Source organism: Narcine bancroftii, chromosome 14 (genome assembly GCF_036971445.1).
Source record: "Narcine bancroftii isolate sNarBan1 chromosome 14, sNarBan1.hap1, whole genome shotgun sequence".
Classification (NCBI taxonomy): Eukaryota; Metazoa; Chordata; class Chondrichthyes; order Torpediniformes; family Narcinidae; genus Narcine; species Narcine bancroftii.
In genome coordinates this window covers 10,791,379-11,368,094 of record NC_091482.1, presented here as the reverse complement: position 1 = coordinate 11,368,094, position 576,716 = coordinate 10,791,379, and the positions used below count along the sequence as shown (strand labels likewise).

At 42.1% G+C, this 576,716-nt stretch overlaps 8 protein-coding genes and 2 long non-coding RNA genes across 43 annotated transcripts in view; 5 read left to right on the top strand and 5 right to left on the bottom strand.

Annotated features, from left to right (window-relative positions):
• dusp14 (dual specificity phosphatase 14) overlaps positions 1–18,332 on the top strand; it is a 22,614-nt gene extending 4,282 nt beyond the window's left edge. The window contains exons 1-3 of one of the 5 annotated variants that reach the window (XM_069911495.1): positions 13,288–13,444; positions 15,236–15,400; positions 16,492–18,332. In XM_069911495.1, the coding sequence (XP_069767596.1) occupies positions 16,603–17,211 (609 nt within the window). In that variant the 5' untranslated portion in view covers positions 13,288–13,444; positions 15,236–15,400; positions 16,492–16,602 and the 3' untranslated portion in view covers positions 17,212–18,332. Of the gene's footprint in view, positions 1–12,455; positions 12,675–13,287; positions 13,445–15,235; positions 15,401–15,470; positions 15,704–16,491 lie in introns of those variants that run through there. The other 4 variants (XM_069911498.1, XM_069911497.1, XM_069911499.1 and 1 more) reach the window with 4 other exon arrangements.
• Positions 18,333–27,642: 9,310 nt separating this feature from the next.
• On the bottom strand, positions 27,643–126,612 carry synrg (synergin, gamma). Of its 10 annotated transcripts, XM_069910429.1 has the most exons (24): positions 126,542–126,588; positions 118,937–118,977; positions 117,215–117,269; positions 109,952–110,076; positions 108,669–108,799; positions 107,897–108,002; positions 103,951–104,062; positions 100,066–100,338; positions 99,523–99,762; positions 97,786–97,863; positions 96,487–96,683; positions 95,637–95,891; positions 93,003–93,142; positions 90,478–90,590; positions 87,633–87,695; positions 83,171–84,127; positions 56,498–57,124; positions 54,637–54,800; positions 53,129–53,182; positions 51,417–51,513; positions 45,387–45,535; positions 41,896–42,006; positions 41,319–41,351; positions 27,643–33,266 (listed from the first exon to the last, which is right to left on the bottom strand). In XM_069910429.1, exons 4-24 carry the CDS (start codon positions 110,072–110,074, stop codon positions 33,135–33,137), a joined length of 4,155 nt encoding a protein of 1,384 aa, XP_069766530.1. In that variant the 5' UTR covers positions 110,075–110,076; positions 117,215–117,269; positions 118,937–118,977; positions 126,542–126,588; the 3' UTR covers positions 27,643–33,134. The 10 variants fall into 10 exon arrangements, with proteins under 10 accessions (XP_069766530.1, XP_069766527.1, XP_069766528.1 ...); XM_069910426.1 differs by lacking the exon at positions 117,215–117,269 and having other exon boundaries at positions 126,542–126,611; XM_069910427.1 differs by lacking the exons at positions 41,319–41,351; positions 117,215–117,269 and having other exon boundaries at positions 126,542–126,611.
• A 2,974-nt stretch (positions 126,613–129,586) lies between these two features.
• ddx52 (DEAD (Asp-Glu-Ala-Asp) box polypeptide 52) lies at positions 129,587–158,217 on the bottom strand. Its single transcript, XM_069910360.1, has 15 exons — positions 158,113–158,217; positions 154,379–154,610; positions 152,066–152,205; positions 151,786–151,971; positions 149,753–149,896; positions 148,122–148,233; positions 147,730–147,802; positions 146,270–146,473; positions 144,062–144,152; positions 143,008–143,130; positions 139,381–139,531; positions 135,666–135,741; positions 133,699–133,770; positions 132,068–132,160; positions 129,587–130,576 (listed from the first exon to the last, which is right to left on the bottom strand). The coding sequence occupies exons 1-15, from the start codon at positions 158,197–158,199 to the stop codon at positions 130,528–130,530; spliced, it is 1,833 nt and encodes a 610-aa protein (XP_069766461.1). The 5' UTR covers positions 158,200–158,217; the 3' UTR covers positions 129,587–130,527.
• Positions 158,218–158,381: 164 nt separating this feature from the next.
• Positions 158,382–183,580, top strand: LOC138749227 (uncharacterized). The gene is made up of 3 exons (XR_011348496.1): positions 158,382–158,616; positions 164,125–164,214; positions 183,487–183,580. It is a non-coding gene; the product is annotated as an uncharacterized lncRNA (long non-coding RNA).
• Positions 183,581–219,481: 35,901 nt separating this feature from the next.
• hnf1ba (HNF1 homeobox Ba) lies at positions 219,482–303,889 on the bottom strand. Of its 4 annotated transcripts, none has more exons than XM_069912055.1 (10): positions 303,328–303,889; positions 300,655–300,854; positions 295,416–295,602; positions 293,127–293,356; positions 256,999–257,118; positions 255,679–255,839; positions 252,124–252,265; positions 248,073–248,267; positions 241,596–241,714; positions 219,482–221,320 (listed from the first exon to the last, which is right to left on the bottom strand). In XM_069912055.1, the coding sequence occupies exons 1-10, from the start codon at positions 303,666–303,668 to the stop codon at positions 221,300–221,302; spliced, it is 1,716 nt and encodes a 571-aa protein (XP_069768156.1). In that variant the 5' UTR covers positions 303,669–303,889; the 3' UTR covers positions 219,482–221,299. The 4 variants fall into 4 exon arrangements, with proteins under 4 accessions (XP_069768156.1, XP_069768155.1, XP_069768158.1 ...); XM_069912054.1 differs by having other exon boundaries at positions 295,416–295,683; positions 303,328–303,887; XM_069912057.1 differs by lacking the exon at positions 256,999–257,118 and having other exon boundaries at positions 303,328–303,887.
• Positions 303,890–320,794: 16,905 nt separating this feature from the next.
• heatr6 (HEAT repeat containing 6) lies at positions 320,795–473,674 on the bottom strand. Of its 9 annotated transcripts, none has more exons than XM_069911408.1 (21): positions 473,449–473,674; positions 446,812–446,919; positions 441,798–441,938; positions 439,890–440,005; positions 436,823–436,937; positions 434,191–434,292; positions 433,410–433,550; positions 430,022–430,320; positions 427,489–427,666; positions 425,896–426,102; positions 423,629–423,728; positions 421,594–421,949; positions 415,773–415,895; positions 414,358–414,444; positions 413,906–414,040; positions 407,687–407,809; positions 405,346–405,470; positions 404,441–404,537; positions 400,567–400,771; positions 376,324–376,465; positions 320,795–320,913 (listed from the first exon to the last, which is right to left on the bottom strand). In XM_069911408.1, exons 1-20 carry the CDS (start codon positions 473,635–473,637, stop codon positions 376,347–376,349), a joined length of 3,066 nt encoding a protein of 1,021 aa, XP_069767509.1. In that variant the 5' UTR covers positions 473,638–473,674; the 3' UTR covers positions 320,795–320,913; positions 376,324–376,346. The 9 variants fall into 9 exon arrangements, with proteins under 9 accessions (XP_069767509.1, XP_069767507.1, XP_069767508.1 ...); XM_069911406.1 differs by lacking the exon at positions 320,795–320,913 and adding an exon at positions 373,801–373,966; XM_069911407.1 differs by lacking the exon at positions 320,795–320,913 and adding an exon at positions 373,801–373,937.
• Positions 473,675–480,139: 6,465 nt separating this feature from the next.
• On the bottom strand, positions 480,140–484,802 carry dynll2a (dynein, light chain, LC8-type 2a). Of its 3 annotated transcripts, none has more exons than XM_069911410.1 (3): positions 484,718–484,802; positions 483,115–483,251; positions 480,140–482,234 (listed from the first exon to the last, which is right to left on the bottom strand). In XM_069911410.1, exons 2-3 carry the CDS (start codon positions 483,244–483,246, stop codon positions 482,097–482,099), a joined length of 270 nt encoding a protein of 89 aa, XP_069767511.1. In that variant the 5' UTR covers positions 483,247–483,251; positions 484,718–484,802; the 3' UTR covers positions 480,140–482,096. The 3 variants fall into 3 exon arrangements, with proteins under 3 accessions (XP_069767511.1, XP_069767513.1, XP_069767512.1); XM_069911412.1 differs by lacking the exon at positions 484,718–484,802 and adding an exon at positions 484,448–484,513; XM_069911411.1 differs by lacking the exon at positions 484,718–484,802 and adding an exon at positions 483,504–483,609.
• A 739-nt stretch (positions 484,803–485,541) lies between these two features.
• On the top strand, positions 485,542–497,238 carry LOC138749299 (uncharacterized). The gene is made up of 3 exons (XR_011348547.1): positions 485,542–486,684; positions 495,245–495,413; positions 496,782–497,238. It is a non-coding gene; the product is annotated as an uncharacterized lncRNA (long non-coding RNA).
• A 6,580-nt stretch (positions 497,239–503,818) lies between these two features.
• Positions 503,819–509,682, top strand: LOC138749180 (serine/arginine-rich splicing factor 1-like). Its single transcript, XM_069910218.1, is given in 6 exon segments — positions 503,819–504,246; positions 504,248–504,381; positions 505,910–506,009; positions 506,011–506,098; positions 506,179–506,351; positions 506,783–509,682. Coding segments are annotated over 6 exon segments (753 nt in total). The 5' UTR covers positions 503,819–504,183; the 3' UTR covers positions 506,978–509,682.
• LOC138749178 (vascular endothelial zinc finger 1-like) lies at positions 507,442–571,964 on the top strand. 8 transcript variants are annotated; one of them, XM_069910204.1, is made up of 8 exons: positions 511,384–511,464; positions 524,177–524,250; positions 557,157–557,827; positions 558,971–559,034; positions 560,688–560,859; positions 563,022–563,216; positions 569,134–569,374; positions 571,227–571,315. In XM_069910204.1, the coding sequence occupies exons 3-7, from the start codon at positions 557,307–557,309 to the stop codon at positions 569,349–569,351; spliced, it is 1,170 nt and encodes a 389-aa protein (XP_069766305.1). In that variant the 5' UTR covers positions 511,384–511,464; positions 524,177–524,250; positions 557,157–557,306; the 3' UTR covers positions 569,352–569,374; positions 571,227–571,315. The 8 variants fall into 8 exon arrangements, with proteins under 8 accessions (XP_069766302.1, XP_069766304.1, XP_069766305.1 ...); XM_069910202.1 differs by lacking the exon at positions 511,384–511,464 and adding an exon at positions 517,879–518,051; XM_069910201.1 differs by lacking the exons at positions 511,384–511,464; positions 524,177–524,250 and adding an exon at positions 507,442–507,531.
• The last annotated feature ends 4,752 nt before the right edge of the window (positions 571,965–576,716 follow it).

The following is a 576,716-nucleotide window of genomic DNA, read 5'->3' as shown; positions in this document are numbered from 1 at the left end:
ACTGGAAGTGAATAAGACCAAGGTTTAGACTCCCCTTTAACCCTTGGCTTTATCCTGGTCAGGATTAATCATTGCAGTGGTCTGTTGTGAGCAGTTGAACATTGGAACAACCCAAACCTTGGATTTATTCTTTATTCCAAATTCAAATCATTGAGTGGAACAAGGTGAGGGGGTGAGGGGGTGGGGGGGTGGGCCCTTTGATGCGGAATTTCAAATTTAAACCAGCTCTCGTCATGAGCGGGGATTAAATTTCCAGGGCAGCCGAGGATCTCTTGTCTCAGACTTGCAAATGTTTCATCCCAAGTGATTTAATTTCCTGTGGCATTGAATGAATTTGTTTTTAATTATGCCCTGAGCTCGTTATCGGTAAGGTTGAGATTCGGTGTCACTTCGACGCAATTGTGCTGTGAGCTGAATTGAGGCTAAACGTTTTAATCTGGCCCAGTAGCCCTGCTACCTAATCTTTTACCCCTTTTTGCTTCCTTTTGGAATTGCTGCAGGAATTCCTGGGGAAATTGAATTCTCTGGTTTCTTTCATCTGTCCAAGTCAAGAGCAATTTCCCAGATCAAGGTGATTCATAGTAATACAAAACAGGCCATTTGGCCCACTGATTCTATGCTGACCATCAACCATTCAGTTATATTAATCCTACATTAATCATTTTTAAAATTCTCACGCTGCCCTCAACGTATTTTTCCCCATTCTGAGTTTCTACCGCTCACTGACGTGCCAGGGGCAATTTTTGGTGGCCAACTATCGGAGGGAATCCAAGCAGTCAAAGGGAAATCATGCAAACTCCACGCAATCAGGATTGAACACTGTTTTCTGTGGCTGAGAGGTAGCAGCTCCATGTCACCCACGTCGGTCTTGTCCTGTTGTGTAATGGGCGGTGTTTGGGGCTGGATGGCGATGTCGCAGGCACCGATGACCATTTGACAGCTGATGGCAATGTTTAAATAATCGATGGACAGAGCCAGTCTCCGGAGTGATGGAAGCTCCAGGTTTTCCCATAGTGAATGCCCATTCCCCAGAAGAAGGGAGAGATGCAGGGATCTCAAACTGCATCTCTGAATCCAACTCATTTGAAGGGGGATGCAGGGCCCAGTATAAGTTCTGCTCGGCGAACCAGCATCATCGCCGTGGTTCTGTGCTGATGTGTTGACTTAAGTTATCTGCCCTGGACCTAAGATAGAGTGCCTCACTGCTCTACTGCTATGTAACCAATTCATTTTTTTTCAGACATCCAGCAGAGTACAGGCCGTTTCAACCCATGAACCCGTGCCGCCCAATTTACACCCTATTAATTTACGCCCCTGGTATGTTTCGAATGGTGGGAGGAAACTGGAACCCCCGGGGAAAACCCATGCAGACATGGGGAGAATGTACAAACTCTTTATAGAATCGAACCTCGATTCCCAATTGCTGGCGCTGTAAAGGTACTGCGCTAACCGCTGCGCCCAACTGTGGAACCAAACTCGGTGACTGAATAGTTTTTGGGAGAGCAGGAAGAAAAGCGAGGTTTGTTTTTATGACAGAAAGGAGAATACTGAAATCTCAGAATCAGGATTTATTATAATGAAATTTGGTGTTTTGCAACAGCATCATGATGCAAACATACATAAAGAAAAAATATTAGTTTACGAAAAGAAAGGCAGTGCCTTTGGTTCATTGATCAGTCAGGAATCTGATGGCACTGGGGAAGAAGCTGTCCTTGTGCCACTGAGTGCTCGTCTTTAGGCTCCTGTACCTTTTCCCCGATGGGAGCAGAGTGAAGAGGGCAAGGGAGGGGGGCAATTACCTTGTTGAATGCAGCATCCCGGGGCAGCCATGTTTCTTTGTGAGTGCTTGCCGTCTGCCGCAGGTGTAATGGACTGTTGTGGTAGCTAATGTCAGCGCACGATATAAGCACGTGCATTTGTGTGTTCCACTGGAGGAAGGGGGGGAAAAGGTGATAGTGGCGCACGGAGGTTCATGGCAGATAAGCCATCCGCAAACCCCCACCCCACTGAGAGATTGTGCCCCCACCCACTCCCGGCGGTTACCCTAATGCCTCCAGATTAGACTTGTTTGACACCGACCCTGCATTTGGAAATGGCCACCCTAACCCCATGTGCACATTCCTGTTGTAGGTAAAATCATACCTCACAGGCCAGAAATTTGACCAGTTTCATGTTAGTCTGAAGAAAAAAACCAGACAAATTAAAAAAGATCGCCACTTTTGTACTCAGTACCCTGCCTGATGCCAGATACTGTCCACCTAAGTTGGCACTTTTGAGAAGGTGGCTGAGGCAACTGAACCTGAGGGGGTGGGTGGAGGAGCCATAACCTGGAGGGATGGGGTAGGGGCTGAGGACACTCAACCTGGGAGTGAGGGGGATGCAAAGTTGACCCCAGTGAGGTGGGGGGGGGGTAGCGCTGTGGAGTCTCGACCTCTGGGGAGGGTGGAGAGGAGAAATTTCTGCCTTGGAGTGTGGTGTACCTATGGAGTGCTTGGCCAGCAGCTCGGTCAGTGGGCTCATCCAGTGGAAATTAAGGGAATTGTACTGGGAAATGGCAATGGTAGTCGATAAATGACTAATGAATGGCGGAGAAAGCCACGCGAACCGGATCAAGTTTTAACCCTCTTGTGCCCGTTCCACCTGGTGATTCTCGTCTCCACCCCATTTTCCATCTTAGCGCTGCGTTTCCCCTCGACCTATCTATCAGTGAGACTCCCAGGCTTCGGGCACACATTCCGAATTCCCGCCAGCCTCTGTGGGACAGTTTTCCAGCCTATGGCCGAGCTGTCCAGCTTTGGATTGTGGCCTCCTGTTGTGGTTTCTTGCCGGAGGAGAAGTCTTCCTCTTTCCTGTTGAGTTCATTTCATTTTGAACGTCACAAGTCGGGTGATTGGGGAAACGAGACAATTAGCAGAGTTCCAGATTTCACCAAGATACAATAATTAAATACTTGTTCCAATTAATTGGGAAAAATTGGACCGAAAGAATGTCCTGCATGCTGCAAGGCTCCTGCCTAACATTTTGCAAGTGTGCTGTTGTTTTAATGAGCTGAGAATAAACCTGTCTCTCTTTTTGTTTCACTAATTGATGCAGGGCACCCATGACCCTGATAATCCTCCCTCGGTACAAGCTGCCTGCGGGTTAGGCAGTAATAGATGAATTAGTCACCCAGCCCAATATGTTGCCCGGCAACAGGCATTGGCCTCCAGTGAGTGTGTAGGTGGTGAGCCACAGTTGTGTATTGGCACTCGTCCAGCACTCCCAAAGTTTAAAATCTGCTTTGAGCTGCCATGACAGTAATGCAGCAGGTGCCTTGTTGATTCGCACCAGACTGACATTCCCTCTGAGTGCTTGGTCCCCAGTGGTCCACCTTGTAAATGGATGAGACTCACATGGTTACCGACGTTTGGGCAGGTGAGTGGGTAGATTAGGGTTAGGTATGGGCCAAATGGGACTAGCTTGGTCGGCACGAACTGATCAGGCTGTGGTATAGAACTGATAGAAATGAAGGACCATGTGGTTAACACAATGTTAGTGCAAGCACCAGTGGCCCGGGTTCAAATCCAGCGCTGTCTGTAAGGAGTTTGTGCGTTCTTCCCCGAGGGTTTCTCCGGGCGCACCCACAGTCCAAAAACCTACAGGGCCAGTAGGTAAATTGGGTGGCACAGGGTTCATGGGCTGGAAGGGGCTTTTACCCTGATATACCTTAATAAGTAAAATAATTGGGCTGCAACTGACTTTGTAGCACCATTTGAAATGGAAGCAAAGTTCATGACAAGATCGAGATTCCATTGAAAAGTTGGTTTCTTTTCATTATTATCAACCAGGGTCACAGAAATCCACGTGTTCAAATTAAGGGTTTTTTTTTAAAGCCTAACAGCATGTAGTTCAGAGACGGTGTTGCCCATTAACCACTCCTGCAGTAATCAACGACCCTGCCTTGAGAGGAAATAAAGATGGATCATTCTTCCAGCCCTTCTGTTTGAACGCTTGTGTAATTGGCTGTTTGCTGCGCCCCACCATTGTTGAGAATGGAGATGGCCTTTCACCTGCTCCCTTTTGCTCTGTGGCAGCCTGTCTGAGTCTTGTTGAGAGGTTCGCGCCCAGAACATCCAACGGCTCTTATTCTCTCACCAAGTTCTTCCAGCGAGTGTTTGAATGAAATGGCGGTGCCCAGGATGAACAGCTGGTTGATGCTGCTTGCCCCGGGGCGATTCTCGGAAAGTGTCTCCCTAATCCCTGCCTAGTAAGAGTCTTTATCAGTACAGGTATTAAGTATATTAGTAAGACTTTATCTGTAAATTTGGGGGAGGCGTTTAATTTGATGGCGGCCTGGTTAGTGTAGAGGTTGGTGCCAGCTAGCGGAGTTCGAATTTAAATTTTGTAAGTTAGGGGAATTGCCTGATTAAAGTGAACTTTATAATTAAGGACTACAAAACAGATTTTTTTTTCCAAATTACTTTACATTTTGCACTGTCTTTTGTCTTTTAAACTGTTTATTAAACAGGAAATTGCATTTCTTTTAAAATGAAATAATTGTGTTGGAACCGAAAATGGATATTGGTTCAAAACAAAAAAAATTTCTTCTGAAATAACTGGAGTAAAACAACGACCAAAGGAAGAAGATAATGAGATGCCAAATGCTGCTGGAATCTGCATCCTGCAGTAAATCTGTTGCTTGTCAAGCAGGACATGAGGGGATTGAAGTAAATATTGTCAGTTTTAGGCAGTTGTAGCCTGTTCTCTGGAAAAGGGTAGCAAGAACAAATGGTGTTTGGGGGGGGGGGGGAGGGTGAGAGGATGTGGAAATGAGAAGATGGCAGCTGTAGAATATCTAGTGCAGGCACTGGGACAACCTGCTGCATCCAGAAGCCGGCCACTTGTCGCTGTGGGCCCATGCCTGTTTAAACGTTAACCATTGTCCAGGGTTCAGCACCAGAAGCTCGTTGGCCATCGTGGGCAGGGTATGAGAGCCCAGGTGGTAGTGAGTGGACACGGGCACTGCATCCTCATTAGGTGGGGAATGCAAATGGGCCGTCCAGGAAGGAACATGCTTGATTCGGAGAGCCCCCAACTCTGAGGTTGGGGGGGGGGGGTCCTGCTGGGCTGTGGATGGATCTCCTGCTCGGGGGAGTCCATGAGCTTGCACTGCAATGTCTGAGGTTGTCTCCACCTGACTAGTAAGGGTCAGTTGTTAGTAAGATGAGAACCCAAGATGGCCGCGCAGCAGTTGCTCACAGCAGCCTCTTTGGATCTGGTGCTGCTGGACTGTTTTTATTGTTTTGTGTTTTTATGTATCACTGTTGTCTCATTTTTTTTAAAACTGTGGATGGTTTTACAGGAACAAATAAAGACGACTTGAACTTGTAGCAGCCATTATGGCAGAGCCCTCACTGACAGAAGCCAAGGCTCTCGCCTCCTCTTCTGGCTTTTGAAACCAGGGGTTCAAAGGACCCCTCAGCTTGCCAGCACTTAGTTGGGGGACAGGGCTGAACCCTTGGCACTTCAATGGTGCACTGCCGTCTCTCCACAGAATCTGATTTCATTGCAGTTGTGATTTAGCAGGCCCTGTCAAAGTCCTGTTTCAAAAGGGTTCTTTCCAGGATTGTATTTGTTCTCGATTGAGCTGGACTGTAAAGTAACTCTGTGACATTTGGAGCTTTTGCAAAGACTTGCAAGGCACAGAAATGTGAATCAGAACGTCACAAATGTGTCAGGAAACTCATTGTTTTGTGGCAGCAAATATTTCTAAAAACCACATTTCAAAATAAATAAAATTGTGCATGAAAAAGACAAAGTGAGGTTCACTGATCAGTCAGGAATCTGATGGTGGAGGGGAAGAAGCTGTCCTTGGGCAGCTGAGTGCTCGTCTTCAGGCTCCTGACCCTTTATCCCGGATGGTAGCAGGTGGGGGGGGGTCTATAATAGAAAGGCAGCATCCACCACCAAGTGGCGCTGCTGTGCTCCTGTTCAGAGGACGTACTACCTGCCAATCAAGGTCAAAGACTCACCCATGCCATCAAAGTGACCCTTACAATTGGCCCAGGTGAATCACCTCAGTTCACCCCTGGTGAGCCCCTGCACTTGGCTTCGAACCATTGGCCACAGCAACCAACAGGGCCCACACTGACCCCCCAGAACTATAAAGGACCATGTCCCCATTTGTTCTGCCTCTTTGAATTCCTCGAGGCATGTAAATATCACCTTCTGTACTGGGTTGGGGTGAGTCTCGAGGATAGGTAGCAGAGACGTGTCCGTACCGGTCAAGGGGTGGGGGCACACATAATATCTTGATCTGATTGTTGAATGCTCTTGTAACTTCCCCAGTTTCTCCTCGTCATCTGAAAGTGTATATTTACCCACTGCGTATTGTGTATGTGCAGTTTACTTGACGTATCCACCCTGTTGTCTCAATTCCATCCCTGAAATAAACGTGCGCTTTGTACCCACACGAACCCGAACAACAGGGTCCTTGTAGATGTCCTCAATGGAGTGGAGAAGGGTGCCCGTGATGTCGCAGGCTGAGCTAACAACTCTGCCTCTGTATATTTCTGCCTTGCAAGTCGAGACCAATTTCCCAAGCAGTGACCTAGAAAGCTGCCTTGCATCAATGCTGTTCCAAACCAGTTTGTGCCAAACTCCCTCCCCACGACAGCACAGTTTATTGGCTGATGCCGAGAATGAGGATTAGAGCTTTAGAAATGCCCTGACATTTAAATACTCGTGTTGTGCCTGTCAATAATAGAATTTCAAAAGCAGGGCTCAATTTCAAAAGTTTGCACCTTTTATTATAGCACAGTTTTAACATGTGTTACTGGGGTTGAATTTCAACACCTGAATCTTTTTAAAGCTGGAATCTTTCAAACGATAAGTTCATTGCCATAGGGAAAAAAACAATTCTATTGGATAAAAAAAAGCTGGAATTGGAACCAGTGTATAAATATTGAAACGGCTGAATGAATTATTAATTTGTAATAACGAACATTGGTAACCAGTGTTTGTCTTGTTAGGTTCTACTTCTGACCTCATTCTGACCTTGTTATCTGTTTTGAGCAAAGCAACAAGAAAATTACAGCGAGTGCCTCAGCTTTAACTTTTTAAAATGTTGAATTTGATGGTTCTGTCAATATCATTAGACAGGTCTTTTTTTACTTTAAAAAAAAACACCTGTCTGCATTGCAAAGTGGATGGAATATTTGCAATTGTCAAAAAGTTGAGGGGTGGGCACGGTTAGCGCCAGTCATCGGGACCGGGGTTCCAGTCCCGCACTGTCTGTAGGGAGTTTGTACGTTGGGCACGGTTAGCGCCAGTCATCGGGACCGGGGTTCCAGTCCCGCACTGTCTGTAGGGAGTTTGTACGTTGGGCACGGTTAGCGCCAGTCATCGGGACCGGGGTTCCAGTCCCGCACTGTCTGTAGGGAGTTTGTACGTTGGGCACGGTTAGCGCCAGTCATCGGGACCGGGGTTCCAGTCCCGCACTGTCTGTAGGGAGTTTGTACGTTGGGCACGGTTAGCGCCAGTCATCGGGACCGGGGTTCCAGTCCCGCATTGTCTGTAGGGAGTTTGTACGTTGGGCACGGTTAGCGCCAGTCATCGGGACCGGGGTTCCAGTCCCGCACTGTCTGTAGGGAGTTTGTACGTTGGGCACGGTTAGCGCCAGTCATCGGGACCGGGGTTCCAGTCCCGCACTGTCTGTAGGGAGTTTGTACGTTGGGCACGGTTAGCGCCAGTCATCGGGACTGGGGTTCCAGTCCCGCATTGTCTGTAGGGAGTTTGTACGTTGGGCACGGTTAGCGCCAGTCATCGGGACCGGGGTTCCAGTCCCGCACTGTCTGTAGGGAGTTTGTACGTTGGGCACGGTTAGCGCCAGTCATCGGGACCGGGGTTCCAGTCCCGCACTGTCTGTAGGGAGTTTGTACGTTGGGGACGGTTAGAGCCAGTCATCGGGACCGGGGTTTCAGTCCCGCACTGTCTGTAGGGAGTTTGTACGTCGGGCACGGTTCGCGTCAGTCATCGGGACCGGGGTTCCAGTCCCGCACTGTCTGTAGGGAGTTTGTACGTTGGGCACGGTTAGCGCCAGACATCGGGACCGGGGTTCCAGTCCCGCATTGTCTGTAGGGAGTTTGTACGTTGGGCACGGTTAGCGCCAGTCATCGGGACCGGGGTTCCAGTCCCGCACTGTCTGTAGGGAGTTTGTACGTTGGGCACGGTTAGAGCCAGTCATCGGGACCGGGGTTCCAGTCCCGCACTGTCTGTAGGGAGTTTGTATGTTGGGCACGGTTCGCGCCAGTCATTGGGACCGGGGTTCCAGTCCTGCACTGTCTGTAGGGAGTTTGTACGTTGGGCACGGTTCGCGCCAGTCATTGGGACCGGGGTTCCAGTCCCACACTGTCTGTAGTTTGTACGTTTTCCCCATGTCTGTGTGGGTTTCCTTTAGGTGCTCTGATTTCCTCCCACCCTTTAAAATATACTGGGGGTTGTAAGTCAATTGGGTGTAAGTGGGCGGCCCGGGCTCATGAGCTGTAAGGGCCTGTTACCGTGCTGTATGTTTAAAAAAAAAAAAAATTTAAAATATGGTAGTAATGTTGAGAATATTTAGACAGCAATGTCAGAAAAATTTAATATAATTATTCACCTTGGGGTTGTTTACACTGCACACCTTAAGTTCCTGCGTGTGTTGGTCCTGGTGCTTTTATGTGGCATGCATCATCAGCTGGACGTTGGATTCATGAGGTGAGATATGCGGTGCGTCTTAGACTGCAGGCTTCCCCCGAAAAATTGGCAAGGGTCCTGCAGGATCGTGGAGCAGGAATTGACTAAAAATTCCTGCACTTTCCTTTTTTGACCTGGCCATGTAACAGCAAATTTTGTTGATTGTCCCTGCTTAAAACGTAAGTGTCTTTGAACTGGTGATTTTTTTTTTCCCAATGATTTTCCATTTCAGGACCAAGTCAAACCTTGTGAGGTTTCTAAATGCACTGGCAGAAGGTAGGTGGTGGGGGTGGGGGGGAATGAAGGAAAAACTGATGCACATGGATATTAATATGTTCAGAAAGTACAAACGAAGCAAGGATTGAAGCCATGGCAGAACTGAATCCTGAGTGAGATCTGTTTTCAAGCTTTGCTCTTTCCAACATTTCCACCCTTTTGAAATTGCTGCTGTTCTTTGACCAGCAGATACAGACTGTCCGCGGGTTACGAACGAGATCCATTCCCAAGTCTGCCTTAAGTCAAATTTGTAGGCAAGTCAGAACAGGTACATATGGTTCTTATTTGTCTTAGGTGCAGGTATTTTAATATCTGTGGCAAATTCATGTAGGCAATTTTTGTTTGCCCCAGTGTGGTAGGTAGGATGTGTAATGATGGGATGAATGATTAAGAAAGTAAGACTGGGAGCTGGAATCTAATCATGTTTTATCCCCATTTCCCTTTTGATTCATTGTATCATCGGCATATTCGTCAGAAGTGTTCTTCCTTTCACGAATCCATGCTGTCTCTTCCTCATCCTGGTGTCCTGTAATTACCCCCTTCATTATAGATCCCAGCACTTTTCCCACCAAAGAAGTTCAGCTCACGGGCCAGGAGTTCGAAGTTCCTTTTATTGCAGTGATACATTGAAACAACATACACACTCTATCCCTTGCCTGCTGTCTTCTCTCACCGCTATTTCTCTCGCTGTCTTCTAAGAGTCCATGGAAGTTGGAAGGAGATGGCAAGAGCCTCCTTTCTATAGCCACCCCTTTCAGAACTCTGGGAAGTGATCCATGAGATTTACAGTAAAATCTCTGGTATCCGGCACCCAAGAGGATTGGTAGATGCCAGAAAAGTGAATTTTCCAGATGCTTGAGATTGTGTGTTGTGATTGGCGAACTAATGACGAGGTGTGCCAATTCCTTATTTTATGCCTATTTATTTTCCTTTTTTTTTGGTGGTTGCATGGGGTTGTACTTTTAAAGCTCATTAACTTCTCAACTTGACACTGCTTCCTTCAGGTCCTCCTGTTTTCTTCACCTTGGCAGGGTTTAAAATTTTTAATTTAGACCCACAGCACGGTAACAGGCCTTTTCGGCCCACAAGCCCAATTACACCCAATTGACCTACACCCCCCCCGGTAAGTTTTGAACGGTGGGAGGAAATTGGAGCACCCGGAGGAAACCCGCGCAGACATGGGGAGAATGTACAAGATTCCTACAGACAGCCTAGCCCCCATTGCCGGCGCTGACCATGCCACTCAGCAAGCTTTGTTTCCCTCAGCAAAGACAAAAATTCCTTCCATTTAAAAAAAAAAAAAAATTTTTCTTTTTCTTCTTCTTCTTGCTACATTTGAGAGAAGGTATAAACAAACATAGATAACAGGAACAGGAGTAGGCCAAAAATGGCCCATCGAGCCTGCCCCGCCATTCAATAAGATCATGGCTGATCTAATTTATGACCTAATTCCTCTATCATGTAAAAATTTATCTAACCGAATTTTAAATATGTCTAATGAAGCAGCCTCAACCATTTCCCTGGATAGAGAATTCCAAACATTCACTACTCTCTGGGGAAAAACTATTTTTCCCTCATCTCCGTCCTAAATCTACTCCCCCGAATCTTGAGACTGTGTCCTTTCGTTTTAGTTTCCCCAGCCAGCTCAAAAACCCTTCCTACATCTATCCTATCTATACCCTTCATAATCCTATATGTTTCTATAAGATCTCCTCTCATTCTTCTGAACTCGAGCGAATACAATCCTAGATGATTTAATCTTTCATCATAAGTCAACCCCTTCATCCCAGGGATCAACCTAGTAAACCTCCTCTGGACTGTCTACAAAGCCAGTATATCCTTCCTCAAATATGGAGACCAGAACTGGACACAGTACTCCAGGTGCCGTCTCACCATTACCTTATACAGTTGCAACATTACCTCCCTACTCCTGAATTCAATTCCTCTAGCGACGAAGGCCAACATTCCATTTGCCTTCTTAATAACCTGCTGCACCCGCAACCTAACTTTTTGCGATTCATGCACAAGCCCTCCCAAGTCCCTCTGCACAACAGCATGCTGTAGTTTTTCACCCTTTAAATAATATTCAGCTCTTTTATTTTTCTTGCCAAAGTGGATAACCTCACACTTACTAACATTGTACTCCATCTGCCAGACCTTTGCCCACTCATCCAGCTTAACTATGTCCCTCGGCAGACTCTCCACATCCTCATTACAATTTGCTCTTCCACTCAATTTGGTGTCATCCGCAAACTTGGCTACACCACATTTTGTCCCCTCCTCCAAGTCATCAATGTAAATGATGAACAGTTGTGGGCCTAACACTGACCCCTGCGGCACCCCACTTACCACTCTCTGCCAACCTGAAAAACTCCCACTTATCCCGACTCTCTTCCTCCTGTCAGACAACCAATTTTCGATCCAGCCCAATATACTTCCCCGGACTCCACTTTCCTGTAACTTGCTGATAAGTCTCTTGTGCGGCACCTTATCAAACGCTTTCTAGAAATCCAAATACACATCAACCTGTTCCCCTCTATCCACCGCACCCATTATATCCTCAAAGAATCCTAACAAGTTTGTCAAACAAGATCTTCCCTTTCTGAAACCATGCTGCATCTGCCTGATTGAACCCTTATGTTCAAAAGTTTCACTATTTCATCTTTAATGACGGCTTCAAGCATTTTTCCAACTACAGACGTCAAGCTAGTTGGCCGATAATTTCCAGTCTTCTGCCTACATCCCTTCTTAAAAAGTGGCGTGACATTTGCTGTCTTCCAGTCTGCCGGGGCCTGCCCAGAATCCAAGGAATTTTGGTATAGGACCACCAATGCATCAACTATAACTTCTGCCATTTCCTTCAGAACCCTTGGATGCATATCATCAGGACCAGGTGATTTGTTTGGCTTTAGTCCCATTAGTTTCTCCATCACTACTTCCTTAGTAACAATTATTTTATCAAGGCCCTCCCCAACATTCGCATCCTTAACTCCGCACTTGGGCATGCTGGACATGTCTTCCACCGTGAAGACTGACACAAAATATTTGTTCAATGCCTTGGCCATTTCCTCATTTTTTTGCTACCAGTTTTCCTTTCTCATCCTCCAAGGGTCCAATGTTAACTCTGGCCACCCTCTTCCGTTTTATATTTATAACATTTTTTGCTTTCTGTTTTTATATTTTGTGCCAATTTACTTTCATAATCCTTTTTCCCATTTTTTATTACCCGCTTTTAACTCCTTGTTGTCTCTTAAAGTTATCCCAATCTTCCAGTTTCCCACTGCTTTTTGCAGCTTTGTACATCTGCGCTTTCAATTTTATATTCTCCTTTATTTCCTTTGTTAACCACGGTTAATTTTTCCCTCCCTTGCTGCCCTTTTTCAGCACCGGAATATATTTTTATTGAGCATTACAAAATATTTCTTTGAAAATTTTCCTCAACTGCTCATATCCTTGGTTTTACCTGGTTTGGAGTTCAGAATGTGTTATTGGAAATGTACAGTTGCACCCTTGCAATCCATTTGCCCCACCAGGTGCTGTAGGTTTCCATGAGGGGCGCTGGACAAAGTGGCGACTCCCCATCTGCCTCATGGGAGACAAGTTAAAAGAATGATGTCCCAAGTCAAACAAAACAGGCTCTGAATCTGCCAGGCTGGAGATCTTTCACTCAGAATGGCCCAAGTCAGGTACTGTCGCTGTGGGAACTACTCGCAATTCCCCTGACTGGGTCATTGAGGTCCTCTCAACATCTTTTCCCAGCTTTAACATAAGCCACTTGCAGCCTTCCTGGTGGGATAGTATGCGGATTCCAGTTTCTCCAACCAAGTGTCACTGCTGTTGGGGGTGGGAGTAGAATGTCTGTGGGCTGCAGGAGAGACTGTTGGGAGTGCATAGGGTGAAAAGATGAATGACAACTGTTGTTAGGGGCAGGAGAAGGGAATAAGATTCCTTGTGTGGGGTCTGAAGATTGGCATGGATCAGCCAAACTGAATGGCGGTGATGAAGGGTTGAGGAGGAAGAGCTCTGGTATGCGACCTGGAAGAGATTCTGGCTGAAGTTCAGGTTTCAACTCTGGCTTGGCAATGAGCTGCCAAGATCAATAGATACTTTGGCACGGGCACAGGGTGTAATGCACTGGGTAGCTAATGCCAGCAAAAGGTCAGAGTTCACTTGCCAGTAGAAACCTGTGCTTAATACTGTAGCGAACTGTGCAACAGTGCGAAATGAAGAACGAGAAAATTATCAGGTGTAGTCGAGTCAAAATTCAGTAAAAATCGTGTACTCAAACAGTCACGTGCAGGTTTCGAAAACCCCGCACGTTCCAAATGACATCACTCGGAACTCTTGAGCCGGTTCCAATGAGCTGCTCCAATACCCTGGCAGGAGGCTGAGAGAGGCATTGTGACCCCTGTGGTTGGGAACAACTGCTCTTCCGCCCAAGTCTCCAGGCTCCAAGGTAGGCCTCACCTCTTCCAGACTTACCAACTGTTTTAAAATTGGTTTCTTTGTTGTTTGAGTTCTAGTGTTCATGTTTATTTCTTCTCATAGACTTTTAGAAAACTTTTATACTGTTAGAAAGTTATTGTAAAAACGGGGTTTTCCTTAATCTGTTGGGAGAGATGTTTTCCTACGTTTCTTGCCTACGCCATCACGCCACGCACCTCCCATCCTTCACCCTTCTCCGTGGATTGTCACCTTGTGTGATCCCGAGATCGATGCCATCTGGAGCTCTGCTCCTGGTAGGGTCACCCATGGCAGTAAGGTCGAGGGTGAGGTCCCTGACAAAGAACAATCCAATCAAGTCCTTAATGGTGGAACAGGTGGACAAAGTTACTTCAAACTTGATGGCTGTGAAGGAGGATAAAAGCTGCAACAAATCCATCAGCTCCAATCGTCGAGGTTTTCATGCCATTGGGACTAGCTGGTTGATTTGGAAAGTGTCGTGACCTTCTTGGAGTGCGACAAATACAGTCTTCGCTCTGGTCAACAGATAAACTCGAGGGATAATCACAACCAACGTCCTTCACCCTTCATCTCAAAACCAGCTTGTTTTCTTTTTCCGGATTTTGACCCAAAACCTTAACTGTTTCTTCTCTCCAGATGCCACATGACCTGCGTGTTTTCAGCACTTAAAATTTCGGATCTAAAGCACGAATCCCTTCTTTCCAACCTCCCACGACAGTCAGCTAACTGTTCACATTATTCTGGTCAGAACCACATTCAAAATTTCCAATAAATAACCTGAGGCAAACAGAATATTTGGCCCATGTTGCCAGTGCCCCTACGCTGTCGGTCACTATTCTGACCCCTGGCTGCAAAGTTCTGAAAACGCTCCCATGATTTTCCATCGGAACTTGCTTTGTTGCTACTTTTTAATATTATGATTTATTGTAGAATTAATCTGGCTTGGTGGGCATGACATTTTGAATGAGATTCTTTGGCCACTGCTTCAAGTTTCCTTTTGAGCTTTTGTTTCATTACACTGGACAGCAAATTTTTTTCAAAAGGTTCATGAGGATTGTGATTGACAACTTCAAGCTGAACACCAAGATAATTTCAGATTTGCTGTTTGGTGTAGGAAAAACATTAAATCAACTTTTATGAATTCAGCATAATTGCCTATTTGACGCTGACACATTAAGTTAGTTCAACTGACCTAAAAATGTTCTGCCGCTGATGTTCATTTGTACTCACCATCTGATGCCTCTTGTGTCAGTGTCCAGCAATAGTTGGCCAGCATTGATGTTGCCCTGATACCGCCTGTTTTGGTGAAACCTTTCACCGTGTCCGTCACTGACTGCACCAAGATCAGTTGGGAAGATGTCCAAGTGCAAATGCAGAAACTGAATTTTCAGTGGCCTGTTGCATCTCCTAGTTTTGGAGGTTTGAAGCATGTTGTCAGTCAGCTGGGTGTGGTTTGATGCTCTGTAGTTGCCAAGAAAATCCTCAACCATACCTTTTAAATGCCTTCCATCCTCTGGCAACATTTGCATAGGACCCGCACTGAGTGCATGCCCCGCCACGTTGGGCCAACCAAAGCAGCTTGCTTTGTGGGCAATATTACAAGAAGACTTAAAATATGATCGGAAATCACAAATTAGGTAAGTTTTAACATGGTTTTTGTGATCAGCCCACAAATGTTCAGGAAGCTTCACAGTCATCATTTCTCCCTTTGAATTATGTTTGTTTCTGAAGGTGGATAAATGATCATTTCTGCATAATAACTTGCTGTACGATTTTGTTTAAGAGTGCAGCACTTTGAGTCCAAGAGGTTCAAGAAAGTAAATCCTCCCAACTGCTCTGAAGGACTGGTGAGGTCATAAATCCTCGGTGGTGATGTCTTGAGATAGAGGTCGAATACAGCAGAAACTGAATGGACTGTAAAATTTGTCTTGATTCAGAATTTCTCGAGGTGAGCCAAACGGGCTTGTTGGGAAAGATTCCAACTTGCCCGAAAATGTTATAGCGCCCATCCCCAGCTGAACTGTTGTGGCTTGGAGCTGGCAGAACCTGCCAAATACCTCAGACTTTGATCTGTGAGGAGCATTTGACAGCTCGTGGCGTGTATTCATTGGAATGAGGGGAGATGTCATAGAAACATTTTGAATAGACAAAGCAAATGTAGAAAAGCTTGTTTCCCAGAGTGAGAGAATCTAGGACGAGGGCAGAACTTGAGGAACAGAAATGCCGAGGGATTTTCTTCAGCCAATGGGTGGTAAATCTGTGGAAGTTGTGGAGGCCAGGTCATTTAATGTATTAAAAACAAAGGTTGACAGGTTCTTGATTAGCCAGGGCATCAAAGGTTATGGGGAGAAGGCCAGGCAGTGGGGCAATGGACCAGCTCATGATTAAATGTCAGGGCAGACTAGATGGGCTGAATGGTCTATTTTTGCTCCAATTCTTATGGTCTTCGATCAGCACTTGAAATTGGGAATTAACCGGCAATTTGCCTTTTCACCTGCCAGTGTGAACGCTTCATCCCGGTTATGGGGGAGTCCAAATTGACCCAGGAGTTAACAGCTGAGGGAGGTAGTATCACCCTTTTCTCCCCCCCTTCCCCCCTCCTTTTTCTCCCTCCAACACCCCCCACCCTTCCTCTCCTTCTCACCCCATCCCTCTTTCCCTCTCTCCACTTACTCTTTCCCCCTCTCCCCCTCCTCTCTGTTACCTTTGTACTCCCCCTGTTCTCTCCACCCCTTCACCCCTTCTCCCCATTCCCTCTGTACTCCCCCTCTCTTTCCCCCCCCCCCCCCCACTCCAACTCTTCCTAGTTTGGTCTCAATAAAGAGTCCTAACCTGAAATGTTAAACCATGGTGCTGCTGTGTTCCTCCAGCTTTGTTCTTTCAAGATTCCAGTATCTGTGGTGTTTCCTTCTCTTGGTGGGCCATTCAGCGGATTTTCAAAATCTGAAAATGGGGGAGGTGGCAGTCAAGGTAGTTTTACAGATGTCTCAGTTACTCCTGTTGGCTGGTTTGATAATGTCCTTGAAAACTGTTTTGCAGGTCCAGTAAAATGAGCAGGCGAGAAGGTGTGTGGCAGGAAGCGTGATTCCTGCAGTCAGATCCCAGGCTATCTGACATCCCGTTACAGACAACTGTTAAGGAAGCACTTCAATGAGTTCCCGCAGTCAAAGCTTTTTTCACCGCACCCCACCTGGCCCCTCTTCCAAACCCCGACTGGTGACTGGTGGGGTCCTGGGTGGGATTGCGCAGATCACCCCGTTCCTCTACCTCAGCAGCGGCAATGCAGCGGCCAACAGGAACCTGGTCCTGTCCAAGGGCATCACCTGCATCATCAACGCCACCATGGAGATCCCCAATGCCAACTGGCCTGAGGTTGAGTACGTCAAGGTGCCCGTGGCCGACCTCCCTCATGCCCCGCTCTCCCTGTACTTCGACAGCATCGCCGACAAGATCCACAGCATCAGCAAGAAGCACGGTTCGGCGCTGGTGCACTGCGTGGCCGGGGTGAGCAGGTCAGCCTCCCTCTGCATCGCCTACCTGATGAAGTTCCACAAGATCTCCCTGCTGGAGGCTCATAACTGGGTCAAATCCCGCCGCCCCATCATTCGGCCCAACGTGGGCTTCTGGAGGCAACTCATTGAATACGAGCGGAAACTCTTTGGTAAGAACAGTGTTAAAATGGTTCATTCCCCCTTTGGAGTAATTGCAGACATTTATGAAAAAGAAACCCGGAACCTTACCCCTTTTTGGGGCATTTAACACAAATTGAGGGACTAATCTTTACAAAGAAAAATCTCCCATAGGATCGTAAATCCGATGGAAAGTACTAACCTGTAGTTACTGCTGAATCTGTCCTAAATGGATTGAGCGCCCAATGTTCCTCACGTGGCCCTCAAATAAACCAATGATCTGGAAAGTTGTTAATCCTTCAAGATTAAACGGGCCTTGTATAACTTGATAGTGGAAATTATTTTTTAAATATTTCTAAAATTAATCCTCATTATTTTGATGTTTTTAATTGGTGTCCTTTTTAAAGGGCATGCAGGGAGATGTTAAACTCTGTGACGTTGGCTTGAAGTGGGCCTTGGAGTGGAGAGTTAGGCTTGATTTCTACAAACTTCAGCCTCCACTTCTCTTTCCCCCCCTCTCCCCCGCCCCTCCCCGCAGAGTTGCTGCTATGAACTTGGGAAGATCATAGCTCAAGTTCGTGTTGAGCAAGACATAAACTGTACATGTAAACGATCTGATTTGCACTGCTAAGTCATTGTGGCGTCCTGTGTGCTACCTTCCCTCTGACAAGGAACCTGTTGAAACGGGACCTAATGTGCGTTTTAACCCAAGCAGAGATGAGCTTTCCTGTTGAATAGCGCGTTGCAAGATCTCAGTGAAATGTTAAACAGCGCCGCTATTTTTTTTAACATTAAGGCACAAATTTACAGAGAAAAACTTGCTGGAGAGAATCAATCGGTTTGGGGAAAGACTGACTTTATTTAAATATTTTGTTCCAATTAAAACTATTTGCATTTGGCTTTGGTTTTGCGTTTCTCTTCTGGGGTTTACAGACTCTCGGTCTGCTCTCCACACCTTGCCCTCTTGTGCACTTTTTGTTCTGAACTGCAAGGAATTGTGTGGGCATTGTGAATCACTCAGACCAATCAAGGACTTGTCCTGTTTGGGGCACACAGTGTAAACAATATGTCAAGTGGACCTTTGCTTGAGTGTGTTTGTAAAGTTGACCAAAGGTCATCCAGGCAGTGCAAGAATGTTGTTAACCGAATCAAATTTATCTCTGGAACTGCTTGTAAATGGTTTTCTTTTAGGAAAATTGCAATGTATGAAGAGCTTTATCAACATAAAATAAAAGGTGTTTTTCTATAAAATTGTAGTCATTGGTTTGATTTGTTCTTTGTCCTCCCTTGCCTCATGTGCTGACTAACATTGACCCAATCCTGCCTCTCCACACTTTACAAATACAGCCACAGCGTTGAGAACTACTTTTTTCTCTGAGGAGGGGAAGATGCCAGCATCTGACCTTTGATGAGGGTCAGCTGTTCCACACCAGTTCCCGGGCTTATGGTAAAATCTCCAAGGCCCAAGACACTTGGAGAGCAGATTAGACACACAAACTCCAACCTCCCTTCTAATCATAAATGGACTGAGTGCCCCGTATTCTATTTTCCCACCTCTCCCTTCCTCTGATATTCCCCCCCCCCCCCCCTCTTTAGCCAAACCTCTCCTCACTGTCTATCTTTCCACAACTCCCCTCTGTTCCACCAGGTTCCCTTCCCTTCTGCCAATGGCCATTTTTCAATCTTGATATTCACCCACCTTGCTTCAACTAATCCTGGTCCCAAAGGTCCTCCAATTTGGTCTTCTTTTCAGAGCTTGATTCAAAAAGAAAATCATATTTTCAATGCATTGCCCATGTTTCTTATCGCCTTGTCCTGCCGCACCAGCATCACGCCGCTCCCCTAAATTTAATTTTTAAAACATTTAGACATACTCTGCAGTCTTTTCAGTCTACGAACCTGTGCCGCCCAATTGGCCAACAACCCCTAATACGTTTTAAAGGGTGGGAGGAAACTGGTTTTCAAGGTTATGAATTGTTCCATTGTCAGGCACAGTTGGGATTTGGTTTGCCCAGTGCAGAATCAACTGAATGATTGCCATTTAAAATGCATAATACTTGGTGTCAGTCTCTCAACTATTAGTTAAGGGACTCCTCTAATAATGTGAGACTCCTTTCATTTAATAGAATGGACAGTCCACAATAATTGAAATAGGATTAAGTAAAAACACAAATGCTGGAGGAACTCAGCCGGTCTCGCAGTGTCCAGAGGGAGTAAAGATATATCACTGACCTTTTGGGCCTGGCCCTTTCCTCAAGGGATGAGTAAAAAGCAGGGGGTCTGTGTTAAAAGGCTGGGGAAAGGGAGGGTAACAGATAAAAGGTATTAATTGGATGTGATAAGTGGAGAATTAATTGGGGAGGGAGGTTGTTTTTGGCTCTGTGAAAGGAGACAGAGGGAAAAGGAGGCATTGGGAAAAGTTGTGTGTGGGGTGGGGGGGGGATGACAGGAAATGGAGAAGCCAATGTTAATACCATCCAGTTGGAGGGTGGCCAGATGGAAGATTAGATGCTGATCCTCCAATTTGCAGGTGGTCTCAGTCTGGCAGTGTTACTGTGCTGTATGTCTAAATTTAAAATCTGAGGTCCAATTAAAAGTTAGTGGCTTGGGATCATAGTGTTTTCAGATTGGCAACTGTTTAAAATCCCCAAATTGGCGCAAGAAATGATGGGATTTCTCATCTGCCCATATTTGGGGATGGTCTACTTCAGCGACAGGAAAGCTACACTTGCCCTTCTTCAACCGCTCTGCTTCTCAAATTTAGACTACATTTTCTCATTTCTCCTCATGTCCCTTTACCGTCACCAAGTGCTGACCTTGGATCACTGATCCATTATTTTCTGGGACTGATGCTACCCCAGGGGGAAGCATGTTGCACTGGAACAAGGTCAGCGTTTATCACTGTCTTCTTCCAAACCTTCATCCAACACAATCTACTTGCAAGTGCGCAACAGGCCAAATGTTTACCAAGGGAGGCAGCTCCTCCTTTTCTCAGATGTAGATTCCATTCTAAGTGTTTGGGAGGATGTGGACCTTGCCTGACCTCTGCCTCCCCCAACAGGGTGACGTCAAGGCGCCTGCAATGAAATGCAGTTCTTTCTCACTGAGTGGCTTCCTTGAAAGGAATGCTTCACTTTGTTATATTCAAGTACAAAAAGCATGTTCCTGCAACTTCTCTCAGTCTGTCCCACACAAACACATCACAAACCTGTAAAGCATGAAGAGGTTTCACCTGGATGCTCGCTCCCGTGGATGATTGCTTCTCGATCCCCTTCGTCCAGGTCCAGGGTGATGCCCTTTTCATCCGCAAATGCACTGTAAGGATTGGAGGACTCGGGCACTTTTGTTACCCCAGTACAGTACTTAGTTATTTACACACAAGCTTGGCGGAAGGTCCATACCCTCCAGGAGTTAGGGATAGGTTAGATTTCCGAGCATACAATTGACAAAAGACAAAGGAGGAAAAACCCAACCCCAACCAACCAATTTTCCCCTGCAACCGCTGCAACCGTGCCTGCCTTTCCCGCATCGGACTTGTCAGTCACCAACGAGCCTGCAGCAAACGTGGACATACCCCTCCATAAATCTTCGTCCGCCAAGCCAAGCCAAAGAAGATGACCTCCGAGCATACATTGGTTTGTATACCCCGCCGCAATCGGATTGGCCAATCAAGAAACACCCTTCTCCCACGTGACAAGCATTACCCTATCAGCATTAAGATGCACACTATTCATCTGAAATGTGAACCAATCACCTAACCAGGTTCCCCTTTCCTCAGGCATTGTTCTTGGAAGTCACCTGATCTGAGCAAACTCCAGGCTGGTGGAAATTTACTAGAGCTGGGCAGGGGCTGCAACACAGGTTATGGGGCCCCTCACTCTGAATATTTATAACCCTCAGCATTGTTTTGCAAAGCAGTATGGCACACTGTTACCTTGTAAAACCTGTAGCATTGAACTCTGGCCCTGAGAAAGCGCAACAGCAGCTTTAGCACCTTGTCTCTGACCTGCCTGGGGCCCTCTCCTCCCTCAGCACCTTGTTCCTGTCCCTCCACATTCCTTTCCTCCCTCGGCACCTCGTGCCTGCATGAACCTATTTTCAGACCAACCTGGCAAATGCCCCCTTTTTAGGTCTGGCTGAATCAGCAAGAATTTAATTCATCTCAACGTCTACACATGAGAGCCAACTGTCCTTCCATTCTGGAATGTCATTTACAAGGAAATGGTTTTCAAACCTTCCCACATATTGTCCCCAGGTGCACCACAGCTTTACCTCGTGGGAAGTTCACCAATAAACTACAACACACTGCCACAAGGCCAAATTCATTTGCAACCAGAGCCAGTGCATGAAATCCTTCAAATTCTCACAAAAGGGCGTCATTTACTCATGAAGGAAACTCCCCTCAGTTTATTCCTTGTCCTTATGTAAAAACAACAAAGTTTTCATTCCTTGCAAGGCTTGAACATGCGCAGGCTGTGCAGGGGGCCACGCCCAATCGTTATCTCCTTGCCCACTCTAGGGTTCAGATCCACATTCAGCATCGGTAGAACAGTGCACAAAGCTCACCACAAAAACCAGGCCTGGGGTCACTGTGACCAGAAATTTGCCAAATATCTCCACCTTGGACATGAAATGTAGCACTTGATAAAAGTTAGCAAATTCCATGAATCTGCATCCTGCTATCCATTTGATTCATTTTACTGCAATCATTATGTTCCTAGCTATATAATTGAAATGCACCAATCTTTAGTGGTCTCCAAAACACACTGGTACAGTATACAGGTTCGGTACAGTCACCAACACACACTGGTACAGTATACAGGCTCAGAACAGTCCCCAACTCAGGTATAGTATACAGGTCAGATCAGTCCCCAACACCCACTGGTTCTGTAGCTGCCTTCTCCATCTTGGAACACCCTCTCGTCCACCTCCACCTGATTCCAGTCAATCTCACCCACCACTCACAAGGCATGCATGGAACTGGAAACAAATGGCTGGTCACAGAGTACTCACCTGGATATTCAGTAACTATTGTATTTCTTGCTTTGTTAAACGTTATCCGTGCTGACATGATTTCTGAATGTTATAACAAATCTGGAGCATATTACTCTTGCACCGAATTGGAAGACGACAGATGTACTGGCTTCATAGATGGTCAGGCTGCATGTCCATACGTGACCTGATGTTAAATTTAAAGGAGTCGATGAAAAATAACAAAGTGAAGATGGTCCAGTTTGTTATTTTATGGATGTATAAAAGAGGCAGAGAAGTACGTTAATACCCAAGAGGCATTCTCATTTTTAAATGCCGTTAACAATGAATATCAAACTGTGTACTTGCACAATCAGATGACAATAAACTTGACTACTGAACTCTAACATGGTCAAAGTGTGGGGGTGGGACTATCATGAAAGATTGGTTAAAGTGAGGCAATTTAAGGAGGGGATTGTTAGAATATGGATTAGGTTGGAATATGGAGACAAAGTTGATGAATAATTCATTCTTTTACATTCAGAATCTCAAGACCATTGTCGTGGCTGTGTCAGTGTAAATATCTGTCTTTTCATAGTTGGAAAGGAAAAGTTATAAATGAGAATTTGGGTTCAATTGGATTCAAACCTTGTTGCACCTGATGTCAATGGGACAGCACACATGCACTTGTATTTCATCCCCAAGTTCTTTTGAACAATTTCTATGATCTCAAGCAGTTTTCCCCAAGGTGAGGTTATTTAATCAGGCAGCTCTGGGCAAAGACATTTACTGGATTCAATGCCAGGTTCATTTATTTTAATCTGCTTTGTCTTCTCGAACATCAGATTCAACATTCGTACTTCTCTGATTTCCTGATGAGCCCGCAGGTGACAATTAGTATCACAGGTCAAATCTGAGCAGCCTTAGGAGGCTCCATGACTAAAACTGCTTCCAGTTCTGTCTGACTGGTTTCAGTGACCCATTCCCTTTTTTCTTGGCAGTTATATGTTAAACCACTGCACTGAACTCCTCCTTTTCCAAACCACTAAACTTACAGCACCTATTGTTCATTTTCCCTGTCAATTTGAATTATAAAAGCACACCTTAAGCAAATAACTCTTTCCTGCAAATGAGTCATGAGTGAAACTGGTAACTCTCCTCCCAAATGAATGAACCCCACATTGGCCAGCCCTGTAAGGTTCCACTCATCCTCCTCTGTATTTTCCATTGCAGACTGAGTTGACAATTAAGCTCTGAGCCTATTGTGAGTTTCTCATGCTCTTGGCAGTATAATGGCAGAGTGCACTTGTCATCTGCTGCACGCACGGAATAGTACTCAGAGGAAAGGGCGGTAACAAGAGGGGCATCTTCTTGCTTACAATCCATTCTCACAGCCTATGGCTTTTAGAATACAAATTGAATGGATGAACATGACTGGGAACAGAAGGTGGTGGAGCCAAAATTAGATGAACACCTTCCCTCTGTCTCGACAAAAACTGTGCGGAGTTTTTAATCTTCTCTCCCGGGCTGATTTCAATTAGAGTGCAAGGAACTGCGCATGCTGTATACCCTGCACAATGTGAAAGCTGTGCCCGGTGGTGTTCAGAAGATCTGCAGATGCTGGCGTCTGGTGCAGAATACAGAGCTCAGCGGGTCACGCGTCATCTGCGGGATCAACGTTTTGGGCCCGCGCCCTTCTTCGGGCCCGAAACGCTGCCTTTTACTTCCCGTGGACGCTGGGCGACCTTGCTGAGTTTCCCCAGCTCTTCAGCTTCCTGCAGCGGTTCACAACAGTGCTTTTAAACAAAGTACAAAGAATAAACCATGAATTATTCTGTCACTGAACAAAGAGGGAAATAGAGAGGAAATCTTTGTTTGCTGACAGACTGGGCCCAGAACCATAACATTTAATTTTAACACAAATAAGCATGACCAAAATGCACAGTTGTAAGACAATTTTGGAATCTTACATGAATTTACTAACAATACAAATTCATAACAGAACCATTAATGCTGTGAGAGAAACAGCTAGTCTTTTGCAACCTTGTGATGGCCCAATGCCCTTTCCACTGAGGTTAGATTAGGGACGATAAGCAATGTCCATTAGACTTGAAGTAAAGATCAGTGGTTTACTGGGGTAGGGGTGAGTGCATTTCCATGGTGGTCCTTTTGTCATTGTTCCTCAGGAACTGGTGTTATCTGTTGGGCCTTAGTCAATACAGTAAAATCCCTGGTATCTGGTGCCTTTGGGGGTTGGTAGATGTCGGAAGAAGTGTATTTTCTGGTTGCTTGAGACTTACTCTTACGATCCCCAACTAATACCCCTGCATTAACAATAAACAGTTTTAAAGACAAAAATATTACACTGGACTTGTACTGAAAAAAAAGTTCACTTGCATGAATATACAAGATAAAGGTTCCATTATTGTTACATTTAGAATGTAACATACATGAAATTTTTAAACTTTTGACAACTGTAAGGAAGACAAGAGACTTGCCAAATTATCCAGCACCTGGTGTTTCTCGGTGGTCTCCGCTTCAAGTACTGACCAGTCCTGTGCCTGCTTCCAAGATCAGACAATCTCAGGCGTATTCAGGCTAAATCTTTAAGCATTTTACATTATCTTCAGTCGTTCTTCAAAAACATTTAACCATTGCTGTATCTGCAGAATCCTAACATTATAGATAATTAACCCAGCTCCCAATTTAAGATTCAATTTCTTGCCATGTAATAAAAAGTGTCCTATTACACGAAATTGCTTTTCCCTGCTGTAAGACAGACAGATTCACCATTACCTGAAGCACCTCTTACAGTCAGAGAAAGGGAAGCAAAAGAAAGTTCCCCCCAAGGTCACCGAGTGTCCGTGGATTCATCTCCAACACTTCCACAGCCATCAGAATCCAGTCCAAACCATCCGCAGCCCAAGCTCCAGATCCGAACCTCTGATGCGATCGGGAACCCTTCAGCACCCTTGCCATCCTCTCGCATTGCGGTTCTGATACCTGGTTCCCCTTCAGGCAGTTTCAAGCCAGTCTGCAGCCTGGTGCAAGTCCCTTCACTGCAGTCTCCAGCTGCCCACAGCCTCTGTGCGTTTCTCGCCTCGAGCCACGTCAAGTTTGTCATCTAATTATACAATTACAACACGACAAAACAGTATTCTCCAGTCCTCGGTATTAAAACATGCAGACACACAACCCCAGACATAACTCACATAGACAAATAATACATATGCGGGACAAGACTTATATCTATAATAATAAGTAAATAAATATTGTTTTGTACATATTGAGAGTCTCAGGTGGTTAGTGTGACAGTTCCTTTGGTCGTTCACATTCTCACTGCCCGAGGGAAGAAGCTGTACCTCAGCCTGGTGGTGCTGGCTCTGATCCTCCTGTATCTTTTCCCTGATGGGAGCTGCTTCCCAGAGATACTCCTGCATCTCTTCCCAGGCGGCCTGAAAGAGCCCTTTGGGGCCATGGTCACCGTCCTGTAGGTCATCTCCTCGGCTTCTCCTTCCAAACAGGGTGTGGTCTCCCTGTTTTCTGGTGCCCTGCACAATTTTTAATGTAATATTTTATTCTTATTTATTTTAATTTAAAACATTTATTTATGAGCTTTTTTTTGCCGGTTGCTTGCATTCCAGATACAAGGGGTTTTACAACACCCAACCCCAACCAACCAATTTTCCCCTGCAACCGCGTCTGCCTGTCCCGCATCGGACTTGTCAGCCACCAACGAGCTTGCAGCTGACGTGGACATTTACCCCCTCCATAAATCTTCATCCGCGAAGCCAAGCCAAAGAATCCCAACATCTTGAACCAAATCCTATGCTTTTTAAATTTAAATTGGGGCTCCTAAAATCTTCTTAGTGAGCGAGTAGGGTGGCTGCCTGATACATAATAGGTTTGTCATGACTGATAGTCTTCTCAGATGAAAGGCAAGGCTTCTAAGGAACCCAGAAGAGTACGGCCCAGTTGGGATTCTACCTTTCTCCCCATGCTTATCTGCTGCTTCCCTGCTCGCCTTGTCCGACTGCTGGTGGAACAGAGATCATCAATCGTCTATATCTGTAAACTGTGGACATGTCACCTAAACAGACTTGGAAATCCCTATTCAATGGAGACCCAAAAATATTAATGCTCAGAAACTACTGAAATTCTATGTCAAATGGCTGAAAACAAAATCACCCAACATCTGGGATTAATTTGTTATGGAATATTTTGAAAACTTGTCCTAGAAAGGTTAACCTGGTTGAGGAACTGCATACCTGAATTAGGACAAGTCCCACCGTATATTCTCATCAGGTTTCTAAAGGTTTTTCCATTGTTTGTTAATAGTGAGTGGTCATATGTTGGCTGAATCAGGGCTCAGAAAAACTGCTTAGTGTTTTCAGGGATACGGCACAATACAGCCTTTGTGGTCCAGGCCATCCAAATACACCCATGTGACCAATGAACTGTACATCTTTGGATCATAGGTGGAAACCCACTCCGTCACGGGAAGAATGTGCAAACTCCTTACAGGACAGGGGTTTGTCCACACCCGGGTCACTGGAGCTTTAAATAGTGTGGTGCTAACCGCTGGTCTATCCATGCCTGCCCAGTACTCATGTGCTTTTGTAACCTCCTCCACAAGCAGCAATGGATAAAACCCAGTGCCACTGCATTTACACTCAGTTGTGCAGGGCACCAACCACGCATATGTGCTAAACAAAAAACACAATTTCAAAATATTAATCAAAATATTTACAAGTCTATCTTTGTTTTAACTGGCGCATTAATTATGAAGATCAAAATCCAGTTAGCATTCCAGCGGAGTCCCTGTATCATTAAATCACCAGTTTCCTCACTACTTGGAAAGCAGTGAAAGAATTCATTGTAACCCAGTCATATTGGGTTCTTATGTACTGTTTCTGTGTAATCAACTTGTCCCAAAGGGTTTGATTTCAATGTATTAGGTTTTAACTGTTTGTTTAAACTCTCACTCCAGATTAAAACACACGTTGTGAAATCATTCCCAACAACTGCTGTACAAGAGTCTTCATTTGTATCCCGAGGTATTTCACAGGTATTACACCAAATACTGAATTGCACTAGGACAAAGAGCTTGGTCAAATGAACAATTAAGCATGGTCTTAGGTGAGGCAGTACCCGGAAAGTCAATGGTTGAGCAAGTAAATCGCAATGGGATATTTGTAAGATCTGTCTGGAAACATGCAATATGAATATCCCAACGGGTCTGGTCTGCCCCCTAATTCAAATGTGCAAACCTTCATCGTGAATACTGGAGTACATTTCAAATGCCTGCTTTTTGGTTATACTCTACCTTGAGGAAACGTAATATATCTTTACCTCCTATGGATGCTGTGAGACCGGCTGAATTCCTCAGTGTCACAGTGTCTGCAAACTTTCATGTTTCACTCCATCTGCTTGGTAACATTGATAATTTCCAGTTGACTTAATAAAAAATAACTATCTTTAGACTATCGAAATGTTTAAAAAAAGACAAATGCTGTGTGTCTGCATTGAAACTTGATATAACTTTTCCCGTACCACAAATAGACAAATAAAATAATTAAAATCAGTCAGATTGGACATGAAGAGCAATTGTTTAATGCAATGTCAGAAATTTCAGATTGCCATTTAATTTCCATTAGACAGCAGGACAACCAAAATTTTTTGTTCATAGACAAAAGACCAAACATCAAACAGAAGCTGTGTCGAACACTTCAAATGCTTCAATGCAACTTCCACGGTGACACTGGACTCTAGGATTAAGTTCTGAAATTATTATATCTTATTAGTCTCTCCAAGTTGTTCCATCAACAATAGTTTAACTATCTTTTCCGACAGTAGACACACTAATCAGGGTTGACAGTAGACAGTAAAAATTATTTACACATTTCAATTAATTAGCATAGTGGTTTGTCTCTCTCTCTCTCTCTCTCCTCTCCCCCTCCCCTCCCACACACACATGCAAAAATGTTACAGGTATCATAATGTGACTGGCTGTAGCTGATCAAACTTAAGAGCTGTTTGACCAGGAAGTACAAAGAGGGTAGAAATATTTCCATCAAATCCAAATGTTAGAAATGAGAAAATACTGATCTTCAGTCCACGTTCCATAAAATATCTGAATTACAAAAGAGCAACTCTTACCAGTGGGTTCAGTTTACAAGCAAACCATCCCAACCTTTGTCACATGGTTCAAATTGAAGCCTTTTGAATGCATTATTCCCTCTTTGGGTTTGGTTCAAGGGAGCTGTTCATCCAGCTGATAAAAACTAAAGATATAAATGACATCAATTGTAAAAGGCTGAATTGGCGAGTAGGCGAGTGACCGCCTTGTTCAATAACATCGCCAAAGTCATCACATTCCGCCAGAGAGAATGCAAATGCGCATCACTACAAAACATTGTCACGTCAAATGGCTGGGGGTCCACTCAGCAAAGTAGAACCTTCTGTTCATCAGCTTGTGAGCCCACAAGGTTTGAGAGCAATTTCATACGCTACCACTTCCCAACTGGTGGAATGTGTAAACTGGTTACCAATTCAAGTAATAAAAAAAACACAAGTCCATCACACTGGATTTGACAATTATATTTTCTGCTTTGCATGTCCCACTTGTTTGCTGTTCCCACCTTTGGTACCAGATGCATAAATATCAAAAGTACAAGGACTCACGAAAAGTCTAATCAGGAAAAAGCGTAATCATACAGAATTTGACTGAAGTGCTACATGAGAACTTTCACATGAAAAGAAGGTAGAGTTGGGAAGGGAGGCCTCAAGTACCTCATTGGTGTAAAGGGATAGCTGCTTAGATGCAGAATCAATGTGGATTGCAAGATTTCGCGACGATTGGTTCTAGAATCATTGCATAAAATAACATTAACTGGACTGAAGGGCTTTGGAAAAAGGGATGCCAGGATAGCGTGGTGAAAAATGTTTTCCATGTTGACAGCTAGCTTGCATAAAGCACCTACAACATCTCCAGCTTTGGTCACTGACAAAATAAGCTTTGAAGAGTCTACAAAGAGCAACTTAGCTCGTGTTCAAGATGGATTTGAGAGATGATGATTAGTTGTCTAGACCTGCCGTTCTCAACACTTTTTCGGCTACAGCCCCCTTTGGACACTGCTCAAGCTTTGTGGGCCCCCTTCCCTGTGAAGCAGTCAAGTTTTTTTCCGTACTTCCCCATACGACTAAATTTAAAAAAAAAGGAATCAACAGGCATTTCAGCCCACAGACCCATGCCGCCCAATTTACACCCCATTAACCCTCAGAACGTTTCGAATGGTGAAAGGAAAGTGGAGCCCCCGGGGAAAACCCATGTAGACACGGGGAGAGTGTACCAACTCCTTACAGAGAGCGAGGGATTCAAACCCCAGTCCCAATCAATGGCACTGTAAAGGCGTTGCACTAACCGCTCCGCCAACTGTGCCGCCCACACCAACCGTACTGTTTATGTTACGTGAGGTGAAAAGAGAACAAGGCTTTTACTTCATTGTGCTGTGGTTCCCAGGGAGGTTGTAGGGACCCTGTTGAGAATAGATGGCCTAGACTAATAGTATAATGTAAACAGGTGATCATTTATTTAAGGCTAAATCAGTCTAAGAATGAGTTAAATAACATTCATCTAAACAGATGCTTCACGATGGATATAAAAATAAATTCTACAGATGAAGATGAATATATTCAAAGTCTGACAATGCAAACAGTTCTTAAGATCTATTCTTTGGTCCAAGATCATCCCTGATGCACCATTTTTGCACGAACTCTACCACAACATTCCCTCCACAATGCCATCATCTCCCCCTACATTCTACCACCCACCTACATACCAGGAGGAAGCTACAGTGGGCCATTTAACCTATCACTGGCATTAATTGCACATCCATTATTGCACTGCAAGAAAGATAAAGTAATGGAGTTCAAAATTGTAGTTTCCGCTTGAAAGTTGAAAATTGCCCTTGTGAACCATAATTTTTTTAAATAACTGATTTGGAAATCCGAGAGGTTTTATGGGACAGGCTCTTTCTGAGAAACTGAGATAGGCCCAGATAGATTACAATAGTATTTTCTGATCGTATAAAATCAAGAGTTACTTCTCTGTGTCTAATTTCAAAGTTACTGACATTTTGGAAAAGCAAATGAAATGGAAGAAATAAACAATAGAAATTTAGTTTCTGCATCCAAATCCTGCAGTAAAAAGTGAGCACTAATGTTTTAAACCCTGAATTTAAAAAAAAATTGAAAGTGGGGCTCAATCCATGGGGAATAAACAAGGATTTCTGACAAATTATTTGAAGCATAGTCTTTAATGCTCGAATGATAAGTCCACAACACCTGCTGCACGGGAATGGCTGCCGCACATTCCGGTACGATTCGCCAGGTTTCTACAGCAACTGGAGTGTAACCTTGGATACAGTAACCTAGGACACTGGAATTTTGGCAATGAAAAGGAATCCAATCTGATGTTAACTCCGGGACTGAGTCACTATAGAAAAAGGACACTGCCAATAGGAGATTTACACTTAATTCTTCATCTATTACTTTTTACACTATAAAAACAACAAAAAAAATGCTGTTGGCTCTTTCAACAACATCGATTGACAAATATTATCATCATCAAGAATTCTTCATTAAAATTGTAATTTAAAAGCCATTCCAAATTAAAATTCTTATTGATTAATATTTTATAAGGAATGTATGATCATGTCCATTTCATCTTTCAAAGGCCCTAACAGGAACAGGCTTAAAGCGGGGCGCACGATCACGACGGCAGCATTTTCGGTGATGGGCTCAACACTTTAATCACATTCCTAATTTTTTCCCCCCAACTTTGAATGGTTCACAGTTAAAAACAGGAAGACAAAAGGCAGTCAAATAAAACTAATTCAGGCAGAGTCGGTCAAAGCCATAACCACACGTTAGCATCACTCAAAAAACTTGTCAACGCTGGTAAAAAGGAATGTAGAAAGTGCATCAGCAGTTCATTTCTTCACAATTATAGCCTAATCACACAAAATACCCTTCACTAGGCATCAAAAAATTTGTCCGGTGCCTTTGCAGAACCAAACAAAGTTTGGATCATCCTTCAGATAGTTCACACAATTCAAATACTGCTCAGACTAACTTTTCTAATGGTTAAGGTTATTTTTGAAATACTTCACGTGTAATCTTTCACATCAAAGCCAAGGTTTACAGTTCACAAGGTCACAGCTGAATCTCTGAAACGTTAAAAGGACACAATCGTGGAGAGTATTTTTGTAATCGTCTCAGATCTGATTCATTGCCATTTCACTACATCCTATTCTGATAAATGTTCAAAGTGCTCCATTGCTGTTCTTCCAGCAACAATTCAAATATTTCTTGAAATAGCTTATTATGAAACAGAAAGTCTGCTGGATAAATTTAAACCAGAAGAGAATGCACAAGAAAAAAAAAATCCATTCCAAAAAAAAGCTCGGCAAAATCAAATACTGAAATAGATTACTCCAATTAAAATTCACATTTAAATCACCAAGTTTCAATTCACCAGAGGAAGTATCACGGGCCTCACGACTGCAAAACTTCCCATTTCAGTAATGGAGAGCATACCACTCAAGCCTCCTTTCCCCAAACCCATTTGCACAAATAAATTGCAGCCTGCTCACATCAGCTCAAAAACACACGAGCTGTGCAAGATCTGCATGGGTGGGAAGTGGGTGAGGGCCGAAGCGGTGGATGGAGGATGGGGAAGGAGGCAGACTATTATCGAGAGGCGTTATAATACGCTGAAATACAAATCCTTAGACCTGGCAATACGAAACCTGTAAAAATACAAATTGCACACCATTAAAGAACATGGAACTCGCCCCAAGAAATTGGGATGGTTTTTTATAGGACACTTTCAAACATTTAATTTATACAATTCAGACAAACTCACTAAAAGCAGAAACGGGTACTTCAATTTCTTTTTGAATATTTATAACTTCTTTCCGCAATATTTTCTAAATTAACAAAAAACTTTCTGAAGCACGCTTTGAGGAAATGCGACAAAAAAATGCCTTGACTGAGATAACTCGATACATTGAGGCTAATTTTACCTTGGGGTATGGTGTAAGAAGATCAATACTGATTCAGCTGGCTATTTCTATTTTCACTGAGGTCACATATGATAATGGTGCAGCAAACACGGGTGTGATGGTGCCCGTTTTACATAGTTTCCCCTGTAAAGACACTTTATGAGTGCTGGGGGCATAACACGCATGTATTTCTAATCTGAATCTGAGGCTAGATGGGGTGGTCCAAAATGGCTTTCGGTTGACACTCTGGAGGAGAAATTAAGTGCTCACAATCTCACTATGTATGATGAAGGTGTACTCAACAAACACACACACACACACACCAAAAAAAAGGTCAGAATCTTTCTCATAGCTTTCACATTTTTAAGATCATTTGTCCCCTTAGATTCCGTAAATCTTTTAAGTTTAATGTCCACTCTGCCGTGCACTGCCTGGGCTTCGGGGATAGTGATGTGGGGATCGAGACAAAAATTCTGATCCTAAAATTAGGATAATTCTACATCCATTGCTGTGCAGTCTTCTTCAACCATCATAATTCATGTCACCCAGAACCCAGGCAGAGAACTAAAGGACAGAAAGCAATATAATTATTCATTTGACTCAGATAGTTAAATAATTTAAAATAATGATTTTTAGTATTCTTTCCAATAATTAAAAAAAACCAATGAATTAACAGTTCATAATAAGACTCCCCATTTAAAAATATTAACATCTAAACTAAGGCTGAATGCAGCAGGAACCTTTGGATTTCAAGTAATGAGCAACAAGTAGGTTAAGAATGTCCCTGTTTCGGTTCAAAGTGCTGCTCTGTAAGTTTTGGAAGGAGACATTATGCAATCTTGCTTTGCAGACAGGAACTCATGTAAATAACTGATTAAATATACTTAAAAAAATAAAAGTTGCACATTGATCTTCTTTACAGGCTACCCTGTATTATCCACTGATTTGTGTAAAATGTCAATGAGGTGCAGGAAGCAGACAAGTTTAACAGCATCCAGTTCCTAAGGAAAATGTGTCAGAGCAGGTCTGGTAGGATGAGGCCTGGTGGCTTAGGCTCCACACAATTAATCCAGAAATTGGCACAGCTCGCATGATATTGGTGACCCCCATAAGATAACTTAAAGTTGTCACTCTCTGAATTAAAGGCCTAGAAAAGAATGATAAGAATATAGGTTAAACACAACCAGATTAAAACTGAAGTGATTGTTAACATACATTAATGTCCACATGCACATTTGGGATCAGAGGTAGTTACTGTATGTACATGTAGAAGGACTGGCATTAAAGCCACAGGGTTACTAACATATTTATGGCTCAAATTTCCCCATGTCCATTTATTGACAGTAGTTACAGTGCCAGCGACCTGGGTTCAAATCCCACCCTTCAAAATATACTGGGGGTTGTAGGCCAAACGGGTGTAATTGGGCAGCATGGGCCTAAAAGGCCTGTTACAGTGCTGTACGTCTAAATTTAAATTTAATTTAAATTGAAGTAAGGAGCTGGCAAAGCAACATTAAGTCAGTAAACTCAGGGTTGAATGTGATGTCAAGTACGTACACTGATCATCAATTCAACTTTGAACCGTGCATAGGCTATGCTATCTTTTCAGCATGTGATGTTGGCTTTACTTCACTGGGTTCGTATTGCGATCAAAATCTCATTTCCCAACTTCTCGTGGGCTTGAAAGAAGATGGACAAAAGCAGGAGAAGGGACTTGAAATAAGCACCAGAAATCAGGAGGGTACAATCTGCACGAGGATATTTATTTAACGTTGATCCTTATTTTATTAGGATTTGAAAAGGGAAGAGGGACATCATTTTCAGAAAGAGGATGGAACAAGCTGCCACAGGAGATGGCGGTGGGTACAATTGTAACGTTTAGAAGACATTTAGACAGGTACAGAGATAGGATAGGTGCAGAGGGATATGGATACGGGTCGAGTATGGAGAGGCAACTTGATCAGTGTGGACAAATGGGGCTGAAGGGCCTGTTGCCATGACCTCATGACTTATTGAAAGGTTACAGCTTTTTACTTGGGGAGATGGGGAAGAGGTGAGTAATTTGTTGTAAGTTGTAACTATACATAAATATATACAGTAAAATGTGTATGAAAAGTCAATGAAGAATGCATATTATGTATTATGAACTACTCACAAAATACGGGAATTTTGAAATCAAATTTTCTTGAGTTAAAAGTTATTCTTACAAGAATAAAAGTAGACTTGAAATCTATTTAAATGACATGCCAAATTCTCAGAGGTTATAGTGCTTGAATCAGCATGCCACATTTAAAACTAGTAGAAACCAAAAATAATCTGTAATTATTTTCTCTGATGCATTTATTTCTACTTGTAATTTGATTGGTCAGTTGATTAAGGATGACCATATTTGAACCATTATTAATTAGAATTTTTCCACAAGGTATTCCTTAAGCAATAGTTCCAGAATGTACACAATATTTGTCAGACTTCACTCAAAAATTTAGTGCCTAATTTACCACACAAGGCACTGGGTGGGGGGGGGGGGGGGGTGAATGTACTTGATCTATGAAGCCTCAGGCAACTAGAATTGTAGTCTAAACTGTTTTAGCATTAGGAAAGCTGTACCCTGAGAAGTTGAGAAGTGAAGCTTATTTAAGCTTACAGACTGAAAGAGTGAAACTCGAAAGTTGGCAGACATCGTGATTGAAGTAAAAACTCAAAGCTGGAGAGACTCAGAAGGTCAAACAGTGCACCTTATGTAGCAAAGATAAAGAGTACTAGTATATCTGGCCCTGGATTGTCTGAGATTTTCAAGTAATGCTCACCTTTTAAAGCAGCTGCCTCCTCCAACCAAAGCCCAATAAAAATGCGCATGGAAGAATGAATTATTCTGCACTGAAATTAGTTCCATGAACTCTATCTAACAAGAGCAGGGAACAAATGAGGCTTCAAAGATCAAATTTGAGTATTGGCAGAGTGTAAATGTAAACTATAGGTCAGAATTGCATTAAAATATGAAAGGATAAATAAATGATTTGAACTCCAGGTTAAAATTTGCAGTGGACAGAATTTGACAGATGTTAATGCTGCAAATTAATTTCATTAACCTCAGTGGGATGAAGGTATGGAATAATACATGTCACGTGCATCACACAGTCAACCTCTATTTGGCAGGCACAAATCCCTCACCTGATTCCTGTGCTTTTCTCATGAGCAAATACGATAGATTGATCAAAGCAGTTTATTTAAGGAAAAGTCAAGTAGAGAGCAGCATGTGAGGAGGGGTGTTAATGAAAAAGAGTTAAGAGTTAAAAAACCCGATCGAGTGATATTGTTGACAAAAATTACTCTGGGAGAACATCTGGCTAATGTAAATGGCATCTCATTTGGTAAAATGAGGGATTTAAATATGTCATAATGTGAATGCATTTAGCATATTAATTCAATTCTGAATCAACATTTGTTATGAATCCAGGTAAACAAAAGGAGAAATAGGATAGGGCCATGGTGTGGAATATCCCGTGCTAATTAACAATAAATTGTGCTAAAGTGCAGCTCAAAACAACAAGTTCATCAGGCATTCTTCATAAGGAAAAGTGAGGTGTAAATACATAGTCTGACAGTAGAATATACCCCAAATTAATTACTCATTCACACTTTCCTTGAAGCCTCATTCAGGGAGGCATGGTTGGTGTAGCGATTAGCGCCATGCACTTACAGTGCCAGCGATCGGGACTCTGTCTGTGAGGAGTTTGTACGTTCTCCCCGTGTCTGCTCTGGTCTCCTCCCACTGATTAAAATGTACTGGGAGTGTAAGTTAATTGGGTATAAATTGGGCAGCATGGACTTGTGGGCCGAAAAGGCATGTTACCGTGCTGTATGTCTAAATTTAAATTCAAAACAAGCTACAGAGAAGAAAAGTAAAACATGAAAGTCTGCAGACACTGTGGTTGAAGTCGAAACACAATGCTAGAGAAACTCAGCAGGTCAAACAGGGTACTTTATATAGCAAAGATAATAATATCCTGTTGAAGGGCTCAATCCCAAGTCGTTGGTTATGTGACTTTATTTTTGATGCATGAAGAACCCTGCTTGACTCGCTGAGTTTCTCCAGCATTGTGTTTTTACTACATAGAACGTAGATCGGTACAGCAAGGAAAACAGGCCCTTCGGCCCACATATCTATGTTGTACATGATGCCCAAATTAAGCTAAATCTCTGCTGTTTGCACATGATACATATGCCCCATTCCCCTGCATATTCATGTGTCAATCTTGAAGCCTGTTAAACATTATCACTGTATCTGCTTCCACCACTATTTCTGGTAGCCCATTCCAGGCGCCTAGCATTGTTGAATAAAAACCATGTTTCTGCACATCTCCCTAAACTAACCTCCCTTCCCAAAAGATTCTGACCGTCTACTCCACCTATGCCTCTCATAGTATGATCAACTTCTATCAGGTCTCTCCTGAGTCTCCAACATCAGGTTTATCTAATCTCTCCTCTTTGCACCCTCTAACCTAGGCAACATTCCTAGTAAATCTCTTCTGAACCTTTCCAAGTCTCCACACCCTTCCTGTAATGGGGAGTGCAGCCTAACCAAAGTCTTCTATAGTTGAAACACGACTTCTTTACTTTTACATTCAATGTCCTGTCCAAACATTCATCAAGCCTTCTTTACCAACCTGTCTACTTGTGTGGCCACTTTCAGCTATGGATCTGAACCTCCAAATTCCTCTGCATATCAATGCTTTTAAAAGTCTGGTCATTAACTGTATACATCATCCTTACGATCGACCTCTGGAAGTGCGAAACCTCACACTCACCCAGATTAAACTGCCATTTTTCTGTCTCTATCTGTAACTTTTATATTCTACTTTGCCCACAATTCCACCATATTTCAAATTTATTGTCAGACATGATATCACATCCAACCCAGAGATTCTTCTTCCTGCAGGCAAGGATTATTACCTGCTGGTTGTCAATCTACACATGTAAACAAAGTAATGCAAATAAACTGCAATGCAGAGAGGAAAAAAATATGAAGTGCAAAAGTCGGAGTCCCTGAATGAGTTTTTTGTTGAAAAGTCTGATGGTGGAGGGGTAGATGCTGTACCTGAACCTGGTGTTATGAATCTTGTGGCACCTGTACCTCTTTCCTGATGGTGGGTGGAGTGGATCCTTGATGATTACTGCTGCTCTCCAATGGCAGGGTTCCCTGTAGAAGGTCTTTGCATAACTTGTGAATTTACTAACCCATCTACTTTTTCTTCCAAGTCATTTAAATTTATCGCAAACAATAGGGATCCCAACACCGATCCAATGTGACCACCACTAATCATGGGCTTCCAGCCAGAATAACACACTTCTACTGTTTTTGTTAAACAGAACAACAGAGTCCTGAAAACGCTACTTCTTTCCGCAACAAGATGAAGAGTTCCTCAACACCTTCTTTCCGCAGCAAGATGAAGAGTTCCTCAACACCTTCTTTCCGCAGCAAGATGAAGAGTTCCTCAACACCTACTTTCCACTCAAGGTGAAGAGTTCCTCAACACCTTTCCGCAGCAAGATGAAGAGTTCCTAAGAGTTCCTCAACACCTTCTTTCCGCAGCAAGATGAAGAGTTCCTAAGAGTTCCTCAACACCTACTTTCCACTCAAGGTGAAGAGTTCCTCAACACCTTCTTTCCGCAGCAAGATGAAGAGTTCCTAAGAGTTCCTCAACACCTACTTTCCACTCAAGGTGAAGAGTTCCTCAACACCTTTCCGCAGCAAGATGAAGAGTTCCTAAGAGTTCCTCAACACCTTCTTTCCGCAGCAAGATGAAGAGTTCCTAAGAGTTCCTCAACACCTTCTTTCCGCAGCAAGATGAAGAGTTCCTCAACACCTACTTTCCACTCAAGATGAAGAGTTCCTCAACACCTTCTTTCCGCAGCAAGATGAAGAGTTCCTCAACACCACCTTTCCGCAGCAAGATGAAGAGTTCCTCAACACTGTCTTTCTGCAGCAAGATGAAGATAAAGAGTTCCTCAACACCTTCTTTCCACAGCAAGATGAAGAGTTCCTCAACACCTACTTTCCACTCAAGATGAAGAGTTCCTCAACACTTTCTTTCCGCAGCAAGATGAAGAGTTCCTCCACACCACCTTTCCGCAGCAAGATGAAGAGTTCCTCAACACCTTCTTTCCACAGCAAGATGAAGAGTTCCTCAACACCTACTTTCCACTCAAGATGAAGAGTTCAACACCTTCTTTCCGCAGCAAGATGAAGAGTTCCTCCACACCACCTTTCCGCAGCAAGATGAAGAGTTCCTCAACACCTTCTTTCCACAGCAAGATGAAGAGTTCCTCAACACCTACTTTCCACTCAAGATGAAGAGTTCAACACCTTCTTTCCGCAGCAAGATGAAGAGTTCCTCCACACCACCTTTCCGCAGCAAGATGAAGAGTTCCTCAACACCTTCTTTCCGCAGCAAGATGAAGAGTTCCTCAATACCTACTTCCCACTCAAGATGAAGATCTCAACACCTACTTCCCACTCAAGATGAAGAGTTCCTCAATACCTTCTTTCTGCAGCAAGATGAAGAGTTCAACACCTTTCCGCAGCAAGATGGAGTTCATCAACACCTACTTCCCACTCAAGATGAAGAGTTCCTTAACACCTACTTTCCATTTTGAAAATTCTCTTGAGGTTTCACAATTCTACACAGAAGAAATTACAACTAATTTTCTACATAATTATCTGCAATCATTCTTTAAATCCAATGCATTGTTCCATTTCCATTCGAAAGGTTAACTATGGATTCTTGCTGCAATCTGTTAATTAATACTTTGACAATTACAGTGTAATTTGAATTCAGGCGCATTGATGAACTCAAGGGCTATAATTTTAAGGCTTTTCAAGAGAAATATTCTACCATTCTGATATGTCTTTGTAGTTCCAGTATCTTAATATGCCGTGGAATGGTGTATCATCGCGCAAAATCCAACATGCCCTGTCCATTCTGTCCCCTCATTAAAGAACGCTTCTAACAACAGCTGTGTGCTTCTACATAACCGAGAAAACCTGCTTGTGTTCTCAGCTGGCCGTGCATTCTTCCATCTGAAATTTCACTAAATGGTCAGAAGCAAATATTTTTGCTGCACCACTCTCAAGTTGAAACAGCAGCGGTTTCCACCATGCACACATTGTGCTAATAAGTGGTCATTCTGCCTCGCCCTCAGGAAAAAGAATCTGATGTCATAAATTTGGACTTTGAATCTTGGACCTTCCTAGTCTGGATTGCCCATGGCTTGACGCATTCCCCTGTGGATTAGCAGGACAAAACTACTGACACCAACATTATAAATTAATAATATTGGTTGATAAGTGTTGTGAACACATCAATTAGTCTGTTGCTTGCACAGTAAGAAATACTGGCCTTCCTGGATGAGTAGCAAGCATTAAATTGAAGGCAACTGATGACGTTTGATGTGTGAATTAGTCATGAATTTGTCGTATAGACAAATCCAGTGTCGGCACCTCTGACACAAGTGACAGGAGTGGCCCCAGTACTCCAATCCATTGTGCATGCGCCAGCCGGCACTAGCGTGTGCGCGCAAGAAGAAACTTGGCTGCACATGGCATATGGACCACGGGACTCCGCATTAACATGGTAAGTGACCCCTTTCTGCCCCCCCCCCCGAGCGAGTTTTCGAGCGTCAGATTGCTCCCCTCCCGCAGGTACCATAATGCCCCCCCCCCCCCCCCCCCCCCACTAAGACTTGTTCTGGCACCGACCCTGGAGAAATGTGAAAAAAAATGGATGGCATTAACACCAATGGCTCTGGTTTCCGTTGAACTTTCCCCCATCTTCTTTCTCCTGTCTCTTTTCCTCCAACTCTATCTCTCTCTCTCTTTTCACAAAACCAAAATCAATTTTCACCGTTCCTCTTATCATATCCAATTAAACACCTTTTGTGAGTTGATCTGTACTCCCCCTCACATTCTTCCCCCACCCTTTAATTCAGCTGCTTCTCTATTTTCTCTTATACTTTGAGGAAATGCTAAGGTCCGAAATGTCTGTTCAGTCTCTGAGATGGAGAACTTCGGATAGAGAGTGATGAAGTACCTTCTTGACTGAGATAAGAGCGTCAGGCGTTACGGGGTCAGACAGGAAAACAGAGTTGAGACCACATATCAAAGATGACGGAATATACACAAGGGTCCATATGACTACATCTCCTCTTATTTCTTCTTCTTATCCACCAGGATTCACTGCTTAACTCCCAGGTCAGGCTGAATGTACCTGACAGCCCCTTGTCAACATCAACAAATGCATCACTGATTGATGAATGAAACTCCATCTTGAATCACAAGGATCAAATATTATTTTGATTCAGGTGATTGTGCATTTGCATGGCGAAAGGTAATCAGTCCTCTAAATTGTCTAATAAAGGGGTGGCATTGTTGGCGTGGCGGTTAGTGCCACGCTGTAATGGCGTCAGCGATGGGGACCAGGGTTTGAATTCTGCGCGGTCCGTAAGGAGTTTGCACGTACTCCCCCATGTCTGCATGGGTTTTCTCCAGGGGCTCCGGTTTCCTCCCACCGTTCAAAACATATCAGGAGTCTAGGTTAATTGGGTGTAAATTTGGCGGCATGGACTTCTGGGCCAAAATGGCCTGTTAATATTCTGTATGTCTAAATTTAAAAATGAATACAGTATAAAGCAGTTCTATTGTGACTAAAACAGACATTTATATGTTTAAACCTGTACATTTAGGTACAGAACTTGCATCGGAAGCAATGCCTTACTGCATCCAACAAATATGTTCTATCATTAAAATATATTGTATTTGTTAACTGCAAGAAATTTCATTGTTATTAGTAAAATGCATCATCTTTCATCAACATGCATGTTAAAACCACTCAGTTTTGATCCAGGCATCACCAAATTCCCCATGCAATCTAAAAAAGTACAATTGCAACACCATCAGGAAAAGAAACTCTTCAGCAGGTGAAAAGAGACGACAGATTTTAAACAATTTCAAATTAACTCAAGACCCAAAATGATCGTGCAAGGAATAAGATATCAAGGTTATCCCTGTAGCCAGTTCAAGAAGTCATTTTAATTTAGCCCAATTCCATAGCAACTTGTAGCCAGTTCAAGAAGTCATTTTAATTTAGCCCAATTCCATAGTAACTTGGAAGATGTAGATATAGCTTTTAGAAGGTCATACGTGTTTTGGGTGGTCCTCCACGTTTTCTTCGTTCTGGAACAAGTGAGATGTGAAGTCAGTGTACAGTTTAGTACTAATATGAGTGGAAATGATTTCTTTTTTAGAAAGTCAGCAAATAATCCTTTATTTATCCCCTCATACTGCTTCGTTTTATTATTTCACATTGGTTGAAAGGACTCAGTAGAGTAGTGTTCAGGTAAGAAATTTCATATGCTGGTTAGTGCCTCTTTGTAGGCAATCAAGCAACTTCTAAAAGTTTTAGGAATATGATTTAGTTCCCTCTGAGCCTTGTTACGCCCTTAGCCATCTGGTGGTGATGGACAGTGCATGACTGGGACAACTGAGGCGGTGATGCAAGGAGCTCCAATGCAGTCCAATAACGCTGTGTAACCAAGGCTCGAAAACCACAAAATACTTTGCAGCTTTTAATTTATTAGTGAAGGAAAAGATACACATCAATAGCTACAGACGGAGGTTTACTGGGCGAGACTGTTTATGCAAGTTACCGATCGCAATGTTAGTTCATTAAGTAAATAATTGCTACAACGTGAGAACACTTTATTAAGCTTGCATTTACCTTGCTTCTGGAGTCAACGTTAAGTAGACAAACTCCACAGGCTAACTCTTTTGCATTTTTTATTCCAGGACGCAGGATGCAGGAAGAGAAATCCAAAGAGTTTTCATCTGGCTGCAACGAATGCAAATGGATCAAGATTCAGTTAAATTGGATTTATTGGTTGGATCTTTCCATTACACAGACATAATGTTAAATGATGGATCCCGATGTCTCTTTCCTGTTATTTTGAATTTGAATTCTTTTAGATTATACTCTGAGATACTTTAAAGTGAGCACTTTCATCCAAGTACAGCGACAATCAGTTTTGTCTAATGCGTTAGAAAGTTTACAAGAGTGCTTCATCCAACACTGTACAGTCTCAGCCCTCACAAAAGACCAACATTTTCCAGATGTAAAAAAGTGCAAGTGATCTCCAAATTACTAGTTAAAAGATTGCTGAATAAACTAGGGGGTTGAACTACTGACAACAAAAGCTCCATTTTGATTACAATTGTCATAACAGTTGCAATAGTAACATAAAATCTATGAAGAGTGTGTGTGTGTGTTAGATCAATATATCAAAATATATTGTGTGTGCAGAGAGAGAGGAGGGGAGAAATACATTAGCAAGATTTCCCACAATCCCTTTCTTTGAGTGGAATGGGAAGCTACAACTTTGGTCAATCCAAGGCTGAAATTTAAGAACCGATGAAAAGCAGTAAAATAAAAGAACACCGCTCTCTCTCACTCAATCATTCAGTTCCTGCAAGCTTTATGGCTGGTCCAGAGCAGATATAACAATTATAGCTTTTGTCAAAGCACCTCAATTTGGTTACACTGGGAATCGATTCTTCCAAGTTAGGGTTCTTTTGAGGCATGAAAGAAAAATAGGTTATGGCTGTAGCGATCAGTTTTACTGCTTATATTGTCCAAGCGGTTTCATGACTGGACCTTTAAGCGGCATTTCAAAAAAGATGGGACACAAGTACTATAGATAGACAATCCTTGAGCTGGACATCTAAAATCCAGAAAGCTCCAAAAACTGGCAAGTGGGGAGGGGGAAGAGACGGCAGCGCAACTCGGGCGGGTGAGGTGGCATCTGGGGCAAATGGCTTTTGTTCTGAAATCCGGAAAGATTCGAAATTCGGAACACATTGTTCCAGATAAAGGATTGTGTACCTGTACTAACGAAGAAACTGGCCCACTGAACTTTAAAATAATTCAGGAGAAGGATTCTGGTTATAAAATCAAAGCCAGTGTGTAATGGAAGATCATTGGATCTGAGAATTCATCGCTGTTCAAGGAAAACAATTTCTTTTGCCAGTGCAGCTTTGTTTAAACCTTCATGCATGTGTTTTTAAATACAGTTACCCAGCAATGATAACAGCTTTCCAGCATCCACTTCAGTAACTAGAGTATATACTGTTTTAATAAGTTTGATTTGGTATTTAAGATTATTTTAAGGTATGTTTGTAACTGCACTTAATGTGAGGACAATATGGTGATTTTAAAAAAAAATTGTCTCATGGAAACAACAGAAGTAAAATCAGTTTTATTAAATTGCCACTTTCACATCAAGAATCACTGTAAAAATTTTCAAAATTACTGATGGAGATCTGCGAAGAATTCATAGCATATTACTGAAATTCAGTATGATTTGCATTAATCTCTTCTTTTGTCGTATAATAAATTTACATTAAACTTTAACAAGTGTGAAATATTTAGCCATCAAGGTACTCAAAATGCCATAACTGGGAATAAATTTTTTCATAAATTAATGTAATACATCCTTACCAATTTAACCCCGACACACACAAAATGAAACATTTCCTTACCTTCTGCGTCGTTCCACAGGAATGCAGTCACAGGAAGAAAACTCACATTTTTAATTCTCTCTTCAATGTACATTTGACAAATCTTATTTTAAAATCATTCAACATTTCTTTGACTATCTGCTGAAAGCTACTTGGGCTTCAGTTCATGGGGGGAAAATTACATCAGCTTCTGAGCTCAACAAGAAACCTGAATCTACATATACCATATAACCATGTAACCACTTACAGCACAGAACAGGCCAGTTCGGCCCTACTAGTCCAAGCCGTAACAAATCCCCACCCTCCTCGTCCCACTGACCAGCACCCAGTCCATACCCCTCCAGTCCTCTCCTCTCCATGTAAATATAACCATATAACCGCTTACATCACAGAACAGGCCAGTTCGGCCCTACTAGTCCAAGCCGTAACAAATCCCCACCCTCCTCGTCTCACTGACCAGCACCCGGTCCATACCCCTCCAGTCCTCTCCTCTCCATGTAAATATAACCATATAACCGCTTACATCACAGAACAGGCCAGTTCGGCCCTACTAGTCCATGCCGGAGCAAATCCCCACCCTCCTCGTCCCACTGACCAGCAACCAGTCCATACCCCTCCAGTCCTCTCCTCTCCATGTAAATATAACCATATAACCGCTTACAGCACAGAACAGGCCAGTTCGGCCCTACTAGTCCATGCCGGAGCAAATCCCCACCCTCCTCGTCCCACTGACCAGCACCCAGTCCATACCCCTCCAGTCCTCTCCTCTCCATGTAAATATAACCGCTTACAGCACAGAACAGGCCAGTTCGGCCCTACTAGTCCATGCCGTAGCAAATCCCCACCCTCCTAGTCCCACTGACCAGCACCCGGTCCATACCCCTCTAGTCCCCTCCTATCCATGTAACGATCCAGTCTTTCCTTAAATGTAACCAATGATCCCGCCTCGACCACGTCTGCCGGAAGCTCATTCCACATCCCCACCACCCTCTGCGTAAAGAAATTTCCCCTCATGTTCCCCTTATAATTTTCCCCCTTCAATCTTAAACCATGTCCTCTACAACACTTGAAAGTAACAAAGAAAGCTGTATCCGGTTGAATGAAGACTACGAATGGCAAAATGCTAACAAAACCTCCGGACTGTATAAGAATTTTTTTTTACTAGAATATGAAAATTGGTAAATGATCTCCAAGTTGAAATCAGCAATAAGTCATTGCTCACTAGCTTAATTCAACACTTAACTCAAGATAAGAGATGAAGTTCAAGGGATTAATTCCTTATTAAGATACACTTAACATACACCTTATTTCACTGCTCTTTATTAGACTGAAAACTAGAGTCTCAACAAAATCTTAAGGAATAAATGAAATATTGAGTCAACAAGGTGAATTTGCTGAGATAGGATCATACGATCCACTCTCCAAAGGTGAAACCATATACATATTATCTATTTAAAATACAACCAGCTTTATTAAATTTGCTAAGACCCAAGATGTAGCTCTCAGTCTGTAATAAAACAGCATGTTATATTATCCATAATTCTCCAAAAATAATGTTGTACAAAGCAATCTCCACTTTTTAACCCAGAGAAATGATCAATTGGAATATTAAAGCTGCAGTTTGGCATACAATGGAAGTTCAAAGATATTGTGTTGACTGGAAATAAAATTCATTTCAAAATAAAGTGGAAGCCTTACCGTTAGGGGGGTGAGAGACATGAATATCATTAAACTACTCCAAATCCTTTCTATTTCCTTTATCAGCAACTGGAGCTTCTCATTGCTCACTGCCGTGGCTTTGATTCCAAGCTCAACTCGTTTGGTTACTCTATACACTTCTATTACCCCTGTTAAAGAAAGCACGGCGCTCCATTAATGTATAAAATCTAAAACGGACAGGTGGACTGATAATTAGAAATTTAATATTGTTGACAGGTAATTTTTGTAAGACAATGCTAAATTTTACTATTTTTGAAATAATTAATTCATTTCTACTGACTCAGTTTATGTTAAAATAGCTTTGGGCATGGACAACGAGATCAACATGACAGTTTTTATTTAAAAAGAGCATGGAACCAGCAAGAGTCCAATTAATATTTATAACTCATATTACCTTTGGGAATAATATTGTACTTTGAAGTTCTTCTCAAAGCTCGAGAAAAATTGACCCATCAGGAAGAAATCTGGGGCTTTGGGACTGGTTTATTAGGACATCAATGGACAGAACTCATGCTGAATGCTAAGGAAGGTTCTTGCAGTAACCAGAAACCACACCTAATATGTTTCAGATTGATTCAGCAAATCCAGGCTACCTGGAAACGTGTCCAACATCAAGCAGCTGTGGAGCAATGAACGAGATGCTGAAGCATAATCCTACTTATACTCGATGAAGGGTGAAGACCTGAAACGTTAACTGACCATTTCTCCCCATGGATGCTGCTCCTGAATCTCATTGATTGTTTAAGATTGTTTAAGATTCCATCAACATCAGTCATTGTACTTCTTTATCAAATAACTATTGTCTTTCCTCCACAAGTTGGATTAATTTTGGAGCACGCTTCTTCTACACTAGTTAAGTGAACAACTAAGGTGAACGAAGATTCTATTACGGACATAAAATACATGAAGAGATTGCAACATAAAAAACATTGCCTTAGATGTTGATCGAAACTAAGTCAATTAAAGCTTTCAAAAATGTAAACATACATGTTAAATATCCCTAGGATCAAAAAAAAGAATGTGGAAAATCAATGTCCAAGAATGATTTAGAATAAACATACGGAAAAGGGTCCAACAGCCTTTAGTGAATTAAAATTATAAAAACTGAGAGAGAAAAACACAAGTTTCAGTTTAACAAAACACACTAGGTATTAGCAGCAGGAGTCAGACATCAGGACCCTCAAACCTGCCCCACATGGCTGATCTAAGCTGGCCTCAACTCCTCTTCTGTGCCAGTTACCCAAAACATTCAATTTCTTGATCTTTCAAATATTTAACTCTCATTAATTTATTTCTAATGTTTATATCACCCTTGGGGCAGAGAACTCTATAGAAGCATTGCCCTCTCAGAAATGTCTACAGAGATCGGATTAACATAACAGGCCTCGTTATTTTGCAGCCATGATACAGCGGCGGACCAGCGAGGGGCTCAGCAGCTGAGGTACCCACAAAGGCTGTGGGCGACTTGTGGTCGGGAGACCTGCACGCCCTGCTGGACTGGCTTATGGGAACCAGGTTATCAGAGCCGGGATTCGCGAGGGTGCTGAGGGCAAGAAGGCTCTCGGGTGCTGAAGACTTCCTGATGGTATCGGGGGTTTGGATATGGGCCTCAGGTTGCCGATAGATCGAACAGGAGTCTGTGTGGCTGCAGGAGCGCTGGAGGTGAATCCACGGTCACTCAGTGACTCTGAAGGGACTCTCTGTTGCTTCTTTATTCCTCATATTGTTAAGGGCACTGGGTGACATTAATAACGACTGTCTGTCTGCCTTATAGCAGGTAGAAGACAAGTTCACGCAATATTACATGTTCTGAACTATTAAATGACATAAAGCAATCTCAAATCTTGACGTCCACCTGTTTCTGACTCTCAAACTGAATGCAAGTCATCTCAAAATTAAATGAAAAATCAAAGTACAAATTATACAAAACATAACTCAAGAGAATTAAAAAAAGTGAAGTTGATGGTGAAAATAAAAAGTGGTGATAGTGGAAATCTGAAAATTCTGGAAAACTCAGGAAGAATCTGTAGAAAAAGATAGTTAAGACATTTCAGGTCGAAGACAAAGGAACAGTTGATGAAGGGTCTATGGAGTCATCGTAAAAAGTTCAGATTTATTGTCAGTGTACATACATGACAATTCTGAGATTCCTGCCGGCCAGGCAGAATTTCTACTTATTTGCTAATGTAAAACCTAGGTTATGTTATATAGTCCAGCCCACTGAAGCATAATTATCTGAACTTTATCATACACTGGTTTGTTGTTCAGTGTTGATTTGTTATCTCACACTTGGCTTTGGAATCAGGCTCTACCAAAGACATCCACTTATCCTGTGCACTTTGGTGCCATGAAACTGGGCACAAACTCCTGCCTTTCTAATTGCTGGTCATTGAATGCTCCCTCACAGAAATCCCCAGGCTAGATTGCTACTCTTTTGAACTTTAAATCAGCCAAAAGACTGGGGAGACAATGGCCAAGACCACATCCACCAAGAGATTGGAGGATTCAAGCGGTCTGTGGTCTGCTGCCAGTCTTCAGTAACATCTGCATAGAGTAGCCCAGCCAGGGTGCAATGATCACCACCGGCCTACTGACATGGGTGGGACTTTACTGCTCCAGGAGGGTGAGCACAGAGCAGGGGCTCACATCAGGATCCAAGTAGAGAACTATGCAATAGTGGGCACATCATGGAATTGCCACATTTCTGGTACAGCAGCACTGCCATGATCAAAGAATTTCACCGCTATTCACATTCCTGGAACACATTCTGAGTGTTAAATGAGATAATCAGTTCTAGTGGTTAACATGGGTTTAGAAATGTAGAAATATGTTATGCTAAAAGGATTATGGCAAAACTGTAGAAAAAAACACCTGGAGCAGTGCATTATAAATGAAAGTCACCTCATATTTTGTACCTTCACCAGCCATTTATTATAATCAACAGTCTGATTTAAAGTTCAAAAGAGTGACAATCTGTACTACTTTGCCATCAAGTAACAAATGTTGACTTAATTGCAGCAATTAGTTCTGGACTTGGAAAGTGCTCCAGTCAGTGGAAAAAGGCATTGGTGTAATTACCTGAAAATAATTTCAACCAGGTTAAAAAAAGAGAAAAGGTACAATTAAAAAAAAAAAAATCTAGTCATACTGCACGGTAACAGGGCCCTAATATGTCAATTACCCTGCGATTTAAAAAAATCCCTGTATGTTTTTTTTCTAATACAGGCAATGAATTAAAAATTAATCTATTTTATGCAAAATTATCTTCATAATATATTAATCCTGTTCAGAGTAATGTTATATTCCAGAAATTAATTATTTTCTTTTAATTATATTTTCTAAATGAAAACTAAGATCAAAGGGAGAATTATTCTGGTCTTTAAAATACAACAGCATTAATTTCAAATTAAGAACATAAGCAAGAAAGGACTAAATTCTTTTTGCTCCAAGAATCCGTTCCACCATTCAATAAAATCAAAGCCTTCAATCATTTTTCCGTTTAATCTCTTCCCTTTGTGCAAAATTATGCCACCCTGATGTCCAAAAATGAACGGGGATCATTTCTCCAGTTGTCATCAGACACATTTCACCAGCTCAGCATTTGGCACTTATCTGCATCTACTCTTTGTGTTCTACTTTTAACCATGTATTTGTCCACTTTTATTAACTAAAATTAACTGGATGGAGTTGCTTCACAGATTGCCCACATTGCAGAGAAAAAAAAAAGATTTCAATTAAGTTTTGTTTTATCTCTTTAGATCTCTAGGTAACTTAAATATATTAGAGCTCTACAACTGTGTGAAAAAGAGCAGCAAACATAAGCCTTACAGGTGGAGGCAGAAAAAAATTATAATAGGAAGCAAAGAAATAAATATTTGAGGCATCAAACAAATGCTCTCTCTCTTTGCTTTCGAAGAGAATAAATGGACTTGCAAAGATCAAAACCTTAAATGACTTTTATTCCCAAAAATTGCTGTGTAAAATGCAAAGAACCAATAAACCAACATTAAAATGTACATGCAAACTACAGTAGACTCCATCCAGTTTAACTGTTGGGAAAACTATTCTATCTTGGTTATCTTGAAGATCACTTGAAAGTAAACTAATTTCCTCACTGATTAACATATTTTAATAGCACATATTCTTGTTATTTCTTTCAACCACTGCAAGCTAAAATTCTATAATATTCTTATATTCTGCCTGGGCACTCTGTATGGGACACAAGTAACATCGCACCAATGTGGCAAGAATGACTCACCGAATATGTAGCAAGCTGTGATCAATGAGCCACATTGCCAACTCCTATCTGAACTTAGACAGCACCAACTGTGCACAACTATTGCACTACTTTTAATTTTATGACAATAAAGGAATTTTGAATGCTCAGTGTGAAACCTCAACATGCAGTCGAAGTTGAGAAATCCGGATGCCAGAAATTGGGACCTTTTTGAAGACTCTTAAACTTTTTAAATTTAGCAGGCTTTTGCGTGCGTGCGTGCGCGAGCATCTCAGATGTACAGTTGGCAACAAGCAGTGCAGCAGAAGAGATCAAATAAATTGGACTTTGTACTTTATATAAAAGGTTTTGTAAATACACTAAAAGTAAACATTGATTTGTCTAATATAATTGTGCTTTCGTCTGTATCTTTGGCTTGGCTTCGCGGACGAAGATTTATGGAGGGGTAAATGTCCACGTCAGCTGCAGGCTCGTTTGTGGCTGACAAGTCCGATGCGGGACAGGCAGACACGGTTGCAGCGGTTGCAGGGGAAAATTGGTGGGTTGGGGTTGGGTGTTGGGTTTTTCCTCCTTTGTCTTTTGTCAGTGAAGTGGGCTCTGCGGTCTTCTTCAAAGGAGGTTGCTGCCCGCCGAACTGTGAGGTGCCAAGATGCACGGTTTGAGGTGAGATCAGCCCACTGGCGGTGGTCAATGTGGCAGGCACCAAGAGATTTCTTTAGGCAGTCCTTGTACCTCTTTATACTGTATTTTTCTTTTACTATGTTCATTTTTAAACATAATTTTAAGCATTGCACGCTCTTTTTGGTAACGAAAGAAAAATCGCTTAATTTTTGTCATGTTGAGCCATCGAACTGCGACAATGCTATAATGTTCTTGAAAACTCCTCGTTTTGATAAATGAAGCGTTTTGTCTTTGCCAATGACTGAACAATCAAAAAATACCTGTTCCTCTCTTCAAAAAATATCTGTTCCTCTCTTCAAAAAATACCTGTTCCTCTCTTCTTCATTTCTCTTTTCATATTTCCATGAATCCGGAAACTCTAAAAATTTGGACCGGCCCAATCAGATTTTCGACTTCTACTGTACAAACTGTGGCCTCTGCGTACAGATGTAGAAATTGCATGTAGACTAATGTGTGCATAGACAGTAATGTTCTCAACAGTGAAACACTCTGCAGTGAAATAGCCAATAGGCAATCAATACAAAGATCTTCTGCACCAGGTATCACAAACCCAGCAAGATAAGGGAAGGCTTTCCATTGGCTATGTAACCGTTTCCCACAAACATTCATATATCTGTGGGGGAGAGTGGAGATAAATGAGAAAGGTAATAGCTAAGGAAGTTGACACTGAAGGCAGTGTGTGATTTGAGAAATGCTCCCACATGGAACTGAATGCTAAATTGTTAAAAACACATATTGAAGGTTCCTTTTATTGTCACATAATAATGGAGGGGGGTATAGAGAACAGCAGTGAAAGTAGGACGAATAGTTAACTTTAATCAACTGCCGGCTTAACATAACATGCCCCCCCAAAAAAAGGCCTGTCATCTGCTCAACCTCGATCACAAAGTAGAGTGTACGGAGTAGGATTTCTAATATGTACACTTGAAGACTTGGAACGATTTTAAAAAATGCTTAACATTTTATAAGACTGAAATATTGCTGTTACCTATCCTAGAGGGCAAAATATTCTCAGGACCTCACGAAACAATAAGTGACCCCAGAGTATTAATATCAAAATTAATTAATAACTGCTGCCATTTATTCCATACCCAAGAGATATTCCATGCCTTGGGTCGACTGAATGACTTCACTACACACAGCTGAACTACTAATTCCATTCAAAGTCTCACTGGCCTTGTTGATCACCTGAAACAGAAACGTTTGAAGAGCTTTTGTAAGACAGTTACAACAAAATATAAAAGGCATACTGAAACAAAACAATTAACAAATTCATATACCCCTTAATGAAAATTGAACAGTCTTTCAAATAGAAATAACTCAACTGTAATCAATAGATTCACAAATTGTTTGTCAGCTATTTGAAATTTTATTAATATCTTATCTTGAAGTTGATCTTTCAATAAATATGTATTTATATAGTGTGTTATAGGCTTTCTGTGTTCCAAGGTATTTCACAGAAATATATACCAGCGAGGAAAAGTACACATGTGATATCAAGCACAAATCTTGCTCTCTGTGTTTGGTAGTTCTAAAAGAGAACTGCTGATGTTCAGCCATTCGAGCGGAAAGAAGGCATGGGGTTATGTGCAATTTGAGAAATTTCAGCAAGACTGGGTGGGGAAAAGGCATCTCAGATTCTGAGCCAGTCAGAGCTACTGTAGCTTCCAGCAAAGTTATGATAGGCATTTTGGGGCAGGGGGGTGGAGGGGGGGGGGAATAGGGTGAGATCTCTGCACTATACTGCCAACTGTTACAAAGTTCGATATTCTGATCTTCTTGGGTCATCAAGGTTACGAAGGGCGAGCAAGATTGGCATTCTGCATGGAGCTCAGTTAAGCATTGCTCAGCAAGGTCCTGCCCAAAGGATGGATTTAGAGAACATAGAGCATTACAGTATAGTACTGGCCCATCAGCCCAGAATGTCATGCTTACCCATATATACCCACCCAAAAATAACCCCTCCCCATCTCATAGCCCTCTATTTTCCTTTTTTACTTTCATCCACGTGCTTACCAGGTTAGGCAAGAGAGATTGTAAGGAACACTTTAAAAAAGAGAGGAATGAAAAATTAGAAAATCCAGGATATTTCCAGCATTTAGGCATGTTTATCTGATGGCATGGACATCAATGGTTGGGCAAAGTGAATAGAGGATGGCACGTTTAGTGGTTAGCCCAATGCTATTACAGCACAAACAACCCGGGTTCAAATGTGGCGCTGTGTGTAAGGAGTTTGTATGTTCTCCAGGTGCTCCACTTTCCTCCCACCCGTCAAAAAAGGATACGGGGTTTGTAGGTTAATTGGTGTATTTGTGGGGCACAAGCTTTTGGCTGGAAGGGCTTGACACCATGCTGGGTGTCTGAATTTTTTTTAAAATGGCTCCAACTAAAGGAGTGCAGAGATCACAGAAGGACACGAGGATGGGGATGCGAAAATGAAAGGCTGAATGGGAACTTAATAACATTGACGAGAACTGCGAAATTAAAGCATTGTTGAACCAGAAAATAAGTCCTAATGCAAACTGGGACACAGGAAAACACAAACCTGGAGTAACTTCAAAAATTTAAGAACAGAAGAAAATGTCCTGGAAGTGGATAACTAAATGCAGTGCTAACATAAAAATGCATGAATGTTTCAACAGCAGAAGGATAAAAACACCATTGTGACCAAGAGTTATTACTTTAGAATGAAACTCATTTTTACATTGCACTAAATTACACCAGGCAGTGAACATGATAGTGAATGATCTTGCTCTGGCATACCACTTCGATACATTGGTAACTAAAATGTTGAAAGGTTTACCTGCAATGCACTTTCTAAGCATCTTTGCCATTCATAAGCATAGCGTTCATTTTCCTGAGACAGATACGATAGATAATTTTAGATGAAGCTAATTGATAATGGTGGTTTTTCGTCATACACATTGTACAACATGTACATAAACATTGAAATTCTTACTGCAGTCAAACCGGCACATTAAAAAATATATAATAGTAAATTAATCGAATTAAATTATAAGAGACGATAACTACACAAGATAGATAATATTCACAGTAATCCCAGTTCAAAAAAAAGTGACTTGTGATAGGTGCGTAATCTTTTTGTGCTGTCAGAGCAGTTTATGATTAGTGCACCAAGGTGAGGTTCAAGGATCAGATAGCTGTTGGAAATTCCTACACATTACATATTTAAACCCTTCACTTACTTGATTTCTTTCCACCCCTACCAGTATGAGGCTCCTTTTCCTCTGTTCATCTTTTCCACTCCACACACCGCTCCCCCCCCCCCCCACCCCGTTACCATCATCCTTCCCCACTTGCTCCCGTCTGCCCAAACTACCTAGATTTCCTCTCCTCTACTCACTTCTCTTACACCTGCCCCACCTGGCTCCCACGCAGCTCCATTTAATTTTTTTTTCATTATCTGTTTCCGATCATCACATATCAGCCTCAGTCTCAACTACTTCTCCAAGTTCCATATGACCATCACTCCACACCCCCTTCATCTGGCTCCACCTGTCACCTACCAGCCTCGACAGCACCCACCCCCCCCCCCCCCCCAATATACTGGCTACCTTCCCTCTACATCCTCCCTCCAGATGAAAGGTCTCAACCCAAAATGTCAACCACCCCTTTGCCTCTACAGATGCCAATTAACCTGCTGATTTCACCCAACAGTTCCTTATGCCTTGCAAAAAAAGTTTCCAAAGATTTCTTCATTTATTTTAAAAATGGTTCTGAAAGCAAACTAGTGAAATTTGCCAAAGAATTTGTATTTTTTTAAAAATTGCTTTATTTTGGGCTTCGGTTTGGGGATGCCCTAAATCATTTCACGGGCAATGTCATTATGTAATGCAAGATGTGCACAAAGCAAACTCCCACAAACATCAATGGTCAAACTATCTGCTTTGTGCTGATACCAACTGAGGCATAAATACCAGATAGGACACGAGGGTGGTTCGCTTGCTCAGAAGAATAGTGCCATGGTATCTGTTATGTGTGAATAAAAGAGCAGACATAACCTTGGCTAAATAAGGTACCGAATCTCTCATAACGTAGCCCTCTTTTAGCTCTTGCACTGAATCGCCAACTAGCTTTTCTCTCTGCTGAAGTATCTGGAATGGGTTTGAACCCAAAACCTGATTCAGAAAGGAGAATGCTAGGAAAGGAACCACATCAAAACATTCCTTTTGTCTTATAGAAGAAGAAAAAAAATGAAACTCTGAATATTTGTATTTAGTGCAAAGAGGAATTTCCAAAGCTCATCCATATCAGTTTTTAACCATTATTTCTTCAATATAGACTCTTTACCTCCACTTCTCCAGTTAGGTCCTTATATTTGTCTCTGATGACAGGCAGCGGTGCAGCTGGTTTCTCATTGAGTGTATTTGACCGGTCCCTGAAAGCTTGCTCTGAAAATGGTGGAGCACGGGTTACTTCTTTATCCCCCAGGCTTAGACTCCTTTTATGAGATCCTGCAGTTTTTAGGTAGAAAACAAGAATTTTGACAGAAAGTCACACTAATAAAAAGTATGTGCTGAACTGATAATCCGGCATGCTCGAGGCTTCAGTTATGCTGAACTAGCAGATTTTCTGGACTAGTGGATGTTTTCCTATTAATACCATAACACACTCATTTCATTCTTAAAAAATAGTTTGACACAGAAATCTGCAAAATGTTTCAGTAAACCTTTATGTTGAAAGGGTGTGTGAAATATAGGAACTTAGGAACAGAAATAGGCTATTCAGCCTATGAATCTGCAAGCACTTCATATCCTGGCTCCAAACCCTCCCCAGTGTTTCAGACCTCAACTTTGGCTCCTTCGCACCTCTGGATCTTGATCCCAGCCCTGCCCATTCTGATTGTCTACCCCATGTGCTCTGGAAGCCCAATGTACATTTTGGACAAAGAGTGGGTCAGATGCTGGACCATCAGCAGTTTTGAACAATTGGACACCGGATTATTGAAGTCTTGTTGTATGTGAAAATCTCTGACCACAGAAAAGAGTAGTTCTCACTCTAGAGGCTTTTGTCAATCGTGTGAGAAAATCCCCTCCATTCACAACAGCCTGCAATGCTTAGAATATGGTTTAACTATTAGACATGAAATGTAAAAATGTACCAGTTAATGTATTGAGAGTTTCGATTCAAACTGCTGGATTTCACTGTAGCTCAAGAATCTCTCTGAGATCTCAATCACTGATAGAACGTTTTTCTTCTGTCAATATTTTGCAATGACAGACTTTTTTTTACCCAACTCTCAAACAGCATAATTTTCTCTTTCATCTCAAAATGTTTTGAAGACAAAAATATCACATTATCACAGAAATGGATCTTACTTCAAATTCAAAATTTGTCACAGGCAATCTTAAAAGTTATGATTTCAGCAGGTAGGTGATAGATCGGAGATGGGGAGGGATTTCCTTCCATTAATGAGAATGCTTTCAGCTACCTGGGACTCTGAAAACCTTCCTGAAACAACCTCTCTCATCATTCTAAAAACCTCCTCAAAACCCACTCTTTGGCCAAGATGATGACTGAACACCATTTCTAACTGAACCTTCTTCAATAAAAATGAGGTACAGACCGGAGGACATGGGCCAAGGGTGAAAAGGGAAAGGTTTAAGGGGACTCTAGGAGGAACTTCTTCGCACAGAGAGTGGTGGGTGTGTGGAGCGAGCTGCCAGCTGAAGTGGTGAATGCGGGCTCAATTTTAACATTTAAAAAAATTTGGACAGGTCCATGAGGGCGAGGGGTATGAAGGAATATGGACTGGGGGCAGGTCAGTGGGACTAGATAGAAAAATAGTTCGGCACAGACTAGAAGGGCCAGTTTCTGTGCTGTAATGTTCTACGGTTCAATCTTGCGTTCACAAAGTTCCTTGGGACATCGCCTACATTTAAGATATTTGCTATTAATTTCAAAAGGAAACCCAATAGAGGAAATGTTCAACCACACTTTGTAGCAAGTTAGTCAGGGAGTCTATCAATTTGGACCTTGTAAGTTTAGGACAGATAATATTCTTGTTATTTTAAAATTTGAATAACCATTTTTCTAGCCATTCAAGATCAAAATGTTCTTTTCACCAAGGACACGTTTTCTCTGCAGCCACTTTTCAGATTAAGTAGTAATGAAATCAATTTAGAACTGGATACAGACCGTCATTACATACCTTGTACAGAAAGGTCAAATGTTTCCATTTCACTCTTGATCATCTCTTCACTAGATTTCATCTTGCTCTGGGAACTAGCCATTAGAAAATCAAATTTACTAATTTTGGGTTTTTCACTTTGAAATTCCCCAAATTCATCAAATGCTTCAGTTTTTGTTTCTTCAGAGACAACCCCATTAGTAACAGGATCGTCACTCTTTTGCCCAGCATTATCCACGGCTGATCCTTCCACATTGGGCACTGCACCCTCTCCCTCCCTGGATGAAGTAATTGCAAAGTCCCCAAAGTCATTACCACGTTGCTTTATCTCCTTGGTCTGCTCTGCAGTTTCTTTGAAATCTCCAAAGGCATCAAACTTGCTCTTGGAGCTTTCATCCTCGGCCGAAAATGTTGTTACCGTGGAGACAGTCGTCATAGTGATGTTCTCTGAGCTGCCGAAAGAAGTTTCTTTCCTCTGAAGCACAGAGGTGGAGGATGAGGATTTGCCCTCTGAATTAAAGAAAGGCGGCTGCTTCTTGGTCTGGCTGCCGGAGTCTTCTCTTTCAGACCAATCATAACTGGTTAAACTGCTCACTGCAGAGCCATTGCCGAAATTACCAAACGGGTCGAACTTAAAGTCATCCAGATCTGAAAGAAACAGTGAATTCTGATCACTGACCTCAAACTTTGAATTTTTTCCAAAAAAAAATGTCTATAATGTAGTAGAAAGGTATTTTAAAAATACAGTAAAACCCATGGTATCCGGCACCTATGAGGATTGGTAGATTGGCAAACTAACAGCGAGGCGCACTAGTTTTAAACTTCAGTATTTTTCACCTTTTATTTTCCGCAATTTTTTTTGCCGGTTTCTTAAATCCTGGGTAACTTAATTGTACAAAAGAATTGCAAAGACCTGAAACTGATCTGTGGCTGTTCTTCCCTGCTCTTTATCTGCAATTCAGCAGAATGATTTATTTATCAGTATTTTATATGATTTTCAGAAGTTCCAATTGATAACCGCTTCAGGAAATTAAAAGAACTTGTCAAAAACGATTAGCATTTTTTTTGCTGTTACTGAGGGACAGCTCCAACATTTATTTTCCCGCTAATATTCCAAGAAAAAAAAAACTTTTAAGAGTTCGAGTGATTTGCCTTATGTTGACAAATGTCTTTTCTTGTTTGGGCTCAGAGTCACTCATGTGGAAGGTAGTGGTTTTGCAACATAAACTGTCAAGTAGATTTGACAGTCACCTTCGGTTATGTAAAGCTGAAGAATAACGTGTTATCAATATTTTCTCACAAATCAAACGCAGTTTGTTAATTCTGAGGCATTTTGCACGTGCTCTAGATTGTGACAATGTTGTTACAGGCTCCCAGAGGCAACACATTTAATTTCCTCAATTTGTGACGGAATTCTGCATTTTAAGAGGTTAAACCCCTGGCTATTTTTAGACCGATTCAGTGAAAATGTACACAACTAGAATTTAAACAGCCCAATTAGGTGTCAGTGAATAGCAGAACTCCAGTATTGAAATCACAGAATGGCATGTGCCCATGACATCTGACATCACAAATTCTTGATCTGGACCAAGCTGAGGTCAAAGATAAGTCACCTTAGCCAGTGTTTCACTCCTCTTCAGCAGTTATAGTACCAATAGGATTTGCTTGCTTGTGGACTTGTCCTATTGCAACTGTAACCATTGATAACACCACCAACCTCATTGCTTATTTCTGATTAGGAAGTTATGAACAAGTTATGTCGAAATTAGAAAAAAAAATCCATGACATAATTGCCATTTACTAATCTTGGTCCAATAATGGTCAACATACACAGATCAAACGATGACACTGGAATATTTTGGTTTGAAGAAGATGAGTAATGTTTAATTTCCTACACTGGATTTCCGTTCCCTTTATTGCTGATAAAATCCAGAATGAAGTCTGCAGCAAATGCAGATGATCACCAACAGCGAAGGTCAGAATAAACGAGTAACGTGGAACCGAAAGAAAAACTCGCAGGCAATATTCATCACAAGATAAACATTAATTTTCTTTGAATACTGCAATTTCAGTTCATCACAATTTAAACTTCAACTGCGAGTCTCATTGTTAACTTTAGAAGCAAAACTCGTCATTTGATTTCATACAGTTATCACGAGGAATTATCTATTCAAGTATCAACAGTCTGTAAGAATGAATTCAAACACCAACATTCAGAGATGGAGATTGTCAATGTTTACTTGGATCAGTTATTCCTAGCATTTTTGTGTAAACGACTATCACATTGCCTGCAGATTTTCTTGGATCTAATTAAATTGTTACTCAGATTTAACGCCGTTCTATTGGAACAACGATTGTTGAACAAGCTATTAAAATAAGTACATTTCTTTTTATTGATTTGTTCTCAGCTGTGAATAAACTCTGAAGAGTACATTTATTATCCATAATAAATTTTCCATGCTGGGCCATTTCAGATAGCAAGAGCCAACTACATTTAGACTGCAGGGGGTTTCCTTCCCTGGCCATTAGTGAACCTGACAGGTTTTTATATCAATATGGTAGTTTTGCTATCACCATTAGTAATCAACAATTTATTTGATTATTTGAATTTAAATCCCGCTATCATCAGGGATTTGAATTGTGACCCTCATGTCAGTACTCAGACTGCTAGAGACTTGATCACAATACTACTGCTAAAGATTCCCATGATAGATCACACCTTGGTACAATAATTGACTCTTACCAACCTAATTTCAGCTTCCAATACTATTCCGAAAATAGTCAAGATGTTGGTTTTAAATTATTGATACAGGGAGCTCCGAATTAAAATCACAAAACAGTGCCGGTGGTTTTAATTCTTGTGTTCTTTGATATTCCAGATCCAACTTGACATTTTGCTCGACTCATAATAGGAAACCATTCAGTGATGGTACGTGGGATGCTTTTAAGTGAGAGCAGAGGAGAAAGGGAAACAAAGAAGCTTATGCTGGAGGTGTGGTTCACCCCACAGAGGGCTAAATGTCAAAGAATAGTACAATGGGTAGTCAGACTTACCACTATCCAGGACGGAAAACACTCAAATGATATCAATAATGGTCATCATATACAAAAAAAACTTTCTGGTTCAGGCTTATCTTTAGTAAGAAATCAAGTGATCTGTTAATTCTCAGGTGAGAAAGGTTTTGCTAGTTACTTCAATTTAAATTATTATTTTTAAAAATTTGGACATACAGCATGGTAACAGGCCCTTCCAGCCCACAAGCCCGTGCCACCCAATCACCTCCAACTCCTGTACACCTTGAAGGGTAGGAGAACAGCAGAGCATCGGGAGAAAACCCATGCAGGGACAGGGAGAACTCCTTAAAGACATCACCAGATTCAAATTCGGGACGCTGGCTCTGTATTAACATTGATCTAACCACTACTTAGCACTGAAACTCACAGCAAAAAAAAAGAGGAAAATGAGCTTGGATGGATTCCCCCTCTTGTCCATCTTGCAAAAAAAAATGCACAACCGAGGAGACTGCAGCTGGTGGAATCTGTAGCTAAATACAACCTGCTAGAGGAACCCAGCAGTTTGAGCAGCATCAGTGAGAGAAAAAGAGCAGTTGACATTTCAGCTGAAATCCTTTCTCGAGACAGGGGATGTGGAGAAGCTGGTGTAAACTTTAGAATTCAAGCTAGTCAGCCTAAAAGATTGAGTAGAAGTCTTTTAACATGGCATAACTAAGGGGGGGGGGGGGGGAAATAAAAAAACCCGTAATCCACTTAATGATATAGGTGGCTTAGTGTTTAGTGCAACGCCTTTACAGCGCCAGTAATCGGGACTGGACCCGAGTTCGAATCCCGCACTGCCTGTAAGGAGTTTGTACGTTCTTCCCGTGTCTGCGTGGGTTTCCTCCGGAGGGCTCAGGTTTCCTCCCATTCCTCCCATTGGGTGGAACAGACTCGTAGGGTCGAATTGACCTGTTACTGTGCTATTTACCTAAATTTTAATTTTAAAAAAAGTGCCTCCATCATCAATTTAAACATTTACAATAATTCAAGAGAACATTCTAATCTCCCTTGGGATATGTTCTATCAAAACAAAGAAGCCAATGAATTTGCTGGTTTTTGTACTCATCCACAGAACCAGATGCTGAAACCTGTCCAAAGCCACTTTAAACAAATCTCCGATTTTCCAGTTTCCAATGGACAGTTGCCTTTTAGCAGCACCTCCTTCCAAAGGTAGAGCTGAGATTAAAGCCCACACAGCAAAACAATCAATGAAAGGCAGGAAGCCATTCATTAATGTTTTTACTACAGCTGGTGTGAACATTTGTAATGTGGCTCAATTTATTTTAAACTAGGCAGATAAATACAATTTTTTTTCTTCCAAGATAAGTTTGGTGGGAAAGGAAATCTTTAACAGAAGAGATTTAAGAGGGACCTGATGGGCAAATGTTGCTCTCAGAGGATGCCGAGTTCATGACGGCTTTTTATTGGATCTCGTCTGGACTAATACAACTGTTGTGGTAGAAATAGGAACCCGAGTATGATGGAAGTCTGGAATATTAGAAAACAGTGACAATCTTAGCAGATCAGGGAGTATCCAGAAAGGGAAAAACAATTGTTAAATTCAGTGGAAGTCTGATGAAAGATATTTAACACGGAAGATTAGCTCTTTTTTCTCCACTGCCCTTCTCTTTTGTTTGTAACATCTGTTTTGATTAGGGCCTATAGAATTATTCACACAAATTTTGTTTTACAGATTTAAAGGTCTTAACATGAGGAATTGCTGTTGACAGACCCAGCTAGGCACAGAGGATAAAACTGACAGTGTTTGTTAATATCTCTATGTGCCTCCCACTATAATGGAAATATGATAGCTCATAGTTTATGGACATGATTTCTTACTTTAATTTCAATTTTCTGTGCAAATTTGTTTTATGAGAAAGTTGCTCTCATCAGTAGTCATAGTCCTTCCAGAAATAATGTTTTGGCATTTATCACGATGGTTTTTAATTTGTTGAGTATGTAAACTAAAACAATTGTGAATATCAGGTACGTTTCTTCTCACTTTTGTTACCAGAACTTCCTTTGATAGCTACAATAAATTATTTGTTAGCTATTAATACTTGATTACTTGAATTTGAAGTGTTAATTCTTTTTCTCTTTCTATGAATGTCACTTGACCTGGGATGTACGTCAATTGTATTTATGTTAAAATATGTGAAAGCCATGTTCTTGCAAATTTGTTGATGTGTTTCAATTTAATTATGTGACACTGTGGGGCAACCGGATTAAGCTAACAAAACGTCCAATTGTTCATGAAATCTAAGGCTGAGATCTGCTGCAAGCATAGTCCAAGGGCTCCATCTCTGACTTCCTGCAGTTCATTTACATACTTTAATTTTTCAGACTCTAATGCATTAGCTCACTGCTGTTATTTTAAGCCTAATGTTCTAATTCTGAAACAATATTTCCACATACAAGCTCATATAGACCAATGTCCAAATCATGCCTTTTTCCTTAGTTCTCCAACCTAATGACAGTCTCAGAATTTGGCTCTGTGCTATCTCATGCTAACTTCCAAACACAATTCCAATTCTACCCAAAAAGAGCTGAGCACTTGCTTCTAAATGTGCCTTCACAGCATATCCTCAGATTCTCACCAGGTTTTTGGGATTAGTTAAATCTACTGTACAACAACTATTTCCAGACTGCTCTCCTCCTCCCTCTATCTCATTGCTTCCAGTCTCCTGCTTCCAAAACAAGCCCAGGCTGCTCTCACACTCATGCAATGCAGAGCCGTTGATTTTTTTGGTCATTGCCCCCTTACATGTGTCTTCAACTTTACTACAAAACTTCAAATGCCATTGGCTCGATCATAAAATAGTAATGAGATGTAACAGAAGGTAGGCAAAGAACAAGAAGAGTATGGTACAGATGGAGCAAATCAGTAAGGCTGGAAAGGAGCCTTTTTAATGGCCACAAAAACACAAGAAGCAAGGTTTAAAGATCACACAGGGAAAGAAAGAAATGACGACAGAAGATTTCTATTTTTACTATAAACATTGAGAATGCACAATATTCAGGAGAAGTTACAACATATAGCCTTTCGATGCCAAAATACTTTGAGATTTATGTTTATTTTTCTACTCTTAATTTTAGTCAGTCAGTGCATTGCATGTCTATTTTGTTTGTTGCATCTTTTTATACATTTGCATTAGCTTTACAAAAAAGGGCACCTACTGCTTGCTCTGGGGACTCAAGTCAACATGACATTACACCACCAAATATTCAAAGATCACTGTTTATTTGCAAGATGCCACTTCAGAAAAAAGTCAGAAAATACTATATGCAGTTTTCATACATTAAGAGTGTAACAGCTGTTTAAAATACAGATCAGACTTTGCATGCAATACTTCTGCAAACAGAGCAAATTACAGAAAGAAAGGCTTAGTAAAGCAGATTCAGGTAGGTCTTCAGGTAAGCATTATGCATTTTTATACAAGAGATTGCACTTCATTACAAAAAGCAGCAAGATAAATTTATTAGAATGCAGTTGAATCCTGATAAAGACATGACCAACACTGCTGATCAGGGATATTGGCCAATATCCTTACACTGTATTGAGATCAGAAATTCAATGGATAGAGTTAATTGCGAGTCTATGTTTTCAGCAGGTATGTCTTTATTTAGACTCAATTGTACAGGATTAAGATGCCAATGAAGTTGAAGTGAAACAAAGTTATACAGATTATTTTTGGTTAGATACAGAAAGGTTAGACATGAAACCAAAGAAAATGAATCCAAGCCCATTTTCCACACAGATATGAGAATTATTCATGAATTAAGGATAGAATGGTCCAGAATATCTTGAATAATAGAAACTTACTTTAACAAAGGTTCTTATGATTGGAATAAATCCAAATTACTACTCAGGAATCAACATATCGTTGTCTCAGAATACTATTTTGATATTAACATGCTTTAAATCTTTGCTATTTGGTTTTAATGTAAAACATTCTTGTGATAAGTATGGAAAACAAAGTTCAAGATTGCTAAAGGTTCCTACAAGTAATATTTCTTAAAATCTCACCAATAATCTGTTCAGGCTCAATTTTGCAAGACAGCAAAGAATAGGGTATTATTTAGACTAAAACTCAGTCTATTCCAGCATGTTGTAGACGCTTGTGTGAGATCACAAGACTGCACTGCAGATTCAAAAAAATTAATCGCCTCTTAAATCAGAAACATCCCATCTGTGAAGATCAGTTATAAAATCGCAAAAGAAAGCTGCCAATTAATACAAGTTTTTCACACAGTAATTATAGCTTATCTGTTTCTCTTATATTTTTAACTCACTAGGGCCACCATTTGTTAAATTGTAAATACCTTATATCTGCTCTTTGCCAATAATTATTCTCTTGTATTTGTTGGCTGTTCTGAAATATTAATCTGGTCCACTAGGATATTATTATTTTTTTTAAAATGGCCTTTATAAAATTTACAAATTATTTACATTAGATAATACAAGGTGTAACTTTTAATTTAAAATCAAATGCTGTTCCTTTAATTCAATCAACTTGGTTCTGTAAGTTTGCTTGGTCCCCACAAGCCATACCTGATCAAAAACAATTGTGCAATTCAATTTTATACTAAATAAAGTGGTATTTAATCTAAAGTTTACACAGTCTAGGGGTTGGTACGATGATTGTAATGGGGCATACTTACACAGCATTTTCATAACATGTTGAAGTCAAGATACTTTGCCAACACGTCAGCAACTGCAGGTATCTATTATTCTTAGGCACACAAAGGTTGGACGCTAAATGGTCCCTTACTTTACAGGAAAGTTTTGATTCTTAAGGCTCATAATTGCTTCGTATAATGTCAATAAACATGGTGATTTATTTAGGACCACATAAAGCAACACTGGTCAGCTGCGATATCTCGGTTGTTCGACCATTTTGACATTGGGACCACACGTCCTTTTTTCAAAAACCAGCATTTTCACAGCTATGCTTGGATCTAGTGACACCTACTTATAAATAATTCACTTCAATTTCAACCTTAAGTGAAAAAGCCCTCAGTACAGTCTGGCAGATTCAAAATTCTCAAGTGTCAGGGAAAGATAAGAATAGAAAAACAATTATTTTTATTAGGGAACATGCAATCATTAATTGATTTAGGTTTAGAGGATTATCAGATTTCCTTTATCTATTTAGCTTTAGTCGTGGCTAAGAAATGTATAGCACTTACTTGGAAAGATAAAAATTTATTTAGATAAGTGGTATTTGGAGATGAAATTTTGTTTGACTATGAAAAGGACATCTTTTTCAATTCAGGATAGGGTGTCTTTTTATAAGTTAAAGTGGACTCTGTTTGCTAATTATATGCATTTAAGTTTGACTGACAAAAGGCAAAGGAGGAAAAACCCAACACCCAACCCCAACCAACCAATTTTCCCCTGCAACCGCTGCAACCGTGTCTGCCTGTCCCGCATCGGACTTGTCAGCCACAAACGAGCCTGCAGCTGACGTGGACTTTTTACCCCCTCCATAAATCTTCGTCCGCGAAGCCAAGCCAAAGAAATATATGTTTAAGCGTGATATTTTAGGATTGATAAAAAAATTTTTTGTTGTTAGAATTTTTTTTTAGGTTAAGTTTTATCTCTTTTTTTGTCAGTGGGTATTTTTTTTCCATATATAATGTTGTTAATTTTATTAACTCTTCACTCTTTATTTTGGGGGGGGAGGGCTGGACTAATTTTAAGTTAGATTACTAATATTGTGTATTGTGTTACAATTAACGGGGGGGGGGGTTATTTTGTGTAGTTTTCTGATGTAATATTGTAAACATACCATTTTAATTTTTCTTTAAATGTAATTCTCTATTGTATTCATGTTATAAAATTTTAAATAAAGTCTTCAAAAAAAAATAGAAAACAATTATATCCGATCCAAATCTATACTGTTTCCTACTTCTCTTTCACTTGTAATATAACAGTAGGAGGAAAAATAATGATCCCAACTTAGCCTTTGTTTTCCTGAATTCAGTTGGCCAGACTTCTCTGTGACCCAGTTGTTCCTTTAGCTAGACTCTTAAAATGTTGTTGTTCACAAGGACAGAACGACCATAGCAAGCATGCACAATATTATTTTTGCAGCTGAAGTTGACTTTGTGACATGAAGGGTTTATTCCTGCACTTTTTTGTGCCAATGGGAGAAAAATTACAAAATCATTTGTCTTGCTTTCTTGATAATTTTTAATATAAAAACTTAGTACAGTAAAACCCCAGTATCCAGCTCCTATGGGGATTAGTAGTTGCTCGATAAGTGAATTTGCTGGTTGCTTGAGATCGTGTGTTGCGCGGATTGGCGAACTGATTGCTAGGCTTTTGCATTTTTACCTCTTCATTTTCCACAATTTTTTTCCCCCAGGTTGCTTGAATTCCAGATAACAGGGACTTTACTGCACCAAGTGAAAAAATTAATGATTTTTTTTTTTGGAAAGTTTCTTTTAAGTATGTGTGTTATACCTGTGTGTCACCTTGATCTCCTGGATGCATCCATAAACTTCAAAGCATCTTTATTCTGACACAAGCTTAAAATTACTCAATTACTTTTTTGTCTACATCTGAAACTGATTTAGACTCATCTTTGATAGATTGGCTGGTAGCTACTGACTTCATTTTAAAGACTAAACCTTCAAGCTTCCTCATCACCAAGGCATTCACTTATATTTAAGAGTTTTTGTTCTGTATCAAGAACAATACAGCATTCATTTTAAGAAACACATTGCTATTATATACTGTATAAAGGAAAATGCCTCACTGTCAACTCCTGATAATTCAGCCATCTTTGAATTCTTCACTAATTTGAATTAAGCAAAATAAATAACAAGAAATTAGAATTTCAATATAATAAATGTACTTTCCACATAATTTAAGTTGATTGTACTGTCATAATGTTAATCTGTAACAATGATCCTATTTCTATGTTGTTAGCCTAATCTTTAATTATATTTACATGATATTCCATAATAAACGCATTTGCAGCTACATTCAAGGTCTAAACCTGATCAGAATTATACGTCTGTAATCCTGCCAGACACCAAGGGCCTGAAAATATGCAAGTCACATGGAGGCACATCAGTTAAATTTGGTTCAGGCTAAATAATACCACTTTAATCTGCAGTTTTCCCAATAATGCATTTTTTAATCTACAAATAATACTGTTTTTAATCTACAGATCTTCAAATAACATTACTTTTAATCTATTGTTCTCCAAAAAAAAATGACTGTTCTCTTAATTTCCTCTGAACACTTATCCTTCATCATCCAGGATACCCAGATCAGAGACAACACTAATAAATGTCCAGTTCGATGTTAAAACGTTAAAAAACAAAGTTTGGATTAATGTTTACACCTTTACTTCCCCACTCAATATTGTTCGTTAGCCATTGAACAAGAAAAATGACAATGAAAACACTTGCTATCTATGGGTGAACCATATGACATTTGTGTCCTCAGTGATCCCTCAGCGCGGACATTGGCGACTTCAGGGGTTTTTACGAGGCTCTAAAAGCCCCTCATCCCAGGTCCAAAGACCGCTGCGCAGCTCAGACAGCAAAGTCCTCCTCAGCGACAAGATCTCCATCCTCAACCGATGGTCAGAACACTTCCAATCTCTTTTCAGTGCCAACTGCTCAGTCCAAGAATCCGCCCTGCTCCAGCTCCCTCAACAGCCCCTAAGGCTAGAGCTGGACGAGGTCCTCACCCAGGAAGAGACATATAAGGCAATTGAACAACTGAAAAGTGGCAAAGCAGCAGGTAGGGATGGAATCCCCCCCAGAGCTCTGGAAGGCTGGTGGCAAAACTCTGCATGCCAAACTGCATGAGTTTTTCAAGCTCTGCTGGGACCAGGAAAGCTGCCTCAGGACCTTCATGTCATCATCACCCATGTTAAAATACAAAAGCTACTAAAAGTCGCCCAACAGCCCATATGGAAGTTAATTTATCATCAGCGGAGGCAAGATAAGTGGAAACACGATCAAAAGGACACATAATTAGGGTTCTGTGGGAAGTGTCAGCAATATAAATGAGGACAGTTTACCCAGCAGGGTTATCCTTTGTCACCGGGAATGACTACTTAAAATAACACAATTATATTGGCAGGGGAGTGTGATCTGTGGACCAGAGACATCCTTCAATTAGAAGTGGAAATCTACCATTAACTACCATTTACTATGAATTAGCCCCTGTGAACCTGCATGCTCAGTCAATAATACGGTGGACCCCTGCAGTTTGCACTGCTCCACTGACGAAGCTATCGCCACCGCCTTCATCTCGCCCTCACCCACCTGGAAAATAAAGACGTATGTTCGACTGCTGTTTATTGACTTTCATTTTGGCATTCAACACAATCATACCTCAGTACCTGATAGGGAAATTAAGCCTGCTGGATCTCAACACCTCCCTCGGCAATTGGATTCTCGACTTCCTGACGGGGAGACCTCAGGCTGTCCAGATCGGAAACAGTACCTCCAAGACTATCACACTGAGCATGCCCCCCCCCCCCCCCCAGGGCTGCGTGCTTAGTCCACTGCTGTTCACTCTGCTGACCCATGACTGTGCAGCCAAACACAGCTTGATCCACGTCATCAACTTCGCTGATGACACAACAGTGGTGGCCCTTATCAGCAAGAACTAGGAGGCAGTATACAGAGACGAAGTGGAGACACTAACGAACTGGTGCAGAGCCAACAACCTGTACCTGAACATTTAAAAAAAAGAGATGGTGGTCGAATTCAGGAGGGCCTGGGGAGATCACGCTCCCCTAACCATTGACACCTCCACTGTTGAGGCTGTCAAGAGTATCAAGTTTCTCAGAGCGTACCTTGCGGAGAATCGCACCTGGCAAGAGAATCTCACTTGGTCCCTTAACACCAGCTCCATAGCCAAGAAAGCCCAACAGCGCCTCTACTTCCTGCGAAGGCCGAGCAAAGTTCATCTCCCACCCTCCATCCTCACTACATTCAACAGAGGATGTATCGAGAGCATCCTGTGCAACTGTATCACTGGTTTGGAAGCTGTACCTCTTCTGACCACAAGACTCTGCAGAGGAGAGTGAAGTTGGTGGAAAAGATAATTGGGGGATGCCTTCCTACCATGAAGGACATCTACTACACTCGATGCAGGTGGAAAGCATTGTGAAAGACTCTACACATTTCATATGTAAACTGTTCTCCCTTCTGGCATTTGGCAGGAGGTACCCTAGCACTCGGGCCCTTACGTCCAGAGTGGGTAACAGCTTTTTCCCCCAAGCCGACAGGCTCCTGAACTCCCAGTGCAGATGTGGATAGTGTGCTGAGGACACATCTTAATTACCTTAATATTTTAAGGTGCATCTGCTTTCCTAACTTAAATCTACGTAAATATGCTCCGTGGTCCTGGAGATATGCTATCTCGTCCTACTGTGCAAGGATGATATGAACGATAAATAAAGATGACCTGATTTGAGTGGCTGATCTGATTGTTAACCGTAGCTCCATGATCCAGCCTGGAGCCACACAGAAGATGGTAGATGCTGTAATCTGAAACTATCCTCTGCTGGAGAAACTCAGTAAGTTGAGTGGCATCAGTGGTGTGTCCCACTGATGCTACGACCTGCTGAGTTTCTCCAGCAGAATGTGTTTTGCTCTATAATCCTGCCTGACCCCCCCACCATTTGCAATTTCCTTGTGGCATAAAAATCAATCTCAGCGTTGAATATACAGTACATGATGCCTCAGCATTCAAAGCCCTCTGGGAATCACAAATCTCAAAGAAAATTCTCCTGATTTTAATGTTCATCCTTTATCCAGAGATTATGCCCCTTTGTTCCAGGTTCACAGTTGAGGGGATTCCTCAAAGTACATAACCTGTCAAGCCCTCAGAATCGTATCTTTCAATAAGACCATATCTCATTCTTCCACTCTCTAGAGATTATATGTTTCTTTAACTCGCATGTCTCATTGGATGACCTCTTTGTTCAAGGAAAGAACTGAGTGATTCGTCTTTCCACTGCCTCCAAGGCAAATATATATTTTAAATGAGATCAAAACTACATGCAGTAATGAAATGTGGCCTCACCAAAGCCCAGTACATTTGCAGCCAGACGTCCTGGATTCCATTCCACGCCAGCATTTCAGACAACTCTGTACATAATTTAGTGCTTCTCGGTGAATAACTAAATTTCTCTGCTCTTTTGTTTCCTATCAAAGACGATAACTTTACATTTTGCCAAATTATACTCTATTTAGCTCATTTGCTTAACCCACCTATGTACCTTTCCTGATTAATGTATCCTCCTTGCTACTTACCATTCAGCGATGTAGATAAAACATTGCTACTCCTCTTTGTCAGTCAGGAAGGGAAAGAGATATGCCATATGTATAGCTCAGCATATAATCTCTCCAAGTTATTTTGCATTTACTTTCAGCAAAAATGTGGCTGCGGCACGTGGCTAGGTTCTCATCTGCAGATTAATAAAAGCAACTGGAGAAGGAGTCCTCGAAGAGCAAAATCAAATACTGTTAAAAAAAATAACGCAGCACCTCTAGTAACATAAATATGCACTCCAGCTTCAATAAAAATACTTCCCCTCCGAACAATGACATAAATTTTAATATTTCTCAAATAGTAAAGAATATTTTTGTTATCAACTCTCCTGTTGATTAAACTGCTATTCTAAAATGTTGGCATCTGTACCTGCCAGCCTGTGGTCTAACAGCATGCTTCTGTTCCAACTCTATAATCGACTGGATCCTGAGAAGCACAGAATAATGCATCCAAATTGACAGGTTCAAATATTAACAAGCAAAGAGAACAAGGTGATTAAATGACAGCCTTCAAATACAAAATGGTTTTAAGTGATATGACTCCTGTGAAATAATACTGCTCAGTACCTCAATATCTTACTTACACGGATACCTCAGGTTTGGCACCTCTGAACACCTGTACATGGGTTAAAAGTTTTAACACCACGTACAGCCAACAGCACTTTCTTCCCTACATATCTAAGTTGACATCTTCCATAATCAATTCTCTTTTATAGTAACTATCACATTACCACTAGGAATTACCACTGATATTTGGTAATGACAAATTTCTACAGATGTATGGAGGAAAGTGTGCTGACCAGCTGCACCACAGTCACCAGGTTCAGGAACAGCTGCTACCCCACCAGTATCATTCTCCTCAACAGCAAATTTTGCAAATATGCAAAACAGCTTATTTTTGCACTTTGTTTCTTTTTCTCTCCTCTCTGCATTGCGCCCTAGTTGTCTACATGAGTACAATGTGTAGTTTTTTATTGCACTACCAATAAGTGGTCATTCTGCCTGGCCCACAGGAAAAAGAATCTCAGGGATGTATTGATGTCATGTACATACTTTGACAATAAAGTTGAAATCTGAAAATCCATCAACCTGAATAACAGCTGCCTTTCATTTTCTGATACCTTGCACCTTTCTAGTTTTTAAACATAGTTTTCCACTCTGCCATTTCCTAAGACCTTTATTTATATGATGTGCATGCACAGCCCAATTCCAATCAACCTTGAGATGGTGGCGACAAGACATCACACTGTTGTGATACTGATTTACCTTCAAATTGCAATATCCTGAGATTCTTCTAGAAACTTCAGCTAGAGAAAACAGGCTTTCAACTTCTAACCTCCCAATCCCTCTCAGAATCTTATATTTCCAAGAGATAACTGGGGCATGCTTGTTTAACCCTATGAGAATAGGCCTACCTTACTCAATCTCTAATGGACACCTCAGAACCCTCTTTCAACATCAAATATTCCCAAAAACTCCATTCTCCCCACTATCAATCCCCTGCACAACAGAGGCAGTTTATAGTGGCCAATTAACCCATAAACCTGCACGTTTTTGAAATGTGGCAGAAACCCATGCAGTCTCAAGACGAATCTCCAAATTCCATGCAAAAAGCACAGTTTGGTCAGGATTGAACTGTGACGCAGCAGCTGTAATGCTGTCCTCCCTTTGATGGAATGTGAGGAGACCAAAATGGGAAATGGGTTCTTGATGTTCAGCGTGGACTTGTCGTCTAAAGGGCCCATTTCTAATCACTCTAATCTGACTCTGTCTTGGAAAAAGTTAAAAAAAAGGCCTCTATGAATTAATCAAAATAGAAAATTATAATTTAAAGAGATACATCTTAAAAGAAAGGAAGGGGAGTAATGCAATGTATTGGGTTTGTGTTTTGGCTTAAGCTATGGAAAGGACCAACAAAAATAAAACTCCTTCAACTTCATTATATATAAAAATGTGACTCTCTCAGGAAGATCAGAATGAAGGTAAAATGACAAGTATTTATTCCTTTCAACAACAGTACACTTTGATTGAGATGTATTACATCCCACTGCAATTTTTCATAAAGGCTTCTTCAAACGCACCTCTATTTCCCACTGGACCATCAGACTGAACATGCGTAGCGAGGAGCTGAGAATGCCACAATCTATGACACACATCATGCTGTTCTAGAAATGTGTCTGTTCACTACTGGATCAGAACGCTGGATTTATTTTTAAATGAACTTTGCTACACAAACTACACCAGTTTAAGATAGCGGGACTCTACCATTTTTCAGGGCTTTTAAGATGGCCCCACTAACACCAACCTGGGCCATTATGGCCATATTGTTTGAATGTGAAAAAATGTGGAAAAAGAGGCAAATATTATCTTGGAAAACATCTAAAAGATTGAAGCCAGCAGAGGAAGCATGAAGAATAATAAGTTTACATTGCTCAAAATACGAGGCCATACCCTCTTCATCATCTGTAAATCAAGGAAAAGCAGAAGTCTAACTGATGAATTTGTACAGCATATTTGCAAAATATAAATAAAAACTACACTTGCCAAAATCTTTACAGCAGCAAAGAATATTAATTGATTCCCCCCCCCCACCCCCAGAGATATCTTGGAGAGCTGTGAAAGTTTGCAGAAAGAGACGACACCAAGTCCAAAAAGTGAAAAAAATTTTCCTGATTGATCTAAAATTAACCACAATAAAGAAGTAATTTGAACTGGTAACTTAATCTTATGCATTTCAAGTCTGCTTTAAATTAAAAAAAAAACTTTTTTATTGCCCTTAGGAAAGGAAACCTGTTGACCCAACTTGGCCTGGTCTGCTGTGACTCCAGTTCCAATAGCTAACTTGTTTGCCTTTTAAAGTGACCTTGTACAATGAACCCCTGGCATTTGGATTGCAAGCAACTGGCAGGCACAAGCAACCAGCAAAATATTTGAGCAAAATAAATTTAAAAATTAAAATAAATAAGTATAAAATAATAGGTTAAAATAAACAAGTTTAAAATTGTAAAATGTTCTCTGAAGTAACACATAAACCTTTAGTGAAGATGGGAGCAAATATTCAGCCAGAGGAGGGCCTTAGTCGTGCTTTGCTCACTACAGCTGTTTGAATAAAGTTGTGTGAAACAGAAATGGCGTCGCCCAGGATGAAGAGCTGGTTGATCCTGCTCGCCATTGGGGTGACTCTCTTAAAGTCCCTTAGCTCTGCTTAGTAAGTCTCCCTGGTCAGAGGCTTTACCTGTAAACTTGGGGGAGAGGGGTTTAATTATCTATATTATTATATGTTCGCCTTTTGGGCATCTACATGGAGGGGGAGGATATTTTCAAAGAATGTGACTGAAAATAAAGCAAAATGCTTTAAGGTTTATATATTCATGCAAGCGGTTTATTCTGTGTAAGTATAGTATCGTGTTTTTGTCTTTTAAACTGTTTATTCTTAATGCAGGTGCACTAGTTAGGCATTGCAAGAGTAAGGCTCAAGCAACCGGAGAATACATTTATCAGGCATTTATCAAAACATCTATAGGTGCCAGGTGACAGGGATTTTACTGTTTGTCTTGTTTATTTCTGGGAAAATGAGATGGATTAAGAAAACTTGTCCTTTAGGGCAACACCAATAACTGACAAATGAATAAGCAACTGAATTTGAGGCAGATCTATAAGTTAAAGATATGGTTGCTTTACATCCCTGTTTTCTAAAGGATCATTCCAAATATGGTAATATTCAAGCCAATGCAACCTGGGTCCTAGATTGCATCCACAAGACAATTTTTGGGTGAAGGAGGGATCCTACTTAAATCTGTATTTCTGCTCTGCTTGGGACAAGGCTCCTGCAGTCTATGCTTTGATGAACCTGGCATCGCAATCATATGAAATAAATTAAATGGAACAGTTGGTCTTTTCTTCTTGTCATTTTCAACACAACAAATGAAGATAAAGATTACTATTTATAATCAATGATCATTCAATTCATAATGCCACTCCAAAAATGACAAAAATAAAGCTCATATTTTATTTTGGTCATTTTAATTACGACGAGTATATCTGTAGAATCAAATGGCATTAAACAATTCTTATTCCATGTGACCGACTTCTTGCTGATTGCAGGATTGTTTTTTTTTGCTGGAGTAAAAGAAGGCTTGATCTCTGGTTTTCCCAGATTTTGATAAATGATTGGCCAAATTGCAAATGCCAGAATCTGGAGTAAAAGAAAACCAATTGGTGGAGCGACTCAGCAGGTCGAGCATCATCCTCCTTTCTCCCCTGCCCAATAGATGCTGCTCGATTCATTGAGTTCCATCAGCAGTTCGTTTTAAGCTGCCACATTAACATCTCAAAATTTCTAATGTGGGCCCTTGGTTGAAAATTTCCCAAAGCAAATATTCCAAACTATTATTTCTTGCTATTTTTCCTATAAAAAGGTGAAAATGACCGCAGCAGGCTATACTGCAGGGGTGGGACTGCAGAACTCATGTAGTAGAAAATCTCCATTTCAACCAACTGCCAGAAGGGTACAACAGCTAATGTCTTATTTTGTGGCACAAATCTTCTGGAGTCGCTCTTGTGTTGGCAACGAGGACACAAAAGTCTGCAGGGAATTGTTATTTTCCATCTTGATTTTTAAATGTTGGCATTTTATAACTAGCTCTTCAATTACGTATTCTTCTCACCTGCTCTTTCCTAATAGCGATGACCTTCAACGTGCTGTTCCATAACTAAGGCTTTCCAAATTATAATAAGTACAGTTGCAGGTCTGTTGTTGACAAACATTGACTTGTAAGATTACACTTACATTTTGTGGATTCATCTCTGTCATTTATATATACAGGGGAGGGAGAAAGAAGGAGAGGGATGGGTGATGAAGGGAGTTCATGAAAGGAGGAGCAAATGGTGGGACTTTATTTTGGAATGTTCTTTTCAGAAGACTGTGGATATTGTCTGAGTATATTCAAAACTAGTTGATAGATTAATGAACTCAAACTGAATCAGAGTGTGTGGGGATCATCAGGATAATGTCTTCCACAAGGTTAACCAAGACATAGTGAATGTAAGAAGAGGCTCAAGGGGCAATTCCTGCTCCCAGATGCAAGAGTGCCTCCTCTGGTCAGCTGCTGGTAACTAGTGGTGTTCCACAGTGATCAGTGTTTGGTCTGCTACTTTACACGTCATACGCAAATGATTCTGATGATGGAATTTATGGCACTGTGGCCAAAACATTTAAAGCTGAGGTTGAGAGGTTCTTGATTAGGAATGGTGTCAAAGGTTGTGAGGAGAAAGCAGGAGAATGAGGTTGAGAGGATCTGTACATCAGTCAAGATTTGATTGGTGGAGTGGACTCGATTGGTGGAATGATCTAATTTTGCCCTATATCTTATGGTCTTAAGTGTTTAAATTTTCTTCCAAAAATTGTCCTGGTACAGCAAATATAATCAAATGAGCAAGCACACAATTGTCAGAATCAAAGACTGTAAATATTAGAAATCTGAAAAAAAAAAAGAAATTTAGGTACAGAGAGGTTTGTGCTTCAGGTTGATGACTTTCATCCAACATCCAAGTAGAAAAAACTAGAAATCAAAGATGTTTTAAATTTCAGGGAAGTGGAGGGTACAAAAGAAACATCTGCAGTAGGGTGTTAATTGCAGCTGTCTGTCTGGGAGTGATACAAATAGGAGATGGACGTGGACAGGGAGAGAGGTGGAAAAATTTCTGGAATTGAGATACAAAGCATTTGCTGATGCTACAAATCTAAAATAATAAAAAAACTTTCAGAATTTAAGCTGCAAAAAGCAATCTGCTGGAAAATCTTAGTGGGTTAAGTCAAATCAGTGAGAGGAAAAGAACGGACGTCATTTCATTCAACAAGACCCATTATGAAGGGATCCCATTTTTTTCCTCCCACTGATGCTTCTCGTTTTGCTGAGTTCTTCCAGTAGATTGTTTTTTTGTTGCCCTGGTTCCATCAACTGAGGTCTCTTGAGTGTCTCTTATTTCAGTGGCATCCATGGGAAGAAAATCAGTTATCATTAAAGTTTAAACACAATCCTGGAGAAACTCACATCACCAAGTACTTTATGTCACAAAGATAAAGATCCCTTTACCTCTCTATTTACAGATCTACTCCCCCCTCCCCCCTGTTTGCTGGTGTGCCCTCCCTCCCTTATCCACCTATTAACTCCCCTGCCTGTGAGACAGTGCTCCTCCCTTGCCCTTCCACCATTTTGTTTGGGCGCCTGCTTACATTTTTGTTCATACCTTGATGAAGGGCACAAGCCCGACACGTTGGTTATGTATCTCTATCTCTGCCACATAAAATACACTGTTTGACCTGCTGAGTTTCCCCAGGTCCAACTTACTTCAACTACAGTATCTGTTTCATTCCTATCATTAATTTGTTGACATTTGCTCAGAACTGGCAAGTTTGATACAAATTGGCTGGTTACCTGAAATAAATGAGCTCAGTGTTGCATTCTGAGAGTTGTAATATGTCTAGAATGAAGATGAAATGCTGTTTCTCAGGCTTTTGTTGATACTCTTGGCAAAAGTGTAATTGGTCAAAATGGGAATGGAATGGAGAATGGAAGTGAATCTTTGCAGATTGAATAGCGTTGTTTTGCAAAACAATCAGCCAATCTGAATTTAGCTTCTTACATGTGACCATTGATTCCAATAAACTTAATTGGAAATGTAGAACCTGTGGTTGAGTGTGTGTTGATGGAGGTGAACAGATGAATCAGGACGTTATTTTGAGAATGCTTTGCTGAGAATACTGAAAAGGGAGAGAAGAGAAAGATCTGTCTGGTTCTCGCTTCATACTGAAGATGGCTGACATTACACAGGAGATATAAAACCTGCCTTTTTTCTTCTGAATATCCTGTTTTCCAAACACTCTTTCCATTCAAGCAGTGTGAATGTTGAATCAGAGCTTCCATTGGCCTAGCACCTTAACTGCACCTCACTCCAATTTTGTCATTTCTGTCTTTGGCCTCTTACACAGTTGCAAAGGCTCACCTTAAGCTTGAGGAACCATGTTCCATCCTCTGATAGGGGATAATAGCTTTCCTGACTCAAAATTCAATTCAAGTTTATTGTCATGTAATTGCACAAGTACAACCTGATGAAAGAGCGTTCTCCGGTCTTCAGTGCAAAACACGCAGACACACAACCAGACATGGCATACATACATACATGCAGGACACACACAAATAAATAAATAAAAACGGTCTCACTCATATTTGAGTCTCAATGCTTCCTTAATTCATGTGTTTTGGTGCTGCCCCAACTTAGAAAAATTTTGGAAGGAATTTTTTTCAAATAATTTAAAATTTAACATTGGAACCTAGCCCTTTAATTGCTCATTTTGGAACATTCCGAGAACATGGACAAAGCTTAATTCAATACCGCATTTTATCTTTTATTTCAATGATGGCCAGATGTGCAATTTTGATTACATGGAAAGATAATACTCCACCTACACATGCACAATGGCAAAGGGATATCATTCTTGTTTAAAATTTAGAAAATATAAGTTATGCGGTTAAAAACTCAAATATTAAATTTCAAATGATACGGGGTTCGTTCTTGGACTACAACCATAATCTTAAGATTTAGTATAGATATGAAATCTTGCATTGTGTTGTCCCCCTCTAATATTGTGCTACTGGATTTACGAATGCTAATCTTCAACTTTGCTTAGGGGAAGGGGTCTTGAAATTGATTTCTTTTATTTATTCCTTTTTGTTAGGTACTATTTTATTATCTTGAGTGTGCTTTGGAACTTGTTTTTACAATTATTATTGTAACTTTTTTCTGATCTTGTAGCACATTTTATAATTGCATCGTTCAACTTTTATTGTAAAATATCAATAAAAATATTTTTAAAAGAGTCTTGGATGGTCAGTGAGAGCAGCTCTTTTGGTCATTCAGCAGTCTCACTGCCCGTGATAAGCTGTTCCCCAGCCTGGTGGTGCCAGCTCTGACACTCCTGTATTTCTTTCATGATGGGAGCAGCTGAAAGATGCTCTGTGCAGGGTGGATTTTGTACACGCTCTTCAGACAATGATCCTGGTAGATCACGTCAATGGCGGCGGGGGGGGGGGGGGGGGAGGAGAGAGATTCCAGTAATCCTCTCTGCCTCTCTTATGGTCTTGCGGATTGACCTCTGATCCATTTCTCTGCAGCAATCATCCCACGCTGTGATGTAGCCAACCAGGATCCTCTTGATAGAGGTTTTGCAGAAGGTTGACATGATGGTGGCCTTGCCCACTTCAGTATTCTCAGGAACTGCAGTGACTGTTGTTCCTCCTGACAAATGAGGAGATATTGTGTGTCCATAATAGGTCACTAGTTAAGTGAACTCCAAGAAATTGGTGCTCTCCACTCTCTCTACTACAGAGTTGTTGATGTGTAGTGGACGGTGGTTGTTCATGGTCCTCCTGAAGTACATGATCATTTTGTCCATGTTGAGACTGAGGTTGTTACTCTCGTACCATATCACAAGATTTTCCACCTCTTCTCTGTAGTGCGACTCATTGCTAATGAGGTCAACTACTGTTGTCTCATCTGCAAACTTGATGACATTGTTCGAACTGAGTTTGGCAATGCAATCATGGGTCAGTAGCGTGAACAGGAGCGGGCTGAGCACACAACCCTGAGGTGCTTGACCTTCTGCTACCAACCCAGACAGACTAGTCTTTACATTAGGAAGTCCAGGATCCAGTTACAGAGAGGGGTGTTGAGTCCCAGCAAGGACAGCTTCTCCACCAGCCTCTGGGGAATGATCACATTAAACACCAAGCTGGTCAATGAACAGCAGCCTGCCATATAAGGTCATTCTCCAGGTGGGTCAGGACTGAGTGAAGGGACAAGGCTATAGCAACAAATGGGTCCAACGTTTCGGGGTGCTTTGATGTGTTCCATCACCAGACACTCGAGGCATTTTATAACAGTGGAGATGATCAGTGGTGGTCTTTGAGACCTGTTATTGACACCCTCTTGGACACCGACTGGAATGATGGTGTCAAATAACCAACCTTTCCAGTTTGTATCAGAACTAGGCAATTCTGTCACCAATCTGTAACATTTAGCTTTTCCTACTCCTCAAATGCTACTTGCTTGCCCTGTTGGGCAATTCCAAGATTCTCTTTTAATTTTGATTTACAGCAATTGCAATATTTCAGATTCAGCATTATTTTATTTTCCTCTCTCCAATCTGCTCAATCAAGTCCTTCTATTTCCCCCAGACAGGTCAACTGTGATCAAGAAACGTGGCCATCCTCTCTCTCCCCGTGTCAGGTGGATCAGTGTCTTCTCTCCATCTTTCCCTTTGTTCTGTCTGGGAACCTGCTCTTTGTGAACTTTATAAATGATTTGGATGAAGAAGTGGAGGGGCATATCAGTGCATTTGTAGATGATACAAAAGTTGGAGGTGCTGTGGATAGAGTAGAAGGTTGTTTGTCGTAGATAACAACATGATACAGGCAGGTTGCAGAATTGGCAGAGAAGTGGCAGGTGGAGTTCAATCTAGATAAGTGTGGTGATGCACTTTGGAAGGCCCAACTTGAAGACAGAGTTCTTGGTTAATGGCCAGATTCATAACAGTGTGAAGGAACAAAGGGATCTTGGGGCCTAAGTCTACAGATCCTTCAAAGTTGCTGCACAAGTTGATAGGGTAAATAAGATGGCATATGGCCAGGGAATTGAGTTCAAGGGCCTCAAGATAATGTTGCAATTATAAAATTCTGATGAGACCACACTTAAGAGTAATGTTTTCAGTTCTGGTCACCTTTCTTATAATAAGGATGTGGAAGCTTTAGAGGGAACAGAGAACATTTTGCAAAATGTTGCCTGGATGAGAAAACATGTCTTATGAAGCAAGGTTGATCAAGCTCAGACTTTTCTCTTTGGAGTGATGAAGGATGAGAGGTGGCTTAGAGCTAATATAAGATGATGAGATGCATAAATAGGACAGCCAGCACCTTTTTCCCCAAGATGATAAAAGCAAATACCAGAGCACATCTATGTAAGTTGAGTGGAGGCAAGTTTAGGGGAAATGTCAGAGCACATTATTTCTTGAATAATTGCCTGGAATGCTTTGCTGGTGCTGGTGCTGGTGGTGGAAGTGCTGGGTACAATTGGGATATTTAAGACTCTCAGGTAAACACATGGATGTAAGTAAAATAGAGGATTATGGGCTGTGAGGTTGGGAGCATTAGATTGATATGGAATAGGTTTAATAGAAGTTGGTACCACATCATGGGCTGAAGGGTCCATACTGTGCTATACTGATCTATTTTCTGTTTGGAGGTATCACATTTTTATGAGAGCTTGTTCATGTCAGGATGACCAGAAATCAGGGGATGACCTGTACTTACAATTTTTAGATTTTCCCTCATTGTGATGAAAGATTAACTCATAGATGTTGCCTGACCTTTTGAGTATTTCCTTCACTTTCTGTTTTTAAGAGCATAATTTAAATACAATAAATTGAGAAGTTTATGAACAAATCTGATTGTTCAATCTCCAACATAGAAAACTGCACAATTTTTTTCCAAATAGTCAAGTGCACAGTACTGCACAAGCATAACACTGGCCAGAAAATATGCCAAATAAAAGCTTTTGTTAATGCATTGCATCACACAAAAGGGCGTGAATTTATCTCAACTTTAAACATTACTATAGAGATATTTTCCATTGTGTTTAACATGCCATGAGAAGCAACTGAACTATTTTTGTACTCTCATCAGAATTACAATTTTCAAAAGCTACTTGATAAACTTTCAAAAGAAATGCATTCCATTTCATATCTTAAACTGTTCTTTAAAAAAAAAACAGATTAAAAGTAGTTCTATTGATTGAAAAGTATTGAGGCTCTCCATTTAAACAGTACCCCAGGCTACAAGATCTTGGCTCTCAGCTTCTTTGGTTACTACATTAAACATTCGCTTTCAAATCCCAAATAACAAATTATTCAAAAGGTTGTGAAGCTTGATATAATAAAAGTAAATATTGCTATGGGATAAAGGCTGGTCCATGCAACAAAAATTGCTGAATACAATAAAACCCCTTTGTATCCAACACCTATGGGGATTGGGAGATGCCGAATAAATGTATTTTCTGGTCACTTGAGATTGCATGCTGTGTGATTAGCGAACCAATGGCAAGGCGTGCCAAGTTTAAACTTCTGCTTTTTTTTTGCCAGTTGCCTGAATTCTGGATAACAGGGGTTTTAACTATATTAGCAAAATAGTGTTAAAAATAAAGCAGAAACATTATCACGCTGCTATAATTGAATTGACATGACGGGTTCACACTCTACCTGCAGCTACAAAGCAGGTAAGTTATCACATTGAGGCACTTTTGGAGATGTCCGCAAGGTATAGAGGATTGACACAAATCTAAGAATTACGTGGCTCCCTCTTTAAAAATCAGCCTTTAGTGCCACATTTCTTCGAGACAGTAAGAGGCAGAAATTACAACACTGGGCTGCATTTGAACAAGTCCCAGGAGAGCCTAACAATAACTTTGAAGTGCTGGAACATCACTTCAATCCATCACCTCATGAGTGCATTTTAATAGAGGGATCATTTTTTTTTAAAAAAGGAAAAAGCATGCATTGGAGCAATTGCCCTCAGGTGGTTCCAAACTTATTATTTTTGAAGTACAGAAAAATGTGGTGGTGTGGGCTAATTTGTGAATATTTTCGTCCCACAGCTAATATCAACTGCCCAGGTGTTAGTATTCAAAACAGTTGTACTTGTGACACAATCAAAGGTTAAACAGTGAATACATAACACTGCAATCAGTTTTGCCAAATGTACCGACAGCAGGGTAGGACCTAAAAATCCACTTGATTACAGCCAAAGTTTCATTTCAGATCTCTGTAAAATACTGTAAGTTATACTTTAAATTCAGCGTCAACAACTTCAATGATTGCGACAGGTCAGCGTGCAAGTCTAACTTGTACTTTCACCATAGTTTGCGCACATTTTTAACGGTTAACGCGTTTGTAATTTGAAAATAAAACTGAAGAACTCTGAATGCATTGCACTTACTAATTTAGTATTTTGCCAACATAATTTCACCATGTTTTCACTTTGCAGCCTGAAAGATAACAATTGAGCTTTCCACAGGCATAAAAGGGCACTTCTCAGGCATCACCCTCTGCTGTTACAACAGGTCTGCACTTAACCGTGATTAATGCAATATTATTAGTCTCTGTTCAGTCTCATTTCTGGCTCGCTGTCTGACCCGCAAATATCCAATTGGGAAAGAGATAGACATCTTTAATATGTATTGCCATCACTGGGCACCCATTAAAACTTAGTCAGGTGTGTCAGTGCTGTATGGACAGATTGGTCAAGAAATATTTAATTTTTGGTACATTGTTTGTGCCATTCACCTAGTGAAATCGAGAGCAAACACTTAAAATATAAAATGTTTCTCTTTCATTGTTTCTAACACGATTTGTCTTTTGGAATGTCTCCAAAATCACCAATTTTGCTTTTTCTGAGGATTCATTTTTGTTCAGAGGACTATTTATTGGCGCATTTATCTCCTTTGTTTTACTATCAGTTAAAGAAACAATATCATTTTAACACTAGCATAGCAAACTCAAGTTATGGCGACACATTAGCCTCCCAAGTGAAGTCTAAAGCTCTTTACCCACGTTCAAGTTTGAAACTCGTGAAGTCCATAAATAAAAACAACATTACTTATCTTCAGTAATGGTGCCTCTTCACAATAACCAAAGGAATCATTGCAACCTTGTAAGAAAACTAGGCACCACATTAAGGCACCGTGTGCTTTTTGTACAAGACATTGCTGTTGAAAATGGTACTAAAAATGATATAGAAACATAAATTTGCAACGATAGTCCAGAAGGTGGTAAAATAATTTAGAATTCCCATCTAACCTGACTAATTGTCGCTCTCTTCGGGATTATAACGGATGACTGGAAATCATAGGTGTCGTGCAATGTTTATGCCTTTCCATTTCACATGCGTATTGAATCCTGTTAAACTCCAGATGGAAAAATGTAATCCAGTAACAATGTGGGCACAACAGTTCTTTGATGGCATAGAGTAAAAATAGTTACATGGAAACAGAGCTCGGTGATATTTCTAAATCAAGGGCATCAGTTGAAGTTTTCCACGATGGCTGACACCACTGAAGACCATGGTACTCAGTAACAATCCCCCCACAGCTATGATTATACAGAATGGACAGCTACACACGCATGTGGTAATTCATTGGTGCGGAATTATAGAAAGGTAACTGCAGTGTGCAAGTGATTTGGATGCATTTACCAGATCAATCGAACCATTTCCTCACCTGTAACAGGAGGTGGCTGACCAATGACAGGTGGCAAATCCAACGAGCTGTCTGACAATACATGCTTCAGATCACCACCCTCAGCTGACTTCATATCAAACTGAGCAGATAAGGCATCTTCTGAGTCCTCTTTACCAATACTGCTCCCACCAATTGAAGGAAGGTCCAAAGATTTCACAGAAGCAGAGTCGTCTTTTGCTTGTTTAAAAGCAGTAAGTTTATCCATGAAAGCCTTATCAGAGTTGCCAAATGCAAGGGGCAACTTGGTAACTGGAAAGTCATCATCATTCTTCCCTTGTGAAAGAGAGATACTGTCCTTTTGCTCCTCAAAGCCCATCACAGACCCTTCCTCAGGTAATTGTTTAAAGACATCATACTTGTCTACAGTGGAGGCAGGAGGCTGTTCTGCTAGGCCAAGTGAGGCATCAAAAGATGTTGTAAAGCCATCATTCTTCTCCTGCCTGAAAACACTGTACTTATCATTTGACTTTTGTCCAGCAGTGCCAAAAGCAATAAAATCTGCAAATTCATCCTGACCCCATTCCCCACCTGTTGTTGTACTGGGTGCAAAGCCAAAAAGACTGAAGTCTCCAAAATCATCAACTCCGCCAACAGTCCTGCTACCAGATGAGGAAAAAGTACTGGATGAAAGTGACGATGGCAATGATGATGCAACACACACAGATGATGTAATGGATGATGTCACAGAAACAGATGGAAATGATACAGATTTGTTCTCTCCAGAAGAACTGACAGAGTTAAAAAGGTCTGTGAGACTGAAAGTGTCTTTAGGTTGTGTTACAGGTTGCAGCTGTGGCAGAAATGGCGCAGAAGGAAAGGCTGTTGTGAATGTCTTTGCTTGCTCTGAAGAGTCTATTGGTGAAATGCTGTCTGCAGTTTTGAAGTCCGTGAATCCATCATCTTTCCCTGGTGACTTGAATTCTGCAAAGCCCTCCCCTGCAAATATAAATCTTTTCAGTGACAAAATATCAGAAGTTAAGAATGGAATTCTATGGTTTATTTTTCACAGCACACAACCACAAGCATTTCCAAATCAACTAAGACCAAACCACCAACCCATACCAAGCATGCAGTGCCAAGTAAAATCCTACGTAGAACATACCACCATTAAATTTCTCATTGTAGGGAAGAGGGATGATCACCGAACCAAATTTAAATACCCAAATGACCCAAATTAGGGCCATTATGTAAATCTGGAAAAAAGAAAGTGAGAATTTAACCCAGCTATGATGGGCAAGAATTTGGGTATTCCCATGGCACACAGAGCATTTTGCTTCTTTCTCTTCAGACCGTGCACAAAGGAAGGCACATTGTTTGACTGGCAAAAGTTGGTCTTTTCCTTGAAAAGATATTTAATTCCCCCCCCCCCCCCCAACCCCCTGGAAATGTTACAAGGACTCATTCAAACATCATTTTGGAGGGGATTAGAAAAGGAACATTCTAATCTAATTCACACAGCTCTATTTCAGAACAGCCATTAACTTCTTATGCCCAGAATTTCACTTTCTCTCCCATTTTTCTAACAATAAAACCAATAATTTGAGTTTACGTAGCAGCTTTTGATGTAATGATCCAAGGAATTTTGCATTAAATTAATCCTTCCACTGAATCATAAAGGGAAGAATGGAAACATTGACAGATATAGGAATGGAATTCCAGAATGTAGGGTCCTGGCAACTGAAGCAAATGGTTGAATAATAAGAGTAGGGGGATGTGCAAGAAGCAAGAAACACTGTACTGTTAACATCTTGGGAAAGTGGCAGAGACTGTGATGGGAAAGGCCACTGTGGGTATTATTGTACAAGGCATGAGAACTTTTAAAACAAAGCATTGAATTGAACAGGAATTATTATTGACTGTTGAAATGAAAACACAACTGTGGTGGCTAAAACCTCGCAAGCATTTGGTGGACAAAATTTGGATGACCTTGTTAATGTAAATTAAAATTTAGACTTTCAGTTCAAAATATGTCTTTAATGTTAGATGATATTTTTTTTCTTAAAAACCAATGTCTAAGGTAGCAACATTAAAAAGTGAAATAAAAATAAAAAAGCCTTGCCTCAACTTTCTTTCCAAAAGCCACAAATATTTAATATCAAATTTCAAATGAAATGATAAACTAATGAAAATACCAAAATCTAGGTACATTTCACTTTAGTGATTAAATGTTTAGCTTCTGTTTCAGATAAAAACAAGGTCATATTTCAGTTGTGGACCTTATAGGTGGGTACTATATTAATAGCTTCCCCCTCCATTCAAAAAGACATTTCTTTCATGGATTGCTGAATAGTGAATCTGAATTCCACCCCTCCCCCTAAATTAAAGGCACCTGCCAATTGAAGTCCTCTAGTGCCACCCTGACCAATATTCACTTATTTGGAATACAGCAAAGATTGAAGCTGTGATCTTCCTCAACTCTGCTTTAAATTTACTACAATACTGTTGAAGTATTGAGGTAGCTTTCAATGGCAAATTACTCCTTGATCATTTAAAATTGGGTTGAGGGAGAAATTTCTTTAAAAGTACAGGTTGAACTGCTATTATCCAGCGCTCTGTGGTCCGGCACGTTTTGAATCTGCTGCCTTTAGTACAAACTTCTTACAGACAGTGCGGGACTTGAACCCCAATCCTGATCGCTGACGCTAGGGTTCAAGTTCCGCACTGTCTGTAAGGAGTTGGTATTAACGTCCCAATCGCAGGCGCTGTGAAGACGTTGTTTACATAGGGGATTCCCTTAGGGGTCAATTTCTGTTTTCCAGCACTTTCTGTGGTCTGGCAATGGTCAGGTTCCGACGTCACTGGATTAAAGAGGTTCAACCTGTACTGGATCTTTCAATTTGCATTTTTTGTTAATACAGTGTGAACTTATTAGTGCCACCAGTAATTAATTCTTTTGGCCCACACCATACCAACTAGTTTAATTTTAAAAAAAAGAAAAGTAGCTATATCACAATGTGGCAATAGTCAAGTTGCACACATATCACAATTTATTTCAGATTCATTAATTGTCCAACTCTTCCTTGCAAAAAATAGTCGCTTTATTCCCTCCATTTCAAATTTTCTTTTCTCAGAGGATAAATTGGTTCATGTGATTATAGAGAAGTAAACAACTATTTATATATGTTTCAATTTGTCCTCAAATTAATCCCTCCTTAATCCTCAAATGACAAAGGAAGACAAAGTAGCCTTGATACAAGCCTTTGATGCAGGGAAACAACAACTTTGCAAGATTAATGCCAATATCTTCAATTTCTTTCTGAATAGGAGGATTTTAGTTCTGAATCCGTTCCCCTCCCTCCCTAATTTTGTGGTTGATGCAGAGAATAAACTAAGAGAATAACATGACAGGGAACAATTGAACCATTGCTTGGTGTAGTGCTTTGGAAAACAGACATCATGCCCTATTTCCCTCATTTTCCTTTTAAAATAAAATAAAGTTGGCAAGAAGAAACCTTTCAGCAACAGACAAAATAAACATCCAACTAAAAATATTTCAAACACAAAGACAACTGCCCTAATCAACTAACATATATCCAACATTCTGCATTTTACCATTTCATTCAACATATTTTCACTTGTTTGTGACTCTGCATTGTTCAAAATCAACTTGATTCCTTCTGACCAGCTGAGCATTTCTTTGCTACCTGGTCAATGCATTGAAGACAAAGGTTTCTAGGATCATCCCCTCATTATAGGAAGGATGTGGAGGCTAAGGAGATGGTGTAGAGGAGATTTACCAGGATGTTGCCTGGATTGGAAAATGTCTTATGAGGCAAGGTTAGCAGAACTGGGACTTTTCTCTTTGGAGCGAAGAAGGATGAGAGGAGACTTAACAGAGGTCTACAAGAAAATCTTAGAGCCGGGCGGGGGGGGGGGGGGGGGGGGGGGGAAATACCAAACACAAGGGGACATCCCTACAAAGTGAAGAGAGGAAAGTTTAGGGGAAACAACAGAGGTAATTTTTTTTTTATATACATGGAGAGTGTGGGTGCCTGGAATGCCTTGCCAGGGTCTGTGGTAGAGACTGAAACATTAGGGGCATTTAAGATACACTTAGACAGGCTCATGAACGAAAAGAAAATAGAGGGCTACAAGGTAGGAAGGGTTTAGATTTTTTTTTGGTAGGAATATATAGGTCAGCACAACATTGAGGGCCCAAGGTCCTATACTGCGCTGTCGTGTCTTATGTTCTATGTCCTCTATCTCAGTTCAATGCCATTGTTGGTCACAATCTGGTCTGTGCTAAAAACAAACTTGATAAGGCATAAACTTGGGACTTGGGAAGAACTACTTCAGAAAGGAATTGTAGAGTGACAAGCAAGTCGACATACTTGTGGTACATAATTCACAATTTATACTCAGTTTACTCATTTGGACAAAAGGAATAGCTTCAGCTATTGCATGCAAATGCAGTTATACATAGTGCTCGATGCCCACTCACCCGAAGATTTACTCTCTGTGCTCTGACCAAGCTCCCGAAACACACTGTATTTATCACCAAAATCTAAAAGAGTTCAAACATTGTCAAAGAAAACGGCTCTACTTTGAAAACTGCAAAAACTTCACATTTCCCACAATTCTGAGGAAGGGTCACTGACCCATAACATTGACCGTTACTTTTTTCCTGCGGATGCTTACTGACTGGTTACGTTCTTCCAGCATTTATTTTTGTTTTAGCTTCCAGCTTTTGTAGCTTCATTTATTTATTTTCCCACTGCAATTACTCAATATTTACATAATAGGCCTGAATGTATTTTTCTGCCAAAATGAATATTTTCACAGCTTTCAGCAATATACTTCATTTGCTAGATGTCTGCCCACTCAATTAACCTATCTATATCCCTTTGTAGCCTCAATGTTCTTTTCACAATTGTTTTCCTGCCTTTTTTGTCCAGCAAATTTAGCAATTATACCAGATATGCCTTCTGTATCCTCTCATTCATTCCCTTTTCCACACCAAATTCTAATCACCCAACAAGTTTAAAAAAAAATCTTTTATTATAACTTTTGATGTAAAACCTTACCAATGCGTTTGGGAAATCTAAATACAGTAGTCCCCCATTATCCGCGGGGATATGTTCCAAGACCCCCAGCAGATGCGTGAAACTGCAGATAGTACTGAACCCCTACATATATACTATGTTAATTTGATAACCGAGATGGCTACTAAGTGACCGACAGGTGGGAAGCGGATACAGCATGGATACACTGGACAACGGAATGACAGCGCAAAATTTTATCACACTACTCAGAATGGGGCACAATTTGAAACTTATGAATTGTTTATTTCTGGAATTTTCCATTTAATATTTTCAGACTGCGGGTAACAGAAACCGCAGAAAACGTAACCGTGGATAAAGGGGCAGCCACTGTATAGTAAATCCACAACACATTACCTCCTTAAGGAGTGCCAATAAATTGGTCAAACATAATTTTACATTCCAAAATAAAAAGTGGGCTCTGGCTTGACATTTTCTAAGTGCTACCGACAAGATCCAAGGTTCCTTTAACAGTCAAATAGTTTTCTGCTTTCTATCTTGCTCTCTTTCTGAATAAGGGGGCTACATTCACCCTTTTCTAATCTGATACAAGAGGCTGCAGATACTGGAATCTGGATAAAATTAAAAAATCAATCTGCCGGAGGAACTCAGTGGGTCAAGCAGCATCAGTGAGTCTTGATCAGGTGCTCCATCCCAAAAGGTGGACAATTTTCTTCTCTCGCTGATACTACTCAATCTGATGAGTTCCTCCAGCAGACTCTAACCTCTTTCCTTTCCTAAATGTAGCTTAATATTCAGGTCCCAATCTGTGTCGCTCAATCTTGCTTATGGTCAACAGATCATAATTTCTTTCTATGGTTTGATTCATCTGCTTTCAAATGCTACATGCATTCACATACTTTTGTCTCTATTACTGTAAAATTGTAGCCTTCTATTACTGACTGACTATCCCTGTCTCACACAGAAAGCTTATTATTCCCCATATTAATATATTTCTCTCTCACCCTGTCTCCAATCTTTGGTGTTCTAATATAATCCCATGTCTCCTCTATTTAATTTAAAATCACCTCTAGACCCCAGGTTATGTGGCTCCCTGCAATACAAGATAGAGCAGCCAATTGGCCCATCGAGTCTGCTCTGCTCTCCCAGCATATTTAGGATGTAGAACAGCCACATGGTTCAGTCTCACTTTTCCCATTACTGGTGTCAGTTTCCCCCAAGCAGACTGGACTCTGAGCCACATGTTCTTCTCCCTAATCATATTTGCACTATTGCCAATTTGGCTGTGGCTAAAGTAGAACTGGAGACTAACATCCTAACGTGGGTGTTTATATGCCCATACGCAATTAGTTAACAGTGCATTAGTGAATAGCCACATATTTACAAAGGAAGTAGTACCTGAGGTCATGAAAAGGAGCTATAAACATTCAATTTCTTCCACGTCCATCATACACTTTAGCAAATGAACTGATTAAGAGGCAGAATGATCTGTAACACTGAGCAATGGATGATGAGCAGACAAGAGAAGCAAGTGGGGAAAATATGGGAGTGCTCATTCCAAAAAAACAATTGAAGTGTGAAGTGAATAGAATAACATGGAGACAGAAGGGGTTGCAAATGTTGGAATGTGAAGCAAAGAACCAACTGCTGGATAAATTCCTGATGCAAGATCTCAATTTAAATTTTAAAATTTAGACATACAGCACAGTAACAGGCCCTATCAGCCCATGAGGCCACGTCACCCAATTAACCCACAATCTCTGTGCGTTTTGAAGGGTGCGGAGCGCCCGGAGGAAACCCCGCAAACACGGGGAGAACATACAAACTCCAGACAGCGCTGGATACGAAAACAGGTCACTGACGCCATAACTGCACATTAACCACCCCACCGAAAACATCAACGATTCCTTTCCCTAAAATAGACATTGCCTGAACCGCCAAGTTCCTCCTGCAGTTTGATTTTTGTTGTTCAGTAATATCTTTGGCAAATTATACATGATGGAATAACAGCTAAGTAACCTTTAATTGGTATTTCCTAATAGATCAGATTGAAATGTGAGACTGGAAGTACTTTAAAAAGTTAGTCACTTTTATAATATAACCTCCTTTTGCTTTAAAAAAAATGACGTACATTACAATGCTCAAAATGCAAACAAGTGGACAAGTGCAAGCTACTTTACACATCTATATCTGCAGTACTTTGTGAGAAGGAAATTTATTACACTTTTTTCCTATGCTCCATTTTCGAATAAAATTATGCATCTCCCTTTAGGCAGTCTTTTGTACCTGTAAATGATGAATTTTCTGCAGATTTGTCTTCTGTCAAGTCTTTAAACACTGCATATTTATCCACCGATGATGAAGAGGTTCCTGAAATTGGCGTCAGTAAAGTGTGTGCACTATAAGAGAGAATTCATAAAACACTGTTCACAAATTGCTGGCTTCTCCCACACAGCCCATGTTTTTGAATATTTTAATATGAGATTTCACATCCAAAATATAGAGTACCTATGGATAGATGTTAAAATTCTCAAAGATACACTACACTTAAAATCACCAATGCCTGAAGAGGGCGCACAAAATCAGTGAACCGGTGTGGACTTGAAAGGCCAACGTGGCCTGTTTCCGCTCCGTCAATGGTTATATGGTTATGGTTAAATGTATGCCCGAAGGACTGTCACAACTGTCTTATTTTACTGCGGTCTGAGACACGGTAGATCGCTCCAGAAAACCCATGCAAGTTCGCTTAGAAATACCAAAGTGTAATTCTAAATCCATTATAAGGGATAATCAAGTATTTCAGCTTCGAATTATAGCAATAAGAAAACAGTAGAAATTGCTAATGCCGGAGAAAAGTATACCTTAAAGAATCCAGAGTAAAACATGAACATCTGCAGATGCATTTATCTTAAATTACCTGTTGTGCTTATAACTGACACAATCTTCTTTCTTTGGCTTGGCTTCGCGGACGAAGATTTATGGAGGGGGTAAAAAAAGTCCACGTCAGCTGCAGGCTCGTTTGTGGCTGACCAGTCCGATGCGGGACAGGCAGACACGATTGCAGCGGTTGCAAGGGAAAATTGGTTGGTTGGGGTTGGGTGTTGGGTTTTTCCTCCTTGGCCTTTTGTCAGTGAGGTGGGCTCTGCGGTCTTCTTCAAAGGAGGCTGCTGCCCGCCAAACTGTGAGGCGCCAAGATGCACGGTTTGAGGCGTTATCAGCCCACTGACACAATATAGTTCATTTAAATGGTTATTTTCTATTTCCTCACAAGTAATGGTCTTTAACTCTTTTTATGATCGTTACTTCACTGTTAGCACAGATGTGCACCATCCTACAAATGATTTATACACATCTGACAAACAGAAGGCAAATTCATCTCAAATTTGAATCAATTAATTTCCTATTAATCACAATTATTTTGAAATTTTATTCAATAATTGAGATTGATTCAAGATTCCTTTATTGTCTTGTACAAAGCATGTAAGATCACACGAAATTGCCTCCTGCCTATCAAAGAATGAAATCTGGTCAATTCCTCGATGGGGTGTGGGCATGGTTGACAGTTTGTACAGTTTCAGGCATCTGCTGAATCGTAAATTGTTCATTTGAACCACTAGTTTCCTTATGGGGGTGACTTTTCCACACTTTTGCATAACAGGGAGTTTAATATTTTTCTCCAAGAGGCAAAATATTTTCAAGTCAGGATGACACACAAGTTAGATGGGAACATTCAGGTTCAGCTTTCCTATGAATCACTGTTCTTCTACATGGTAGAGTTTACAGCTTTTGAACGTGCCCAAGGAGACATTCAAGCTGCTGTGTTTATTGTAGATACAGTAAAAAAAGGAGGGAAGAAACATTCAAGTTGAAGCAACAGGTACAAATCTGACAGGCTGCTGTTGTAAATGGTGTGAGTTTCTTGAGTGTCGCCAGAACTGCACTCATCCATGCATATAGGTAGCTTTCTATAACATTCCAATTGTGAATTATATTATTGTTTTTGAGGAATAACCGGAGTGACCAAATTCTAATTTGTTTTCTGCAGACACACCATCAATACAAGTGTTTCATTAACTTTTTGCTCAACAGCTTTCCTCAGCACTTTACTGATAGAGGTAAGCGACTGAATGGAGGCAGTTAGATACTCACTACCTTTGGCAATGTTAATTGTCAAACACGTGTCCAGAACGTATCCAGGAATTGTTCTGTATCATCAGAATTGCCAACAGAATTGAACTCTGCACAAAGAACCCCATTTTCATTTATAGGACGATCAATGAAAAATCTCCAGAAGGTTGGTTGACAAAGGACCATACTGCTAGAAGCTACTCTGAAATGTGGTGTTGAGATGATTGGCCTTCCACAACCATACCCTGATGGAGAGCTCCAGCCCAAAAAGTTGGTTATGTATCTTTTCTATATAAAATACCCTGTTTGACCTGCTGAGTTTCTCCCAGTCAGCACTTTTATGTATTCCACTAGATCCCAGTATCTGCAGACTTCCTTGTTTAACAAAAATTGTTATCAATCGTGATTGAACATTAAGAATATCCATTCAATTGGCTCAAAGCCACACCATGTAATTGCCAATCCTGTCTTTGTTTCTGGTGTGAAAGTATCAGTTGCCCTAATGCAAGAGGGCATGGTGTTTATTTTAAGAGTGAATATTATTATGAGCAAATAATGTTCTTTATGGTTCTCACTTCACCAATAGGCTGAGATTCCTGAAAATACAATTCCAACAAGACTTTTGGTATTATTTTTTTAAGCAGGAGAAATATATGTAGGATGCGCATGCCAATAATTCAAACCTGACTGCAGTTTGAGAGGTGGGTGCTTTTGATAAGGTTCCAGGGACTTCACTCTTGAATCCCTTAAATGAATCATCTGCTGCGTTAGGCTTAGGAGCCTCCTGAAAATCCTGGAAGTCATCATCATCCAATTTTCCAACCTGGTTAAACAAAAGGTTTTAATCTTGATATATTTAGTCCTAATGTTCAGCCACTACTAATATATGACATGACACCATACCTTGAACTTACACGGTCATAACAATCACACTGTGACTTTATGCCTCATGTGTGCTTCATCTAAACAAATGACTATAAGCACCTTTAAAAATGTTCTTTTGGAGCATCTCGATGAATCAGTAATTTGGTCTTCGCCATGTTTCATGTTTTTATTAGACTTTGAACCTATTTAAAATCACTCGAGGCCAGCACCCCATGATTGCCAACGTCATCATCCCGTCAATCGCATTCCTCCTTGCTTATTCTCCCGTTGCCCTGCAACTCATGTCCTCAACTTCCTCTTTGATTCTGCCACTTACATGAAATAAAGAACAATATGCATGGGATCAATGAGCCCATCAGCACATTTTTGGAATGTGGGAGGAAAATTACACACCCAGAGGAAATCTACAGTCAAGAGGGAATGGGTAAACTCCCATCTAGACAATGCCCAAGATCAGAATCAAATGTGGGTCCCTGGATATGCAAGGCAGCTACATGAAATGCTGCATTACCATGTTCACCCTGAATGCAGACACTAAAGAGTACAATAATGTTTTCCAAGGACATAACCTTACAGAGCACAAAAGTATCGTACCTGAATAGAAATCAATTTCTATTTCAGATTTCCAGCATCTGCAAAATTCTGCTTTTGAATCTTACAAAACACTCACACACACAATTCTTCTAACTGTGGGTCTCTACTTTGATAGAAACCCTAGAAGTTCTTATTAACCCTTTGGACTCTATGTCCCTCAGGAACTACCAACAAGCACATACACTCCATGTCCCTGTTTTTAGGGACTGGCTTTATGCCCAACCACCAACTGGTTCGTACTGGTGTTCGTACTGCAGATTACCCATGGACCCAGTCCGGAGTACATTTTATGAAAGATTAAAAATGGCTGGAGTCCAAAAGGTGAATACGAATACCTACAAACAATAGGTTTTTCTTAAAAAAATGAGAATCCAGCAACTATTAATCAACACTGAGTTAATTTCCTGTCATGACATTGGTATTATTATTTTCAGAGAATATTGACCATTAAAAAAAAATACCAAACAGTCCTGCAACTCAAAAAATAAAAAAACAAAGTTGCAACAAGTGAGATGCATTATAAAATATGGTGGGAAGAAGAAGAGAGCAAGATCACTGAAAATCATCAGATGCTGAATGTCATTTATTAATGGAAAGTGAAGGAAAATACTGTTGTGATCTGGATTACCAGGACATGCTTCTGCCAGGATGGTCATTCTGCCGCGCCCGCAGGGAAAAGATTCTCAGGGTCGTATGTGATGTCATGTTTGTACTCTGGCGATATATAAATCTGAAATCTGGATAGTCCTTCATTGGGATCTAACAACTTACTGCCTCCTGCTCTTTTTGTAAGTTGTGGTCTTAGACTAGGTTCTGGATGGTTGGTGTTGCTTTAAAAATGATATCCAATAGGAGGTCAAAAATGAGAGAGAGAACTTCCAACATGTCAATAATAAAAACATTGAATGGGAATTGGGATTGTTGAACCTGAAGCTACCAACCAGCTCTCAAAGACTCTACTTTAAAAAACGTCAGTTTGGAAATAGTGCAGGAGATAAAATCCTCATCACACACTCAGGCAATAGCTGAAAGGTGTTTCCTATCACATATTTCTCATTGACTCCAAGAAAGCAAGTTCATTTTTCAACTCTTACTTTTTAAAATTATCTTTGTAAATTTATTTTGAATAAACCAACCAACAATATTATTTAAATGATATTAAATCCTGTCACTTTCATGGTGCATTACATAGAACATAAAATACTACAGCACAGAACAGGCCCTTCGGCCCTCGATTTTGTGGCAACTTCCATATTCCAACCAAAGGAAAAACTAAACTCTTCCTCCCACGCAACCCTCGATTTTAATTTCATCATGTTCCTGTCTTAAATGGCCCTAATGTTTCAGCCTCCACCACCACCCTGGCAAGGTATCCCAGGCGCCCTCAATTCTCTGCATAAAAAAACTTACCCTTGAAGTCTCCCCTCAACTTTCCCCCCTTCAATTTGTGCAGATGTCCTGTGATGTTTATTTCTCCCACCCTGGGACAAAAGCGCTGGCTGTCCACTATGCCTCTCAGAATCTTGTACACCTCTATTAAGTCACCTCTCATCATTTTTCACTCCAAAGATAAAAGCCTTTGCTCTGCTAACCTTGCCTCATAAGAATTACAGAGGAAATTGTTTTATGAAAGAGAATACACGATGAAAGTATGGAGTGTAGAAATGTGCTGTTAACACTGTGATTACAGGTGGCATCAAATAAATCTCAGTACTATCTTTTGATTAAATTAATAATTTATCCTACTTCCATATCTTGCTCTCAAATCACAGAAGTACCGTGTTTTAGTTAATAATTTATTATACTCTGTGAACTTACTGTTTTAATAAATACATTACCTGACTGGAAGAAAAAGATGCCACAAAACTACTGGAAACTGGGACTGTGCTGCCACCTACTGGTGCAGCAAGATCCATTCCGACCACTGACTGGCCTGCTTGAACAGACAGACTTCCACTCGGACCAGATGGTACCGAGATTATGGGTTGCTGTGGAACTGAAGGAGGTAAATTCACTGGCAACGCACTTAATGTGGGAACAGGAGCAGTCGAAAGTTGGTTGAGATTTTCAAGATTCATTGCAGGAATGCCCCTCTGGGGAAAAAAAAATTGATCTAGTACAATGTCGAATCAAAATCACATTAACAGATGTTGTCCAACTTGTATGTTAGCTACTCAATAATCAACTCAGAAATATGTTTCCAATTATATTCACTTGCTTATTGAACTCAAAATCTAAGACATCAGTCAACTGTGAAGCCACAGCCAGCAATTTAAAATGAAAACTAGTTTATTATGCTTTGCTTTTGCATACTGTTGGTATAGTTTAAACACATCACAAATTGAGATTATAAAGGGTCTGGGAGGTGGGAGGAAATCCATAATCTTAACTTTAAATGTATTCAATGTAGTTCCTAACCACTCTCTATATATAACATATTCAAAAAATAGGTGCCAATGGTCATTTGGGAGATGCTGAAATTTCTTTTGAACTCATCAATCACAGTGCTAGCTCTATCCTTTCCAAAAATCCATCATCTCCTCGCATAGATTTGAAGATCAAAATACATTCAGCAATCAGACACTACTATTTACATCCATGCATTATGAAATAAAAAACAATCATTTAGAACATGATAAAATAATCTAGATTACTGAATTAAATATGGAAAATGAATAGCTGCAATACCTGTGACATGGCTATCATAGCCAATACAGTATAGAGTTCCTCTTTTGTCAGTTTGCCGGGCGTTGCACGATTAGCAAAAGCCCATATCTGACCCAGCATCTCTCTGGGTAATCCCGATGAGAGGAGAATAGGATAAAGTTTTGCTGTGTCAATTCCCACAGGGGTAAGGGTGACTTCAAGAACTTTTTTGTAGAGTTCTGTTGAAAAATTATTTTGTAGGTTCACAAGAATGTATTTTTATTTCATGACTTATTGTTCTGTCCCTCCATTCCCCCACCCCCCCGCCCTGAATTCAGGAGTTCCAGACAATACCCAGCACTCAACTGCAGCCACGTTACTGTGGCACATTAAAGAAAAAGCAAGGTTCAGGAGGAATTTATAAAAAGGAAAAGTCAGCAAAAGTTTGAAAACTTGAGTTGTTTTATTTAATTCGCTCACTTGAGTAAAATTATTTCCAAAAATACATTTGCAGTTCAATTGTTTAGATACGTACTAAACATAAATAGGGTCTAAATTCTTGAACTCCACCAGAAGGACTGTGGTATTTTAAGATAATGCATCATCTTCTCCATTCAAATTGCCATGAGAGATGCACATTGAATAGTGGCCTAAAACACACACAGAAATGCTGGAGGAACTCAGCTGTTCTCGCAGCGTCCTTAAAGATATATTACCAACGTTTCAGGTCTGAGCCCTTCCTCAAGGTAATAAGAACAGGAAGGCATCAGAATAAAGTGTAGATTGACAGGGAGCGGAGTCCTGACCAACAAAAGGTGTTAATTAGATGTGATAAGAGAAAAGGTGAGAATTGATTTTGGCTCTGTGAAAGGAGAGAGAAAAGGTGGGGGGGGGGAAGAGAGAGCGAGCGAGACAGGCCAAGTTGGGGGAAAGGCGACAGGGAGAAGAATTTTAGGGGGGGGGGGGTTTAAAATGGAAACTGGAGAAGTCGATGTTAATGCCATCGAGTTGATGGAGGTGCCCAGAGGGAAGATGAAGTGTTGATCCTCCAATTTGTGGGCGTTCACAGTCTGGCAGTGCGCGAGACCATGGACTGCAAGGGAATGGAACGGGCAATTGAAATGGGTGCCCACTGGAGATCCATGTTATTGCGGGGGACTGAGCCAAGGTGCTCAACAAAGTGACCTCCCAGTCTCCACCCAGTCTCTCGGATGTCAAGGAAACTACAATGGGAGCACTGATGGCCTTGCCAAAAATGGAATGAAAAATAGTATAATAACTGCGAAACTGCAACAACAATTTTTATCTGGGAGGTTTGATCAAACTCAATGTCTACAGTACCTGGGACAAGGCTGTCATTGAAAAGCCAAGGAGACAGCATAGGCTGAAGAGTTTCCTGTGAAGGGTGTACTCCTACACCTAAGCAAATGAAGTAAATTAATAGTTACAAAGTCAAATAAAATACACATTGCATGTTGTACAAGACACATTCCAGAAATGCTATATGCAAGTTACAATGTGACATCTCTTTTCAACATGCTGAATTCCACTTTAGAATCTCTGAAAAACATCCAAAGTGATTAGTAAAATATTAATAAAAGAGAAAATTAGATCTATAACTGAGTTTTTTCAATTCTCGGAAGAGTATAACATCTTTTGATTTATCAGTTATTTTCCCCATTAGTTGATAAATTGAAAGTGTCAGGACACAAAGGACTAGTTCAAGGCTTGTCCCCATTTTTCAAAACAATGTTATCACTCTTTGCATTTAGCCTTTGTGTATTTTACTTAAGAATGCCACTACCTCATGTACCCCTCTCCAGACTTTTTCATCTGAATTTCTCAATCGTCATGAACCAGGCACAAAATAGACTCTAACCAGACTCTTTTCGAAACCTCCATCTGTGGTGGCCAGCAGGAGGTGCAAGAGTCTGCACTTAGTCCTACAAAGGACTGCTGAGGAGGTGCAAAGTAAATTATGGGCAATAATCCACTTGCTTTCATACTGTGGCAAGGAGGCAATGAACACTCACAGCTTTAAAAAGTCATTATTCTATTTACAGAAAGGATGTTGATTACATTTGAAAGTATGATGAGCAAGATTACAACTCTCACGCACATTTTCTGGTGACACAAAATCGACAATATGTGACATGGTTTAGCCAGGGGTACACCACAATTTAACAAAGTTTTCACTAAGTAATGGCTAGTTTAGAGAAAAGTGAAAGCTCATGAGGGGACAGGATGAGCACCAGTTCAATCATCTTACTTTGTACACGAATAACTGCACACGAGGCAGAATGACCTTGTGCAGGGTGGAATGAATTTTGATGAGATTGCAAAAATGAAATAAAAATGATGATAAATATCTATAATTTAACTTGTATCAATTACTTAATCACAAACAAAATGAACAGATGGCGATTTATATTTAAAACCACAGACTATGGATAATGAAGCTTCCATCAGGCATGTTACAACATCTGTAAAATTATTCAGTTTTGTTTTAGTAAGAATTTCAAAAAGATTTGAGCCAGAAAACATCAATAAAACCACAGAAAATAAAATAACAATCTTTGATACAAATCTTACATTTTCTTCTCAAGAATTTTTTTTAATATAATGGGAGAATTGTTGGTGGCATTGGAGACCAGCATTTCAATATTAATGTTCAACAAATCCAGTCAAGAAAGTTGCATACAATTTAATATTATCTTGAGGATTGTACTAAGGTCTTGAAAAGCATTACAGCAAGATACTTTATCATCATCTATTTGACTGGTTAAATATGTACAAACTTGAAATACAATGCCTAATTCACAGAGTTCCAATAGCCGCACTGATCAGCAATATTATAGCAATATTATTGGAACAAAAGCAGTGTCCTTGAACAAAGTTCAATAAGTGCTGGAATAGATTTGAGCTGCAAAAACCTGTCAATCAAGCAAGTGAATCATGGCGGAACACAGTGACAGCATGTGATTAAAGGTATGGTAATTATTCTAAGGTCAACAAATTATAAAACTAACATCAAAAAGGATATACAATTCCTTTGAATTTGCAAATAAGTTTGCTCACCGCTGTCTTTGGCTGGCAACTCTGGCTCCGGATCCTTTGGCATGTCTGCTGCGAAGACACCACTGAGGCTTTCAGACTCGATACCCCAGTTACAGGCCTTGGCACTGGGCTGAAACTGAGTTGAGACTGAGGCTTTAGACCCAATGCGGGCCATGGGCTCAGACGTGTTAAATTTAATGTGCGCCTGTTTGGGCATGCTGAAATCACAGGAAGCAAACATTTTCTCTTCCAATGAAAGCCCTAAACAAACAGGAGGTGGAACAAGTGTTTCCCAGCTTAGTTTAATGAATTTTTAGTTATAATGAACTTTTAGACTTAAAAGATTAAGCCTTAATTAGTGAAGAAGCTGCCCCCAATTAAGAATGTATTTGATTTTATAAAAATCAAGCATTCTCCAAAATAATTCATCATGTTTGTTTTTATTTTGATGTAATAAATTTATAATATTTTGCAATCACATAATTTCGATATAAAAATTTGCTTGCTCTAAAAATTTTTAATTTGATTTTTTTTAAAGATTGGAATAAGTTCAGTACTTGTTACCTTTGCTGCTTTTTGTGGAATGCCCTGCCGAGGCATACAAGGCAGATGAAGCTTTGGGATGGACTGAAGTAACAGGCTGGGTCGGAGCTGCAGCCAGCTCAGACTGCAGCTCACTCTCTAACGTGGGGTGGAAGGGCTGGCGAGGCTGGAAACTGGTGGGAACCGCAGGAGCGGCAGAATCAGGCCCTTGAACAAAGTCACTGAACTCTTCGTCGTCAGAAAAAGCAGGGGACTGGGAAGGAGGGGCAGTTGATAGGGATGACTGGGGAATATCTGCAAAATGGATAAATCAAAATAAGGCAACACAAATTAAACTAAAAGAATTTAAAAAAAACAAGTACATGTAGGCAGATAAATATTACGGCTCCGAACAATTATTTCTAAGGACTACAATAGCCTTTTCAGAACATGCGAGCAACTCTCCTCCAACTTATAGACATTACTGTCATTTTTATTTGTTTTGCATGAAGGAAAATTGATAAGTGTGTGAAACTAATGGAAGGATTAGTAAAAATAAAGCACGAAAACCAGAATAAGCATTGCTGATGCAGACAGCCATTAGTGAGAAAATGCATTAGTCTACAAGTAACACTTCCAAAGACAGAGAACAAAGCAGCTTCAACAGCTGAGCTCATCACTTAAAGACTACACAATCACTAGGGTTAAAGAAGAGAAAGTTTGGAGCGATGACAAGGTGGATGCGCAGATCTCTTCCTTTCCCAACTCCCCGCTTCCAAGGGCCAGGGATTAATTGAGGTTTCCTGCTAAATGAGCAAGTCTATCATTCAGTTCACAGATACTTCACACTGTATTGGAATATCACTTTTCATTTACTGGATTTATGCTGACTGAAGCAGTTAGCAAATACGTTTTCTTACAGTGTTAGAAAAGGATCATAGTTACTAAATGAACACAGTATAAATCCTCTAAATCAGTTAAGTGCCAAACAGTTAGTTGCAAACAATTATTTCTTTCCATTGCACTAAAAGAGCAGCAAACAGCATGTAAGAGAAAGCTGAAGATTAGACATTATGACATCAAATTGTTGCCTGGACATCATTTTGTTTGGAATGGGTCAGGAATTTGGTTTGATTTTAATTTACAATTTGTTTAAATTCCTGATTTCTCTGCTGTCAATCAGCTTTTAAGAAATATTTTGTACATGAATGTATACAGTGGAAGATAATAGTCCAAATCAACAATGTGACCATGTTTTATTAAATAATTCCTGGTTTAAAAAAAAATACATTATGAATACAGTATCATTTTAAAGTAATCTGTCATCTCAAAATGTCCTGAATGCAGATTACTGAAATAAAAGTGCAAAACAATCTTCTTATCACAAACCAGAGGCTTTGATTACTTATCTAGATGCGTTCATATTCCACAAGAGCAATTGGAGCATCCAAACTCAGTTAATTAAATAAATTCTTGAATTTTAAAAAAACTAATATCAGTAATGGTCATCATGAACAAGCCAGACGGTTGCAAAATCCAAATAGTTCACTAATGCCATCAAAGTTTTACTCTATGCTGTCCTCTGGACAATGACCTTACCAAGCAACACCTAAATCCTGTGTATGAATTTTTTTTAAAAGTCATACAAGAAAAATAATACAAATGAAATGAGACATTTTTTCTAGTTGTCTCCTATTGATTTTCACCAAAACATGTTAAATATAAGAAAGCATCTTATTTCAAAGTAAAATTTAATTTTATGGAAATATAAAACATCCAACCATATCTATACCAGGTCAGGAATAATCTCAAAAGAAGAAAGTAGGTTGTAATTGGTATCAACTTTCCTCCCCGCCAGATGTCAAGTGGAACAGCTGAGATTGCAGAGAAACCGAGGAGTCTTTCTAAACTGGTTAGTATTCTTAACACAAGGGAAAAAATGCAAAAATAATATCCCCTGTGTCATTCTAAGGAACTCAGAGGGATGTTGTTAGATGCAGTCTTCTGATAAGTAGATTAGGTGCAGCCACAGCATAAAGAAGCATGTTAGCTTTCCACATTTGTTACAAACCATGTTACAGCACAAAAAAAATCTAAATGTACGTATTAATCCAAAATAGCAACACTGTTTTAACTGAACATCTCAAACAATTAATAACACCTTTTTTAAATGTATATAACATTGGCATCAAAGATAATAAGCACCTTGTGTATAGAAGGTTAAAACAAACAAGTCTGTTGCCTTAACTCAAGTCAAGTTTATATGTCCAAACCCCCAGTATCCAGCATCTATGGGGATTGGTAGATGCCAGATAAGTTAATTTTCTGCTTTCCTGTGATTGTGTGTTGAATGGATTAGTGAACTAACTGCTCATGGGAGCCAACTTTAAACTTTTGTATTTTTACCTATTTATTTTCCATGATTTTTTTGATCATTCCTTGAAGCTGCCAGTTGAGTGAATTCTGGATAACAAGAATTGTACTGGATATATAGTATTTCAAATCTGCATTACAGACTAACCTTTCCTCAGTATCATGAAACTGAATGGAAATGTTGCCACAGTGGCTGGTGGTACAGCACATTGGTATTCTTATGCACTGCATTGAACCAACTAATGTGCAACCACAATTCTACAACTTAATGCCTAATCGCAACCGTTTCAGAATAAATGTCCCTCTCCACTGCAAGTTTTCTCCTTTTCCTCCCTTCATGAAAGTGGTTCACACTGGGGTATTCATTCATGTGTTTTATCACTGATAAAAGGCAAAGGAGGAAAAACCCAACACCCAACCCCAACCAACAAATTTTCCCTTGCAACCACTGCAATCGTGTCTGCCTGTCCCTTATCGGACTTGTCAGCCACAAACGAGCCTGCAGCTGACGTGGACTTTTTACCCCCTCCATAAATCTTCGTCCGCGAAGCCAAGCCAAAGAAAAGATTATTCAAGTGTCCGAACCTAAGCAAGCAGTGGCCAGAAGTCACCTCACTCACTGATTCAGAGCTATCCTCATCTCCCAGGGGTACTGAAGAGCAAAATCACACCTTTGTTTCTCTTTTCTTCTATCATGTAGTAAGGAGCTTGTCTGGTCCCTTCAAAGCTGATGAAATCATCTTACACTTAACCAGAGATCAACCCTTGGTCCCTTCTGATCCCTTTTACTTCTACATCCATCAATTGAGCCATCAATACAGCTTCTCTTTGATAAGAGGCAGAACTCTCTCAACAGAGTCAATTCAGGGTTGATCCTAATAATAGCTTACAAAATACCATTAAAAAGATCATTGGATTTGGGTAACAGTGCAAAGATGTATGACGCACTATAAAAATATTTTAAGTCTCAAACTTATTGCCTAAACTATGGTAGAGTTTTCCCAATTCAAATCAAATTGAAGTTAGGTTTGCCAATACCACAAAGAAGTTTGGTTTGTCAATACTGTACCACACATAACATTTTAATTTGCTCTTCAAAGGCTGATATTTCTAATCAAATATTTCTCACTGCCTAAAGAACTCTAATGTTTAGCAAATTTGCAATGTTTTTTTTTCTTCTTCCTTTTCAAAACAGACGTCAATTATACCCCTCTCTCTCTCTCTCTCTCTTCACCTCAGATTTGGCATTTGCCTATTCCCTGTTGAGAACTCAATGTTCTGCATCCAGTGGATGCCTACTCAATCCAAAGCAGATTTAGTAAAGGGGTGGAGAGCTAAACAAAATGAAATACATTGGTACTCATATGGGAGAAAGTGGCTTTCACACAGCACTGGGTGAACATACCAGGATAGTTGACGGATAGTGTTTCAAATCCTATTGGTTTTCACTTTATCACAATAATAAATAATTGACAACAGCGTCTTCTTGTCAATTTTTAAGGATCAAATTACTTCAGCTATTTGCAAGCAACATTCATTTAAAATTGTACTGACCTGGTTTACTGGAATGTGAAGTAGGGCCAGGGTGCATCTTTGCATCCCTTGAGAACCCAGCAAGGTTTCCTTTAATTGCTTCCAACGCATCATCTCGGTTCTTTTCCCCCATCTGAAACCAGGATGAGACAAGTGAATTATTAAGTGGCTTAAACTTGGAAAAAGCATTTACAAAATAACAAGAACTATGTGACTGTATTTTAAAAAAAAGCAGTAATATAAAATTGTGCTTCACTCGTTTACAAATCCAGTGAAAATGAACAGATGACAAAGATTCCACAGGCGAGGATGGAAGAAGGAGCAATATCTACACCTGCTATAGAAACTGTAGAGAACGAACAAAGGTATAAGGGGTAGAGAACTGATACCAGTAGTATTTTTCTGCAGTTTGTAGTTATAAAGGTACCTACTTTAATCTGTGCCCCTGTGGGCAGGCAATAAACAGGGATCCAACGCAAATAAGAATAGAGTAAGAGTTGCTCTCATGCAACTCCCAGTAGCTGAATTGATAGGCTGAATCAGTATAATATGGCAGCATTTAGTAAAACAAAAACACGTTAATGATAAAAATCACCCCTCCATAAAGCTTACAAATTCTCAACATGGTCTCACCCAATGTGGAATTGTATAACTCCAATATTTCCTCCACAATTTATAAAGCTCGTTATCTAAAGAAAACAGTCTATGAATCCATTCATGCATGAATACATCATTCAACCATGACAGTTTGCACTCTACCTTAATCTATGGGTTTTTAAACACACAATTCCACTGTTTTTACAGAATGGGTAAAAACTTTCAACAACGTTCTTTAATTAGAGAAGTTGAAGGGAGAGGTTGGGAGATCTGCTATTCAGAGGCCATCAGCATCTACTGTCTTTGAAAAGCAAAGTGGACACAATTTGCACATTCAAGTACAGCAAGCATGAAATTACCATCCAAGGTGCCTTCCAGTAATAACGAAGATACAGTAAAACACCTGGTACCTGGAATTCAAGCAATTGGCAGCTTCATTCAACAGCAAAAAAATAAATTGAGGAAAATAAATGTTAAAAATTTAAATAAATAAAAATAAAATAATAGGTAAAATACGCAAGTTTAAAATTGTAAAAGTAAATGTTCTCTGAAGTAACACATAAACCTTTGGTGAAGATGGGAGCAAATATTCAGCCAGTGATGCCTTGGCCATGCTTTGCTCATAGCAACTGTTTGAATAAAGCTGTATGAAACAGCACCCAGGATGAAGAGCTGGTTAATGCTGCTCGCCGTTGGGGTGACTCTCTTAAAGTGTCTCCCTATCCCTGCTTGGTAAGAGTCACCCCAGTCATAGGTTTTATCTGTTAACTTGGGGGAGGGGTGTTTAATTTATCTATAATGTTATTGTTCATATTTTGGGCGGCTCCATGGAGGGGGAGAAACCTGCAGATGCAGCGATGGTTAAATGTTTTCAAAGAATGTAACTGAAAATCAAGTAAAATGCTTTAAGGCTTATATATCCATGCAAGTGAAGTTTGTTCGGTGTAAGTACAGTATTTTTGTCTTTTGTCTTTCAAACTGTTTATTCTTAATGTAGGTGTATTAAAACTAGAAAATGCACTTATCCAGCATCTACCAATCCCCATAAATGCCAGATACCAGGGGTTTTACTGTATCCCTTTAAGCTGTCTGTATTTCTAGGAAGAATACCCTTTAAACCAGCCAATAAACAAAGGGCCTGTCTATTTAGGCACATATATTTTTAACAAGCATTATCTGCTCAACAAACTCCTTAGCATCGTGCTAAGTTCATTTTCTAATAATGCCAAGCTTGGTGCAAAAAGTTAGTTGGGAATTGTCTGTGCAATGAACTGCTGTGCTCACTGAACTTTGCAGCATCTCCCCCCCCCACCCAGTCTCTTGTACTTTTCCTTTTGAAGTTCTGCGTGGCTTATTGGAACCTTTAACCCCCCTTCCCACCCCCCCACATTAATTAATGATTTGATGAGGAGGGGATAACATTTTGAATTGAGCTCAGTCCTGAGGGCATCCTAAATGCAACTAAACTCTTTCAACAAATCTTCATTATTGGGAACCTTGCTAATTAAAAAAAATTCTGCTAATTATCATCAGTTAAATCAAGTGTAATCACGTACAAAAGCAAGCACTTTCTTGAGTCCCATGGTGTAAAACAAACACTCCTGATTTTGAAGATCTCAACTGGTTCAATTCCTCAGTTTATTTTCTCCAAAACGTAACCATGCTAACAAGCCTTGAATGAAAGAATGGCTGTCCCATTAGAGACCCATTTGGAACACTGAACTAAATCATGTTGAACACTCATTCCACAGAATTTCAGAATAATATGTTAGAATTAATCTGAAGTAGATCTGGAAGGCACGTCTCTTTGTCTTCCACATTCTGGAGGATCATCCAGTTGAAGCAACTGGACACAAGTGGCAAAGTGGAGAAATCTAGCTCCCAAAATATCTCCCACAACCTTTGACAGAAAGCCAAATCAGACTGGGTCTTTGTTAAAGACATTCAGAAACATTTAAAAATTATTATTAACCATATTATAGTTAAAGTAAATATTTAAATAAAAAGCCATAAAAATGTTTATAAAACTTGTTAACTAACCTTCGACGAAGGGCTCAGGGCCGAAATGTTGATTATGTATATCTTTATCTTTGCTACATTACAAAAAAAAATGGCAGTGACACCAGAGCTCAGTGGTGCCACTGAGAGCGGGGAAAGGAGACACAGCGCTCCTCCACTGGGTTCTACTGCCCTGCCTAACTGCTGATGGCTCCCTGCAGGCCTTAAATGGCCGGTTAAAGGAGCTGACAGTGTTTTATTTTAAAATCCTGCAACCACAAGGTTGGGGCCCAAGATGCTGGTGATTATGTTTGGCAGCAACCTCAAGGGGTTGCAGACTTGAGGAAAGCAGAGGACTGGCGCAGGGCACCAGAAAATGGGGACACTGCTCCCCCGCACCCCCCCAATTTGAGGAGAACCAGAGGAGACCACCCTAAGGGAGCAGCGAGGGGCCATGCAGCTGAAGAACACAGAGGCATCAGGCTGTTCGTGACTGGAGGTGAGGAAACCACACAGGCTATGGGCTGTTGATGACTGCAGTCAAGGGACTCACACCAGGCTGTGGACTGCTGGAGACTGGCTGAAGGAGTACCATCCTGATCGTGTCACAGGTTTGGATCTACATCAGATTGTTGATGGTTTGGACTGCGAATGCTGCAGGAGCACTGGAGGCAAATCCATGGACACTCAAGTGATTCTGGGAGACTCTCTTTTGTTTCTCTTTCTCTGACTGTCAGGGGGACTGGGCAATTTCTGATGATGGTGAATCTTTGTCTGCCTTTCAGTAGACTAAAGGAAATTTCATGTAATACTGCATTTTCTGTTTTATTACATGACCATAAAAGAATCTTGAACGCTCAAGTTAACTGACCGTTGATGAAGGGCTTTAGGCCTGAAATGTTGGTTATATACCTTTATCTTTGCTACATAACACTGCATGACTTGCTGAGTTTCCCCAGCATTTTCGTGTAAACTACAATCACAGCGTCTGCAGGTTTTCTTTAACTTAACTAAAAGGGAAAACACTCAAATTTGTAAAAAACATTAAAGAAAAATAAATGACTTCCTCCACTGCCCTTCCAAATTTCCTTTTTAATAAAGCGATTTCCCCTATTGCATGGGAATTTGTCAAACCTGTAGGTAAATCTCAAACTTTTATGTTTCTTAATGTTGTGCATGCAAGACCAAGCAGCAATAATTCAGCTCATTAAGTGCAGATAACAGTCGCTCCAATAAGTTGAACAAGGAGCTCTGACAACAGCAAACAGTTTTGAGTCCCACCACAGGAAGTGTCTGAACTGAAACGTCCAAAAACTTTATTAAGCTAGAAGTAAAATGACCCAGACAGAACAAAACCACATTTATGAAATACCTTTGGCTTTACACTGCTCAGAAGACGAAGCTTCTGCTTTTGCTCTTCAAACTGTCGCCGTTTCCGTTCCTCTTCCATTATCTTTTGTTGCTGTTCAAACAGTTTTCTAGAGAAGCACAAGCAATTACAGCAAATAGCAACTTTAAATATCAGCAAGTAGCTGCTTCTTGTTTAAATATCTGTGAATAGCTGCTTCGCCATTTTTGTTCCAATTAACCTATTTATCATTCTTCACTGAATATACAGCTATCAAAAGTAAACCACAAATTACATTAATTGGCCTGCTTTGCAGTTGAATATTTGACCACAAAGTCAAACGTTTTAATATAAATTTCTCAGGAAATGTTCAAGAATTTCACTACACTGAATGGGCTTTATTTTGAGTACAGACTGGTTTCTGAGTTAATAGGAAATAAAAATTTTCAGGAAAAATATTGTCAGTACAAGTAATATACAGAAATGCACCAGGAAAGGGAAAGAAGACAAAGGGATGATAGCGTGGGTGGAAGTACAAATAATCAAATTTAAGAAACTATTTATGCATTGAAAGAAATTAAGACTTTTATAGTTTATGTTTGCTGGGTTTAGATGATGTCAGGAAGACTCCAAAAAGACATTTGCTGGCTTGTGACCTGACAATCATTTGTTCGATATTCGCCACCCGTAAAAATGGTTTCCACTATTTAATATATCTAAAACAAGAACTTTGTGCCCATTCATTTTTCAGGAAATGTAATTACGACAAATCGTTCCAAACAGAAAACATTCTTACTGTTGCTCTCCAGCAAGCTGTTTTCGCATGTCGGGCGTGTACTGCGGAGGAGAAGGACGCATTGCCACGTAATGGTGCTGAGGCATGTACGGCATTCCAGTCGGTGGCATTGAACCCATTGCCATTCCACCCTAAATGATGCAAAGATTGTAAGTAATTCAAACAGTACCTCCAAATGAACATAATAGAAATGCAAAGGGCAGTAATTCAATCCAAAGTGCTTGCCTTCCTGCTTAGCTCCATGTCTGGAACCTGCTAATCTTCTTTGGACCCACTAAGCCCTGTTTTGTCAGGCTGTATAATAAAAATGGTCTGATGGAAACATCACCATGGTAGCCCAATACACCCTTGAGTGATTTGTTAATAATTAAGCAAATATTGTACACATATGGGAAGGCAATTAATAGCCAAGTGTTCCCTTTAAATAAATATCAAATTTGCATGGTGCACATCAAGTGCATATTGAGTTGTATACCTAAAATGGATGGGGGGGGTGTGGGGGGGGGGGGGGGGAGAAAAAGTCACTGTATATGTGTGAAAAAGAAAAAGTGTGTATCATGGCTAATGTGATTTATGGTGTGAAAAATAAAAAATTTAAAAAAAAAGTGCATATTGAGTAATATGTATCAATAAATATTCTGTCTGTGGGCTTGGTTTAAACAGTATCTCACACAGTACGGGGTGGAATTTTGACGTCAATAAACCTTAATGGTCAGGTAATTTGATTTGTGAAGGGGAGAAATAGGTTGGGGCAAAAATCATTCGACCACACAACTTCTCAAAACCTTGCATGCAGCTTGCTGTTTAAGTTACTTCTTACTCTTTGGCTTGGCTTCGCGGACGAAGATTTATGGAGGGGGTAAATGTCCACGTCAGCTGCAGGCTCGTTTGTGGCTGACAAGTCCGACGCGGGACAGGCAGACACGGTTGCAGGGGAAAATTGGTGGGTTGGGGTTGGATTTTTCCTCCTTTGCCTTTTGTCAGTGAGGTGGGCTCTGCTTACTACCCCTTTGGTGTTGCACACTGTTTGAACTTAGACGATCATAATTTACCTTCCTTGTAAGGAAAAGTGGAAGCATGATCTGGGCACAGTATATTCCTGCTCATATTTCTAATGGTTGTTAGCAACTTCCACATCTTGCAGAGAAGACTGAAAATTCAGTCTGTGAAGGAAATGGTACAATGCCCAACCATTCAGAAGCTATTAACGGAGTCAAAATGTTCTTTTCTAAATGTCATATTGAAGAAGAACAATACAGATGAAGCTTTTACAACTGAATTACCTGCATAGACATTGATCCAGGAGGCATCTGTGAACCAAAGTTCATTCCCATCATGCCTTGCATGTTGGGTTGCATCACAGGTACCATGGGAAATCCCTGCTGTTGATGCTGCATTGGTGTCATGCCTATGTAGAAAAGTTTCAAAATTTAAAATTTTTGTTTAAACTTTGTACTCTTTCCTAAAACTGAAGAATACCACAGTAATTTAACAAATTCTATTTGAAATAAGCATACAGAAAATAATAAACAGGAGCAGGAGTAGGTCAATTGAAGCCTTGGGCTTGACAGTGCCACAGCATCATGGTTGATCCAGTCTAGGCCTCAACACCACCTTCCTGCTCGCCCTACACTAACCAACTTGCTTGTGAATGTAGGCATCTATCAGGATCTGCCTTTAATGTATTCAATAATTTTGCCTACATAGCTCACTGGAGGAGAGAATTCCAGAGATTTATGAACGAGAAAAGAAATTCCTGCTTCAAATGGGCAAACTTTATTTCTGATGCAATGGCCCGGTTTTAAACATTCTTATTTTAGGAATCATCCTCTCAGCATTGACCCTTGAAATCTTGTGTGCTTAAATAAAATCACCCATCATTTTATTCTTCAATAAGCATAGGCCTATTCTCCCTCCCCCCCTCCCCCATACTTCAACCCTTTAATTCCAGCAATCAACCCAGCGAACCTTCTCTGCACTGCATCCAGTGCAAATAGCTCCTTCTTTAACATAAAGTTGCTTCAAAACTTCCTTTATTTTATATTCCATATCCTTTACAATAAAGGGCTACGTTTCATGAGTTTCCTTATGACAGCACAGTTGGTGTAACAGTTAGTGTAATGACTTTGCAATTGGGACCAGACCTGGGTTCAAATCCTGCGCTGTCTGGAAGGAGTTTGCATGTTCTTCCTGTGTCTGCGGGAGTTTTTCCTGGGGGCTCCAGTTTCCTTCCACTGTTCAAAATGTACTGGGGGCATAGATCAATTAGGTGTAAAAATTGGGCAGCATGGATTTGTGGGCTGAAATGGCCTGTTTCCATGTTGTATGTCTAAATTAAAATTTAATTTAAAAAAAATTATCTATCACCTACTGCATTTTGCAAAAAAAACCCAAACCCAATTATATTGGAAACTTGTCATTTCAAATAATAATTCTCTTTTAATCTTCCTTCTGAAGAGGATAACCTCACATTTTCTCAAATTGTACAACACATGCCAACTTCTTAGCCACTCACTTCATCTACATCTATTTATTTGCATTCTCTTTGTGTTCTCCTCAGAACTTGCTTATTCATTAATCTTCATGGAATGTGGAAATTTGACTACATCATGCTGGATGCACTTATCTGAAATTAACATAGATTGCAAATTGTCGAAGCTCCTACATCGATTCCCAAGACTAATTGTCAACCTGAAAGTGACCTATTTATTGCAATTCTTCTTTCTGTTAAACAAGCATTGTGCAATAATGGAAGATAACATTAAGCACTACATGTACGGCCTATCTTAGATCTCGATGCTGAAATCTATGATGGTATACCATATATCGTAAGGTCACTATGACACAACTAGGTCTCTATGCTCATAAGATTTTCTGATTATTTATTCATATTTAATAGGAGTTGGATACTGTGCTTAGGGCCAGCTTTTATTGCTCAACCTTAACTCCCCTTGAGCAAGTGGTGGTGAGCTCCCTTTTAGATCCTTATTGTTGAGTTCCAAGATTTTGGACAATTGATTAAGGAATTGCAGATGGGGCAGTGTCTGCCTTCGAGGGTAATCAACACAGAAAATGACATGTTCATAAATATGCTTCAGCTTGCAAAAAAATTAATGCTCTATGCATCGTGTGTTTATACATGTTGGAGCTCATAAAATTGTTGTGTCCTCATGTATCCTGCTGTCTTTTGGTCCCATAAAAATGGCCTTCACAGAATGCTGAAGATTTTTTAAACCCCAACTTATCCTTGGACTAAAGGAAAAAGATATTGCTTTAATCATAATTTAAGCTTCTCAGATCAGTATCCTCAATAAAAAATTGCTCAACTGATTGAGGTTATAGGCAGAAGCAAAACGTACTGAGAATCAACAGTAAGCAGATGGAACGAATTACAAAGGACTTTGAAAATTTCAACCAACATGTCTGATTTTCCCCTAAAGTGCCAGCTGATGAAGTAGACAAAGACGATGTGGTCAAACAATAATCATGGCTTTTATTAGCAAAAACTCATGGCACAATAATGAAAGACAATAGATGAATATACAGTTATATCCAAGGGGAGTGTCCTGAACAGTAGAGTTAATGCACAGCCAATGTTAGTACAGCAAGGCTCGCCAGAGAGGAGACAGGCAGCTTGGCAGACATTCAACACAGTCTCCCCCAACCCCCCCCCCACGGCAGAAGAAGGGTTAAAATCAAAAGGACAGCTTCTAGGAAAGACTGAAGCAAGCGATACATGGATACCATGTTTGGCCTTGAGATACTCTAACAGCCAAAATACGCCAGTATCTAGCAAGCAATTGAAATGTAATTAGATGTTTTATGAATATGTCAGCCTATCAGGTTGTTTACGAATTCTGGTGCTTCGTCTCAAAACAGGTGGCTCCTTTGCAATCTTGGGAACTGGTACAGGTCCTGGGTCTGTAGTGTGGGAAGGACTGGCTTCTGGACCCGCTCTAGAATTGCCAGCATGAGGCAGTGGAGCCTCAGCATGGCCATCTGAAAGCTTACTAGGGGTCACAGGCTGGGGGGGGGGGGGGGGGGAGTCCAACCTCTCAGGCTCACTCTGAGTAGGGGTACGAGGAAGGGACGAACCAGGCGAGGCCAGATCTCTTAGGGGTACAGTGTCAGTGCTCCCGTCTGGGAATTTAACATGAGCGTAGTTGGGGTTAGTATGCAGTAGCTGAACTGGTTGGACTAGGGGGTCTGTTTTACGCGCCCGAGCGTGGCTCTGCAGCAGCATGGTTCCAGGCTCAGATAAACAGGCTGGCCAGTCCATCACAGTTCCTGATTTCCTAGGAAAGGCAAACTTACGTTCAAGAGGTGTTTGATTTGTTGCAGTACACAATAAAGGCTGAATAGAATGTAGTGCCTCAGGCAGCAGCTCCTGCCACCGGGTAACAGGGTAGCCATGCGTTTTTAAAGCAAGATTAACAGTCTTCCAGACTGTAGCATTAGCCCTTTCAACCTGCCCATTGCCCTGCGGGTTGTAGCTTGTGTAACAGCTGGTGGCAATTCCTTTTCACAGCAGAGCTCGCCGCAGTTCAGTGCTCATGAACGGTCAGCCTCTATTGGTATGAATGTAATTGGGAAAACCAAAAATGCTGAAAATTCTGTCAAGTGACTTAATGACAGACGCTGACGAGATGTCAGGGCAGGGTATCACAAAGGGAAACCTAGAATATTCATCAATTACAGTAAGGAAATATACATTTTTGTTGTTGGAAGGTAATGGCCCTTTAAAATCTAAGCTAATCCTCTCAAAAGGTCAGGTTGCCTTGAAGAGAGTGGCCTCTGGAGCTTTGAAGTATTGCGGTGTGCATTCTGCGCAAACAGGACAGCTTTTAGTCAGTTTCCTGACTTCTTCCAGAGAGCAAGGAAGGTTGTTAGCCCTTATGTAGTGGAAAAATCTCGTGACTCCTGGGTGGCGCAGTCTGCTATGGATCTCTTTTAACCCCTCCAGCCGAGCACCAGCAGCAGATTGTGACAATCCGTCAGAGGGATCATTTAACCTGCCCGGTCTGTACTGGATCTCGTAATTATAAGTTGAGAGTTCTATTCACCAGCGTGCCATCTTATCATTCTTGATTTTACTTTTGTGCTTAGAACTGAACATGTAGGCTACAGATTTCTGATCAGTGACAATTTTCTGCTGGCTAGAAAGTGTCTCCAGTAGTGAACAGCTTCAATAATAGCCTGGGCTTCTTTTTCAATGGCAGGATGTTTAAGTTCAGGTCCGCATAATGTGCGGGAGAAGAATGCCACAGGTCTGCCCTTTTGATTAAGGGTTCCTGCCAAAGCACAATCTGAGGCATCAGTTTCCACTTGGAATGGGACATCCTCGTCAATGGACGAGAGTGCAGCTTTGGCAATATCAGCTTTAATTCTCTCTCAAGTCTTCAAAGCCATTGAAGAGAGAGGAAAATATTTAGTGCCAAACAGAGGGAGTGCCTTCGTGGCGTAGTCCCTAACCCATTTGCAGTAGTAGGAAAAGAATCCCATACACCTTTTAAGGGCTTTTGCTGAGTTTGGGGGTGGTAACTTCTTAAGGGGGGGCCATTTTTTCCGGGTCGGAGCGAATTTCACCCTTGCGGACAATGTAGCCCAGAATGGGCAGCTCTGTCACGTTGAACACACATTTGCCCTCATTAAATGTAAGGTTGAATTCTTTAGCTGTTGCTAAAAATTTCTTTAAGTTGTTGTCGTGATCAGCCTGTGTTTTCCCACAGATAGTGACATTATCCAGAAAGGGAAATGTACCCTGTAACTCATACATCCTAACAATCTTATCCATTTCCCTCTGAAACACTGAGATACCATTAGTGACTCCAAAAGGTACCCTTTTAAACTGGTATAACCCCCCCCCCCATCAGCCTCAAAGGCTATATAGGGTTGTTCCTTTTTTTTTTAATGGGGATTTGGTGGTAAGTTGTTTTGAGGTCGATAGTAGAGTACACTTTGTATTGCGCTATCTGATTAATCATTTCATTGATGCGTGGTGGGGGTAGGCATCCAGGTTAGTGTAACGGTTGATTGTCTGGCTGTAGTCAATAGTTTCTTAGTGTGATTTTTCACAACTACCACCTGGGCTCGCCACGGACTCTTACTGGGTTCAATTACTCCCTCTTTAAGCAATCTCTGGGTCTCGGCTTTGATAAACTCACGATCCTCTTTACTGTAAGAACGGCTCTTAGTGGCAATCGGCCGACACTCGGGGGATAAATCACTGAAAAGGGAGGGAGCTTTGATCTTTAATGTGGACAGACCGCAGTAACCAACATGGGGGATGGTAAGTGTAGGTAGTGACCCACCGAAATTTAACACTACACTGTTCATCTGAGATTGAATATCTAACCCCAATACCACAGGGGCGCAGAGCTCCGGCATAATAAAGAGCCACACATCAGCCAGGTTTTATATTCTATGTGAGAAGTTCATTTTATTCAGTTTCTTTCATCCACCAATCAACTACCCCACTCCAAACCAATCACTAGCTTCCCAGCTAAAAATAGAAGAGAAACAATTAGCAAATTGCAATTGTAACAAATGATGACTGTTAACAAATAGATTATAACCTGTTATAACTCCTACTTATACCTGACAAATAATTTTACATAAGCTACATAAATATATAAACACCAAAATATATACAAGAAAATTCATTATAAAGAATTATGCATGGCGAGTATGTTAAAAACTTTCTTTAAAACAATAATCAAATAAACCAATTTGATTAAATGATCAAGAAAAAACATGAGCAGCGGAAATGTATGGACAGAATTCTATGATAGGTGGTGACAATTATCATGAGCGCCTCAAGTGCAGATAAAACAATGATAGGAGCATTTAAGCCGAGATAGGGTTATTGGAACTTAATACCAATGTGCCCAAGTAAAATTATCCAAGGATTTCTAAATACAGCCATCTTGGTACTGCAGATATAACCAGACATGAGAACGATGTCTCTTTGCTGACCTTTAGCTAACATTTGTCATCTCACTATATACAGGTAACCCTCAACTTGTGTTCTGACCAACTGGTCGTCTCTCGAAATGGACGTATATTCAGAAATTCACTGGATCCGTTTTATGGATAGCCACTAAGGCCAGCTCTCATGAAAAGTTGGGCTCCTCTGCCGTAAGTGCTATTTCCCATAGATAGGCCCCTACTTACATCCCAAAATTTTTTATCTTTATATATTTTGTTCTTTATTTTTTTCGATCATATGTACAGATGGCTCTAAGTCTCATAGGTTGCAAGTTGGGGAGTACCTGTACTGCAAAACTCCTGGTGTCTTGCACCTATGGGGATTGGCAGATGCTGGATATATTAATTTTCCAGTTGTTTAGCATTGCATGTTGCTTGGATTGGCAAACTAAAGGCAAGGCAAACTAATTTAAAACCTGTTTATTTTTAAACCTATTTATTTTCCACAAATTTTTTTTCTTGAATTCCAGCTAACATTTGTAGGCATGAAAATGACTAAATTGGGTGAGTGTCACAAGATGAAAAATTATATTCAAAAAGCCTCTTGGGGGAAAGGGAAAAATCCTGGTTTAAAAAAAAGACACATGGCCCAATGAAAATTTTTGACTATTTCCCACAACTTCAAAGGATGCCTCACAACTTTGGGTGCTTTGGGTTAGCGAACTTTATCAATATGTTCAAATTTATACTCGGGGTAAAGTTTTTCTCCCTTTTTCCCCTCAAAAATCGGCAGGGGGGGGGGAGGGGGTCGCATTATACACAAATATTTAGAGTGTTTTTTAAAAATTTATAATCTGCAAGGCTGGAAATCGGAAAATAAAAACAGAAAATATTAGAACTACTCAACACATCAGAAAGCATTTTGTGAAAATAGAAAAAAACTGTTAACATTTCAGGTCTGAGACCCTTTGTCAGAATTAGAAGAAAGAAAACAAATTAATTTTCTGTTGCAGGGCAGGCAGGGAGAAATGTGTAGATCAAAGGAAATTCCTCTGATAGGGAGGACCATATGAATGAATGCAGCTTTGAGAAGCACATTATGTTTATTTGTTCTTGTAAAGCTGCTGCACGTGCCACAGGCCAGGCTATTAAAAAAGAGAGAGAAAATCTGAGCCAATATCACAGATGAATGACTGGCATAAATGGCCAGTTCTGATTCAGACAGAGAGTGTGGCTTAAATTTGCAGAACTCCATATTGAGTTCAGAGGGACAGAAGGAAGATTAGTTGTTCCTCAGACTTATTTCTCAACCTTGCTTTGAGCTTTGCTGTAACAGTGCAGGAGGTCATAGACAGGCAGCTCAGAGTGGGATGAAAAATTAAAAAGAGGAAGCCCAGCATCGCCCTTGCAGACTGAACACAGGTGCTGAGAGGAGACCACAATATAAATATCAATAGGAAAAAAGTAGAGTTAAACTAAGAGATCAAAGGTAAGTGGATTTTAGTATAAATTTAGGGGAGTAAAGTGGAACCAGTCAGACAATCTGGACTTCAATGCAGGAGAAATAATATTAAGAGAGAAGATTAGTGCCGAAAACATTCACTGAGAGAAAACCTCACCTCAAAGTTATTGAGTTGCAGAGTAGGGCTGTGTGGCCTGATCCCCTCTTAGTTCCTATGTACATGATTTCAGACAATTAGAGAATAATGGTGGATAAATTGATTCTGATTGAAATTTTTCCAAAGTACATGGTATATTTTTAAAACATATTTTCTCCTCTTATACCAACAAAATCTTCAAAAAGGCTAGAAATGCAGAATAAGATACGCTTTTCGAGTTCCTTCAGCACTTGGTGTGAAGGAACTCTCCTCCATCTGCAAACTTCTTGTTCAACCTAACTTGTGCTTCAATAGCTCTTTAAGTGGAATGTTTCCTGGTTATGAACACTTTCTACAATATGTACATTACTATATAAACTTAATAACCAGGTTTAATAAGAAAAATCACCTTGGATGAGTTTCTTCACTAGAACACAAACCAAGTTCCGACAACTTCAAACTGACACTTACCACAAATGTCACCTGAATGGTTAAGTGTTTCTCGCATTTTTTGTTTTTATTTTAAAAATTCTTTACAGAAGAGCAGAGACAAGTAAGGAGTGCTTTAAAAAAAGACACAATAAAACAAATGTAAACTGCAAATGACTAAGTGAATATGTTAAAAATATTTATTTTCAAATCAGAGCATGAAATACCCAACAAGAAGCAATGACAGAAATAAGATAATTGTGATTAAGAGAAATTCAAGTAAATGTGTGTAAACTTATTAAGATGCAAAGAAAGTACAGGAAGAGAGAATATGGACATGACACAGCAAATGGCCTCCTTCTGTAGAGGTGTTTTGACAAGCATATCTCTCTAGTGAGAGATCTACGGCAATCCTATTAACTATTTAACCAGAAAATAAATCTGCTCCAATTCCACTTACGTAACAATGTTTTGCTGTATAATTTATAAAGAAATTCAAGATGTCATCTGCTGTTTCTTTAATGTAGAAACCACAAGCAACTGTGTAGGCAGAAGTATTAATGCTGCCATTTCAGCCTACACAAAATATATTAGCATTTTATTTTCTCTGTAGTTATATCTTTTACATTCAATGCAGAGGGATTTTTTACAATACATTCTGGGTTGAATACATTTTCCAGGAAGTTGTTTGCTAAGATTCAAAGTTAATTATTAGACCGTGTTAAACTATGAATAGCAGAGAATAAAAACAGACTTAGGGGAAACTTCACCTATCCATGGAAAATGTGTCCATGGGTAGGAATGTGAAAACTGCTGGGAAAAAGACGAAAGCTTCACCCTACCAAACTATAGCATCACTGAGATTTTGATTTCCTGAAAGGAAGGTAAGGTTCAAAATAACAGTGATGGAGGAAAGGTTAATTGCTTAGTTCATTTTAGTGATGAGTGTTAAGGGGTGAGGGCAAGTGGAAAGGAAGGGATCGTGACTGAATTCTTTCACACGTTACCAGAAACTTCGCAAATAGTTACTAATCACTGCAGCTTTTCACTTACTGTACAAAAGTATCTCTGGTACTCTACACACTTTTAAGAACATTGATATGCATTTCCCAATTTTAAAATATTTTATAGACCAAATCCAACTGCTGAAGAATAAATTATTCAGAGCTCATGAGTGCTTTAATAGAAACACACACAAAACAAGGGCATTGCAACAAATGGTTGAAAAATGATGGTAATACATGACACATAATGGGTCAGAAAATGTTACATGAATCAAAAGAAAAGCATCAAGATATGCATTGCCATACATACCTTGGGGAGGAATTAATCCCCCAGATACTGGAAACATGAAGCTGCAACCAAAGTGGAAAAAAATAATAAAATTAGCATAACAAATCTTAATACAAAAGGTGAAATACACTGCAACAATTGATTATTAAGTTTATAAATACTTCACAAAGGAAATTTGATAGGTGCTGGGAGAAGACAAGGGAGAAAATCGGTGGGGGTCCTGAAATTTAGAGGCCTGTGAGGAAAACTGCATGGTAAAGGCTATGCAGTTCAGGGTATAATCAGGTTGTGTTCCCCTTTTGGAAATGGAACCTTTCGCCTTGCCCATTTTAAGTGATCCTTCATGGACACAGTCATTTCAAGCGTCCCATTTCAAGGACAGATTTAACCTGATGGGCAAAAGATACAGAGGGAATGCCAGGATAAACTATTAATTTATGCAGCTTTGTAACTCGATTCCTATAGGTTGGAGTGGAAGCACAGTTAACCAGGGTTTTCAAAAGAAATTTGAGGGATGTAGAGGGCTACAGGGGAAGAGGATGGAAATGGGAATGATGGATTTAATGCTTAACATTGATGCAATGGGGCTAATGTCTTTCTCCTGCACTGCAGTCACCCCAAATCTGCACCGTCACCCCAAACATCATTACACATTTCTGAGTTCACCCAACAATCCCCACAATAATTGAGGAAATGGAGAATTAGAATTTTTTTTTAATGCAAATCATGCTGAGATTCCAGCTATTGCTATTTAATATAAGGCAAAATGCAACTTTAAAAAAAATTTTCAAGTAGCAGAAAGAATGATTTGCCCGGGCAAATCAATGAAAAACAATTTTGTGCATTTTAGGTACATAACATTAAACAGAATTTGATATCCTGAAATATAATTTGATTAACACATGAATCTGAACGCTTGCTCCAATATGTGAAGTGCTTCATAAGAACTTATTCACAGGTGCTGAACCTGTTCATTATCCATTTCCAATTGCCTCTGGACTAAAGCCACATGGGCAGATCTGGGGTCACAGAGACAAGACCAGATAAGGAAATTAAATTTCCTTCCCCAAAGCACATTAGCAAACCACATGGGTTTTTAACGATTATCTTCTAGTTTATTGTTAATGGGACTAACGCAAAATTCTAGCTCTTTTTAATTACTTGAATTTAAGTTGACCAACGCCTTGGCGGAATTGACACTCATTTCTGGATCAATGGTCCAGGTTGCTAATTGTTGGTCTTGTAACTTATCCATCACATTAAAATTGTGCATTTGTGTAGTACCGCAGCTGGTTACCAACATCAATATCCGCAGAAGTGTTGTTATATTGTCGCCAACATTTACCTTAACCTCTTGATATCAAGCAGCTCAACAAAGGCTATCAGCTTCCACGTCAAATTTGTCACAGACCATTGGAACACCCCTTAAATACTATCTGCAGCTCGCACTTATTAACTGTAACACAATGGCACCAAACCATGACCCTGCATATAGTCTCATTAAATGTGTACTGGGATTACAACACTGAGGTAAAAGAAAAGGCATCAATTTAAAATTGGACTCCCAGGACCAAAGCTGGCACTCAAAAGATTTCCAAATGACTGCAGGACTTAAACCTTGCATATTTAAATTGTGTAAATCACCAATATAGAGCTTCTCAAACCAACTACTGACAGAAAATCTTTAGCATTATTGAACTGAGTCAGTACATTTGTAACAAGAACACCAGGATTATCAGTGTTCACATTCAATGACAGAATCAAACTTGATTAAAAATGGTGGTTCTGGATGGGAAATACTGGAGGGAAATGCAATCAGGCAGGTTTTTCCACCGAGATCACATTTATTCAACAGTACATTATCATGAATCATAACCAGGCAATATGACACATGGGCAACAAAAAAAAATTACTAACAAGATTATTAATGCCCTGTAACTTGGAACAGCTTAGAGAGAATAAATAGGTTAGTCTCAGCAGAGTGGAAACACTCTGAATCCTAAATCAAAAGATAGTGAGCACAAGCTGTGAAGCACATTGGGAGATTGAGCTTCTGTGTGACCTCAATAATAAACATAATTATTCATTATTCCAGAAAGATTTCCTCAACGCTGTCAGGCCTCAAGAGTCACAAAGGAGGATTAGTTAGGAAAATAGTCGAGTAAGGGTTTCAATGTCTTTGTTCGGTTCGTCTAATGAAAATTTGATGTTGGTGTGGTTTTTTTGTTTTAAACACATTGCGGTGTCACCAATCTGAGGTTATATAGTCGACAGCCCCTCAACATGCTCTTGGCTATTTTTATGTGAAGAAATTTTATTCCACTACTGCCAAACTGCCTTCAACTCTTCAATAGTTCACGTTGGCAGCAGGTTCATATATGAAGCAGTAAGCAGTCTATGCAATCTTTCACTCATTCGACAATTTGACAACCACTTGCATAAAAGATTGCTACAAGATATTCAGAAAATGAATTAGAAGGCACTCAACCTTGTCCTACCATTTAGACATCACAGCTGATCTCACTTCAACCCTGCACCCCTGTGCTGAACAAATATTCATCTACCTCTGTCTTCAAAACATTCAAAGACTCTACTTCCACAATTTGAGGAAGAGTTCTAAACCCATGGTTCTCTGACAGATTTCACCTGTTGTGCCTCAAACCGTTAAATCTAGTTTCTTCCATAGGAGGAAACATTTTCTCCACATCCACCTTGTATGCCTCAATCCCATTATTTCTTCCTTTACACTCCATCCTCCTATGTGGTTTCAGTTTAAGGGTTTGTATTCAACTTATACAGGCGAGGTTTTATTTGTACTCTCCATCCAAGCAACTTCCTCGTCCTCATCCCCTGAACTTAGGTCATTCCTTTCTATAGAACAACAACCATAATTTGGTAGCAGAGGCACTCCTCCACGTTTTCCTGGCTTCCTGCCCTTCTTAAATGTTCAATATTTAATATTCAGGACCCAATCTAAATAATCCTGTGCCATATCTCTGCATTGGTTCTCAGATCATACAAATGTATTTATTTTTGTGCATGGGATTCATCTTTGTTGCCACAGGTTCATTTCTCTAACCTACTTAGCTGTACCAATTTGCTGTACCCAGGTATTCGCACAGAAATTACCACCTTTAAGGCTCTGCTTCTTAATTTGCTGCCTTGCTATTCATTCTGATTATGCATCACCTCTTGTTTTCCAGCCATTGTTATTGGTACTGGTAAAGGAGTCTAGTACAATAGAGACATTTGAAACATTTTTTGATAGAGGTGTGAGGTCTGGAAAAATTAGACTGCTTTGGAGTAAGTTTACATAGGTTGGAACAATGTTATGGCTGAAGGGCCTGTACTGTGCTGTAATGTTCCATGTATCACAATCCTTCCCATCTCACTCTTACCTACATTAAAGGTGGAAAGAATAACAGTGTGGATCCAGTGACTCTATTCTCCCACTCCTTAAACAAGAGCTTTCTCACTCAATTATGTATTAGACTACGCTACTAAATGATTAAAAGCCAGCAATTAAAAAGAGCTGAGGGAAATGCCTATGAGATCAGAGTGACAGATTAAATTATGAAGGAACCGTGGCTGGAACATACCAATTTTTGTGTTGGAAGTGTTGGTAAAACGTTTGAGAACATAACTACTGTGTGTCAGGTAAGTTGAATGTAGCAGGAAGATCTCCTTATTTGGCTGAATTCAGATATATCTCAGGATATTTGGTCTATGTATCGCACAAAGTCATTCATTTTATTCACCCACTACTTCCCAAGAGGCCAGAAAAACTTTTTGCCTTCAAGCATTTATTAAATTTCCTTTCCAAAGTTACAATCAAAATTTGCATCCACTAAGCTTTTAGACAGCATATCCTGGATCATATCAACTCTTTGCATTAAAAAAAATTTCCTCACATATCATTGGAATTTTTGACAGTCATTTTAAATCTGTATCCTTTGGTCGTTTATCCCACTCCTAACAGGAACAATTTATTTCTCCTTATCATGAGTCAAATCTCTTCTTAATCCTTGACATCAAAGAACCATTTCAGAGATTCTTAACTATCCTTATGGCTGAAATCCCCTGGCCCAGAAACCATTTTATTAAATCTATTCTGCACCCTTGTCAATGGTTTTCTAAAATGCATTGATCAGAATTGTGGCCTAACCAGAGTTTTTATAAATTTCATTGAAAGACAATACATGGAAAAGATAAAAGATGATAAAAGCTTCAATATAAAACTAAGGAGTTCAGATTAACAGAAGTAGCCTATCATTTGAACACTTCAATTCATGCAATTTATCACAAAATGCATCGAATATTTATTCTTATACATCGAGAGATACTTGGAATCTCCATCTAAAAGACTCCTCCAGCCATATGGCTACATCATTAATATTTTTTAAAAGATTTACATGTGGGAGATGCTCAGTTTTGGAGAAGCAATATTTATCCAATACCTTCAGTACTACATGACAAGTTCAATGTGAAATCAGTAATCCAATGCCCCTCAATTCAATCCGTTTTACTGTCTCTTCGATTAAAATTCTAGAAAAATTCATGAACTAAAATTCCTTGCAAATGTTAAAACTGAATGTAGTTATATAACCTCCCAATTCTCAACTGAGAGATCAGGCCAGAATATGAAGTCAGAATTTAATGTTATACATAAAATATTAATCAGTAAATGATTTGTTTTATATTATTCTGGAAACAGAATATGCTGCTCTTTCTTTGGCTGGTTAACCAGAAGGTTTCATTTTTCATAACTGTATTTTACTTTGTTAATAAGGCTTTCATTGCATTTTCAAACCATAAACAATTCTATACTAAATTTGCTGGAATATCAATTGATCTGTAGGCAAAATTATAAGCACTCTGTAAGCAAAAAGGAAAAAATGATCGATCGGAAGTTTCCAAAAAAATTACTGACATATCCCACTTCTTTATTCAGATCACATCATCCATATACAATTTAAAAACGGGAAGGCTTTCAGAATATAGCTATTTTACAATGCAACAATTATTTGTTCCTTCAAATGGATTATCAGAAAGCTGTTTTTAACAATTGATGGCGATGAACATTTAGCTTCTCATAAAATTAGTGCAATTTCAAGGTGATTCAAATTCATCAATTTTAACATTATGAAAAACTTCTTATAGGGCTCATAATATTTCTACTGTATTGTTATTTATCTGCTATCGGTGTCCTTAGTGTTGCATTGTTTTTAAAAAGGGTGGTAAAAAAACAGTGGTGGCACAATCCCGGGGATAGGCATGTGCTTGGGAAAGGAAGTTTTATAATTCCTCTTATATCCAAGTCCCCAAACTGGATGGAATGGGTTCCTTTCCTCAACACTGAAGTTTCTAATGTACCAACACAGATTTCACAAATTTGAACAACTGGACCCTAAGTGACAAAACATTACACCAAATTTTGTCAATTAAGAAAAATTGGGGGTAATTGCATTTGAGTAAATGACAAAGACATCTTTCAAAATGTTAGGCACTACCTTAAAGCAGAATTGGTGGCTCTTGCTTCCTACTTAATTTTCTGTTTATTCTTTCATTTGAGCCCTATTTCTCTTCACAGTTCAAGAGTGTATCAAGCTTCAACTTCCTTGGTGTCCACATTTCAGATGATCTCACCTGGCCCCTGAACTCCTAATCAAAAAGGCGCCAATAGCACCTTTATTTCCTGCGGAACATCAAGAAAGCTCACCTGTGTCCCAGGATACCATTGGATTGTTACTGCTGTACCACTGAGTGCCTACTCACCTATGGCAACTCAGTGTGGTATGGCAACTGTCTCACATTGGACCATAAAGCACCCCAGCTGGTGGGGAAAATTGCAGATTATCGGCACCCAATTGCCCACCATTGAGAAATGCTGACTTGGCAAGGCAAAAAGCATTATCATGGATGCATCTCACCCTACTATGGATTTGTTACTCTCCTTCCATCCGGTCTCGAACCAGCAGGCTCAGGAAGAGCTTCTTTCTTGAGCCTGTGGCCCTGCTGAACCTTAAATCACAGCACTGAGTGGAATTGCTGTCAGTACATTTACACTTGTTTGTTTGCTGGAGCGCTTGCTTTTATTCGCAGTTATGTGCAAATACCAAGTACTATTCTTTGTACTTCTGGTTCGACACTAATTGCACTTCATTGGCTTTGTATCTGTATTTGGCCCAATGACAATAAAGTTGAATCTAATCCAATTAACAGCCAACCAAATTGGTACACTTTGAGTTGCATACAAACCAGACCAAGTAAGTATTGCCTATTTCCATGAATATCACATGAATCAGTTGAATCTTTAACTACAATCAAGTAGTTATGAGGCAATTCCATATTTAATTACATCAACTTATCTTCTTCAACAACTATGTTGGGATTTACATTTATGCTGCTAAATCTAGTACTTTGGCTAATATTCTAGTAACTTAAACCACTTTGCTACTATCATCTGATAAGTGAGTGTATCCAAAATAAATGACCAAAAGAAGTATTGCAGGTTACAATTTCTCATTTCATTTTCTGTCCGGTGGATTTATTTCCGAGCAATGATCATGAGCCAGTAGAAATATCAAACATTCATTCATGTCAACTGTCTCCAAAAAAAATGGTGCAGCTAGACCTGCTGAGCATCAAATATATAGTTCAAGCTCTCCCTCTCTACACATAGACATATATATACGCACACATAAACACATACACACACATATAGACACACACAGACACACACATACACAGACAAACATAGACACGCGCGCATACAGACACGCGCGCATAGACACGCGCGCATACAGACACGCGCGCATACAGACACGCGCGCATACAGACACGCGCGCATACAGACACGCATAGACACACGCATATACAGACAGACGCATATACAGACACGCATAGACACACGCAGATACAGACACACGCAGATACAGACACACGCAGATACTGACACACGCAGATACTGACACACGCAGATACTGACACACGCAGATACTGACACACGCAGATACTGACACACGCAGATACAGACACACGCAGATACAGACACACGCAGATACAGACACACGCAGATACAGACACACACACACATGACACACACATATACAGACACATATTACGGACACACACGCATATACAGACGCACACACAGAGAGACTGGTTTGATGAAGGCTTCCACTGGGCGATCACTGGGAGGGAGAGGTACCGAGAAAGGGCGAGGTGACGATCCAAAGTTCGCCGCTGAATGAGAGGAGGCCGGATGAAAGATGCATGAGGGGCCGATTTTCCTCTGCCACATGAATTATTCAGTGGGCAGCTCATCAGATTTCCACTCGGTTTGAAAGGCGGGACTAAACCCCGGCACTTTCTCCCATTCTACCCCCCCCCCTTTATTTTTGAAAAGAGCCACGCGTTTCGCTTTAATTTCAGACTGGAGGGAAGGGAAGGGAAGGGCCGGCGCCTTCTTCCAGGAGCCGGCCGGTTGGGAGGGGAGGGGGAGAGTTGTCGGCGGCCCGGTCCGGCCCCCTCATTCATCCCCCCCCGGACTCGCCGCCAACAGGAGAGAGAGAGAGAGGTGGGGGGGGGGGGGGGGTCGCGGAGAACCGAAGTCCCACCACTCACCCACTGCCGCTGCCTCCTCCCGATCCTGGTCGTAACGCCATCTTGATCCAACGCTTTGTCAAGCAGGAACTACTTCCGGGTCCCACCTCCTTCCTCTCCCCCCCCCCCCCCCGGGGTCAGCGCCTGTCAATCACCAGCTCCTGGCCCGGGTGGCTGAGGCAGGTGATTTGGAACATGCCAAATCATCCTACGTTTTTGTAAATCCTTTCACGCAAAAGAAGCTCATTGCAACGTAAACATCACGTCATTTTAAATCGTGCATGGTTTGACTTTTCATGCTCTGAGATTAGTGGGGCAATAGATTCTCAGATTTAGGGCATCACATCCAACCCTGAGATTCTTTTGCTGCGGTTGAGGCAGAATTACCTCTTAGTGGTGTAGTGCAAAAATAAAACCCCTGGACATTACTTGTTTACACGTGTACGTTGAATAAACTGACTGCAAATCAGTAAAATGCAAATGAAAACTGTCTTAATTGCCTTGATTGTTTGTTGTTGAGGAGTCTGATAGTGGAGGGGCAGCAGCTGTTCTTGAACCTGGTGGTGCAAGTTTTATGGCACCTGCACCCCTTCCCTGATGGTAGCAGCGGGATCAGAGCATGTGCCTCTTTGATGATTGCCACTGCTCCCTGTCGATATTCTCCGCGGTGGCAAGGGTTTTGCCTGGGGTGCGTCCACCACACAAAAGTGCTGGAGAAACTCAGCAGGTCACCCAGCAGTTGTTGGAAGGAAAGGGTAACTACTAACATTTTGGGCCTGGCCCCTTCATCAAGGGATGAGCAAAAAAGCTGAATAAGAAGTTGAGAGGGGAAGGAGCGCAGGTCAGAAGTGGATATGGGTGGGAGGATAGAAGAGGAATAAAAAAGAATTGGGGGTTGGGGTGGCTCTGAATGGAGAGTGCAGGGACTGTGGAGCTGGAGGGACAGAGAGAGAGACACACACACAGACTGACTTGGAGAAACTAACAGAAACTGGAGAAGTCTGTGTTAATGCCATCAGGTTGGAAAGTGCCCAAACTGAATCTTAAATATTGTTTTCCAATTTATGGGTTTCCTCGGTTTGGCAGTGCATGAAACCTTGGATAGACTCATCAGTGTGGGAATAGTGGGCAGAATTAAAATGGTTGGCCACTTGGATGTCGCTGTAATTGCAGCAAACGGAGCAAAGGAGCTCAATTAAACAATCTCCCAGTCTGCATCCAGTCTCTCCAACAGAGAGAAGGCCGTAACAGGAGCACCGAATGCAGTAGATAACCCCTGTAGATTCGCAAGTGCAGTGTTGCTTCACTTGGAAGGATTGCTTGGGGCTCCAAATAGTGGTGGGCGCAAGTGTAGCATTTCCTGCAAGCACAAGGGTAGGTACTGAGTGGGTTATTGGTAGGAAGGGATGAGGAAGTTCCCAAAGGGAACTGTCTCTACCGGAAGTGGATAGGGGAAGTGGATCTGGCGTCCCTTTCCCTCTCCATTCAGAGCGCTAGCCCTTGCCCTCATCACAGCCTTTTACTATTCTATCCTCCACATCTTTAACCTCTTACGTATTAGCCAGTACTCTTCCACCTACCCCTTCCTCCCTCAATATTTTATTCAGACATCCACCAGCTTTTTGTTCATATCTTGATGAAGGGTTCAGGCCCGAAACTTTGGTGGCCCTTTACTTCCTATAGAAGCCAAGTTTCACCAACTCATTTGTGTATTTTATTACAATCAGAGGAACCCACATTAGGAGCACGGAGTGTCATAAATGACCCCTACAGATTCACAAGTGAAGTATTGTTTCACTCAGAAAGATTGTTTGGGACCCCGAATGGTGGAGAGGGAGGAGGTAGGAGTGCGAGTAAAGCACTTCTTGCAGTCATGCAGTAGGTGCCAATAAGGCGATGGGTGGGAAAGGATGAGCGGATGAGGGAGCAGTTCCTAGAGAATGTGGCGAAGATGCAGCTGGTAGTGGTATCCCGTTGTAAGAGTCAGAAATTGTGGAGAATTATACGTCGCATGGGAAGGCTGTTGGGGTGATAGTTAACGATGAGAGGAACCCTGCGTTTGTTGCATCTGGGGAGGGGGGCCAGAACTGACGTGTGTGGAGTGGGGGGGGGGGGGGGGGGAAACAAGAGAAGCAGGTGAGGCTGAGTTAATGAAACTGCATTTTCTGAAGGAGGATGGCATGGAATGGAAGGCCTCATCCCGGGAGCAGTTGTGACCAAGACTAAGAAATTGAAAGAAAGGAATAGAATCCACACAGGAGTGAAACACAAAAGTCTGTAGATGCTATGATTGCAGTGAAATCACACCAAAATGCTAGAGGAACCACAGCTGTCTTTCAGCATCTTAAGGAGACAGATAGATTGCTGAAGCTTTCAAGGAATAAGCAAAGACTAAGCAAAAAAAAATAAAAACAGGAAAACTCAGAATAGAGACAGTGCTGACTGAGGGAAGGAGTCCAGAGCAACAAAAGATCTTAATTAGATATGATAAGGGGAGAGGTGAGAATTGATTTTGTCTGTGTGAGACAGAGGGGAAAGGGGAGAGAGGCAGAGCTGGGGAAAGGTGACAGGGGAAGAAGTGGGGGCTGGGTGGAGGGCATTAACAAAAGCCAGAGAAGTTGATGTTAATGCCATCTGGTTCTGGGTTGGAAGGGGAGTAGTCAAGATAACTTAGAACTCAGACCATTTTGACCCTGACAACAGATTTTTTGCCAAGTTACATTACATCTACCAATGTTTCCAAGTAATGTTGGGAGGCAATAAAAGTAGAACGATGCTGAGGAGAAAGAATTCAGAAAACACTTACAATTTGACTGCTTATCATTTAAAACTTTTTGTTTGAAACAGTCCATGCTAATCTTGCACTTCAATTTATGCATTTTGATAATTAGGTTCAAAAAGTGACTGTTCACCTGTAACACAAACAGCTCGATTTTCTTCAGGATAAAAACTGACCATAATAAACCCGAGAATTAGCTAAAATAGTAAAAAATTTGAACATTTCTAAAAGTGGAATTCTGTTTAAATACTTGAACTGTTATAAAGTAATTGACTGATCAGTTGCAGTGCATTAATTATCCAGTCTATCCAGATGGAATAATTTATTTAACCAGAAGCAGAAAGATAATTTGAAATGCTGATGGAGACTTCAAACACTGAGATTGGTGACCTCAGGGAGTTTCAATCAACTAGTCTTTGGGAATTAGCAAGAGATAAGGGGTTGACCAGTTTTTTAAAAAAAATATACAAGATTTGTAACAAATCAATGAGAAAATGCAAATCTCCACATTGACAACAATGAAAACTATTTAGTCAGTAAAAACAAGGTAAAATCACCTCTACTTTCAGTTTTATGTCCGTGCTTTCACCATATTTGAAATATCTAAAATACATCATCCTACACTCTTTCAAACAATGAGTTAAATACAGTTTTAAAGCCAAATTTTGCTTCTTACATTAGTAATGGATTACTTTTCTTTTCTTTCTTTGGTTTGGCTTCGCGGACGGAGATTTATGGAGGATACTTAATTAGAAAATAACAATAAATCAACTTTTCAAACTTTACCAGAATTCAGTCATACGTTTTGCTGTAACGTTACCCATATTAGTAGATTTCCTTCCATACAACAAAATCTTGTTAGAATGAACTTAAATAAATTATGTATCAGAAAAATAGAATGTTAAGTTCACATCCTCTTTCCTGTAACAGTATGTAATATTGTGGCATGTTAATTGTAAAAAAATTTAAAGGTACACAGACATCACAATGATCTGATAGAAAACGGGTGAAACTGCACACAAGCGTATCCAAAATACTTCAAAATTTGCAAATCAATTCTTCTTTCAAAACATTCAGCATAAATGGATTTAGGACAGAATCAGCTATTTATAAACTGTTCTACTATGAACCACAGTCTCTGCAAAGGGCATGTAGCTATCGAATATTAAACATTTGCAGTGACACTTCCAATAACAGCCTGTGAAAGCTTGTTGAGAACGGATGCCTGTTACAATGTCTGGGTCTCTTTTTTCTTTTTGCTCTTCTGAATCATTTTTCTGAAAATAAAACAAAAATTAAATTTTCCAGTTCACTAATTGGGATCCTGAGACACAACAAGACATAACGCAACATTTCATTTTTCCATATAATTATTTACGATTACTTCAACAATTCTTCTGGGAATCAATTAATAAACTTGTTTCTACATTTTGTAATCAGAATTTGCATCTCAGCAATCACCTTCAAAACTAGCTACAAGGATTCATCTTGTTTCATTGAGGAAATGTTTTGAAACAAAATGCAGAGGTTTTAATGAAAGATCAACTTGGGTTCCCACTCTGCAGATGCTACTTGACCTGCTGAGTATCTCCAGGATTTTGCTTTATTTCAGAAATTCAGTGTTAATATTCAAAGGGCAGTGAGGTTCGAGCAATGTGTTTACAGAACCAGTAAGGAGCTTGTGTGTTGTCCTCGTGGGTTTTCTCCAGGTGCTCCTGTTTCCTCCCATGTCCCAAAGATGTATAGGCCTGGTAGATTAATTGGTTACATGGGTGTATTCGGGCAGCATGGGCTGTAACTGAGCTGTATCTCTAAATTAAATCAAGTTTTCAAATTACAATAACATTTTATTCTAAAATGTTTAAATGAAGAAATCAAATACGAGCAAGTTCAAAACCACTCTCATTCAATCTGTCATATTGGGTTATTTTTTAAAATTTTAAATACCATCAGGAATCTAACACTTCTATCCAACATGGATTAAAAAATGCAATAATTTTATCTTTTGAGACAAGAATTAAAAAATAAAGATGAGTTAATGTAATAAGCATTCAAGTGCTTCATTTTTAAATGAATTTTCAAACTAAGGTTTACATAAATATTAACTTGTGTATCATGGCCATCAAGTCTTCTAAACAGTTTAGGGCAGCATGAGTGGCATAACGATTAGCGCAGCATCTTTACAGTGTCAGTGATTGGGACAGGGTTTCAAATCCCGCGTTGTTTGTAAGGAGTTTGTACATTTTCCCTGTGTTTGCCCTGGGGGCTCTGGTTTCCTCCAACCGTTCAAAACGTATCGAGGGTGGAGATTGGGCAGCACGGACTCGTGGGCCAAAATGGACTGTTACCGTGCTGTATGTCTAAATTTAAAATGTATTTAAAATAAACATTGAATCTGGCTTCAGGCTCAGAGTATTACAAATTTTACTTCAGAACTGACTTAATTTGTTGGGTGGCTTCAAGATAATCAAACTGGAAACAAATGGGGCAGCATGGTTAGCATAGCGGTTCACGCAACGCTGTTACATGGCTAGTGACCAGGGTTCGAATACTGTGCTGTCTGTAAGGAGTTTGAATGTTCTCCCCGTGGCTGCACGAGTTTCCTCCAGGTGCCCTGGTTTCCTCCCACCGTTCACAATGTACCAGGTTGTAGGACAATTGGGTGCAAATGAGCGTCAGAGGTCCGAGGGCTGAAAGGGCCTGTAATTGTGCTGCATGTTTCAAATTTAAATTTAATTCAAAATATAGGAAATTTAAAATAACCTTACTTCTTTCTGGCAGCCATTTCTAGGAAGTATTTTGGCATGGTCTTGATGCTTGCTCGTTTGATTGGATTTTTCATCATCCTTTTCCTTTGTTTACTGCAACGAAGGTAAGGTGGCAACCATTATTGCAAAGTCACGCCGTTAATAGATTGTTTCTTAATCGACACAAAAACTGACAACAAATTAATAAAACAGGCTAAGTATCTGACAGGCAAATTGATGAAAAACTAAATCTATCTACAATTGGCAGCATCACCACAACATACATTCAAGCCCATTTGGACTTTGGTTTTGTACCAATGATATTGAAGACACTGGCTTCAGACACCCAACTTCTACCTTCCCTTTCTTTGCATTCATGTTCCAGTCAAATAATACCAAAACATTCCTAAAGCATTTATGTTCCGCAATATAAAAGTTAGCCATCTAGTAAACATATTATCCAAATTCTCCATGAAATTTGTTAGGACTGTTACTTGAAAATAAAAACAAGAACATACCAATTGTTTGAAGAAAATAAGAAAGTAGAACAAGAAAATAAATTAAAAGAATGCAAACATTAAAAAAAAACAGTAATCTCACAAATGATTGATGTGGCTTTTTCTCATTCTGGGAAATGGATACTCCAGTAAACATGAATGATAAAGCCTGAATAAAACTGGAGTGCATTTGAAGATCATTTGTTCATTCCACAAATTTAGAACTTCTATCTACGCAGAATTGAGCTTAACGTAGAATTCAAAAGAGCAAAGAGATGGGAGTTTTGGACTCAGCCGGTCCCATCATGGGCACCAGCTTTCCCTCTCAAGAAAGCAACATTTATCATCAAGGACCCTCACTACTATGTCCTCTTCTCACTGCTACAATCAGGAAGGAGGTACAGGAGCACCCAATGATACAGAAACAGCTTCTTCCCCTCCGCCCTCAGACACTACCTCACTTTCTCTTCTTTTTCACTATTTAAAAAAAATTAACAGCAGTTTTTCACTTGTAACGGTGCCGTAAAAACAACAAATTCCGTGATACCTTCATGACAATAAATTCTGATATCAAATTCCTTTCTATAAACTCAGCTTCATTAAAAAGTACCAGCCAATGCAAAGAACAGGAAAGTAGGAAAAATTGTTATTTTAAAAAAAAAATGCTGCTCCCATTATACAGATTGCTATTAAATAATGCAATTCTTCCAAGATGTCAAACAAGATATGTTACTTGAGATGCTATTTCTAATTTACAGTAAGAGTACTATATTTATGGGTAAACTGAAGTTTTTTCTCATTTCCAAAGAAATGCACATTGTTTGTAAATGTTAATGCCTTGAAGCAACGAGTTTAACAAAAATTACTAAATATGAACATAGAACATTTACAGCACAGGCCCTTCAGCCCACTATACTGTGCTGACCTATGGAAACCTACTCCACAACAATCTAATTTTGTCCCTACCTCACACCCATAACCTTCTATTTTTCTTACATCCTTGTGCCTGAGTCTTTTAACTGTCCTTGATGTGTCAGCCTCCACCACCATTTTGGAGGTGACAACCTTGCAAGTCTTCCCAATCACCCAGAGCTAATGATTTTTATGACAGAAACACCAAGCAATAGCGTTCCTCATCTTAGTTAATACATTTACCTTTGCATTTTATCTATTTGCATCATGTAATCCGGTACAGGGCAGCCAGCTCGTTTGACGACATTTGCTATACTGAATAAATACAAAAATAAATTAACAAAAAAAGCCAATTTCTGGGGGGAAAAATTCAATTACATTTTGCCTGACAGTTCTGCATTGAGGTCACCATAAAATTCCACACAAGTTGTAAGAAACACAAGGATGGTTTCAATAGAGAACATCTGTGAAGGGCCATCATTAATTTATACATTTTAAAATAAATGGCTTGTCATTGTTTACGCGCTTTGCATGACAAAAAACATTAAAAGCACATCGACTCAGTTTGCTATCTATGTTTTTTTCAGCTTCTCTTACAGATAGGTTTGTTCTGCCTCTCTGTGTAATCACAATATGTCATACAAACTCTTGTTACTGCACGAGCTCTTGACAAGGAGGGAAAGTGAACAGGCTATGTGTTGCATATTTTTGATAGGAGAACCAAAATTCACGATCCAAAATACTGTTCACTGTTGAATGCAGCCAATTTATGAATGTCTGCACATTCAGTACCGAGAAATGTAGTAGAACAGAACAAAGTGCCTTGATGATGGAGTTGTATAAAAATTATCCTCTCGCAAATGATATGCTAGAACAGTCAGAATGAAAAAGAAATAATCCCCTCATAGCACAGTTCATCCTCCAAGTTCTGGGAGTCCAAGAGGCAAATCATTTGCACTTTTCTTGCATAATATCAAAACATCAAGAGAATAGAACATGATAACAGCAGTTGACTCGCTTTACACCCCCACACAACAGTGGACAGACATGAACCGAGTCATTAGAAAACAATTCATGTAATTTTCTTTCTAAATGGCTGAAATACTGGCATAAGCCAATACATCTCAAGCTGCTGTCTGCAAACCACTGGCCAGTAAGTTTGTTATTGGTGGTCCACAGTGATGGAAAGAAAAATATAATTGATGTAAAAAAAAAAGGTAAAACAAGTTTGAGAATATGACCAAAAATGATTCCTACTAGAATAAAGGTTCCAGTGGTCTGGGAAGGAGCTTGAGCTTACCAGCTGTCCCCTTCCCTTGCACTGGTGGCCCATGGGTTTGTTAGAGGTGGTTTACTATAAGTAAAGGCATACACAAAATAGGATGCGGATGAAGAAAGATCGAGATCCTCTGGGCTAAACATTTCCATGTTGAGCCAAAATTATAGAACATTGCATCTGGAAAATATCTGGGTCCTATAACTGAGCATCACCAAGTGATGAGCATAAAGGAACATTTTAGTCCCTTTTATTCTGCAAAGCTGCAGTATTCCCATAGACATGACCTGTCTTAGGAAGCCAGCTTGCATGTTCATGCAGAACCAATAAAGCTGGTTCTGCGAGCCAAATATGCTCCACCGCTGAAGCTACCCCCTTTGGAGGATCTCAGGCGAGCAAGTCTGGACCACCCAATCTCCCTTTGATTTTTTTTTAATATATATGCACAGAGGTCAAAAGGCATATAAAACCCGGCTTTACAGCTCTGTGTAAAAGGGGCTTATATGTACTCCTTTCATGGAGGCTGGGTAGCTTTAAAACTACCCAAGTGCTGCACATGAGGAATAACAGCATAAACCTTTGCAATCATGTTTTATAACAAATGGTTGCAAAATTAAAGCATTTGTTTCTCCAAGGAAAAACAATTCACTGAAGCAAAATTGACATTATTTCTTCATTTGAAAAAAAGCTTATTTTTATTTTGGTCTGTTAAAATATGTAGCACATGCATCATGTGTGTAGCACTTCGTATTCTCTTTAATGAGAATAATATCCAAAAAGAATCTAATTCACTTTGCTTATTATCTTTCCTGTCCCATAAACACATTACCATAAAAATAGAGGTGCACATTTACTTTGTATACCCAGTAATAAGCTGGCTTTCTTCAGACAATTCAGACCACATAATTTTCTGAAAATTCATGTTCAGACTGACCTTCGCAAAAGTGGTTTATCATCTTCTGTGAAAAATGTTATAGCCTTTCCTTGACGACCAGCTCTTCCAGTACGTCCTAGTTACAATATATTTGTTACCAACACTTAATAGTGGTCTTTCATCAACAGTAGAATAATGTCAGAGCCAATGTAAAAAACAAAACTAAAGTACAAAACTATAAAGGCATAATACAGATTCACCCTGCTTTACCAAAGTAAGAGCGTTCCTATGAAATCTTTCGTAAGCCGAAATGACGCAAAGTGAAAACCCATTCACTACTATTGAAGGTTATTTTTGTAAAAGGGGAAACCCATTCAAATTTCTTTTCGATAGCAAATACTATCTTTTCGATAGTAAAAAGCGAATTTGCGTAAAGCGAGTATTCGTAAAGCGGGGTATACCTGTAAATGGTAATTTTGCATAGAGTAGAGAAAGACAGACTTTAAAATCCGTAGGATCAGAAAACAAATTAGAGGATTTGGTTCTCAAATTCTGAATTGCACTCCATTCAAACAGAGAAAAACATATTTGTATATAAGAAGCTGGAAGTGGAATGGGAGAAAAAAGTCCTGGAAAATGTGGAAAAAGACCACAAAATTGTTTACTTGTGCCAGTAATATTTTAAAATACATCAGGGAATGTAGACTACACTGCAGGGAACCCTTCACTGCACTGTAATGTAAGCAACCCCTTCTTTAATAAGGAGAGCTGATCTGTATATAATATTCCAGGTGCAGTCTAACCAGGACCCCATTTTGTTGGAGCAAATAGTCTATAAACTTGTACTCGAATCCTCTTTTAGTAAAGACTAATATATGGTTTGCCTCCCTAACTTCTTGATGTGGACAAGTCAGGAACACTTGCATCTCACTGATGAGAACCACCTTTCAATCTTTTGACAGCTATTTACCAGTTTTTACAAGCAATAATAAAATTAATAAATTTTACAAAAGGTCAATTCAAATAATTTTTCTTTAATGTTTTAAACAATACCTTTTTTAAAAAAAAGTTTAAATAAACACAAAGAACTTTTTAAAATCTTGAAGTGGTAAGTGAGTGAAAAGAAAAAGTTTGAAAACCATTGTGCTGGAGGCTTTAAAATAATTGCAGACATAATTAGGTGAATTGTTAGTCTTTCACCTTAGGTAGATAAGCCTAAAATTAGAGGGCACAGTTTGAGGTGAAAGGGAAGATTTAAAGGTACTTAGAGAAACTTTAAACACACACACACACACACACACACACACACACACACGGCGGTGTGTATATGGAATGAACTGCCAAAGCAAGTGTTAGAGGCAGATACAATTACAATATTTAAAAAAAAACATTTGGATATGTAAATGGATAGTATAGGTTTAGAGGAATAGGGATCAAATAGAGGCAAATGGGACCAGCTTAGGTGAACAACTTAATTGGTACGGATGAACTAGGCCAAAGCCCCTGTTTCCATCCTGTACAGCTCTATGACATGAGAAGTAACCAAAAGAAATAAAGTAAACCAAATACATTGCTATATTAGCACAACAAGAAAGGATACAGGTAAAAAAAATTGGTTCAAAGTCTTCATACAAAATAATTCACATGGATGCCTGGACCACAGTCAAATCCTTGGAAACATTGTACGTCATTATGGGGAGACAACGTTTATATAGGATGGATGAGTTCCAATGGGTCATATAGGTCAATGTAAAGCAATGACCCATGTGGACTGGACTTGCATATGTTCAGCTGAATATTCACATAGACAGTCAAACTCTAATAGAAAAATGACTGTTAGTAATATTGTGTAGGGAAGAAAGAACTGAAGAGTAAAATATCTGAGTGATTTCCCTTCCATCATTAACAGGGAGACTCTACAAGGGCTGAGAAAAATACCATTGCATGATCCAGAATATGTTTACCTCTCAAAAGGTGGGGAACATTCTCTCCTTCCAGCTGGAGGATATAATATAATTTTCCTACTGCATCAATTAATTGCTGCATCAGCAAATATGCCAGCTTGTTCCAATTAAAAATGCATGTGATTTCCAAAGACAATCAAGGCCATCCATGTTTTTAGTCAACATTTTTCCCCACAACTGAGACCAGAGGTCATTCACTCAAATGTTATTGGCAACACGGAGGTGCAGAAGGCATTAAAAATCAAAGTACTTAAACTGAGCGAATGAAAAGCTGACTAGGATAGCAGTACATCCACATGGGGAAATAGCAGCATTCTAAAGCCTTATATATACAATTTTTAAACACGAACTCATTTTTCAAACATCAAAATCAGATGATTGAAGCTAATCAAAGAAAGGGTAACCAGATTCCAAAATTGTAGATGAATTAGATGTATGATTTCTGAATTACAAAAGAAAATATATTTCCCCATCAATATTTTCCACTTTTGAGGGCATCAGGACAATTCCACAGTTGAACTTTTACTATTTTGAGCATACGGCTGAATAACCAACAATCACAAGGTGCAGCAGGTGACAACCTTGGCTGTTTTTTCTATTGCCCCCCCCCAGGATGCAGAGGCCACTTCCAAAATCTGAATGGCTTAACAGTAATCACTCAAAGGCAAAGTCCAACGCAGACGCATCATGCAAGCTGATTATTGTACATGTCATTGAAAACAAATTTGCCAGGTGTTGCATCCTTGGGTAATACTTTCATAGATTATTATTCAAGCAAAAGCATCTTTTCCAAACTTATGCCATAGGTCAATGCCCATTTTGTTTTAGACATATAGCATAGTCACAGGCCATTTCGGCCTAATTGTCTGAGCCGCCCAATTACACTCAATTAACCTACACCCTCGGTACATTTCGAACAGCGGGAGGAAACCAGAGACCGTGGGGAAAACCCATGCAGACGTGGAGAATGTACAAACTCCTTTAAGACAGAGTGGGATTCGAACCCCAGTCCCGATCGGCGCTGCGCTAGCCACTACGCCAACAGTGCCGTCCTACGCCAATGAGGTTCGAAGAAACAAAACTAAAAGTACATTTGAAAGCTAACTTTCAAGAATATTGGGACAGCACTGAATTGTTTTGGTGCACAAATTACCGGGAGGTAGCTCAAAAATAGAAACACCAAACTTGCAGAGATGTTCCCTGAGGGATCAAGCATGGAGGACCTTGTGATGACAGCACACCTGAGAGCAAATTACTCACATATTCCCTGGGTATGGTTGGCAATTTTCAAAATAGTGCCTTTTTGACCAAATTGACCAGATTAAATGCTTCACAAAATAAATCCAGCAGACAAGGGATGCTCAGCCCTTCTGAAAAGCTAGCAAAATGATGCTATTGCATACAACATATTGTGAATATCATGAGGTTTTGTTGGCTTATGACTTTAATCTCTTAATTATTGTTCAATGAAGGAAATTACAATCATACACTAGAGATTCAACAAGAAAGACCATAAAACGGCATCTCCTTTTTGCACAATAATGTGTGCAATAGGAGCGGGGGTTCTAATAGAATGATGTCAGATTTGTTGCAGCACAGACTTGTAGAATAATTTTTGTATTTCAGAAGAAGCTAACCATGAAAACAATCGAGTTTCTTCGGCACTCATGGGACTTAGTCAACATTTAGGAACTTAGTCAACATTTTGCAAGATGCATAATGCCCAAAATAACTTTTTGCTAATTAATATATTCCTTTTTCTTTAGAATAATTGCATTTTCACTGGGTACGATTGAAAAATTAATACGCACCGATTCTGTGGATGTATTCAATAGCACTGGTTGGGAAGTCATAATTGATGACTAAATTGACTCCTTTAAAATCAATACCTCGAGCCATGAGTGCAGTGCAAATGAGGACCCAAATTTTACCGGCTCTGAAGCTGCACACCACATTCTCTCTCTAATGGGAGAAAATAAAAGGCACGTAACTGCCATGAGCACACAGATCAAACAAAAAATCCATTTTACACAATACAGGTTGAGTACCCCTCACGCGAAGATCTGAAAACAGAAAAGATCCAAACCCCGTTTTTTTTTAAGCACTGACATGACAAGTGGAAAAAAGTTCAAAACCTGACTTGCCTATGTGGGGTTCTGAAGCTCTGTTAGTGTTAGTTGGATTACAAAAACAGAAAAAAATAAACAAAATCTTTGCTTCTGGCTGGGAAGATGCCAAACGGAGCTGGGACAATGTCTTTAGTATCGGCTGCAGCCAGAGTCGGCAACGGCAGTTCCATTCTCAACATCGGGTGCAGCGCCATCCATATCGAAGGACAGGAGCGGGGACCATAGTTGGGGACCGGTGGTCATCTTTTGTAAATAGAGATCAAGTTTTTTCTGGTAAATACTAAAGATTATTTTATGTGAATTTTCCACTTATGGTGTCATGTCGGCACTCAAAAAGCCTGCTGTCATTGCTACTGTGCTCCTGAGTTCCATTGTTCCAAAATCCAAATAACCTCTGCTTCCAAGCATTTCAGATAAGGGGTACCCGACCTATATTAAGTATACCACATGCCCATCATACATATACTGGCGACCCTTGCATTGCACTTGTTCGGGTTATGGAATATGTTCTGACAAAATCCACAAATCACTTTGCAAAAATATAACATACAGAATATTTGCAGGAAAAATAAATACTTTTTTTCACCTCGCATTTCTATGGTTTTACATAACAAAAAAAATTGTATTATTGCCTGTTTTCTAAGAATGCAATCCACCAATAATGGGGGTGGGGTGATAATCTGCATTATTATATCAAATATGCCATCACACATGAGATGTTCACTCCAATAGGTATTATTCCAGAGTGGATGAACATTGGTGTTATTCAAAAGACACACAATCTACAAGTTTGAAAATAGAAGGCTTGCCAAGTCATTCAATACTTGTCTCAGAATGCAACCCTTGTTATAGATACAGAAACAGGGCCTTTGACCCACTGTCTCACCTAATCACCAAGCCTTCAATTTTAGCTTTAATTCTACCCATTTCAGTTTCCCTATGATCTCATCAACACCTGCATCTTCTACCACTCAACTACATGCTCCAGGCAACTTGTGGAGACCAATCAACATACAAATCCACACATTTTTGAGATGTGCGAGGAATTTGTAGCACTCAAAGGAAATGTCCAGATTCACCTGAACGTAACTGTAGGTCAGAAGGAAGCTAGCTGCTAAAACTGCAAAGCAGCAGTAAATCAGGTGGCTGAGCTGCTCTGATCCATACCGATGGGTTATTGCACCATGGTAGGATATCCAAAACAACCCAGTCATTTTCTGATCCATAATACAGCCTCCAGGGAATTGAGATGAAGTGAAATCTTGCTGCTCTCTTCACTCACCTGTTCATTGTCTCAATTAATGTCTCTACTACTGTTTACAACTTAATGCTGGGAAATTTAAAAGAGAACTCTTAACAACGACAAATTATTTAAGTCCGCCACTGCCAAGCGTATCTAAGAATTGCAGACAAAATAGCTCACATTCTCATTGTGACAGACTGGATTTCTCTGGAGACCAGACATAGAATATCAAATGACTCATATATATTCTTTGATGAAGAATATTTATATAGTTGGAAGGTTAAAGAATAAAACGTTTATTCAAATTTTCAATTAATTCTTGAAACATACCTATAATCACAAAAAAATGCTGGCAATCTTAAAATTCAACGGAGGATAAATTCCTAATGCATTTGGTCAAGGGCTAGTTTCTGTTCTGTATAACTCTGACTCAATCCTATTTCCAAACACAGAAAAATCCAGGCAGCATCTTGCCCCTAGGGTTTTGTGCATTGGGATCTATATGGGCAAGTCTATTAAAGTCAAAGAACATGCTGACCATAGGTAATTCACAGATGGTGACTCAGTGCCTGAATATTTATGGTCTTGTTAATTATGTCCACTGCAGATCTGAAGCATGTTAGGTTCTTGCACAAGTGTGTTGCTCAATTAAACTGGCACAATGTTTTCCTATAAACAGTGCGGAGTAATATATACCAGCACTGGGTTAAGTGTGAAAGATTGGATTTATTATTATTATTTTTTTTAATCCAAAGACATTTTCAAATACTTGATCAGTGGTTCTCACGTCAGTTATCCTTTATCAACTATTTACCCAGATAAAGTGGTCGAGGCAGGTATGTTAACTTCCTTTAAGAAACACCTGGATATCTCTGTGGTTGGGAGATGATTGGAAGGGTTAGGTCTAATGTGGGCAAGGAGATGTGGGGGCTGGTAATCATGGTGGGGAGCTGGCTGATGGAGGACCTCAGTTTTCTTCAGGCTGACTTCCAGGCCAAACATTTTGGCAGTTTCCGCAAAGCAGGACGTCAAGCGCTGAAGAGCTGGCTCTGAATGGGCAACTAAAGCGGCATCGTCTGCAAAGAGTAGTTCACGCACATCTCCATCGGGCACACAAAACTCAAAACGGTCAACCAGTTTACCTATCTCGGCTGCACCATTTCATCAGATGCAAGGATCGACAATGAGATAGACAACAGACTCGCCAAGGCAAATAGCGCCTTTGGAAGACTACACAAAAGAGTCTGGAAAAACAACCAACTGAAAAACCTCACAAAGATAAGCGTATACAGAGCCGTTGTCATACCCACACTCCTGTTCGGCTCCGAATCATGGGTCCTCTACCGGCACCACCTACGGCTCCTAGAACGCTTCCACCAGCGTTGTCTCCGCTCCATCCTCAACATCCATTGGAGCGCTTACATCCCTAACGTCGAAGTACTCGAGATGGCAGAGGTCGACAGCATCGAGTCCACGCTGCTGAAGATCCAGCTGCGCTGGATGGGTCACGTCTCCAGAATGGAGGACCATCGCCTTCCCAAGATCGTGTTATATGGCGAGCTCTCCACTGGCCACCGTGACAGAGGTGCACCAAAGAAAAGGTACAAGGACTGCCTAAAGAAATCTCTTGGTGCCTGCCACATTGACCACCGCCAGTGGGCTGATATCGCCTCAAACCGTGCATCTTGGCGCCTCACAGTTTGGCGGGCAGCAACCTCCTTTGAAGAAGACCGCAGAGCCTACCTCACTGACAAAAGGCAAAGGAGGAAAAACCCAACACCCAACCCCAACCCACCAATTTTCCCCTGCAACCGCTGCAATCGTGTCTGCCTGTCCCGCATCGGACTTGTCAGCCACAAACGAGCCTGCAGCTGACGTGGACTTTTTACCCCCTCCATAAATCTTCGTCCGCGAAGCCAAGCTAAAGAATGTGGGCAAGTGGGACTAAAGCAGGAGGCCACATTGTTTGACATGGACAAGTGGGCCGTTTCCTTGGTTCAAGTAACTAATAATTTACTAAGTTTCGTTCCTATAAATAAATACCATATAAAAGGCACTGTTTATACCTGTTGTTGTGTTCTTTCTGCATGAATAACTTCCACATTAATGCCTTCGTAGATTAACTCGCGAAAGAGCTCCTTTGCTCTTTCAATGGACTGAACAAACACCAGCACCGGAGGTGAAAATCCCTTCAAGGAATTAAAGATGAACGTAATTCAGCAGATTCGCATATTAATACAATTGAAATACCGGTAATTCACACAACTACAATCTCAGTCTGTACACCCAAGATAGGGAAAGCTTACATAATGTGAAAATGCCGCATGTTCATTCAAATATATAAAATATTTACTGATAACATAAAGGAAGTTTAATGTGAATGCTCAAAAGTTTAAAGCTCAACATTAAATTGTTTGGCAATTCCATGCAAGGCTTTAAGTAATGGTTCATCTGAAGGGCAATACAAGACGAGGCAACCCAACACTGCCAGAAAATGAAACTGAAGGACAATCATCATTACCCACCCTCACTGTCCTCAAAAACTTCAACAGTAGGATCAGGAACATTTCCCCAACATGGCAATAATGGGATAGCTGGGTGATAGAAGGTTCGACATAATGTCCTAACTTCTCTACAACATTTCTTTGAAGCCCCGGAATGGGAGAAAAGGGCAAGAGGTTTCTTGAAGTTACTTGTAAAAAGTAAGACTACAATACTGAAAGATATCAAAGCTATTAAGTGGTGCCACATAGTGGAAAGCAGTGGAAATTACACAGTACACCATTTCTGGGAAACCCAAGGACCACAATTATGACTGAATTTCAATCAGAAACATTCACACACAAAAAACTCTTATGTTGATAAAACTTGCTGATAATATTAAAATATTCCATGTCAGCCTGGGATCAATATTTCAATGCCAGCTCTAATAAGTATGCTACAACCCAACGTAGCTATTGACCCATCACTATTACCATTGAAATAATTCAATCTTAACCAGCGGTCACTTTCTGACTACTAAAATGTGAACATTTCAACTCACAAGAAACATCTTCTAAACATGCATATTGAATAGCAATGGAGGTAATCATGGAGCTTAATGTATCACTCAGTCTGTACCTTTTTGATCAGGTCTCGCATTGCCAGCAATTTCCCATTTTCAGTACCAACAAAAAGCAATTCCTGCTTTACAGTCTCTACCGCAGAATTCCTAATGGGAAAAGAAAATTAACTAGAAAAGCATAAAGCAAAATGCAGCAGCAAGAAATCTTTAAAAAATGTTGCAAAAGTTCAGCTGATTTAGGAGCACTGGTTAGAGGAAAAAGTGAAGAACTGATGAAAAGGCTCGACCTGCAATCTCAACATTTACACAGGCACAATGTGACCATCTGCATCATTAATTTTGTTCACAATAATGTTCAAAACATTAAAAATTCTTACAACCCAAACAAAAAAAATCATTTTGCTAACAAAAGCAGTCCAAAGTTAAGACCACAGATTACATCCATTTGCAATATATGTGCAAACTGCGCTAATAGAACTGCAATAAAATGAAGGCTATGCATCGAGTTGAGTGCAACTTACAATGAGGATCTGTGCTCATCAAGTTAACCATTCAATACTAAAAAGGAGTGAATGGAACAAAACACAAAAATCTGCATTCCACCTGACTAAACTGAATTTTTAATCAAATTAAACCATACTTTATAATGAAAAAAAAATCATGATTGAATACATTCAAATGAAAAGAACTGTGTTCACCTTTCTATAATAAGGACTTGCAACTTTAACTAATGTAATGGTCAAATCATAAGGTTCACTCTACAAAACATAACAAATACCTCAAAAATTACCAATTAGTCCACAGTGCGCATTGAGATCTATCCCAGGCTTTCAAGGGAAAAAGGGAGGAGATTGATGGGGACCTAACAAATACTTTTAACTGTTCACCGGCCACAGGTGAAGTACCAAAATCACAGGACAGTCAATGTGAGACACTTATTGAAAAGCAACAGCGATAAGCCTGGCAATTATAATGCTTGCAAGTACATTACTAGAAAAAAGTCTAAGGATTCATCTGCAATTGGAAACATATGGATTAATAACAAATAATTATCATGGAATTGTAAGGGAGGGGCATGCTGTATGACCAATTTTTTTTTGAGGTGGCCCCAAAATGCGTGAAGACAGCGAAGTTACTAGTCAACGTGGACTTGAGAAAGGCCTTTGAGAAGGTCCCACATGGGAGACTAATCCAAGGTTACAGCCCACAGGATTCAGAGCAAATTTGATCCAGAATTGGGTTGGCAATAGGAGACAGGATGATGGTGGAGGAATGCTTTTGTGATTTGAAGACTGGGACCCATATCGTTTGTTATATATTAATAATTTGGAAAAGAACATAGAAGGTAGATAAGTAAATTTGCTGATGACAGAAAAATTGGTACTGATGTTGACAGTGAGAAGGATAGTCTTTGGCTACAGAATAATACCAAACAGTTGGTAAGGTCATAATAGCAATGCAAGATGGAATTTAAGAAAAATCAAAGAAAACTGTAGATGCTTTAGAAACAGGTCAGGCACCATTAATGGATAGAGAAATAGTGAATGCTCTGGGACTATCAGAATTAGAAAAGGGAGAAATAAAAATTAGCTTTCAGTAGGTGAAGTGAGAGAGAGAGAGAGAGAGATGTGTATAAAACAAAGGGAATATCTCTGATAGAGCAAGTGCAAATGGCTTAACGTGGTCAGTTAGCAAGAGTTCATCTGGGGTGCAATGTCTTTGACACGGAGGACACTCAGGTGGGTACATGATGGTTAAATAGCAGGAAACTATTCCCCAAAGCAGAGATATCTACAATTTGGTTTAGGGTAAGGATCTTAATAAATCCAGTCATATGAAGATATGAGAAATAACTTTTTTTTTAAATCCTGTGGATAGCCGGAAACTGGAATGCACTGCCCAAGTGAGCAGTGAAGGCAAATACTCTAACACAGTGGTTTTTAATTTTTTTTCTATCCTCTTACATACTGCTTTAAGTAATCCCTTACTAATCCTAGAGCACCTTTGGCATAGGGATTACTTGAGGTGGTATGTGAGTGGAAAGAATAAGTTTGAAAACCTCTGCTCTAACAACATTTAAGTACATAAATAAGCACTTGAATTGGCAATGCATAGAAGTCAATGGACTATGTGCTTGGAAATGGGATTAGTCTGGGTAAGTGCTTGGTGAAATGGAGGGCACATTTTCAGCTGCAGGACTCCGAAACTAGTTTGTGATTAGCGAGCATGACACAAATGACACAAAGCATTGTCCTTTTACTTACCTTACACCAACTGACACTGAAACCACATTGTCCAAGTTCAGCTTGCACCATTGCTCCACGTCTATTGCAAAGGTAGCGCTGAACATGGCTCGCCGCACATTGTGAGATGTACAGGCCAGATAGATGGTGGCCAACTGATCTCGGAATCCAGATTTGCCATCCTCAAATAATTTGTCTGATTCATCAACAACCAACCACTCCACTCTGAAATTCATAAGGGGATCATTTTATTAATCAGTACCGCCTTAGTTCACAATTTATTAAACTGCTCAAATACTAACTGATTTCAACATATTCAAAATATTACTCAAAGCCAGTTAAGCAACATTCTCCTTACAGTCCATCCCTGCGTTACAGGGACGGGACTGCATACCCAAAAAGCTGAGTATTGTTCCATAACACGTTTTGATGCTGTGGACCATCAGATATATTGGTTAAAATAAAAACCAAAATGTTGTTATTCTTAAAGGCACAGAGCAGCTTTCTATGATCTAATAGCCACTTTATGTTTTTTTTTCTGTAAGTGTATTGTAAACCAACATTTGATAAACTTTAAAAGAATTAATTGTCAATTGGTGGGAAGGCCACATCATACAACTACCCAAGGTTTCTCCCCAACTGTCAGGGAATTGGCTGATCAAATGGAAGGGAGTATTCACATCATGCAATTGTGCAGTTAAAAAAAAAAGTCACACTTGTTAACTTTGGAACATGTCTCTGCTGGTCCAATATTGTCAATTACTTTCTAATGAGCAAATAAATTATGTTGTACTTAACACATTCTACATTAACAAGTAACTCTAGAATTTTCTTTAAAAAACAAACTTTGCAACAATAAAATTGTTCCCAATAAATGCTTGCAACAGAGAGCTTCTAAAATCTCAACACCATTTACTGTATTGTTGTGCATTCTTCATTTGTTATATATGGGATATAGAAATTCTACATTTACCAGGTGCTTCTCTACTTACGATGGGGTGGCATTCCGACAAATCCATTGCAAGTGGAAAAACCTTAAGTCAAGCCATCGTAAGGAGAGGAACACCTGTACATTTAAAATATTCATCTGATTATCCAGAAACTTTATAAAAGATTTCCATCTCACTTTGGTGCACAAAATACACAATTGATATCATAAAGCAAATCAAGGTCAATGGAAGTTTAAAGAAAAGATCAGATCCAATGGTTTAAGTCTAAGTGCTCAAATTAATAGATGCTAAATCAAAAGCCTCACTTTTCACCTGTTTCCTCTTTAATTTTTGCACACAAAGGAATGGGTAGATGGAACAAGCTGCCAAGGAAGTGGTCGACACAGATACAATTACAATGTTTAGAAGTCCTTTGCACATACATGTCCATATGGAAGAAATGAAATGCTGGTAAGTGAGAAGAGCGTTGATAGTTTGTAATGCATCAACCATTCCTTCAAAGTGAAAAGCACTAAGTAAATAGTAGCAAACCTGCTGAGGTCCAGTGCTGGGGGCTCCTGCTTTAACAGATAAATTAGTCTGTTTGGAGTTGTCACCAAAATATCTGAGGAAGAAGAGCATTTGAATTAGAACCACTGTGCTTGCAACCAGTATTTAGAAACAAGGTTTCTTTCACACAAAAAAAGCCTGTTGATCAAGTCACCTGTTTCTACTTGCTACCAGTCTCATTCTTTCCTTTAAATAGTTTAAATGCAGACAATTCCGTGCCTACAAATGCTACATTATCCTTTTAATAGCCAGAATAAAGACTTGCACCGTTTGATCACCCTTCAAGGGTACGAATTAAAGCTGAACCTGATTTTTGGGTCAACGTTCCCCATTCAATTTAACATTTGAAGCTGGAAATATCCAACATTACTCACCAAATTTATTTGCTGTCTTGGGTCCAAACTTTTTGGCAGCCTCAGCTGCTTTGTTGATCATATGAATTCTGAAACCAATACCTTCAGAGAGTTTGACTAGCTCCCGATGAGTCTGAAAAGGGAGAAAGTAAGATTTTTGCACTCCAGCAATATTTGAAGGCATTGGGTATTTTTGTTTCTTCCTCATGAATGCACAGATTAGATTTCAGATCACGAGGAAATTTCCAAAAGCTAATTTGTTTTAAGTAGCTCTTTTAAAGGAATAAAATATTGCAGAAGATTTCACAGCAACAAAACTAAGACAAGACAGATTACCATAAATTAAAGAGGGTGACCAAAAGCATTGACAAAGATGTTGCCTTAAGAATTCATTTTAGAAGTGAAAAGTTGGAAATCATTAAGGTTCATGGACAGTGTTACAAGGGTCAAAGCCAAGCTTACTGAAAGGTGATCACCATTCATGGAGGTGTTAAAATCACCATTCATGGAGGGGTTAAAATAGGGTTGCACAAGAAGCCAATGTGTTTAAGAACACAGTTTTAGGGCTGGAGGGCAGTTAGACAGAAAGAGATGAAAGCACAGAAAAATTTGAACACGTATGAGAATTTTAAATTTGAGGAAATATCTTGGAAAAAACTTTTCGTAATACTGACGTGGTTCTGGCTATTAGGAGTGCAGAAGACAATGCAGCCAATTTTTAATTCAGTTCATGTAAAGTTCAATGTTATACATGTCACGTCATTGAGTTTGTTTCATTCACATCATTTCATGCCTGCCTAGGTTTGATGATGTGAACACCAGCACTTTGTCAAACCTCAACATGTCAAAATCATGCATCACTCAGGTAGCTAACTGTTGGTATCTGACAGATGTTTTCGTTGTAAAAAGGAAATTGGAACAACAATTCATGCAATTTGGACATGTGAGAAAGTGAAAAAATTTTGGGAAGATCTAAACCAGATATTAAATAAAATCACAAAAAGCAATATACCAAAAAACCCGAGATCTTCCTCCTAAGTAACATAAAAAACAAAGAATTTGGACTTGATTTGGTTGGTGCACAAAAAAGATTTGTTAGGATAGCCCTAGCTGTAGCAAAAAAATGTATTATGTCAGCCTGGAAATTAGAAGATAACTTGAGAATACAACAATGGTATATAGAAATTAATAAATGTATTCCACTAGAAAAAATAACATAATTTAAGAAATAATATTACAATATTTGAACAAATATGGGAGCCATACATGAAACACAATAGAGAAAACCTACCGGGGACATCTACCACCTAAAATGACAGAAGGAGAAGGAAATGAAAAGAAATGACTCAGTGGAACTTCTTGTTTATTTTTATTGAGTGACAACATTGTTTGACGGGTTTAATGTATCTTAGATTCTGAACTTTAAATGAATGGGAGGAGAGGTAGGGAGGGTGGGATGGGAAGAGGGGGGGGAAAAAACAACACTGTATATATTTGAAAAGAAAAATGTATGTATCTTGGTCAATGTGGTTTATAGTGTGAAAAATAAATTTTTTTTAAAAAAAGGTAGCTAACTGTTGTATACAAGTAATCACCGATAACTTTGGGTAGCCAATAGACTTGTCAGAAAGCTCTCTGGCACCAAAGCTTACCTGACTAGCAAGCTCTCGAGTGGGAGACAAGATCAATGCCCTGAAACCTTTGTTCATTGGCTGTTTTAGACATGTCAAGAGTGGAATGCAAAAACCCAATGTCTTCCCTGATCCAGTTGGGGCACAGGCCAGAATTTCACGATTCTGTAATGGGTACATAAAACAGTTACAAGTTAACATCAAGTATTTAAATCGTTGAGATTTAGTTATTGAAAAAGACTTTTTCAATTCAGTTATCCATTGGTCCTCAAATTAAAGGAGATGGTCTGGATATATTTTAATAGCATGAAAAAACTTTAAATTCAATGCTAAGAAAATGAACCCATCCAAAGCCTGCAGTAATAACATAATTTCTTCTTTTGCTTTAGGTCTGCAAACATAATGAAATTCTACCTGGCAACCATGTGTACTATTGATATCTGTTATTAGAATTAAAAATGAGCAAATGTTCCACTTTTCCTTGGGGAATGTGTGCCTGTGGCATAAAGCCCCTGTAACAGGTCATTTCCAAGTATTACTTCAGATGAAGTTGTATGGTTCGGACCAAACTAATGAATCAAATGCAGAAACTACAGTCTCTAATACAGGTGGGGCAAAGAACTTGGCAGGGTGGGTGGGTCCTTGACGCCGCGCCGACCTAAATATTCCTATCAAAAAAAAATCTAAACCCTTCCTACCTCATAACACTATTTTTCTTTTATGTGCCTGTCTGAGTCTCTTAAATGCCCCTAATGTTTCAGCCTCCACCACCACCCCTGGCAAGGCATTCCAGGAACACAACTCTATGTAAAAAAATCTTACCCCTGATGTACCCTTTGGAATCCTGGTAAATCTCCTCTGCACCCTCTCCATAGCTTCAATATCCTTATTCAATATAAATGAGGTGACCAGAACTGAACACAATACTGTGAGTGTGGTCTCACTAGAGATTTGTAGAGTTGAGACATGACCTCTCAACTCTTGAACTCAATCCCCCTATTAATGAAGCCCAGCATTCCCAAAGTCTTCTTAACTATCCTATCACAACTTCCAGCACAACTCTTAGAGAAGCTGGTAACTACAGGACATGAATATCAGCTGTACAGGTGCCTAACCTTTTATCTGGGAATCATCGTGACCAGACACCTGCTGTTGTTCGGAATCTTCCTGATTTCAGAATCATTTTGATTTCTGTCCCATTAAGCCCGCTCGAGTCGCACTGCCATCTCTCTCCCCTCACTCGCCCAAGTCATGCTGCCGTCTCTCTCCCCCTCGCCCACCCGAGTCACGCTGCTGTCTCTGACCCTGCCCCCGCTGTACCAGCTCCAGGAGAATGGCCCCCTTCTCAGTTCCCCTGTGCTGACACTGGTACAGCGGTTTCAGCTGCGTGGGGGATAATGGGTAGCGACGACAGCAATTGAGCTGCCACCAGGCCAACTCAAATGCTGGATGGGGGTCAGTATAGGCAATTTGGAGGCGCTTATAAAGTAGCGGAACGCAAGAGGATACACAGGAGTTGAGCAAGGGTCATGTTTGATGCCAAACTCCATCTTTGATGAGCAGATGCCATCTACTGAAAAAAAAGTGCTGGTTTTTGGAATTCTGGAAAAGGTTAGGCATTTGTATTAAAATAGTAAAGCATGAAAGTTTCCAGACACCATGACTGAAGCAAAAACACAAAGCTGGAGAAACTCAGCAGGTCACACAGCATACTTTATATAACAAAGATTAAGATACATGACCCATGTTTCGGCCCTGAGCCCTTCGTCAAGGAATGTAGGCAAGATGTATTAAGAGCGATCTTAATTTGTTTACATCAGGACTAGGAAAACAGTTGCCAAGTATGTTTAATCGAGAGATTGATAAAAAGAATCAAAGTGTATGAGGCAAGGGAGGAAAGTGACGCTGAGGTACAAGATCAGCCACAATCTTAGTGAATGGCACAGCAGGCATAAGGGGCCCAAAAGTCTGCTTGTGTTTCTATTCTTATCTGCCTGGTTTGTAACAAGATTCATCGTAGCTCATGTTTGCATATGGACTAACAAAATACTTGCATGTAGCATGATGGGTATGGCTTGCATCTGTATTGGAGTAGGCTGTTGGAACCCAGCTTCCTGCACATGTTGAATAACTTTTGGGTGGACCTTGTATTCTTGTTGGAGCTGCTCAAAGGTAGCAACTGGTTCAGGAATATCAGTGCCACTCACAGAAATGCGATGCTTCCACCGGAACTTGTTTATCTTAAAAAAAATTAAAACAAAGACAAACATTACCTCAGCATTTCCCCATGACGAACAAGTCGGCACATTCCTAGAAGTTGTCAAAAGAACAAACCCTTTCTCGACGCTGGTGTTCCAGTTTTTTGATATTTTTTTCTGTGTCATGATTTTTTTTGATCTGGTTTCCTCGAGGGGATATTAGCCATCCATCGTTCTTGGTAACGCGAAAAATGTCAGGTGCTGTTTTGGTCTCCACTTGTTGAGGGTGGATGGGAGGAGGGCAGAAAAGAGACAGAACAGGAACATTAGTGGCAACATTAGCAAATGTCCACAGCTCCACAGAATGTTATTGCTGAAACAAAATTAATCAAGGAAAACCCAAGATCAAACCCTCAACTCCCCATCAAAATAATCATCAATATCCAATGGTATTTCATTATTTTTTTTAATTTCTGCTTTGCTTTTCTCATGAGTGAGCAGTTCATTAGGCAAGTAACTCTAATATTACGGGCAATTCTACTTTTGATATAGCTGCCAGGAAATGCAGATAATTCAGTCATCTGCTATTTTATTTCACTGCAATCCAAAATAATTAAATATATTCCTGATAACAATACCATAGAGTGCAGAAGGCAGCCAATTGGGAAGTCATCTAGCCTACTGTGGGAGTCTTGATATGTTGATTCTTTTTAAACATTTGCCATATATAATCGCAGAACATAAAGCATCAGTGGGCCTAGGTTCTGGGACACAAATTAAATGACTGGCTTCATTGTATTTCAGATATTCGTATCATCACTGGCTAGAAAGCTTCAGACAGAATGAAAGGAGGCACAGCATTTCAGTTGTCCCAGAGCTCCAGGAACCACTTCACTCCTGACTTCCAGAGGTGCTAATGTGGAGTCTGCACATTCTGTGACAACATGGGTTTCTTCTGGGTGCTCTGGTTTGCTCCCACATTCCAAAGATGTGCTAGTTGGTAGGTTACTGGAACCTACATAAAATGAATTACAGAGAAGTAAACAGATTGCTCAGAATGGTGGCCCTGACTTGATAGGTCAAACAGTCTTCTTCTATATCATATGACAAATAAATAAAATGAATGTTTGCCCAGAATATCCTAGCATCTACATGTGAAACCACATTAGAGGCTTAATAGTCGATTGCTTTAAGCAAGGGTAGGTAGTGAGACCATAACTAAAAATTAAACATCAAGTAGACCCAAAAATAAAATTCAAAGCACATTTAAAAAGAATGTATAACCAATTTCATGAATTAAAATGGCAGAAGCTAAGCACGGGGTAATAAATCTATTGAAACATGGAGAAAGCTCAAACAACAGTAGAATGTAAATGGATCTTTGACACAGAATCAGAATTCAGGAGATCTTATAAAAATACAAAATTCTGACATCTTAACAGGTTCGATACAGGGGTTATTGTCTGAGGACGTGCAGTAAGATACTTCGGACTAAAGTTGGGAGAAACTTCACAAATTGGCTTCTGCAGCCTTGTGTGGCAATGGTAATTTGCAGAATATATTTAAAGAGCTTGAAAGGGTTCTGGACACTACAAATTAAGGTACGAAATGCAATGTTAACCAAGTGAAAGAACCTGCCGGGATCATACTGAACAGCACAGGAAGCTCGAGGGGATGAACAGGTCTACTGTCCCCCTTATTTTTCTAACTGAATCAGGACAGCCCTAAGTTCAATTCAAACATTCTGATCGTAAATGTAACAACAAAGACACAATACAACTCAAATATGTCTTCCTGGTTAGACAAAGGCCCTTCTGGCCCACAAGCCCATGCGTCGCAACCACACCCATTAACCTATAATCCCTGCACTTTTCTGAAAGGTGGGAGGAAACAGGAGTACCCGGAGGAAACCCACGCAGACATGGGGAGAATGTACAAACTCCAAACCGACACCGCCCGATTCAAACCCAGGTGGTTAGCACTGCAATAGTGTTGCACTAACCACTACGCACTAGGAAGGGATAGAACAAAGTCAGTCAACATTCTGTCCTTGAGCACCATCCTTCCTTCGACTCATGTTGTAACGTACGAGTACTTGTATATTCAAAAAGTGCACATTTGGTTCTGTGATGCAATGCCCCCATGAACTCAGTCAAATTACTGATGATGTCATGGTGCAGAATGTGAACATTCCTGCAAATAACCACGTGCCCACGTCAAACACATCCAACCGACAAAGACTTTTAGGCAAGGACCTGACATCATTATATTTTACTTTATGTGCATTATTGTACTTTTGGCATACTTAAATATACTCAATGCCCCAAAACAAAAATTCCCCATGCACCTTTTTCTGCAAGTGGTGAAAATTATTCATTCTGAAAAAAACTGCTCCCCTGATTTGTCATCCCTCTGAGATGACTCCCCTCCTTCAGCGAGCACAGCATACCTCTGGCTTCCTTTTTGCTCCTTTTCCTTTCTTTTGATTCATTGCTTGCAAGTTTTCTTTTTCCCTGGGATGTAGAGGTGCAGAGAGCGTCACAGTCTCCAGAAGAACCTTCTTCCTTTTCCCCACTTTTCAATGCATCTGCCACTGGCTTGTTACTTTTTGTCTGCTGGCTTTTAAAAAAGTCGAGGTCTGCTGAGTTTTCACCTAAGGTAGTATTGCTCGATTTTATTACCTGGTAATGTGAACACAGACACGTTTTACTCACGTTTATTGTCATCTGATTGCACTACAACCCAACGAAACAGCATTCTCCGGTCCTCACTGCAAAACACGCAGACACACAACCAGACATAACACACATTGAGACAAATGATACACATACAAGACAAGATTTTGTATGTACAAATAAATATTGTGTCATAAATATGAGAGTCTGAGATGGTTAATGTGAGAAGTTCCTTTGGTCGTTCAGCATTCTCATGACCAAAGACAATGAGATGAGAGGCTGGAAAGGGTCTTGGCCTGAAACGATCATCATCCTTTTGCCTCTGCAGATGCTGTTTGACCAACTGCATTTCCATGACAGCTCGTATTTGCTCAAGATTTATATAAGTATGCATAAAGAATTTTTGATTAAATTTTTCACTCCTGCAGAGTATTTCCATCAGTTTCAGATTACTTTTCATTTTCCAACATCCAGGCATTTTGCTTTTGAAAACATTAAAGATTCCAATATTGTCACATAATATTGCATTTAGAATTTTCTTTTGACTACCGTCAGGCAAACAGAGTCCCCACTTTGACCAGCACCCCTCACAGAAACCTACAGTACCTCGTGTTCCTGGGTGGTCTCCCCTCCAAGTACCGACCAGTCCTGTGCCTGCTTAGCTTCTGAGATCAGACAATCCCAGATGTATTCAGGCTATTAGGTGCTGTTTATGGGCACTAACTTCAATTACTCAGATAAGATGGCAAAGAAAAGCAGAAAACATTGAGAAGTGATTTGATGTAAAAATTCAGATGATGAAACTGAATGAACACAGTTGTTTTCCAAAGGCAGAATGGTTAAGAATCAATTGTTATTTATTTAAAGTGGCCAACTAAAAAACCAAGGCTGGACAGAAAAGAAAAAAAAATCATGTGGTATGAAGTCATCAGTTGAGCTCTCTACCTGAAAGCATATGAAATTAGATTCAATCACTTTAAGGATAAATACTTCATAGTCAAGAGCGTGGAGATGCAGCGTTCCCACGGGGTCCAGTCAACTGATGTCGGCTCCGCACAGGCTTTGACCGGCCCGTTGAGGGTGTCAACAGTGGTTTCATTTGAAATCTTGCGACCACGGGTCTGCACCCAAGGTGGCAGTGTCTATTAATCAGCAGCATCCACGAGGGGCCACAGACTCCAGAGAAGCGGAGGACTGGAGCAGTGCACCAGAGGACGGGGCGATCGATCCCCGCCTGAGGAGGAGAAGCTGAGGACACAACCCGTGGGGACGATGACCACAGTGAAGGGGCACTTCGGCTGAGGTGCTAGTGCGGGCGGCGGGCTGCTGGCAACACGCAGAAGCCGCGAGCTGCTGGAGGCCGCTGCCGGGAGACTCGCGCCGGGGCCGCTGACTGCAGGAGACCGGCTCAAACTGACCGGAGGGGTACCAGGTGGCAGAACCGGGATGCGAGGAGGTGCCAAGAACCGTGTCAGAGGTTCAGATCTGGAGCTCGTGTCGCCAATGGCTTGGACTGTGTGGCTGTAGAAGCGAATCTATGGGGGGGGGGGGGTCCTCTTTTGCTTCTCTCTCTCTCTCTCTGACTGCAACCTTGACTGTAAGAGGTGCTCAGACAATTCCTGCTGGTGGCAAATCTGTCGGCCTTGCAGCAGGCAAAAATAAATTTCATGAAATTATTACTGTAATAAACTGAATCTGATACAGGGAGTGGGAAGGCTGCTCGGAGAGCTAGCATGGCCACGATGGGTCTAATGGCCTCTCTCTGGGTGGTAACACATTGCAAAGCTTGGGGGAAACGGGCCACAGAGAGGCGCCGAGGCCATGGTTCGATCGAGCTTGATTGCCCTGGACGTCTGCAGGGCCCACGGTCCCCCCCCCCCCACCCCGGGCCGGGACCACCCCCACCCCACCCCGGGCCGGGACCACCCCCACCCCACCCCGGGCCGGGACCACCCCCCCCCACCCCGGGCCGGGACCACCCCCCCCCCCACCCCGGGCCGGGACCACCCCCCCCCCCACCCCGGGCCGGGACCACCCCCCCCCCCCACCCCGGGCCGGGACCACCCCCCCCCCTCCACCCCGGGCCGGGACCACACCCCCCCCTCCACCCCGGGCCGGGACCACCCCCCCACCTCCACCCCGGGCCGGGACCAACCCCCCCCCCCCACCCCGGGCCGGGACCACCCCCCCCCTCCACCCCGGGTCGGGACCACCCCCCCCCTCCACCCCGGGCCGGGACCACCCCCCCCCTCCACCCCGGGCCGGGACCACCCCCCCCCTCCACCCCGGGCCGGGACCACCCCCCCCTCCACCCCGGGCCGGGACCACCCCCCCCCTCCACCCCGGGCCGGGACCACCCCCCCCCCTCCACCCCGGGCCGGGACCACCCCCCCCCCTCCACCCCGGGCCGGGACCACCCCCCCCCCTCCACCCCGGGCCGGGACCACCCCCCCCTCCACCCCGGGCCGGGACCACCCCCCCCCCCCCCACCCCGGGCCGGGACCACCCCCCCCCTCCACCCCGGGCCGGGACCACCCCCCCCCCCTCCACCCCGGGCCGGGACCACCCCCCCCCCTCCACCCCGGGCCGGGACCACCCCCCCCCCCCACCCCGGGCCGGGACCACCACCCCCTCCACCCCGGGCCGGGACCACCCCCCCCCCCCTCCACCCCGGGCCGGGACCACCCCCCCCCTCCACCCCGGGCCGGGACCACCCCCCCCCCTCCACCCCGGGCCGGGACCACCCCCCCCCCTCCACCCCGGGCCGGGACCACCCCCCCCTCCACCCCGGGCCGGGACCACCCCCCCCCCTCCACCCCGGGCCGGGACCACCCCCCCCCTCCACCCCGGGCCGGGACCACCCCCCCCTCCACCCCGGGCCGGGACCACCCCCCCCCCCCCCACCCCGGGCCGGGACCACCCCCCCCCTCCACCCCGGGCCGGGACCACCCCCCCCCCTCCACCCCGGGCCGGGACCACCCCCCCCCTCCACCCCGGGCCGGGACCACCCCCCCCCCCCACCCCGGGCCGGGACCACCACCCCCTCCACCCCGGGCCGGGACCACCCCCCCCCTCCACCCCGGGCCGGGACCACCCCGGGCCGGGACCACCCCCCCCCCTCCACCCCGGGCCGGGACCACCCCCCCCCTCCACCCCGGGCCGGGACCACCCCCCCCCCTCCACCCCGGGCCGGGACCACCCCCCCCCTCCACCCCGGGCCGGGACCACCCCCCCCCCTCCACCCCGGGCCGGGACCACCCCCCCCCCTCCACCCCGGGCCGGGACCACCCCCCCCCTCCACCCCGGGCCGGGACCACCCCCCCCCTCCACCCCGGGCCGGGACCACCCCCCCCCTCCACCCCGGGCCGGGACCACCCCCCCCCCTCCACCCCGGGCCGGGACCACCCCCCCCCTCCACCCCGGGCCGGGACCACCCCCCCCCTCCACCCCGGGCCGGGACCACCGCAATGGCGAAGGCGACCACCTTCACCCACTCGCCGCCGCTCACCCCGAGTCTCTCGGCGTCGTGGCCGAAGCGCTTCCAGTTAAACGTGGCGCCGGCGCCCAGCGCTCGGAACAGGTCGAGCGCCTCCATCGCCACGCCGAAGGGAGCTGACGCAGGCCGGGCCGTCGATCGCCGAGCCCAGCGATTGATCGACGATCGGCAGCCGGCCCTCTCATACCTGGAATTAAAGGAACACTACACAAGATGTGGGGGGGGGGGGTCTTCTGGCTGAGATTATGGAGACTGACAATATATAACCCACCTTCCAGTTCGCAAATGTTACATCTGAAAATAATTTATGATTTCTTCTCCCATTTGAATCCGCATGATATAATTTGGGCTTGATATTCCAACTTAGAAGACATCCAGATAAGGCCTGGTCTAAGATGCCCTCACAAATACTCAAGTCTTGCCAACTGGTCCTAGGATCACAAAAGCTGCATGTGCTGGACTCTTGAGCAAACAAGGAATTAAGGGAGGAACTCTTTTCTTGCATACCAATATGTGGTAAGTCTGCCTCGCTTACAGGAAAAAGAATCTCAGGGTTGTATGTGAGGTCATGGATGTTCTCTGACAATTAATCTGAAACCAGAACTCTGCAGGTTGGACAGCATCCATGATAGAAATGGTTGGTCAACATTTCAGGTCAGAGCCCTTTTGTCGAGAAAATAAACATGTGAGTAACTTTGATCATTTTTACCTTAGACCAGTGGTTCTCAACCTTTTTTGTTCCACTCACGTACCACTGTAAGTAATCCCTAGGCCATCGGTGCTCTGTGATTAGTAAGGGATTGCTTAAGGTGTTATGTGAGTGGGAAGGGAAGGTTGAGAACCACTGCTCTCGACCCAATTGTTATTGCAATATTTTGCTTGAGAAAAATTGTCATTGGCCCATTTCCTTTGGAATTATGAAACCGTGCACATAACGAGTCAATTAGGTACATACCACCTTAAGCAATTCCTTACTAATCACAGAGCACCTATGGCATAGGGATTACTTAAAGTGGTTTGTGAGTGGAAAGAAAAAGGTTGAGAAATACTATCTTAGACCTTTAGACTCTAGAGATACAGAGAATGATATTGCTGGTTGACATGTCAGATTGTTGTGAAGCAGAAAACAAGAAAGGTCTAAAAACAAAACGTTGGAGAAACTCAGAAGGTCAAGCTGTCTACTTTATTGAGCAAAAATAAAGATAACCAACCTTTTGGTCTTAAGCCCTTCATCAAGGTATGACAAAATGTAGGCAGACACCCAAACAAAATTGTGGAGGAGGGGGTAAAGGGAGGAGCACGGACCCAAAAGCAGGAGATAAGAGAGGAAGGGCACACCATCAAACAGGAGGAGGGGGGGGGGATGGCTGAGAATTGAGAGGGAAAGGGTGGAGGGCTGGAAGAAAGAAGACAGATGAATAATGAAGAGAGGGGGAATGGGGAGGAGGCTAGCAGAAACTGGAGAAGTCAATGTTAATGCCATCTGGTTGGAGAGTGCCCAGATGGAAACTTAGGGGTTGCTCTGTCAATTTATGGGTGGTGGTCTTTTTTATCAGTACACAAGGCCACAGATGGGACATGTCAGCTGGGAATGGGGCGCAAAATTGAAATAGTTGGCCACTGGGAGATTCCTGTCCCTGATGTGCACAAAGTGAAGGTGTTCAGCGAAGCAACCTCCCAATTTGTGTCTAGTCTTTCTGATGGAGAGAAGGCCACAACAGGAGCACCGGATGGAGTAGATGTCTCCCACAGATTCACAAGTGAAGTGACTTAGTTTCCAAACCCAAGCAGGCACATCTGCTTGCAGGGTAACCAATGCTGCAGCTATCGTCAAGGTAGTGGAACTGCTTGGTAATCAGAAGTATATAGGAGTTGGAGTAAACACAATTTATTCCACCTAGCCATTTGCTAATGGAAGGTTTTTAAGCAAAGCTGATTCCGTGTAAATTTTGGGTTCAAAGTTGCGCATTGAAACAATCCACTTATGCTATTTCACTTCAGAGGATAAGTATTATCAATTGCTAGGACTTTTATCAATACCAAGCATTGGCTTATTGAAGAATTGAAACATTGGCTGCCTTATATTCAGGGATAATTTACATGAGCAGAAACATTAAACACATTCATTGCCTGGAATTACCGTATTTTCATTGCAATGACAATGTTGCAGATTCTCTGAACGTTTTTTGGAAAAAAGAACAAATGAAACAGGCAAATTCTGCCTTAAGACACCAGAGGGCAGTACCGATCTGCAATGACCTCCGAATTCTCCATAAAGCAGTTGTGGATCAAGATACTCTGTGGCCCTGCCTCTTGCTATTGCCTCGAACACTGACTGTTCCACCAGTCATGTCATGCTCCAAATGATGCAGGTGTTAATAAGCAGTCAAAAACCATGCCCCAGTTGGCCGCTTTGAAAAATGATGTGAAAATTATGCTGTTTTTATAATATTCATCACATCCTTCTAATCTGACAGTTTATTCATAAAGGTCAGACCTAATGTGTTTGCCAGCAAAGATTCATTTTATTTATTCACAGAATAAAGCCAGCATTTACTTTGCATCACCTTATGCCCCTGAACTGAGTGGTTTTTCAGGCCATTTTTGTGGACGCAGTGTCAACAATGACAGCTGAAGACACATCTGTACGAGGTGAGGGGTGGAAAGTTTAGAGGAGACGTCAGGTTTTTTTTCACACAGATAGTCGTGAGTGCCAGGGATGATGGTAGAAGCTAGTATAAAAGGGACATTTAAAAGACTCAGAGAGAGGGTTATTAGGCTTCTATCAGTCGGTACAACATTGTAGGCCAAAGGGCCTAGACTATGCAGTTATGTTCTATGTAAATATCACACAAATCGGGTAAGGAAGACAAATTCCTTTCCCTTGAATGACATCAATGAACAAGTGATTTAATAATCAGTTCTTTAAATCCATAATTTACTTATGTTTGGATGAATTTTAATTCCCTTTCTGCCTTTGCGAGATTTAGACATACCTCTGGATCATCAGTGAAGAACTCAGGACTGATTGCCACCATTGATCTATTGGCACACAGCTCAGCCAGATTTACTGGGGTGTCAGAGACTCATAAAGACTTCTACAGGCATTGTCATTTTGCAAGAAGATTGTGGTGAAAGCACCGTGATTGTAGTAAAAACACAAGAATGCTGGAGGAACTCAGCCGGTCTTGCAGCGCCAATAGGAGGTAAAGATATATTACCAACGTTTTGGCCCTGAGCCCTTCTTCAAAGTGTGAGTGAAAAGCAGGCAAGTGCCTGAATTAAAAGAAGGGGCCGGGGGAGGAATACAGACTAACAGACTAATGGTGTTAATTGGATATGGAGAGGAGGCCAGAGAGAGAGAGAGAGAGAGAGAGAGAGAGAGGAAAGATGAGAACAGATTGAGGGAGGAATGGAAGAAGGGCTCAAGCCTGAAACGACGGTTATATATCTTTACAATGCGAGACCTGTGGAGTTCCTCCAGAAATCCTGTGGTTTTACTACTAGTAGATTTTGTCAACTTGAATTCCATAATATCATCCATTAAAGTAAGTTATTCAGGATCATGAACCATTTTGGAGGTTTGCAGGAGGGAAAATTGTTAGGGGGTCTATGTGTACTGTACGCATGATAAGGGTTAGAATAAATTATACGTGTACTATGTGGGTGTAGTTTAAATGGATCATTTCTGTTAATGTACCTGCGCTTGCAGTTTCATCTGCACCTGGCTATTCACTGCTATGTGGGCTTAAAGCCTTTTCAACTCTGAGGAATCCCTGGCCTAAGACCATCCAAAGTGGAGAAGGAAGTCTCAGGATAGCAACATAAACTTTGAGTCCATGCAACAGAAGCCAATAAAAGCCCTGTGTTAATGATGGAGGGAGCACACCACCTCACAAACTACCCATACATTCCCAGCATATACATTGGACTTATCAGCCAGTTCTGATCCCACAAAGGTGGAGTGGAAACTGTGGGTGTCCTTGATCCTGAAAGATTGCCCGCAACAGAGAACTTGTTGCTCTAAACATGTGAGAGGATCAACAAATTTAATTTTTTTTAAATTTAGACAAACAGCAGGATAATAGGTCATTTCGGCCCACGAGTCTGTGCCGCCTAATTTACACCCAATGAACCTACACTCCCTGGTACGTTTCGAACAGTGGGAGGAAACAAAGCCCCTGGAGAAAAACCACGCAGACATGGGGAGAAGGAACAAACAGACAGCATGGGATTTGAATCCTGGTCCAGATCGCTGGCGCCGTACACCAACCATGCCACCTTAATTTTTTGACTTGTTGTCCATCACCATTCGGAGCCCCAAACAGTCCTTCCAACAGAAGCAATATTTCACTTGTGAATCTGTGGGGGTTACAGTATCTACTGCATCCAGTGCTCCCATTGTGGCCTCTTTATATCGGGGAGACTGGATGCAGACTGGGAGATTGCTTTGCTGAGCTCCTTATGTTCATATCAATGGCCAGGGATCTGGAATCTCGGGGAAAGTAGATGGGAATATGGGAAGAATATCAAATACTCAAGGCTGATTCGGAGTGCTGAGGGCTCTGTTTCCATGCGGGATGAGACTGGGTCGCGTTTTGATATGTTCATGGACAAATTTGATTTTTTTCCACATTAAGTGTAAGCAAAAGATAACAGTGCAGTCTTTTTACAATGTGTCACATTGTCATGTACATTTTGTTACTGTACATTGGCATGTTAGCCATTAATTATGCTGCATATCACCATTCCCGCCAAGTGCATCTGCTCCCAGGATGAGAAGCATTCAAGATCATCTGAGATGTCCTCATTGTTCAAAAATCATGGCTTCCTTTCTACCACCATCAACTCAGCCTTCACCTCATCTCAACAATTTCATGCTCACTGCTCTGGCCCTCTCTGCCCCTGGACAAAACAAGAACAGGATTCCCCTTGTCCTCACCTACCACCTCACCAGAGCCTAGCATCTAACATGTTATCGTCTGCAGTTTCTGTCACCTATAACATGATCCACCACCAGACAGATCTTCCCCTCTTTGCCTTCCATAGGGACTGCTCCCTCCGCGCCTCACTCGACCACTCACCCTTCCTACTAATCGCCCCCTTTGCACCTTCCCCTGTGACCGCAGGAAGGTCGTATTAAAGCAAGTTGTAGCTTAGAAATCTGAAATGCAAGCAGTTAGTGATTTTGCGATGACAAAATCAGACACTGTTTATTGTCAGGTAACAAAACAGAAATATAATATTCCATGGAATTTCCTTTAGCCTGCCATAAGGCTCACCATTAGCATTAGCCCCTGGCATCCCTTACAGTCCCCTCAGAGACACTGAGTGGTCATGGATTCGTCCCCCCCATGCTCTCCTGGTATCTGCAGCTGCACAAGACTCCAATTGAGATGCAACACTCTCAACCCAGGTTCAAATCCTCCACTGTTTACAAGGAGTTTGCACATTATCCCCGTGGCTGTGTGGGTTTCCTTCGGGTGCTCCAGTTTCCTCCCACTTTCCAAAGTTGTAATTGGAGTTTGTAATTTGATTAGTTGCAGCGGTGTATTTGGGCGATGTGAGCTCATGGGCAGGAAAGGCCTGTTACCACACTGTATCTTTAAATTAAATCATAAAATATAATATGGGGGCACTCATCTCAGTAACATAAATAAATGAAGCAAAGATTCTTGATATTTTTCAAAACATTGCCACACCTTTTATTATTTTGTAAACTAATAAGAGAAATCTTTGTAAATGTCCAGAATGAACAATACATTTTTTTCATGCATTTATTGCACAATCTGTAATAAACATGTCCTTAATCTATTATTAATTTCTCTCATTATCCATTCCTGTAATCACACTGATGTATGTTGCTTCTGAACTTTATATGATTTCAATGGTAATAAATTTTGGAGGTGGATCAAAACTGGTAACTGCCACAGTATTAACCTTTTCCACTGTGATATAACTTCAGGGCAACAGTTTTTAACATGTAATCATATTCTTGTCTCTATTTTTTTGGCTGATTGACAGCGGCGAAATTGGTAATGTCTGGCATAACACAGAGAAGAGCATTCTCACATGAATTGCTTCAGGAACCAATGGGACAAGACCCACTCTCTGGTATGTGGCAATGTTTATTTTGACTTCAAACAGATAGAAGTTTAAATCAAATATCATTAAACTTTAGCCCAATTTCTGCCATTCAGCTGCCCAATTTTGACTTTGTCAAATTGTCTCTGACACACTGTTGAAGCACGCTGGAATGTACAACACATTCAAAGTGAACACCTCACAGAGATTTGTCTATGAATGAACTGATAACCATTATTTGCCGTCAATCACTTAGAGTCCAGAAGTAATTGCAGAGTTCCAGTCCGTCAGCTCTGAATTCTTGCTGGTGATTTTTAAATACAACTTTTTTTTTAAAATCCTCTTTATGGAGAGAGAACAGAATTCCACTAATGGGGTTATCTTCCATGTTTCACCTGTTGCTTGCCTTGACCATGGGTGGTTTGACTTAAGGTAACAATCGCAAAGATTTTGGTATAAACTAGCTTATTAAGAAATGTACTTGATCAAATTAAAACAACAAAGCAGGACCGACAGCGTACTTTATAGCTCAAAGATAAAGATACATAACGAATGCTTTAGGCTTGAGCCCTTCATTGATGAAAGGCCCAAATCCAAAAAGTTGGTTCTGTATCTTTATCTTTGCTATATAAAGTACACCGTGTGACCTGCTGAGTTTCCCCAGCATTGTGTTTTTACTTCAATCACAGTGTCTGCAGACTTTCGTGATTTACTTCTTCTAGAGTAAATGACCAGACAACTATGTATCTGATATTTATCATCATAATTCCTTTGTCTCTTATAATTTAACTTTTTCATTGATAGGAATCTGATTTGGCCTCTTTACAAATCGTACAATTAAATCCCACTTTTAGTTCTTTCGCTATTTTTTTAAGATTTACAATGGGGATTGATCCCTGCCCCTCACCAATTCCCTCCTGCATCTAGACGCTTTCCAAGAACCGCACTGCTCCCCATCAGCACAAGGTTTCGGATCGGCCGTCCATCTCTTTGAACCATGTAAAGGGGAAAATAATGGAGCCACCACTTCTGAGGGGGATTATTTCACTTAGGCTATCATACTTAATATGCACATAATTGTCAATTAGCCTTGCCTAAGTGGACTTGTGACCTCTTCCCCACTGTGACGCCCAATCCATTCAACAGAGCCCTTGCTCTCACATCACAGTGTGGTTCTGATGTAAGTTCTATTATCTTTCACCAAAGAAACATCCACAGTTATTCACTCTTGCGTTTCCACATTCTGTTCTTTTGTTCCTGGTTTCTGTTCCCTGCACTGCTAACCTGGTCACCACTTTTTGACCTCATGTTTCTGATTCCCCCGAGGGTGTTGTTAGATCACTTTGCAAATGAAAGTATCTTTTGTTCTTTTCCCCCATTAAAAGTAGAGTCAGCAAAATCTGTTTTAAGTGGTGGAGAATTGTTTTTGCCTGAGCATGTCTCCTCCACGAATCAGGTGCATGCGCCTCAGTGGCAGCTTTCCTGTAAGGTGCTTGGCAGATTTTAAACAAGGGTGCTAAAATTTTGACTTAGAAATGTCCTTCCTCTGCTCCTGAAGCCTATATTTTTGATTATATGGCAGCTGTTGCTCAGTAGTATCTCTCTCTCACCCCCCTGAGTCATAGACGCCCTACAACAGTGTAAACACAAAATCTATAGCCGCTTTCCGGTGGAATAGCTAGGAAAATGCGGCTCTGGAGCCGGCTGTGGGTGTGTGCGAAGCGACATTCAGGTGGTAACCCTGAAGGCGCTGTTCTGGCACCTGAAAGGTCCGCAGCGGGTAGAGGCTCCATGGAGCAAACGCCGACTCCTGTCAACTGCGGCCATAGTCCTGCCCGCTTTCAGGTGCCTAGGGGGAGCGCTCAGAAGCGGAGAATACACCTACCCGAGGAGGGTTGGGTAAGTACTCCTCGGGTCAGGGTTCTCCGTTTTCAGGTGGCCTCCCAATAGCCGCATTTGGGTATTTTAGGCGGCTTTACGTTGGGGTATTCAGGCCACCTGAAAGCAGCTTATATGTACTGTACTCTGGTGGTTATGTTACAGGAATAGAATTTATGTACCCTGGGATCATGATCAGGAGACGTGACTTCAAATCCCGCCATGGCAGCGGAGGCATTACAATTCAGTTAAGCAAATCTGGAATGAACAGCTAGTAGTAAACTTAAGAGTCATGGAGCACAGAAACAGGCTCTTTGGCCCAACTCATCCACGGTGACCTGAGCTAGTTCCACTTTGCTGCGTCTGGTCCTTATCTCTCGAAGCTCTTCCCATTACCTGTCTGTGTCTTTTAACTAGTGTAACTGTGTTTGCCTCTACCACTTCAAAATGTGATGGCCATTGGCATACAAAGCCACCTGGCTTGCTGGAGCCCCTCAGGAAAGGAAATCTGCTGTCCTTTACTGATCCGGCCTGCGCTTGGCTCCACACTCATTGCTCCGTGAACCTGTCCAGCAGGCCACTCACTCATCAAGGAAGCACTCGATATTATTTTAAGTACAATTGGGGGTGGTTCGGTTTAGTATCTGATGTCCACTTCCTACAAACGAGCTGAAGGAGAACACTGTTGGAAGTACTGCCTTTTGATATTCTCAAGGCTTTATTTGGGAGAAAGAAAGGATTGAGTTGAGCATTGGACAATATTTACAAGCACCCAATAAATCATACTTTGATGAAGGGCTCAAGCCCGAAACGTCAGTGATGTATCTCTGCCTTTGCTACATAAAGAACACTGTTTGACCTGCGGAGTTCCTCCAGCATTTTGTGTTTTCACTTTTATTACAGTGTCCAATGAAAGTGTGCTTGTCATTGGGGTGGATGCTGTTCATGGGAGTATGCTGTGTGCAAATTGGCTGATGTGATTTATTTTACATTACAACAGCAAATGTGACACAGATCACTAAATGCTTCATAAAGTTATAGGGAGGGAGAAAAGATATGGAAGATTAGATTATTCTTTTTCGTATGGAGGCCTCTGTGCACTTTGATGGAAAGTGTGAATGTTTAAGGTGCTAATAAATAATATACAAATGTGCTGGAAAAACTCAGCAGGACAAACAGCATCTGTAGAACTAAAGAGTAACCGACGTTTCAAGTCCTTTGTCCTTTGTAAAAGCAAAAAAAAAGGCAAACTCCTGAATTAAAGGATGGGGGAAGTGGGGGTGGGTCAGGCAGCGGGGGGGGGGGGGGGGGGGTGGAGAAGCAAGGAGGGTTTAATGTGAAGGAAGAGCTTGTTTTTCCCTGTGTGGTTTTCAATTATTTTTAAGAGTTGTCGGATTTGCACACATCCAGAGAAGTGGAGGATATTCCAGCAGTCTCTGGACTTGTGCCATTGCAGATTGTGGCCAGGTATTGGAATGTCAGGAGTGAGCCACTTGCCACAGGATACTTAACACTCGGACTTACTCTTCTGGCAGAGTTGATCCAAATGATGGTTTTGATCAGTGGTGATTTTTAGGCAATGTTGATAGTGGTGTACTTTTTTAAAATTTTTTTTATTTTTCACACTATAAACCATATAAATCAAGATACATACATTTTCCTTTTTAAATATATACAGTGTCGTTTTCTCCCCCCACCCCCCCCCCACTTCCCTCCTCCCCTCCCTCCCTCCCTCGATAGTGGTGTACTTGAATGTCTCTCATTGAATGTCGTGGGGAAGTTGCAGGTAACTATTCTCCGGACTATACGGGTAGAATGTTGCTTATTAATGTTCCGGCTTTTGCAAAACATTGTCCACTTTATGCAGATTAAACATGATTAAAGATTTCTTAATTGTCATATAATAGTACAGAACATGTAATATTACATGAAACTTCCTTCTGTCTGTCGTAAGGCAGTCAAAGAGTTGCCATTAGTGACACCCACCTCCTCTCACAGTAAGAGAGAAAGAGAAGCAAAGGAGAGCCCCTTCAGAGACACTGAATGTCTGTAGACTTGCCTCCACAGGCCTCTGCAGCCGCACAGACTCCTGTTTAATCCATTGGAAACCTGAGCTCCAGATCCAAACCTCCGACACGATCAGGAAGCCTTCAGCACCCGAGGCCCTTCGAGAGCCCTTCTTGCCCTCAGCATCCCCTCAAAACCCGGCTCCGAAACCTGGTTCCAGTTTTCAGCTGCCCTGACCCGTGCTTGGCCACCGACCGCAAGTCGGCTGCAGCCTGTGTGGGTTCCTCAACCCCTCGTTGGTCTGTCGCTGTGGTCACCGTTCTGTAGGGTTGTCTCATTGGATGGACTGAATTCTTGTGAACCTCTCCGTGTCTGACTTTTGATGGAAGGAAGGACATTAATGAAGCAATAAATTGCACCGAGGAAAATGGTCTGAGGACATTCTTGCAATATCTTGGAGCTAAAATGATCAACCTCCAACAACTACAGACTTCATTCTCTGTGCAATAACTCCAGCCAATGACCAATTTTTCAAGGGCTCTTTGAAACCACACTTGGTCAAATGCTGTCCAGATTTTGAGACACCTTTGGAATTTAGTTCTGTTCATGGACTCCTGTGAATGTTTAATTACAGAGCATAGTCACAGGTGAGGATAGACTTCTGGACACAAAGCGAATCCACATATCTGGGGATTGGATGGGACTGGATCAACCATGGATCATGTTGAATGGCAGAATAGACGAGGTCTTCGTGGTCTTTTCTGTTTCCATTAATTGGGCTGTTTAGTCTGTTGCTCATGCTAATTGCTCATCTCCTTTTTTGATGGAAAAGTATCTGAACTTGACCAACAAAATCCTGATAATAATTTGACTTTAAATGGAGCAGAGTGCGGGGAGGGGTGAAGTGGGTAGTGCCTCCTGCAACAGTCCTGGACTCCCACATAGTTGTCAACAAAGGGATTCTGTTCTCCAGGCATTCCACTTTGGGGCAGGTGGGGCTCCAGTTTGAAATGCCTCATAAAAATAAATTGATTTCAAGGCAGCTGGAGATGAATTTTACAGGTATTAGCAAATTAAACAAAACATAACTTTGTTTAATGTTCTTAACCGCATAACCACTGGCATTCAGGTGCAGCTGCTGGTGGGGGGGGTTTGTGTATTGGGGGGAGGGGGCTAAGGGATTCCCACTTAATCAAACTACAACTCAACGATTCCTGAGTAAAACCACAATGCTGGAGAAACTCAGTAGGTCAAACTTTATAGAGCAAAGATAAAGAAACAGAACCAACGTTTCGGGCTTGAGCCCTTCATCAAGGTATGAGCAGGTACCCAAATAAAATGGTGGGGGAGAGGAGGGGCAGGGGGGAGGAGCACAGGCCCATAGGCAGGAGGTGGATAAGGGAGGGGGTAGGCCAGCAAATGGGGGTGGGGGGATGGCTCTGTAAATGGAGAGGGAAGGGGGTGGAGAGCGGGAGAAAAGAAGACAGAGGGATAGGAAAGAGAAGGAGAATGGGGAGTGGTCTAGCAGAAACCGGAGAAGTCAAAGCTAATGCCATCTGGCCAGAGAATGCCCAAACAGAAAGTTAGGTGTTGCTACTCAATGATTCCTGTTCTTCTGACCCAAGCAGCCATCGAGGAACTAAATGAAGCTTTTTAGCCTTTAACCTTGCTGATAACCTTTTCTGGGATTTATCTGATGAATAAAAATCAGTAAAGTTCCATTTGCCGTGACCGAATCGCTCGACAAAGAACACATAGCTGGGCCATTAAATAGTACACACATTTAAATGCAGGTGATGGGGAGAAGTAGCACTGCCATGTGCCGACTATGTTCTTCATTGGCTCTGGTACACAGTTGCAAGACAGATCACATCACACCATGGCCGAAAGTCCCTTCTAAATTGCTTGAAGGCAACAGATAGAGAGCAGATAGAACATTTTCTCTATTAGCTAAAGAATTTTAACTGTTCTTCTATGGAATAAAAACACAGCAAAAAATCTGTTACCTTCAATTTTCTCCTTCAACGAGGTGGTTCCTTTCCCCATAAGAAATAAGAGCAGGAGTCGGCCACCTGGCCCATTGAGCCTGCTCCACCATTCAATTAGATTGTGGCTGATCTGGCCGTGGACTCAACTCCACTCCCATGACCTTTAATTTCCCAATTACCATCAAAGTCTAAAAATCCGAATGCCAGAAATCTGGACCACCTGAAAATCTGGACTTTCCGAAAACTCTCAAACTCGTCAAACTTAGCCGGGATTTTATGTGTGTGGACGCGTAAGCGCCACAGCTGCACATCGGCAACAAGCGACCACGCAGTCGCCATTTTGAAATGAGCAGGCAAACTGTGACAATGCTATAATTCTCTTTAAAACTGCTCGTTTTGATCAGAATCAAAATTTATTGTCGCCCTCGGAGACAGATATCACAGGGTCCTCAGCCTTTTCAGGAATTCTAGTAGGCACTGTTTGGTTTTTCTTCTCAAAGCAGGCATAGAAGGTGTTCAGCTCATCGGGTAGCGAAGCTTTGCAGCCATCTGTAGTGTTCGCCCTCGCTTTTTAAGTTGTAATGGTCTACACTCCCTGCTATAATATCAGTCTCTGTCTCTACCTTCTTCCAGAATTGCTACTTTGCTTTGGAGATGGCCTTCTGCAGGTTGTATCTGGACTTCATGTAAAGATCAATAAAGTATACTGTATTTGTTAATGAATAAACAATCAAACTTTACCTGTTCATCTCTTCCTTATTCCTCCTTAAATCTGATTTTTAAAAGTACTGCCTGAGAATCTGTAAAATCCAAAAATCTGCATCGAGCCAATCCCGGAACAGTCCAGATTTTTGGACTTCTACTGGATTCAAAAATCTAACTCTCTATGTCATAAATACATTGAAATGAGGCAGCCACTGCTGCTTCATTTGAGAGAGAGGATCCCACAGGTTCTATGGGAGAGTCCGGGAGAACCAATTGCTCGTCATCTCTGTCAGAAATCTACTCCCTCGAATCTTGAGGCCATGTCCCCTAGTTCCGGTTTCACCTGCCAAACCTCCCTGCTTAATCTAATCACTTCCTTTCGTAAGTTATATGTTTTTAAAAGAACTGCTGCGTGGTCAATGTTCCCTCAAAGTTTTAAGTCGTCGGAGTGCGCAAAAATCTTAGGTTGTGCAACTTTTGTTCCTGTGACAAAAGTATGTGCGGACTGAATGCTTGTGCAAATGTAAACCTGAAACTGTCTCAAGATCGTTTTGGCCCAGCTGATCTCTCATGGCTGATAAAACTGTATTGGCATATGAAACAAGTATGATTGCATTCTATGAGGTAATAGACCAACTGGTTAACAGAGATTATTTTCAATAAGTGTAATTAATTAGTTACTACTTTATTGTAGGTAACTAATCTTTTGTGCGCTAGTTGCAGAATGCGTGTGCATGCGCGAACGCCCACAGGTTAGAGGGAACGGTGCATACGGTCCTTCTGATTTGTTTCTGCTTGAGGGAAGGGGTGGAATGAGAAGGAAAGGTGTTCCTTGGGTGGAATTGAATTCGATTGCTTACTGTTACAATGTACTGAGATTGAGTGAAAAGCTTTGTTTCCTGTGCTACCCAGTCAAGTCAATGGAGTGAAGTCCAGCAGAAAATAATAAAACAAGAGTGCTGGGTGTATTCAGTAAGTCAAAGATTCCTGTGTGTCGTGCTGCTAGCACAAATGCAAGGATACAGAAATGTACAGTTCAACAGTACTGAGGCATTATCTTTTACCAATGAGAGGTGAAAGTAAAAGTCTAATAACAGCAGGAAAGAGATTATCTTTGAATCTGAAGCTTTGTGATTTCAAACTCATGTACCTTCTGCCTGGCGTCCACAACATTGGCCATGTACTGGGAACTGATTTACCTCCGAGAGGACGCTATCTGTTGTTCATAGCGTGGCAGAATGGCGCCGTACAACATATTTCCCTCTTGCTCATTCCAAGCGACGTCACTCTGAGAATTGGATCTCTTTTCCGCCTGTTGTACCCAGTGTAAGAATCAGGGTTGAAAGTCAGTGGAAATATTGCCTTTCCCCAAGCTTCCGTCAGTAACCTGAGTTGCCCCCCGCCTCTGAGGAGGATTTCCATGGTCTTGGTGTGACAGCTCTGTTATTTTGGCCATCCTGTGTCTTCTCTGAATGTGGCTGCCCAGAAACCACACAGCTATTTGGTGGGTTGAAGGAAAATCAGTATCATTTCGACTGATGGTGTACTGTGTGCAATATGGAATTAGGAAGGGTAGGGATAGAATAAATGCAAGTAGATTCCACCTGCATTGAATTCGCCCATCGTTATTGAATGAAGATCTATTGGGACCAAAGGCCAACATGGCCTTTTTCTGCTCCGTAAATGGTTATATGGTTATATGGTTTTTCCACTGAGATACAAACCAGAGGACATGGGTTAAGGGTGAAAGGGGAACATTAGGGGGAACATCTTCACACAGAGAGTGGTGGGAGTGTGGATCGAGCTGCCAGCTGAAGTGGTGAAGTCAACCGGGCTCTAACTCTTGGTGGGGGTGGGGGGGTTGTATCAGAGCCTGACTGAGTTAATTCAGATTTGACTTGGTACCTGGTAGACTGCAACTGGCTCTACCACTGGAGGATGCCCCCCTTACCTTAGATATTCACTTGAACAAAGGCCCAGTGCGAATGGCTTACTGGGTACTGCAACCTTTTTGGAGGGTTTGCCATGTGAAAGGGGCAGACTAGGTGCAGGTCAGAGGGGCTAGGCAGAAAAATAGTTCAGCACGGACCTGATGGGCTTAAGGGCCTGTTGCTGTGCTGTAATGTTCTGTGGTTCTGAGTATTTTTTAGCTGATTTCCCCACTCAAAAGTCTTATTTGACAGGCTGCCGATTGGCCAGCCACTTCAATATTCCTTTTTATACACAAAGATTAAATCACCTCAATGAGTTGCATTAACTATTCATTACCTGTCAGCTGCAGCAGGAAAGAATCTCGATGCTTATGTACATTGTACAATGTATATGACAATGAACTCATCATTTCTCTCTTTGTTTGCATTTCTCTCTTTTGTATACGAATCTTTTCTTGAGTAAAGTTTTTTCTTTGCACAACCGACAAGTAGAAATTCAGCCTGTTGGAACACAGAAATGCAGAGCTGTGTTCCCCTGGAGAAAATGACCAACAACCTAAGGAAACAATAGGGTCTGGCAGCCCTATTTGAATTACATAGGGGTGCAGTTGTGCCTCGCCGTCTTGCCCTCCCAATTTGCCCTCCATTGGTGAGGGAGTGGAGTGGGACCATCCTATTCCAGCCAGGGGAAGATACAGAAAAAGGAAGGCAGCCTTTGTGACACGACAAACCCACAAATCCCTAAATACAAGTTTCATACCTTTGTTGTGAGTGTCTTGGTCATTGTGTGTAATTAGTTTGGGGTTAAATGTTGCTGAAGATCCAGCTGCGCTGGGTGGGTCACGTCTCCAGAATGGAGGACCATCGCCTTCCCAAGATCGTGTTATATGGCGAGCTCTCCACTGGCCACCGTGACAGAGTTGCACCAAAGAAGAGGTACAAGGACTGCCTAAAGAAATCTCTTGGTGCCTGCCCCATTGACCACCACCAGTGGGCTGATCTCGTGCATCTTGGCGCCTCACAGTTCGGCGGGCAGCAACCTCCTTTGAAGAAGACCGCAGAGCCCACCTCACTGACAAAAGGCAAAGGAGGAAACACCCAACCCCAACCCACCAATTTTCCCCTGCAACCGTGTCTGCCTGTCCCGCATCGGACTTGTCAGCCACAATCGAGCCTGCAGCTGACGTGGACTTTTACCCCCTCCATAAATCTTCGTCCGCGAAGCCAAGCCAAAGAAGAAGAAATGTTTAACGTTGGGGGGAGGGAAAAGGGATTAAAAAAAACACTCAAACTCCATGAGATGATTGCAAGGAATTAACAAAAACAAAATGTAATTAATGTGGACATCGTTGATCATGATATTGATTATATTGACAATTTTTGGTGTTTGTGTGGAAAAACTATAATATTCAAGAAAAAAAGTAGAAATTCATCCTGGCCCACAGGAAAAAAGAATCTCACGGTTGTGCAGTGTGTGATGTATGAATTCTAATGATAAATTTGAACTGTGACTTTTGACTCTTTAATTCACTGGATTAATTTATAGTGGCAAAGATTTTTTAAAAAGAAGCAATATTTTAAGATGCAGTAATAAGGACCCAAACGTTTCATGCCAGGATTCTTCCTACTTTCTGGCCCAATATTGGTTTGTCACATTAGGAAACTGCAAGCCCATCACAATTGGCAGTTTTAGGTAATTTAGATGCTCCAGTGATGCCCCGTTGGTCCTCCGACGGTTGCTACTTGATCCACTTCGGTTTTTTTTTTGGTCTTATTAAGTAACGTTGATTCGAGGGCGGGGTTAGATTAGTATTAGTTCTAGGTTTTTTTTCTCATTTTTCTGTTTTTTTTTTAGATATGGTTTAACCATATAACCATATAACCATTTACGGAGCGGAAACAGGCCATGTTGGCCTTTCGAGTCCGCACCGGTTCACTGATTTTGTGCGCCCTCTTCAGGCATTGGTCCCGGTAGATCTTCATTCAATAATGATGGGCGAATTCAATGCAGGTGGAATCTTATTGAAATTGAAAGGAAGATTGTTGTCCTGGCACCACACAACCAGATTCTTGATCTCCATCCTGCTTTCTGACTCATGGTCATCAATTTGGATCTCCGAAAATCTTATCGACTAAAACTTACCTTGATAAACAGTCAGCAGTCTCAACGGATTGCAGCTACTTGAGGATGGAAGTCCCAAAGTAAATTAAGACTCAAGAACATTACCTTCAAAGTTTAATTATGATCGTCCTAGATCATAACAATTATTTAGATATTATACCACATATGGGCAACTAAAGCGGCATCATCTGCCTGAAGAAAACTGAGGTCCTCCATCAGCCAGCTCCCCACCATGACTACCAGCCCCCCCACATCTCCATCGGGCACACAAAACTCAAAACGGTCAACCAGTTTACCTATCTCGGCTGCACCATTTCATCAGATGCAAGGATCGACAATGAGATAGACAACAGACTCGCCAAGGCAAATAGCGCCTTTGGAAGACTACACAAAAGAGTCTGGAAAAACAACCAACTGAAAAACCTCACAAAGATAAGCGTATACAGAGCCGTTGTCATACCCACACTCCTGTTCGGCTCCGAATCATGGGTCCTCTACCGGCACCACCTACGGCTCCTAGAACGCTTCCACCAGCGTTGTCTCCGCTCCATCCTCAACATCCATTGGAGCGCTCACACCCCTAACGTCGAGGTACTCGAGATGGCAGAGGTCGACAGCATCGAGTCCACGCTGCTGAAGATCCAGCTGCGCTGGATGGGTCACGTCTCCAGAATGGAGGACCATCGCCTTCCCAAGATCGTATTATATGGCGAGCTCTCCACTGGCCACCGTGACAGAGGTGCACCAAAGAAAAGGTACAAGGACTGCCTAAAGAAATCTCTTGGTGCCTGCCACATTGACCACCGCCAGTGGGCTGATAACGCCTCAAACCGTGCATCTTGGCGCCTCACAGTTTGGCGGGCAGCAGCCTCCTTTGAAGAAGACCGCAGAGCCCACCTCACTGACAAAAGGCAAAGGAGGAAAAACCCAACACCCAACCCCAACCAACCAATTTTCCCTTGCAACCGCTGCAATCGTGTCTGCCTGTCCCGCATCGGACTGGTCAGCCACAAACGAGCCTGCAGCTGACGTGGACTTTTTACCCCCTCCATAAATCTTCGTCCGCGAAGCCAAGCCAAAGAAAAAAAAAATACCACATATGACAAGTGTTGGTATAAATGTAACTCAAGTGGTTTATATTCAGAATTATTTTAACAAATAAAATGTCAAATTAACAATTATGGATGAAATTTGTTGTGAAGTGCATTTATATTAATTAGGATATGTCTATGTTATATTAGTAGAACATGTATATAGGATTATTATGTTAAACTTTATAAAAAATATTTTACAAAGAAATCTGCAAGGGCTGGTTTTAGTAAAATCAATGTTGCACAGGCACAGTTAATAGCAGTTTGGTCCGGACAACTCCATGAGAACAGAAATTAAAAAGAAGCCAATTAAAAATCAAGCACAAAAGAATTTAGAACCAATCTGGCACAAATATAAACTTGATGTATGTCCCTGCATATAAATATGACTGAGGGGTTCACTAGAGATTCTAGTGACCATGTCATTGAAGTTGGTGCACAAATAGAATGGGAACCGATTACATGAACTGAGGCACTTTATTTTCTGGACGAGTTACGTAACATATTTTAACATACCCTATAATTTTGGAAATAAATGCATTGCAAATGGCGCAGAGTGTTTATATTCTATCTTATGTTTCTTACGTTCAGATTTATTGTCAGTGTACATACAGAACAGGACATCACATAAAACCCTGAGATTGTTTTTCCTATGGGTCTACTTATTGAAAGTGCAAACTGAACTCAAGAAAAAGATAAATATACAAAAGAGAGAAATGTAAACAAAAAAGGTAATATAAACAAACTGATTGTGCAATGCAGAAATATCAGTAATAAATAATGTGCAAAGTTAGACTCTTTAAATGAGTCCCTGACTGAGTTTGTCATTGATGGTGGAGGGGGAGCAGCTGTTCCTGAACCTGGTGGTGTGAGCCTTGTGGCACCGGTACCTCTTTCCTGATGGCAGCAGCGAGAACAGAGCACTTACTGAGTGATGATTACTGCTGCTGCTGGTCTGAAATTGTTTCTCAGGTCAGAAACAGGCCCCTCTTCCCGCTGAGCCCATGCTGATCTTCAACCACCCATTTACTCTGTTCCCATTTATTATCCTCCCCACGTTCCCACCAACTCCCCCAGATTCTGCCACTCAGCTACAAATTAACGCCAATTCACGGTCGCCAATTAATTAACCGACTTGCAGGTTTTTGGGGATGTAGCCGGAAGCCCCTGGGGAAACCCACAAGGTCAAAGAGAGAATGTGCAAACTCCGTGACAGACAACAGCAAAGAGCAGGACCAAACCCGGGGGTCAGGAGCTGTGAAGGACACCGAGTTCCTCCAGGATTTACTGTATGCTTTCACTGTGAAAAAGACCCTCCAGTTTGTTCTGCTGTTAAGTGAAATTGGGGCACGCTTGTGACAGAACATCACATATTTGCCCTTTCTTATCTTATTTAATGTCCTTAAATAGCACAATTCCATTTATGTTCCATTTCAAGTTAAGAATGGAGCAAGAACCATTACCATACAGTTTCTGCCACTCACTGTGTCAAATACATTTTACTCCTGATTGTTTCAGATGATCCACCTCAGATCTGAACTCTTGAAACACCTAACAACTCAGATCTCCCATGTCCATCAAAAACATTAACAGAATACCCCTCAACTTTTAAATTCTATAACTCTTGTTGGCATAATGCCCTTTGTCATTTCAATCTTGGTGTGCAGGTGGTATTCTGGTGAACCAACGCAGCATTCCCTCCTTGCTCTTCAGTTAACATATCCAAGTTCACCAAGTAAAGGTCTGGATCATTAACCCAGAGACATGAGTTTGAATCCTGTGATGAGAGAAACTTAAATTTTGTTCAAAAAGTTCACATTAGTAATTGGTGATGTTTAAACAACTGGTTTGTATCTGGGTTTCTAGTTCCCTGTATGTGATGCCATTGTGGTTGACTGATGTTTTCTTCCTCAGTTTAGCGGGAATTAGGATTAGACAATGTATGGTCAGTGACATCCACGTTCTATGAATGAATATAAAAACCTCTGGATCTTCCCATTCTTACTTTCACCTGCAGATTCTTTGTTTACACATGTGTAATGGTATAGATTGTGTGTACTAATTGGCTCGGGCTGGCCCGCCCCCTGATGACACTCTCACCTGGACTCCTCCCCTGTGACCCAGGCCATAAAGGTCGGGCCATCTCTCCCTTCCCTGCACTTCCCTAGCTTGGATCCGGGCCAGCTCAAGTCTTCTGTACAATAAAGCCTATTGTTCCCCTCAGTCTTTGTCCTTGGGACAACTGGAAGTGCCCAACAATGTGTACGTTGAATCAAGTTTTTTTTTTGCACTGCCAATAAGTGGTGATTCTGCTTTGCCTGCAAGAAAAAAGAATCTCAGGGTTGTATATGATGTCACGTATGTATTCTGACAATAAATCCGCGACTGAAAGCGTTGGACAGGAAGTCAAATCAAGTCGTTTATTTAAATCGCAGAAGTTAAAATAAAATACCAGCAGTTCCATACAAACTTTAAATGGCCCGTTAAAGGAGCCAACAGAGTTTTATTTAACATTCTGCACCTCAGGTCAAGCCAAGTTTATTGTCATCTGATTAGACCAGTACAACCTGATGAAACAGCGCTCTCTGGTCCTCAGTCCAAAACCCGCAGACACACAACCAGACATAGCACACATACAGACAAATAATACATATGCTGGACAAGTATTACAGCTACAAAAATAAATAAATATTGTTTTGTATACTTGAGAGTCTCGGATGGTTAGTGCGACCATTTAGCATTCTCAGTGCTCGTGGGAAGAAGCTGTTTCTCAGCCTGGTGGAGTTGGATCTGATATTCCTGCATCTCTTTCCCGGCAGGAGCTGTTGAAAGATGATGTGTGCAGGGAGGGAGGGATCCTCATTGATTTTGCACGCCCTCTTCAAACAACGATCCAGGTAGTTCACGTCGATGTGGGGGAGGGAGACTCCAGTGATCCTCTCTGTCATTCTTATGGGCCTGTGGATTGACCTCCTATCCATTTCTCTGCAACAACCATATCAGACTGTAATGCAGCCTGCCAGGACACTCTTGATAGAGCTCGTGTAGAAGGTTGACATGATGGTGGCCGGTATCTTTGCCCGCTTCAGTCTTCTCAAACTGACAAGTGTTGAGATGCTGTGTGTCAACAATAGGTCACTAGCTAAGTGAACTCCAAGTAACTTGGTGCTCTGTACTCTTTCCACTCCTGGGGAAGGAGGGGTGGCCCAGCAGCACAGTTAGTTGAGCTGCTCCTTTAGCTCCAGTGGCCTGAGTTCGATCCTGGCCTTTGGTGAAGTCTGCCATGAAGTACTCCCTATGACCACATGGGCTTCCCCAGGGTGTTCCTGCTTCCCCCCACCCCCCCCAAATCCACAAAACGGTCAAGTCCTTTTGATGGTGTGATTCTCTGGGTTTGCTGAATCTTGGTGGTCAGTGGTGATATTTGCTTCTTTAATACTTTAGCGGCAACCTTGGTAGTTTTTGAAATTACTTCTTTCTTCATAACTGTCTTAATCTCATCAAAGCTGCAGTCTGTCTCATGTCACGGACTCAATGTGACCTAGAGCCGGATATTCAGAAAACTGTAAATTGGCCATAATCTATGTGGGAGGAAGGATCTGGGGGAGGCAGTGGGAATAAGGAGAAAAATGGGAAAAGTGTAAGTGGGTGCTTAAAGGTCAGCATGGTCAGAGGAACAGAGGGATCTTGGAATAATGGTTCATCATTCTTTGAAAGTGGATTCTCATGTAGATAGGGTGTTGAAGAAGGCATTTTTGGGTATGCTGGCCTTTATAAATCAAAGCATAGGATATAGGAGCTGGGAGGTGATGTTGAGACTGTTCAAGGTTTTGGTGAGGTCTAGTTTGGAATATTGTGTGTAGTTCTGGTCTCCAAATTATAGGAAGACTATCAATAAGGTAGAGAGGGTGCAGAGAAGATTTACAAAAATGTTGCCTGGTTTGCAGTATCTAGAATATGGAGAAAGATTGAGTAGACTGGGTCTTTATTCATTGGAGCGTAGAAGGTTGAGGGGAGATTTGATAGAGGTATATAAAATTATGAGGGGAATAGACAGAGTAGATGTTTATAGGCTCTTCCCCTTGAGGGTAGGGGAGATTGGAATGAGGGGTCATAAGTTAAGGGTTAGGGGGGCAAAAGTTTAGAAGTAACTTGACTCAAGAGTGGTGGCCAAGTCGAGAGGTAGTTGCGGCAGGGTCAATTTTGTCATTTAAGAGGAGGTTGGATGAGGGCATGGACATGAGGGGGTTGGAAGGTGTCAACAATAGGCAGAGAGCAGGTAGGTGGGACGAGTGGAGTTCACTTAAATCGATGCGGACTAGAGGGGCTGATATGGCCTGTTTCCGTTTTCTAATTGTTATATGGCCTCAGCAGGATGAATGGCTTGTTTCTGAATTGTGTCACTCTGTGACTGTGAGAACTTGGCTGCATCCAGTTCTACCCTGTCAGAATATTCTCACAGTAAGAAATTCAGGCACATCCCTCCTGTTCATAATTTGAAAGGCCACCAGCATCCAGTAAAAATCTGGGTTTGTTGAAAATCTGGATCACCACAACAAACTTGTGCTGTTTGCACAACCAAGGAACTGGTTGTGGACTTCAGAAGGGGGAAATTAGGAGAACATGAACCAGTCCTCATCGAGGGGTCAGCAGTGGAAAGGGTTAAAAACTTCAATTTACTGGGTGTCAACATCTCTGAAGTTCTATCCTGGGTCAGTCATGTCGACACAATCTCAAAGAAGGCTCACCAGCAACTTTACTTTGTTAGGAGTTTGGCACGTCACCAAAGACTCTTGTAAATTTCCACAGGTGCACCGTGGAGAGCATTCTGACTGGTTGCATCATTGTCTGGTAGGGGAGGTGCCAATGCACAGGACAGGACAGAGAGTTGTGAACTCGGCCAGCGCTGTCATGGGCACCGGTCTTCCCTCCGTTAAGGACATCTAAAAGAGGCCGAGTCTTAAGAGAGCAGCCTCTATCTTCAAGGACCCCCACCACCCAGGCCCTGCCCTCTTCTCACTGATACCATCAGAAAGGAGGTGCAGGAGCCCGAAGACGAGCACCCAGCGGCACAAAAACAGCCTCTTCCCCTCTGCCATCCGATTTCAGAATGGACAATGAACCACAGACATTTTCTCCTATTTTTTTATGTAATTTATAGCAATTTTGCACTGTTGCTACAAAGCAACAAATTTTGTGGCATGTTCACGACAATAAAATCTGATTCGGACTCTGAGTATCCAGTGGTAAAACATGAAAGTCTGCAGTCACCGTGATTGAAGTAGAAACACAACGCTGTAGAAACTCAGCAGGTCAAACAGTGGACTTTATTTAACAAAGATAAAGAAACATCACCAACGTTTAGTATAGTAAAGATAAAGATACATAGCCAATGTTTCGTATAGCAGCTATCTGAGTGTCCAGTGCTCTGGCACTCCTGTCACCCACAGCTCAAAGGTCAACATTTTTGTGGAGAGAGAAATGTCCAAACCCAAATCACAGCTGAGTAACCTCTAATCAAATAGGATGGTTGTAATTTGCTGGTGTAAGCAAGATCATCTGAATGGTAGCTGGCTGGCAACATAATGGTGTTGGTAACACACTGGAAACATTTCATGCACCAGACAGGTCCATTGTGACATTCAGTGTAAATTTGATTTATTGTCCATTGTTAAACAATTTCCCTCACATTCTTCTGAGTTCTCAATAACCATTTGTCATCGATGTAAAAGAAGAGCCAGCAAGTGAACTGGGGTTAATTACTTTAATCGCATGGTGGGGAGATCTGCTGGTGTTCATTTCATGTGGTTAGAAAAGGTGCAGAAAGTTTATAATCAATACAATAGTTTATCTTTGTTTCTGTACAAATACAGTAATGATAATGCATTAAAGGCATTTAACATTATTCTGTGATTATGTAGATTGCAAGGTGATAGATATTTAGCCAGCTCCTTCTTGTTAATGTTGAAGGCGCAAAATAAGACCAATTTTCAAACCAGAGAAAAAGCAAATTTCAACTTTTCTGAAGGTGATTTCCTACTGAGGATAGAACATGTTCCCACTCGCACCCATCCCCCAACCCAGCTTGGGGATCAGGAAACCAGTGAAGCACCAAAGTCTGCAGACACTGTGACTGTAGTAAAAACACACAAAAGTGCTGGAGAAACTCAACTGGTCATGCAGCGTCCATAGGAGGTAAAGATATATTACCAACGATTTGGGATGAGCCAAACAAAAAGGCATCGGAATAAAGACTGAGGAATGGGAGGGGGAGGAGACCAGACCAAGGTGTTAATTGGATATGATAAGAGGAGACATGAGAATTGATTTTGGCTGTGTGAAAGAAGACAGAGGGAACAGGCAGGAGAGAGAGAGAGAGAGAGCTGGGGTACAGGTGACAGGGGAAGGGGGTTGGAGACTTACGGAAACCAGAGAAGTTAATGTTAATGCCATCCAGTTGGAGGGTGCCCAAATGAAAGGTGAGGTGCTGTTCCTTTAATTTGCAGGTAGTCTCAGTCTGGCAATGCAGGAGACCATGGATAGACATGTCAGTAAGGGAATGGGATAGGGAATTGAAATGGGTGGCCACCGGGAGATCACCATGATTGCTGCGGAGAGAGCGGAGGTGCTCAACAAAGTGATCTCCCAGTCTGTGCCCAGTCTCTCCAATGTAGAGGAGACCACAGTGACAGCATCGATGCAGGAGATGATCAGATCCACATACAATGCCCAGGACGTATCGTTCATTAAGTAAATTAACAGAAAAGCATGGCTTACCTTGTAATGTTGTAGACCGAAGTCACCTCTACCTTTTGAGTACACAATCATTTACATCCACCTGAAAGAAGTGGTGGAGCTTCCACCACCCTGATGCGATCAACAGGTGCTCTAACTGTGCAGTACGGTGTGTCACCCTGGACATTTGTACTCAGGGCTGCGGATGGGGACTTGAAAGCAGATTTCAGAAGCAAAGATTTTACCAAATAAACTGTTCATTACTGTGTCTGAAATAATGATTGGAGCCGGCGGGTACAGCGAACCAAACAATGAATTTTACTAAGTATAAATCAAACACAGTAACATGGCGGGGAGAGATAGAGTCTGCAGCTCGGCATCTGTTCTTTTCACAGTACTCCACTCTATTGACCTCACAGTGCCTGCACATGCACAGTGCACCCTTGTAGGTACAGAGGCTGCACACCATTTCAGTGGGAGTAGGGCAGCTGATAGCAGAGGCTGTCTACATGTACCACAGAAAATAAAATTGCCCCAAAATATTTCCTTGCTCAACTTTCTGAGAAGGTTGGAAACAAGTATAAATGGGGCAGGATAACCCAGAACACCTTTCATAGACACATGAACTCCATTTTTGTAGCCTCTCGATCATTTTGATTGTATTTATATGCAGATTCTTTTTATCTCTTCAATACTTCCACTCACTTTGAACCCAGGGTAGGCAAATCCTTGTGTTAAATATATTTCATCTGAGATATCATATAATCTTCTGGGCATCTTTGCAATAATTCAAAACTTAAGTTGCATTTAATTGTCTTCCCTTAAACTTTGAATTATCAACAAAGCATGGCGTGAAACACCAAAGTCTGCAGACACCGCGCTTGAAGTAAAAAACACACGGAAGTGCTGGAAGAACACAGCTGGTCTCGCAGCGCCCATAGGAGGTAAAGGTATATGGTTTCAAGATACTTTTCATGTAATAAAACAGGTGTAATATTACACAAAATCGGCTTGAGTTTGCTGTAAGGCATCCAAAGATTTTCTATCAGCAGAAATTGCCCCTTACAGTTAGAGAAAGAGAAGCAAAAGAGAGTTCACCCCTTCCCCCCTGAGTCACTGAGTGCCCGTATAGTTACATCCAGTGCTCCTGCAGCCTCCACACACTCTCCTATCAGCAGCCCGAGCTCCAGATCTAAACCTCCAACACGCTCAGGAAGTCCTCAGCACCCTCTCGCATCCCGGAGTTCTGATACCTGGTATCTCCACAGCCAGTCTCGAGGTCATCTCCAGCAGCCCATCAGCCTGGTGGGCATCCTTTGACCGCAGCCACCAGCTATTCACAGCCTGGGTGGGTTCCTCACCTTGAGTCACCCTCAGCCTGCCACCTGTGTGTTCTTCAGCCACGGGACCCCTCGCTGGTCTGCCACCGTGGTCGCCATCCCATGGGTCATTTCCTCTGCTTCTCCTTCTCAAACAGGGCTTTTTCTCCCTGTTTGTTCACCCGGCACCAGTCCTCCGCTTCCCCAACCTCCCAGAAACTCCAATCAGTCAACTCCTTGGCTGCTAAAAGAACTGATTGTCAATGACCCAGGCAGTGTCCCCTCTCCCTCATCTTGATTCATAATTAACTACATATTACACTTTACATCCCTTGATACAGAGTTTTCCTTGTTATAACATAACACCAAACGCAATTCATTCTACAACTCCCTCCTAAAGGTGTATCCCCTGGTTCCATTATATCAACGAGCACTGAGTGGCAGGTGGAAACTATTTAAGGCTGGCCAGAAGCTTCCACCTGATATGTGCATAGCAGTTCATTAAGCTTTGACTGAATCACCTCAGAAAACTCCACATTACTGAATTAATGCGGAGGCGAGCTGGATAGAGCAGAGCATAATACAATCCTGGATATTATCGAAAAGCACCTTTCACAACCTCCAGAAAACGAGGAGTTCCATTTAAAAACCTTGGTGCCTTTGCAAGGGTTTTGTGGCTACATTATATTCAGCATGCCCGGGAAACCCTTTGCAGCATGGTTAGCGTTGCGGTTGGTGCAATGCCATTACTGCGCCAGCGAACCGGTTTCAAATCTGGCACTGTCTATAAGGAGTTTGCACGTTCTCCCTGTATCTGCATAGGTTTCCTCTGGATGTTCCTGTTTCCTCCCAGCGTTCAAAACTTACTGGGGGGGGGGGGGGTGGGTGTGGGGGATTGTAAGTCAATTGAGTGTAATTGAGCAGCACGGGCTTGTGAGCCGGAAGGGCCAGTTTCCATGCCATATGTCTAAATTTAAAATCTGTATGTCGAAATTTAACGATGTATCCGCGCTTCCTGCTTTGGCAAGTTTACACAAGCAGCCTCTCTTCTCAATTTAACCACATCTGAAAGAACAAGGCAGGAATGTGATGGTACATTTTGCCATGAGTGAATGAGGGTAACCCCAAATCACACAAGATGTTTAATGGGAAAATGTTCATTTGATGGGCTTTGCAGCAATCATAGTAAACACTCCCCCCACCCCCCTCACCCTTTTACTACTGGCTGACTGTGGCTGCACCCATTCCACTTGCAAATGCAGCAACTTGTCCACGTTTCTTTTAACCACACCCTCCTAAATCAGCAACTTCTCTCATCTGGAAGGGCAAGAGCAGCAGGTGCATGGGAACATCACCTCGTCGACCCACAGTCCACCCTGAGACTCCCTTCCTAAACAGGCCACAGCAGTTCAAGAACTATTAGGTTCTGAAGGGCAATTGGGGACTGGATATTAAACACTGACCTTGCCATCAACCCCTGCACCTCATGTACCAATAAAAAAATATCATAAATCTCCCACTGCCTCTTGAAAATAGCTCATTCCATTCCCGTCCAAATACCACAGGAGAACTTTACATCAAGGTTTTTTTTGAAAAAACTACCATTGCTGCAAGCTTTTGATTCATTTCATCTTCCATCCATGGCCTAATAAAGCTTTGTGATATATTTTAGCTGAACATAAAAGATCCCAAGTTGTGATAGGTGTGACGTAAATGCAAGTCCTTTCTCCTCAGGTTTGGAATGGAAACCTGATACAAGTGGAAACAGGGGAAAATAGAGGAATCTGTCGCCGATGGACTTCATTCAAAGCAGAGTTCTCAAAATGTTTTGCTTAGATAGATGTCATGAAATAATATTGCCAGATAAGCTGTAAATAGGAATGCTCATATTAATCACTTTATTTGCATGAATTACAGATTAAATTCTGTCTGAGCTCAGAGGGGAGCATGACTTGATATTGATGTGATAAAAGTAATGGGCCCATTTATCCAAGGTTGTCACAGCAACAGAAAAAAATAACCAGACTAATAAAGTCATGGTAATGAGCCCACAGCAAACTCATGACACAAAAAAGACTTTCAGTAATGTAGCACCCTTCCACATTGTTTGTAGGGCACCCTTAACCAAATTCCAACCTCTGAAGTGCTTTTGAAGTTTAATCAAAGTTCTAACATGCATTACATGACAACTAATGTACGTACACCAAATCTGGCAAATTTAGAGGAGGGTGAACCCTTGACAAATCTATGCTGGGAAGCCGTGGAGACCCGTTCACAAGAGGGATTGATTGATTTCCGGATATGAAGAGAATTAAAATATATGGGGACAGTGCAGGAAAACAGCAGGTAACCTCACCCCCATCTTGTTCCACGATCTCCACCTCCTCTCTGGTACTCGTGTAGTTACATTTCTCTCTAACTTTACCCCCCCCCCCCCACCACTTGCTCCCACTGGTTTTTCCCTCTTCCCATCTTTCCTGAATGTCCAATACCTCATCAATTATTGGCTCCCCTCTCAACTTCCTTCCCCCTTAATTTACGATATCACCTCCCTTTTTACTGGCATCTCAATATAAAATCCTGACCTGAAACGTTAACTGACCATTTCTCCCCATGGATGCCTGCCTGACCTGCTGAGTTCCTCCAGCATCTCATTGTCTGCTTGAAGGGCTGGACGGCCTCTTAATTCTCATGTTTTTTTATGCTCTTATTAAAAATAATGAGTGTAATAAAAATCTTAATTTTTAGAATAATGTGGATAAGATGAAGGAGATGATCGTGGACTTCAGGAGGAGTTGGAATAACTACTCTCCACTATACACCAAGAACTCTGTAGTAGATAGAGTGGAGAGCAAACACATTCCTTGGAGTCCACTTAACTAGTGACCTATCGTTGACACACAACATCTCCGCACTTGTCAGGAAGACGCAACAGCGACTGCACTTCCTGAGAAGACTGAAGCGGGCAAGGTTACTGGCCGCCATCATGTCATCCTCTTACAGGAGCTCTATTGAGAGCATCCTGGCCGGCTGCATCACAGTGTGGAATGGTTGCTGCAGAGAAATGGATCAGAGGTCAATTCACAGGACCATGAGAGTTGCAGAGAGGATCAGTCCTCTCCCCATTGACGTAATGTATTGGGATCATTGTTTGAAGAGGGTGCACAAAATCATTGAGGACCCCTTCCATCTTTCAGCTGCTACCATCGGGAAATGATACAGGAGTATCAGAGCCAGTACCATCAGGCTGAAGAACAGGCAGGGAGAATGCTGAACGGCCAAAGGAACTGCTCTTGATAACCATCCAAGGCTCTCGTATTCAAGAAGCAATATTTATTTGTATATATGACATACTTGTCCTGCATATGTACTGTTTGTCTATATGTGTGTTATATCTGGTTGTGTGTTTGCATGTTTTGCACCGAGGACCAGAGAACACTGTTTCGTTGGGTTGAACTTGTGCAATCAGATGACCATAAACTTGACTTGAATTAACGAAATTTATGTAGATATAACACAATTAGAATCCATAGTCTTCACCTTCCCATTATAAACTGTAGGCAAAGTACCACATTCTTCGTATGTCATGTGAAATTTGATGCATTTCATTCTGCATGTGTCCTGCTGGAAACATTGTTGACGGTGATTTGTAGCATGGTGATTGTATTGAGATGAGGTAACTTCATTGTTCTAGCCATCATCTAAACCAATGTATCATTTCTGAGGAAAAAGGAAAGCCCCTGGTGCAAGTGAGACCTGATCTTTCCAGATGCAAGCTGCTTCACTTCACCGTGTCCCAAAGTTAGGCTGTATATCCATTCAGACTACTCATGAACACCACTCCCCCCCCCCTCCTCCCACCGTATCTAAACTGCCCAGTATATTGCACCCCTCCCAGTCCTGGAATATGGCAGTAAGTTGGGGATTGCAAACTTGATCCAAGAGGGTTCTCTTGGGGAAGTTGCCATATAGCCTCTCCTGTGTAACAAAGGACAGGTAACCAAGGCAATTCATCAGACGCAAGTAAATCACTACAAAAAAAAATGTAGCTTACGGCTGAGTTCACAAGTTCAGAAATTGCTGAAACCAAAATCTTACTGTTTCTTTTTATATAAAAGCACTGACGCATCTCATGATCAACAGAATTATGAGAATGACCTGTGGTCGGCTAAGTTTTCTGATGCCTGGACACAAAAGGAACAGCGCTAAACAGGAATGTCCTCAGACGCTTTGATTATAGTGCAATACACAAGCCTGCTGGAGAAACGCAGCAGGTCATGCTACATCCTCAGGAAGTAAAGGGTAGCCTTCATCAAAGTATGTGCAAAAAGCAGGCAGGTGCCTGACAGACGAGTTACTGCAGCCACAGCGAGCAGTGCCTCCGAGCCACAGTGCAGCTTCCACTATGCCCAGGACTACTGGCACCTCCTCTCAAGAGCACTAGAGACGTAACGTGCAGGAGGCGAGAGCGGGCAAGACTGCAGAGCTGCAGCCAAACGTGGGACCTTTTCAGGAAGGGGGGAGCACGCCTTTAATTCCATGAGAACTTCCAGATGCTTCTGCCCTGAAGGTAACAGAAAAGGTTGTGATCAGGGTGATGGGGGCCTTGAGGGCAACCAACTTTATAGAACACCTCCATCGCCATTGTCGCAACCTCTTCTCCCTGCTACCTTCAGCAGAAAGTTGAGGATCCTGGACCAGCACCTTGAGGTTTAAGAACAGCAATCAGGCTCTTGAGCCTCCCCTTATTATACTCACCTGTACTGCACTGACAACAAAAGAACTCTTCTCTGTCGCAGTCACCTTGTATGATGTAAACTGTGAATATTTATTATTTATCAAGCTTTTGTACTTATTGTCTCTCTTTCAATCAAATTATCTATAATATTGTAATCATAAACTGCCTGGTATCCGGCACCTATGTGGAATTGATAGATGCCAGATAAGTGTACTTTCTGGTTGCTTGAGACATATTCTTACAATGCCTAATACACCTGCATAAGAATAGACAGTTCAAAAAAGAAAATACAGTTCTGTACTTACACTGAACAAATTTCACTTGCATGAATATATAAACCTTAAAGCATTTACTTTATTTTCAGTCACAGAGAAAGAGAGAGAGACAGACAGACAGACAGACTGAGCTAGAGGAATGGAGACAGGGGGGAGAAGATGGTGAGGGCGAAGGATAAAGGTAATTGGAGAGATCAGTGTTAATGCCATCTGGTTGGAGGGTGCCCAGATGGAAGATGAGGACTTATTCCTCCAATTTGCGGGTGGTCGCAGTCTGGCAGTGCACGAGACCATGGGCAGACATGTCAGGAAGGGAATGGGATGGGGAATTGAAATGAGTAGCCACTGGGAGATGCACGCTATTACAGCGGACAGAGCCAAGGTGCTCAAGGTCCATGATAGTTTTTACCCCACCCAGTCTTCCCCCTTTCTCTCCCTGCTCTTTATTCAGATGCCTGCCTGCTTTTTTGCTTATACTGTGAAGAAGGGTTCAGGCCCAAATCGTTGGTTACCTCCTACGGGCGCTGCGAGTCCTGCTGAGTTCCTGCAGTATTTCTGTGTGTTTTTAACTACAATCACAGTGTCTGCAGATTTTGGTGTTTCACTCTGTGATTTGTACGTTGTCTTAGCCTCTAGCACTTTCTTCCATTAGCCAAGTCACGTCAAGTCAAGTTGCACAAGTACAGCCCAACAAAACAGGCCCTCGGTGCAAAACACATGGACACACAACCAGACATACGACTAACAGGCAATACATATGCAGGACCAGTATTCATATACTGTAAATAAATAAATATTATTTTGTAAATACAAGAGCCTCAGATGGTTAGAGGGAAGAGTTTCTTTGGTCGTTCAGCATTCTCACTGCCCGTGAGAAGAATCTGATTTTCAGCCTGGTGTTACTGCTCTGACAATCCTCCTGATGGGAGGAGCTGAAAGATGCTGTGCGAGGGGTGGAAGGGGTCCTCAATGATTTTGCTCACCTTCTTCAGACAACGATCCCGGTAGATCATGTCAATGGTGAGGTGGGAGACTCCAGTGATCCTCTCTGCCACAGCTATGGTCCTGAGGATTGACCTCTGATTCATTTCTCTGTAGCAACAATACCACACTGTGTGTACCATACTAAAATAGGAGGTAGGAGTTCATCTAATGCAAACTGTCATTCAAATGTTTCTGCTTGCCTATATTCTGGATGATTCTATAGGCTTCAAGAAGAAAGTGCATTTCTGTTGAGGTGCACAATGAAATAACTCAATTTTCAAGAGGCCTCACATCCAAACTATCATTTATTTTTTAAAGCTTCTGTGCTTTGCACACCGCGAGCTAAAGTTCACGTTCCAGATTTCACACAATCAGTTCACACTGATTGGCCTGTTTTTAAAAAAATTCTTGTGCTAAGATAAAAAGCAGGCCAATCAAGTCCTCCAATCCGCACTGTGAGATAAGGTCAGACTCTGTACCTCACGCCCAATTGCCCGCTAACCACTGACATACTGGATTCTCTTTAGATTTTGTTCATTCCTTCATAGCAAGGGGACACCATTGGCAATGCCAGCATTTATTGTTGAACGACAACAACCTTGTGCTCAACGTCAGCAAAACCAAGGAGATGATTGTGGACTTCAGAAGGAAGTCAGGAGAGCACGACCCAGTGGAGAGAGTCAAGAACTTCAAATTTTCCTGGGTGTTAACATCTTTGAGGATTTGTCCTGGAGCCTCCATGTTGATGCAATCACAAAGAAGGCTCGCCAGAGGCTATACTTTGTGCGGTATCTGAGGAGATTCGGTATGTCCCTGAAAACTCTCAAAAACTTCTACAGGTGTACCGCGGAGAGCATTCTGGCTGGTTGCAACTCTCAGGACAAGAATAAACTCCAGAGAGTCGTTAACTCAGCCTGCGACATCACAGGCACCAGACTTCACTCCATAGAGGACATCTACAGGAGGCAGTAGCAGCCTCTATCTTCAAAGACCACCCCCCGCCCCCCACCCAGGCCATACCCTCTTCACTCTGCTACCATTGGGAAAAAGGTACAGGAGCCTTCGGTTCATCAATTATTCAGGAATCTGAGGGCAGCGGGGAAGAAGCTGTTTTTGCGCTGCTGAGTGCTCGTCTTTAGGCTCCTATACTGTTTCCCCGATGGTAGCAGAGTGGTGGGGGTGCTGGAGGATAGAGTCTGGTGCCCGTGATGTCGCAAGCCAAGTTAACCACCTTCTGGAGTTTTCCCTTGCCCTGGCCGTTGGCACCTCCGTACCAGACAGTGACGCAACTAGCCAGAATGCTCTGTCCAGACCCACCAAGGCGAGACCAGTTCAGGGTGGTAAATTCTCCTCAGAAGTCCACTAATGAAATAGATGGGTTTTAATAATAATCTTATCAATCTCTACTATTGTTAACAAGATTAGCTTTGTCTACAAAATTCCTGTTTTATTTACTTAAATTTCCCCAGCTGTCATGGTGAGGTTTGAACTCACAACCTAGATCAATGGTCCAGAACTCTGGCTACCAGCCCAGTAACTTAACTACATACTGCCATAAATCTCCTGCATTTCATTGTGAACTAACCTTGACACCATGTGGGGTGCTTCTCTTTGGGCACTCTCTGCCTTCCTCCAGTTTTAATAAATAAACTTAAAAAGCAGTCAAGTTAGAATCAGGCAGGACCTCTGAGGAACAGAAGTCACCCAAAGTTGCCACTCAATGCGAATTCACATCTCAGCAAGGCCGCATCAAATTGCCAGAACGTTTGCAGGCTGCTTAATGATGGGCCGGCATAATTAGTGTCGCAGTTAGCCTAACATTGTTGAAGCATCAGTGATCTGGGTTCGAATCCGGCGCTGTCTGTAAGAGGTTTGTACGCTCGCCCTGTGTCTGCGTGGGTTTTCTTCGGGTGCTCAGTTTCCTCCCACTGTTCAAAATGTACAGGGTTGTAGGTCAGTTGGGTGTAATTGGGCAGCACGGCTCGTGGGCCGAAAGGGCTATATTTTATCATTTAAATTAAGGTCCTCACAGCTGATTGGTCCCTGTCCTCACCACATCTGTGGACAAATCTTACTCAGAGGAATATCGGCAAATGAGCAGCTGTGTCCTAACTCACTTTTCTCACCTGGAAAAGGAGCATCATTACCAAACTGTACAGTCGTAATGAATCTCTGATCTCTGATTAAGGTGAGTAGCAGACACTGCTGTTCAAACTGATATCATGTTACTCACACAAAGCTAAGTGTTCACCCCTCACCCACTGAATTCTAGTGGTAGATATTCTTTATAGTGATAAATGGCAACAAATGCTTACATGCATATCTTGTCTACTTTTATACAAAATAAATACTTCTTCAGAATCAGTGAACTCCTCCCAACGCCTATCAGTGAAGCCAATCACTTTCTGCAGCTTATCTCCATTGTGTGTCAGCACATTTTGACATCATTTTGGCCTAATCTCCTCACTGAGTTCAAAGGCCCGTGCAAATTTGCCACAAGCTCTCTGGACAGCAAAGCTTTCTCTTTGGAGCTAATTCATCAGAAGGTTTGCTTCTGTTGTTGGAAGCTTACTTGCGGGTACCTGGACTGTTTACCACATAGTACAATGGCCGATACTTCGATGGTCATCTAGTCAGGGGCTGAGAGGTTGTAAATCTCTGCATTTTCATATGAAGCACAGGAATGGATCCAGAGGGAAGCATGCATACGCAGTCTGAGGATGATTTTATTACCAACAGTGTCAACTGGGGCATTTTGCTACAAAGTCAAAAACTCAGAAATCCCTTTCATCAGCCTGAAGTCTATATCTTATCTTCACCCTAAGCTTTTGGTCATCCAATTTAACATCTCCTTATTTGCCTTGATGTAAAATTCCAGGCAATAACATTTCTGTTGGGCATCTTGGGAAGGTTTATGACTTAAAGATGCTATAAAGGTGCTATATAATATGTTGTCAGAGCATCAGCCTTGGAACCATATTTTTTGATTGAGGATAGTCAGCTTATTTGACGACAATATGAAGACAGAGGACCACTGCAGAGGAGGGCGAAGGATGGGGTGAGCCTTTCCCCCATTATTGAAAAAGTCAAGCGAGATCTGCCTTATGTGGCCATCGCATTCGTGTACTTTATAATGAAATAACCCCAAATCATGACATCGTAAACCTTAGCAAAATTCTGAAGGTATGCGGTGGAAAGTGTGCTGACTGGCTGCATCACTGGTTCAGGGGCACCAATACCCCTGAGCAGAAAGCCCTGTGAAAGGTACTGGATACAGCCCAGGGCAAAACTCTCCCTGCCATTCAGAAAATCTATATGGAGAGCAGCAGCCATCATCAAGGATCCACACCACCCAGCACACGCTCTGTTCTCGCTGCTGCCATCAGGAAAGAGGTGTAGGTGCCACAAGACTCGCACCACCAGGTTCAGGAACAGCTGCTCCCCCTCCACCATCAGACTCCTCAACCACAAACTCAACCGGGGACTCATTTAAGGACCCTTTGCACATTATTTATTACTGAATATTTATTTACTGTGCAATAGCACAGTCAGTTTGTTTACAATTCTTTCTTTATTTACATTTCTCTCTTTTGTATACATATCTTTCTTGAGTACAGTTTTTTGCACTACCACTAAGTAGAAATTCTCTCTGGCCCACAGTCAAAAGAATCCTAGGGTTGTATGTTATCGTACTCTGACAATGGTTTTAAAAAGGTTCTCTCAGTGAAGTGTAAAAATTGGAACATAACTGGCCAGTGGCTGATAACGGTGTTACCTCTGAGAGACTTTGCTTGCTACCTGCTACAGACTGCACTTCATTTGTATGCCCTCACATGTCAACTTACATATCTGCAGTCATTGTTTGCTGTTATCTCTCATTGTGCAGGTTCTGACTACCCTGTCTGGGCATTTGTAAAGAATGTCGCTTTCTATTTTGCAGGCACCACCTTCACACATTCAGAGGAGATGCCAGCTTCTCCAAATATTTTTCCAACGCAACGATATTCACATCTCAGTCCATTCCGTCTGTCCCAGCTTTTTCCATCAGGATCACACCTGCTGGATGATGGAGCAGGAGTCAGTGGAGTGAAGGGGTGGTGGGGTGGCGGGGATTCATTTTGCCTGTATTGCAATGAAACACTGCAGGAATAACATGAGATTTTCCAATTCCCAGCTCACCCTGTCGGTTGCAAACTACACCTAAGTTGTTCATCATTTGTTCACAAGTAGGAACTTGACATCTAGTCTGCATTAATGTGATATTTACGAAGGTGGCTGATTAGACTAGTCTGACCTCGTGAGTTCTTTTTGCACCAGGTGACGGGCGTATAGGGATGCCTTCGCATTTTCGAGAATTTCCTTGCTTCCACCATTCTGGCCCCCTCGTACGAACAAGCACTGCTTCTTTGTGCAGGTGTGCTGAGCAGGGTGGCCCACTGCTTGCTGTTCCCAGACACTCAACTTGTGCAGCCAAACAGGGGCCTTGAGCAGGTTGTAGAGGCCCAAGTCGCGCACAGTGACTTTTTTTGTTCCAGAATTAAACTTTATTAACAATCGAACTAAATGTAGAGAAAAACAGTTCAAAGACTTTTCTCGTCTTAGTGTCATATTTATATATACATTCCCTCATTATCACATTAATCCTCGAGTTTCCTACATAACACTGCTGCCACTAATGAGGCCCCTTGTGGTTACTCCTCCTTCCAGTCTCAGCCCGGTAACAGAAGGACTCTAGAACAGTCATTCTCAATCTATTTTCCACAATCCCCCCCACCACTGCAGGACTCTACTCAAAGTTTACTTCCCTGTGAAGCAGTCAAGTTTTAGTTTCTTCGGTGCTTCTCTCCTACCAGCTACAGGGACATTCCCTTCCCGATGACTGGTCATACCTCAAAATGGACATATGTCAGGGAATTGCCCTACCTGTGATACTGAAGAGTAAAATGATTGATTTCCTTCCGTTCTCTATCTCTGAATCCTTCTCATTCTATCTATTGCTGAAGACCCTGAGCCCCCTGCTACTGGCTCCTAAAATCTATCTGACCATCAAAATATTGAGCAACAGAATCAGGACACAGCAGAGTGAGAATGAAATATCTCAACATGGTGGCTAGCTCTCCCGAGAGGTTGGACACCAGCCAACATGGCGGCCACCAGGCCAGTTCTCCCAAAAGGTTGGACACCAGCCAACATGGCGGTCATCATACATAGGCCTGATTTTCATTGTAATCGCATAAGTTTTATATTTTTCTTTATTTAAAAAAAAATTCAGTCATATGGTGGATGAGCGTAAGTCACATAGCAAATCGGGGAGTACCTGTACATAAAAAACATTTAAAAAACAGTTATCTTACGTAAGATGAAAAGAAAGCAAGGCTTTTACTGAAATAGACTTTGGCTCCCGTAGGGGATGGCTGCCCTGGACTGTGATCCTTCCCCACAAAGCCCTGGTGTTGGTTGTGCCAAGCCTCAGCACGAACTCTGCAGCCTGGAATGTGTCAGTCAGCAGCATTGCCTCAGTGGCTATACTTTGTAAGGGGTTTGAGGAGATTTGTTGTGTCACCAATGACTCCTGAAAATTCCTGCGGGTGTATCGTGGAAAGCATCCTGTCTGGTTCGGAGGTGCCAATGCACAGGACGGGACAAAACTCCAGAGGGTTGTTTACTCAATCTGCAACATCACAGGCATCAGTCTTCACTCCATCGAGGGCACCTTCAAGAGGTGGTGCCTTAAGAGAGCAGCCTCTATCCTCAAGGACCCCCACCACCCAGGTCATGCTACCATCGGGAAAAAGGTCCAGGAGCCTGAAGACAAGCACATGGACAGCCATGAGATTTCTGAACGGACAATGAACCGCAGACACTACTTCACTTTCTCCTATTTCCTTGCACTCTTTATTTATTTTTGGAATGTAATAAACTTAAAAAGCAGTCAAGTTAGAATCAGACAGGACCTCTGAGGAACAGAAGTCACCCAAAGTTGCCACTCAATGCGAATTCAAATCTCAGCAAGGCCGCATCAAATTGCCAGAACGTATTTGCCTTGCAATGCTCCTGCATAAACAATGGATTTTGTGACACGTTCATGACAATAATTGAGATTCTGATTCTGACATCTCACTGCATTGGGAGACAAGTGACAGTTCATGCAAATGAAGCTGTGCTCATGAGAGCACCCCTTCAGGGGCTGACATTCCCCTGTCCACCTCTTCTGCATTGAGCCAACAGTGGATTAGCACCTGCTAAATTAGCATCACTTTCATCTGGGAGTCAAAGACAGGTCACAGCCTCTTCCCATTGTTTCCTGGAGATTTGACTATTGAGTACAAGTGATGCAATGCTAGACAAACACCAAGAGCTACTTGCATAAGGCACACACACCTTTCCTGATACAGAGGTTAGGCACCTTGATCCTTCTCCAAGTTCTTGAAGGATGAAGCACATAAATGTATCAAACAAAACAAATTCAACATTGACAGTGTGATTGCCTGTCTTGTTTGGTTTGGAGGAGGGTTGGCTTCACCCAGGCTGCCTCACTGCAAGACTCTGCACGGGATTTGTACTGAACTTACCATCCTCTGGGGAACGAATAGATTGAAGCCAACTTGAATTTGCAGCTTCAGTCTGAATGGGACGCTGGTCCAACAAAGTTTAGGGCAGCCTGTCCACCGACATCGATATAAGAACGAACCTACCAGATAGTTTTGTTTTACAAAAATAAACTTTATTCACTGTGAAACTATGCACCACAGAAATCCATGCAAAGTAAATTGGGTGGCACGGACTCGTGGACCGAAATGGCCTGTTACCGTGTTGCAAGTCTAAATTAAAATTAAAAATTAAAGTAATGTTTTATGAAAGTAATTGGCAAATTGCCTTAGGTGATCAAAGCCATTGATTTCAGAGCAAAAGAGGGTCTGAGAAGATTGAATGAAAATTCTAATGCTGATCCAAAACTTTAGTGGGGAGTTTCACGGAGGATGGGACACCTTGTCTGTTAGCACCATATGGAAGGGACTTGAGTCTGATGACCCTTGAAAGAATGTTAAGGATGATGAGTTTCTGACCAGTGATGCTGATGGGCGCTGCAAGTGCTGTCTGCCTGCCAGTCCAAGAATAACTCTTAGTTGCTCATGTTTCCAGAACTCGTTGCCATGAAAACAAGGAAGTAAGGAACTTGTATGTCCACTGGTGTGACAAGTGTGAGGTGTTGCACTTTGGTAAGTCAACCAGGATGGGACTAAATGGCGAGTCCTACCCAGGTTTAACTTCGCAAACTAGAAGCAGCCATTCTCAACTTATTTTTTGGCTCTGCGCCCCCACCCCCAGGTCACTGCTCGAAGTTTGTGGGCCCCCTTCCCTGTGAAGTAGTCAAGTTTAGTTGGTTTCTTCTATACTTCTACCAACTTCATAAAAATACAAAAATACGTTACATGAGTTGAAAAGAATATCGGGCTTTTACTTAGAATTTAAAATTAAGTTTAGACATATAGCAGTCCATTTCAGTCCATGAGCCCGTGGCACCCAATTACACCTAATCAACCTATGTATGTTTTGAATGGTGGGAGGAAACAGGAGCACCTGGAGGAGATCCATGCAAACATGGGCAGAACATACTCCTTGCAGAATGCGCAGGTTTCAAACCCCGGTGCCAATCACTGGCGCTGTAACTGCGTTGCACTAACCACTACACTAACCGTGCAGCCCCTCAATGCTGTGGCCCCCATTGAGAATAGCTGAACTAGAAAGAGACTGAGGGGTGATAGTTCCTTGAAAATGGCAGCTCAGGTGGACAGGGTGATGTAGAAGGCATTTGGAACATTTGTCTTCATTGGATGGGGTATTAAGTACAAAAGTTAGGATTTCACGATCAGGCCATGACCAGTTCTGGCCACCCAGCTGTGGGGACAACATCCATAAGATGGAAGGGATGCAGAGAAGATCCATCAGGATGTTGACAGAGGGCTTGATTATAAGGAGAAGTTAGATAGGGTAGGTCTTTATTCCTGAAGCATAGTAGGCAGAGGGGTGACCTTGTAGAGGTTTATATAATCAAGAAGGGCATGTATAAAGTAAATTCTCAGTCGTTCCCAGGGTAGATGATTCTAGGCGACATTAAAGTTATTCCTTTCCTTTAAAATTCAGTCTGTGCTAAAGACAATAGTCCTCACAGATAAGACACTCCTAAACATTTTGATGTAAATTAGTGTGCTTTGAACTGAATATTTCATCTATGCACAAGGGAGCATCACCTTCAACTGAGCACAAGAAGTTCTCGTCCAATGTTACCCATTTTGAAAGCTGCAGGCAAAACTCTTGATTATTGTTATTCAAAAGCATCTTTTCCAAATATTTCTTCAAAATGGTGCACAAAAAGTCATTGGTAATTGTACCCTTTCGTAAAACGAAGTGCAAGGAACAAAATGATATGTCATTCAATAAAATTTCTGCGCCTAGAAACTCTGATGCAATGTGTCATCCTAAATTTTAACTCAAATCTTGAACTGGAGCCCATTTGAACTCAGGGGCCAACTTGTTCCTCATGGGCTACAGCTGACATTGTATTCATTGGAGAAGATGGCAGTACAGAAAGAGATCTCATGCTGGAGATATAGAGACTTCCTCCACATTGCCTCCTGCAGTACTGTACAGTGCATAGAGAACCCTCCTTAGCTATGGTGTGGAGGGTCATGTGATCACCCAAATGGAAGACATCCTATCTGTAAATCAAGATCAAGACGACCCACGCTGAGCACTCACCTTGTCAGGGAGTCCCCGGGTTACGAACAAGATCCATTCCTACGTCTGTCTTTAAGTCAAATTTGGAGATAGGTTGGAACAGGTACATACAGTACGCGTTAGTCAAATGCTTATCTTAATACTGTAAAAACAAAATTAAAGAAACAGTCATTAAAACAGTTTAGGTAGAAAAAAAAGCAAAAGATCTGATTAAAAGTTAACACTTACTCTTGTTCCATTGACATCTTGCGTACCAGAGGGGTATTCGTGTGGTACCTTGATGCTCATGCGTGAATTGGGGGGCACAATTTGTTCGTAAGTACGAGTTATCCATAAGTTTGAAACCTGAGGGTAATTGGCCTTTTCAAAAGAAAAAAATCACACATGTCGCCACTGGCTCCATTAATCACCTGCCCAGGCCAGCCCTACTAAGCAGCAGTGGGGTAGAAGCCGCTGGTTCTCTTTTCCCTGAGAAACGAACCTGAGCTCCACTCCAGGTTATGAACCAGAACCAACACGACAAAATCAATATCAGGGCATGTGCCAGTAATGAGTGTGGGCCTTTTGTACTGCACACTTCCCGTGTTTCCTCTTCTTAATTCATCTTATTGCTGTACCTGGGTGGTGGGTACTGTTGTTGCGTCTTTCTTCTATGCAATATTTTTAGCATGGTTTGTAGTCATTTAGCTACGCTGGGCAGGGCATGACTCTAGAATGGAGGATCATCACCTGCCCAAGATGGTGCTGCATGGCAAACTCTCTGCTGGACACCGTGACAAAGGGGGGGGGGCTCCGATAAAGAGGTACAAGGACTCTCTGGACCCTGTCCATCGCCAGTGGTCTGCTCTAGCCTCTGATCGCGTGGTCTGGAGACGCGCTATTCACCAGTCTGCCTCCTCCTTCGGGAATGCACACAGGGCTGGCCTTGAGGGCAAATGGAGAGGGAGGAAGAACCGTGTCACAGCAGCACCAAACCCAGAACGGGATTTCCCTGTCAGCCACTACGGCCGGGCACGTCTGTCCCACATTGGCCTCGCAGACACTGGCGAGTCTGCAGCTACGTGGGGAGCCCCCTTCCTAAATCTTCGTTCGCAAAGCCAAGCCATGACGTCCAATGTGACCTGCTGCATGTACCTTGTGTGAGTCTGATTCCCTCTGACAACTTTTCCTTGTGGGCAAATAAAGACTTTTGTTACATCTAATCTGTGGCCAGACTCATTGCTTCATTGAACTTGTTCCTTAGACAACAAATCCTCCCATCAAGCTGGCAAGGAATTCCCAGGAATCCCTTTCTGAATCTGCTAAGACCTGACTGTCCTCAGTTTAAACAAACATTTGGAGTCATGACAGACTGGATCTGACCACTGATTTCTTCTCTTGGATGAATATAGACAGGCCATAATTTGATATTAAGGGTTAATTTCTGACAGAAAAGAGGATGGTATATCTTTGGAATACTCTACTGCATGGTTGGCGTAGTGGTTAGTGCAACGCCTTTACAGTGCCAGTGATCAGGCCTGGGATTCGAATCCCGTACTGTCTGTAAGGAGTTTGTACATTCTCCCTGTATCTGAGTGGGTTTTCCCTGGGGGCTCTGGTTTCCTCCCTCCATTTGAAATGGAGGTTAATTGGGTGTAAATTTGATGACACGAAATGGCCTGTTATTGTACTGTATGTCTAAATTTAAGTTAAAAGTAGACAGGTTTTTTGGTGTCTGGGAAGATAATGGTTATGAGGAAAAGGCAGAACGATGGAGCAAGACCAACATTTGGTTATGGTTTGAAGGGCATCCGCTTCGGACAGAGATGCGGAGCGGGAGTGCAATGCTGCAGGAACTCATGGCACCTCATGGGCCGGCTCCAGGCACCTCTCTGTCGCCGTTTTTGGTGAGCTCCTGCACCTAAAAAAAGTAGCACTCCGCCCCCCCCCCCCCCTTCGCCTCCAAAGCGGAGGAAGTCGTTCAGCCAGTGGGTGATAAATCTGTTGAATTTGTTGCCACAGGCGGTTGTGGAGGCCGGGTCATTGGGTGCATTTAAGGCGAGATTGACAGGTTCTTGATTAGCCAGGGCATCAAAAGTTATGGGGGAGAAGGGCTGGGCAGTGGAGCTGAGTGGGAAAATGGATCAGCTCATGATTAAATAACAGAGCAGACTCGATGGGCTGAATGACATGTTTCTGCTGGTCTTACAACAGTGAAAATTTAAATCTTGCTAGAAGGGATAATTGAGATGATTGATCATATGTAATGAGTTCCTAAAGAGATAAAATAAGTAGGGAGAATGGAAGCTAATGTGGAGTAGAATCATGCAGGGGCAAGATGGGCAGAATGGCCTTGGTTGTGCTGTTAATTTCACCTTAGGTTGGGGATATCGTTCAAGAGATTTTGCTGCTGAACCACATCTGTTAAAACAAGCCTTGTGTGACTGAGTACAAGTTACATTTAGTAACTTTTTTTAAGCGTGGCCTCTTAGAGTTATTTGAACAATTTTTATTCATCACTGTTGGTGCATGAGGTGTTCAGATCAAAGTGGCTTCTCTGTGTGAGAGGCGGTTGAATAAGATTCCATGATAGTCATTCCAAATATTTATTGACCTGTATATAACCCCATTATTTTCAATGGGAGCCAATTTAAGTTGCTGTTTAAAAAGAAATAAATACATAGGAAAATAGTTTAACGGGCCAGTAAATGTCATGGCCAAAGGCAGCTATTTTATCTTTTAAAAAAGAGATGTGCTTTCCCTCCCCCACTTCTTGCAGGCTTTTCCTTCAGTTCTGAGGTCAGGTAGGTGAGTGATCTGCAGGTCTTCTCCTTGGCTGCCAAGTTCAAAAAACAAAACAATCATTTCCATGGGATTATGAAGTGTGGTGAACTAAGTGGTTTGGCAACACATGTGCCCATAGATGTCGAGGGCCCAATTAAAGAGATATTTCTGCATAAATCACGCATCTTCTTCATAAACCAGAGACATCACAGGCACCAGCCTATACTCCTTTGCGAATATCTTACAAGAGGTGGTGTCTTAAACTACTCAACTGCGGTTTATTAATGCAAAGTATGACACTCAGAAAACATTCCAGCTTAGGTAAATAAAGAACTTGGTAAAATAGGGGAAACAAACTCTCAAGGTTTTATTTATAAATGGAATAGGAGAATGTTAATAGCAAATAAGGAAACTTTTATTTTAAAACACATTGGTATTATGGAATAAAGTTGATAAGGAAACAGGAGGATCTGGTCAGATGTCCAGGAAAAAAAACCACGACTTCTAAAGATTTGGCCACAGCGGGGTATTAATAAAATTGTTTTGAGGCAGGTAAATTTATTACATTTAATAGAATGAAGGAAAAATTGAATATATCTGAAAATACTAGATTACGTTATTATCAACTTCATAAGTTTTTTTTACAAGAAACGCTTGGTCAAGATTTGAAATTGTCACTAGAAACAGGGGTAGAAACATTGTTATGTTGTGGGAATGTAAAGAAATTTATTTCGGTAATGTACAAATTAATACAAAAGAAAGCTAAGAAATTAGGAATTCACAAATCAAGGCAAAGATGGGAAGTAGATTTGAATATACAAATAGGTGAGAGAAAATGGACTGCCATATGTAAAGAAGTTATGAAAAGTATAATAAATGTGAGATACAGACTAGTTCAATACAATTTTATTCACCAGTTATATCTGACACCTCAAAAGATTAACAAATTGAATCAGATTGACTTGGATTTATGTTTTAGATATGAACAAGAAGTTGGTACTTTTCTGCCTTCTACTTGGCTATAGATGACACTTTCCTTATTCTAATATATCCTAATTTCAAAATTTCATCTTCCAATGTCCAATAAATTAAACTCTGTGGTTGTTACTTTATGTAATTTTAATTCATTGATGAACCAGATAAACATTTTGCATAGCTTTGCATTAAGACTTTCATAACAATGAATAACAAAGCATTTACTGTATGATAGAGATATAAAAAAAGGTTTTCAAGAAATACAAAAACTTTAAAGAGTTACACATGCAAATAAAAATTTCTCATACTCACGCTTCACATCTCATAGAATAATGAGCAAGCCATTAGACTGGGTGGATATTATGACATATTACATCATAGTCACTATGGTAACTCTACAAACAATAGTTCTCTTAAAGAGACAGGTACACAATGAATTAATAATCAAAATACAAGGTTTTAACCTTTACATTGGCAATGTCCTAAAGTTAGACCATTTTGGTTAAAAATAAGTGATTTTTTTTTTCGAACAAATAACCGAGATTAAATTCCCACAGGATCCATTGTTATTTTTATTAGGAGATGTTAAATTTAAATTAAAACAATATTTATCAAGCTAAATTTGTGCAAATTTCATTAGCTAGAGCTAGAAAGTGCATAGCCATATCTTGGAAATCAGATATAAATTTGGGAATGGAAAGATGGCATGCTGAGGTTCAGGGCTGTACCCTACTTGAGAAAATAACATATAATTTACAAGATAAATATTAGATATTTTTTAAAATATGGAGCCCGTATTTACATAGGGGGGTTTACATATTTAATTGAAGTTTTGATATTTTATTTCTTCTATATATACAATATTATGAAATATTATAGTAATAAAACTAAAATTCCTGTTGAAGAACTCTGGTCCCTTTCTTTTTTTCAGTAGAGGGTTAGTATGGGATTGGGGTGGGGAGAGGTCTGGGTAGATCTAGATTTCTATCTTTTTTTTCTTTTTTTTAATAACACATGTATTTGGATTTTAATCATATACTTTTAAAATGAACAAATTTTAAATCTATAAATAAAATATTTTAAAAAAGGGGGTGGTGTCTTAAGAAAGCAGCCTCTATCATCAAGGACCCTCAGATTAATTTCAGATTTATTGTCAGAGTACAGACACGACATCACATACAACCCTGAGATTCTTTTTCCTGTGGGCACGGCAGAATTGCCGCTTATTGCTAGTGCAAAAAAAACTATATAATGTATACGTATAAACGGATAGTGAAATGTAAACAAATTGACTGCAATAGAGGCAGAGAGAAAAAAATCAATAAAGTGCACCAGTAAGTCCTGAAGTGAGTCCCTGATTGAGTTTGTCATTGAGGAGTCTGATGGTGGAGGGGTAGCAGCTGTTCCTGAACCTGGTGGTGTGAGTGGAGGAGTCACGTGATGGAGTAGTGGCTGGACGGTGAACTCCAGCCCTCTCCAGAAAAGTCGGGAAAAACAAAGGAAAACACAAAGGCACAGAAATAAAAGTTACAGAAAAGTGAGTATAAAGGTGGAAAGAAGGTGGCGACAAAAAAAGAAAAATCGAAAGCAACGGTAAGAAGAGAGGAAGAGAAGACAAAGGAGGAAAAAAGTGAAGGCCTTACCTGTCCGAAGAGGCCCGCTGCGGAGAGAGAAACCCGCTCCCTCAGGTCGGTAAATAATGGACTACAAAAATGGCTCGCACAGCCGAGTAAAAGTGCGCAACCGCGCATGCGCGATACTTCGCGCATGCGCGATGCGAATGAAAAAAAACACACCGACGGGAGGGGGGACCAGCTGGGGAGTCGATCTCCACAGCCGGCAACGACAGCTGCAGAACACCTGCAGCAAGAAGAGACCACAGAAGACAATAGAAACAAGAAAGAAGAGGAGGAAAGGGCAACAAAGAAACAACAGATGGTCAACCCAGAGAAAGAAGAAGAGGAAGAGGAAGAGTACAGGGAAATAGAAGAAGAAAAGAAAGGCAAGGTAAAGGATATACTTTCTCTTATTAAAGGATACATGGAGTCATTTAAAGAATGGCAAACACAGGAATTTAAGGATTTAAGAAAAAGAATAAACAACACAGAAGAGAAAATAAATAAAATGGAGATGACCTTAACAGAAATGGGAAAGAAAATGGACAAGATGGAAGAGCGGGCAGTAGCAGCAGAAATGGAGGTAGAAGACTTAAAAAAGAAATTGGAGAAATCTAATAAAAAAACTAAAGAGACACAAGAACTACTAGCTCAAAAAATAGATACAATGGAAAACCATAACAGAAGAAATAACATAAAGATAGTGGGCCTTAAGGAAGATGAAGAAGGCAAGAATATGAGGGAGTTTATAAAAGAGTGGATCCCTAAGACCCTAGGATGTCCAGAACTACAGCAAGAAATGGAAATAGAAAGGGCACATAGAGTATTGGCCTCTAAACCACAACCACAACAAAAACCAAGATCTATTGTAGTAAAATTCCTAAGATATACTACAAGAGAAAAGGTACTGGAGAAGACAATGGAAAAAGTAAGAGAGGGCAACAAACCACTGGAGTATAAAGGGCAAAAAATCTTCATTTATCCAGATAAAAGTTTTGAACTCCTAAAGAAGAGAAAAGAGTTCAATACAGCAAAGGCGATTTTATGGAAGAAAGGGTATAAATTTATACTAAAGCATCCAGCGGTATTGAAAATATTTATTCCAGGACAACAAAACAGACTATTCTCGGATCCAGAAGAAGCACGAAAATTTGCAGAACAATTACAAAAATAGACAGAGGGAGGAAGACGGGTAATGAGAGTTAAAATGATCACGATTGATATGTATGTGGGTAAAAACAAAAATAGACTGAGGGATGAAGACGGGTAATGAGAGTAAAAATGATCACGATTGATATGTATGCGGGTAAAGAGGTATAAGAGTGAATAGGGACAATGAGCATACATGAATGTATCTGTACTTAGAGGAAAATATAGATAGTATAGACAAGAATTAATAAGGGAAGGTAATGGAATAGAGAGAATAAGGAGGGAATTAAAAGAGTGACCTTTGTGACATATGAAAAGTGAAATCTTTTCTGGGGGAGGCGGGGTGGGGGGAAATAACGGTCACTGCAAAATCAGTTGACGCTTGCGAGTGGATTCGCAAATCCAAATGGAGAGGGGAGATGTGGTTGTCCGACAAGGGATAAAGGACAACTCAGGAGGTGAAGGGGAGATTGGGGATAAATAAGATAGAAATAGGAGAATAAGGAAAATGTTGGATGTTGTAGGAATGTTGTCTTATAAAGAGTTGAAAATAAGAAAACAGAAATGGAAAAGGAGGAAAGGTAATGATAGAAAAACGGAAAGAGAAGATAAACAAAATATAAAAGGGCTACGCTGAACTATATGTCTTTAAATATTAATGGAATACATAACCAAATTAAAAGGAAGAAACTACTAAATTTAAATGAATAAATGTATTCCATTAGAAAAAATAACATATAGGTTAAGAAATAATATTGAAATATTCGAACAAGTATAGGAGCCTTACATTAAATACAATAGCGAAAACCTACCGGGGACAAACATTACCTAAGTTGATGGAAGGAGAAGGAAAGAAAAGAATGGACTCAGTAGAATTTCTGGTATAATTTTGTTGAATGACAACATTGTCTGACTGGCTTAATGCAACCTAGATTATATACCTAAAATGGATGAGGGGGGGGGGTGGGGGGGTGGTTTGGGAGGAAAGTGGGGGGGGAGAAAAAGTCACTGTATATGTGTGAAAAAGAAATAGTGTATATCATGGCTAATGTGATTTATGGTGTGAAAAATAAAAAATTTAAAAAAAAAACCTGGTGGTGTGAGTCTTGTGGCACCTATAACCACTTTCCAGATGGCAGCAGTGAGAACAGAGCGTGTACTAGGTTGTGATTGCTGCTACTCTCTGATGGCAGCGTTCCCTGTAGATGTTCTCGGTGGTGGGGTGGGTTTTACCTGTGATGAACTGGGCTGTGTCCACTACAGGTAATCCTCGACATACAACCTATACGAGTTACACCCACCTGCACATACAACCAAAAAAAATTTTTTAAACTACACATCTGCACATGTTCAACATAACGGTATATAGGGCCACCTCCACAGTCACCATTCTGTAGGCGCACTAGAATCATGGAAAGCAGGAGGAAAAACTTATCCCGTGCTGATAGATCTGCTAAGACACCGAGGAAAACTATAACTTTGAAGGTAAAAATGAAAATCATTAACCAACATGACGAAGGTAAAAAGGTCAATGATATAGCACGCAGTCTACAGTTGTCACATTCCATTGTATAGAGAGAATATGCGAGGCTGTCATCCGTATGACAGAAGCGGAGAATTTTAACTAAGCAACAGCGAGGGCCCCTTTCACGAAATGGAGAAGTAATTAATGGTGTGGTTGGAAGACCTCATTCAGAAACGCACACCACTGATGAAGGCTAGAAGTCCACTGAAGGAACGAGTGGGAGAGGACTACATTGGGAGCTAGTAGATTTAAAGGAAGGTACAGCTTGCATTAGGTATGAGTCTCAGGTAAAGCAGCAAGTGCTGATGAAGGAGCCGTCAAAAAGTTCATTGAAAGTCTGGATGAATTAATCAGTGATGGTGGTTATAAACCAGAGCAAACTTTCAATCTGGAAATTCAGTTGAAGAGACTTCTGATTAAAGTTCAAACATTGACAATCTTCATTAAAACTACTGTACAGCTACATATTTTGTATTAAAAGTATTGTATATATAATTGAGATTCTTTATTATTTACTAGAAGTTCTTATATTGCGTATTTTTATTAAAGGTACTATACTGTACATACATTAACATTCTTAACTCTTTTCCAAAAATTGCTTTAAGACATCGTTAAGCCACGTGCGGTGGGATGAATCCAACTTGCGTCCTATCCAAGTTACGACCAACCCTTTGGTCTCAATTACAATCGTAAGTCGGGGAGTAGCTGTAACTTTTGCAGGGCTTTATGCTACCATCAGGAGGGAAGTACAGGAGCCTGGAGTCAAGGACCCAGTGGCACAAGGACAGCTCCTTCCCTCCCCCCCCCCCCTACTGTCATCAGATTCCTGAATGGTCAATGAACCACAGACACTACTTCACATTGTCCTATTTTCGTGGACAATTTATTTATTTTTAAAATGTAATTTATATCAAAATTTTCACTGTGACGCTGCCACAAGGCAATGAATTTGGTGCCTCATTCATAACAATAGATTCTGATTTGAAATCAGTACACATGATGTAAATCATAATCTAAATGTCAATTTTTCCTTCCAGAGGATCCATTTCTGTTCCCATCAGAAAAAAACACCTGTCCACCTGACCCATCCCTGATGCCACCCGACTGGGTTTGGGTTGGGAATCCAACTTTATGCACCGAGACTTGGGTGAAAGCCAGCCAGGCTGACATTTTACACATACATGTATGTGCATGGAGGGTCAGAGAATATTGGGTGCAGTTAGTCAAGGGAGTCCGAGGGACACAAGGTGCAGTTTCTGCTCATCCAATGGTTGCTCCCCATGACCTCGATCAAGGGTCAGATCAACGAGATTACAAGTTCTTGGCTACCAGAATGGATTGGCCATGGTTAGTTTGGGTATTGGGGCCATATTTTAATTTATAACGGAGCAAAATTCAAGACGGAACAACAGGATTTCAATTGCATCAATGCACTGCCAAATCCACTGCATGTTCCAAGACGAGCAGGAGATTCAATCAGGGACCCAAACACAAAAGTCTGGAGAAGCAGTGATTGGGGTAAACGCACTGTGCCAGAGAAACTTAGCAGGTCACACAGTGTATTTTAGAAAGCAAAGATACGTAACTGATGTTTCTGGCCTAAGCCCTTGCTTCATGTAGGCAGGTGACTGAATAAAATGGAGGTGGGAGGATGGGGGGAGGAAGTGGGAGGAGGAAGTGGGGGACTGGGGAAACCAGGGAAGGGGTGGTTGTTGAAGCCTGGGGATGCCAATGGGTGAAGGCACTGGCATCACTGGAGGGTGCAGAGGGACTGGACCACACCGTGTGACACCATCAGAGGGGGTGACACCAAAATGACTGTCTATAAAATTCTTGTGCAGTGTTTCAGCAGAAATTTATTCTATTTTTTTACAAAAATACCCCTGTAGTTAGTTATAACAACAAAAACATTTTTTGTAAGCCCAGCTGATGTGTATCAATATACCTACAAGGCTAAAACTCGATGCTAATATATTGTAATAGCCTTGTAATGCGCTCCAGTCAGAGCCCCCATTCAGCGCTGCTGCCTCCCCCCTCACAGTGCCACCGCTGCCAACCTGGACATACAAGGAACACACACCTATTTCTTCTACGCTCCATACACTCAGTCCATTTGGGGGATGGGGGGGGGGTGACACCATAAATTACCACACCGAGTAATACCAACCCCAGTGACACCATTGGGTGGAGGACTGGACCATCTAATGTTGGACAAGAAGGCAGGTGGGGGACAGAATCAGTGGGAGAGTCTCCAATAATCCCCAGATTTGTGCCTGCATCTGTCCCTGCCAGAGTGATCAGTTTTAAGTTCCTGCTTCCACACCAGGATGGCAATTTTTTTTTCTGTCCTGACAGAATTGAGCTCAGCAGTGATGCCACCCCCCAGCAATGGTGAGAATAGTGGTTAGCGCAACGCTCTTACAGCACCAGTGACCGGGGTAAGAATCCAGCGCTGTCTGTACAGAGTTTGTCAGTGTGGGTTTCCTCCCACCCTCCAAAACATACCAGGGTTGTAGGTCAATTGGGTGTAATTGGGCAACACTGGCTTGTGGGCCAAAAGGGCCTGTTACCACGCTGTATATCTAAATTGTACTAAACAGGTGTGCCTATTAAGGAGCCAGGATAGACATTAAACAGCTTGCACATCAATAAAATGAGTCTTGTGACATTTACTACTTGAACATGTCTGGAATGGAATTAGACAGTAAAGCCGAACATGAAATGCACTCTCTCATCTGCATCATGCTCGGTTAGTGTGAAGAAGCATCGTGTCCTCAGCAAGTGCACAGAGGGTGAGATCACACTGCCTCATGGAGTCTGCCAGGGCTGTGACTTTTAGCTCATGAGTAGAGAACACAATGGTTCTTCACCCTGACCGATTAGAGTAACCTGCCTCCCCCACTCTCCCGGGGAGCCTAGTAGAGGTACAGAAGTGTCGTGTGATGGGCCTTTTAAGTGCCCGTACTGGCCGTTACGCCAGTGAAAGAACAATGGAATAATTCAGTAGCTTGCCCCAGAAGGCGTGGAAAGGGAGGCGGGCCATGATGTGAACCACCTCTACTAGCAAGATTACAGTGCATTCTTAACTGAGACGACAACCAGCAGAACAAATCAGAGCAGCTGGTTCACATTCCATTCATGTGAAATGTAAAATAACCAGTCATGAATGACGTGCAAGAATTACTGGACCTGCCTCATCTCCATTCAAAAGGCACCGACCAACTTCAAAACCACTCCGGGGGCAAGTGCCATTGCTTTATTTGGCATTTATTTTGGAAGGGGAGTTCAATGCTCACTCAGCTGGTTATCAAGGCTCAGTCAGATGGGGACTGGTTCATTCTCAACCCAAGAGAGCTCAGGACACTCAGTAGTTGAGGATAGAAATTAATAGGCTTTACATTTTAAGAGAATCAAGGGGTGTGCAGGAATGTGGCGCAAAGGAGAAATCAACCATAATTCAAGTTGAATGACAGAACAGACACAATGGGCCAATTGCCTTTCTCCTGCTTCTGTACATTATGTTTTTATGTTCCCTGAGTTTGCCATTTCAGTACAGCTCTGAGAGTCAGAGATTGTGGTTGGGTATTGTACCATATTCCTGAGGCCATTTCAAAAGATGTACCATTTAAAGCAAGAACATTTTCCTTCATCTGATTATTACCAAAATGGATTAGCTTACGTTGGACTTCTGTTTGTGGAAGTGTGCGTACTGGCTGCTGAGCTTGTCACTAATAGCTCCTTTTAAAATAAAATTAAATTGACTTGGGGTGACCAACAATCAGTCAAATGTAAGTTAAGGGAAAAACTTGGAGCATTGGGTTGTTGAATGTCTCCCAAGAGTAACTGGTTTTACCAAACCTATTTCAACATGGGAGTCACCTGGACAATTGATTCAACGTTTTGAGCTTGAATCCCACCGTAGCAGCCCAGTAAGTTATTAAACAAATCTACGAGCTCAATAAAAAGCGAACATTAGTAATGGTGAACCGCATTCTACAAAAACCCACCTGGTTCCGTAATGTCTTTGAGGGAGGGACGTTTGTCATCCACACCCAGTATGGCTAACGTGTTTGACTGTTGAATCCATCTTCAATTTGGGTCTCAGAAGGGAAGGCCAGGAAATGTTGGCACTGCCGACAATGTCCACAGTCTGTTGAGGAATAAGCTAAGAAGCAAAGAATATATTTATTTGGCAGCCTGACATTTTATCATGGAGTGAAACATGAAAGTCGGCAGATGCTGCGAATGTAGCAAAAACACAGAAATACGGGGGGAACTCACAGCATCTATAGGAGATACCGACAAAGAATAGCTCAGACCTAAAACGTTGGCAATATACATTTGCCTCCTCAGGACGTTGCGAGAGTGGCTGAGTTCCTCCAGCATTTCTGTGTTTTAACTAAGATGTTTTCACTTTTGCTTATGATGGATTACAATAGAGTGACAGGATATTATGAGCTCGTCAGAAATGGCAGTGTTGGCGGAGCAGCTGTGATGGCAGCGTCACCACTGATGAGGACCCATGGAGTGCGGGGAGTGGAGTCAGAGCGCTCCCAGGGGGTCCGACTGCCATCCACCTTTAAACGGCCTGAAAGTGGAGCCGACAATGGTTTTATTTGAAAATACTCCAACCGCGGGGTCTGCGCCCTAAATTGGGGGGGGGGGGCGCCTATGATCAACAGCAGCTGTGAGGGATTACGGACTCTAAGGGAGCAGAGGACTGGCGCAGGGCACCGGCAAGCGACGAGACCAACCCCTCCCCCCCAACCACCACCATTTGAGAGGAGACAACTCACAGGATGGTTGAAGAACACACAGTCAGCGGGGCTGTTGGCGACTCGAGGTGAGGAATCCATTCAGGCTGCTGGCAACTGCGGTTGAGGGATTCGCAACAGACTGCAGACGGCTGGAGAACGGCTCAAGATTGGCTGAAGGGGTGCCAGATATCGGAACTGGGTGCCAAGGAGATTCCTGACCATGTCGGGGGTTCAGATCTGGAGCTCGGGTTGTTGATGGTTTGGACTGGGTGAGGCTGTGGGAGTGCTGGAGGCAAATCCATGGACACACGATGACACTGAGGGGACTCTCTTTTGCTTCTCTTTCTAAGAGGCACTTCAGGCAATTTCTGCCAATGGCAAATCTGTCTCATTTTTTTTCCCCAGATGCCATCACACCAGATAACCATTGAGTCTGTGTCGGAGGGACATCCTTCCATCTCATCAGTATGGATCTTCTGGCAATAAGAAGAGCAAAGGCAACTCCATGGGATTGTAGCCCAGACAAATTTAACTCCGCTGATTTACTTAGGGCAAGAAAAGTATTAGGAGCCAACTTAATGTTAAGAACTAAAGATAAGGTATGAAAGATACTTACCTAATAATTGGAAAGTAAGGAACGTGACCAAAACATATGAAATAATGTACCTTCTTCAGTCTTACAAAGAACCCTGCCACCTGTCACAAGTAAAGGCAATGAACGTTTCAAGTACCTCAGTCACACCTGAAATGTTCATCCCCTCTTGTATACAGTGTCCTGGAGCCTCCACGTCGATGCAATCACAAAGAAGCCTCATTGACGGCTATACTTCGTAAGAAATTTGAGGAAACTCAAGGAATCATGGAAACTTCTACAGGTATAGCATGGAGAGCATTCTGACCAGTTGCACCACTGTTTGGTATGGAACTGCCAATGCTCAAAACAAGAATAAACTCCAGAGGGTTGCTAACTCGGCCTGCGACATCACGGGCACCAGACTCCACTCCATCGAGGACATCTACAAAAGGCAGTGTCGTAAGAAAGCAGCCTCTATCCTCAAGGACCCCCACCACCACCACCCAGGTCATACCCTCTTCACTTTTCTACCATCGGGAAAAAGAGCCTCAGCGGCGCAAGGACAGCCTCTTCCCCGCTGCCATCAGATTCCTGAATGAACAATGAACCACAGGCACTGCCGCATTTGTCCTTTTCTTTGTCTTGCACTATTTTTTATTGATTGAGCAAATGAGGTTTGGATAAATGTTTTCACTCTGATGCTGCCGGAAAACAATGAATTTCGTGACACGTTCATGACAATAAATTCTGATTCCATATAAAGAATGGAGTAGAAGTCACAAGCTGCCTTATAAACAAACTGAAAAGCTTGGCTCCAATTCCGAACTGAACTGGAATCGCCGGTGAGGGAGACGGGTACGCTAACTACTGTGGCAAACGTCCAGCCTAAAAGCAACATGAAAGCCATGATTAGCCAAGGAAGAATCTTTAATAAAGACTGAGGTGGGCAGTTCGACAACGCTGTTTATTTTAAGGAGGCTTAAATTATTTCCCAGTCCACATCTCTGCCCAAGTCAAATAGTTCAGAAAAATCCCATCGCTGAAGCTGGAATGAAGGTTCAAGGACGCTAACTGCAAAACAATATTTCTTTTATTTTTATGAGCATCTAGTTACTGAAGCAACTCTTTCAACTCTCTCGCTCTTGGGGTCAATTGATGTGATGCTGTGAAATGGAAGCTGAAGAATGAGCCAAGTTTGTTGACTCAGAGTCAGGTGTTTGAATTCCATTACTGGGCAGGGAATATAAATTCAATTAGCTCTGACTTGAATAAATGGCTTAGACTCAGTAATGGTGACATGAAGGTACATGACTCACCGACGGTGATGAGGAAGCGTACAGGAGGGAGATAGATCGGCTTGTTGAGTGGTGTCACAGCAACAAACTTGCGCTCAGTGTTAGCATAACCAAGAGGCTGATTGTGGACTTCAGGAGGGGGAAATCAGGAGAACACGTCCTCATTGGGTAGGGGTCAGCAATGGAGAGAGTCAAGAACTTCAAATTCCTGGGTGTCAACATCTCCGAGGATCTAACCTGGGGCCTCCACGTCAATGCAATCACAAAGAAGGCTCACCAGCGGCTATATTTTGTGATAATTTGATATGTCACCAAAGACTCTTGAAAATTTCTACAGGTGTAGTGTGGAGAGCATTCAGTCTGGCTGCATCACTGTCGGGTATGGAGGTGCCGATGCACAGGACAGGAAAAAAAACTCCAGAATTGTTAACTCGGCCAATGGCATCACGGGCACCAGTCTTCACTCCATCAAGGTCATCAGCAAGAGGCGGTGTCTTAAGAAAGATGCCTATATCCTCAAGGACCCCCACCATCTCTGCAACCCATGAATTCAGTCACTGGGTTTTACAAACACTTTTATAAAGTTTTTTCCTCTCTCCAGAACCCAAGACTTCAGTTCCTGAAGTTTGGCTCCTTTATTGTCAGAGTACATACAACCCTGAGATTCTTTATCCTGCAGGCGAGACAGAATGACCACTTATTGGTAGTTTCAAAAAACAACTATAACAACATACACATTGTGATAGTACAGATCTATCACCAATGTACATAGTGTATATAGTTACTGAATCTAGACTGTGCTTACAGCGATTGGCTGAGAGCTTAGCCACGCCTACTGTCTGGGCCTTAAAGGGTTGTGTCCCTAGCCAGGTCGGATCATTCCGGACTGGTCGGCCACCTGTGAAGAGCTCCTGTCTTTTGCTAATAAAAGCCTTGGTTTGGATCAACAAGTCTTTGGTTCTTTCGACGAGCTCTACACACATGGAAACATATAAAGAAATGTAAACAAACTGACTGTGTAATAAAGAGAATAATCAAAAATATCAATAAAGTGCACATGTAAGAGCTCTTAAACGAGTCCCTGATTGAGTTCGTTGTTGAGGAGTCTGATGGTGGAGGGGGAGCAGCTGTTCCTGAACCTGGTGGTGCGAGTCTTGCGGCACCTAGACTTCTTTCCTGATGGTAGCAGTGAGAACAGAGTGTGTGCTGGGTGCTGTGGATCCTTGATGATTACTGCTGCTCTCCGGCGGCAGCGTTCCCTGTAGATGTTCTTAGTGGTGGGGAGGGTTCTACCTACAATAGTGTCCACTATCTTTTAGAGGGCTTTACACTCAGGGGCATTGGTGTCCCCATACCAGCTGATCAGCACACTTTCCACCACACCTCTGTAGAAATTTGCCAGGGTTCACGATGTCACACCAAACCTCCGCAAACACCTGAGGAAGTAGTCACTGGTGTGCTCTCTTCACTGTGCCGTTAGTGTACAGGGTCCAGGAAAGATCCTCCGAGATAGTGACTTGCAAGAATTTAAACTTGCTCACCCTCTCCACCTCTGATCAGTGGGAAAAAACCGGAGTGCCCGGCACAGACACGGGGAGACCGTACAATCTCCTTACAGACAGCCCTGGATTCGAACCCCAGTCACTTGCTCTGCGCCAGCATTGCACTAGCCAGTAGGCTAACTGTATCGCCCACTACGGCTGCTATAAATTGGTGGAGCTTGCAGTGTGAAAACTGCCTGCCATATTTCCCACTTGACAACAGTGACACTGCCAAGGTACGTTATTCAGTAAAAAGCACATCGAGCCTTCCGGAAGTCACGGCAGCTCTGTGTTCTGCATGTAGCTTGAAAATCAATGTGCCATTTTTAGACATGTATTTAGATGAAGCTTTACAGCTTTAAGGAGGAAGTGATGTGTAAAATTTATGTTAAAAAAGCCAACACTGAACTGTATTGTTTGCACATCTGTTCTCTTGTTCGATGCCCTTCAGGTTCATGAGCCCCCCCCCCCCCCTTCTCCTGAAATTCTGTGATAGGATCAAACGCTCTGTGACAGGGAATGAATTTTCACGCTGTACTTCCTGTGTGTTTTCCAGTGGAATCTCACAAGGGGTCGAATTGGTCTCAGACAGCAAATCTTCAAGTCTTGATGACGTTTTACTCAAAATCTGAAGCAAACTTTGCAAGAGGTTTCACAAAAGTGTCAACCAACAGTATTTTAACTTGGTGGTCTCAAGGTGAGACATTTCCAGAGAAATGATGAGAGGTGTGTAAGGGTGCACCTTGATTCAATATTTGATTTTCAATATTTACTTTTTTGCCAAAGATGGAATTATCTCAGGAGCTGTGAAACACGGACTGCAGGAGGCTAATGTGGATTTTTACCTGAGTTCAATTCAGTCTGAAGTACAACCTGGTATCCAATTTCCTGATATCTTTCTTTCTGGAAAGAAATCCTATATGTGACACCAGTTCCAGACCATAGGATTGGCATTGATATAAATTCTGGCAGATGAGCATTTCCAAAGCCCTAAATACAGTAAAACCCCAATATCCAGAATTCATGCGATTGCCAGCCTCAAGCAACTGGCAAAAAAATTGCAGAAAATGAAAATTGTATATACTCGTGTAATTGTCAAATTTTTGGGACCAATTTCTCAGATCAAATTTGAGGGACAACTTTTACACGGATACTACTTTTGACCATGGTAAGTACTTGCATGATTCAAGGCGTCGGGAGCTCGGTTGGACTGGATCGGGTGGAAAGTCTGCGTTCGGGGTGTCAGGAGCTTGGATGGGTGAGTGGCCAGGGTGAGGATCCACGGTCTGGGCATCGGGAGCTCGGATGGGAGGGCAGCTGGGGTGAGGATCTGCAGGTCGGGGCATCAGGAGCTCGGATGGGAGGGTGGCTGGGCTGAGGATCTGCAGTTGGGGCATCGGGAGCTCGAAAGGGCAGGCAGCCGAGGCAAGGGTTTGCGGTCGGGGCGTTGGGAGCTCGGATGGGCGGGAGGTTGGGACAAAAATAGGGGGTCAACTTTTACACAGAATCAACTATTACACAGGCAATATACAGTGGGTAAAAAAGATGAAAGTTTAAAATTGGCGCACCTCACCATTAGATCATTAATCACACAACCCGCTAATCTCAAGCAATTGGAGAATTCACTTACCTGGCACCTACTTACTGTACAAATCCATAACTCCATGAAAATCATTGTTAAAAGGCCTTTATCTCCTCCTCTCTCCTTAAACTCAAAGACTTGGTCTCACATCCTCTACTCAGGTGCTTCTCTCTCCTGCACTTTCTTTTAGATTCACTGCCTCTGCTAACTCTCCCCCTGCTCTTCTCCCTTGGCGGCTAAAGAACAGGCCATTCGCAGCAGGGGGTCAGGGAGGGGGCTTATGACTTCCCTCCAATCCACAGAACATTTAAGTCAAAGCCTTGTTTTCTTTTCATCTCAACATAATTTTTTAAAAATATATATGTGGTTGGTAGAAGAGAAGTATGGAAGAAACCAAAACTTGACTGATTTGCAGAGAAGCCATAAACTTTGACCAGAGTGAAAATAAAGGTTGAGGGAGGCTGTTCTGGAGCCCCAGAATCAGATAGGCTTGAGAATTGGTCTCACCTTGAACAGAAAAAAATACTTCCACAGACAACAACTTTCATCAACATTGTTTACTCCCCAATGCTCACTTTGCACATTAAGTATAAATATGATTTTTAAAAGACTTGGATTTGCATTTTTACAAAAATAATACATTGAAACAAATCAATTCTAATGGCATTTTCCCTCTATTTAAAAAGGTCAGTTTCTCTCCAAACCCTGGGCAATAACAAAATTGCCAAATGTCGGCAGACAAAAATACACCCTTGACCAGACCAAATGCACTGCTGGGTCTCTCTGACCTGCTTTTATGTATATACAGAACTATAGAAAATGAGCTGGAACGCAATTACTAAAAGCTTACATTCTCATGAGGGAACAATTTTTGCATATTACAAAAAATTTTTAGTACAACATTTTCTTTTGAAAAATTCAGATATGACCATGAATTTCTCCAGCAAAAATGTAAATTAATACTGTTGCATATTGGACGATAGAAAAGTTACAAAGCGTTAAAATACATCAATTGTAAGATACAGTCATTTTAAAAATAATTATACACTTTTCTCTAAATATCCGGAAAGTTTAAGTAACACTGTTACGTCAGATGCAGTTAAGTCAAAAGGGAGAAGACAGCTGCAGAGAGAGATAAAGGAAATAAGAAGAAGAGGGAGAAGGAATGAGGGGGAGAATGGAGGGAAGAGCAGGACAGAAAATGTGAGAGATGAAACAGGAAATGGAGACAAGGGGGAAAAAAAAACGAGGAGAATAAAGTAAGGCAGAAGAGAAAGGTTGAGAGAGAACATCTTGCTGGTGCGAATTAAGTCCTGTCAATATTTGGTGCAATAACTGGGAACATTCAGTGATGGTCAGGATCAGGAAACCTGCTGCTACTTCTCCCTGAAGTAAAACCTGCCCTCCACTTTCTCAATCTGTGATTGTAGTCGCTTATTTACAATTTAAACAATTAATCCACAATTGAAGAAATGACATTTTATATAAACTTCTGGAATTCATTTTAATAAGCTGAATTCATATTGGGTCTTGTAAACCAAATCTAAAGGTTGTAAGAACAATAATGTTGTGAAACACAAACGTCCGCAGATGCTGTGATGGTAACAAAATCACAGAAATGCTGGATTAACGCAGCAGGGTCTCGCAGCGTCCACACGAGGTGAAGATACATAGCCAACATTCCGGGCCTTCTTCAAGGTTATGCCTCTTCACCTCCTGTGGATGCTGTGAGACCTGTGTTTTTAGAAGAATAACGTTAATTGTTTTTTTTTAAAAAAAGCATGAATTCTAAGTAATTTTTCTCACTGCAGAAAAGTGAAGTAAGGTAGAAAATACCAACATCAAGGTGTGCCAGTACAAAATCTGTTGAGGAATTTGGAGGGCATCTCGGAGCACAAATGACACGATAAGTGGTGGAATTTATATCAACAAAGCATACAGAAGAGCAAAACAGACCAGGTCATTTGGTTCCTGTTCACATGGGACTGAACCGTGCACAGAAGAGGTGTCATGTTCGCTGACTTAGAAATATTGATTGCATCACAAAAACACTTCATTGGCTGCGAAGCATTGTGGAACAACCCAAGGATGCTACAAAAAGGAAGGGTTCTTTCTCTTAACTACATTAGACCTGATGAGCTACAACATAATCTGAGGGGTGTCAATAGAGTAAATGGAAGAAGGCTTTCTCCACTGAGGTCGGGTGAGACGAAAATGAGAGGACGCAGATGAAGGGTGAAAGGTGAAATGTTTAAAGGGAACATGAGGAGGAACTTCTTCCCGCAGAGTGGCGAGAGCGTGGAATGAGCTGCCGGCAGAAGCTCAGATAGGTACATGGATGGGAGAGGTATGGAGGGCTATGATCAGGGTTCTGGTCATTGGGACGAGGCAGAATAAGAGTTCAGACTAGATGGGCTGAAAGGCCTGTTTCTGTGCTGTAGTGTTCTATGGTACTAAGATTAAATTCAACTTTTCAATCAAATGTTCAGTTGACTTGACTGTGAAGAGAACTCATTCTGCTCTCCTTCTGTAAGGAAGGTAATCTAGTTGGTTAACAAGTTATAGTTAACCTACCCAGATACTGGGAAGTGGAATCTCTTCAGTTCCAGTCTGAAGCTAATCTTTTCAGTCATATTATTTAAATAACTGCAGTCCGACATATCCATTATTTTAAGGGGTATACAATGCCACCAATCTTCATGAAAACTGGACATGTTATATGATATAAAACACTAGGTAAAATTGTAGAAAATCAAAACTTTTTTTATATTTAAAATAGAATCTGCCGTTTAACCTTGAGAGTAAATGAACTTTGAATCTGCATTGTCCAAAACGATGCTATGTCTGGGTACAGTGACTAGAACAGAATTTGACAATGGTGGGTAATTGGGCATTGGAAGCATGCTCCACGCATTATGAATAGTTGACAGACCTATATAATTACCTCCTTTTCCTGCCTGATAAGCGCCTCCCCCCACCCCCACCCCCCCACCCCCACCACCGAACCCAGAACCTCGTATTAAACTCAGCCATTTACAGTAAAGGGAATACATGTGCAAGTCAAAGCAAGCTACTAGAAGTCATCAATAACTTTATCTCTTATCATTCAAGAGTCAATCTAACTCGGCTCCTTGGTGGAATTGCTAACGCACTTGGATGTGTAATAAAGCTTTTGGTTAGTTTTGGGATTTGCAATGAAATGAGTTTAATTTAATGATAATCAAAGGACAGACAGATGGACAAGATGATTGTCAGGTGGAGGTCAAGGACTAGCATTGGCTGGAATAATGGGCAGAAGAATCACCCTTGAAACAAAGATGGATATCAAGCAATAATGACACATTGGGCTGGACCATTGATCACCCTGGACAACAATTTTTTTCAAAAGGTTTGCTTCCTGAAAAAAAATTAGGGATTTAATTTTTTAAAATTTTATTTATTTAGATATACAGCGCGGTAGCAGGCCATTTTGGCTCATGAGTCCGTCCTGCCCAATTTACCCCCAATTAACCTACACCCATGGTACGTTTTTGAACGGTGGTTTTGAATGTTTATGCTAGACAACACAAAGATAATTTCAGATTTGCTGTATCAGGTAGGAAGTTGGAGAAACATTAAATTAACTTTAATTGGATTTAGCATGTTTAATGATACTGACACATTGCATTAGTTTAACTGACCTAAAAATGCTTTGCCGTTGATTTTCATTTATACTCAGCATCTGATGCCTCTTGTGTCAGTGCTGGCTGATGTTGGGAGTGAAAACAGGAGTATTATTAAAGAAATAAAGTGTTCAAGAACAACACAAGAGATAGGAGCGCTGCAAACAGATGGCTGGATTCCCTCCCAAGTTTACCAGCCACTGGCGAATGGAAAGCCATCGGACAACCTGGCTGAGTACTACATATCGCACGGGAATGAACTGGCTTCCAGGTGAGGAAGGCCTTGCTTTTCAGATCATCCTGAACAATTTCTTTCTCACCAAAATTCACACATGTTATGAATGGAAACGCCCTCCCTTTATGATGAATGCTATCTGGAATAAATCAAGCCCTCAGGGCTTCTGGGTTAAGCTTACAAACTCTGTTGAGTGCTTTGAACTGCAAATCTTCAACAATATTTCATCTGTCAAGGATGTCCTTTTCAACACTGATCAAATGTGTTCCTCTTTCAGTGAAATAATTGCTCCCATAATGAGAAGTTGAACCGTGATCCTGGAACATCAGCCTGCTTTTTCACAACTTCAGGAAGTTGTACATTGTACTTCAGCTTGTACATTGGAATTCCACTGAGTCGATCCTGCATTCCTTGATGCAAATGTCGGTGATCTTAAAAACCTCATTTAATCAGAATAATCAAGATTCCTGGCTTCCAATCTTTGCTTTTAACTGTGATCCATCTTCATTAACGTTCAGTTTGAGTTAACTGTACAAGTGTTTTACAAACTTCCAGTAACAGATAAATGGATGTTTCTATGCAGAGATTTTCTTTTTGAGTTTGAAAATGAGAAATCTAGTTCTTTAGAATTCTTTCATTACTTTTGTTCTTACATTAGACTGGTGCAAACCATAGTATGGTCTGAAACAGGATGTCTCTGGTCAGTGGGAATATATTGTCCTAACAGGAATTTCAAGCCATAGTTTGTGTCACCTTGTTCTCTGCCAGAGGAAGCTGGGCTTGCTGTGCTCCATGGAATCATACCGTCTGCTGACTTGCTCAGTGAGTTTTTTCTGGGTCTCTGCAGACACCAGAGAGATGCTGTGAGAACCATTTTGTTTCTCGAATGTTGCTTTCTCTGATCAGCGGACTGGAAGGGGTGTGTAGCATCACCAGGCTTGGAGAGGGCACTAAGGAGAACAAAAGAACAGAAAAAAAATGAGTCACGCCCCCTAAAACAAATAGTAATTATTAATCAGAATATAACATCAGCGTGTCCTGGAATTATTCATCGTTTCAGAAGTATTACAACACAGAGGAAGGCTTTTTTTTCCGTCCAATGGAGCTCAACTCTTTCCCTATAACCTTGTAAATTAATCTCTTTCATGTCTAAGAAAGGCCATCCAATTCCCATTGGTAGACACTGATTTATTCTGTTCTGCCATCCTTCCAGGTCACAACCATTCTCCAAGTGCACTTAAGATTTATTTTCTCACCATCACTAACACATTTTCTCCACAACTTTAAATCTTGAACCACCTGCCAATGGGAGCAGCTTCCCCTCGATTAAACCGACCTGAGCCTGTTGCAATCTTGTACTTTTCCAGCCAATCTCTCAACCAACTTTGTTCCAAGATAACAATGCCAGCTTCTCCACTCCAACTCTCCAGCTTCAATCCCTGTGCAAGGAACCCCCTTTCCTCTCTGTCTCAGGATCTAAACCGTAACCAGAGTTGGATGCAATACTGCAGCTACTGCCTACCGAGTGCTTTCCACAGGTTTAAAGTACCTTCCTTTTGTGCTCTGTGCTCCGATTGGATGTAATTGTGGGCAGCATGGGCTCCAAAGGGGCTGTTATTTTGCTATATACCTAAATTTAAAGTTCAGAGCACGGAAACTTGGTGTTGAATCCCACAGCAACAGGTCAGGAATTTAAATCGAGTCAGGGAGCATCAGTGAAAAAGATCCTATATATTTTATTAATCACCATTCAATATGATGGGGTGGAACCGTCCCCACCAATCACTGCCCAGCCCATAACTAAATACTTCACCTGAAGGCAGCGAGGATTTTCACTGGGTAACATAAAAGGCTCTTGTTGGTGAAAATATCCACAGTTCCAGTGACACCATCCAGTGTCAGTCTCTTTCCAAATGCTAGCATGTCCTTCCAATCGGATTTTCTCCTTCCAGCGAAACCCACAACTCTACCTCCTCCTCTTTGCTTCCAGGAATCACAGGACAAAGATGAAATCACAGAGTGGGGCACCACAGCTTGCGTAACAGTCAGCGCAATGCTGTTACAGTGCCAACAACCGGGGTTCGAAGCAGGCGCTGTCTGTACAGTGTTTGCACATTCTCCCTGTGTCTGCGTGGGTTTTTTTTTCCTCATGATGGGTGCACAAGCTGTTCTATCAACTCCAGCAAGAAACAGCAGATAAGCAGAACTGATCCTAGATTGAGGAGTGGGTTCTCATTGTCTGAGTGAATATTTGTAGAAGATTAAGTTGGAATCATTCCTTTCTTTTTCAAAGTGAAGAGTGTTATTAGAAAAGCTCAGTTTACTTCACATGTTGAAGTTTACAACTTGTATTCAGCACTTCGCTCACTTCTGGCCTTCAAGTTTAACCCTTTTGCTCCTGCTCTTACTTGGGCCCTCTTTACTAACTGGTCCCAGTCACAAAATATTCAAACAACAGCAATAGATGGGGCTGCTCAGTTAGCGTGGCAGTTAATACAATGCTGATACAGTGTCAGGGATCGGGGCTCGAAGTCTGAGTTTGTACGTTCCCTCAGCGTCTGGGTGCTCTGCTTTCCACCCACCCTTCAGTGTATGGGGACTTTAGGTCAATCGGGTGTAATCAGGCTTGTGGGCTGAGAGGGCCTGTTACCATGGTCTGACTGGGGAAAAAAAGCATCTCCAGGTTTGTTGATGAAATAAAGTATGATGGGAAAGTAATCTTAGAGGAGGAAACAAAGGGATAAGGACAGGGTCAGTGGGCACAACAGCAGCAGATATGTTCTAATTTGGCCAAAACAAGACGATTCGCTTTGCAAGGGTGAATTGAAAAGTGGGCTCCTCCCTTAGACAGTGGTAAATCAGCACATTCTGGGGCATCTCAGTGATGAGAGACGAGTTTTCTTTCTTATGAGTAGAAAAGGCTTTGAGGGGAAGGAGGGGCTTCTGTGTGAGATATGCAAAAGTTTGAAGGACAGAGGTGGTTCAAGGTCAGGGGCAAGCAAATGAGAGGAGAAAATTGAGGGAGAATAGTTTTATCCAGAGGGTGCACAACATTACCTGCATGGATGGTGGAGGCAGGGATTCTCACAATGTGGAAGATACATTTAGATTGGTGCGTGAAAGGCCTTGACATAGAAACCTGTGGACCTGGTGCTGGAACTGGGAATACAGATACACAATTCCCTGAAAGTGGCAGGCAGGGTTGTAAAGAAAACTTTTGGCATCTTGGCCTTCATAAATCAAAGCACTGAGTACAGGAGTTGGGACATTAAGTTGTACAAGACATTGATGAGGCCAAATTTGGAGTAATGTGTGCAGTTCTAGTTGCCTACCTACAGGAAGGAGAACAGTAAAATTGAAAGAGCGCAGAGAAGATTTACTAGGATGTTGCCAGGTCTTCAGGAGTTGAGTTACAGAGAAAGATTAAATAGGTTAGGACTTTATTCTTTGTAAAGAAGAAGAATGAGGGGAGATTTGATAGAGGTTTACAAACTTATGAGGGGAATAGACAGAGTAAATGCGAGTAGGCTCTTTCCACTTAGATTGGGAGAGATGAATTTGAGAGGACCTGGCTTCAGGGTGAAAGGGGAAGGTTTAGAGGAAATATTAGGGGAAATCTTTTTCCACTCAGAGAGTGGTGGGAGTGTGGAACGAGCTGCCATCTGACATAAATGCGGGCTCAAGTTTTAAGAATAAATTGAATAGATACATGGATGGGATAGGTCTGGAGGGTTATAGACTAGGTGCAGGTCAATGGGGCTAGCGGAATAATATTTTAGCACAAACTAGAAGGGCTGAATGGCTTTTTTCTGTATTCTATGGTTCTAAGATAAATGGATTACTTGATGACTGACACAGATGGGCTGAAGAGCATTCCTGTCCAGGGTGACCGTGGCTCTGCAATGCCAGTGCAATGTGACAATGAGCAGTGATATTGATTGAGGGAGAGAGGTAAATATTGACCAGGGCACTGAGAATAATCCCCTTGCCCTTCTTTGAAATTGTGACACAGAATCTTTTACGTTTCACACATGGTGGGGGGTGGGGGGGGGGGTTGAATGAGAGCTTGTATTAGCATCATAGCGGAAAAAAATTGGAGAATATAGCACTGATGAGTTGGCCTGGAATTTTGTGTTAATGTTACTGGAAAGAAATTTAAATCCATGACTTCTTGACTCATAGGTAAAAGTGCCACTATTAACCAGACAGACAAATGCGAGCCCCAAGTTCATTGAATTATTTCTGAACTGAGTCTGTACCCTTTTCCTGTTCCACGAATTAACCAATGCTCCACAACAAAATTCATGGGCACATTCCTAAAGGGCTGACCCCAGGCATCTGTTGCCAGTCCAAAGATGCATTTGGGGCTGCATGGCAGCAGTTCACTTCAGACATAGCTGGCTGCAACAAGCCCCTTTTAAGGTGCGTTATACCAGAAGCCATCAGCAATTGTTAGACTTCAGAGAAATCCACAACGCTGTCACAGCTCCAGCGATCAAATCCCACACTGTCTGTAAGGAGCTTGTACATTCTCCCCAAGTCTGCGTGGATTTTCCCCGGGGATCCTGGTTTGCTCACATCGTTCAAAAAAAAACGTACTTGGGGTTAATTGAGGGTAATTGTGTGGTACAGGCTTGTGGGCCAAAAAACCTGTGATAATGGTACATATGTAAATTTAGAAAGTCTAAAATGAGAGTAGAGTGGGTTCTGAGAGAGGCCTGAGACCACTGTTAGAGGTGAGGGAGAAGAAAGTGCATTGCCATTGTAATTTTCCACACCTGAAAGTGTCACAGCCCCAGCTCTACCAATGCACTTCATTATTCACTGTCGAGAATCTATGGGGCTTCTTCAGATTCAAATTTATTGTCAGAGTACATGCATGACATCACATACAACCCGGAGATTCTTACATCTATGCTTTGGACATACTTATGAAATGAAATACTACTTTTCGTCAATGTAAAAGCAGATATTTTTCCTTGATTATACAGCACTTGAATTGCCCCGAAATTTCAACTGGTTGGACAAACCCTGCAATAGCATAGACCATGAGCCGGACCTGTACCTTAGTGCCTCACTTCATCCAATAGAATGTAAAGTCAGTTCACCTGCATCTCTACTGATATTTGTTCTTCAACTGGAATAGTCTACGCTACAGTGATTCTGAACGGGAGCCCTACAGTCGCTGTTTTTCACCTCAGGTAATATAAATATATATTTTATTAAAAATATTTTTCATATAGTTGGTAGAAGTATGGAAGAAACCAAAATGACTGCTTTACAGCAACGGGGGGTGGGGGGGGGGGGCATAAACATTGACCAGAGTCCCAAGGGGGTCATAGCCAAAGCCGAAAAAAACTTGAGAATGGCTGGTCTACAATATACTCATATCTTTCATTTTAATCTTTCTTTTCCAACTCTTATCCAACTCCCAACTAAGTGATTGTAGAAAACTATTTAATATTTCAAAACCTTCAGCATGGAGAAATCTTTTAAATTTGGCCTGTGTATTCTTCCACCAATAACCTTCAGCTTGCTAGCGCCAGTTACCAATTCGTCAAACATTGTGAAGAATTTCTCACTGCTTATCTGATCAAAACATCTTCATAAATTTGGAAAAGAAATGAGAGAGCAGTGTGGAAAGTCAAGCCTCTTTGTTCGCAAGGTCATCAAGTCTTTGTTCCAGCACCCTTTATAAATAACTGAGCAAGTCCAATGCTGACCATCACACCATCAGGGAAACAGAGTTGTCTTCAGGGAGACTGAATCCAAAGTACAAAATGAAAGCTCTTGAAAGAAACCCTGTCTTTCCCCCACCTCCTCCACCTCACTCTCTACTCCCAAAATAGTCTTTAAATAAGATAGACCATAATTTCTTTGCATTGCAGCAGAATCAAGGCATGATTAATGATAACCTCCTTTAATTATCGACTTCATGACAACAAGTTGGTGTGTGGTGTCCTGTATGAGGGAGTGCTAAAGATATGATGTGGTTCTTCTTCTTTCAACAGGGAAGGGTGGTGCCAAAGATAGCTTTTAGGGACCGGACTAATTTATTGGAAGAGCAAACATAATAACCCAAAGATAAGAAGACGCCAGGGGATGTCATTAAGTCCAGACCCCTGCGACACAGGCATTGGCAATACAAACATTACTGATCCTTTAAAGTGGCACAATAGTCCTCAAACTAAAGTAATCCTATGAATGCCCTATCAGTTGTCTTACCTGGGTAAATTTGTCCTATCTGGCAATAAGTGATTGGAAACATTGAAGGGAAAAGATTTATTGGAGGGTATTTGCATGCGTACCTGAGATGACTCCAGAATTATTTATTCCAAATGCCAATGCAATAAACAACCAGTTCAGCAGCTTGACACTTATCACTGTTCACACCCATGGGCGAAGAGAGCCTGATTGCCACCCCACACAGAGTGAGAATGTGACTTCCCCTGAGGGTATAGCAGCACTGAGTATAGCCTCCAAATTCTCTCTGCATTTGTGTCTTTAGAATAGTGGAGGAGAGTGTCCAAAGTCAACATAACCTTCGCAGAGTGAGAGATTTCCAAAAATCAGCGTTTCAGATTTAATGTACGTTCAGTGTATGATGTTCCCTGTAAAATATCAGGACTTCCTGTTCCCCAATTATGTATATAATTTCCTTCCTCAAAAACCCTGGAAATCCTCTCAGGCTGAGTATAGAAGGAATGATTTTTCCTGATGTATAAACACATGCAGTTTCCTTACACACCAAATTTGCCACTCTTATAACATTCCTCTAATGCAGTAGTTTTCAAACTTTTTCTTTCCATTCACATACCACTTTAAGTAATCCCTATGGCATCAGTGCTCTGTGATTAGTAAGGGATTGCTTAAGGTGGTGTGTGAGTGGGAAGGGAGGTTGAGAACCACTGCTCTCGACCCAATTGTGACTGAAATATTTTGCTTGAGAAAAATTGTCATTGGCCTATTTCCTTTGACGTTATGAAACTGGGCACAAGTCAATTAGGGACGATTAAAACGGTGGTTTTCAAACGTTTTCTTTCCACTCACCACCTAAGTAATCCCTTATTAATCAGAGAGCACCTATGGCATAGGGATTAGTTAAAGTGGTGTGTGAGTGGAAAGAAAAAGGTTGAAAACCACTGTTTTAATCATCCCTAATTGACTCGTTATGTGCAGGGTTTCATAACTCCAAAGAAAATGGGCCAATGACCATTTTTCTCAAACAAAATATTTCATTAACAATTGGGTCTCGAGCAGTGACTCTCAACCTTCCCTTCCCACTGACATCCCACCTCAAGCAATCCCTTACTAATCACAGAGCACTGATGGCACAGGGATTACTTAAAGTGGGATGTGAGTGGAAAAAAAAATGTTTGAAATCCACTGCTCTAATGTGAACATTGTTGTTGGTTGTTGTGCATTAGGCTCATTGTTTGTATTACGTGATCTATCTAAGGTTCTGTTGGGAATTGGCGTGGACATGATGTGCCAAATGGTCTCCTTCTTTGGCGCAGTAAGAATCTAAAGCAAGCATTTCTACGACCTCCTTTCTCAGCATCTTCTCTATTTGTTGTTTGTGATTTCTCAGCAACGTACACAGGGTGTGCTGTTTGCTTTCACTATCTGCCTTTCTTCTGTAACATTCTGTGAAATGAAGATTCATATCACAGCACTCAAGATACATGGACTCATGACCCGATGAACATCAACAGCGATGTGTCGCTCTACAGAGAAGAGATGGAAAATCTCATGAAAAGGTATGGGAATGACAACCTGAGTCCAGTGGCGGATTACCCATTAGGCTGAGTAGGCTGAAGCCCAGGAGCCCAGAAGGTAAGGGGGCCCGACCATGATTTGATTGGCCCAATAGGCCAACAAAGTGCTGGCATCCACTTGGAGGGTATGAAGTACAACCAATGAAAGTAGATGTTGGGGAGGGGGTGCGGGAGTGGCAACATCATGCAGCCGATGACGCGAATAGAGATTGATAGCAACTGTTGCTTTGAGAATAAAGGCTATAGTCACGGTAGCCGTGGAGACCATTACCCATTCACAGCTCGGGCCAGGAGCAAGTTGTAATTGAGCCATGCCTTTATCCTGAAGCGGGTGCCTCCACTGTGGATGGGGATGGTGGCGGTCTCCACAGACCATCGGGAGCCATGTGCTGCCCCGCTCTGTGTTTACTGCATCTGCAGAATACTGGGTGATTCTGACTGGGGCTCAACAGCCCGGTTGGAGGCCTAACTTACAGCCGCAATTTCTCTGCATTTCTGGCCACTGCTTGTGCCCGGATGCTGCGGATTGGAGCGCAGAGGAGGTGCATTACAATGGGGGAGAGGGTGCAGGGACTGGCCTGCCCTGCCACCAAATTGATTCCATCAGAACCTGGTGGCCAACTACCTCTAGAGCAGAGAACCAAGCTGGCTCAGCAGCAGAGGGACAAGCGACATTTTGGGTCAAAACCAGGGCATCAGAATTCTCCGCCTCCTCCTCCTCCTCCTCCACAATGAATGGTGGGGGCCATGGGGCAAGGTCAGAGGGAGGTCTTACTAAAGCACAGCCCAGGGCCAGGGTGGCAGTTAATCTCAGTTAATGTCTCAACATGGACAAGACAAAGGAGATGATTGTGGACTTCAGGAGGACCAGAGATGACCATCTCCATTACACATTAATAGCTTGGCTGTGGAGAGAGTAGAGAGCAAGTTCCTCGGAGTCCACTTAAGAACTGATTTATCTTGGACACATAGCATCCCCTCACTTGTCAGGAAGGCACAAGAGTAACTTTTAATTTTAGCTTTTTTTAGTTAGAGTGGACCAAATAGGTTCCTACTACATCTTTAACACCCGATTCTCACCAGGGTCTGAAGGACACTGCCAAATTGTCAAAAAGTAAGGCCAAAAGGTACACAGCTCAGCGCGGACATTGGCGACTTCAGGGGTTTCTACGAGGCTCTAAAGGCTGTGTACGGCCCCTCACCCCAAGTCCAAAGCCCGCTGCGCAGCTCAGACGGCAAAGTCCTCCTCAGCGACAAGATCTCCATCCTCAACCGATGGTCAGAACACTTCCAATCTCTTTTCAGTACCAACCGCTCAGTCCAAGATTCCGCCCTGCTCCAGCTTCCTCAACAGCCCCTAAGGCTAGAGCTGGATGAGGTTCCCACCCTGGATGAGACATATAAGGCAATCGAACAACTGAAAAGTGGCAAAGCAGCAGGTATGGATGGAATCCCCCCAGAAGTCTGGAAGGCTGGCGGCAAAACTCTGCATGCCAAACTGCATGAGTTTTTCAAGCTTTGTTGGGACCAAGGTAAACTGCCTCAGGATCTTTGTGATGCCACCATCATCACCCTGTACAAAAACAAAGGCGAGAAATCAGACTGCTCAAACTACAGGGGAATCACGTTGCTCTCCATTGCAGGCAAAATCTTCGCTAGGATTCTACTAAATAGAATAATACCTAGTGTCGCCGAGAATATTCTCCCAGAATCACAGTGCGGCTTTCGCGCAAACAGAGGAACCACTGACATGGTCTTTGCCCTCAGACAGCTTCAAGAAAAGTGCAGAGAACAAAACAAAGGACTCTACATCACCGTTGTTGACCTCACCAAAGCCTTCGACACCGTGAGCAGGAAAGGGCTTTGGCAAATACTAGAGCGCATCGGATGTCCCCCAAAGTTCCTCAACATGATTATCCAACTGCACGAAAACCAACAAGGTCGGGTCAGATACAGCAATGAGCTCTCTGAACCCTTCTCCATTAACAATGGCGTGAAGCAAGGCTGTGTTCTCGCACCAACCCTCTTTTCAATCTTCTTCAGCATGATGCTGAACCAAGCCATGAAAGACCCCAACAATGAAGACGCTGTTTACATCCGGTACCGCACGGATGGCAGTCTCTTCAATCTGAGGCGCCTGCAAGCTCACACCAAGACACAAGAGAAACTTGTCCGTGAACTACTCTTTGCAGATGATGCCGCTTTAGTTGCCCATTCAGAGCCAGCTCTTCAGCGCTTGACGTCCTGCTTTGCGGAAACTGCCAAAATGTTTGGCCTGGAAGTCAGCCTGAAGAAAACTGAGGTCCTCCATCAGCCAGCTCCCCACCATGACTACCAGCCCCCCCACATCTCCATCGGGCACACAAAACTCAAAACGGTCAACCAGTTTACCTATCTCGGCTGCACCATTTCATCAGATGCAAGGATCGACAATGAGATAGACAACAGACTCGCCAAGGCAAATAGCGCCTTTGGAAGACTACACAAAAGAGTCTGGAAAAACAACCAACTGAAAAACCTCACAAAGATAAGCGTATACAGAGCCGTTGTCATACCCACACTCCTGTTCGGCTCCGAATCATGGGTCCTCTACCGGCACCACCTACGGCTCCTAGAACGCTTCCACCAGCGTTGTCTCCGCTCCATCCTCAACATCCATTGGAGCGCTCACACCCCTAACGTCGAGGTACTCGAGATGGCAGAGGTCGACAGCATCGAGTCCACGCTGCTGAAGATCCAGCTGCGCTGGATGGGTCACGTCTCCAGAATGGAGGACCATCGCCTTCCCAAGATCGTATTATATGGCGAGCTCTCCACTGGCCACCGTGACAGAGGTGCACCAAAGAAAAGGTACAAGGACTGCCTAAAGAAATCTCTTGGTGCCTGCCACATTGACCACCGCCAGTGGGCTGATAACGCCTCAAACCGTGCATCTTGGCGCCTCACAGTTTGGCGGGCAGCAGCCTCCTTTGAAGAAGACCGCAGAGCCCACCTCACTGACAAAAGGCAAAGGAGGAAAAACCCAACACCCAACCCCAACCAACCAATTTTCCCTTGCAACCGCTGCAATCGTGTCTGCCTGTCCCGCATCGGACTGGTCAGCCACAAACGAGCCTGCAGCTGACGTGGACTTTTTACCCCCTCCATAAATCTTCGTCCGCGAAGCCAAGCCAAAGAAAAAAAAAAAAAAAAGAAGGCCAAAAGATACATGATGTCTAAATCTTCCTGACAAAGCCTCCTGGTGCAAGCCTTTCAAGTCCGCAGCTGCACTTTGCATCCGGTCAGGGGGCAGTGCCTGACCCCAAAGCACCATGCCCCAGTGCTTTGGTGCAACGTGCCTCTACCCACTGAACTCTCTCCTATGAAGAGGCTTCTTCGAGATGGGAACTCAGACAAGCCTGCCTGAGCTTGTTGCACCTCCAATCACTGCCATATCAGCTCCATTCAGGAGTTGAGGGGAAAGAAGATGGGATTTAATGCACTATTTAGTGCATTAAAAACTTGGCTGAATGGTGCATCAACTACAACCTCAGCAAAGCCAAGGAGCTGGTTGTTGACTTCAGGAAGGGAAAACCAGGGGATTACGATCCAGTGATTATTAGGAGAATCAGAGGTGTGGACCCAACACACTTATAGCATCGTGAAGAGAGCACATCAAGATTCTCGTGAATCACTTTCCTATTTTGCGTCTGAATTGTAATGGATTAAGATGCAACTTATTGGAAAACCTCTCAGAAACACAGCCACAGAATATAAATCCTATAATGGAGACATTTTATTCTTTAAAAGGTCCATGTCACAAACATACCAGTGGGAACAGCTAGAGTCTGTTGCAATCCTTGTCATTTTCCCACTGTCATGAACCAATTTCACAATTTCAATAATCTTCCCTGATCATTTATTCTACTTTCCCATTATTCTCCGAGTGAGAAGAAATGCTTTTCTTTCCTGTTTACTCAATTCTTTCAAATTCCCATCCCTTTCCATGGGCCTTGTACTCATATCCAAAGCTTCAATATAGTAGTAGATGGAAAAGCAAGGTTGGATCCTTCTGAAACACCACAGCACAGTGCAGGCCCTTCGGCCCTTGATATATCCCCCCCAAAAAATACTAACCCCACCTTTCTCATAGCCCTCTACTTTTTCCTCATCCTTGTGTCTATCGAAGAGTTTCAGCCTCCATTACCACCCCTGGCAAGGTATTCCAGGCACCTCTCTGTTAAAAAAAACAACCCTGATGTCTCCCCTAAACTTATCTCCCCGAACTTTGTCTACATGTCCTCTGGTGTTTGCCAATCCCGCCGTGGGAAACAGGTTGCCCACTCTACCTATGCCTCCCACAATCTTGTAGACCTCTATCAAGTCTCTCATCCTTCTACGCTCCAAAGAGCAACAAGATTAAGAAATTACGTTGACTTATGCGTCATCTCATGCACAAAGCACTGCATTAGTTCCAGTTAGCTATCCTTCAAAGGAGGGTGACTATAATTCCTGATAGAACGGCTGGTAATTATCAGGAGGTATTTTCAGCCAACAGGTAGCATCAGGCAATATTTTGATAAGGGACATTTCCTGCACTGGGAAGGCTGGCTCAAACAAGCTGGTTCATCCAAGGCTATCGGAGTGTGAAAGCAATATTAATCAAGTCAGTTTAAGCTGAACTGTTAGCCGGCTGGTTGATAGTGATTTTGAAAGCAAATGTCACTTGCTGAGGAGTATTGCTCTGCTTGACAGCACAACTGATTGAGATTTGTGTATCAGAATCCCAACTCACATTAAAATTTCTATTTGATGTTCATTAACCCTTAGTCATCTTACGGCAATAAAAATAAATTAGTTATTTAATTAGATTCAAGTGTCTGTGTAGTGATTAGGTGATAAATTGATATTCTTAACAGAAAAGACAGTATCAGTGTACTTCAGACAAAAACATGCAATTAGATCCAATTCATTTACCTGCGGTAAGTCACAGTATTTCATCTTCCCAGCTATTTTCAATGGTGAAGGATTAGCTAGATGGAAGTCTTATAATGCTTGAAGTACGACGACGACACCATTTACAAGTTCGCTGACGATGCATGGTGGTGGGTTGTGTAAAAATGGGCAGTGAGTCAGCATTCAGGAGGGAGATTAAAAACTTGGCTGAATGGTGCATCAACTACAACCTCAGCAAAGCCAAGGAGCTGGTTGTTGACTTCAAGAAGGGAAAACCAGGGGATTACGATCCAGTGATTATTAGGAGAATCAGAGGTGAAGGATCTTTCCTGGACCCAACATACTTATAGCATCGTGAAGAGAGCACATAAACCCCTCGACTTCCTCAAGCATTTGCAGAGATTTGGTATGACACTGGGAACCCTGGCAAATTTCTGCAGCTGCGTGGAGGATAGTGTGCTGACCAGCTACATCATGGTCTGGTATGGGGATATTACACAGATCAATTAACAATTTACCACATTACCAATATCCCGGAGCGTAAAGTCCTCCAAAAGGTAGTGGATACAGCCCAAGACATTAAAGGCAAAACCCTCCCCACCATCAACATCTACATGTTCCCTGTAGATAACACTGCTGTTAGAGAGCAGCAGCAATCATCAAGGATCCACACCACCCAGGACGCGCTCTGTTCTCGTTGCTACCATCAGGCAAGAGGTACAGATGGCACAAGACTCGCACCACCAGGTTCAGGAACAGCTGCTATCCCTCCACCATCAGACTCCTCAACAACAAACTCAATCAGGGATCATTTAAGGACTCTTTTGCCCTTTATTGAGTTTTTTTCCCCTCTCTGTATTGCACAGTTTGTTTACATTTCCTTATTTCTTTACATGTGTATTTCTCGCATTATCAATTCTGTCTCGTCCACAGGAAAAAGGAATCTCAGGGTTGTATGTGATTTCAGGTATGCATTCTGATAATAAATCTGAAATCTGAATCTGTGTAATGTAGGCATCTAGAAATGTTTTGACTTGCTTGTAACAGTGTTAACACACCAGACAAACTCGCTTGGGAGGCATGGTTAACATCGCGGTTAGCGCAATGCCAGCGTTACATTGCCAGCGACCCGGAATCGAATTCAGCGCTGTCTGTAAGGAGCCTGAATGATCCCCCTCTATCTGCACAGGTTTTCTCTGAGTGATCTGGTTTCCTCCACCCTTGAAAACGTACAGGGTGGTCGGTTAATTTGGGTATTTGGGCAACATGGGCTCGTGGGACGGAAGGGCCCGTTACCGTGCTGTATGTTTAATTTTTTTTTAATTAAATTTAAAAAAAATATAGCACTTTTGGGCAAATTGTAGATGATCTTTGTCTTTGCCCATTCTTTGTCAGGGGACTTCAGGTTATGTCCTTGCGGATTGGCACATTGAAAACTCAGTGCCTTGCAGCAAGGAAATGCTGACGGTGCTGGAAACTAGGGGCTCTTCGTGATGGGATTCAGCTGAGGCGGCCACATGGACCACATCTGGGCCTAAGCTTTAAAGAGTCACAGCTGTTGTATCCAGTGCAGCTCCACATATTTGAATAGGCTTTTATTGAAGAAGAAAACCTGTATGAGTTTTCTGTAAGAAATTACGGGATGGAAAACCAATAACTGAACGTAATATTTATCCTAGAAACACACAGAAATGCTGGAGGAACTCAGCTGGTCTCGCAGCGTCCGTAGTAGGTAATGATATATTACTGACATTTTGGGTTTGAGGCCTTTGCCAAGGTTTATGCAAGGACAGGAAGGCGTCTGATAAAGACTGAAGAGAGGAGTCCAGACTCACAAAAGGTGGATATAATAAGAGGAGAGGTGAAAGGAGACAGAAGGAAAAGGGAAGAGAGAGAGAGAGAGAGAGAAAGAGAGAGAGAGAGAGAGGGAGGGTAGGGGGGGTGGGAGAAAGGCGACAGGGGAAGAAGATGGGGGGGTGTTGTTTAATGGAATCTGGAGAAGTTAATGTTGATGCCATCCGGTTGGAGGGTGCCCAGATGGAAGATGAGGTGTTGTTCCCAAGTCTGGCAGTGTATGACATACAGTCAGGTCAGCAAGGGAATGGGACAGACATGGCAACAAGGGAATATTTCTAAGTTTGTCCCCAACGCAACACTTGGTGTGACTGAGTTGTGAAAAAGATTCAAAAGTGTTCTAGGTTGAGGGAGTGGACAGAGACATAAAGATGCAGAATAGAGTGCGTAAATGCAAGCTTCTCCACTGGTATTTTTGGTTAGACTGGGGAAATGTTGGCATGCTTAGGAATGAGGTGTCCTTGCTCACAAGTTGATTGAATATGCAAATTCAGCAGCCAGTAAAGAAGGCCAATGGAATGACTGGCTTTTGATGCAAGAGATTTTACCATTGCATGTGCGCTGTCGAGACCACACCTGCAGGATGATGTACAGTTTTGATGCGTACTTTCAAAAGGACGCATCTGCCAAAAGAGGCTTCTGTTACATAGCCAAGGCATACAATATAGGTGTGGTGATATGTTTCCTCCATTGTATATAGTTATTGTGGCTGGCCCACCCACTAATACCCTATGACTCCTCTCCCGTGGTCTTGGGCTATAAAGGTCGAGCCACCTCTCCCTTCCCTCCATTCCTAGACCTGGATCCGGGCCAGCAAGGTTCTTGTGTACATTAAAGCCTATCATTCCCTTAGCCAAGTCTTGGTGGTTACTGATAGTGGCCTACAATAGGTTAACCAGGAAAGCCTGCAGATGTTGTGATTGTAGTGTGGTACTGAAAGGGGAGAAGCAACTCAGCAGGTCACACAGCATCTGTAGGAAGTGAAGGGTAACCACCGTTTCGGACTGAGCGCCAATGCCTGAGTAAAAAGGTGGGGGGTGGGGGAGAGGAGAGGAGAGAGGAAGGGGCAGAGGAGGAGCACCGGCTAATAGATGGATATGGGTGGGAGGGTGGAAGAGACATAAAGCTGAGGTGATGTGGGAAGGGGTAGATCTCTGAATGGAGAGGGAAGGCCCCTCCCCCATCTCCCTCTTTCCCTATCTCCCCACCCCTCCATTCAGAGAGCTATCCCCTCCCCATCATCTCAACTTTTTTCTCATCTACCCTATAACCTGTCAGCCTGTCCTCCTTCCCCATCTCTCTCCCTTTTTATTTGGTTTTTGCTCGTACAATATAGGACCAGTAGAGAGGTGCAGAGTAGATATAGGGGGATGTTGACTGAACTTGGGCATTGCGGTTATGATGTTTGACTAGGGTTTTTTTTTCCTTTGGAACAAGGGAAGTCAAAGGGAGACTTATTTGAGGAATATAAAATTAGGAAGGGTCTGGCTAGAGTAAACAGTGCGGATTTAGTTCCTTTCATATAGAGATTGGAGACCTGGTTGCATAAATTTAAAGTCTTAGCTCACAGGATTAGAGGAGAAATGAGGAAAGTGTATTTTTTTTTGTTCACCAAGAAGGAGGCAGGTATCTGGCTTGTTGAGAGTTTTTTTTTACACAGACGCAGAGCATTTAAACACTCCTTGGACATGCATTTGAGGAGCTGTGACCTGTCGATGGGTTAGGGTCAGTGCAAAACATAGGTGACTGAATGGCCGCTGTAGGTTACATTTCTATGATTTTATATGAAGCATTCACCCCTTGATAGCAATTCCACCTTAGCAGTATGAACTGGTGCCACATAAACTAACAATCCACAGCTGATTGTTGCAGGACTGTCAGGATACGTTACTTCAGTAAGTTGTCCCTGGCTTTGTCCAAGGCTATTTGATTAAATGTTTTTTTTATATATATTGCAAATAACTTGGAGACAGTTTGGACTGGGATGTTTCATTCGGCAAAGCTACCTCGTGGCCAGAGATTGAAACTGATCTTAATTGTCGACTTAAAGGAAAATTGAATAGGGAATGTTGTCAAGGTTTACAACCAAATCACCATCTGGCCCCAGCCAGGTTCATCATCTGGGCCCTACCTGTCACATTCACTGTCTGGGCCTAGCCCAGTTCACTGTCTGGGTCATTTCAGACCAGGTTCACCATCTGGGCCTGACCCATCAGGTTCACCATCTGGGTTGGACCAGACCATGTTGACCATTTGGGCTGAACTTAGTCAGGTACACTGTCTCAGCTGGACACCGCTAAAGATCGACCCTCCTGAAAATTCAGTTCACCTTCACCTCAGAGACTGGAAGCACAGCATCACTGGGAGCTGTGGGAACTCGTGAGAGTTCTTACTTAGAAGTGAGCACAGAAATTATTGAGCTCAACTGCAAGGGATTCAACACAAATGATGTTACTGTCTTGTTTAATCTAATGGTGTTCAAACCCTGCCATAGCTGGCGGGAGTCTGTCTGAGACTCCAACTTGTCTGGAATTGTCTCTGCGCTGGTGACGGCCTTCTGGAGGCTGTACCTGGACATTCTGCATGCCTCTAAATCTCCAGTCCTAAACGCCACAGGTATTTTCTCTACAATTCATAAACACAAGACTATTCATAAGGAGACCAATTATGTGCCAAGGGTCCATAGCAAACCAGCTCAATATTATTCCCAATGTAATCTCCCTCCTAATCGTAGCTAAGATTATTGCTTCCATAAATGAGGGTTCAGAAAGGCAACTGACTGAGTATCTTCTGAACTACAGAGGATGATGGGAAGAGTAACCACCAATACAGATAGCTTGCTGTGCCTGCCACCAATTGCAGGAGTAATAGAGTGAGATGGGAGTAATTTCCAAGTGAGGTAATAAAACTTCTATTAACAGCTTGCATCAGGTTAATGACTTTGAGTGGTTAGTCAATAACACCTCGAGTTATTTTATATATACAGGTATTTTGATAAACTCTCTTTCTGAGTTTTCTATCTACAATCGTGTTGTCCTCCAAAATCCCTGCACTGCTCCTGTGGCCATCAGCTCATCTCAACCAGAGGAGCCTGTGCCTTCATTCCTCTGCCCCTAGGTTTGGAATTCTCTTTCTTCCCACCCCCTCCATACCCCTCCCTATCCCACTCTCTTTCTGTTCCCTTCTCTCACTCTCTAACCCCCCCCCCTCTCTCTCCCCTCCTTAAATGTGAACGTTAAAATTCTCCTTTCCGATCTCGTCTCTCCAATTACCTCCCGCATGCTGCTGTTAAAGTTTGCCTGAAAGAAGTCCCTGTGAACTATCTTGGGACATATTGGAAATTGCCAGATAAATGCAAATTATTGTTAATCTTTATGACTCAAGATTAATGGGGAAGAAAGAAATGATACACAATCCAATCCTATTGCTTTCACTGAGATGCCCAAGTTATAGGATTGCTTTTAACTCCTTCCACAACAATCTGATAGGAGACAAAATCCACTTTAAACTGCATTAAATTTTCTCCACATCTAGCTGAAGGCACCATAAAAACAAATATCCATCCAATACAACATTCTGCTTATAAGAAGCAGTGTATTAATATATGTACCGGTGACTCAGACAGCAGAAAGGATGCAATAAAGTTAAATCATGTGGAAAGAGATTTCTCTCAGAGCAACTAGCAAGTTTCACATCCCAGTCCACCTTGAATTAAGCCGCACCCAAGTGTCATAAAACACAGAGCTACCTTGTTTGTTGCAAGTATCGCTCTGAGTGCGGTCGGTAGCTGTCAGTGCTGTAATTTATGATGGCTTTTGCAATCTTGTATTAATTTGCTTTTCCTGTTAACTAACGTGATGCTCGACCTGTAGCTTTGTGCCTCGATTGTTCACCCCACTCTTGCCTCTTCGCTCCTGCGGAAATTTATAATTTCTCCAATTTTGTCTGTGGGAGACGCAGCACAAATTGGGCCGGTTGGCCCAGCCACTCCATGATGCTCCACTCAAGTTCTTCTTTCCTTCCTTCCTTGTCTAAAATTTAGCTCCATCTGGCGTCATGTTCATTGCAACCATCACGGGACAAAGGGCCTGTTCCTGTGCTGTAATATAGACCCGCAGGCCCTCAGCCCAACTTGCCCTCGCTGTCCAAAATGTTCCACCCGCACCAGATCTGCCTGCCTGTGTTTGGATCATATCCCTCTAAACCCATCCTATCATTTCTCCACAGTGTGGTACGGTTGCTGCAGAGAAATGGATTAGAGGTCAATCCACACATAAGAGTGGCAGAGAGGATCACTGGCATCTCCCCCCCACCCCCACCCCTAATTAGCGTAATCTATCAGGATTGTTGCCTGAAGCAGGCGCGCAAAATCATTGAGGACTCCTACCACCCCGCACACAGTATCTTTCACCTGCTCACGTCAGGGAAGAGATGCAGGAGTATCGGAGATAGCACCACCAGGCTGAGGAATAGCTTCTTCCCACAGGCAGTAAGAATGTTGAATGACCAAAGGAGCTGTTCACCCTAACCAGCCGAGACTCTCACATTCACAAAACAATATTTATTTATATATATATGTATAAAGAGAGAGAGAGAGGAATATTTCTCCTCTATATGTATTTCTTGAATGTACGTGTGCTATGTGTGGTTGTGTGTCTGCATGTTTTCCATCGAGGACCAGAGAGAATTGTTTAATTGGGTTATACTTGTACAATCAGATGACAATAAACTTGACTTGACTATCCATTAATCCATCCAATAGTACCTGCCTCAATTACCTCCTCAGCAGCCCATTCCATACACACACCACCCACTGTGTAAAAACATTGGTCCTCAGGTTCTTGTTAAATCTTGCCCCCACCCCTTCACCTTGAACCTATCCCCTACTCTGGGCATAAGGCGGTTCACCCAATGTTCTATGCTCAACTCTATTGGCATCACCTTCCATTCCTCCCTCCCTCACTTGCCGTATGCCCGATTCAGCCCCCTCCCCTTCCGTTCCTCCTTCACCTTCCTCTCCCTGGCTCCGTACTTGCTTGTGAACAATCTAGAAAGTTTTCCTGATCCAAAATAAGATCACTGGCACTGAAACACTTTGCATTTCTATTATACCCTTTGTAACCTCAGAACGTCCAAAAGCACTCTCCACCAATGAAATACTTTGGAAATGTAGTAAACTATAGACTAAATAAAACAGCCTATTTGCACACTGCAAAAGCCACAAAAAGCAGCCTAGTAATTATTCAATAGTATATTTTTGAGTTGTTGGGGAGAAGGATCGGGTAAAGATGTCTATGCTTTTATTCAACGTCATGTCACAGGATCCTTTATATCAACAGATGGGGCCTTGTAACTGGGCAGTCTACAACTTGGATGACGTGTCAATGTTTGGATATGATACAAACTTTAATGAAATAAACAAATGTAGAACAATTTCAGGGATGCTGCAAGAACCAGGAGGTCCATTATTTTATTTCTGGATGGTCCCTGCTTTTGACAGCCAGTGCTGAGGCTCACTCATTGATGCCAGAAGTGAACTTGATTGAACGCTTGCTCATTTTCAACGACAACACCAACTTTCCCTCCAACACAGTAGAATTTCCCAGGAGCATCACCACAGTAAACTCTAACATGAAGCCACATAACGGGAGTGACACGGTGACCTCGTTGGTGGAGCTTGTGTCCAACAGATCCAACAATGTCATTGGGGAATTTGAATGTTCTCCTGGTCACCAAATGGATTTTCCTTTGGGGATTACAGTTTCCATCCCGAAAGGCATGTTGGATGGAAGGCAATTGCCTTGTGTAGTTTCCCCCATTATGTGGCGGTGAGTGGTAGAATCTAGTGGGGAGTTGGTGGGTACAATGGGTTACATTAATAAAGCTTGAGGGGAAATGAGATTGCTCTGTGAGATAACTCGGCGGGCTGAAATAGCCAATGCTAATGTCGTAAGGATTTGTAGAAAGGTGGATTTTTGGAGAACCTTCCCTGAGGAGAAAGGGGTGGAGAGGCAGAGAGGTTCAGGGTGACAATTCCAAAGCTTAGGACTCGACTGTTCACGATGGAACAACACACTGGAGTTGTGCATACAAGTGTGAGAAGAGAGGGGTGAAGCTGGAGGAAAGGATTCGCTATTTCAGCACCAGTGATCTGGGTTCGAATCTGGCGCTGTCTGCAAGGAGTTTATATGTTCCCCCCCGAGGCTTTCCTCCAGGTCCTCCGGTTTCCTCCCACCCTTCAAAACATACGGGGATTATGGATTAATAGATACAGTGGAAACCTCAATAAATCTGAAGTGTTGGGTATAGGATTGCAATAGGACACAGAGCAGGGGCAATCAGGAGGGGTCAAGAGCCTGACAACAGCAGGAAAGAAACTGCCCTTGAATTGAGGTTTGTATTTTTTGTATCTTCTGATCAATAGAAATGAGAGGAAAGAATGTAAATTGCGTCCTCCAGTGTAAAGAAATAAAACTGATTGGAAAATTGACCCAATGCCAATAGATGTATTGATCTGTTGACAAATCAGATCTTCACTCACGTCATTCACAGTTGATAGTATATCCGCCAGACACCGACTCGCCCCAGGCTCTGGCTGCTGAAGGCCAGCTGTATGTAGCCACTCTGAGGACCTACTGTAGTTGCTGCATTCACTTACCTGCTTGCTGGAGGACATGCTTGCTAGCGCGCTGATGCTTCCTGAATCCGCGACAACCATAGCTGACGGGAACCGTGCGGTGTGGGAATACTGGGGAGGATCTGGCTTATGTGTGTACACTGAAAGAAAGGCAAAACAAAGCATCTGTTGGGCAGACAATTCCCTTATGAGCCTTAATGTTCAAACCTCTGGGACCTTCACCATCCAATAGAGAACTCAGGGAAGGCCCAGATATTCTTCTATGACATACAATATTCCCATGTCATTCAATGAAATGTTTCAAATTAAATTTTATACATCCATCCAAGAGATAGTATTGATTGGGAAAATTTGACACAGGCCAGTGTTATCAGGGTTGCAGACAAAGGCAAGTATAGAAATGACACCAGTGAGTCAGCAAACTTATGCAATTGCTCTCCATATCTAAAGAGCTAAATTAATAAATGTTCTTTGCAAAGGAAGTTGGCAATGCAGCCGGTGTTATACTCTTCAACAGATATAGGATTTCCTGTTGCACATTTGGTGCACCTGAACATCATAACATTGGCTCAAAACAAATCACCTATTCTTTCAATAGCTTCAGAGGGAGAACAAGCCAATGGCCTTGTTTGAAGAGGAAATTAGGGTTGCTGGTTGGAGTCACGGATCCATTTGGCCTCATTAACTATCACTTGCACCTCCTGTAAAGCAGCTTTTAGACTAAGAATTTACAGATTTGCAGGAAAAATGTGAAAGTTCTGGAGAGGGCGCAGAGGAGATACACCAGGACGTTGCCTGGATTGGAGAATGAGGCAAGGTTAACTGAGCTGGGGCTTTTCTCTTTGGAGTGAAGAAGGATCCGTGGTGACTTAGTAGAGGTCCACAAGATTGTGAGAGGCGTAGAGAGCCAGCGCCATTTTTTCCCAGGTCAGGAGTAGCAAACACCAGAGGACATCTATTTAAGGTGAGGGGAAGAAAATTTAGGGCAGATATCAGGGTGTCTGGAATGCATTGCCTGGGATGGTGGTGGATGCTGGTGCAATACGGACATTTAAGAGAGTCATAGACAGGTCCATGGATGTGAGAAAAATAGAGGGTTATGTAGGGAAGGTTTCCTTTGTTGAGTAGGTTAATAGGTCAGCATGTATAAAAACAGTAAAGGTGTATTACTTAAAATTTCTTTTAGTCTAAGGGTATGGAGGGTTATGGGCGGAGTGCAGGTCAGTGAGACTAGGGGAGTGTAAGAGCTTTGGCACGGACTCGAAGGGCCGTAATGGCCTGTTTCCATGCTCTAATTGTTATATGGTATAAGGGACCCGCACTGTGTTGTGTGTTCTATATTTGAGCTGCATGTCCACATTCACAGGCGGCAACCATCACGTGGCCCTCCCCACAGAGTAAACCAACCACCAAATAATGTTGTTAAGTAGGAAACTCTGCAGACGCTGTGATTGTAGATGTCATGCAACATCTATGGATGCTACATGGCCTGCTGAGTTTCTCCCAACTCCTTTATATATTGCAATCAACTAATGGTGCCAAGGAGGTGACTGAGTGTCACTGAGCAACCCCACAGTCAGGGCAGCAAGTTAATAACAGGCTCGTCCACTGGATTCATTTCATATCATTCCTTCTCCGACCTCAATATCCCAAAATGTTCCCTTACTGCTGGGAGAGACACAGGGTCAAAGAGCTGATAATATATCTTATAAATCCCACTAATATTTTATATAGGGTTGGGGACTGGTGGACGTTGCCTGTTTCCCATCCCATTCCAGGTGCAAGTTGAAAACTGATGAGTCCCACTGCTGTGAAGGCACTTCAGGCAACTGGACGCAGATTACAGCATTACCAAAATCAACGGTCAATGGAAATGCCCTCTTTTAGAGTGGGCCATAACATTACATACCAACACTAGTGCAAAACACATTAAGCTCAAGGAGTACAACTAGTCTTGGGGGTGTGGGTATGGGGGTGCAGAGCTGACTGGATGACACCAAAATGGCAGTCTATAAAATTTTTATGCAGTGTTTCGGCCAGAAATTTATTCTTGCAAAAATATCCCCAGTGTTAGTTTTAACAACAAAAACGTTTTTCGTAAGCCCAGCTGACATGTATCAATATACCTTCAAGACTAAAACTCTCTGGTAATGTACTTTTTGAACCTTTTAATGCACTCCAGTCAGAGCTGTCATTATTACCCAATTACAACGATGCTTCGAATCACGTGGTTTCGTCAGCATGCGCTGTTGTTTTCATTGCTGCTGGTGTTTTTATAGTTGCTGCTTTTGTTGGGGAGGGGAGTGATGCCATGAGTTACCACACAGGGTAATAGCAAACCAAGTGACACCACTGTCTTGAGGTGTGAATAATCGGTGACTTTTCTTTAAACTGTCGGAGTCAATTGTTCTTGCTTGAAGGGTTACATCCGTTGCTTGTGTCTAGTCATATTCTTATGTGCATCAGTATGCCCCTTATTAATAATTCTGGTGAGAAAGATGCACCAGATAGGTGCAAGTCAATATTATTTGTGAAGTACTGGGCCTGACCTAGTTGAGAGCTGTGTGAAACCCCACCCTTGGTCCAGGCCACAGTCACAGCCACAGTTAAAGGTCAAGTCTTCTCTTTCCTGTGTCTGGCTTTGTGAAGAAAATCACAAAAAGGTGACTGATTGGAATCCCTTTGATTATATCCTTCTCCACAAATAATGTCACACCTGCAGAGAATTTCTCTGGTTTTATTGGAGAAGACATGTTTGGAAAACTTCCCATTTCTGGCGGTTGAGGACCATTGCTCCTGGCACATAGCAATGAAGCAACATAAGAACTTTCACATACGCCACCCACCTGCGGCCGAGCCCATTCAGAGAACAAAGCTTGTGAAAATGTCCGGAAGGTGCGGAGGAACTCCACCTTCCCCAACGTCTCACTGTGGCCTTTTCAGTTCCAAAGGAAACTGTCTGATTTACCCTTGAGGGGAGTTATGGGGAAGCACAAAGTCTGATTCTTTAAATTCTTTTTAATGTCCCCCCCCAACTATCTGGCCATTTTCCAAGCATTGACCGACCCGTCTCTCTCTCTCTCTCTCTCTCTCTCTCTCCAATAACCTGGAGTGACTGTGTGGCCCTCGGCACCTATTGAAGAATTCCATTCTCAAAGGTGAATGCTCGCACACATTATAAAACCTAGAGGCAATGGTACAGATGTATTTCTTGGCAGTGGGCTGGTTGGTGTGATTCACCACAGGCTGTATGATGGTAGTGAGGGTGATGGGACACAGTTGGTCTCAGGCCGGAGCAACATTCAGCTCTTCTTTATACCCATCCAGTGGTTAATATTGGATCAAAATGTTGGGCGTTGACCACAATGCCCCTGAAACAAAGGGACCTGGGGGCCCTTGTGCAAGATAGACTGAAGGCAAACTTACAGGTTGAGACGGTGGTGAAGATGGCAAATGCAAATCTGACGTTCATTCCAAGAGAAATAGAATATAAGAACAGGGATGTGGTGTTGAGGCTTTTTAAGGCCCTGGTGAATCCTCACTTGGTGTATTGTGGGCAGTTTAGGGCTCCTCATTTAAGAATAAATGTGCTGACATTGGAGAGGGTTGAATGGAGGTTCTCTACGATGATTCTGGGAATGAAAGGATCATCGTATGAAGAGCGTTTGACAGCTCTTGGCCCGTACTCATTGGAATTTAGGAGAATGAGGGGGATCTCACTGAAACATTTTCAATGTTGAAAGGCATGGACAGAGTAGATATGGAAAGGTGGGAGAGTCTAGGACAAGAGGGGACAACTTTACTTAGAACAGAGATGCAGGGAATTTCTTCAGCCAGAGGGTGGTAAATCTATGGAATTTGTTGCCACAGGTGATTGGGTGTATTTAAATCAGAGATTGATAGGTTCTTGATTAGCCAGGGCATCAAAAGTGATGGGGGGGGGAGAAGAGCCAGACAGTGAGGCTGAGTGGGAAAATGGATCAGCTCATGATTAAATGGCGGGGCAGACTCGATGGGCAGAATAGCCTATTTCTGCTCCTGTGTCTCATGGTCTGACAATTATACCCTAATCTCTCACAGGCAGAATGGGCACTTTTGAAAATAACCAGTCTTGCTAATGCCTGTTCCAATGGCAACCCAGCGAGATCTGATATTTTCCCAAGAAAGGAGCAGATATGGGGTGCACAATTTTTTGAGTAAATGATTGGCAGCCATTGGTTCAAAGTGTTGAGTCAAGGTTTTGCAATAATGTGATAGCAGCTTTTAACAAGCCCTGCTTATAAACAAGTTGTTATCTCTGGCACTTATCATTATATTGGATGTAGGTGCAGCAAACAGGCTGTTATTTTCCACCCAATGCAAGAAAATCAATCACGTGCTCTGAGAAGGCAGCAATTGATCCTCTTGCACCGCTGAGTAGTGATAATAGGAAATACTAGGACGTTGACCTGCTGATAATAAAGGAATGTATGGCAAAATGTCTTAGAATTAGAGTAGCACATGGCCTGGATGGGATTTCTAACAAGTGGGGTTCTTTGTCCCTCCAAGTTACAGATAGGGAGCACCGATCGAATATTATTCCAGTGAGGGTGGGGGTGGGGGGGGTAGAAGGAATTTTATTTTGACATACAGAAAGCTGTGAGAGAGGTTCCACGTCCCCCTACTTCAGAGCTGCCCACAGGCCTCCACAAACACCTACATCGACACCATTGATGCAATGCAAAGCACTGACAGTAATTCGCCATTGGCATTTATGAGGGACAGATGGAGAGGTGATCGTCTGATGCAACACTTTAAAACAAACGCAAACTTGCTCTTCAGCATTTTAAGTCTATTATTATTGAAGAATGTCTTATTGTGATTACAAAATTGTTTTAGATGCCCAGAATTATTGGTGCTCTAAGGGTTAATAGTTATTCACAGGGATGTCTTTCAAAATTATAAAATTAATTTTCTTTTTAAACTTGCTTCATCGATCCAACAATACCTGTTGTGAAATAAAAGTCCTACATGGTTCTCAGTGAGGAGGAGGTATTCTGGGCTTCCGCGACCTTGTTTAACTCTTTTTTTTGGCTGGTGGATGAGAAATCAGGAAGATTACTCAGTGCATCTAGATAGAAGGATATTTGACACCTTTGATTTTGTTCTATCAAAATATCCATCTTTCACCATGTGGATAAGTACTGCGTTTCATATTATTGCAGGTAGTAACAAATAGGAGCCTGAACTATTAACTATTCTGACGTCACCACCCACCAAGCTACTTCTCTCTCCGACCCAGACCTGACGGAGGGGCTTTGACCGGGGACATTAACCCCTGCTTCCCTTCCCTCAGATGCAGTGTGACCTGCTGAGAATTTCCAGCAGGTTCTGTTATGTATATTTTAGCCTGAACTAAAAATCTGAGTGAGGAGCTTGTCTCCCTCCCTGCCGGTCAGCTAAGAAGGTTGGAATTAAAAAAGCTCAGGTATCAATATTATTGAGCAGGAAAGAATCATTGCAAAAACAGCCTGGTTCACAAACATCCTCTCAGGAAGGAAATATGCTGTTGTGAGCGATGTGTGAATCTAGGCCCAGCAATGTGATTGGCTATTAACCGCTTCCACAAAAAAAAGGAGTGGATAGCACCATGCTATTACAGCACCAGCGACCCAGGTGCAAATCTGGCGCTGGCTGTAAGGAATTCATACGTTTCGCCTTATCTGCGTGGGTTTTCAACGGGCACCCTGGTTTCCTCCCATGTATGGGATTGTAGGTTAATTGGGTGTAATGGAAGAAAGTTTCAATTTTTTAAAAGGGCAGCGTGGTTAGCCAACGGTTAGCACAATGTTGTTACTGCACCAGGTTCAAATCTGGCACCTATGTATGTTCTCCCCGTGTTGGCGTGGGTTTCCTCCGGGTGTTCTGGTTTCCTCCCACCCTTCAAAATGTACGGGGGTTGTAGGTTAATTGGCCGGCAAGGTCTAGTGGGTTGTGTGTCTACATTTAAAATCTAAATTCAGCAGTAATTAGGGATGGGTAATGAATGCTGGCCTTGCCCATCACATGGCCACCCCATGAACAAATACCTTAATTCATATCCTAAAATACCAGCCAGCTTCACGTTTATGCTCAAACATACCCCTTCCCAACCAACACGATCATTGCCAGACCAATTCCTCCCTCGTCATCTCAGTGAATCTGGGGAAATCTGAGCTCTCACTAATACTGGAGATAAGTGCTAATGTTATAGATTCTGCTAAATATGGCTTATCACTGCAGAATTATTGTGAGCTTTAATTTCTCTGTAGATAAAGGAAATCTAGGACCTGGGCTTGCAAGACAGAGAAGGGGGAAAAAAATATATTTTAAAGATTAAGATAGAGAATCCTTCAGCTTTTTCAGTGAGAGGGACACTAGGCAGTTCTCATGCTGCTCCCATTACATTGCAGAGCACCAGCCCATTCTGTTCAGCCCCATCCTCCACCACTCCCTCACCAAACCGGGACAAGGCCTTACTGTGAGAGTTCTGCAGTTGGGTCACGGTGGCCATGAAGGGTTGCTGCGACATGTGACTCTGTGACTGCTGCATGATTGGCTGCTGGTGTGGACTGTGGAGCTGCTGTGAGAATTGGACGGGCTGCAGAGCTGCCAGGCTCCCAGCCGTGACACTGTTAATGACAGGAACACTCTGCCCTTGTGACGTGCTTATACCTGCAAGTATCAAAGCAAGAGAACAAGGTCAGTATCCAGGGCGACCAAAAATACCTTTGCTACATATCACCTCTGCTTAGTTTAAACAATTCCAGTACAGGTCTATTAATCCGACACCCTTGGGTCTGTGGAGGTGCCGGAATAGCAGATTTCCAGATATTGTAATATCTCAAAAACATCTTTTATTTCATTTTTTTTGCAATACACAGTTGTTTAAAAAAACTTCCACTGAACCCAAAGAGCTGAAACAGAGGGGAAATAATCAGCATTCCGGACCCCGAATACACGCAACCATATTCTGGATCCCTGGTGTCCCTGACCCCCACACCCCCCACCCCCCCTTCGTGTTCCTGACTCCTGGTGTTCCTGACCTTTGGTGTCCCTGACCCCCCCATCCCCCCAGTGTCAGTGTCCCTGACCCCCACACCCCCCACCCCCCCTTCGTGTTCCTGACTCCTGGTGTTCCTGTCCTTTGGTGTCCCTGACCCCCCCATCCCCCCAGTGTCAGTGTCCCTGAGCCCTGGTGTCCCTGACCCCCACACCCCCCACCCCCCCTTCGTGTTCCTGACTCCTGGTGTTCCTGACCTTTGGTGTCCCTGACCCCCCCATCCCCCCAGTGTCAGTGTCCCTGAGCCCTGGTGTCCCTGACCCCCACACCCCCCACCCCCCCTTCGTGTTCCTGACTCCTGGTGTTCCTGACCTTTGGTGTCCCTGACCCCCCCATCCCCCCAGTGTCAGTGTCCCTGAGCCCTGGTGTCCCTGACCCCCACACCCCCCATCCCCCCCTTCGTGTTCCTGACTCCTGGTGTTCCTGTCCTTTGGTGTCCCTGACCCCCCCATCCCCCCAGTGTCAGTGTCCCTGAGCACTGGTGTCCCTGACCCCCACACCCCCCACCCCCCCTTCGTGTTCCTGACTCCTGGTGTTCCTGACCTTTGGTGTCCCTGACCCCCCCATCCCCCCAGTGTCAGTGTCCCTGAGCCCTGGTGTCCCTGACCCCCACACCCCCCACCCCCCCTTCGTGTTCCTGACTCCTGGTGTTCCTGACCTTTGGTGTCCCTGACCCCCCCATCCCCCCAGTGTCAGTGTCCCTGAGCCCTGGTGTCCCTGACCCCCACACCCCCCATCCCCCCCTTCGTGTTCCTGACTCCTGGTGTTCCTGTCCTTTGGTGTCCCTGACCCCCCCCCCCCCCACCATCCCCCCAGTGTCAATGTCCCTGGTGTTCCTGACCTTTGGTGTCCCTGACCCCCCCATCCCCCCAGTGTCAGTGTCCCTGAGCCCTGGTGTCCCTGACCCCCACACCCCCCACCCCCCCTTCGTGTTCCTGACTCCTGGTGTTCCTGACCTTTGGTGTCCCTGACCCCCCCATCCCCCCAGTGTCAGTGTCCCTGAGCCCTGGTGTCCCTGACCCCCACACCCCCCACCCCCCCTTCGTGTTCCTGACTCCTGGTGTTCCTGACCTTTGGTGTCCCTGACCCCCCCATCCCCCCAGTGTCAGTGTCCCTGAGCCCTAGTGTCCCTGACCCCCACACCCCCCATCCCCCCCTTCGTGTTCCTGACTCCTGGTGTTCCTGTCCTTTGGTGTCCCTGACCCCCCCATCCCCCCAGTGTCAGTGTCCCTGAGCCCTGGTGTCCCTGACCCCCACACCCCCCACCCCCCCTTCGTGTTCCTGACTCCTGGTGTTCCTGACCTTTGGTGTCCCTGACCCCCCCATCCCCCCAGTGTCAGTGTCCCTGAGCCCTGGTGTCCCTGACCCCCACACCCCCCACCCCCCCTTCGTGTTCCTGACTCCTGGTGTTCCTGACCTTTGGTGTCCCTGACCCCCCCATCCCCCCAGTGTCAGTGTCCCTGAGCCCTGGTGTCCCTGACCCCCACACCCCCCATCCCCCCCTTCGTGTTCCTGACTCCTGGTGTTCCTGTCCTTTGGTGTCCCTGACCCCCCCCCCCCACCATCCCCCCAGTGTCAATGTCCCTGGTGTTCCTGACCTTTGGTGTCCCTGACCCCCCCATCCCCCCAGTGTCAGTGTCCCTGAGCCCTGGTGTCCCTGACCCCCACACCCCCCACCCCCCCTTCGTGTTCCTGACTCCTGGTGTTCCTGACCTTTGGTGTCCCTGACCCCCCCATCCCCCCAGTGTCAGTGTCCCTGAGCCCTGGTGTCCCTGACCCCCACACCCCCCACCCCCCCTTCGTGTTCCTGACTCCTGGTGTTCCTGACCTTTGGTGTCCCTGACCCCCCCATCCCCCCAGTGTCAGTGTCCCTGAGCCCTGGTGTCCCTGACCCCCACACCCCCCACCCCCCCCTTCGTGTTCCTGACTCCTGGTGTTCCTGTCCTTTGGTGTCCCTGACCCCCCCCCCCCCCACCATCCCCCCAGTGTCAATGTCCCTGGTGTTCCTGACCTTTGGTGTCCCTGACCCCCCCATCCCCCCAGTGTCAGTGTCCCTGAGCCCTGGTGTCCCTGACCCCCACACCCCCCACCCCCCCTTCGTGTTCCTGACTCCTGGTGTTCCTGACCTTTGGTGTCCCTGACCCCCCCATCCCCCCAGTGTCAGTGTCCCTGAGCCCTGGTGTCCCTGACCCCCACACCCCCCACCCCCCCTTCGTGTTCCTGACTCCTGGTGTTCCTGACCTTTGGTGTCCCTGACCCCCCCATCCCCCCAGTGTCAGTGTCCCTGAGCCCTGGTGTCCCTGACCCCCACACCCCCCACCCCCCCCTTCGTGTTCCTGACTCCTGGTGTTCCTGTCCTTTGGTGTCCCTGACCCCCCCCCCCCCCCACCATCCCCCCAGTGTCAATGTCCCTGGTGTTCCTGACCTTTGGTGTCCCTGACCCCCCCATCCCCCCAGTGTCAGTGTCCCTGAGCCCTGGTGTCCCTGACCCCCACACCCCCCACCCCCCCTTCGTGTTCCTGACTCCTGGTGTTCCTGACCTTTGGTGTCCCTGACCCCCCCATCCCCCCAGTGTCAGTGTCCCTGAGCCCTGGTGTCCCTGACCCCCACACCCCCCACCCCCCCCTTCGTGTTCCTGACTCCTGGTGTTCCTGTCCTTTGGTGTCCCTGACCCCCCCCCCCCCACCATCCCCCCAGTGTCAATGTCCCTGGTGTTCCTGACCTTTGGTGTCCCTGACCCCCCCATCCCCCCAGTGTCAGTGTCCCTGAGCCCTGGTGTCCCTGACCCCCACACCCCCCACCCCCCCTTCGTGTTCCTGACTCCTGGTGTTCCTGTCCTTTGGTTTCCCTGACCCCCCCCCCCCCCACCATCCCCCCAGTGTCAATGTCCCTGGTGTTCCTGACCCTGGTGTTCTGACACTTGGATCTGATGACACATCCCACACACATCTTCTGCCCGATTGAGTGAGCCTGGCCCAAACCATCAGGCTCGCTGAAACATTCGATGTTCAGGTATTAGAATTTAACTGGATTAAACACCTAAAGGGAAAGTTTAGGTGGACATTTACATCCAAAATTTGGTAAATATCACCTTGAAGTGATAATAAACAAGCTGAGATATCAGTGGAGCCACTTTCAAAGGAACAGCTGTGGTTCAGATGCTTCAGAATGCACTCCAGTAACGAGTATGAAACTCCAGGCTTGCCTTCAGGTTTTTTTTGTAGTGAATCACTCATTATGTGTAGAAAATCCTTCTTTTATCCATCCTGATATCATGTTTGGCTATTTTGAATCTGTGCCCCTAAATTCTGAAGAGGGGAAGGTGAGCCAGCCTTTAGAGAGAGCCATCGGGTACACTGCTAATCCCTCATGAATGATTAGAGGCACGTGTCGACCTGAGTCTGCGGAACGTCACAAAGCCCAATAATGCAAAGCACAAAACGTCATTCGGGAAGAAGGCCTACTTACTTTGTGCGATCGCCATGACTCCAGAGAGCGGGTTGATGATGAGGTTCTGTGTTTGTTGGTGATTGTGATGTGGCGGCTGTGACAGGCTATGGATGTTTGTCAGCGTGCTGACCGGAGGCAGGGGCCCACCCGCGGCAGTGATCTGCAATAGAGAGGCATGTCAGGTACGTGGCAACAGGACCACTCCACTCTCAAGTGGACAACCAGCTTCCAAAAGGACCACCCCCTTCCAAAAGGACCACTTTCTCTCAAAAGGACTACCCCCTCCTAAAAGGACCATCCCCTCCTAAAAGGACCACCCCAATCCCAGCAGGTCCACTCTACTCCGAGGTCCAGCCCATTCCCAACAGGACCACAAGCTACCAAAAGAACCACCTCATTCCCAAAATTACCACCACTCTCCCTGAAGGACCAGCCCGCTGCTGAACCATTATTCTGCCTACTCCCATTGACCAACCCCCGCCCTGTCCATACCCCTCTCATCCATGCAGCAATCAAATCTTTTCTTAAATGTCAGAATTGATCCCGCATACACCACTTCAGCTGGCAGCACGTTCCACAGTGAGATGAAGTTCCCTCCCCCCCCAATGCTCCCTTCAAATCTTTCACCCTTAACCCATGTCCTCTTGTTCTTGTCTCACCCAACTTCAGTCTACCTCAAAGGACCCGACCTGAAAGGCCAACTGTCCATTTTCTTGTGCATTCATCTTCCTTTTGGTCCTGACATTGGTGATTTACTCTTGTGGCCAATGAATACATACTGAGAAAGTCTCCAGTGCTCTCATTTATAAAGCATTCACGTCTCCTCCCAGAAGGAAGTCACACTTCCAATGAAAATTTCCAGACATCCATCGGTGATTCAGATGAATGTGCATGGAAAGTGCACAGAAACCCCTTGTTGTGTGGTTGGATGGAATATTCCCCAAATCACGCCTGGGAAGCTTGTTTAAACTTCCCTAACCCTCCTTTGCAAAATATATTTGAGGTCAGGTACATTGTGGCATCTCTGAGGGTACATTGGGTATAAACCCAGCATGAGAAATAGTCATCCCAAACCCTGCCACAAAAGGGAGCCTTGAAGATTGCTCGACTCCTGCCTTCAGGAGGAGAGTGAGGAGAATGGAACAAGTTCATCCAAACTGGCATTTCCCAGCCGGGAGTCAGCCTCTCGCTATTCCGCTGAACCAGGTAGTAAGTTGGCTCCAAAATTGAAAGGCAAGTAAGGAGAAGTGAATGAGGTTAATCGGCAAGAAGGGCTTAGAGGGGAAGTTGAGTGAGCATAAAGGAACCAGTCTGAGAGTAAGTAGGCTGTATTAGGATTTCGGGCAGAATATAATTATCACTTCCCATTTGCCAAGACCCTTTGTCTACCTACTAACTCCATTTCAGAAGCTACAGCTGAATCTAGTACCTGACCAGCTCAGCTATTTCAGAGTCAATTGCTTTGGTGTTCCCAGGCTGTGACAGGGTTCCAGTCTTGAGAAACCAAACTGCATGAAAAATCAGAAGTGGCTCAGGCAAACAGCAGTGGTAGGAGTGTGAGCAATGCAGGATAAGTGCAGAAAGAGGAAATCAGAAGAATACAAGCCAGTATTTCATCGGAAAGGGGAAGAACTTCAAATTCCTGGGTGTCAACATCTCTGAAGATCTGTCCTGGGGCCTTCTTGATGATGCAATCATGAAGGAGGCTCGCCAGCGGCTACACTTTGAGAGGAGATTGAGAGATTCGGCACGCCACTAAAGACTCTTGCAGGTGCCCAGTGAAGAAAATTCTGGCTGGTGGCATCACTGTCTGGTATATGGAGGTGCCAATCCAGGAAGAGGCTATGGAGAGTTCCAAGCTTTGCCAGAGCCATTGTGGGCATCGGTCACCACTCCATCGAGGGCATCTACAAGAGGCGGTGGGTGAAGAAAGCAGCCTCTATGCTCAAGGATCCTCACCACCCAGCTACCATCAGGAAGGAAGGACAGAAGCCTGAAGACAAGCAAACAACGGCACAAAAATACCTTCTTCCCCTCTGCCATCTGATTTCTGAAATGGACAATGAACCGCAGACACGGCCTCACTTTTTCTCTTTAGCACGAATTTATTTTTCTTTAAGAAAATGTCATTTATAGCGGTGCTTGCACCTGTAATGCTGCCACAAAACAATGAACCTTTCGACTTGTTCATAAACTCTGACTGAAGTTGGCCTCAGTGAGCAGAGGAGCCTGCTCTTGCTCCTGGCTCTGCGTGAATAGACCCAGCCCTGGATTGTCACGGCACAGGGAGGGGTGGGTGCAGCAAGGGAGAGAAGGTCTGTAGAAATGCCCCATTCCCACCCAGCTTTAGGAGAATGTAGCCTCACAGGAGCCAGCAAACCCTTTCCCATCCATCCCTCCCATCTCCCAAATGTGCATGGAGTGTCCATAATTCAAACCCAGTTTAAAGTCTAACCCAGGAAAGAATTGTACAGGCCAGACCAGGTAGTAGATTTCCTTCCCTGTAAGGTATTAGTGAGCCCCCTTTGTGTTTTATCCTTTAACAGGTTTCCTGGTCACTCTTACTGATTCTTTCCTTTTAATTCTCAATTTATGCAATAACTTGAGTTTAAAAGCCTTAACTGCAGGAATGGGGTTTGAGCTTTTAACATTCAACTTCTCCAGGTACATCCACTATCACGGCCACAATGCCACTGTTTTCTCAAAGAGAGAAGGGTGAAAATAAATAAAACCTCTTCAGAGTTTATTGTCCTGTCACATCTAATAAGTCCAAAGTAAAAACAAAAATGCTGGAGGAATTCAGCAGGTCACGCAGCGCCCATACGAGGTAAAGATTCGTAACCAAAGTTTCAGGCCTGAGCCCTTCCTCAAAGTATGTTTTCATTTACACACAAGTAGATACTCCGTCCAGAGTCTGTACTTGTTCCTGTACACACACAGCATCCTGTGTCTATATGTGTAAATGTACACACTCTGACCTGTGTCTATACGTGTAAATGTACACTCAAGTACACACTCCATCCTGTGTCTATACCTGTAAATGTACAAACGAGTACACACTCTGTCCTGTTCCTGTACGTGTAAATGTACACACAAGTACACAGGCTCAGGCCCGAAATGCCGGTTATATATCGTTAACTCCTATGAACGCTGCTGGACCTGCTGACTTCCTCCAGCATTTCTGTCTGTGTTCGTGATTCCCTCAATTATTCCAAAGTTGTAGGAACTGATGTAAAAAAAAGACTGGATGGATTAATTGACCTTATTATCGACCTGCATGTTTCTGGTGGTTGTGCCCAGAATGGAACTTATAATGTATTCAATCGATAAGCTAAAGTAGTTTGTCTGTTTTATTGGTCGATCTTTGGATTTGCACCTTTAATGCTTTGTGGGCAAGGGTTACAGCTAAACCTTTCAATCCTGACTTGCTTTGGATTCCAGGCCTGCTTTTCCGACAGTGCTCCCATTGTTTCATTGGAACCTTCCACCATTTAAAAACAAGACCCATTTGTTTTCCCTTCCCCAACCCTTATCTTATCAGCTTTGCAGTTACAAAGGGGCAGGTGTACTCACCATCTTGGCATCAGGTGACAGCAAACTGTGGCCTGGGTCCAGGTTCGCTGGCGAGACCTGCTGTAGGACTGTTTGGCTCGTCACCATGGCACTGTTGCCATGGTGGCTGATCGCTGTGGAAGAGGGGATTTCGCTGGTACCTTGCTGGCCATACCGCACTCCTGCCGCAAAAGAAAACCAATTAAATCAATCAGCCTGCAGAAATGAACCAAACAGCATTTCAGTCTCTGAAGTGATGAGGCCCAACTGAGAGCAAACAAAAGATATATAGAATCAGATAAATGCCGGACATGGGTGGTGGGGGCAAAGGTGAGAGGTCCTTGGTGTGTTGGAGCACGACAGTCTCCCCCATCTTGTGAGAGGACAAAATGACCAACAGTATAGGGCACAAATAACATCAGACCATTCCACGTTGAATAGAAAAAAAAGGACCAAAACAATTATCCAAAGCAAAATTAAGGGCTTCAATCCTTTCTAGCATAAAACCATTCGCCTTTGGCTTTTAAGCTGCACTGGACAATGAGACACGACTCAACGAGATCAAAGAAAGAAAGCGCTGGAGGTATCTTGTGGCAAAGGACCAACTTGGCTCTGCTTTCCAATACCGTGCTGTCCCCACCCCTGTAACTATGACCACGTCAGTCAGACGTTACAGGAGGGAGCCTGACTGGTGAGTCGGATCTACTGAAGACGCATTAAGCACCTTGGTTGATTAACAGCAGTGGGAGAAAAGCTTGTGGACCTCTCCCATTCAGTTTAGGTTATCCTGGAAGCTAATGGCTTGAGAGGAGGGTGGATCGCCACAATCAAGCAACAAGAAGTACAGAAGCTCCCTGTGTGTAACTCCTCCAATAAACTCCAGCTGTGCCTTACGTCTCCCTTCTTTTGCCAATCAGTTCGCAAACTCCCCTGGCTCGTTTTCCCATACAGTGCAATGCGGGCCAAGCAACAGCATCGGACCAAAAAAAAAGGTATCTGCTGCGTCACGTTAAACTGGACGGCAGAGCGACACAAACTAATTTTCAATGGACCTTGCGTAGAATGTTACCTACAAACAGAATACTGCCAATTTAGCAAATTGCTTTAAGCCTTGCATTCCCGAACAAGCGGGAGGGAGCATTAGGATTGCTTTTTAATGGATTTAAGCAAGAAGAGTCAGTTCCCCTTGACTCTGGGAGAAGGGGTGGGATTGAGAGTCTCCCCAGTGGGCTGATTACTGTGCTCGACTCTCAAGGTTTCCCCCAGCTTGCCTCAGTCGGGTGAATTTCACTAGTGAGGCACAAGATCTTGAGAAGATAAAAACACTACTGCCCGGCTCACCCTGACTGAGTAGCACCTCCTGCCAGCTGGCCATGTTGGGGCACTGATGGTTGTGGAGATGTTCATAGCCAAGAGCACCTTGACTTCCTTCATGAAGGAAGGTACGGGGCAGCGAGTGGCCTACGAGGGAAGAAAAGGAAGGAAAGGGGGGGGTGAAAAAGAAAGTCAAACAAAATGGAGAAATAAATGTACCAAAAACATGGATAGGCAACAACAAAATGCATTTTGGTAGCACATTCCATGTTCAGGAATTAAAGAACATGTATTAGTACAGAACCTCCCACTTCGCTAAGACAGGCCAATATAAAGCAGTCACACAGCAAGATCCTACAAAGAGCATTGCAACTAATGACTAGACAACTTGTTTTAGATTTCAGTAGATAAATATTGAGCAGACCAGGGGAAATATAACAGCTCCTATTCAAAAGAGGACAAAGGACTCTTACTCTAGAGAGAAGACCGTTCCTCATTTTAATGTGCGTATGGCCCAGTCAGGGCGAAACCAGAATGTCCATTGACAGTTTGGTATTCACGCCTGCAGGTAAAACTTGAACCCACAATGTATTGGCTTAACTCATCAAGGATCTCTTCACCCAACACGGCCCTGACTTAAACAATACGCCATGGATAAGGGCAAACTGTAAACGGAGAACATAAAGAAGTGCTGGAGAAACTCAGCAGGTCCTGCAGCATCCACAACAGGCAAAGATATATATATATACAGTAACGCCCCTGGTATTCGGCACCTATGGGGATTGGTAGATGCCAGATAAGCGTATTTTCCAGTTGTTTGAGACCAACTCTGACAATGGCTAACTAAAACTTATCTGCTGCCTCATGATCTGCTGCTCTCCAGACATCTAATACAGTTAAACCCCTGGTACCCAGCATCTATGGGGATCAGTAGATGCCATAGGTGAATTTTCCAGTTACTTGAGATGGTGTGTTGCATGGATTGGTGAACTAATGACAAGACGCGCCACTATTCTGCAATTTTTTTTGCCGGATGCTTGAGGATGCTGGTGGCTTGAATTCTAGACAACAGGGATTTTGCTGTAACTGAGTTTTGGGCCTGGGCTCTTCATCAAATGTACAAGAAAAAAGCAGTCAGGCACCTCAATAAAAGGAGGGGGAGAAAGGAAGAAGGGGCAGGGGGAGGAACACAGGCCAAAAAGCAAGAGGCCAAAGACAATTTATGTAACTTTTGTTATTTCTGAATCATTAATCTTTTCCCTTCAGCAGAACCTTTCAACAACAAAGAAAGCAAGGTTAGTTTCAGCTGGAAATATGCCTGCATGAGCAGCTTAATCATGTCAAGGACAGCCATTGTCCCATGCCAGCACTGAATTTTCCTGTGTAAGAGCTGCCACTCCGTTTAAAAGTCACCAGCTTCCTTCATGTTTCTCACCCTGTGACACTCGTTTGCAGTGTGAGCAACCCCTCGGTTCAGAGAGTTGGACCCCCGAGTTGGAGAGGGTGAAAGGAAATGTACCAGAACGTTGCCGGGATTAGAGGGCATAATTTATAGGGAGACGTTGGGCAGGCTGGCTCTTTATTCCCTGGAGGTTGAGGACTGTGATGTTTCTTTTATTGTAATAAAATAACTTGGGTTCTTTTAAAACAACTATATTTATTAGCTAGGACACACACAGACAAGACCTCGTGGAGGCATCCATCTTGGATTTTCCCCAAGATGCAACAGCTCATCTCCCGACTCCCCCTAGTGGTCGGGATTAGCACTAGCCCTTGCACTTGCACTCTCTCAGTCCATCCCCTTTCCGTGAGATGTTTAATCTAACAACATGGCACACTAGTAGGGGTCCCGACAGAGTGCTAATGCAAGTACATAGAAGTTTATAAAATCATGGATAAAGTGAAAGATGACAGATTTTTTTTCCCCAGGATAGATGATACTAGAGTTGGAGGTGAGAGATTTAAGAGGGCAACTTTATCACTCCAAGGGAGATCTGCATCTGGAATGAACTCAAGTCAAATTTATTATTATCTGATTACACAATGCCACCCAATGAGACAGCGTTCTCCAGTCTTCGGAGCAAAAAGAAAATGCAGACACACAGCCAGACATGACACACATACAGACAAACAATACATAACAGGACAAGTATTCACAGATACCAATCAATAAATAAATATTGCTTCATGAATGAGAGAGTCCTGAATGGTCGTTCAGCTTTCTCACTGCCCGTGGGAAGTGGCAGAGAAAATTGTTGAGGCAGGTGCGATTTTGATATTCAAAAGACATTTAGAATGAAAAGGATTTGAAATGATATGGACTGAATGCAGGTTACTGGGACTAGCCCAAATGGGCTGAAGGGCCTGTGTGACTCTAAAAGTGATTAATTGTTGTCACTCAGTGTGTGAGTTTTCCAAGAATAGAGCTTGCACTGAGTGAGCTGGCCCTGACCAAAACCAGCTTCTACTTCAGACAGGGTACAAAGCAGTACATCGGGGATTTTTGACACAAAATAGATGGACAAGAGTGAGAGGTCAGCGCCTTTTCCCCAGGGCAAACACCACAGGTCATCCACACAAAGTAAAGGGAGGAAGGTTTAGGGTACTTTTTTTTTACACAGAGAGGTCTGAGTGGTTGGAATGCATTGTCGGGGAAGAAGTGGAGGCTGCAACATTAGGGGCATTTAACGGACTCTTAGACAAGCACAGGATGAAAGAAAAACAGAGGGTTATGAGGTAGGGAGAGTTTAGTTTTTTTTGGTAGGTTATGTATGGGCTGGCACAGCATTGTGGGCTGAAGGGCCTATACTATGGTGTAATGTTCTATGTTTTCCTTTTAACCAAAAATATACTTAATTCACAATAAATTATTTAGAAAAGGAAACCTGTTCAGAAACTGTTCCCACCTTTACCTTCATATCCATCCATATCACTCTGCCTTGTAACATTCGATTCCATTTGCACCATTGCCACCACTGTGGCACCTTGTCACTTCTCTCCCCTCCATTGTTTGAGGGACTTCCCCTCCGGTCTCAGCCCCTCAATGCCCGGTAATGGGAGGACTCTAGACTGTAGTCCCTCTCCATAGCACCAAGCCTCAGTGCACCCCTCAGCACGGACAGCCTGGAATGTGCCAGTCGGCAGCGTTTCCGCACCGACAACTTAGTTTGCTGAAAGACCATCAGGTTTCAGGCAGACCAAAGTGCATCTTTCACTGAGCTGCATTCAGCAGTTCTGGATGTCTACCTGTGTGTGTGTGTGTGTGTGTGTGTGTGTGTGTGTGTGTGTGTGTGTGTGTGTGTGTGTGTGTGTGTGTGTGTGTGTGTGTGTGTGTGTGTGTGTGTGTGTGTGTGTGTGTCAGCAGTGGTGTGGAACTCCACCCCTGCTGGGCCAGGAGTTTGGGAAAAGCATTGAAGGTGTGTGCAGTCGTTCTGCTTTAGTTGCAGAAGTCGAATCAACAATTATAAAGGGTGTGGAGGACCTATTGTAAAAAGTGGTCACGCTGATGAAATGGCATGGGCGTAGCGGTTAGTGCAGTGCCTTTACAACAATCCCGCGCTGTCTGTGAGGAGTTTGTACGTTCTTCCCGTGTCTGCGTGAGTTTTCCCCGGGGGGCTCCGGTTTCCTCCCACCTTTCAAAACATACCGGGGCGGTGGAAGTTAATTGGGCATAAATTGGGCAGCACAGACCCATGGGCCAAATGGCCTTGTTATGATGCTATTTGTCTAAATTTAAATATTAGCTGGTCCAGGCCCGAAAGAAAGAGAATGGTGACTGGCGGGCAAGAACTGCACACAGCATCAGGAAGAACTTCCAAGCAGTCTCTGAATTTTTTTTAAAACACGCTCTTGTGAAGGCAAATAGTACCTCATGGTTCAATCACATCTAAATGTCAACACCTTCGACAGGGCTGAACTCCCTATGGAGTGTTTGCCTGGACTGCTGTTCTCGAGAGTGGAAACAGACAGAAACTCCAGAATGCTGCCCCAGTTTTTTTCTTGTGAGAAACAGAGATGTCTGTAAGTAATTTGTACATTCTCTCCATGTCTGCGTGGATTCTTCCCACCCTTCAGAACGTACAGAGCACGTAGGTTAATTGGGGTATTTGGGCGGCACGGGCTCGTGGGCCAGAAGGGCCTGTTACTGTGTTTAATTCTTTTTTAAAAATGTTACGCTCTTGGGACTTTTTTTTAGTGTAGATCAATATTAGGGTGGTTTACATGCTTTTAATTTTATAAACTCAACAATACAGCAGATGAAAGAAATGTTTTCATTATGTCACTAGATATAACAAACAAAGCAATTCCTCAATCTCATTAAACTCAAATCCAGGAAGATAAAACATGGGGAGAACAGAGCAAGTGTTTGGCCTCGTGATGTCTCCGGCCAACCGCATGTGGCGGAAACTTTTGGCAAGCCTATGGTTTTCGCTGGTGTGCCAGGTAGTACTGCTCCAGTGGCTCAGACCTTCCGATGCTACCTTTGCAGAGTTTGCATGCTTTGCCTGCGACCGCGGGTGTCTCCTCAGAATGGTCTGGTTTCGTCACACAGCCCGCAGCCTTGCAGGTGGGACAGTTAAGACTCGATGGGCTGAAAAGCCTTCTTCTGCTCCTGTGTCTTATGGGCCTATATTTCCTCTTACTCTGTTGGGGAGTGGCAGCAGGATCAAAAAGAATGAAGTTGGACAGATTCCATGGAAATTAGTGAGGGGATGCAATTGATGGGCTTGCTCTGGACTGGATTCACGCAAAGGCCTCCTTTCATATCATAACACACGAGAAATTATTTAAAATAGCATCAGAAGAGACCAAAATAATAGTGAAGGGTAAAAGCCTATGGAAGATTTCAACAAGATGTTCCTCCCTGTCTCTAAAGGCAATGAATTAATTTGAACAAACTATAACTGCCTCAGAATCCCAGCTTGAAGAACTCCTTGGAAGAGGTTGAGAGGACTGCATCTCAGCCTTATACCAACCAAATACAACCACCGACCTTCAAGAAATTTTTTTTTTCTTTTTAATTTAGACACACGGCCCTTCTGGCCCCATGAACCGTGGCACCTGATTAACCTGCAAACCCTGTACGTTCTTGACTAATCAATACTAGAAATGGTGCAAAGCTATTGGGTGCATTTTTAATGATATGTCAATGGCTAAATTTAATTTTAATGAAGCTACTGAGAAGATTTCCTACTTTTTCTTGTGGAGGACGCTTTCCTTTCCTGTATTGGAATGGTTTGCCTTGTAAATATCAGCAAGATCATAAACCACTTAATTGGCTCTGTTGCTCAACAGCTCCACAATGGTCCCAAGGCCAATAAAAATGCTTTATTTTATAACTCCAGCCTCCAATAAAACTGTCAAAAGAGGTAAAGCCCATTACAGCTCTGGCCATTAACAGTATCTGGAGCTCTTTGAAACATCTTTTTTAACCCAAGTGCCCTTTATATTCACAAAGTCTCCTCCAAGTTTAAGTCGCATGTGTGCTGGCATTTTGCTCTCGATTCCCAAACTACAGGTGATTTCTAGCCAATCCTCTGCATCCCAAGCATTCATTAGCCTTTGCTCAACCTACACATCACCCCTGGCCTTGGTTTGCATCTCCATGCCTTTTTTTTTTAAATTAAATATCCTTCAGTTGAAAAACAAATGGAGCAGGGACGATCCAGTGATACGGTATCAGGGTCTTGATGAAGTTCTGAGCTGCAGTAACAAGCAACTTAGATAAATGCAGATATACAGCACGGTAACAGGCCATTTCGGCCCACGAGCCCGTACACCCCATTAACCGGCAACCCCCAGTACGTTTCGAACAGTGGGAAGAAACCGGAATGCCCCCCCCGCCAGGTAAAACCCATGCAGACACGTGGAGAATGTACAAATTCCTTGCAGACAGCGTGGGATTCAATCTCTGACGCCGTAAAGCCGTCGCACTAACCGCTACGCCAACCACGGCCCCCTTTTGGCACAACATCAAAATTAAACAATTTTAACCATTGTGATCCTTTCTTGATAACTTGTTGTGAATTAACTATTCCTTAAAAATGTAACTGCAGAATCATTTTTCACCCTTTTCCTTGAAACAAGGAAAAGAAGTGGCAGACCAAGGAATATTACATCAATGAGATCGTTGCAAAATTACATAAACTAACTTCAACTCCAAGAGTAAGTGAAAGCTTAATTTCCATTCAGAAAGTCTGAGGAGTTTTATTAAAATACAATGAACAAGACGGCATGGTCGGCGTAGCGGTCAGCGCAACGCCTTTACGGCGCCAGCAACCAGGACAGGGGTTCAAATCCTGCGCTGTCTGTAAGGAGTTTGTATGTTCTCTCTGTGTCTGCGTGGGTTTTCCCCAGGGGCTCCAATTTCCTCCCATTGTTCAAAAAAGTACCGGGGGTGTAGGTTAATTGGGTTGTAAATTGGGCAACACGGGCTCATGGGCCAAAATGGCCTGTAAGCCTAAAACTTTAAAGCATTTCCCTTGCTTCCAACTCTCAAATCATGCAAAGACATCATTGTGAGCTCAAATCTGAATCCAGCTGGATTTGACTCAACATCTACATCTCCACACCAATGGACCAGTTGCAAAGGGATGACCAAACCAACCCTTTGGACTCAAGAGGCATCCACACGGATCTCACCAGTGACTCAGCCTGACAGGATACAGCTGAGGCCTCATCTCCAAAATAACCTCATTCTTTTAGAACAGTGATCCTCAACCCTTTCTTTTTCCCCCCCACTCACATACAACTTTAAGAAACCCCTTACTAACCACAGTGGCATCCTTTTGGCTACTAAGGGAATACTTACAATGGTATGTGAGTGAATAACAAAGGTCAAGAATGGTTTGGGGTTTACGTTAGTTAATTATATCATTTTTTTCCTCTTTTTATTTCCTTTTTTTCAATTTATCTATGAATAATCGTTTGTTCGGGTGCCCTGCCATTCGACGTGGGCGATCATGTCTCTCCATCCATCGTGGTCTCTGACCCTCCAAATTGCAGTTGTTACCTCCCTTGTTTCTAACCACGATGTTAATCCATCTCTCACTTTCATTCTCTGTCAATCTCGGCTTCTTTTTCCTTCCAGCTTTCCCGTTGTAAGTAAGAATCATACTGTTGCAAAAGAAATTTTCTTTTTCTCTGACACGTTGCGCTTGTCTGCTCTTTTGCAGTTTGTATTAGTTTCAGGCATCACTCCTTTATGTATGTATGTACTATTTTATAAAATTCAATAAAAATAATGAAAAAGAAAGAGTACCACTGTCTTAGAGGAAGAGAAGAATGAACCTGGACCAGTGGAAGGGGGCTGAAAGGAGAGCCATCTGAAGGCAGTGATCCTAATTTAGTTGCAGTGAGAATATTCATAGAGAAGACTCAAAGTTCTCAATGAATTGGATCTAATGTTTCAAGGGAAAATAGACCAGAATCAGTGACCAAAGGATAAATCAGTGCTGGAGCAAACAGTCCCTATGGTAGAAAAGGGACATTGGTTGAAAATGCCATTAAAATTTTGAGGAAGATAAAAGCCTATGGAAAAAGAAGTATCGGCAGGTAAAATCAGGAATAATCCTTTCTAACTCCCCGAGGTGAAAGAAGAAACCAAAAGGTCCTTGAGACCAAAAACATTACATGTCAGCAGAGAAAAATGATGCAAAATATTTCTTAATGAAGACTCCTGTCCTCCTCGGAGAGGGTGATGAAATAAACATAGATAAATAACAAGGAAGAACATGAAATATTGGATATAATAATTGGCAGGAAATATTAAAATGTAAATGTGGAAATTTGCCAAGCCCAGATAAAATGCACTGTTGGCTCTTGAGGAAAATTAGGGATTGGGGGGGGGGGGGCAGCGGAGGGAAGGTGGAGTCAAGATTGGAAATGCTCCACCTTCTGCTCCAGCCCTTGGTAAGTTAACGACAAACAGTGCAACCTCAGAACACTTCTGTCCCTTCCCTTCCATAGAATTGTTTGTGGTGGATTCGCCGTGATGTGCCTCTGACGGGGTTAAATGAAAAGAAAATGAACACAATGCCTTTCGATTGATGCTGTACTGTAATTTATTAATCCAAATTCATCCCTTTTCCTGAGGTTTTTGCCTGCCTTTGGATGGAGACCAATTCCCAGTCATTTTTTGACAGTGAGTTTCTTGACTTAAATGACAAGGGTTTAATGGGTTAAGTCAATATGTGTTAAACCTGGTGGAGCTGACAGGCTGCCAAGCACAGTTTCGAACATCCTTGACCCTGGAGAGCATGGTGCTTGTCTGGCCTGTCTCTGGTTCCCCAGGTTGGTTCAGTCACCACATTGGAAATGAATAATAGAATTTCAGTTCTGATCCTTGAGCATCAGTACAAGTAACAATGTGGATATTTGTTAATAAACTAGTGTCCAAAATTCAATTGGAGCCTTAGTCCCCTCGCTTTAATGATGAAAACCTCTGGCTTTATAGGTCTCTGCAGTGGCATCCTCTATGATTAGTATTTAAATTCAAATTTTATTTAGAACATGATGGGAACCAAATTCTGCCCATTTAAACCCATGCCACTCAATTACACCCAAATTAACCTCCAACTTCACACATTTTGGAGGGTGGAAAGAAACTGGAGCACCTGGAAAAAAAACCCATGGACACAGGGTGGACGTACAAACTCCTTATGGACCATGCCGGATTTCATGTAACAGCGTCGCACAAACTGCTACACGAACCGAGGACATCAAATCATATTACAGTAAAGCCCCGATTCTAGCAGCCTTGAGCAATGGGCAAACAAAATCACAGAAAATACTAAAGTTTAAAATTGGCTGTTAGTTCGCCAAGCAAGCAACACACAATCTCAAGCAACCGGAAAATTCACTTATCCAGCATCTACCAATCTCTACTGGATTTTACTGTACATATGATTTCATTTTTTTTAAGATTAAACCATTCTCTCTAGTGAACAATTGTGGAATTCATGAAATGTCAGGTGACTCTTCATCCTAATTTCCTTCCCCAAACCCTCTTGGGCCAGATGAACCAGAAATACAAAAATGTAACGAGAATACGGCAACCAATGAGAAGCTTGCTTTGGCTCTTTCACATGTCTGAGAAAGAAGGTTTGAATCCAAATCATATGATCCAAAAATATGAGCTGATACCTTTATGTCACACTGTGTTTTTACCTGGGGACTGAATGCCCACCTGACAGAAAGTTAAAGCTGCCACAATGCATTTGGAAGAAGAACCGGTAGCTGTCTGGGACAATTTTTAATCATGAGCTATTTGGAACAACCTTAAACCTATTGGTTTTTCAACATATGGAAATGTCAGTGCAGGAATGATGCCGACCGGCACATTCCATGCTGCAGGAGTACTCGTGCTAAGGAACACACAGGGGCTTGGTGCAGCCAACGCGAGGGCACTCTGGGGAAGGACCACAGTCTCGAGCCTTCCCATTTCCGGGCATTGAAGGGCTGAGAACAAGGGGAAGTCCCTCGAATAACGAGAGTGGAGGGGGGGGGAAATGGGAGAAGTGACAAGGTGCCCCAAGGGTAGTAACAGTGTCATTAGAAATGAATGAAACATTGATGGGAATGCATAGATATGATTGTCACTGGATGTAAAAAGACTGAACAGTTTTTCTTTTTGTAAATAATTGAGCAAAATCAATTGGGGGGGGGGCAAGCTTATGGTGAAAGTGGCTAGGATGTACCTTCCTTAACCACTCATGATCACATGGTGAAGCTAAGAGCACGAGACGTGGGAGCAGGCCCCTCAAGCGCGCTTTACCATTCCGTTGCTGATCCAAACTTTGGCCCCACGTTCCAACCTGTTCCCTGTAATCCTTGGCTCTAGTCCAAAACTCAACCAACGACATCCTTGAATATCTCCGTCCCAGGACAGTCTCAAAGATTCCAACTCTCCCAGGGAAGAAATTCCTTCTTATCCTGACACAGCACCTTTGAAACCCACAATCTCTTGTCAGCTGGAAAGACAAGGGCCGCAATTAAGCTTTTTAAAAAGATTTACACATACAGGCTACAGCATGGTAACAGGTCTTTTTGGCCTCTGAACCTGTGTCACCCAAATGCACCCAATTAATCTAATACTCCTGTACATTATTTTTGAAGGGAGGGAGGAAACCGGAGAGTCCAGAGGAAGCCCACGCAGACACAGGGACAACGTACAAACTCCTTACAGACAGCGCCAGATTCGAACCTGGGTCGCTGGTGCTGAAATAGCGTTGCACTAACCACTATACTAACCTGGGAACATCTGGAACTTGTCTTCCACGCCACACCATCCTGACTTGGAAATGTACCACTGTTCCTTCAGATCCCTGGTCAAAATCCCAGAATTCTCTCTGCATTGGGGAATACCCTCTCCTCGAGGACTGCCACGGACCACCCCCACCTTCCCAAGGGTAATTTGGGATAGGCAATTAAATGCAACCTTTGGAATAAACTGAAAGCCACTAATACTGCTACAATAGCCCTGGATTCCAGACAGGAACCTGATCAACTTGTACTGAGCCCTGTGGAGTCTATCTGCAGGGGCCAAGTTAATTACTAAAAAGGTCCTTGGGCTTGACGCAGGCACGTGTTGGCCAGGTTTTAATACTCAGAGGATCTCTTGAGGAATTGGACTGTCCCAGCATTTGCTCTATGAATCTTCCAGTCACCTTCTAAACTTCCTCGAACACTGGGAATGTTCTTGTAACAGAACAGGCCTGAGTAACCTGCTTCTCTTCCAATGAATGGATAAGATCCTGAGGGGACTTGATAGGGTGGGTTTTTAAAATTTATTCAGTACAGTAACAGGCCCTTTCAGCCTATGAGCCCAAGCTGCCCAATTACACCCAATTGACCGACAACCAACCCCCCCCCCACCCTGTTCTTTATTGAAGGGTGAAGGGGAAACTCATGCAGACACGGGGAGAATGTACAAACAGGCAGTGTTGGATTCGAACCCGGGTTGCTGGTGCTATAACAGTGCTGGGCTGATCGCTATGTGCTATCCTTGGATACTGACAAACTAGATCAAGAGGAGACAAAGACCTCATTGATCACAGACAGATTTGAGAGACTGTGATCTCCTCCTGCTCCAAGTTTGTATTTAATTTAAAGCCGCTATTGGTTGAATAAAATATTTTCATCCAGACTAAATGTCCTTTAACGCAGTGACAAAACAGGAGCCACAACTATTAGAAAACTACTGCTGAATTTTCTGCTCTCTTGATGACACAGAAGTTTGTTAGATTTTGTGGTTAAGTGTCAACTCTGCCAGGTTGTGGGATAAGGAATGCTGTTTAATTCAGTTGTATCGTAAAACCTCCGCTCTCCAGCACTCTGGGGATTAGTAGATGCAGCAAAAAAAATGAATTTTCCGGGTGCTTGAGGTTGTGTGTCACGTGGATTAGCAAACTAATGGCAAAGCACGCCAATTTTTAACCCATTTTTTTTCCTTGATTTTTTTGCCAGTTGCTTGAGGCTGACGGTTGCTTGAATTCCAGATAATAGGGGTTTTCTGTTTAAGTTATCCTTTGAAATGCATTGGACCAGATCAACCTATTGAGTCACTTTAAAATATATATACTGACATAAAAATGTATTCCCTCTGCAATCATTTAGAATGTGTGCCAAGGTTAACCACACACTGAGACAGGGAGCAAACAGCACTGAATGATCATAGATGTGATCCCAGGAAATCGAGCAGATTAATGAATAGCCACAAACCAATAACCCTCCCAGCAAGAAGTGTCTGCTAATTCAGCCGTTTCTCCCACTTTACTTGGAGGGGCCATTTGGGTTTGGGGTGGGTGGCCGGTGAGAGACCACTGGGTGCAGGTCGTCATGGAAGATCTGATTACGTCAAGGCCATTCTGGGTGCTGAGTCGGTGAGCATGTGATGCTGACCGCAGGGGGTGCAGGTCTGAGCCTGGGAAAGTCACAGATAACAGGTGTCAGTGAAACCAATGGAGATAAATTTGTTTTCATGGCATTAGTTCCTCCATTCTCTCAACTGCCTGTCGTGACCTACTGAAATCCCCCAGCATTGCAGCATAACACTGGAATTCTTTATACGCCCAGTGGGTCTCACTGCCATTGTAAACATTATTTCAAAAGGCAAAATTAGTCACACGGTAGGGATGCGGTCCACAAGTGCCCAGGTGTGCTCCATGTTTCCAACAATAAAGCACTTGTAATGGTTAAGACACTCAAGGCTGGAGAAACACAGCAGGTTATGCAGCATCCATAGAAAGTGAAAAAGCAATCAAGGTTTCGGACCTAAGCCCTTCCTCAGGAATGTGGAAAAACAGGTAGATGTCTGAATGAAAGTTTCTGGAGGCAGTACACTTCCTTGGAATGATTGGAGACAAGCCCATCACATACGCCTATCATGTCTCAGAGGCACAGAGAGAGCTTACACACAGTCGATGGGACCTCACTGTGGTGATATGTAATTACACCACGAGGTCACCAGGGGTCATCCCAGTGACCTTGTATATAAAGCAGTCCAGATTTACAGTCTAGCCTTCCAGGTTTGTCTTGCAGAGAGACAAGACCTCTCTCTTAGTGTACATATTAGTTTATTAAAACTGTCTTATACTCCACTGCTGTTGTGGTTATTGTCAGTACAATCACCTTGATCCAAGGTTTCTTTTAACATCATGTAACAAAATTTCCTTTATTCTGCCATGAGCCCCTAACAATAAGAGGAGAAGCAAACAGGAGTCCCTTCAGAGTTACTGAGTGTCCGTGGAATCACCTCCAGCGCTCCCACAGCCTCTGCGGCTTCAGTTCAAACCATCCGCCAAGAGCCAAGCCTTCGACAAAACCAAGAAGGCTTCAGCACCCGAGGCTCTTCGCGAGCCCTTCTTTCCCTCAGCACCTTCTCGGATCCTGGTTCCCCAGGAGCCACTTTCCACCAGCCTGCGTGGGTCCCCTGACCGCAAGTCACCATTGGCCCACAGCCTGGCACGATGGCATAGGAACATAGGAAGTAGGAACAGGAGCAGGCCAAAAATGGCCCATCGAGCCTGCTCCGCATTCAATAAGATCATGGCTGATCTAATTTATGACCTAACTCCACCTACCTGCCTTCTCCCCATATCCCCTAAATCCTCTATCATGTAAAAATGTATCTAACCGAATTTTAAATATGTCTAATGAAGCAGCCTCAACCACTTCCCTGGATAGAGAATTCCAAACATTCACTACACTCTGGGAAAAACTATTTTTCCTCATCTCTGTCCTAAATCTACTCCCCCGAATCTTGAGACTGTGTCGTCTCGTTTTAGTTTCCCCGGCCAGCTCAAAAAACCTTCCTACATCTATCCTATCCAAACCCTTCATAATCCTATATGTTCTATAAGATCTCCTCTCATTCTTCTGAACTCGAGCAGGCATTGTCTCTGCTGTACAAGGAGCACCTTCCTTGGGAACAGTGGCGCCCCAACATAGGGGATTGGGGGAGGGCGTAAGATTGAGCAAAGGGATGCCACTCATGAGCAGACGGATGTCTTCACTAAACTGCAAGGGGAAAATTTGGAGCAGATGACTGCTGTCAATGGACACAGGTACAACCCATAAGCCAAGAGCCAAGGGATTCCATGCACGATGGAAGGTAAAAACATCATGAGTTGGGACCGGAGAAGGAGTCACCCAGTACTAAGGAGTAACAGGATGCAGGTGTGACCTTGTACGCTCAAGATAAGTGTGGCAATAACAAGATGATGTGCAGCAGACTAACAGAGAAGGGTAGCAACAGCTTATTCATTGGACAGTGTAATGGTATGATAATTTACTAAGTGCGTGTCCTGAGGTATAAAAAAAACACCACTTGCTGATATCGGGAGAATGCGCCTTCTCCAACTAACACTGTTAGTTGCAAGTGTTACAATCCGGTAATAAAGAACGTTGATTTCGACTCAGTCTGGTGTCTGATTCACTCATTCTCGAATCTATTTTATAACGAGCAACCAGCTTTTCCCCATGAACAACAACGGGGCGCATGTGAGCAGCTGCTCCCCAACAGCACCGGATACATGGCGCGAACTCCTGACTATTCTTCCAGATCAACAGCATGCATAGCCCCACTCACACTTCTCCTCATCACAAACAGAGATGGCTCTTTAGTCCAGTATTCCCTACCTGCTGTCTGCCAACCTGTCCAAATTATTTTGTTGTGCCCCACTCTCAGGAAGCTCCATCAATACTAAACTGCAAATCAAAAGTGTTCAATCTCTAAGCCAGCGCTTTTGCCTGCAGAATTGAGATACCTGCAGAAAGATGTCCCTTGTCCATGGGCCAGAATTTTTTTTTTAATTTTTATTTTTCACACTATGAACCATATTAACCAAAATTCACACAAACATTTCCCTCTTGAATATACAGTGTCATTTTCTCCCCTTTATCCCACCCTTCCTTCCCTCCCTCCTTCCCACCCCCCTCCCTACCCACTAAACATTCAACATATACAATACAATAAACCCATTAAACAATGTCATCACACAATGAAAATAAACAAGAAAATTGTGTCATCTACTTTTACACACTGGGTCAGTTCATTTCGTCGTCTTCTCCTTCTGTCATTTTAGGGGTGGAGGTCCGCGGTAGGCCCTCTCTGCTGTGTTCCATGTATGGTTCCCAAATTTGTTCGAATACTGTGACGTTATTTCTTCCAATGGAATACATTTATTCATTTCTATGTACCATTGCTCTCTTCTGATTTCCAGGTTGACATTATACATTTTTTTGCGACAGCTAAGGCTATCATAATAAATCTTTTTTGTGCTTCATCCAAGTTGAGGCCTAATTCTTCTTATATTACTTAGAAGAAAGATCTCTGGATTTTTTTGGTATGTTGCTTTTTGTGATTTTATTTAATACCTGGTTTAGATCTTCCCAAAACTTTTCCACTTTCTCACATGTCCAAATTGCACGTACTGTTGTTCCCATTTCCTTCTTACAGCGAAAACATCTGTCCGATACTGTTGGGTCCCATTTATTTAACTTTTGGGGCGTGATATATAGCCTATGTAACCAATTATATTGTATCATACATAACCTCGTGTTTATTGTATTTCTCATAGTTCCGGTGCATAGCTTTTCCCATGTTTCATTCTTTATCTTTAGATCTTGTTCCCACTTTTGATTGGGTTTATAGCTTATTTCATCGTTCTCTTTCTCTTGCAGCTTGATGTACATGTTTGTTATAAATCTTTTAATTATCATTGTGTCTGTAATCACATATTCAAAGCTGCTTTCTTCTGGTATCCTCAGCCTGCTTCCCAATCTGTCCTTCAAGTAGGTTTTCAGTTGGTGGTATGCAAACATTGTACCATGAGTTATACCATATTTGTACTTCATTTGTTCAAAAGATTATAAATTATTTCCCAAAAAACAATTTTCTATTCTTTTGATCCCTTTTCTCTCCCATTCTCTAAAGGTTATCTATTGTGAAAGGGATTAGTTGATTTTGCGTCAATAATAATTTTGGTAGTTGGTAATTTGTTTTTTTCCTTTCTACGGGCCAGAATTCTTTAAGCAAAGCATTGCTGGCTCATCGGGAAATATAGAGGCCATTATTCATTTTCTAAGTTCGGAATTATTTTCAAAGTTTAGATTCTTTGTCAGAGTACATACATGGCATCAGATGCAGCCCTGAAATTCTTTATCTTGCGAGCAAGGCAGAATTTTCCACTTATTAGTAATGCAAAAAAAAACTGTACTCAAGAAGAAACGTATACACGTACACAAATAAAGGAATATAAACACTCTGGTTGTGCAATAGAGAGAGAAAAAATCAATAAAGTGCAAAAGTAAGAGTGTTGAAATGAGTCTCTAATTGTTTGCGATTGGTGGAGGGGTAGCAGCTGTTCCTGAACCTCGTGGTACAAGGCTTGTGGCACCAATACCTCTTCCATTCATTGAGGTATTATTGTCAGCGCAAGTGGCCCTGCAAAGCAGCACGTGAACGAATCTGGCCTTCCTCAGCTAGATACTGTGTAGAGCGGTCACCGCTCTTCTTGTAGAATGTCCAATAAGTCCAGACCTTAAAGATCCAAGCCTAAAAGGATATTGCTCCTCGGACTGGTCCATATACAATGTGGTGTGTCTGGAACATGCTTCCGACAGGAGTGCGACTCGCTTTCTGTCCTCAGGATCATCACTGTCCCCGACCGGCCTAGCATGCCGACCCCAAACTTCCAGTGGTGAAGCCATGCCACTACAATCTCTCCATAACAAACTACAACACCCACCTCTGCTCGGTCAGGTCTCCCAACATCAATCACGTGACTCTTTCTAAAGTGGTGACAACCAGGATGTTGTACGGTGCATGGAGTCTTACAGCACTTAATGTGCTCCAAGTCCCTCAAAGACGGATCCCTGACACATTTTGTCTGGAGATCTGAACTCCAATTTGAGTTGAAAAATGTGGTCTCTTCTCTTTGGCTTGGCTTCGCGGACGAAGATTTATGGAGGGGGTAAATGTCCACGTCAGCTGCAGGCTCGTTTGTGGCTGACAAGTCCGATGCGGGACAGGCAGACACGGTTGCAGGGGAAAATTGGTGGGTTGGGGTTGGGTGTTGGGTTTTTCCTCCTTTGCCTTTTGTCAGTGAGGTGGGCTCTGCGGTCTTCTTCAAAGGAGGTTGAACTGTGAGGCGCCAAGATGCACGGTTTGAGGCGTTATCAGCCCACTGGCGGTGGTCAATGGGGCAGGCACCAAGAGATTTCTTTAGGCAGTCCTTGTACCTTTTCTTTGGTGCACCTCTCTCACGGTGGCCAGTGGAGAGCTCGCCATATAACACGATCTTACATTGATATAATTTACATCGCTGTGCAGTCTGCCCACAAGAACTTGATCCAATTTCTAATTTGAGATAATTCCACCCAAAAAATTATTGCTAATTTCATCTACATGGTATCCTTTTTAGAGCTGTTTATTTCACTGGTGGTAAATGAAACTTGCCTGTGACCAATTTCTGATGGTAATATTCTCAATGAAAGAACTTGTCTTACAGCAGCCATTTTAATCTGCAGTGAAGATCACGTTGGATTATTGTTCGAATCTAAAATTACCAATTGTTCACACATTGTCTGTGATCACTCCAGTACCAGTTAAATACTGAAACGATAGCAGTTTAAAAGAGTTGATCAATATCAGGCAATGCAGAGGAAGCACGTATCCAAATGCAGGACACAGTCAATGAAGCCATGATAAATGGTACCCATGGGCATTGAAAGGGAAGTGTTTGCAGGCCCCTGGAAAGAGGCCAGGGTGAACAGGACTAATGGGAATGTACTTCCAAAGAGCTGGCAGAGTTAAGGATGGACTGAGTGGCCTCTCTGTTTTGCTCATAGATGTATGCTTGTGCTTTATTAAAGAGCCCTGCGCAAACAAACAGTAATTTAGATGTTTGTTTTCAACAACTTGAATGGGTATCACTTTATTCCCAGTGTGTCAGAATCTCATGTATGTACTCTGAGATTAAATTTGAATTGGAGCTTAAGCAACCATTTTAATGGAAGCCACAAGGATCAGGATGGACTAAAAGGTAGAAGGATTTGTATTTCTATTGAAACACCAAATGACTGCAGTCAGGAAAGAAGCCATTCAGCCCATTGAGTTCATGTTTGACTAATGGTGCACCTCAGGGATCTGTGTTGGGACCATTGTTGTTGGATGTCTGTATCAATGATGTGGTAAATTGGATCAGCGTTTGCTGATAACACAAAGATACGAAGTTTTGTGGCCAGCGAGAAAGATTTTCAAAGCTTGCAGAGGGATCTGGACCAACTGGAAGAATGGGCCAAAAAATGGCAGATGGTGTTTAATGCAGACAAGTGTAAGGTGATGTATTTTGGAAGGGCAAACCAAGGTAGGTCATACACAGTAAATGGTCGGGCACTGAGGGGTGCGGAGGAGCAGAGAGATCTGGGAGTGCAGATACACTGTTCCCTAAAGCTGGTGTCGCAGGTGGACAGGGTTGTCGAGACAGCTTTTGGCATCTTAGCCTTTATAAATCATAGTATTGGGTATAGGAGATGGGATATTATGTTGAAGTTGTTTGAGACATTTATCTTTATGCAACATTCCATATTTATCTTTTATCTGTTCAAATGTCAATAAAGTATTGCCCAGAAAGCAGGCTCCTATCCTTTTAATTCCTTTTCTTGACCATTCCTTGAAAAAAGGAATTAATTGATTTTGTTCCAGCAACATATTTGGTATTTAGTCATTTATCATCTTTTGTTCTAGATGTATTTTACTCCATATTTTTAATATATTATGTAAGATGGTAAATTGTTATGTTGCACCAGTTTCTCATTCCACTTATTTTCCTGTTGTTTTGAAATGTGGTCCCTGTCAGAAACATCAGCCAATTTGCATATGTCAAGCTTCCACAAGCAGCAGTTTGTCTGCTGTGTAGTTTGGGGCACTTGTGTCCTACCTTCGCTGACTTTCTTGTCTTAAATTAACTCCCTCAGTGAGAATTGTAAATTTTTTAAAATTATTTTATACAGCACGGGAACAGGCCCTTTGGGTCCACGAGCCCGTGCCGCCAAAATACTTCAATTAAACTACAATCCCCATATAGCAGGGGATTTTTAATTCAGACAAGCAGCGCAATAACAGGCCATTTTGGACTATGGGTCTGTGCCACCTGGCATACACTCGTGGGCCGAAGTGGCCTGTTGCCGTGCTGTATGTCTAAATTAAAAATGGAAAGGTTGGCCACCCCCGCCATGGTTTTTGGCGGGTGGGAAGAAACCAAAGTGTCCAGAGGAAATCCACGCAGACACAGGGAGAACATAAAAGCTCCTTACCGACAGCACTGGATTCGAACCCAGGTCGCTGGTGTTGCAATAGCATTGCACTAACTGTATGTAACACAATTAGAAAAATGCAAATATAAATAATATAGACACAGGGATCAACTATGAGGTAGTTGGCATTCATCTTGTTGTAAATGCTGCCAACAAACGCCTTTTAATGTACAGATGGCATCAAGTTGTCTCTTGTGGCCTATTGTTTACATCTCTGTTAAACTAGTCTATTCAAATTTATGATCAACAGGTGTAGATACCAAACAAAAGCTGGAAATGACCAACTGAAATTCAAATTTTACATATCTTATAATTTCCTAGGGAAATCATTCCATGGCATAAAGGAGGTTCACTCAGAATTTTAAAAAAACCTTCATGCCATTATCAGTGCTTGATTAAAAGCTGTGGAGTCTTATCGTGCAGGGCATTGGATACTGGGCCCTGGAGTATCATCTCTGTACGTAACAAAACTAGGGAGAACAATTGCAAGCTGTTTTTCTTTGTCAGTAACTAGGGCCAGTTGAAGCAAATGTCTTGACTGCTTCAATTGGACCAGGAGGACCAGGAATGACCACCCTCCAACTCTGTCATGGAGAGAGTGGAGAACACCAAGTCTCTTAGAACTCACTTCAACTCGTGACCTATTGTGGACTCTCAACATCTCCTCACTTGTCAGGAAGGCACAACAGCCTCTGCACTTCCTGAGAAAATTGAAGCGGGCAAGGCTATCAGCCACCATCACATCAACCTTCTACAGGAACTCTATCAAAAGCATCCTGGCCGGCTGCATCACAATTGGTTGCAGAGAAATGAACTGAGGTCAATCCACAGGACCATAAAAGTGGCAAAGAGGATCACTAGAGTCTCCCTCTTTCCCCCCTCTCCCCACCACGAGGTAATTTACTGGATTCGTTGTTTGAAGAGGGCTGCGGAAAATCATTGAGACCCCTTCCTCCCTGCTCACGGCATCTTTCAGCTAGTCCCATCGGGGAAGAGATATAGGAGGATCAGAGCCAGCACCATCAGGCTGAGGAACAGCTTCTTCCCATGAGCAGTGAGAATGCTGAACGACCAAAGGAACCGCTCACACTGACCATCCAAAATTCCCATTTATTTATTTGAATACTTATCCTGCATATGTATTGTTTGTCTGTATGTATGTTATGTAGACATACAGAACAGGTAACAGGCGATTTCGTCCCATGAGTCCGTGCCGTCCAATTTACACTCAATTAACCTACACCCCCAGTACGTTTCAAATGGTGGGAGGAAACCAGGGCCCCCAGGGAAACCCAACACAGACACGGGGAGAACATACAAACTTATTACGGACGGCGTGAGATTACAACCCCGGTCTTAATTGCTGGCACTGTTAAGGCATTGCGCTAACCGCCACACCAACCATGTATGTTTTACACTGAAGACCGTAGGTTGACCAGGTTGTACTTGTACAATCAGATGACAATAAACCTGATGGACTTGACTTGATTCTTGTTCATTCCCTCATAAATATAGGTATTGCTGGTCAAGACATCATCTTTTAAATGCCTTTGAACTGAGTGGCCCGCTAAACCATTTGAGAGTGAGGTTAGTGGTGAACCAGGCCTGCCGTCATATGTAGCAATGATTCCCAACCAATCTGAATGGAAGGCCCATGTATTCTGTCCCCATCTTCCTCACAAATTCTTAATGACGTCCCTTTGGGCCTATGCCAGAGATTCTTTGAGACCCCACAATTGTGATAAGTAAAGAATTAAATAAATGTTTATTTGCGGACTTTATAACTAAGAAACTTCATTATAAAAACCTCACAGACTCCCAGATTACTATTGGTCCCAGTATCCATCAAAATAAGTGGTGGGAACAGTCACACACCTCTGACTGGCAACATCAGGTATGGAGACAGAGGGGAGGTTTATCAGCCCCACACAAAAATTCAGTCTCAACCAGAGCCCTCCACCTTTCCCTGAACCCCAAGTCCTCCAGCCGCTGCAGTTACACCTCATTTCCACCCACCACACTCCCCTTGAATTAAATCACCTGATTGGAAGCATTCAGAAAGAGAAAAATAGCTAACATTTCATGTCAAAGACCATTCATCAGAACTGGGAAAGAGAGAAGATGTCACTTTTATCTGGACCAAGATTGATTGTGGTGCTTTGTCAGTTGAATAATCCACCCATAATGATTACTTGGGCTCAGATAAGAACTAATAACCAACGAACCAAAGGCTTGTTGCTAGCCAGTGGTTCGCAACCTTTTTCTTTCCACTCACATACCATTTTAAGTTATCCCTATGCCATTGGTGCTCAGTGATTAGAAAGCGGTTGTTTAAGGTGGTATGTGAGTGGGAAGGGAAGGTTGAGAGTCATTCCTCTTGACCCAAATGTTACTGAAATATTTTGTTTGAGAAAAATTTCTTTGGAGTTATGAAACCGTGCACATAACAAGTCAATTAAGGACAATTAAAACACTGGTTTTCAAACTTGTTCTTCCTACTCACACACCACCTTAAGCAATCCCTGACTAATCACAGAGCACCGATGGCATAGGGTTTACTTAAAGTGGCATGTCGGTGGAAAGTAAAAGGTTGAGAACCACTGTTGTAAGCCAAGGACCTTTATTCTACTCACGAGTTATCTTCTAAACAGAAAGAAAAATCACTTCTAATTCCTTAAGTCCCTCAGCATATTCCAAAGCATTTCACAGCTAACATAGTGCTTTTTACAAAGTCTCACACTTGGAAACGTGGACTTGCTGATTTTCATACCGCGCACAGCTCCTCAGCAGAGCAGATAATCTCCTTTTGTTACATCGAGTGAGGAATAAGTATTGGTCAGGAATCTGAGGAAACAAAACTCCCATTCTTGTTCTTTGAAATAATGCCACAGAACCTTTGACCACACATCAGACTTCTGATGGCACATCACTGCAGGAAAGTTTCCTTGAAATTGCTCTTGGAGGAAGGATCCATTTTGGGAGAAAGGACATTCTGCAATGGACTGAGAAATCATACAGAGTGAAACACAAAATGGCGGCACAGTTGGCATAGTGGTTAGCGCAATACTGTGATTAGTGCCAGTGATCAGGACCAGGGTTCGAATCTCACACTGCCCGTAAGGAGTTTGCAAGTTCTCACTGCGTCTTTGTGGGTTTTCCCCAGGGGCTCCGGTTTCCTCTCGCCATTCGAAACATACCGGGGTTTGTAGGTTAATGGAGTGTAAATTGGGCAGCACAGACTTGTGGGCGGAAATGGCCTGTTACCGTGCTGTATGTCTAAATTTTTTTTTTAAATTAAAGTCTGCGGCTGTGGTGATTGCAGTAAAAAAAAACCAGAAATGCTGGAGGAATTCAGCAGATCCCGCAGCGTCCATCAGAGGTAAAGATGTATAACTGACATTTCAGGCCTGAGGCCTTCTTCAAGCGATGAGTAAAAAGCAGGGCAGGCATCTGAACTAAAAGAAATGGCAGGGGGAGGACCACAGACCAACAGACAAAAGGTGTTAATTGGATATGAAGGGGAGTCCAGGAGAGAGGAAATATGATTGCTGCTCCTCTCTGATGGCACCGTTCCCTGTAGATGTTCTCGATGGTGGGGAAGGTTTTGCCTGTGATGTCCTGGGCTGCATCCACTACCTTTTGCAGAGTTTTACGCTCGGGGTCCCCATACCAGACCATGATGCAGCCGGCCAGCACACTTTCCACTCTGCATCTGTAGAAATCTCCAAGGGTTTCCAGTGCCCTACCAAACCTCTGCAAACTCCTGAGGCACTGGCACTTTCTTCATGGCGCCATTAGCGTGTTGGGGTCAGGAAAGATCCTCTGAGATAGTGGCTACACTACTCTGGATTGTGGTGACACGTACATTGACAAATGCTCGAGCAGAAAGCAAGGGCAAAGATGTAAACCAGAGGAAACTACAAGGAGTGGCCACCACCCAACCCCCACCCCTTATCCTCCGAGGTCTTAAATAACAAAGGCAACCTGGTGTCAACTTTTGAACCCAAAGGCTGACCTTTGAGCAACATGTTTGGTCTTGTTAAGCAAGCAGATAGTGTGATTTGAAGAATTTAGCTGAGCATAAAATTAATGCAAATTTCTGCTCGGGCATGTCTTATCAATTCAAGTCAGGGTCCATTAATTAAAGAAATATCTTAGCAAATAGCAGCAACAATGCGTCCATCCACCAACAGCTTTGTTTAAAGTTAAAAGGGATCTGAAGGATCACTTTTTCCAGAGGCTGGTGGGCATCTGCAGGGGAATCTCCAGAGACAGGTACAGTGGTGATATATGAAGGATATTGAGACTGGTACTTGATTTGGAAAAGTTTGGAGGGTCTTGGGCCAACTGCTGGCAAATAGGTTGAGACATACATACAGTACAGTAGTAGACCCCAGTGTGCTGCCCAATTGACCTACAAACCCCGCTATGTTTTTGAAGGGTGGGAGGAAACGGAAACCCACTCAGAATCGAGAGAACGTGCAAATCCTTACAGTGTCAGATTCGAACCCCGGTCCCGACTGCAGGCGCCGGAACAACTTTGCGTTAGCCACTATGCTGACTGTGACGAGCTCAGATAGACAATCTGATCAGCACTGACAAGTTGGGCCAGAGGGCCTTGTTTGTGTGTTCTTAAAACATAAAAGACCCTAGGACATAATTTTGTTTTTAGATAAATGCTTCTCAATATCATTTGGGACCAGGAGAGATTAATATGGAGAAGGCAATGGTTTTATAATTCGCTGTGACGTTTAGCATGCATGCTTGGTTGAACTGATGCCTGTATTCCTTGAAAACAATTAATAACAGAGTAATGACGGGGCTAAAATACAGCCTTATACAAAGAGACTTAAATTCACAGGTCAGCATATCTGTGTCTGCTGAACAGCAACCTGCAGCAGGGCACTGCAGTGCTAGAGAAACTCAGCAGGTCATGCAGTCTCCATCGGAAGAAACAGGCAGTTGACGTTTCGGGCCTGAGCCCTTCATCAGGAGTGTCAGATGCCAGGCAGGCAGCTGAACAAAAAGGTGGAAGGGGGAGAAGCACCGGCTTAATAGGTGGCTACCTGGTACTCCTGATGCTCAGGCCTGAAACGTTAACTGCCTTTCACTTCCTGTCGCTGCAGCTGTGCGCAAAGTAACAGGTTAAAGCTAACAGACACCAACCAACTTTCCAAAGCAACCATGAGGCAAAGATCCAATATTCCTAACAAAATACTGAGCAGTATCACTGTCACAGCATTTATACGTCGCTATTCAAGTCAAGTTTATTGTCATCTGATTGCACAAGTACAACTGACAAAACAGCGTTCTCTGGTCCTCGGTGCAAAACATGCAGACACACAACCAGATCTAACACACATACAGACACACAATATCGATACAGGGCAAATATTCATATATACAAATAAGTAAATAAATTTTGCTTCATAAATATGCAAGTCTCAGATAGTTAGTGTGAGCAGTTCCTTTGATCAGGAAGAATCTGTACCTCAGCCTGATGTGATGAATACACTTCAGGTTTTTTTAAAAACTGTTCTTACCAAATAGCTCAATTGAAAGAAGAATCAAAATGTACCAACTGTCAAATGGCCAAATATTGTGGGAAAAGTTCATTGGTGCCAAGAAATACAAGAGGTTGTGCCAACTTCAGGAACGGAGTAACAGGGAAAGGTTATTTATTCCCTGGAACGCAGAAGAATGAGGGGAGATTTGATCGAGGTTTTTAAAATTATGAGGGGGGAGTAAATGTAGGTAGGCTTTTTCCACTGAGGAGATACAAACCAGAGGGCATGGGTTAAGACTGAACGCGGTAAAGTTTAGGGGGAACATCTTCACACAGAGAGTGGTGGGAGTGTGGAACAAGCATCCAGCTGAATTTTAACATTTAAGAGGAATTTGGACAGGTACATGGATGGGAGAGGGATGGAGGGCTATGGACTGGGTGCAGGTCAGTGGGACTAGGCAAAAAAAATGGTTCGGCTCAGACGAGAGGGGCTGAGGTGGTCTGTTTCTGTCCTATAGTTCTATGGTTCTATGCATAATCACGGGTGATGCATCCTCAAAACGTATCAGGAGTCTGGGTTAATTGGGTGTAAATTGGGCAACATGGACTTGTGGGCCGAGAGGGCCTGATACCGTGCTGTATGTCTAAAATTTTTTTTAAATTTCAAGTCCATTCAATAACCAGGAATTATCAATCTCCCATTTCCATGACTCAGTGTTGAGTCATTCAGCCTCCCTGTATAGACAAAGATCTGAGCAGAAAGAGTACAAACATCTCAGACAGAAAAGCTCCCCACTATAAATCAATACGATTTTAATCTTGACAAAGGCACCGGGATAACATCCGTTGGAAAAGTTGCTGTAACAACCGATTGCGTTGAAGTTAACAAAATGGAAACTTGGACAAGGAGTCCAGCCTCTGTGATGACACAAGAGACTGCAGATGCAGGAATCTGGAGCAAAAATCAAACTGCCCAATGGGTCGAGCAGCGTCCGCTCAGACAGATGCTGCTTGGACTGCTGAGTTACACCAACATTTAGATTTGATACATTCTATATGATGTCATCTGCATTGCACTGTTATCCAGTGTGAATATTTTATAATTTTTTTAAAATTTAGACTTGCAGCCAAAATACAGGCCCTTCGGGCCCACGAGCCCGTGCCACCCAATTAACCTACAACCACGTACGTTTTGAAGGGTGGGAGGAAACTGGAGCACCTAAGGGAAACCTACGCAGACACGGGGAGAACACACAAACTCCAAACAGACAGCAGTGCATTCAAACCCAGGTCGCTGGCACAGTAATAGCATTGGCCTAACTGCTAAGCTAACTGTGCCTCCCAGAAATCCCTACCACAATATTATGGGGCAAGAAAGGATCTTGCCCAGTAATATCCTTTCCTGATGTGCAAAACAACAAACTTTAACAATGTGCCATTAGAACAGCTCCTGTTAACTTTCTCAATTGATCTGCAGGTCACCTCAGTGAAACAGCCCATGAAATTCATTTGCTCATCCAGATCTTTTCCTAATTAGTTCTAACTTCCTTTTTTTGCTGTCTTACAGACGCTCCATCAATAATCACAAATGGCTGAAGTTGTGAAACTGATAGGCTTTTATTAACTATAGACAGGAACAGACTGATCAAGGCAGAGGGGAATGGGGAGCATGCAAAGGGCTGTGGGTAGGATCGGTTTAGGGAGGTGTGTCCAGCCGGCAGCAGCCAAACATAGCATAACAGTGGTTTACCACACTGACGTGGATGACAATTTGATATTTCCATATTATAGTGGAAAATAATTGACAAAAAATTAGTCCATGTCGCTTTCATGCAAACTGTAAATTTACAGTGTAAATGATTGTAGGGCAAGACATTGGTTATGTGTGTTGTGCTCATTTGGAAAAGTATAACTTAGACGCACTCCATTAATGTGTGTCCAACACTCAGTTAAAAGAAAGCTCGAGTTTTAAAACATGAATAAGACACTTGCCACAATAGCATGTACCATAGAACACAGCATTTGCCAAGAGCATATTATGAAGGAACAAATACATTGGAATTTGAAAGGTAAACTCAATGGCTACATGCTCACTGTCAACCCCAGAGAACTCCCCTCTGTAACCCTGACCACACACTTTTCAGGCCAGTGACCAGGGTCAGCAAGACTCATTAGTACCACTCAGAAAATGTATATTGTGCAAATTGGAGCGACTTTATTTGTATACAGTATTTCTTTCATATAAAGCTAGATCTATTTGTTTGTATAAAGCACAGACATTAGTTAAGGTAGTCAATTTGCATAGACCAAGCTCCCACAAACAACAATTTGATGGTAATTCAATTGTGATATTGATTGAAGGATAAATTATGGCCATGACATTAAGGACAATCCTGCTCTACTTTAAAGCAATAATGCTGAGCTATTTCCAACCCACAATCCAATTTCTTTTTTAAATTCTCATGATATAGTATAGTAGAAGACACTCCCAGAGCACGAAACCCATGCCGTCAAATGACACCCAATTCACCCACCAAACCCATACATTTGTGGAGTCCAAATCTCCAACTTGAATGGATTCATGAGGAATAAAACCAGCAGAGGAAGAAAAGCAGTAAAATTCCCTGGGCATCTGGTACCTAAGGGGATGGGTAGATGCCAGAAAAGCGCGTTTTCCGGTTGTTTGAGACTGGTTGTTGCGTGAGACTGGTTGCTGTGTGAACGATGAGGAACGCCAATTTTAAACTTCTACATTTTTTTATCCGTTTATCTTCCGTGATTTTTTTTTAAACCATTTGCTTGCAGTGGCTTGAATTCTGGTTAACAGGGATTTTACTGTATAATGGATTAAATGATTTCCTGAGCAAGATGGTCAACTGTCCAACTCTGTGCATGATTGAGATAACCCTGTGCAAGATTTTCAATTAAAAAGAATGATGACCGATAATAAATTCAAAGACTGGCCTCCCAATAAAAATCTATTGGAAAATCCACTTCAAGGTTTATTGCAGTTATAGAACTTCGCCTAAAAAGCCCAACGATGCCTGTCCAGCATAACATCAGCAGGAAGTCTCCCTCTCAATCTGTGGCCTTCAATGCAAGATTGGTTTGGAGAAAAGTGGAATGTTGTTTAACTGCGACAAAAAAAACATTAGCAGGAACTCCTCTGAAACAACCAGTTATTTAGTGAATCCTTGACAGCTTAAAACAATGCATCTAGTGAACAAGTCTGGCTCACTCTTTAAAATGGTGCTTTGAAACTCCTACCAGCCTGCGTGATAGGGTAATTTGTGTCTCTATTGTGTTTAAAATCCCTGGGCTGTAACTGGAATCATGTTGTTATCTGCACTGACTTTTGAATGTCTCCATCCAGTGTTCAATGTCTTCAACAAATGATCTCACAGGGGAAAATGAGCCATTTAAAAACTAAATGCTTTTATGCATTACTGAAATACTTTACAAACCAAGAACTGTGCAAAAGTGTAACTGTCACAATGTCAATGTAAAAAAATTATACCAAAAAATGCCATTTCAGGCTTTGCTGAAACAGTAGTACTCTTTAGTTGCCCATTCAGAGCCAGCTCTTCAGCGCTTGACGTCCTGCTTTGCGGAAACTGCCAAAATGTTTGGCCTGGAAGTCAGCCTGAAGAAAACTGAGGTCCTCCATCAGCCAGCTCCCCCCCCCCCCACCATGACTACCAGCCCCCCCACATCTCCATCGGGCACACAAAACTCAAAACGGTCAACCAGTTTACCTATCTCGGCTGCACCATTTCATCAGATGCAAGGATCGACAATGAGATAGACAACAGACTCGCCAAGGCAAATAGCGCCTTTGGAAGACTACACAAAAGAGTCTGGAAAAACAACCAACTGAAAAACCTCACAAAGATAAGCGTATACAGAGCCGTTGTCATACCCACACTCCTGTTCGGCTCCGAATCATGGGTCCTCTACCGGCACCACCTACGGCTCCTAGAACGCTTCCACCAGCGTTGTCTCCGCTCCATCCTCAACATCCATTGGAGCGCTCACACCCCTAACGTCGAGGTACTCGAGATGGCAGAGGTCGACAGCATCGAGTCCACGCTGCTGAAGATCCAGCTGCGCTGGATGGGTCACGTCTCCAGAATGGAGGACCATCGCCTTCCCAAGATCGTATTATATGGCGAGCTCTCCACTGGCCACCGTGACAGAGGTGCACCAAAGAAAAGGTACAAGGACTGCCTAAAGAAATCTCTTGGTGCCTGCCACATTGACCACCGCCAGTGGGCTGATAACGCCTCAAACCGTGCATCTTGGCGCCTCACAGTTTGGCGGGCAGCAGCCTCCTTTGAAGAAGACCGCAGAGCCCACCTCACTGACAAAAGGCAAAGGAGGAAAAACCCAACACCCAACCCCAACCAACCAATTTTCCCTTGCAACCGCTGCAATCGTGTCTGCCTGTCCCGCATCGGACTGGTCAGCCACAAACGAGCCTGCAGCTGACGTGGACTTTTTACCCCCTCCATAAATCTTCGTCCGCGAAGCCAAGCCAAAGAAAGAAGAAGTACTGCTGCTGGTACTGAACAGCGCTCTCCCTCAGGGTCCAACCGCCCAGCTTGACAGCAGTTGGTTCCATACAGCCTTTAAACAGCCAGTTAAAGGAGCCAATGGTGGTTTATTTTAAAATCCTACCACCGCGGAGTCTGACCCATGGTGGAGACGTCCATGATCGGCAGCGGCCAAGAGGGTTGCAGACTCTGAGGGAGTGAAGGACTGGAGCAGGGGAGAACTCACAGTTGTAATTCTGCCTCGTCCTCAGGGAAAAAAAAAATCTCAGGATTATATGTCAAGTGAAGTCACCTTTATTTATCGTTCATACCATGCCCGCACGGTAAAGATGAGATAGCATTTCTCTACGACTACAGAGCAGATTTACATAAATATAATTAGAATAGAAGTTAAACACATTAAAATATTAAGACATACAGTGAGAGTCCACGGTACCCTATCCCCAAATGTTCTGGGAGTTCAGAAGTGTGCTGGCTTGGGGGAAAAAGCTCTTGCCCAATCTGGACATAGGGGCCCTGGAGCTATGTTTCCACCTACCAGATGGCAGAATGGAGAACAGTTTACGTGAGGGGTGTGTGGAGTCCTTCACAGTGTTTATTGCCTTTCGTCTACATTGAGTGTTGTAAATGTCCTTCAGGGTAGGAAGAGAGCCCCAAATTATCTTTTCTACTGATTTCACTATCCTTTGCAGGGTCTTGCGGTCCGAGGTGGTACAGCTTCCAAACCAGGCGGTGATGCAGTTGCACAGGATGCTCTCAATACATCCTTGGTGGATTATAGTCAGGATAGAGGGTGGAAGATGAACTTTCCTCAGCCTTTCAGGAAGTAGAGGCGCTGCTGGGCTTTCTTGATCTTGTGTTAAGGGACCATATGAGGTTCTCCGCCAAGTGCACTCCAAGGAACTTGATACTCTTGACGTTCTTAATGATAGAGCCATCAATGGTCAGCGAAGCCTGGTCCCCCTGGGTCATCCTGAAGCAATAACCATCCGTTCTTTTTTTAATGTTCAGATACAGGTTGTTGTCAGTGCACCAGTGATTGCACTTCATCTCTGTACGATGACTCGTCATTCTTACTGATCAGACCCTCCACGGTTGTGTTGTCAGTGAATTTGACGATATGGTTTGAGCTGCGTTTAGCTGCACAGTTCTGGGAGAGCAGAATGAACAGCAGTGGACTCAGCCCACAGCCCGGGAAGGGGCCTGTGCTGAGTACGATGGTCTTGGAGATGCTGTTACCGATCCAGACTGCCCAAGGTCTCCTCTGACAGGGTCAAGACTCCAATTGCAGAGGGAGGTGAGGTGGTCTTTCTTGTTGCAACCTTGTTTTTTTGCCTCGAAGTGAGCATAGAAGTTGTTCAGTGTGTCTGGAAGGAAGGCATCACCAACCAGCACATGAAGATGGTGTGGTTTTCTGGTGGTGGTGGTGTCATGCATGTAGTCTGACAATAAATCTGAAATCTGAGTGGTTGAGCCCAAGTTTCTGGGGATGGGATCTGCATGCGCTTTCGATAAACCATGGCTTTTACAAGACAAGGAGCTGCAAACTCACCAGAATGACCTGACACCAAATTCCTGGACCATTCACAATGAAATTAAAGAGCAGAGAGGGTGAAATAATGAAACGAGGACTCTGACCGCCTGGTGCCTTCATTTCCTTAGGTTTTAAATCCGCTCACCACGACTCCAGCACCGATTTCCTCTCATTGCATTGGAATATTCTTGCTTAAGTCAAGGACTTCGTCCAGGAACCAACCAGATCTTTTTTGCTGCAATTTATTGGTACGAATTGATTTAAAAAGTCTAAGGTAATGATGCTCTCATGTAAAGTTGGAGCAGTTACCTCCCATTTTCTGAAGCAGTTTTTAAATTTATTTTCACAGTAGCAGGCTCTTCTGGCCCAAGTGCCCGTACCCCCCTCCCCCCATTGTACCCAATTACCTGACAACCTTTTTGAAGGGCGGGTGGAAACCGAAGCACCCAGAGGAACCCCACACGGACATGGGGAGCGTGCAAACTCCTGACAGGCAGCGCCCAGGTCGCTCTCCGCTACACTGGCCGTGTCAATGGAACATTTGACCAGAGAACTATCCAGGACTAGGCTACTCTGCGAATGGTTCCCCTGCACACTTTGGGAACTTGCATTCGGGTGCGGGCTCTCATCCTTTTCTGGTGTGGAAACCGGGGCAAGGCTTGACACATTATTTCCAGCACAGGAAGATGGTGTGGTTTTCTGGTGGTGGTGGTATCATGCATGTAGTCTGACAATAAATCTGAGCGGTTGAGCCCAAGTTTCTGGGGATGGGATCTGCATGCACTTTAGATAAACCATGGCTTTTACAAGACAAGGAGCTGCAAAACGGGGCAAGGCTTGACACATTATTTCAGGCCAGAAGGGATGCAGCGAGCGTTCACCATCTGCAGGCAGGGTCACTGTGCGTTCTACTTCTGCACCAGGGGCAGACTCACAGTTTCCAACACACTGCCCCGTGCAAGTGAAATGATCCAAAACGCACTGCTAATTGCAAAAGGAGAACTTCTCTTCTAAATGTTAACTGGATGCAGTTTATAGATTTTGATGGAGAAGTGGCTTTAAAGCACAAGGATACCCTGTACCTGGGGGTGGGAGGTTAAAAAGACCAGACTTCATTGACCTGTCCTGCATTGTTCATTTCCTGAACTAATTTCCGAATCAATATCGGCACCAGTCGCCGGCAAATCCTCGCCTCCAACACGCCTGACCTTTCGGGACCCCTCTGCCGGTCACCCCTCTCCGTCCTCCCCGGCTGGCGAAGGAGAGACCCGCAGCCCCATCAGAGACGGGTCGGTCCCTGCTGGCTGGGTCCAGGGCGAGGGGCGTCAAGGAAGGCGACCCCCCCCCCTCCCCTTGCCGGAGAAAGATAGATGAACACGGGTCCGTAATATAGAGATTAAACCAAGACACAAAGGGTCGAGCCCACAGTGGAAGGATGGGCGAGATCAAAGCTCATTCAGAAAGCCTGCTTGCTTTTCAATTAAAGCGAGTATATAATGGGCACAACAGCGGCCACCTGCTGTTACATTATTTCAGCCCAGGTACGACACTGGAAACGAGCTGACTTCGCTCACAATGTGCATCCAAGGGCGCCTTGTAAAACCAGCGGCTCCCACACCCAAGCCTCGTATCTCGCCGCCCGGCTGGTCGAGCTGCCTGGCCCCCTTCATCCGTGGACGGCGACCTCACGTTGACCTGCCTGCAACCCCGCTGCCTTTGTTTTGGCTGCCTTTAGTGTGTAATTGCAGGTACCGGCAACAATGGGAATTGTTCTCCAATCTCTCCGGCATCACAATGCCCCTTTTTTCCACCATTCTAGTCTGCTCTTCCAGCTTTCCTCCCTCTCATTCCTCCTAAGGTACCTTCTCGTGTGCTCTTCCAGCTTTCCTCCCTCTCATTCCTCCTAAGGTACCTTCTCGTGTGCTCTTCCAGCTTTCCTCCCTCTCATTCCACCTAAGGTACCTTCTCGTGTGCTCTTCCAGCTTTCCTCCCTCTCATTCCACCTAAGGTACCTTCTCGTGTGCTCTTCCAGCTTTCCTCCCTCTCATTCCTCCTAAGGTACCTTCTAGTGTGCTCTTCCAGCTTTCCTCCCTCTCATTCCTCCTAAGGTACCTTCTCGTGTGCTCTTCCAGCTTTCCTCCCTCTCATTCCTCCTAAGGTACCTTCTCGTGTGTTCTTCCAGCTTTCCTCCCTCTCATTCCTCCTAAGGTACCTTCTCGTGTGCTCTTCCAGCTTTCCTCCCTCTCATTCCTCCTAAGGTACCTTCTCGTGTGCTCTTCCAGCTTTTGTCCCTCTCAGCCCGGTTCTCTCGTTCCTCCTAAGGTACCTTCTAATGTGCTCTTCCAGCTTTCGTCCCTCTCATTCCTCCTAAGGTACCTGCAGACATTCTGCTCCAAAGGTCTGATCTCTGGGCATTGGACCCACTCTATCCCCAACCCTGCCCACGGGTTGGCTCAAGCTCTTGGCTCCAGCATCTGCAGCCCACGATATTGGGCCAACCCGGGCAAACCTACTCCGCAAATTTTCCCCGACCTCACGCCCATAACCCTGGCATCCAAGGTTCTTTTTATCATCAACATTGGGAGAAGGAGACACCCAGTGTCCGTGGATTCGCCTCCAGCCTCCCGCAGCCACACACCCTTCAGTGCCAACCATCGGCAACCTGAACTCCAGATTCAAACCTCAGGAAGCCCTCAGCGCCCGAGGTGGTTTGGGAGCCCTTCCTGCCCCAGCATCCATGTGCCTATCTAAGCGTCTTGAGTGAAGGCTTTGGTCTGGAGGCCTCCAACTGTATCGAAAGGTTTTCGACTCAATCCCATTGGGGAGGACAATCCAGATCATGGATAAAATCTCTCTTGAGCAAGACTGGCCACGGTCTCTCTTCCCTGCAACTTGTAACATAAAACCAGGATTCTATCCCCGGAGGACTCCTGGTCTCCCCGTCACCTCCCTTCCCACAGCTGCTCCGCTCCAGGTACCATAATCCTCACATCATGGGAAGAGGGAGGAGCCTCCTCTGTGAGCCGAGTGGCTTAGCCGACGACTGAGTAGCTGGGGCAGGGTGATGGAGGGGAAAGGGATGATGAGGTGTTGCCGCAACCTTGGCAGGTTAGCACATCAGGGCCACGTGCCAGTGACTCCTGGAAAGGCAGAGAGACTCACCCCAGCAAAAGCGTAACAGTTTATAGAATCGCCAGCCAAAACGGTCATGTTTCCCCTTAGAGACTCCATGGTAGTAATCTCAACCCCAAGGGCAATGAAATCATTTGCAGCATCATCCAACACCTACCTTGGTGGAAGAAATCAACCTGCCCATTTGGCTCAAGCCTTGACACCATCAGAACTATTCAACTGTACCAATGATACAGTATGATTTACACACTCATCGCAGGAGCATACCTCATTTCAAACCCCTCGCCCTGATTCTTCGAAGGTCGACTGTGAGCAACTTCCCCTCTTTGACTGTTCAATTTATACCTCAGTTCTAGGAAGTGTTGATGACGCTGGGGAGTTCAGTAGAAGCAAGCAGGGAAGACCTGTCATTGTTGAAGTCCTTTCAGTATAATTAAAGAATGAATCTAGCAATGCAAGTCGGGGAAACACTAAAGTCTGTCGACACTGTGACTGAAGTAAAAACACCAAAATGTTGGAGGAATTCAGCAGGTCTTACAGTGTCTTTAAGAGGTAAAGATATAGAACCAATGTTCTGGGCCTGAGGCCTTCTTCAAGGTATGAGCATAAGGTAGACAGGAGAGGAATGAAAAGACTGGGGGGGGGGGGTGGGGAGGGAGGGGGGGTGGGGAGGGAGGGGGGGTGGGGAGGGAGAAGGGCGGGGAGAGGAACACAAACCAACAGGCAAAAGGCCATAATTGGAGGACAGGTGAGAATTGATCAAGGGGAGCTGGAAGAGACAGAGGGAACGAAAGATAAAAAGCAAGAGAAAAAGAGTGCAAGAGGAAAGGAGACATAGAGATAAAGAAAAAGAGATGAACTGGGGGTGGAACCAGAGAAGTTGATGTCAATATTATCAGGTTGAAGGGAGCCTAGATGGAAATATGAGGTGTTCCTCCTCCAACAGGCAACCTCAGTTCAGCACAAAGCCATGGATATTCATGACAGCATGGGAATGGGGCGGAGAATTGAAATGGGTTAACCGAGCAAAGGAAGAATGGTATGAATTTGAGCCTTGCCACCAGGTGCCACAACATTCACATCCAATCCATTTTGCACTTTGAGAAACATAGTACATGTCATTTCTAGGTCTCTCCATTCTGTTTGGTGCGGCCTCACATTCATAATGAAACCGGTTTTCTAATCACCGGCTAATGTTCATGGAACTTTGCTGTATACAAATCAGCATCTGTATTTCCCTCAGATATGTCCACAATTCAAAACGTTGTCATCAGCTATCGCCACTTTGGTTGTGAGGTTCTGAGCTATCCGCTCAGAACACCTGGAACCAACAAAGGTCACCAACATCACACCACAGCTTCTTTGCCCAACTAGCGTTAACACCCAGGATCAGAGTTACATCGATGGCTTCAGAGTTAACATTGCCTTTAGCCTTCATAAGACTATAGGAGCAGAAGCAGGCTTGTTGAGCCTGCCCCGCCATTCCACCATGAGCTGATCCATTCTCCCACTCAGCCCCACTCTCCTGCCTTCTCCCCGTAACCCTTGATACCTCGACTATTTGGATACCTATCAATCTCAGCCTTAAACACAGCTAATGACCATGGTAGCAAATTTCAGAGGTCCGCCACTCTCCAGCTAATGGTTCCAGGGTCAGTGAGATGACAGTCATCTGATCACCAAGAATAAGTCAAACTTTTTCATTTTAATCCTACCATTCTCTTTGAAACTCCATGTAAGAATGAGGAAATTGCTAGGAGAAAGATCACAAGGCATAGGAGCAGAAATAGGCTATTCAGCCCATCGAGTCTGCCCTGACATTTAATCATGAACTGATCCATTTTCCCACTCAGCCCCAGTGCCCGGCCTTCTCCCCATAACCTTTGATGCCTTGGCTAATCAAATGCCTATCAATCTCCAATTTAAATACACCCAATGACCTGGCCTTCACCACCACCTGTTGCAACAAATTCCACAGATTTACCACCCTCTGGATGAAGATCTGTGTCTTCAGAAACTTATTCTATAAACTTTCGGCTCGTTTCCTTAACTGAGAATTGGTACGTGTACAAATTCAACCTTCCATTGCAGGATTAATGTCTGTTGATCTCCATTTTCACAAAAAAAGTGATGGGAAAATAACAGAAATCCATCTGAGAATTCCATGAGTACAGTTTGATGAAGAATAGGTTTTGACAAAAGCTGAGGAATGCCAATGCAGAGAATTAATGGTGAGATTTAAAGATAGATTTTCAGTCTGTAACTGCCATCAAACCAAACATGGATCAACGCACACGATTTTAATTTGCAAGTCCTAACATTTAAAAACAAGGAGCCAAACCTGCTTATTTTGTCCAGCTTTCTAGTGATCATTTTACCCTAACTTCCCAGAGAAGAATTCTACTAGGAATATTGGTTTTAAATCCTGCTCAAGTACTCCCAAGTGGCTTCGACAGAAATCGATCCAGCATTGCCCATCTCAATTGGCTTTAAGTTCAGCTCAAATTGCCCGAGCTGCATCCCTCTGGCAACTGAGCTGGTTAAATTCCATGTTTAAGAACGTTCCACATTTACCAAACACATTGGAATAGAACAGAGGGCAATGGCTTACCGTGCTTACTTGAGGGAGAAGAGTTTGGTGGGTGGTGTGGAGAACTATGGGACAGCAATGGGTTCATGCTGTGAGTCTGAACACTGTACGCATCCATGGCTAGTTTCTGGCGGAAAGCTTCTTCCTTCCTTCGGTTGGCAAACCAGTTATACACTCTGACTTCTGTAACCAGATTTGATCCCAGTCCGTGTGCTTTCGAAGGAGACACGCCACGTTGTATGCATTCGGCTCTGTGGTGAGAAGTGACAGTCGTGCTCTAAATATTGTGACAATGCAATCTTAGCATTAAAAGTAATTACGTCATTTAATGTTGTTTATTCCACATCATTCCTATAAAATTGTAATCGATTATACTGGTTGGAAATTTTGCATAAATGTGGATTGAACCATAACAAGGAAATGCCAATATTAATATTTTTTTGATACTAAATTTACTCCATCCAGAAGATATTTCTAAGAGCTGACTGACACCTGTATAAAATTTTACTTAAATGTGGATGAAACCATAACAAGGATTAATAATTTTTGATACTAGACTTCTACTCTCTCTGAAAAAAAATTGCAAGAGCTGTCTTTGCAATAAGGATATAATTTAAATCTATAATATGAAACAAAGGGAGATGAATATGTTGACATTTTAACGCTGTTTGCATTTTGCTGCCCTGTAGTCTGTTCGAAGAAGTTGGCCATGATTTTCTGCTTCTACTCTCCCAGCTTCAGGTTGCCCATCTACTACACTGAAATGGATGGCCAACGGAAGGCTGGGAATCCGGGGGAAACCCAGTCTCACTCTCCACTGATGAAACAGGCTGAGAAGTGTGACTGAACTGACAGTGCCACAAGAGAGAGGTGGCCTAAATGCACACAGACACACACGAGAAGGACCTGTGCAGGGCAATGCCTCCTGATCTTCCCTCTCCATTCAGAGAGCTACCCCCATCTCCCATCACTTCTCAGCATTTTTTTTCTTCTCCCCTCCCACATGTATCCACCTACAACCTCCAACTTTAATAAAGTAAAGTACTTTATTACCCTGTACCCCTTCCCCCCTCCTCTCCCCCCTCACCTTTTGACTCAGGTGCCTACCTGCCTTTTGCTCGTACCTTGACAAAGGAAAGCAGCAGCTAACTGCTGCACCCCTCCAACTAACCTCCCCCAAACTCTCTCACCCCATGGTTGCAATCATACATAGACCCTCTTGGCTTGATCCTGCGGGCACCCAGTTAAACAGGCTTAGGGTTGGTCAGATGGGAGATGCAGAAGTACAGCACAGTTAGTGCAATGTTATTACAGCGCCAGCGACCCGGGTTTGAATCCGGGCGCTGTCTGTAAGGAGTTTGCATGTCCTCCCCGTGTCTGTGTGGGTTTCCTCCGGGTGCTCCAGTTTCCTCCCACTCTCCAAAAATATACAAGCTTTGTAAATTCCTTGGAGGGAACATAAGAAACACTCAAGTTTTAATTTGATTTAGATATTCAGCACGGTAACAGGCTTGTGGGCCAGAAGGCCCTGTTACCATGCTGTATGTCTAAATCAAACATCGGAAGTAAAGGGCAACCAACATTTCAGGCCTGGGCCCCTCGTCAGCACCAGATGCAATACACAATACAGATAACACAAGCAATAGACTGAATTCGATATGAATCTTGGGTTTCATTGCACACACTAATGCGAATCAGGGGTTTAGACTTTGCTCTTTTGATTTTGACGTTGATGCTCTCCAATCGGATGGCATTAACATTGCCTTCTCCAGTTTCTGCTGGACCACTCCCCATTCTCCCCCTCTTCCCCATCCCTCCAGCTCTCCTCCCCTTCCCGCTCCACTCACAGAGCTATCCCTCCCCACCACCCCTCGTCCTCCCTTGTGCCCATCCTCCCTTACCCACCTCCTGCCTGTGGCCCTGCCCCTCCCCTTCACAACATTTTGTTCAGGCACCTGCCTCCGTTTTGCCCACACCCTGATGAAGGGCTCAAGCCCGAAATGTTGGTTATGCATCTTTATCTTTACTGTATGAAGTCCACTGCTTGGTCTACTGAGTTTCTCCAGCATTGTGTTTTGATTTAGAATGCAAGAATTAAGAGCAGGACCCACCTGTCGAGCCTGCTCTGCCATTTAATGTGATCGCAGCTGATCTGATGATAGACTCATCTCCACCTGTCTTTTCCCCAGATCCCTTAATTCCCTTACAATGTAGAAATCTATCCAACCTTCAATGCTTCAGCATTGGGATAAGTATTTATCTACCAAGGAGCACTGTTCATCCATGTTTCTCAGTCTTATTGCTGCCTACCTGTTGCATTCCTCCACTAATGCCTCGCGCTCCTCCTTGCTGGGATTCTTCTGTCTCTCATAAGCCTGGTACAATATTTGCTGGGATGCTGGTCCCCATTTAAACCTGTTGCGACGCATCTTCTTGTTGGCAGGTTCAGTGCCCACCTCCTCAGACTGTCCCGAGGCCTGGTCCTGTTGACTGAACTCTGGAAAGAGAAACAGCAGCTGATCTGGCCTGCTTTTGTCTGTCATATTGTTTCCAGTATTCTGGATAGTCTGGTTGAATTCTGAAAGAGAAAGGGTAGACTTGACCCAGCCTATACATAACAAAAAGATTGGATTTATATATTCTTCAAAAGAAAATTATGACAAGTTCTCAAAAGTAGTTACAATTATCAACACAAGATACAGAATTAAAATGCAATCTGATAACATGGCATTGCTTTATGTTGCTTCGAGGTTGTTACTGGATATCACATTCTCTTTTTTTTAAAAAATAATTCAGTGTTACATCTGCTGGAAACAAATACAGGAACATTTCAGTCCAGCAAACCTGAAATGCAAACAAGAAAATGATGGGTAAAACTCAGCAGGTCAGGCAGCCTATCCACGGAGGGGGAAGGGGGCAGAGGGGACATAGGAAACACTCAAGTTTTTATTTGATTTAGATATACAGCATGGTAACAGGCCCTTTCGGCCCTTGAGTCCATGCTGCCAAATTACACCCAATTGACCAACACCCCCGGTACATTTTGAAAGGAGGGAGGAAACCGGAGCACCCGGGGAAAACCCACACAGACACGGGGAGAACGTACAAACTCCTCGCGGACAGCACGGGATTCGAACCCTGGTCCTGATTGCTGTACAACTAACCGTGCGTCCCCAATGAACTCCTGAGAATTTTCTTTTTTTTTAAATTCTGAGTTGATAGGCTAATGAGCTGAAAGAAAAAGATTTCTTAAAATAGAAATTATAGCACTGAAACTGCGTTAATAGCTTACGTTGATCAATTCCTCTCTCCTGCCCCTTATCATATCCAATTAACATCTTTTGTCTGTTCTCCTCGCGCCCCCCCCCCCCATTACCCCCTTTTCACCAGCCTTTTTAATATAAGCCCCTGCCTACTTATTGCTCGTACCTCAAAAAGGGACTCAGGCCTGAAATGTCAGGAACATAAACCTCATATGGACACAGCAAGTTCTGAGTTCTGCCAGAATTTCTGTGCTTTTACTACATCTCAGCATCTGCAGACTTTGGTGTTTTACACTAATGGCTTGCACAACACATCTCCTTCACTATCTAATTGCCTCATTTCTAATTCCATTCCCTCCTCCCTTACTCATTGTCCCATCTACCCCTTAAAAGCCATCAATGTCATTGTCTCAACTACTTCAGGTGATAGTTTTCCACTTTCTAACCTCTGAGTCAGTCAGATTCTCTTGAATTCATTGGTACGTCTCATGAGTGATGAGCACGTCCAGGTCCATTAACCTGAACTCGCCAACAGATGGAAACATTTAATCTACTTCTATGTCTATAAGGATGGAATTGCATGGTATCCAGCAGGAATCAATGGTGCTGTCACAGGAAGTCATCTGCAGTAAAATATTAATGAAGTGATCATTTGTAAGTGATAATTCTCTTTGTTGGGGTTTTCTTTTGAGTAACGCAACGATTAAGGAATGAAGCTTCAAAGTGAATAAGGACTTTCCTGTTTATTTCATTTAAACAAGTTATTAAAACATGAGACAGAAAGGAGTTTCCTTGGAGAACAGTTAAGGGGTGTGATCATTGCAGGAGGAGATCAAACTGTGTCATAGCAAAACCTGGGAGAGGACTTTATTTGATCCTGTATGTACATTGTGGGAATGTTACCCTGGAGCCCAAAGGTGTAAAATACTGGAATATTTTCCTGGGACATTTCTCAAATCTAGTTACAAAAGTCGTCCCATTTGGCAGATAGCTAGTTCCACTTCAGATTCCTTTTAAAGGTCTCTTGTATCTTCCAAAGTGGAATGCATTTCTATGCTGAATGGGTTAAAGTCCATCCAGTTTCCTTGCACTGTCAGATCATTATGAATATAGATCCTGGTAATGGTACCTAATGTCAAATCTATTTTATGGTAAAACAAGGGAAATGATGCATCCTCATTTATTGACCCTACAGGATCAATCAGAGTGGACGACATGGAATAAGGGAAAAGGAACGGAGCATCAGGTAACACATAAATCAGTGCCAAGAACTGCCTGTCAATGTGGTGAATTTGCCTTGATGACTAAATGGTCCCAGAGATTATGAGAAAGAATTATAATTGAAAATTTGATATGGATGTTCTTAGACAAAAGGTCAATCTCGTCAAATGATTAATATGGTAGAATGATTAATATAATCTAATTTGTCTTTGTTGATCTATTGTCGATGTTCAATCGCGAGATTGCCATAATCCTAAAGATTGGAAGTGTTATTCCCAAAGCAGTTGTCTCTTTGGATGGAAGTTTATCCCGAAGTCACGGAAAAGATGGAAGAAACATTTCAAAATGTCATCTCCATTTCAATATGCAGTTCACCTCGCAACTATGTGACTTTAGACCATTTTGATCACATACTTTACAGGCGAGAGTGGTAGCAGGCTGAAAGGAGCACATTGCATCTTTATTCATATCGTAACCAGCTTCCATTAAATAGAAATCTAATATTGAGATGTTTTTCTCATTGATTTTTGGTTGCTCTTTTTTTTTAAATCATCTACATTTTTAATGTTAACCAAGAAATGCTATGCAGCAGAGTATTTAAAGTATATGGATACCAATTAAAGAAAATAACCTTTGACCTGATATTTGTTTATTCTTGTAAAGGTTTGTTCACTTGCTTTAAAGTGAACTCAGATTATTGGTGATCATACTACACATTGTATCACAACAGTTCATCTATTTAATGCAATTACAGATTATTTATTGTTTTGCGATTCCTTTTCACCTATGACTGAGATGAACACAGTGAAGTCTCACTGTGCCTCTGCTCTGCTCTGTATCCCATTAAAGTATGCACATCCCTGACCATGGGTACGGATGCTGTGTGACCTGCTTAGTTATGTATTGCATTGTTATGTACATTTACATGGGGAAATGTGGAGTGGGTGAGATATCATTAGCCAGTAATGGTAAACTAATGAAGTGAATACTGTTCATTTAATCAAATAAATTATTCCAGAATTGATCAAAATTGTCTCTGCTGTTAGTAATATTATTTGAAATGGTCTTTGCTATCAGTAACATTCCCTGTGTTATTATGGGAAAGCTGAAATATGAAAAGTCCATGGCTCAGAAGAGTTTGCAAGACAATTACAGATGGGAAGGACCAGTTTGGTCTCACCATTGCAATTTGGCTCCTAAATGATTCAAGATTTCTTCCTTTATGACTCAATCTAGGCTCAATTCCTGATTCACTCGCACTCTGCATGGCTCAAATCTCCCAGAACACTTAGATATCAGACAACAGTGGCTTGTTATAAAACTAGTGTCTCATTATCCAGGCAGGAAAACACTGGATGTGCAATGCATAAATCCGCTGGAGAAAAGTTACGCAGCATCCAAAGAAAGTAGCGCTTCGTCAGATATACCAAAACCAGGCAGATGTCTGAATAAAAGGGTGGGAAGGAGGGGGCAGGGGAAGAAACCCAGTCTGTGTTTCTGGAGCTAGCATCGAAGAGTGTGGTGAAAGGACAGGCGTTACTGGAATCTGGCAGATGGTTCAATAAGAGACTTTTTCCCTGTCATGCCTTACATTTTCCTCCATTTCAATGATACACATAAGCCAACCATTTGAAAGGCCAAACCCCTTCCCCCTCCCCCCCCCCATCAAGTTTGCCAGCATCTGCCAAAACTACCACTGGGAATTTCCCAAAAAACAACCAGAACCAGAGATCACAAGAATATTTGTATGAAACAAAGAAATTGTTTCTGGAGGAAACTTTGATGTAATGTTGCTTATCTGGAGATTTGAACTGAAAAGTCTGGGCTGGCACTCCAGCCTCAAGCTGAGAGTGGGTGGCTTTGCCTAATGCTGAATCAATCCCTACTCAATCCCTCAGCTAAAATGTGAGTTCCGACAAATGTGAGAGATGTAAAATATTCCTCAACACATAACGGGGGAGCTTTGCTAATTGTTTTCACCAATATCTAACAGCATAAAACAGGGCCTCCACTTCCTCAGGAGTTTGGTGAGGTTCGATAGGACATCAGAAAGCCTGGCAATTTAAAAAAAATTTAGACATACAGCACGGTAATAGGCCCTTTCGGTCCCCGAGTCTGTGCCACCCAATTACACCCAATTGACCTACGCCCCCTGGTACGTTTCGAATAGTGGGATAAAACCAGGGCCCATGGAGAAAAGCCCACACAACAGACAGCGAGGGATTTGAACCCTGATCCCGATCACCGGTGCTGTAACAGTGTTGCGCTAACCGCCTCGCCAACCGTTCCACCCCTACAGATGTGTGGTGGAAAATGTGCTGACCAATACCCCTGAGCATAAAGCCCTCCAAAATATAATGGGCACAGCCCAGGAGATCACAAGCAAAGCCCTCCCCACCATCAAGAACATCTACAGGGAGAGCAGCAGCAATCATCAAGGATCCACACCACCCAACACATGCTCTCTGTTCTCGCTGCTACCATCAGGTGCCACAAGACGCATACCCCCAGGTTCAGGAACAGCTGCTCTCCCTCCACTATCAGACTCCTCAACCACAAACTCAATCAGGGACTCATTTAAGGGCTCTTGTCCACTTTATTGATTCTTTATTCTCTGGTATTGCAGTTTGTTTACCTGTTTACAGCTCTTTATTTGTTACATTTGTAGAACTTTTTTGGAGACTGACAGGAATTGGGTAGCACAGCCGAAATGACCTGTTAACAGTGCTGTATGGGCATCTCAATGTCTAAAGAAAAATTTCAGGGCTGTATGTGATATTGTGCATGTATGTACTGTGACAATAAATCCGAAATGTGAAAGTGAGTTGGTCTTTAGCAGGAGCTGTGGCCGAAAACATGAGAGCCACAGATGCTGCCTGACCTGCTGAGTTTCTCCAGCATGTTTGTGTCTTGATTGGCCCCTTGTATCACTGCAGAGGAACTTCATTGCATGCAATGTTTTGGGGGCGGCAAAGGAAAAAGTGAGGTCTCAATTCTGAAATATACGAGTGGGAGTCCTGCAATTAGAGGGCGAGTAAATCCACCTTTCAGGTGTTGTCACTTACGTCTCTGGATCTCCTGCTGTTTCCTGATGTACCAGGTGTACAGGGCAGCGCGCTTCTGGTTCTTCATCGGCGTGCCCTTGTTCAGATGCTGCGAGAGGTGCGACTGATTCAGGCCTGTAACGTCCACCACCTCTCGTTGGGGAATATTATGCTGTTGCATGTAACCTTTGATCATCTTCGCCGCTCGCCACGGGTCTTCCCTGCGGAGGATCCAACCAACAATCACATCTCCAACTCACCAGCTCTCCGGCAGCAGGAGAAATTTTGAGCACTGGGGGGGGGGGGGACACACCACGCTCTGGCTTGTAAATGCCCCCGATGCAAAACGCCCTTCCACTAATAACGGGGGAGGGGGGGGGGCTTCTGCCTTAGTGGCCAAGCAATTGGTCTACCTTTGAGAGAAACAAACTTCTTTAAACTGTGCCTAATGCTTGAATCGACCGATTACTGATATTGCACGTTAGACTAAGATTATGGGACTGTACAGAGGGGAAATAGCTGATGGATTTTTCATGTTAAAAATGTGCTGTCCCACATTTTCGCCCCATTAGTCCGTGGTGCTGAAGGAGGCGGGATAAACTCCGTTACTACTCCTGAAGCAAATGTCCTGAACGCTGAGAAGGAATCCAGACCAGTTATTTTCCACCGGTTGTTCTGCCCTATTGTAGGCGGCCGCGGCTTAAGCGTCTACACACGGCAAGATTGGACCCAGTGCGGTGTTAGTGTGTCCAGGTAGACCGTTTATTTTGTAGATGTCCCCTTGCAAGGGGAATAATGGTTAATGTTAGCCCCCCCCCCCCCACCTCTGCCCCTCGCCTGGTGTTAAAATGGGGAGCAGCTTCCTCGCTTTCTTTCGACCTTCTCCCCCATTGTTGGGGGGGGGGGGGAGAGGAAAATAAACGAGTATGTTCTGTATGTGATCTGCAGATCAGCTGAAAGTTTATTGGGGCTTCTGCGCGTTTTCACACGGGAAAGGCGCGCGTCTTTTCCCCGCGGTCCTGAGATTTATTGGGGACACATTGTCATTTTAAATTTCCTTTTCGTTAAACTGCGGAGAACAACATTTAAAAAGAAAAGCGATGGGCTAAAGTGGGGTGAAAATCGTCTTGCTCGTTAATCGAGTACACAGTGCTTTGGAACTCAAAGCGCTTAAAAGAACCCCAAAAGTAATAGCTGTACGCCAAAAAGAATTGGGTTCGGGTCGAAGTGCGGTTGTCAGGCCCGTCCGTTTAGATAGGGCATGTAAATTAACAGCGAGGAATTAAAAGCGGTTGTTGGGAACCCGATTGAGCGGACGGCGCCTTCCTGGTCACCACTCGAGAACTCGGAATCGGCCCTGACAACCATGTGGTTTTTTAATCCGGGTTTACACCGGGGAGGGGAAATTTTTTAAAAATATATGTTTAAAGCTGATAGATCCTGACCACTTTCCGATCATATTTTGTCCGCTCTCATGGACTGCAAACCCAAACAAGATAATACGCGCGTCTGTGTTCCCCTCTCTTTACAACGCGCCTTGCCAATGAGTAACCAGGTTAATCAACGTGTCTTCCACTTTTCGCTACATTCGGGGTTGATGATTTATACTAAATTAATAGCGCTGGGCAGAAACGTCAGCCGCACGTGTCCCACAATCTTGGGCCATATTTATATTTACAAACTGCTACCAGACGATGAAAAGCCTCTCGCCCAAAATCGAAACCCGAACTCGACGTGACTAACGCGCATTTTATCCCTGACAGCGCGTGAAAACGGAGGGCATTTTAAAAATAAACCAAAATCACAAGTACAACGTCCGAAATTCTGGCGACAAATCGTGGATTTTTGTTTTCACTCTCTCGAGTTCGGTTAACAGATCGGGTTTTAACGAAAGCCGGTTGACAGACCCACCCTGAACTCGCCTACAGTAACCTCTCTCACCGCTTAAGCCGAGGTTCCCTCTCCCCGTGGAAGGAAAGTATTTTTTAAAAAACATCTATAGTGTTAATTAATCCAAATCAAGCGAATTGGCGCTCGAGTTTTAAGTTAGAGCAGACACCACTGTTAGAAGGTGATAAGGTAATGGTCTCAACAGCGATTCTAATAACCGGGGATCCAGTTCCACTGCTCCGCTTTTAGACCTAGTTTTCTACAAGAATTCGTTTCTCTCATTTGCTACATCTTACCGGCACCATAAACCTTTTCACACCAGTGGAGTAAATCGCAGCCCCTTCAATAATTATTTTATGGCCAAGGAATTGGTTTATTAATTGTGCTCTAAAAGGCTGAGGGGGGGTTGACACGAGAGAGAACCGGCACATTTAAAATAGGGTTGCAGAATGATCTCCAGGACCAGTGTTAGGCCGCGTGAAAGTAGCGAGTTTGCAGCTTGAAACTGTCGGGATTAACGTGCAAAACGACACCAAACTCGTTCCTGAACCTGTCCTTCGATATTTACAATTAAACGGTTGTTGAAAACTTCGCAAGGTTTCTCGTTAATATTCACCCAACTCCTTCCTTTATACTGATATCCCCCCCCAAAAAAAAAAAATCCCCAAACGGTTTGGATCATTAGGAAGACGCTGGAGAAACCAGCGTCCTGGGTGTCTGGTTTTGGTTGAAATGAAAGCATCAGGCAGTGAGTTTGTATGAAGTCGGGCTCTTTAAAGAGTGAAGCGGCTCTGCCTGGGTTACCTCAGCATTCGATCCACCTCGGCTCTCTGCTCCGCCGCCTCCTCCGTGTTGAGAGACTCCAGTTCCTTCAGGATCGGCGGTGTGTCGTAATCCTCGCCGTCTTCCGAGCCCTCGTCGCCAGATAACTTGCCCTTGGCGTGGCCGTTGGTCAGCGGGTGGAACACCGCCTTGGTCTCGGCGTTCATTTTCAAGGGAGACCCCGGCAAGTTCTCCAGCTTCACCTCGAAACTTGGCGACGGTTCCAAATCCTCCAAGGCTCGAATCAACGCATCTTTGGATACCCCGGAGCTGAGCAGGGCGTTCAAAAGCTCCTGCTGGAGGGATGTCAATTTCGACACCATCTTTTCAATAAATCAGGCTTTGGGAAAGAAAATATATACGTACAGAGACCAGCCGGATCCTTTGTGACCCCTTGTTCCGCGTACATCAAAAAAAGTCTTTTTGAGCAAGAGCAGCAAACAATCCAGAGAAGCCGCTTCCTAAAGGCGCTTTTTACACTAAACTGCCATGATCATTCTTTGGGAAGGGAATATAAGAATATGCAAATCGACGGGAAGTCTTTGGGGGGGGGGGGGTCTTAGCCAATATGCAAATAGAGCGAGTGCGTTGGAGGAGCTGGGACAATGTCAGGCCGGCTCGTCGTGTTTACATTGGAGACTGGCTCATTTTATTGGCCGCTATTTATCGATTAGTACCTACAAAACTCTGAACTTTGGACCGGCGGAGGACAAAGTCCAGAGTCCGCCAGCCGAACGGATCCACTGCGAGCCTTTTGCGCGTTTTAAAAACAAAATTAAAGAGGGTCTGTTCTGCAGTGTCCAGTTTTACTCCATCAATATTGAAAGAGGAGTGATGGGTGGGTGGGTGGGGTGGGGGAATATTACACGCTGAGCTGTACAGAGAGGAATCAGGTCTTCTACTAAAGCAGGTCAGCAAGAGAGGGGGAAATCAAGCATTAATTTTAAAGGAAATTAACTGTTGTTTGTCAAGCTGGGCAGAATGTCTCAATTACAGGGGGGGGGGGGGCTATGAACCAAATAGATTGAGCTCCTGTTATTAGTGTTGAAAATAAGAGGATTGGGGCTGGGAATGAAGGAGGAATTAATTATTCAGAAGATATTAGTAATATTCGGGAATGGCGGGTTTCGTTTGTTATTTTGAACGGTCTTGGTTAATAAATAGAAATTGTAATTCCTCGTGTCAGAATTAAATAACCATTAGAAACTTTAAAAAGTCAGACCTGGCTAATGAATCGTATTTGTGATTCCTCCTTTCGGAATATTGATCCGTGAAGCCCATCTCGGGGACGTTTCACAAATTCTGTGCCAAATACATGGAGCTGAATTGAAGATCCGATGGGAGACAAAGAAAAGGGGGGGGGGGGGGGCGTCCAATTTTCTCTACTGCACCGTCTCAGAATGCGAGAGAGACTGGGACCGGCCGGAGCAATGGGTTCCGTTCAAAGCGAAGGAAATAATCCGTGAACTCGCACACTTTCTGGGTGAAATCGCTATTTGAAGTCCACTTGATGATTGGCAAATCCTACCTACAAAGACGAACCCAGTTGCTAAGACATCTATTTTATCTTGAATTTTTAACCTAGAAAACTAAATTAAATTACGAATAGGGCAATCAAAGGTTTAAATCATAGTTTTGGAGTAAAATGCATTTGACCTGAACTTCGATCTGTCCTTTGTTCCTGTTGTTTGGAGTCATAATTCGAACGGATTCCTGACACCCCCTCGGGAGGAATCTCAGAGCCCGGTGGGCCGCAGCAGGTTCGACTGAGACTTGACTGCGGTTTTATTGCCGCTGTTGGCTCTCTCTCTCTCTCTCTTCAGATCGTCGGCTGGGAACTCGTTTGGAGAGGAAAGGCTCCCTTGGAGAGGAAAGGCTCCCTTAGAAGACCACATTGTGTCTGCCTTTTTTGCATTAATGTTCCAGAGAGAACAACTCCTGACCAAAGAGAGGGGGACCAAACAAAAAAATTCCTTACAAGATAGGTGCCCCTGGCATTTTTCACCAACAAGAGATTTAATTCCTCGGTATTAAAGGCGCGCAACTTTAATCCCAGTGTATGTATCACCGGGTTCTTTAAAAGTGAAGGGTTACATTTCAGTTCAGTGCCGGAGACTCGCTCACCTGAAAACGTACATAGATAGATAGGCCGTTGTGGGCTTTTTTATTTATCAATGATTCTGCGCCTATAAATTATTAGTAAATCATGATCCAGCGAGTTAAAATACATCCTTATCTGAGGTTATAAAAACAAAACAGTCGATGCTTTACACATGGATGAATTTTTGAACACCTATTGGGACACAGACCGTGCAAGGAAACCGATACGGGGATTCTCTCGGTCTCTCCAAACCGAACGTGCAGCCCTGAATAGAACAGTGCAGTTATTAAGGAGTCCTGTTTGTTCGCAGTTAATGTCTCTCTCTCTCCCTCTGTTAACTCCTCTCTTTTCCCTGCTAATAATTTCAGTGCAAAACACAAGGTTCAATGAAAATGAGCGCTGAAATCCAGCTTTGATTCGGCATGATTGCTGTCAAATTCTTGCAAGATTGAGCCATCGCCGTTCCTTTGGATTTTAGAACACACCATATTTTGTTCATTTAATTTTGGGGGATCTGGAATTTAACATTTGCATTACAGGGACTGAGTTGATTGGAGGCCCGGCGGCATTTAAAATAGAGCATTCATATAAAATGCTGGTCATCCAATGGTTTAGGAGTTTCTATTCAAGAAAATCCCCTGATCTACAAAAAGGAATAAAACAAGCAACGAAATCAGCAGGGGGTCAGCCCCCTCTTGGCAGATCAATCAATATTTTTGTGTGCACCGTCCAATTCTGCGCGGGAGGGACTCAGCCTTTGATGGTCCCTCGGTGGAACTGTTGTGCAAAGAATTGGGGATCGTCCTGCCCAGACGAAAAAGAGGAACGATCTTGTCAACAAAGCCACAAGCCTTTCCCAAAGGGGGGGGGGGTCGTTTGATTGGAGGTCAAGCGGGTTAAAATTGAAATGCATGGTCGATGTCGAGTTGAGAAATCCTATTTATCTCCACGTGTTCAACCCACCAAGTTTAAATCCCACCAAACGTGCTAAGAACGTGCCTGTGTCCTCAAGAGCACAGGGGTAGAGAGTGCCTCCATACATTGAGGTTGAACCCGGAAGTGTGTTCTTGTTTCGGGTCCAATTTTCCCGCGCCTCAATACAAGGGCCAAATAAATTCAAGAGTCGGTCAATGGCGTTCCCTGGCCCTTTAGAAGTGGTGCAAGTCGTGGGTTCACCTTGCCGGATTAATAGTTCAACTGCAAGTCCTTAAAATAATCCTCAATCTTGGGCTCAAACCAGGCAACTTTCTAGGAAAGGATGGCCTCTATAAATAGTTCAGGTTTATTTTTCATTTTCTTTGGTTTTCCCCAGTTAGAAGCAGAATAAATCGCGACTTGCCAAAACCTTCTGGACTCTTTCCACCGATCAATTTTGCAGGGAGTTTGCCAAGAGGACAGGCGGTTTAAAGTGACCTGCCGGTCAACCACTTTTCCACAGAACTAGCTTATTTGATAATTCGGCCGAAGAAAGTGGAGAATTTGACTTTTAACGAAGTTTTGAACCTCCCCCCTCCCCTGCCCGCTCTTGCAGCCTATGTAATCAATCTCCAGAGAGGGGAGAGCTTGAATAGAATCCATTGTCACGGCAGAAGTTATCACCCTCGACAATCTTGTAACTTTCCAAGATAGCCCCACAATGTGTGCAGAAGAACCTGGGCAATTCCTGCCGTTCACCTCAACGATACCAATTGCCCTTCCAAATCCAAAATATCTGCATTTTCGTATCCGGGTGCACCGTGACGGAAGTTTATCAACTTTTTCCAAAGCCCAGATCCAGAGCAAGTTCCACGTTTTCTTTTTAAAAAACCCAATTCCCATAGAATTCGTCGGTCCATCTTAATTCATCAGGTGGTGCTTGGGCAAAGGACGAGTCACATTCGTTTATGAAGAGGTAGAATGGCTTAAAACACTTTTATGTCGGTGTCATAATGAAATAGTTGTTAAATGCAGGAGGAGTTCTTTGATTAGTTTTGTCAATAGACGTGGAATTTCAGTGTTGAGACATTTTAGCGACTGATCAAACGCGTCGCTCCCGCTAAAGGATTTTCCCTGCCCTGCTAACATTTCAGGGATGAAGACGAGCCCCCATCAAACCAGGGGGTGGGGGGGGAGCAGGAACCGAAATAATTCGTACAGCTGTGGTAGAAAAATTAGAGTTGAACAGCGGACCATTACAACAAGTCCTATAGATTATTGAAAAGGACCGCTTCATTTAAAAACTTTCCTAGTTGGACGTGGCATTTATAATACCACTAGGTTTAAAACTGGAGTAAAATTTGCAATGTGTTGCTCGAAAGAAACGGTTCCAAATGTCCTGAAGCATCGACAGGTTATATTAAACCTGACTCCACCACTGTTATCTGCGGCAGTTCATGAAGCTCATCGTCGCCACTTACACAAAGAGAGGGAAATTAGATGGAGAATTTCCAATGGTTAAGTGCCCACGACTGATCAGGAACATTGTTACAGTTTTTCCTCAAACGAGATATTTTTCGCTGATTTCATATGGGTTTTCAGATTTCTACTGAAAATAACCAAAATACTGCTTTTTAAATGTCCTTTTTTTTAAAAAAAAACTGAGTATTGTAGCACATATGAAAAGGCTTAATCGTAAAACCCTAAATGAAATCAAGAGGGCAATTGTATTGAGAATCTAAATATCCCGAGTCTCTGATAGAATGAGCATCGGGTTGTTGTCAATAACCCTGTTAAAATGGGGAGTGACTTTGCTTGTTTCGGCGCAATACCCAAGTTAATGCTCTCAGGCCAGAAGGAGGGCGGCTGCAGACGTGTCGGGAGCGATTCCGAATGGAGCTGTGCTTCTGTTCACGGGCTTATCGCTCCCCGTATCCAAAAGGCATCGTCCCACTCTACTCCCCCAGCTGCGAATGGTGTTACTCGGCGCTACGTTCTCCTGCGATGGAATGGGGTCCACATCCTTTCTCCACCTTCCCTCGCAGGGCCCGCTAATACCCTCTCCCCTGCAACTATAGAGGAGGCACGCTGGTCCTTTCACTCTCTCCCTGACTCCCTTTTCCTTTTGGTGCTGGCCTATTGACATTGTTAACCAAGTGGATGGTGACTCAGACCTTCCAAAAAAAAGGTAGAAAGTGTAGCGCCGAGATACACTGCAGGCTCCACATTGGGTTTCAATAATTGGGCACACCGTTTTCTGGCGTGCAAGTGGCAGGTAATATTTTTTAAACGCCTAACCCAGATCTACTTCAGTCACTTGGTTCGCCTAAAGCTAATACACGTCCCAGATGGGGAGAATGGAATCACGGAGCCTTTGGCTTCTATGTCTTGGTGATCCAAGTACTTCTCATGCTGTGAGTATCTGCCTCTCACAACATTGGAGATGGGTGGAGAGGTGATAAAGTAAGTTTATAGGTCAATCCATGGCCGAATTTGAGCCTAAAGATACTTTCCAGTATTGCTTAGCTGAGATCTAATGTAGGCCAACAAACATCAGGTGAATAATATGAGGAAGTGGGACAATAAAATTGAAGACAAAGATTCTTTGGTCAGCAAAGAAATTGTAAGCAAAAATTTTCCACTTCTCCAGACAAAAAAATATGAATAATTTCAATACCAGATGCAGTTTTATAATCATGTAATTATGGTTCAATTCTTTGAGGATATTGGAAATGGTCAATGACACAAATCATTACCTCCACCCCTCTCACAGAGACCGTTCTGCTTCCAAGTCCTGGCAAAAATGCTAATGCTGACCTTTCTGCATCAAGCAATAAACACAGAAATTGCTTCATACATTCAACTGGATACAGCTGGATCACAGAAAGTGTCTAAAATAAACTGAAAGTTAATAACCGAGTGGCTTAAATCAGGGTTGCATTCATCAAGGAAAGCTGGTTATTCAGTGAACTAAGATTGATGCCTCTTTGTGTAGTTCTTTTGTTCCATGTGAGATGTGTTCGAAGGCAATCCAACAGCAATGTGTGGTGTACTCAACTCTGCAGGTTAACCTTTCCACAACGTTCATCCAAATTGGAATGTTCACCTTATGACGATCAGCAGGTAGAACAAGTGATGTGTTCATCCAAAACAGGTCCAATGGAGATAGTTTGGGAGCTCTGGTGAAACTTGAAGACTGATCATTTCATTATCTCTTGACTAACAATGGAAATTTAAAGACAATTAGTTTTGATCTTCCCAGTTAGAAAGCCCCCATATACGAGCCACAATTCTGAATGATGTGGACCAAGTCGGGTGGGGTGTGAGAAAAAGTTAAGTAGATTAGGTCTGCTCTCAGAAAGGGAAGACTCAAGGGAGATGCATAAAATTGTGTGGACAGCCTGAATAGGAAGGCCATATATTCTTCAGCAAGAAAGTGTGGATTGAAGTAAAAACACAATGCTGGAGAAACTCAGCAGATCAAACTGTGTACTTTATATGGCAAAGATACATAACCATTGTTTTAGACTTGAGCCCTTCGTCAAGGTATGAACAAAATGTTTTCAAAAAAAGTCGTTAGATGATGAAACAATGAGGAAAAATGTTTCCTCACACAGTAGGGTCCAGAACTCACTTTCTGGAAGGGTAGAACAAACCCTGATCAAAATTTTAAGGGGTTTGGGTATGTTCTTAAAGAGTTATGTCTTGCAGGGCCACAGACATGGAAGGTGGAATCAGACTGTGTGGCTGTTGTCTGAAGGGAAGGCTGCCAAGTACACAATCCAAGTTACAGAATCCACTCTGAGTGATGGATTCACACTTGATGGGGCAGGACTACAGTCTGGGGTTCAGCCACAGTTGCACACCCCATGGCAGTTTTCCCACCTGCAGCCATCAGGTTCTTGAACGAATCCCTCCCCCTCCCCAATGCTGCCCTTACTTTGTCTCACTGGTCTTTCTTTTCCCTGTCATCCCCTTCTGTGTAAATTGTGTTCTTTGAATGGCTGTATGAATGCCAGAGATAACCTGTTGGCCGGCTCGTGAAGTAGTCCTCACAGTGTATTCTGTGACAAATAAACAAAATGCAAACACTAAGGTCTTATTTAACGTGAAAGAGGAACAATGAATAACGAATTGGAGGAGAATGTATTAAATTAATAGGGTGATTGAGGCAGAGAAATTTGTGCAAACCTATTTACTCTATATAGTAACAAATAAAGTATATTTTTGGATTTCTAGGCTGATGTGTTGGGCTGAAAGGCCTCCTTTTGCTCATTACTTTCCCATCGTGCACATAATCTGACCCAATAATGACTCTGCGTCAGATCACTGCCCACAAACTCGGGTCACCGCTGTCAAATTCCTGGAAGAGGCGATGGTCGGGAGACGCCGCTGGGAGATAGAATCAAGGTGGAAACGTGTCGAGCCAGCCTCCCTTACAGTACTGGGGTGGGGGTGGTGGGGGGTTGGTGGGGGTGGTGGGGGGTTGGGGGGGGGGGGTTGGTGGAGGTAACCCTGCGGCAGCCACGGGAGCGACCGAAAGAATTCTTCAACAGCCTCACATCACACCCAAGGTCAGATCCGGATAAACACGCGGATTTAATCCTTTCACCCAATGGCACCTCAAAAAAAAAAGTAATTATTCATCAAACAATGGGAACCTCCAAATAATTAGGTTATGTATCCATCATTTTAAACTGATTGATTTTGCTGCTTATAAATTGGTTATCAGATCAAGTGCTGATGTGAAGGAGTGGTGTAATGTAATTAGAGGAAGGGACGCTGACAGGCGGAACCACATCATCGGCCCCTGGTTTACTTTTAACTACAAGAACGGGAGGGAGGAGAGAGGCGGGAGGGGGAGGAGGGGAGAGGGGAGAGGGGGGAGGGGAGAGGGGGAGGGAGAGGAGGGGGAGGGGGAGGGAGAGGGGGGTGGTGAAAAAGGAGAGATTGAGCAAAAACTGGGGCAAACCCAAACAACTCGCGGTCCGATGAAACCAATCACCACTCCCAAAGTGATCGAAGGTCCTTGAAAGGATATTGTGAAAAGTTTAGAATAAGATTTTACCCGCACTGACAATCAGAAACAAACACACAAAATGCCTGAGACATCGCGCAGTTTAGGCAGTGGAAAGAGTTCTGGTGAAGGGGACGACCCCCTGCCTAGGAGGGGACGCCCTGCCTAGGAGGGGACCCCCTGCCTAGGAGGGGACCCCCTGCCTAGGAGGGGACCCCCTGCCTAGGAGGGGACCCCCTGCCCGCAGATGCTGCCTTGAGTTGCTGAGTGTTTCCAGCATTTTTTTTTTAAATATTTTGTGTGAGCAAAAAGATGCTGCAAGATCAAGTCTTATGAGGCAAGGTTATCAGAGCTGGGACTTTTCTCTTTGGACGGAGAAGGATGAGAGGAGACAATAGAGGTCTACAAGATTATGAGAGGCATAAGCCCCTTTCACTCTTGCATCCCAGTAAATTGGCCATTTAGTGTCCTGGGATTGGAATGGGGGTTTGGTCTTGTGCATGAGACCACTCCTAACGGGACACTGAATGCTTTCACACTTGCAAGGGTTTATCTCCAGCATGAGATGACGTCTTCTGACACTGGCATTGAACAGGTTTTGCTTTCACACTTGCCATTTTAAAGGCTGATTGACATTCAATTCCTGGGATCACTGAAAGGGAGTTTAGAAATGTACAAAGATGAAAGAAAACAGAGGGTAATGGGATAGGGAGGGTCTAGTATATTTTTAAGGGATATATTGGTCAGCACAACATTGAAGGGCCTGTACTATGGAATCATCCCTTCTATGGGTTTATGGGTAGAAAGAGTCAATGTTTTGCATCAGGGCCCTTTATGAAGACTTGGTTCCGTTCAAAATATTGACTGACCCCTTGAGTCAATCCCACTTCTCCTGGTTCACTCAAGATTCCAGAACTCCAGGCTTTTTATTTAAAAAAATTATTCTCTCAAGAACAGCTAGAAACTAAACTGAAAACACAACGCTGGAGAAACTCAGCTGGTCAAACAGTGGACTTTACAGAGCAGAGACAAAGATACACAACCAACGTTTCTGGCCCTACATTAGGGTGTGGTTAAGGTCATACCTTGATGAAAGGTACGAGCCCATGCCACCCAAATATTCTATGGTTTGAAGGGTGGGAGGAAACAGGAGCACTCAGGAAAATATACACAGATTATGGCGAGAACGTACAAACTCCTTACTGACAGTGCAGGATTCAAACCAGGGTCACTGGCACTGTAATAACATTGTGCTAACGAGACCATCCTTTTTCAAGTAGAAAAAGGACTAGATGCAGAATAAGGTTTTGTCTGATACACCTTGGTTCTGTGGAAGCATTAGCCTTCAGCCAATGCCCGCAATGGGCTGTCAATTTAAACTTTCAAAGGAGAGATATCACACATTGTGGCTGTTCCCTTTCCTTGCCAATGACAAACCTGGTCAATGCTGGCTGGTTAGTGATGATCTGCTGTAGAAAACCACATCAATTTGGAATGGAAACTTAATGAGATAGCACCCTTCCCTTGATCACCACGTTCTGCCCTCAACTTATTTCCTGACATTTTGGTCAGAAACCAATTGCTTTTCATCCCTTTAATGCATTTGGATTCTGCCCCAGAACCAGGTCAAAGGGAAAGGAGCTGACTGACTCATTGAACCTCCATTTCTCTCTGATAATGGATGGGAGATCATACAATCACCTGTGCTGAGAAATACAATAACTGTTGTGTAGATTGAACTAACAATAAATAGTTTCACCCTAATCATGAATGAAATGCAATGTTCTCCATGGTTGAGAACGTCCATTTCATTAGACACGCTAATATTTCCACCAGGATCCAAACAATGTTTAACAAATGTCAAGCTCGGTATCAAACAATGTCACGAGGGAAGCATAGGGTCACAGAACCACCAGTCCATGCCAATCAACATGGCATTTTCAGCTAATCCCATTTGACTGTATTTGGTCCATATCCCTCCAAACCCCTCTCACCCTTAAATCTGTTCAAATATCTTTTGATTTTACTGCCTCTGCACTTTCCTCCTCAGCCTCTGAAAGAAGGATGCTGGATTCCAGGAGTTGGAAGACATGTTGAGGGAGACCTCTGGCACTCAGTGATGGATTAACCATCACTGGATTTTTTTTTAAGCCTAGGGGCCCAGCAGGAGCAGGAATCACGGGCTCTAGAATTCTTTCAAGCCCAAAAATTCAATCAACACCCCCACGCCCCCCCACCCCGTGTTGATCGACTCCCTTTCAACCCCTGGCATTTTTTGACTCCCTGAATAGTCCCATTGACCCCCAGCGATCGATATTGACCACTTTGGAGACCCCTAATACAAATTATTTAACGTAACTTAACATCACTTTATTCAATGAAAGGTGGGGCAGGCAGGCAGGGTTGGGGGGGGGCCTAGGGGCCCGGGTGGTAGTTAATCCACCATTGCTGGCACTTCTACCATTGATAGAGCAGTTAAGAATGTCCATGACAAGCTTGTAATAGCTCTCTTAACCAGACATAGGGTGGCAACAATGATTAAGCAAGAGCTCAGATATCACCATTGAGCCAGGGGGGAAGAGTAAGGAATTTTAAGGAATTATGAGGAATATTAATAATGAAACTACTGTGGAAACCCCTAACTGGTTCATCAATGTCTTTCATTAGGAAGAAAGCTGCTAATCTTTGCCTGGTCTAGCCGAAATGTCACTCCAGACCCAAGAATGTGATTGACTCTTAATTGTGTCTGGAAAGTTCTAACAAGATGCTCTGTGAGTGACAATTTAGGATGGACAGTAAATTCAGTGACTAACAACATCTATCTATTGGCCAATACCTTAGCTACCATCATAATCTACCGAGATCAGCAGGGAAGAAGTTCAAGTGCAATTCTTCCTCAGGAGTTTGCGGAGGAGCTAGTGGAGTTGTTCAAGTGAACCGGTACGGACTTGAAGGGCCGACATGGCCTGTTTCCGTGCTGTAAATGGTTATATGCTTATATGGTTATATACCACTGAGTGGGTTTTGCAAGTTGGCATTGACATCTTATAGATGAACCCTTTGACCAAGATCCCATTTGGCTCTCACTAGAAGATCCAGTTCCTTTAAATGCCAAGAACATCCGCTGATGTCCTGACCAAAAAAAAAATTAGAACCATGATTACAGATTACACTATACAACACTTTTCTAACCTCCCCCCCCCCCCCCCCCGACCAAGGTTTACTACCTGGAGAAAAAGGGCTTTATGATAAACAACTTTAAGATGAACACAAGGATCATTTCAGATTTGCTGAGTCATGTAGCAAGTTGGAGAAATGTTAAATGAACTTTTATTGAATTTAGCATGTTTAATGTCGCTGACACATCGCACGAGTTCCACGGTCCTAAAAATGTTTTGCCGCTGATCTTTCTTTGTATTCAGCATCTGACGCCTTTCGTGTCAGTGTCCAACAATAGTTGGTTCCATTGATGGATTCTAGTTGCCGTGATACCGTTTTACCACGGTCGTAATGTCCTGGTGAAACCTTGCACCGTGTTCGTCACCGACTGCACGAAGATCAGCAGGGAACAAGTCCAAGTGTGAATGCCGAAAATGACATCTTGCACTTCCTGGTTTTGAATGCTTGAAGTAGACTTAAAATACGACAGGAAATCACAAAAATTGTAAAGAATCACCTTAAAATTTTCCTATCAGTCGCCCAAAATGCATAAAGTACGCCAAAAGTGTTCAGGAAGCAAAATCGTCATTGCCCAGTGTTATCTGCTTGTAAATGCATGGCTGCAGGTAACTGAGGTGCAAGATTTCTTACATTATAGAAGTAACTAAACTTAAAAGTAGTCCATGGTTACATGCTCTGTGGTATACCCAGTTGTCATGCAAGGAATAGTACAGGCATTTTGCTTTTATTGGTCATCCACAGGATTTTTTTTTTTTTTAAAGTCAATTCACAAATGAACTATTCAATGAATTGCATTACTTCGAGGTTTGGAATTCCTTCCTTCCACGACCATTCCGGTCGATCATTCTCATCATCACTCTTCCGCCCGGCCTATTTGGCTTTCGACTCACCTGGCCTGAAGGACATTGGCTGGGTCTTCACAGGCAGGATACCTCCAAACAGTTAACTAAAAATTAACCTCACCGTCTCATAGACAGTCTCACTTCTCCAGAGAGGAGACTCGGTAAAGTGAAAATTAACCTCTTCCTGGCATGGGTCAAACTGTCTTGAAGCCAAATGCATTAAACAAGCCTTCAATGTTCTCATACAAAAACACATTATTACCCACTCTGCTTAATCGAAGCCACAAAGACAACCTTTTTTTTTAAATTTTATGACTCCTCCAGCAAGTCACCATTTCCTAGTCTGGGAGGCATCTTTCTTGCAGAGCATGCAAAGGGCCTCCATTTATTAAAGATTAAGAAATATTCCTTGATCTAGTTTTCTGAAAGATTGCACACATTTGATTTCAATGAAACCTGCAGCTACATCATCTTTGTGTCACAAGACTCGCCCCACGAGGTTCAGGAACAGCTGCTCCCCCTGCGTCGTCAGACTCCTCAACAACAAACTCGATCAGGGACTCATTTAAGGACTCTTATTTTTGCACTTTATTGATTTCTTTCCCCTTTCTCTGTATTGCAGTTTGTTTACATGCGTACATGGTGTACAATTTTTTGTGTGTTACCAATAAGTGGTACTTCTGCCTTGCCCGCAGGAAAAAAGAATCTCAGGGTAGTATGGGTTGTCATGTATGTACTCTGACAATAAATCTGAAGTGAGTGAGAGTAGCTGTCCAGTCCAGCACTGAACCACCAGTAATAATTAGCATCTAACCAAAGATATGGCTGCAATGAAAATCATTACAGCCGCTCGCATGATGCAGTGAAGAAAATGTAATAATTTCCTGTCAAGAAAGTTGCGAGGGTAATGTAATTGAAAGCTTTACATTTTTGCAAGTTTGGATTGAATAGATGCAGAGGAAATGTGGGGAAGTGATTGTTTTCACGGCTTTATTTTTCCATGTGTGTTCCATACTATTTTACTAGATAACCAATAAATGGTTAAAGAATTAACCTACATTCAATGATACAAAAAGCTTAAAGTACACATCTTTGATGCCAGACCATAAGACACAGGAGCAGAAATAGGCCATTTAGCCCATCAAGTCTGCCCTGCCATTTTATCAAGAGCTGATCCATTTGCCCACACAGCCTGGCCTTCTCCCCATAATCATGATGCCCTGGCTAATCAAGAACCTATTAATCTCTGCCTTAAATACACTCAATGACTTGGGCTCCACACCACCTGTGGCAACAAATTCCACAGATTTACCACCCTATGGCTGAAGAAATTTCTACACATCTCTGTTCTAAGCAGATGCTCTCCAATCCTGCAGTTGTGCCTTCTTGTCTTAGACTCTCCCACCATGAGAAACAACCTTTCTACATCTAATCTTTGAGGTTATGTGCCCAGTGACAATGTCTGTTAGTTATTTCCTGCTCAACTATTAACCAAGTCATTAATGGCTAAAATATTGGACAGCTCTGATTTATGTCGTGCTATGCGATGTCATAGATTCAGCCCTCGCATAATGCCTCATAATTCCACCCAGTGTAACAGGTGGAATGATGCAATTGGCTTAAGTGCCTCCAGACCAGAGGAAACAAATATCAGCCAAGATAGAGTTCTGATGGCATCGAGTTGGTGGAAACGGAACAGTTCTCCTTTTCAAGAACAGAATTGGTCAGCCATCATGTCCCTCAGCTGAAATAGTTAAGAATCCAAGATTCGATTTATTGTCATGTAATAAAGACAGTGCAATATTATATGACATTTGTGTTTCTCTGCTGTCAGGCAGACAGATTCACCATATTGCCTGAGGCGCCTCTTACAGTCAGAGAAAGAAGCAAAAGAGAGTTTCCTCAGAGTTACAGCCCCTGCAGCCAGTCCAGTCCAAACCATCAGCATCCCAAGCTCTGGATCCGAACCTCTGACATGATCAGGAACCCTTCAGCAACAGTGTCCTACACAGTTGTCTGCATACAGATGGCCAATGTGGACCTGCAGTTTAAGAAATAAATGCATAGATTTGCAGCGTTGACTTCTGAACGAATGCATCATTTGCTGTGCCTCGACTCTAAACCTACTCCAGCGAGAGACCGAGTAGAGTGAAGATTAAGCTGTGCAGTAAAGATGGGGAAATGACTGCTGAGCTGGTATTCCACGCATGGTATCTGTGTCACAGGACAAGCAAGTTCCTCAGGTGAATACTGGAATTAGAAGTAGTTAAAGCCAGTTGTATCACCCCAAGCTTCCGATCAGTGAAGTTACAAATAATCCACGTAAAAGCAAAAACGTGAAATCTAGAAATATTGCAACACAATATTTTTTTAAATATTTCACAGAAATCAGGTAACAAAGTCCAGCCATCAAAAAGATATTGATGAATTTGATAAGGCCAGCAGGAACTGCATTGTTTGATCTGTTATGAGCCAGATCTGGGGAGCACAATTTGCAGAGTGTGAACACAGTCTTGATTGGCGAGCAATGGCATATCAAACTCCTGTACTTAGAGCCTTGAAAACACCATGACAAAGCCAGCACTTATAAATTATGTTCTTATGCAGATGAATTTGATTCTATGATGGTCAACAGTGTGTAAATGCTGCTTCTGGTCCTTTGACAACAATTCTAAAGATCTCAAGTTAAAACACAGAGAAGCTGGAGAAACTCAGCCAGTCTCAGTATCCATAGGAGGTAAAGATTCATGCATTACTGACATTTCAGGCCTGAGCCCTTCCTCAAGGGCCTGACATGTTGATAATATATCTTTACCTCCTATGTGAGACTGGGCTGAGTTTCTCCAGCACCTCTGTGTTTTAATTGCATTCACAACAGATTTTCATGTTTCACTCAAAGATCTCAGGGGCAAGCATTTATCCCAAACTCCTTGAACTATTTATTTGATTCCAGAGGATCTAAAAATACATAGTCTAATTTAGTGATTTTTTTTCCAAGCACATGGTTGTCATGTTTAACCCCTTAATTCTAAATTACAAAAGCGGATAAAGAGAGAGTTAACAACAGTTTCATGGTATACTGGGAGAGTGACAGGTGCTATTTATCATCAACATGGGAAGCGGACTTAAGGAGTGTCAGTACTGGTCTATCCTTTGACATGGTTATCAATGTGTTTCTACTTCATATCCAAGCCCACAGCACTGGATGTTCCTGTACCCAAAACTATGCGACTCAGCTTGCACTTAAACAGTCTGCTGCACTTAACACCCATGATTTATTCAGTTATTTTTCCTGTCCTTTCCTCCCAGTGCCCCTTCCCTGACTTGGTCACAAACCTTTCCATGCATTCCTCTGAATACAAGGTTCCACCCCCCCTTCCCCCGGTAAGACAGGGGAATTCTAAAAACACATTACAATGTGTTGTAGAGTAGTTGAGAGATCGGCACATCGAGGACAAGAGCCAAAACTTAGTAAATATACGAGTTATCCTGCAACAACACAAATAGATATTCCTCATGACCCTCTCCCAAACGATTAACTAAAACTGGTTTGTAATGAACTCCTCTTCTCAGAATAGGCCAATTCACATTGGAATAAAGTCTGACCGTTTTCTTTCGTCTTTCCCTAATTGGGAAAAAAGATTAACATAGGCCATCCCCAGGTCATTCTGGTCTTACAAGTGACAAGTTGATTTTGTCTACAAGTTGGAAAAAAAAATTTTTGGAAAATTTTATTTACAAGTTTTACAAAATACATACATACAAAATAATCTAACAAAAAAAAACTAAATCCCTACAAACACCCCATCAGAGTTGAAAAACAATTATCTCGGGTATTTAATAGTTGCTGCTTGGTGTGTCAACCCTTTGCATCACACAAAAAAAATTTCTTTATATTGAAACCCATAAATTTCAAATATAAAGTCCACATTTTAACAAAGAAAGGGCAATTATTTTGCAAATTGTAAGTTATCTTCTCTAAATAAATACATGATTGTAACTCATTATGCCATCGTTGTATACTCAGTTCAACATCATTCTTCCAAGTGACCACTATACATTTTCTAGCTTCCACCAACCCTAATCGTATAAATGCAATTTGAGATTTGTCCAATCGCAAACCCGCCATTAATATATTGGTATAACCTATTAAACACACCAACGGATCAAGTTGCAAATCCATCTTAAATAAATCTTCCAAAAACTTAATTTTTTCCCCAAAAAGGTTTAACTTTTGTACATGCCCATACTGAATGTAAGAAAGTTCCCGTCTGTTCTCCACATCGAAAACACAAATCCGAAGAAGTAAAACCATATTTTTTTTTAAAAACTTTTCAGGAGTTAAATACAACTGATGCATGAAGTTATAATTAACCAAACTATATCTCACATTAATTTCATAATACTATCAAAACACATTCCTCCAAAGATAACATTATAGATAAATCTTTTTCTCATTTGTCCTTCATTTTGTATACATCAACCTTAGTCATCTTTTCCAGTAATAACGCATACATTTCAGAAATAAACCCTTTCTTTCCCTTACCAGAAATTAATATCTCAAATTTAGTTGACCAGGTAACACCAATTCTCATCCAAAATTTTCCAAGAATAAATCCCAAACCTGATAATAAGCAAATAAAGTTATCCCAAATTTTTCTCTAATTCTAATAAAAGAAACATATCTGCTTCAAAACAGTCCTCCACCAACTTCACACCTTTCATTTCCCAATCTTTCAAATAGGGGTTAGTCAAAGAAAAAGGAATTATTTTATTCTGATATATAATGGTGTCTTGGCTGAAATTTTACCTTTAGTTCCTATAATTTGATTCCATTTATACCATATATCCATTAAATGTCTCAATACTGGCAATTTATACTTTTGCAAAAAAGAATTCCATTTATATATAAATTGATGTATTTTATTCTCAAAAATCTGATCCAACTCCACCTTCATCCATACTGGAGATTGATCAATATCAAACATCCTATTGATAAATTTTAATTGTACTGCTTCATAATAATTCTGAAAATGTGGTAATTGAAGTCCACCTAAATCATACCTCCATGTCAACTTCTGCAGGGAAACTCTCGAAAACTTACCTTTCCATAAAAATAAACAAATTACTTTGTTAATTCCTTTAAAAAATTCCTTGGTATAGCACACAGAATAGACTGAGAAAGATTTTGAACACAAGGATATATATTCATTTTAATACAATTTATTCGTCCAATTAAAGTTAAAACACAGGCAAGATGCCACCAAGCCTTCAAGACCATTAACAAACCAACATCAGCATCTTCGCCCAGGCCAATGTCCCAGCATCAAGGCACTAATTACACCCAATCAGCATTGTCAAGTGAACTGCATCATTTACATACCTGAAGAAGGCTGTCTGTAATGAGGAGAGATGTTTGACCGTGGGGTCGATCTTGATGGCATCATGGGTTTCCCTGTAGCAGTGATCGTAGCGCGAGCTGATGGTTCTCCAGCCACCATGTCCAGACGGTCCTGGAGATGGCCCAGTAGAAAAATCACCCACTCAAAAACCAGGTCTCTCCCTTCTTCTGCTATTTCTCCGGGACTTCCACTCCCCTCCTTCCTACATATATACACACACACATCCTCTTCCCTCACCACACAAACACACATCCTCCCCCCACCCACCTTTCCACCCATACCCCTGGACCCACCCCCTCCACCCCACACACCCCTTTCCCCCTCCACCCACACACCCCTTTCCCCTTCCACCCACACACCCCTTCCCCCTTCCACCCAGACACCCCTTCCCCCCAGACACCCCTTCCCCCTTCCACCCACACACCCCTTCCCCCAGACACCCCTTCCCCCCACACACCCCTTTCCCCCCTCCCTGCACCCACCCACCCACCCACACACTCCTTTCCCCCTCCCTCCACCCACCCACGCACTCTTTTCCCCACCCACGCACTCTTTCCCCCCCCCCACACACACTCCTTCCCCCCCCACCCCTTTCCCCCTCCATTCATCTACACACACTCCTTCTCTCTCTTCTGCCTCCCCTTTCAAGAATGTCAGGATACAATCCCTTCTCTCAGCACCTTCTTTCCTGTGACCCATTGTCACATAATCCACTTGCTACAATGTGATTGGTGTTGTTGGATGGATCCTGAGGTGGGCTATAATCCACACTGGTCAACAGGTGTATTATATTGCACTGATAGTGAGATTTTCACATGAGGCAGTGCTTGCCATTTCAACACAATGCTGGCAAAGGAAAAACTACTTCTGCAAGTGGCACATCTTTAAAATGTTGCAATGTTTTAAAAATGTCATGTCCAATATCTGGGCAAATATGTTTCATCCCATAAGATTTACTGCTACTTCGCCACATTTTCTAAATCACTTCATCGAGCCAAGCAGGAGGGGTCGATGGGAGTGTAGTGGAACAAAATAAGGTGAATGGAAGTGGTGCTTGATGGCTGGCCACAGGCTCAGTGAGCTGACGTCTGTTTCCATATTAGTGAGGTAGGTGTAACCTTACGAAATTATCATGGTTTCACATTCTCTGACAAACTTTATACATGAACTTCAGATTCTGCATTTCAGTGCCCCAAGTCTCCCTCCCCATCCCATTGAAGTGATCTTTTGGGATCGTTGTCTGAAGAGGGCACACCAAATCATTGAGGACCCCTTCCTCCCTGCACACAGCAACTTTCAGCTACTCCTGTTGGGAAAAAGATTCAGGAGAATCAGAACCAGGCTGAGGAACAGCTTCTTCCCACGTGCAGAGAGAACGCTGAACGACCAAAGGAACTGCTCGGACTAACCCTCCGAGACTCTCATATTCATGAAACAATCTTTGTTTATTTATTTGTATAGAGGAATACTTGTCCTGTATATGTATGCGTGTCATGTCCGGTCGTGTGACTGTGTTTTGCACCAAGGACCGGAGAACACTGGTTCATCGAGTTGTACTTGTGCAATCTGGTGACAATAAACTTGACTTGACAAATCAAATTAGAATCTTCAAGTGGAGATTAAAGAGAGTTGAGGGTCATGAAAAATTGCCCTGGCTGTGACAGAAAATAATTGGACACTTACAGAATATCAGCCTCTATGTATCCAGAGGACTGGAATACAGGGAGGTTAAAGTTATTTTGCCAAGGGGGCAATTAGAGGGAGTGGATGAGGGAGTCACGGATGGAGCAGTCCCTTTGAAAGGCTAGTGGGGTTTTACTCCATAGAGATCATAATGTTTTGTAAATGGAAAATTGTGACCACTATTCATTAAATATCTGCGATCATTAATTTATTTTGTGTAAAATATTCTGCTTGTTGTTTAACATCAAGACAAACATCAGATCCAATTCCTGCACAGTATCAAGAGCCAGATCTTCCTCTGCATCAGAATGCTCTGCTGATGCATCTAAACCTGCCTCATAATCCTGGGCAAAGATTTCCCAATATTAAAGGTGTCATATGCCAGTGAAAGATTAACACAAAGAAAAACAATGACCATAACCTCACGGTGTGTTGCAGCCGTGTTTTGAGAGGGCAACTCCTCAAGCGGGGAAAATTATGTGTGAACAACTTAACCCTGCTGTGCTTATATTTTTATCACACCACAAACTACAGCCAATAAATGAGTTTACTTGGACACAATCTCAGGAGGGTCGAGCAAAAACTATTATTGTTTAAAGGGCCATTGTCAGCCCATTAGTTTGTCTAGGTCTCATCACTCAATTCCACTCCAGGGTCAGAATCCGTAGGCTGGCACCCCTTGTAGTATGTTGAGGGAGTGCTGCTCTGTCAAGTGCGTTGTAAAGAAGTCTAATGTTTATATTGTTTTTCAGTAAGGCAAGTAAACAGGAGAGAGCTTTCAGCCATATGTTCTATATTGATGGTCAACGTAACCAGCTAATAGCTAATGTCATTATCCAACAACATTCAATATTGTCGTCAAGTCAAGTTTATTGTCATCTGATTGCACAACCCAACGAAACAGCGTTCTCTGGTCCTCAAAGCAAAACATGCAGATACAAAACCAGATATAACACACACAGACAAACAATACATATGCAGGACAAGTTTGTATCCATACAAATAAATATTGTTTTGTAGATGTGAAAAACTCAGATGGTCAGTGTGAGCAGTTTCTTTGGTCGTTCAGCATTCTCATTGCCCGTGGGAAGAAGCTGTTTCTCAACCTGGTGGTGCTGGCTCCGATACTCCTGCATCTCTTCTCCAGTGGGAGCAGCTGAAAGATGCTGAGGGTGGGGTGGAAGAGGTCCTTAATGATTTTGCACGCCCTCTTCAGACTACGATCCCGGTTGATCACATCAATGGGGGCGGCGGGGGGGGGGAAGAGCGATTCGCTCTGCCACTCTTATAGTCCGGTGGATTGGCCTCTGATCCATTTCTCTGCAGCGACTGTACCACACTGTGATGCAGCTGGCAGGACGCTGGCAGGACGCTCGCGATAAAGTTCCTGTAGAAGGTTGACATTATGGTGGCCGGTGACCACTTCAGTCTTCTCAGGAAGAGCAGTCAATGTTGTGCCTTCCTGACAAGTGAGGAGATGTTGAGTGTCCACAACAGGTCACTAGTTAAGTGGACTCCAAGGAACTTGGTGCTCTCCACTACAGAATTGTTGATGTATAGTGGAGAGTTGTCATTCTTGAAGTCCACAATTATCTCTTTCTTCTTGTCCATGTTGAGACTATATTGTACATATAGTTTTTAAAGATATACATTAAATGTTATAAATACAGGATAAAATATAATACCTGCATATTATTTTATCCACAATCTATGCACTTATAACATTACAAAAACATCTAACATACAAAACACATTTACAAGATCACTAGACATGAATCCACTTCTTTTATTAAATAAAGCCCTGTGGTGGAACACATTATTGCAGCGGCGAACCGGCCCCACTTGTCTCGCGTGGTCAGCTGGGCAGCCGCGGCAAAGATGGTGTTGTGGGTCCTTCTCTTCTGGTACAGACCGGAAGAGTACATACGCGTTTATGTCAGCGTGACATCAGTTCCGGGACACGAGGGGCGGGTTCTGGAGGGCCTTAAAGGGTGTGGCGCGAACTTCAAAGCAAATACAGTCGTGGTAAACGAGCTCCCAGCCTGCTGTCTCAGTTCTTTCGCTGCACTCGTGCAACACGCTCCAACACTAACAGTCACGAAACAATTCAATAATGTGTGCGTAATATCAATGAACCCAATACATGACTTTAACAGTACCCTTCACATACAAGTCTCCAACCTTGAACTGGAGAATTACTTTAATTATACAGGACCATCAATACATTTCTCAGCAGAAGATGTAACTCCCAAAACTTAAAATTGCTTATCAATGACCACAGTACTACAATTGCACACGCTAATTATAATATTTCCAAAGCCTAATAATAGTGATTTCTGAGACATTTTCTAACTTTCCCATCTAATTGCTTTCGTTTACATTCTGTTTCTAATCTCGACTCACTTCCCTTCCCTCCCCTTCCCCCTCGGTCAGTTGGACCCTTTCCAAGTCATGGCTGCTAACCTTTCCTCTCTGGATAGCTTCTAGTTGTCACAACTCAGCCGTCGCACAAAGCCCAATGGAAGCCTCACTTTGAAGAATCAAGGAACAGATGGTGGGTGTATTTAAGGAAAAGATGAGCCAGGGAATCAAAGGTTAGGGGGAGAAGGCCAGGCAGTGGGGCTGAGTGGGGAAATGGATCAGCTCATGATTGAATGGCAGGACAGACTCAATGGGCTGAATGGCCTATTTCTGCTCCTGTGTCTTATGGGGAGCTGAGCCAGATCAGTCATTATCTTATTGAATGGTGGAGCAGGCTCCATAGGCCTGATGCTTTCACCTGCTCCTATTTCTCAATGTCTTATATTATGACAGGGTATTTGCTGAGAGGATTTAATTTTTTAAAATTTAGACATACAGGATGTTTACTCTGGGGGTGGAAATCGAGAACTAAAGGTCCTCGAAGACTGAAGTGGAGGAATTACCTTTCCCAGAGTCATAGGGCCTTTGAGTCACGCAAAACAGAGACAGGCCTACAGAGGCCCAGGCATTACTGACCACCCGTTTACACTAATCCCACATGAATTTCATTTTATACTCCCCGTACCCTCATCCCCTGCACCAGGAACAATTTACAGTGGACATTAACCCACCAATCCGTGAGCCTTTGAGGTGGTGGGAACCATGCAGTCACAGTTAGAACATGAAAAGTCCCGCAAAACTGAATCCAAGGTCAGGATCGAACCCGGGTCTCTGGAGGTGTGAGCAAAGCAGCCACCACAAGCTCGCCAAAGGATGGGTCTCTTTGGGACTTTTTACTTCAGAGATCTGTGGAGGCTGGATCAAAATAAGATAGATTGTTGGATGCGAAGAAGTCAAGGGCGAGGGGAGCTACCAAAATGGAGCTAAGCCAACTATCAGATCAGCCACAGCTTTAAATCATGACGGGCCAGATAGTCTCCAACTTTTTTTTTCAGTTAAATTCCATCCATCCCTATCCTATTCCTCGGGAGAGGTTGAAGTTCTGGCTACTTGACTGGTAGGTGAGCCAGCCTTCCCCATGTCTAGCCCACCGATCCCTCCAGTTTCTCTGTTCACTTACCCAGGGCTGGAGAAAGCAGTCACAGGACAACAATTAAAGAAATGCTGACTGTTATAAACGTCTTTTCCATCACCACAGTGACATTTACACCATTACCCCAGCACACATCAGGGGCCAGACATCTTTTTAAAAGGCTCAGGAGTAATACAAATCCAGGGATCTAAAATAAATTCAGTTCCCCGCTCCCTGCTTTCATTCTACTGATCCTGCATGACAAAACAACAACTTCATTTTGAAATGTGGTCACTCGATGACTACTTTTATTCAAAATGTGGTTACCTCTTTAAGAGAGGAACTTGCCAATTTCAGAAAGAGAAGGAAAATGGTACCTTCAGTCTACGTTGCCCTCCGATCCCTCTGCCAGTCAGAAATCACAAGGGATTTCAATGCAGGATTCCCCTTGTCTTCATCTACCACCCCACCAGCTTCTGTGTCCAACATATTCTCCCCCACCATTTCTGCCACCTACTACATGATCCACCACCAAATATATTTCCCTCTCTGCCTTCCGCAGGGACTGCTCCTTTGTCCACTCCTCCCTCCCCACCTTGCTACCTACCCCTGTGACCACAGGAGATGCTTCACTTGCGCCCACACCTCCTCTCTCACTTCTCTTCGAGGTTCCAAACACTCCTACCAAGTGAAGCAACATTTCACTTGTAACTCTGCAGGGATCACCTACTGTACCCAGTGGTCCCGTTGTGGTCTCCTCCACATAAGATAGACTGGGTGCAGACTCGAGATGGCTTTGTTGGCCATTTTGGCTCTGTCTGCTGCTATAGCGTGGATCTACCAGTGGACACCCATTCAATTCCTCATCTCATTACCTTGCTGACATGTCTGTCCATGGTCTCATGAACTGGCAGACTGAGACCACCCACCATCTGGGCACCCTCCAACTAGATGGGATTAACATTTACATTTCTGGTTTCTGTTAAACCCTCCCCCCACACTCCTTACCCCGTCACCTTTCCCCCAGCTCTCTCTCTCTCTCTCTCTCTCTCTCTCTTCCCTTTTCCCTCTGTCTTCTTTCACAGAGCCAGAATCAATTCTCACCTCTCATCATATCTAATTAACACCTTTTGTGGGTCTGACTCCTCCCCCTTGCAGTCTTCAGTCTTTATTCAAACGCCTTCCTGTTCTTTGTTTATACCTTGAAGGAGGGCTCAGGCCCAAAACATTAGGAATATATCTTTACCTCCTGAGGATGCTACAAGACCAGCATAGTTTCTCCAGCATTTTCTGTTGTTTTTATTTCAATCGTGCTGGTGGATACCAGGGAACGACGGTCAACAAGATGCGAGAAAACTGGCGTAAACACACAAGAAGGGTGATGAAAGTTTTCGGCCTGAAATATTGACTGTCTGTCACCTTCTGTAGATGCTGCCTGCTCCACTGAGTTCCTCCGGTATTTTGTGTGTTACTTGCAAACAAAATCTGACCAGAATAAGGTGTAGGCATCAATTTTAACTCCAGATAATTAGGGTGTGCACCAAATGGAAAAATCCTCACAACACCATGAATTAGACTTGGGCCATAAACCTCCTCGGATTTTTCCTATTTTATATTTCCCACGACATATGGGGAGGCTATACAGCCCAACAAGTGCGTGCCAATTCTCTGAGAGATCCCATCCATCTCAATCCCCACAGATACCCAATGCAACGGCCTCCTTCACATCCATCAATATAATTCTCCTGCCACCCACCTACAGCAAGGACCTACCAATCTTCACGTCATTAGGGTACGGGGGGGAGTGGGGAAAGCAGAGTACTCAGGGTGGGGGTCCCACACATTGGTAGTGAGAAGGTGCCAACAGCATCAGAGACCAGAGTGAATCAGGTCATTGGAGCTGTGAGACTGTCCAATGGCCCAACTTGATCAAGTGTCTCTTTTCATGGAATCAGATCAGAATTTATTGTCATGACCATGTGTCACAAAATTCATTGATTTGCAGCTACGTAACAAGTGCAAAATTGCTATAAATTATATTTTTTAACTAAATAAATTAGAGGTAGTGAGATAGTGTCTGTGGTTCATTGTCCGTTCAGAAATTTGATGGTGGAAGGGAAGGAGCTGTTTTTGTAACGTTGGGTGTCCGTCTTCTGCATCCTGACCATAGCAGAGTGAAGAGGGCATGGTGGGGGTCCTTGAGGATAGAGGCTGCTTTCTTGAGGCACCGTCTCTTGTCGATGTCCTCGATGGAGTGGAGACTGGTGCCCGTGATGTCGCTGGCCACGGTCACAGCTCTCTATAACTTTTACCCGTCCTGTGCGTTGGCGCCTCCGTACCAGACAGTGATGCAACCAGCCAGAATTCCCTCTTTAAAAAGATCTCTTTATTAAAAAAAATGTTCACAGTTTGAGTAAAGGGGTCCCGAAGCTTTGGCGGGGGGGGGAGGGGGGATGAATAGATGATGGATGGAAGGCTGGGGTGAGAGCAGGCACCTTTAATTAGTTTGCAATGCCTCCATTCTCACATAGATCCTGTTGAATCATTGACTCGCCACAGTTGAGGATGAGCAATTTTTACGTTTTGTTTAAGTGAAACATTTTGTTCTCTCTTTTGCCTGCTGACAGTCAAGAACTGCAAGCTTGTTTCTGGCGTCACATTTTTATGTCCTGTCCCTCTCGGTTTAAGATTAAGAATTTAAAATGCCTGTTGAACGTGGGTCCATTCTTGACACATTGAGGAGGATGATCATCGACTGCTGCCTGGCAGATGAAGTAAGGAGCCCACTGATGTTTATTTAAGCGTCTCAACTTGCAGGCAAAGTCACCCTCAAAAGTCGAAAGCCCCAGCACCGTGGGCAACAGCTGAAGAGCTAAGGCATATAATTGAAGGTTAGAGAATCGGTGAACTGTTAGATTTGATCACACGTTGAAGCCAATGCTCTGTGGCACTGCATAACAAGCACAGTCACACTTGGTGATTTGGACCTTGCTCTGTTTCCACACATTGAGAGTGATCCAGATAATTGGCCTGCCCAGAGATAGTTTGCTGCTCCACCTCCCCTCCACCGCTGCTCTCCGCTCCTCTGGTTGGCCAGGTGTCGTCTCACTTGGCCTTTTCCCATCACCATCCCTCAAGCTCCATTAACTTCTTGCAATGGATGGCCAGGATGCTTCGGTCAGGAAACTGGGCACCTGCCTTCAGGGAGCTAATGGATACACATTTTCCCAGAAGCTCTTCATGGGTCTGATTCTGAGGTGAAACCTCTGGCAACGGTAACAGTCTTGTAAAAACACACAGAAGGTGTTAACCTTTCACATCGAAAGCCTGATGAAATGAAAGGCCAGGGTCACTTTGCAAGAAGTGCTTACTCAGTTAAGAAGTGTACTGTCAGGTCAGGAGATTCAGCTAAAAGAAAATTAGCATCAGTTCTATGGCACGGTGATTATAATCAGACGTTATCAGGCATCAAAGTTACACACGAAACACTGATGAAGGAAAAACACAATGCAGGAGAAACTCAGCAAGCACTTTATTTCACAAAGATACCTTGATGAAGGGGTAAAGCCCAAAAATGTATCTTTATCTTTTCTATATGGACATTGTTTGGCCTGTGGAATTCCACCAGCATTGTGCTGTTTTTATTTTCAGCTTCGACACCAGGATCTCATTATTTCCTCTCCAGGTGCTCTTTTACCCTAAGTCATGCTGATACCTTGCAAAGCAGGCTGCTTTTCTGCACCTTTTCTGATGGCTCCCGGCTGCTTGGGCAAGGTCCTGGATCCACCAGGGTCGAGTCCACCTCAGTGGATCACCCTCCCCCATTGGTCTCCACTCCGAGGCTGAGAAACAAGTTCAAAGGCCTTCGGTCCCGTCAGAGGATTTGTTCAACCCAACGGATTAGATGTGGTGGCAAATCAATGGATTTCCTAAAATCTGTTAAAAGGAGAGATCCCAAGGCCAGGTGTAACATTAACGAAACTCACTGAGATGGCCTCGTCTCAGTTGATTTGGCACAAACCACTTCTGCCTTGAAAAGTGTTTTACCTTTACTGCAGAAGTTAAGAACATCTCCAAGTATAATCGAGCTGGGGGTTTTCTCTTTGGAACACAGAAGAATAAAAAGGCACCTTAATAGAGGTATATCAGATTATGAGAGGCATAGATAGGGTGGACAGCCAGATACCAAGGGCGACCACAGCAAATATCAGAGAACATCTATTTCAGATGAGTTTTTTTTCCCTCACAGAGAGTGGTGGGTGCCTGGAAAGCATTGTCGGTGGATTGTGCTTGTATAATGACCTCTTTTGACACACCTTATTAAAGACCCACTGAAAGTCCAAATGCAGCCCGTCAACTGGGCAAACCTCTCTGAAGCAAACAATGGAGGGATTGAATGGGTCAGGAGAGACATGCCCAGTCAACATTTCAGGTCAGGACTTCTTATTAAGGTTTTGATAAAAAGGTTCCTGTCCTGAAAGAATGTCAGATCATTTCTACCCACGGACGCTGCCTGATCTGCTGAGTTTCCCAGCTTCTCATTGTTTCCCCAAGAATTCAGCATCTGCAGCTCTTGTCAAACACCATTTCCATTTCATAAATCCACACCTTTTCTGTCCAGCACATATTATGTTCATCGTGCTACCATTTCCTTAGAGGTTCCACCAACTGATGTCAGGCTAACTCACTGGTAGTTCTCCGTTTCCTTTCATACTCCTTCCTAATCGTGGGGCAACCCGTGACACCTTCCAATCTGTGGCGACTAATCTAAAATCTGTAGAATTGTGGAAGGGGACAGCCACTCTCTCCATCGACCTCTTCCACCTCCTACAAAACCTTTAGATGTAGGTCCTCATACCCTGGCCATGCTTCAGCTTTCAGTCTCATTAATTTCTCCAATACATGAATGCTTCTGATTCACACTGGACCAGTTGTCCTCCACATCCCCAGGAGACTTAAAGCTGTCTTCTTCCATGGAAATATTCCGCAGTATTGTTTTCTTTTTCCCTCCTTGGAAACCTTCCCCCACAATTTAGTTTAAAACTTGACCACAGTCCGTAATGTATTTTTACCTCCTATGGATGCTGCGAGACTGGTTGAGTTCCTCTGGCATTTCTGTGTGTTTTTACTGCTTATTCAATTTATGAGATCAAGGGTCCCAGCCTAATTCAAGCGAAGTCCACCCCAACAGAGCAACACCCCTTTCTCCCTCACCAATTCTTGACCCATGCATTCAACTCTCAGCTACAATGGGTACCATATCATTTTGCATGTGGTTCAGGTAGTAATCAAGATCAGGTTTATTGTCACCTGTACCCAGATGCAGTGATAAGAGGGTGTTTTGCGAGCAGACCAGGAGACATCTCATATGCAGCAAGATGGAGCTCAAAAGTACAGTGGTGCAGAGTTACAGAGGGAGACCTGTTGGTTCGGAGCAAACACAACACAATTTTACTATTTTGGGGTTCATTTAGGAGACTGAAGTCCAAAGATTTTGTGATTCCTCTTCTGTTTGAACTCGTTTGCTTGTCATCAAATGGAATGTTTTGCTGACTGACCTTAATCAGGTAATGTTTTGAAACTTGTTTTTTTTTAGATGCATTAAAAATGAACCTTTAGCAAGGTTTAAAAACCTTGGTTTGAAACGTCCATTTCTAAGGGCGCAGCATTTTTTTGAGTTTAAACTAATTTTTTTAAAGAGTTAGCATTTAGCGCAGCGCTATTGCAGCGCCAGGTTCGAATCCGGTGCTGTCTGTAAGGAGTTTGTGCGTTCTTCCCCATGTCTGCATGGGTTTCCTTCGGGGGCTCCAGTTTCCTCCCACTCTTCAAAACGTACGGGGGTTAATTGGAGTATTTGTGGGCTGGAAGGGCCTGCATGCCTAGATTGTAAATGTTAACATTTTAGAGTTGAGAGGGGAGAAAGTGAATGAAGGAAATCGAGTGGAAGGGCGTGGAATGGGACAAAGAGTTAACAAGAGACCAAAAAGAGCAGTGGGAAATAAAATAAATGAAATGAGAAAAATTATGCAGAGAGAGAAATTATATCTGTAAATGTATATATAATTTTGCATATTTTGATATCAGTTGTGTCAACTTTTCAGATGGTCACCTGCTTTCCCTGCAGATGGAAGGGAACTTAATTTCTTACCAGCACAATGATAAACATTACCACCTACTTTCCAGTACCTTCATCCCTTTAGCTCTCCTTTCCCCATCCCTCCCACCCAGACATCGTCAATCCCTGTGCCATTAACTGTAGTTGAGTAAACTACCCAAATATTTAGTGCATTAAATGCCCATCAGACCCTGTAGTTGAGTCACACACTTAGTCAGATGAGGACTGATTGAAAACAATTCCACAAACTGTATTCCAATTGCCTTCAGGAGAAAGGTTGGCCATCTGACTGTGAAATGCAATTCAGGTGACGTAACTTTGACCAACACCTTTACTAAATATGACCTGCGTTTGATCTCAAGTTCAGCTCAAAGGAAGCTGTGGTTGGAAAAGAATCTTCGGTGAGTAAAATCTGCTGAGTCTTGGTGTGATGTCGGTAAATATTTATTCAGAGAAATGATGTGGCCGTAATCCCTTAATCTTGTCAGATTTGCTTGAACATAGCTGCTTGAGACATTTGGGTCACGCTACTTTGAATATGTTGATTCAGGAGCCGCTTGCAATAATAAGACCGAGAAGAGGAAGTCTTTTGATTCAACTCAAACGTTCCCTATTGACAGCTGCTGCAGATACAGTTCAAGTCCAGTATCAAAGAGAATAGAACAGTACAACACTGTACAAGCCCTTCAGCCCACAATGTTGGGCCAACCCATACACACCTGCTCCACATCAATCTAACCCTTCCCTCCTTCACAGCCATAACCATCCATGTGCTATCTAAGAGTCATTTGAATGTCCCTATTGTATCAGCTTCTACCACCACCCCAGGCAATGCATTCCAGGCACTTACCACTCTCTATGTGGATTTAAAAAAACCTCTGACATCTCCCTTAAACTTCCATCCACTCACCTCTGGTGTTGGCCATTGCCACCCTGGGAGAAAGTTATTGGCCATCCACTCACTCCATGCCTCCTCATTTTATATGCCATGATTAAATCACCTATCATCTCTGCCTCTCTAAAGAGAAAACCCCACTCAACCATTTCCCCATAACACGTTCTCTATTCCAAGCAGCATCCTGGTAAATCTCCTCTCCGCCCTCCCTAAAGCTTCCAAATATTCCTTTAATGAGATGACCAGAACTAAACACATTACTCTAACTGTGGTCTAATCAGATTGATAGAGCTGCAAATATTACTTTCTGATTCTGATTAATCAAGTCCAGCATACACCCTGCATTCACACCTTCTGAATGACCCTGTCAGCTTGCAGGGCCACAATGAGGGATCTATGGACTTAGATCCCAAGATCCCTCTGTTCCTCCACACAGCCAAGAATCCTACTGTCAACCATGTACTCTTCCAACAAGTATCACTTCACCATTTTCTGGATTGAACTGCATCTACCCCTTCTCCTCCCAGCTCTACACCCTGTTAATATCCTGCTGTGACCCACAACACCTCTACATTATCCACAAAACCTCATAATCTTTGTATCAGTCAAGCTTGAACAAAAACGTGCCCCTCAGTGTAAACCCACTACACTGTGTACAACTAAACTGCATGGACAGTAACAACTTACATTAGCATTGAGAAACAAGAGCTGCAGATGCTGGATTCTTTTTTTATATGCATTTTATTTAAGAATTTTAAAACCACATCCATATTCAATAAAACTACGAGAGAAAGAAAAATTACATGTGGTATATGTTAGGCGCTACCAGTAACCACAAAGGCTTGGCTGAGGGAACGATAGGCTTTAATAAAACCTTGCTGGCCTAGATCCAGTTATAGGAATGGAGGGAAGGGAGAGGTGGCTTGACCTTTATGGCCCAGGACCATGGGGGAGGCGTCATAGGGTATCAGAGGGCAGGCCAGCTCCATATATACAGGAGCCAACAATAACTATAAACAGTAGAGGAAACATATCACCACGGTATATATAAACCTCCCCATCCCTCCCTCCCTCCCCTTCCCCCAAGTACCAACACTCCCCCGCAAAATGTATCAAAGAAAGAAAAAAGAAAAGAAAATGTTGGGAGAATGTCAAAAGCAACATATAAAATCTTAATACTAATATAACGGAACCAACAGGATGGGCTTTCAGAGAGTCCTTCAAATTTTCAAACCATCGTGTGGTAAGTATGGGCTCCATATTTTCAAAAAAATTTGATTCCTATTATGTAAATTATAAGTTATTTTCTCAAGTGGAATACGCAATTTAACATGCCACCTCTCCATCCCAAAATCATACCTGCAGCTTCTCATGATGCATTTGCTAACGAACAATCAAAATTTACTTGTTCATCTCTTCATTGTTCCTCCTAAATTCTGAATTTTGCAAGTACTGCCGGAGAATCCAGAAAATCAGAAAATCCCCGATTTTAGGACTTTGACTGTATCTTGGGTGGATCCCTTTCCAATGGGATCATTTTACTTTTGGTTCTCTGGGCTCAAGAAGAAATGAGGGCTCCTCATGGTTACTGCTGCAAAGAAATCCCTGTCAGGAATTACCAATGGGTGACAAGTGGAACAAAAGAACTGAAATTTGAATTTTAAATTAAATTTAGACATGCAGCGCGGTAACGGGCCCTTCCATGCTCACGAGTCCATGCCGCCCAATTAACCCCTGTACATTTTGAAGGGTGGGTGGAGGAAACCCACACGGACATGGGGAGAATGTACACTGGTCCTTGGCACTGTAACAGCGCTGCGCTGACTGTGCTGCCCCAAATGCTGCTGTTGTTCGAATATTTTGCAAATGTGTGACTGGGACCAGTTGGTAAAGAGGGTCCAAATAAGAGCAGGAGCAAAAGAAAGGCCAGAAGTGAGCGAAGTGCTGAATACAAGTTGTAAACTTCAACATGTGAAGTAAACTGAGCTTTTCTAATAACGCTGTGTGAAATCATTGAGATATTCACTTTGAAAAAAGAAAGGAATGATTCCAACTTAAATCTTTTATAAATATTCACCCAGTTCTGCTTTTCTGCTATTTCTAGCTGGAGATGATGGAACAACTTGTGCCTTCTGTCCAATTGTATACAGGAAAAGAAAGGAGAAAGAGAGGGAAAAATGTGACCATCTTACAGAAAGGAAATAGCAGCATTGAGCTTTGCAGCCAACCCTCGTTCCTCTCCTGGCTGCTGTCCACAGGCAGGCATTCATCAGCAGGGTTCACTGAGGTTTCAGATGCCCCCTTCCTTGAACTCCATGAGCAGAGACAGCCAAGTCAGCAAAGAAGGGCAATCAGCCATGGAATCTCCCTGATCGCTCTGCCATCAACTCCAGGTGAGTGCTAAAAGTGGTGAAATTAGCATTTTGAAGTGCATTCTTGAAATGTTCATTTAAATTCCTGTAGCTGGTGTTGAAACGCGTTGCAGATGATCAGACGATTGGGTACCCCCTACCCAAGCCTAACCTCAGCAGCCCAGCAAGTCGTTCTCTTATCTTTGAAGCAGAAAGTTGTATTCAAGTTCCTCTCTCGAGAACTAAGCGCAAACATTGAGCGTAACTTGCCAGTGCAAGATTAAAGATTCCTGTAATAAAACAGGTGAAATATTACACAAAATTGACTTTAGTCTGGTGTGAGCCCAGACAAAGATTTGCCATCAGCAGAAATTGCCCAATGCTCCTTACAGACAAATAAAGAGAAGCCAAAGAGAGTTCCCCCTCCCCCCAACCCCTACAGAGTCATGAGGTGTCCCTGGCTGCTCCTCCAGTGCTCCTTCAGCCTCAGCAGTCCACACAGACTCTGTCTGGTTCCAACCGTCAGCAACCCGAGCTCCTGAGAAATACGAAGGAAGTTGTTCGCTCTGTCTTGACAAAAGGTCAAGACCTGAAATGCTGACGGTTCCTTTTCCCCCACTGACGCTGCTCGACCCTTGGAGTTCCTCCAGGTTGTGCTTTGCTCCAGACTCCAGCGTCTGCAGTTGCCCGTCTGTCAAAGGAAATGCCTCATTGTCAAAGGTGTCTTCCTTTGGGAGACACCATCTCCCTTGTGAGGCTATAAACGATTCCAAGGCGTTATTTTGAAGAATACTTGGGGATCTGTTCCCACTTTTCCAGATAATATGTATCCCTCCCCCAAAAGCCCAGAGAAAAAGAGATGTCCTGGTGATTACATTGGAAAACAATTTTCTTTAAAGGGTTTGCTTCTTGAAAAAGTATTGGGGATTATGATAGATGGTTTCAAGCTGAACACAAAGATTTGTTGTATGACCTTAAATTTACTTTTATTGAATTTAGCACGTTTAATCGGATAATGACGCTGACGTCATTGCTTGAGACCTAAAAATGTTTTGCCACTGATTTTCATTTGTACTCAGCATCTGATGCCTCTCGTGACAATAGTCGGCCAGCATTGATGGATTCCAGTTGTCCTGATACTGCTTTTCCGTAGGCGCAATGTCCTGGTGAAACCTTTCACCATGTTCGTCACTGACTGCACCGAGATCAGCCGGGAAGACATCCAAGTGCGAATGCAGAAAATGAATTTACAATGGCACGCTGCGCTTCGTGGTTTTGTCTGCTTGAAATAGTCTTAAAATATGACAGGAAATCACAAAAATAGGTTATATCTAAAAGTTGGCATGTGGTAAGAAAATTTTATGATGATTTTCATGATCAGCAGTCCAAAATCCATAAAATCCAGGAAGCAAAATCTTCATGGGCCAGTGTAATTAATTGACAACATATTTTGCTTTCGTCAGTGAGTATCAATCCGTGGTAAGGCAAAGGCTTTGGTTTTGGATCATCCAGCCTCTTGTCCCTTAAGTATTTTCCACCAGAGTCATCCAAAGACTGGAATTTTTCATCATTGTTCTTCTTTTATCAGTGATCGAACCTTTGACATACAAGAAAATACCAGCACTCCGGCTGGAGTGTTTGATCAGAGCTAATAGAGCAGCAAAAGACAATGATTGTTGCAGAACAGAATGACGAAATACAACAGAGGCTTGAGTGTAGGTAGATTTAGCTGCAAAATTTCAAATGAAATCTTCAAGATTTCACTCCAAAATGCTAATTTTATTCGCGTTAGCAGCCACAGAGATAGGGAAAGTGGTGAGTGGGATCCCTGGGATTGACTGAAGTTGCCGGTCGGAGCCAGCATGCCAGGGGAGAGTGCTCGATCTAAGTAAACCCTATTGAGATAATGTGGAAGGAATACGCAATTGTGCTGGAGAGACTCAGCAGGTCGCGCAGCATCCATAGAAGTAAAGGGCAAACAACATTCTGGACCTGGGCCCTTTATCACGTATACGCAGGCATCTGAATAAATATGTGGGGGGGAGGAAGAGAGCAGAGGAGAGATGAAGGGGCAAGGAGACGAGCACGGGCAAAAAGGTAAGAGGTAATACACGTAACACGAAAGTCTGCAGATTGTAGTAAAAACACACCGAAATGCTGGAGGAACTCCACTCATCTTTTCAGCGTCCATAAAAAGCAAAGATATATTGCTGCTGTTTCAGGCTGTCCATCCATTACATACTTCCATTAAGTCCCCTCTCATTCTTCATTGCTCCAAAGAGAAAAGCCCGAGGTCTGTTAACCTTGCTTCATCAGACATGTTCTCCAATCCAGGCAACATCGTGGTGAATCTCCTCTGCACTTTCACTAAACTGTCTACATCCTTCCTGTAATAAGGTGACACGAACTGAATGCAATAGTCCAAATGTGGTTGTTGTGTTTGGGAGAGAGAGAGAGAGTCTGGACACATGTTACAATCATACATAACTTTAGTTAACACATAGGAGACAAACAGGGGAGAACGTCAAACAATACTTAATTGCTATATTACTAAAGAACTATATAGACATTCATATTGAAGCCAAGTTGGACTCCGATACCGGTGGTTATCTATGCTCTACATGGTCACACATGTGTACACACTCTACAGACAGGGACCTTCACACACACACTCCTGGTTCCTTGCACCAACAGGGGTGTGTGGCTCTCTGCAAGTACTGATGTATTGAGTACAATGGCTCAGCTTAAGTGTAGTGCATACTTTACTCACGACACTTCTAGCAATGTTCGTAGTAGTGACCTGGCATAGAGCGATGTCTGAGGCTTGGACCATGAGGTAAAGAGAAAGATGTTATATGCAGTTCTGATCTGGGCCTCCTATAATGACGTTAGGTCATTTAAACAAGCCAAAGGCAAAGTGTGCAGTAATGGGTGGCCAGAGTCCAACCTTGATTGACAGATGAAGTGACTTCCGAATTAGTTTCAGAAAGGGAGGACACGTGACCACCTGCAATCCACAATAGTCCAGACAAGCAGGGAGACCACATGTTTCTCCACAATCCACATGTAACAGTGGTCTAACCGGAGATTTATTTTAACCAGATTTCAGATTTATTACCGGAGTGCATGCATGACATCATTTACAACCGAGATTCTTTTTTTCCTGCAGGCAAGACTTAATTAGTACTGAATGGAAGTGCAAAAAAAAACTGTACTCAACATACAAGTGTAAACAAATAAAGAAATATAAATAAACTGACTGTGCAATACAGAGAGAAAAAAATCAGTATAAAGTAAGAGTCCTTAAATGAGTCCCTGATTGAGTTCGTCATTGAGGAATCCGATGGTGGAAGGGTAGCAGCTGTTCCTGAATCTGGGGGTACGAGTTTTGTGGCACCTACACCTCCTTCTTGATGGTAGCAGCGAGAACTGGGCGTGTGGATCCTTGATGATTGCCGCTGTTCTCCGACGGCAGCGTTCCCTATAGATTTTCTCGTCAGTGGGGAGGGTTTTGCCTGTGATGTCTTGGACTGTGTCCACTACTTTTTGCAGGGCTTTACGTTCAGGGGTATTGGTGTCCCCATAGCAGACCATGATACAGCGGTCAGCACATTTTCTACCACACATCTGTTGAAATTGGCCGGTTTTCCATTTGTATGAGGGGCCGACATACTTTCTTCACAATGCCATTAGCGTGTTGGTTCCAGAAAAGATCCTCTGAGATAGAGACTCCTAAGAAATTATCTCCATCTCTGATTCCCCTAATGATCACTAGATCGTGCACTCCTGGTTTTCCCTTCCTGAAGTCAACAATCAGCTCCTTGGTTTTGGTGACATTAAGTGCGAGGTTATTGTTAGTGCACCTTGCGGCCAAGTTTTCAGTCTCCCTCCTGTATGCTCACTCATCGCCCCTTTTTATACAACCTACCACCGCGGTTTTGTCAACGAATTTGTAGATGATGTTGTTGTACCGAGCCACAAGTGAGTATAGCAACGGGCTAAGAATCAGAGGTGCAACATGTCCCCAGGACTCTTGAATTCAATCCTCTAACTAATGGAGGCCTGCACTCTTAATGCCCATCTTGACCACCCTATCATCTTGTACAGCATGTTCTATGTTGGCACCACCTAAGAGATTGAGCAAAATCCAATGGCTTGGATGGGAATTTTTTAGCTAGCTAATTAAATATCGGGAAAGGAAAACAGTTGCTCATTGGCAGAGACGTGGATGGGCTGGAGAAGGGTGCCCCAGCCTCCTTGAGCTGACACGCTGTCGCTATGTCACCGTGTCCACAGCCGGAGCATGTTGAGCCAATGCAATTGTGCTACAGCACACCAGATTGCATAATTACATCACTATGAACACAAATCAGACTCCCCAGCCTGCTCAGGTAAGCACAGAGCTAATTTGCTCCAAGTTATTGCTTGTGGTCAATTAAAAGGTATTTTCAACAGCTGGGGACCTGGACTGAAATAGCGCTGGAGGCTCCCCGATCGTGTTGGAGGTGTGCATCTGGAGCTCGGCTTACTGATGGTTTGGACAGAAGGCTGAAGAGGCTGCGGGAGCGCTGGAGGTGAATCCACGGACATTCAGTGACCTGGGGGGTGGGGGTCTCTCATGCTTCTCATTCTCTGGCTGCAAGGAGCGCTGGGCAAATTTCTGCCAACGGATAATTTCTGCCTGCCTCACGGTAGACTAAAGGAAATCTTGTGTAATATTGCATTTCTATTTTATTACATGACAATGAAAGAATCTTGAAATGAGCAAGAAGTTACTGGCTTTTCACATACTTCAGGTAAGACCCAGAAATTTGATTGCTGAACCATGTGTGGGCCTGGTGTCACATGCCACATTCAACCAAACGCAGATTTGTCTCAATGACGCAGGAAGAAACAACAGGCTCTCACTGAAGCTTCCACTGGCTTGGCCACCAAAGTGTGTGCATCAAAATGAGTCACAACGTAGCACTGATACAATTTCAGACACGACCTTGGCCGCCACTAACCCAACTAATCATAGAAACTGAGCATCAAACACGAATTCTCCACCCATTCCTCAGTGTTGGTCCATGTCAGGCACCCAACAGAACAAGGTTACCCTACATCAACGTCTTTTTTTTTGCAAGATGAATGCGCATTCCATTCTCAGCAAAAGGGGAAGGTCACATTTAATTCATCATGCAGTTAATGATGTTTGGTCGACATCACATCATTTTCTGTCACCAACTATTCAAGCACAAGAATATGTGGCACTTGGCTATTCCGGCCCGCAGCACAGGAAGTGACATTTGCTTTAATTCCAGTAAATATTTCATGTTTGCTGGGTATTCGGTTGGAACGGTATTTTTTTTGTTGTTGTGCGTTATAGAACACACCCTGTCGATGATTTTCTTTCTGGAAAACAATTGTGCTGTTGGAGTTAAGAAGCACACCTGAGAGGAGGGTGCAGCCTAGCCACTTTACTGATGGGACTTTCGATTTTGGCATGGGAGCAAACATGGCCTTGAACAAACAATAACAAAACAAAATCAATACTGGAAGCAACAAATGCAGTCAGCAGTTAATCAATTCATCTCGACTGGGTGTGCTGACCTTGCTTGGGTGGGTAAATGAAGTTTGTTTTTCAGGGCAAGGGCAGGCCCCCTTGAACCAAGTTCTAAAAGGAGAGACTCGAGCAGCTCAGATGCCACACCACTGTATCGCGCTGTTTAGTCTGCCCCCCCACACCGAGCAGCAAGAATAGGGTGGCACAGTTAGCGTAGCAGGTAGCGCCACACTCTTCCAGCGCCAGCGATCAGGAGTGGGATTCGAATCTTGCACTGCCTGTGAGGAGTTTGTATGCTCTCCTCGTAACTGCATGTGTGTTTCCACGGCATCCACCCACCCTTCAAAAACGTACCGGGGGGGGGGGGGGGGGAGGTTGGGTGTAATTGGACTGCAGGGGCTCACAAGCCAAAAGGTCCCTGTTACCGTGCTGTTTGTCAGGATTTAACATTTAAAAAATAAATAAATGTTTAAAATGGAATCGTAAACCCACATTTTGTTTGGCTTATCCTGGTTCTCAAAATGTGGCTAACACTCGTCGGGCTGAAGGCATCAAAGACTGAGATCATTGTTTCATCCTGCTGAAGGGAGTCAGTGAACCACTTGGGTCTTTACAGCAGTCCGAGCTTTAACTGGCATCCGATTCAGTTGGTTGAACTCGCCTTTGCAAGGTTTAAACTGTCACCTCTTGAACTGTGAGTCCGGACAGTAATGGACAGTCACAGTGGTAAAGGGAAAGGTTGACTCATCTTGGAAAATTAGATGAGTTAACTGTTATTGAGGGGTTTGTACTTATTAGTGAACCAGAGCTGCAACATTACCTCACGGCTCACGAACTCAATCCACCGACCAGGGTCGACATCATGGGGGGCATTCGCGGTCCATCCCCCCCCCCCCCCCCCCCACAATGAGTTATTGTGCCCCACCTCACCCACCCCTCAAGTTTTCCCCACCATTCAATAATGAACTGATCCATATCCCCACTTAGCCTCACTGGCCGGCCTTCTCCCCATCACCCTTAATCCCCTGGCTTAACTATACCCAATGGCCTGGCCTCCACAACTGCCTGTGGCAACAAATTCCACAGATTCACCACCCTCTGGCTGAAGAAATCCTTCCACATCCCTGTTCTAAGCAGATACCCTCCATCCTGAAGTTGTGCCCTCTTGTCCTAGACTTTCCCACCATGGGAAACAACCTTTCTATGTCTGATCTGTCCACGACTTCCAAAGTTCAAAATGTTTTTAATGAGATCCCCCCTTCATCCTCTTAAATTCCAACAAATACAGGCAAAGAGCTGTCAAACACTTGTCATATGATAACCCTTTCATTCCCGGAATCATCCTTGTGAACCTCCTCTGAACCTTCTCCAATGTCAGCACATCCTTTCTTAAATGAGGAGCCCAAAACTGCTCAAGATTCTTCAAGTGGGGTCTCACCAAAGTCTCAACATCGCATCCCTAAAGAGGTAGGTGTGCAAGGAAGGGGAAATGAGGAAGGGGAAAGGTGGTTTGCTCTCCTCAGAGCTAGCATGGATCTGATGGGCTGATTTCCTCGTGAAAAGAACAGGCAATATAAATCATAGCAAGATGTTCCAACAGACAGGCTTTATGTGGAATGTATTAGTCAACTGTCTCTCTCAAGCACTAGGTTCCCTAATGTTTCTTCTTTGATCTCCAGGATTGAGATAAATTGACTTATTTCCACCTTCCCACTTAGTCCCTTTGATCAATTTTCATCGTCTCCCAATATTTAAAAACGCAATCTTTTTCAATAATTTGCTGTTCAATTGAAAAGCACCCAACAAGGCCACAAGGTTACTGCAGCGGTTAGCACAGCGCAGTGACCAGCGTTCAAAGGCGGCACTGTGTGTAAGGAGCTTGTACGTTCCCTTCATGTCTGTGTGGGTTTCCTCTGGGAGCTCAAGTTTCCTCCCATGTTCCAAAGGCATACGAGGTTTGTAGGTTCATTGATCTTATGGGTGTATTTTGGGTGGTGAGGACTCATGGACAGAAAGGGCCTGTTACCCGTGTTGTATCTCCAAATTAAAAAAATTAAAATTAATACCCAGTGTGTGATTCATGTGCGCCTGCTCGTTCACAAGTTGGTTTGTTTGCTGCATCAAAAGTCCATCCCTCTGCAGCTTCCCCTTCCAACGACTCAGCACCATTGACCCTTTCGGTTATGACATGGAACTTTGAGTTTGGGTCCACAAATGCTGTGAGTTTGAGCTCAGCTTCCAACAGACCCGGATTTTATTCGCTGCTCCTTTCGCCGTGGGTTCTGTGGTTGACTCTTGCACGCCCTGAGCATGTGACTCCTCCTGCTCATCCAGGGAAGGAGGAACCTTGATTTGCTCCTACCCTGCTCTCTCTGAAGAAGGGCTCAGGCCCGAAACATCGGCAAGATATCTTTGTCTCCTGAAAAGAGTGGCTGAGTTCTTCCGGCATTTTGGCACGTTTTTACTAGGATCACAGCATCGGCAGTCTTTCGTGTTCCACTCAGTCCTATCCTATCATAGAGAGAGACAGCAGGGGAAACAGGCCCTTTGGCCTGTTCCATATCAACCATCATCCAACAAGTTACACTAATCCCAGACTGATCATATTCTCTTCAACCCCTACTCCTCCGGATTCCAGAACTCACTTGCAACACCAGGGATAATTTACAATAGCTAATTTTATATTCCTGCCCTGTTTCCTCAGGGCATGACAGCAAACACCAGAGGATATGTGTACAAAGTGAAGGGAGGGAAGTTTAGGGGAGACATCAGGGGTAAGTTTTTTTTTACACAGTTGTGGGTGCCTGGAATGCCTTTCCAGGGATGGTGGTGGAGGCTGGAATAATAGGAAATTCTTAGACAGGCACATGGATGGAAGAAAAATAGAGGGTTATGGGGTAGAGAGAGTTTATTACTTTTTTAAAGGAATATATGGGCTGGCACAACATTGAGGGCCGAAGGGCCTGTACTGCGCTGTAGTGTTCTATGAAATTAACTCATCAACCAGTATGTCTTCAGGACATGGGGGAGGGGAGCTGGCGCATCAGGAGAAGACCCATGAGGTGCAGGTAAACCATGCAAACTCCACACAGACAGCACACAAGGTCAAGATTAAACCTGGGTTCTCTCGCAATATTCAACTCAGGTTTATTATCATCTGACTGTACATATACAACCAGATGAAACAACATTTCTCCGGGCCATGTTGCACACACCTACACACATGATACACATTATAACAGTTTCACTAGATGCCCGTCTGTACTGCCCATTTCTCTACAATTCACCGGCACTTTTTCTGAGAAGACTTTTTCATCAGCCAGTTGAACTATGTTCGTGGGAAGTGGGAGGAGTACCCAGAGAGGTGGGGGGGGGGGGAGAAACCCACACAGTCACAGGGGGAACCTGCATCCAAGGTCAGGGTCGAACTCAGGTCAATGGATCTGCAAAGCATCAGTTTCAACTAGCTGTGTCGCTGAGTCATCCAAATGAGACTTTCCGCGTAACAACCCTGTCCCTCTGTAGTGGAGAGAGTGGACACCACCGAGTTCCACAGAGTCCACTCAGCTAGTGTCCTATCGTGGACACACATCTCAAGAAGACACAACTGAGAAGACTGAAGCGGGCAAGGCTACCGGCCCCCATCATGTTTACCTTCGACAGGAGCTTTATCAAGAGCATCCTGTCCAACTGCATCAGTGTAATATGGCTGCTGCGGAGAAATGGAACGGAGGTCAATCCTCAGGACCATAAGAGTCCCCCTCCCCCTCCATCGACGTGATCTACATAGATCATTGTCTGAACAAGCCCCGCAAAACCACTGAGGACCCCTTCAACTATTTTTCAGCTACTCCCATCGGGAAGAGATACAGGAGTATCAGGTCCAGCACTGCCAGGCTGAGGAACATCTTCCCACGGGCAGTGAGAATGCTGAACGACCAAAGGAACTGCTCACACTGACCGAGACTCTCATAGTCGCGAAACAACAAGTATATATGAATACTTGTCCTGCATACGTATTGTTTGTCCGTCTGTGTGCTATGTCTGGTTGTGTGTCTGCGTGTTTTGCAGCAAGGACCAGAGAACGAAGTTTCATTGCAATCAGATGACAATAAACCTGACTTTGCTTGACTGATAGATCTTTACTGCAGGATAATAAAACTGCAATAACAATCCTACAACAGGGAAGGAAAGAACAAGTTGGCTTATAAATCTGGTCATCCCTGCATGACGGTTACTACAAACCCTCTAGCAATCCCTAATGTGGAGAAGATTCCCACTGTGCAGCACCTTCTATGGAGGGAGGGGTGGACAGTGGAACCAGGCAGCAGCAAATACTTTCAAACTGTTAAAACAAAATACTCCCACAATCTTTTCAATCAATTTAACCAGCTCCTAAAAAACAATCATTTCCCGCCCCCACCCAACCCCCACACTGAAATGGAAACAAAATAAATGGATTCATTTTGCCCTGATTGAGGAAAAATGGAGGCCAGAGACAGATGCACTCTCCCAGAACCTCCAGGAACAGGTGCACACTGCACTGTGAAACTTTGCAGACCGGGCCTGAGGCTGCAAAGCCAGCGAGGTCTAGGAGAGGCCACCGAAAAATTCAAAGGAAAATTGAAAAATTCAATGGCCTGGAACTAGACGGGCCCAGCAGCAGCAGTGTGACTTTGATTCCCTATCATAACTCTGAATTAAGAATTGAAACAATTATCTGCTTGGCTTCCTCCTGATTAAGCTGAGCTGGAGCCTCATTAATGCGCAGACACAAAACCCAAGCCATTAAACCTGATGAAATGGAATGTTGCACTGAGAAAGTTCTGCATGAAGAGGAAGTATTTGCAAATTACATTCAACACTGTTGTGGAGTTTTCCAGGTACACTGATAAACCCCATACAGCACAGCTTTAGCCAAGTGACCACAACTCATGAAACAGCAAAAGGAATAATTGCAGAGCAAACTTCATTATATTACACTGGACAATGAAGATTTGGCTTTCTGAACACTTCTGGGTGTATTTTATGAATTTTGGGCTGCTGATCACGAAAAAAATCACCTCAAAATTTTTCTCCCATGAACTATTTTTTAGATATAACCTATTTTTATGATTTCCTGTCATACTGTAAGTCTACTTCAAGCAGACAAAACCAGGAAGTGCATTCATTTTCTGTATTCCCACTTGGGCTTCTTCCTGGCTGATCCTGGTGCAGTCAGTGACAGACACGGTGAAAGGCTTCACCAGGACATTGCAACCGTGGAAAAGCAGTGTCAGGGCAACTGGAATCCATCAATGGTGTCCGACTATTGCTGGACACCGACACGGGAGGCCTCAGATGCTGAGTACAAACGAAAATCAACGGAAAAACATTTTTAGGGCAGTTAGACTGATGCAGAGTGTCAGCCTCATTATGTGATTTAACATGCTAAATTCAATAAACACTAATGTAATGTTTCTCCAACTTCCTACGTGATACAGCAAATCTGAAATTATCCTGGTGTTCATCTTGAAGTTGGCTATCAGAATCCCCAATCTCTTTTTCAGGAAGCAAACTTTTTGAAAAATTATGCCATAGCATCTTTAAAGTTTTAGCAACTGTGGAAATATTGAAAAAGTGATGTCAGGCCAACAAGGAGAAAGGAACTACAGCCAGATCAAAGAGCCAGGATTTGAAGAGGGAGGAAGAGACAGGAACCTTAAGGGCCTCAGCCCCTGAACATATGATGCAAAAGATGGGGCAAATCAATCTGGCTTTGGGCACAACCTAAAAATTAGAGGAGCAGAGTTGTCTCAGCAATCTTTTGTGGATGTTTCCCACCCTTATCAGACTCAACAACAAACAATTAGGGACTTTTACTTTTGCACCACATTGATTTTTTCTCTCTCTGTATTGCACAGTCAATTTGTTTTACATTTCTTTAGTTGTTTACGTGTGAACATTCAGACCATTTTCTTTTGCACTACCGATAAGAGGTAATTCTGCTGTGCCTGCAGTAAAAAGAATCTCAGGGCTGTACATGATGTCACGCAAGTACTCTGACCATAGATGTGAACTTTGAGATTTCAGGAATAGAAAGGATGAAATTATAAAGTGATTTGAAAACAAGAGTGAGCATTTTACAATTAAGAGTGTTTGAGATACATTACTCTTTTTCTAGAAAATAGATTCTATTTCCCTCATATTGAACAGGAGGACAGTTGTAATAGGTTTGCCTAGGGTATAGAAGAAGAGACGACTCATGGAATTGCCTGCCAGCATTTATTCGCTCCCCTTAGCAAGGTAACAGCAGTGTCCATCCCATTCATCCTATTCTTCAACCACACACAGATACTTTATTTTAACACCTCAATATGAACTCATCTTGGAGTACATGGTATTAGCTGAGAACTTTTAAGATTTGCCCAGGAAAACATTTTGCATTTTAAAATATTTTCAAACTATTTAAAAAGAACTATATTTACAAGGTGAAAACAGTGGCATTTGGTGGGCAAGTTAAAAACTCCATAGAAAATTAACTTGCTACAATCATACATTTAACAAGGAAATTCTGCACCCTCAGAAGACAAAATAATACAACCATCATTGTCTTCTGGGTTTTCTTCCCTTTTTTTTAAACCCCTCTGCTCCTAAGCATGCAAAATAACAGAATTTACTCAGCAAAGCTACATTGATTACATGACCAGCACATGGTGATATAAAAAAAATCATAAAACTTTCATTAATGGTTAAAACAATATAAGACCAACTGATATTAGTTATGACAATATATATTAAGATTGATGACATAACCAATTCCTTTTGCAATGAAAATATTTAAAATAGTCCAGTAGTAGCAATCTTCTCTCCACTTACCCTTAGCAAAGCAGGAAGGGAGGGCTTAAGGGGTGCACAAAAGATGTACACCGCCGAACTCATACCCACTGGAAACATTATTAAAAGACGGGTCACTCATTGAGATAAAATTCACAAATATGGAATTGAGAATAGAAATGATTAAAACCCATTTTTAACTCTGGTACACAGGCTTGAGGGGATTGGTGACATCTTCCTGCGTCCATCTTCTTGGATTTAAATATTAAATTTGGAGATAAAGCACATTAACAGGCCCTTCTGGTCCATGAACCTGCGCTGCCAAATTACACCCATGTTGACCAATTAACCCCGTACGTCTTTGGATTGTGGGGTGAAACTGGAGCACCTCATGCAGAGAAAACTCGTGATGGACCCGGGGAGAACGTACGAACTCCTTAGAGTCAGTGGTGGATTTGAGCCTGGGCCGCTGGCAATTGTAACAGCATCGGGCTAACCATGCCACCCTATTCCGTAGTGCCCGTGAAGAGAAAGCCACAAGGTAGATAACACATCATTCCTTGATCAGCCTGCACTCGTCACGGACTCCATGGCTCAACCGGCTCAGTTAAATGTGCAAGAAACAGCTCAATGCAGTAAAACTTTCAAAAGCATTTTCAAAAGAGGGACAGATTGCACCTCCAGAGAGATTTTTCCAGTTTGCTCCCATTTAACTCAAGCCAATTTTTTTTTATATATGATCGACTGCATTTTTCAACATTTTGCAACTTGAGGCTGTGGAAAATGTTTAGATTGCTGTGGGGGGGGGGGGGGGATTAGGGGGCAAAGTACGCCCATTTAGCCTGCAGAAGTTGAAGAGCTTTGAGAATGTTTGCTCAGGTATTATCCAAGCACAAAGAAGGTCTGATAAATCTGCACTGTGGTATTCAGTGGGATTGTCATATCTAATGCCAGTGGCACACACATCTTTATATTGTAACATTTCCTCTGCCCTTACAAAATGTTTGAAAGGATCTTTGATCATTGAGCCTTTGGGCTGTAAAGGTGGAGGAACCAAAAAGGAAAAAGATAGCACTTCATGCACTGAGGCACCACTTTCTGATTTCCCCTGGTGTCAAGGGGAAGGTGAGTGTCAGATTGGCCCAATCCCTGATTGCCCCTTAACCTGCATCATCAGAACAGCTGTATTGGCCAAAGGGGGATCCAGAGTTGCCTGCCTCGCAGCTTACAAGGTCAAATGACGAAGGAGGGTTGTGTAAACACGGCCTTGAGTTGAGGATGATGGTTCCGATTCAGGAGTCCAAAGGGTTTGGTAAGGGTGGAAAGGCAAGGAGGTGAGGCCAAATGTTTATAAATGGCATGGTTAGGTCTTCAGGTATTCTGCCGATTCTGAGCAGCACGTGTTATTAGGGATCCCAAGTCCTTAAAGGAGAATTACTATCGGGGGAGGGGCTTCAGTAATGTGGAAAGACTGTTGAAGCATGGGTTGTGTGGGCCTGAATATTGTTCCTTCAAGCAGAGAAGGTTAAGGGGAATGCTGGTGGAGGGGTTCAATGTTTTGGAAATCACTGATTTAAGATAACTGGCAAGGAACTAGGGTCAATACTGTAAAACCTCCTGTGTCCAGCACCTATGGGGATTGGTAGTTGCTTGAGACGGCGTGCTAGGTGGATAGGCGGACTGACCAGGGACGGCAATTATAAACTTTTGGATTTTTTAACCTATTAATTTTCTGTGACTTTTTTTGCCGGTAGCTTGAGTTCCAGATAACAGATATTATGGTATAAAGGAAATGTTTTTGGCGTAGCAAATTGTTATTCTCAGAAAAGACCAGGGTGTTTACTCAAAGGTCTCGATTTGAGATCGCGAGACCTCAGTTCAGATTTAACCACATCAAACAGAGTATTTAAATCCATGGGATAATCTAAAATAAAAATCTAAAATGGTGACTTGGAAGCTATTGGATAATTGTATTGGTTTCCCAGTGTGGGAATATGGGAGGGCATTTGCTGCCCTTAACCATTCTAGCCATTATGTAACTCCAACCCCATATCTTTGACTCCTAACAGACCCCTCAGAAGGACAGTAATTCAAGGACACTGCTATCTGAAGGATCATTTGGATTGGGCATTAAACATCACCCGAGACAGCGTTTCCCAGGTCCCACGAATGAACGGAAAGGACACAGCAAACTCCCAGCAACAATGGGCTGCTGAAGGGACTCAGTGGGTCAGGTGGCATCCGTGGAGAGAAATGGTCAGTCAGCATCTCGGGGCAGGACACTTTATCGCGACTGAAGTGGGAAGGGAAGATGTAACTGGAGCAAGAGTGGAAGCAGCTGGGGAGGGGTATTGGACAGGAGGAGGAGAGGGGTGCAGGCCACTCGGAGGGGAAGAAAAACTGGGTTCATTATTTCTGTTCTTACTTTTCTCCCTAACCTTCTTCCCCTCCGAGGTGGAAGGTTGCCTAAAATGTGAAAAATCGACATTCTGTTTGAGGCTGTCCAGGAGGAATATGGTGTGCTGTTCCTCGAGTTTACATTTGGCCTCACCCTGGCAATGGATGAGGCTGAAGACAGACATACCAGTGGAAGAATGGTGAAGGGAATTTTTCACAAGCTCCCAACCTCTGAATAAAAGGCCATCTAGTTCACACTTGGTAAAATACTTTCCCCCCCCCCCATATAAATAATTGATGTTGTCATATAAATTTTCATTTTTGAATTTAGACACACAGCGCGGTGACAGGCCCTTCCCACCACACGAGACCGTGCTGCCTGAATACTCCAGTTAACCTGCATCCCCTGTATTTTTTGTGGAAACCAGACCACCCGGAGGAAGCTGGCGTGGACATGGGGAGATAGTACAAACTCTTTACAGGCAGTGCCAGATTCGAACTTGGATCACTGGCACTGTAACAGCGTTGCACTATCCCCTACACTAGCCTCACCATCCCAAATATCATGCACTGCTTCTCCTAGCCAATGCCTAACATCCAAGTATATTCTCATTTAATTTTGCTCCTTAATTAAATCACGTCCATGTTGCTAAAGCCTTGTAGATTTCCCATAATTTTGGCATTTCTGATCCACTGTTCCCAGGTGCAGCTCAGGTTAGGAATCAATCACGTTTTTGCTGTTGCAAAAACAAAATGATTTAGATAGTAAACTAAGTTGGGGCGGCTGAAGGAATCGACTGAGGTGACAAGCGAGTTATCAAGGTATACTACTTTGAAGAAGTTTGCTTTGTTTCGCCATGGGCTCTGTGAAGCTCTCCCACACTGCTCACCTTGAACTTCCAACCTCCCTCAAGCTCTCTGATCAAGACTCCATGCCCTGTCACCCTCGGGGGCCTCGCCCATGTTTCAGCATGGTTGGCCCAGCAATTAGGGCGACGATACTTCAGCCTCAGTTACCCAGGTTCAAATCCACCACTCACTGCCAGGGGTTTGTACATTATCCCTGTGTGTGTGTGTGTGTGTGTGTGTGTGTGTGTGTGTGTGTGTGTGTGTGTGTGTGTGTGTGTGTGTGTGTGTGTGTGTGTGTGTGTGTGTGTGTGTGTGTGTGTGTGTGTGTGTGTGTGTGGGTTTCCTGCGGGTACCCCAGTTACCTTCAAAAATGTCTGGGGTTGGTCAGTTAATTTGGAGTGATTGGGTGGCATGGGTTGTGTGGGCCTGAATATTGTGCTGTATAATTAAAATTGTTAAATTTGTTATCATGGCAATTTCACCTTTGTAGTTTACCCTTGTTAAAGGGTCCTGTCCCGAAAAATTGACTGACCATTTCTACCCACGGATGCTGCATGACCTGCTGAATCCCTCCGGCAATTCTGTGCTCAGAAATAGAAGTTACTCTTCTCTCTGTTCCATCCTGAGAGTTGACAAGTCAAAGCCCAGCTTGATTGCCTGAAGGACAGGGCCATCTAGTGGCGATATGCTAAGGGAAGGGTAAATCTTAGAACACACAAGATAAATTTTGAGATTTTAATTTTTTTAAAATTTAGACATACAGCACAGAAACAGGCCATTTTGGCCCAATTTACATCCAATTGACCTACACCCCTGGTACATTTCAAATGGTGGGAGGAAACTGGAGTCCCACGGGGAAAACCCATAGAGACATGGGGAGAACATACCAATTCCTTACGGACAGCGTGGGATTCAAACCCTGGTCCGATCGCTGATGCTGATTGCGCTAACCGCTACATCAGCCGGGCCACCCCAATACCTGAGAAAGATGAGTTAATTGAGATTAACTTTCAGATTCAGGGGAGTGGGGAAAGCAAGAATGTTGCAGTTGAGATAGGTCACACAGAGGCAGTTGCTTTGAACAGCAGAGTGCGTGTCTCTTCCTGTTTAATGGCCATTGGCGGCATTGAGCCTCGATAAAGCGTTATTCAGACCACATTTGGAGTGTTGCATGCAGTTTTGGAACCCATTTCCAAGAAAGGATATACTGGCATTGGAGAGGGGCCAGAAGAGTTTTACGACAATGATCCTGGGATGAAAGGGTTAAGGAATGAGGAGGCTTCGCTGGCTCTGGGGCCTGCACTCACTGCAGTTTAGAAGGATGAGGGGTTATCACCATTGAAACCTACCAAATATTGAAAAGACCTAAATAGACTGGATGAGGAGAAGATGTTTCCAGTAGTGAAAGAGTCTAGGACCAGAGGGCACAACCTCAGAATAAACGGATGTCCCTTTAGAACAGAGATGAAGGGACGTTTCTTCAGCCAGAGTGTGGCGAATCTATGGAACTCGTTGCCACAGGCAAAGCCATTGGGTAGATTCAAAGATGAGGTTGGTAGGTTCTTGATTTGCAAAGATGTCAAAGGTTATGGGGAGAAGGCAGGTGAATGGGGTTGAGAGGAAAAATACATCAGCCATGTTGTGAAGGGCGGAGTTGACTGCATGGGTCAAATGGTCCATTTCTGCTCTGACGTCTTATGGTCTAGAGCTGCACCTTCTGGCACCCACTCTACAGAGGGCATAGCGCCTGACCGCATTCACGCTGATCAGTGGGCATCCATCCAATCTAACCTGCTCCCAGCTCTTGGGCCGTACCCTTCCAGGCCTAAACCATTCAGGAATCTTCCTGAGCGCTGCCATGGCATCGCTTTGATCACCCGCTCAGGCAGTGCATTTCAGGAACTCACCACTCCCAGAGTAAAAACAATTTCCCTCACCTCAACGTGGAATTTCTCTTCCACTTCCTCTTGCTTTATCTCCATTTGATATGGGGAAATCTCCTTTAGTCTAGCTTGTAGTTATAAACCTAATTATTTCATAAATGTAATGTTTAATTTTAAAGATAAGCAATGATAGAAGGTCCTTCCGGCTAATGAAACCCGTGGCTCCCAATTTCACCCAATTAACCTACAAAATTTCCTTTAGAGGAAACCGGAGCATCTGGAGGAAACCCACGCAGGTCACGGGGAGAATGTACCAAATCCTTAATGACAGCACCAGATTCAAACCTGGCGCTAATCGTGCCGCTCTCAAACCAATGAACCTCAATCGTGTCCCCTCTTGACTTCCTCCACTCCGGAGAGAACAGATCTAATCTCTCCAGTCTCTCCTCTGAACCAAAAGTTCGTGGGAAGCATAGAACGGTACAGCAAAGGTACAGACCCTTTGGCCCCACAATGTCTGCCCAAATCAAAGTATATCTCTGCTGCTTGTACATTCTGTCTCCTTCCACCACTGTCACCTCTCCTTCCACTACTACTGGTAGCCTGCTGCAGACACCTGCCACTCTCTGTGCACAAAAACATGACCCACCCCCCACCTCTCCTTTAATCTCCTCCCCCCCCCCACCCCACCATCAATACATGTCCTCTAGGATGTGTTAATCTGAAGTGAGGAGGTACCTTTCCCAGTGGATGGCAATCATAGAATTTTTCCAACACAGGCCATTTGGCCCATTAAGTTTGTGTCAACTTCTTGTATAATAATCCTATAAATTCCATTTCCCGGTAACCCTGCAATATAATCTACGCCATGCGCTTGTTCAATTCCCTTCTGAAATTATTCTGAATCCACCCCTCATGCACGCATTGAATTCTAGATACAACTGCATTCTGAGCATTTAAAGCATTCACCCACACATCTTTTGCCCAGACTTTATGTCCATATCCTGTGTACTTGAATCATTTGGTAACTGGGGCAGTTTCACTCTGCTTATCCCGTGTACACCAGTCAAGGTCTTCCAGATCTCCTCTCAGCCGTCTTTGCTCCAAGAATAATAAAATAACAAATGAAGGCCAATCTGCCCATTGAGCCTGTTCCACCATTCAATTTGACTGTGCTTGCTCTGCATTTTGATCTGTCTTGATTCTGAGATTGTAATTTACTTGGTTGAATGTAGCTCTATCAGTCTCCGTTTGGACATTTCCCATTCATCTGAAGATCTGCTGAAGATCCAGCTGCGCTGGATGGGTCACGTCTCCAGAATGGAGGACCATCGCCTTCCCAAGATCGTGTTATATGGCGAGCTCTCCACTGGCCACCGTGACAGAGGTGCACCAAAGAAAAGGTACAAGGACTGCCTAAAGAAATCTCTTGGTGCCTGCCACATTGACCACCGCCAGTGGGCTGATAACGCCTCAAACCGTGCATCTTGGCGCCTCACAGTTTGGCGGGCAGCAACCTCCTTTGAAGAAGACCGCAGAGCCCACCTCACTGACAAAAGGCAAAGGAGGAAAAACCCAACACCCAACCCCAACCAACCAATTTTCCCTTGCAACCGCTGCAATCATGTCTGCCTGTCCCGCATCGGACTTGTCAGCCACAAACGAGCCTGCAGCTGACGTGGACTTTTTACCCCCTCCATAAATCTTCGTCCGCGAAGCCAAGCCAAAGAAAAAGAAAGAAAAGAATGTAATTAAGGTAGCTCTTTAATTATTTTGTATTTTAAGAACTACATTGGAAAGCTGAGAATTATTACTTGGTAATAATATTGTCACAGTGTCCACAAATTGCAATAAACTTTGCTAAAGAAGCTTGCAATCGTCATCTGAAGCCAAAACAAGATTTGCTTTTCCCAGTGACATTCCTGCACTCATCAACTTTCAAGCAGGCAAGATGTATTTTCCCTACTCCTTTAGAACTCCTTTCACTTCTAGTGACTTCTTCAAGAGTTTGTGAAGGTTCCGTATGACATTGTAAGCCTTTGCAAACTTATACAGATGCATCATGGAAAGTGTGCATCTTGGCATTATCTCTGAGTGTAAAGCCCTGCAGCAGGGAGTGGACACAACCCAGTGCAGAACAGGCAAAGCTCTCCCCACCATCGAGAACCTCTACGGGGAACACCGACGTCGGAGGGCAGCAGGACTCATCGAGGATCCACACCACCCAGCACACGCTCCGTTCTCGGGGATGCCATCAGGAAAGAGGTCTGGGTCCCACAAGACTTGTACCCCCAGGTGCAGGAACAGCTGCTCCCCCTCCACCATCAGACTCTTCAACCACAAACCCAATCAGAGACTCATTTCAAGACTCTGACTTTGCACAATACCTATTATTGAATATTTCTTTTTTCTTATGTATTGCACAGTCAGTTTTTTTACATTCCTTTCTTTGCTTATATTTCGGACTTTTGTATATACATTTTTCCTGTGTTACAGCTTTTTGTGCTACTGAGAAGTAACAATCCTGCAAGGCCTCCAGAAAAAAGAATCTCAGGGTGGTATGTGATGTCAAGTACACCGACAATAAATCTGAACTTGATGGCTGTATTGGTGTTCCCATTCCAGACCGTGATGCACACTTTCCACCACACCTTTGTAGAAATTTGCCAGGGTTTCTGATGTTACACCAAATCTCCGCAAACTCCTTTGGAAGTAGGTTCCTGATAATTGACACTGTGAATGTCGCATGATCAATTTTCCACAACGTGGGGAATGCCAGCCACTGGAATTCACTTGAAGGAGTGAGCTGTGGTGATAGCAGCAGCTGCATGTACAGCAAGATCCCATTAACACTGAGTTATTAACATAGAAGCTGATGCGACTGATAGACAGGACCTCTAAAAATGTTTATGCTTTGGCGAATGATTGCCTCTCAGTCAGCATTCTAACACAAGGTAACATTACACAGAGACTTCACAGGCAAAACCCTCCCCACCATCGAGAAAACCCACAGGGAAGGCTGCTGTCGGTGAGCGGCAGTGATCGTCAAGGATCCACACTCTCTGTTCTCGCTGCTGCCATCACGGAAGAGGTCATAGGTTCCACAAGACTCGCACCACCAGGTTCAGGAACAGCTGCTCTCCCTCCACCAACAGACTCCTCAACAATAAACTCAGTCAGGGGCTCATTTAAGGACTCTTACTTGTGCACTGAATTGCACAGTCAGTTTGTTTACATTTGATATCTGTTTACAGTTCTTTGCTTGTTTACATGTTTATGCTGTACATTTGATTTTTTGCACTACCAATTAGTGGTAATTCTGCCGCGCCAGCAGGACAAAGGAATTTCAGGATTGTACTTGATGTCATGTACATTCCCTGACAATAAACCTGAAATCTGAAACAACAAATCAGGTCCCAAATGGCCAGGAAGGATCTGAAAGCTTTCAATGAAACCCAGTGGGGATAAGTCAAGAGGCGAAAGGAACCAAAGTCAACGGCATCACTCGATCTTCCTCATTTCTATTACTTTCAATAATTTCCACCACAGCACCGTTATTCTGTGCTCCCAACAGCCATGGCAGAGCAATGTGGGTCACCAACAGTCCAACGATTCAGCAGGGACACAGGAACAAGGTTCTTTGGTTTATATTGATGGTGCTTGAATGATATTACATGCAGATCCTTTCCTTTAGCTCCTGTTGGCTTCAATCGTGAGACTTTGAGTTTATCCTCATAAGACACCGTGAGAAAACTCATCATCGGAGGTTTGGTACGACATCATAAACCCTGACAAGGTGTGTGATGCTGACCGGCTGCATCGCAGTCTGGTACAGGGGGATAACACTCCCCGCCATCGAGAAAGTCAGCGGGCACATTGCCATCGGAGAGCAGCAGCAATCATCAAGGATCCACACCACCCAGCACACACTCTGTTCCCGCTGCTACCATCAGGAAAGACCTCCATCCCATCAGACTCCTCAACAAAAAAAACTCAATCAGAGATTCGTTTAAGGACTGTCCAGGGTATAGTGGACTGAAAGGTTTGCTCCCGCACAGTATGCTTCTCTCATCTGTAATGTAGTACATTTGATCAGATAAACTGTGCCATTCTTGGCAGCAGAGTTGGTGGAGCGGTTAGCGCTGGCTTTACAGAGCCAGCGATCAGGACCCAGTGTTCGAATCCCGTGCTGTCTGTAAGGAGTTTGTACGTGCTCCTACGTGTCCGTGGGTTCCTTCTAGCTGCTCCAGTTTCCTCCTGCCGTTCAAAACATACTGGGGGTGTAGGATGGGTGTAAATAATTTGGTGGCACGGACTCGTGGGCCGAAATGGCTGATACCGTGATGTAAGTCTAATTTTTTTTTTAATTTTTAAATTCTGAAATCGTAAACCAAAATTCACCCACTACAAGGTTGTAGAAGGATGATGGTGGCCAAGTCTACAGTCACCAGAACAAGAAATACTTCTTTCCCCTTTCGTATGTGAAATATCCTTTTTACTTTAGTCTCGATAAAAGGTCCCGACTTGACGGGCCATTTAGCGGTAGATGCTGCCCAACCCACTAAGTTTCTCCAGCTTCTCTCAGCCCACAGAGATGCAGTTGTTCCTCTCAGACACTCCAGGAAGGAGAGTCTGTATTCCAGTTCCCAGACTCCAGCCAGCCAAACTGTGGCAGTTAGAGCATGACCATAAGATATAGGAGCAGAATTGGTCCATTCAGCTCGGCTGATTTGCTATCCTTTCGATCGCATTCTCCTGCCTTCTTCCCATAACCCTTGATCCCCATCCCCTAATCAAGAACTTATCAATCTGAAACATGCAAATGGTCACCGACACACGTCCGAGTTTCATTCTGACTGACTAGTCAGATCTCGAAATGTTCGCAAGTCGGATGTTTGTCACTCTGGGTCAACACGTTCTTAAACTGGAGCCGCGGCACTTCGTCCGCGGTCCAGCCCGCCCGGCACTGGAAAGAGCCCCCCACCGCCTCTGTCCCAAGTTGATCCATAAAAATAAATAGCAGTTTGATCTCCAGAACCTGGCTGTCGAGGTCCAGCTGGGAGCTGCTCAGTAGATGCACACGAGACCCCCCTCAGTGCTTGGTCTCTGAACTGCACTAACAACCTCCATGCTTGACGATTACCCAAACATGATGCATTTCCCCATTCACTTTATGACTGCATTTATAATTAACCAAAATGATAAGGTTTCACTTAAAGAGACAGTGTGCTTTGAAAGAGCCCTGTTTTCAGCAAATATTTTCTCTTTATTTTTTAAAATTTATACAGTATTTTTTCGGTCATATATACAGATAGTTGTAAGTCCCATAGGTTGTAAGTTGGGGACCACCTGTACCCAATTACAGCCTCCCCAGCCCTCCCCAAAAATGGATTCCACAGAATTACTCCCTCTGGGTCAACAAATTCCTCCTCTGTTCCGAAGGATTTTTTTTGTATTGTGAGGCTGTGCCCTCTGGTCCCAGACTCCCTCACCCTAGAAAATCTCCTTTCCACATCCACTCTCTCCAGTCCATTCAGCGTTCAAAAGGCTTCAGTGAGATCCAACGCCCCCACCCCAACCCCCCCCCATTCTTCTAAAATCCAGCAAATACAGTCCCAGGCCATCAAATGGTCCTCGTGTTTCATTCCAGGAAACCTCTTCGCTGGAATTCTCCAACCAACCACGAGGTGAGCAGTGCCCATCAATGCGTCTTCGACTGCATCTCCATATCGCAAGCAGGGTGGCCGCATTCTAACGAACACAATCTGGTAAAGCCATTTTCATGTTGTGAGATCATACTCCAGCATGTCCTTCCTTCCCGAGAACCCGCACATGCTGGTTGGCTTTTAGGCGATGTCCACGATCTCCAGTTTATCAGAAGTAGAAGGAAACCAGTATTGTGCCAGGTTGGAACTGGATTCACCCAGAGAGTTGCTTTTTGACTCTTCCAGCTGAATGAGTCTGTCCGCCCTGTACCAGGCAGCTCCCGGTTTAATGGGATAAGGTTGAGGGGTGGCTGTCGAGGTCCAGCTGGGAGCTGCTCAGTAGATGCACACGAGACCCCCCTCAGTGCTTGGACTCTGAACTGCACTAACAACCTCCATGCTTGACGATTACCCAAACATGTTGCATTTCCCCATTCACTTTATGACTGCATTTATAATTAACCAAAATGATAAGGTTTCACTTAAAGAGACAGTGTGCTTTGAAAGAGCCTTGTTTTCAGCAAATGTTAAGAAATTAACTGCATTGCATTTGTGTTTTGATCGTCCATAAATTGCAAAGGATTGCAGCAAACTTAAAATGTCCTGTTATTTTCATTCCTCTTTCTGATATTTTTATTGTTTATCTGTTCATACATAGGTAATAGCAAGTATATCCCACAAAGTAAAGATATATTACAAATAACTGTAAACAACCTATGAAAGAGTCCAAAAAAAAGTCTATAAAAACTATTCTAATAATCTGACCCTTCCCTTGTGAAGTTGAGATTAAATATATCTGTTCCATTAATGCGTGAAAGAAAGGACAACCAAATGGCAAAATGGGATCCAATTATCTTATAAATTCTGAAAATAATTAAGGAAAGCACCCCATAAATTTTGAAAATTAAGGTTCATTACATTAGTCGAGCATCTGATTTTTTTTCCCCAGATGCCATCACGTCAGATAACCATTGAGTCTGTGTCGGAGGGACATCCTTCCATCTCATCAGTTTAGATCTTCTGGCAATAAGAAGAGCAAAGACAACTGCATGGGATTGTAGCCCAGACAAATTTAACTCAGCTGATTTACTTAGGGCAAGAAAAGGATTAGGAGCCAAATTAGCATTAAGAGGTAAAGACAAGATACCGAAGATTCTTTCCCAAGAATTGAAACATGAAATAACGGTACCTTCCTCAGTCTTACATCTGTCACACTTTGACAAGAAATTAGAATAAAATTTAACCAAGTGAACTTTGGAAAAGTGAGCTTGATGTACTGATTTAAATTGCAATAATGAACTTCGGGCGCAGAGAGAATAATAATTTCTTACATGAATTTTAGAACTGAGGCAAAGTCTACCTCTGATATTTAATTCTTGCAGGAAACACAACATCAGCTACTTTACACCAGAGACAACCAGGAAAGCAGCCACAGGCACTCAGAGTTCCATGGCAGCATCTTTACCACAACCCCAGTTTGACATCCAATGTTACTTAGACTCGTATGGTGACTAATCCTAAGACGTCACGATTTTCCACAGCTGAGCTCCACAACAGTACGTAGGTAAGGGAGCCGGACTAGATGGTGGCACAGGGACACAGCAGGTGGTGTTGCCTCACTGTTCCAGCGATCTGGGATTGATCCTGACCTCTGATGCTCTCGATGTGCAGTTCACATTTTCTCCCTGTCATTAAGTTGGTTTCTTTGAGGTTCTACAGTCACCTCCCACATCCCAAATTTGCAAGTGAAAACTACCTACACTGCACCTGGGTGGTTGGAGATTTGGAGTGGTATTGATGGCACATAGAGAAGAGGCTAGTCAAGTCAAATCAACCTTATTGTCATCTGATGGCACAAGTACAACCCAATGAAACAGCGTTCTCTGGTCCTCGGGGCAAACTTGAAGAGACACAACCAGACATAACACACATCTAGACAAATAACATATGGAGGACAAGCATTCATATATACACATATAAATAAATAAATGTTGTTTTGGAAATATGAGAGTCTCGGATGGTTAGTGTGAGCGGTTCCTTTGGTCGTTCACTCCCCGTGGGAAGAAGCTGTTCCTCATCCTGGTGGAGCTGGCTCTGATCCTCCTGTATTTCTTTACCAATGAGAGCTGCTGAAAGATGCTGTGGGCAGGGTAGGAAGGACTCCTCAATGAATTTGTACTCCCTCTTCAGAAAATGATGTGGGGGTGGTGGGGGGGTGCCTGCTGTGTCCCTGTGCCACCATCTAGTCCGGCTCACTTACCTACGTACTATTGTGAAGCTCAGCTGTGGAAAATCGTGACGTCTTAGGATTAGTCACCGTACGAGTCTAAGTAACTTTGGGTGTCTAACTGGGGTTGTGGTAAGGATGAGTGCCCGTGGCTGCTCTCCAGATCTTATGGTCCTGTGGATTGACCTCTGATCCATTTCACTGCAGCAACCATACCACACTGTGATGAAGCCGGCCAGGATGTTCTCAATAGAGCCCCTGTAGAAGGTTGACATAATGGTGGCTGGTAGCCTTGCCTGCTTCAATCTTCTCAGGAAGAGCAGTCGCTGTTGCGCCTTCCTGACAAGTGAGGAGATGTTGAGTGTTCACAATAGGTCACCAGTTAAGTGGACTCCAAGGAACTTGGTGCTCTCCACTCTCTCCAGTACAGAATAGCACAGATGTATAGTGGAGGGTTGTCATTCTTGGTCCTCCTGAGGTCCATGATCATCTCCTCCTTCTTGTCCACATTGAGAGTATAATTTGTGCATATAGTTCTTAAAGGTATACATGAAATGTAACAAATAGAGGGATGGGGCTGAAGCAACTGCTCATGGCCTCATTCTATGTTGTAAGAAAATAGAAATGTGAAACCATGACTCCCCACACCAGCTTGAAAGTTAAATTCAATGAATTCATAAGTTATGGAATAAGAAGAGACAAGAATTTGCAGATACTGGAAACTTGAACAAACACAGAGGAAGTGGAGAGTGTCACTGGATTAGGCAGCAGGCATGGAGAGAAGTGCAGGAGCAACTGGTAGAAGCAGGGACATTTAGACAGGTGCATGGATAGGAAAGGTTGAGAGCCCCTCTCCCACACTGACATGTCTGACTATGACCTCGTGCACTGTCAAACCAAGGCCACCCAAAAATTGGAGGAGCCTATAATTCCATCTGGGCACTCTCCAACTAGATGGCATTAATGCCCACTTCTCCAATTTCTGTTCAACCACTCCCCATTCTCCCTCTCTTCCCTCTCCCTATGGCTCCTTTCCTCCAGATCTCCACCTCTCTCAATTCACAGAGAAATCCCCCCTCCCCCATTTTCTCTTGTCTGTAACCCGGTGCTCCTATCCCTACCCCCTCCCTCCACCATTTTATTCAGGCTCTGGCTGACATTTTGTCTACACCATGATGAAGGGCTCAGGCCTGAAACGTTGGTTCTTTATCTTTACTATATAAAGTACGCTGCTTGACCTGCTGAGTTTCTCCACCATCGTGTTTTTAGTTCAGTCAAGGCATCTGCAGACTTCCATGTTTTACTTCAAGGTTTGGAGGGATATGGGCTGGATGCAGGAAAATGAGACAAGCTTGGTCAGCATGGACATGTTAGACCAAAGGGCCTGTTTCTGTATTGTAGAAAAATGGACAGGTCTTGCCCAGGAACGTCGGTTCTCCATTTCACCCCATGGATGCTGCCTGCCCCATTGAATTCCTCTGTTTCTCCATATTTGACAATGGAATATGATGTTGGAATTAATAACAGTGACCGTAAAACCACAGGATTGTTATTTTTAAAACATCTGGTTCACCAATGTCCTCCTTCTGAACATTTATCATCCTTAGGTAATATGGGCTACATGTGACATCAGGTGTCTCCAGGTCAGCAGGTTATTCCAGGACCAATTAAGGATGGACAATAAATGGAATTAATGTCCACCTGCCATGATCGAGGAAGACTCATCTGACAGAAGGTTGTGGGTTTCGACTCTAGTCCAGAGACACATAGTGCAAAACTAATGGAGTCCTACCTTGCCAGAGGTGCTGCCTTGCAGATCATTAAAAAAAAATTGTCGTCCCTCTTAGATGAAGTTAAAAGTACGCTTTGACAATCTTGAAAGAAAGCGTATTCTCTCAACAACACAGATGAAACCTGACACTTACGTCAAAACCCCCTTTCTAAGTTTTCCTTCTTAAAAACTATGGCATCCTTTGACTGTTGTCCTGAAATTTGGCAGAATGTCATAGTTCACCTGCTTGAAGACTGATGCAGTATTTCCATTTCAAAGATCCAGTGAAATGGATTCCTGAGATAAAGCAGAGCAATGAGAAGATTGGGCAGCACGGTTAGTGCACGGCTATAACAGTGGCTGCTACCTGGATTTGAGAGTGGCATGGTTCGTGTAGCAGTAAGGGCCACCAAGCCAGGTTCGAATTCACCGCCGCCTGTAATATGTTTGTACTTCCTCCCCATGTCTACGTGGGTTGACCCCAGGTGCTCTGGTTTCCATCCACCCTCTGAAAACTCGGTAGGTTCATTGGTGTATTTGAGCTGCTCAGGCTTCTCCCCTGCTGCAGTGTTACAAAATAAATTAAAAAGCAGACAAGCAGTTGCTGGGGATCTGGTTTACCCCTTTTGCAGTGGGAGTTGAAACGAGCACTGAAGGGGGTAGAACAAAGGTTATCCAGTTGCTCTCTTGACAAGGGACATGAATTTCAAAACTCAGTGGGAGCTTCAGTGTTTTCCACACCAGGTTACACAGTCTCTGGCTGGCTTGGTTTTAAATTAAATTGCTATGACATCCTGTCTCCAATAAAGGTGCACCCCATTCTAATAGCTTCCAGTGCTGTCACCCGGCTAGTGTTTTCATGTCACTCTGCATGCACTGATTCTAAGTCACAGTGCCTGCATGTTGCACTCACTTCACAGAGTTGGTATTTAAACCAATTGAAGTGGGATGCCACGATTTTAATGCCAGTGGTCCGCTCAACACTGACAGTAGACATTTAACTTTGCCACTTAAAGAGGTCAATTAACTGCCAGAGAAGGTTGAAATCCATTGGCGCGTGTGGAGTCCATGTTTTTTTTTTATGTGTTCAGGTATTTAGATTTAGGGGAGCATGGTTTGCTTAGCTTAGCGATCACTACAGCGCCAGTGATCAGGACCAGGGTTCAAATCCCACACTGTCTGTAAGGAGTTTGTACGTTCTCCCCATGTTGGCGTGGGTTTTCTCTCATACTTCAAAATGTGCCAGGGGGTTGTAGGTCAATTGGGTGCAATTGGGCAGCATGGGATAGCGGGCTGAAAGGGCCTGTTACCGTGCTGTATGCCTGAATTTAAATTTAAAATTTTTAAAATTAATTTAAATTAGACATACAGCACGGTAACAGGCCCTTTCAGCTCACAAGCCTGTGCCCTCAAAATACACCAATTAATCTAAACCCTCCCCCCCCCAATTTTCGAGGGTGGGAGGAAACCCATGCAGATGCAGGAAGAACTAACAAACTCCTTACAGTGTCGGATTCAAACCCGATTCACTGGCCCTGGAACAGCACCGCACTAACCGCATCGCCAACCGTGGAGCTCAAAGCTCTCATAGAATTAGTGCATGGTGTGTCAAAGGCACGGAATGTGCTCTCCTTCACAAGCCAAACCCTGGAATACAAGAGCCGAATGTTGCAGAGTTGGAACGGTGCAGAACCACTGTGGGGCCACACCTTGAGTACTAATACGGGTCAGCGCAGCTCAGGAGAGATGTGGTTGCACTGTAGAGGGTGGGGAGGAGATCAATGTCAGGGCTGGAAAATTGTAGTGAGGAGGGAAAACTGGACCACTGGAGTTGTTTCCTTTCGAATGGAGACGGCTGAGGTTTAATTGAGATGTGTAAAACAAAAGTAAATAGAAAGAACCTGAGCTGAGAGGTCAAAAACCAAAGGGCATAGATTGAAAATAATTGGCAGAAAGGTTTAGACAAAGAGATGAGGAAACCTGTCACGCTGAGGTTTGCAATGTGAACTTTGGCCTGATTATTGCACGTGATGACTATTTATTCTTCCACTAGTGAGTGGAGTCCTTCCAGTTCCCACTGCAGTCACTGGACACAGTGCCATCTAGTGGAGTCATTTCTATAACGCACAGGGCTTGGGTGCATATGGCTTTAGTGGGACTCAACTAAGAATGCCTTGTTCCATGAGTAACAGTGCAGTACAAATGAATGCAGATGTGACTGTATCAGGTATACCCCCCCCCCCCCCCCCGCACCACCATGGTGTCCATGGATTCGTTCACAGCCAAGATCAATTTTTGGACACTAAGAAACCAGGGGATGAGGATCAAGTGACACAAGGCAAAGGGTCAGCTGTTCACACTCCATCGGCTCCATTTAGCAATCGGAAAAGTGTAGTTAGCCATCAGTTTTCATCCCTCTGCGCACCCTTCAAGCGCCTCAAAACCAGGGTCCAGAGAAAGGTGGATATAAAACAAATTCAAAGCATCTCCCCGCCTTGGGCAGGGCCCAGGGTCAGCAGGAAGCAAATAAGCTGTACAATTCCTGATCTTTCTGTCAAATTGAAGAATTACATATTATAGGCAGGAATGTATTTATTATCTGTAACACCTCTATCTTTGTGTATAATTAATCACTTTAAGAAAAGCAATAAAATGTAATTGATTCTGTTGTATCTTTACTTAAATAGGAAGTCTTAAAACACTGTTTGCTCTTTGCTAATAACCTGGAAGGCTTTACTATCTGAGATCCGACCTTTGAACTGATCAAATACTTGACTCAATGACTTTTTAAACCCCCCCCCCCACCGCCCCTGCCCAAGGGCAGCAGACAATGGATCAACATTTTGTACAACTTGGGTAGAGTAGTTTTAGATTTTAAAATATGATGGGTGGGGAGACATATAATGGTGGGGAGATGGAATCTTCAAAGAGTGTGATGATTAGTATTCAAAACTGAGCTGGTGGGCTTGGGCACGAGTTAAGATTAAGACCAGAAGGTCTGTGTCCAACCAAAGTAAGTGCCTTACTTCCGACGTTGCATCACTGCATCCCCAATCCTTGCTTTGCTGGACATTGAGGATCTAAAGTTCCAAGGCTGAAGGAATGAGATGGGGGGGAAATACCTGATACAGTCACATCTGCATTCATTTGTTACTCATGGAACAAGGCATTCTTAGTTGAGTCCCACTAAAGCCATATGCACCCAAGCCCTGCCAATGCTCAGAACAATGAAAGGGGTGGGTTTGTTTAAATTTTAAATGTAGACATCCAGCATGGTAACAGCCCCTTTCGGCCACAAGCCCGTGCTCCCCAATTACACCGAACTGGCCTACACCCGCAGTACGTTTTGAAGGGTGGGAGGAAACCAGAGCATCTGGAGGACACAGACACAGGGAGAACGTACAAACTCCTTACAGACAGCACCGGATTTGAACCCCGATCACGGGATGGGGCTCACTGGGTTTGAAAGGAAAGGTTGTTCTAAAATATAAAAGCAAAATAGCCCCCTTCTAAAAGTATGCAACATTCGTGGGCTGGTGTCAGTGAGGCTGCCAATCAACTGGTTCAGAAGGTATGAGTTTGGATAAACTTAGATTGTTTTCTCTGGAGCATCGGAGGTTGTGAGGAGACCAGATAGAAGTTTATAAAGAGATGCATTGATAGGGTACACAGTGTTAGGTCTGCATTGTTCATGAATGAGTGAGACAAACACCAGACTGAGTCGAAATCAGGGTTCTTTGTTCTTTATTACCGGATTGTAACACTTGCGACCAACCAGGTTAGTCGGAGAATGCATTCTGCCGTTATCAGCAAAATGGTGATTTTTTATACCCTTGGATACATGCTTAGAACATCATCATATCATTACTTGTCCAATGACTAAAACTGTTGCTATCCTTTCCCTGCTAGCTTCCTGCCTCTCAATCCATCAATGTCTCTCTTAAACTGTTGCTATCCTTTCCCTGCTAGCTTCCTGCCTCTCAATCCATCAATGTCTCTCTTATCTTGTAAGTACAAGGATGCATTTACATCTTGTTACAGCCCTGTACATTCCCATCTCATGATGTTTTACCTAACAGGAGTACAAGGACACCTCCCCTTCTTGTTACTGCCCTGTACAGGGTAACTCCCTACACATTCCCATCTCATGATGTTTTACCTTACAACAGCCAGGATTTTGTACCCAGGGTAAAAGCATCACATAATTAAAGGCCAGTTAGTCTGCAGATGCTGAAATTGTAGTTTAATACTCAAAAATGATGGAGAAACTCAGCAGGTCACTTGACGTTCTTCATGGCAAAGGTAAAAAGTCAACGTTTTGAGTAAAGGACATGCATTTAAGATGGGGGGGAGAGTTTGAGGGAGATGTGGGAGCAATTCTTTTTCATAGAGTGGTGGGTGACTGCTACAGGGAGTAGTAGTGGAAACAGATACAGATTTTAGATTTATTGTCAGAGCACTTACATGATATCACATACAACCCTGAGATTCTTTTTCCTGTGGGCAAGCCTGAATTATCACCCATTGGTAGTGCAAAAATAATTGGACTCAACGTACACATGTAACCAATAAAGAAATATAAACAAACTGACTGTGCAATACAGAAAAAAACTCAATAAAGTAAAAGCCCTTAAGTGAGTCTCTGACCGAGTTTGTTGTTGAGGGGTCTGATGGTGGAGGGGTAGCAGCTGTTCCTGAACCTGGTGGTGTGGGTCCGTGTGCGATATCATACAAGTGCTGTGACCCTAAATTTGAAATCTGTATCTGTTTCCCCCTCTGCTCTTTGTAGCAGTCACCCACCACTCAAAGGCATGTCCCTCAAACTACCCCCCCCCCCAACGTGTGTACCTTTTTCCTGATGGTAGCAGTGAGAACTGAGCGCGTGCTTGTCATTCAAGAAGCTTACGGCTTGACACATGAATATGAAGGGAGTGGAAGGCTGTCTATTGTATGGAAGCAGCAGTTGTTGATTTGTTTTGAACATTGGAAATGTGGGCAGAAGGGCCTCTCCCTGAGATGTAATGCTTTAGGCTCTGTATTCTACTCCTCTTCTACTACCAGAGAGGTATGAACAGGAGTAAAACCACAATGCTGGAGAAACTCAGCAGGTCAGACAGTGTACAGGTGCTCCTCAGCTTACGATGAGGTTACATTCTGGCAAGTCCATTGTAAGTCGAGAAAGAATCCCACACCTACCATTTTTTATAATTAAATTTTGAATACCTTTATTCCACACTGAAAAAAAGACCATTAATGTACACAGCTGAAAGCTCGCTGGGCACAAAGAATGTTTGAAGCATTAATTGCTGGATGGTGAAGATGTTAAAGTGACAGGGGCATCAATTTCACTCTCATATCTGCATAATCGTGGGCATGGGAACAGATCAGAATTCAAAATTCAAAGCACGGATTCGAATCGTTGTAACTTTGAAAAATCGTAATTTGGACCATCGTAAGTAGGGGAGCACCTGTACTTTATTTAGCAAAGGTAAAAATACATAACCAACCTTTGGGGCTTGAGCCCTTCATCAAGGTATGAGCAAAAGTGTAGGCAGGTGTCTGAACAAAATGGTGTGGGGTGCAGGAGTGGGGCAGGGGGAGGAGCACAGGCAAGAGTAATATAAGGGAGGGAGGATGCACCAGCATTCAAGGTGGGGGTGGGGGGGGGGGATAATGGGTATGAATGGGAAGCTGTTCAGACTGGAACTTAGTCCCACTGGCCTTCTTTATAAATGCCAAAGGCTGGGGAGACAAGGGTGCTGTTAGGCCTGTGGATATTTAGCCATGTGGTGACTTAGAACTTCCCTCTGTGACAATACACATTAGTCTGTACTGAAGCTACTTTGAGCACCAAAAATTTTCTTGACGCATAAAAAAATAATGTCTCATAATTAATTGCCAAGAATTTCATCTCTGCAACCATCATCCACTGCATTATCACAAGACTGGAGCAATCAAAAGAGATATCCAAGTCGTACATCCAATAACACCTAACTATTACAGCCCTAAGATTACAGTAGTCCCACTGCGAAAATGATAAAATATTGTTTTATTCTGTAATGTTCCATTTTTAAAAGCTTCTTGTATCACTTCTGAAGCAAGGATAAGATTTCTCTCAAGTTCATAACCAAATTTGATGTTGTGCCAGCATTTATTGCACGAGTCAAGGTGAGAGCAGACGCAAGTTGATTCAAATTTTGTGTCTTGCTTGGAACCTGTTCTTCTTCCTTTACCCATTACTTCTAGACTTCAAAGGTCCCTTCCTCAGTACACCTATGTCTTTTCCTTTCCAGGCCTGCCGTTCATCTCAACTCTGATAGTTTCAAACCAAAGCTCGCCTGGCTAACTGCCAGAGGATGTGGTCAATCTGGCTTGCCCACATCAATCTCCACCCCTTCTGCCCAAATCTCCACGCACGTTAAGCTCAAGAGCCTGGAACTTACAAATAATCCATGGCTCCTTTTCTTTCCGTCACTGCCTCCTTAGATTCTCCGCCTTCCCCTGCCCATTTTACCTTGGGTAGGGGTGTAGGAAAATTGGGTGGCACGGACTCACTGGGCCGAAATGGCCAGCTACTGTGTTGAATGTCTAAATTTTTTTTAAATTTCTTGGTTACCAGCGTAATAATAAAGGGAGAGGCTTTACTCAGTCCCATTGTAGAACAAGATATTATTATCTGCACTAATAGGGCACAGTTTGGAGCAGAATGCAAAATTTCAATGTAGAACAGAGTCAATGGGAAAGTTGGGATGATACCCATCAAATAATGATTCAAATTGGAGATGGGAATAAAAACAATTGTCATCGTACTTCTCCACATTTCTTTCTTACATGTCCTTCAAACCTCCTCGACTCTCCTGCCTCCCACCTACCCCAGGGGTAACGTGCAGTATCTGTGGTGTGCTGTTAGTCAGAATCAGACACACACAAGATAAAGACTGTACAACAGGCCTTAATCCACAAAGACTTCCACAGAGCCAGGATGGCTGTAGCTGCAGTAACTCTGAGCGAGCTTCAGGAGGCCAGCGCAGGCTTATATCCCGGAGGGTGATTGACACCCGACCGGGTGGGGTTTGATCCCTTTAGGCTGACTGATTGGCAGCCGGCCAGGTGTTGTTCTGACCCCTTACACTCCTGAGGGTACAGGTGTTGCCCCCTGCAGTAGGCCAGTGGTGTACCACCACAGTAGCCAATTAACCGAGCTGCCCCATGTACTTGGTATGTGGGAGGGCACTAGAGCATTCAGGGTCATTGAGAATTGAATTGTGTGTCCCATGTGAAAAATGTTGTTTTCTTGCCATTCAGGCAAATCTACCTCTATATAGGTCAACAGGCAAGAGTAAAACAGTGTTGGTAATGAAGCAGAAGTGCAGGGTGTAAAGAGAAAAATACATCTAAACAGGGCAAGGCAATATGTTTTACTGAAAGGAGGTCCATTTCGGAGTCTGATAACAGAAAGCAGGAAACTCTGCTGTCTGTAAGGAATTTGTAGCGTTTCCCTACTCCTTCTGGCTTCCTCGAAGAATCAGAATCAGAATTTATTGTCATTGTTTTACAGCGGCATCACAGCGCAAACATTTATATGATCCACCTTACAAAATAAATAAAAATAGTGCAAGAAAAAATCATACTGTCTGTGTCTCTGATGGCAGAGGGGAAGAAGCTGTCCTTGTGCCACTGAGTGCTTGTCTTCAGGCTCCTGTACCTTCGCCCTCCCTCACCACCGATGGTAGCAGAGTGAAGAAGACATGACCCAGGTGATGAAGGTCCTGAGGAGAGAGGCTGCTTTCTTAAGACACCGCCTCTTGTAGATGTCCCCGATGGAGTGGAGACTGGTGCCCGTGATGTCGTGATACCTAGGAGTTCAGGTTTCCTCTCACGTTCCAAAGACACACATGGTTAGTAGTTTAATTGGTGTGCTCGGGGAGCGTGGGTTCATGGGCCAGAAGGTTCTGTTACTGTGCTGTATCTCGGTGTAATCTCCACACAGTCAGCGCTGAGACTCAAGATTGAAGCCGGGTCATAGTGTTGTGAAGCAGTAACTCGATCTACAGTGCCACTGTGCTGGTCTTTTCTTTGGCTTGGCTTCGCGGACGAAGATTTATGGAGGGGGTAAAAAGTCACACTGAGACAAAGACACATTGCAGAAGAGGTGAAGTAAATCTCTGAGGAAAAGCCTTAGCTGTGGGTGTTACAGGCTAAATGCTGCCTTATGGCTCAGACGAGGCATTACTTTGATATCAGACTGAGTCAATAAACATTGAACTACAAAATACTGAAGAACAGGCCAAATGATTCAATTTAGATAATGAACATAGGGAGTGATTTACAGACGTGAACCAACTTCCCTGTACAGTACACGGTGCATCACAACGCCTGCTTATTTTTGGCCTGGATTCACATCAGTTTCGAAGTCCAAATTAGTCAAGCTGCCAACAGCAGGTTTTGGCCTACTATGTTATAAGCATGACCTGGAACATTAAACAAGAAGGCATGATCTTACAAGGTCTTTGTTACTGACGAACAGCCTTATTAGCCAGTGAAACACGAAAGCCTGCAGACACTGTGACTGCAGTGAAAAACAGAGATGCTGGAGGATCTCAGAGTGTCCATAAAAGGTAAAGGTATGTACCCAACATTTCAGGACCTGACCCCTTCTTCAAGGTATGAGTAAAAAGCAGGCAGGCACCCAAATTAAAAGGCTGGGGGGGGGGGGGGGGGAAGGAAAGGAAGGATAGGGGGAGGAGCACAGACAAAAGGTGTGAGTAATTGGACATGGACAGGGCAGGAGAGGAAAGGTGAGAATTGATCAGAGGAGGGGTCGGCTTTGATGCATTGATTTTCTCTTTCGCCTTAAGATATATACATTCGCGGGAAAAAAACCTCTGTCCTAGCCCCACCAATACCCCTCCCTCAGAGCAACGTCAATGATGGGGAGGGTGAGGGAAGTAAGAAGTGAAAACATTCTCGAATAACAAAAAAAAGTAATTAGGCTGTAAAAGATGGACTGGAATCAAGGAGGTCTCTATCACCTATATCAGTTTATCAGCAATAAATCAGACTTCCAATAACAAGATTGGCTTCTCTTTGAACGCAACCGTGAGTTGGTGGTGATTGGAATGCTGGTACACAAGGTCCAGAATTGTTCTATAAAAATTAATCAATGGGTGTGGTGGCAATTTTCCATCATGTGACACCCTTACCAATATTGGATAATGTATTTTGTAAATTTTTCAACAGGAATACTGGTCAGAGACCTGGGATCAAATCTAGTTGTGTTTGATCTATGTCACAGCCTTTCAATGAACTGTGCATCGGACATCTTGTGAGATCTTACAATGGACAGTTTTCCCAACCCACAATTGTGTACAATCACAAGAGTGAGTATTAGCAACTTCCAAACATCCTTGGAGCAATGGAACCCGTGGCGGACACAGCACAAACCTGCCAACTGTATAAAAACATTCAATTTGGCAAGAATTCTTTCCTGGTTGCCCAGACCACAAAGCCTTTTTACACAGAGGGTCTTGGTAACAATCTGTCAGCCTCCGCTTCTCATGGACCCACACTTGCACAGCTAACACTGTTATCATGGTGTAGACCAATAGAGATGAAGAGGTGTGGGTCCAGCTAAACTTCTCCTTGCACAATATAGTTACAGGTGAAGATGGTCATTTGGCCTCTCATTATCCTACAAGATGCATTCCATCTTATCCAACACTCTCTCTGTTACTATTTCCAAAATAATTCCACAGTTTCTGTCTCCCCACCCCATTCTGGGAGATTATTCCCAATTTTAATCATTTTATTGTGTGATCATTCTGATATAAATTTACTGGCTTGTGACCATTATACCATAGTCTTATTCTCACAGATAAGGATAACCTAATACACTAAGTTAACACTTTCTGTACTGGCCTAGTGTTTATTTACTGGAGTAGTATTAGGAATGGGCAACTAAACTACGATGCCGCTTTAGTTGCCCATTCAGAGCCAGCTCTCCAGCGCATGACGTCCTGTTTTGCGGAAACTGCCAAAATGTTTGGCCTGGAAGTCAGCCTGAAGAAAACTGAGGTCCTCCATCAGCCAGCACCCCACCATGACGACCAGCCCCCCCCCACATCTCCATCGGGCACACAAAACTCAAAATGGTAAACCAGTTTACCCATCTCGGCTGCACCATTTCATCTGATTCAAGGATCGACAAAGAGATAGACAACAGACTCGCCAAGGCAAATAGCGCCTTTGGAAGACTACATAAAAGAGTCCGGAAAAACAACCACCTGAAGAAACACACAAAGATCAGCGCAGAGCCGTTGTCATACCCACGCTCCTGTTCGGCTCCGAATCATGGGTCCTCTACTGGCATCACCTACGGCTCCTAGAACGCTTCCATCAGCGCTGTCTCCGCTCCATCCTCAACATTCATTGGAATGACTTCATCACCAACATCGAAGTACTCGAGCTGGCAGAGTCCCCAAGCATCGAATCCATGCTGCTGAAGATCCAACTGCGCTGGGTGGGTCACGTCTCCAGAATGGAGGACTATCGCCTTCCCAAGATCGTGTTCTATGGCGAGCTCTCCACTGGCCACCGAGACAGAGGTGCACCAAAGAAGAGGTACAAGGACTGCTTAAAGAAATCTCTTGGTGCCTGCCACATTGACCACCGCCAGTGGGCTGATCTCGCCTCCAACCGTGCATCTTGGCGCCTCACAGTTTGGCGGGCAGCAACCTCCTTTGAAGAAGACTGCAAAGCCCATCTCACTGACAAAAGTCAAAGGAGGAAAAATCCAACACCCAACCCCAACCCACCAATTTTCCCTTGCAACCGCTGCAACCGTGCCTGCCTGTCCCACATCGGACTTGTCAGTCACCAACGAGCCTGCAGCTGACGTGGACATTACTCCTCCATAAATCTTCGTCCGCGAAGCCAAGCCAAAGAAAAAGTATTAGGATCAGAGGTCAATTCACAGGATCAGAAGAGTGGCAAAGAGAATCACTGGAGTCTCCCTCCCGCCACCCCACCCTGTTGTCTGAAGAGGACGCACAAAATCATTGAGGACCCTTTCCACCCCCATACACAGTATCTTTTAGCTGCTCCCTTTGGGGAAGAGATACAGGAGGATCAGAGCCAGCACCACCGGGCTGAGGAACAGCTTCTTCCTACAGGCAGTGAGAATCGACCAAAGGAACCGCTCACACTGTCCATTCGACACTCTCAATTTCATGAAACAATATTTATTTGTATATATGAATACTTGTCCTGCATAGATATTGTTTGTCTGTATGTGTGTTATATCTGGTTGTGTGTCTGCACGTTTTGCACCAAGGACCAGAGAACGCTGCTTCGTCGGGTTGTACGTGTCCAGATGGCAATAAACTCGACTTGACTTGAGACGTCATCTATTGATGTGAAAAGAAGGTTTCAAATCCTACTATGACAGATGGGGAAATAAAAAAGTTGGTTTCATTCATTGTTCAGAATTTAAAAATCATAATTTATTGTCATGAACAAGTCACAAAATTCACTGTTTTTCAGCAGCGTTATACAGAGCGAATATTCTGATCAACCACCTTACAACAATAAATAAAAAGTGCATGATAAGTCAAAGTAAGGCAGTGTCTTTGGATCAGGAATCTGATGGCAGAGGGGAAGAAGCTGACCTTGTGCTCGTCTTTAGGCTCCTGTACCTTTCCCTCAATGGTGGCAGAGTGAAAAGGGCATGGCCTGGGTGGTGTGTGTGGGGGGGGGGGGGGGGGGTGGTGTCTTTGAGGATAGACGCTGCTCTCTTAAGACACCACCTCTTTTTTTTTTAAATATTTTATTTTTCACACCATAAAAGACACCACCTCTTGAAGATGTCCTTGATGGAGAGAAGTCTGGTGCTTGTGATGTCGCAGGCTGATTTAACAACCCTCTGGAGCTTTTTCTTGTCCTGAACATGGGCACCTCCATACCAGACAGTGGTACAACCAGCCAGAATGCTCTCCACGGTACATCTGTAGAAGTTTACGAGAGTCTTCGGTGACATACCGTATCTCCTCAAACTCCGCACAAAGTGACCATGAAATTACATAGAGATACAGTTGCCTTGGTTATGTCCTTACCAGGATTGGCTTTGTATGTGAATCTGAAATCCCGTAGTGGAGAGTGATTAGGAACAGAGAATACATTTTTACACTACCTGTGAGGTTCACTTCCTATGAATGAATGAATGAAATAAATAAATACAACCTATAAATACAGCTCTACAAAGAAAACGTCTTCACCAGACAGGGAAGCCACACTATCTAAAGCCTGTCCTTGAAACTCCTGTCCATGGACACAGAAGTCAATCTCCGTTATATTATCTGACTGTGTTCCTGCACGTGAATATCCTTTCCACTTCTCCAATGGGCATAGAGAGTTCCTGCTCTAATTAGCCTGCAATAACTTTGGCACGATCGAAGTTCAGATTTATTGTCAAAGCACATATATGAGACCACATACAACCCCGGGATTCTTTTTCCCTGTGGGCAAGGAGAATTACCACTTATTGGAGTACATTTCTGATTATCCGAGACGCTCAGGACCAGATGTGCGTTGGTTAACTGCATTTTCTGGATATCTGAGAAATGCCCTTAAGCAGCCCAGTTTAAGCAACAAAATATTTCTATCCTCTGTCACCGACTCTGACACCTCCCCACTACCGTCGCTGAACCTGCCCAGGGAAATGTGCCTTTGTCAGGGGCTGCACTGTTGGTGTAGCAGTTAGCCCAATGCCTTTACAGCATCAGCGATCGGGTCCGAGGTTCAAATCTCACGCTGTCCATAAGGAGTTTGCATGTTCTTCCCATGTCTGCATGGGTTTCCCCTGTGGGCTCCAGTTTCCTCCCACCGTTCAAAGAACGTACCGGGGATGGAGGTTAATTGGGTGTAAATTTGGCGGCACGGACTCGTGGGCTGAAATGGCCCGGTACCGTGGTGTATGTTTAAAGTTAAAAAAAATTAAACCTATTTTTTTTGGTGGATCCAAAACCGGGTCAGAGCACTGAATGGTACTTAACATAAATCTTACTCTATATCTCTGTACACGGGACTACAAACAATTCAATCAAAATAAAACATGTTATTGTCAGAGTCTCGAGAATCAAGATAAATTTCTTAGTGTTGCAATAATCTCCACAGGCAGATGAAACTTCCATAATTGTATCGACATTAAGAGGGATGAACAAACAACAATGACCTGATATGTACTAGCAGTGCCCCAAATCACTAAAAGAGCATTTCTGCCTGTAACAAATATACAATAGGAATGTTTACAGCTCAACTATCAATGGTGAATACAGGGTGTTATCTACCAACATTAATAAATCATGTTGGACTCCTGCGGTTAGCAATACTTCCCCTTGAGTATTGAAAACGATGTTTCCACCCATTACTTTCGTACGGTCTCAGCAATCATTCTGCTTCACATTTTAGACATTCATACAGCACAGTAACAGGCCCTTTCGGCCCACGAGTCCACGCTGCCCAATTTGCACCCAATTAACCTACACCCCCAGTACGTTTGAAGCGTGGGAGGAAACCCTGGGGAAAACCTACATTTCCTCATACAAAATCAAAGCAACTGTGCCTACATACAATCAACATACTTTTACAATGTGAGATATTCTGAGATGGCTCTGAGGGGTGTTCTGAGAATGAAGATTGCTCCTTTCTTTTTCTAAAATAACCTCCCATTATTTATTGCTAGTTTAGCTTTTAAAGATTGATCAGGGTACATTACAAAATACCAAACCGGCTCACCTGAGATAAAACCTTGGTGATCGTCATTCTCCCGTCATTCCACTTTTACAAGGTCGGGGGTCTCTATGGACTTTCCAAGCTCTCAGGTGACACAGCAAAGCCAGCAGTGGCTCAGTTACCAGGCAAGTAAGTATCTGGAGACCTGTATCAGGAGAGCAAATTGATGAACTTAGCTTCAGTAACAGTAACTGTTGCAAAAACCCACTTGGTTCACCAGCGCTCTTCCGGTTAGAAAACCCCCAGTTGGTCGAGAGATTACACTTCCTGATGCACATCCGCAAGAGTGACTTAACTGCCCTCAGTTCCAGGGCAAATAGTGATAGACCATAAAATGCCAATTTTATTAACATTATATATATGTAGGTATGAATGTATATAAAGATATATATATACACACACATATATGTACATACATACATTTTTTTAAGAGATACAGTTTGCTAACAGGTCCTTCCAGCCCACATGCCTGTGCTCCCCAATTAACCTGACAACCCCGGTAGGTTTTGGAGGGAGAGTGGAAACTGGTCCACCTCACTTGGACTGCTCATTTACAAAAAGATGTGCTGAAGTTGACTAGGATGGTTCTGGGAATGAAAAGATCATTACGTGAGGAGCATTTGACAGCTCTTGGCCTGTGTTCATTGGAATTTGGGAGAATGAGGGGATAGTCTCATTGACAATCTAGGACCAGAGGGCATAACTTCAGGATTGAAGGCTGTCTGCTTGGAGCAGACACGTGGAGGAATTTCTTCAGCCAGGGAATGGTAAATCTGTGGAAATTGTTCCTACAGGCAGCTGGGAGTCCAGGTAAGATAGAGATTGATAGCTTTATGATTAGCCAGGGCATCAAAGGCTATGGGGAGAAGGCCAGGCAGTGGGGCTGAGTGGGAAAATGGACCTATTTCTGCTCTCAAGTTTTTTTCTTTAAAAACTTTTGAAAATGGGCCCCATCCATTCACAAGTTGTGTTATTTGAGCACAAGGTGGGGCCTGGAAGCATTGTTAGAGGGAAGCAGTCTTTCTCCAAGAAGGGGACTGGGCACAATGACAATTTCACTGACGGTGGTCATGTAAAACAGGGCTTTAGTGAATTAGCAACCACTCCTCATATCTCTGGACTTCAGTGAGAGAAAAAGATGGGAGAGGTGCTCTCCCTATGTGCTCCATCCCACAGCTAATAGTCCATCCGCTACCAGTCTTTATTTCTTCACCCTCTGTCAAGCTGCTTCCTGATTCTTTCATACAAAGGAGTAATTGAAAACCGGCTTTTTACAACAGCAAGAGTTCGATGCTCCACAAGAATCCCTAGTCTATTCAATGAAGACACTCATTAAGCTATTTGATGGGGCTGCATTGGGATGCAAGGTGTGTAAAAGAAGGACATGCTGCTAAAAGAGCTAATCAGCTCTCAACATCAAGGAAGTTTTTATCTCATTTCTATCAAATATCAAATGCCTCAGTTTCGGAGAAAACTGAAGTGGACAAGGCTACCGGCCACCAGCATGTCAAGCTTCAACAGAAGATCTATCAAGAAAGTCCTGGCCGGCTGCATCACAGTGTGGTATGGTTGCTGCAGAGAAATGGATCAGAGGTCAATCCACAGGATCACTGAAGTCCCACTCTGTGCTTCCCAGTTACAGCCAATTAACCTTCCAACCCCATAGGTTTTTGGAGGGATTTTGCAGGCCAATCACTGCTCAAAATGCAGTTGAAGCATTTGGAATGGAATGGAGATCCTTGAATCACTTCACGAAGAAGAAAGCCAGCTCTCACACTGGCCAGCTGTCTGTCCATCGGGCACCTCCTATCCTACCTGTGGGAGACTTGGTGGGTTCCACATTGGCTACCTGAGATGCCTCGCTGAATTGGAGAGGAATCAGGAGGTCCTCAGCGCATTGGGACTGCCTTTTGATGAACGCAGGGAATGCAGCAATTGTTCTACACACAGCGGGTTCCCACAAACATCTTAACTGGGCTCAAGGGAAAACCTTCTGGAATCATCTAAAAGCCTTCTGGAAGTGCATGTACATCATATTGATTGGATTACTCTCCTGCCTGTCTGTCTTTGTTCAAGGTTTCTAAAAAACATTCCCATCATGTAAGACTGGCCCAGAATGCCAACTTGGATGGCACGGGTGAGTTGGGCCTGTTCTGCACTATGTGACGGTGTCACCCCTAAAGCACTCCAATAAAAACCCTTCGAACCAAGCTGCATTTAAATGTACTTCCTGAATGATCAGCCGGTAGTCTTTCTTTGGCTTGGCTTCGCGGACGAAGATTTATGGAGGGGGTAAAAAGTCCACGTCAGCTGCAGGATCGTTTGTGGCTGACAAGTCCGATGCGGGACAGGCAGACACGATTGCAGCGGTTGCAGGGGAAAATTGGTGGGTTGGGGTTGGGTGTTGGGTTTTTCCTCCTTTTCCTTTTGTCAATGAGGTAGGCTCTGCGGTCTTCTTCAAAGGAGGTTGCTGCCCGCCAAACTGTGAGGCGCCAAGATGCACGGTTTGAGGCGATATCAGCCCACTGGCAGTGGTCAATGTGGCAGGCACCAAGAGATTTCTTTAGGCAGTCCTTGTACCTTTTCTTTAGTGCACCTCTGTCACGGTGGCCAGTGGCATTCAGTCAAATGAACAAGACCCCACCTCATTCAACTTGATGCTCTGCTCTTAAATCCAATTTACATTTTCCCTACTGTGCGAGTTTTGAACTACAATTAAGCCAAGGATTGTTCGTCCACGCCCGAGGACATGGAAGTAGGTGAACTGAATCAAGCCTCTTTATCACTTCCCTCTCTCTTTAAAAAGATACCATATTAAACAGAAAGAATTTCAAACCATTCGACAAAGCAGCAGTGAGTACGAAAATCAAATGCCTTGTCAATAGAGCACCTGAGGCCAAATTTTATCTAATTTTTTCCCCCTTTCTGTTCTCATTTTCCTTTATATGAGTACTGCCTCTTCACCGACCTTCAGGCACAAACTTGCTCATTCATCACCTGTCCTAGAGCTTCAAAAAAACTGATTTCATTCATCATCTTTTCTTCCCACCAGCTCTGACGTCCAATAACAGAAAATTAGAATAGCTGAGATGGGATTATATTTTCATGATGCAAGGAAGTTAGGAAAACATGAAACCAGGCCTTTTGACCCATTGATATCATTCCAGCATCCATTGTCACAGTCTTAACTCAACTCACAAAACGTATTTCAAGAGAGCAAAGTGTGCCAGAGTGCCAGGCCATCAGGCTAGCAATGATGACTATATTAGTCAACACTACCCTGTTTCCAACAACACCACAGAAGTTAGGACTAGTCAGTAACATACTGGAAAAGGCCCCGACCTTGGGCATCCACACATCTAAAGTCATCGAGCTTACCTTCTTAAAATCCGACCTGCCTTGTCTGCAACATTTCCTTTGGGAGTGAAGCAGAAGACAGACACTTTCCTCTAAACTTGTCACAAAGTTTTCAAGATCTTGCCAGTGTAGGATCATTAAAAAAATGTTTAAAGGTGTAACCACCTGGTTAACAAATAACAGCAACATCTACTCATTACCTCATCCAAGCACCATATTAATCATTTGTAACTTGGAAGCGTCTGGTTCGCTTCATGTCTGCTACGCTACACTCATTTGGGATTACATAGTTTGATTTTTTTTTGTTCTCAACTCTCCACCCTGCTTCAGCATAGTGCCATCTTTTGATTCTGTTGGAAGAAAGGCTTTCAGTCGATGAAATGTAGCCTGTGCACGACATCGGAGAGAGGCATTGTTAGGTCACAAGCTGCAAGAATTGTGCTCCTGTATTACTCTGCTTCAACTTCTTGTGCGCCTTCCCAATGCCTGGAACTGGTTTTAGTCCTGGTCAGCAGATACTTTACTGCAACTTTTCTTCATATAGAAGTTTCATATAACATCAGAGCAAATCTGCCAGCCTGCATTCAATCCTTCCCTCACAGGTCTGTAACCATGAGAATAATGGCGTCGTCAGCACCTCTTATTTCCTCAGGAGTTTGCGGAGGTTTGGTATGACATCAGAAACCCTGGCAAATTTCTACAGATGTGTGGTGGAAAGTCTGCTGACTGGCTGGTATGAAGACACCAATGCCCCGGAGTGTAAAGCCCTGCCAAAGGTAGTGGACGCAGTCCAGGACATCACAGGAAAAACCCTCCCCACCATGTTCAGGAACAACTGCTCCCCCTCCACCATCAACTTCTCAACAAACTCATTCAGGGACTCATTGAGAAGGACTCTTACTTTTGCACTTCATTGTCTTGTTCCTCTCTATATTGTACAGTTTGTTCACATTTCTTTATATGTGTAGGTTGAGTAGTTGGTTTTTTTTTTCGCACTGGCAATAACGGGTAATTCTGCTTCACCCACAGGAAGAAGAATCTCAGGATGTTATGTGATGACATGCATGTACTCTGACAATAAATCTGAAAACCTTTTTGGCGTCTTTCCAATTTATTTGTACACAATTCATCTCACACATGAGGAATTGATCACCACACAGATTACTCAAGGACTGCTTGTTGAACAGGACTTGTATCCACACTAGACAACTAAAATAGAAATGGTCCTTTGGTTCAGCCACTAGAGTCGAACAACTTTAGATTAGTGCCAACTTCTATTCGGCTCAAACCTGAAGAATGAGTTTGCTTTTATTTAGAGTTCCTTTCAAGGAAAGGCCAGAATTGGGTAGTCAGTAAAAGGAGCTGACCCTCCAAAGGCAGTGAAGACGACAAAACTGGACCCCACGGTCCTAAACACAGAGATTCCAATTTCTGTTCCTCCCATTTTGTGATGGGAAAAAAAAGGATAATGTTAGATCATGTACTCACTTTTCTGGATAGCACAGCAGCCAACAAGACCAGACTTCATCTCATTTTGTCAGTTTTCTTAACACTTAAATAAAAAAATAATAAGCCCCAACTGCTTTCAAGAAGTCATGTCCTAGTTTAAATTATTTTTGTATTGGCACTGAAGGGCTATAACAGAAGATCACTCAGATGGATAGTTGAGAACTCCCTTAGTGTACATTGACTATCAGACTCAATGGCGTCTTATAAGAGCTGCTAATTCCTAGGATCTTCAAGATATTAAAAAGTTCAACTCTATGGGTTAAGTTTTCATTTAATTTATTCATTTTTTTTGAGGTAGGTGATACTGGAAAAAAATTAAATTTTGATAATGAGCTGCTTTCTTGAATAGCTGATGAAGGTTGCCCAGAGTCCATGAAGAGAACATGTAATTGTTTGTTCAAATAAGCCCTTGCCCCTTTTTTTTAAGGGTAGAAGTATACCATAAAACTCCTGGCTTATGCCCTATAGATGGTGGAAAACATGCCCAAAAAGTGGAAGGTGGAGGGAAGTCAGTTGCCACAAAATATCCAGCTTTTGATCTGGTCTAGAAAGGACACTATTTATCTGTCTGATCCAGTTAAGTTTCTGATCAGTAGTGATCCCCGCCCCCCCAAGAAGGATGGTGGAAGACAGAGATGCAAACATCAAGGGAAGATGGACAAACTTGCTCTTGATAAAGACAGTTATGAGTGGAGTGCAGTTGACACAACAGTTTTTAGTCAAACGCACAGCAGGAAAATCTCCCTGAGAATCAAATATTGATGTGGTTTATACATCATGAATAAAAAGATAGTACATAAAAGTTGATCAACAGCCCTTCAGTTGGAACCATGACCACTTGAAAAGAGGCCAGTGGACAAAGACCTATCTGGGATCTCCCAACAACTTATCCTTAAGTTTTGGATAGTTTCATATTTACAATGATGGCAGATGGCCTTCATTTACCAATATCTGAGTCCAGTTAATGTTTGCTCACATTCCATCTCTACTTACAGCTGTTAATTCACTCATTTATCTCTGTCTCATCGTGGCCTGTTATGTAACCTGTAGATTTGAACTAGAATCCATGAATCCTCATGGTCGTGTGACATTCAGAGCCCAGACGAATATCAAACGCATGAAGACAAGATACAGTATCTCCCAATGCAACTATTAGAATCATTCAAGAGTCTGGATAAATACTGTTGTTAATTTCTGGAGCCAATAATGTTTAAGTGGTTGCAACTTGTGTAAACATTAAACAGTTTGTCATTGTAATCAACCACTGTCTTTGCGACTTCAATAGTCAATACTTGCTTGTAGTAACAATAGAAGACTTGATATCAATATAGATACAATAAAAATAGATGGAATACTTGGTGCATGTTTAATATGAATGGTTTCTATTACCTTTACACACTTTGTACAATTTGGTCTTTCTATCTCTGACCAAATCTCTCTCAGCTCCTCTGGCACATTTCGAGTGCAAATGTTTTTTTTTGCCATGCCTGAATGTTGCAGAGATCTCGATGCATGCAGACATTTGTTGAGGAATTGTGAATCGTGGAACCACTCCCCCCCCACCCCCCTGCCCTCCTACCTGACCTCCTGATGTAATGGGAGCAACATCGTTGCTAAAGATGAATGGATCAAAGGCACTGCCTTAAGGAACTCCTGAATCGATGGTCAAGGGCAGAGTCCACAGCTCCTACTCCTCGTGTTCTTGTCATTACTGAACTATTGTAAGGCACCAGCTGGTTCACTGCCGCACTGCAGTGAAAGCAACGTACCAATCTGGTGTGATCTGGCCCATATGTAACATCAGACCAGCTGGCTCTTAAATACCCTCTGAAATGGTCCAAAAAACTACTCAATTCAAAGGAAATTAGGGAAGGACTTGCCAGATTTCAGATTTATTGTCAGAGAACATACATGACATCATATACAACTCTATTCTTTTTCCTGTGGGCGAGGCAGAGTTATCACTTTTTAAGAGGTACAAAAAAAACTGTACACAACATACACATGTAAAATAATAAAGAAATATATAACAACCTGACTGACTGCAACATAGAGGGGGGGGGAGGAAAAAAAATCAAGAAAGTGCACAAGTCCTTAAATGAGTCCCTGATTGAGTTTGATTTTTGTTGAGGAGTCTCTTCCTGAACCTGGTGGTGCGAGTCTTGTGGCACCTAGACCTCTTTCCTGATGGCAGTCGAGAACAAAGCGTGTGCTGGGTGGTGTTGATCCTTGATGATTACTGGTGCTCTCAGATGGCAGTGTTCCCTGTAATATTCTTGATGGTGGGGAGGGCTTTGTATATGATGTCCTGGGCTGTGTCCACTATCCTTTGGAGGGCTTTATGTTCAGGGGTATAGGTGTCCCCATACCAGATCGTGATGTAGCTGGTCAGCACACTTTCCACCACACATCAGTAGAAATTTCCCAGTTTTTCGGCACTACTAGTGATTCTGTCTGGCCCTCAGGAAAAAGTATCTCAGGGTTATATGTGACGTCATGTACGTACTCTGACAATAAACCTGAATCTAGCAGATGCAAATTCAAGCCCAACTTAAAATTGAATCACTACCCACCATTACGGCTGAAAGTATTGGATGAGACATGAAATTGGGGTTCACCTGCCTGCTTGTAAAGGTTGAAAATCTACCGATTATTTGATGATAGAGAGAATTGTCCGTGGTCTGAATTCTGGCACCAAATTGGCACGTGAATATCATTCATTCCACTGATGTCTGCGGGTTAATACTTGATATGCCATAGACGTGGACCATACTGGGCTTTTATTAACTGACTATAACCACCACTAAACTGGCCAGTGGGAAAGCATCTCCATTTGTTATACCAGTTCCATTATCACAATACTGTAGGCTAAATGACTACTGTGTCCCTTGTCATGGTAATTCTTGCTACACCTCCGTGTAAATTGCTGTAGATGGAGTGCATTGGGATCACCTAAGATGGGAATAAAATGTAACTAGCTTTAGCTTGATGTCAGAGCTGGCAGTTTTCATTTAATATTGAACATTGGTCACTTTGGAGGAGCACTGCACACTTCTGTGGCTACAATGCACATCCATATCACTTCAGTTTTTCATTAACCCCACTGGGAGACATTGTGCAACAACAAATAAAATCTCTCTGAGGACTATTTCAAAGCTGGTTTTAAAAAAAGCAGAAAAATAAGCTTAATTTATAGTCTTTGTTCTGCTTTGCAACACTGATTAGATAAGACAGGTTTCTAAGGTCAATTAAAGATATTCCTATGATTAGCCTTCATACCAGCTTGCTTCATTTTCAAGTCAGCACATAAACAGAGCCCTTCTGTCTGGCTTTACCCACGCCGACCAAGCTGTGGACCTGAGTTCATCCCATTTGCCTGTGTTTGACCCATATTCCCCCCCATGTATCTGTCTAAATGCCTTTTAAACATTGTAATTGTATCCATCTCTAGCACCTCGCTCCATGTAACCACTACCTTCTGTGTGGAGTTGCCCTCGATTCCTAAATCATCCAGCTTTAATGAGTGCCCTCTGCTTTTAGACTCCATTGTGACCATATCCAAGTCATTCATGATTTTCTCTTTTATAAGACTTCATTCTTTCTTTCTCTGGAGGTTTCTCAGTTTTCCTCTCTCCCACTCCATCCTTTCTCAAAGCATTGATCCACAGATACTATCTCACCTCATGTCATCATTTTTCATGTACCAATCGGCGAACTGGCAGCATCATTGCAATAAAGCCTGTTTCTGACCTCACCTACAGGCAAAGCACTTTTTAGTAAGGGTTGCCAGTTAGTAAGGAGAATTTGTTGGCCGAAGGTACAAGGGGGGGAGAAATTTGAGGCTACTTTCTTATGTAAACTGACAACTCTGATCAAAGTCAACCGTTGGGCCTGGGGAATGTAAAATGGGAGCTTTATGTTAGTATAGATTCAGTGGGCTAAAAGGTCTGCTTCCCATCTGCATAACCCCGAGAGGTCCAATATTCCCGTTTCTGAGTTTCCTGGATGAAGGCAGATCTACAACATTCAAGGTTAGCGTAGCGGTTAGCACAATGCTGTGGCAGCGCTGGCAGCCCGGGTTTGAATCCGTAAGAAGTTTGTACATTCTCCCCGTGTCTGTGTGGGTTTTTCCTATGGATGTTCTGGTTTCCTCCCACCATTCAAAAACGCATGGGACTGTAGGTTAATTGAATGTAATTGGGCAGCAAGGGCCTGTGGGCCAGAAGGGCCTGTAACCATGCATTATGTCTAATTTTTTTAAAAAATTTAAAGCTCAATACTATCTAAGACAGAGAAGCCTGCTTAATTGGCATTCATTATGCTCCACAATCATTCCCTCCATTAAAATACAGCCCTTGAATAGATACATCTCAACATCCACAAAATTAGCTGCACTTCAACAGTTCCTACCAATCCCACTACCTCTACCGTCAAGGCTTCAAGCGTATGGAAACGCTACCACCTCCAGTTTCCCCACCAAGCAGCGCACCATCCCTGCCTGGAAACACTGATTTTTCGTCATCATTACATCCGAATCCTGCAATTCCCTTTCCAATAACATCAGGTGGACCACAGTAGTTTTAAAGAAGTCATTCACCATCTCCCTTTCAGAAGCAGAGAGCCCCCGAGAAGGTCCCAAACTCCCTCCTTGGCCCTTGTATTAATCCAGATCCCTGCATTAATATGATTTTTATACCTCCAATGACAGGAGAGCCTGAACAGCCAAAGAGAGGTAAAGTTCCAGCGTTTTGCAATGAAGTCCTGCTGATGCTATCATCAGACTTGTGTTTCAGATGTGGTAGAGAGAAAGATTCATTCTTCCATTCTACTTGGCAATCTACTGAGGTTAAACCTTTTTGGATACAAATTAAAATATTTTTGGAGAAAATGTTAAAGGTAAAACTCCCATTGGATCCAATGTTATTTTTAATGGAGAATATTAAAATGGTTAGTCTAAAATTAAGATTAATTGTGTATCAAACTGAATTTTTACGATTCACTTTAGCTGTTTCTAGAAAATGTATGGCTATTACTTGGAAATTGGATATGGATTTGGGAATGCAAATCGAAACGAGGTCTTGCATTCCTGTTGAAAAAATAACTTGTAGTTTATATAATAAATATCATTACTTTTTGAAACTATGCAGTCCATGTTGGTTTGAAGACTTAAACTCTCAAAAACTCATCCTGCTGGTGATTTTCGGTTTCACAGTGGTTTGACTTGTATTTTTGATAATCTTTTTGGGGGTAGATGTAAGGGTGGTGGGGAGGAGATTAGGGTCATGTATTGTTTACACACACACACACACACACACACACACATACATATATATATATATTCATTATTAATTGAAAATGTAATTGTGGTTTAAACTTTTAAAATAAAATATTCATTAAAAAATCCTGCTGGTGCCCCAGGTATGATAAAAATAAAATAAAATGTCCCTTTACAGTTCTGCACATCACATTGGGCGATACTTTATAAAGGGAGGAAAATTTAGGTGAATATTAGGGGCAAGTATTCCCCTCCTCCCCCAAGAGAGTTGTGAGTGACTAGGATGCATTGCTCGGGACAGTGGTGTAAGCTGAAACATTGGGGGCATTTAAGAGTCTTAGACAGGCACATGGGTGAAAGAAAAATAGAGGGTTATGGGGTAGAAAGGGTTTTGTTTTTTTTTGGTAGGAACATATAGGTCAGCACAACATTAAGGGCCTATGCTGTACTCATTCCAATTACTGTGCAGTTAGATACACAGTTCCATGTTGTCCAGTAACTTAACTGCCGCGAAATAACTTCAAGCGATGTTTTATACATTGTGGCTTTTCAACTAGTCGAGAAATTGCTTTGGAACAGCAAATCAATTCTGCAGCAAGTCACTGGCGTGCTTTAGAGATAAGTGTAGTGTCTGTGTTTACTGCAGTAAACACTCCGATCAAGGCAGAAAATGGTGCAAACAGCAATAAATTCCCAGGCTTTAATATCATTGATTCCCTTGGTTTGAGCCAGATCTAAATGGTCACTGAGCAGCTGTACAAAATTCTCTTGCTGAAATAACCAAATATTGAACAATCAAAAGGTAGGTGAAGTTACTTTCATTTGTTTCCTTTTAGGAACTCTAAACTATTTTAATTTTCCCTCCTTAGCTCACGGCTAGCGTTAAGGAGCAACTTTGTTACGTCTTCGGGCTATCCATTTTTCTCTCCTCCTGAGCCAATAAGCAAATTCCTGGCAAACAGTTACCCCTTTTACACAGCAATTCCATTTAATTGGCACGTGAACAACCTGTGTTTAAAGCCAGCTCAGGTAGTTCACACTGAACCAAGAAAAGACAGGCCAGTGTGACCTCTTACATGGGGAGCCAGCATCCAGGTGCAAAAGGAGACGGGACCTGCAGCATTACAGCGTTGGCATCCCAGGTAGGCGGGTAAGCCTTTTACACAGGAGCCGAGGCGAAATGAATCGCTTCTGATACTACGTACCTTAGAGGGCAAATACCGGGATGAAAATAACCCCCCCAATCCCAGTTTTGTCACATACACACAGGTATGTGAGGCAGTTAAATCCCGTTTTATTTAAAGCCAGTGTAAAAGGGCCACTTGATAGATGCAGTTTTAGTATTTAAATTGGAATCTCTGGAGTAATTACTGCTCAAAGTAGATTAGGAAACATCGGGTAAGGCAAAGAACTAATCCAGTGAGATGCCCTACACAGCTCAATAGACTGGCATAATTTTAATTACCCCACTTGAAAACCTGGTCAGCTTGAACGAGTTGAGGTGAAGGGCCCATTTCAGAGCTGACTGGCTTACCATATCCCGATTAGACACTGCAGGTGTCTCTGCAAGATTCAATACCTTCAAGACAGGGGAAGAAAATCAGCCATGAAACCGGAAATATAATGATTAAACATTAAACATTACAATTTTTAGATAATGTCTTTTTAGTCAATTTTGTGGGAGGTGGGCATTACTAACGAGTGGAATACGTCTATTGCTAACAGCTTTTGCAGAAGGTGTTGACGAGGCACCTTTTATTGAACCTCATCTAAACTAAACTCAGCCTGATGAAGAATAAAGCAGCAGTCTGGCACATTTTTGACTGATGAATAATGATGAACTATTGTCTTCTGCCCAGATTACCACATTCATCCATACATTTGCACAGAAACAAGACTGTGATTTCAGTTTGATGTTCTTTTCTCTCCAATGTACTTTATTGACTTTTTTTTCTCTCTGTATTGCACAGTTTGCTTATTTGTTTACACATGTATGCATCTTCTGGAGTACAGGTGTTTTTTTTTGCACTACCAATAAGTGGCCTTGCCTGCAGGAAAAAGAAACTCAGGGCTGTATGTGCTCAGACAATAAATCTGAACTTTGAAATTTGAACTGCGCACTGTAATTTTACCTGCGTAGGAAGATTGCAAAACCAATTTCCATACAGGGGGTCATAATTATGTTCCACAGCTTAATTATGTTCCATTCTTCAAGAGAGAACGTTCAGAATGTGAATCCTTCAGTGTCTAAGGTCAATGACACTGAAGGATTCACATTCTTCGCCTGAAGAATGACACAAGTTTGGAATTCTCTTCTTCAAAAACCATTTCATCATAGTCAATAAGGAATGGATCACAAAGGGGACATGTGTCTATAGTTGTACAGGACTTTGGTCATACCGCAGGTGGTGTTCAGTGAAGCATTTTGGTTCAAGGAAGGATATACTTGTCTTGAAATCAGTAAAACAGAGTTTTTTTGGTCGAGGAGAAAATTGAGGAAGATTGGCCAGGGCATGCATAACTTGGATGTAATTTCATGAAATATTGGTCTTTATTGGAAGGGGGATGAAGTAAACAAATTTTGGTGCGATTTTATAAGGCATTGGCAAGACCTCACCTGAAATACCTCATTCAATATTGCTCTCTATTTGCAAGGAAAGAAATTCTTGCATCACAGTCAATATGCCCTCAGTTGATTCCTGGACTGAAGAGTGGAGTGCTTTGGACCATGCAAAGACCAACTGGTCTGGAGAAATATGGTTGAAGGACTAACCAGGGAGCTCGGTCATAAAGTTGGTCTGATGGTCCACCTAGTGGCATTAGGGGAAAGAGCAACCCCGTCATCAAATTTCAAACTGCAGTCCAGCCTATTGTCACGCTGCAGATGAGCTATGGCCTCTATTTACAACGTGTCATGCTTAAGTGGATGAAGAATTCAGAATCGAAGAGGTTGTTACGGCCCTTTTCTAAGAAATAAAATGGGAAATGTATGATCTAGCACAATCAAGAAAAGATTGAGAATCCATCATTTAGATATTCTGCCCTCCTTTTAGGAGATAAAAAGGAACTAGATTATATTTGATCCAGGATTCCAACACATAGAATCATCACAAATATCTTCAGAGTGGCAGCCCAGGGATCAGTGATTAAATGTTGTGGTGCATTGCCCTACAGGACAGGAAGATTTTACTTCTAAACCTCAGCCTGAGCAGTTCAGATATTCTCAGGCAGGCTCACAGCAGGGTCTATAACTAGCCAAATTATTCCTGGTTATGGAGAATTGACAAAAGGGCATCCTTATTTACCTACTTGTAACCATCCAAGAGACAAATCAGCTGGTCAGATTCATGCTGGATTCAAACAAAGTAATCCTACCAGTCGTATTACATCTCTATTTCCTTCTACCACTGCAACCTTATTCTCCTTCAAGTGTCCATCAACTTCCCTTTTTTATTACATTTACCTCCACTAAGGAGCAATATACAATAGCTAGTCAATCTCCATTAGGTCCAAAAATCTGTATGGCAGAAATCCAGACCACCTGAGAATTTGTACTTTTCAAAACCCCTCAAACTTTAAAAATTTTGTGGGCTTTTGCGTGCGTGCCCCGATGTACAGCGGCAACAAGTGACCATGTGGTCGCCATTTTGAAAAGAGCGATCAACCTGTGGCAAAGTTGAAGAAGAAAATGCATCTTGGGCTACTGAAGAAAAGTCCAAGGAAACAGCTATTAAATTTGTGGAACAGAACCATAGCTTCAGGTTTCAAGACGTCATTCATGCGCACATGGTGCAGAATAATCTTATCACAAATAAATTACAGTCGTAAACAAGGCAATATACCAAAGTATTTCACGAAAGCAAAAGAAGCGTCAAGCAGGACAGCAGACATAACAGAAGTCGCTGGGTATTTGGGGGTTTCTTGGTACTTTGCACGAAAAATGTTTCATTAACAAACAATCAAAATTTACCTGTTCATTTCTTTTTTTATTCCTCCTTTAAATTTGAATTTTAACGGAACTGCCTGAGAATCCGGAAAATCCTATTGGTCGAGCAGTCTGGACTTTTCTACTGTCCCTGCACATTTTGAGGATAATGGGAGGAAGCCAAAACACCCTGCAGACCTACATGATCATTAATATTGGGAACATGTGAAGTCCAGAGAGCAGATTAAACCTAGATTCCTGGAACTTTGAGGCAGCAGGACAAACTTCTGCACCTCCACTTTGCCCTGCAACTGAATACTACCCAGACTTGCAACAGCACACAGAATTTGGTCACGCATCCAATACCCAGTTACAGTAATGGATCTGGTTATAGTTCCCGAAACCAGTAAGCATTGCTTACATCCTCACTTGCTTCACTTGATAAATGCACGTCCATTATGGAAAAAGCATTTTCTTATAGGAGCAGAGAGATTATTTAAAAATCTAAATCTACATCAAGACAGAAAGAGTGCAAAGATTTATTGGGATGTTGCCAGGACTTCAGAAACTGAGTTACAAGGAAAGGTTAAACCGGTTAGGACTTTATGGCCTGGAGCATACATGAATGAGGAGAGATTTTGATAGATATACAAAATTAGGATCAGCAAAGATAGAGTAGGCAAGTAGGCTTTTTTGACTGAGGTTAGGTGAGATACAAACCAGAGGACATGGTTGAAGAGTGAAAGAGGAAAGGTTTAGGGAGAACTTCTTCACACAGGGAGTATTTGGAGGGTGGAACGAGCTACCAGCTGGAGGTGAATGCAGGGTCAATTTTTACTTTTAAGAAACATTTGGACAGATAAATGGATGGGAGGGGGATGGAGGGCTGTGGACTGTGGACTGGGGGCAGCTCAGTGGAACTAGGCAGAATAATAATTCAGCAGATACTAGAAGAGCCAAAGGGCCTGTTCCTGTGCTGTAATGTTCTGTGGTTCTAATCATCAGTAGCATAAATTAACGCTTTGCATTCTTGCCCTTAATGCAAAAAAAAAATAGCCACAGACTAGAACAGTAAGAATTCACTTGAAATCACATCCTTCCCTCAAATTTATTTTCCATTGCCCGGTTTTATGATTAGCTTCTGCATTTGGAGAGCAGGGAAGTTATTTAAGAGGTTGGAAATTTCTTTTTACTTTGAGAAATTAATGAGGAAGAGAGAGAAACACAAAAATCTCTAGACACTGTGATTAGAGTAAAAACACAATCCTGGAGAAACTCAGCAGATCAAACAGTATGAATTTATATAGCAAAGGTACATAAACCAACAGCTCAGGCTCAAGCCCTTTATCAAGATACATTTAGGGTTAGTGTTTAATCGGAAGAACTAATCTTATTTAATTGGTCCACATAAATATACAATAAAATTGAAATGTGTCTGAGACATTTTATATTTAGGATAAACAGAATGCAACCAAGACTATCTAGAGCTATATTCAAATTCTGCCCGTTAATCAGGGCAAATATTACCAAGCAAGGAACAGAATTTGGACAAAGAATCAAAAGTGCATGCAATAATGTCTGAGCAGTTTGGATATTTCAGTGCAACAAATCAGATGGCGGATGATCTCTTTTTAAAAAGAGCATTTCATTCATAGGCTGGCATCCCTACTCAACATCCATGAAGCTCACCGAATTTTTAAACCAATGATAAGAAGACTTTAATTGATAGTTCTCTTTCGACGTTCTCAGGACGCCATAGGGCACTTTGCAGGCAAAGTGTTTTGGCAGTGTGTAGCTGCAAATTTGTAGACAGAAAGGATTTACAAAGAGCAAATACAAAGATGGCAGATAATCTGTCTTAATTTTGCGACTCGATGGATAAATATTGGGCAAAGGTCTCCGAGGCTGATTAAAATCAGAAGCGACTTAGAATTACCACACAATTAGTCATCTGCCCAAACCCAAGTTTGATTTTAATCAGCCTCGGAGACCTTTGCCCAATATTTATCCATCGAGTCGCAAAATTGAGACAGATTATCTGCCATCTTCATATTTGCTCTTTGCGAATCCTTTCTAAAAATTTGCAACTGCAGCATTGAACACACCGCCAAAACACTTTGGCGGCAAAATGCCCTATGGCGTCCTGAGAACGTCGAAAGAGAAATATCAATTAAAATCTTCTTATCATTGGTTTAATGCTGTGAAAGCATTAAAGCAGAGATATAATTGTGTATTATGTAATAATAATGCTATTTGAAGAGCACAAAATGATGGTGTTAATGCATACTGCCGTCAATTTTAGGATTCCAACTGCTTTGACGTGTTTCAATTATTAAAAACTAACTTCACACATTGTGAAAGGTTGCTCCTTTTCCCACAAAATTATTTGAGAAAGCAAATAGAGAAAGATTATTTCCACTACTTGACAAATTGGGAACAGATTCATCATTAACCAGAAGGAAAAAGGAAGATCCCACTCAACCGCCCCTCCCCAAACTATACATGCAGGAGAAGTCAATCTTAATAGTTAAAATCTTCAAGGGAGCATCCTGGCACTCCTGTTGGCACAGGTGCAATGGGCCTTCCCTCTACAACTTAGGGTTTATCTATTGCTCCCTGAACGCAGAGCTTCAACTTTCAGTGGTTCAAAAGTTCTTCTGAAAATTTTAAACTCAATATATCTATTGTTTCGTAGGGAAGGAGGAACTGGACTGGGAACTGCATTATATTAGGTCAGAATAACTGAAGATGATCTTGGAGACCATTTATATAAAATTACCGGTTTGCTGTTTATAGGTTGAATACTGTTTGAGATTCAGAAGTTTTTAAAATCAGACTTCAGGTGAGTGGAAGGATGAAGTGATCTAGTGGTCCACCTGGTGGCTGGTTAACCATGGCCCAAACCAAGTTAACTTTTGTCATCTGAAACAGTCTAGAGCTTCTCAATAGTTTTGATCAAGTACATGTGATCGTGACAATAATTGTGTGAAATGCCTTGGAACAGTGAATGTGTAATATAAAATGATACAACAGCAAGCAGTTTTGAAAGCAAAAATTGACATGTTTCACATTTTTTCAATTCAGAGAAAGTGCCAATACAAAAAAGAAAAATCACTGGCTGAAATGACAGGCAGATATTTTGTTAAAAACTAGTTTGCGTAATGAATTGATCATTTGGTCTGACAGGTCCTTGGAGTGAAGGATTCTGAGGGACGGCCTAACAGAGGTTTATAAAATCCTGAAGGGCATAGGATGCCAGAGGTACTCTGTAGTTAGTAAGTGATTACTGAAGTTGGCATGCGAGTATAAAAAAAAGCTTGAGAACCACTGTTCTACACAGGGGATGGTGGGTATATGCAAAGGAAGTGGTAGAAACAGGGACAACTTGGCCATGTATGTGGATAGGAAAGATTTAGAGGAATATGAGCCAAACACAGGCAAATGGAACAAGATCAGTTTGTCACCTTGGTTGGTATGGATGAGTTAAGCCAAAGGGCCTGTTTCTGTGCTCTCTATGACTTTCGATCCAAAAGTAGTACATCTGAGGGGAAAAAAAACTGGTCTCAAACTTGTGCTCAACTTTCAACATCTGTAAGGACCTGTATGAACTGTTGCTGGGTCCAAAATTAAGAAATGTGTTTTTGTTGGTCTTGCCCTCTAAGTTCTTCACTGGACTGCATTTATGAAGATGGATCAATAATCATCAGTAGATTCTGTATCATCGAGCGATGGTTGCAGCTGCTGAGTCCTATATCAGAAGCATTGTAGTGTAAGAGGAACCCTTCTATGTGCCCAAGATATTTTACTTCAACCATCCAATAGCCGAAGCACAAGTGGAGCTATAAATTAGCTTCTGAACAGAAGCTTGCAACAACCATAGAATTCAAGGTTGAATGAGTTCTCAGTACTTGCACATAATTTGAGAGCCAATTGTTCTTGGTTCCTTTAATCCAATTTTATGGGTTTGAACGACATGAAGATACTCTCCAAAACAGACAACAGCCCCAGCTTATTGTAGCACTAAAATTATGGCGATGAAAGCGTGGGAGTAGAAGGCCTGCAGAGATCCAACAAGGATGATATAAACAAACAAAAATAGAAATAGTGATTGACCCGTTGCTGAACAGTAATGAGCAAGGCTATTAGGTACAGGTTGAAAATATTCCATTCCGCAGGACAACCACTCATCTGCGTCGAATACATTGTCACTTCAAAGGCATCTCATCTTATTCTGTACTCCGCCCACCTTTTTACAAAACAAAAATGTCAAGGGGATGTTTAGTGTTGATGAATCAGAGATTTCCATCAGCCCTTTCCATCAGCCCTTTCTATCAGAGAGACCCTGGGTAAGATTAAGCTCACCCACATCAGGTTAGGAAGTAAAGCCTCCTCTATTGTGTTTATAAACTTAGATGCTACCCACTGAGAGATCTATCACTTTGCACACCCACCTCTCTCAATGAGATCAGCATCAGTTTTGAGGTAATTTCCACAGGAGCTATCCCTATTGGAACCTGGGGAGGAGCAACTTCATTAGGGAGAAGCAGCCCAAGGACAGATCTGATACTACTTAATGTCATATAATAAAACAGAAATATAATCCAAAATTGGATTATCCAAAGTGTTTTTTGGGCCCAGAAGTGATATTTGTTCAGCTCCGGAAAAAAATCCTGAAAATTGAGGATTTCACAAAAATCAGAAATCCTCATTTATCTGAAAAGGCTTGAAGCCAAAATGATGTAATTTTGCCTCTGAAATTTTTCAGATAAATGAGGATATCCTCAACAACCAGAAATCCTCAGTTATCCAAAATTCTTTCAGAGCCAAACTGATGTCACAGATTGAAACAAATTTTGGAAAAAATTCACAGTAGAATTTAGAGTTTTTGGTGTTGGATTTACCTCATTTTGTTCAGGTTGTTTTTTTTTTGGTGAGAATTAAGCATCATTTCATGCTTAAAAAGTCCTTCCCTTATAACACATTCCTAAAAATCTGGTAGCCTTATTTAGAGCATATGGGTACCTCACTGGCAGCAATCTAGGGTTACGATCGCTACTGGCTGGCCAGTAGACCTCAGTAAAGATTTTAACACTGTGGTATCATCGTGTGTACATACTGACAATGGGATGCTTTTTTTGTGTTTCTTTCTCTTTGTTCTTTCTCTGTTTAATAGGGGAGGGGTTCTCTTGATGTTTTGTATTTGGTATGATTTAAAGTGGTATATTTAAAGTGATAAATAAAATATTACCCAAAAAAAGCCTTCCCTTACTGTTTGTTGTGGCCTATAAACTGTTACAAGTGATTTGCAGTTGCTATTGGGCTCATTTTTAAAAAATGACCAGATATATGAAAATATCATTTATCCAAAATAGGCCCAGTTCCGACCCTTTCGGATAATCAGAGTTGTACTGTATTACATGAAATTGCCTTTCGTCTGCCATAAGGCAGACAAAGATTCGCCATTAGCATTGCCTGGGGCCCTCTATAGTCAGAGTAGCTCAACGCAAGTCACCTTGGATTTGCCTCCAGTGCTCCTGCTGTGATGGAATATTTGTAGATGTTTTTGGGAGATAAATTGGTAAAATTAGAGTAGGTTACATACATACACACATTTTAAATCAGATCTTATTTGAAATATTGAAGAATGCATATTCAGTGAATTTACAGAAACTATGAAGAATGCTGTGCACATTTCACAAGTAGATGCTAATTGAAATGGTGTCATTAAAGCACCAAGTCGGAGACACTCTGGCTGTTGAAAGCTCTTTGGAAGGGTTTTGACAGAGTGCAGAAAGGTCACTCCTTGGTTCTTGTTTAGCTAAAGACAACAGCTTGACGAAGAAGACTCACTTATATTGTTTGCTGGAGAAGGTCAGGGGTTTTGCAAGTGAGAGAGTGACATGGTGGGGGGGGGGAAGAGAGAGAGAGAGCGAGAGAGAGACACAACAGACAGCTGAAACAAGCTGGTTGGAACTGAAACAAACTCCAGAGTGGCGGATGTTTCTCTTGGAATAAGAGGAACAGAAAGGAACTCTGTGGTGGTAGCCTGAAGAAAGAGGTTATCATCTGGAGAACCCTGATGGGCCAAGTTTCATCAGCAAGACATCAGGTAGTTAATGGTGGTACCTCAGTTGTGGAAATCCTGGAACAACAAATCTCTCTCTGCAAACCCTATGAGAACCTTCCTGAGCAGTAAACATTTACCTTTCAAGCACCAAAGCCTGATGAACTTTATATATGTTAAATTCTGAGTATAAGAATTGCCTGCAACCAGTGGACTTGGTAGAATGAGAAGTGAGATTGAACTGTGAACCAAATAACTTTTCTTAAATTTACACAAAGATTACATACACATGTGCTTAGAATTAGAAGGGGGTTAAGTTGGGTTAGTTAAGTCAATAGTGACAAGTTAAAGTTTGATTAGGTTTTCATGTTTAAAGATAATTAAAAATAACTTTTATTTAAGTAACTACTTGTCTTAGTGAATGTCTATTGCTGCTGGGTTTTGAGGTCCTTTGGTCTCGTAACAACTGCAGTCTCTGCAGCTGCACAAGACTTCAGTTCAGTTTAAACGATCGGCAACCCGAGGCCAGATGCAAACCTAGGCTGGGATTGAAAAATATCAAACCAGACATTAGCCAACACAATCCCAACATCTCAGATAGTGGAGGTATCAAAACTAGTGGTCCCCAACCAGTGGGTCTATGCCCACTGATGGGCCACACCACGGTTTCACGTAGGCCAAATTTTCTTCTTTAAAGATGTTAAATAAAATATTTTAATTAGATAGAGGTGTTTCTTACAGAGCTGCATTTGACTTGAAAATATTGCTCAGTCATTGCCACTAGAGGGCCATGGCACGTTAGGCTGGAAGCCAGGTGGACCTTAGACCGAAAATGGTTGAGAACCAATAAACTATTCTAACATCCAATCCAAAACGTCAAATCAAAATAAATACTAAACAGACACAGCTGTGGAAATTATGTGATCCAAATTACTTCCAGCATAACAATAGGGTAGAAGGTTGTAGCTTCAAAGTAAAACCAATTCTTATGCTTTGATTTTTTTTAGGCCAGTCTGTGTCTGTATGGGTTCCACATAATGCTTCAAAATTTCATCCAAATATTTGATAATCTTCTCTTTCTCATCAACAGGAACCTCCTGAAGGCTGTTTATATTCTGCATGGCCTCCAGCAACATCCTGACCCTATCGTGTGGGTCAGACTGAGTTATTGTTTCATCAGCCTCCACTCCTGACGTCAGGAAGCGCTGAACAAAAGTTCGGATCAAGTCGCCTCTTGTCGACAGAGTCTCGAGGATGCAGGGGAGATCGTTGCCAGTGACAAGACGGAGGAGATGGAGCAGAGTCTGACAGATCTGAGTCCGCAAACTGGCAGAGTATTTAAACTCCAGGAAGTCCTCTGTCTCCTCACTCTTTTCCAAGGCCAGAACCAATGCGTTCCAGATCTCAGAGAACTGGTTACCGTCACCGTAGCGCTTGCGGGTATCTGGGATCGAAAGCGCCGTGGCTGACTTGATGCGAACTTTGAAGTTCTTGCAGGTTTTTACCACCGAGGTCAATGCACCAAATGCTTGTGGCGCCCATGGAGCAGAGTCTGTAAAGGAAGACCACATTAAGATGTGACGTGGCACTAACATTTTATATTTAATTTCAAACCTGAAGCTCCAAGCATGAATCACAATCTAAAGTAGCATTGAAATCCACACTTTATAAACTTTTATCAAAAGCTACAAAACCAAGACATACCCTGACAAAGTCCTATCATGCTGCCATACTGTAGTAAAACCCCAGATATCTGGCACCTGCAGGGAATGGTAGATGTCAGATAAGTGAGTTTTCCAGTTGCTTGAGACTCACTCCTGCAACGCCTAACTAATACACCTGCATTAAGAATAAACAATTTAAAAGACAAAAATACTATACTGTCCATATGCTGAACAAACTTCACTTGCATGAATATGAAAATAAAATGCTTTTAAGCTTTATACAAAACAAAAGTCCAGTATCTATCTAAAAGCTCTTAATTTTTAACAAGCCATCTTTGTTACAGGGGTATCTTTGCTTCTTCCACTGGCTACTTTAGCTGAAGACTCAATTACCTCTGCAGCTGATTTACCATTGGTGTACCAGTTGAAGGTACTGGATCACCACAAGGCTACATTTTTAGCCCCCTACTCCATTCACTATTCACCCATGACTGTGTGGCTAATAGAACAACACCTTCTACAAATTCACTGATAGTGAATTATATAAAAAGGGGTGATGAGTCAGCTTACAGGATATACCAACAGAATTGTTGACTTCAAGAAGGAAAAACCAGAGGTGTATAATCCATCGACCATTGAGGAATCAGAAGAGGAGACAGTGAGCAAATTAAATTTGCTCACCATCTTGGAGGATCTTTCCTGGACCCAACTCACTAATGGCATCATGAAGAAATTACGTCAACGCTTCTACTTCCTCAGAAGTTTGCTGAGGTTTGGTATGACACCAGAAACCATGGTAAATTTCAACAGATTTGTGGTGGAAAGTGTGCTGACCAGCTACATCATGGTCTGATACCATGTTCTCTGGTACAGGAACACTAATACTCCTGAGTGTAAAGCCCTGCAAAATGTAGTAGACACAGCCCAGGACATCTCAGGCAAAACCCTTCCCACCATCAAAAACATCAACTGGGAACATTGCCATAGGAGAGCAACAGCAATCATCGAGGATCCACATCACCCAGCACACACTCTGTTGTGCTGCCATCAGGAAAGAGGATAGGTGTCACAAGACTCTCATCACCCAGTTCAGGAACAACTGCTACCCCTCCACCATCAGACTCCTCAACATCAAACTCAAATCAGTGGCTTATTTAAGGACTCTTACTTGCGCATTTTATTGATTTTTTTTTTCTCTGTATTGCAGTTAGTTTTATTTGTTTACGTATCTTCTTGAGTACAGCTTTTTTGCATTACCAATAAATGGCAATTCTGCCTCGCCCACAGGAAGAAGAATCTGATGTCATGTATGTACTCTAACATAAATTTGAACTTTGACTTTGAAGATCATGTAACCATATTATGTGTTGGAAATGGCCAAAGGTTGTATTATTTATAAATTCACTTGAAATGGAAGTTTCTAAGGACACCACTAAATGATGAAATACATTCCCAACATCTTTCAAACTTCTCCAAATCTACCAAATTCCTTCAATAGGTTCAAAATCAAGTTAATGTTGCGCAACATCTTTGGCATAAAAGCCCGCAGGGCACAAATTTGAAAGGTGACTCTATTTGATGGCAAGTGGTATAGATAGGGTAAAAGCAAAATGGCTTCTTTACAATTCAAGGTTGTGAGACAACTCAGAGAGGACATGGATTAAGGGTGAAATGTTTAAGGGGAACTTTAGAGGGAACGTTTTCCACTCGGAAGTTGGTAAGAGTGTGGAACGAGCTGCCACCAGAAGTGGTAGATTTCAAAATTTGGATCAGTACATGGATGGGAGGGGGATGGATGGTGCAGGTCAATGAGACTAGGCTGATAATACTGTAGTTCGACATAGACTAGAAGGCCCAAAGGGCCTGTTGGTGTGCTGATGCATTCTATAGCTCTAAATTATCCTTGATGATCTGACCTTTATTATCCGATGATTATTGCCGTTTGTGGGCACTTCCACTGTGCAAATTAGCTCCTGCATTCAACAATGCAAACACTTCAAAATATTTCATTTGGCTACAAAGCAATCTAGGAGATCATGAAAGGGCACTTAAAAATTTAAGCATTTCTTTCTCTGCAAACAGAAAACAAGAACTCTTCATATTATGGACTCATGATTATTGTACCAAGTTGTTCACATGGATTCTCAATCAATTGCTATGAACTTGGATCCAATGCCTGACTGGATAATGGCAGCAGGCAATTATAAATTTTCAAAAAGGAATTGGTTGAATACTTAACAGGGATCAGTTACCAAAAGAGTTTGTACATGGACTCTGGGTGGAATAGCTTAATTCTGTGTCATATGGAATTCTACAATACCATTTGCTTCACAGGAGGCCACTACAGGCAGAAAACCCAAGTTGAGAGGGAATCCCACTACAAACGACACCAAGTAATTCTCAACTCTAAAGTTTTGGAACAGTCAGGAATTCCAAGGGCCAGAATACATACCAAGTGGAATAGCTGGGTTCTTGAACATATTTCCTAGTGCGTAGCATGCATTCCACCGCACCTTCATGGTCGTCTCACTCTGAACAGTACGGATTAAGGCTTGGATTGATTCTTCAATGCCTGGCTTGAACTGGGCCTTGGAAATGTGGTGTGGCTGCAGGAAGTGTAGCAGATTTCCCAAAGCCCTCACAGCATTGCTCTTGACCTAGATTAGACAAGCAGAATGAACATTCTAATGACGACCAGCATTAACAAATCAAACTAAACTGGGCAGGGAAGGACAGTATACCTCGAGTCCTGTGCATACACCTTCAGAAGAAAGATCCTGGTTCACCAAGCAAATTCACTGAGAGAGGAAATTGGTATTTGAAGAATAATGAAGCAAAAGTTGCCCCCTCCTCCCAGCTATTCTTGTGCATTTTCTGGAACTGACATTAAACCAGTATTGAAGGTGACTTTGGAAATTGAATAACTCCAGTAGCACATAGCACAATGGATTTATTAATTGCTCAGATTCAAAACAAAGCATTTGGTTTATAATTTGGTTTACGACTTCAAGACTGGAGACAACGGACATGGGTAGTATAGAAATTAATGAGATGCAAAACTCACTTCTGTACAGAGTTATATGAAAGGTGCTTGTAAGATGCATTGATTACTTGGAACTGGTCTGGCGTGCAAAGCTGAGTCAGGCATGAGGCAACTGTCAAAACTAAAACCCATCACATCGGGTAGCCATGGTTACACTTACAGATAAAAATTTATTCATTGAGAATTAGTCAAGTATTCATTTTGTATAAAGGTACCTTTCAATGAGTCATAATTTTACAGTGAAAAGTGGCAATAAAAAATGCATGGAAGTGGTGGCTCACAACTTTTTTTCCCCCCAGTATTGCCGATTCTAAATGACATGCATTTTTGTAGTATCAATTGTAAATGACCGACACTGAAGAGATAGAGGTCAGTTCAAAATTTACATCGTCTCTGCTGCATTGGTAACAATTTTAAGAATTATTTTCTTGAGATGCAACCTGCATGGATGTTTTAGAAATACCAATTCCTTTCTCTCTGTGAATGTTCCTTTGACATGTAATTGTAAAATAGCCACAGAACTTTCTTTAATATCCTTCAAGAGGTTCAGATTTTTCCACTTTGTAACCCTACCTTCTTCCTTTTCCTCCCACTCATCCAAAGATTCTTAAACAAGACTGAAAAGACAGCCATTCCAGTCATCATGTCTGTGCTGCAGCACTAAAGATCCACCAACTGGTCTCTTTCATTTGTTCTTTTCCCCTTGCACGTGCAAAATTTCCTTTTCACGCACAAATCCATCTCAGCTTTGGAAACCATTATTGAATCTTTTGCATGGTGGATTCCAGATCATAACAACCTGCTACAAATCTTCATCAAATTTTAATTATGGGCCAGATACCCTGCTCCTGTTCCCATTTCCTCATTTCTTCAGCCAATTATTTTAAGTCAAGGCACTTGGATCCTTCTGCAACTGGAAACAGTTTTGTCCTATCCATAGGACAAAGCCCTTAATCTTAAACACCCTTATTCTTTATCTTCTCTTGTCTAGATGAACATTATGTGAAATATTTGTTTCACTCTATTTCATACAGGAGGGTGGCACGGCTGGTGAAGCTGTTAGCGCAAGGCCCCTTTAGCACTGGCGATTGGGACCAGACCAGGGTTCAAATCCTGCAGTGTCTGTCAGGAGTTCTCTCCATGTCTGCGTGGGTTTTCTTCGGGGGCTCCAGTTTCCTCCCACCATTCAAAACATACCTAGGTTAAAAGGGCGTAAATTTGTGGGCCGAAGTGGCCTATAACTGTGCTATATGTCTAAGTCAAGAAATCTAGGCCACCTGAGAATCCGGACTTTTGAAAACTTGTTTAATTTAGTGGCCATTTGTGTGCGTGTGCAAGCACCACAGATGCACAGCAGTGTTTTTCTTTTTCTTTAAAATACTCAATTTGATAAATGAAGCATGCTGCATTTGCTAATGAATAAACTATCAAAATTTAATCTGTTCATCTATTATTTATTCCTCCTTAAACTTGAATTTTATAAGTACCTCCTAAGAATCTGGAAAATCCAAAAATGCGGACTGATCCAATCCCCAAGCAGTTTGAATCTTTGGACTTCTACTGTATTGAGTAAATGAATGTTATCTTCATTATGTTACCATGGACTTTATTTATTTGCATTTTAATATTTTGAGGTTTGGTGTGACCTGACCTGCTGCTGCCAGCATTTTCAGATTTCTAGCATCTGCAGTTTTTTTTAAATTTATTAATGCAAATCTTGCTTGTGATATCGCCTTCCCAAGATCGTGTTATATGGCGAGCTCTCCATTGGCCACCGAGACAGAGGTGCACCAAAGAAGAGGTACAAGGACTGCCTAAAGAAATCTCTTGGTGCCTGCCACATTGACCACCACCAGTGGGCTGATATCGCCTCAAACCGTGCATCTTGGCACCTCACAGTTCGGCGGGCAGCAACCTCCTTTGAAGAAGACCGCAGAGCCCACCTCACTGTCAAAAGACAAAGGAGAAAAAACCCAACACCCAACCCCAACCAACCAATTTTCCCTTGCAACCGCTGCAACCGTGTCTGCCTGTCCCGCATCGGACTTGTCAGCCACAAACGAGCCTGCAGCTGACGTGGACATTACCCCTCCATAAATCTTCATCCGCGAAGCCAAGCCAAAGAAATAAGAAAAAAAAGATCTCAGGATGTCAAACTCAAATTCACAGAGGGCCAAAATTAAAACCTTGGACTAAGTCGTGGGCCAAACTAAATATTTATTGAAAATTTTCAACAACATCTGCATGTTTTCTCTTCTTTCAACATAAGTAATCTTAAACTTTTTCTTATTAAAATAAATGTTTAATAATAGTTTTGGTTAAACTCTTTCCAGAAGAAGCATTAACAAATGAGAAATAAAATATTCAATAAATAATATTTCTCTATAGCCTTTAAGCTCCTTTTAAATGTATTTTTTTTCACAAGCCAACAAGTCAAAAAAATAACAACTTGCTTCAATGAAAATCCAATCTTTCAACTCTGAACAGTCCGAAGTTAACCAAAGAAAATATTAATCCAAGCTTAGCTTGCTACACTGTGATTGACTCTGATGCACCTGGATCTCAACCAGATACTTGGCATCTCTTCTTAGATGCAAGTTCATCAAACTCTGGGGTCAGAGTTTGCCTCCCACCTGTCTTGAAAGGTCCTGTTTTCTGTCTTTGGTTTGGCCATTTTTCGTAAGGGGTTTATTACATGTGAGTTAGGCGACAGGTCGCAGATCCTCACGAAAGTAAAGAGAGGAGGTGGGGGCGATTAGCGGGCTGACGCCAACGCATTTGCAAAGCATTCTGGGATTTGTAGTATTAGCTGTGCATGCGCTATACTGGCGCGGCGGGCCAGCTCTAATACATATTTGATATGATCTTGCGGGCCAAATATAATTATATCACGGCCTGAGTTTGACATGTGTGATCTATCTGTTCAGATCGCTTGACCAGGAAGTTGTGTAACTATGTAACATACTCCTGAATTTGGGGCTAAAATAGGATTATATAATAATTTAAGATAATTTTCCATCAGTAAGTATGACATCAATTGTTTAATCTCTTAGCACATGGATAAATCAATATTAATATCCCACTGGCAATTTGCCCATGACATTGGTCATGGTGTGCTGGTAGCTGCGCTATTTTAATACAACAGGGATGCTTTTAAGCCTGCTAAATGAAAAGTGAAAATTACAATGAATACCATATACAAAATTATTAATGACAAGAGTCACACAAACAATAGGAAATAAATGCGAGCAGAATAAAATGCTTTTGTACATCAGACTCACACCTTGTCTTTATCATGGGATGCACGAGTTGCTGATTTCAACATCTTAAGAAGCAGGACATCTGAGAGCTCCTCCTGAAAATCTAGGCCCATGGACTCCCTGAGAAGGCACAGATTAATCAGTGACTAATAGACTACAATGTGTAAATTATTCAAAAGATAAAGCTTTATGGGAGTTATACCACTCATACATTATTTGGTTTACAATTTGTATTTTAATCTTTTTTCTTTCAGTAAATAAAGATTATCGTTACATATCATCGGCACAGAACTTGCCCCTTAGGGTGTTCCAAGCTCTCACTGACTGACCAACAAGCACACGTTTTCTTTGATGGTTTTCCAATCTTTGCTCCAGTAGTTTAATTGTAAAACCAAATTGAACAGATTCAAGAATATCCAGCAGCTCGATAATCAGTTTCACTACAATATCCCAGGACATTTTTTTTTAAACTAAACACTTTTCCCTTCCATCTCCGGATTTTCCGTTCTCATGTACCAGCCAAGAGACAATAAGACATCAGCATATGAACATTGAAGGTTCCAATGTGACTATTTATTGATTCATTCCATTCCATTCATAAAGCAAGTGGATCACCCACTATATTGGGACTATTGTCAATCATTAATTGTCCCTGAACTGAGGAGGCAGATAGGAATCAAATACTTCGACAGTCTAAATTTATAGCGCATCTTCAATTCAACTTCCTTTCTCAAGCCACACCGCTTGGCTCCCACCTTCATGGGATGTCATTGCTTAACTTAGCAAACTCATAATATGGGGTATTGCTGTGCCACACCTGTGGCACTGTAAAAATTGCCAGCTCCAAAACGATGGCAGCATGCTGTGCTCTGCAATTCATGCAACAGCAATTCATGCAAGCTTTGTACTGGAAACAATAGATACATACATGTTTGCAATCAAGGTGTCCGTGAGATTGGCCAGTGACCACGCTGCCTTGGTACGGACATTTAAGGATTTGTCATCCAGGCAAGTCAGGATGGCGTTTGCAGTGTCAGCCACGAACATTACATCCTGTTTCATGAAGAAAGTTAAAACTTAGTTTCCCTAGTGAAAAAAGTATCAGTTTCTTACATTTATATCTTAAACGAATCATGGTCTGGTAAGAGGAACACCAATACCCTTGAGCATAAATCCCCGCAAAAGGTAGTGGACACATCCCAGGACATCACGGGCAAAATCTTCCCCACCATCAAGAACATCTACGGGGAACGCTGTCGTCAGAGAGCAGCAGCAATCAAAGGATCCACACCACCCAGGAAGCGCTCTGCTCTCACTGCTGCCATCAGGAAAGAGGTACAAGTGCCACAAGACTCGCACCACCAGGTTCAGGAACAGCTGCTACCCCTCCTCCACCAGACTCCTCAACAAAAAACTCAATCAGGGGCTCATTTAAGGACTCTGTACACTATTGATTTTCAAAATTCTCTCTGTATTGTGCAGTTGGTTTGATTGCATTTATGATTTGTTTACAGTTATTCATTTGTTTACATGTGTCCAGTTTTTTGTTTGCACTTCAAAAAAGTGGCTCACAGGAAAAAGAAACTAAGTGTTGTATGCGATGTCATGTATGTACTCTGACAATAAATCTGAAATGTGAATTGAGCTCAAGGTATGAAGGTCAATTCCCAAACAGTGGGCCAGATCAAGTCCAATCCCTTTAACCATTTGCACATCCCTCATGTCTTCCCGTGGCCTTGCTCATCTTGGTTGGCTCCCTGTGCCCAATCACCCAAAAGGTCTGGAATCTATAGGCACTCCATAAGGTGGAGCAGGTCCTGGATAGTGATAAGTGATCCTGGATCTTGATAAAAAGCAGAATGATCAGTGCCAGGTACAATCAGACCCTCTACTCAGTCCATCAGTGCTCTGCCACTGGACTCAGAGGTACGTAGCATGGTGGAATGGGATACTTGGATGTGGTGGACGACCTGGCATCTCAATTTGCAAGCATAGGGGTCTGACCCATGAAGACAATATCACAATTAGTTCCTTCTCAAGCCAGAGGGAAGTTCTATTCCATGGAAGCTTCACGAAGGCTTCCAGTGTCAGAAAAAGCACTGTGAAAGCATGGAGAGGCTCCTAGTATTCAGTTTCTTTTTCAAAATGCAGTGACAGGCAATGGTATGGAACAGAACGTTCCTGTACCAGAGTGCTAGAACCAGACTCAGCTCTGTGTAAATCAACTGCCACATTTACCTCATTGGATGTAAAAGGTTTCATGACAACTTAAGCTTTGAACAATGCAATATAATTGGAAGGGGTTTTTCTTGCTCTATCAACTTTAATCCATTAAGACATGAACTGTATTGTTAACAATGCATTACGAAAAATGAAAATAGGAAATTGCATTTGTAGTTTCACAGTGCAAGTTGATGGCCTGCAGTATACTGGTTAAAATATGTATGTGTCACACTGAACAAGTTTATGATTCAGAGCATAAAATCACATTGAATAATCAAATAAAAATTATGCCAAAGGACTACACATTGAACCACATTAATTGAACCTAATTATTCACAATTATATTTTATGCAATAATTGAACCTAATTATTCACAATTATATTTTATGCAGAATTCTTATAACATTACCACCCCTTTTTTTTTTAAAAAAAAACATGCATTGTAATTTTTTTCTTTAAGTCTCAGCATCAGATTTTGTCAGCTTCCCGTTCAATTTCCCCACTGGAAATTAGTTCAAGGTTGCAGTTTCCCCCAGTTTTTTCAACTGAGAGGCCAATTTCAGAATGAATATCTGATCAGCAGACTTGCAACATCAAGTTTCATGCTTGTTCATGAATTCACACAAAAACAAACAAATAAATAAATAAATAAATAGAATGGAAATATCAGGGAACATCCTTACTTCAGTGCCTTAAATCATCCTTTAATTTTTTTCCCCCAATTTTTAAATTTTATTTACAGCATAGTAGAAGCCTATTCTGGCCATTTGAACCCATGACACCCAAATTAACCTACGGCCCCGTATGTTTTGAAAGGTTGGAGGAAACTGGAGCATCCCAGGGAAAACCTACACAGATCACAGGGAGAATGTACAAACTCCTTACAGAGAGGGCTGGATTAAAACACAGGCCGCTCACGCTGTAGCACGCTAACCACAGCACCAACGTGATGCCCTGCAACATGCTGAAGACAGAGGAACTTTCAACAACTAATGAACATTGACGATTCTACAGGATCAACTGGATAACGTGGATGGTTTACTGACCTGTCTGAGTGAGGGGAAGAGGATGTAAACACCTAGTGCACGCACAGCAGCTGCCTTGACCAGGGGATGTTCACTGTGATTAAGTCCGAGCAACAGAGTAATGCACAGGATCTGCTTTTCATTCTGACAAAACAATTTAATTTTCAAAAGTTCAAAACTAGAATTTAGCAACATGCTCAGAGTCCTGCTCATCTGGAAGCCCACCAATAATCACGAACCACCAGTCTTAATTTACTCACATCTCAATTTTCCAATGTTCTTCTTAGGGTTTTGAACCATGAGCCAATGAATTGTATAACATGGAAACGGACTATTCAGCCCACACCAACCAGTGGACACCCTTCCAGAGTAATCCCAGCATTTGATCCATAGTCTTCTATGCCAAAGCAATTCAAGTGCTCATTTAAATACATCTTAAATGATGTCATTGACCTGGCTTTAACTATTCACTCAGGTAATGCATTCCAGATGTATACCATCTTCCAGGTGAAGATTCTTTTCTTCAAGAAGACTTCTTCCAGTCCACCCCATCGGTGTACCTCAGAATTTCATATACCTCAATCATGTCTTCTCTTAACCTCCTCCACTCCAGGGAGAACAAATTTAGCCTCTTCAGTCTCACCTGAAAACTGTCTATTCATCATTCTGGTGAATCTCCTCCAACACTACGACATCCTTTCTATACCTTGTTGCCCAGAACTGCACATAGCACTCCAGCTGAGTTCTGCCCAACATTTTATTAGGTTGGAGCATAACTATCCTACTTCTATGTTTGATGCCATGAATAATGAAGTGCAGTAGTCCAGACACCTTCCTAATCTGCGTTACTAAGAATCTATGTACGAACTCCAAGGTCCTTCCTTTCTTCGATACTCCCCAAGATCCAATCATTTATGGTATAGCATTGTTAGTCAGAGATTGAATTACTTTAATATGATAAAATGGATCCAAACTTGGCTTGACAATGAGAGACAAAGACTGATGGCAATAATGAGTAACGAGATGACAATAAACAACTCATGCATTCTCTGACTAGCAATTGCCTGAATATTCCATACCTTACAATATGAAGATGTTGATGATGCCCATCCTTCAACCATGTCTCCATGATGGCAACAATATCAGATGTAGACCCCCCCCCCCCAACAGTGTCAATTAAAGCTTTGAGATCATCAAAAGCACTTGCATGAAAATAGATGCATTTTACCTTTGAATTCCTTGATCTGCACTTACTCGCTTATTCTTGCTATTTCTCCTTTCAGTGACTCTACCTCTTAACTAAACTAATCTGAGCCCCCCTTCCCTGCCAACTCAGTTTAAATCTTCCCCTACCTTACTAGCATGTACAGTAGCCTTCAAACACCTTGCTAGATGGACAGCTGATAATTGGGTTTCTTAATGAAAGGCCTTGAAATGCAGATACAGACCTGTGCTCTTGTGTTGGAGACATTACAGAGCACCCAGGTATGCATATTCATTGCTTCCTCTCATTTTATACAATGGAAAATTTATACAAATCTAAATTTGCAAAAAAATAAGGACAAGGATAAGACTCAACTCCACGATACTTGCTGCAGTATCAGTAATTATGTATTCACTCAGTTTACTCCTAAAAAGGTCATGTTGATTCCTTTGCCTGCACAGTGTGATCCTGGGGATCCAAGGCTGTAATTTTTCCCTTTCCTTTATCCTTCAGGTTCATTGTGCCACATTCCAACACAGGTGACATCTTTGTTTCATTTAAAAGGCTGACCAAATAGATGGAGATGAGAAGCAACAGAGCAAACATCTAAATTACCTACAGCTCTTCGGGCACGGTTCTTGTTGAAACTTAAAAAGGAATGGAAAAATGGTTTTCCAGCATTGAAAGGGCATTAGCAGTTGGTTGTGTTCTTATTCTAGGAAACAAGCATTCAAGTTCATACTCCACGGATCAGGCAGGGTATGTGAAAAAGAGAACATCTGCAGATGGCACAAAAGAGGGGTGTTTGAAAGATTTGGGATGGGACAGGTATTTGTAAGTTGAGATGGAGCTTTATATAATGAACTTAAGGCTAAAGTCATTTGAAATGGGCAGGTTTCAGCACTGTTTCTTTAACTAGGTCTAGTAGTCAAGAATGTCCATTTTCACCTGCTCTATTTATCTTAATGATTGAACCACTTGAAGAATTGATTCAATCTGATCCTGATGTTAAAGGATTTAAGGTTAATCAAGAGGAATATAAAATTAATTTATTTGCTAACGATGTTTTGATCTATTTGACAGAACCAACAAGTTTGCTATGTAAATTATATTTAAGACTGGAGGAATATGGGAAAGTATCATGTTATTAAGTAAATTGGGATAAAATTGAAATTATACCCCTTACTATAGGGGATTATACTCAGTATCAACAAGATATACAATTTAAATGGCTGATGAATGGAATAAAAATGTAGGGATATGGGTAGATAATAAATTAGATATATAATTTATATATAAATTATATAATTTATATAGATATAGATATAAATTGAATGATGTACGTTTACTTAAGAAAATTAGAGAAGATTTGAGTAAGTTGAAGATACTGCCAATAACATTATTGGGCAGGGTTAATTGTGTTAAAATGAATAGATTTCCAAGAGTTCAATATTTATTTCAAACATTATCGATAATGATACCACAAAAGTTTTTTCAATAATTAAGTAAATATGTAAGAAATGTGTAAGAAATTTTCTTTGGAAGGGTAAGATGTTGAGAGTTTCTTTCGGCAAATTGACATGGAAGTTTGAGTTAGGAGGTTTACCAATTAAGGCAGCTCAATTGAGATTTTTGACTTTTTTGATGAAGGAGAAAAGACAGCATAGATTAAAATAGAAATTGATAAAATGCAAGAGGGAATATTGGAATGTAAATGGGAATCAAAGTTAATATCTGCAGAGAGGTAAAAACCTTTGTTGAAACATTTGATTAATATTTGGAATAAGGTAAACAACAAAATTGGAATGAGGAGCGCTGTCCTGCCTAAAATCCCTTTGATACAGAATTGACATCCATTTTCAATGGATAATCATTTTTTAAAGATTTGGTCTCAGAAAGGAATTAGATATATAGAAGATTGTTATGAAAGAAGGAACATTTTTTTGAAAATTTTATTTAAATTTTTTTCCATACATGTAATCATAGCCATATGCAAAATACAGTAATAAAATATTAGTATCAAATCCATTATACATGATGATAGTATAAACCCAAACCCCCAACCCCCTCACCCTAAACAAAACCCCAAGAGAGATAGAAATGAAAATGAGAAAAAAGCATAGAAAAAGAAAAATAAAGTAGGAAAACAAGAATAGAAACCTGGTTGCCGAAAGGCACCCCTCACCACAGAGTTCTAATCATTTATTTCTTGTAATATTTCCAAAGAAGTTAACAAGGTTCGAAGCTTAGGGAAAACACCTAGAAATTAATTCCTTCAATTTGTAAGTATGGGTGCCAAATTTTCAAAACTACGTCATATTTATTTCTCAGATTATAAGTAATCTTCTCAAGCGGAATGCAACCATGCATTTCTGTGTTCTGTCGCTCCATACTGAGGTGGATGTCCGATTTACATTTTACTGCTATACATTTTCTTGCTGCTGCCAAGGCAATCTTTACAAATTATTTTTGATATATAGGTAATTTCAATTTTGGTCTTATCCCTTCAATATTACCTAATAAAAATAACATTGGATTTTGCAGGAATTTAATTCCTACAACCTGTTCTAAAATAAATTGACAAATCTAACCAAAATAATCTCACTTTAGGACAGGATCAAGTAGAATGTAAAAAAAGTGCCTGTCCCCTGATCACATTTAAAAACACTAATCTGATAAATCGGATTTCAATCTATTTAACTTCTGTAGTGTAAGATATAATTGATGTATAAAATTATATTGAACTAATCTATACCTAACATTTATAGTATATGTCATACTGTCTTGACACAGATCTGACCAATTTTGTTGATTAATGTTAATATTTAAATCCATCTCCCATTGCTGTCTAGACCTACGTATCCCTTGTCTGGAAGTCCCCTTCTGCAATAAAGTTTAGATAGCTTAGATAAATTTCTTAATATATCTTCTACATATCAGCATTTCTACATCACCACATTTTGGTAATAACATTATTGGATACAATTTATCTCTCAAGCAAGCTCTTCACAGATAATAACAAAAAGGTCCATTATTTTGTAGTCGGTATTTATTTTTTAATTGTTCAAATGACATTAAATTCCTTCCGTCATGACAATCTTCTATCTATCTAATTCCTTTCCGAGACCAAATACGTAAAAACTGATTATCCACTAAAAATGGAATGTCAATTTTGTATCAAAGGCATTTTAGACACGACAGCGCTTCTCATTCCAATTTCATCATGTACCTTACTTCAAATATTAATCAAACATTTCAACAATAGTGCTTCTCTCTCCCAAGATATTAATTTTGATTCCCATTTATATATATATTCTCTTTTGTATTTTATCAATTTCAATTTTAATCCATGCTGCTTTTTCTCCCTCATCAAAAAAAGGCCAAAGATCTCAACTGAGATCTTATAATATTTTTTAAAATTTGATCATTGTAAAACCTCCTAACTCAAATTTCCATGTCAACTTGACGAAAGAAACCCTTAACATCTTAATATACAAGAAAATTTCTTATATATTTATTAAGGAAGGGTCTTAATGTCACTTGAACAATTAAAAAATAAAAACGGGATACAAAATAATACACTTTTCTGTTATTATCAATTAAGGGCTTATTTAAGAGATAAATTAGGCCCAACAATGTAATTACCGAAATGTGGCGATGTGGAAATACTGATTCGCAATAGACATGTAAAATAATTTATTTCATCTATGTAATTTTACTGCAGAAGGGGACTCCCAAACAGGGGATACATAGAACTAGACAGAGATGGGAGATGAATTTAAATATTAACATTGAGGAACAAAATTGGTCAGAGTTAAATCAAGATAGTAGGACAAATACTATAAATGTTTTGTACAGATTTTAGTTCAATCTAATTTTTTACATCAATTATACCTCACACCACAAAAGTTAAATAGATTGAAATCAGATCAATGTTTTAGATGTGGTCAAGAGACAGTCATCCTACTTGGTCCTGCCCCAAAGTGAGACCCTTTTGGATCAATCTGGCAACATTTTTTTTTTTAAGAACAGGTTACAGGAATTAAATTCCCACAAAACCCAATGTTATTTTTATTAGGTAATATTGAAGGGATAAGAATGAAATTATCTATATATCAAAAAGAATTTGTAAAGATTGCCTTGGCAGCAGCAAGAAAATGTATAGCAGTAAAATGGAAATCAGACACCCACCTCAGTTTGGAGTGACGGAACACAGAAATGCATACCTGCATTCCACTTGAGAAGATTACTTATAATCTGAGAAATAAATATGATGTAGTTTTGAAAAATTGGCACCCGTATTTACAAATTGAGAGAATTAATTGATCGATTTTTTCCCATAAGCTTTGAAGCCTGTTAACCTTCTATAAATGATTAGAACTATGAGGTGAGGGACGCCTTTCGGCAACTAGGTTTGAATTCTTGTTCTCTTATTTTTCTATATCTTTCTTTTTCTATGCTTTATCTTATTTTCATCTATTTTTCCTTTCTTGGGGTTTTGTTTCGGGGAGGGAGTTGGGGTTTTATACCATCATGTATAATGGATTTGATACTAATATTTGACTACTGCATTTTGCATATGGCCTATGATTACATGTATGGAAATAATTTAAAATAAAATTTAAACAAGAAGTTCATACCCTGCTTCAAAATTTGAATTCAAAATTTGCGCTGGTACATCCATGGAAGACTGAAGGGGAACTGCAAGATTAAACATCAACAGATGAGATACCAAACCAACACTTGTTCCATTGGTTCAGGTTGAGGGACAAACCATTTCTTTTCATGGTCAATATTCATCGCATTCATCATATTACTATAAAATATTTCTTCTTGTTTCTGGAATTATTTTCTGTGAAGAATGGCTGACGTATTAACCTATGTAACAACTGTCATGAAACTGACTAACATTTTTGAAGATATTGGTACATTAAGTATATAGAATTTATATTCAGACAACAAAGATTTACCATAAAATACATCTTTCCCAAACATAATAATGTCTAACAACAGCAAAGATTATCAACCATTCTTACTGGCAGACTGCTAAAAGCTTCTGGTAAGATTGAAGAGATTGCATCGCAGGTGCTGGTCTGAAGTGTCGAGTGCTCATCATTTTGTAACGCTGCTGGCAATGGACCATTTAACATTCTGGACCAAAAAGTCACAACCTGCAATAAGACAGATTACCTTAATGTGTGTAACGACAAAATATATCCATTCATGAAGATATATCTGCAGTATTTGCAATACAGCAAGCTTTGGGTTTCATGGACTCCCATTAGGAAAGGTATGCAAGAAAAAGATCACATTTTAACATTTCCAAGCAATCAACCTTTCCATTAAATTATCACATCAAATTATTGAGAAAAAATAAAATAAAATCGCATTTTGTTACAACAACCATTTTAAAGAGTACATTTTATCAATCTCAATTTGAGCTGAGATTGGACAAAATAGAACAAGTGAGAGATGCATAATTACATACCTGCGTAACTGGTACTCTTTGATAATGGGGCGTTGGTGAGTCTGGCTTATGTTGCTGGACAATGCCTGAACCAATCTCCTCCACCAGCTGGAAAGATATAAAGATGCTCATCAAAAAAAAACCATAGAAGGCAACCAACAGAAGGGTTTCCTCATAAAGGGCTGAGGTTCGAATGTTGACTGCCTGTTGCATTCTGAATGCTGTGAGACCTGCTGAATTCCTCCAGTACTTCTGTGTATTGCAACACAATTTGTTGCATCTCTTCTGAGGGTTGGGATTGAGAGATCTGACTTAGGCAGAACCAGAGGAAATCTGATGACAGTGAAGAATTAATGCATTATCTTCTTTAAACCTAGCAGGTTGATTTCCTCAGCAGTCCTGCAGTTAATGAACTTTGTAGTGGGGTACAGTTTCATGGGGAATGAAACAGAGAACATTGGCAAGATGTGTGCTAACCTTATCAAAGCAGTCTTCCAGTAAACATACTGGAGGAACTCAGTAGGTCACACAGAGGGGGTTTCCCCTCAACCTGCGATTTACTATAATTATAGCGACACAGACTTGCGTGTTTCACTCTTCCAGCAATTACAGGGTAGCTACTGCATGCCAATCAGAACTAAAATGTGTGGTCCATTTCTTCTCTCCTAACCCAGAGTACCGTGACCAACTTTACATACCAATTATTGTTCAACAAATGACTATCAACTGATCTGGGATCTCCCTGCCAGCCCAATTTTAGTCAGGTCCCAACTCAAGTTTCAGGATGTTGGATCATCAAGCCAGGATCTCAGTAAGTGGTAGAAAAGGCTTACAAAACTAAATCCTATGCCCTCATTTCCATGCAATGAGATCCACCTGATAATTATTCTATCAATACCAAATTCCCCCTATTCCACATAGTCTCACATCATTGAGAGCTACAAAATGCCACTGAATCAAGGGGTAAAGGCTGTTTACTCTCTGCAAGGGTCCAACATGAAATGGAAATTTTAACCCACTCAATTGCTTCAGAGTGGGCAAGGAAATCTTCAGTAGATGTGGCATTCTCATTAAAAGCCGAATTTTTTTCAAATACCAAATTTTTTAAATGTGTAAGGGTAGGAATGAAGCATCTGGTCCATCAATGCATGGAAATTGGTGCTGAATATAAATGAGTGATTTCATGATCCTCAATGCGGGGGGGGGGGGGGGGGGCGGGGAAAAGCAGTGAAAGGAACAGGGAAATCTTTCAAACTGCTGCTATGAATTTTTGCTGAAATTGCAGAGAACTTCTCAAAAATTCCATGCATTCAATACCACAAGGCAATTTAAATAAAGTCAATCAAATTCCAAGCTTTATCAACCCTCACCTCATGGAGAAAAGACAGCTAAAAATTAAAATATTTTCTGGGCAAAATTAGCTTTGGTGTTATTACCCGGGCTCCATGTAATTGAATAGATGGATCCTGTTCTTCCAAGCATTTGCAAGCTACTTCTCCCAGCTCCATCAAGCTCGCCTGGGCCATGGTGAAGTATCCTTTGACAAGCAGTGCCAACACCTGCAATTCAACAAGTGGAGAGAAAGCAGTCATATCCCAAAGTTTCACTGAATGCCATCTCAGTAGGCCAAAACTGAATGACACTACAAAAACAAAGAATTTGAATTTTCTCTTGTGCTTTGGTTCTCAAAGTTTCTAAATGGTTCTTTTGACGGCATGTCAAAAGATTCTCTAAAAGTAATTTGTATGACAGAAATACATTTTCAATCACAGCATGGATTAATTGATGCATCATCATCCAAAACTTAACACACATTTCTTCTCTTAAAGGAGAAGAATAGTGTTGTCTGGTAAAGAGTTGAAAATAAGAAAACAGAAATGGAAAAGGAGGAAAGGTAATGATGGAAAAACGGAAAGAGAAGATAAACAAAATATAAAATGGCTACGCTGAACTATATGACTCTAAATATTAATGGAATACATAACCAAATTAAAAGGAAGAAACTACTAAATTTACTGAAAAAGGAAAAAATAGATATAGCATTTGTCCAAGAAACACATTTAACTGAATTGGAGCACAAGAAATTAAAGAGAGATTGGGTAGGACATGTAACAGCAGCATCGTATAATTCAAAAGCAAGAGGAGTGGCTATATTAATTAGCAAAAATGTGCCATTTAAAATAGAAGAGGAAATAATAGATCCAGCAGGGAGATATGTTATGATAAAATGTCAGATATATTCAGAGCTTTGGAATCTACTTAATATATATTCACCTAACGAAGAAGATCAAAAGTTTATGCAAGATATCTTTTTGAAGGTAGCTAATACGCAAGGGAACATACTAATAGGAGGGGATTTCAATCTGAATTTGGATCCAAATATGGATAAAACGGGGAAAAAAATTAACAGGAAGAACAAAGTAACCAAATTTATAATTAAATCAATGCAAGAAATGAAACTTGTGGACATATGGAGGAAACAAAACCCAAAAGAAAAGGAATACTCATACTACTCGACTAGACATAAAACATACTCAAGGATAGACCTATTCCTGTTATCAGCCCACATACAAGGGAGAGTTAGGAAAACGGAATATAAAGCTAGACTATTATCGGACCACTCACCCCTGTTATTGGCAATAGAGCTAGAAGACATCCCTCCAAGAATGTATAGATGGAGATTAAACCCCATGCTACTTAAAAGACAGGATTTTAGAGAATTTATTGAAAAACAATTAAAAATGTACTTTGAAGTAAATACGGAATCAGTGGAAGATAAGTTTATACTATGGGACGCAATGAAAGCATTCATTAGAGGGCAAATAATAAGTTATGCAACCAAGATGAAGAAGGACTATAATCAGGAAACAGAGCAGTTGGAAAGGGAAATAATAAACATAGAAAAAAAATTAGCAATAAAGGAAGATACAACCAAAAGAAGAGAATTGGCGGATAAAAAAATAAAATATGAAACATTACAAACATATAAGGTGGAGAAGAATATAATGAAGACAAAACAGAAATATTATGAACTAGGGGAAAAAACACACAAAATCCTAGCATGGCAGCTTAAGACAGAGCAAACTAAGAAAATGGTATTGGCAACAAGGAAAAAAGACAAACAAATTACATATAATCCAAAAGAAATTAAGGAAAACTTCAGAGAATTCTATGAACAATTATACCGAACCGAAAACGAAGGGAAAGAAGGGAAAATAGATGAATTTTTGACTAAAATTGAACTACCAAAACTACAAATAGAGGAACAAAATAAATTAACAGAACCATTTGGAACAGTAGAAATACAAGAGATAATAAAAAATTTACCAAATAATAAGACACCAGGAGAGGATGGACTCCCAATAGAATTCTACAAAACATTTAAAGACCTAATAATACCGCCCCTCCTGGATGTAATCAACCAGATTGATGAGACACAAAACTTACCAGATTCATGTAAAACAGCAATAATTACAGTGATACTAAAACAAGGGAAAGATCCACTCTCACCAGCGTCATATAGACCAATATCTCTGCTAAACACAGATTATAAGATAATAGCTAAACTATTAGCGAACAGATTAGCAGAACAGGTACCGAAAATGGTAAATTTAGACCAAACTGGATTTATCAAAAAAAGACGCACAACAGACAATATTTGTAAATTTATTAACTTAATTCATGCAGTAGAAGGAAATAAAGCACCGGCAGTAGCAGTTGCTTTAGACGCAGAGAAGGCCTTCGACAGAGTAGAATGGAATTACTTGTTCAAAGTATTGCAAAAATTCAGTTTACCGGAGAAGTATATTAATTGGATTAAAGCATTATATAAGGGACCGTTAGCGAAAGTGACAGTAAATGGACATGTATCAAAGCAATTTAACTTAAGCAGGTCAACGCGGCAGGGATGCCCACTATCACCATTATTGTTTGCGCTAGCTATAGAACCACTAGCAGAATCGATAAGAAGAGATAATAATATAAAAGGAATAAAAATAAAAGACAGGGAATATAAAATCAGTCTGTTTGCGGATGATGTGATAGTGTACTTAACAGAACCAGAACTATCAATAAAAGAACTATATAAGAAATTGAGGGATACAAGATAAACGTAAATAAAAGTGAAGCAATGCCTATGAATAACGCGGATTTCTCAAAATTTAAGGAGGAATCCCCATTCAGATGGCAAACGCAGGCAATAAGATACCTAGGTGTGCAAATAAACAAAAATCTAGGCCAATTATATAAACTCAATTACAATCCACTAATGAAAAAATTACAGGACGATTTAGAGCATTGGAAAGAGCTACCACTAACACTGATAGGAAGGATAAACTGTATTAAAATGAACATTTTTCCAAGGATACTATACTTATTTCAGGCATTGCCAATACAACTGACAGAAAAATTCTTCAAAGAGTTAAAGAAAATAATAAGGAGATTTTTATGGAGAGGGGGGAAACCGAGGATAGCACTAGACAAATTAACAGAATGGTATAAACAAGGAGGCTTACAATTGCCAAACTTCAAAAATTATTATAGAGCCGCACAATTAAGGTACCTATCAGATTTTTATCAAACAAGGGAAAAACCAGACTGGACGAGACTAGAATTAGATAAAATAGGGGAAAAGATACCTGAACACATATTATATAAATGGGACGAAAAATTGGTACAACATAGAACTTCTCCAGTATTACACCATCTCCTCAATATATGGAAGAAGATTCATGTAGAAAGAAATAAAATAAATTACCAAATACCAAAACTAATATTGACGCAAAATAAGCTACTCCCTTTTACAATAGACAACCTTGCCTTTAGAAAATGGGAAAAAAAAGGGATTAAAAGAATAGAAAATTGTTTTTCAGGAAGTAGATTCTTATCCTTTGAACAAATGAGAGATAAGTACAATATAACGGGAGATACAGCGCTGGCATATTACCAACTGAGATCCTACTTGAAAGATAAATTAGGAAGCAACTTGAGTTTACCAGAGGGAAGTAACCTTGAATATGTGATTACAGATACAATGTTAATCAAAAGATTTATAAAAAATATGTATATTAAACTGCAAGAAAAGGAAAATGAGGAAACAAATGGTAAAACTAAACAAAAATGGGAACAAGATTTAAATATAAAGATAAAAAAGGAAACATGGGAGAAGTTATGCTCTGGAACGATGAGAAATACAATAAATACGAGGCTGCGTATGATACAATATAATTGGTTACACAGACTATACATTACACCGCAAAAGTTAAATAAATGGGACCCAACAGTATCTGATAGATGTTTTCGATGTAAAAAAGAAAGGGGAACAACAATTCATGCAATCTGGACATGTGAGAGAGTAGAAAAATTTTGGGATGATCTCAATCAGATATTAAATAAAATAACAGAAAACAATATACCAAAGAATCCAGAGATCTTTCTCCTAAGTAACATAAAAAATAAAGAATTTGGAATTGACTTGGAGGATGCACAAAAAAGATTTGTTAAGATAGCCCTAGCTGTAGCAAAAAAATGTATTATGTCAACCTGGAAATTGGAAGATAATTTGAAAATACAACAATGGTATATAGAAATGAATAAATGTATTCCATTAGAAAAAATAACATATAGTTTAAGAAATAATATTGAAATATTCGAACAAGTATGGGAGCCTTACATTAAATACAATAGCGAAAACCTACCGGGAACAAACATTACCTAAGTTGATGGAAGGAGAAGAAAAGAAAAGAATGGACTCAGTAGAATTTCTGGTGTATTTTTGTTGAATGACAACATTGTCTAACTGAATTAATGCAACCTAGATTGTATAACTAAAATGGATGAGAGGGGGGGGGATGGGGGGGTGGCTTGGGAGGAGGGAGGGGGGAGGGAGAAAAAGTCACTGTAAATGTGTGGAAAAGAAAAAGTGTATATCATGGCTATTGTGATTTATGGTGTGAAAAATAAAAAATTTAAAAAAAAAAAAAAAGGAGAAGAATAGGAAAGTCTGCAGACACTGTGATTGAAGTAAAAACCACAACACTGGGGAAACTGATCAGGTCAAACAGTGCATAGCAAAGATAAAGATACCTAACCAACGTTTTGGGCTTGAGCCTTTTGTCGAGGTCTGAAAGTTCGGGTGCCTGCCTACATTTTGTCGTACCTTGATGAAGGCCCCAGGTCCAAAACATTGGTTATGCATCTTTATCTTTGCTTATATAAAGTACATTGTTTGGCCTGCTGAATTTCTCCAGCTTTGTATTTTTCTTCTCTTAAAACTAACAATCTAAACGACTCGTAAAGTGGCAAGATGATGGAATCCATACCCTAAGACCACACCCAGTGAATCACATTTGCTGCTTACTGTATACTGCAGTCACTGACCAATGAAAGATGGCTCAATAAATGAAAACAGGAAATATTACCCACATGTGCATTGCAAACACCTTCAACTGAGCAGCTTTATCATTCTCAATGCAACAGAGCCAAACAATCTTCCAGCAGACTTCCCAGGACCATCTCAAGACCCAGGATGGACAAGGCAGCATGAAATCTGCTGAAAATTCCAATATTGGAAACCAGGCTGTACTGCTGTTTCTTAAAGAGAGGACTTGAAACACACTTAAAAAAGGAATAGGTGTACTCTATCAGCCACCTCAAACTGCCCCATCATTCAATATAATAATGGCCTCAACTTCTTTTCTGAACAGATCCCTTAACTCGATTTTCCAAATATTATCTATCTCCACCTTAACAGGTAACATGGCCAAATTCCAGCAACCTCGGGGTTAGAGAATTCTGTTGATTTACCACACTCTGAAACAGAAATTACTGTGCTTCTAGGTTTTATTTTGCAGCTATGTCTCCTTGTTTGTGATTCCCCCATTATTGAAAGCACTTTAACGTCTAACCTGCCACGTCCCCTTAGTATCTTACATGTTTGGATAAGGTCACTCTTCATATTGGCGGGCAGATCTTGAGACAGCCCTTGCCCCCCCCCTAAAAAAAATTGAATAGGCCTAACAGAATGCTACAGCACAGAAAACAGGCCCTTCGGCCCTTCTAGTATGTGCTGACCATTGTTTCTCAAGTCCCATTGACCTGCTCCCATTCAATAACTCTCCAGACCTATCCCATCCATGTATCTACTATCCAATTTATTCTTAAAACTCAACATGACAAGCAAAAATAAAAGGAATATTAAAAGATTTACTACATAAAAAGCCTGCTTTCCAAGTAATACACTGAATGAAAGGGCCTCACCTGCAGTGCCTCTACTCGCACTGGAGAAGCCTCATACGAATTACTTGCGGTCCCTGTTTCACTGTCAGAGTATGGCTCCTGCTTGGGCAAGGTAATAATGGAAATGCACAACTGGATCAGCCAGCAGAGCTCCAGCAGTGAGCTTCCCAGACTGTCCTTTTCTTTCTCGCGGGTTCCAACTGGCTGGTGCTTTCTCCAGGACTCTGAATCACTGAGGCGGAGGGGGGTTCCCGAGCCGCTGTTCGAGAAACCCGATGAGCTCGGCTGCTGCAAGAGCAGCTGCAGCTCACAAAGAGGAGCCTGAACAGATAGGATAGCCCCAAGCAAAGTCAGGCTGCACACACGCACATTGACATCTGAAATTGGAGGAGAAAATAGTTAAAAAAGCATAGACATCAGAATCAAAATCAGTGTCTGATTGGTTAATTGAAAATGCCCAATTTAAAATGGTTAACATGGCAGATTCAGTTCTACGATAGTTCAATACAAATGAGAATTTCATTTGTGGGCTCAACATTCTATCACTTAAATGACTTTGGGTGGTGCCCGCTGTCCAATGGTTCAACATGGAACTAATCTACATGCAACATAGTCATTTGTAAACAGTGAAATTATCTGCTGATCTTTAATATCTGGATTCTCATTAAATATGAGGAGTGGCAATGGGCCCAAACTGCAAGAATAGGCAGCTGAAAAATTGATAATACTGGTCAATCTTCAGGTATGAGCAAACACTTAATCATCTAATTACATGGTAGGTCACACATGCTCAATCCAGTAGTGGCAGAGGAGAAGAGATCCATTGCTGTTGCCCATATCAAGCATTTGCTCCTTTATCTTTAGAAACTGGAGCCTTCTCAGTTGAATTGAATTGCCCTGAACATAGCTTGTTAAAAGCTGCATGGAGGATAGAGAGGGAGTTTAAATTAAAACATCTTGAAATCATCTCCAGTCCCACCTCACAGTTTGAGTGATGAACCTGCACAAGGCTGGGATGTGATCTCTTGCCCACATTCTCAACCTGGAAAATTAAAGGATCAAGAAAGATCCAAAGGATAAAATAACAGCATTTGGTAGTCAACAGAGATTAGGTAGGAGTGCACATTTATTAATCTTTTCTGTTTACATAATTTCTTTGTTTCTCTGGAACAAACTTTCTGAAAGGTCCATGTAGACTTCTATTTTGAAGTTTAGAAGATTGAAGGCAAATTTCATGCTTCTATTAGAGAGAGAGCTTCTGGGTCATTGTTTCAAGATAATGGGGTCTGTCATCTAAAAGTGAAGTTCATACAACTCATTGGGAATCTCTGGAAGTTAGATAACTGAAGCTATTTAAAGGGATAGATCATTTTTTGAAAGATTTGGGAATTGAGGGGTCTATGGACTTGGCACGGAGCAATAATTGAGGTCTAGGGCAGATAAACCATTGTGGCGGGCCGCAATTGCGGAGATAGGGCCGGCACATCACGTGGCAGCAGAGATGGACAGAGATCACTAAAGCGACTCCCAGAACAACAAACTGTGGGAGTAGAAACAGGCTGGGGAAGAAGGGCATTCCTATGCATGGAGGTTCCCACCCACTATTGTTATTTCTATGGCTGACTCAGTCAATCAGCAAAAAAAAAAATGGCAGGAACTTATAAAAGTAGCCTTTCCAGCCCTAATAAAGGAGTGAGCTTAACCTGCCACAGTGTGTGTGTGTGTTTGTTTGTGTGGCAAGTTTGAGACACCAGTGGCCTACTCCTCTGTGTTTTGTGTGCAAAGTCGCACCCTACATACCCCACTTTTCCGATTGTTGTGTCAGTCAGATCAGTGAAACCAGAGGTTACAAAAAGAAACTTCAACTCAATACCTCCACCTCTAAAAACTCCCTTTGTGATTGTGTGTGTCGGTGGGGGGGGGGTAGTCACAACTCAACCCAATGCTCCTGACTGATTTTCCAGTTCCGTGTTCTACATCCCTTCCCAGACCCACCTAACTTTATGACCCATAAGGAAAAGCAGACATCTGCTTACATAAGTAAAGACGCACGAACCTCTGAAGCAGGTGTAGGGTTTAATCTGGTTCCAAACACGAGTAACAAGTCCTGGTTTGAGGCGATTGTAGGGTACATTGGTGACCAAATTAGCAAGACACTGATTTTAAAAAAAAATTTAAAAATTGAAGTACAAAATACTAAAGGACATCAGCTCAAGAAATCTTAAAAACAGAGCTTCTTTTTTTTTTTAAATTTTTTATTTTTCACACTATAAACCACATTGATCAAGATACATACATTTTTCTTTTCAAATATATACAGTGTCGTTTTCTCCCCCCCTTCCCATCCCACCCTCCCTACCTCCCCTCCCATTCATTTAAAGTTCAAAATCTAAGATACAAACCCGTCAAACATTGTTGAAACTCAATAAAAACAAACAAGAATTTCCACTGAGTCAATTCTTTTCATTCCCTTCTCCTTCTGTCATTTTAGGTGGTAGATGTCCCCGGTAGGTTTTCTCTATTGTGTTTCATGTATGGCTCCCATATTTGTTCAAATATTGTAATATTCTTTCTTAAATTATATGTTATTTTTTCTAATGGAATACATTTATTCATTTCTATATGCTATTGTTGTATTCTCAAGTTATCTTCTAATTTCCAGGTTGACATAATACATTTTTTTGCTACAGCTAGGGCTAGGGCTATCCTAACAAATCTTTTTGTGCACCATCCAAATCAATTCCAAATTCTTTGTTTTTTTATGTTACTTAGGAGGAAGATCTCTGGGTTTTTTGGTATATTGCTTTTTGTGATTTTATTTAATATCTGGTTTAGATCTTCCCAAAATTTTTTCACTTTCTCACATGTCCAGATTGCATGAATTGTTGTTCCCATTTCCTTTTTACAGCAAAAACATCTGTCAGATACTGTTGGGTCCCATTTATTTAACTTTTGAGGTGTAATGTATAGCCTGTGTATCCAGTTATATTGTATCATACGTAACCTCGTGTTCATTGTATTTCTCATAGTTCCTGAGCATAACTTCTCCCATGTTTCCTTCTTTATCTTTATGTTTAAATCTTGTTCCCATTTTTGTTTAGTTTTACCATTTGTTTCCTCATTTTTGTTATAATTTTTTTGATTATCATTGTATCTGTAATCACATATTCAAAATTACTTCCCTCTGGTAACCTCAGACTGCTTCCCAATTTGTCCTTCAAGTAGGATTTCAGTTGGTAGTAAAAACAGAGCTTCTTGATGCAACACCCTCATTATCACTAGATTGCACACTCGGAAGTCCTGAAATAACAACTGAACTCTTCTCTGGAAAAAAAAATAATGGTGGCACTGCTGTAACAGCAGCATTGCTGCGGACCCAGGGGAGCAGAAAGTGAAGACAAGGTGCTGCTCTGCAGGGTCTGACCTGAAGCTGACAGCCCCGTAAGGTCTTTAAACAGCCTGTTAGAGGAGCAAACAGTGTGTGTTTTTTTTTTAAAACCCATCCTGCATCCATAGAAACATGTGCCCAAGATGGCAGCGCCTGTGCTGGGGAGCACAGCATGAAGATTTGCAGTCACCAGGTGAGCAAAAGGCCAATGTGGGATACCAGAAACCGAGAAAACACCCCGTCCCCAATCCCTTTGAGAAGGAGAAGCCTGAGTGATGACCCTACAGGAAGTTCACCATGGCAGGGGAGCAGCGAGGGGCTCAGTGGCTGAAGGGTCCATATAGGCTGTGGACTGCTGGAGACTGGCTCACGGTAAGCAGGATTCAATAAGCTGCTGACAAAGGACCTTTAGTGCTGAAGGCTTCCCGATCGTATCGGAGGTTGGGATCTGGGGCTCAAGTTGCCAATGGCTTGAACAGGAAGGAGCCTGTGCAGGTGCAGAGGTGGAGGCAAATCCACCAACATTCAAGTGTCTGTGATGGGTCCCTTGCTTCTCTTTCTCTTATTGTTAGTAATGAGGAAATGCTCATGGTGACTCTTTCTTTGCTTTACAGCAGGTAAAGGTTGAAGTATATTGTGTACATTTTTTGATTCATTACATGACAATGAAAGGAATCTTGAACCTTGCTTAACTCAATTTGCACTTAACACCCAAAATAAAAGGAGGGAGGAACAAGTCAGTAGGATGTACATTGACTGTTACGTGAACATGTTGAGTGAGAACAAAATGGATTTTAATGCAGGACACAGCATTAGAAAAGGTACCAAGTGTTACATCCAAGAAGCAATTTTTAAAATACAAAAGCAACCTCACAACTGTTGAAGGAATTGACCTACACGGATCTTATACTATTTTCGGAAAAGACACGATTTACCTTGATTATCTGCGTGAGTGTCTGTGGGGAGGATTCTGCCACTAGAGCAAGCAACAAACATCTATGAAGCTCCCGGATACTGGAGGCCAAGGTGGCAGAGAAAGGAGTGAAGGCTCTGCGATGATCATTGGTGTCTTCTGCAACAGACAGAAAGTGCTTCGATCCTTCCAAGATGGCTGATAAGACTTGGAGGGAACCAGCACGAACCTGACCAACACAAATAAAAACATTTAAATGACTCATTCTTCCACATTGTTTCATGTCTCCAATAATTTATTTCCAAGCCTTAAAGCTATAATATGCATCTTTAGAGTCTATTTATTATACTCCAGTCAACACACGTTTAAAATACTACTCTGCATGCATTAAAATGGATGAGAATGATAATCCCAAGAATGAGCATTCTATAATTAATTGATCCAAAATTTTTAGACCTTCAAAATTCAGAAAGGCCAAACCAGCAAGTACAATCTTCCCAATGAAGGCCTGGTTAGTTGAGTTCAAAAAGCACAAAATGAAACCCAGTATGCAGATGAATGGTTCTTTTGAACAGCACAGGCCAGGAATCTTCTAAACTCAAATTTTGGTTTCAATAATAGCACCTCTTCAGTTATCTTTCAGAGTCCATTTATGATCATTATCCACGATTACCTGGCCTGCTCTTCATTATTCTTTTTATCATTATTCTCTTTATCTGTCTCACCTCCCCCACCTTCATCTATCCAGTATCCTGTTACTTCTTGGCCACCTCCCTCACCCTTACCCAACCAACCCCTTTTCAATGCTTGCCTTCTCCCTTTCCCATCATAGTCTCAACAAAAGGGTCCCAATCCAAAAAGATAACTTTGCATTTCTCTCCCTATATGCTACCTGACCCGCCGAGTTCCTTCAGCTTCTCAGTGTTCAATCAAAATTATAGTATCGGCAGTTCCTTTCCTCTCACACAAAGCCAAGGAAACTGACTCCGAGAGATACAGCAGAGATAAGATAGCCCAGTTAGCTCAACAGTCATCAAGCTTCCAATTCCACTAATCCAGTGGTTCTCAGCCTTTTCACTTCATTCATATACCCCTTAAGTAATCCCTTATTAACCACAGAGCACCTATGGTATCCTATGGTGGTATGTGAGTGGGGGGAACCACTCCACTTAATTATAGAATGCTCATTCTTGGCCAACTAACCTATTAATTTACGCATTTTTAGGAAGTGCGAGAAACAGGAGCGAACAGAGGCAATCCACGCAACGATAAAGAGAAGGTACAAATGTCGCACAAACTGTGCCCGGGGTCAGGACTCAATCCAGGTTGCTGGTGTTGTGCTGTAGTGGCACAGGTACTCTGTGGTCAGTATGAGATTAGTTAAGATGGTATACGAGTGGAAAGAAAAAGGTTGAGAACCACTGATCTAATCCAATTTAAAACTAGATTCAAACTACAAACACAAATATAATATATAAAGAAAGTAAATTTTAAAACAGATCAAATTGGTGTCCATTGGAATGACAAGTGCCTAGAAACTAATACGAGGTTCACAATTACATAGTAGTTATGGGACATTGCCGGCTTTACAGACAGGGAATTAATTTTTCCTTACCTTTGGTGATGGATCTTTTAAAGCAATGGTGATCAAGGACACAGCTTGTGGGCTTCCAATGCCAGGAGCATCTGCAATGAACGATGACCAGTAGCCATAAAGAACTTTCTTCTCTATTGATTTTATAGTTGAAAGGAAGCAGGCTAAAGCCCCCTGGCGAACCTTTCCCTGAAGTGATCTACAAAGGCAAGAGAAAGGTTTTGAGGTTGTACCTTTAATTCCTCCTTTCAACGACCAAAGGAACTGCTCACACTAACCATCCAAGACTCTCATATTCATAAAGACAATATTTATCTGCATGGTTGAAATATTTGTCCTGCACAGGTATTGCTGTCTATATATGCTTTAGGTCTGGTTGTGTTTGCGTGTTTTACACTGTGGACTGGAGAATGCTGTTTCGTTGTGTTGTACTTGTACACTCAGATGACAATAAACTTGACTTGGCTTCTCCTAAAGATGCTGACCAATGCAGTGCTCCATGGAACACATATTAGGAATAGGAGCACAAGATGCACTACCGTTTTAGATGCAGGTTTTCAGCAGGGCACGACTACATGAATCAATATCAGTATCTCAGAATTGATTGCCCAGCATCATGGAGCGAACGCTCATATTATAACCATCTTACACCATTACTATTAAAAAAAGTAAAAATACTAGTGCACAAAAAGTAAGGCAGGGCCTTTGGTTCATTGATTATTCAGGAATCTGATGGCAGTGGCGAAGAAGCTGTCCTTGTGCCACTTGAGTCCTCATCTTTAGGTTCCTGTACGTTTTCCCCAATGGTAGCAGAGTGAAGAGGATGGTGGGGGTCTTTTGAGGATAGAGGCTGCTTTCTTAAGACACTGCCTCATGTCGATGTCCTCAATGGAGTCAAGTCTGGTGCCTGTGATGACGCAGGCCGAGTTAACAACCTTCTGGAGTTTATTCTTGTCCTAAGAGTTGGCATCTCCGTACCAGGCAGTGATGCCACCAGCCAGAATGCTCTCCACGGTCCACCTGTAGAAGTTTACAAGAGTCTTCGGTGTCATACCGAATATCCTCAGACCTCTCACAAAGTATAACCATTGGCAAGCCTTCTCTGTGATTGCATCAATGTGGAGGCTCCAGGACAGATCCTCAGAGATGTTGACACCAGAAATTTGAATTTTTTTCCCCCAAAATTATACACAGTAACACTTTAAATATATAATATATTAAATTTTTTCTCACAAACACAACAAACAAAAACAAAGCAGTCCCTCGATCACTCCCCCCTTCATACACTGTCAGAGTCTACATATATTTTTAAGAATATAGAGTACACTTGGGGAAACTAATTTTTTAAAATTACTGTATCTGGACCCTTGTGTGGTTCAGGTATGGCTGCCAGACCTTTACAAAAGTGTCATATTTATTCTTTAAGTTATACCTTTATATGATTTTTTTCCATAGGTAGACAGCTGTTCATTTGCATAGTCTATGAGTAGAGGGGAGTCGGACTTCCAAGTGATCTTGATACATTTTTTCGCTACCGCCAGTGCTATTTTTTATCAATAAAATTTGGTCAATTTGTCGCTTATTTCCATCAAATTACCTAATAGATATAGCTCCAGGTCACCCATGAAGGCCACTCCTGTTAGTCTGGTTAATGTTTCTGCGATTTATTTCCAAAATGACCTCACTTTCATGGACGACCATGTGGCATGTAGAAAGTTCCTGTGGAATTTGAGGTTCTTGATCCTCTCCTCTACTGAGCCCTCGATGAAGACTGGGTCGTGTTCCACAGACTTCCTCCTGAAGTCCACAATCAAGAAACCAGGAATGCAAAATATCAATTGATATCCCACTGATCTCAACCATAAACTCAAAGTTACCATAGAAGGCAGTGGTCAATGGCTAGTTCCATTTTGGCCAATTGTTCAAACTATGAATTTGCTTTTATTTTGACAGCATATTACATTATTTTGTCCATTTTTAATTCAGCTTTATTCCTAGTCCCAGAACTGTGGCACACTTCTCAAACAGAACTGACATAATTTCTTATCTACATGCTGAAAACCATATAACCATATAACCATTTACGGAGTGGAAACAGGCCATGTTGGCCTTTCGAGTCCGCACCGGTTCGCTGATTTTGGGCGCCCTCTTCAGGCAATGGTCCCGGTAGATCTTCATTCTGCATAAAAACTTGTTAAAGATCTTCGCAGAACAGATGCAAGGAAGGTGTTTCTCCTGACGGAGGTGACTGGTACTGAAGGTAGACTCCCTTTAAGAATAAGGGTTGAGCATTAAAGTTTGAGAGGGGGGAGAAATTTCTTCACTGTTTGGCTGTGGAACTCAGCTGTGTTCAATCAAAGCATTGAACTACAATTTTCTGGGCAGTATAAAACTTGTGGATTTTGGAGATATTGGCACTGGGATAGAAGATCAGCTGTGATCTTGATGAATGATACAGCAACTTTGAGGGACTGAATGGTCCACACTTCCTCCTCTTTCTTATGCTCTCAAATAAACCAGGACACACAAACATTTTAAATTGCAAAACACTTACCGCAGTTTACTCTGGATTCCACCCTCTGTATCTGAATACTCAGAGTCTGAACTATTTATCTTTTTCCAGGTGGGGTAGAAAGAATCTGAGGCATCTTTTCCATCCAACACAGGGATCAACCTATCAGTGTAGTTCTTTGGTCCTTTAAGAAGGTTAAAAGTTGCAGATCCTCCTCTCTGCTTCTCGTTCTCTGGTTGAAGGAGTAGTTCGGGCTGTGTCGTGTCATTGTGGGATTCTTCCTTTTGGCCTTCCGATTGTTCCTTCTTGATTTTGAATCGAGATTTCTTTTTTTTATGCTGCTTCAAGAGCAAAAAAAAGACTTAAGTATGTACTTTCAAAGAAAGGAGCAACAATTTCCATTGATGAACCTCTCTTCCTTAAAACACAATTCCTTAGCAGGTCTCACATCTTCAGGTGAAATGGAAAATGGACATGTTTTCGCAGAACATCCCAGTGGCCAGTGTTCCTTTATGACAGGAAATATCAAATACACTAGAACCAGACACACAACTATACTGTGCATTCTGAATGAGTACCTCTGGTTGAATCCCAGCCTTTCCAAAGGCAATTTCTAATATCCTGTATTGAGCACAGTTGATTTAACAGGGATCTAGTATGTTCCTGTAAGGCAACCACTCAGCATACTTTACGACATGCCAAGTCTCCTCAAACTTCTCAGAAAGTAGAGGTATTGGGTTCCCATTTGGTTGTTTCAAAGTGCTGGTCAGAGTACACAAGTGCCCAGGAACTTAAATCTACTAACCCTCTCCACTGCCTTGCATGGTCCCTCAGCTTCTCCTTCCTAAAGCAAACAACAACCTCAGCTGTAATTTCTTGCATAACCTTCTTTTGGCTGCAAAGATGCTATTCTAATTTAATTGATTGTCACTCTACTATTAAGCTTCCAACACACAGTTTAAAAATCAGACACAGTGGCTGCTGGTGCGGTCATACTTAATTGATCAGGAATTTAAATTCCTGAACAAGAAAATCAAAGTTGATAGCGTACAATGTTTCAAACTAGTACAGAATTAAAAACTCATATATGGGGCAAGTGAGCAAACTCCAGTTTGTTTTGGGCCACCCAAATATACCCAATTCACCTACACCCCAGCTATGTTTTTCAACGGTGGGAGGAGACCCATGCAGACACTGGGAGAATGTACAAACTCCTTACAGACAGCACGGGATTCGAACCCCTGTCCAGATCGCTAGTGCAGTAACAGTGTTGCACTAACCACTACACTGTGCCGTCCCTTCTGCTTGCAAGGAAACAAAAGAATTATCTCCTGCTGATGACCGCAAACTATTCATCTGTCCTTCACCCCAAAATGAGGCCAGAGAAGACTCAATGGTCCATTTCATCACATCCTTCTAGAATATCAACTCTGCTACCAATATTATAATAGGACCTAATTGCTTCTTAAAGGAATCCAAGCAACCATCTTGATCTGAACTTCAGTAGAGAAAAATACGCCCATTTCACAGGAAGCAGTTTTCCAGTGAATAAAACCAGATCAGACAATGGGGCAGTGGCACCTACATGGAGGTAAGAATGGAAATCCCCTTCTGTACAAATTTCAGACTTCCTGACTCAAAAAAAAAATCTATCACCCCTCAAAAAAATGCCTAATTCAATTTCTCAGAAATATCTCAAAGCACTTTAAATACTCCAAAACTGAGGTGCAGTCTTTTACCACACAGACAAACACAGTCACATTCACCAGCACTGAAATGAATGAATGGCTATTTAAACTCAGTATGTTTTCAATGGTAGTATTTGCATACTTCCAAGAAAGTTTAGTTATGAATGAAAAAGCTAACTAATGGAGTTTGTAATGATCAAACAGGTATCACATTTTATAACTTCGTCTGGAATAATAAATCCTCACTGGCAAATTCGTTTTCAAACTTAGAACTCCAGTGCACCAAAGATACTTAAACTAAAATTGATACCGAGATTTGTGATGACCGACACTTTTAGCACTCTTCATATGGTGATTAAACACTAGGTTACCGGTTCTCAACCGTTTTTCACCCAAAGACCACTTTAAGCATTCCTTTGCTTATCACAAACCATCTAAAACAAACCGACAGGCCCCTGTTGGTGGGGGGCTGGTGACCTCGTGTCACTTTCCAGACAACTGACAGCATTTTCATTTTGTTTTGGTGGATTTTTTTTTTTGAGAATTTGGATTTACAACATCACTGGTGTTTGTCCTTTTCCCTTTGAAGTATTCTCCCTTTTCCAGCACATGCTCTAAATAAACACGCACATCAAGTTAACTTCCTTCTCACAGCCTCCCCAATCACTGCAAGGTTGCAGCATAAAATGGCGAGATAGCACAGCTTCTCTGGTAGTGATGACAAGAACCACTGACACCAGAAGCCCAAGGGGGCTAATTGGAAGGAGTATATATTTTGCATCACCCCAATCACAAATCCAATGCTCACATTTTCAATGCTAGCATTAAGTGTGGCAGAATATTAACACTGTTAATATTCTGCAGACCACCTATAACCAACACATGGACCACAGGCTGAGGAGTACTGCTATAGATTAATAATCTTGATCCTAGAATCATAATCCAGAGATAGGATCTTTCCCCATGGAATCTAAGGAATATAAATTTTGTTAATTATTTGAAAAAGAACAATGATCAAGGAGCTCACAGCCTGTTATAAAAACTAACCTGGCTCATTACAACATTCTTTCTTTGGCTTGGCTTTGCGGACGAAGATTTATGGAGGGGGTAAATGTCCACGTCAGCTGCAGGCTCGTTTGTGGCTGACAAGTCCGATGCGGGACAGGCAGACACGGTTGCAGCGGTTGCAGGGGAAAATTGGTTGGTTGGGGTTGGGTGTTGGGTTTTTCCTCCTTTGCCTTTTGTCAGTGAGGTGGGCTCTGCGGTCTTCTTCAAAGGAGGTTGCTGCCCGCCGAACTGTGAGTTATCCCAATTGCGACTTCATATCCACAGAATATGGACTACTCTGTGAAATGCCTGTAGAGCGCGTCGAAAGAATCAAAGGCTTGTTGATCCAAACCAAGGCGCGCTCTACAATTTTATTAACTAGAAGACTGGAGAGTATCACATGTAGGTCGACCAGTCCAGAATGACTTGGTCTGGCTAGGAGCAACCCTTTAAGACCTGCCAGTAGGTGTGGCTACGCTCTCAGTCAATCACAGTCATCCTACACTACAATCTATACATATACACATTGGTGATAGAATCTGTACTGTCACAATGCCCCTGCAAGGAACTTAATTCAAAGGAAATTACAGATGGGCAACATGTTCTGGCTTTGACAGTGACACATCCTGTGAATGAAGTTTAAAAAAAACCATTCAATAGCAAGGTTTACATTATTTTTGAAAATACATTATTACCCCAGCTTGTTTTGAAGTGTTTGTTGCACCTCCCACCTTATCCTTCGTGGGTGAACTACCTTCATACTGGGGCAGAGGAGCTGGATATAGAACTGCAGGAACTTCAATGTTCACACCTGGGAAACCATAGAACATATATGTCTGGAAAGAAATGAACAAAAGGAAAATAAAACACAGCCAAGAGGCACAATAAGTGTAGTCTGCAAATCAAGCCAAATATTATTTTCTTACCATAAAACAAAGATTGAAGGTTAAAGAAGTAAAACACAAACATCTGGAGACACCATGGTTCAAATAAAAACACGATGCTGGAGAAACTCAGCTGGCCAAACAGTGCACTTTATATTGCAAAGATAAAGATACATAACCAACATTGCAGGCTTGAGCTGAGTTTCTCCAGCAGTGCTTTTATTTGAGGGTTAAAGAAACTGCCTTCAATTTCCTGACCCAGTACACTGCAAATTCCAGTAACTATGTTTCAGAATAGACCAACTGCAAGGGTTCAACATACCCCGGTATGCTGATAAAGTATGGATAAATGAAGAACCAGTTGTATATTCAAACACTAGCAATTAATGGCTCTTCCTTAAGTCTTGATGAAGATGTCCAGCCCAAAACAGTGACCATTCTTTAACTCCCACCAATGTTGATTGACCTACTGAGTTCCCCCAGCAGATTGGGTTTAGACTTCCCTGTAGATCCACTTTCATTCTTAACAAATAAATTGCTCAGCTAAGGTCAAACATAGAAAGCAATCTATTATTAATTTACAGTCATTTACCTTGAGAGCTGCCAGGAGAGCACCCAGTTGGTCAGCTTGTGTCAGATTAATTCTTCCTGCATTCAAAATGGAATGGATGCCCTTCAGTGCATTTTGCAACAACTGAAACAAGAATTGCAAGCAAATCATTTGTCCAGCAAAGAATAGATGGATTCAGAATTTCCTTCCTGGTGGTGAAGGTGAGAATGCTAGAGAACGGTGCTGCAGTGATAGGACACAGGGAAATGTGCATTCAGTGCGAACAATGGAACAAGGGATAGCTCAGTTTTGCTGTTGTGAGTAAACACAAAGATGATCAAGAGAAAAAAAATTAAAAATGATTCCCTCAGCCATGATGTTCCAGACATTATCAAGAAGCTATAGACTTCTGACAGCAATATTTTAAAATTACTCTCTTCGCCACTCATGTATTTCCATTAGAAGGTAAAACTTATTCCTCTGGAAATGCAGATATAACTTAATGGAGATTATTAATAGCAAGTCATTAACTCTGCCTAGACTTTCCCTTTGCTCCAAAAAATACTGGAAGAATGCAGCTCAATTGATCCCTGACACTTTCCAGGGTTTTTTGGGGGTGGGGGGTGATTCCTGTTACTCTGTACATGTGGCGCACAAGGGCCTTTTTCACCAGAGTGAGTTCATTATTAAAAAACTGAAGTAAAGCCTTTGCGACCCCTACTAAACTGTTCCTCAGAGGTTATCGTCAAAGTTCAGCAATTCGACCAAACAGCAGGATTACAACTATATTGGTTCCAAGATGAGTTTATAACTTAAATATTGAATGTACAGTTAATTAAGGACCTAACATCACAATTTTAAACATCAGTCTTTCTCATTTCTTGAGAGTTACTTTTATCATTGAACTATATTGCTCAAAATTATTTAATAACAAATTCTGTAGTTGAAGTCCTTGTCCATATCAGCACTGGAACATCAATTATACACATCATGGGTACTTCCCTCAATCTACAAGAACAGTAACTTTGTGAACAGTTTGCTGAGTGGAGGTGAAAACAGAGCAAAGGGATCAACTTGGAAAGCGACAGGCAGTTGATATATCTGGGGCACTGGAATATTGCCCAAACCCAATATTTCTCACATGCTGATCGCATATAATCTTAACAACACTTCAGAAAGAATGAGTGGCAATCACAAAGCTTTCTTTAGATGGGCAACAGTTACAGTGGTCCAGCCTTTAAAGCATTTTAAAACTTAAGAGGTCTGTCGGTCAGTTGTGACACTAGAATGGGCTAAAGAAAGCGGTATTAATACATCATTCTACATACATTTCCAAACAAAAAAAAATCAGAGAGCAAGACAATTGTTCATTTAGGGGCTGTGAATGACAGGTGCAGAATAGAATTCAAAATTCAATATCCTTTACACTAATTACATATCACAATCTGAACATCACGACTTTGGCTGTTAAAATTATGTGAGAATGTAGACATCTCCAAATTGCTGGCTCATGACTCCCCATGCAGAGAACAAAAGACTTCTGGTAAAGAGAAATCTACTTTGCAAAAGATATGGTCATTTATTTAAAATGTCTAAACTGCTTTACCAGCAATGAAGTACTTTTAAAGTGTATCCTTACTGGCCGTTATGGCGAGGCATAAATGGGAAGCCTTGCAGTTCACTTGCTCATTTTAAACACAACTCCCAAGAGCACCAAGCTTCGAAGGGGTAGGTGAGCAAGAACAAGGCACATGAAAAAAATGTGGTCAATTCACCCAAGGACACAGAACAGCACCATTACAAGTCACTGGATGTCAAAATACAGGTCAGACAAGCAAATGGTTAGTCTTTTTACAGAAGGTTTGAATACAGGAATAAGACAGTCTTGCTGCAATTTCATGGGAACTTGGTCAAAGCATGCCTCGAGTACCGCACACATTTTAGGTCTTCTTACCCAAGAAAAGATGTACTTTACACAGAAGGAGTTTTTGAGGAACAACCTGAGATTTTACTGGTTTGAGGAATGGCAGGTTTGTCATGTGAGAGTGATTGAATAGCCCAAAACTGTTCTCTGGAGCAGCCATTTTCAACCTTTTTTTAGCGATGGCCCTGTAGACTCTGGCTAAAGGCCCCTTCCCTTTGAAGCAGTCAAGTTTTGATTTCTTCTGTATTTACTCCCACCAATTACATAAAAAAACAAAAAAAATTATATATTGATGTTACTGGAGGTGAAAAGAAAACAAGGCTTTTCCTTAAATGTGCTGTGCCCCACACGGCTGTTCTCGAGTATAGATGACTGAGAGGAGATCTCATGAAAACATTTGACATTTTTAAAAGGGCTTACATGCTGAGGATCTAGAACTGGTGACACATTTTCAGAATAAAGGATATGCCATTTAAGACCAAACCAAGAAGAAATTTATTCATTCAGAGGATGGTGAAAGTCTAGAATTCTTTGTTCTAGATAGCTATGCATGCTAGTCATTGCATTCCTTCAAAACAGTGATAGCTAGATCTTTCAACATTTAAGGGAATCAAGATGTGTGGATATTTTTGGTCCTGAGATAAATCAGTCATAGCAGGCTTAAAGGGATGAAGGCCCTCTCCTGATCCCATTTCGTACTTTCTCTAAAGACATATACTATGTCAACTCAAATATGAAATACTGATTTACCTTACAAACTGTAACATCGTCAACTTCAGAAGTCTTTGGGTTCCTCAATACATTCAGAAAGGTCTGCAGAGATATGATTTTGTACTGTTCCTCCAGGTAAGCCTGCCCAGGAACACTATCAACGAAGGATTAAAGCAAATCATAAAAAGTCATTGCTACAATTTTCATTCATCATTGCAATAAAGCTAAAGTAGTCCATGGGGTTTGACTTTATTTCCTCTTTGAAGTAAAAGATCTGTTTAAAAGTGGTTATACATTTATTTTCTTTGGCTTGGCTTCGCGGACGAAGATTTATGGAGGGGGTAAAAGTCCACGTCAGCTGCAGGCTCGTTTGTGGCTGACAAGTCCGACGCGGGACAGGCAGACACGGTTGCAGGGGAAAATTGGTGGGTTGGGTTTTTCCTCCTTTGCTTTTTGTCAGTGAGGTGGGCTCTGCGGTCTTCTTCCAAGGAGGTTGCTGCCCGCCGAACTGTGAGGCGCCAAGATGCACGGTTTGAGGCGATATCAGCCCACTGGCAGTGGTCAATGGGGCAGGCACCAAGAGATTTCTGCTTGTGCTATTGGCATCTTATGTTTGATATGAATGCAAATGGGCACAACACCAACTTCCATGAACATGCAGGATCAAAGGTGGTGGTGCAGGATGAGGAATTTCGAGATAAATCAGGCCAGTATCTGGGGCAGAACTATGACTCATGACATCAATATAACTCAACTTAATGTTTACTGAAGTCCATCTCCCCCCCCCCCCATCAATACAAAATGGAAATCTCCCTCCATCATCAGCAGGAGGACGCACCAACTCAAGAATACCTCCAACACAGGGCAACACAGCCTCACAGTTCCATTGATCGGATGGAGTTCAATCCTGATCTCCTGTGCCGTCTGTGTTTGGTTTGAGTATTCTCCCTGTGAACACGTGCATTTCCAAGGGGCAATCCGGTTTCCTCCCATATCTGTGCAAGTTAATTGCCCAATTCAATTGCCATGTAGGCAAGCAGTAGAAGCTGTTGATTATTGATGGAAATGTGAGGAAAATATAGTGGGTAATGAAAGATTAGTGTAAATAAAGATTTAAAAGAACAGAGGTTAGGAAGGTCATGTCTACCATTTCCAGCATTCCTTCTTTCAACCCAAGACACACGTTATCCAAATGGAATGACATATCCCCAAATAAAACTAGCCTTAAAAGGTACGTCCACTATCTTTCTTCATCCATCAGGTATCTTAACTGCATCTTTCTTTGTTGAGACTCCTGTGGTATCTTTTTTTCCCCCTCACAAAGACTGAAGAGTGTTCAGCTGCATGAGTAGATTTCTTTTCTGGTCCCTGATGGCCCACACCTCTTCTGCTTGCTAGGTGTTTACATGTCTGCAGATTTCTGAATTTCCTTTTATATCATTCTTCTTCTTTTATCTTCCTCCAGTTGCCACCCTCTTTCTTTTGATTTCCTTCAGTGTTCAATAATCAATCTTTCTCATATGTGTTTCTGGTCCCTGATGGCCCACACCTCTTCTGCTTGCTAGGTGTTTACATGTCTGCAGATTTCTGAATTCCCTTTTATATCATTCTTCTTCTTTTATCTTCCTCCAGCTACCACCCTCTTTCTTTTGATTTCCTTCAGTGTCCAATAATCAATCTTTCTCATATGTGTTTTCAACCCATCATATCTTCCCCCCTCTCCATATGGGGGTCTGAAGTTTTTATTGCTCTACCTATGTCACGAAAGATACCAAGTTTGTACATAAACCATCTCATCTTTAAAGGCTAGTTTGATTCAGTCACATTTTTGCCTGCCAATCTTTGATTCTAATTTACCCAGGCCATATAATGAGAATGTCTTTCTCCAGATGGCTCTTTTACCCTAAGAATGGTCCGTTTCCATTCTAAATGTTACGATGCAATGGACACTATTCCAAAAATGAACCCCAATGTTTACCTGCTGATAGCATTTAACGATTGATTTCACTGGAGCAGTTAGGTAAAGGCAATAAATGCTTGTCCTTCCATCAAAGCTAAATCTCCTGAATGAATCAAATATATCATTGCACTGATCTGTCCATTAACCATGAAGTTAAGCATCATGGGATGGAAATTGGAAAGAAAATATAATATTAGATTCCCAATCACATAAATCTTAAGAGTTACTTAGAAAGTACACGTCAAATCAGTTTTGACAGATAATGAGCCAGGTCTCACTAGCGCAAGAAGGCAATGCTGTTCAGCTCCATTTTACATGCAATAATCCCAGGATTCCACATATCTGTAGTCGAATGTGAAAATTCAAACTTATTGAAAAACAGCTAGCATAACATCTGCCAATGCTCTCCTTCTCTGGACTCCACACCCAGTGGTGAAGGAACATTTTGTTGTAATTTCCCAGGAATTTTTTTTACCTCTCAGATCATGCAAAGGGTTAGATCCCAATGAATTCAGTGAGGATTATGGGCCTGCAGGTACGAAGGAAAGGACAAGTTTCTTTTTAAAAAATGTTTATTTAAAGTTATTAATTATTTATAAGCTCTGTATGCTTTGTTTGACTTTAATTACTTAGCCAAAATAGTTTTTTTTAAAGTGTAATTATTTATTTAACTTTCATTATTTTTAATGTCCATATGTCAGAGACAATAAAAATGACAAAAGGCTCCACAAAGCTTTAGCAGCTTTCAGGGTCAAAGCGTTCAGGGTCATTTCAAGTATCAAATTTTCTCGGTGTTCCCTGCCCTATAATGTCTTAAGCATGCCAACAAAATCCAGGCTCAATCCAGGTTGAGAAGGGTAGACAGAATCTGAACCAAGTTCAAGTATGTGCATGGGGAAATCCCAGGCAGCATGTCCTGACCACAAGCATCATTGCTATAAGACTCAGGTTAAAAAAAAGCTTGCAACTTCCAGAATGTGTCTGTCAAACAATTCTGCAGCCAGTGATTAGATGAAGCATTTCACTTTGACAATTCTAAACCTCTTTCTGTTCATCCATTATTGAAAATAGCACAGTAAGATTTTTTAAAAAACAGCATTGAAAGATTTGGTTTCAGTTCACAATACGAAAAATCTGAAAGTCTACCCAAGGCAGAGATTAGCCATGCAATAAACAGCTGCCCTCCTTAGGTCCACGTCCAACTCTGTCGGTGCACTAAGCTGCAGTAAAATGCCATTTTTTCCCAGCAGATCTGGAAGGAACTAGAAGGAAACACAAAAAAAATTGCATCTCACATTTAATCACCAATCTTAAATATTATTATTATGCTGAGGTCTTAAAGGCAAAAGAAAAAACATACTTTATTCTACAGGAATGCAAATGCAAAAAGTGGGAAATGCAGGAGAAAATCAGCAGACTCGACAGTATCTGCAAGGTCAGGAAAGTGGGTAGAAAAATCTGCCATGAGGGAGCAGACGGAGTAGGGGAGGGAGTTGATTGTGATGGTATCAGCTGATCAAGTAGCCACGCAAATTCACATACAGGTGGCTAACCTTTTATCTAGGATTCTGAACACTGGCAACCTCCAAAAACCAACACTTTTTTCAGTAATGAAAATGTCCAACCCCTTTGCTCTTAGCCCCCATCTTCTGTCAGCCCCCTCCCCTTGAAGTCTCTTAAATTTTTCCCACTTACCTATGCCCTTTAGTTTTAAGCAACCCTACACTGGGGAAAAAAGCTTCATCTATGCTGTTCATGATAACATCCACTACCTCTTCTGCTCCAGAGAAAAATGCCCCAGCCTGTCCAGGGTCTCCTTAAAACTCCAAGACCTCCAAACTCAGTAACATTTTTGTGATTGTCTTTCTGCACCTTTCTCAGCAACCAGAACTGCACATAATACTCCTAGTGCAATCTTACCAATGTTGTAAAGGTGCAACATGATATCCCAACAGTTGCACCTAATGCCTTCTTCAACTCCCTCCCCACCAATTCAAATTGAGGACAGAGTACTTTTCATGCTTGTCCTTCTTCATGTGCCAGTAAAAGCTTGGGAATAAATCAAGTAAAACATTTGAGCATCCCTGCAGTGCCATCAGGATCATCCAGAGGCCAAGCAGAATTTGTCTGCTAGAAGGCCCTGCATTGCATTGCTACACAAATGATTATTATACTACTGTTGTAAAGAAGGAAATTCTACTGCCGGCCTAGTCTGTGAAGTATCTGGTCGACCTATCAGCCCTGTTGTCCCACTCAGGGCTTATTAATTTCCTCTTCAAAAATCCCTAACTGATTCTGTTTACACCATCCTTCTGGAGAACGAGCGCAACTTCTCCAGTCTAACTTTATAGCTCTGCTCAATAGTGGAAGATACAACCCCCCAAAAAAAATCCTACACATCTGATCCAGTGGATTGCCTCTGGAAAATTGAAGTGTTGCTCACAGCTTCTGGTGCCTTTGCAGGGTTGAAAACTTGGAATCTACTATTTCAGCTACAAAACCTTAACTCACAAAATCATGGGAGCACAGGAATAAGCAGAGGCTCTGACCAGATGACAGAAATTTCAAGGAAAATTTGTTCAAGACATAAATCTGACTTCTGTATTGACACCAACAAATATGTTGTCGTTGCTGTCGATTTTGAATACTACCATTTTTTTTCTCTTCAGCCTTGAAGACTTGTACAGGCGTTTGATGACATTCATTATTTATACAAACAGATGAACTCAGCAACTTTTTTGTTTAAATTGAAAATGACTTTCTTTGTTTCCCCTTTCTGCTGAATGTCCATGTAAGAACTTTGATAGAATCATCAATCAGTCCCTCTCCCCATATTTTTCCTGTTGTGGCTTTTCTTTTTCCCTCAAATGAATCAGGTTCCTCCACTCTTTCAGGGAGCACATTCCACATCATATGACAATGTGTAACGTAAATTATTATTTTTACACATCTCCTTTCTGGATCATTAACTCATTTAACACAGATCACAATCCAAACAAATTTTCCTCATACTTTAACCTTCACAGGAGATCTGCAACACAAATTTGTACTTACCTTTTGGCACCGTGGTCCATTACCATAGACAAGAGCAGCTACTGCCTGCAATATTTCAACATGGGTCCAAGAATTGCATTGCTGGAGGGCTCGGATGCAGTAGGAGAGCAGTAGTTCCAAGCTCTGTTCATCTACTGTTACCTTGAAGACCAAACATTAAAAGTTCTCTGAACATCCTGGTCAACATTTCTCCCTCAACTAACAACACTGAAAACTGAATGGCAAGTTTTCTGAAAGAGGTGCCCACTAAATTCTTACTTCACATCTAAAAATGAAACATGGAAAAAAAAAATCAATTATTCTATTTACTTTTACAAACTATTAAAAATTATTGCTCCTTTCATTTAAATTAAATTGTTGGTTTCTCTGCTCTTTGGAAAAGATCTAAATTTGGCGTTCTTTGTTTATTATAATCATTTGGACAAATATGACCAGAGACGGCCAACTTTAAGTTACAAAGGCAAATTATGTCTATTGTAATTGTATTTTTTTGCGGTGATTTACCATTTATATGATTAGACAACGAACGTTTCTCTGAATGTTATTTGTATGAACACCTAATAAAGTTCTACTCAAGAGGTGGTCTCAAAATTGAGGGCACATGGCAGTGGGATCAATTAGCTAACCTGAGCTGAGAACATGTTAGAGAGTTTAAATATAGAAAGCACAGAAATTAGAACTTGGTCATTCAGAAAACATCAGGAAGCTCTTTACACACAAAAAAAAATCAGGAATTATTTTCCTCTAAAATCTGAAGTCGATCGATCTTTTGTTAAGAAGGGATATTATAAGACATGGAACAATGCAAGTAAATGAAGCCATACAAAACAGGTTATGATTTTGTTGTCTGGTGGAACACATTCAAAGAGCTAAATGACCACTCTTCTTGTGGACAATGTTCCCCTAAATAGTTGCAATGAATTGTTCCCCAATTTCCTTCATCATTGCTCTTCATTAACCCACAGAAACACAAAAATCTCAAACCATAATTCAAGCTAATAGCTCTCAAAAACTTCTAAATTTGTACTATGGAGAGCATTCTGGCTGATGGCATCACTGTCTGGTATGGAAGTGCTATTGCTCAAGACAAGAAAAAAATTCCAGAAGATTGTTAACTCGTCCTGCACCAGTCTTCACTCCATTGAGGATAATTCAATGTGTAAGAAAGCATCCTCTATCTTCAAGCACCCCCACCACCCAAGCTAGGCCCTCTTCACTCTGCTACCATCAGGGAAAAAGGTCCAGGAGCCCAAAGACGAGCATTCAACAACACAAGGTCAACTTCTTCCCCTCTGCCATCACATTCCTGAATGAACAATGAACCATAGTCACTACTTTGCATTTTTTCTTACACTATTTATTTGGTAAGATGGTTTATACAAATGTTTGCACATGATGCTGTCGCAAAACAACAAATTTCATGGCATGTTCATGACAATATTCCTGATTCTGACATAAAGTTGTTGGAAGACCACATGAAGGGATTCACAACAAGATTTCAAAGCTCCAATTTCCCCAGTTTTACTGTAAATCACATACCATCTCAATCGCGATGGCATTAAAATTTTGCTACACAGATTTGCAGAGATTCACATCTCAGATACTTCTACCTGGTGAGCACCATTCAACCACAGAGTCAAAGGAAGACCATTCTATCATACTCAATAATCACATTCAAATGTTTCTGGAAGAAGTAATTCCAGCAAAAGCCTAGCTGATTTCCTCCCCCTCCACTGTCCAGAATTCCATCATAAAACCCCTCTGCCACTATTAAAGGAACTAGACAATCCAATAGGTCAGTGTGGATCAAAGTGCCGTGTATCTCAAATCATCATTGGAAGAGAAGTAGGTCAATCAATAACTTCAACGTTCTTTAACCATGCAAAGAACTCGTAGCAAATCTATATCCCAATTCCATCAACCTGCTATGATCCATACCCCTGGATATCGACATGCATTCCATTCACTTGAAACATTAAGATTAGCAGATTTTTTTTCAATTACTTCAACAGTGTGATTGAGAAGAAAGTGGATGGCAGGGAGTTAAAAAAATTAAAACATAAAACTAAACTTTGTTTAAAATACAAAGTAAATGGCAGCAAGAAATGTAATGTTGCACATGGCTCTGCTCCACCTCTCTTTTTTAAAAAACATTTCTGAACAATTCTATTTCCAGTGCAATCTGCTATAATACTTACCAATTATAAGTGCCTGTTTCCAATGTACTGGGTTTTTTTTTTTTTTTTTTTTTTTTTTTTTTTTAAATTTTTTTATTTTTCACACCATAAATCACATTAGCCATGATATACACTATTTCTTTTCACATATATACAGTGACTTTTTCTCCCCCCCCCCCCTTTCCTCCCAAACCACCCCCCCACCCCCCCCCTCTCATCCATTTTAGGTATACAATCTAGGTTGCATTAAGCCAGTCAGACAATGTTGTCATTCAACAAAATTACACCAGAAATTCTACTGAGTCCATTCTTTTCTTTCCTTCTCCTTCCATCAACTTAGGTAATGTTTGTCCCCGGTAGGTTTTCGCTATTGTATTTAATGTAAGGCTCCTATACTTGTTCGAATATTTCAATGTTATTTCTTAACCAATATGTTATTTTTTCTAATGGAATACATTTATTCATTTAAATTTGGTAGTTTCTTCCTTTTAATTTGGTTATGTATTCCATTAATATTTAAAGACATATAGTTCAGCGTAGCCCTTTTATATTTTGTTTATCTTCTCTTTCCGTTTTTCCATCATTACCTTTCCTCCTTTTCCATTTCTGTTTTCTTATTTTCAACTCTTTATAAGACAACATTCCTACAACATCTAACATTTTCCTTATTCTCCTATTTCTATCTTATTTATCCCCAATCTCCCCTTCACCTCCTGAGTTGTCCTTTATCCCTTGTCGGACAACCACATCTCCCCTCTCCATTTGGATTTGCGAATCCACTCGCAAGCGTCAACTGATTTTGCAGTGACCGCTATTTCCCCCCACCCCGCCTCCCCCAGAAAAGATTTCACTTTTCATATGTCACAAAGGTCCCTCTTTTAATTCCCTCCTTATTCTCTCTATTCCATTACCTTCCCTTATTAATTCTTGTCTATACTATCCATATTTTCCTCTAAGTACAGATACATTCATGTATGCTCATTGTCTCTATTCACTCTTATACCTCTTTACCTGCATACATATCAATCGTGATCATTTTTACTCTCATTACCCGTCTTCATCCCTCAGTCTATTTTTGTCTTTACCCACATACATATCAGTCGTGATCATTTTAACTCTCATTACCCGTCTTCCTCCCTCAGTCTATTTTTGTAATTGTTCTGCAAATTTTCGTGCTTCTTCTGGATCCGCGAATAGTCTGTTTTGTTGTCCTGGAATAAATATTTTCAATACCGCTGGATGCTTTAGTATAAATTTATACCCTTTCTTCCATAAAATCGCCTTTGCTGTATTGAACTCTTTTCTCTTCTTTAGTAGTTCAAAACTTATATCTGGATAAATGAAGATTTTTTGCCCTTTATACTCCAGTGGTTTGTTGCCCTCTCTTACTTTTTCCATTGTCTTCTCCAGTACCTTTTCTCTTGTAGTATATCTTAGGAATTTTACTACAATAGATCTTGGTTTTTGTTGTGGTTGTGGTTTAGAGGCCAATACTCTATGTGCCCTTTCTATTTCCATTTCATGCTGTAGTTCTGGACATCCTAGGGTCTTAGGGATCCACTCTTTTATAAACTCCCTCATATTCTTGCCTTCTTCATCTTCCTTAAGGCCCACTATCTTTATGTTATTTCTTCTGTTATGGTTTTCCATTGTATCTATTTTTTGAGCTAGTAGTTCTTGTGTCTCTTTAGTTTTTTTATTAGATTTCTCCAATTTCTTTTTTAAGTCTTCTACCTCCATTTCTGCTGCTACTGCCCGCTCTTCCATCTTGTCCATTTTTTTTCCCATTTCTGTTAAGGTCATCTCCATTTTAATTATTTTCTCCTCTGTGTTGTTTATTCTTTTTCTTAAATCCTTAAATTCCTGTGTTTGCCATTCTTTAAATGATTCCATGTATCCTCTAATAAGAGCAAGTATATCCTTTACCTTGCCTCTCTTTTCTTCTTCTATTTCACCATACTCTTCCTCTTCTTCTTCCTCTGGGTTGACCATCTGTTGTTTCTTTGGTGCCCTTTCCTCCTCTTCTATCTTGTTTCTATTGTCTTCTGTGGTCTCTTCTTGCTGCAGGTGTTCTGCAGCTGTCGTTGCCGGCTGTGGAGATCGACTCCCCAGCTGGTCCCCCCTCCCGTCGGTGTGTTTTTTTTCATTCGCATCGCGCATGCGCGAAACTTCGCGCATGCGCGGTTGCGCACTTTTGTTCGGCTCTGCGAGCCATTTTTGTAGTCCATTATTTACCGACCTGAGGGAGCGGGTTTCTCTCTCCGCAGCGGGCCTCTTCGGACAGGTAAGGCCTTCACCTTTTCCCTCCTTTGTCTTCTCTTCCTCTCTTCTTACCGTTGCTTTCGACTTTTCTTTTTTTGTCGCCATCTTCTTTCCACCTTTATACTCACTTTTCTGTAACTTTTATTTCTGTGCCTTTGTGTTTTCTCTTGTTTTTCCCGACTTTTCTGGAGAGGGCTGGAGTTCACCGTCCGGCCACTACTCCATCGCGTGACTCCTCCTCCAAAAGTCCTGCATGTTGAATGTTGTAAGATGCAGTCCTGGAGTTGGAAAGTGCAGGAGGTCCACTCTCTCCTTCCCTGAGTTTGCTCGCTTTCAGGTTCCTCGAAATTTCACAAACCTCTGAACTAAAAGCAAATTGCTGGAAATACTTTGGGAGAGGGAGAAGTTTAGAAACAACTTTAAATCTCGGATGTGGGAACAGTGGTTCAACAGATGGACTTGCTTTCAATAGATCTTGAAGACAGAAAGGGCCAAAGGATTTTTAATAGGGAATCCAATGTACTGGTTGACACAAAGTTGGCAATTGTGATTCAAAGTTTTATTTAAGTTCATACCTGCAAACGGTTGAGCAAGTGATGGATTAGTTGACACAGTTTGCTCACAAGGTGTTCCTGGTTTAGCTGGACAAGTCGACAGGCTTGGACAAGTAATGAACACACATCCTACAAGTGGAAAATAAATTAATGAGACTTCTTCAGGTATCTAACTTAGAAATTAATTTATTCATGCAGTTGATAAGTCATTTGGCATTTCAAAAATGGAACATTAACAAGGCAGTATGATGAACTACCAGTCCTGTTCATTCATCTTACAGTGACTGACTTCTTACTGCTACACGTTATATTTAGTTGCCAATATATCAAGAGGTTTCACACCATACATGTTTCAGCATCTGAACCAACTTCATCTTCATGTCAGAGTTTAAACTGCAGTTTTCCAATTTTGCTCAGTTTTATCTTATGAATTGCTAGAAACTGTCTTGTTAATCCTTGACATGTAGTGCAATGGCATTTAGAAGGTAGAATTTTCTGGCATCCGCTCAGCTAGCAGCACTGAGTGTTTGGATTTATTATTGGCCTTCTAAATGCCCAGGAGTCATTTCAATAATTCAATGTGATAAATGTGGTTCAGCACTGCTTGCAATATTGCTTATCTTTGCACAATCATCAAACCTGGCAAGTTGCATGGCTATCTACCTAACATCCAAGTCATAAATGAATTCTCCCAACGAAGACCTTTATGGAGCACCACTTATCATATCCTATCAATACAACGCCAAACTCCAATTCCTGACATTCAGCCAAATCCCTGGCCAAATCAATAGTTTGGACTTGATTCCACAAGCCTCCAGTTTAGCCAAGTCTCGGAGAAGGAATTGGAAGTAAAAGAAAAATGCAGATATTGAAATCCAAGAATAAAAACATCAAACGCTGGAAATATTCAGGTGACAACATTGGAGAAAGAAACAGAATTAATGTTTTGTTGATAACCTTTCATCAGAAATTATGAAATTTTTATTCCATTGTCTACCATGTTGGAGATGCTTCCAAAAAAAAAAGAATTAATTTGTCAAGCATGACCTCCTACCTTGATAAAATCCATGCTACCTTTCCCTTATCAACTGAAAAATTAAAGAAAAGGTACTTCTGATTTTGTATGTTGTAGCTTCACTCTCTCCTCTATCCAAAGAATTGAAAAGGCAATTGCAATCTTTTCAATGTACAGGAATAGTTCCTGTATAAACTGTGTCGTACCAATTCCCTTAAAAATAATCGGTCAGTTCATAAATTGATATCAATACCAGTCCATTTTGATGAACTGCAATCTTTTTGTTTATGTGATGCCTTCATCAATCACACTACCACTTCCAATTTGCAAGATCTGGGAAATAGTTTATTTTTGCATCATTGATTTAATATATAGAATAACTATTTTAATTATTAAATAGTAGTATAACGATTTCAGCTGGTCATTTTTACACATTATTAAATTCCTATAGGAAATATATTTGTTCCCAACAATATTGGGTGATTTGTCACAGAATAATTTGTTTAAAAAAGGCTCCAAAAGTATCCTTGGAAATTATAAGATGATGAGCCTGACATCAATAGTAGGTAAATTATTGGAAGATGTTCCAAGATAAGTGCAGAGCAACAAAGGGATTTAGGAGTTGTGGTAAATAGTACCCTCAAGGCTGATACTCAGGTCACTGTATATGTGTGAAAAAGAAAAAGTGTATATCATGGCTAACGTGATTTATGGTGTGAAAAATAAAAAATTTAAAAAAAAAAGGCTGATACTCAGGTCGATGGTGTGGTGAAGAAGGCATTTGGAATGTTGGCCTTCATAAATCGGAGTATTGAATTCAAGAGTAGGGAGGTTATGATGAAATTGTACAAGGCATTGGTGAGGCCAAATTTGGAGTACTGTGTACAGTTTTGGTCACCAAATTATAGGAAAGATATAAACAAAATAGAGAGAGTGCAGAGAAGGTTCACGAGAATGTTGACAGGATTTCAAGGTTTGAGTTACAGGGAAAGGTTGTGCAGACTGGGGTTTTTTTCTCTGGAGCGTAGAAGATTGAGAGGGGACTTGATCGAGGAGTTTAAGATTTTAAAAGGGACAGACAGAGTAAACGTGGATTGGCTTTTTCAATTAAGAGTGGGGGAGGTTCAAACTAGAGTGCATGGTCTAAGATTGAAGGGGGAAAATTATAAGGGGAACATGAGGGGAAATTTCTTTACGCAAAGGGTGGTGGAGATGTGGAATGAGCTTCCGACAGACGTGGTTGAGGCGGGATCATTGGTTACATTTAAGGAAAGACTGGATAGTTACATGGAGAGGAGAGGACTGGAGGGGTATGGACCGGGTGCTGGTCAGTGGGACGAGGAGGGTGGGGATTTGTTAGGGCATGGACTAGTAGGGCCAAACTGGCCTGTTCTGTGCTGTAAGTGGTTTATATGGTTAGATCAGATATTCAAGTATTTGGATAGCCAAGGACTGATTAGGGATAGTCAACATGGCTTTGGCATTGATAGGTCGCATTAACCAATCTGATCAAATTTTTTTGAGTTTACCATGAAGGTTGACGAAGGAAAGGCTGTGGATGTTGTCTACATGGACTTTAGTAAAGCCTTTGACAAGGTCCCAAATGGAAGGTTAGTCAGGAAGGTTCATACGCTTGGTATTCATGGTGAGGTTGTAAACTGGATTCGACATTGGCTATGCAGGAGAAGCAAGAGAGTGGTTGTGGATGATGGATTTTTAGACTCAAGGCCTGTGACTTGGTGGCACCATTGTTGTTTGCCATCTACATCGATGATCTGGATGATAATTTGGTAAATTGGATGAGCAATGTTTGCAGATAACACCAAGATAGGAGGCGTTGTGGATAGGGAGGAAGGTTTTCAAAGCTTGCAGAGGAATTTGGACCAGATGGAAATATGGGCTGAAAATGGCACATTGAATTTAATGCAGAGGAGCGGTGTTGCATTTTGGAAGGACAAACCAAGAAAGGACATACACAGTAAATGATAGGGCACTGAAGAGTTCAGTAAAACAGAGGAATCTGGGAATACAGATACATCGTTCCCTAAATGTGGCATCACAGGTAGATAGGGTTGTAAAAAGAGCTTTTAGCATATTGGCCTTGTTATGGAATTAGTTATTAAAATTATGATAAAATACATCTTAAAAGGGTCGGTTTGTGATGTTTAGCTATTAGGTCACATTTCACAAACAAACATCTCATTTGCCATGCAAGATCTATGCAAGAATAGACTATGTATGCGGTGACTTTGCAGAGACAATGGGAAGTGCTTGTAAGAGTTTCACAAGTAGGTGTTAATGGAGCACCCCAGGCTCAAGAACTAAGAAATCATTTGCAGCTAGACTGGGGCTAGAGTTTTAAATTTCTGGTTGAAGTTTGTTGTTGTCAGAGGGGCCACATGGTTTTGCAAACAGAGAGAAACATTCATTGTTTGCAAGAGTAATCTGAGGCAGTTTGTGGTGAAGGCTGCAAGTTGGCAAGACTGCATTTCAAGACAGGTTTTTAGTGATGAGTTCAGCCTGTTCTAAATCTCTGTAGTCAATTGCAAATGTTTGTGACTGATCGCTGTGTTTCTCCTGGAATAGGAGAAAAAGAAGAAATCCTTGTAGAAGCCTGGAAAAATAAGTTATCTTTTGCAAAAATCCAAGAGGGACCAAGTTTCTTCAGTAAGACACCTCTCTGAAACCAACAAAGATTTTCCTGAGTGGTAAAAACTTAAGTTAAAGCACCAGAGCCTGGTGACTATAATAACTGTTCAATTCTGTGCACAGTATGGAAGTTAGCCAGATACCAGTGAACTTGGAGAAGTAAAAAGTGAATGATTGGACAGTGAAAAAGAAGGTCCCTGAACACACAAATATTACATATACGTCCACTTAGAATTATAAGAGGGTTGTTAGGTTAAATTAATAGCAATAAGTATTGATATTACTATTGTGAGAGATAAGTAAAACTGATATAAAAATATGAAGATGAGGAAACTAGTATAGATCTTTGGCTTGGCTTCGCGGACGAAGATTTATGGAGGGGGTAAAAAGTCCACGTCAGCTGCAGGCTCGTTTGTGGCTGACCAGTCCGATGCGGGACAGGCAGACACGATTGCAGCGGTTGCAAGGGAAAATTGGTTGGTTGGGGTTGGGTGTTGGGTTTTTCCTCCTTTGCCTTTTGTCAGTGAGGTGGGCTCTGCGGTCTTCTTCAAAGGAGGCTGCTGCCCGCCAAACTGTGAGGCGCCAAGATGCACGGTTTGAGGCGTTATCAGCCCACTGGCGGTGGTCAATGTGGCAGGCACCAAGAGATTTCTTTAGGCAGTCCTTGTACCTTTTCTTTGGTGCACCTCTGTCACGGTGGCCAGTGGAGAGCTCGCCATATAATACGATCTTGGGAAGGCGATGGTCCTCCATTCTGGAGACGTGACCCATCCAGCGCAGCTGGATCTTCAGCAGCGTGGACTCGATGCTGTCGACCTCTGCCATCTCGAGTACCTCGACGTTAGGGGTGTGAGCGCTCCAATGGATGTTGAGGATGGAGCGGAGACAACGCTGGTGGAAGCGTTCTAGGAGCCGTAGGTGGTGCCGGTAGAGGACCCATGATTCGGAGCCGAACAGGAGTGTGGGTATGACAACGGCTCTGTATACGCTTATCTTTGTGAGGTTTTTCAGTTGGTTGTTTTTCCAGACTCTTTTGTGTAGTCTTCCAAAGGCGCTATTTGCCTTGGCGAGTCTGTTGTCTATCTCATTGTCGATCCTTGCATCTGATGAAATGGTGCAGCCGAGATAGGTAAACTGGTTGACCGTTTTGAGTTTTGTGTGCCCGATGGAGATGTGGGGGGGCTGGTAGTCATGGTGGGGAGCTGGCTGATGGAGGACCTCAGTTTTCTTCAGGCTGACTTCCAGGCCAAACATTTTGGCAGTTTCCGCAAAGCAGGACGTCAAGCGCTGAAGAGCTGGCTCTGAATGGGCAACTAAAGCGGCATCATCTGCAAAGAGTAGTTCACGGACAAGTTTCTCTTGTGTCTTGGTGTGAGCTAGTATAGATATATGTGTAATAAATAACCACCTCACTGACAAAAGGCAAAGGAGGAAAAACCCAACACCCAACCCCAACCAACCAATTTTCCCCTGCAGCCGCTGCAACCGTGTCTGCCTGTCCCGCGTCGGACTTGTCAGCCACAAACGAGCCTGCAGCTGACGTGGACTTTTACCCCCTCCATAAATCTTCGTCCGCGAAGCCAAGCCAAAGAAAAAAAAAGAAATAAAGCCAATATGAATAGGATAAGAATAGATAATAGAATGTAGGAAGTAAAGTTAGTTTGGATAAGATAAGGGTTCTTCTAGCCTTATTAGCAAGTTCTGCACATAAGGTTGTAGCCCTGAGAGTCGGGAAGGTGTGAATTAGAACAAAGGCAGGTTTGTGAATAAGGACAATGACATGATGAGACACCGACAGGATACCCCCTGGTCCTCCAAGTTCACAGAAACAGCACGTAGGCAGGCAGGATTGCCTAATGCCAAACTCATCCAGGAGGCAGAAGAATGTAAGGGGGAGGGTATTTCTATACTGAAATCAACTGTATAAAAGTTGGGTGAGCCCCAGTGTATGTGTGTATTCCCAGGGTAAGGGGAAGCACCCAACTTTGCATTGTTGTATAATAAATGTTCTTTGTTCTCAATTTTTGTCTCGAGCAAATTCTGTGAAGGTACTTCTGTTTCTCACACTATGTATTAAAAATTTAAACCAGTTGTTTTTTTTAAAGTTGCCATTGTTTTGGTGAATTTCTGTTACTGCTGGTTTTATGAGTCCCTTGGGCTCGTAACAGCCTTCATAAGTCAAAGTATTGAGTACCAGAGTTGGGATGTCATGGTAAACTTGTACAAGACATTGGTGATGACAAATTTGGAGCATTGTGTGCAGTTTTGGTCATCTAACTACAGGAAAGATATCAATAAGATTGAAAGGTTGCAGAGTAGATTTACCAGGATGTTGCCCAAACTTCAGGACCGAGTTGTGGGAAAGGTTAAACAGGTTAGGACTTTTTTTTTCCCTAAAGCATAAAAAATGAGGGGAGATTTGATAGAGGTATTTACAATTATAAACGATATGGAGAGAGTAAATATAGGTAGGTTTTTTCCACTGAGGTTAAGGTGAGATACATACCAAAGGATATGGGTTATGGGTGAAGGGAAAAGTTTAGGGGGAACTTCTTCACACAGAGAGTGGTAGGAGTGTGGAATGAGCTACCAGTTGATGTGATGAATGCAAGCACAATTTCAACATTTAAGAAGAATTTGGACAGGTACATGGATTGGAGAGGTTTGGAGGGCAATGGACTGGGTGCAGGTCAGTGGGACTAGGCAGAGAAATGGTTTGGCACAGAATAGAAGGATCAAAGGGCCTGTTTCTGTGTTGTAATGGTCTCCGGTTCTACAGACTGTTGCACAAAGTGCTTTGAAATATTTTGACATTAAAAACATTATACAAATACAAAATCTAACCATATTGCCCCATAATTAAATCTCTAAAATGAGACAACTTTTAATTTTCTTTTAAATTTATATTTAAGAAGGTGGGGAAAATAAAAACTTGGACTAACACTAGTATAAATAGATAATCGATCAGTTGATTTGGTGGGCTTGAGGGCCCATTTCTTTGCTGCAAAACTCTATGATTTATGACTCTAAAATGTGCACAAACAAGGAACAAAAATGGGAAGAATTACAAGCTCTGAACTAATTGGACCATTCAGTCAATCATCAAAAGATGGAAACATATACAAGATGAACCCTCAGTATTCTTGAATATGAAAAGTATGCTGGGAGGTCACTGATGGTCAAATCATTAACTGCTCCAGCTACAAAACAAATATGATCTTGCAAAACAAACTAGCAAGAACAAAGCAGAATTATGTTTCTTTCAATTTCTCAAAGATGCAGGATTTCTAAAATTAAAAATTGACACAGAAATGTATTGATGTCCTATTGGAACATCGAACAGTAGCTTTGAATCATTAGAATTGATTTGAATCAAAGGTTCCCCAACATCAGCTTCTATTTTTCAAATCTTTAACTTAAAAGTTACCAGTCAACATGTCTCTGATTCCTTCTTTAATTCTTCTTTGGCTTGGCTTCGCGGACGAAGATTTATGGAGGGGTGAATGTCCACGTCAGCTGCAGGCTCGTTTGTGGCTGACGAGTCCGATGCGGGACAGGCGGACACGGTTCCAGCGGTAAACTTACAGATCTGAGTAACCCCCTTATGAAAACTGATGTCACATTGTGATTGACAATGCTAATGCCAGATACCGAGAGCATTTACTTCAGTTAAAGTATGACGCATATGGCAGTTATTGGTGTAAACTAAAGAAGTGCTAGCTAAAGAACAGAAAGTGGATCGAGGTTTGAAATTTTATTTCCTTAAAGAAATGTAAAGAATTCTTGCTAAACCGAGTCACTGAGATCAACAAAATTCAACTTTCATTGCTGCCACAAATCTAAATTGTCAAAATAGAGCACCTATCTTAATGAAAACTAAATAATACACCAGAAATATGATACAAAAGCAAATAATACTGAAAATGCTCAGCAGGTCAGGCTGGAAAGAGAAACAGAGTTCACATTTCTGATTGGGGAGTGTTTGGTCTAAAATATTAAACCCTCTTAAGGTTGTTGGTAAATTATGACCTAGTGTAGACTTGAAGAACATGCATCAAGGAGATCAAGAACCATGTTAATTAATCTACCATGGAGAAACAATAAGAGTACAATTGTTCAAACTAGACTTTCTAAAATGGTACCCATTTATTGTGTTTCTGCTGGGCAATGATCAAGCAGAAAATTGGCACAAAATGTATGGATTCACAGATGAAGAATGGCAATCTCATGGAATCGTGCATTAGAACGCTAATGCAATAAACCAGGAGTCAGAAAAATAAGTAATCCCAAGTTTGCAAATCATTCTTCCATTGGCTGTATTTGATCATACTGTTGCACAGGAATTATTAGAAAACAAAAATTATGTGCATTTTTTTTTGCATAACCTTGCAATGTCTTCGGGCTGCAAATTTACTGCAATGAAGCTAAGCAAACACCAACTGATATTCACTGAAGAATACAACCAGGATTTTGCACCTGCAAGCTGAATCAACCACCTGAAATTACAGGACATTATCATAAATTATACAAGATCTGACATCCCAATGACTCAGTGAAATCTAAAGGAGGTCTCTTACCCTGCCAACTAATCTAAGGCAGACATTCGCAACCTTTATTTTGGCTGTGGCGCCTTTAGGACTCTGCTCAAGCTTTATGGGCCCCCTTCCCTGTGAAGCAGTCACATTCAGTTGGTTTCTTCCATACTTTTCTCATACCAGCATAAGAAACAAATATTTTATGGTTTCCATCCATGCCCCCCCCTCCGCCACCTTTAAATGTGGTGTGGGCACAGGGAGGGGGGTGCTGTATGGCCCCTGTTCAGAATGGCTAATCTAAGGGACAAGTAGAAACTAAGAGAGCTCTCACTGCAACACAACAGCCAATCTACTGACAATTCGGAAGTAATGATTTCTAATAAATAAATACTAGAAGGTGTTCAATGTAGCAATCAACCTGAGAGAGTTAAAACAATTTAATCAATTATTCTGGAACTGTAGATAGATGGTTTCATTCTCCAATATTGCCATCCTCACAAATGCAACAGAAGGAACATTCACAACAACTACCAGACTGATAGAGTCTACCACAGAACTGACCACCATCAGGATTCAATATATGATTTTGATAATCACATTTGAGGCCAATTACTTTTACATTAAAAGAATAAACCAAAAGAAAAGTGAGGATTGTGAGAGATGAGTAAAACTGATCTAAAAATATGAAGATGAGGAAACTAATATAGATATATGGGTAAATGAATAAATCCAGTAAGAATAGGATAAGAATAGATATTAGAATGTAGGAAGTAGAGTTAGTCTGAATAAGATAAGGGTCTTCTAGCCTTTTAGACAGAATCAGCAAGTTCCGCATATTTAATTAGTAAGCGAGACAGTATTAGCAAGTTCTGCATATGAAGAGGTTGTAGCCCTGAGAGTCGGGAAGGTGTGAATTAGAACAAAGGCAGGTTTGTGAATAAGGATAATGACATGATGAGACACCGACAGGATACCCCTGGTCCTCCAAGTTCACAGAAACAGCACGTAGGCAGGCAGGATTGCCTAATGCCAAACTCATCCAGGAGGCAGAAGAATGTAAGGGGGAGGGTATTCCTATACTGAAATCAACTGTATAAAAGTTGGGTGAGCCCCAGTGTAAGGGGAAGTGTATGTTGTATAATAAATGTTCTTTGTTCTCAATTTTTGTCTCGAGCAATTTCTATGAAGGTACTTCTGTTTCTAACAACTACATGCAATGATGCACATATACAGACATAATCACTGGACTAAAGGAAACATCTTCATTTGGATCTGGCATAGACCATAAGACATTGGAGCAGAAATAGATTATTTGGTCCATCAAGACTGGCCTTCCTTTTAATCATTTGCTGATCCATTTTCAAACTCAGTGCCTACCTGGCCAATCAAGAACCTATCAATCTCTGCCTGCAATACACTCCTCAACCACCTGTGGCAACGTATTCCTTAGATTTGCCACCCTCTGGCTAAAGAAATCCTTCCTCAACTGTTCTAAGCAAACACCCTTTAATTCTGATGTGCCCTCTTATCCTATACTCTCCCACCATGGGAAACAACCTTTCTACATCTACTCTGTCCACATCTTTCAACATCCAAGATGTTTCGATGAGATCCCCCCACTCCTTCTCCTAAATTCCAACAAATACAGAGCAGTCAGATCCTCCTCACATGATAACCCTGACATTCTCAGAATCATCCAGATGAACCTCCTCTGAACCCTCTCCAACACATTTTTTGCCTATATGAGGAGTCCAAAACCACGAGGACTGGGCACTTTGCATCCTGGTAACTAAGGGTCATAGCGATTAAATTAACTTCAATATATTCAAAAGAATGTGAATTTTGTATCGAACTAAAAACATTGAACTCAATTTGTTCACTTACGTCCTTTAAGAAAGGAAACTGTAATAACATGGCGCAATGCTGCATTAATCATTATAAACCAAATTATCATGAGATTTATTGGTAATAAATATCCACATTCAAAATCTAGAATGGTTTGCACCAGTTACACATTTCCATTTGCAATTTTAACATCTGTCGAGCTGTGATAGAAATGGTCAATTTATGGAATATTTAACTGGACAATATCCAGAGGTCGAGGTACCTTAACCTCGATAAGCAGCAATGATCCTCTAGTCAGGTGGAGGAATATTTGAGAGGCAGGCGATCATGGTGCATTGTTGTACCTTCTCACTGGTGAGATTATTTGTTCATTTATTATCATGTGTATCAGGTTACAGTGCAAAATAATCCAGGCCAGTTAAAAAGTAGTGCAAAAGTAAAACAAAAGTGTAGAGTAGAAGTGTTTCAGAGAAAAGTTCAGTTAAAACAGTGCGATGAGATTGGGATTGTGAGATCAAGGGATCATCTTTTACTTATGAAATCTCTGGGCAAGATTCTGGAAACAGTGGGATAGTTCTTGAATATGGTAGCATGCGATTCAAACTAATTGAATGTGACCAGGTGGTAAGGGTCCAGTAATATATTGGCTGCTTTTCCAAGACACCAAGAGCTGTGGACAGAGTTGAAGATAGTTTGTGCTCACAACTCTGCAGTTTCTTGTCCTTGGGGGCAGAATAGCTCCCACATCAAGCTGCGACGCATCCAGACAGGATACTTCCTATGGTACATCAATAAAAGTTGGCAAGAAACATTGGAAACATGCTGAATTTCCTTCAGCTTCTGAGGAAATGATGGTGTCAATGTGATTGGACCAGAACAAATCGTTGGTGATTCTGGAACCTAGAAATATGATTCTCTCCACCATCTCCATCTCAGCATAATTCATTCAGATGGGCGCTTGTGCTCCACCCTTCTTCCTGAAAGTTGATGTCATTTACTGATACTGAGTGAGAGATCGATGTCCTAATACCTTGCTACTAGATTCATTCTCCTTCCTGTACTTCTTTTTGTTATTGTTTGAGATCCAGTCTACTATGCAGATGTTATCTGCAATCCTGAATGCCAATAGCTTAATTATCCTTATTCCAAAATGATGCAGTTTGATCCCATTTCAATGTACTCTTAAATATCATTGTATGGGTACCCCAAATAAGCAGATAGTGCCAATAAGTGAACTCTTCTCCAAGCCACTAGACTGTAGTTCACGGTGACCAAGGAAAAGCAGGATCATGTGCTAGTATCAGCAAGGAGCTAATTCTGCAGACCCTTGACCAAATGAACGCAGTAACGGGCAAAACTTCCTGCCACTCTCCCACATGATAGATCTGTCAGGAACAATTTCACTTTGTGGTCCTGCATATTTACTTTCTGCACCTCATGGACCACTTGTTTCTCACCATTGCATTGGCCAATCTTTAACCTCTGGATAAGAAGTCTGACATTTAAATCTGAAACAAGGAATCATTTACTCGTACAAGAGTGTAAGTCACTGGAAAAGGGAGCATGGATGCTATAGTGTGGCGTGTATTCAAGGCTGATATCAAAACACTTTTCCATCAACAAAGGAATGGGATAGGAAAGCATATGATTAATCATGACCTCACTGAATAATGAATTCATATGATGACTTATATTTTTATTCCTTATGAGAGAGCAAAGAGTTGCAGAAAACTCATGAGTAGAGCACATCAAAATAACAGATTAGAACCAGAAGAACCTCAGGAAGAGGAATACACGAGAAAAGCAGACCTATATGCAAACTGAAGTGATAGATATTATTTCAGTTTCTCGAGGATTTTTTTTAAATCAAAGCAGAGAAAGAGAAGTAGCTCTTTCCCCACATATTTTGTCCCGTTCTCCTGCAGTCACTCTGGTACACAAATTGCCTATCAGTACCTGTCTCATTTCACAGATCCTGAAAAAGGCACAGCACAGTTTAAATAAAACTTTTAGGTGATACAGATTACTGAATGTTTCCTGCAACATACTAGATAGATTATGCTCCCTTTTCAGGGAGCAATAAAACAATTGGAGTAAGTATGATCAAAATCCTCTATGAAGATTAATACAAGAAAACTTATCTGAATACAAATCACATTTTTCATCAGGACATGCCGACAAAGGCTATCAATATTCTCTTCAAAATCCACGTTCATTTCCCCGATTACAGTTTTCTCAAGGCAATGATTAAACTACAAATGAAAGTTTTAAGAAGCCAAAAAGCTGTGATCTGTTCCTGAAATTGTTCTGAAACATACTGCTATAATTTGCCACAAATTATTCACTTATCGATGTACCTTATTTCAGTTCTATGAATAAGGCAGGAGACTATTCATCCCATGTAGCCATGCTAAGTTTATATCCTTCGTCGTTTTAAATAGCTCTATCCAATTCCCTAATCAGCCTCCTCCTTTCCAAAGTTAAGAACAATCTAAAGCACTTTACCAAAGGTCCTTGATCTTGGGGATCATTGAAATGTGCCCCTTTTACATCTTTCAAATAACCTTCAATCTTTCCCGGAGTGTGATACTCAGAAATACTCCAGTTGTGGCTGAACCAATGTTTCATGGAGATTCATTATGACCTCCTACTTTTGTACTCCATTCTTTAAACAGGAGACTGTACTTGTTTTTTTTTTTTAAAATCACTTTATCAATCTGGCCTGTCACTTTCAACCAACTATGAACAAGAACACATATCTTTGGCTTGGCTTCGCGGACGAAGATTTATGGAGGGGGTAAAAGTCCACGTCAGCTGCAGGCTCGTTTGTGGCTGACAAGTCCGACGCGGGACAGGCAGACACGGTTGCAGCGGCTGCAGGGGAAAATTGGTTGGTTGGGGTTGGGTGTTGGGTTTTTCCTCCTTTGCCTTTTGTCAGTGAGGTGGGCTCTGCGGTCTTCTTCAAAGGAGGTTGCTGCCCGCCAAACTGTGAGGCGCCAAGATGCACGGTTTGAGGCGATATCAGCCCACTGGCGGTGGTCAATGTGGCAGGCACCAAGAGATTTCTTTAGGCAGTCCTTGTACCTCTTCTTTGGTGCACCTCTGTCACGGTGGCCAGTGGAGAGCTCGCCATATAACACGATCTTGGGAAGGCGATGGTCCTCCATTCTGGAGACGTGACCCACCCAGCGCAGCTGGATCTTCAGCAGCGTGGACTCGATGCTGTCGACCTCTGCCATCTCAAGTACTTCGACGTTAGGGATGAAAGCGCTCCAATGGATGTTGAGGATGGAGCGGAGACAACGCTGGTGGAAGCGTTCTAGGAGCCGTAGGTAATGCCGGTAGAGGACCCATGATTCGGAGCCGAACAGGAGTGTGGGTATGACAACGGCTCTGTATACGCTTATCTTTGTGAGGTTTTTCAGTTGGTTGTTTTTCCAGACTCTTTTGTGTAGTCTTCCAAAGGCGCTATTTGCCTTGGCGAGTCTGTTGTCTATCTCATTGTCGATCCTTGCATCTGATGAAATGGTGCAGCCGAGATAGGTAAACTGGTTGACCGTTTTGAGTTTTGTGTGCCCGATGGAGATGTGGGGGGGCTGGTAGTCATGGTGGGGAGCTGGCTGATGGAGGACCTCAGTTTTCTTCAGGCTGACATCCAGGCCAAACATTTTGGCAGTTTCCGCAAAGCAGGACGTCAAGCGCTGAAGAGCTTGTGTCTTGGTGTGAGCGTGCAGGCGCCTCAGATTGAAGAGACTGCCATCCGTGCGGTACCGGATGTAAACAGCGTCTTCATTGTTGGGGTCTTTCATGGCTTGGTTCAGCATCATGCTGAAGATTGAAAAGAGTGTTGGTCCGAGAACACAGCCTTGCTTCACGCCATTGTTAATGGAGAAGGGTTCAGAGAGCTCATTGCTGTATCTGACCCGACCTTGTTGGTTTTCGTGCAGTTGGATAATCATGTTGAGGAACTTTGGGGGACATCCGATGCGCTCTAGTATTTGCCAAAGCCCTTTCCTGCTCACGGTGTCGAAGGCTTTGGTGAGGTCAACAACGGTGATGTAGAGTCCTTTGTTTTGTTCTCTGCACTTTTCTTGGAGCTGTCTGAGGGCAAAGACCATGTCAGTAGTTCCTCTGTTTGTGCGAAAGCCGCACTGTGATTCTGGGAGAATATTCTCGGCGACACTAGGTATTATTCTATTTAGTATAATCTACTAAATAGAAACAAGAACACATATGTTATATACCTATATGCATAGGTCTTTCCATCTCGTTTAAACTGCATTATCTTACTTTCTCAGCAAAATATAACAATTAATAGCATTAAATTTCTCTCTCATTTCATCAGACTAATCAATTATTCATATAATTATACAAGTCCATTTGAAGAGTCCATTAGCTTTGCGCCAGTTTTAAAGTGACCCACTGAAGGAGAAAAATGCACTTGCACATCAGGCACATCCCAATGACTGAACCCTATTTCGTTCTGCATCTGTCATGAAAGAACACATAAAAAAATGGATCAACTTGCATTTCCATAATCCTTTTCAATTGCTCAAGAATGTATAACACCAGATGAATCACAGCATTGAAATATTTCACTACATTACAAACAGCAGCTGTTACAGAAACAAATGCCACAGCCGACACTAGACTATTTGTTCCAAAGGTCAGTTTCCAAATTAATAAACAGAAAATACAATTCACTTTCTATATTCTTTCAGAACACAAGATCCCATTTCATGGGTGTTAACCACCCTCCAATAGCTTATTTAAGTAGATATTGTTGATCCAATTGGCCAAATTAATCAAGAACTCTTCAATCATATATGGACTGCAACATTGAAAGCAACATTAATATTGTGATGTAAAATGGCAAGATATCCCACAAGACACAATCAATGTGATCTTCAATGAAATCTCTAACTTCTTAACTTTGGTATTTGTTGATATAATTGACACACACACAGAAGTTTAACAATATGATTTTACGTTAGAAGTTGGGGGAAGGGTGAGATTTGGGCAATTATATGAGACTGTAATTTTAAAATACTATTTATATTATGTAATAATATTCTAAATGAGTTGGAAAAATTAAAATATTTTTTAAAAGTTTAATAATATATGTATTTTCCAAATTAACAAAAAATATGACAAGTGGTAAAGTTGCTGCACTGTGCAACATTGATCTCTTAACCCAGGGAAGGCATAAATCTGCTGCATAAAATGTTTTTGGCTTGATAGGATGATAGCTTTTGAAGATCAAGAGAGAGGGGAAGAAAATATTTACTTTGGATCCCACTACTAAAGACCATGCAGCGGGTATGCTTTTAAAACACTGATGCTGTTAATATCCAAGATTTAAAATGGAGGTTGCGATGGCACAACATCCCACTCAGTCCGTGCCAATCCCTAATTGAGCAATTCTTCCCTTTTATCCTCCATGGCAAACAAATTATTCTCATAATTTTGCAGATTTTTCTGGTCTGATTCTGTGTTTACCAATTCTGTCAACATTTGTGGTCGAAAGGGTTAACCCTACCTTATGCAAGATGGGATACTTTTACAAGCAAATTTAAAATGACTGATGCTTCAAAAGAGTTTCCAACAAAACATGGTCTTTAGGGAGACAATGTCTACAGTAACTCCAAAGGCTGTTAAACCACTGATTGATCCTGGGTCCTGACAAGACCAATTAAGCCAATCTTGTTAAAACACTGTTAAGTCTGATAAAAGATTGATTGAATTAACCCATTTAAAGATTTATCAGACACTGCTGTGGTTGTTGCTTTAGGCTTCTGCAGTCTCTCCAGGATATTATGTTAATAAAGTCTTGAAGTGAATCTTGAAGTCTCTGTCTTGGAGTCAACTTCTGTCAACATTCATGATCTATGAAAAGGCTGTTTTATTAAAATGCCTTTCATGATCTTAGAATCTCCTAAGGGACAAAAAATTATTTAGGTGTATCCATGACTCAGATGATTAACTTCCACCAAGAGCTTGGATTAGGAGAAGCATCAGAGCATGGCTATATTTTACAAGCTGCCCAGCAGATCTTCCTTTCTCTACACAGCCATTCTACTCTACTATCATTTCACTCTAACATTTTCATGATTACCAACACTGTCCACTTATAATTTTCTTATAGATACGTATCATACGTAACCTCGTGTTTATTGTATTTCTCATAACTTCTCCCATGTTTCATTCTTTATCTTTATGTTTAGATCTTGTTCCCATTTTTGTTTAGTTTTACCATTTGTTTCCTCATTCTCCCTTTCTTGCAGTTTAATATACATGCTTGTTACAAATTTTTTGATTATCATTGTGTCTGTAATCACATATTCAAAATTACTTCCCTCTGGTAACCTCAGACTGCTTCCCAATTTGTCCTTCAAGTAGGATTTCAGTTGGTAGTATGCCAACACTGTATCGTGAGTTATATTATATTTATCCTTCATTTGTTCAAAGGATAATAATTTATTTCCCAAAAAACAATTTTCTATTCTTTTGATTCCTTTTTTCTCCCATTCTCTAAAGGAAAGGTTATCTATTGTAAAAGGGATTAGCTGATTTTGCATCAGTATTAGTTTTGGTAGTTGGTAATTTGTTTTATTCCTTTCTACATGAATCTTCTTCCAAATGTTGAGCAAATGATGCAATACTGGAGAATTCCTATGTTGTACCAATTTTTCATCCCATTTATATAATATATGTTCAGGTATCTTCTCCCCTATTTTATCTAGTTCTAATCTAGTCCAATCTGGCTTTTCCCTTGTTTGATAAAAATCTGATAGGTATCTTAATTGTGCGGCTCTATAATAATTTTTAAAGTTTGGTAGTTGTAAGCCTCCTTGTTTGTACCATTCTGTTAATTTATCTAGTGCTATCCTCGGTTTCCCCCCTTTCCATAAAAATTTCCTTATTATTTTCTTTAACTCCTTGAAGAATTTCTCTGTTAAGCATATTGGTAATGTCTGAAATAGGTATTGTATCCTTGGGAAAATGTTAATTTTAACACAGTTTATCCTTCCTATCAGTGTTAGTGGTAAGTCTTTCCAATGCTCTAAGTCGTCTTGTAATTTTTTCATTAGTGGATAATAATTAAGTTTATATAGATGGCCGAGGTTTTTATTTATTTGTATACCTAGGTATCGCATTGCTTGCATTTGCCATCTGAATGGTGATTCTTTCTTAAATTTTGAGAAATCCGCATTATTCATTGGCATTGCTTTACTTTTATTTGCGTTAATCTTGTACCCCGACACTTCTCCATATTCCTTCAATTTCCTATGTAAGTATACTATAACGTCATCTGCAAATAGACTGATTTTATATTCCTTGTCTTTTATTTTTATCCCTTTTATTTTATTTTCTGTTCTTATCAGTTCTGCTAGTGGTTCTATGGGTAACACGAACAATAAGGGAGATAGTGGGCATCCCTGCCTTGTTGATCTGCTTAAGTTAAATTGTTTTGATATATATCCATTTACTGTCACTTTCGCCAATGGCCCCTTATATAATGCTTTAATCCACTTAATATATTTCTCTGGTAAGCTGAATTTTTGTAGTACTTTGAATAAATAATTCCATTCTACTCTGTCAAAGGCCTTCTCTGCGTCCAAAGCAACCGCTACTGTTGGAGCTTTATTTCCTTCTACTGCATGAATTAAGTTAATAAATTTACAGATGACCAAATACCAAAATTACTATTGACGCAAAATCCCCTAATCCCCTTTTCCTTTAGGGAATGGGGGAGAAAAGGAATCCAAAGAACAGAAAAATCAACATATCCACCACCACTATTTCCCCCTGAGGAAACCTAGATATTTGCCCCATTTTGGTGTATTGATGTCCAATTTATCGAACTGTTTGTAAGACATGCGTTCAAACGCTGTCGCTTTGGCCATTTCTGAGACCCGCTCTTAAAATTATGGTTTTTCTTCCCCCCAATTGTGATATAGAGAATTTAGGTTAAAAAGACTTAAGTTAAAATGTGATGATTAATCATAAACAGGGAAGCCAGAATGGACAGAGAGTTTACTAGCAGTCAAGGACAGAAGGAGCTGCTGAATATGTTTTTTTAAACCTATCTTTTCATGGTCATAGTGAGAGACATGCAGGAGACAAAAGATTGATAAGAAGGGTGAGAAACAGAATTTAGTGTATGTAGAGTTCGCAGCGTACGTAACGAACGTGATAATTAAAAATGCAGTTATACTTAGAATGCTTTTGCAATACTAACCAATTAAAACAGTATTAATAAGAAGGGGAAGGGCAAACAATAAGGGTATAAAAATCAATGCACTGTATGTATCGGGGCTTAACTGGTGAGAAGCCAGTTGAGTCCAACTCTGCAGACTTGTAAATAAAGCTTGTCGTGTCATCAGTTTTAAAGAGACTCATGTGTGAGAAGTTTTATTTCTGACAAATGGGGGCTCGTCCGGGATCTACACTCCGGCCGTGAGGGGAGGCGAGAAGAGGGACATCGGAAGCGGTGCACCCCGCTGAGTTCAGCGGCTCCTAGTCCCTTGCTCGTCGCTTCGGGCGGCTTGAGCGAGTGGTATCCGGACAAGGTGACACGACAAGACGGAGAGGAGAAGGGTGACGGTTCAATCCCCGGGAAGACACCGGTAAGTGACGACTTACAATTGTGGTGTGGGGATTGGGTAACAGGTGTAACGGGATACACCTGTTTGGATAAAAACCTAACGGAATAGATTAAGTATAGATCTTTTGTCGTTGTGTGAGAACCCTGTCGCGGGACTCTAGGATAGACCCCAGGGAAACCTCGGCGGTAACCGAAGGAGGGACAGCACCTCCGACGAAGTGCCGAGAAGAGAGGGGTCAACCCCAGGAAAACCTCAGCGGTAACCGAAGGAGGGACAGCACCTCCGACGAGGCGTCTGAGAGGAAGGGAGTAGGGTCCAGAGCGAGAGGGTCCTCAGCAACGATAAACAGATCTAGGTGGGAAAATGGGAGGATCAAAATCTAAGGGCTCGTCTGAAAATTCAGGACAATTCCTGGGAGTACCCCTTGACAGCCCTTTGGGGAGAATGTTTGAAAATTGGGATAGTAAAAGATATCGGGACAAAAACAAGAAAAAGATGGTCCAATATTGTCTCCTTTGGTCAAAACAACCTATTAAAGGTTCCTCGGTCTGGTGGCCGAAATTTGGATCTGATGAGGATTGGGTTAGACAAGCATTAAACATATATGTAAATTCGAGACCAAAGGTGAATCAAGAAGAGTCAGCATATGCATTTTGTTGGGTTCCCTGGCCAGGATCCTTAACAGAATGTTTTAAATTGAGAGTGGCAGGAGAAAAGAAATGGGAACCTCTGGACAACCTTCCCCCTCCTTATATTCCCCCGGTGCCTACTGCGCCCGAGGAAAGCTTATTACCGGAGGGGAAAGGTGATGAATCTGATTGCCCCGAAGGGGGCCGGGATAAAAAGGATGAATTAAGGGAGTCGGACCCTAAACTTCCACCGGTAAACCGACCCTGGACAAGATCCCAGACTGGTCCAGGACCATCAAAGTTTTCAATAAACCTAAATCCCCTGAGAGAAGTTCCTATGGGAGGACCGGGAGGGGGAACGGGATATGTGAATGTTCCCCTAACTAGTACAGAGGTGCGGGGATTTAAGAAAGAAATGAAAAAGTTATTGGAAGATCCTATAGGACTGGCTGAACAGCTTGACCAATTCTTGGGACCAAACACATATACGTGGGAAGAGATGCAGGCAATAATGGGAACATTATTTTCACCCCAGGAGAGGCAGATGATTCGACGGGCTGCCCTCCTCATGTGGGAATATGAACAACCTGGGGACCCTAGACCCCATGAACAAAAATATCCCCTAAATGAACCCAGGTGGGACAAACGAACACCCGAGGGATTGGCAAGTATGAGACAATATAGAGAGTGGACAATTAAAGGGATACGGGAGGCTGTGCCAAAGGGTCACAATTTCACCAAGGCATTTGGGAACCACCAGGGGAAAGACAGTCCCCTACTGATTTTTTGGAGAGGGTGAGAAAGAATGTCCAACAGTATGCTGGTGTGGACCCTAGTACACCAATGGGTGAACAGCTTATTCGAATTGAATTTGTTTCCAAATCATGGCAGGACATTAGAAAGAAACTAGAAAAGGAGGAGGACTGGAGTGAAAAACCCCTAAGCGACCTGTTAAAAAAGGCGCAAAAAGTATATGTGCAGAGAGAAGAAGAAGATCAAAAGAGGGCGACAAAGGTTATGGTACAGACTATCCGACAGATGAATGCCGAATCCAGAGGGGAAAGAAAACAAAACCTTCCTCTAAACAATCCAAGATATCCAAGAGAGGGAAGACCCCGGAGGTTCGTTAAGTGCTATTACTGCAATGAGGAAGGACACTTTAAGAGGGAATGCCCCCGATACAAGAGGGAATTGCGTGCCCTCGAACTTATGGAAGAAGATTAGGGGGGTCAGGGGTTCCAAATGTTAGGGACCAAGTATAAGAGGGAACCCCTGGTAAAATTAAAAATTGGTCCCAAGGGAGAAGAGGTGGTGTTTATGGTGGACACAGGAGCGGAACGAAGTAGTGTAATAACTGTGCCAATCGGAACTGAACCTGTAAAAAGTAATTTGACAATTTCTGGGATAGAAGGGGCTCCCAGAATGGTATCAATAATTCCCCAAGTAACAGTGAAACTGGAAGAAAGAGAAGGGGTACAAGACCTCTTGTTGTTACCGTCGGCTGGATTTAACCTCCTAGGAAGGGACTTACAGGCTCTCCTAGGTTTGGGTGCTCTCCCTGTAGACGGAGAAGTGAGAGTCCACCTCTGTGCTTTAAAGGAAGAGGATGAACGGCAGATTGACGAGAGAGTCTGGTATAAGGAGGGAAATCGAGGAGGTCTGGACATCCCACCTTTACATGTCACATTAATACCAGGTCATCAGCCGGTAAGGAAACGTCAGTATCCTATTTCTTTGGAAGGGAGAAAAGGGCTACAGCTGGTAATTGAGACTCTAATACGAGACGGACTATTAGAAGAATGTATGTCACCTTATAACACCCCTATACTCCCAGTGAAAAAGTCAGATGGATCCTATCGCCTAGTTCAGGATCTAAGAAGTTTGAATGCTATTGTTCAGACCCGCCACCCAGTGGTGCCTAATCCCTATACTATTATGAGTTGGATTCCCCCAGACCATGAGTGGTTTAGTGTTATCGACTTGAAGGATGCCTTCTGGACGTGTCCATTAGAAGAGGAAAGTAGAGATATGTTTGCGTTTGAATGGGAAAATCCATGGACAGGTAGACGGAGACAGCTTTGGTGGACTGTATTGCCCCAAGGGTTCACTGAATCTCCGAACCTGTTTGGACAAATGCTAGAACAAATCCTGGTGGACTATCCACAATCTGATGATTCCCAACTAATGCAGTATGTGGACGATTTACTATTATCAGGACCCAAGGAACAAGAAATGAGGGGAGATACAATTAGACTCTTGAATTATCTGGGGAAAAAGGGTCTACGGGTGTCCAGGAACAAGTTACAGTTCGTTGAGAGAACTGTGGTATATCTGGGACACCAGATAAGTAAAGGACAGAAACGGATTACCCCTGAACGGATTGCGGGAATCACTAGAATGCCGTTACCCCGTAATAAGAAGGAAATAAGACAATTCCTGGGACTCTTAGGTTACTGTAGGTTATGGATAGAGGACTACTCAGCTTTGGTGAAGTTTATGTATGAAAAGCTGACAAATGAAAATGAATATCCATTGAAATGGACCCAGGAGGAGGAGGGATGGTTTGAGGACTTGAAGCATCGCCTGACACGAGCCCCAGTACTCACTCTGCCTTCTTTAAAACAGCCCTTCCAGCTATTTGTCACTCATAACCAAGGAACAGCTGTGGGAGTTTTAACACAGGAAAAAGGCGGTCAGCGACACCCAGTGGCTTTCCTTTCCAAAATGATGGACCCAGTGTCTCGCGGATGGCCGACGTGTATCCAGGGAGTAGCAGCTGCTGCTCTGTTGGTAGAGGAAGCACGTAAACTTACTTTTGGAGGAAAGATGACTGTGTACACCTCCCATTCTGTGAGTGTTTTATTAACACAAACTGCCCATCGATGGCTGACTGATTCTCGCATATTAAAGTATGAAACCATTTTAATGGTCGGAGAAGAGCTACAGTTTGCAAAGATTAATAGCTGCAACCCAGCTCAGTTTTTATACGGCAGTGAAACAGAGAGAGAGGTGGAGCACAACTGTGTCGAGTTGACGGATCTTCAGACCAAGACCCGAGAAGACCTTTGCGATACTCCGCTGGGAGAAGGATATGAATTCTACATTGACGGCTCCGCCAGATGTGTTAACGGAATGAGAAGAAGTGGGTATGCTATAATAGAAGGAAATACTTGGAAAGTAGTAGAATCCACGAGACTACCCGGAAGCTGGTCAGCACAATCCTGTGAACTATATGCCTTGCAGAGAGCCCTCAGAATACTGGCAAAGAAAACTGGAACGATTTACACTGATTCCAAATACGCATACGGGGTAGTGCATACCTTTGGTAAGATCTGGAAGGAGTGTGGTCTAATTACATCAAGAGGAAAGGAATTGGCACACGAACAGATGATTACTCTGACTTTAAAAGCCTTGACATTACCCCAGGAAATAGCAGTGGTCTACATACCAAGCCATCAAAGGGGAGATACCCCGACAGCAATTGGAAACAGACTGGCTGATGAAGAAGCCAAAAGGGCAGCCATGCAACAAGAAGTCCGTTTGCTGACCTTAATCCCAATAAGACAAGGCATAAAGACAGCTCCCATTTTCACTGCTAAGGAAGAAAAGAACATGGATCAGCTGGGCGCAAGCCAGTTACCTGATGGAACATGGAAAACACCAGATGGAAGAATTGTTCTAAATAAAGAAATAACTCGCAATATTTTAAAACACCTGCATCAACAGAGCCACTGGGGCACCCAAGCCTTATGTGACACAGTGCTTCGAGAATATGTGTGTAAGGGAATCTACACCTTGGCCCAACAAGAGGTGCAAAATTGTTACCTATGCACAAAAATTAATAAGAAGATAATGAGGACAGGGACCATGGGAGGTCAACCATTAGCCATACGCCCTTTTCAACGTATCCAGATCGACTTCACAGAGTTACCTCAAGTTCAAAGATGGAAATATCTGTTGGTGATAATAGATCACTTTACCCGATGGGTAGAAGCCTTCCCAACAATAAATACTACAGCCTCTACAGTAGCTCGCCTCCTCCTAGAGCAGATAATCCCCAGATATGGTATAATGGATTCTATAGACTCAGACAGGGGTCCACATTTTTCTTCAAAAATCCAGCAATTGATTTGTGATGCATTACAGGTCTCTTGGAAATTACATACCCCTTGGCATCCACAAAGCTCAGGGAAGGTCGAGCGTATGAATGGAACACTAAAAATCCAATTGACAAAGTTAATGGTGGAAACTAAAATGCCTTGGATAAAGTGTCTGCCCCTAGCCTTATTAAGAATTCGTACTGCCCCACGAAAAGATGTAGGGCTGTCCCCTTATGAAATGATGTTTGGGCTTCCCTTCTGGAGTACAGTTGAGGGGTGTCCCACCTTGGGGGAAGGGGATATATTTGTTAGGAACTATTTACAGGCACTGTCACGCTCTCTTGCAGATTTACGAAAGAGAGGACTATTGGCACAAACACCGCCTCTAGACTTTTCTTTACATAAAGTGGAACCAGGAGATTGGATTCTCATCAAGACCTGGAAAACTGAAAAACTCCAGCCCCAGTGGGAAGGTCCATACCAAGTTCTCTTAACTACAGAGGCTGCAGCACGAACAAGAGAGAAGGGGTGGACGCACGCATCCAGATTTAAGGGACCTGTAGAGGCGCCTCAGGACCCTGATACGAACTCAGACTGGACTTGTGTTCCTGGAGAAAAACCTCTTACTTTGCGATTTCGCAGAAAGACTTGATTCACAATGTTATTGTTATGTTCTTTGATTTTTCTTAGTTTGCCTATGTCTTTATCAGGTGTGAAATGTAAGAAATGCAGAGACACAGTGGTCCTGTTTCAGGACCACATTTGGGGAAGAAAGGAGGGTAATTTTATTTCCCATACCTCAGTTCCTGAGAAATGCTGGGCAGAAAATACCACCCAACATCCATATACCCCTTGTGTGGAAAAAGAAGGAAATAATATGGGTCATTATATACAGATTCCTAATACCACTCCTTTCCCTCTTAACGGTTGGAAGGGTGACTCAGGCCCACCATGCCCTGATGGACTCTGGTTTTGCATACACCAGCGTACTGTTCCAATGAAAAGTTCCACTCCACACTCGAAAATGCCTGCCCCTTTAAGACAGCCGGACTTAGTTCGAGTCCATCCAAATAACCATGAAAGTTTCGGTAATGCAGTTGGGGGAGATAACCTTTTTGTAGATCTTGCAACTAAAATTGCAGGAACTTTTAATGTAACCAATTGTTGGGTCTGCGGGGGTCCACGGATGTCAGAGCAATGGCCTTGGTGGGGGGAGTCCCTCAATTCATTGACCATGATTTCCCGAATTTGGACAACTAACCGAACGAGATCAAGAGAAACTTGGTCTCTCTCTAACGTCCCCTCTGGTTTTTATTGTCTCTCACGAACCGGCAAATACCCAGTAGGAAAAAGTCCCTGCAAGGCTGTATGGATTCGCATTTCGCCTGGTATTTTCACTTGGTTTCCTAAACCCCTGACTTGGTTCTTATCCACTGTTTTTAAAACTAATTGCCTACCCCTGTCTAATAGCAGTATTCAGTTTTGGAATTGTACCAGTTCCACCATCACAGGACCATACCAATCAAACCCCGTTCTTAAAAGAGTTTGGGAAAGGGGGTATGGAGTATCCCCAAATGGATTATTCTGGGTATGTGGTAATAAAGCTTATACTCGTCTTCCCTCACAGTGGAGTGGAACTTGTTTCCTAGGAATAATCCGCCCAGAATTTTTCCTCCTACCCCACGATCACGGTCATAAATTAGGAGTGAAGGTTTTTGATACATTACACCGTCAGCCCCGCTCTAGCACGGTACATTTGGGACAATGGGGAGATGATTGGCCTCCAGAACGCATAATTCAATATTATGGTCCCGCTACATGGGCTCAAGATGGATCCTGGGGTTATCGTACTCCTATTTATATGTTAAATCGCATTATTCGCTTGCAAGCAGTCCTTGAAATTGTTACAAATCAAACAGCTTTAGCCCTGCAATTACTTGCATCCCAGCAAGGTCAAATGCGCTCTGCTATATATCAGAACCGTCTGGCCCTAGACTATCTCCTAGCCACAGAAGGAGGTGTATGTGGAAAGCTTAATTTGACTAACTGCTGCTTACAGATTGATGATAATGGCCAAGCCATTCAAAAAAATCGCTGATAATATTCGTACTTTGTCCCATGTACCGGTTCAAACCTGGCATCCTTTTGCAAAATTAAATTGGATGGACAAATGGTTTGGAGGAACCTGGTGGCGTACCTTCTTGTGGGTCATCGGAGGTATTTTATTCCTCCTACTTATTTTGCCCTGTATTATTCCCTGTCTACGCAGCCTGGTGATTTCCATGGTCGAACAAGCTATGCAACCAGGGGGGATGGGAGACCCTGTAAGACTTTTATTTCAGCGTGAGATTAATGTATCATAAAACATTTCTCTTCCCTAGCTTAGAATCCCCATTCATATCTATACATATATTCAACACATTTTAAAGAGAGAAAGGGGTGGATTGTGATATAGAGAATTTAGGTTAAAAAGACTTAAGTTAAAATGTGATGATTAATCATAAACAGGGAAGCCAGAATGGACAGAGAGTTTACTAGCAGTCAAGGACAGAAGGAGCTGCTGAATATGTTTTTTTAAACCTATCTTTTCATGGTCATAGTGAGAGACATGCAGGAGACAAAAGATTGATAAGAAGGGTGAGAAACAGAATTTAGTGTATGTAGAGTTCGCAGCGTACGTAACGAACGTGATAATTAAAAATGCAGTTATACTTAGAATGCTTTTGCAATACTAACCAATTAAAACAGTATTAATAAGAAGGGGAAGGGCAAACAATAAGGGTATAAAAATCAATGCACTGTATGTATCGGGGCTTAACTGGTGAGAAGCCAGTTGAGTCCAACTCTGCAGACTTGTAAATAAAGCTTGTCGTGTCATCAGTTTTAAAGAGACTCATGTGTGAGAAGTTTTATTTCTGACACCTACCCCCCTACCCCACCCCCCTACCCCACCCCCCCTACCCCAACCCCACCCCACCCCAAATTCTTCCAACCTCTACATATAATTTGATTTCCTACCATTATACTAATCTGCATGGAGTTTTGAGAGTATGTTATCAGACTCTTGAATGTAATAAGATGATCTTTCGCTGCCACTCTGTGCTTTTGGACTGGGTTTTATTTGCTGTGGAATGTCTGGCTGGATTGCAAACTTTCTCACTGTACCTTGTGACAACAACATCAACTCAATCTCATGGTGAGCCCCTCGACACTCGAGCAGTATCTGACAAAGGGAGAGCAACTCAAACTTCATGAGGTGTTGCTCCCGGCCCTTACCTCGCGGGTGATGGCAGTCTGGTTCAGGTAATTCTCCGAGATGAGCTGATCGAAGACCAGGTTCACCTCGGTCTTGAAGTTCTCGCCGTCCGACGCCCTGATGCTGAAGAGTTTGCTGCGGAAGCGGCTGAAATCGCCGTTGGGGCGGGAACTCGCCACCGGTTCCCCGTGCCCTTGCACGGCGGCCATGGCTCGCCCTCACCGAGTCACTTCCGGCAACCGGGCCTCGTCCCCATGGCAACGCCAGCACGCAGCCGCCAAGTCCCTCCGGGTTGAAGGTCAGCGCCTCAGCCAACAGGCAAGTTTGACTCCTCATCGAGAGGCTCTTCTTTGGATGGGTTATTTATTGCCTCTCAGCTTGGGTGAGGGTTAAAACCAAGTTTTGAACACACAGAGAATTGAAAAAGTGACTCATTCCCAAAGGCACATTGATTTTATGGTGGTGAAGGATCTCTGAGAGTGAGAGCCAGTTTTATTTTCAAGCTTCTTTTATTGTCATGTCATAAAGCAGAAAATCTAATATTACATGAAATTTCATTCAGAATACAGCAGGGGAGGCGAAGATTTACCACCATCAGCAGAAATTGCCCACCGTCCCTTTCAGCCAGAGAAAGAGAAGCAAAACAGAGTCCACCCAGAGCCACTGGATGTCCATGGCTTTGCCTCCAGCCACTCCAGCAGCCGCACAGCTTTCAGTCCAAACCGTCAGCAATCCAAGCTTCCAGATACACACCTCTGAACCGATCATGAAGGCCTCAGCGTCCTCGCGCATCTCGGTTCCGATTCCTGGTACCCCTTCGGCCAAACTCGAGCAGTCCGCAGCCTGGTGCGAGTCCCTTGACCACGGTCACCTGCGGTCCAGGGCCTGTGAGGGTTCTTCGCCTCGGAGGGTTCTACGCCTCGCTTACAGCCTGCTGCCTGTGTGTTTCTTCAGCTGCAGAGTCCCTCAATGGTCTTCCACTGTGGTCACAGTGTGATTGAATTCATCAAGAGCCTCAATGTTGCTTGCAGGTTTTTATACAAGTATAATGAGAGGCATATCTAGTGTTTTTTTCTTCCTCAGGGTAGAAATGTGAAATACTAGAGGTTATAGCTTTAAGGTGAGAAGAGGAAATTTTAAAAGAGATTTCTGAGGCTAGTTTTTCTTCATGGAGAGTAAAAAGTGTCAGGAATTCACTGGAGGTGATGAAAGCAAATGTCTTAGGAACATTCAAAATAGAAGAATCACAATTTATTGTCATGAACACGTGTCACGAAATTTGTTGTTTTGTGGCAGCATTATAGTGCAAACATTTCTATAAACCAGATTTCAAAATAACTAAAATATTGCGAGAAAGAGAAAAAGACAAAGTGAGCTAGTGCCTTGTGGTTAACTGTTCATTCAGGAATTTGACGGCAGAGGGGAAGAAGCTGTCCTTGTACTGCTGAATGCCCATCTTCAGGCTCCTGTGCCTCCTTCCTTATGGTACCAGAGTGAAGAGGGTATGACCTGGATGGTGAGAGTCCCTGCCTGCTTTCTTAAGACACCGCCTCTTGATGGAGTGAAGGCTGGTGCCTGTATTGTCGGCAGGCCGAGTTAACAACCCCCTGGAGTTTCTTTTTGTCTTGTGCTTTGACACTTCCATACCAGACAGTGATGCCACCAGCTCTCCTTGGTGCACCTATAGAAGTTTTAATTAGAAGTACATTTAAACAGACACATAATTAGGCCAGGGTATAGATTATCTGCAGGCAGATAAGGTTAGTTCAAATTGGTATCATGATCAGCACAGGCATCCTGAGCCCAAAAGCCTGTTCCTGTTCTGTGTTGTTCCATGTTTTTGTTCTAATATATTTTCCTGGGCAGCAATCCAGCTAGCGTTCCCAGGTGATCTCCACCCAAGTACTAACCATGCCTGAATCTGCTATATACTCAAATTATATGTAATGAAAATACTGATTTGTAGGAAGCTCATGATAACATTTATAATTGTTCCTGTTCTCATTGCAAATTGTTTTCAGCCTATTTACGAATCAGTTGACTCCAGGCATGAATTTTATTTCTGAGTTGTAGATTATGGATATAAATACTAATAATTCACATCACCCTAATCATGTGCTGTGTTACTGTAAAATTATGAAGATTATTTAGTTCAAACAAGCCTAAATATTTCTGGTATTGAGTACCATGGTAACGAGAAGTGGGTCTGTAACTTTGTGGATGTTATAGTGTAATTTTGTGTAAAACAATATGCAAACAGGCTTACTGATAGCAGTACAAATTCATCCATGGAGGAGCTGAGCTGCAGACATAACACCCCAATATTGATTCTCATGCCTGCTGCTGTACGGATTGGACCTAGACCATAAGACAAAGGGCAGAAATTAGGCCATTCAGCCCATTGAGTCTGCCCCACCATCTAATTATGAGCCGATCCATTTTCTCCTCTCAGCCCCACTGCCCGGCATTCTCCCCATATCCTTTGATATCCTGGTAATATGGAGAACTCCATTCTCCCTCACCCACCAGAAATATATTTAAAATTTAGAGCTCTAGTCCATTAAATAGCTGCAACTTGTAGCTAGGAAACACAATTTTTGGGAAAAATTACTGAACATTTTTTGTAAAAAAAAACAAAACTTGCATTGCTTTCATTTGTATTAAAGATGCAGGTTGTTTGAGAGCTGGGAGGGGAAAATTGGCATCAGTTTTTACTCTTAAATTTTGGTTCCAATTATGGAAATACTTAATTGTGGGTATTCTATGAGTCCAAAATATGGGTTGCCAAGGACCTTATATCTTGCTGATATCCATTGATACCCACTAATAATGCTCATTTGATCAATGATGTGGCCAAGGTGCTGGAAGGTGAACCACTCCTGTGGTGTAACCCAGCAGTGGTTTAATCACTGAAGAAAAAGAGGAAAACCATCAATAAAGAAAATTTGGTACAGAAAGACAATTTTCTTCACTGTCATAACTCTGATCTCTGTAAGGAGCCAAATCTTATTGGGGAATGATTCTCTGGGAACTACCTATAACTTGTGAGTGTTGAAATAGAAGCGCTATCTTCAGCTTGCTCACTGTCCATGTTTTCCAATAGAGATCATTTTATGGGATTGAGAAACACAAGAACAAAAAAGTAGCAGCAGGAGTCAGCCATTCAGCCTGTCGACTCTGCTCCGCCATTCAATGTAATCATGGCTGATCTGATGATCGGCTCATCTCCACCTACATTTTTCTCCCATATTCCTTGATTCCCTTACTATGTCGAAATCTATCCAACCTTGTCTTAAATATATTTACTGAGGTCACCTCCACTGCTTCAATGGGCAGCAAATTCTATAGATTCACCATCCTCTGGGAAAAGCAATTCCTCCTCATCTCCGTCCTAAATTTACTACAATGAATCTTGAGGCTACGACTCCTAGTTCTGGTCTCCCCCACCAATGGAAACAACTTACCTACCTCTATCTTGCACTCCTAGTTCTGGTCTCTCCCACCAATGGAAACAACTTACCTACCTCTATCTTATCTGTACCTTTCGTAATTTAATGTTTCTATTACCCCCTCCATAAATCTTTGTCCGCGAAGCCAAGCCAAAGATCCCCTCTCATCTAAATTCCACTGAGTACAATCCCAGATGACTCAATCAGTCCTCATAGGCCCCCTCATTAAAGTCTGACCAATCCTCGTCTCTCTTTTCAATACAGCCTACATATGTTGAAACTACTTGCAGCGCTTCCTCCCCATCTGAAAACCAATAACTCAACTGAGAATGGTGATTGAACCCAAAATCACAGGAGTAAGTCAAAACAAATCTTACTGAGTCACTGATATACAAAGGGGACATGTACTCCTCCCTGTTTCCTAAAGACAAAGCCCTTAATGTTGCTGACATCAAGGGAGAGGTTGCTGTCCTGCCATCATGCTACTAGGTTATCTTCTTCCCAAACGCTATCTCGTTGTTGTTTGAGATCTGGCCTATAGATGTAAATGGAGTTAAAGCACTGTTTGCCCACACATTCATAAGTTTGTTGGGAGTATAAGGGGGCTATTAGCAATAGTGATTATGCAGTCTTGTGGAGCACTCATGAAAGATTATGGTGAAGGAGATGTTGTCACCAATCCTCACTACTTGCAGTCTGCAGGTCAGGAGGTCAAGCATCCATTTGCAAGTGGGGTGCCAATACCAATGTTTCAGAGTTTGGGGAGGAGTTTGGGACTGTGGTGTTGAAAACAGCAGCAGTTAGTTAATAAACAGGAGTCAGGCATAGGTGTCCTTGTCATCCAGGTACTTTAGGTTAGATATAAGACAGAGGAGCAGAAATACACTATTTATCCCATCAAGTCTACCCCACCATTTAATCATGAACTGATCCATTTTCCCATTCAGCCCCACTGCCTGGCCTTCTCTCCATAACCTTTGATTCCTTGTCTAATCAAATGCCTATCAATCTCTGCCTTAAATACATCCAATGACCTGCCTTCTACAACCACCCGTGGCAACAAATTTCAAAGATTTACCACCCTCTGGCTGAAGAAATTCCTCCACATCTGTTCTAAGTGGACCCCCTGAAGTTGTGCCCTCTTATCCAAGACTCCCCCACTATGGGCAACCTTTGTATATCTAACTCTGTCCACACCTTTAAACATTCAAGATTCACCCCCCTCTGCCCCCATTCTCCTAAATTCAAATATAGGCCAAGAGCTGTCAAATGCTCCTTGTAGGGTGCAGGGTCAGTGAAATGGCATCTACTGTGGACCTGTTGCAGTTGATCTCAGCAGTCTGGGAGGCTGGGCAATAGTCAACGGGGCACGTTGTATGTTTGGGCTAACAGGTGGGAATTTCAGCTTGTAACAGGGTGAGGTTAAAGTTGTCCGAGAATACTCCTACCAGCTATTTTGTGCAGTTTTACAAGACATAACTGGGGAGGCCATTTGGACCAGTCGCATTTTACAGATCACTCATAGGCAGGCATCAGTGACCTTGGGTACAGATATGATGGACAAGATTCTAATTCGGAAGGATTGAGTAAACGTCCTATTAAAGATCATGAAGTAGGTTGAAATTCTGTCATTCATGTTTTTCAAGGTCCAGGCCTGGCATGGGCTATTTTATGAACAGATGGTGACTTCCAAGCAACTCCTGACAGAACTGGAGTCACTGATGGCAACGCCCATGATCAAGTAGATGATGTTTATCCTACGATGGTGGTCTGAGACTGAAATAACGGAGTTCCAACACTCAGGAGGATCTTCTTTGTCAGGCTATTGCAGATTGACCTTTATTGGCAGGTTTTGCTAATATTGTTTAATTCCTTCAGTTAATATGGAGGACAATATCTTTCATTCAACACGTTCATATATGATGTGATCAAAACTGGCTCTGAATAGTTAACTTTCTTTTGCTCATCCCAGAAAATGCAAGTTTAGCTTCATATTCTTAATCAGCCCCTTGGGATCAAAGGTTACTAGTTTCCATTGATTGTGGCCAACTTTTAGCTTGGGATAGCTTTTATATACCAGACAACATGGTCTTGATTGAACAATATCTTGTCATAATAGCAAGTCCAAGAAAATTGGAGATGACATTCTGCTATAAATTTCCTTCGATTTCTAAACACCCATTTTGTTGACTGTTTATTCCAAGAGTGAGGATGTCTAATTAATGCCACAGCTTGCCATCTTCAAGGGTCACTTAACTATTCCTCTTCCCACTCAAGGCTCACACTTCTCCAGAAAACCTTAGAATCTTCGACTGTCTTCCCAGCAACAATATATCAAGCAGTACCCCAGAGTATTATAGTTCATGGTGGTATGTAGTTAAATGTCTGGTTTGTAACTGCTGCAACAACTTATCTGAGAATGGAACTGCACAGATTTTCAACCACATTGCCTTTATTGTATTTACTGTACATATTAATTTCCTTAATGACACAGGAGGATCAGTTACTTGGACTACCATTTATCATAGGGGCCCTAGTACATGAATAGGCATTTACTGCCTATTCTCATTTCCATGGAGAAATTTTGATTCATTAATCCTTTCATTTTGTCCAGTTTTATCAACTTGCAAATTCCACATTTGATGCAGTTTTGAATATTCAAGACCCAGTTGTTTTAAAGCAGAGACAAATTGACTGAACTTTCTGATTATTGTAGCCAATATTTTTCCTCCTGACAGGTCTCTCTTGGACCAGTCAATCCCTGTGAAAAATTGGCCATTCTTTCCAAGTGCATCTGCTGCTCTTACCCTTTGACCTCAAAATTGGCAATTCCAGATTATCAAAACACAATTGTAGTCTAGTTCCCCCTCACATTATTCAAGTCCAAAATATTATCTTACTCAAAAAGGATCACCAGAAAGCCTATTTTTTTTTAAAAAAATCCTGCATTAGGGAATGACAGTGGTAAAATGAAAAAGTTTAACACATCAACTTATTACACACTGTATATCTTTAACTGCAATGAAGGCCATGTATAAATTGGTACACCTTTACACTGTATCTCTGCAAATCCATCACTATTTTGTTCTGAACACAACTTGGAGCCTTTCATTTTCAGGAAGATTCTCATCCACAAGGGTAAAATACAAATCCCACTTTTTATCCATCATAAAAAAATTTCTCCACAAGACGCAAACATGGCAGGCAAAAAATTCCATTTAAGAGCCAATCCTATAGTTGAATGAAAGATGAAACAAGCTCATTTGTTTTACTGCACATTTATTGGATTGATGATTACTTGCTTTTACATATAGTTTTGAAATCTACACATGTTTAAATCTGACAAAATTAAGGTCACCCGTATGCATTGAAGAGTAGCAACCAAAGTTCCACAGGGTCAAAGTTTAAAACTCCCCGGCCCACATAACAGTTGTCAGTGGTAGAGAGAGAAAAAAATCCATACAACCAAGACAATGCCAGAATACAGATAAATCACTTTATCACCTGGATTCAAATCCAAGGGAAACCAAACTCACCCTGTGGAGAAGTTCGATACGCCTTAGAATATGCATTTATCAAAATTGGTTCAACCCATGGAAGACAAAGCACAAAAGGAATAAACGTACTCCACGTTTGCCAATATCTTCCACATCCTCTACAGTGTAAAATAGGCCAACATGTGCACAGGACTATGATTGTCACCTTCCTCAATATTCCAAGACAAATCATCCCAACTTTGAAATTACTTTGACATGGGACCCAATTTTTTTTATTTTATTTTAAATATACATATTCATTTGGAGTTACCTTCCCAATGTCATGCCAACACTGGGGCTACTAGGATGGCCATTAACTGTTAGCTTTTCTTGAAATGCTAACTCAATTGAAAACTGCTGGGAGATCAAGGCTGGTAGTACTATTGCCTTGCATTCAATTAGGTTTAAGCAAGTTGCTACCATGCAAGAACAAAAAAAAATTAGTTACTCCAAAAGATACACTTTACATTAGTGTACAGTCCCTTTTAATAAGCAGGGAGAAAAGTCATACTCGCAAAATCTGAATACACTCCAAGAAAGCCACAACAGTCAGAATGGAAATGTTGTTACTTCTAATCGTAAGCTACAAAAGAGACATCCAAGACAATTTCATAACTGACAGAGGTCTGACGCTTTCCATTTATTGGCAAATACATTAAATTAGCTTAGACACATGAACCAAGATTGAAGCTTTTCCATGCTTTAATCACAAGCTATGTACATACAAATACACATCAGGATGGGGGGGGAGGGAAGTCAAAATTTTCTCAGTTTAAATTTCTTAAACATCACTTGGGAAGACTAAATCAATATAAGCACCTTGCATTAAATATTAGTTTGCTTATATCAAAGAGGAATTTGAAACTTTTTAAACAAGATCAGGTGGTCAGTGGTTTATGAACAGACAAAAAAAAAGCAGTTTGGTGAAAATCTTCTCAACATGCAAACAGAAAATAGCATGGATAATGTACAAATTGCCCAGTAGCTCCTATACATTATAGAGCAACTTTTGACTGTTGTGAATTTGACAATGATTTTACAAGTTTTTAAGGTTTCTCCACATTTGGCAGATTACAGCACAAATTGGCTTTGTTCTGCTTAAGGTGCAATCAAACCATTCTTGACATTTCTGGCAGGTCAGCCATTTATTGTTTCTATGTAGCGATTTTATTAAAATTAAAGTCCTCACTTAGCCACAGAACAGTGGTGTATCAAATCTAACTTTTTCTTATGAAAAAAGTTACCAGTATTATTCACTTCAATAACAATCTCCTGCTATTAGATCAGCTTTAAAAAAAAAGGCAATAATTAACTAACACCCAACATCTTCACTTTTCCATGTATAAAGAATTTAATGCAGGGTTGGGTAGTTTTTTTTTTGGGGGGGGGACAGTAGGAAAAGAAAATTAAACACATTTCTGAATGGAACAAAAAATGCTTCTCTAAAGAAGTTTAATAATCCAGGTCTTCAGGTAGAACCATTCCAGGTTTTTTTTAAATATATAAAGGCCACTGTTAACCATTTCAGTGCAGTGAAAGGAAAGAAAAAGCCTTTTGGGCATTAAAGCAAGTTTACTGCTACATATACACAGAAGATAAAGTCCATGCAGCCGTTTAGCCATTAAAGGGACTGTGGCTCCAGCCGTCAGTGCACAAGTTCATTTTTACCCCTCTTTCTCATTTTTAGCCAGACTTGAATAGAAGAATTGCAACCTGACCCAGGTAAAAATAAATGAAATGTTTTGTTTCATGTGTGACATAACTACCGAAGTTTCTGCCAACTATGCAGTGCCAGGTAGGATTGTATTTCTTGTCAAATTCCTGGAAGAGAGCAAAGAATTCACATTAACCATCACACACAGGATAATCACACACCCTATTGCACACAGGTTACCCACACAGCTAAACTCAGAACAAGCTACATTTGTTCACTATCTGTGCTTGAGTTAGGGGCAGAACAGTGAAATACAGGTATAAGAGATAAGGCATAACCAGATCATCCTCATTAGATACCCCAACACCCATGTTGATGTATTGTGTTAACTTAACAAGTTTACTGTGGGCTTTCAGTGAGCCAGATGTGTCGATGGTTGGACTGGGTAGACCACAGGCTACAGAATAGCTCCAGGTACTGATGGTGGGCCCAGTGAAGATCACAGAACTCTTCTTGACCAAAAACATTTTTCCCCACCCTTCTCTCTAGCCATCTAGAGGTATGAAATGCTAGGACACTGACCATTTAAAATACTGGACTCATTTCTCCATCATACATCACATTGATGCCAAGGTATACTGTAGATGTAATTGTAATCAAATGCCTATGTTCCTAGAGAGCGCACAACCACCGTTTTCAATGGCATCACCCTGCTGGCAACATTCCACATCTGAATCATCTGCACTCAAGCCAAAACTCATCTTGGACTTTAAAACTATTTTTGGGACTATGCAATAATGGCAAAGGCTGCAATAGTTGCAGTATTTGCATCTCAAAAAGCTCAGTTGCATTACTCTACCCTGGTGCAAGCTTGAGCCACACCAATGTTATTACAAGGAACGTCTCAACCGTTGAATGAAATCCAACCAAGGTGCACCACACATTCGTTGTCACGGAGAGATTGATTTGACATCCTCGCTGGACAGTGGTGGCCTTGCAGATTTCCCCCGCACATGCACTGTTGAAGCCCCATGCAAAAGAATCTACCTTTTTGATAAAGGCGGCAATGTCCTTCTCAATATTGTATTTCTCCATCGCCTGGGTTGCACAATCCACTGCATCCTGCTGCATATCCTCAGACATGTCAGCATTTTTTATTACTGCTTTCCTATCCGACATCGTGCCTACAATGTTCAGAAAGACAGTCATTAAACAGCCTGCTTCCATTTTTCAGGGTGAAAGATAATCCACTGATGGCAAGGGGATGGGGGGGGGGGGGAGAAACTCGGCCTGCCATATCACAGGCACCAGAGGTGGGGGGGGGTGGGGTGTCTTTCTTTAAAAAGCAGCCTCTATCCTCAAGGATCTCTCCCCTCTCGCCCCCCCCTCCCCCGAGCCCCAAGACAGCTTCTGCCCCTCTGCCATCAGATTCCTACCTCCCTTTTGCCCTATTTATTGGGGTCGAGATGCTGCCGGGAAAAATAATAATAACGGATTTTCGTGACGATCGCCGAACTTTACATTCAAGCCTCAATGGAACAGACAAATGTCCAATCGCGGCGGCCGTTTCGCAAACTTCCTGCGGCTCGGCTCAGACAGAACCTGCAATCAAATCAGTGCACGCCCCCCCCCCCCCCCCCCAGACCCCGTCAGCCACGCATTCGCAAGGCCGGGCGACGGGGCCATTCGGACCCTCCGTCACGCCTACCCCCCCTCGAGTTTAACCCACGCCAACGTGCACGGTGGGGGGGGGGGGGGGCTCTGGCCGCTGTATCCTAAGGCGGGCGCGACCTGCGTATAAATTGCATCGCCCCCCCCCAAAAAAAGGAGCGGGGCGAGGAAATCCCTTCCTCTTCTTCCCCTCCCCCCCGCCATTCGCTGCATTGAATACGAGCAGGGTCACGGAGAGCTCGCAAAAGGTGCCTACTCAATCAAAGCGGTGACACAACTCCCTGGAGATTGGGCTGCTGGATTTTGAAGGTGGAGCCCTCGATTTCTGCAGAGGACCAGAGCCCCCCCCCCCCATCTAGTTTCATCCTCCCCAAAATCTCGGCACTTGGAACTTCAGCCGTCACGTTCTTTTTTATCCCTGAAGATTTGCACCTAATGAATCGAATTCAGCAGAGGAAAACCCGTCCCTCTCCCCCACCCCTCCACCCTCACCCCTTCCTCTCACTCTCCCTCCTCCCCTTCCCTCTCTCCCCTCTCCCCCCCTTCCTTCCCTCCCTCCCCCTCTCCCCCCTTCCCTCCCTCCCCTTCCCTCCCTCCCTTCCTTCCCTCCCTCCCTCCCCTCTCCCCCTCCTTCCCTCTCCCTCCCCTTCCCTCCCTCCCTTCCTTCCCTCCCTCCCCCTCTCCCTCCCTTCCCTCTCCCTCCCCCTACCTCCAGAGTACTCGTTGCAGCCTCACGCAATAAACGGAGTTAACGCTTTGCAAGGCGCCTTGGTAGAAAGGGGTGATGCAATTTCTTCCCCCCCCCCCACGGCCAGGCCCGAACACCCCCCCCCTTGCAGCAAGCACGCAGTCCCTTTAAGAGGGAGCTTAGGTCATTCGCGGTGAGTTAACGAGGATTCACCTGCGGACAGGGGCAAGGACGAGAAATCTAACCCCCCCCCCCCCCATCCCCCGCGCGCCTTGCGGGAGATGATCTCACCTTCCCGGTGCGGAGCTGCCAATCCCTCCAGTGAAGTAATGCCCTTTAATTTAATATATATTTAATTTCCCCACCCGCCCCCCCCCCCTCGCCGCTCTCGCCCCGGTGCGAGCTGCTGTTCAGTGACGCCCCGCCCCTTCCGCGCCTCCTTGAAATACCACCCCGGCCCTCCGCAATGGCTGAGCCGCCCGCCTGCCGCCATTGGCTGAGAGCGGCCCGTCCTCCCGGTGCGCGCATTTTCCCCGTGCCCGTGTATCCCCACATTTTATTTCATCCCACAATGCAGCGCGGTTGGGGCCGCTGGCTCCTCCGGCGGAGAGGAAGGAGGGGGTTGCAATAGGCAGCTCGCCCCGGGAGGGAGGGAGCCGCGCGGTTATCTATGCGGGGTCGGGATGCCCGGTGCCGTGGGGAATCGGTTGCGGGAACACGGTCGGCGCTGAGGGTGCGTGAGCGCACTCTTCGCCAAAGTCGCGCCGAGGCCTTCGGCGGGCAGGGCTGTGTGACCACGTGGCTAATGCCTGTTGCGGGCACGTGTTTGGGGACAAGCCGGGCCTTCAAGCTCCAGCTCTCTCCTTCACATTGACATTCAAGACGCCAGCGCCTGGGGGGGGAGGAGGAGGAGGAGGGGAGGAGGAGGAGGGGAGGAGGAGGAGGAGGGGAGGAGGAGGAGGGGAGGGAGGAGGAGAGGGGGGGAGGAGGAGGAGGGGAGGAGGAGGAGGGGAGGAGGAGGAGGGGAGGAGGAGGAGGGGAGGAGGAGGAGGGGAGGAGGAGGGGGGGAGGAGGAGTGGGGGGGGGAGGGGAGGAGGAGAGACCCATGGCAAGTTTCAGGCCCATGGCAAAAGTTGCAGGGGTCCTTGTGGGTGCTGCACCAGGCAGGATGGAGAAGAGGGTTGGAAATAGGAGCAGACCACCCAGCCCGTCAGACCTCCTCCAGCCATTCTGATCTGATAAATAGGCTCAGACCTCCCAGCCCATCAGACTTCCTCCAGCCATTCTGATCTGATAAATAGGCTCATCTCCACCTACCTGCCTTCACCCCCCCTCCCCCCATATCCTTTAATTCCCTACTATGTAAAAATCTTGTCTTAAATCTATTTACTGAGGTCGCCAATGGGCAGGCGAATTCCACAGATTCACCACCTGGGAAAAGCAGTACCTCTTCCTCTCCAACCTAAATCTACTACCCTGAATCTTGAAGCTATATTCCTTAGTTCTAGTTGTCCCCCAACAATGGAAACAACTTGCCCACCTCCATCTTATCTATGCCTTTCATAAGTTTAAAAACATTTCTATAAGATCCTCTCTCATTCTTCTAAATTCCAGCAACTCAATCTTTCCTCATGTGCTAACCCTTTCATCCCTGGTCAAAAGGAGCTTCCTAGGGACCAGGAGTTTGGATGCCAGCAAGGTCGATCACACAGTAGCACGGTAGCTTAGCAGTTAGTGCTCCAATCTTTGGGAATTGATGCTGATCTCAGGCACTGCCTTGAGGAGTTTGCACAATTTTTTCGTTTCTGATGGTTTCACATCCTCAAAGATATGGACGTAGGTACCAAAAATGTGGCAAATAATTCTTTTGCAGGAAAGTGGCAAAAAGTCAAAGAGGAGTTGGGGGTGGGGCATGTGGAACAGAATAATATGCAGAATTCCAGGGAAACAAGGAGCGGAAGGGTATTGATGGGATTGCTCTGTTGCATGAATGAGAGCAACTTCAGATTTCTTGTTTCAGGATCCAGTGTTGGGTATGCCGATCATAGCCTCAAACCCAGGGATGTCAGTCAGGATGAGCATTGCTGGTTGTTCTCTGGCTATCAGTATACAAAGTACACAGAACAAGAGAGATGACCCCACTCAATTCATCAACTGGTGCTAGTCCTCAGCCATTGAAGGATTTTCCCAGACAGGAAGTCAAGAATTCAATTGAAGAGGGAGGAGTTTAGACCCAGCAGGCTCAACTTCCCTATCAGGTACTGAGGTATGATCGTGTTGAATGCCGAACTAAAGTCAATACACAGCATTCCAACAAGTATCCATTGGGTGAGGGCTAGATGGAGGGTGGTGGTGATGGGATTGTCCGTAGAGCGGCTAAATCTATATGTGAATTCCAGGGGGGTCCAGTGATGGGGGCAGCAGGAGCTTGATGTTCCCCATGACGAGCCTCTCGAAGTACTTCATGGTGGTAGACGTGAGTGCGACAGGGTGGTAGTTATTGAGGCAGGACACAGACGACTTCAGCACAGGTACAATGGTGACAGATTTGAAGATCATCGTGCCCCTGAGATTTAACACCTTTCGAGTTTCAACAAGTTCTCTTGTTCTTCATTTTTGCTTGATGTTTGATTCTCTACGAGCGGATTTTGTGTGTCTTCCATTGTTTTTTTTTTAATTTTTTTTATTTTTCACACCATAAATCACATTAGCCATGATGTACACTATTTCTTTTTCACACTTATACAGTGACTTTTTCTCCCCCCCCCCCTTTCCTCCCAAACCACCCCCCCACCCCCCCCTCTCATCCATTTTAGGTATATAATCTAGGTTGCATTAAGCCAGTCAGACAATGTTGTCATTCAACAAAATTACACCAGAAATTCTACTGAGTCCATTCTTTTCTTTCCTTCTCCTTCCATCAACTTAGGTAATGTTTGTCCCCGGTAGGTTTTCGCTATTGTATTTAATGTAAGGCTCCTATACTTGTTCGAATATTTCAATATTATTTCTTAACCAATATGTTATTTTTTCTAATGGAATACATTTATTCATTTAAATTTGGTAGTTTCTTCCTTTTAATTTGGTTATGTATTCCATTAATATTTAAAGACATATAGTTCAGCGTAGCCCTTTTATATTTTGTTTATCTTCTCTTTCCGTTTTTCCATCATTACCTTTCCTCCTTTTCCATTTCTGTTTTCTTATTTTCAACTCTTTATAAGACAACATTCCTACAACATCTAACATTTTCCTTATTCTCCTATTTCTATCTTATTTATCCCCAATCTCCCCTTCACCTCCTGAGTTGTCCTTGATCCCTTGTCGGACAACCACATCTCCCCTCTCCATTTGGATTTGCAAATCCACTCGCAAGCGTCAACTGATTTTGCAGTGACCGCTATTTCCCCCCACCCCGCCTCCCCCAGAAAAGATTTCACTTTTCATATGTCACAAAGGTCCCTCTTTTAATTCCCTCCTTATTCTCTCTATTCCATTACCTTCCCTTATTAATTCTTGTCTATACTATCTATATTTTCCTCTAAGTACAGATACATTCACGTATGCACATTGTCTCTATTCACTCTTATACCTCTTTACCTGCATACATATCAATCGTGATCATTTTTACTCTCATTACCCGTCTTCATCCCTCAGTCTATTTTTGTCTTTACCCACATACATATCAGTCGTGATCATTTTAACTCTCATTACCCGTCTTCCTCCCTCAGTCTATTTTTGTAATTGTTCTGCAAATTTTCGTGCTTCTTCTGGATCCGAGAATAGTCTGTTTTGTTGTCCTGGAATAAATATTTTCAATACCGCTGGATGCTTTAGTATAAATTTATACCCTTTCTTCCATAAAATCGCCTTTGCTGTATTGAACTCTTTTCTCTTCTTTAGGAGTTCAAAACTTATATCTGGATAAATGAAGATTTTTTGCCCTTTATACTCCAGTGGTTTGTTGCCCTCTCTTACTTTTTCCATTGTCTTCTCCAGTACCTTTTCTCTTGTAGTATATCTTAGGAATTTTACTACAATAGATCTTGGTTTTTGTTGTGGTTGTGGTTTAGAGGCCAATACTCTATGTGCCCTTTCTATTTCCATTTCATGCTGTAGTTCTGGACATCCTAGGGTCTTAGGGATCCACTCTTTTATAAACTCCCTCATATTCTTGCCTTCTTCATCTTCCTTAAGGCCCACTATCTTTATGTTATTTCTTCTGTTATGGTTTTCCATTGTATCTATTTTTTGAGCTAGTAGTTCTTGTGTCTCTTTAGTTTTTTTATTAGATTTCTCCAATTTCTTTTTTAAGTCTTCTACCTCCATTTCTGCTGCTACTGCCCGCTCTTCCATCTTGTCCATTTTTTTTCCCATTTCTGTTAAGGTCATCTCCATTTTAATTATTTTCTCTTCTGTGTTGTTTATTCTTTTTCTTAAATCCTTAAATTCCTGTGTTTGCCATTCTTTAAATGACTCCATGTATCCTTTAATAAGAGCAAGTATATCCTTTACCTTGCCTATCTTTTCTTCTTCTATTTCACCATACTCTTCCTCTTCTTCTTCCTCTGGGTTGACCATCTGTTGTTTCTTTGTTGCCCTTTCCTCCTCTTCTTTCTTGTTTCTATTGTCTTCTGTGGTCTCTTCTTGCTGCAGGTGTTCTGCAGCTGTCGTTGCCGGCTGTGGAGATCGACTCCCCAGCTGGTCCCCCCTCCCGTCGGTGTGTTTTTTTTCATTCGCATCGCGCATGCGCGAAACTTCGCGCATGCGCGGTTGCTCACTTTTGCTCGGCTCTGCGAGCCATTTTTGTAGTCCATTATTTACCGACCTGAGGGAGCGGGTTTCTCTCTCCGCAGCGGGCCTCTTCGGACAGGTAAGGCCTTCACCTTTTTCCTCCTTTGTCTTTTCCTCTCTTCTTACCGTTGCTTTCGACTTTTCTTTTTTTGTCGCCATCTTCTTTCCACCTTTATACTCACTTTTCTGTAACTTTTATTTCTGTGTCTTTGTGTTTTCTCTTGTTTTTCCCGACTTTTCTGGAGAGGGCTGGAGTTCACCGTCCGGCCACTACTCCATCACGTGACTCCCCCGTGTGTCTTCCATTGTTAAAGCAGAACAAATTAATACCTCTACCTTTTATTTATTTTCACTTTTTTAAATTCTCCCATCCACATTTGCGTCAACTGATTGTTTCTTTTTATGTACCTATAAAAACTCACCTTTCTTGTGTTTTGATACCAATTTCTTCGTCTGATGAAGCATCTTTTAACTGAAACTGACTGGTTTCTCTTTCCAAAAATGCCGCTTAGCTGGCTGTGTTTACTTCCTAGTCTTTTGTTAAATTCTAAAATGGTCCAAATCAGTAGGCTGACAGCTATTTCTAAAAACTTCATGTTCCTTTGATTTTTAAATCTTTAAATAAGACCTTCCACACCATCTCTGGAGCCCAACATTCATTCACTTTCTTTTACTGTACTTACTGGCACTAAGAGTACAATTGAGGTCCTAAACTCTGCCTGCATGATGTCATTTATTTTTCTAGCTATGTCCTTAGTACCAATATGGGTACACCTCTGGATGTTCTGCAGACTGTTTCAGCCAAAGGACAATGTTTGACCTGCTGAGTTTATCCAGCATTGAGTTTTTACTACAGCCTAAGTGACGCTCCTTAACCAGGGCGGCATTAAGGAGGTAGTATATCATGCTGGAATCTCCAATTACTATTGCTCCCTTAATCTTTCCCTTCCCCTTGTGTACAGCTGAGTTACCCACAGTACCATGATTCTTACTCTTCCATGAGGATCCTTCACCCACATCATTACCCAAAGGGAGAAGTTATTGGAGAGTGGGGTTAACTCAAGAGCATTACTGTATGATCTGCCCATTCCTCCTCGTCTGTCTAGCAAGGCTCTCTGCCTGCATGTGTTAAGCTGCAACCCTAAATGTACAAGAGACTGATTTTTTTTTTTAATTAAAAAAAAAAAAAAAAAATTAATTTAGAAATACAACACAGTAACAGGCCCTTTCGGCCCATGCCGCCCAAATACACCCAATCAACCTTCAACCCCAATACGTTTTGAACAGTGAGAGGAGCACCTGGAAGAAACCCACACAGACACGGGGAGAACGTACAAACTCCTTACAGATAGTGCCGGATTTGAACCTGGGTCACTGGCACTGTAACAGTGCCGCCCTTGTGGTCTAAAAGAATCAAACTGCTGGAGGAACTCAGCCTGTCAAGCAAAGGGATGGGCAACATTTCAGGTTGAGACTCTGCATCATGACCTTTGGTAGTTTTTTTTTACCTCTAAATGTGCTATACACAAAGTTCTCAGCCTTGCAGTGACCCCAACCACAATTGCAGCTCTGATGAGCTCTAGCTGCTGCAGTTGGAGATACTATCTGCACGTGTTCAGAACACTGGAAGCCATCGTGACCTCCCACATTCTTGAAGATTCTTGTCCAGTCCATTTTCTATTTTCTTTCCTTCGCTGAACTTTCCATCCATCAACTCCAAACTGTATGTGTTTAGATATTGTTTAAAACTTTATTTTGCGAGCTATCCTTGAGAACAACAGATCATCCTCCACCTCTTCTGCCAACTCCAAACTGTCACCAAACACATTTCCCCCTTTGCATTTCAGCATTTTGAAGGTACCGTTCCTTTTGCAACCCGCAAGTTGACCCAGTTATCATCTCTGATGCCCCCTCCCTTTCCCATAGAATGTTTCCCCTGTAAGTAGAGATATTTTGTCATTTGCTTTTTACCATCATCAATGAATAAAGTATTAATTTGTACTTTCCCAACTTATTATCTGTAAACTTTGCTCACAATGAGCTCTCTACATTAGGGACTCTGAGTACATTGGGTAAGCTCATTGCAGATCACCAACATTTGTGCCAGAAGGATGAGCATTCATTTACTATCATTTGTTATTTTAATTCTCCACGGCAGTCCCATTTGAACATCTCCATCTTTGGCCTTCTTCACTGTTGTAACAATAATTGAAAGATAGTTGAGCACAATATCATTTGGATCCTTCCGGATCCAATCATTTCAGTTATAACCATTGCTCCTATTTTCCTTCAAAAACATCTTTGATATTAGGAACTTGAGAGATATTGTCAAAGGATATATATAGTTAAAATGGAAACCATTGATACCTACAAAAAATGGCCTCCTAGTGAATATTATACTGCAACAATATTAATTATGCTATGCCATTTATACTTCCCCTGACACAACTTGTTTCTTAGTTCCATTCAATGCATCATATAAAAGCTTTGAAATCACATGGTGTAGCTGTGGAAACAAAGACCCTCTCTCTTAGGATAGCAGCTGCAATGTTACCTAGCAGATCTTGACACAAGTGCCCCAAGAAATCTCAAAACAGTTTCTAGCAAAGATACCAGCATTGACCACTCCAAATTTGGCCTTGTGTCAAGCCTCTGCGTGGATGCTGGTGTAATAAAGGGAAGCTTGTTGAACAGGTGCAGCAGGAGCCACTGTTCTGAGATCAGCAAGCTAATATGGCAGAGCAATGAGAGTTTTATGCTACAATTAACTGTGCTGTGACCTTTCACTGGACCTAAGAATCATTAACATTGTAAATGTACAATATGGAGAGAGTTCAATTCCATCGAGAGATGTAAAAATCCAAGATTACTGTTCTGATCCCAATATTACCTGCCAAGTTATCAGAGACAAAGATACCTATCGAGTTCAAGGTATGGTGAAATTATAATGAGCTTCTTGAATATCCCCTGTATTTGCAAACGGTCATGTTTAATTGGAAGAGCATGGAAACAAAGGCCCAAGGGATTGCTGAATTTGAGGAACAAGTGATTTACACAGATAAGCAAATGTGCCCAAATACTGTCTTTTGCTCTCATCTATCAATTGTTCTTTTCAATGATTAGAGGCAGTGCTTTCTGTGAGTTTATTGTGGTTGAGCTGCTTATGGAGCTTTTTATTCCAATTGCTGGAAGATTTTTCAGGGTCACGTGCAGGCATCGGCAATTGGTCGAGTCATTGAAGCCATTCTCAATATTTATTAATGCATTTTATCCTGGTTATGAATAAGAAACATGGCTTGGTGCATAGTAATAGGGGAGATGGAAGAGAACAGAATAAAGCACTGCATACAAGGACAGCTTCGAGAACATAAAGTACAAGCCTCAAAATATATTCCAGATAGCTAAATAAAGGTGCAACAAATGAACTTGCAAAAGACCACAGTGTGACCATCTGAGACTTGATCCAATACTACTTTCTCATGCAGTTGAGCCTTCTTTGTGTAACTGAAAGTGACCACTCTATACATGATCCAGTGCAAGACATGTAGCATCAGGACAAAGAATTGCCAAATTTAGGAAGGTTCACAGTGAAGTAAAGGCAGAGAGAATTGCACCATTGTGCAATTGAAAATTCTTTTAAAACTAATAATTTCTGAGTCAGTTACTGTCTCCATAAAATTGACCCAAGTATTTCCTGATGCAAGATACTTGTGGAAATAGTGGATGTCTTAGTTATCATTTCTGAAAACTCAAAAGATTCTGTCATGGTTCCTATAGATTGAAAGAAAACAAATCATTTCAGTTATAACCATTGCTCCTATTTTCTTTCAAAAACATCTTTGATATTGGGTACTAGAGAGATATTGTCAAAGAACATATATAGTTAAAATGGAAACCATTTATACCTACCTACAAGAAATAGCCTCCTAGTGAATATGTAAGAAAAGGGGGAGGGAGAGAAAATAAGGAATTATCAACCTATTAACCTGGGATCTGAGGTTGGGACAATACTACATTATATCATCTCTCTATATCTAGATACATGATTGAGCAGAGATTGATGAAAGGAAAAATCATATTTAATTAAGAGGAATTTTTAAGGATGTATAATGAAGGTAATTGAGAGGGAGAAATTCTTTACCTGGAAGGTGTTATAATTAGGGTTATTCAAAGCATAGATTTCTGAATATTAAGTGATATGGGGATGGAGCAGTTAAAAGATGGTAAAATAGAAGACCAGCCATGATCTTGTTGAATGTTCAAGAAGGCTCAAGCTTCTCTTACTTCTTTTGTCCAAGTGCAAATGATACATCAGTCTTCCTTCGGGAACTTTGCTGTGGAACTCGGACCATGTTGTCCTGGGGTTTTTTTCTTGTGTTTGGGCAATCCTAGATCTCCGTCAGTGTCAGACCACAATGCCCACCAGGTATGTCCTCTGATTGATTCTTCCTGAATCTCAAAGTCCCACTACCCAATATCATGCCAGTCCAATTATTTTTTTCCCTCCCACTATCCCTTCTCAAATTTCGACCAAAATACCAAGTTCCAAAAGATTGTGCCATTCCAGTTGGTGTTATAGCTTGATTCTGATCTTGAGTGACATATTTAATTGCCGTAAGTTTCCAACACTAGAGGCTCATGGCTGAAGTTTCAGAAGAATCCAACAGCCAAATTGTTTCTTTCTGCCCTGCTGTCATGCCCATCCAGTGCACCCTTTATCCTGTACTATCCTTTAACCATGAACAGATCAGCTATGTTCTTATTCAAGTCAAGTCTTATACAAGTACAACCCAATGAAACAGAGTTCTCCGGTTCTCAGTGCAAAACATGCAGACGCACAAATTATACATAACACAATTACATATGCAGGACAAGTATTTTATCGATACAAATATAAAAATAAATATTGCTTTGTACAGATGAGAGTCTTGGATTTAATGGTGAAGTAGGTTAACAGGTCAGATGAGCTAGTCCTGCTCCTTTTTCTAATGTCCTTCAGTAAACATCTTGGCTTAAGTTTCTAAAAGGTGAGGGTGATTAATGGCTGGCTTTCAGAAAACTCAAAGATGACTGAACACTCCACACAATATCCAGATCTCAGTAAGGTCGGATTCCTTGGTCATGATCATGCAATGTGCCAGTGTTTATCATGGCGATTGCACTGAGCACCATCTAGCCAGTTCACATGGAGAGCTGTCAAGACAATTGTTCCCGTGACAAGTGCTGCAGAACAAAGCTGATAAGAGCTTCAATAGGCTGCATGTGCCCTTGAGGAATGTCATTGATAAGGCCATAGAAGGGCTGAATAGTTCCCAGACAATGTTCTCCAGTTTTGTTGAACCATTGAAGGAGTCAATCAAAAGGAGAGCATTTTACACCAGAATCAAGAGATGCAAGCACAGGTCTTCAACAGAGGAGCTCCACGCAGAATTCAAAAATACAAGGGCCAGACAAGCCCTTTTTAACTTCAAACGTTGCTTCATTATAAAATGTTTCCTAACCTTGGGATAATTATTACATCACTTGGACAGGTTCATGGATATTGAAGGATCAGAGGGAAATGCAGGAAAATACTGTTTAGGAAAGCATCTTGGTCAGCAAAGATGAGCTTCCTCTTTTTTTGGAATATTTTATTTTTGATTTTCAAAGATTCAAATCAATTCAAACAAACAATACAATCTCTTTCAATGCCAATATGACATAGAGAGTCAGTTTTTATCCCCCCCCTACCCACCCCCCTTGCCCCGATATAACTGAGAATAAAGTCATATAAATCATACAAAAACCCTTGCAAAAAGCTGTGTAAAAAAAACCCAGGTACTTAAATAAAAAGGGATTAGGGACAAAAAAAAAGACAAGAGCACGTCATCTCCACCCCATCCCACTTCTTTGATCCCAATTATTTTATTTATTTTATTCCGAAGGAGTGAATTATATCTGTGTACCTCTCTGTTTCAGATAAGGTTGCCACACTCTAATGAATGTGTCTTATTTCCTCCTTAAATTGTACATGATTTTCTCCAGGGGAAAACAACTCTGCATTTCATATTCCATCGTGTAATACTGTATTTAGTTGTGAGTCGGACTTCCACGTGACCGCTATACATCTCGTGGCTACCACCAAGGCGACCTTCACAAAATGAATTTGGAACGTGGACAGTTTAAAACTCACGTCCATAATGTTTCCCAGAAGGTACAATTCCGAATCTGATGGAAAATCCACCTTTATAATTTTTTTCAGAATGTCCCCCAGGTTCTCCCAGAATAGGCAGGCCACACCTAAAGCACATTTCCAAGATTTCAGGTTTGGATTTATGTAATTTTTGTGGTGTGAGGTACAATGTAAATAAAAACTTTAAAAGATGTAAAAAGACATTAATATTTTCCATTAGTAGCATTCTATACAGTATAGCAGAAATTAGGAATCGCTCAATATCTGATAATAAGCACTGGGCGAAATCAACTCAATCCTGTGCTCAGAAGGTCATCGCAACACCTCTCCCAGAATCATTGCCCTCCTCAGCCACGCCTGGGTTCTTTAACCTCTGACACCCCTCAGCTGGTCCCAGAGACTGGCCTCCCATTTGGTCACTCATGGTCTCTGTCTTCCTTCTCAATCCACCTCTACAAATTACTGCAATTAAGAGGAAGTAAATATTATTTTGCCTGTCTTCCTTACAAATCTTTTGTCAGTCATCCTACAATTTTAGGGTTTTACTTTATTAGAAAAGAAAGAACAAAGTAGAATTGCAATGTTAAACTTTAATTATATTTTCAATCTTTGGAGATTAATATAAACTAAAGATTGTTTCAACCTTGTGCAAACTATGAAAATATACATGTATATTTCTGTGAAACAAAATAATTGTTTAAAAATTGTCAGTCATGACACACCACATAAAAATCAAATGGGATGTAATCAAATGTAAATCACATCAAAATTATGCAGACATTATAAATATACAACAAACAGGCCTCTTGTCCCACATAATAGAAACGTAATTTATGTCCCACTATAATGCTTTCTCCTTTGATGGTTGCAGACTTCCATCTTACCAGCTTCCCAACAGAGAGGAAAGCACTGATAATGGGTCACAAATTAAATTCCTGTTACTTAGGCCAAGTTGCCTGTTTGCTGTATACTTGTAATGTCTGTGTAATTTTGATTGTTTGACATCTCACTCATTTTTGTGTTAGTGAGACGGAGAGTTTAGAAATGAGCTCACTACAAGAACCTGTAATTCATACGAGCCTAATTTGTTTAAATAATAAAACACTGAAAGTGTGTTTATTGATTTGACTATTCTTTGAACAAGTGTTGACCACCTACCCCCACTGAAGCATCCCTCAGTGAAATAAGCCTTTTTAGCCTGCTGCTTCCTCCCTCATTTCCCAGTGCAATCAGCTTCCTCAGCTTCACAGAGTGAAGAATTCCAAAGATTTACCCCCATCAGAGAAGAAATTTCTCCTTGTCTCAGTTTATAATAGATGAACCCTCATCCCATAACTATGTACCAGACCAATGGTTCTCAACCTTTTTTTTGTGTGCTGCCTCTTGTAGATGATGTCCTCGATGGAGTGAATCTGGTGCCCCTGATCTCGCAGGCTGAGTTAATAACCCTCTGGAGTTTTTTCTTGTCCTGAGAGTTGACACCTCTGTACCAGACCGTGAGGATACCAGACAAAATGCTCTCCACAGAACACCTAGAGAGTCTTTGGTGACATATTGAATCTCCTCAAACACCTCACAAAATATTGCTGCCTACAAGCCTTCTTGGTGATTGCATTGACATGGAGGTTCCAGGACAGATCCTCAGAGATGTTGACACCTAGGAATTTAAGTTCTTGACCCTCTCCACTACTGAGCTCTCGATGATGATTGGATCGTGTTCACCTGACTTCCTCTTGAAGTCCACAATAATCTCCTTGGTTTTACTAATGTTGAGTGCAAGGTTGTTGTATTACAGATGGCTTCATATCTAATGACTATTTTTTAAAATAGCCCTCTATTTGGCTCTTTCGGTTACATGTTTTGGGCACATCAGTTAACAATGCATGTCTGAGCGAGAATAGTTGAACAAAACGTAAATGTGTCAATGTCATTCCACCAATGCTTGGCACATTTATCAAATTACACCTGACTCTTGTTGGGCCAGCAAGCTCACTGCTAGCTGAGCTGATCTGAACAAAGGTTATAGGAGAGGCTAATTGTGTTGGGCTTCAGTAGAGAAATCCTTTAGGCTTCCTGTTGGGAGTAAATCTGTGTGGCCACAAAAGGGGAATAAGACAAGTTTGGTTATAATGATTCTGTCATCAACAATCTTCTAACTTTACTGTCAAAATTCAAAGGTGAAAAGTGGCAACATTTCTAAAATGTATCAAAGTTGGAGAGCTATTCAAAAGGCACAGAAGGTGACTAATGAGAAAATAATAGGCTAAATCATGTTTTCCTCCTTCACTTGTCAAACAACACAAAACTCTTCCTTCGGCCCATCTTGTCCATGCTGAGCATTTGCTTGCATTTAAGTTACTGAATACAAAAATTGGAACCTCTTGATTCAGCTGTACAAAACGTTGCTGAGACCATATTTGGAGAATTATGTGCAGTTCTGGCCACCCAGCTGTCAGAAGGAAATCTATAAATTGGAAGTAGATTCAAGAGCAATTGAGTGTTTGAGTTATAGAGGGAGGACAGAAAGGAAGTGTCTCTTTCTTAGACTGTAGGAGGCTGAGCGGTGATTTTATTAGGGTTTGTAAAATCATTGGGGGAATGGGTAAAGTAAATGTTCACAGTTTTTTTCTCATGGTGATGATTCTAGAACTGGAAGGCATAAATTTACGGTGAGAGGGGAGGGAATTACAAGGGAGCTGAGGGTAGTTCATACCTAGAATGAACAGACAGAGTAAACTGTCAAGCGGACACAATTATGACATTCAACAGACATTTGGAGAGGTTTATGGATTGTAAGTATTTAGAAGAATATGAACCAAATACAGTCAAGTGGGGGGAAAAAGAAGTAAAACATGGATGTCTGTAGACACCGTGGTTGAAGTAAAAACAAAATGGTGGAGAAACCAGCAGGTCAAACAGTGTCCTTTATATAGCAAATATAAAGATGCACAACCAACATCCTCCATCATGCAAATGGCTCTACCCAGAATGCCAACTTCCTCGGCATGGATAAGATGGGCTGAAGGGCTGAAGGGCTGGTTTTGTGCTGTTTGACAATGATACCCATTTGCTCTCCAGAATAATTGGAGTCAGAGGGCCATAAATACAAAGTTTACACAAAGCATCAAGAACAAGCATGTTTCAGCCTATTATTTTCTCATTAGTCATCTGTCTCTTCTGATTATCTCTCCAACTTTGATGCGTTTCAAACATTGCCACACTCTTCACATTTGAATTTTGACAGTAAAGTCAGATGGTTCTTGATGATGGAATCATTATAACCAAGCTTGTCTTATTCCTCTGTTGTGCCCACACAGATATTCTTCCAGCGGAAAGCATAAAGGATGATATTTGTGATTTCTCCCTCATCGAAGACCAAGACACAAATTTTCCTTTCGGATAACCTTTGTTCAGATCAGCTCAGCTTGCAGTGAGCTTGCTGGTCCACGAGGTTCAGATGTAATTTGATAAATGTGCCAAGCATTGGTGGAATGACATTGACACATTAAGGCTTTGTTACACTATTCTCAGGCAGACATGTACTGTTATCTGATGTGCTCAAAAAATGTAGCAGAGCCAAAGAAAGGCTTATTGTAACAAGTAGTAACTAAATATGAAGCCATCTGTGAATCAACAATTGTATTCTCAATTGCAACAGTTGAAAGAGTGGATTAACAAAATCTCCATGCAAACCTTCAGTTGAATTTGAGGGTGAATGATACCCAAAACAGGCATCTCCTAAAGTTTTTAAAAATATCTATTTTATAGAATTTTTGTATCTGCAGCTTATAATCAATCAAATATTTATGAATTGAAGAAACTTAAACATTTAGGAAATGCGTACGTCAGATTATACTTAGGATATCCCTACAAAGAGCAAAGAAATAAAACCCAGGTAATAAGTTTTAGGTGTTGACTAACATATGTTGGACAGGATATTTCACCACATATTATGGATACGGTAGTCCTTGTGACCCATTTTCATAATCAGTTGGTGTTAGAAGAGGCTGCTTATGACTGAAACGACACTTCAAGAGAACTGCATTAGTTTTAAAATACTTTGAGACATAAAAACAAAAACAAAATAAATTGGATTGGAAACGCCCATCAGGCCAGGCAGCAAAGAGTTAACATTTCAGGTCAGAGATCTTTTGCTACCAAATGATTTTTTATTTCAAATTTATAATGCTGATTTTCTTGATTTTGAGATATGACGGATGCTATCTATGTGATTTCCTATTTTAAATTGTTGATGTAAAATGTTGGCAAAACATGTCATTGACAATCGAAATTGGAAAATGACCACAGGTGTATGTTTAGTAATATTCAGACGTTATTAATATAATGTATGCTTGCTTCAGTTCATTGTAGGGTAGAATTGAGCCAGAAGGATAATGATGGTTAAGCTTTTGTTTATAGTCCATTTTCATCTCAGGTGCATCCCTCCCTGAAGAGCTTGATGCATTCTACGCTTGCTTTAAACGGGAGGCCAGTGAGCTAGCTTCACACAACACTTCAACCTCAGGCACAGCTGCACCCACGGTCACCACAGCATTCATCAGATTGGCCTTGTGAAGGTCCTGTCCTAGACTAAACTCTGGATGAGGTCAATCATGAAAGTCTGCACACACTGTGATTGTAGTCAAAACACAGTTGCTGGAAGAAGTCAGCCGGTCTTGTGGCATCCACAGGAAGTAACGCTATATTACCGATGTTTCGGGTCTGAGCCCTTCCTCGAGACGCTGCAAGACTGTGTGTGTTCTTCCAGCGTGTCTGTGTCTTGTCTAGACCCTGGATGAGTCCTGCATGCTTCCAAACACTAGCTGGTGGGAGTATTCACAGACACCTTCAATGTCTCTGCTACTGGCCACTGAACTAACCACATACTTCAAGGCCATCAACCCAATGCTGAAGAACAACACAGTGGCAGGACAAAATGAGTACTGATTGGTGGCTCTGATACCCACCACAAGAATAGCTTCAACAGGCTGGTCATGTGTCATTAATTCCGCCAGCCTAGACCCACTCCAATTCGTCCTCCACTAAAACAAGTCCTTGGCAGACAGCTGGCCCTACACGTCTGGACAATAAAGATGCTTGGAATATTGTGCTCAGTTCTGGTTGGATCGTGACAGGGAGGATGTGGAATCCATGGAGAAGGTGCAGAGAAAATTTACTGGGATGTTGCCTGGATTGAAGAACATGTTTTATGAGGCAGGGTTTTCAGAGTGAGGACTTTGGAGCGAAGAAGGATGAGAGGTGACTTAGAGGTCCGTCTACAAGATTCTGAGAGGCATAGATAAGGTAGAATGCCAGTGTCTTTAATTTGATGCTTGAAATTTAAAGGATGATTTAATCAATTTTTTCAAGATACACTGGCATGCTGCTTGGCAGAACCCCACCGAATGCTGATTATTATTTCTTTTGGTCCTCCAAATAGAACACTCCCTGGTATGTACATCATCGCCCCTATGCACCGTCCCCCCATAATTAAAACATAGACACCTACTTTGGTTGCATACAGATGCGGCTGGAACCTGGAAGGAATCTCTAGCCTCTGATGGTGCTCCCCAGCAAATGAATTACCCAAGGACCCCTCAATCCCATTCTCTCATTCACCCTATCCCACCCATCGGCCTTCCTCAGAGACAGGCTCTTGTTCTGATTCATTGTGACTCACTGCTGGAATTTGTGCCAGGAGGTGGGAGTTCATGCTAGGTTCGTCACACAGCATCGGTGTCAACAATACGCCTGAATATATAATGCGATAATATTCCCTTCTGAAGGCAAATCCAAGGAGACTCGGTGACTTTCTTCCTGCCAAGAGGTACCAGGCAATTTCTGCAATGGGCACATCTTATTGCAGACAGAAAGCACACCCCGTGCAATATTGCACTGTCTTTATTACATGACAATAAATTGAATCTTGAGTTTATCCAGCATTGTGGTTTTATTTCAATCATGGTGTCTAGACTTTAATGTTTTACTTCAAAGCACTGGTGCCATATCTCATTTAGCATTTGTTAAAGCACCGTACGGACTCAAGTCATTTCGGAACCACAATGAACAATTGCAACGCCACAGTGCAAGTTGGCCCTGAGTCTAGGGCAGGGGTCGGCAACCTTCAGCATTAAAAGTGCCATCTGGGCCTGTTTCCCACCAAATAAAACACATCTGCAGCCGAAAAACCAGTTTGATCCCTAAAATGAAGAAAAGGCTGCATATATAGTTTCATTACACTTATGCTATGTATGTGAGGAGTATAATTTATTACATTTATGAAATAAAGGAACTACAAACAGAAAACTGACATTTTATTTCTGTTTGTAACAAAGCAAAACAACAAATTCTTTTGAACTCTAAAGATATTGGCATGTATAAGTTTCAAATAAAATACACAATGCGGGCCTGTTTGAGTCCATCCCTTATTTGTGGAATTTTTAAAAAAAGAAATATTCGCTTTAAAAAGAGCAAACAAAAAAAAATGCCAGTTTGTATTTTATTCTGAAGGTTGCCGTCATCCGTTGATTTCCTCAGTCGTGTAGCTACAGCAGTCAACCACCAACCTACATATAAAACACAACTACATCAGTTCAGGGTCCAATATAAAAATGTATATTTGCAAAATAATAATTCATGAAATGATTTCTTTCACCTGGTTAATGTGACTTCTGTTCCTGAACCTTACTGCATAGCTGATCAATATCAGGGCTGTAAGATGTCACTTTGATCTTCACGCAGGATTGCATGCTGTCATCCATGAGGGGCAAGTGATGTTTGCTTTTTATGTAGTTCATGCTGGAGAAAACCTGCTTGCACAAGTATGTGGATCCAAAGATGGACAGGACTCCAAATGCATATTTTTTCATACAAGTGTCAGGAATTGAATTCCATGTTACAAACACAAGTTTGTCCAGTTTGGGGAGGTTTTCAATTTCACTCCATTTGTGCTTCCGGGCAAGAATGGCCTTCTGAATAACAACATCTTCAAAATCAGCTGTCAAGCTTCTGAACTTAGAAACCCATAAGTCTTTGTCAGCTACATCAGCCAGTTCGATCTCAAGTTCGGGTTGACTTACGTCTGTAGATGCAGTTTTATTCAACAGGGATAAATCGATGTTTAGGGGAGTGACAGAATCTTTCCCCAAACGCAGCTTGCCTTGCAATGATTGCACGCTGTAAATGCTCCTAATTGATTGGATTATGTGCTTTTTTGAACTCACTCAAAGAGGGGAAGTGAGACAGCGTACCCCTCTGTATGTCTCTAGCAAACACTGTCATCTTGTGCTCAAACGCCAAAACCTCCTCCAGCATCTCCAGGGCTGTGCCTCCCTTCCCCTGAAGTCTTTTGTTCGGCATGTTAAGGTGCGTGGTTGCATCCACCACGAAGTGCAGCTTTTCCGGCCCATCTGGCTATTTTAGCTCCGGAAAGGTGAGCCCTTTGCTTTCCAGGAAGGTTTTTACAAGCTCCAGACATGCAGCAAACTGCTTCAGCACCTCGCCTTTGGACAGCCACCAGACCTTGTGCAGCAGGAGATCGGAGTATGTGCTTTCGACTTCTTCCAATAATGAACAGTGGTTCAATAATGTCGGTGGTTTAATCCTTTTGCTATTATTTGGTTCACTCTCCGTCGGACAAGCTTCATCCGTTCTGTGCATTCTGGAGCGCACAATGCCCCTTGATGCAGAATGCAGGGGAAGGTCGGCAGTTTCCACCCTCGCGACTTCTGAAGTCACAAACCCCTTCCGTGCTCCTGTCGTACTCGGTCGGCTTCCCGTGCCGAGCTACCTCCTGAGCTGCCACAGAACTAGCAGAAGCTACTCGGATTTGTAGATTTCCTCCAAGTATTTTTATTTTAAACTCTGATCAGAATTCTGCAGCAGTTGCATCCCCAGATGGGTATTTTTCAGCAAAAGCTGTGCGTTTATCTGTCCATGAAGCATTAAATATTTTATTTTCATCAGAAACGTTTCTTTTTTTTTGGATTTATCCAGGGAGAGTTACCTGGGTGGGGGTGGGAGGTCCAAAGTTCAATACAAATCACTAGTTGGGCCGCGAAGGGTGACGCATATGGTGGTATCGACCACTACAGTGCTGGAAGGCAAATTTTGATGACAAAACGTTACCACATATTTTATTTTAAGGTGATTAATCCCCAAAATAATAATTATTAAATAAAATAGGCATTGACCGTATTCGCATTATTTTTTTCGGAGCCCCCCCCCGCACCCGGGTTGCAGACCCCCTGCTCTTAATAGGGGCGGGTTCGGCCGCCGCCGAGCGCGCGAAGCCCGTGGACGTCAGAGCCTCCGCGTCACCCGGAAGCCGCCATATCGCCCCCCACGCACCCGGAGAACGGGAAAGAGAGTCAAACGATCGGCCGCGAAATATTAAATCAAAGTCCAGAGGGAAACTGCGTGCGGCAGCAGGAGACGTCAGCGAAGCCCGGGCGGCAGGGAACCCTCAGCGAGATGCGGCGCACTCTTTCCTCGCTGTGGTCGACCTCCGCGGGAGGGACCGGCACTACTTTCCCGCCGCTGCACTCCCGCGGACTGAGTTGAGGGGAGCGGCCGCCATTTTTGTTCTGGGCTCAGGACGGGGCGGACGGCGGTGGCGAGCGACGTAATTCCCATCATCCGGCCGATTTTTACCCGTTTCGCCCAACCCTCCGTTCGGCCTGCGGCGGGTTTGCGCCTCCGGAGCCGCGCCAACGCCTCGGGTGCAGTTTTGCGGTCCGTTTCCTTTGGTCGCTTTTGAGCCCCAGCGATCGTCGAGCTGGAGGGGAACGGCATGCAGAACCACAGCGGCGTGATCCGTGGGCCGGCGGGCAACAACGACTGTCGAATATACGTGGGGGAACCTGCCGCCGGACATCCGCACCAAGGACATCGAGGACGTGTTCTACAAGTACGGCAGCATCCGGGACATCGACCTGAAGAACCGCCGCGGCGGCCCGCCCTTCGCCTTCGTCGAGTTCGAGGACCCGAGGTACGGGGGGGGGAGAAGAGGGACGGGGGGAGGGGGGAGGGGGGAGAGAGGGAAGGGGGGAGGGGGAGAGAGGGAAGGGGGGGGAGGGGGAGAGAGGGAAGGGGGAGGGGAGAGAGGGACGGGGGATGGGGAGAGAGGGAAGGGGGAGGGTAGAGAGGGAAGGGGGAGGGGAGAGAGGGACGGGGGGTAGGGGGAGAGAGGGACGGGGGGAGGGGGGAGAGAGGGACGGGGGGAGGGGGGAGAGAGGGACGGGGGGAGGGGGGAGAGAGGCCGGGGAGGGGAGAGAGGGCCGGGGAGGGGGAAGAGAGGGCCGGGGAGGGGGGAAGAGAGGGCCGGGGGAGGGGGGGAAGAGAGGGCCGGGGGAGGGGGGGAAGAGAGGGCCGGGGGAGGGGGGAAGAGAGGGCCGGGGGGAGGGGGGAAGAGAGGGCCGGGGGGAGGGGGGAAGAGGGGCCGGGGGGAGGGGGGAAGAGAGGGCCGGGGGGAGGGGGAGAGAGGGCCGGGGGGAGGGGGGAGAGAGGGCCGGGGGAGGGGGGGGAGAGAGGGGGCCGGGGGAGGGGGGGGAGAGAGGGGGGGGGCCGGGGGGAGGGGGGGGAGAGAGGGGGCCGGGGGAGGGGGGAGAGAGAGGGCCGGGGGGAGGGGGGAGAGAGAGGGCCGGGGGGAGGGGGGGAGAGAGAGGGCCGGGGGGAGGGGGAGAGAGAGGGCGGGGGAGGGGGGAGAGAGAGGGCCGGGGGGGAGGGGGGGAGAGAGAGGGCCGGGGGGAGGGGGGAGAGAGAGGGCCGGGGGGAGGGGGGAGAGAGAGGGCCGGGGGGAGGGGGGAGAGAGAGGGCCGGGGGGAGGGGGGAGAGAGAGGGCCGGGGGGAGGGGGGTACAGGACGTGGGGGGGGGAGCAGGACGGTGTTGGTGGTGGGAAATGTCCGTAACCTCTCCGCACCCCCGGACGTCCGCCACCCCGCGCGGGTCGACCACGTTTCTCTCTCTCTCTCCCCCCACGTCCGCGGGCTCCCAGCCAGGTCTCAGCGTGGCCGCACCTCCGGTGCCGGAGGTGACACCCCTCAGCCTAACTTCATTGAACCCAGCGGTAGCGATGGAGTGGGGCCCCCCGACCCCCTCCCCCGACCCCATGGTCGCAGCAAGGATTTGGGGCGCAATATGCTGGAGGGTTTGTTTTCCTGTCGTTCGCGGGAAATGGGGCCGTTTCGACCCCACGCGGGTTTTATTTTAATTCCTCCCGAGCTGTGCTAGGTTCTCTTCTTCCCCGACTGAGCGCCATTTTGGTGCAGAGGGAAAGCGCGCCACGCCGGCCCTTTGTTTGGCGGGAGCGCGGCAATAAACGAGGATGGCCACGTGCTCCGTCCGTCCAATCCACGCAGTCGCGCACTTCACGTGATGCTCTGGATCCTTGTCTTCTGAGAGACATGGTGACCAGTCCATGAATAGACAAGGTAGAATTGGGTCTCAAAAAAAAAAGTCTTCTTCCAGTGGCTCATCATTCAATTTCCATGTGAATATCCACATTTCTGTCTTTCAGAGATGCAGAAGATGCTGTGTACGGTCGCGATGGTTATGATTATGACGGCTACCGTCTGCGTGTTGAATTTCCACGGAGTGGGAGAGGGACTGGAAGAGGGGGGTGGCGGCGGTGGAGGTGGTGGTCAAGCACCGAGGGGAAGGTACGGACCCCCCTCTCGCCGATCCGAATACAGAGTGGTTGTTTCAGGTGAGGTGGCCTTCTCGGTGTTTTTATTTTTGCTTTTTATTCGACAGAAACTAATTGTTTGAAATTAAAACATTTTGAAGGGCTTCCTCCAAGCGGCAGTTGGCAAGATTTGAAAGATCACATGCGGGAAGCAGGTGATGTATGTTATGCTGATGTTTTTCGTGATGGGACTGGTGTCGTGGAGTTTGTTCGAAAAGAAGATATGGCCTATGCAGTTCGAAAACTGGATACCACAAAATTTCGGTCACACGAGGTATGTTACCTAATTCTGAAAGACTTAGAGATGATGACTAAGAGCCATAACTTAACTGTTCATTTGGAGCTTCAGGTAAGGCAAAATAACCACAAGGAATGGCTCAAAATAGTTTTCTGTTTATGGCTAATACAACAAACTGTTTTCTTATGGGAATTGGCCCATTAATTTTGTAAAGGCTGAGTATTTTGTATGTGCTGAGTTTTACAATTAAATCTAAACAATTTTGGTTTAATGAACATTTAGTGATTGCAGCACTGTCTTTAACGTCACCCTAAGTTGAAAAGGAAATTTCTCGTTGAAAGTCAACATTGAGTGGCATAAAGACATTCTTTTCGCAGAAAAGAAACTAATATAGTATTAGCCTTATTCAGTGGCTTTTGTGGATTACATTTGAAAGTAGTGAACATTTCTCTTCACGTATCCAATAGGGAGAAACAGCATATATCCGTGTGAGCGTTGATGGTCCAAGAAGTCCAAGCTATGGAAGATCTCGTTCACGTAGCCGCAGTCGAACCAGAAGCCGTAGCCGAAGTCGCAGCAGAAGCCGTAGTTACTCTCCCAGACGGAGCAGAGGATCTCCCCGCTACTCACCCCGTCATAGCAGATCGCGCTCGCGTAGCTAGATTGTAAATCCATTGCTGGAATTGTAGAACACCACCACTCTTTTCCTTAAATAGAATGGATTCTTTATTTTTAAATCCACGTTAACTTGTTTTATTCAAGTTTAGTACAAATTTAAAATTGATACCACAAAAAGAGGGTTAAGTCTCTTTTGTTAGCATTCCCTCGTCATTGCTGAAGTCTGATAATTGTGTAGATAGAGTAGATTTGGAGTTTGGGAAGTTTTCAATGGTGTCAACATGACATGGATTAACAATAAACTGTTACGGTAATTTGTTAATGTTTATACTTGACTTCATTTGAATTGAATAAATCCTAATGTAAGAATTGTAGGAGGCTATGTAGATTAGGTTTGTTGTGAAACATGTTTATGTAAACCTTGTGTTGTACCTTATCTTACCTTTTCATGTATCTTCCTATAGACTTATCTCAACTGAGGATGGATTAAGCATTCTTTGGAATAAAGGATTGTGGAGCTCATTTCAGTCATATTAGGAATGTCAAATCGTGTCTAATTGGAGGAGGAGGAGGAATCTGATCATTTATGGAGGCAATGGTATGACTCCAAGTGCTATTGTCACAATTAAACTTGGCAGTATTGAAGTTGTGCTTCTCTTTTGTACAAAAGGTTGTATAATCCATAAAGTATGGTGTTACTGTGCCGCGTTACGAAGTTCTGTGCAGCATCAATACTGCTGAGCTTGCATGTTCTGTGTGACTAGTCTGGCATTGGTTTTCACCATTTTGAGCAGAAGTCCCATTGATAAAACTTATCAAACTTCTAAAAGATTTAAAAGTTAAATGGCTGTCTTTCAGCAGTTTGGTTACCTGGATCCAAAAAAAAATTCATCAATTTAGTTTGTAATGCAGTTAAGTGGTGAATTACATGTATAGTACAACTAGATTTCACATGGTAACTAGAAATCAAGGTGTGGATGAAAGTAAATACTGCATCAGTAAATTTTGTTCTAATTGAAGTGCGTGTAGTAGATACTATCAGGCTTGAATTCCTATCCACTAGTCCAACATCATGTCCCTTATTTACATTAAATACACTGAACGGTATCGATAGACGCATTTTAGCTAAGTAAACTAAATGTAAGATTTATCATGTGCCCACTTGTGGGCTACAATGATGTTGGATTAGTGAATACTTATCTACAATAGTAAGTTGTCATTTTTAACAGTGTTGTGAAATAAAGTTTATTGTTAAAATATGTAACAATGTTCACATTGACTGTAGGGGTGTGATGCAGTTTGTGCTGTTCATCTGTCAAAGCATCTTTAGATTTTGACCAGATGACAGCTATTACTGTCCCATCCCATATAAACTTTGTTGTTTATTGTATCTAACGTTTGCCTCCTTTTTTGGTTTTGCTGGTTATTAAAGGTTTGGATTGGAGAGGGCTCATTGGATCCCAATCCTTGGAGCTGGATCTTTGGATTCAATTCATTGTGAGGATAGGATAGGGAGGATCATAACATGGATTCATGGAGCGGGATCATATTACCAGGAGCTGTAGGAGTGGATTCCTGCCCCAATCAAATCGTGTATTTCTGGATTTTCTTTTGTTTGTTGTTTTCTGTTTTTGTTTTCTCCCCCCCCCCCCCCCCCATACCCATAATTGGCTCTACGAAAAGCCCTTCCCTTTTATTTTTTATCAGTTGGAGTCCAGTGGATGCCCCGTGGGATTGGCTGTTTTTTTTTCTTTTGCCTTTTTTCGTAAATGGAGTGAACCCAGGACCAGGAGAGGTACGCTGGAGCAATTCCTTGGATGGATTCGGCATTCAGGATTTGGTAACAAGGGTGATTTCTAACTTTTGTATCTTATTATGGGGTGTTTGTTAAAGATTTGAATTGGCTGTGCATTCTAAATTTAAAGGAATAATTAAATTGATTTGGTCCAAAAGATTACATCTCAAGCTTTAATGTTTAACATCCATGTTGATAATAAATTAGTCTTTAATTGTATGTTTGGGTCAATTATTTTGTGAACAGATGTTTGGCTTCCATCTTGTGTAATTTCTTAGGAGCCTTAAGTAACCCCAAAACTGTTCACAACAATGCTGTAAATAATTTGCATTTTATATAGTCCAGATCATTTACAAGTTGTATTTCCACATTTATAATGCAAATTCATATTCTAAATTTTGATTAATTCACATGGGTGTAATGTATTAGTCTTAAGTTTATTGTGCTGGAATCTGCGGGTAGTTTTCCGTATAGTTCCTTAGTCCAGTTATAGAATTGAAAGAGAACAACTAACAGAAAATCAAGGTGATCTGCAATAGTGTTCTGTAATTCCACCACGAAATTGTTAACTTTTTTCAGTGTAATCAAACATTTTTCAGCTTAAGTATATTATAAACATGATAAAGCATTTTCCTACTTTGTCTATCAAAAAAGATCTATTGCCAGATGGGCTATGATTTCTAAAACTAAAGGTGGGAATAATTTTAGGATTAATTTGGGTTGATTTTTTTTTTGCTCCAAAAAATCATTAAAGGGATGAAAAAGAGGGATGTGATGTAGTGCCATTAGTTGTCCCTAAAGCACTCAATTGAAGTGCAGTAGGGACATCTTGTGGTCAGCATCATTTGTTGTATATTCTATGCACTCTCCTTGAGACCAGACAGATAGCACGTGCGAGATGAGTGTAATGCTAAAACAGAGAATGTTTTGAACTTTAATAAAGGGTCAACAAAGCCGTTGCTGTTTTATTATTTTCCATTTCATTGCGACAAAGTCCTTTCTAAAAACCTGAATCTACCCACTGTCAATGTTTCATTTTGTAAATGACTCCTTTCCTTTGTGGAAAGAACACTTTTACTTCTTATGGTCTTCATTTTCACTAATATTCATTGCTTTTGAAATAGACAAGTAGTGCCCTAAATATTGTCTTGTCAAGAGACAGTTGAGCTACATTAACCACTTTACGCCCTACTTCTGGTTCAACATCCTCCCGTTTAGATCTATGTATGAAAGTTGACTTGTGTAATAGATGGTGCACATGTCACGTTACACATTTTTTTGGTTGCAGTTGGATTTCCATCAAGGGTGAAATATTCATTGTAGGGCAGTGAATCAAGTCTGCAGGTCCATGTCGAAGCAACTTGTAGGGATTGTTGATTACAATATGACACCTTGGTAGTCCAATTTTTAATCAATATAATTTTGAGGATCAGAAATTGAAACTGATCGTGGCCTTGAATCTTGAACACTCAATGAAAACTTGGTCACATAATGAAGAATTAGAGTAGGATGTGGAAGTGTTTGCTGTAAAATATATTACTTGATTAGGTAAATGCTTGTGAATTTTTAAGTCAGTTATGGCTATTACAGCAAATTACGGAAACTTGTTGCCACAAAGCCACATTTGAGAACATAAAGCAGTAGTTACTGGAATTGCTTAAAGTCTTGTAATTAAAATATAGATTTTGACATGGTATGGAAGTTGGGTTATGTCTATCTAGTTAGAACCCTGTCCAGTTTCTATTATCTGGGAAGTATGGTTTTCTTGTGGCTTGAGAGAATGAAAAGTAATTTGGAGGTTGTGATTCCTGGTCATTATCTGTCAAGTCTCCGAGTTACATTTGGCTTCTTGAAATGCATTGTTTCCATTCAAAGTTGTGGAATTGAGTGAGTAATTCATGATTTCTGACACTCCATTTGGCCCTTTCAATTTGACTTTTATTCCTCAAGTGAAATAGCCCAATCCCCTTCTCTGTATTCCTATTTTCTAGTATTCATTAATAAATTTCCATACTAGCTAATGTGGCTTCAATATCTCTTCGTTTGTATTGCTGATCCTCATTTCAAGATTTTTATTGTCATGCAGTAAAACAGAAAATGTACGTGTGCTAAAGTAAAATTTCAATTTATTGAAAGGTTTGATTGGACCTTGAGTGCAAGAACAACAATTTGTACTTTAGCTGTGTCGGATATGACTCATGCTTGTTTCAGTTGGGGGATGTGCTGGCGTATGTTGTAATATCTTGCAGTTCCAAAAATAAAAAATAGACAACTGTAAATGGCTATTTTAGCTCTTTGAACTCTGATTTTAGTTCCCTAGAAAATCCAAATCAATTTTCTGCTTTTTGAGCATTTGATTTTCAGGCCAAAACTTCCCCTTAGGGAAGGCAAAAGCTATTTTCTTTGGAGCACTATTTTTTGTTGTTGGGTCATTTGGATTAGGCATTTGAACAATAAGACAATAATCTAAATCAAGGATTGAAACTAGATTGTATAAAATTGTTGCCTTGGAATTATTTAAGTTTAGTTATTTAGTATAAATGTCTATTGTGGTTTTACTCTTTCAGGACTTTTTTTTGCAGGTGTCATGGATGGTGATGACCATGTGCTCCATGTAGTTGATGCACGATGACGTTAACACTGACGGATTAACAATTGTGACGCATTTACTGGGAATTATAACAACAGGTGGTTGTCAGGAAATGAACCACATCTAAAAGGATAACTAGCAGTGAGGTAGATTAATAATCACTCAGTTCAGGTGACAGTAAATGAAATTTTGAATATGTTCCCTGAACACTGAGATTAGTGCATAATTAAATTTAAAAATTTGAGCTGTTAAATTGTAGCCAGCTCTGGACTATTACAGAATCCAGTTATGTAAATATTGCAGGTGGGGGGGGGGTCCCTGCATAATACCATCAATTTTTTCTAGGAGAATTGAAAGTCTCAAATATTTACTGGGTTTTTTCCCCCTCTCAGTTTTCTGGTTAATTTACACTTTACTGTCTCCATAAAATATGTTGCCTTTTAATGTGATCCCCTCTGGTTTTGGAGTTCTTTTGGTGCTTGGGCATTTGAAACATCGTGCAGTTTCCCACAGTTAAGATGCAAGCATGAGGATATGTAATCCAGGTCTTGAGGAAATTGGTCTAAAAATTGTAACTTAATTTCAGGGAATTAACATTTTAATTTCTAATTTATAACTGTTGAATTTGCTGAAATATGATTTTGCAACTGCTGACAGTTGAATGCACTATAACAATAATTATGGAGAGAAATTCATCAAGGTGTCTGCCCTCTATTTTGTGGGTTGAAACGTGACTTGGAAATAGGTACCCTCATTTTAAACATTACTCATGTTGAAGCAACATTCATAAGCCACGGTCAAATCGTGCACAATCCCTCCACCTTCAATCTTAATGTTTATTGCAGCCTAAGAAGATACTTTTTAAAATCTGAACTTTGTCTCTGCTGAGTTTCACGGTGTTCAATATCGCTTCTGATGCAAATAACTTTTGCTGGGTGATTAATTTTTGCTTTCCCATGGATCTCCAAAGTGAGGAAAAGATGCTTTTTTTCTTGTTCACCCCCATCTGTAGTAACAAGTCCCTGAATACATAATTTCTCAAGTTAACCTGATTTAGGGCAATGCTTGTGACAGCTAAACCACGCATGTGTAATTGATATGCTGTAATTTGAAAATAATTTGTTCCTAATGTTTTGCTCTTCCACCTGCTAGACTCCTATTTGATCCAATACAAAAGAAGCTCAAATTCTACATGTGCTGTAGTTCGATGCTAAGTGTACTGGATCCACGGTGCTTTTGATCAACGATGCTAGAAGAGTGCAATTTTTTTTATGGGGGATTTGAATATTTTTGTTTTGGTTGAGACTTGATCACCAAAAAAAAGTTCAAAATAAATAGTTGCATTGAAAGCACATATGGTAATTGCAAGTGGACATAGCAACATTTAGTCAAAAGATAATTGTACACAGGATTCACTTAGCACTGTAATCTGCTGGTGTGCTTGGAGAAACATTGCAGTATTCTTGGTGTATTGTGAATTTTTGACCATCATTAGCCAATATTAATCTGCATAACCTGATTTTTCCTTGAGTGGCTTAATCCTCATCCTAGCCATCTTTCTCTCACTGCATTAGGGAGAGTCCTGATCCAGTTTAAAGGGTATGGATTGGATAAAAGACATTTTTGATTGTTGATATTTTGTTCTAGGGATTAGTTGAAAAGGAATAACTTTGTTCATCTTTGCCTGTTGAAGTGGCTTGTAGGTAGATATGTAATAGCAAGATCTATAATGTAATAAGTGGAGACTATATGATTGCAGAGTTATAAATGAATAAAGCATTGACTTGCTAAGGAGGTAGGGTGATATCAGAATCTTGTTATCACCTTGCAGTGCTCTGCATTGGGCTCTTTCTATGTAGAAGTAATGGTAGGAAACCAAAATGTTTAGTAAATGGGGGGGGGGGTCCCAGGCAGCAGACCTACATCATTTTGCTATGTAGGTGCAACAAAGATGACATTTGAATAGAAAAGCTTGAGGTAGTCCATTTGAAAGCAGCAAAAATGCCAAGGGGATGCAGGAAAAACGGTAGAATGTCAAGTTTAGAGGAAGAGTAAACTAAAATGTTTTAAGTCTGCAGAAGATTTTGAGAGGAATGAAGAGAAATTAGATGGTTTATCTGTTAAGTGATGTAGGGCATGGAAGAACTTCCTTGTGATCGAAGTTGGGGTACAGTTGAATGCAGTGTACTACTCCATTTAATACACCTGAAGGGGCCTTGATGTAGTAGTTAACGATGTTGGTAAATACCTCAGAAAAGGACCCCCAAATTGAAAGCTCAACCCTTGATTCTGTTTTTGGCCATCTTATCCTTGATTATTCAAGGCTTTCAGTAAGTTGACTGACTTGGCAGCATAAATGTAGTTTATAGAATCTTAAAGTGGGAGGTTGCAAGTGATCGGAAAGCAGGTTGTGCAAATTGGAGTGCAATTTGATTGGCCACCGAAAGCAGCATTCTTCACCCTCAATAAATTTGCAGAAACCTGAACCTTAGCCGAACAAAATTTGAAATACCCTTTTTTGGCTTTAAATAGGAATGCATTGCATCATCCAGATTCAGTTCATTGTTTCTATCCTGGGGGGTAGGGGGGGTTCCAATTATTACTTCCCTCACTAAAATCATGCTCCTTCCAGGTGGCACAGCCTCGTGTATCTTAAATGAGCGATAGGTTAGTCATGCTAATTTCAAAACTGCAGTCCAAAGAGAAGTAGGTAAAATAGTTTTGTTTGCTTTGCATTAGACACCAAACTTGCAAATGCTTGCCATTTTAATTTCATTTCATTTTCTTGTTTGTGATGCTGTTGCACTTGAATGAAGCCTCAACTGCCGTCCGTGCTTTATTAGATTTCTGAGTTCAACCCCTGGTTTTATTTAATATCTCATTTTCTAGTCCTTTGTACTTGGATTCAACTTCTGTTCCAAGTCTTGCATCCCTTGAGAAAGCTGGTATTTTCTACTCTCTGCCAGCTTCCTCTTTAATATCTACCTGAAATGTTGTCTGCACAGATGCAACTTAACCTGAGTATTTAGTTTTTTTTTCTTAACTGAGGGTTAACCTGGAAGTTGAGATGAAGGAATGAAATGCTAGTTAGATGCAGTTACAGGCGGATAAATTAATCCAAATCTGGAACCTTAAGAAACATGGCCTGATATCATATCAAATCAATTTTATTACTATGTTCTGTCATCGGTGGGAAAAATAAAATGTTTTGAAAAAAATCAACTGAAACTATTGGTGAGAATGAGTTTTTTCATATCTATCAAATTCCAAACATTGTTGATCATTCTGTTGATACTTGACATTCTCTAATCTTCAGAAGTGAAATCACAGGATGTTGAAGGTGTTATTTGATATATCAACCATTTTCTCACAAGTAAAGAAGTGTACTCACTTGTTTCTAAAATTTTGCCTGAAATTGCAGGTTAAAATGCTCAAAAGTGTATCTGTATTATGCCATTGCACAAACCAATCGCCAAATTCCATTCAGATATGGCACTGAAGAAAGAAAAGTGTCATTTTTCTTCCATCCAATAGTTAAGTTTGCAAACCTGGTTTAACAATGGTAAACATGCTTATCTGGCCCAAACTAGCCCTGTCAATAATTACAAAATGCCCTGCTCCATGCAGTATTGAGGAAAATGCTGGAGTGGTTAGAATATGAAAGCATCTGGAGAGGGAGAGAGAGAAAGGAAAAGTCTAATAGGGTAGCAATCTGGTGTGTTTTTTAATATCTAATCTGGAGGAGGGAGAACCAATTGGGGGGGGGGGGGTGTGGGCAATTATTGGAACCAGCAAATAGACAGCATCTGGGATTGGAGGGGAGATTTATTACAAGCCACAGATTAACTTGAAATTGCCAGTCAGGTGGTGTCTGCCCAGTAGAATTTTTTTTCAGAATTGCACTAAGATCTACTTTTTGATTGCAGATTAGGTTTTTTTTTAACACCTTGGAGCCATAGTGATCTTCAGTATTTTGCAGATGTACTGTAGCTGTCATTTCAAGTGAATAATATCAAACCAGGATTGCATGGGAATAGAGTGCACTACGTTGTCTGATACTAGGGAACAATGAATTGGGTATGTAAAGTGGGCAGTGCTGATAAGAGGATTTTCAACCCTGCATCATATTCACTTAAGCATACCCTTTCATGGACCTTTATTGGGTCAACCCAATAACTGATTGGGATTGACCATGACATGAGGATACATCATTGGATGAGCGAATGGGAACATTTAGTGAGAGCAGCCAAAATTATGTTGGAATTACAATATGTAGGGCAGGAAGCCTAGAGGTCATGTTGGGGGATGTCTATCAGTTTTTTTAAAAAGACAAGCTGAGCTAATACCATAGGTGGAGGTGAGTGGAATTAAATATTGTCTAGATATGGTTTCTTGAGCCTCCTTGTAACTACATAAAGCTGTGGGGCATATTGAAGTGGGTGGTTTGTACAAAGTGAATGAATCACTATTTCACCAAAGGTTGGTTCGTTTTAAATTAAGTATTTAATTGCAAAAAAAAGTGCTTCATGAAGGGGAGGTGGTTGTGAGATGTGACCAAGATCATGACGGAACTGGACCTTGGAAGAAGAAAAGTCCTGAAAATGGCATAAATTGCAAATAATGATTGGTTGAATGGAGGATACTGGGTGGAATAAGCTGGCTCTGACGTAGGGGGCGGCTGGAGTAATGAGAAATGGATTAGGTGTGGTCAAGGATTTGGTTCAGAGCATAAATCGGCAGGGTGAGCTGCTCAGCTGGCCCAGAGCATTAGTAGTATGCCAGATTGCCCATGTGACAGGAGCAGAGTGGAAAGTAGATGGGAACATGAAATAATGAGTTCTGTAGAAGTAAACATTGCTTGCATAAATTGTGGGTCTGGGAAGGAGTGGAAAAAAATATCCACAGTTCTATCTTTGATCTGGGGGGAAAAAAGTGGAATTAAAGAAATGTTCCCAATTTGCAACACTTCACAAAGAGGGGGCTGTGACCGTGTGGACCTCCAGGGCACATCTTCCAGCTTTACATTTTGCAACTTCCATGCTCGTGCTTTCACTCCCAACTGTTCTCATTGGTAAATAGCATTGGTTTCATCTTTTAAACCTGTCTGGGAAATTCCCCTTCTCCCACATAATTAGCAGTTTACTAGGCTGCTTTCATCTCCCAGTTCTGTTGATTTGTCTTCCAATTGAAATTTCAACTATTGTTTCCCCACAGATGCCACTTGGGCTCAGTATTTTCATCCTTTTCTGTTCCTCTGTTGATTGGTGCAGTTTTGTCCAAATATGTCGGTGGAATGAAATAATGGACTCAATTCATGACAAATGTCAATATTCTGAATAAATTATTTTTAGTGAAACAAAATGTGGCTGCATGATCAACCTGACAGCAAATAGTCATTCTGAATTGAAGGCATAACATTTTGAGCATTATTCTTGAAGGATTGATTCCAGGAGAAATGTTGACAACTTTTATCCCTGCTGAGCTTCTCCAGCAGGTTTTTAAAAATTGAAATTATTGGAATGTAATGTGCAGTTTGTTTCTTGCAGAAACTTTTTGAAGATCTAATGTGTACTATTCCAAATATACACCAACGTATCATTTGTGATTATGCTTCCCTATTGTGAGCTGCACAGGATAACTTGATAAATGCAGTTACAGGATCGTTGCCAGTAGACCACTAAACTGCTGGATACTAAATATATTTGTTGAACTCACCAGTTGTTAGGTTCAAATTACTATCTATATTCTGAGCCAGTCCATTACCTTGTCCATAATGCTACTCTACTAATGCTTTACTGGCAGTCGTGGCTGTCAAAGGAATAACATAATATCAAGAAAACGGGTGAATTAACTTTTATCTTTTGGCCACTTGGTTCTTGAATTATCTGATCACCTGCCACTGATTGTTATTAATGTATTTTTTTTAAAAAGTTATTTAACTCTTGAAACAGTATTTTCTATCAGGTCTTGATCCTTGTGTTCTCTTCAGAATAGGATATAAGCAATTTGGCCAGTGACACTTTCAAGAAGAAATCCAGTTCCATTTCTTGGACTTTTGACTTCCACATCCAAGTCTGCTATTAAAAGGACTTGTGTAAGGGGGGGGGTTACAGATTCCAGCATTATAAATGCATAACCAGCCTTTTAAAACCTTGCAGTTAGAGCTAGAATGGTCTATGAACTAAAGATCATTTTTCATAAATGGAGAATATTTGCAATTGGAAAATGAAAGAATATTTTTGTATACATTGTTGGAAACAGAAAGCAGAACTTTGTAATAATTGAACGAAAGCAGCTCTTACAATTCAGTATCTTGCATTATTTATGCTTTCAGAGGTAGACCAGGATAATATATGATCAGAAACATGTTGTGGATACACTGTACATTTACAGTGTAAACTGACAATTGTGTCAAGTTCTTGCAATGTTATATCAGTGCTATCAAGTGCTGTTCAATAAAAAAAAATGCATGGTTGTTATCTTTATCCTTTCACTTGCCTTGATAAACAGCATTGTCGAAGACTACAGACACGTTGGTGATGCAATGTTGCTGCTTCGGGAGTAATGGAGTAGTAATTGAGTCTAAGGGACAGTGGCAAGATGGCAGGTGATTCCTGTTTAGGATATTCCAAAGTCTAAACCACCACCACAGTGCTTTAGGGAAGCACTGGTTAATGCAACGCCTTTACAGCACCAGTAATCGAAACTGGGGTACGAATTCTGCGCTATTTCGGTAAGGAATTTGTACGTTCTCCCCATGTCTGCGTGGGTTTTCCCAAAGGGCTCCAGTTTCCTCCCATTCTTCAAACCCCTTCTGGAGGCATAGTTTAATGGAGTGTAAATTGAGTGCCACAACTCGAGGGCCTAAACGGTTCATTACCATGCTGTATGCCTAAATTTTAAATAAGTAAAGGCAAGGCACATTGCACAAGGTGGCAGATTCCTCAAGTGGGTACCTTTTGCTCAGGCCAGTCCCTATGTGAGTTTGATTAAATGAGCTAAAATTTGAATGAGTCCTGTTGGGTTTCCATCCAAATGCTGGGCTCACAGAAAAAAAGAAATGTAGAATGGGATTTAGTGGGCATTTCCATAGAGGAGTTAGCACAATATATTGGTGGTACAGGTACATGATTGTTTATCCGGAACTCTTAGGGAACAGTGTTCTAGATTTCGGAAAGCCCTCCTGAATTGTGCTGCCATATCTACCCCCACTCCTTTCCAGTCGCCTGGCCATCTACCCCAAGTGCTGGCCCCTTGGCCGCCTTCCCAGTTACCGGATTTTAGAAGTCCAGATAGAGGATTGTGTACCTGTAGTTGTAATTTAAAAATATCAAAATACATTGACATTCCTGCAAACTGATCAGTTTGAAGCAATGTTTCAAGCATTTTTCATTGAAGCAGAGTAATGGGTATGAACCATTGCAGGATGGATTCCAGATTCAGGATACATAGAGTGTTGGGTTGCCAGTGGAGGAATGCATATCTAGTTAACTATTACAATAATGGCCCAATGCTGCATACTTGTAATCATAGCTATTGATTGGATTGAGTCTCTTGAGGAACTGCATATTTTGGAGAATTGTGATAAGATGCTGGAATCATTTGAGCTGTGGGGTGCACCACCATGCCCAAGAACACACTGGGTAGTCTTGGGTCCAGTGGCATCAAGGATCCTAGAGAAATACATAGCAGGGCCATGACCTGCAATTCTTAATGGCATTATCTTGGAGAATGTAAATACTACATTTCTATATGGAAAGATGAGCGAGCCCGATGACTTTTCCACAGAGGTCAGTGCCGTAACTTAAGTGCAAGCAATAATGCACCTAGTGAATTAGGTTTTGAGGAGAATTATAGGCCCTCAGATGGGAAAAATGAAAGGATGTAAAGTTCACTTGAGTTGGCGGTCTGGAAATGCATGCAATGGTTCCATTTTATAAGATTTTGTTAGAAAGTAATGGTGTGCAACCAGAGATCAGGATAGAACATGGGTCATTAGAGCAGTAAGGTAGCAGCATTTGCTGTGCAACCTGGTTACAGCCGTTATCTCATAGCACAGCAACTTCTTCGATCCTCTGATGTGTTGTCGAAGTCGAGTTTGCGTCTTCTCCCCAGAAGCACATGGGTTTTCTCTGGGTACTCTGGCTTCCTTGCAGAGCTCAAAGATGTATGGATTGAAAGGTTAATTGGTTACTTTAAATTGCCTCCAGCATGTAGGTGAGTGGTAGAAACTCGAACAGTTGATAGGATGGCTGCATATAAAAAGGGGCCTATTTGAAATGAACTTGGTGTGCTGAAGGGTATGTTTCCCTGCTGTTTTTTTCCACCTGGTTCTTAAATAATAAAGGCTGCTTGGTTTGAAGTATTTATTTAGAAATCTAGAAGAACTTGGGGACAATGAAGTGGATTTGTTTTAGAAATCTTTGTTATGACCAACCTTAAGGGACAGGTTGTAACACAGCTTTTAGTAGATGAACACCTTGTGACTTCAGAGCATGAGATAGATTAATTATATTATTAAGAATTGGAGAAACCAAAACAAGCTCCAGAAATGACTCAATTCCATAATTTTAGCTGCAATTAAAATCTCTGCTCCAAGAGATCATTGACTAAACTCTGAAATGATCGATTGGCAAATTTGTCACAAAATGTACTGAAGAATCATTAAACTCAAACAATTACACAAGTTTTTACACCATTAAACAGCAAGAAAGTGTTCTGTTAAGTTTTATAATCTGATAACCATTTACAGCTATTTATTCTCTCAGCGTTAAGCAAACCTTCGACATTAAGTGCTCACCATTGATTGTGCAGCCAAGAATCAATGGCTGAACAATTCTAACGTAATTTGAATAATCTTGGGCTGGCCATTAAAATTGCTAAAATCTATTGTCCATTTGGGCACATGTAATTGACCCCCTCAGAAAAAGGTGGTGACTTCCAACTTCAAAGTGTGGATGTCTCACTGCTCACCTCACAAAGTTGTGGTTAAATCAGCATTATGATAAAACCCTTGGGTTCCTCATGTAAACTTGCCCTGTCGACCAAGCAAACTATGATAATGAGCTGGTAATTAACATTCAAAGTTTTTTTTTAAAATCCTGAACAAGAATTCACATCTCACTTGGTCAACATTTCTAACTGGTTTTCAAACTTCAAGTTATTGATTCAGGAATTGTTTGTTTCGATGGGGAAATTCCACAATTTCAGAAACGTGTGAAAAGGAATGCAAGGACTTAGTGTGGCCAAAATTTCTTGCAGGAAATTCCAAATATTTAATTAAGAATAATATAACCAAATAACTTCAGTGTTGAGAGTGTTAGTGGGAGGGATGTGGTCTGAAGAACAGCCATCGCTGATGAACCTGAAGAAATGACTGAGGCAGTAGACGTTTCTGGATATTAGTTATGTTAACTTCTGGAAAGTAATTTAAATCCTTCAGAAGAGAGCTAAAGCTGAGGCTTATGGAAGTGAGGAGGATCTAAAAATCTGATTAGGAAAACTGGTTGAACAGCACAAGGTGAAAAGCCATTGCATGGAACAAATCCTTAAGCCCAACTCATCCAAGATCAAGATTTATTTATTGTCATGTAATAAAAGTAGAGCAATATTACGTGGAATTTGTTTTAGTATGCTTTAAGGCAGACAGATTTGCCAATGGCAGAAACTGCCTGAAGTGCCTCACAGAGAAAGAGAAGCAGAGAGTTCCCCTTAGAGACAGAGTGTTTGTGGATTTACCTCCTGCAGTCACAAGAGTCCAGCCCATCAGCAACCCAAGCCCCAGATCTGAATCTTTGACACACTCTCATCCCAGTTCCAATACCAGGTATCCCTTCAATCAGTCTTGAACCAGTCCACAGCCTGTGCGGGTTCCTCGCCTAAAGTTGCCAACAGCCCACTGCCTGTTTTTTTGACCCCCCCTCACTCATCTGTCATTGTCCATGGGTCATTTTCTCTGCTCAAACAGAGTGCATTCTCCCTTTTTTTGGAACTCTGTGCCAGTCCTCTGCTCTCCCAGACTCTGCAACCCCACATGGCTACTGTAGATTATAGGTGCTGTAGTCAGGGGAATTTCAAATAAAACATCTATTAGCTTCATTAACAGATTGTTTAAAGCAATTGGACCCCATAGGATCACTGTGTTTCTGCTCCTTGCTCTCCCTGAGTCCACACCAAAGGCAGTGCTGCCATTTTGCCCATGTCAACCAAATTTGGCATTCTGGGCTCATCCCATCTTCCTGCATTTAATCCATTTCTTCCTATCCATACATCTGTATGTATGTGTTTTGAACTTTGAAATTATACTTGTTCCAGAAGCAAATCACCCTCTGTGTGGATAAAGTTGCCCCTCTGATCTCTCTTAAATCTCTCACCTATACCCTCTAGCTCTAGGATTTGTCTTTAAAAAAATACTGAGCATTCATTTCATCATGATTTCATTATCCTTTACCATATCACTCCTCAGTCTCCTACACTCGGGAACTGGTTCTCAACCTTTTAAGACCCACCTGGCTTCTGGCCTAACATTCCATAACCCACTGGCAGCAATGATTGAGCAATATTTTCAGATCAAAGGCAACCCTGTAAGAAACACATCTCTTAATTAATTTAGCATTTTGAAAGCCACACATGGAAACATGTCTTGGCCCACTAATTGAGCACCACTGCTCTAAGGAATAAAGACCCTACCAAACCAAGGCCTCTAATCTTGATGTATCTCCTCTGCACCCATTCATGAACAGGTACTGAAAATAGCCAAAACATCTCATGGAATATAGACAGAGTGAGCAGATACATCTAATTTCTGGATTGCATGGGTATAAGATTGTAGTTCCATTTATTTAAATTATGTCATTATGGGTCCTGGTACAAGGGACAGTTTCAGAACCCAAAATGACCATTTGTCTCTGTGGATGCTGCCTGATCCATTGAGTCCCGCCAGTCTTTTTGTTCAGAGAGAGAGGCAGGTCAATTTATCTTCCACATGCAGATTAAGTAACTTCCCAGGGATGAGAGGGTGGTAGTCGTATTGCAGATGATGAAACCACAGTGGGTTGGTCATCCCTTGCAATCCATCTTGGTCCATTGTTAAGTCTGAAAGTCTGGCAGAGTTTTGGTACTTTATGGAACACAGACCAGGCAAATCTACAGCACAGTCTGGGCCCTTTGGCCCACCTGTTGTGCTGACTTAGTCTACTCTGACAGCTGCCTAGAATATCCCCATTGTGTAATCCTCCATTCTTCTCAGTTCCATGTATCTCTCTAATTGTCTCTTTAAAAGGTCCCTGTTGTACATGATGGTGCAAACCACTGCCTTCATATTTAGAAAGGTCTTTTATGGACAGGACCAATGGGAAATGTAACTGTACTGGTAAGCTGCACAGTTTTAGAAATCAAAATGTTGGTAATTCAAGCAAAATCTTTACCCCTGCATGGGATTCCAAACATGCTGTCCTTGACAGTTGAGGTGTGTTCTGATGGTAAAAATGCTTCATGCGCTAGGTGTTAACAATGCGTGTTTCCTCTAATAATGCCATTGGGGAACATAGATTATGAAATGGGCTCTTGAGAATGATCATTTTCTGCTATTTGTGAATGAAACAGAGTGACCATGTCTATTACAAGTCCAACTTAGGGAGGAAAGGGAAGGTGACCAACACAGAGTTTGCAAAACTGATTGCAGTACCCTTGCTTGTTGATAACAGGAAACACATTGACATGGTAGGATTGACACTTCTGATTGTAGGAATATTAATTTAAAATATCTTAAATGTCAGGAATTTGGATTAGTTGCTAAGGGAAAGTTAGTTTTGAATTATTCCATTTAGGAGTTAAAATAAGAGATGGAAGATTAAATGGTGAAGAAGTAAACTGGATTTGACAATGGCTGGATGGGAGAGGCCAAGAATGCTGGTAGATGATTGCTTCTCAGACAAGAGACCTGTGACTAGTGGTGTGCCTCAGGGATCAGTGCTGGGACCATTGTTGTTTATAATTCAGATCATTGATATAGATAACAATGTGGTAAATTGGGTCAGCAAGTTTCCTGATGACACTAAGATTGGCGGCATTGTGGACAGTGAACAAGGTTTTCAAAGCTTGCAGTGGGATTTGGACCAGTTGGAAAAATGGGCTGAAAAATAGCAAATAGATTTCAATGCAGACAAGTGTGAGGTGTTACATTTTGGAAGGATAAACCAAGAAAGGATGTTTACAGAAAATGATAGGGTTCTGAGGAGTGTAGCAGAACAGCGATCTGAGAATACAGATACATAATTCCCCAACTTCAGGAACTGAGTTACAAGGAAGATGAAACTGGCTAGGAGTTTATTCCTTGGAGTATTGGAGGATGAGAGAGGTATTTAAAATTGTGAGGGGGATAGACAGTAAATAAATTTGCTTTTTCCACTGGGGGTAAGTGAGATACAAAGCATAGGACATGGGTTAAGGGTGAAAAGGAAAATGTTTAGGGGGAACAAATGAGAAACTTCTTCACACAGGGAGTGTGGGACGAACTTCCATCTGAAGTGGTGAATGCGGGCTCAATTCTAACGTTTGAAAAGGATGGGAGGGTTATGGACCTGTGCAGGTCAGTGAGATTAGGCAGAAAAATGGTTTGTCACAGGACATTCAGCACAGTAACAGGCCCCTTCAGCCCTACTGGTCTATGTTCTTCCTGGTACTACAATAGTAACTAATAGCCTGGAAAGTTAAGCCCCTTTTCCACTGGCACCCTGTCCCAGGAATTAATTGCAGGAATTTACTGGGATAGGGTCCAGTGGAAAAGGAACATCGGCATCAAATGACATCATTTCACGCCGGGGATTAACCCCTTCTACTCCTATTTTGTATCCCCAGCGTTTGCTGATACCGGTGGTCTGATATAACCAGTGGACAAGGAACAGCAGGAAGTTGTACATTTCCAGTTGAAGGTAGAATACTCAGTGAAAAAGCAATTAGTGTCCCAGTTAAGGGGGGGGGGGCGGTGCCCAGTGGAAGTGGCACATCCTATCCTGGGACACTGCACAGCCAATTAACTGGGTTGCCAGTGGAAAAGGGGCCTTAGAAATTCAAAATGTCCGTTTCTCTCCTGGAAGGACTTCATCTATCTGTTCTGGTTAGTTTATCTCAATCATTTTTATTTGAATTAAAAATAATTTGCTTGACCCTGCCCATCATTTTCTTTTCAGATCCAGGGTACCCTGGTATTTTTAGCAGTGATCAATTTGCCTTTATCTATTATTTTTATTTCCTTCAAAACTTTAATTGTCTATCTCTTTGGTTGGGTTGCATGCATGCATTTCTGGCCATCCCCTTACAGGAAAGATGCAGAGGCTTTGGAAAGGGTACAGAAGGGATTCCCAGGATCTTGGCTGGATTAGTGGCTATGAGTTACAAGGAGAGTTTGGACAAACCTAGGTTGTTTTGCCTGAAATACAAGACGGGGAGGGAGATGGTGGATGAAGTGATTGAAAGATGCTCATGAAATTACGAGATGCCTCAATAGGGTACAGTCAGATTCTTTTTCTCCATGTAAAAATGTCATGTATTGAAGTTGAAGTGGGGAGAAAGTTTAAAGAGATGTGTGGGGCATTTCCTTCTCCCTTTCCCCCCCCCCCCCCCCACACACACAGAGAAGGGTAGATGTTAAAACGTGTTGCTTGATTAGTGGTGGAATCAGATAGAAGCGTCGAAGAGGCTTCTGGATTAAAAACATGAATATGCAGGGAATATAGGGAAATATGTGCAGGTAGCACCGACTTCTCCGGTTTCTACTAGCCTGTTCTCCCTTCCTCCCCTTTTCCCTCTGCCTTCTTTCCTCCACCCCGTTCCTTCTCCATTCACAGAGCCATTCCCACTCCCTATTCTCTCTGGTGTCCCCTGCCTCCCTTATCCACCTCTTGTCTGTGCGACCGTGCTCCTCCTCCTGTTCTTCTCTTCCCCCCCCCCCCACCCCCACATTATTTTGTTCGGTGCCTGTCTACATTTTGCTCACACCGTGTTGCAGGGCTCAAGCCGAAAACATTGGTTCTGTATCTTTAGCTTTGCTTTAGAAAGTACATTGTTTGACCTGCTGAGGTTCTCCAGCGTTGTGTTTTATACAGTTTCAGTTTAACTTGGTCATCATTTCTGGCGTAGATCTCCTGGGCTGAATGGCCTGTTCTACATTTAAGGTTCCTTTTGCTGTCATTCATGCAATAATACAAAAAAATGTAATATTTGTGATATACTTCAATTTTTTCCTCCTGTAAGGCAAACAAAGAGTTGTCATGAGCATTATTTGGTGCCCTCATGCTATGTTCCAAGTCATTTTTTTTAAGGTGTCTTGGGTTTAAAAAAGCACAAATAGTGGATTATGAATTTGTGCTGGGAACCGACTTCTCTCAATGTTTTGTCTTCAAGAGTAGTTGGTGCTGAGACCATTTCATTTTTGGTGAAGTGAATACTTAGTTGAAATGAGGAGGGAACAATCATGTGGAATGGGTGAGTCTTGGATTAAATTTTGAATTGCTCCAATAGGATAAAGAGATTTAAGCCTTCAGCACCTAACATTAGGAAGATTTGCTGCTTCGGGGAGGTTAGTTTTGAATTATTCCATTTAGGAGTTAAATTAAGAGATGGAAGATTAAATGGTGAAGAAGTAAATTGGATTTGACAATGGCTGGATGGGAGAGGCCAAGAATGCTGGTAGATGATTGCTTCTCAGACAAGAGACCTGTGACTAGTGGTGTGCCTCAGGGATCAGTGCTGGGACCATCTTAAGTACCCATCCTCTGAAGACATGAATGGGATCCCACCTGGGGCAGCGAAGACTCAAACTTCTATAGGTATGCTGTAAAGAGCATTCTAGCTGGTTGCATCACTGTCAATGCTCAGGACAAGAAAAAACCTCTAGCAGACAGTTGTTAACACAGCCTACGACACCACTGGCACCTGACTCCACTCCATCGAGGACATCTACAAGAGGTGGTGTCTCAAAAAAGCAGCCTCTCTCCTCAAAGACTCCCTCCACTCTGCTACCATCAGGGAAAAGGTACAGGAGCCCGAAGACCAGAGCACCGCGGCACAAGGACAGTTTCTTCCCCGCCGCCATGAGATTCCTGAATGAACCAAAGACACCGCCTCACTTTGAGGTTTCGTGAACTTATTTATCATCGCGAGGTGTTTTGGGGTTTTGCCCCAAAAGCCACGGATTTCGTGACTTGTTCATGACTATACATTTCAGACTCCGGTTTTGAGCTGGACTAATGAGCCTGCAAGGGTTCCCCCCGCCCCCCCTCCTTGCATAAATCACTTTGCATCCTTCTTGTCCCCTGCTTTCCACCGGTGGGTGCATGCATTGACAAGGGATGTGTGGGCCTTGCTCTCCTGGGGATGCTGCAGTGCTGGCTCGGAGTGAGTGACAGGGGGGCGGGGACGGGTGAGAGGTGACAGGAAGTGACGGCGGCGGTCGCCGCCATGTTTGCCCCAGCGCCGTGGTTCTGAGCAGCTTTGTTGTGGCGCTCTCTCTCTTCCCCCTCCCACCCCCCCTCGGTGTTCAGCGAGTGAAATGGAGGCGACCTGGGGCGCCTTCATCTTTCAGGTGAGGCTTCGGGCGGCGGGGGGCAGGGATTTGGGCGTGTGGGGGGGGGGGGCTGAGCTGCGGGGCGGGAGGGCGGGCTGGCAGCAGCATCATGGCCCAGCCCGGCACCCAGCTGGGCTCCAGCCCAACGCACCTCCACCTCCTGCCGCAGTTCCAGCCGCTGCCCCCTTTTCCTCCCACCCACGGTCGCAGTTGCCTGGGCTGACTCTCAGACTGCAGCCCGTCACTCCCCCCGCTGCGACCCGACAGTTGCAGGGCACTTGTTCACTCCCCAGCTGCGACCAGGCCGATGTCGCTCTCTCTTGTGCTTCGGCTGCAACAGATTGGATTCACTGTGAAGTTCTTTCGCCCCCCCAGAACCAACTGGGATCCAGCCCATTCCCTTTCTCTGACAGTCATCTTACCTTTTGGAGACCTGATTCTGGACAAAAATCAGTAGCTCAGCCTTTATAGTGAAAACAAATGCATCAAAGTGTGATCCAGTGGGGGTTTCTTTTCCTCCCCCCCCCCCCCCCCATTCCGGTTTGGTGCTTTTCTGATTGTGCAACAATTAAGTGTTTTAAACCTGTTGAGAGAAAGCAATGATTTTAAAAATATATATATTTTCTGCACCAACCATGAACTGTTTTGGTACAGTGGTTAATTTTGGCATCTTTGTTTACAGTGAACATACATGCTTAAAAGATTGCCGGTTTCCTTAAAAGAAAAATGTTGCTTCTCCAAAATAAATAGTTGCGAGGGTTTTGCCAACAGGGATTTGTTTTATTGATGCGAGGTTGAGATTTATGCCCTTGGAGGCGTTAATTCCCAATTTCACAGTTTCAGTGATTTGATGCAGATTATTTTTAGAACGCAACAACTGCTCATTATATTGTGGCCAATTGATGTGACTTAAAAAACTAAGAAACCCAAAGCCATTATTTTACTGCTTGGGAAATCACTTTTCACTTGTGATCAAGGTGTCCACAAGTTTGTGTGCATCATTTGTTTCAATCTTCCAGTGTGGCATTTATTTCTGTGTTTAGAGAAGGTGGAAGAGACTTGAGAAGATTTAGGTGCAACTATGTCTGACTTTGTCCTTGAATCAGTTGCTAGAGTAGAAATATTTAAATCCTCTTGGGTGAGGTAGGAGAAACATTGCCTCGTTAAAATGCTAGCAGTCTCACCTGTTGTGTGTGCAAATAGCACATCTTATGTAAATTGGATTTTGAGATGATTTTCCTTTTGATCAGTAGATTCAGATTTCAAGTTTATGACCAATGAAGTTTACGACCCCGAGATTCTTTTTCCTGCAGATGAGGCAGAGTCACCAATTATTGGTAGTGCAAAAACAAACTGACTTGACGTGCATGTAAACAAATAAGGAAATGTAAACAAACTGCAATATAGAAAGAAAAGAAAATCAATAAAGTGCAAAAGTAAGAGTCCTTAAATAAGTCCCTAATTGAGTTTGTCGTTGAGGAGTCTGATGATACAAGGGTTGCAGCTGTTCCTGAACCTGGTGGTGCGAGTTTTGTGACACCTATACTTGATGGTAGCGGCAAGAACAGAGTGCATGCTGGGAGGTGTGGTTCCTTGATGATTGCTGCTGCTCTCCAATGGCAGCATTCCCTGTAGATGTTCTCAATGGGGGGGGAGGGGGGGGAGGGAAGGGTTTTGCCTGTTATGTCCTGGGATCTAACCTACATTTTGCAGGGCTTTCCACTCGGGTATTGGTGTCCCCATACCAGACTGTGATGCAACTGGTCAGCACACTTTCTACCACACATCTGTGGACATATGCCAGGGTTTCCAATATAATTTCAAACCTTTTAAAAACCCCTGAAGAAGTTGAGGTGCTGATGTGCTGTCTTCACAATGGCCATTAGTGTGTTAGGACCGGGAAAGATCCTCCAAGGTAGTGACTCCCAAGAACTTAACCCTCTTCACCTCTGATCTCCCTCCACAATGTTCACTGGATCATATACCTCTGGTTTTTCCTTCCTGGATTCAACCATCTTTTCCTTAGTTCTAGTGATATTGAGTGTGAGGTTGTTCATCAGATTATTCTTTTATATCCATTCTTGGTGAATAAGCTGGAGAAGTACTGCATTTTTAGAACCAAATATTCAAGTGGAGGGAAATCATCATTTGTTTCTGAGCTATGTGCTTTCACTATTGTTTTGTATTCATTTCTCAAGATGTGGGCAGTGTTGTTAGAACAGCATTAATTGCCTATGAAAAGCTGCTAAGTTACGGACTTAAACGGCTTCAGACTTTTGATCATATTGCCTTCTCAGTGCAGTGGGTTGTGAGTTCCAGGACTTGAATCCAGCAACAAAGGTGACTGCATTGCCAAGTCAGACTGACCTGCAGCTTGGAGGGGAACCTGAAGGCGGTTCTGTTTTGGTGCACCTGTTGCTCTTTCCTTTGGTGTCGAGGTTGCAGATTTGGGAGCTTTGGAAGTAGCTTGGATGAGTGGAGAGGTATGTCTTGCAGATGGGCACTGCAGCCACAGCAGAGTTCCCATGTGAGTGCTAAATCAGTGGGCTGCTTAGTTGACCATTTCATTGGGCCTGAGTAATGCACTTTGCAGTGTCTTCCAGAATTTAGATGGTTTAAGGTAATTTGACTGAAGTTGTCAAAATACTGATGATGAAGTTGATGGAAAACTACTTCCATTCTCTTTGGCGTTTAGGACAAGAATCAGAATTTGTTATGAACAAGTCACTGATTTTAAAACTGGTTTAAAATTGGAGCTTCTCAGAGTTGAAAGTTAGTAAACATTTGCATGTGGAACAGTTATACCTGTGGCAGGCAATGCTAAGTCAAATATTTTAAATATGAAATTAATTTTTGATTTAAGATATGTGAGAAAAGGCAGGTTAATCAAGGTCACAGTTCAACGATAATATTAAATAATCGATAATTGAGGCACTTAATGACCCTTGTGGCTCTTCCTCTATTATGATGTGCTATAATACCTTATCATTTGTGCAGTGTCTTTTAGCCTAGAGTGCTTTATTTGGCAGTAAATGAGTCAAACAACATCTTAGTAAAGAATAAAATGAGCTAATGGTGGTGAATGAGTGCAGGATTTGATGGTTAGGTAGCACTGGACAGCAAATTTTTTCGAGAGGTTTGCTTGAAAACATTGGGGATTATGATAGACAATTTCAAGATGAACACAGATAATTTCAGGTTTTCAGTATCGCATTAGAAGTTGGAGAAACATTAAATGAACTTTTATTGAATTTCGCATGTTTAGTCGCATAATGACGCTGACACATTGAGTAACTGACCTAAAAATGTTTGCCGCTGATTTTCGTTTGTACTCAGCACCTGATGTCTCCCATGTCAGTGGCCAACAAATGGTCGGCCAGCATCTAGTTGCCCAGGTACCGTTTTTCATGGTCGCCATGTCCTAGTGAAACCCTTTCACCATGTTCATCTCTGACTTCAAGATCAGAAATCAAAGTGCGAATGTAGAAAATGAATGTTCAATGATATGCTGCACTTCATAGTTCTGAGAGCTTGAAGTAGACTTAAAATATAACAGGAAATCACAAAATAGATTATATCTCAGTAACGGCATGTGATAGGAAAATTGTTAGGTGACTTTAGTGATCAAAATCCATAAAATGTACCCAAAAAAAAATTCAGGAAGCAAAATCGTTGTTGTCCAGTGCGATTGTCTGGTTGAAGGCTGCAGAAACATTAGCATGTTCTGAGCAAGGAGATTCTATTTGTAAGGAATACCCAGCAGAATTATTGATGATAGAATGATTGAAAGTTTAGAGAGCTTTGGACTTAGTATTACTGAAATTGAGGATGTTGGATGAATGACTGACTCATTTCTCCAGAAATATTGTATGGAGCATTTAGGAAGTAGGCAGACATGTTTGAGAAGTTGATCCATCTCCTTGGATTACTTTGCCAATGTATTTTATTGCATTAAAGCGGCAAATGTAATTTTTGCACAGTATAACTGTTTTTCCATTTTGGAGCATGGGATTATAGTTCACTAAGTTGGGCAACATCTGCAGAGTGAGAAAGTGTTAGGTCATGCACCTGAAATGTTAATCCTGTTTTTCTCTCTTCACAGATGCTGCCTGACTGGTTGAATATTTCCAGTATTTTCTGTCTTTATTTTAGGTCTCCAGCATCTGCTTTTTTTTTGTTATTGCACTGTTTCATTTTGCCACCTGGTCAAGGAATTGTCAAACTCGTGCATTGCTTTACTGCAGTTGGCAGCCCTCTGAATCTCAACAAGCAAAGTAGAATACCTCACCGCACTGAACTTGTTCTTAGCTGTCATTTTGGAAGAAATTGGCAATTGGAATGCTGTCCTCTTTCTCTCTTTCCTTCACCCCCACCATTCTGTTCCCTTTCTCTTATAGTATCTCTGCTTCAATGTTGGCCAGTTCCACTTAAAGCGGAGGCTCCTTTGTTTGCTGCATGAAACGTCAACCATCCCTTTGCCTCCACAGTTTGACTTACCACTGAATTTGTCCAGATGTTTGATTTTGCTCCAGATTCCTGCATCTGCGATCTTGTGTTCGTTCCCCTTGATTTCCTCTCTTAATTGCTTGTCACAAAGTTAATTACAGAGGAAATGACAAATTCTTCACAATTAAACTGAAAGCTCAAGACTAATTTTGATAGTTCTAATTTGTTTCTGGACTTGCAAATGTATGTCATTTGGTGTCTGTGACCTTTGTGGAATTGTCTAGTTTTGCTGTGTGAGGGTGGAGTTTCTGGTTTGAAATAATTCAGAGTTGCTGAAGTATCTTGATGTGGTGGGGTGACAGGCTGTTTTGTGTGGTCTGGCTCAGTAACGTGTTCTGGACATCTTTTTTAACATCTTACTTGAATCATGTTGGGAAATAAATTATGATGAGAATTCTTTTCAGGAAAACCTGATTGAGAAACCAGAGTGAAAATAAACATTTCACCTACTGACAAATATCCTCCGTCGATAATGATAGGTAACTAGCAATTGTTTTCACCACTGCTGTGAAGTTAGTGATTTTATTTTTCTCGTAGCCTCTCTCCTGGCCTCTTCTCCATATACAATGATCACCTTCTGTCTGTTGGTCAGTGCCCATCCTCCTGACATTTCTTTTATGTAAATTTTTTAAAATTTGCATATACAGCACTGACAGGCTCTTTTGGCCCACGAGCCCGTGCCACTCAGTGACACCCAATTACCTACTACCCCTGGTATGTTTTTGAACTCTTGGAGGAAACCGGAACCCCTGGGGGAAAAACCTACACAGACATGAGGAGAACGTACAACTCCTTACAGCGCAGGATTTGAACAATTCCTTGCGCTGTAACTGCATTTTGCTAACCGCCGCACTAACTGTGCTCCCTTTTTCCACACCTTGAAGAGGGCTTAGGCCTGAAACATTGATAATATATGGATGCTGGGAGACCTGCTGAGTTCCTCCAGCATTTCTGTGCTTTTACTACAATCACAGCACGTGCAGACTTTCATGTTCCACTCTCAAGGAGCTTGTCAGGCATTAGTAAATGGCACCTGGAAGAGAAAGGATGTGGATTACAGTGTGGATCATCTCAGTCTTCATCTATTTACCATACTGACATGTTGCAGATTAAATTCTGCAGATGCTGGAAATCTGCAGTAAAGTTAAAAAATACATTTGGCAGTTTGGGCAGGGTCGTTAAGAAAGAGTTAAAAATTTGATTTGATAGCAGTTCCTTTCCAGTATTTTTTAAAAGAATTCCTGTTGCTCTATGGTATTGAGCCACAGAAATCCTGGGAAATTTGTATCTGTTGATTCCTCCAGTAGTTATCAGTGCGAAGTCTGGACTCCAACTCCAGATTTGATCAAATTGTACACTTGCATAAATTAACATTAGCCCTTTTCACATTGCCTAACCAGTAGATTGGCCATTCAGTGAACTGGTTAAAGCTGTTTTTGTCTTTCACACTGGACCCCTGTTGATCGGTTCTCTGTATCCTTTCACACTCACCACAAGGCATCCCCAGGATCGGGGATTCTATCCTCCACTGGTGACGTCTGAGAAATGCATCGAGTGATGGTGGGCCTGCCTGAAATCCTGATCAATGTGTTATGATCTTGTATTTAAACAAAATTAATCGTCTAATTAAGCATTATGTACCGCACAGTAGGAGTTCTTCAGCCCCTGTTGCTGTGCCGACCCTTATAAAAGACCATGGGAAAGTGGTATAAAACACATAGCCACACAATTTATAAAGACTGTGGGAAAGTCGTAGCAGAAATAGCATACAATTTGGAAAGACCTTGGGAAAGAGCGATGGTGGGTTTGCTCTCCCAGCAGAGAAAGGGCTATATGCACCGAGCACTCATGGTGGGGTTTCTCTGCCACAAGGAATTCTGGGAGGGAAGATCCACCATCGCGCATGCACTCTCTCCTGCTGCGACTTTCCCACGGTCCTTTAGAAACTCATAAAGGTTTATATACGTCGGCATACCTTTTTAATCTTTTGTATCCTTCACATTCCTCCACTCATGCAAAAACATTATTGCCATGTCACAACTTTATCCCTGGATAGTCCATGTGCCTTTCACACTGGGGTACTTGGCATGCAGGCCCCGGCACGATTTGACGCCTGTGTCGATGAAGTAGTTTTCACACTGGACCCTTAACCATTAGAAAGGCTGTCAATTACTAGGACTAGGTGCCAGTGTGAAAGGGGCTATAGATGCAGGTTGGGGAGAGCCATGAATTAGATGTTCTTGGGAATGTAAAGAGCTCTAACTGCATGTGCACACCACCAGTGTGAACCACGGGTTTCTCTTTAACTTGTTACTGGTGGCATTGCAGTTCCTCTTTCTACTCCATCTGATATATTCCCAGCACTATAGGAGTACACAGACAGAAGGATTGCAAATGATCGAGCTCATCTTCTTCTACAGGATAGTTAGGGATCGGGTAATAAACCCTGGATGTCAGCAAATACCTAATGTTTAAAACAAAATCACCAACTTTCACAAACAAAAAGTACTGATTACAAATTTACTGAAATGGTTGTCAGCCAGGATGGATCCTTTGAAGTTCTTTCCACAGACATCTCTATTTGAATGGAGACCATCTCTGCCAGGAGTAATAGGTTCTCCACCCTTTTGCTTGCAAACTATTGCAGAGTAATTTTTCATTTTTAGTTTTATGTGTGTAATGTAGGCAAAAAAAAACTTTTCTGAGTGACAAATGCTTGAGTCTGAAAGAAAACGAAAATAATCCAGGGATAATCTTATTCTGTTTGAAAGCAAATATGTTTTGTAAATAGTATAGGTTTCCCATTGTTGGATTGTTTTTACACTTCATGGTGTTAATTCATGCTGAAGTGTTTTGATAACCAGTGTAGGCTGATAGATTCTGTTGCAGATTGTAAGTCTGATGAACCTTTCCAGATTTCCTCCTCTGTTATCACAGAGCCTTGTCTAACATCCAGGCTTTCAGACTTACTGCAGTCCCTTTCTGTGATCAGAGGCAAACTATGAAGTTTTTGGAGAGGATTTACCAAGGAGTGCTTTGGTTTCAAGTTTGTAACTTTTTTTTAATGCTGTCCCCAGGCCATACTTTGGCTACGAAGGCCATGTTCAAGTTTGAATTTTTTTTTTATTTTTATTTTTTTTTTATTTTTTTTATTTTTCACACCATAAACCACATTGACCAAGATACATACTTTTTCCTTTTCAAATATATACAGTGCCCCCCTCCCTCCTCCCATCCCACCCTCCCTACCTCCCCCCCCCCATCCATTTAAAGTACAAAATCTAGGATACATTAAACCAGTCAAACAATGTTGTCATTCAATAAAAATAAACAAGAAATTCCACTGAGTCAATTCTTTTCATTTCCTTCTCCTTTCGTTTTCCAGTTTGAATGTTGTGGAAAAGTTGGAGTTTTTAAAAAATTTCATTGAAGTTTTACTTGTAAGTTTTTAAATGAATGTCTGTTGGTCTCGTGTTATATTAGGAGCACAGTTGTGGTGAATGTATCTTGGAGCACTCCATTCCAGCAGATAATGCTGCAACATTTTGAAGGATGTGCAGGCAGGCTCCTTTCCAAGACCACCATGCTGCTAATGTCCCCATTTTATGTCAGAGAGTGCACTTGGCTACCGTGGGTGGCAGTGGAGAAGGCCATGGAGCACAAAACTGTCTGTTGTTCCCATATAACCATATTTCATATAGTTTAATTTTGTGTGAAGCTACATTTTCTTAAAGAAAATTTCTTGTGAACTTTAAATGTGCATAGTTTGCATTATTTAACTTGATATGTAAAATGTTCACATGATTGCTTGAAACTTTGGGGATAATGGACCTGTGATGCTTTCTTTATTTTTGCCAGTTCTTTTGCTGTCACATCTTGTACTTGATGTATGTGCACTCTACCAAGTGTGGACTTACTCCTTCGATTGGCTAGTCTCTTCAGTTTCAGTAATGATCAAATGTCTTTCAATGTGCAACCTTCTCATTAAACAGTTGAAGGTTCTTCTATTCTGCTGAATTTAACATCAGCTGGTCATTCCGTGATGCAATGGGGTGAAGTTGAATCTTGGAACTGATCGAATAGGATGAAAACGAGCGCATTTAAAGCATTTTTAATGGGACACATGTCAAAAATGTATCGAGTTACTTTGAAGTGCAGCCTGTGCGTTGACTTATTTAACATGGAGACCATGTTAATAGCAATGAGATGAATCACCACTGTCTCCGGATGATATTGCTGGCAGAATTTTTTATTCCACTCCCCGAGGTATTTTTTAAGGGATTTGTCATGTCCACAGCAAGCAGGCAGCATCTTGTTGCTGTCAAAAAAACACTACCTTTGAAAATGTGGCTAATCCCCAAAGTAGCACTGCAACAATACATGTTCAAAACATTGAAGTGCACACAGCAGCTTGGGTTATTGTGGTTACTTGTATGCAGTAGGAAATAATTCATTTTGAAAATGCAGTAACCAATTTACAAAGTATTGTGTTCCCTGATGGTTCCCTGGGTGACTGCCTATTGAGGTACAAAGATGTGCCAACTGGAAAGATCTCAGGCTTTAAATCGAATAAGGGCGGATAAATCCCCGGGGCCTGATGAGATATTGTCTCAAACCTTGAGGGAGGCTAGTGTAGAAATTGCAGGGACTCTGGCAGAAATATTTAAAATGTCCTGAGCCACGGCGTGGTGCTGGTGGATTGGAGGGTAGCTCATGTTGTTTCGTTGTTTAAAAAGGGATCAAAACACAACCCTGGAAATCATAGGCCAATGAGCCTCATGTCAGTATTAGGTAAATTATTGGAAGGTGAAGGTGGAAGAGATGGAATATACAATTATTTGGATAGCCAGAAACTGGTTAGGGATAGTCAACATGGCTTTGTTTGTGGAAGGTCATGTTTAACCAATCTGAGTGTTTCGAGGAGTTTACCAGGAAAGTTGACGAAGGAAAGGCTGTGATTGTCTGCATGGACTTAAGTCAGGCCTTTGACAAGATTCCACATGGGAGATTAGTCAGGAAGGTTCAGATGCTAGGTATTCATGGTGAAGTAGTAAACTGGATTCAACATTGGCTGGAATGAGAGAAGCAAGAGAGTCACGGTGGATGATTGCTTCTCAGACTGGAGGCCTGTGATAAGTGGTGTGCCTCTGGGATCGGTGCTGGGACCATTGTTAATTTGTCATCTACAGGCACATCTATGATTTGGATGACAGTGGAAAATTGGATCAGCAAGTTTGGAGGTGACACTAAAATTGGAGGCGTTGTGGACAGCAAAGAAAGTTTTCAAAGCTTGCAGAGGGATCTGGACCAGCTGGAAAAATAGTCCGAAAGACGGTAGATGAAATTTAATGCAGACATGTATGAGGTGAGGTATTTTGGAAGGACAGACCAAGAGAGGACATACAGGGTAAATGGTAGGTCACTGAGGATACAGATACATAATTCCCTGTAAGTGGCGTCACAGGTGGATAGAATTGTAAAAAGAGATTTTGGCCTATTCACTGTCATAAATCAAAGTATTGAGTACAGGAGTTGGTAAAGTTGTATAAGGCATTGGTGAGGCCAAATTTGGAGTATTGAGTGCAGTTTTGGTCACCAACTAAAGGAAAGGTATCAATAAGATTGAAAAATTGCAGAGAAGATTTACTAGGATGTTACCCAGACTTCAGGAGCTGAGTTGCAGGGAAAGATTAGGACTTTATTCCCTGGAACATAGCAGAATGAGGATGCATTATGGATTGTTGACACTGTTTGGGTAAAATATTCATAAAAGGGAGATTGATAGAGGTAATAAAATTATGAGGGATAGAATAAATGTTAACAGGCTTTTTCCACTGAGGGTAGGTGAGCTATAAACCAGAGGACATTGAAAGGGGTAACATTTGGGGGGAACTTCACACAGGGAGTGGTGAGAGTGTGAATGAGCTGCCAGCTCAGGTGGTGAATGTGGCCTCAATTTTAACATTTAATAAAAATTTGAACAGGGAGAAGGATCAATGGGGCCTGTTCAATGTTTCTGTTATCTCTTGCTTTATATTCTCTGTAGTTGTGGTTTCAATCAGAACTAATGTCTTGTGTTCCATGTTGCTATTAATCCCCTGCTTTGAAATTCTGAAAGCAACTTCAAGAGTCTTGAGTACAATACAAACTTTTCGGTGAACTCATTGGGTTGAGCAGTATATGTGGGAGAGGGGTTGGGGGGGGGGTGAGGATAGATAGATAGTTGAGAGGAAAGATAGTCATATGAAGAGGTGAGATGGGCCAGAGGATCATGGATGGCAGAGGAGGGGTGAAGGATGATGGACTGATGGACCAAGGAAGAGTGGGAGAAGGTAGGTGAAAGCAGACTTGAGAGAGGGAGGAGAAAACGCAGTAGTTGGAGTAGCTGTAGTTTCTTGTCTCTGGAGCGTTAATTTTGAATCACTGTCAATGAATGCATAATTGAAAAGTGAAATATTGCAATTACAAGAAGTATCAGTGGGCCAGGCACCATTCAGCCAGAGAAAAAATTATTTTGATGGCGTTTCATCAAAATGCTTTTGATGGGGTTTCTGATGAATATCATTGTGTTGAAATATTAATTGCCTGACTTGAGTATTTCCAGTATTAATGTCTATTTTTGATTTGATGCTGTTTTTTGTTTGAATATTTTATTTGAATTTTCATAAACTCACAAAATTCAAACGAACAGAATAATCCTTCAACATTCATACAATATTCAGAGTCTGTGTTTCTCCCTTCCCACCTTTACCCTACTGGAAAAATTGTACAGATACAAATTCCGGTGGAGTCATCGACCCCTACAGAAACCTCGGAAAACTTCTTAAAACAGCTCTCCATGTTCCCTGTAACCACAGTTCTGTCTGATTAACAACATTTTAATTTTACATGTACGGGGAGAAGAAAGTGCCATTTATTTTTCAGGCCAAATGAGCAGTCTTTTCCTGCCTGCAATGTAATCAAAATGTACATTGCATTCAGTGAGCAACACCAGTTTTTTTTAAAAAAAAGGTGTGTAGCAGAAAGATTTTAAAGTAAATCTTAGTAGGTCAGATTTCATTTCGGTTAGTGGCCTGGTGGATATGCTGATCCAACTTGCTGTGCTAACCTGCTGTTTTGATGGTCAATGAATTAAATGGGAACATTATTAGTTTCTCATCAGCAAGTGGGGGACAGAACAAAGGGCCTTGATTTCAGAGATCACCTGTGTAGACGCATGAACCAGTTCATTGCATAATTGTGAGAGAATTGTGTATGGAAGTGCTTTTCCAGATTTAGACCTTAAATGGATAGAATGTTTTGGCACAGGTGAGCAAGACCTGTTTGCTCTTGGGGATACAGGGATTGCATCTGCACAAACAGGGTATGTTTTTCTTTCAATATCACTGCAGCCATTATGATCATTCTGTAATTCTCATGAAGAGCTTGCTTTAAAACTCTGGTTGTTTGTGTGGTTTGGATGACACTTGGCACGATGGAGTGGAGTGATGTGTAATCGGTAACCTTGAACATCTTTGCTTTCTGCAATCACCTTACCATCTCACCTCGACATGGAAACATAACCAGAAGCCAATTGCTTCTCATGGAAATAAATTCTCTCCAGTGTATCAGCCTAGGCATTGAATTTGAGCCAAGTTATTCCGCTGGGTTTATTGTACATTGCCTTAGAAGATGGTGTTAATTTAAAGTCCTGGCTACTGTTAAAGTCTCCCCATCTTTTTGAGTATTTTTTTTTAATTTTTATTTTTCACACCATAAACCACATTAACCATGATACATACTTTTTCCTTTTCAAATATATACAGTGCCATTTTCTCCCCCACCCCCCCTCCCTCCTCCCATCCCATCCTCCCTACCTCCTCCCTCCCGTCCATTTAAAGTACAAAATATAGGATACATTAAACCAGTCAAACAATGTTGTCATTCAATAAAAATAAACAAGAAATTCCACTGAGTCAATTCTTTTCATTTCCTTCTCCTTTCGTTAATTTAGGTAGTGAATGTCCCCGGTAGGTTTTCGCTATTGTGTTTCATGTAAGGCTCCCATATTTGTTCAAATATTTCAATATTATTTCTTAAACTATATGTTATTTTTTCTAATGGAATACATTTATTCATTTCTATATACCATTGTTGTATTTTCAAATTATCTTCCGATTTCCAGGTTGACATAATACATTTTTTTGCTACGGCTAGAGCTATCTTAACAAATCTTTTTTGTGCATCCTCCAAATCAATTCCAAATTCTTTGTTTTTTATGTTACTTAGGAGGAAGATCTCTGGATTCTTTGGTATATTGTTTTCTGTAATTTTATTTAATATTTGGTTTAGATCTTCCCAAAATGTTTCTACTTTCTCACATGTCCAGATTGCATGAATTGTTGTTCCCATTTCTTTTTTACATCGAAAACATCTATCAGATACTGTTGGGTCCCATTTATTTAACTTTTGAGGTGTAATGTATAGCCTGTGTATCCAATTATATTGTATCATACGTAACCTCGTATTTATTGTATTTCTCATCGTTCCAGAACATAATTTCTCCCATGTTTCCTTTTTTATCTTTATATTTAAATCTTGTTCCCATTTTTGTTTAGTTTTATCATTTGTTTCCTCATTCTCCTTTTCTTGCAGTTTAATATACATATTTGTTATAAATCTTTTGATTATCATTGTATCTGTAATCACATATTCAAAGTTACTTCCCTCTGGTAGCCTCAGACTGCTTCCTAATTTGTCCTTCAAGTAGGATCTCAATTGGTAATATGCCAGCACTGTATCTTGAGTTATATTGTATTTATCTTTCATTTGTTCAAAGGATAATAATCTATTTCCTGAAAAACAATTTTCTATTCTTTTGATCCCTTTTTTCTCCAATTCTCTAAAGGAAAGGTTATCTATTGTAAAAGGGAGTAACTTATTTTACGTCAATATTAGTTTTGGTAATTGATAATTTGTTTTATTCCTTTCTACATGAATCTTTTTCCAAATATTGAGTAGATGATGTAATACTGGAGAACTTCTATGTTGTACCAATTTTTCATCCCATTTATATAATATGTGTTCAGGTATCTTTCCCCTATTTTATCTAATTCTAATCTAGTCCAATCTGGCTTTTCCCTTGTTTGATAAAAATCTGATAGGTATCTTAATTGTGCGGCTCTATAATAATTTTTAGTTTGGTAGTTGTAAGCCTCCTTGTTTATACCATTCTGTTAATTTATCTAGTGTTATCCTCGGTTTCCGCACTCTCCATAAAAATTTCCTTATTATTTTCTTTAACTCCTTGAAGAATTTCTCTGTCAGGTGTATTGGCAATGCCTGAAATAGGTATAATATCCTTGGAAAAATGTTCATTTTAATACAGTTTATCCTTCCTATTAGTGTTAGTGGTAAATCTTTCCAATGCTCTAAATCGTCCTGTAATTTTTCATTAGTGGATAATAATTGAGTTTATATAGTTGGCTGAGATTTTTATTTATTTGTATACCTAGGTATCTTATTGCTTGCATTTGCCATCTGAATGGTGATTCCTTCTTAAATTTTGAGAAATCCGCATTATTCATAGGCATTGCTTCACTTTTATTTACGTTAATCTTGTAACCCGACACTTCTCCATATTCCTTCAATTTCTTATATAATTCTTTTATTGATAGTTCTGGTTCTGTTAAGTATACTATAACATCATCTGCAAATAAACTGATTTTATATTCCTTGTCTTTTATTTTTATCCCTTTTATATTATTTTCTGTTCTTATCAATTCTGCTAGTGGTTCTATAGCTAACGCGAACAATAAAGGTGATAGTGGGCATCCCTGCCGTGTTGACTTGCTTAAGTTAAATTGCTTTGATACATATCCATTTACTGTCACTTTCGCCAATGGTCCCTTATATAATGCTTTAATCCAATTAATATACTTCTCTGGTAAACTGAATTTTTGCAATACTTTGAATAAATAATTCCATTCTACTCTGTCAAAGGCCTTCTCTGCGTCTAAAGCAACTGCTACTGTTGGCGCTTTACTCCCTTCTACTGCATGAATTAAGTTAATAAATTTACAAATATTGTCTGTTGTGCGTCTTTTTTTAATAAATCCAGTTTGGTCTAGATTTACCATTTTTGGTATATACTCTGCTAATCTGTTTGCTAATAGTTTAGCTATTATCTTATAATCTGTGTTAAGTAAAGATATTGGTCTATATGACGCTGGTGCGAGTGGATCTTTCCCTTGCTTTAGTATTACTGTAATTATTGCTGTTTTACATGAATCTGGTTAGCTTTGTGTTTTATCAATCTGGTTGATTACTTCCAGGAGGGGAGGAATTAATAAATCTTTAAATGTTTTATAGAATTCTATTGGGAATCCATCCTCTCCTGGTGTCTTATTAATTGGTAATTTTTTTATATTCTCTTGTATTTCTACTATTCCAAATGGTTCTGTTAATTTATTTTGTTCCTCTATTTGTAATTTTGGTAGTTCAATTTTAGTTAGAAATTCATCTATTTTCCCTTCTTTCCCTTCGTTTTCAGTTTGGTATAATTGTTCATAGAATTCTCTAAAGTTTTCCTTGATCTCCTTTGGATTATATGTGATTTGTTTGTCTTTTTTCCTTGATGCCAATACCATTTTCTTAGCTTGTTCTGTCTTAAGCTGCCATGCTAGAATTTTGTGCGTTTTTTTTCCCCTAGTTCATAATATTTCTGTTTTGTCTTCATTATATTCTTCTCCACCTTATATGTTTGTAGTGTTTCATATTTTATTTTTTTATCTGCCAATTCTCTTCTTTTAGTTGTATCTTCCTTCATTGCTAATTCTTTTTCTATATTTATTTCCCTTTCCAACTGCTCTGTTTCCTGATTATAGTCCTTCTTCATCTTGGTTACATAACTTATTATTTGCCCTCTAATGAACGCTTTCATTGCATCCCATAGTATAAACTTATCTTTCACTGATTCCATGTTTATTTCAAAATACATCTTAATTTGTCTTTCAATGAATTCTCTAAAATCCTGCCTTTTGAGTAACATGGAGTTTAATCTCCATCTATACATTCTTGGAGGGATGTCCTCTAACTTTATTGTCAATATTAAGGGTGAATGGTCCGATAATATTCTAGCTTTATATTCTGTTTTTCTTACTCTATCTTACATACGAGCTAATAACAAAAATAAGTCTATTCTTGAGTATGTTTTATGTCTAGCCGAGTAATATGAATATTCCTTTTCCTTTGGGTGTTGTTTCCTCCATATATCCAAAAGTTGCATTTCTTCCATCGATTTAATTATAAATTTGGTTACTTTGTTCTTTCTGTTAATTTTTTTCCCAGTTTTGTCCATATTTGAATCCAAATTCAGGTTGAAATCCCCTCCTATTAATATGTTCCCTTGCGTATCTGCTATCTTCAAAAAAATATCTTGCATAAACTTTTGATCTTCTTCGTTAGGTGAATATACATTGAGTAGATTCCAAAACTCCGAATATATCTGACATTTTATCATTACATATCTCCCTGCTGGATCTATTATTTCCTCTTCTATTTTAATTGTCACATTTTTACTAATTAATATAGCTACTCCTCTTGCTTTTGAATTATACGACGCTGCTGTTACGTGTCCTACCCAATCTCTCTTTAATTTCTTGTGCTCCAATTCAGTTAAATGTGTTTCTTGCACAAATGCTATATCAATTTTTTCTTTTTTCAGTAAATTTAGCAGTTTCTTCCTTTTAATTTGGTTATGTATTCCGTTAATATTTAAAGTCATAAAGTTCAGCGTAGCCATTTTATACTTTGTTTATCTTCCCTTTCCGTTTCTCCATCATTACCTTTCCTTCTTATCCATTTCTGCTTTCTTGTTTTGAACCCTTTATAAGACAACATTTCTAAAACATCAAACATTTTCTTTATTCTCCTATTTAAAACTTCTTTAACCCCAATCTCCCCTCCCCCTCCTGAGTTGTCCTTTATCCCTTGTCGGACAACCACAATCTTTTTGAGTATTGAAGAGAATTGTAGCAATGTAACTTGGCAGTTTAAAATAATAAAAAATTAATTTAAATAAAATCATTTAAAAACTACTTGTGTGTTCCAGACCTGGCTGCATCACTAGAAACTAAACTTACTCTTTGAGCCTTTTTAATTATTAATAAAAATGTTATTTGATTGCCTTTTTCCTGAAGGTTTTCTGTGGTGTGGCAAGTTTTTAAAAAAAACTTGCCATTTTGTTCTGATTGTATTTTGTTAGAGTGATTAGGTTGGGTCAAAAGGTTGAAAGTATTCTGCTGCAGAGTTTGTTATTTGCATAAAGCTGGTCAGTACATTGACAGCGTGCTTCTTAAAGCCAGGTTCTTCACCACCTGGTTATGATTTTCTGTGACCTTTTTTTCCTTCTCCTTCATTAAGCTGATCAATAGCTTAATGGTATACTTGTAGTATTATGTTCACCTTATTGGTTATGCCATGAGTTCTTGTGCATAGTAATTACATGCCAAGAGTGCGATGCTTTATACTTCACATTCTCCCACCCCCACCAAATTCACAATTCCAGATCATTAAACAGAGGATCACCTTTGAATTGGGAGTGAGGGAATGATCAGAAGATATTGCAGGAGTGCCATCATGACTTCTCTCATCATACCAATAGAAAGCCAAAATTTGCAGACTGGCTGTCAAAACAAAGTTCTGTTATTGTACTCCACTGAGTTGAGGGTGCGAGCAGATGACCATAAATACTCCACTTCATCTTTGGTGAAGTTTCCAGTGGCATCAACTTCTTGTGCTGAGTGGATGATTCTCCAGGAAGAACCTCCCCATTGGCTGCAATTTATTTTTCTTATGCTTTGTTTCATATCTTTTAATATCAACAGAAGCCAAGAATTTAGTGTCTTTATTAAAGAGTTTACTATCTACCCCTTTATCAAGTGATTTGGTGTGTTCGGGAGAGTTTTCCCAAAGTATCCCAAGCTTATGTCGGGCAAGTCGTATTAAATGTAGTTAACAATCTAGCTGTACATGAATATTTACCTAACAGTGTTGACTATATAATCTGTTCAATGTAATGTTTGAAAATACAGGTATTTAATCGGCTCATTATTAGTTAAAACAAGGCAATAGTGGCATGAATGAGTGATGTCCCCAGGACCTGATTATTTAATTCCAACATTTTAGAGAGATGAGAATATTAAAGATGCTTCTAGAGTTTTCCAAAGTTCTCCCCATTTGGGAGCCATTCTGTGAGTTTGGAACATTGGGGAACTGGAGGGGATGGTTGCAAAAACTGAGAGGTTGTCGAAACTCAGTGAGTCAGGTGCATCTGTGAAGGGAAATGGGCAGTTATCATTTTGGGTGGAGAACCTTTGACGTGGGCTCATGGAGCCCTTCCAGCATCTCCTCCACTTTCTGCTCTCAGCCTTCCCTCCCCCCCCCCCCCCCCCCCCAACCACTCATAGGGACAGAGTTCCCTTGGTCCTTTCACTCTACCAGCCTCCACATCCAGTATATAACATACAGGTGTGCACTGCTTAATGTCCATGATACATTCTGTGAAACTGGGTATGATGCGATGTGGACATTGTGCGAACACCATTATATATGCTTAGCTAAACTATATGGGATACTGAACTTACGATAAATTAAACTTTAATTATTTTTCATCTTTTTAAACTTTTATGAAAACACTTTATTAGCCTATATCACACACAGTTTAAGAAAGGATCAGGATCATCTACTTCACTGTTCTCAACTTCCTCATAATGTTTCGGGTCGAATAACCTGTAATGCCTGAAAGACCTGGCTGAGCCTCTTCTTGGGAGGTGTTGCCTTCCTCAGGAATATGTCCAGAGTTGTTTGACTCGTTTGCTTTCTCTTTCTTCATAAATTTCTTTATATGCAGCGAACACTATCAGTGAAAAGTGTTCAGTGTTTGGGTCCATCTCTTCAGCACGCTGATAAGATCTGCAAAAAATTTGGCTAACCTTCTGCACCTGTTCTTCTTCTGCAGTTTTCTTTTCCTTTTTGCCTCTTCTTCTGCTATTTGCTCTTGCTCCAGCAACCCTTCATTTGTTAGTTCCTAAGGAACCACCTCTGGAGTCCTTCAATGTCCTCATCATCTATGTCTAGGTTCAGGTGGTTGTTTCCCATGTCGAGAACAGCTCTGTTAATCCTTTGAATCTCATTTTTTTTCAAATCCCTTAAAGTCATGCATATACCACTTCAGTATTTTTTTTCCATTTGCCAATCATGCACTCATTGGTCACATCATCGTAGGTCAAAGCAAGGTTCTTAATGCAGTGAAAAATAATGTATTCCTTCCAGAACTGCATCAGTGTCTTGTCAGTGTCATTTGCAGCATTAGCCTGAGCAAAGGTCCTCCTCAGGTAGTAGGCCTTGCATGCTGCAATAACCCCTTGGTCCATTGCTGGATTAAAGAGGTGGTGTTTGGTGGGAGGAACACCACTTTGATGTTGGGGTGGAGGTCACCAATGAAAGTGGGATATCCTGGAGCATTCTCTACAATCAGCAAAATCTTGAAAGATATGCCTTCTTCCAAACAGTACTTCTACATTTCAGTGGCATAGCCATCGAGAAGGGCATCCTTTGTATCATCCAGGACTTTTTAATTGCTCCTGTAATAAACCAGTAAGGTATGTTTGTTGATGTTCCTGGAAGCCCTGGGGTTTTCACTATGGCGAAAAAGAAACTGCTTTAACTTGTAGCCAGCAACATTGCCTCCTAACAACACCGTCACTGTCTTTAAAAGCCTTAAAGCTTGGCATTGACTTGGTCTCCTTATGGATGAAGGCTCTTTCTGGCATTCGCTTCCAGAATAAGGAGGCTTCATCCACATTTAAAAAAAAAAAAATTTGCTGGTCCCTCTACAATCCGTTTATCTAAATTATCAACAATTTTTTCTGCTGCCATCGCATCATCCCTCGCAGACTCACTTCACAGTGAGAAATGTTGTTTGAAATGCTTGAACCATCCAGAGCTAGCACTAAAATTGATATTGTAGCCCCTGATCCTGCTTCTTCTTTTAGCATCTGGAGCAAGTTTCATGCCTTGGCAGTGCTGGTTAATGTGTTGAGAGGGATTCTCGTTTGTGTTTGGTCCTCAATTCACGTCATTAGCAATGTCTCCATATCTGATATGGGTCCCTCTTGCGTTTTCGTTAGCCTTGTGGCTTTCAGTGAACCCGATCCTTTAACAGATTGGAGGAATTTTTTTTGGTCATGATTGTCAAGTGCGACTTGCCTAAATCGTGAGCAATAGCATTCATTGTTTTTCCACCTTCGTGTTGTTTAATAATCTTTTGTTTCATTTCCAAATTGATACTCTCCTTTGCCTCTTGCTGCTGCTATACTAGCATTGGTCTTTCTGTGTTTGGGAGCCATGATATATAGAAAGTACAGTATACCTACATGGGCCCTTGCTGCACATGTTGCGTGCAGGAAGTTGTGTGCATCCAGCTACATCCTGTTCTCTGATCAGAATTTCTGACTGAACTCCATTATAACTTTTGAACAACGGATGTCTATGTGGTTGGACATAACCCAATCAGGTGCTAAGCAGTGCACACCTTTATCTGGAATAAAAGGTTGGTAGAATTTATACAGCTACAACTGAGAGACTGATAAAGAGGTGGGTGTTAACATTTAATATCCATTGTTGGGAAAATGTTCTGTAATGAAAGCAAAGCACATGAATACTATACATTTTCAGCCTCTTGGAGAAGAGTAGTGGCTGTATAATATCTGCACTTTTTAGAGTTGAAATTTAGGGACTACATTGGGGAATATATGGGGATGTTACTTTAATAGACTAGCAGATATTTGGTGAACTCCTGCAGTAAAGGCCACTAGCTAAAGTTAAAGTTGTAGATTTGAAATCTGATCGTTAACCTGTGTCTTGGGTAAACTTATACCTCTCATTTTGTTCATTTTAGATTGGTCACAGTGTTTTAGCTACCGAAAGAAAATAGACACACACACCGAGAGCAGTTCAGTTTATACAAATGTTTATTACTAATTCAAAAGCTGATTTCACACTACAATATGCAAGCCCTTCCCAACTATACTTATCAACGCTTGGACTGGTCCCAACTGCCGAAGCGAGGCAACAACTGCACACTTGTAGTAGGTTGTCAGGGCGCTGGTAGCAGCTTCTCCACCTCCCCCGACCGGGACGTTGCTCGGACTCTGGCTGTTCTTCCTTCTTGACAAGGGGTGTTCCCACCCCTCGGAGAGTCTAAACTTCAGCAGCAGGACCACAGACTTTTATACCCCAAAAACAATTAATCATGCACCCACTCCCTCTAACATTTGTCAGTCAAAATCAAAGCTGAGCATACTATTCTACAATTTAGAAGATTAATTATTATGGAGCAGGATGCTATGATATCCTGGTTTATCTCGTAGATACAAGGACTCATTAAAACTTCTTGAGCAAGACAGGTTGTGACCAATACGTCAATTTCAGAGTGTCGTATTTGACAGCTGCTTTCCCTGGGCCTCACGGTGGAATTCCATTTCAAAGTGTATCTTCAGATAAGTCCCCATGGCTGAGTTTAATTACATCTGCTAGTTCTGAAAGTTAGGTGACCTGCGTGTGGACCCAGTGTCGTCAGTTCCACATAAGCAAAAAGCATCTGAGTACATGGTTTTAATCCTCCATTACATTCCACCCCTTGGTCACAATCTGTCATTTGCGAGGCCTAACCAGTATTTGAGTACAGAGGGAGCGAAAAAAGAGAAATAAAAACAACAATTACAAAGATAAGCAATGACGCGAGCAACCAACGGAGGATAGTGTGGCCCACTCCCCCAAATGTAGCAGTTAGCCATGAGAAAGGATTCCAACCAAGGCTCAAATTATCCTTGTTGGCCACAATACCCAGATACTGGAGCTCACGAACAGATTTTGAAACATGCTGAACAATAACATATTTATATAAGCTGCACTTGAGGCTGGTGACCGAGGACTTCCTTGGTGTAATGCATCGGACCGTGTTTCCCACGGGGAACTCCCTTGGAACGTCCTCGACATTACAAATCCAATTGCTGGCATCAAAGCAGCTGTTAAGCCAGATCACCAGGAGTGTAAAATGGAGAACCTGGAACAAAGAAGCCTGACACATGTCACTCACGATACCATAAGCGTTCAGTGTTTAAACAGACTAAATCATCCTGTCCCTCAATAGCTACCCACCGAGTGTTACCCTGGGCAGGTGTCACTATTTCCCCTTTTACAGGAGGGCCACTACCTGGTGGTGCCACCCATACCTTTTGTCCAACATTCTCTAGTTCGGGAATCGGGGGCAATGACTGTTTTTCCTCTGGAATAGGCTGTAATTCAGGAGCGTGAAGAAGTCGGTGGAAAGATGTACCTCCTTTTAAAGGGCGATGATTCAAATTGTCGACTGCCTGCTGCAGCACATGGCACCATCCCTTCTGGGTCCCCAGTGATGTTAACAAATGAATTTGTTCCTTCAGTAAGCCGTTCATTTGTTCAACTAACCCGGCAGCCTGCGGGTAATAAGGAATATGGTGGACCCTTAAAATACCGTTGTCATTTGCCCAATCACAGATTGCTTTCCTGGAGAAGTGCGAGCCATTATCAGAGTGAATCTCCTCTGGAACATCATAACGATAAATCAAATGGTTTTGTCCTTGGATAGTGCTAGCTTGGTCAGCCGTCTTGGTGGGAAAAGTAAAAACCAGGCCCGAAAAGGTGTCAACCATTACTAGGACGTAATATTTACCCATGCAGTCTAGCATGGGGCCTATGTAATCAATTTGCCAGACCGCAGCTGAGTGAGCACCCCGTTTTATTCGGCCATGCGGACCAGGTGGAACGGTATGGAACTTCACAAGCTGACATTCTGGGCATGTACATATGACCATGCGGACATCATCCTTATGGATGGATAAAGCATGTGTACGGGACCACATAGCTGATCCCTTCTCCCCCAAATGACCACTCTGTTCATGTGCCCATCGAGCCAGGGGGACGGTATCAGCACAGCTGATAGTGGCAAGCTGATCTGCTACTGCATTATGTTGAGCCATGTTAGTCGCCATATTGGTATGGGCATCAACGTGATAAACGGTTATCTCACGATGGTGGGAAGCATCCCACAACAGCTGCCACAACTCTTTGCCCCATACTGGGCGATCATGTATCATCCAGTTGTTCTTTTGCAAATCAGGCATCCATACCACAAGTCCATTAGCCAAAGCCCAGGAATCAGTAAACAGGCGAAGAGGGTGATCATGGGGATCTAGTGGTAAAGTGACTGCCTTCAACTCAGCATACTGACTGGAGCCACCATCCCCCTCCTCCGATAACTGAGTTCCTGACCTAGGATGGTAAGCCACCTGTTCGTGTATGTGGCCCACCCCTTCAGGCCCTCTGGTCGCACGACTCTGAATATACCACTTCCATTTAACAATAGAAGACTGCTGAGCCCACCCGATCTTTAGATTAGCATCATTAGCCAGGACCCAATTCATTATAGGAAGTGCAGGTCGCAATTGAACATCTGCATCACCTGTCATTCTTTCAGTCTCTAGCAGGGCCCAGTAACAGGCTAGTAACTGTTGTTCAAAAACAGAATAACGAGTGGCAGCCTCAGGCATGGTACGTGACCAGAATCCTAGTGGGACTCGGCGACCCTCTTGTTTCTGCCAGAGGCTCCAGGAGGCCACATCATCAATATAATGGTGAATTGAGAGGGAAGGCGATACTGGAAGATGGGTGAAGGTATACTGGCGCCCCTTCCAGGTAAAGGCGAACTGATCCTGTGAGTCCTCAGCTATAAGAATACTGAAGAAGGCGTTAGCGAGATCAATAACAGCATACCATGTTCCTGAGTTCCCAGTAGCAATGTTTTCAATAAGGGTGACAATGTCCGGAACTGCTGAAGCAAGTGGTGGGGCATGTTTGTTCAAAAAACGATAATCAACTGTCATTCTCCAGGAGCCGTCCGGCTTCTGGATAGGCCAAACAGGGCTATTGAAGGGCGACGTTGCAGGCCTCACTACCCCTTCTTCTTTCAAAGCATCAATGGTGGCGGTAATCTCCTCCTGCCCTCCAGGGAGGCGATATTGCGGAATGCATACAGGTTTTGAGGGGGGTGGCACCACCACGGGATCCCACTTGGCCTGACCCACCACTAATCTTTTTGTAATAGTCCGAATTCCGAATGCAAACCCCCCTTGGCTAGTATTAAGGGCTGTACCGGCCAACATATTAATACCCAGAATACACTCGTCAGTGGCAGCTACCAACGCATGTAACCATATGGGGGAAGGGCCATCACCCACCGTGGCACGGACTTTTATTTCCTTTGCCAGGGTGATTGCCCCTCCCATTCCTTCTATTCGAAATGTGGGTCCGTTCCAGAGGTCGGGGTTACCAGGAATCACCGAGTGCTCTGCACCGGTGTCAACCAAAGCCAAGTATTGGCGATCATTACCCCCACCCCAGTGAATTGTTAATGGTATGTAGGGCCGCGGATCCCCGTGTGTGCGCCGTGTCTCGATGGAATAGACACGGGAATCCTGCCCACACCTTCAGGCTTCAGAAGGGTTCGGGGGCTTCCAGGACCACATGCTATTGTTATCTTTAAGAGCCTGTTTAACCCATTGTTTTACCTCATCATGAGTAACTGGAGCAGGAGAAGCCAGCTCGATAGAAGCAGCAGTGGGAGCAGAAAGCACAGCTGGGCCAGGAGGACTCAGCAGCTGGGGATGATGTTCCCCTGCTTTTTGCCTAAATCGATCTCCAATGGCAGCCAGTTCTTTTACAGAGAAATCACGGATCATTGACTCCTTCCGACCCCTGTTCCCGCTTTGGCTCACAGGGTCCTCCACCCAGTCTAGGGGAGGAGGTGGAGGCCATCCAACAGAGGGAGTAGGCCATAGAGCATAAGCAGGGGTTTGGGTATTTTCCCCTGGGTCCACATGGGAAACCGGGGTATCTATCCCTTCCATCTCTACCCTTACATCATCCCCCCTTCTGTCTGTTTGGGAAATCTGCTGCCTTATAGGGCGGGCATGAACAGCAGATGGAGAGGGTAGTATGTTAGACACATGCTGAGGAGTATCTGCATTATTACCATTGTCATTCCAGATATTCCCATCCCAATCCTCAATTACATCAGGATCGTCACCATTCCTTATCATGGCATGAATACGATATGGATCGGGTTCTACTCCATGCCTTTCCTTATCTGCACAGAGCTGCTGCCGGAGTTTAATATTACGGCAAATCATTTGGACATGCTTATCTTCCCATTCTTTGGCTCTGTCCTGACTGGTACGAACAATCTCGCTCATCATGGAACAGCATTGTCGCAGGACTTCTAGCTCCTCCTCTAATTGCTTTCTTTTGCACTGAGATTCTACTTCTCTTTGAATTAATTCTGCTTCACGCTGAACGGAGTGGCGTAATGCTGTGGCCAGCAACCAAAAACCATTCGTCAGCATTCCCTTTTTATCAGGAAATTTACTTTCTCGAAGGAGAGTGGCAACCCGCTCTCCCAGAGGTGCACTTGATGAGTCTAACTTCTCATCCCAACTAATGGGTGGTCCCAACAAAGACAGGGTATTGGCCAACATGCCAAACCCATCGTCTTTGGAAGTCCATCCAGGAATCAAGAACTGCTCAGGGCTCACCTCTTTCTTTCGGCGAAACATCTTGAGACCAATCCTGCTCGCAGTGCCAATTGTCTTGGGTAAACTTATACCTCTCATTTTGTTCATTTTAGATTGGTCACAGTGTTTTAGCTACCGAAAGAAAATAGACACACACACCGAGAGCAGTTCAGTTTATACAAATGTTTATTACTAATTCAAAAGCTGATTTCACACTACAATATGCAAGCCCTTCCCAACTATACTTATCAACGCTTGGACTGGTCCCAACTGCCGAAGCGAGGCAACAACTGCACACTTGTAGTAGGTTGTCAGGGCGCTGGTAGCAGCTTCTCCACCTCCCCCGACCGGGACGTTGCTCGGACTCTGGCTGTTCTTCCTTCTTGACAAGGGGTGTTCCCACCCCTCGGAGAGTCTAAACTTCAGCAGCAGGACCACAGACTTTTATACCCCAAAAACAATTAATCATGCACCCACTCCCTCTAACATTTGTCAGTCAAAATCAAAGCTGAGCATACTATTCTACAATTTAGAAGATTAATTATTATGGAGCAGGATGCTATGATATCCTGGTTTATCTCGTAGATACAAGGACTCATTAAAACTTCTTGAGCAAGACAGGTTGTGACCAATACGTCAATTTCAGAGTGTCGTATTTGACAGCTGCTTTCCCTGGGCCTCACGGTGGAATTCCATTTCAAAGTGTATCTTCAGATAAGTCCCCATGGCTGAGTTTAATTACATCTGCTAGTTCTGAAAGTTAGGTGACCTGCGTGTGGACCCAGTGTCGTCAGTTCCACATAAGCAAAAAGCATCTGAGTACATGGTTTTAATCCTCCATTACAACCTGTTAAGGAAATTAGCTGATTGACAGGTGACAAGAGGATTAAAGGTTGATGCTCAAATTCGCAGGATGTGATTGGTGTTTTTTTAGCCAGGATCAATGTTGAAGGTACATCTAACTCAATATTTATACAGTATATGGATCATGTGATAGAAAGCCACATATCTAAGTTTGGCAGTGTCACAAATATGGGGCCACATTGAAAGCAGTATCGATGGAAGTATTACATTACAGAGGTATTAATAGATTAAGTGAATGAGCAAAACTGATGTGGACTTCAGAGAGACATGGAGTCATTTACCATGCACCTAAAATGACAAAAAAAAGTCTAAATGGTAAAAACTTGAAAACTGTCAGAAGTCCAAGAAGTATGTGGTGGGAATGTATGGTACTTGGAGAGATTACAGAATGTTATTTGGACACAAATGAGAGTTGTGTTATTTGAAATTAACAAGTGATTTGAAGTTTTCAAGATACAGTAAAACCCCTGTTGACCAGAATTCAAGCAACCATCAGCCTCCAGCAACTGGCAAAAAAAATTGAGGAAAATAAGTAGGTTTAAAAAAAATACTTAAGTTTAAGATTGGTACGCCTTGCTGTTCGCTAATCATACAACATGCAATCTCAAGCAAATGGAAAATTTAGCATCTGCCAATACCCATAGGTGCCAGATACCAGGGGTCTTGCTGTATTAAGAACCAATCTTGCATAAAAAAGATGTTTCCACTGGTTGTGGAGGCCAAGGGCACATTTAAACAAGGTCTTCCAGAAATGAAAGCAGGAATATTTCTACAAAATTGAAATAGTAGTTTTGAATTGTCACATACAAAATTATTTTATGTTGGTTTAATTAATGATTTTTAAATCTGAAATTGTTAACTTGAGTACCTTAGGACATGGAGCATAATAAAGGATTAGGTTATTTATGACGAGCGACAACAGGGTTTCCTCTGTTTCAATATTTCTGCATGTTTCTATCAGCTGTTCAGTACATCAATAACTCGGAGAGATACAATAATGAAGATAGCCTAGAGCAGTCATAACCCAGATTACCAAAGCCTCTGCACTCAATCATTCTACCCTGGCACTGTAGAAAATCAACATCATCCAGGTAATTGATTAATGAACTTGAATCTTGGGCAGCGCTGTCAGTGACTGGTTGGCAACGCTGTTACAGCACCATCAACCCAGGTTCGAATCCGGAAGCGTCTCTTTGGAGTTTGCACATTCTCCCTGTGTCTGCGTGGGTTTTCCCAGGCTACTCTAGTTTCCTCCCACCTTCCAATACTTAGAGTTGTAGGTTAATTTGGGTGTAATTCAGTGGCACAGGTTTAAATGGTAGGAATCTGCTTCTAATGTGCTGTACATAACATTTAATTTTAAAATAGTTTGTAACTAATCCAAGCAATTGATGAATTTTCCATCATGGCACTGCTTAGTGCAGAACATTTCAAGAGCTTAATGGTTGAGTGTGCAGGCTTTGCTAACCTGGGTTTAGCTCTTGGTCAAGTGACTAGCTTCACCACACAGGTACTTGATAGCCTACCACTTGCTCAAGACTTGTTAACTGGCATGAATGTCAACTAGATTAGTATTCTGTATCCACCCCCTCAATCATTACATACTTCAGTTATGGTATGTGTGACTTGTGGTATGTATTACAGTGACTTGCTGAGATAATTTCCACAGATATCAACCCTCAATCTCTATTTCTAAAAATGTTGACATCAAGAGAACGTCATCACCTCTAAATTTCACACCGCTATAACTTTGTATTTTGCTCCCCATTTGCTTCTGATGGGCCAGTCATCTGTGAGTTTCCTATCTAGCATCTTTGAAAATACTCATTATAAGAGCCACTGCTACCTTCTGTCGGCAGCTGATGTCTCACAGAAGGTGATTTGAGAGAAGGCCCACTGCTGTTAACTGACATTGCACTTGGCCATGCAAACTTTGTCCCTGCCCTAAGAATCCATTCTAAAAACTCAGTGGGTGCCTTGCTTGTAGCTTCCCAGTCTTGTATCCAAATGGCTAGACTCTGATCATCATCAAAATAAAGTTTGAAATCTCAGTGTAAAAGCTTTCAAAACAGATTGGATTTCAATGCAATTCAACTTGGAGGCTCTGGAGATTTGAGAGTGGCATTTTGGAGATTTGAGAGTGGCGTTTTGGAGATTTGAGAGTGGCGGTTTGGAGATTTGAGAGTGGCGGTTTGGAGATTTGAGAGTGGCGGTTTGGAGATTTGAGAGTGGCGTTTTGGAGATTTGAGAGTGGCGTTTTGGAGATTTGAGAGTGGCGTTTTGGAGATTTGAGAGTGGCGTTTTGGAGATTTGAGAGTGGCGTTTTGGAGATTTGAGAGTGGCGTTTTGGAGATTTGAGAGTGGCGTTTTGGAGATTTGAGAGTGGCGTTTTGGAGATTTGAGAGTGGCGTTTTGGAGATTTGAGAGTGGCGTTTTGGAGATTTGAGAGTGGCGTTTTGGAGATTTGAGAGTGGCGTTTTGGAGATTTGAGAGTGGCGTTTTGGAGATTTGAGAGTGGCGTTTTGGAGATTTGAGAGTGGCGTTTTGGAGATTTGAGAGTGGCGTTTTGGAGATTTGAGAGTGGCGTTTTGGGTCTGTTTTGTAGAAATGATTGTTTATACACTATCCAAAATTTAAGCAACCTCAAAGAACTGGCAAAAATATCAAGGAAAATAAATACCATGGATAATAATAAATAAAAATTTAAATAAATGTTTAAAATTGTGGAAGTAAATGTTCTCTAAAGTAACCCCAACCTTTGAAGACGGGAGCAAATATTCAGCCAGCGTAGTGCTTTGGTCATACTTTGTTCGTAGCAGTTTGTTTATTCTGAATAAAATTGTGTTTGAATAAAATGGTGTCACCCAGGATGAAGAGCTGCTTTATGCCACTCGCTGTTGGGGTGACTCTCTTAAAGTGTCTCTTTATCCCTACTGTATATTTTGGCGTAGAAGTCGAGTTGTGAAACACAAAATAATCTCTCAAAATTGGGGGTCAATTTATACGCTGGATGTACTTTTGAGACCTTAAATTCAACTCAAAATCCAATCCACGGCGATCCAGCTTATGTCGGCCCTGAAAAACAAAAAAAACCCGACTGCGACAGATTTTCATTGAGATTTTTATTTAAAACGACATCACACTTGGAACCCTTCAAAATCAATCTCACTGTCATCATCTGAAGCAAAGATGGCAAGAAGCACATCCATACTCTCACTGCTTAAATTGCCATCATATGGGTCCCAGTCTGTATCTGATGAGTTGGTTTCAGCTTCATCATTAGGTGTCTCATACAAATGATCTTCCATGTCATCAATTTTGAACGATTTTTATCACCGTCTCTACTTTAACTTTGTCCCATGCCTTGAGCACAAAGTTACACAGGACATCAACTTGTGCAGAATGCATTGCCCCGCCTTTTGTAAATGACTTTTAAGAAGTGCCAATCTACTTTTAGTCTTCTCAGTTCAGTGGCTACGAAATGTATCCCAGACTAGCAAATTTGGGGGAGGGGGGTTAATTATCTATAATGTTATTGCTTTTCTTTCGGGTGGTTCCCTGAAGGGGTAGGAACCTGTAGCTGCAACGATGGTTAAATGTTTTAAAAAATGTGACTGAAAATATAGTAAAATTCTTTGAGGTTTGTATATTCATACAAGTGAAGTTTGTTCAGTGCAAGTATAGTATTTTTTTTCTTTTCAACTGTTTATTAGGTCTATTAGTTGTGCATTGTAAGAGTGAGTCTCAAGCAACCGGAAAACTCCCTTATCTGGAATCTGCCAATCCCTTAGATGCCAGATACCAGGGGTGTTCCTGTATTATAACTGGGTCTATATCCAAAGAAAACTACGTTAATTGCTTTTTAATGGTGAGACGTTCAGGTTGCATGAAATCACCCCTGTCAATTGTTTTTGCCAACAAAGATAAACTGCTGGAGGAACTCTGGATCAGGTCGCACCTGAGAAGGCAAAGGGATCATCGATGATTCAGGTTGAAACCCTGCATCAGGACTGCTGAATTTCTGAACAGTTTGTTCTTTTTGCTCCAGTTAACAGCACCTGCATTTCTCTTGTGTCCCCATGCTTCGGTTAATCTGTGTGGTTGTTTTGAGGGTGAGGGAAAACCAAGGGTGCATTTAACTGTGGAGCAAACATGAAGGGCTTTAAATTTCAAGATGCTGGAGTTATGAGTGTGTGCAGAAAGCGGCAGTTCAGAATTACAGCAGTTTTCAGCTCTCACTTCTGTTTTGTAGGCCGCTGATGTCTCACAGCAGCAACATGTGCAGAATAACCTGCTGCCAATACTGCATTCGTCCAATGAGCCGCGTGAGCAAGTCCCTGTGACAACGTTGCCTGCAGCCCCGAAAACACCCGAGCCGAAAGAAGCACCAAAACCTGTCGTGATGGTAGAGAAGAAAGAGAAAACCAGAACACCAGTGATATGCAGTTACTGCAGCAAGGCATTCAGGGACAGTTATCACCTGAGGCGGCACGAGTCCTGCCATACGGGAATTAAGTTGGTTTCACGGCCGAGGAAAGTGCCGACTATGGTTTCACTGATGTCGTCAGCGCCTGGTGTGGGTGGCACGGCGTCGCTGGTATCGACTGTGGCGGGCATGCTGACCACGACTGCTGCCTCCACCTCTACCGTCGCCAGTAGCGCCTCGGCAGTCACCACCACCAGCAAGAATGCGAACAGGCGAGTGAAGAAGAATCATGGCTGCGAACTGTGTGGAAAAGCATTCCGCGACGTTTACCACCTCAACCGCCACAAACTTTCGCACTCCGATGAAAAGCCTTTTGAATGCCCAGTTTGTCAGCAACGTTTCAAGAGAAAGGATCGCATGAGTTACCATGTGCGGTCACACGAAGGGGGCATCAACAAACCTTACATCTGCAGCCTTTGTGGAAAGGGATTCTCCAGGTAATTTACGAGTGGTTGTGTGTAACAGTAAGAATTGTAGATAAAGTAAAGCAAAGGAGGAGGAAGATAGTGAGCCTTTGCTTACTGCTTCCAGCCGATCCTCTCCTTTGATTCAGTACAATTACTTGACTCTCTTATTTCTACCAAAATTTGAACGGAGCTTTTTCTCTGTCACTATATTCTGTTTTATTTTTCCCTAACTGTTGTCAGTCAGCCATTTTGGATTGACTTGCCTGGATAACATACAAAAACATTTTTTTCACTGCATTTCAGTCACGTAATAATAATTAATTTCTACAATCGAATTGAAAGAAATGGCAAGTGAAAGCAAATGCTGGAAGCACCGTGCAGGTCAGGCCACACCTGTTGAAAAATAAATAGTTAAAGTTGCAGGTCGGATATGCTTCCTCAGAACTCGGAAGAGAGATTTAAAAAAAAAAGTTGTTTTTTAAAATTGCAAAGTGGTGTAGAGAGAGGTCAAATGGGTGAATGGGGCACTTGAATGGTGATTTATTTTCTTTGTGTTGTTGGGCATGCTGTCAGTTTTTTTTAGGGGAACTTAGGACATCCATACATCATGGCCAAATAGATTTGGTGATGTTGTGCAATCTTTTCTGCTCAGGAAGTTAAGTTGTGCGCTTTTCAATGCTTCTGCTTCAAAGAAATTTAGTAATTTCAAGCAAAATGTGAAAAAGGTTTGAAAATTTAGCAATTGACTCCCGCTAATTTGTCACTTAGTCCACGTGCAATTGTGTGAACCTATCAAATTCAAAGGTTGTATTTTGTATTGACTAACGTTTAATTAACATTGTTAAATAAAACAGGAATAGGAAGGTTATATAATATATAATTGTGATTGAACAAATCTAGTTCTATTTAACCCTTTAATTTTTAACTCGACTTGAAGTTGCTGATATTTGTCTTGTGGCTGAAGCACAGGCTCTGAGGACAATAAAAGCAACTCCTGTTGTGTGAGTCAGAAATCAACAGACACCACAGGCCTGATGCTTTGGAGCTGCTTTGATATGTAGGCCAATATTGTCCTGGACAATGCATTGAACAGAGCTTTCAGTAGTAAATTTTGACAATGTAAATGCGTTTGTTCTGTTTAAGTCTAATCGACAGCTTTTCTTTCCTCTCCAGACCCGATCATCTGAGCTGTCATGTCAAACATGTTCATTCCACAGAGAGGCCGTTCAAATGCCAAGTAACTTCCTATTTTTCTGTTTTAAAGACAGTTAAGAGGTGTTGTCCAAACGGATAAAGAGAGGTTCAAAGATTGTCAATTTCAAAAGGTTGTCAGAAGTTCCAAAGCTCAAGTTATAGTTTATCATTTTCTCTGCACCTCGTTGCGATCCCCATGGAAAGTAGGTGCAGTGGTCCTTTGCCAAGTGTTACCAGGGTAACGCTCTTGGTTACTTGGTAGTTTATTTGAGGCATGTGGGGAAGGATTCCCTCCCCTAACTTTGAACAACTCCATTTATTCTCTTCCTCACTCCTCCACAACCTGCCCTTACTTTACCCTAACCCTTTACCAACTTGCATTTCAACCACAGCCTAAATTTAAATTACAATGGGAATATTAATAGAGGATTTCTAGTTGCAAGCCAATTGATCTACCACCTATTGCTCACTGGAGATCACAATTGATTGATTTACTTTATGGTGTTGAATAAACGTTCTCACAGTTTGAGGGGGAAAAAAGTTGTGGAAGTGCACATCTTTAAATGGGTTCTGTGATTTTTATTATTTTAAGATCCTCCAAAATTAATAATCTGCAATGGAGGAAGATTTTAAAAAAGAAATTGTGCAACTGCGCGCCATGAAATTTCAGCAAGGTATTTTGAATATTTTGAGTTTAAAGAAATGGGAAAATAAATTATTGGGAATATTTCTTGGATTGATAGATAAATGACATGAGAATTACAGTCACTCTGATGTAAAACTTAAAAGGTTTTCTTTGGAGCCTGCTGCTTTAGAAAAATGGGTAATTGTGAATATTCTTTATTAAAACTATATTGCATTAATGAGAAATAAATGTACAGGAGAGAATAGTGTCAAGCATTAGAAATGTTTAAAAAACTTTACAAGCATATACCTTTATGGGATTATAATTATAGTTTATTTTATTTGGCACTTTTTGTTTCAAAGTTTCATACGAATGACTTATGTGAAGATTATTCTTGTACCAAAGGGTCCCCACTTGCCACGACAATTGGAAATGATAATTTATCCATGTAATTATCCCTCGTTTTGGTTGTAACCTGATAATTTATCAGAAATAATGTCAGAATTCCTACTTGGAATAATCAAACTTTTTCAGCTGCTTCCCCCTACCCCCCATACTAGATAAGATCAACTGGAAAATTCCATACAGGGATTTGTTGTTTGAAGTTATAAAGATGATCGTGAGTAAATGGAGCTATCGAACAGGGAGGTCATGACATAATTGAAGTAAGGAGGTGAGGAGAAAATTCCTGTAAATGTCCCAAAATGGCACTTGTTTGCATGTCCCAGAATCTGACTTCAGCCGAACCCCAAAATGCTGATCAAATGTCCGCTGAGTTTCATATAAAGCCGATTAAGTCTGAGATTAGTGACTAACTCAGAGAAGAATTGCCAGTGTAAACCTGAAGTTATTTGTTTTGTCTGTCTGCCAATAGTATACCAATATTGATTTCTCGAATGAAATTTTGTTTTTTAACATGTGTATATATATATATATATATAATCGATTTAGAAAATAATTTAATGGTGTCACATTAAATATGCTGACTCTTCAAAGTAGTTCAATTTGATGAAATGACTTGAATGCATTTTGTAAAAGTTGGTTATTAACGGCCGCCTTGTGTTCTCTTAGACATGTGATGCAGCTTTTGCCACCAAAGATCGCCTGCGTTCACACATGATACGCCACGAGGGAAAGGTGTCTTGCCACATCTGTGGCAAACTGCTGAGTGCAGCTTACATCTCCAACCACATCAAAATGCATAATCACAATCAAAATCACAACTGCAATGTTTGTAACAAAGGTATGGAATTTTGTTGGTAGAAATTCCTGGGTATATTTAAGGAAAACAAAACTAGATTCTGAAATTGGCAACAAAAATGGAAATAGTGGCAGAATTCAGACCATCGAGTAGAACCTGAGGAAACAGAAGACAGTTAACATTTGTGGGTCAGTGAAATGTTAACTGGTTTCTCTTTCACAGATACAGTGTGACTGGCTGAGTGCTTCCAGCATCTCTGTTTTAACCGTGAATAAATACGTTGCGAAAATATCTGACAGAAATCACTCCCTAGTTTGCGTTAAGTCGGTGTTCCTTGTTTGTGAAGTTGAGCAAAAATTCTGCACCTCTTGAGAGTGTTACCATAAAAGCTGTATTCTCTCCGTTAGTTCCAAAATGAGCTTAAATAAACTCTCGGATTGTAAGGGAAATCAGTGGGAAAGACTTTTCCCAACATATATTTTTCTAAAATCATTTATTTCAAATTGGCTTTAATTAGAATGCTCTGTGGTGGAAATCAGTTGCTATTTTTAACTGGAGAATGTTGTCAGCCATCATCATACTGGCCAAGTGCTTTAAAACTGCACTTAAAGTATAATTTAGAAAGACACAATTGTATAAAAATTCAAACTTGGTCCTCCCAACATTGCCACTTGTTGACATCAATAAATAGTTGCTACCCAATGCCAACTCGTTGACGTCGTTGGGTCAGGTCTTAGTAAAATTGGAAAACTGAGTAGTAGTTTTATGAACATGGTGTTGCGATATTTTCTTTTTATCTAATTACAGTGCAGCTCGAAATATCATGTATTAAAAAGAAAATCCTCCCTTTTTTAAAATTTCCCAGGCCATCCCCAGAAAATTCTATCCCTGCACTGATGTTGAGATGAAAATTCCAAGTTGGAATTGCAATACTGCTGCTCAGTTAACCCTATAAATTTTGCTGCTCTATTTGATGCCTTTTATCTTGAGAAGGGACACACTGATCCTGTCGGACTGAGCTTCAATTTGTCATTCCAACTGCATTCATCAAAAGGTGGGATTTGGAGAAATCCTCACCAGTGTCCTTTCCCATATTTTAAAAGATAAATGATAAAGAATGTTTCACAAAAGGAAAAGAATTTTCCTCAAAAACAATCTGCTTTTTGAATTGCTTGTGCAATAAATTCAATGAGCCTGAAGATCCCAACAAAAAAAATCCTCCCTTTCTCCCCTCCCCCCAATAAAGTTACCTCTTGTGTCCATGGAGTAGTGTTTGCCGCTTTTATTGTGGATTACTGTGTAGCATTCTGTCCAAGGTTACACAGATGAAAAATATGTGGCACTTTTCCCTGTTTGTTGCTGAAGTTGGATGTTATTAGGCCCTTTTAGATATCTCAAGTTAGGGAACAGATGGTAAAGATGTCAACCAAGGTTCCTGCTGTCATTTCCTGTCCAGTATCCTGTGGTGAGAATTGTGGATATATAAACATCAGATAAAGATTACTTTCTATTTCCATGGTCTGCCCTTATTTATATATCTCCACCAAAAAGAATGGGGAGATCAGTCGTGCCATTTGTCGAGCTATTCCTTCCTCACTCTAACTCTTTGATCAGTTCACATTAGTGTAAATGCTCATTTATTCTATTCCTAACGCTATATTGTGGTAGCTTCCTAAAACTAGTCTGTTTCTCCATGTCATCTCACTTCTAGTCTTGATTAAAAGGACACAATTCCCAATTATGTAACATGATATCAAAATTACTCGAAACTTCCCCATCTCATTTGATCAAGCAGGATGGCCATTATTCTCTTCAGCTCTTTTTCCTGCAACCAAATCTGGCAGTTGCCCACAATTTCTGCTTCACCATTGTAAAACTCAGTTTACGCTTCAAATAAATTACCTACTCATAGTGTTTTTTTAAAGTGCAGCTGTGAGGCTGCACTTTACTAAAGAAAATCTTAAGCACATTAAATCAATGCCATTGCCTGCTGCTATTGAATAAGAATTCTAAGACAATTTTGTAGTTCCAGTTAAAATACAACATTTCATTGATGTATCTTGATGTCTTGTGGTACAATGTGTTAATATGTATAACTTTCTGAACTTCTTTTGCAAAGAAGCTTTTAAATGCCCCTGAAGTTATGGATGTGAAGGTGTTTTTGCTTGGCTCTTTCATCAGCTGAAATCCATATCTTTATGTAGGTTTCACCACGGCTGCCTATCTTCGGGTCCATGCTCGAAATCACCACGGTGTCCATTACAAGTCTCAAAGATTTGTGTGCGAGCAGTGTGGCCTGCAGTGTCAGTCCCACAATCACCTGATTGGCCACAAGAAAAGTCACATGGGAGAGACTCCAACCTCCAGTGCTTCCTCTGTGGCAGCAATGACTTTAAAAGGCAAGCATCTCCATGAATGTCACCTGGAGAAAGCTCCACTCCTCCCAGGTCATTTTGTAAACAAAGTCAACCCTTTGGGATTCTTCATTGCTGGTGGTTGCAAGGGGAGGAGGGGCAAAGACATCTTGGGTCAACCTTCCATTAAAAAGATGAAACATGCCTTTTTTGTGCAATTAAATCAAACCGATTTCATTCACTTGGAACATTGTTTAAAGTTGTACTTTTATCTCATCATGGATAATTCTGTTGTCTCTCAATTGTTTGGCACGGATTATAAAATCTGTTTGCAAACTTTTTTTGGATCTCATTTTCCAACATTTCCTTTGAGAGTTGCCATAATTGTGAGACTAGCCCTCCATTTTAAAAAGGAAAGTGACGTTTGAATTTGGGCATTGCAAATTAATGGGGAATGAAGTGCCCAGTGTCTCAGATTTTATATTAACCCTTTACAGTCTTCATTTAAAGTAACATACAATTTGGTTGCAATAGATTGCTATTGCATGAAATCTTCACAACGTGTGGTTGACCACAGGAGCTCACAGTATTAGGTGCCAATTTCTTTTCCAACTCCTTGAGTTTAAAATAAATGAACTAGCATTGTACTCTGCCAAACTCAATCAATACCTGCTGATTTCTTCAAATTAATATTTTGGGATCTGGGTTTTGCTGTATGGGCCAGCATTTATTTCCCAAATTAGTTGTCCTTGAAAAGACCATAGTGGTGGGCCATGGTTTTAAACAACTGGAGACCTTCTGGTGGGGGGGGGGTTATTCCCACATTGCTGTTGAGTTGGGAATTCCAAGATTGAGTATTGAAGATCACTTGAATTGCCAAGGCATAGAAGACCATGGACCAAGTGCTAGTCAGTAGAATTGGTAGAAGTACACAGTATGAGTACATGGGCATCACACCGACTGAGTTATGGAGCTGTGTACCTTCAAACAAGTAAAACATCTTCCATCATGCTCCAGTCTTGTCTTGAAGATAAAAGAAAGTGAGTCACTTATATCAGGGCCCACAGCATCTGATCTGCTCTTGTACTCACAATGGTCCAGTTAAGTTGCTGGCCCAGAGTGTCCCCTTGACCTCTCACCTCCATTAATGATGTTGATGATAGATTTGGTCATAGCAATGCCATTTAATGTCAAGACTAGACAGTTAGTTTCTCATATAGATGATTATTGCTTGACAACTTAGCAGCATAAATGTTGTTTTCATCTTGTTACTACATGCCTGAATGCTGTCCAATCTGGATGGCTGTGGACTGGATTGCTCTTTCCTTAGTCATGGATGATTCCTCGGTGTTTCATTTCCATTCACAATAAACTTCCTCATTTTGATCTTCTGATGGAACGACACTGAACCAGTTGAATTTGCTTGGGCCTAGGACAATACCCTGTGGAACTCCTACCGCGATGTCTGGAGCAGGTCACGCTTCGTCTATAGGAAGTAAAAGGTAACCAATGTTTCAGGCCTGAGCCTTTTGTCAGGAATTAGGGAAAAACAGGTAGATGCCTGAATAAAGAGGTAGGGAGAGGGGGAAGAAGGAGAGGAGGACAGGGAAGGAACACCGGCTATCAGGTACGAGCTCAGGCCCGAAATGTTGGTTACCTTTTACTTCCTATGGATGCTGCACGATTCCCTCTTGCTCCTATCCCTTCTTCCTACTTCTTCAGTTTTTCCAGCACATTTGTGCATTATGCTCAACCCCTCAGCATCTGCAGATTTTCTTGTTTAACTCCAGCCTTTGGGATGTTTGCCCCGTGATGTCTATTGATTTCAGTTTGACAGTTTTCCTGGTTTGCACAATCATTTAAATCCTGCCTGGCTGTTGCGGGCAATTGTGCTGACCTCAGCTCCCTGCATCTCCTCTCTCAAATTTTTGAGAATTTTTTTTCTCTACGAGGTTGCCTCTCATACTTCCAAAAGCAAGAGATCATAGGCCAATTTTGTCTTTTCCTCGGTAGGTACATGCCCCATACCAGGAGCATGTCGTGCTCCCTGTGGCACAGTTGTATCTCTCTTCAGTAGGAGGACCAAACGAACACAGTATTCCAAGGCCCTGTGTCAAATGCAGAGAAACAAATCTGCTCTTGTACTCTTGCAGGATATTATACTGCTTGCTTTTCTAATTGCTTACATTTTTGTTCACCTAAAGTGGTTCATGGATAAGTTTACCCAGGTCTCTTTCAACTTCACCATTTATTCCACAGAAATAGATGACCCCACATTTTTAAAAACAGTTCATCCAATCTTTGTCCATTCCCTTAGCATGTCGCTTGCTGGAAGACTCTCGTGGCCCTCCCTAACTTTGTAGCATCAGCAAGCTTGAAGTATACTTGGAGGTGCTGCTGTATCCGGAGCAAAATTCCAACTGCTGGAGGCAACAGCAGGTCAGGCAGCATCTATGGAGGCAGAGAGATGGTTGGCATTGACTTGATACAGTCTTGATCTGAGACATTGACTCTCCCTGTGCCTCCTCGTATGCTACCTGACATGCTGACTTCCTCCAGCAATTCAATTTATTATTTTTTCTCCGAGACGCAGCTGTAGCATTCTAGTGCCTCCAAAAATATTTGGTTCTCTCATCCAAATCATTAATGTATCTGTCCAGCATGGATTCCTGTTTCACCCTACTCTTCAGTCTCCCAACCAGAAAATGATCCATTTATTCCTACTTTGGTAACCAGTTTATATCCGATATGCAGTAATTTTGCTTAATAACTTAGTGTGATATCTTAGTTAAGGTGTTCTTTTGGTCCAAAGTGCATCATCCAATGGTTCCTCACTTCAAAAAATGCTGACTGATTTGTCAGATGTAATTTACATTGTTGGCTTTGCCTGGTCTGGTTACTTCAAGTTTACTTCTCATCCGATTGTAAAAGTATAACCTGACTAAACACCGGTCCTCGGTGCAACGCACTGCAAACACACATACAAACATAATACATATATAGACATGCATAGTACTTTAACTATATTCAAATATTAAAATAAATATTGTTAAGTAAGCAGTGGAGTCATGGAGGGTTTGTATGAGCAGTTCATCAGTCGTTCAGTATTCTCACTGCTGGTGGGAAGAAGCTGTTTCTCAGCCTGGTGGTTCTGGCCCTGATACTCCTGTATATTCATCATTTTCCAAAAGAAGCACTTTCCTCGTGGTGCTTGTAACTGGTCCAGCACTCTCGGGTTCAGAAGAATGGAAGGTGGTCTCGTAGAAATATATAACATTTTAATAGAATCTTTATAGTTACCCATTTTCTTTTCTCCCTTCAAATAATGGACTTTACATTTGTTACCAGTGTAATCTGTGAGAACCATTTTAGATTCAATATTCAAGACGGCGATCACTATTTCTATAGCCACCACTAACAAAATCCTGTGATATAGATCAGAGTCGAAGGAATTTATTGACTTGCATTTGTATTAATTACACGTTAATTTCATTGTGCTTCCTTAATTCTAGCTCTCCCGTTACCCATTATTTCCTGCAAGTTTTCTGGGCACAAAGATGGACCAAAAAAAAAATTTGTTTAATTTTTCTTCGTGATTTTTTTTTTTCCCAATTTAATTTCCCTTGCATCATTTGATAAAGGTCCCACATAACTTTTGTGAAACATTTCCTTTTTGGATCCCACAGAAGCTTTTGCAGTCCAATTTTCTCACTCGACCACTCTCATTACTCCCCATTTCTTTATCAATGACTCAGAATTAAAATGTCCTCGCCCTCCAACTTGTTCTTCTTGGCAAAATTATCAGCCTTTTCCTTTGAAGTGCTGGGAAATTTCTCGGATGTAATAATGATATTTAAATGTTTTTTTTTAAATCCTCTGAACTTGGTTGAAATAAACTTCAGCAGGTGATCTTTGGTAAGTTTTGTGATTGAGGTCTTCCTTTTCAATTTTCATGAACGGTTACAGTTCTTTGGTTAAAATGCAATGGTCACCTGCTAAAATTCATTGTGGAAAATTTCTTAGAAATCCATTTCTGGGCTACTGGCTGAATTATTTTAGAAGCATTTGTCATGAGTGCATAGATCTGTACTGGGTAAGAGTAATTGGGTGCAGTTTAATGTCTGTCGTTGAAAAGCATTGTAGCTCCTCAATGACACACAAAGTACAGTCACTTGAGCGAATGCAGTCAAAATTGGGATGCAGGCAAATGATTCATATTTGCTGATGGATTGAAGTTGCATCATTTGTTTTTTTTTAATAAAGCTTGATTCTTAGGTGAATCAAACCATGACCGTGACAATTTATTAAATGATTTATATATAACCAAATTAACTTGCACCTGACTCACAAAATTTGGGAATTTTACTGTTTTTGCAGCTATTTTGTTTATCCTTGTATTTTAATATTATAACTAACTTGTCAAAATACAAAAGATATATACTCTTCTCTCCAGTGGCCAAATTCTTGCTAAAATTCAAAATACCCAGTAGCTCTGTACTTTACATTGTGTAAAGTACCACACAATGATAAATTTACCCCAGTTCCTCATTGTGGCCGAGTCTTCTTTCCTCTCATTATGAACGGAACAGGTTGTTTTGCATGGTTAAGGAATAGTAATTAACAGTTGGCTTTTATTTAATGAATGTTGACGGATCACTAGGAAAGGTCAGCAGTTGAAAAGTGTGGTGAAATTTTTTATCTTGTTTCACCTCGTTCTCGATGTTTGTTTACATGTTCACATCGGACTTGCACCTCAGAAATTGTTCAAATTTCAGCCTGAATGGTTTTGCTTTCTGGCCTTGGTGATAAGGGTTCCACATGCAATGAAAAGTGATGGTCCCATCTCTGGGTGTTCAACCCCATAGTGTAAAAGCCCTGGCAGTCTGTAACAAGATGCTATTCTTGTTCACTGGGTGCTCTTTGAACTCTTGATCCCAACAGATTTGGGAGGCTAGATCAGCTCATTTCAAGAGGAGGTAGATAAATTTTTGAAAGATGAAGGAATTGAGGGACTAGAGGGGATGTGTGCAGAAGAGATGACACCTGGGGCAGATCAACTGTGATCGTATTGAATTGGGGGAATAGGCTTGAAAGGCCAGATGATCACTCCTCTTGTTTCTTTGTGTTCTCTGACATTGGATGAGGGGCAAGAGTTCTTGTTGGGAAAGTGAAGTTTATCTGAAATGACGATCAACATTTTCGGTTGCTGCTCTTTGTCAACAAATCATCAACCTGTTGAGGGAGTTTGGGTCAGAGCTCAATATCGCAATGCCAGCTATTGTACTCTGTGTCAGGCCCGCATATGGCAAACGGCAGTTATTTAAATTGCTGAGGTAAACACTTCAAACTTGGCAATTTTACTGAAAACAAGCTAATTATTTTGTAAATGCTTGAAAAGGGTGACGTTAGAATATGCTCGTACTGCTTTCAATTCCCTTCATTCAATATCCATCTTCAAAGGCCTGTAGGAGTAAAAATGGAAACGCTGGTTAGAAAAATTTGAATTATACCTGCAGCTTTACAAATTTAATCCATATGTTGACTGATTTTTGACTGTAAAGTGTTAACTAATTTGGGTACATTATTGATTTTTAAACAAGGCTTTAAAAGTGATCTGGGAGTGAGAGCATTGTCCTGGTAGCTTTGTCTATGTTGTATACTAATGCCTATTTATTTTTCCCATACAAGCTTTTTAATATTTCAGTTAACTACTGAATTGCATGGAAGACTTTACTACAAGTTAAAGATTGCTGTATTTTGTGGTTGCCCAATTTTATTTCATTTGCATCTCCGAAAATGCTGTCCAGTAAATCTTTAAACTCTAGTTCTAAATTTCCATTTTCAATCCACTAACCCAAATTAGAGACCTTAGAAACGAAAACTTGACTCTGCTTTATTATTTTGTTAGTGTTATGACAAACTTTAATAGTTTCAATTGCCTGAGTTTGCTCTTTTAATTTAGATTTTCCTCCCATGGATGCCACTTTTTCCCTCGCATCCCCCTTCAGGGGAGGACTTCACTACAGCTACTGTCAATGCCACTCCACAATTGGCCAGCAGGAAGCGCAATTGAAATGGGGCGAGTTGGATTCTGCCTGCTTTCCTGCCACCTCACCCCACCTGACATGGAATGCCTTGGTACTGCGTGGCGCTTCATCTAGCAGCCCAGTTGAGAACTGACAAAACTTACCAAGCTGAGGCAAGTGAGTTGGAGCGACAGGCAGTCTTGGGACTCGAACCTGCGAGTTTTGTTTGCAAGGCTGTTGGGTTGCCTGTGGTCTTTCATGAAGGGGAGGGAGTGGACTTAGAAAGATTGGAGGGTTGTAACTGGCAGAGCTCCTGCTACATACTGCTTGACGATGGGGTGTATGTAATAACCTACCAAAAGTGTTGGTTCTCCCTGAAATTTTAGTTGGGTAGCTCCCTGTGCCCATTTAATTTTATTTGATTAATCCAACAGATTTTTTTTAGCCACTAAAATTTAGTGTAATGAAAGGTATAAATCTGCCTAATGTTTTTTTTTCAATTGTACCCAACTATTGAAATAAAATCTTCTTAACTAGTCAATCTCCTCTGAATTTATAGGTGAAGTAGTTAATGCAAGTGTAATTGGATCCATGGTACACAGCCGTAATTCAGTCGTCAATTTGAACTCATTCATTATATTTTTTTTGCAATGCCATTATAAATGTTCCTGCATGCCCGGCTGATGCAACTATAATTATGGTGTCACAACTGTTTTATAAATGTAGCCAAAGACATTTGTTATGGGAAGAATTCAATAAGTGTGTGTGTGTGTGTGTGTGTGTGTGTGTGTGTGTGTGTGTGTGTGCGCGCGCATGTTGCACATCATCATTCTGTAACACAGCAAACGAGCTGTGTACTTTTGCCTTTAGGTGGACTTGTAAGCCAAAAAAATGCAAAGTCCTATTTGTGCTTACAACTCCACTAAGGCATGGAGGAAATTTGCTTTGACTTTTCATGGACAGCGTCATAGGAGATCTGAGAGTGAATCTGAAAATAAGCTTGGCTGTTTACTTTTCATTGGAACTCCTTTGAAATGAACAGCTGCTTTCAATCTCATAGGGTGTTCAGACCTTTGGGTTTTATTAGAGATCCAGAATAATTTTCAGTATGGAGAATATAAGGCAAGAAGGGAAATAACTGGCGGAGGTGTTTTTCTTCTGTGCACACCCAATTAATTTGTTTATTTTTTCATTGCCACCTCAAGATGGCCAACTGAACTAGTTCCTGGGCTTTTTCTGTTTGTGAAATTTAGATGTGTGGGAAAAGAATGTCTCAGCTTTATGATTATATTGCCCTCATGAAGATCTATTTAGCCTTTGTTTTTCATCTCTCCTTTTCCCTATCACTTCTTGCTCTTCCGATCTCTCTTCCGTCCCCATAGAAAACAAAACGCATAACTTAGTTCAAGACTTTTGCTGGGTCTTTTGTGCTTTAAAATACATGACCCATGTTTTGTAAATAAATATTGTTCTCATTCCTTGTCGTATCTGAGCCAACTATTCTATAGGTCATGAATAGTAAAGTACAGTGATAAACCATGATTAATGTTTCAGTGATCGCTGCTGGAACTAGGCACATTGCACCAGCGATTATTTACTTGGATAAAAATGTGATACACCTTTCCCCTAATTGAAAATTTTCCTTCATCCAGACCTTATAAATACCCAAATCCTAAAGACAAATTCAAACTGCGATTATGTTTGTGAATAATCTTTTTCACAAAAATCTGGAACGCGCACAGAATATGCGGCAATCTTTGAATTTTAATTGGCTCATTAATATTTCCCCAAATCTTCAATACCAAATCAGTCAACTTAGCAATATTGTTCTAGATTTTGTTAACAGAAACCAACTTTTATAGATGGGAACGTCGAAACAAATGTTTTCTTTCACTTGATTGGGAGAGAGCAGGAAAACACCATCTTTAAATTGAAGCGGCATTTTTGTAGCGTTTAACTTTCTAAAGATGATTTATTTGCTAATGGACTTGATATTCTCTTCCACCCTCACCATCTTTTATTTTTCCAGACACTGCCGAGGTTTGCCACACTCCAGCTCCAGCGCAAAGTCCAGTGAATATAACAGTTAGACCTGTGGACAGTGTGCCTTTTCTGTCGCAGGTCTTGCCATCGTCTCCACCCTGGTGAAGTAATTTGGAAAGCAACTGCCTTCATGTCAATGGCTGAATTAGAACCTTATCAACTAGCCATTTTGCTGGTCCCCAAAAAGAATAAAAACGCAGGATCTTCGGTTAATTCTATCAAGAAGAAGAGAAAATCTGGTGTTTTTTTTCTCCAAGGAGGGAAAAAAGAATCAGTTTGTGTTTTTACTGACTATGTAAAATTGTGGTCTAATGTCCAGCCTCTGGAAATAATGATGAGTTAAAAGTAGGTTTTACATCTGTCTGCATCATTCCCGTATCTCCATCTGGTAACAGGTTGGCGCTTTGTGCTTCAGAAATGGACACTAGTGCAAAAAAAAAGTGAAAAATTCACAGAACATGTACACTGATGGAACAGTAATGTGAATTTACGTACACTTAGAAGACATTTGGATATGCCTAGCTGCACAGTGTCACCGCTGATCAGTGTTGCATTTAAGCTGTGCTGGTGAAATTGATTTCACTGGGGAAGGATAAAGATCAAGAGGGAAGAAGGGAAAATTCCTGGATGGACATTCTGGAATGTGCAGGTGTTTAAAAATGTTATATAGTACCTGCACTTATCTTAGAATCTGTATTCACATAAATTGTCATGAACTATACAAGTGAGTGTGAGGTTGCAACTTTTTTTTAAAAAAATGCTCTGAGTCGCATTGGTGTTACATTGCACTGGTGTATAAGTTCCCCTATATTAATGAGGGCTTGAAAATGGGCATCAAGTACAAGAAGGTGCTGGTTTTTACTGTAATGCTTCTTCTGTGGCTACAGTTTTTGATTTTGCTGAAAGAGACCCACATAGTGCATGCCATGCAAGGGCAATCCAGCTGGTCCCCCCCCCCCCCCCCCACTGCTGCAGCACAGACTTTCCTTTTCAATACCTTTTAAATGTTCTTTTGTTGTGATTGAAATCTGCCTCCAGTTCACTTTTCTCCTCACTGCCTTTTTAAAAGAAATTTAATTCAATTTTTTTTTCTAGTTCCTTTCTCCAGTCATCATACAATGTTCTCCACTTCACCATATCACTAGAAGGAACAGTTTTTCAGTCTTTACTGTTTAAATCTTTTTAAATACATCTTTCTCAGGCCACCCTTCTCTCCAGCATTTATGTGTTTTTGCTGCAATCACAGCATCTGCAGACTTTTGTGTTCCACACCTTTCTCTCTTCTCCATTCTATCTAGAGCACTAAAGTTTCTGGAATAATTGAATTGAATCTCTTCTGCAGCCTCTGAGGCTTTTGTGCCCTTCCTGAAGCATGATGTTCAAAAAGGCATGGAGAACTTCAGTTGTCAAACTTTGCCGTGACTTCCTTGCTTTTGATATTCTGCCTTTGTTCGTAAAGGCCAGGATTCCATCTGCTTTTGTAATTGTTTTCTCCACTCTGCCAATTTCAACAGTTTATGCACATATGCCCCCAGATCACTCTGTAAAATAGCTCTGCTGTTTTCATAATTGTGCCCTCTAGAATATGTTCTCGTATGTAAAATTGAACCACTTGGACTTTGTGGATTGGAGGTCTGAAAAGTCCAGCATTCCAGAGCTAGTAACTTTGGTTTCAGCCAGCAAATAGTTCTCAACAAATGCTGGTTCATAATGTTATACCAAATTCATCTACTGCAATGTCAACACATTGCCAGAGTCTCAAAGAGTTATGTCCCTTGAATCCAGGTCCTGAACTCAAATATCCTTTTTTTTATACGTTAACATTGTCCCAGTGTTGTTTCTCAAGAAATCATTAATAGTTGCAAGAAAGGTGAAAGTAACTGCCTCCTAATTCCTGAAACTGAGTTTGTGCACGGCACCCAGCACTTGTTTCATCAAACCTTGCAGAATGGCGTCTTTTTATTTTCAATGTTTATTGTCGACATTGAGCATTTTGCATGCTTTCATTCCATTGTGTAGCTCTCTTGCTTCACAATGACGCTTGCAGTGCACTCTAAAAAAGGAGGGGTAAAGAAGTAATTAAGTTTAAAATGTTTTGAGGTCCAGTGGAGCTTCAGTCACGCAAAAAAAAAGATTTATTTTGAAGAAGGGGTAAATCAGGCAGAGTTCCACTCCTAATCTGATTGTTGTCTCGCTGTTTCTGCATATGGAATGAGATTGGAGAGATGCCCATATGTTACCACACCCAGCCGGTGCTTGTTATCTAGGGTCATACACGAAGGATGGGTTTTTTGAGGCACTAAGATGGATGCAGTTTGCCTGCAATGGATATAGCAGCAGGTGTCTTCAAAAGCCAGAAGAAACCTAGGAGTAAAACCTCCTAATTGAATTGTGCACTTTAATTTTTGAGTTGCTCAATTTTTTTTTCCCACAATCCAATCGATTGACCGTCGTCATTCTTCCATTGAATGGTACGCCAACCAGGACAAGAAAAGGATCCACTCAGGTTTTACTCGTGGAAGTTTAACCACCAACCTGGTGCACACAAAGCCAGGTGTAACTTTAATTTTAACTCTTAAAATTGTGCAGCATTTGGGGCTTTAATCCTAATATTAAATTTGTAGAAAAGGTTGTTGGGCTTTCATAATTTTTAATTCACAATTCTGTCCTTTGGTTTGTTTTTAATTGTCTTGTATTTTAGAGAACTACAGGACTAATATGGTGTAGTTCAATTTGATGATGGTCCAGGTAGTGAGTATTTTAACATCCAAAATGTTCTTAAATCATGCAATATTATAGTTTGTAAGTTTAAAAAGAATGATTGCCTCGAGTTGACGTAAGTGCTTCCACTTATGGGATGGTCTATAATTAAATATTCTCATGCATGCAAGGGTTTATTTAACCCTTGCTGTCATTTCTACTGTTTGGAATACCCAGAACAACCTACACAAAATAATTTCCTTTGTATTTTTTTAAATCTTTTCAGTTGGTGTCTTTGATACATTGCATTGTGTCCACATCTGCATTTGTAGCAGAGATGAGGCTTCCTCCAAATTGGCCCCTTTTCAAATTCTTCATAAATTATTGTACATTGGGAAAGAGCTCTGTAAAAGGGTAAGGGATAATCTTTTAAAAGATTGAGAACAAGCCTGATACAAGAGAATATCCCTCTAAATTTGAATCAACCAATGTGAAGGGTTAGTAATGTCCTCTGTTCAAATACAAGATCGTATTTTTTTTAAAAAACATGGGAATTAACAAGGCAAAAGGAAAATGTTAAAGGTTGGAAATATAAAATAGGCACTTACTGGAAATGTACAGCTGTTCTTTCACTATGGTGAGAGAGGATGTTAATATTTTGGTTGAAATCTGAATTGAAAACCTACTTTGCTGCATCTCCAAGACTTTCATGAGATTAATGATATTGAAAGGTTAAAGAGCCACTTTTCCCTCATCTTTGCTTTCCACATGTGCACACATTGAAATACTTTTTTCCAACTGTGGTTGGTACAGGAATGCTGTATACTACCTCGGCAACCTCTTATCACATTCCTCGTTGGGGAAGAGCACATCATGACCCACCCTGTTGTAAATTTAAAATATTTTACAAATTTATTTTGTTAGATTATGCATTCTGTACATATGTAATTCATTGCTTCAGTTTGACTTGAATCATAGATGATGAAGATGACTTTTTTGCTGTCAAAAAATATTGCCCTGTTTGCATAATTAAAAACATCAACTTTGGGTGCTCTGGGCTTTGGCAAAAAACAGATTGTCAGATTCTAGAAAAAAAAAACCCAAATGGTTTTATTGTCACCAACAAAAAAAATAAAATTGAATTTAGTATAGTTAAATAATTAGCTGTTCCTTAAGTGAGTTGGTTGTTGCTATGTTTGCATGTAGTTCATAATGCATTTATGGCTTTTTTCACAGACCGAGTTTTATGCAGTTTCATTTGCCGAGCAGAGGTTTGATTAGGAGTAAGTTGATTAATCTGTGCCCAAACTCTGGTGCTCAGCGGTTACCAACTCTATACAATGTACAGCATGGTGGATTTCCTCGGTGAACCTTGTGTAGACGGACACTTAGAATCTGCAGCAGCTTTATAGCCAACGTAAGGGAGGACTTGGCGGTTAGAGTTGGGTAAGCAGCTGAGAGTTTGCAAGTTCAAATGTCTCTGATAAATAGAAAAATGGAATAATTAAAATGGACGTGATGTTGAGTGTTTGTCTATTATGAAACCAACTGGATTCACGATAAAATCTCAACTATTGTTTTTTGGCAAGGCATATGCCGTTCATTTCTGATCTGTGTGATTAGTCCCGTGATGAGAATTAAATTTGTATGTCCTTTGGGATAAAAGATATTTATGGTTTATCATTACCAATCTTGCCTGCAATGCACATCCACTAAAAATCAAAGGAATGCTTGGGGATTTTGTTTTCCAGTTTATGTCAACTCAGAGTCACACCACATGATGGTATTTCTCCTATGCTAGAAGTGCTATTCTGTGTTTAGAGTTGAGGAGTGCAACACGAAAGTCCGCAGACGCTGTGATTCTAGTAAAAAACACACTGAAACGCTAGAGGAACTCGGCCAGTCTTTCATCCTCCATTGGAGACAAAGATATATTACTGATGTTTTGGGCCTGAGCCCTCTTTCAAGGAAATGAGCAAAAAAAAACACGAATACAGACAGTGCTGGCTGGTGGAGGAGTCCATACCAACAAGAGTTGAGGAGGAATGTTTGACTTTTGAGCTGGTGAAGTAATTTTCTTGAGCGGTATGGATCGCCTATAGTTATGGAAGTTAAAATATGTAGGTAACTCCTGAATATTTGAACTTTGACAAAATTGCATTTCCCTACTGTTCCTGCAAAATCAGTGAAAGTTCTATTGAATGGTGAGCCTTTGTAAGAGAATTAAATTTAGAACGAGGGAGTTGGGAAGCAAGCACTTCTTTGAACAAGATGGTAGAACTGTGAAATCAACTCCACCGAAAGGGTAAGGCTGCAGGGGCAAATGAAGCCATTTGGAAGATTCTTTTTAGGTCAAGACAACTAGGGATATGGAGGTTTTTAAAAAAAAATTCAGCTAAGGTCTAATTGGATGGCATGCTTTTGTGCCTTTGCCTGTGGATGGATCTCTAAACAATATTTCAAGGCTGTGTGATACTGAATTGTTCACAGAAGGTGGGGAAACATAGCCTAGAGTATTTAACAGTTTTCATCTGCTAAAGTAAGCTTGCACCTTTTGAGGCTTCAACATGTATGCAAACATTGTAATAACATTGTCAGTAAAATCCTGGTTAGAAAGTTTGAATTGGGAATTTTCAATATACATATATTTGAACTGACAGTTAGAAATGTCATGCCCTACCTGGTATTTGTGTCTATTTTTAATGTTACCGTTGTGCTCCAACTCTGCCCATCATTTGAGGTATCCTCTACCCCAGTGGTTCCCAACCTTTTACTT

Excerpts from the sequence above, each read along its gene's own strand:
- synrg (XM_069910426.1), bottom strand. The coding sequence starts at position 126,582 with ATGGCGTTACGACCAGGATCGGGAGGAGGCAGCGGCAGTGG. Across the intron at positions 51,514-53,128 it reads GCTTAGAAAGTGCATTGCAG|GTGATCAACAAGGCCAGTGA; the intron begins GTAAACCTTTCA and ends TTTCTGTTTCAG. Across the intron at positions 41,352-41,895 it reads ACGTTGACTCCAGAAGCAAG|AACGAAGAAAACGTGGAGGA; the intron begins GTAAATGCAAGC and ends CACTTGTTCCAG.
- ddx52 (XM_069910360.1), bottom strand. The coding sequence starts at position 158,199 with ATGGAGGCGCTCGACCTGTTCCGAGCGCTGGGCGCCGGCGCCACGTTT. Across the intron at positions 151,972-152,065 it reads AACACCAGCGTCGAGAAAGG|ATAAACAAGTTCCGGTGGAA; the intron begins GTTTGTTCTTTT and ends ATTTTTTTTAAG. Across the intron at positions 133,771-135,665 it reads GATAAACCACTTTTGCGAAG|TATAGCAAATGTCGTCAAAC; the intron begins GTCAGTCTGAAC and ends GTATTTATTCAG.
- hnf1ba (XM_069912054.1), bottom strand. The coding sequence starts at position 303,668 with ATGGTGTCGAAATTGACATCCCTCCAGCAGGAGCTTTTGAACGCCCTG. Across the intron at positions 300,855-303,327 it reads GAGGTGGATCGAATGCTGAG|GGAAGACCCGTGGCGAGCGG; the intron begins GTAACCCAGGCA and ends GATCCTCCGCAG. Across the intron at positions 257,119-293,126 it reads TTCTCCCTCAAGTAAGCACG|GCCACTCGCTGCCCCGTACC; the intron begins GTAAGCCATTGC and ends CTTCCCTCGTAG.
- heatr6 (XM_069911401.1), bottom strand. The coding sequence starts at position 473,637 with ATGGCCGCCGTGCAAGGGCACGGGGAACCGGTGGCGAGTTCCCGCCCC. Across the intron at positions 414,445-415,772 it reads TTCAATTACATGGAGCCCGG|CTGGTGGAGGAGATTGGTTC; the intron begins GTAATAACACCA and ends ATATCTTTCCAG. Across the intron at positions 400,772-404,440 it reads CATCCCATGATAAAGACAAG|GTCAAGAGCAATGCTGTGAG; the intron begins GTGTGAGTCTGA and ends TGTCTAATCTAG.
- dynll2a (XM_069911410.1), bottom strand. The coding sequence starts at position 483,246 with ATGTCGGATAGGAAAGCAGTAATAAAAAATGCTGACATGTCTGAGGAT. Across the intron at positions 482,235-483,114 it reads TTGCCGCCTTTATCAAAAAG|GAATTTGACAAGAAATACAA; the intron begins GTAGATTCTTTT and ends GCTCTCTTCCAG.
- LOC138749178 (XM_069910199.1), top strand. The coding sequence starts at position 526,869 with ATGGAGGCGACCTGGGGCGCCTTCATCTTTCAG. Across the intron at positions 526,902-557,156 it reads GGGGCGCCTTCATCTTTCAG|GCCGCTGATGTCTCACAGCA; the intron begins GTGAGGCTTCGG and ends TCTGTTTTGTAG. Across the intron at positions 563,217-569,133 it reads GGCAGCAATGACTTTAAAAG|ATTTTCCTCCCATGGATGCC; the intron begins GCAAGCATCTCC and ends CTTTTAATTTAG.